Source organism: Myxine glutinosa, chromosome 1 (assembly GCF_964187855.1).
Source record: "Myxine glutinosa chromosome 1, kmMyxGlut1.1, whole genome shotgun sequence".
In the NCBI taxonomy this organism is placed as follows: Eukaryota; Metazoa; Chordata; class Myxini; order Myxiniformes; family Myxinidae; genus Myxine; species Myxine glutinosa.
Genome location: NC_136261.1, coordinates 167,821,429 through 168,398,144, shown reverse-complemented (window position 1 = coordinate 168,398,144; position 576,716 = coordinate 167,821,429). Strand labels below are relative to the sequence as shown.

At 44.0% G+C, this 576,716-nt stretch overlaps 6 protein-coding genes across 8 annotated transcripts in view; 1 reads left to right on the top strand and 5 right to left on the bottom strand.

Annotated features, from left to right (window-relative positions):
• Positions 1-122,778: 122,778 nt before the first annotated feature.
• On the bottom strand, positions 122,779-123,861 carry LOC144890633 (uncharacterized). The gene is made up of 2 exons (XM_078771423.1): positions 123,668-123,861; positions 122,779-123,501 (listed from the first exon to the last, which is right to left on the bottom strand). Exons 1-2 carry the CDS (start codon positions 123,859-123,861, stop codon positions 122,967-122,969), a joined length of 729 nt encoding a protein of 242 aa, XP_078627549.1. The 3' UTR covers positions 122,779-122,966.
• Positions 123,862-179,567: 55,706 nt separating this feature from the next.
• LOC137416307 (phospholipid-transporting ATPase ABCA1-like) lies at positions 179,568-383,198 on the top strand. The gene is made up of 44 exons (XM_078771422.1): positions 179,568-179,662; positions 179,791-179,797; positions 180,236-180,424; positions 181,642-181,722; positions 196,945-197,167; positions 198,864-199,003; positions 199,137-199,253; positions 200,167-200,325; positions 209,627-209,835; positions 212,417-212,581; positions 222,967-223,189; positions 233,655-233,876; positions 234,053-234,257; positions 236,781-236,894; positions 238,427-238,598; positions 241,318-241,449; positions 244,723-244,862; positions 245,404-245,541; positions 247,527-247,693; positions 250,920-250,986; positions 251,156-251,409; positions 256,266-256,314; positions 263,650-263,798; positions 268,073-268,197; positions 292,536-292,625; positions 292,877-293,063; positions 293,294-293,388; positions 295,497-295,605; positions 304,293-304,355; positions 309,664-309,827; positions 315,022-315,199; positions 328,749-328,864; positions 349,844-349,991; positions 354,899-355,022; positions 358,296-358,425; positions 360,512-360,632; positions 360,946-361,008; positions 363,276-363,382; positions 368,302-368,443; positions 373,667-373,801; positions 373,990-374,093; positions 374,577-374,669; positions 374,785-375,040; positions 381,669-383,198. Exons 1-44 carry the CDS (start codon positions 179,568-179,570, stop codon positions 381,777-381,779), a joined length of 6,078 nt encoding a protein of 2,025 aa, XP_078627548.1. The 3' UTR covers positions 381,780-383,198.
• Positions 347,162-348,694, bottom strand: LOC144889819 (uncharacterized). The gene is made up of 2 exons (XM_078771024.1): positions 348,436-348,694; positions 347,162-348,259 (listed from the first exon to the last, which is right to left on the bottom strand). Exons 1-2 carry the CDS (start codon positions 348,550-348,552, stop codon positions 347,162-347,164), a joined length of 1,215 nt encoding a protein of 404 aa, XP_078627150.1. The 5' UTR covers positions 348,553-348,694.
• On the bottom strand, positions 358,406-359,539 carry LOC144892570 (uncharacterized). The gene is made up of 2 exons (XM_078779640.1): positions 359,055-359,539; positions 358,406-358,948 (listed from the first exon to the last, which is right to left on the bottom strand). The coding sequence occupies exons 1-2, from the start codon at positions 359,193-359,195 to the stop codon at positions 358,754-358,756; spliced, it is 336 nt and encodes a 111-aa protein (XP_078635766.1). The 5' UTR covers positions 359,196-359,539; the 3' UTR covers positions 358,406-358,753.
• A 4,981-nt stretch (positions 383,199-388,179) lies between the features above and the next one.
• TMEM8B (transmembrane protein 8B) lies at positions 388,180-484,648 on the bottom strand. The gene is made up of 13 exons (XM_068121735.2): positions 484,414-484,648; positions 480,092-480,281; positions 479,207-479,414; positions 464,655-464,788; positions 445,311-445,582; positions 444,371-444,618; positions 440,264-440,357; positions 423,336-423,456; positions 404,460-404,605; positions 399,756-399,934; positions 394,541-394,687; positions 392,691-392,807; positions 388,180-389,730 (listed from the first exon to the last, which is right to left on the bottom strand). The coding sequence occupies exons 1-13, from the start codon at positions 484,463-484,465 to the stop codon at positions 389,389-389,391; spliced, it is 2,250 nt and encodes a 749-aa protein (XP_067977836.2). The 5' UTR covers positions 484,466-484,648; the 3' UTR covers positions 388,180-389,388.
• Positions 484,649-528,417: 43,769 nt separating this feature from the next.
• The window catches only part of GLDC (glycine decarboxylase), a 196,982-nt gene continuing 148,683 nt past the window's right edge, over positions 528,418-576,716 (bottom strand). For 2 of the 3 annotated variants that reach the window (XM_078779626.1, XM_068121721.2), the window contains 8 exons: positions 565,455-565,604; positions 562,817-562,929; positions 560,555-560,696; positions 559,576-559,687; positions 557,536-557,631; positions 542,614-542,786; positions 534,664-534,744; positions 528,418-530,307 (listed from right to left, as the gene is read on the bottom strand). In XM_078779626.1, coding sequence (XP_078635752.1) covers positions 530,164-530,307; positions 534,664-534,744; positions 542,614-542,786; positions 557,536-557,631; positions 559,576-559,687; positions 560,555-560,696; positions 562,817-562,929; positions 565,455-565,604 — 1,011 coding nt within the window. In that variant the 3' untranslated portion in view covers positions 528,418-530,163. The remainder of the gene's footprint in view (positions 530,308-534,663; positions 534,745-542,613; positions 542,787-557,535; positions 557,632-559,575; positions 559,688-560,554; positions 560,697-562,816; positions 562,930-565,454; positions 565,605-576,716) is intronic. The other variant, XM_078779630.1, reaches the window with a different exon arrangement.

Below are 576,716 nucleotides of genomic sequence, written 5' to 3'. Positions count from 1 at the left end.
ACAAGTGCAAAAGTGGTTTCCTGCACCAACACAAGTGCGAAAAGTGGTTTTTCAACACTAACACAAGTGCGAAAAGTGGTTTTTCAACACTAACACAAGTGCGAAAAGTGGTTTTACAACACTAATACAAGTGCAAAAGTGGTTTCCTGCACCCACACAAGTGCGAAAAGTGGTTTTTCAACACTAACACAAGTGCGAAAAGTGGTTTTTCAACACTAACACAAGTGCGAAAAGTGGTTTTTCAACACTAACACAAGTGCGAAAAGTGGTTTTTCAACACTAACATAAGTGCGAAAAGTGGTTTTTCCACACTAATACAAGTGCGAAAAGTGGTTTCCTGCACCAACGCAAGTGCGAAAAGTGGTTTTTCAACACTATCACAAGTGCAAAAAGTGTTTTTTCCACACTAATACAAGTGCAATAGTGGTTTCTTGCACCAACACAAGTGCGAAAAGTGGTTTTTAAACACTAACACAAGTGCGAAAAGTGGTTTTTCAACACTAACACAAGTGCGAAAAGTGGTTTTTCAACACTAACACAAGTGCGAAAAGTGGTTTTTCAACACTAACATAAGTGCGAAAAGTGGTTTTTCCACACTAATACAAGTGCAAAAGTGGTTTCCTGCACCAACACAAATGCGAAAAGTGGTTTTTCCACACTAATACAAGTGCGAAAAGTGGTTTTTCAACACTAACACAAGGGCGAAAAGTGGTTTTTCAACACTATCACAAATGCAAAAAGTGTTTTTTCACAACTAATACAAGTGCAAAAGTGGTTTCCTGCACCAACACAAGTTCGGAAAGTGGTTTTTCAACACTAACACAAGTGCGAAAAGTGGTTTTTCAACACTAACACAAGTGCGAAAAGTGTTTTTTCAACACTAACACAAGTGCGAAAAGTGGTTTTTCCACACTAATACAAGTGCGAAAAGTGGTTTCCTGCACCAACACAAGTGCGAAAAGTGGTTTTTCAACACTAACACAAGTGCGAAAAGTGGGTTTTTCCACACTAATACAAGTGTAAAAGTGGGTTTCCTGCACCAACACAAGTGCGAAAAGTGGTTTTTCAACACTAACACAAGTGCGAAAAGTGGTTTTTCAACACTATCACAAGTGCAAAAAGCGTTTTCTTTCCACACTAATACAAGTGCAAAAGTGGTTTCCTGCACCAACACAAGTGCGAAAAGTGGTTTTTCAACACTAACACAAGTGCGAAAAGTGGTTTTTCAACACTATCACAAGTGCAAAAAGTGTTTTTTCCACACTAATACAAGTGCAAAAGTGGTTTCCTGCACAAACACAAGTGCGAAAAAGTGGTTTTTCAACACTAACACAAGTGCGAAAAGTGGTTTTTCAACACTAACACAAGTGCGAAAAGTGGTTTTTCAACACTAATACAAGTGCGAAAAGTGGTTTCCTGCACCAACATATGCGCGAAAAGTGGTTTTTTCAACACTAACACAAGTGCGAAAAGTGGTTTTTCAACACTATCACAAGTGCAAAAAGTGTTTTTTCCACACTAATACAAGTGCAAAAGTGGTTTCCTGCACCAACATAAGTGCGAAAAGTGTTTTTCCACACTAATACAAGTGCGAAAAGTGGTTTCCTGCACCAACAACAAGTGCGAAAAGTGGTTTTTCAACACTATCACAAGTGCAAAAAGTGTTTTTTTCCACACTAATACAAGTGCGAAAAGTGGTTTCCTGCACCAACACAAGTGCGAAAAGTGGTTTTTCAACACTATCACAAGTGCAAAAAGTGGTTTTTCCACACTAATACAAGTGCAAAAGTGGTTTCCTGCACCAACACAAGTTCGGAAAGTGGTTTTTCAACACTAACACAAGTGCGAAAAGTGGTTTTTCAACACTAACACCAGTGCGAAAAGTGGTTTTTCAACACTAGCACAAGTGCGAAAAGTGGTTTTTCCACACTAATACAAGTGCAAAAGTGGTTTCCTGCACCAACACAAGTGCGAAAAGTGGTTTTTCAACACTAACACAAGTGCGAAAAGTGGTTTTTCAACACTAACACAAGTGCGAAAAGAGGTTTTTCAACACTAACACAAGTGCAAAAGTGGTTTTTCAACACTATCACAAGTGCAAAAAGTGTTTTTTCCACACTAATACAAGTGCAAAAGTGGTTTCCTGCACCAACACAAGTTCGGAAAGTGGTTTTTCAACACTAACACAAGTGCGAAAAGTGGTTTTTCCACACTAATACAAGTGCAAAAGTGGTTTCCTGCACCAACACAAGTGCGAAATGTGGTTTTTCAACACTAACACAAGTGCGAAAAGTGGTTTTTCAACACTATCACAAGTGCAACTAGAACGGGCACTCGGTAGAGCGCATACCTTCGCCGCAGCTACTGTTCTGTACTTGGCATGGGAGTGTAGGGAACAGAACAGTGAACAGTTTGGTGCTGATTTCATGCAAATCGGATAAGAATTGACCGAGTTATGACAAAAAATACGATTTTGACCTTTTCGTGACCTTGACCTTGACCTTTGACCCGATTGCTCCCAAAATCTAATCAAATGTGTCCCGTATAATAACCAATCATCCCACCAAATTTCATGCAATTCGGTTGAATACTTTTTGAGTTATGCGAATAACATACACACACACACACACACACAGACATACAAACAAGGGTTATGACGTCAGAGTGTCATGTCGCATATCACAAGATTGGGCATTGAATTCTGAACATTTTGGCATTAGTTTCATACAAATTGGACACAAATTGACCGCGCTATGGTAAAAAGACGATTTTGACCTTTTCATGACCTTGACCTTGACCTTTGACCCGATCGATTCCAAAATCTAATCAAATGGTTCCCGGATAATAACCTATCATCCCACCAAATTTCATGCGAATCGGTTGAATACTTTTTGAGTTATGCGAATAACATACACACACACACACAGACATACAAATAAATACACAGCGATCAAAACATAACCTTCCGCTTTTGCGAAGGTAATAAATACACAGCGATCAAAACATAACCTTCCGCTTTTGCGAAGGTAATTAACCTGAAATTGCAGACAGAATTATTTATTTTATCTGAGAAGCTAAACGAATCTTCTTCTTCTTTAGTACCGCAAACTTTATGTGAAATGCGATCGATTTTTAAAAATCAGAATTTGAGCAAATCTGTTTCATTCGTCTGTTAATATGCCTCCCCGATTGACAAATCTGCAATTTGAATTTCATTTGAGGTTGAAATGATTGCGGGAGATCGCGTTATAGTGATGACGTCTTGGATGGACATCCTCTTCTTCAGTCGCTCATAACTTTGAGTGAAATACGATCGAGTTAAAAATAGTCAGAATTTGAGCAAATCTGTTTCATTCGTTTGTTAATATGCCTCATCTCTTGACAAATCTGCAATTATAATTTTTTTTGAGGTTGAAATGATCGCGGGAGATTGCGTTATAGTGATGACGTCCTGGATGGACATCTTCTTCTTCAGTCGATCATAACTTTGAGTGAAATACGATCGAGTTAAAAATAGTCAGAATTTGAGCAAATCTGTTTCCCAAAATCTAATCAAATGTGTCCCGTATAATAACCAATCATCCCACCAAATTTCATGCAATTCGGTTGAATACTTTTTGAGTTATGCGATTAACATACACACACACAGACATACAAATAAATACACAGCGATCAAAACATAACCTTCCGCTTTTGCGAAGGTAAAAAGTGTTTTTCCACACTAATACAAGTGCGAAAAGTGGTTTCCTGCACCAACACAAGTGCGAAAAGTGGTTTTTCAACACTAACACAAGTGCAAAAAGTGGTTTTTCCACCCTAATACAAGTGCAAAAGTGGTTTCCTGCACCAGCACAAGTGCGAAAAGTGGTTTTTCAACACTAACACAAGTGTAAGTGGTTTTTCCACACTAATACAAGTGCAAAAGTGGTTTTCTGCACCAACACAAGTGCGAAAAGTGGTTTTTCAACACTAACACAAGTGCGAAAAGTGGTTTTTAAACACTAACACAAGTGCGAAAAGTGGTTTTTCAACACTAACACAAGTGCGAAAAGTGGTTTTTCAACACTAACACAAGGGCGAAAAGTGGTTTTTCAACACTAACACAAGGGCGAAAAGTGTTTTTTCCACACTAATACAGGTGCAAAAGTGGTTTCCTGCACCAACACAAGTGCGAAAAGTGGTTTTTCAACACTAACACAAGTGCGAAAAGTGGTTTTTCAACACTAACACAAGTGCGAAAAGTGGTTTTTCAACACTATCACAAGTGCAAAAAGTGTTTTTTCCACACTAATACAAGTGCAAAAGTGGTTTCCTGCACCAACACAAGTGCGAAAAGTGGTTTTTCAACACTAACACAAGTGCGAAAAGTGGTTTTTCAGCACCAACACAAGAGCTAAAAGTGGTTTTTCCACACTAATACAAGTGCAAAAGTGGTTTCCTGCACCAACACAAGTGCGAAAGGTGGTTTTTCAACACTAACACAAGTGCGAAAAGTGGTTTTTCAACACTATCACAAGTGCAAAAAGTGTTTTTTCCACACTAATACAAGTGCAAAAGTGGTTTCCTGCACCAACACAAGTGCGAAAAGTGGTTTTTCAACACTAACACAAGTGCGAAAAGTGGTTTTTCCACACTAATACAAGTGCAAAAGTGGTTTCCTGCACCAACACAAGTGCGAAAAGTGGTTTTTCAACACTAACAAGTGCGAAAAGTGGTTTTACAACACTAATACAAGTGCGAAAAGTGGTTTTTCCACACTAATACAAGTGCAAAAGTGGTTTCCTGCACCAACACAAGTGCGAAAAGTGGTTTTCAACACTAACACAAGTGCGAAAAGTGGTTTTTCAACACTAACACAAGTGCGAAAAGTGGTTTTTCCACACTAACACAAGTGCAAAAGTGGTTTCCTGCACCAACACAAGTGCGAAAAGTGGTTTTTCAACACTAACACAAGTGCGAAAAGTGGTTTTTCAACACTAACACAAGTGCGAAAAGTGGTTTTACAACACTAATACAAGTGCAAAAGTGGTTTCCTGCACCAACACAAGTGCGAAAAGTGGTTTTTCAACACTAACACAAGTGCAAAAAGTGGTTTTTCAACACTAACACAAGTGCGAAAAGTGGTTTTTCAACACTAACACAAGTGCAAAAAGTGTTTTTTCAACACTATCACAAGTGCAAAAAGTGTTTTTTCCACACTAATACAAGTGCAAAAGTGGTTTTTCAACACTAACACAAGTGCGAAAAGTGGTTTTTCAACACTAACACAAGTGCGAAAAGTGGTTTTTCAACACCAACACAAGTGCGAAAAGTGGTTTTTCCACACTAATACAAGTGCGAAAAGTGGTTTCCTGCACCAACACAAGTGCGAAAAGTGGTTTTTCAACACTAACACAAGTGCGAAAAGTGGTTTTTCAACACTAACACAAGTGCAAAAAGTGGTTTTTCCACACTAAGACAAGTGCAAAAGTGGTTTCCTGCACCAACACAAGTGCGAAAAGTGGTTTTTCAACACTAACACAAGTGCGAAAAGTGGTTTTTCAACACTAACACAAGTGCGAAAAGTGGTTTTTCCACACTAATACAAGTGCAAAAGTGGTTTTCTGCACCAACACAAGTGCGAAAAGTGGTTTTTCAACACTAACACAAGTGCGAAAAGTGGTTTTTCAACACTAACACAAGTGCGAAAAGTGGTTTTTCAACACTAACACAAGGGCGAAAAGTGTTTTTTCCACACTAATACAGGTGCAAAAGTGGTTTCCTGCACCAACACAAGTGCGAAAAGTGGTTTTTCAACACTAACACAAGTGCGAAAAGTGGTTTTTCAACACTAACACAAGTGCGAAAAGTGGTTTTTCAACACGATCACAAGTGCGAAAAGTGGTTTTTCCACACTAATACAACTGCGAAAAGTGGTTTTCCACACTAATACAAGTGCAATAGTGGTTTCCTGCACCAACACAAGTGCGAAAAGTGGTTTTTCAACACTAACACAAGTGCGAAAAGTGGTTTTTCAACACTATCACAAGTGCAAAAAGTGGTTTTTCGACACTAATACAAGTGCAAAAGTGGTTTCCTGCACCAACACAAGTGCGAAAAGTGGTTTTTCAACACTAACACAAGTGCGAAAAGTGGTTTTTCAACACTAACACAAGTGCGAAAAGTGGTTTTTCAACACTATCACAAGTGCAAAAAGTGTTTTTTCCACACTAATACAAGTGCAAAAGTGGTTTCCTGCACCAACACAAGTGCGAAAAGTGGTTTTTCAACACTAACACAAGTGCGAAAAGTGGTTTTTCAACACTAACACAAGTGCGGAAAGTGGTTTTTCCACACTAATACAAGTGCAAAAGTGGTTTCCTGCACCAACACAAGTGCGAAAAGTGGTTTTTCAACACTAACACAAGTGCGAAAAGTGGTTTTTCAACACTAACACAAGTGCGAAAAGTGGTTTTACAACACTAATACAAGTGCAAAAGTGGTTTCCTGCACCCACACAAGTGCGAAAAGTGGTTTTTCAACACTAACACAAGTGCGAAAAGTGGTTTTTCAACACTAACACAAGTGCGAAAAGTGGTTTTTCAACACTAACACAAGTGCGAAAAGTGGTTTTTCAACACTAACATAAGTGCGAAAAGTGGTTTTTCCACACTAATACAAGTGCGAAAAGTGGTTTCCTGCACCAACACAAGTGCGAAAAGTGGTTTTTCAACACGAATACAAGTGCGAAAAGTGGTTTTTCAACACTATCACAAGTGCAAAAAGTGTTTTTTCCACACTAATACAAGTGCAAAAGTGGTTTCCTGCACCAACACAAGTGCGAAAAGTGGTTTTTCAACACTATCACAAGTGCAAAAAGTGTTTTTTCCACACTAATACAAGTGCGAAAAGTGGTTTCCTGCACCAACACAAGTGCGAAAAGTGGTTTTTCAACACTAACACAAGTGCGAAAAGTGGTTTTTCAACAATATCACAAGTGCAAAAAGTGTTTTTTCCACACTAATACAAGTGCAAAAGTGGTTTCTTGCACCAACACAAGTGCGAAAAGTGGTTTTTCAACACTAACACAAGTGCGAAAAGTGTTTTTTCAACACTAGCACAAGTGCGAAAAGTGGTTTTTCCACACTAATACAAGTGCAAAAGTGGTTTCCTGCACCAACACAAGTGCGAAAAGTGTTTTTTCAACACAAACACAAGTGCGAAAAGTGGTTTTTCAACACTAACACAAGTGCGAAAAGTGGTTTTTCAACACTAACACAAGTGCGAAAAGTGTTTTTTCCACACTAATACAAGTGCAAAAGTGGTTTCCTGCACCAACACAAGTGCGAAAAGTGGTTTTTCAACACTAACACAAGTGCGAAAAGTGGTTTTTCAACACTAACACAAGTGCGAAAAGTGTTTTTTCCACACTAATACAAGTGCAAAAGTGGTTTCCTGCACCAACACAAGTGCGAAAAGTGGTTTTTCAACACTAACACAAGTGCGAAAAGTGGTTTTTCAACACTAACACAAGTGCGAAAAGTGTTTTTTCCACACTAATACAAGTGCAAAAGTGGTTTCCTGCACCAACACAAGTGCGAAAAGTGGTTTTTCAACACGAATACAAGTGCGAAAAGTGGTTTTTCAACACTAACACAAGTGCGAAAAGTAGTTTTTCCACACTAATACAAGTGCAAAAGTGGTTTCCTGCACCAACACAAGTGCGAAAAGTGGTTTTTCAACACTAACACAAGTGCGAAAAGTGGTTTTTCAACACTAACACAAGTGCGAAAAGTGTTTTTTCCACACTAATACAAGTGCAAAAGTGGTTTCCTGCACCAACACAAGTGCGAAAAGTGGTTTTTCAACACTAACACAAGTGCGAAAAGTGGTTTTTCAACACTAACACAAGTGCGAAAAGTGTTTTTTCCACACTAATACAAGTGCAAAAGTGGTTTCCTGCACCAACACAAGTGTGAAAAGTGGTTTTTCAACACTAACACAAGTGCGAAAAGTGGTTTTTCAACACTAACACAAGTGCGAAAAGTGTTTTTTCCACACTAATACAAGTGCAAAAGTGGTTTCCTGCACCAACACAAGTGCGAAAAGTGGTTTTTCAACACGAATACAAGTGCGAAAAGTGGTTTTTCAACACTAACACAAGTGCGAAAAGTAGTTTTTCCACACTAATACAAGTGCAAAAGTGGTTTCCTGCACCAACACAAGTGCGAAAAGTGGTTTTTCAACACTAACACAAGTGCGAAAAGTGGTTTTTCAACACTAACACAAGTGCGAAAAGTGGTTTTTCCACACTAATACAAGTGCAAAAGTGGTTTCCTGCACCAACACAAGTGCGAAAAGTGGTTTTTCAACACTAACACAAGTGCGAAAAGTGGTTTTTCAACACTATCACAAGTGCAAAAAGTGTTTTTTCCACACGAAAAAAGTGCAAAAGTGGTTTCCTGCACCAACACAAGTGCGAAAAGTGGTTTTTCAACACTAACACAAGTGCGAAAAGTGTTTTTTCCACACTAATACAAGTGCAAAAGTGGTTTCCTGCACCAACACAAGTGCGAAAAGTGGTTTTTCAACACTAACACAAGTGCGAAAAGTGTTTTTTCAAAACTAGCACAAGTGCGAAAAGTGGTTTTTCCACACTAATACAAGTGCAAAAGTGGTTTCCTGCACCAACACAAGAAGGAAAGGTGGTTTTTCAACACTAACACAAGTGCGAAAAGTGGTTTTTCAACACTAACACAAGTGCGAAAAGTGTTTTTTCCACACTAATACAAGTGCAAAAGTGGTTTCCTGCACCAACACAAGTGCGAAAAGTGGTTTTTCAACACTAACACAAGTGCGAAAAGTGGTTTTTCAACACCAACACAAGTGCGAAAAGTGTTTTTTCCACACTAATACAAGTGCAAAAGTGGTTTCCTGCACCAACACAAGTGCGAAAAGTGGTTTTTCAACACTAACACAAGTGCAAAAAGTGGTTTTTCAACACTAACAGAAGTGTGAAGTGTTTTTTCCACACTAATACAAGTGCAAAAGTGCTTTCCTGCACCAACACAAGTGCGAAAAGTGGTTTTTCAACACTAACACAAGTGCGAAAAGTGGTTTTTCAACACTATCACAAGTGCAAAAAGTGTTTTTTCCACACTAATACAAGTGCGAAAAGCGGTTTCCCAACACTAACACAAGTGCGAAAAGTGGTTTTTCCACACTAATACAAGTGCAAAAGTGGTTTCCTGCACCAACACAAGTGCGAAAAGTGGTTTTTCAACACTATCACAAGTGCGAAAAGTGGTTTTTCAACACTATCACAAGTGCAAAAAGAGTTTTTTCCACACTAATACAAGTGCAAAAGTGGTTTCCTGCACCAACACAAGTGCGAAAAGTGGTTTTTCAACACTAACACAAGTGCGAAAAGTGGTTTTTCAACACTAACACAAGTGCGAAAAGTGGTTTTTCAACACTAACACAAGTGCGAAAAGTGGTTTTTCAACACTATCACAAGTGCAAAAAGTGTTTTTTCCACACTAATACAAGTGCAAAAGTGGTTTCCTGCACCAACACAAGTGCGAAAAGTGTTTTTTCAACACTAACACAAGTGCGAAAAGTGGTTTTTCAACACTAACACAAGTGCGGAAAGTGGTTTTTCCACACTAATACAAGTGCAAAAGTGGTTTCCTGCACCAACACAAGTGCGAAAAGTGGTTTTTCAACACTAACACAAGTGCGAAAAGTGGTTTTTCAACACTAACACAAGTGCGAAAAGTGGTTTTACAACACTAATACAAGTGCAAAAGTGGTTTCCTGCACCCACACAAGTGCGAAAAGTGGTTTTTCAACACTAACACAAGTGCGAAAAGTGGTTTTTCAACACTAACACAAGTGCGAAAAGTGGTTTTTCAACACTAACACAAGTGCGAAAAGTGGTTTTTCAACACTAACATAAGTGCGAAAAGTGGTTTTTCCACACTAATACAAGTGCGAAAAGTGGTTTCCTGCACCAACGCAAGTGCGAAAAGTGGTTTTTCAACACTATCACAAGTGCAAAAAGTGTTTTTTCCACACTAATACAAGTGCAATAGTGGTTTCTTGCACCAACACAAGTGCGAAAAGTGGTTTTTAAACACTAACACAAGTGCGAAAAGTGGTTTTTCAACACTAACACAAGTGCGAAAAGTGGTTTTTCAACACTAACACAAGTGCGAAAAGTGGTTTTTCAACACTAACACAAGTGCGAAAAGTGGTTTTTCAACACTAACATAAGTGCGAAAAGTGGTTTTTCCACACTAATACAAGTGCAAAAGTGGTTTCCTGCACCAACACAAATGCGAAAAGTGGTTTTTCCACACTAATACAAGTGCGAAAAGTGGTTTTTCAACACTAACACAAGGGCGAAAAGTGGTTTTTCAACACTATCACAAATGCAAAAAGTGTTTTTTCACAACTAATACAAGTGCAAAAGTGGTTTCCTGCACCAACACAAGTTCGGAAAGTGGTTTTTCAACACTAACACAAGTGCGAAAAGTGGTTTTTCAACACTAACACAAGTGCGAAAAGTGTTTTTTCAACGCTAACACAAGTGCGAAAAGTGGTTTTTCCACACTAATACAAGTGCGAAAAGTGGTTTCCTGCACCAACACAAGTGCGAAAAGTGGTTTTTCAACACTAACACAAGTGCGAAAAGTGGTTTTTCCACACTAATACAAGTGTAAAAGTGGTTTCCTGCACCAACACAAGTGCGAAAAGTGGTTTTTCAACACTAACACAAGTGCGAAAAGTGGTTTTTCAACACTATCACAAGTGCAAAAAGCGTTTTTTCCACACTAATACAAGTGCAAAAGTGGTTTCCTGCACCAACACAAGTGCGAAAAGTGGTTTTTCAACACTAACACAAGTGCGAAAAGTGGTTTTTCAACACTATCACAAGTGCAAAAAGTGTTTTTTCCACACTAATACAAGTGCAAAAGTGGTTTCCTGCACAAACACAAGTGCGAAAAGTGGTTTTTCAACACTAACACAAGTGCGAAAAGTGGTTTTTCAACACTAACACAAGTGCGAAAAGTGGTTTTTCAACACTAATACAAGTGCGAAAAGTGGTTTCCTGCACCAACATATGCGCGAAAAGTGGTTTTTCAACACTAACACAAGTGCGAAAAGTGGTTTTTCAACACTATCACAAGTGCAAAAAGTGTTTTTTCCACACTAATACAAGTGCAAAAGTGGTTTCCTGCACCAACATAAGTGCGAAAAGTGGTTTTTCCACACTAATACAAGTGCGAAAAGTGGTTTCCTGCACCAACACAAGTGCGAAAAGTGGTTTTTCAACACTATCACAAGTGCAAAAAGTGTTTTTTTCCACACTAATACAAGTGCGAAAAGTGGTTTCCTGCACCAACACAAGTGCGAAAAGTGGTTTTTCAACACTATCACAAGTGCAAAAAGTGGTTTTTCCACACTAATACAAGTGCAAAAGTGGTTTCCTGCACCAACACAAGTTCGGAAAGTGGTTTTTCAACACTAACACAAGTGCGAAAAGTGGTTTTTCAACACTAACACCAGTGCGAAAAGTGGTTTTTCAACACTAGCACAAGTGCGAAAAGTGGTTTTTCCACACTAATACAAGTGCAAAAGTGGTTTCCTGCACCAACACAAGTGCGAAAAGTGGTTTTTCAACACTAACACAAGTGCGAAAAGTGGTTTTTCAACACTAACACAAGTGCGAAAAGAGGTTTTTCAACACTAACACAAGTGCAAAAGTGGTTTTTCAACACTATCACAAGTGCAAAAAGTGTTTTTTCCACACTAATACAAGTGCAAAAGTGGTTTCCTGCACCAACACAAGTTCGGAAAGTGGTTTTTCAACACTAACACAAGTGCGAAAAGTGGTTTTTCCACACTAATACAAGTGCAAAAGTGGTTTCCTGCACCAACACAAGTGCGAAATGTGGTTTTTCAACACTAACACAAGTGCGGAAAAGTGGTTTTTCAACACTATCACAAGTGCAAAAAGTGTTTTTCCACACTAATACAAGTGCGAAAAGTGGTTTCCTGCACCAACACAAGTGCGAAAAGTGGTTTTTCAACACTAACACAAGTGCAAAAAGTGGTTTTTCCACCCTAATACAAGTGCAAAAGTGGTTTCCTGCACCAGCACAAGTGCGAAAAGTGGTTTTTCAACACTAACACAAGTGTAAGTGGTTTTTCCACACTAATACAAGTGCAAAAGTGGTTTTCTGCACCAACACAAGTGCGAAAAGTGGTTTTTCAACACTAACACAAGTGCGAAAAGTGGTTTTTAAACACTAACACAAGTGCGAAAAGTGGTTTTTCAACACTAACACAAGTGCGAAAAGTGGTTTTTCAACACTAACACAAGGGCGAAAAGTGGTTTTTCAACACTAACACAAGGGCGAAAAGTGTTTTTTCCACACTAATACAGGTGCAAAAGTGGTTTCCTGCACCAACACAAGTGCGAAAAGTGGTTTTTCAACACTAACACAAGTGCGAAAAGTGGTTTTTCAACACTAACACAAGTGCGAAAAGTGGTTTTTCAACACTATCACAAGTGCAAAAAGTGTTTTTTCCACACTAATACAAGTGCAAAAGTGGTTTCCTGCACCAACACAAGTGCGAAAAGTGGTTTTTCAACACTAACACAAGTGCGAAAAGTGGTTTTTCAGCACCAACACAAGAGCTAAAAGTGGTTTTTCCACACTAATACAAGTGCAAAAGTGGTTTCCTGCACCAACACAAGTGCGAAAGGTGGTTTTTCAACACTAACACAAGTGCGAAAAGTGGTTTTTCAACACTATCACAAGTGCAAAAAGTGTTTTTTCCACACTAATACAAGTGCAAAAGTGGTTTCCTGCACCAACACAAGTGCGAAAAGTGGTTTTTCAACACTAACACAAGTGCGAAAAGTGGTTTTTCCACACTAATACAAGTGCAAAAGTGGTTTCCTGCACCAACACAAGTGCGAAAAGTGGTTTTTCAACACTAACAAGTGCGAAAAGTGGTTTTACAACACTAATACAAGTGCGAAAAGTGGTTTTTCCACACTAATACAAGTGCAAAAGTGGTTTCCTGCACCAACACAAGTGCGAAAAGTGGTTTTCAACACTAACACAAGTGCGAAAAGTGGTTTTTCAACACTAACACAAGTGCGAAAAGTGGTTTTTCCACACTAACACAAGTGCAAAAGTGGTTTCCTGCACCAACACAAGTGCGAAAAGTGGTTTTTCAACACTAACACAAGTGCGAAAAGTGGTTTTTCAACACTAACACAAGTGCGAAAAGTGGTTTTACAACACTAATACAAGTGCAAAAGTGGTTTCCTGCACCAACACAAGTGCGAAAAGTGGTTTTTCAACACTAACACAAGTGCAAAAAGTGGTTTTTCAACACTAACACAAGTGCGAAAAGTGGTTTTTCAACACTAACACAAGTGCGAAAAGTGGTTTTTCCACACTAATACAAGTGCAAAAGTGGTTTCCTGCACCAACACAAGTGCAAAAAGTGGTTTTTCAACACTAACACAAGTGCAAAAGTGGTTTCCTGCACTAACACAAGTGCGAAAAGTAGTTTTTCAACACTAACACAAGTGCGAAAAGTGGTTTTTCCACACTAATACAAGTGCAAAATTGGTTTCCTGCACCAACACAAGTGCGAAAAGTGGTTTTTCAACACTAACACAAGTGCGAAAAGTGGTTTTTCAACACTAACACAAGTGCGAAAAGTGGTTTTTCAACAATAACACAAGTGCGAAAAGTGGTTTTTCCACACTAATACAAGTGCAAAAGTGGTTTTCTGCACCAACACAAGTGCAAAAAGTGGTTTTTCAACACTAACACAAGTGCAAAAGTGGTTTCCTGCACTAACACAAGTGCGAAAAGTAGTTTTTCAACACTAACACAAGTGCGAAAAGTGGTTTTTCCACACTAATACAAGTGCAAAAGTGGTTTCCTGCACCAACACAAGTGCGAAAAGTGGTTTTTCAACACTAACACAAGTGCGAAAAGTGGTTTTTCAACACCAACACAAGTGCGAAAAGTGGTTTTTCAACACCAACACAAGTGCAAAAAGTGGTTTTTCAACACTATCACAAGTGCAAAAAGTGTTTTTTCCACACTAATACAAGTGCAAAAGTGGTTTCCTGCACCAACACAAGTGCGAAAAGTGGTTTTTCAACACAAACACAAGTGCGAAAAGTGGTTTTTCAACACTAACACAAGTGCGAAAAGTGGTTTTCCACACTAATACAAGTGCAAAAGTGGTTTTCTGCACCAACACAAGTGCAAAAAGTGGTTTTTCAACACTAACACAAGTGCAAAAGTGGTTTCCTGCACTAACACAAGTGCGAAAAGTAGTTTTTCAACACTAACACAAGTGCGAAAAGTGGTTTTTCCACACTAATACAAGTGCAAAATTGGTTTCCTGCACCAACACAAGTGCGAAAAGTGGTTTTTCAACACTAACACAAGTGCGAAAAGTGGTTTTTCAACACTAACACAAGTGCGAAAAGTGGTTTTTCCACACTGATACAAGTGCAAAAGTGGTTTCCTGCATCAACACAAGTGCAAAAAGTGTTTTTTCCACACTGATACAAGTGCAAAAGTGGTTTCCTGCATCAACACAAGTGCGAAAAGTGGTTTTTCAACACTAACACAAGTGCGAAAAGTGGTTTTTCAACACTAATACAAGTGCAAAAGTGGTTTCCTGCACCAACACAAGTGCGAAAAGTGGTTTTTCAACACTAACACAAGTGCGAAAAGTGGTTTTTCAACACTAACACAAGTGCGAAAAGTGGTTTTTTCCACACTAATACAAGTGCAAAATTGGTTTCCTGCACCAACACAAGTGCGAAAAGTGGTTTTTCAACACTAACACAAGTGCGAAAAGTGTTTTTTCCACACTAATACAAGTGCAAAAGTGGTTTCCTGCACCAACACAAGTGCGAAAAGTGGTTTTTCAACACTAACACAAGTGCGAAAAGTGGTTTTTCAACACTAACACAAGTGCGAAAAGTGGTTTTACAACACTAATACAAGTGCAAAAGTGGTTTCCTGCACCAACACAAGTGCGAAAAGTAGTTTTTCAATACTAACACAAGTGCGAAAAGTGTTTTTTCCACACTAATACAAGTGCAAAAGTGGTTTCCTGCACCAACACAAGTGCTAAAAGTGGTTTTCAACACTAACACAAGTGTCATGCTGGAGGCTGGAGTCATGATGATATCTTGATAAGGGGAGGGGTGGGGGAGGAGAGGAAGGCTGGAGTCATCATGATATCCTGATAAGGGGAGGGGTGGGGGAGGAGAGGAAGGCTGGAGTCATGATGATATCCTGATAAGGGGAGGGGTAGGGGAGGAGAGGAAGGCTGGAGTCATGATGATATCCTGATAAGGGGAGGGGTGGGGGAAGAGAGGAAGGCTGGAGTCATCATGATATCCTGATAAGGGGAGGGGTGGGGGAGGAGAGGAAGGCTGGAGTCATCATGATATCCTGATATGGTGAGGGGTGGGGGAGGAGAGGAAGGCTGGAGTCATGATGATATCCTGATAAGGGGAGGGGTGGGAGAGGAGAGCAAGGCTGGAGTCATCATGATATCCTGATATGGTGAGGGGTGGGGGAGGAGAGGAAGGCTGGAGTCATGATGATATCCTGATAAGGGGAGGAGTGGGGGAGGAGAGGAAGGCTGGAGTCATCATGATATCCTGATAAGGGGAGGGGTGGGGGAGGAGAGGAAGGCTGGAGTCATGATGATATCTTGATAAGGGGAGGGGTGGGGGAGGAGAGGAAGGCTGGAGTCATCATGATATCCTGATATGGTGAGGGGTGGGGGAGGAGAGGAAGGCTGGAGTCATGATGATATCCTGATAAGGGGAGGGGTGGGGGAGGAGAGGAAGGCTGGAGTCATTATGATATCCTGATAAGGGGAGGGGTGGGGGAGGAGAGGAAGGCTGGAGTCATGATGATATCCTGATAAGGGGAGGGGTGGGTGAGGAGAGGAAGGCTGGAGTCATCATGATATCCTGATATGGTGAGGGGTGGGGTAGGAGAGGAAGGCTGGAGTCATGATATCCTGATAAGGGGAGGGGTGGGGGAGGAGAGGAAGGCTGGAGTCATGATGATATCCTGATAAGGGGAGGGGTGGGGGAGGAGAGGAAGGCTGGAGTCATGATGATATCTTGATAAGGGGAGGGGTGGGGGAGGAGAGGAAGGCTGGAGTCATCATGATATCCTGATAAGGGGAGGGGTGGGGGAGGAGAGGAAGGCTGGAGTCATCATGATATCCTGATAAGGGGAGGGGTGGGGGAGGAGAGGATTAAAATGGATAGTTACCAAGATGGACATTCAAGTGAATTCTGATTTTGTTGGACAAACATTTAAATTTAGTATTAGGAAACACGTGCATCTCCAAATGAAACATTTATGTTGTATTTTTGTGTGTATTATTCCACAGGTGGCCAAAATATTATCTAAGGCATCTTTAATCAAGGTCTCTTTGGTCTCGATAATGTGCAATGCAGTCGCGAAAATCATGATATTGATCTCGATGTTATACCTGAAGTAATTGCCAATATCGCATCGACTGTATCCAAACTTCAATACAGTCGAAGTTTGGCTTTGGTACATGGGGGGGGGGGGGGGGGGTGGGGGTCACGAAACTTTTACGCTGACCTACTTCCGATTCACCGCCCCACCCACTACATAATTCATGAACTCTCCTCTTTTCACTTCACTTCACTTCAGTTCAGTTACTAATAGTAATTCTCATCATCAACGTCAGACACATTTGCGAAAACCTCGAGATTCTTCTGTTGTCGTATGCACCGGCTCCCTGAATCAGTGTGCCAATGAGAATCACCGCCCGACAGGGCCCGCAAGCACACCTGCCGGCCGCCGGGGCACCCCCGAGCTTTGGAAGCCCGGGCGGCAAGCTCGGTCAGGGACTGTCGCCCGCACCTTTGGAGGCAGGATATCGTGCATTATTAATTTATGATATATCATGACGCTCGATTTTGGTGCACTTTTCGTGCCTTCAACCCGCATCACGCGCACAGCCGCACATGACACTTACAGTTTCAGTGTGCCCGAGGACGACGACTGACGAGCGACGAGCCGGAGGGTGGTTCTTCTTCTTCTTCTTCTTCCTCTTGGGGTCAACTTCCTGGATCTGGAACGGGAAGTGATATTTTTTTTCTTTTATTCTTTCCTTTACCCTGTGGATGGTCCATCGATTTTATATATAATTATAAACCGAAGGGTTTTATATATATATAAGTCCTTAAGGGTCAACGAGATTATTTAAATATCCTTCAAAAAAACAACAACATTTCATTTTACGGTCGGTTGAATGTGACGTCACGACAAGGAACGGTGGACGATTTCAAATGCATTAATTCGCTTTTCAGCGATTAAGATGATTAATTGGTTAATTGGTTCAGATTCAAAAAGGTGGAATGCCCGGCGCCCGAGGCGTCCGTTCAGACGTGTATTGGGCTCATTTTCCGCGGCGTCATTTACTTCGCGCGCATGGACCGAGGATCGAACCTTTGCCGGTTACGAGCCTTTGAGGAATACTCCAGCGTTGATGACATGGTCCGCCTATTAGCACGGTGCGCCATGCCTTTCCACCCAATTAGAGTTGACTTGGAACATGCATTTAACCCCTCACATCATGTCATTGATCTTAGCGATTAGGCCGCCGAGCAATTTCTGGGGGAACGACTTCACAAAAGTACCATTTTTCTTTTCGTGCTTATGGACCAAACTTTTACAAATAACACTGCATGTGATAGTCAGGTGGCTTAGCAACAATTTTTAGGCGTAATGTTACAAGCCGGACAAAAGTCCCAAATTTGGTATGGAGCTTCGTTTGGACCTATCAATTGATTTTAGCCTAGAAGCCATCCTGACCGTTTCAGATTTTCCAAGATGGTGGCCAAAATTCAAAATGCCACCAGCAAAACTGAAATATCATATATCTCTGGCTGTAGAAGTCACAGATAGACAAATGAGGTGTCAAATCAGGGGTTTTTGAGGTCAGTGAAACTGATTCAGGGAAAGGTACATTTCATATGTCACTTATTTTCGAGATGACGTCCAAAATCCAATATGGCCACCAAGGAAAATCATACTATAATGCAAGGACTTGAAAAGTTTGTTCGCCTAAGGCTCAGGCATCGAAGGATGGATTAACTTGACACTTTGCACACCTATAGATATCGTTTTTGACCGTGTCAATGTGGGCCGTTTTTTTCGATTTCTATCCTAATTCGGGGGGTACGGGGAAAGTGACGTTACTTTGCGGGGGTTCGGTGACCCGGATACGCGTCACACCCTCAGGTCATATGGTTTATTTACAAACACCATGCTTTGATGACGCATGACGGGTACTGTCCGTCATAGACAGGTACTATTGCTAGTTAAAATGATGATATGAGAGTATTAACAGAAATTATCTATTTGTGTCTTTTCAGATAAATCAACATGGAGCTACCTGTAGACTTTAGTCGCTGCATTATCTGCCAACAAGAAACAGATGAACAGTTCAATTGTCCACTTGTCAGTCCAGGACCAAACGCTGATAATAAGACATCTGCCTACCAGTCATTCTTGAGTAATGTCGAACATTTCCGCGAGATTGATCAGCTCCCAACTGAACTGAAGTTTGGGAGTGATCAAAGTGTTGACGAACTTGTGAACAATTCTGCATCGTGGCATAAATCGTGTCATTTAAAATTCAACATGAGAGACTGGCAAGAGCAAGAAAGCGAAAGAAATCCAATCCCGATGGCAGACAACAAATTAAGCGCCGGACAGTAACCATGATTAGACGATGTTTGTTTTGCGAGAAAGGCGCAGATGAAGGTGACCTCCCTCTGGTTTCAACATACGATATGGATGCCAGTCTAAGAGCTATGATCAACGAACTGCAAGATACCCAACTACTTGCGAGGATTGTTGGTGGAGATCTCATAGCTATGGATGCGAAGTATCATCTAAAATGTTTCACTAACCTTAGAAATCGGTATCACAGTCACATGAGACAGTTACACCATGCAACGGTAAACATTGATGACGTAACGAATGAGTCTAGAGCATTTGTTGAACTCACCGGTTACATTGAAATGTCTGTTAATGCCGGGACTTTCATCTTCAAATTATCCGAGTTGCACTCACTGTACGTGAATCGGCTTGAGGCGTTGGGCATCAAAAAGACTATGGACAAAACCAGATTGAAGGAACAGTTACTTGAACGATTTTCTGATGCACAAGTGCAACATGATGGGCGGGGCATCGTTCTAATATTCAAAGAGGGAATGAAAGACATGATAAAAGACGCTATGAAAAGTAGAGAGTAATGAGTCACAAGTGTGCCTAACTATTGGGCAAAACATCATGTACAACGTCAAGAAAAGGAAACCTAATTCGCCTGTGAAAGTCCGGCACACTCTTGACCGAGAACCTCCGCGAACAATTTATATTGGCCTCAATATACATGCGCTGACTAGGAGCAAGAAAATCATCCAACAGTTACATACAATGGGTATCAGTGTTTCCTACGACAGGGTGATGCAGCTTGAAGACTGGCTCGCCACAGCTGTATGCGAGAGGTTTGAAGATGATGGTGCAGTAGCTCCGACTATTCTTCGGAAAGGTCTCTTCACCGTAGGAGCTCTTGACAATCTCGACCATAATCCGAGCTCAACCACGTCGAAGACATCTTTCCACGGCACGGGAATAAGTCTTTTCCAATTCCCAAGTGAGAGGGAACCTGGTGTGACTAGACAGCCTGTTGCTATACCACCATCTGGGTCACAGACTCATTCGCTTCCAGACAGTTATGCCTCTGTTCCTGCTGTTTCGCTGAAGACCACCGATGTTGCTGTTCCACAGAATAATGTTCAACCCATCAAATCTGTTTTACCAGATGCAAGATGTGACGAATATGGCTGGATAGAACATGGTCTTCAACTTGTCAATGATACGGAACTGAGCAAGGATAATTCGCTTACACGGTCTGCCTATCATGCCTCTAAGCAAGAGGTGACAGTAGAGCCGTCACCTGTATGTGCACTACTTCCTCTGTTTTATGAAAAGTCAGCCACACCTGCAATGATCAAACATGGCCTGGATGTCCAAAGGCAAGCAACAGAGTACCTTAACCCAGGACAAATCCCAGTCACAACATTTGATCAGCCGTTGTTTACGCTCGCCAAGTACGTACAATGGAAATGGCCAGATACGTATGGAGAGAAAGTGCATGTGGTTATGATGGGAGGATTGCACATCGAGATGGCTTTATGGAACACTGTTGGAGATTTGTTACAGGGCTCCGGGTGGACAGCAGCCCTTACTGAAGCTGAGGTAGCCTCATCTGGAATTGCCGATTCATTCCTGAAAACAGCTCACCTGACCAGAACTAGACACGCTCACCAAGTTACACTTTTGACCCTTAAGAAGCTTATCGTCGAGGCATTCGACCAGGATCCCAGCGGTGCGAATGATAACGACAGTTTTAATAACTGGCATGAGAGAATGTGTAAAAACTGTCCCACGTTCAAGTTCTGGGATTTGATTACGCAACATGAGATCCTCATTCTCGTATTTGTAAGAGCCCACCGGGAGAGGAACTTCACACTGTACATTAGCGTTCTGGAGGAGCTCGTACCTTTGTTTTTCGCATTAGATCATGTGAACTATGCTAGGTGGCTGTCCGTCCATATCAGAGACATGAAATCTCTGCCGAAACCAATCGGAGATGAATTTGAGACTCGCCATCACTGGGTAATCTCGAAGTCAACCCACAGATATTCTGCTATACCCGTTGATCAAGCGCACGAGCAGGAAAACAAAGTTGGTTAAGGGTTCCGGTGGTGCAGTAGGACTGTAGGACTAACTGAAAATCCAGTCGCCTTCAAACGTTGGATGACCTCTGGACCACAACTCGCCAGACTCATGAAGCAGTTCGAGAACGAGTATATTCTTGATGATGACCCGGAAAACCCTACGAATTTAGAGCACCATGAACAGGGTCTTGCCGCACAGAAAGCGTTCCAGCAACAGGTTGATAGCCTATCTAAAGTCATACAAAAGATGGGCAATCCTTTCCTGGATGATTTTCCCGAGTTAGTAACTCTTGACAGTCGTAACTGCACGAGTGAGACCGCAGTGAATACAATCCGTACACTGGAAGACATTGGTACGAAAAAGTATCAGGACTATGTGACGACAGTCCTTGTGGATCGCACTCGCTCCATACACAATCCGATGTCAAATAATTCGCTACCCTTATTGTCGACAAAAGTCAAAGCTAAATCCAAGGACGGCAAGAAAGTAAAAGTGCTCGAGAACAATATGGCACTCTTCGGACAGTTATACATCTCCTTGCAAAATAGGGATGGTGATATCAATGACTTCTTCGCACATGAGGTTCAGTCATATCCTCCTTCCCTGTCTGACTTTGGCAAGCTGAACCCCATCCCCAAGGTAGAAAATCTCAATTGTTGCAATGCAATGCAACAATGCAACAATGTTGCAATGCAATATTCACCGACAAGACATCAGGACCAGCCTCATCTCCATCGCATCTGCTCCATCATTTGAACACCTGGCTTTTAAACTCTCTGGTCACACACAGTCAGTCAAGGCTGTTGTCTACCGCCCTCCCAAACCACACCCATCATTCCTGTCTGACTTCTCCTACTTTCTGACCCAGCTATGTTCCCTCTCCCCCTCAATCCTCCTCCTTGGTGATTTCAATATCCACATGGACTCCACCGACTCCACGATAACCACCGACTTCACTGATTTGCTCACCTGCTTTAACCTCACTCAACATGTCAACTTTCCTACCCATAACTGTGGTCACATTTTGGACCTTGTCTGCTCTACCGGACTAATCTTGCACCATCTCTCTGGCTCCGACCTCACTCTCTCTGACCACCTAGCCATCACTCTGACCATCAACATCCCCACCCCAGCACCAAGGCATTATCGCACTATAAACTTCCGTAAGCTAAACGCTCGTTCACCTACCTCATTCTCATCCACCCTCTCTGAAAAAATGTCCACTTCTCCCTTCGTTGACCTCCACACCCCTTCTGACCTCACCGACTACTACAACCACACTCTCTCCTCCTGCCTTGACCAACTTGCGCCTATAAAAACCAAAACAGTTTCTTTCACCCATTCTGCTCCCTGGTTTACCCCTGAACTCCGCCTGATGAAAACTCGTGCTCGCCAACTTGAAAGACTCCGCAATAAAACAGGTCTCACAGTTCGTTCACTCCCAGGCCTACAAGGACCACCTACAACACTATAAAGATGCCCTCTCCCGCGCCCGCTCCGCCTACTACTCTCAAATTATCCACTCTGGCTCCGGAAACCCAAAAGCACTCTTCTCTACAATAAACAAACTCCTCAGCCCCCTGAACACCACCACCCAGTCATTCACAGTAGACAACTGCATCTCCTTCCTTTCATTCTTCCAACGCAAAATTGAAAACATCTACAACAGCTTGACCACCGCCGCACCCGCTCCCCCTCAAACCACCTGCCCCCCCCCCCCTTATCCTGCCATCCCCTGTCTCAATTCTCCCCAGTCTCCCCTACTGACCTCTCTGAACTCCTCATAGGAATGAAAACTGCCACCTGTACTCTTGACCCCCCATCCTCTCCAGCTTTGTCAAGGCCTCCCTTCCTGGTCTCTCTCTCCACTTATCATTGCAACAATAAACTCCTCCCTGTCTACAGGCATCGTCCCACCGTCCCTCAAAATTGCTGCTGTTACCCCCATTCTGAAAAAACCTGGACTAAACCCTGACACCCTAAATAACTTCAGACCCATCTCCAACCTACCCTTACTGTCAAAAGTTTTGGAACGCGCTGTAGCCACTCAACTCAAACATCACCTCTCTGCCAATAACCTGTATGAAACATTCCAATCCGGATTCCGCTCCAACCACAGTACTGAAACTGCTCTCCTCAAAATCACCAACGACCTTCTCCTCTCCTCTGACGCTGGCAACCTCAACATTCTCATCCTCCTCGACCTCAGCACCGCCTTTGACACCATCGATCACACCGTCCTCCTCACCCGACTTGAAACCACCTTTAACATTACCGGCACTGCCCTCTCTTGGATTAAATCATAGCTCTCTGACAGACGCCAGTTCATCTCCATCAATAAATGCAAATCCCCCACTGCTCCCCTCCCCCAAGGTGTCCCCCCCAAGGTTCAGTTCTTGGCCTCCTCCTCTTCATCCTTTACCTGTCCCCCCCCCCCCCCCCCCCGGTCACTTAATCTGCCGTCATGGTCTCCAATTCCACTGCTTCGCCGATGACATCCAGCTTTCCTTCTCCACCGCCACCCACTCTATCCTGACAAACTGCATCACTGAAATAAAATCCTGGCTTCAAATCAACTTCCTCAAACTTAACTGTGAAAAATCTGAAATAATCATCATTGGCCCAAAAACGCTCATAAAATCCACCCATAACTTTGCCCTCAACATCGACGGTATCCCAGTATCCACCTCCCCTCACATCCGGAATCTTGGCATCATCTTTGACCAAACCCTCTCCTTCGACAAATACACTAAACAGATCACAAAGACAGCCTCTTTCACCTGAAAACATCGCCCGTCTCCGTCCATCCCTCTCCTCCGTGGCTGCAGAAACCCTCATCCACGCCTTCATCACTTCCCGTCTGGACTACTGCAATAGCCAATTTTATGGTTCACCCTCAACAATCACCAATAAACTCCAATACATTCAGAACTCCGCTGCCCGTCTACTCACCCATTCCCGGACCCGTGACCACATCACCCCCGTCCTTTACAAGCTTCACTGGCTCCCCATCTCCCAGAGAATCCAGTACAAAATCCTCCTCTTGACCTACAAAGCCCTCCATAACCTGGCCCCATCCTACCTGGCTGACCTCCTCTCCAGACACACTCCCACCCGCAACCTCCGCTCTGCTGGTACCAACCTCCTGACCCCCCCCCCCCCCCCAATCCGGACCAAATTTAGATCCTGGGGGGACAGGGCCTTCTCCATCGCTGCTCCCACCCTCTGGAACTCACTACCTCACACCATCAGAGACTCCTCCTCACTCACCACATTGAAAACATCACTCAAGACCCACCTGTTCAACACTGCATTCAACATTTAACCCACAGCATCTAACCCCTGACTATCTCCTCTCCTTCTCCCTCCTTTGTGCTTTGAATATTTCCCTATTGATTCTTCTGTTTTGAAATTGTTTTTATGTTTTGCTATGCATTATGTTTTGCACTCTGTCAAAGCGTCTTTGGGCTTCCTGAAAAGCGCTATATAAAATAAATGCATTATTATTATTATTATTATTATTATTATTAATGCATCGAGGAGCCGAACCAGACAGAGCCACCTGCATCATTTGACTGCAAAGTCCTGGACGGTGCTGTGATTGTGCACTGCTTGCCTGTAACACATGTCAGAACATTCCACGAATATGCAGACAATGTGTTCATTCCCTACCTGGAACGACAGCTAAAGACCATCAAACGACTGGACCTTGTGTGGGATACATACTCGTACATACCGAACAGTTTGAAGGAGTCAACCAGGGAAAAACGAGGGAAAGGAACGCGCAGAAAGGTATCTGGTGACACCAAGCTGCCAACAAACTGGATTGACTTCCTCCGTGATCCTATCAAGAAGAAAGAACCGTTTGAATTTCTTTCCTCAAAAGTGGCAGAGTTCAACTGTCCCGCAGGCAGTTCGGTATACATCACAGCTGGAGAGAATGTTCTATTATATGCATTGGAACTGAGATCGAAATGTCCATGTGCAATCAGGAGGAGGCCGGCGACACGAGGATCGTGGTTCACGTGAAGCATGCATTGGAGAATGGTTCAGAAATTGTCCAAGTGCGCACCGTGGACACAGACATTGTTGTTGTTGTTGTTGTTGTTCTTACTGGCATGTTTCATGATCTTTCACATATTAACTCAGATGTAGACCTATGGGTAGCCTACGGTGTGGGAAAGAAGTACACACATTACAGTATCAATGCCATCTGTGCACGCCTCGGTGAACCTAAATCAAGGTCCCTTCCCATGTTCCACGCCTTCTCAGGATGTGATACCACGTCAGCATTTCGAGGGAAGGGAAAGAAATCATTCTGGCAAGCATGGCATGTATATGATGCAATCACAAATGTTTTCGTACACCTGGCCACACATCCATTTGAGCATGTTGATTTGGAATCTGAAACATTTAAGAAGATCGAGCGACTCGTTATCATAGTGTATGACAAAACAAGCAATTTGACCAATGTAAACAGTGCACGTATGGAGCTCTTCTCCCAGAAGAGTCAAGCTGTAGACAAAATTCCACCTACTCAGAATGCACTCCTGCAGCACACAAAGAGGGCAGTGTACCAGGCTGGCATCTGGGTTACCAGCATGGTTACCAGCACAAGAAGAAAACTTCCAAGTCCAGCTGGATATGCTTGGAAAAAAGTCGCCGAATCTTGGGAACCTGTCTGGACAACAATTCCCCAAGCTTCTCGTGCTTGCAGAGAATTTATCAAATGCGGCTGCAAAAGAGATTGTACAGTGTGCAAATGTAGCAAGGCTAATCTCCCTTGTACATCTCTTTGCCGGTGTAAATGTTCTACCAGATCATAAGGTCAGTCACAGCAAAAATACTGGTCTGATGCCACATTTGAACGAATATCATATCATTATTTTAATTTTTTTTGGCGGCCATGTTGGGTTTTGGACGCCATCTTGAAAATAAGTGACATATGAAATGTACCTTTCCCTGAATCCGTTTCACTGACCTCAAAAACCCCTGATTTGATACCTCATTTGTCTATCTGTGACTTCTACAGCCAGAGATATATGATATTTCAGTTTTGCTGGCGGCATTTTGAATTTTGGCCGCCATCTTGGAAAATCTGAAACGGTGAAATCTGAAACAAATCCGTCTTCTACCGACTCGTCTCCGGCCTGGCCCCCCCCCCCCAGCCCTGTCTGTGCTCTGTCCCCCAAATATTCCTACAGGTCGCACAAGATCTGCCTGCAACCCTCTTATGGTTAAACTGGCAAAATCAAGACTCTCCGCTCACCTTCACTCCTTCGTTCTTCTTTTCTCCCGCCTCTGGAACAAAGTCCCGCACTCTCTTCAACCGCACTCCTCCCTCCAGGTCTTTAAAACAGCTGTTCACCACCATCTCTTATCTTCCGCAATCCAAAACCTTGATCTTTTTTCTACCCCCGGTAATTTCACCCCAAATCCACTTTTTGGAAATACCAACTTCTTTCCTGGAAGTCCTTGGTGTCCTTGCATTTTATAGCGATCCTGCCTGCCCCCAAGCCCCCTCCCTCCCACACATCTCCCGATGTCCCTGCTCTCAAATGTTGTGTTTGTGTGCTTCCTCCCCTTCTCTCCCCATCTTGTCTACCGGTCCCCTTTTTATATACTTTGTTTGATAAATGTTAGCTCTTTCACGAGCCTTGATTCTGTATACAAAAAAACAACAAACAAACAAAAAAAACAAAAACGTCTTCTTCTTCAAATAAAATGACCACACTCTAAATTAACCCTCTTAATTGCGTTAAGACTGCCGAGACCCCTCAGACGTTTGCCGACCCGTTAATTCCGCCAAGACGCTTCACACCACCAATACCCCAAAAACCCAAAAGACCCCGAAATGGTCAAAGATGCCGACCCCTCTGATACGACGTGCGGTGAGGCGCGTCGAGTCACGCTGGTACATGTATATATATATATATATATATATATATATATATATATATATATATATATATATATATATATATATATACTAGCTTGGCTCGGCTCGCCGAGTGTCGTTACTGAGGAACAGGCTCATATTTTAGCTGAGGATAATGACTGCACCTGAGTTGCTGTGTTGTCATGATTTACACCAATCATAATACAAACAATTATTTTGCACAAATGTATTTGTTGTGTTTGTGATATTACATTTTTATAGGCAATTTCGGTTGAATGTTTTTTTTCAAGAAATAACCCCTCAGCACATACATCGGGGAGGGGTAGGTGCAGATTGGAAGTTTGGGACGATTACACCTCACCACCACGTCATTTAAAACACCTCACCACCACATAATTTAAAACATCTCACCACCACATAATTTGAAACACCTCACTCCCACCTAATTTAAACACCTCATCACCAAGTCATTTAAAACACGTCACCACCACGTAATTCAAAAAACCTCACCACCACATCATTCAAAACACCTCACCCCACGTCATTCAAAACACCTCACCCCACGTCATTCAAAACACCTCACCACCACGTAATTCAAAACACCTCACCAGTCACCACCACTTAATTCAAAATACCTCACCACCACTTAATTCAAAACACCTCACCACCACGTAATTCAAAACACCTCACCACCACATAATTCAAAACACCTCACCACCACGTAATTCAAAACACCTCACCACCACGTGATTTAAAAACACCTCACCACCACGTGATTCAAAACCACCACCACGTTATTAAAAACACTTCACAACCACGGAAACAAAAGTTTCAGGGTGTAGTTCAGTGACAACACAGATACCTCCCAGATATGTAGATATATAAATCGATGACCGAGTGTGCCTGAGTTGCTGTTTTGTCATGGTGGACACCAATCATAACAAACAATTATTTTGCATAAATGTTTTTGTCATATACGTGATATTACATTTCATAAACAATTGAAGTTGAATACTTAAGTTGAAAAAATACATCTTTTTCAATTTTTTTTTTCAAAAAAAGTTGTTTTTTCAAAAAATTTCAAAACAAAGACCCTTGAAGACACACACGGGAGAGATAGGTTCATACCAGAAGTTTCGTACGATTTTACAAAAGTTTGAGGTAGTAATTCAGTGACAAGACAAGACAGACACTGCACAGATATATTTATAGATATGCTGTGTGTATATATATATATATATATATATATATATATATATATATATATATATATATATATATATATATATATATATATATATATATATATATATATATAAAAGATAGATAAAATATGTTGACATAAATCGATTAGCGTGGATCGGGATGCTGTGCTTGCCTCACTATACATCGCTGCAGAGGCACAAGTTTGTTTGAACTTAGGATAATGACTATATGAGTTGTTGTGTCGTCATGATTTAAGCCAATGATAATGCAAACATTTCTTCTGCTCAAATTTATTTGTAATATCAGTGATGTTACATCTTTATAAGCAATTTAAGTTCAAGATAGTGATAACACTTCACTGTAAACAATACAACAACATGTCGCAGTTCTTGGAAGGTGAGGCAACTGCTTGATAGCGAAACGAATATTGTCAGGGTGGCCAACGCGTCATGATCCTACATACAGTTGACCATGTGTGAAGACCGGTTGTTCTAGCCACAAGCACACCCTAGACAAACTCTGCCCCTGACTCTTGTTGATGGTCATGGCAAAGGCAATTCTCACTGGGAACTGACGTCGTTGCCAATGGAATGGGAAAATCCCATCTGTAGGTTGAAGAGTGATGCGAGGGATAAACACACTGCGACCTGCATTGTCACCATTAGCAATAATAGCCTTTAGGAGGCGGCCACAGATAACTTCTTTCACGATTAACCGTGTCCCATTTAATTGCAGAGTCCTGGCTTCGGGTTGAGGTTGCGGAGCAAGATTAAAGGCATGCCATCCTTGAGTGAGAGTTGATGAGGTGGCATTCCGGCAATGTTAAGGGAATTGAGATATTCAGTTGGCAAACGTGTGGCATCGTCATCATCATCATTTACCGTCTTGTCTGCACTTTGACAAAGTGTTGGTGTTCCAGGAAATGTATCTGACATGACCTCGTTGATGGTATCCACCAATGTGTTATTTGGTGCTAATATTGCACGATCTGCCATCCACTTATGATCTGTGTGGTGTCGGTGAAAGTCAGGAAAGACCCAGTCAATGACTTCACTCATGGATCTACTTGATTGTTTCACGTGAGGTGCTGTCAATTTGCATGCACATTTCCTCTGGTATTTCAATGCATGCCTCATTGTTGTAGGGTAGCTGTCCGTTGCCAAGTTGTAGTAGCCAACGATCAAACTCCCTCGATTTTTTATAATGTCCAATGTCCATTCATAAGCACACGCATATTCTCGGTAAGGTGGAATATCTTGAAATGTTGCCACAACACAGAGAATATTTCAGAGAGGCATTGACAATCTGGGCACGTGATCCATGTTTAATAACAGGAAGCACCTGTCTAAAGTGTCCAGCAGAGAACTATTACTTTTCCCCCAAAAGGTATGTCTTGGTTGGTGATGTCTCGTAATGTACGGTGGTCAAGTGCCTCAAGTAGGTGCCTGTGACTCATTGGAGCCTCGTCCCATACAATAAGGTTTGCTCTACGAATTAGGTCAGCAAGAACACTTTGGTGAGATATCGATATTGATAATGTTGTTGAGTCAGTGACCATGATGGGGGCTTTGAACCTGGAATGAAATGTACGTCCACCCAGCAGAAGTGTAGCCGCAATACCACTTGAGGCAACAGCTAGAGAAACATTCATTTTGTCACTGTGCAGGGTGCGTGCAGCAGCTAGCAGAGTGTTCAGTGTATAGGTTTTACCTGTCCCACCTCTTGCATCCAGGAAGATAGCCAATGGTTCCTTTTTCTGTAAAGTAACTATAACAGTGTCATATACATATACCTCACGTTGAGAGGGTAGAAGTGCATTTGGGCCATGCAAGCGTTGGTTTACAATGTTTCTCAAAGTTTTAAAATCATAAGCAAGTTCAAGTTCCTCCTGAATAATCATTGGCAGTTGTGGTTGTGCAATATTTCCATTGATTGCTTGCACTGTTGCACGCAAATCATTTGTGACATTTGGCAGATGAAACTCAGAAAGTTGTCTGTCGTGGTGTTGAAAGCAACGCTCAACGTCCAGCGATACCATTGCACGCAGGAGTTGATGATCAGCTTGCTTATTGAGGAACCCGAGGAAGAAAGTCATCCCACCAGTGCATATGGTGATGGTCGAAGACCATAACTGGGTCAGCAGGGTTTCAAAAGAGTAGAGTAGGAGGGTCACAAAGAGCTCCCTGATTTGTGGGCACATTTGTGTTGCTTCTGCAATCTGCATCTGTCAATGCAAAATGCCATTCTCTATCATTTTGAAGGAGACCAAGCGTCTCACACATGCACTTTGGAAAGTTTCATGGCACTGACCATTAATAGTCCTAAGATAGTCATATGATGTTGCACCTTAGCTGTGATCATGATTCAGTAGCATTCGAAGGTATAGTTAGGTGAAAATATGAAATGAATGGGCAAAGCCCAAAAAAATTCCTAGAAAACGTGGTGTTTTCTTGTAGTGTTTGGTCCAGAGAACAACATACCAAAAGTAGGCTGAAATAGGACTATCGCAAAGGGTCTAAATGTGACGTCAAAAAAAGATGACCGCCTCTATTAAAAAGTGCCTTATATCTGCTCATATCCTATCAATATCCTATAAATGTAGCTGTTTTTACCCATTTACGTGTGAAAATAAACTCTTCAAACCAGAATATCAGTGAATTCATCATTATGTAGTATTGCCCAATGTACCCAAGTGATGTAATGACGTCATCAATGATGTCATGATGTAGCTTTTCATTATTTCAAGTTTTTGTGGCAAATTAAAGATGGAAGATGGTACTGTGCAATTAAAGAGGGAAGATGGTCTTTCAATTTCCTCTTCAACTCATTCCATTTCAAAAAAATATTCAATCTCTTATGATTCCAAATCACTCCATGCTCTAAATTCTCATTTATTCCATCCCTCCTCCATCGTTCTTAAACGAATCGCTAACTTGAAAATCACAACAAACCCAATTTGTTATATATGTTCATCTTTCATTAATCATCCACTTTCTAAACTCCCCCCTTGCCCCTCCCCTTCAAATCTCCCCCCCAACCATCCCTCCCAAGTTCTCCCTCCTCCCACCTCCTTCTCAAAGCTGCCTCCTCCACACTTCGTCTCCCTTCTATGTCATACCTCCACCTCCCCCAACCTTCTACTTTCCTCTGCCCCCCCTCAAGCAAACTCTCCCTGTGCCTCATTCCATCACCATCAAACCTTTCGTCCCCCTCATCCTTCCCTTTCTTGTAACTCTTCTGTAATCTCTGACACACTATCAACTGCTCTTCCTACAACCCCCTCTCACCCTTCATCTGACCCTACCCCTCCCCTCCCCTGTCCTGCACCCGATGCTCCCCCTCTCTCCTCACTAACGGTATGGACCTCAAACATCCGGGGCCTTCGCTCAAACCTGATTGATCTCTCCATTCAGGTTGCTTCTGAAAATCCAGACTTGATCTGCTTAACAGAAACTTTCCTCCTTCAAGATGTCTCTGATTCCTTAATATCTCTTCCTGGTTACTCCCTCCTCCGGTACGATAGACCTGAGCCTCGTCCTGGTGGTGGGGTGGCTATCTTTATCAAAAACTCTTCCTCACTCTCCCTGCACTGCCCTCTCTCCACCCCACCCACAGGAGTACCTCTGGCTACGGCTTCCTCTCCGCTCCCACCTTTTGTTCATATGTGTTCTGTACCGTCCTCCAAACAGTGATGACTCCATTTACATTTCTCTGTCGGACAACATGGACCAACTTCTATCAACTCATCCAAACTCTCTCTTCCTCATATGTGGCGACTTCAACTGTCATCATGCCAGCTGGCTGGGTGTGGGTTCATCTCTCACCAGCCATGGCACCTCAGCAAAGGACTTCTGCGACTCATTGGGACTGACACAATCTGTCAATTTCCCGACCCGGATCTCAGTCAATGGAGTATCTTCTCTTCTGGACTTGTTTATGACTAACTTCCTTGCAAATGTATGCTGCTCTTCTTCTGCTCCAATCGGTTCTTCTGATCATGTGCTTGTTAAAGTGGACATCTCACTGGCCATTCTCAGAGAGCCTCCTCAGCGCCAACGAGTCTGGCATTTCACTCAGGCCGACTGGCACGGTCTGCAAGCAGCCATCAATCAACTGGACTGGTCTCCCATCTCTAATGCCTCTGACATCAATTCTTCCTGGGAATTCTTCCAAAGCAAACTGCTCTCTCTCATGCACAGATTTATCCCATCTCGTCTTCAGTTGTCTTACCCTTCCTCCCGTCCATGGTACACTGAATCTTGTGGTGAGGCAGTTGCCCGGAAACAACTTGCCTTTGCCTCTTGGAAGGCTAATCCAACTGAAGGAAATCTCAGTTCCTTCCACCAAGCTCGGAACAAGTGTGTGTCTACCCTCAGGAGTGCCAGGAAGCACTATCTCTCCACACTCAAGATTGAACTCTCAAACCTGTCTCCTTCCTCCAAATCCTGGTGGCGTCTGGTCAAATCCGTTTCTGGTGTTTGTTCCCCCTCCATCCCCTCCCTTACCTCAAATGGCTACACAGTTGACACCGCACGTGACAAAGCCGAATGCCTCAACTCTGTGTTTGCCTCAAAATCTTGTGTCCCAAACCCATCTCCCTCTGTTCCCACCTTTCCCAGTCGAACCCAACTGCTCCTGGACTCTGTGTCCTTCTCTCCTGACAAGGTGGAGAAGTTTTTATCAAACCTCGACTCTGATTCTGCAACTGGACCAGATGGCATCAGCCCTCGGGTCCTAAAATCCTGCTCTGCCGCTCTATCTCACCCTCTCTCTGTTCTTTTCACCCTCTCTTTTGCTCAAGGTCATCTGCCAGCATCTTGGAAATCAGCAAACATTACCGCTTTTCACAAAAAAAGGTGCAAAAACAGATCCTTGCAACTACAGACCAATCAGCCTGCTCCCAATTATCAACAAAGTCATGGAATCCATCATTGCTTCGGATATCAAATCCTTCCTCTTCTCCAATGGCTTGATCTCTGATCATCAATTTGGATTCAGACCAGGTCATTCTACTCTGGACATGTTGCTTCTGCTGTCTCAACAATGGATGGAGGTCCTCAATGCCAAACAGGAAATCAGAGCTGTCTCACTTGACATATCACGTGCCTTCGATACGGTCTGGCACCCAGCTCTGCTCACCAAACTCACCTCCTATGGTATTCAGGGAAATCTCCACTCATGGCTTGCGGATTTCCTCTCTGGTCGTAGGCAACGTGTGGCCCTGAATGGATTTCTCTCATCTTCCCTACCTGTTCTGGCTGGAGTTCCCCAAGGTAGTGTTCTGGGCCCTGTGCTATTTCTGGTCTTCATCAATGATCTCTCCGACTCTCTGGAAAATCCTCTCTATCTCTTTGCTGATGACTCCACTATCTGCCGCTCCATTCCTCATCCCTCAGATCGGCAGTCTGCAGCCTCCTCACTCTCTGCAGACCTGGACAAAATCACAGACTGGTCAAACAAGTGGAACATGTCTTTCAATCCTGACAAATCTCACACTCTTACAATGTCTCTCCGAAAGGACCGACTGGACAACCCTCCCATCTACTTTCTCAACAATGCTCTCCAAGAAGTTCTGTCGCTCAAGCTTTTGGGTCTCACTATCTGCCATGATCTTTCTTGGGAAAACCACATTTCCAAGCTGGCCTCCAAAGCCAGTCGCCGACTGGGCATCCTCCGTCGTGCGAAGTCCTTCCTTGGCACACCTGAGTTCCTCACCACATACAAGGCTTTCATCCGCAGCTCAATGGAATACTGTTCCCCCCTCTGGGCTGGTGCTCCTGCCTCACACCTTGCTCGGCTTCACGCTGTTGAGGCCAAAGCTTTCAGAATCATTGGAATCTCCTGCGATGTAGTCAACTCCGAGGGCCTTTCACTCACTCACCGCAGGCAGGTTGGTGGTCTTTCTGTCTTCTACCGACTCCTCTCCGGCCTTGCTCCCCCAGCTCTCTCTGTGCTCTGTCCCCCCAATATTCCTTCAGGTCGCACAAGATCTGCCTGCAACCCTCTTATGGTTAAACTGCCAAAGTCTAGGCTCTCTGCTCATCTTCACTCTTTCATTCCCCTTTTCTCCCGCCTCTGGAACAAACTCCCCCACTCCCTTCAATCCCACTCCTCCCTCCAGGTCTTTAAAACAGCTGTTCACCACCATCTCTTATCTTCGCCCATCGAAAATCTTGATCTTTTCTACCCCCGGTAATGCACCCCAGAGTCCTTGCAGTGTTCATGTGTTTTTATTCATCTCCCACCTCCCCCCAAGTCCTCCCGATGTCCCTGCTCTCAAATGTTGTTTGTGTCCTTCCCCCTATCTCCCCATCTTGTCTGCCGCTCCCCTTGTTTTTTGTGTTTTGTGTGTCGGTTTGTCTTTTTGTGTGATTAATGTTAGCTCTTTCACGAGCCTCGATCTTGTATACAAAAAAAAAACAAAAAAAAAAACAAAAAACAAAAACAAAAAAAAAACTGACATTTTAGCTATTAAATTTTGTGCAGGAAACTCCAATCATGCCAGAAAAACAGTAAGCAGATGAGTGCATTAGCATATTTTGCCCTGGTGAGGCAGTCCATAAGTGTAGTGCTGCCATCTATAAACATTTCTTCTCCAGAATAAGACAAAAGATTCCAATCAGATTCACATTTCTCCAAATTTTACCTAATCAAAGTGTTTCATTATGATATAGAAAAGGACACAATGTATTTAAGCTCAATAAAGATCATACAGGTAAGAGAAAACAACTTTTCAATGGCCATTGTTTTTTACTTTCTGACTTGATAAACACTTGGTGAACATTGCATGCTAAGGCCATGGACCAATGGACTTGACTTGACTTGACTTGACTGTATGAACCAACCCTCCTCTTCAAGGAGCCTCCAGGTTATACTGGCATAACATAAAAAGTTAACTTGTTGATAAAACATTATCGTGTGCTACATGGATGTTGTAGCCGTATGTGCTACAGGTTACTTGCAACTTCTCAAGTTACTTGCTGTGCACTCTGTCATGTTTACCCCTGGTGGACCCTCCCCCCCTGGACCCGAATCAAAGTGTGCTTTTCTTGAGACATGTGTATATAACATAGAGTATAGACTACTGTATGTATTAAGAGGCCATTGCCAGGTGAAGGATGACTAATATCAGGATTGGTCTTGTTTAGGTCAATAGACAATAGTGTAAGTGACTTTCTATGTGCACTTGTTGTTCTGTGTCAGATCAGGTACCTGTTTAACTTTTTCATGGGTGATTGATTGTACTCTACAATCTACATATATTGAGAACTCTAGTCAAAACAAAGCTTATTCTGTGTTTCAGACCATGCAAATGAACGCAAGTGAAGAAACCTGTGTCTTGTGCAAAAAGGAAATTGCTTCAGAAAGTGAGGACAGCATTGTTATTACTCAAAAAGGAGCTGACGGCATCAACAGTGCAAGTGTCGAGAGAGGTGACAGCATCATCGTAGCTGCTGCAACGAAGGTTCACAAGACCTGCCGCTTGAATTACACAAACAAAAAAAAACATTGAGAGAGCCATAAGAAAGGTAAACTAGATTCTGCTCAAGCTGCCAAAAGAAGGACACGTACAGTCGTACACGTGTCTCTACTGGCCCTTATGATAGCAAAACAGACTGTTTATTCTGTGGGAATAAAGTAGTGACGAGCAAGAGGAGTCCCGATTATGATGATTATAGCTTTGTTAGAACAGACAACTTTGCGGACAAGATACTTTTAATGTCTAAATCACGAAATGATGATTGGGCATTTACAGTCCGGGGACGTGTCGAGTACTTTGGTGGAGACCTTCATGCAGCAGAATGTATGTACCATCATTCTTATGACTCACATTTTCGCACATTATGTGATATTCCAACACAGCATAGGTCAGGACCAGGGAGCAATAAGAGAAGGAAAGTTGGGCGGCCAACCGACGATGACCAGGACCAAGCTTTTCAGAAGGTGCTTGCCTATTTTGAGGACAATGATGAAGAACAGTTGACTATTACAGACCTTTCCAATAAGATGAAAGAGTACTTGCATGATAGTGATTCTAGTGCATATGGCAATCAGTATTTGAAGTCTAAATTATTAACACACTACGGCGATTCGATATTTGCGGCTGAGGGTGCGGGACTACATGATATTGTGACTTTTCGAGAAAAAACAAGTACAATTCTGCGGGACTACTTTAAGATGCAAAACAAGGATGACGAGGAAGCCCAGAAGAGAGCAATAATACAAACTGCGACGAAGTTAATCAAAAGCGATATCAAGACTGCTATAATGCCCATCAGGAGTGCACTTGATCCCAAAGCCACAGACCTGAAACTGGAGTCCACTCTTGAGTATGTTCCCCGGAGCTTGCGTTACATGCTTCAGAATCTTCTTGTCGGAAAGGACACTCGGAGGAAAGAAGCAAGTATAGGCCACTCAATCATTCAGGCAGTTCGTCCAAGGACAGTTATAGCCCCACTACAGCTAGGACTTGCAGCACAAATGCACCACCACTTTCGATCTATATTTCTTATAGACAGTCTTTCTGCAATGGGTTATTGTGCATCATATGCCGAAGTTCAGCGATTTGAAGAAAATGCTGCGTCTTCAGTTGCTCCAGATATTTTAGGTGGTCAAACAGCCATAAGCGACACGATGCTGTTATTTGCCGCAGATAATGTGCACCACAACATTGTGACTCTTGATGGGAAGGGTACGTTCCATGGAATGGGACCGATTGCCGCTGCAACTCCGGGCAGTAAAGTGAGCTACACAATTCTTGGGCAAAAATTGTGTGAACTAAACGTCATGAATGAAACTAAAATTCCAATCGGCGAATACCGCTTCTCAAAGCATGCCCGCCACAGCATCCAATTCCAACCACGACCATTGCTGAATAACGATGACCATAAAATTGATTTGCTTTGGTAGATGTCCTTCAGATTTCATGCACAAATCCCAAATTGACAAGGAATGATGCACATGCCCGGGCATCCTGGACGAGTCCGGCATGGTGATCGCTCCGCGTCCTTGATAGGTGCAAGGTGATTGTGAAAACCCAGCGGTAGCCGCTACACACGTCCCCCCAGAATCGACTTGCACCGGCAGGGTCAATTTGAGGGGGGTCCTGATGACCCGGCCGAAGCGACCCCTGGCGGGTCGTGGGAGGGGGTCCGGTGTGGTGGTGGGCGGTCGAGTGGGGGGCACCGTGGACGGGGGGCGGCCTCGCGGCGGCGGAAGGGCCACCCGTGGTGGGTGGTCGACGTCCACGTGCGCCGGCTTGAGGCGGTCCACCGCAATCCGGTCCGACCTGCCGCCGATGTCGATGACGAACGACTTGTCGTCCCATCGCAGCACCCGGAAGGGCCCGTCGTACGGCGGCCGGAGTGGCCCCCGATGTGCGTCGTGACGCACAAAAACATACTCTGCTGTGCGAAGTGCTGGGGGGACGTAGGACTGGGGGTCACCGTGGTGGGATGTTGGCACGGGGGCAAACCGTCGGGCGGCCTCCTGGAGGTCCGAGCGCTTGTGAGCTGCGGACCAGGGACTGGTAGCGTCGGGCACGAATTCGCCCAGGACGCGTAGCGCCTGGCCATAGACCAGCTCGGCGGTGGATGCCTGGAGGTCCTCCTTGGGGGCCGTGCAGAGGCCCAAAAGGACCCACGGCAGCCGGTCGGCCCAACCGCCGTCTTGAAGGCCGGCCATGAGCGCGGCCTTCATGGAGCGGTGGAATCGCTCGCACAACCCGTTTGCTTGGGGGTGGTAGGCCGTAGTACGGTGGAGCTTGACCCCCAGGTTGCGGGCGACCGCGCCCCACAGCTCGGAGGTGAACTGTGGTCCGCGGTCTGACGAGATGTCCGCCGGTGCGCCGAAGCGGGCGACCCAGGTGGCGATGAAAGCCTGCGCCACGTCGGCGGTGGTGGTGGAGACGAGGGGAACGGCCTCCGGCCACCTGGTGGTCCTGTCCACCATGGTGAGCAGGTGTGTGAACCCCCGTGACGGGGGGAGGGGGCCCACCAGATCCACGTTGACGTGGTCGAAACGTCGTTCGGGCACGGTGAAAGGTGCCAGCGGGGCCTGGGTGTGTCGGTGGACCTTGGCCTGTTGGCAGGCCGTGCAGGTGCTGGTCCAATCGCGGATGTCCCGACGAAGGCCGTGCCAGACGAATCGCGCCGACACCAGCTTCTGGGAAGCTTTCCGGCCCGGGTGGGAAAGGCCGTGGAGGGAGGCGAAGATGCGGCGTTGCCAGGTGACGGGCACGATGGGGCAAGGCTGGCCTTGGGAGACGTCGCAGAGCAGGACAGTGTCCGCGAAGGGGATGTCGGCCAGGCGGAGGCCCGTGTCCGCCGCCCGGAGGGCTTGCACCGTGGTGTCGGTGGTTTGGTCCGCCGCCATAAGCGCAAAGTCCACGCCCAGATGGACCGCGTTCGCGCTGGCCCGGGAAAGACAGTCGGCCATGGCGTTGTTTTTGCCGGCGACGTGCCGGATGTCCGTGGTAAACTCCGACACGGCGGAGAGGTGGCGCTGTTGGCGGGCCGACCACGGCTCCGTGACCTTGGCCATGGCGTAAACCAATGGCTTGTGGTCGACGAACGCCGTGAAAGGTCGGCCCTCCAGGAGGTGGCGGAAATGGCGGACGGCCAGGTGTAGACCGAGGAGCTCCCGGTCAAACGTGCTGTATTTGAGCTCGTTCGGCCGGAGCTGCTGGCTGAAAAAAGCGAGTGGCTGCCAAACCCCATTCACCCATTGCTCATGTACGGCGCCCACCGCGTAGTCGGAGGCATCCGTGGTGAGGGCGATGGGAGCGTTGAGCACCGGGTGAGCGAGCAGTGTTGCGTCGGCGAGGGCCCGCTTTGAGCTTTGGAAGGCCGCAACCATTGCTGCGGACCAGGCGATGTCGTGCTTGGCCGGCTTGCCCCGGAGGGCTTCGTAGAGGGGCCGCATGAGTTGAGCAGCGCGGGGCACGAAGCGGTGATAAAAATTCACCATTCCCAGGAATTCCTGCAGGGCCTTTATGGTGCGGGGACGCGGGAACATGGTGATGGCCTCGACCTTGGTTGGCAGCGGCACGGCCCCATTCTTGGTGATGTGGTGGCCCAAAAAATCAACGGCCGTCGTGCCGAAGTGGCATTTGGCCGGGTTGACGACGAGGCCGTGCTCGCTGAGGCGCCCGAACAGTGTTCTGAGGTGGAGGAGGTGCTCGGCCCGGGACGTGCTGGCGACGAGGATGTCGTCCAGGTAAACGAAAAGGAACGGCAGGTCACGCAGCACGCCGTCCATCAAGCGCTGGAACGCCTGAGCCGCGTTCTTCAGACCAAACGGCATCCGCAAGAATTCGAATAAGCCGAACGGCGTGATGACTGCCGTTTTAGGGACGTCGGCCGCCCTGACAGGTACCTGGTGATATCCCCGTATGAGATCAATTTTCGAAAAAATGACCTGTCCCGCCAGACGGGCGGAGAAGTCTTGGATATGCGGGATCGGGTACCTGTCGGGGGTGGTAGCGTCATTGAGATGGCGGTAGTCGCCACACGGGCGCCATCCACCCCCCGGCTTTGGCACGATGTGCAGTGGCGAGGCCCACGCGCTATCGGAGCGCCGCACGATGCCGAGGTGCTCCAACGCGTCGAATTCGGCCTTCGCCATGGCGAGCTTGGCTGGGTCGAGGCGGCGGGCCCTGGCGTAGACCGGTGGGCCCGTGGTTGGTATGTGGTGCTCGATCCCATGCCGTACTGCGACGGCCGAAAACGTCGGCCGCGTGATGGCCGGGAACTCCGTGAGCAGGCGAGCAAACTCGTTCGCCGCCGGGACGGCGCATGCCAGCTCGGTCGGCGCGGAGCTGCTCAATGTGCATACCAGGGAGCTGAAGGTTTCGGCGTTGATTAAACGACGCCGTTGGACATCCACCAGCAGTCCGTGTGCGCAGAGGAAGTCGGCGCCTAGCAGAGCCATGGGCACGTTTGCGGTTACAAACGTCCAAGCAAAGCGTTCGCCGCCGAAGCAGAGGGTGACGTTGCGCGGGCCGAAGGTGCGGATGGTCGATCCATTGGCCGCAACCAAGGAGGGGCCGCAAACCGCGGACTGCCTGTCCTGGTCAGAGGCGGGTATGACGCTCAGTTGGGCGCCGGTGTCGCACAGGAAGCGCCGCCCGGACGCTTTATCCGTGATGAACAGTAAGTTGCCCGTGTGGCCGGCGCTCATGGCTGGTAATGAACGCCGGCCCGGCCGTTTCCCGGCCTGCCGAAGGTGCATGGGGGTCGGCATGTCCGGGCCTTCTGTCCGAACCTGGCATGATAGTAACACCACGCTTGGTCAGGTGGAGGCCCCGGTCGTCGTGCTGGAGGTGGTCGGCTCAGTGTAGCGGCCGCCAATTGCGTCGGCAGTTCGGTCGTCGACCGTGCCGGGTGCTCGGGCGCCATGGGTGTTGCGTCGGACGGCGGTGGGTCCCATGTCGCCGCTGCGATGCGCTGACCTGCGGCGGAAATTTTGTCGGCTTCTCTGGCAAGGGCCCGGGGATCTGTGATCGTCGTGCTTGCCAGGGCGAGGCGTACCGGGTTAGGCAGCTGATGGAGGAACAGCTCCCGGAACAGGAATGCCGGAGAGTGCTCGCCGAGCAGTGAAAGCATGTAGTCCATTCGCTCGGAAGGGTGCATGTCGCCGAGCTCGGGCAGGTCGAGCAGGCGCCGTGCGCGCTCCGCCGATGGGAGGGCGAAAGCGTCGAGGAGAAGCTTCTTAATCGCGCCGTATTTGTCAGCGGCTGGCGGGCTCTCGAGGAGGCTCAGGGCACGGGCCGCAGTGGCCGAACCGAGCGCTGCTACCACATGGTGGAAGCGGGTGTCGTCGGCCGTGATGCCTCGCAGGGCGAACAGGGAATCCGCCTGTGCGAACCAAACCGCCGCGTGAGCCTCCCAGAAGGTAGGCAGTTTAAGGGCGACTGCCGTGTCCATGTCGGTAGGTCACCAATGAAGGAGCTGGGGCTCCCACGTCGATCGGAAGAATGGACGCGACAAAAAGCTGGAATTCATCCGAGTTGCTTTAATCAAACCAAACACTCAGGCACTCTGAAAAGCCCGTTTATCGGGCAGCAATATATATACATATTATCCCGGAGCGTTTGCCCAGGAAAGGCGAGAGGGGGCGTGGCCCAGCGTCCTGGCTGCGGCCTGGCAAGTTGAGGGCGAGCCTGCCCGGGCATGCCCGGGCGTCCCGACCGAGGCCTGGCAAGTTGAGCGCGGGCCTGCCCGGGTGTCCTGGACGAGCCCGGCATGGTGATCGCTCCGCGTCCTTGATAGGTGCAAGGCGATTGTGAAAACCCAGCGGTAGCCGCTACAATACTCTTTTATTTCATTCCGTGAAATGAACTTGCAGTAGTTTCTCGATCTGCCTCAGCACATTGCACCTGCACCATAGCTCTGTCATTGCCCTTGTGAACATACTCGAATAGATATTTTGCTGCAAGGGCCGAGCAGCATACTTCACAATTTATGTGAGCCTTATATCTGATGCTGGAGTATGGATTATATGGGATAATCCAGCTGTTGTCCACAGTGCGGCGATTGTGTATGATTTGGCGACCACCTTGCAGTGAAGAGCGGCGATGATATGTGGGGTAGGTATGATTGTCATCCCATTTTGTAACATTAGAGAATACTTTGGGATAACCCTCGTCACACACCCCATTTTTCATGCAAGGGGCATTTGGCTTCTCTGGTCCACAAGGTCCATGTACCATGCACTGCAGGATAATGTCCTGGAGGCGTTGTGCTTGAACACGTTGTAAGGAACCCTCTTCAAATGTTGTCGGATCAGAAGGTAGTTCTGCACAAACTAAACTGTCCACATCATCAGCCCAGCACAGTCTGTTAGCTTGCTCGAGAATAATAAGAATGTGAGCATGTGGTAATCCTCTCTTCTGAAATTCCACGACATATAGGTGTGCAACTGCTTTCCTAAAGATGCTGTACTTTTTTCTTTTTCTTTTTTTAATCTCATCCAGGTACTCCCTAAGCTTCTCCTTGAAGACTCTTGCCACAATGTCTGGCCTGTCTGAAGCATTTGTGTCCAAGGAGAAGAACATCCTTGATTTCTTGCCAGTGAGGATTACATGTACATGTGACAAAACAGATCAGGTTTGTGATACTTTCTTACGATGGCCATCGCATCTTGAAGCCGATGGTGCACGTGTCGTGGCCCTCCAGCAAAAGATGGTGGCAAGATGACACGTTTGCCAATGACAGGATTTCCAGGAGTACCAGCAATGTCATGAGCATGGACCATATCACAAAGGTTGTTGTACAGCTCAACACATAGTGCTTTCTGGTTGTTCTGTAGGTAGTAGAGACGTTGCTTTTCTGCTGTTGCAAATGACATGCAACAGTATTCTTGGAAAAGACGTCTTGATCTGAACAGTGCATCTGATTGGTTCAATCTCTGCTGGATATGGTAGGCATAGAACTCTCTTGCAACTATGCGCTTGTTCATAGTTTGTCCTGTTTGTGGGTTGACGTGCTTTAAACCAAGGTGCCAGCCATCTGTACCTCCAGGGAAAAGAAGAACAAAGTGAAGAGGATCTGCCGAACGATGTGTGTCAGATATTGTGTGCAATCCACCCCACCACCCTTCAGCTGCAGCCTGCAGTATCAAGTCATGCCGACCAGGTTCATCACCCATTAAAACTGACACTTCCTTGAAACTTCGATTGTAACGTCGCACGTGTTCACCTTGGGGCCGACTGTTTTCATCGATTACAAATCGAGCCTGACCAATTTCTGTGGAAGGGATTTCACATACCTGCTTGAAATCATGTATATTGTTGCGAATATGGAATTTGGCCTCCATATCCGCTTGTAAATATTCCCCTATTTTCTCCAATACTCCCCAACTTTCCCCAATCCCCCATTCCCTAGTCCCATTGCATGTAAATAACAATCAGTAGAGCCGACCTTCCCCTTATTCCCCCATTAAATGTCGTGCCCAGGTCCACCGCACCACACGTAGACAACTTTCGGACATCTTCCTAGTTATTCTTAATCTATGTCAGTTAAGGCCTCGTTTCCATTAATTATGACTCTTCGTTGCACCAGAATGTGATTATATGGCATCAGTAGTGAGTTTAGGACCTTTCCCATACCTCCTTCCATCTTCTTCCCCAACAATTACAACAACAACAGAGATGGCGGCGGAGCGGGGGAGGATGCGTCCTCACACCGGCTCGATTAGCTCCAGACCATGCGCTCCACGGGGTTACCACGAAGGGGCTCCTTGTCAGCTCCTCGTCAAGGGCGGAGCCTGGTAAACCCCCCCCGCACGCACCCAATGAGAAGCAACGTGCCGATTCCACGAGGCGGAGCTAACGAGCCGAGGGCGTGTCACTCCCCGCCGGATATACGCGGCCCCGCGCCGGATGTGACGTCAGATGCGCCTCAGCCTGGAGAGAGAAGTCGCCACCCCTCGAGCGCTGCAATACCTCCACCGCATCTCTTAAACTGGACCGTACGTGATCCTGCCCTGAGCCCAGGTGCACCTGGAGCGATCGCTACCCGCTTTCCTTGCCATCAAACCCCGTGTGAGTGAGCCTTGTCCCGTTTATCTGTCGTCTGTTGGGGTTAATATAAGTGTGTTTAAGTGCCCACCTTCCTATGTTTCCCTCTTGTCCCTGTAATCTAACCTTCCGCCTTAATATAACCTCCTCCGGAGGTCTTGAGAACTGAACCCCTGGTGTCGTATTGTGTTATTGTGATCCAGCCGGGTGTCTTCTTTTTCCTTCATTGGTCTAGCATAGCGCGATTAGTCAACGTTCGGGCACAATCGGGTAACTTGTGCAGACGTGGTCATACCATAAAACCGCTCGGTAAATAACATCCAAGCCACGTCTGTAACAATTGGTGTCGAGGAGTGGAATTCGAACCCGGGACTAAATTAGTTAGGCCCAAATTTTGGGAGGGAAAATGGAGCCGGAGCGCGTACGGCGCTCGACCGAATCGATTCGGAGCGCGTTTCCCGCGCGAAATTATAACGGCGAAATTTGAATTTGTTTTACGAAAATAAAAAATAAAAACCGAATTTTGAAAGTCGCGCTATGGCGGATCAAGACAGCTGGGGTCCGGTAAAGGAGAGTGAGGTAGGGTCGATCCAGGACCAAAATGAGGGACAGGAGGAGAGCGAAGCAGTGAGGGCGGCAGGTTCGCAAAATAGCGCCGTCACGCACGAAGAAGCGGGCGCGCAAAATGGCGCCTCGCTGATCACCGCGCCAGCGACCGTGGCAGCGCCCCCGATGGATTGGGGCCTTTTTTTCATACAAATGAAGGCCCTTATGGCCCAGAATAGCGAGAAAATGAGGGAGGAAACGAGGGCTGATAATGAGCGATTGGGTGAGCGGTTGGGGAACCGGATGGATGCTCAGAGTGAGCAAATGGGGGTAATGGGAAACCAAATGGGGGTAATGAGGGACGAAGCGAGGGGTACCAGTGAGAAGTTAGACAATAATTTTGAGGGGTTAGACAACGGGATAAAAGAAGTGAAAAATGGGTTAACGGGGGTAGAAAACAGAATGGCCGCTCAAGAGAATCAGATAGAGGGAGTGAAAAATGGGTTAGAGGGGTTAGAAAACAGTATGGAAGGCAAATTGAGGGACATGAGGGACCAAGCGGAAAGGGAAGTTAAACAAATGGAGCAGCAGATAGAGGGGGTCAGAATGGGGGTAGAAACCAAACTGGATGCTCACAGGGAGGAAATGGAGCAGATGAGGGTGGCATCTGGGCAGGAGATGCAAGTGATGGGAGAGGAGATCAGAAGAGGAGTGAGTGAGGAGGTCGGAGGAGTGCGCGAGGAGGTGAGGCACTGTAAGGAGCACATGGAGAAGGAGGTGAGAAAGGGGACTGTAAAGTTACAGGGGGGCATAGAGGTCCTGACGCAGGAGGTGGAACAGCTGACGGAGGGACAAAAAGGACTAACGGAGCAGGTTCAAAGGAACACTGCGGTATTAGGAGGTTTAAAAGTGACACAGAAAGAACTAAAAGACGACTTGATAGCGACGAAGAGGGAATGTCAGATGGTACGTGAGGGACTGACAACGAGGTTGGACGAGGTGGTAGAGGTAATGGAGACGAAGGACCGGCAGGTGAGGACGCACATGGAAACGGTCAAGGTAGCCTTGGAAGACGAGCTTGAGGAGACGTACCGGGGAATAAAAGAGGTGAAGCACAAATTAGAAGAAGTGGAAGAAGGGATGAGCGAAATTAAGAAGCGACGGAGAGGGGATAACAAAGAGATAAAAGAGGAGATAAAAGAATTGGTCCAAAGTCTGTGTTTGGATCGTGATGTGCTCGTTAACCGGATGAGGGATTCGCAGGTGATGGAGGAGAAGCGAAGAGGAAGAGGACCCGGTGTAAGTGGTGACCAATATGGTCGTGCGTATGATGCGCCAGGTGATTTAAGAGGCTTGGGGGTCGAGACAGACCCGGGTGTTCGTGAGAGGCCGTTGGTGAAGTGTGCGACAGGTCTGGTGTGCGAAAAAGGAGGTGTGCGAGAAAGTCCGACTCTGGGGTGTGTGAGGAAAAAGTGCACGCCAAGGAGTGAGGGTGCTGGCGAGAGTGAGTCGGTCGTAGCGAGTGTGCGAGGGAGCACATGGAAGCGCGGTGTGGTAAGTGTTACAGAGGGTGTAACGGGAGAGTGTGCGCAAGGGTGTGCGCGAGAGAGGTGTGTAACGGACAGGTGCATGAGGAAAGAGTGCGCTGTCAGAAGTAAGGAAGAGTGTCCACCTGTGGTGAGTGTTACAGAGGGTGTAACGGGAGAGTGTGCGCGAGGAAGGTGTGTGACGGACAGGTGCATGAGGAAAGAGTGCGCTGTCAAAGGCAAGGAAGAATGCACACCTGTGGTAAGTGTTACAGAGGGTGTAACGGGAGAGTGTGCGCAAGGGTGTGCGCGAGAGAGGTGTGTAACGGACAGGTGCATGAGGAAAGAGTGCGCTGTCAGAAGTAAGGAAGAGTGTCCACCTGTGGTGAGTGTTACAGAGGGTGTAACGGGAGAGTGTGCGCGAGGAAGGTGTGTGACGGACAGGTGCATGAGGAAAGAGTGCGCTGTCAAAGGCAAGGAAGAATGCACACCTGTGGTAAGTGTTACAGAGGGTGTAACGGGAGAGTGTGCGCGAGGAAGGTGTGTGACGGACAGGTACATGAGGAAAGAGTGCGCTGTCAAAGGCAAGGAAGAATGCACACCTGTGGTAAGTGTTGCAGAGGGTGTGACGGGAGAGTGTGCGCGAGAAAGGTGTGTGACGGACAGGTGCATGGGGAAAGAGTGCGCTGTCAAGAGTAAGGGTGAGTGCGCTGTCAGGAATGGAGGTGAAAGTAGTGGGAGTGACATGGAGCGTGAGTTAGTTGTGACAGGTGAGCGAGGATGTACACCTGGGATGGAAGGATGCACACCTGGAATGGTAGAGCGTGAGTGGGAATGCACGCTGGAGTTGGTGGTGAGGCACGTGGTTGGGTGTGTGAATGAGGGCACACCTGTGATTGTCACAGAGGAGGTGACCGAGGAGGGGGCGCGAAGCGGTGTATTGGTGAGGTGTGCGAGCAACGAATGTGTGCCAAAGTGTTCGGTGGTCAGGTGTGTGACCAAGGCTGTGAGTGGAATGGGTGTGCCTGGGTGTGTAAGGAACGGTACGAGGAGCATGGGCACGGCTGGATGTGTGAGCAAGGAACGGGCTGCGGAGTGTAAGCGTCCAGGTGAAGCATCGACGTTACACAGGTTAAAGGTTAGAGCGACTTTTAGCCGAAGCAGGCCCTCGGTGCGTGCCGGGCCTCGCTTTGAACGGCCGCGTCCAGGCTCCACTAGGCGGAGCTGGCAGCCCGATAGAAAGGGTCGTCATGGCGACCACTTTTTGGTGAGACGTGCCGGCAGGTCGAGATCGGGGCATTGGATGGCTCCGTGCCGAGATGGTGCGTGGGATCTCGGCCCGGGTAAACCTCCTTCCCTGCACCGAATGCGGGACGCACCCAGCCGCTGGCACAGAACAACCAGCATTCATGGCTTGGCTTTACGAAGCCGGGCTTTGGACAGGAATTGGCGCACCGAGAGGTATTAGTGAGTCGACTGGGTGATGAGGTTAGTGTTTTGGACCCAAAATTAGAGAAAAACAAAATTTGATGATTGGCAAGGGATTGGCAGTAGTGATTGGCAAATTTTTAATTTGTTGAAATTTGATGTGCAAAATTGGTAGTGAGAGACCCCCGATGTGGTGGGATGGCAAATCCACCATCCTTCCCATGTGGGGGGGGCAAAGGAGCAATAGTTTATGGGGTGTATGGCAGTGAAAACTAGCCCGGGTGGGTTAGGATATTGTGTGTAGGGATCTAGCGAAGATGACAGTAGGTAACGTTAAGGTTTAGTTCGTGACTGATACCTGTAGTGGGGACGCAGGTAGATTAGGGTGGATGATAATGACGTGGGAGCGCAATAGTTTAAAGGGACGACTGGGAAGCGCAAGTTTCAGAAGGGAGTAGTTAGCTGAGATGATGCCGTGTGTGTGAAGGTTGAACAGGTGTGATTGCACAGGTGTGCAACTGGACAGGTGTGTGGAGCAGTGTGTGAGTAATGAGTGTTGTGGATCAGCGCGAATGCGCTTGGGGAGAGAAGGGTGCAGGTGGCACCAGGTGTGAGAGCACAGGTGTGCAGGTACAGGTGTGTGGAGAGAGTTGGAGTAAGTGGTACGGAGTGGTGTGCATGGTGCGAAGGTGTGGATGGGGGAAGAGTGGACCCCTTTCACGAATACCCGGGGCGGGTAGTGTAAGTGTTAGGTAGAGGGTACAGGTAAATTGTGGTTGGATATTGGCATCTGTGGTGCGGTTGCAGAATGGTGTTGTGGATGGGTGCATTAGTGTTGTGGAAATGGCTGGGCGTGTAGCCTGTTAGTGTGTGTAGTTGGTTGGGCACTCCACCACTGTGAGGATGTCGGCCAGGTGAGGCCGCAGGTGGGCTCTGGGAGCCGGTAGTTGTGAGTGGGTGCCTGAGGATCCCGGGTGTGGATCGGGCAGCCCAGTGCCAGAGAGGGCACGGAGTGGGGAGAGAGCCAGAGGGCCTTCCCCTGGTAGTTAGGTTAGGGTAAGGAGCAGGTAAGCTCGGAGGCAACTGCAGTGGTGGAGGTGTGCAGGTGGGTAGACCCACTGGGAGAGGTACACGTCGCAGCCCAGAAATTGTACGAGGGCACCGAGAGATGAATCGGGGGAGTGAGACCCCAAATTGAAAAGCACCACAGTTTGGCCAATGGGAATTGGTTTTTAGAACCCATAGTGTAAGAGGGCCAATGGTTTGGCCGGAGAAAGACCCCGGGTAGTGTAAAGTTGTGAAAGTCATTTAGGAGATAGTTAGGATTGATGAACCTGTCGCACCATACGCAGCCACTTACCTGTGGTGATGATGATGACTCCACACCTGTGTTTTCTTGGTTTTGTTGCAGGAAATGAGATTGCTGTGTGGATTTGAGACGCATCACGACGTGGATGAGACATTGGGGTGATTCCATCTCTCCCTCCTTAGGAGGGACTGATGATGAATTGGTGATGGCAAATTTTGATGTGCAGTTGGAGATGGCAAATTTTGATGAGAGTTGAAAATGGCAAATTTGATTGGTTAGGAGGGAGAGAAGACGAATTTGGTATATGGGAGGAACGGGGAAGACAGTAGGGATGTTTGTTGATTTGTAAAGTAGATGTTTATGGGTAGTGTTGTGTTGTGTGGATACAGTAAGGGGTAAGGGAGGGGCCATGTAGGTTACCTGGTGGGGGGGGGGGCGTACGATAGGAACGTACCTGTCTCACCTGGTTCCCATGTGCCCCCAGTGTGCATCACCTTACATTGCGTGCACTTTTGCGCCCTTACCACCTTACTCACTTGTTTCTTCTTTTGTCTCCCACCTCCGAGGATCTGGCTTTGGGGTAGAGAGAGAGAGGAGAGAGAGGTGCTGGCTGCGCAGTTGTGGGCCTGCACTTTCGCTGTTTGCTGCCGGGATCGATACACCATATGGACCGCAATGTTTGTGGCCACCCACAATGGACCGCAGTTCGTTTGCGGCCAAGCACCACCCGGGGATGGACCTATGGGTCAACGTGGCACCTATGCCATAAAGGTGAACCACTGTTAATTAACACCACTGAAGACCACAAGAAGAACAAGAGACACCTGCAGGGTTAGGGGTTGTCGAATTTATTTTTATTCCAATGAACAAAGGTGACTGCACCGATTGGTGGTGGGGTGGTGCTTTTGATGCTCGGGAAGGGTGCTCTGCACGTTATTAAAGGCCGTCGGCCACAGAGCACTCGTGGGTTGGTGTATCGATGTTGGCAAGCGCGCTCTCTCTATGCATAACATCTGCATGTGTTCCTCCAAAAACAGGTCCTGGATCGTAGTGTAGATATCAGCGTAGTCTTGTAAATAATGCTCCCTACCGGCTGTATGTTTAGTTTGAGGATTCTTTCCGGATTCGGTTATCCTGTGGGTGTGTTTCTGTGAGGAGAAGGGTGCAACGTCGCAGGGGGACATATTTACTCATTTGTGAATATCTGTAAAACTGTCGCACTCAGGGTAGAGTTAATAGTAGAGGGAACTACATTGCGTGCCACACTAAAGTAGGTAAAAATTTATCGGGTCGGGACGCCCCGAGGGTAGAGAAGGGTGCAATGTTGCGAATATGGAATTTGGCCTCCATATCCGCTTGTAAATATTCCCCTATTTTCTCCAATACTCCCCAACTTTCCCCAATCCCCCATTCCCTAGTCCCATTGCATGTAAATAACAATCAGTAGAGCCGACCTTCCCCTTATTCCCCCATTAAATGTCGTGCCCAGGTCCACCGCACCACACGTAGACAACTTTCGGACATCTTCCTAGTTATTCTTAATCTATGTCAGTTAAGGCCTCGTTTCCATTAATTATGACTCTTCGTTGCACCAGAATGTGATTATATGGCATCAGTAGTGAGTTTAGGACCTTTCCCATACCTCCTTCCATCTTCTTCCCCAACAATTACAACAACAACAGAGATGGCGGCGGAGCGGGGGAGGATGCGTCCTCACACCGGCTCGATTAGCTCCAGACCATGCGCTCCACGGGGTTACCACGAAGGGGCTCCTTGTCAGCTCCTCGTCAAGGGCGGAGCCTGGTAAACCCCCCCCGCACGCACCCAATGAGAAGCAACGTGCCGATTCCACGAGGCGGAGCTAACGAGCCGAGGGCGTGTCACTCCCCGCCGGATATACGCGGCCCCGCGCCGGATGTGACGTCAGATGCGCCTCAGCCTGGAGAGAGAAGTCGCCACCCCTCGAGCGCTGCAATACCTCCACCGCATCTCTTAAACTGGACCGTACGTGATCCTGCCCTGAGCCCAGGTGCACCTGGAGCGATCGCTACCCGCTTTCCTTGCCATCAAACCCCGTGTGAGTGAGCCTTGTCCCGTTTATCTGTCGTCTGTTGGGGTTAATATAAGTGTGTTTAAGTGCCCACCTTCCTATGTTTCCCTCTTGTCCCTGTAATCTAACCTTCCGCCTTAATATAACCTCCTCCGGAGGTCTTGAGAACTGAACCCCTGGTGTCGTATTGTGTTATTGTGATCCAGCCGGGTGTCTTCTTTTTCCTTCATTGGTCTAGCATAGCGCGATTAGTCAACGTTCGGGCACAATCGGGTAACTTGTGCAGACGTGGTCATACCATAAAACCGCTCGGTAAATAACATCCAAGCCACGTCTGTAACATTTATGAAGCAGTGTATATAAGCAGTGTACTAGTACAAGCAGTGTAATATAAGGGTTGCATTTATGAAGTTCTGTTTGTAGGTCTTGCAGCAGATAGTGTGGTATGAAGTGTAATCCCGTGCGATTTGGGTGCTAAAATAGATTTTTTTGCATTGTTGGATTAATTAGAGGTCAAAATATTGAAAAATAATGGGGTTCAAATTTTCCGACCCCCGGACCCCCTTTTATGGGGTGTTTTGTTTCCAGTGACCCCCGGGACTGACCATGCGACTTTCTCCCCTAACAACTGAGAGATTTTATCGATCTCGGGGTCGTTAGAGAGGTTTTCGATGACGCTAAATCCATTTATGATACTTTCGAAGCGACCGGAAGTGGCGATCCCAGATTTCCGTTCACCAAAGATGCTAAGGTCAAGGTCATTTCAATTGTAGCAATAAACTTAGGCATGTAATACCTCTTTTTTATGGTTTTCAGGCACAGGAAGACGTTTGGTGCAGTTATTTTTGCGATCTAGATGCCCTGTCGCGAGATAAGGACAAAAAAATATTGGTAAAATGTTCAAGGCTTTTTTTTGTTTGTTTTTCAGAAAGAAGGCTGACAGAGACTAGTACAAAACCATCTAGAGGTCATGTCTGAGAAGAACAGCGTGTGCATCATCTGCAATGAGGGAGCTACATCAAAGAAGAGACTGATAAACAATCCTGATATGATTGGCGAACTTATTTATTGTGCTAACGAGCGACTGTCTTTGGGTCAGGGTGATATTAAGTGACTTACAGATCGGTTAGCTAGCTTAGGTGAATCTGAACGGAAATCAGTATGGTATCAAAGCGAATGTCGAAAACCCATCGTCAACACAAGCATGATTGAACGGCTAAGGGTTAAACGAGTCCGGTTTGATTCTCCTGCATGCCCTGCGCGTGGGCCTGGACGACCTTCCAGTGTGGCTGACTCTACCCGACCTAAAAGAACAAAAACCATCCCGAAGGAAAAGGTGTGTCTGTTCTCGTCATGTAGCTTTTGTTCTAATAACATATCAGAACCTCTCCATCGCGTTTACTCTGACAAGATGGGTGAAAACTTCCTCGAGATAAAGCTCAAGACTCAGGATGACTGCATCAGAACTTGCGTGTCCGAGTTAGAAGACGCTGGGGATGCCTCTGCTCTTGAAAAATACTATCATAGGAAATGTTTACGATACGCGCAGCGCACTTTAACGCGAAAAGATCGTAGTAATACCAAGCTTATTGGCTCTCTATGTGATGAACAGTTGCTTCTCTCCGTCCAAAATACTCTTACTGCGGACGATCTTACTCTGAACATGGCTGAAGTGAATGGTGCATATTTGTCCATTTTGAAGAGGTATAATGTAGAGATCAATCAGACAACCTACTACCGCAAGCATTTGAAAAAGCTCATTACTGAACGGCTTCCGAATATCCAGTTCGTCCAATCACTACGCAAAAATGAGCCCGACAACCTCATTCTTTCACTGGCGGTTAGGAAGGCCATGCAACTGAGGTCTGCACAGCTGGATAACGACGACACAGTTGGCAACTTGAAGAACCAGGCAAACATTCTAAGGGAAGAGATAATGCAGCATCGAAGCTGGTCGTTCAGGGGAATGTTTGAAGACTTTGAGAATCCTCCACTTCTCCAGTTCTTCCTCACTCATCTCCTATTTGGCCGTCATGTTCTCAAAGTTTCTGAAATGCGCAATGCACAAGTGGACAAAACTGTTGATGTTGCTTGCCAGTTTCTCGTCCAGAATACTCGAACCGATCGCCAGGTAAAGCATCAGCCAAAACAAAACGAAATCTTTCAGCAAACTGCCCAGACACCCCTCTCAATAGGCTTGCCGCTCACCATTCATTCCAGAGTTCGTGACAAAAACCTCGTCAATAACCTATCAGAAGTTTACATTGGGAGCGACTACCAGAGGCTCCTTGATCTCGAAAAGCGCATAGAGCAAGGCGTTCTTCAGCGAATGAAGGAGGCTGGTGGATTTTGTCTGCCTGATTTCATCAAGAAGGGATTGAACATCTGGTTCGCTGTTGATAACATCGACCTCTTAGAAGACACACCGACTGGACAGAACACATTCCATGGCACAGTGATCGTGATCAACCAGTGAGCAGAAGATGGCGAGCCCATCAACCAACCACTTGTCATCCCAGAGAAACTTCTCGCACCGGCACCACTCGCGTTCGAAGTCAAGTACCTGCAAGAGCCAATCATTAAACCTAAACCAATTCGATTTGAGGTCTACCATTTAGAAAAGCGGAGGAGTAAGATTTCCAAAGACTTCACTCACACCTGGGCGCTTGCCAACTACTACGGTACTGATGACAGAGGTGGTGAAAAGCTAAATGACCAACGTGTGGAGAATATAGAGCAGCAAGAGACTGAAGAACTGCAAGGTCAGACCGCAGGTCAAAACCCCAGATATTCCGACGATCCTATTCTTTCAGTGACAAAACGAATCCTTAAAGGTAAGGAGTTAGCAAAGGAAGAAGTTATGCCAACATGGGGTGATACTAAATCTCTTCTGTTATCACGCTCCTGTCAGAGTCTGAGCCCGACTAACACAGAAGTGATCGCTCCGCTATTCAAGACTTCTCCAACGGATTACTCGACCCTCTATACTGTTCTGATGTTGACTCAGGGCATATCTGCTTTTGTGGTTGGTCCTGAGAGAAGAACCCTCATAATGCTCGATCTTGATCTTTACAGCCGTGCCCTCAAGATTCAGCAGTCAGTGAATAACACCAACTGGATTCTCCGAGCGGGCGTTCTGCATATTGCGTTTGCTGCCCTGCACGCTCTTGGCAAAACAATCGACGGAAGTGGCATTGACACATGTGCGATTGAAAGCGGCACATACACTTCTGCAGGTCTTCGTGGGGTCTATGGTGGCAAGGCATACAAGCGAGGAGTTGAGTACCACATCACGACTAGCCTGGCGATCATGATGATGAAGTTTGACGCCATTTTCTCTGATCATCCACCTGAACCACTTCGTGACCAATGCGTTGCTCTCAAGAAAGCTCTCCACGACCATAGCCAAGACATGGTTGATATCTACAACGACATCCGGTCCTTGTACTCAGAAAATCCCCATGAGAAAGAAGATGACAACATCGGCGAGCTCGCTCAATTTCTCAACCAGTACCTCGAGCAAGTGGAAAGTCTTTTGCATCTCATAGGTGCCTGCCGTTCAGCTGACTGGGAAGGTTACTTGGCTGCCTTAGAGAACCTCATCAAGTATTTCTTCGCGCGCGATCTCCTGAATTATGCTCGCCTAATGCCAGTCCATCTTGCACAAATGAATGCTCTGGAAGAGGATGATGCAGTTACGTGGGAGGCCCTGAAATCAGGAGACTTCGTTGTGGCAAAATCAGAAGTTCCCTTCACTCATCTTTTCACCGACCAGGCCCTGGAGCAAGAGATCAAAGGGTTGAAGCGTCACGGTGGGATGGTTGGATTGAGCCAAGACGAAGCTGCCCTAGACCGACTTCTTACTACCACACCTCACCTCACTCGTATAGTGAAGCAGTATCTCAACAGTTTCCCTCAAGCCTCTAAATCTACTGAGCGAAGTGAACATTACCAGCTTTCGGGACAAGTTGCAGCGAGATCGAGAGAAAACGCTCTGAAGATCCGTCACTCCATCGAGTTGCATTGCGCGGGCAATCCGTTTACAGTAAAGCCTGCTTTGAAGAGCCTGGTGTCTTCAGCCCTTGTTCCAGAAGATGCGAAAGACGATATCTTGCGATTTGCAGGGAAGGGACAGAAATGTTTTAACGATTTCGTTCAAGATCAATCTCTGATTGCTCTTTCTTGTTGACTTTGCTTTTGAAGGTCAATTTCAACGCGAAAAATGTCAAATGCTGTCGAATTGATCATTTTACCAATAATGCATTCACAGACACACAAGTAATGATACTTTTTAAAAGTGCGTGAATTATGACGTTTTCAGGGCCGTTGCAATTACACACAATTAAATAATGGAAAAATACCATAACAAATGGCTGAAAATTGCAAATTACATCATAAGGCAATTGTATCGACTTTTTCTAAACACCTTCAGGAAACTAAAAGGTATTCATAGAATACTTATCCTGCGCAGTGAACTTGGTGCTAGCCAACTCTTCGGTTTTTGAAGGTTTTATTTCTTTGATCCAATATGGCTGCCAGACCAAGTGATCGATGACATCATAAATTTATATTCTCTAATATAATTATTGCGTAGATCGCTCTCAATAAATTTCAAACTGATCAGACTAAGCGTTATCCCTGTCGAATTATGATGTCATAAGTAAGGCACCAATGATGTCATCTTTAACAGCACCTATTCCACATATGGAGTTCTTTACAATGAGCCACGTTAAAAAAATTTCCATGGAGCGGTTTTGGAGATATAAAGGTGCAACGTTTTTCGTTTTTTCCAATATGGCGCCAATACCACGTGACCATGACGTCATAATTATCATTTAAATATTCTACAGGAAGAGGCACTCCTACGGTGAAAATTTCGTGCCCATCAGACCAACAGTTGCAGAGAAAATGTTTTTATACTGATTGGATGAAGCGTTGTACTTGTCGAATTATGACATTATAACAAAGGCAACGATGACATCATCATTAACATATCTTATTCCCCATGGGGAGTACTTGACAATGAGCGATGTTTCAATATTTGCCAGAGCGGTTTTGGAGATAGAGGTGTAGCATTTTCCCAAGATGGTGTCTGTACCACGTGACCCATGACGTCATAATTATCATTAAAAAATTATACAGGCGGAGGCGCTCCTATTCTTAAAATTTCTTGTCAATCAGACCAACGGTTTCTGAGAAAATGAATTTTAAAAATGCAGACACATACACCACATGTACATCACACATAGGCCACACGTACACAGCCGAATGCCTAACCCTGCTTTTCGCTTCACGAGCGCAGGGTAAAAATGTTAAAATATCACATTACCAAAATGATTGCATGGAAAACATTTCCATACAGTCTGTGTAATAGTATTCAAGTAGGCCGAACAATAACAAAGATATTGTTTTGAGTTTGATTATATACAGTCACGTGAAAAAGTACGTACACCCCATGTAAAGTTTTGACTTTTTCAACATATTTCAACATACAGCTATTTGATCTTCATTTCAACAATATTGATCGATAAAGGTGATATAATATAATGTTGTGGATATGAGAATGGTTTTTTTTTGTTTGTTGTTGTAGTGTAAATTGTTGTAAAATATCGCCCTCCTTACTCCAGTGTTGTATAAAGGTCAAAGGGCGTTCCCGTAGTTAGTTCCATAAAGCATACATGAAGGACACCAAAATATCCCTGTTCAGTAGTTTATTTCCTTATTATGTGTATTAGGGTAAGGCCTTGTCTTCCATTAAGATGACACTCCATTGCACCAAGTGAAATAAGATAGATTCCCTTTCATGCCCCATTCCCACTCCCAAAACTTCTATTGCCAACGACAATAGCCGCCATTAAGCATGTGCTCAGCTCGGGGAAGAAGGGCGCGCCCGCCCATCGTCATCAAGGGTGGAGTCAGAGGGCCTGTGCCCACCAATCAGGGCCGAAGCGAGCTTACCGAGGGGCGTGTCCTAAAGGCCGGCGGCTTAATCGCCTGAGGCGCTATAAAAGCGCGCGCGCAAGAGCCGAGTGCGTGGTTGGACCAAAAGGGAGACGTGCAAAGAGACGTGGTTGGACCAAAAGGGAGACGTGCAAAGAGTTGTGGTTGGACCAAGCGAGAGACGTGAAAAGAAAGGCGCGTCAGAACGTTGGTTGGTGGTTGGACTGAGCAGGAGTTGAGTACGAGAAGAGTTGAGTTGAGTTGAGAAGAGTTGAGTAAGGGATCCCGGAAAGAGCAGCTCCAGCCACCGCAAGTTCAGCCACAGCAGCTTCAGCCACAGCAGCAGCAGCCACAGCAGCTTCAGCCACAGCAGCTTCGGGGCCTTGACGGCAGTTTCGAACGGGGCCGCGAAGGAACGACAGCTGCTAAACACGCCGATCGAGAAAGGGGCGGCGGCTGCTAATCCCCGACCCGACCGTGCTGCGGGTCCAGCTGAACCTTCCTCCCCCTCCAGCCATCCACCTCCTGCCATTCCTATCATCATTCCCCGCGTGAGTCTGTCTTTGTTTGTTCTGTCCCTGGGTAATAATTAAGACTGTAGGTAAGCTAATAATTGCACTGTGTCTCTGATTCTTCTGTATATTATTTTATTATCCTTCCTTCTCCTTGGTTACTTTGAGCGTGTAAATAGTAGGAATAAATTTAGTAGTATTTCCAACCTTTTTGTCTTCTTCTTCTTCTTCACATCCGTGTCGCCTTTGTCTTTTCCCTATTGAATACCTGTGGCGCGATCCGGCCAACGTTCGGGAATCGGGTTAGTCGGGGTAACTGTTAGGGCCGCGGGGCCATCCGCTCGGCAAACCAACATCTTATCCGCGGTCCGTAACAATTGGTGTCAGGAGTGGGATTCGAACCTGGGACTAAATTTATTTAGCCCAAATTTTGGACACAATTGTACAATTGGCCGTAACAATTGGTGTCGGGAGCGAGATTGTACCCAAAGCGCGCTTAACGCGCTCAAAATTACAAGCTGCTGAAATTTGTTTTAAAGAAAAACCTGAATTTTGAAATCGCGCCATGGATAGTCAAGGCGATCGGATGCCGGTGGGAGAAATAGACGGGGTAGAATCGACCCAGGACCTCGGGGAAATGTATGTGGAGGAAGGGGAGGAGGAGAAAAATGGCAATGTGGTAGAGGAGGTTTCAGGCGCGCAAAATGGCGCTCTCGCGCACGTGGTTACAACGGCACCAAATTTAGCGGCGCCCGTGACCGTAGCAGCACCGGTGGATTTGAACCTTTTTATGATACAAATGGGGGCCCTTATGGACAAAATGGGTGAGCGATTGGGAAACCAAATTAAAGAAATAACTGAGGAAATGGCGAGGGACAGAGTCGCATATGAAGTAAGGGAAGCGGAGAGGGACAGAGACTGCGGGTTGGGCGAGCAGGTCCCAGGGGTGCACGAGGAGGTAACGCGGGTCGAGAAGCGCTGGTTGAGCGAGGCGGAGGAAAGCGCGGGTACAATGACGGGTGTAGAGATCACGACCCGGGGTATGGGGCAGCCGGCGACCGCTGAGGTAGAAGAGGGAATTTTAATAAAGCCAGCGGTCGTCGAGGTGAATAAAGAAAAAGTGCTGGGAATTAAAATTGAAGAGACGACGGAGGTAGCCCAGCAGTTGGAGGAAGGAATGGAAATAGCTCAAAGTCCGTGCTCACATCACGATGCCGTACTTGCTAATCCTTATAAAGATTTGCAGGTGCGCGTGGAGAAGGGAATCCCCCAGGTGAGTCGTGCTGTGTATTGTGCGGGGAGATTTTGCAGGAGGATGTTTGACGACAAGAGAATTGTCGCGCGATTGGGATCGAGGAAGCACCCGGGCGTTGGTGAAGGGTCGCATGTGAAAAAAAAGTGTGCGTCAAGGGGTGAGCGTGTTACGAAGCGCGAGAGTGATACCGAGTGCGAGCGAGAATGCACGTCGGGGTGTACAGAGTGTGACACAGGGAGTGAGAGCAATACGGAGTGTACGTGCGAGGGTGAGTGTGACACGGAGTGTAAGGTGGTGGTGGAACGTGTGCGAGGAAGCACACCTGAGTTGGTCGTGGCGCGGGTGTGGGAGAGCCCATCTGAGCGCGTTGGTGGGTGGATGCAAGAGTGCACGCCCATGGTGAGTGGTACGGAGTACGTACCGAGGGAGAGTGCACAAGACGTTGCGCGAGGTGTGTTAAGGGAGTGTGCGAACGGCGAGTGTGCGCGAGAGGTGTGGTGTGTAACAGGGAGTGCGTTGGTGGAATGTACGGACGGCGTTGGAACGCTGGGTTTTGTGAGTGTCAAAAGGGTCGCGTGTGCGTGTGGGCATGCGAGTAAAGCATCGACGTTGAACGGGGCAGCGTTTAGGGCGACGGATAGCCGATGCGAGCACTCGGGGCGCGGTGCGCTTTGTTGGATGCCAGGCCCGGCGCGGATCGATGCTGCATCGCTTCTCTTCGAAGCGTCGTTGCCGATTCGGGCCTGGCCCCGCCCTGCACGGTCGAGTCCGGGCCTTGTCGGGCGAGGCGACCGGTCCGGTTCAAGGGCGAGTGCCCCCTGGTGGAGGAAGCGGAACGGTGCCCCCTGGCGGGGACGGGGTTCCGACCGGGCGAGCCTCAGCCATCGGGCCCGGGACCGTAAGGTACTGAGCCGCGATGATGCGTGGAACCTCGGCCCGAGCATGCCTCCTCCCCAGAGTCGTGAATGCCGGACGGATCCAACTGCAGGCGACCAAACCACCCGAATTCATTGCTCGGCTTTACGAAGCCGAGTTTAATGATGTCATGACGCACCGAGCCTAGTATATAGCGGACGATGATGATGATACTGATAGTGTTTTTGATCCGAAATTTAGAAAAGTGAATAGAATTGGCAGTAATTGGAAAATTTTTGATTGGTTGCAATTGGATGAGCCAAATTGGTAGTGGGAGATACCCGATGTGGTGGGATGGCAACTCTGCCATCTCTCACACCGGGGGCAAAGGAGCACTAGGTTTATGGGGTTTGGCAGTGAAAACTAGCCCGGGAGGGTTAGGATATAATGATAGGGACCTAGAAGATGACCTTAGGTAATGTTAAGATTAGGTAGTGACAATGATACCTGTAGTGGGGATGCAGGTAGATTAGAGTGGATGATAATGACGTGGTATGTGCTTAGTTTAAAGGGAAGACGGGGAGCACTAAGTTAGCAGGGCAACAGGTAGATTAGATGATGCCGTGTGAGTGTTGGAGGTGTATTCAGAAGTGTATTATGAAAAGTGTGTGGTTAAAAGGTGTGATTGCACAGGTGTGCAACTGAACAGGTGTATGGAGCAGTGTATGAGTGAGTGATAATGATGTGAGTTGTGCTGACCAAATGGTCCAGGAAGAAAGGAGGGTGCAGCTGGCACCAGGTGTGATTGCACAGGTGTGCAACAACAGGTGTATGGAGAATGGTCGTGTGAAATACATGGAGTGTGGAATACATGGAGTGTGGAATATATTGAGTATTGGAATGGATGGTCGTGGAGTGAGTATGGTGGAAACTATGGAGTGGAGTGGATGGTGCGAAGGTGTGAATGGGGGAAGGATGGACCCCCATCACGAATACCCGGGGAGGGTAGTGTAAGTGTTAGGTAGAGGGTATAGGTAAATTGTGGTTGGAAATTGGCATCTGTGGTGCGGGTGAAAGAATGGTATTTGGATGGGTGCATTAGTGTTGTGGAAATGGCTGGGTGTGTAGCCTGTTAGTGTGTGTAGTTGGTTTGGGCACTCCACCACTGTGAGGATGTCGGCCAGGTGAGGCCGCAGGTGGGCTCTGGGAGCTGGTAGAGTTGTTGTGGATGGGGCCCGAGGATCCGGAGGACGGACCCGGGTAGCCCAGTGCCAGAGGGCACCAAGGGGTGACAGAGCCAGGAGGGGCCTTCCCCAATTAGATAGGTTAGGGTGAGGAGCTAGGTAAGCTCGGGTGGCAACTGCAGTGGTGGAGGTGTGCAGGTGGGTAGACCTGCTGAGAGAGCTACACGCCCCAGTCCTGAAATTGTGCAAGGGCACAGGGAGTTGAATCTGGGGAGTGAGACACCAAATTGAGAAGCACCACAGTTTGGTCAATGGGAATTGGTTTTTAGAACCCATAGTGTAAGATGGCCAATGGATTGGCAGGGAAAGACCCCGGGTAGTGTAAAGTGTATTAAAGTCATTTAGAAAGTAGTTAGAATGAAGATCTCCTCGCACCATCTGCATCCACTCACCTGAGGTGACGTAACTCCGCACCATGCCATGTTTTTATTATTTTGTTGCAAATGTTTGGAATGTGAGATGCATCATGACGTGGGTGTGACATTGTGCTTGATGTTCCATCTCTTCCTCCTTATGAGGATTGATGATGAATTGGGTGATGGCAAATTTTGGTTAGAGGGATTGTGGGAACGAATTTGGTATAGGGGAAATATGGGGAAGACGTGACGGTAGTGACGGATTTGTAAATGTGTAGATTTTGTAAATATGGGGTAAGGGCAAGGGTAGAGTAGGTGACAGGGGGGGTGACGTACGGTAGGGACGAGCTTTCTCACTTCGCTCTCCGTACGCACTTCGCCTTGCATTGCCTTATTGATGTGTACCCTTGTGACCTTGCCCCTCGCTCATCTGTCTTTTCCCCCTTTTGTCTCCCACATGAGGACCTGTACGCCACTGGGCGCCGAGGGGAGCATGCGTGAGTCGGCCATTGTGCGCCCGAACCTCTCGCAACCACAGCTGTCTGCATCGATGCACCACATTATGGACCACATGTCTGTGGCTGAGCACCACTTATGGACCCCATGGGTTGGGGCCTGGCCCCTCTGCTGGAACCGGCCATGAAGGCCCGAGATCTTGCTGGCGGACCTTGGCCACAGGGCACCGATGCCCCACAGGTGAACCACACTAGTCGGCCCTGTGGGCCATAAATTTAAAAAAATGGACACGTTGGGTGCAAGTTTTATTGCAAATAGGCCGCCAGCAAAGAAGATGACAACACCTGGAAGATAGTAATAGCCAGCAGAGGGAGCCGAAGAGCAAGAGACCACCAGCAGGGTTTGGGGTTTGTTTGTCGTTTTTATTTTCATGAACAGTGATGACTGTGCACCGATTGGTGCTTGAGGGTGTATTGGTGCGTTTTGGGTGCTTTCATGGTGCATCGATGCAGAGCAGACTGTCTCCCCCCCCCCTCCCCCCCCAGAAAGAACAATCACAGGGCCTGGGTTACGTTTTGTAAATAAAGTAACGTCATTGTAAATAATGATCCCCACCGTCAATGTATAGTTTGAAGACCATTCCGCAATTCGGTTAGCTGCGGGACATATTTATTTATGTTTTAAAACTGTCGCACTCAGGGTCAGGTTAAATGTAGAGGGAACTACACCTACGTGCCACACTAAAAGTTAAAGTTATAGGCCCGGGACGTGCCTAAGAGGAGGAGGGTGCAGTGTTGTGGATATGAGAATGTTTTTTTTTTGTTGTTGTTGTAGTGTAAATTGTTGTAAAATATCGCCCTCCTTACTCCAGTGTTGTATAAAGGTCAAAGGGCGTTCCCGTAGTTAGTTCCATAAAGCATACATGAAGGACACCATAATATCCCTGTTCAGTAGTTTATTTCCTTATTATGTGTATTAGGGTAAGGCCTTGTCTTCCATTAAGATGACACTCCATTGCACCAAGTGAAATAAGATAGATTCCCTTTCATGCCCCATTCCCACTCCCAAAACTTCTATTGCCAACTACAATAGCCGCCATTAAGCATGTGCTCAGCTCGGGGAAGAAGGGCGTGCCCGCCCATCGTCATCAAGGGTGGAGTCAGAGGGCCTGTGCCCACCAATCAGCGCCGAAGCGAGCTCACCGAGGGGCATGTCCTAAAGGCCGGCGGCTTGATCGCCTGAGGCGCTATAAAAGCGCGCGCGCAAGAGCCAAGTACGTGGTTGGACCAAAAGGGAGACGTGCAAAGAGACGTGGTTGGACCAAAAGGGAGACGTGCAAAGAGTTGTGGTTGGACCAAGCGAGAGACGTGAAAAGAAAGGCGCGTCAGAACGTTGGTTGGTGGTTGGACTGAGCATGAGTTGAGTACGAGAAGAGTTGAGTTGAGTTGAGAAGAGTTGAGTAAGGGATCCCGGAAAGAGCAGCTCCAGCCACCGCAAGTTCAGCCACAGCAGCTTCAGCCACAGCAGCTTCGGGGCCTTGACGGCAGTTTCGAACGGGGCCGCGAAGGAACGGCGGCTGCTAAACGCGCCGATCGAGAAAGAGGCGGCGGCTGCTAATCCCCGACCCGACCGTGCTGCGGGTCCAGCTGAACCTTCCTCCCCCTCCAGCCATCCACCTCCTGCCATTCCTATCATCATTCCCCGCGTGAGTCTGTCTTTGTTTGTTCTGTCCCTGGGTAATAATTAAGACTGTAGGTAAGCTAATAATTGCACTGTGTCTCTGATTCTTCTGTATATTATTTTATTATCCTTCCTTCTCCTTGGTTACTTTGAGCATGTAAATAGTAGGAATAAATTTAGTAGTATTTCCAACCTTTTTGTCTTCTTCTTCTTCTTCTTCTTCTTCACATCCGTGTCGCCTTTGTCTTTTCCCTATTGAATACCTGTGGCGCGATCCGGCCAACGTTCGGGAATCGGGTTAGTCGGGGTAACTGTTAGGGCCGCGGGGCCATCCGCTCGGCAAACCAACATCTTATCCACGGTCCGTAACAATAACAAATATCATGACACATTTACATTTTGTAGTCCATTGTATAATTTAAATAAACATAAATGCAAATTTCACATGTGGAAAAAGTAAGTACACCTTTGGCTCTAATAGGTGGTATTGCCCCCTTTGGCAGAAACAACCTCAAGTAGGCGTTTCTTATAACTGTCTACCAGTCTCTGACATCGACTGGGAGAAATTTTTGCCCACTCCTCCTTGCAGAATTCTTTCAGCTGTGCGATGTTTGAGGGGTTTCTTGCATGCACAGCTCGTTTCAAATCCCCCCACAACATCTCAATGGGATTTCGATCTGGGCTTTGACTTGGCCATTCCAGAACCCTCCATTTCTTTCTTTTCAGCCATTCCTTGGTGGATTTACTGGTATGTTTAGGGTCATTGTCATGTTGCAAGGTCCACCTTCGTTTGAGCTTCAACTTTCTGACAGATGGCCTCACATTATCCTCAAGCACCCTCTGGTACAATGAAGAATTAATAGTGGATTCTATGATGGTGAGCTGCCCAGGCCCTGATGCAGCAAAGCTGCCCCAAACCATAATAATTCCACCACCATGCTTTACAGTTGGTATCAGGTTCTTGTGGTCAAATGCTGTCTTTGGTTTTGTGGAAGTGTAACTCATTGTAACTCATTGGTTGGAACTGGTAACGAACCAAGGTACGAGCAGGTGGTCGTAAGAATGTCAGGAATGCATCTCGCCCTGTCGAAGCTGGGAGTCCTGTTGTGTATGCAAAGAGGGTGAAGGAACTCCCCAGCAGGGGGGCGAGCATGCATGACCTCGGGGCATTTGCGGAGAAGGGATTAGCGCGACAAGGCCCATATAAACCAGAGCAAACTATGAGTCAAGAGACTTGTCATCAGAACCTCTGCCCGACGGGAGGAAGGAGGACGGGAATGGCGGAGGAACATCGGCCGAACAAGAAGGACCATGCAGATAGAGTGACCTGGTCCATTGAGTTAAACGGTAGTTATTTGGTATTGGAATGAAAGTGAACAACCAGTTAATAAAGTCATGACCTTTTGTAAAACCTGTTTCCGACCATTGGCGTCTTGAGTCCCTACACACCTCCACGACAATATGGAGGCACCGCTGGAATCAATTGGACACATACAAGATCTTTAAAAGGTAAGTGTGTCTTGTTTTTTTGTCCATTATGATATACGAACCTGTGTTTAGTTTGTGTACAGACATGGTGGAGGAGGTGGTGGTGGGTTTCTCTACGCACCAATACCGCGCTATAGGTAACGTCACGTCACGTCACGACCGTCCGAGGTAAAAGTCACGGATGGAACGTTTTAAATGATTCTATTATTCGTGTGTTTGCAAGGATGCGTACGTTATACGCTGGGTGTTAAGAGCCTTACTCTGGTCTGCAGGCAAATCGGCTCATGAAGTGCACCATGAGGCGATTTGTTTGCCGGTTCGGTAAGGTTCGGTAAGGTCCGTACACGTGTACAATCGTGTACACCCGTTTTAAATAAATAAATAAATAATTTTTTTCAGTTTTCCCACCATTTCTAAAACTCGTTTGATTAACATATAAATTAATGACAGACAACGCCATCTCATGCCGGTCCAGAATTATTGTGAAAGATGGCGATTGGATGAAAATTGCATACCGACACTCCCTCACTGTCCCTCATTGTCCCTCATTTCCATTTCGGCTACCTGTCTCTTGCCCCCGCTCTTTCTTGCGAAATGAACGTTCTTTGAACAAGTGGCATGATTTAGGAATGTTTAGAGGTCATTGCAATATTAATTATATGTGATCATTTGTGAAATTTCATGAACAGATATGTGCAATGGATCTAATTTGAGTGAGTATGAGAAAATTTGGTGCAGGATTCGTGGAATGTACAAGGCTGGTACATGTGTTTAGCACTTGAAGACGTACCCCTGAGCTGCCCGCTCAAGGTGTGCGATTAAGGCGGCGGACAAAGAAATTAGTATATACAGATATATTTTCTCAGTCAAATTGGATGGAAAAAATGCACTTTTATATTTTCCCCCATTGCAATGTGCTTATATTTTGGAACGGCTAGGGGGATTTAAATAAAATAAAAATGAATAAGCTGTACAGACAGAGAGAGAAAGACATATATAGAGACAGACAGAGATAAAGATGATATTCAGACAAACAGAGAGAGAAAGACATAGAGAGAGACAGACAGAGATAAAGATGATATTCAGACAGACAGAGAGAGAGAGACATAGAGAGACAGAGAGAGAGAGAGATAAACAGAGAGACAGACAGACAGATAGATAGACAGAGAGAGAGAGACATAGAGAGAGACAGACAGAGATAAAGATGATATTCAGACAGACAGAGAGAGAGAGACATAGAGAGAGACAGAGAGAGAGAGAGAGAAACAGAGAGACAGACAGACAGATAGACAGAGAGAGACAAACAGACAGAGAGACAGAAAGAGAGACAGAAAGAAAGAGAGAGAGAGACATAGAGACAGACAGAGATAAAGATGATATTCAGACAGACAGAGAGAGAAAGACATAGAGAGAGACAGACAGAGATAAAGATGATATTCAGACAGACAGAGAGAGAGAGACATAGAGACAGACAGAGATAAAGATGATATTCAGACAGACAGAGAGAGACAGACAGAGAGTCAGATAGACAGAGAGAGACAAACAGACAGAGAGACAGAAAGAGAGACAGAAAGAAAGAGAGAGAGAGACATAGAGACAGACAGAGATAAAGATGATATTCAGACAGACAGAGAGAGAAAGACAGAGAGAGACAGACAGAGATAAAGATGATATTCAGACAGACAGAGAGAGAGAGACATAGAGAGAGACAGACAGAGAGAGAGAAACAGAGAGACAGACAGACAGATAGACAGAGAGAGACAAACAGACAGAGAGACAGAAAGAGAGACAGAAAGAAAGAGAGAGAGACATAGAGACAGACAGAGATAAAGATGATATTCAGACAGACAGAGAGAGAAAGACATAGAGAGAGACAGACAGAGATAAAGATGATATTCAGACAGACAGAGAGAGAGAGACATAGAGAGAGACAGAGAGAGAGAGAGATAAACAGAGAGACAGACAGACAGATAGACAGAGAGAGAGAGACATAGAGAGAGACAGACAGAGAAAGAGAGACAGAAAGAAAGAGAGAGAGATACATAGAGAGAGACAGACAGAGAGAGAGAGATAAACAGAGAGACAGACAGACAGATAGACAGAGAGAGACAAACAGACAGAGAGACAGAAAGAGAGACAGAAAGAAAGAGAGAGAGAGACATAGAGACAGACAGAGATAAAGATGATATTCAGACAGACAGAGAGAGACAGACAGAGAGTCAGACAGACAGAGAGAGAGATAGACAGAGAGAGAGACATAGAGACAGACAGATAGACAGAGAGAGAGACAAACAGACAGAGAGACAGAAAGAGAGACAGAAAGAAAGAGAGAGAGAGACATAGAGACAGACAGAGATAAAGATGATATTCAGACAGACAGAGAGAGAAAGACATAGAGAGAGACAGACAGAGATAAAGATGATATTCAGACAGACAGAGAGAGAGAGACATAGAGAGAGACAGACAGAGAGAGAGAAACAGAGAGACAGACAGACAGATAGACAGAGAGAGACAAACAGACAGAGAGACAGAAAGAGAGACAGAAATAAAGAGAGAGAGAGACATAGAGACAGACAGAGATAAAGATGATATTCAGACAGACAGAGAGAGAAAGACATAGAGAGAGACAGACAGAGATAAAGATGATATTCAGACAGACAGAGAGAGACAGACAGAGAGTCAGACAGACAGAGAGAGAGATAGACAGAGAGAGAGATAGACAGAGAGAGAGACATAGAGCCAGACAGATAGACAGAGAGAGACAAACAGACAGAGAGACAGAAAGAGAGACAGAAAGAAAGAGAGAGAGAGACATAGAGACAGACAGCAGATAAAGATGATATTCAGACAGACAGAGAGAGAAAGACAAAGAGAGACAGACAGAGATAAAGATGATATTCAGACAGACAGAGAGAGAGAGACATAGAGAGAGACAGACAGAGAGAGAGAGAAACAGAGAGACAGACAGACAGATAGACAGAGAGAGACAAACAGACAGAGAGACAGAAAGAGTGACAGAAAGAAAGAGAGAGAGAGACATAGAGACAGACAGAGATAAAGATGATATTCAGACAGACAGAGAGAGAAAGACATAGAGAGAGACAGCCAGAGATAAAGATGATATTCAGACAAATAGAGAGAGACAGACAGAGAGTCAGACAGACAGAGAGAGAGATAGACAGAGAGAGAGACATAGAGACAGACAGATAGACAAAGAGAGACAAACAGACAGAGAGACAGAAAGAGAGACAGAAAGACAGAGAGAGAGAGAGACATAGCGAGAGACAGACAGAGAGAGAGATAAACAGAGAGACAGACAGACAGATAGACAGAGAGAGACAAACAGACAGAGAGACAGAAAGAGAGACAGAAAGAAAGAGAGAGAGAGAGAGACATAGAGACAGACAGAGATAAAGATGATATTCAGACAGACAGAGAGAGACAGACAGAGAGTCAGATAGACAGAGAGAGACAAACAGACAGAGAGACAGAAAGAGAGACAGAAAGAAAGAGAGAGAGAGACATAGAGACAGACAGAGATAAAGATGATATTCAGACAGACAGAGAGAGAAAGACATAGAGACAGACAGAGATAAAGATGATATTCAGACAGACAGAGAGAGAGAGAGACATAGAGAGAGACAGACAGAGAGAGAGAGAAACAGAGAGACAGACAGACAGATAGACAGAGAGAGACAAACAGACAGAGACAGAAAGAGAGACAGAAAGAAAGAGAGAGAGACATAGAGACAGACAGAGATAAAGATGATATTCAGACAGACAGAGAGAGAAAGACATAGAGAGAGACAGACAGAGATAAAGATGATATTCAGACAGACAGAGAGAGAGAGACATAGAGAGAGACAGAGAGAGAGAGAGATAAACAGAGAGACAGACAGATAGACCGAGAGAGAGAGACATAGAGAGAGACAGACAGAGATAAAGATGATATTCAGACAGACAGAGAGAGACAGACAGAGAGTCAGACAGACAGAGAGAGAGATAGACAGAGAGAGAGACATAGAGACAGACAGACAGAGATAAAGATGATATTCAGACAGACAGAGAGAGACAGACAGAGAGTCAGACAGACAGAGAGAGAGATAGACAGAGAGAGAGACATAGAGACAGACAGATAGACAGAGAGAGACAAACAGACAGAGAGACAGAAAGAGAGACAGAAAGAAAGAATAAACGTTTTGGAAACATTCAAATGTTGGGTTTTACTGACGTTTCCACAACGTCGCCACAACGTTTCACTTTCGTTGTTGCAACATTTTGCTCCAACGTTTTGGGAACATTCAAATGTTGGGTTTTGCTGACGTTTCCACAACGTCGCTACAACGTTTCACTTTCGTTGTTGCAACGTTTTGCTCCAACGTTTTGGGAACACTCAAATGTTAAGTAAATCGGATAAGAATTCACGAGTTATTTAATTATTAGCGATTCATGAAGTACTTATTTAATTAATTACATTTGTTATTACATTACAGTAATTACATTACAGTAATTACCTGAGGTAATTACAGTAATTACAGTTCCGGTAATTACAGTAATCATTACAGTAATTACAGTAATCTTATGACAGTAATTACATTACATTAACTCAGGCACCTTTTGAGTAAGGAAGCTGATATTTGGACATGACACTGACCAAGTGATGTGGCTATCAAGGATAATTTTGATTTATTGATTAATCATTTAATAAATTAATTCGTTGATTTATAAATGACTTATTTAATTAAAATTCCTCAGAGATACATCTTCGGATGAAATACTTGCAGATTGGTTATGCTATGAGCCAATTGATTAAGGAAAATATTTTGTGATGGCCATATTGGAGTTCGTGGCAACGCAGTTAGTGCCACTGCACCTTTAAAATGCATCCCTGCGTTCATTTTTCGATCGATTGAGTTGAAATTTTGAACAATCGGATCTGGACTGTCGTTGTTAACGACTCTAGCACGCACCCGTCCAATCAGGATGGAGCGGTATGGTCCCCGGATCATCACTGCCCGCAGTTTTAATTAGTTTTACTTTTTCTCTTGGTCATATAATTTTGAAGACATGCATGTCATGATATAGGAAATGTTTGTTCTGTTGAACGGAATAAATGTTGTTTATTTGTGTGGGTGTGTATTTTTGTGTATTTTGGATATATTTTCATGGCTAATTCCAGTTAACATCCTGCAAAATTTGCTCGTTTTCTGGCTGAGTCGAAATTGCGTTGAGTTCCTATGGCATGCGCCATTAAAAGCGCTGTGTAATGGTTGAGCTCCCTTTATTTCGTTTTGGTCATGCGGATGAGCAGACAAAGTGACGAATGCTGCGGCTAGAGCAGTAGAAGCGATGTTTCTTTTTTTAATTGAAATGATGTAATTTAATTCAACGTGGTAGGTGGGCAACACCACAAAGCATACCTCTTTTAAGGTGTGTATAAACCCATGAACATTTCAGCAATCAATACGATGCTGAAATGGTGTAATTTAATTAAACGTGGTAGGTGGGCAACACCACAAAGCATACCTCTTTTAAGGTGTGTATAAACCCATGAACATTTCAGCAATCAATTAATTTAATTAAACGTGGTAGGTGGGCAACACCACAAAGCATACCTCTTTTAAGGTGTGTATAAACCCATGAACATTTCAGCAATCAATACGATGCTGAAATGGTGTAATTTAATTAAATGTGGTAGGCGGGCAACACCACAAAGCATACCTCTTTTAAGGTATGTATAAACCCATGAACATTTCAGCAATCAATTAATTTAATTAAACGTGGTAGGTGGGCAACACCACAAAGCATACCTCTTTTAAGGTGTGTATAAACCCATGAACAGTTCAGCAATCAATACGATGCTGAAATGGTGTAATTTAATGAGTAATTTAATGAGTAATTTAATGAGTAATTTAATGAGTAATTTAATGAGTAATTTAATTGTGTAATCTGGTCGACCTTGGTTTTGTTTGGGTTTTGTTGTTTATTCTTGTGGGTGTGTATTTTTATGTATTTTGTATATATTTTCACGGCTAATTCCAGTTAACATCCTGCAAAATTTGCTCGTTTTTCTGGCCGAGTCGAAATTGCGTTGAGTTCCTATGGCATGCGCCATTAAAAGTGCTGTGTAATGGTTGAGCTCCCTTTATTTCGTTTTGGTCACGCGGATGAGCAGACAAAATGACGAATGCTGCGGCTGGAGCAGTAGAAGCGATTTTTTAATTGTTCAATGATTATTCGATATCGTTATGACTTATTGTCAATAGGTATACTAAGTGGCCAGGAGGTAGCCTGTTGCTATGTACAGTTTTATTCTATTGTTGATTATACCACATAGCTGTGGTGATAAAGGAAATGTTCGTTTTTAAATAGATGATTATGATAGGACCATGACTATAAAATCATGATGATTATTATGAATGATATCATAGGGTTCAAATGCAGAATGATTGCACGAACTTGGAAAAGAACTTTCAAGCCCTATGGGATAAATTGGGTATTACAAGCGATGGAGTTTCAAAATTTAGCATGATTGAAGGAATTTTACAGTCTTATTTCAGGAGTTTTACGAAATTTATATTGCCAAGAGATTTTGGGTACTATTAAAAGAAAAATGATGAGATATTTTTCCCAATGAACTTTAATATCTGCCATCCATTTTGGCTGTCTCACGAATGAAGGATGAGTTGGCTTTAGTGGTTGAAAAGAAAATTTGTGGAGACCAGGCAAAATGGGGAAATATGTCAGATATGACCCTAGGACAGAACGGTGATTCATCAATTGACATGAGGTATGAACCAGAGGTGACGACCGATGAGCTTCGATCTCAGTCAATGGATGGACCTGTCCTGACATCATTGGGGAAAGGGCTTATGCAAGGAGTCATCCAAAATGATTAATTTGATTTATTGATGAATATTGATGAATTAATTGAAATTGAATAATTGATTGAATTGTTGATTGATTGAATCTAATTGATTGAATTTAATTGAATAAATTTAACTGGATAAATTGAATTGAATAAATTGAATTGAATATATTGATCGTTTGATTGATGAAAATGCGGTCTCAAGAAAGAAGCTTTGATATCTTTGTGAGATATTATCAATGTGAAGACAACCTTGGAAAATTGAGCAAGGTGGTGAGTTTATATATAGATATATATGTGCGGTTACCATTGTGTGATTTCCCCTTCAACAGAGCGGACACCTGAGAATTCACCCATTTCATACTGACCCTTTGGCTCATCTGCAAATACTGATCTGTGAGATTGGATTGTGCAAAAGCCACAGGTGAAAGAAATTCTCTGGAAATCACCATTTGAACAGGTGGAGAGATCCTTCCTAGAGGTACGAGTGAAGCTTTAGAGGAACAAGCTACAACACATCCAACGCTACTTTGATAAAAGGCAGAATGGGAAATGGAGCCTGCAAGAATACACAAGGACAACCAGAGATTCCACAAAAAGGTACTTGTACACATCATATGTACGACCGTTATGGTGCCGAAGCTATAAGGCAGGTCGAGAATTGGTATTTGTGGACAAAGGACATGCTGAGGAGTTTCCAAGAGATGGTACATTTGAGCGAAGTCGATTGAAAAGATTGGGACAAAGATTGAAAGCCAGGAAGAGACAGAATCTAACGGTAGACTGGCTTGCATTCCATCTTTGGGATGGTGAATCTAGACAACGGGAACAGCAAGAACGGATAACGGATCTAGAACTTAAAATAAAAAGGATACAGGATACAGTGGAGGAGACAAATGCACAACTGCCCTCGAAATTAGGAATAAAAGTGACAGTTGTCCCATCTGATTTCCAGTTGTCTCCCCAAAAAGGACGGTACAGAGAATTTTTTTCGTGTTTCAGGAGATAACGAGAGATTGCAGTGGCAACTCAGGGATGTAGAGATGCAACCCAGCAATACAAGTGCACAGGTGCACAGACCAGGCAACGACAGAAACCGGTGTTTCAAGTGTGGACAGATGGGACATTGGAAAAGAAGATGTCCGTATACCAACAGGAAGACAAGCTCATAGGGTAAACCAAGATCAAGGGTACCACTGCTTACTGGTACCTCAGAGAACGATTAGGCCTTCATTGCGGCAAATCCCAAATGACGATTGGCCTCAACAGATTAGATTACTGGACAAACATGAATAACTGTCGATGATTCTTGTGTCTGAAAAGGTTTTCGGAGCAAGAATTATTCATTTTTTCTTTTGCTTGTAAGCAAATTAGTAATTAATTGATCAAATGCCGAAATTGGATCTTTTATGTTGGGCACAAAATTTTAAATTTACAAAGTTGGAACAATTGCTTTGCAAATTTTTGAAACCAAGTGACAAGAGTCACATGATGATCAGGTGGGAATTTCGGACTAGTGTTCTGCATGATTGATAGGTCAGTGGTCGACTGACATGCAAATGAGTGTGTAGTCAAATTTGGATAAATTATTGTGGGAACTGAAAGGGTAATGTCAATGTGACGTCATAGGGATTTTCTAAGAATAAACTTTTTGGTCCATTTGTGTATTAGCGCTTATAAAATTGAAGGACAAATTTTGAGAAATTGAAATAAAGTTGACACCCATCCGGATCTGTAAATAAGGGTTCCAACGCAAACAAATACGCATAATGCATGTGTGTGTGGGTATTTTGTGTGTCAGTGTTTTTGTTTTTGTGTATCAATCTTACAAGATTGTTGACACCGACAGTGTGCCTTGTCTGAAAATAGATAGTTCCATGGGGATGGGATCGCATATCGAGAGAATTCGTAAAATAAAAATAGAAATATAATTTGATTATGAAAATTATCACTTTTGTCAAGGGAGATGGAGAATAAAGATTTGATTTGCTGAGTTATGAGCAGCTATTCATTAATAGTAAAAATTGGAAGTAATCTTGGGATTCCATTGTGATAGAATTTATATGAGAATCAAAGCTATTTATGGATATGAGCTTCATAAAAAAATGTGGGAGTACAAAATTAGCCAAATTTTGGAGAGGTCTTACACTGACTTCCCAGAGTACTCTGCTCACGGATTTTATATATATATAAACTTGAATTTTATCAGAATATAAATTGGGCTGTATGTATGGATGTGTATAAGGCATAGATGTAATGGGAAAATAGTAAAGGAAATTTTGCTGGTTTGAACTATTGTGAGTTTTGAGTTCTGGAGTTCAAACAAAGTCACTGGTTAACAGATGAGAATGGATAGTAAATAAATTCTTCGATGCTGGGTAAATTAAGTACGATATTACTAAGACTTATGAGAGCTATTGTTCTTCCTTACAGCAGTGCGAAATTATTGGGAAAAAAATATATATATATATATTAGATCCAACATAATGAATCTATAAATGAATGTCAGAGGGATAATATCCTCAATTGGTACTAATTATTTGATTGTGGGTAAAGGAATTAATTTATCATAGTGGATTGTTAACAGCAGCCTGAAAATGTCCTGAGAGTGCATCCATGTAATCGGAAATCCCAGATTTGTTTTTACAAACAACATTTTGGTAGAGGTCTTGTGTGGACGAGCACTTCCTTGGTAGATAAAAAACGGTACTGCATGCTGGCAGCCACTTTTGCGGCCAGTTAGGCCAAACAAATTGAGAGGAAATTGTAGTTAAATACGTAAGTTACACATGGCTTTGTAAAAAGGAAATTTGTTGAGATGGGAAACATTTTTCGAAGGTTTATTAAAGTATTATAATATGACATGTGGCAAGGCAAACTATTGGATGGGAAAATTAGATCTGGTTATAGAATAAATTTATTGACCCCTTGAAGTTAATTCTTCGAATCATTGTTTCACTGGCATTTTTTGTTCACATTGGAAATAGTTTGGTAGAGCTTTGGTTAAAACCTTTGGTTGCGGTATCTTGGAACGAAATGATAAACCATAGGAGATTGATAAGAATAGAAAAAAAAATATGGACCCAAAATAGAAAGTTGGATTCATGCCTCTCATTGCAAGCAAGCACATGGGGCTAAGGTGGATGATCCCACAGAAAATGAGGCTGCACCTAGCAGCCCAGCAGAACATTCAGTGGCAGATAAATGATAGTCGTGATTTACAGTCATTTGAATTACATTTTAACACCCCTTGCATTGATAAACATTACATTTTCAACATGTGATATTCCTACTTGTGATAGTGACATTTATTTGCCTACATGACATACAATTACCTGCTGATATTAATACAACATGAGTGAAAAAAATGTATCACAACTACACTCATGATCAGGGGATTGAGTTCAACCCCGGGACATAGGGGGATCAGGGTAAGACAAATAATCTGATTTATGTTACATATTAAGGGATTTTCTTTATTTACCTTTTAGGAAGCTTGTTAGTTTGGTATATAATGTTGAATGTCATCGACATATAATTATGTCATAGGTATGAATATATACAAGGAGTAGCAGACTTGTTTGTTGGTTTAGTAGTTATATTGGCAATTGTTTTTGTGGTGGCTTGCTTGAAAGCCTTAATGACGGTGTGTTTGAATAAGGTAACCAACAACACGATGATAACGCATGAAGTGACAAATGAGGAAAGAAATGTGGAACCACAAGAGGAAGACTTTTATGGCGACATAAATACTGAGATTAAAAGATTAAATCAAGTGATGTTGCAAATGAATACAGTAGAATTAAGATAATGGCATAACGACAATGTTATGAGTTGTGTAAATTACAAGATCAGTGAACTCATATCACCACGAGTGACACACTGTTAAAAAAAAAAAAAAAAAAAAAAAAAAAGGGAAAAGGAAAAGTGGGGAGGAATTATGGTAATAATACATTATGCTTAATTTGTTGGTTTGGGAAAATTTTTGGTAGGAATTAGATATTCCTGTTTGTGATTGTAATCATATACAATTTATTTTCTTAGAGTAGTGCTAAAATACCTGCACGAGTTAATTTTGAACTATATTAACCTGAAAGCAATTGTGGATGCTATTCTTAGTTTAGTAGTAAAAATAGATACCTGATTGAATATTACTTGTGTGACGCATATAAATGAATATAACTTTTTGAATGTTGTAAGGGAAAACAACAAATTGTTGAATGTGAAACTGTCGGAAGATATACATAATTATGCTGATTTCATGGTAAGATGTACCCTATCTGATTCAGTGTGTGTGGAAAGCAGATTCAGATGTGACTGAGCATAAGGATAAGACGAGATCACATTTGAAGGGGGTGCTAACGGAATTGGGAAGAAGTTCGAGAAAGAAAATTTGTGGCTAAAAAATGAAGTTAATCGTGGCATACACCCTCTCTCTCAAAGAATGATGAAGACATTCTCCCGTGTAACTTGGAGATGGATGCTTACCTTGACCAAGGAAATTTATGTGACCATTTGCCTGGATCACACTGCAACATATGAAAGAAAGGCGATCACTTACTCTTGTTCGAAGGCTTCGAACATTCATCACATCAGAAGTTGCAGGACAACGACATTTTACCTGCAACCTCTGTGAAATGCGGGGACATATGTTATTACTTCACCAACGTCCGGGGAACCAGCATGTAGCTGCAAAAAACGGCTGTGCCCTTGTCACAACAGCTGTGCACGATTCTGCTGGTTGCTCCTGGTATGGACCATGAATGACCTGAACACCATGGTCCCAACATCATTGTGGATGCATCCGGCATCCCTGTTCCACATCTTGCTGGCCAATCAACATTACACCAACACTTGCTGCCCACTCATAATGAGGGAGGAGGCAAGTCGACTACAACTGGGCGAAGGCCTTGTTGAAGGAATCATTATGGTTCACAGCAAGAGTGGCAAGAATGCAACATGGAGAGCAGGGTCAGTCTATGACTCCGCACCGTTACCACAACAGCAAAATCCTACACGAAGTAGTGCAGGTGTTTATAAAGACAGAAGAAAATGTTTCATACCTGAATTCAAACACAAGTGATCAGCCCTTCCTTTCAAACAAAGAATCAACATTTGTTTGGAGGGAAACGTTTTTGCCAGATGTTGCAGATGCTTTAAAAACTTGAAAATGGTGAAGCAAAATTGTTGTATCTTGGTGATGGTGAAGTGTTGTTTTGCAAAGATATTTGTGATGCAAATGAAATAGATTGAATTAACAATATGGAAGGAGTCAATGACCAACGAAATGTTTTGTGATCAGATTCTTGCAGGATGACGGTGTATGCCTAAGGAAATTGTATTGATGTTTACTTGTAGTGATTGATTGAGTACTAGTATTGATGTTTACTTGTAGTGATTGATTGAGTACTAGTATTGATGTTTACTTGTAGTGATTGATTGAGTACTTGTATTGATGTTTACTTGTAGTGATTGATTGTTTACTTATATTGATGTTTAGATTAATGGTTAATATAAACAAAAACAAAAAGATGAGGGAATTGTGGAAGTGTAACTCAGTGTAACTCATTGGTTGGAACTGGTAACGAACCAAGGTATGAGCAGGTGGTCATAAGAATGTCAGGAATGCATCTCGCCCTGTCGAAGCTGGGAGTCCTGTTGTGTATGCAAAGAGGGTGAAGGAACTCCCCAGCAGGGGGGCGAGCATGCATGACCTCGGGGCATTTGCGGAGAAGGGATTAGCGCGACAAGGCCCATATAAACCAGAGCAAACTATGAGTCAAGAGACTTGTCATCAGAACCTCTGCCCGACGGGAGGAAGGAGGACGGGAATGGCGGAGGAACATCGGCCGAACAAGAAGGACCATGCGGATAGAGTGACCTGGTCCATTGAGTTAAACGGTAGTTATTTGGTATTGGAATGAAAGTGAACAACCAGTTAATAAAGTCATGACCTTTTGTAAAACCTGTTTCCGACCGTTGGCGTCTTGAGTCCCTACACACCTCCACGACAGTTTTCGCCAAACATGTCTTCTGGTACTGTGGCCAAATAGCTCTACCTTTGACTCATCTGTCCAGAGCACATTGTTCCAGAAGTGCTGGTAGTCAGGGAATATTATCAGAAATCTGGGAAATCTGGGAACAAATTCCTTACCAAGAAATTTCTTCACCAATGTGTTTGTAAGGGTGTCCACTAATACATTTCAAAAAGTTTAAATTCAAGTCCCCTAGGGGAACCCGTGACAGGGGTCAACAGGGGTCAATTACCTTTTTTAAGATCAAATTTTTCTTATATTTACATTCTGGGTCACAGTATCCGACAGGAAGCATCAAAATTATTCAAAGTAGGCTCATTTTAAAGCTAAGAACATATCTGACATGGTGATACCTAAAACAAATCAATATGTTAAAAAGTTTACACAATTCTGAGCAAAAAATAATAATTCTTTGTCATTTTTGGGGTAAAAATTAACTTTTCTGGTCTACAATTCGCCTTCTAGGTAGATACCCCTTCGTTTCATTTTTCTGAAAGTTTCCAGCAAACTGCCCAAGATATGCAGCCTTAATGTATTATAAGTAAAACATTCTGGTATTTATAAAATTGAAACTATGAAAGGTCACTGACCTTTATTGTTTTCCCTTATTGTAACATAAATTGTAATAACCGTTACTGGGAATCCGGAATCGGTTTACCATCGGTTCGTCCGCTTTCGTGTAAGGGTTTAAATCGATACTGCTCCACAATGTCAAATACCTCAGGAGTCGAGGTCTGAGTCTTCTCCAGACTCTACATCATCAGGGATACAGTTCATACATGTAATGCCTGTACAACTTCCGCATGCTGAGATACACTTGACACCATTCTTCTTGCAGTTGCACCGCCGGTTGCTGCAATCTCCAGCACAATTGCAGGTCGTGAACCGGAGCAGCTCCTCAGGAGCCATGGGGTCTACTGTTGGAACTGGCTCATAACCACGAACCCCTACCGTCCATCCATAGTCACTGGGGTCCAAAGACATGCTCTGCAGCAGCATCCAGTCCCGGGTTTGGAGATAGGCACGGAGAGAATGCTGTGCAGCTGCACCCTCTGTTGGAGGTAGAGTCTCTGGTTTGATCAGCCCGGCCGCCACCTTCCGTGAGAACATGTTGTATCGAATTGCACCCAAAGTAGTACCTGGTTCATGGTAAATGTGCTGGAAAATCGCAATACCAGCCCCGATCACCACGTCCTTAGTAGCCCGTACGTCAAGGAAGATGTCCATAGATTCGCCTGCTTTATGATATCCACAGCCTTGAGCCAGATGGGGAGATCGAAGGTCACTATGGCCACTTTGTCCCCGGAGAGCCGCATGCACTCTTTGAGAGTGGTGAAGATGGTCCTGTGGTCATTAGGGTCACCTTCGATGACCGGGAGGAAGTCGACCTGCGTGCTCTGCTTGGCATTATCTGCATGGATTCTCTTCATCCAGCCATTCCAGTTGGAGTGCTGGAACTCGGGATCTTGGGCTTTGATCACCAACCCTGCTGCCCAGAGCATGTCTCCCGGAGAGAGGAGTGGCTTGTCTTGTGTCACGGAGGAGGAGAGCTCAGCGATAGGAAGAAACGTGATGGCGTTTATCCCTGTCTGTTTCCTGTTTGTGAATGGAAGAATCTTCACTTCAGCTGCCTTCAGGATCTTAGCCCTGTCGAGTGCCTTCACCTTCACCCTGTTGACACCTGCTGTCGTTCGATCATCTGCAGAAGGTGGCGCCGGAGAGGTGACTTTAATCAAACCCATTGAATGAAAGGGAGGGTTCCCGTAAATAGAAGCAATGTTCAAATCTATATTGTCTCCAACAAATTGAGTGATTGCACAGATTGAGCTTGTATCCCCAACCTCCATGGAGACCACCTGATCGTCACTCTGTATTTCACTTTCACCGGCTGTCACAGCAACTGATACATCCTCAAGTGCAATGTCGACCTCTACCTCATCATCTATCTGATCATCAGTTTCTTCAATAATGGTACCAAGAGCGCCAGAAGCATCAGAGATGCCAACTCCATTCGTGTCATTGAGGAAGCAGTATTTGTATCTTTGTGTCTCTGCGTAAGACTCGGTGTACCCCAACCGGTGTAACTTGTTGAGCATCCACTTTGACCCAAATCTATGGTCCAGTTGTATGGCAAGCCCTATCTGGTATGGCAATACCCCTGACCGAGGCCGATAGGCCTTTATGAAGTTCTGTCCCCAAATGACTACTCTTTCGTCTGTCTTCACTATCGGTCTCAAGAACATCTGAAGGCTCTCAGGAACAAGTGCCAGCTGAGTAGGGATATCGGTCATACTGTGTGCAGTGGGATATAACTTTGGGTGTAGATCAATAGTGGCGATGTCGTTGCAAATGAACTTTAGTGCAGTCTTTATGATCTGAGTCTTCTCATCTCCTAACTGAACATTAACATGATGCTCTTGCAGAATGTTGCTGGTCTTATCTTTCAAACAGAGCACATCTGCCCTCCTCTCCTGTGACGCGAAATACAGTGTGTCATGGTATTTCTCTTGGAGCTTCTTCTTTAGCCACTTCTTCGAATATGCGAGGCTCTGATCTGGTGACTGATCAAACTGCTGCAGCTTTCTGTGGACTTGGTCAAGTGTCATCACCCCGTGCTCGAGTTCAGAGTCTAACCATTCGCAGAGCTCATAGAATACAGCCGCTCACTCCTCATCCGCTTTCCTTCCTACCTGAGGATAAAAGATTGTTATAATTAATAACTTTCAAGTACCAGAGTTTGATAATATGCCTCAACTTTGAATGATTGAATTTGAATTCGCCTCACTGAGTAAGAATCATACTTTTAGATCACTTACATATTTAGTCTTGGAGTACCCCTGACCACCTGTCTTGACGTGGAGTGACTTGGAGACCACCTGTCTCGAATATAACTTTGCAGCGCAAATGATACAGGGTTTCCTCTGCTACGAAGTCGTTGATCCCTTCCAGTCGGCCAGTGACTTCAGTGCCCCAATCGTCCTTGCGACCCTGTGCTGTCTTCAGCAAGCTTGTCTTCAGTCCATCCGCGGTCAAATTGTCAGGAACTCGGTATCTCTTTCGAGCAGTCTCTGTAAGGGAGTGGAGAGTGGCTCAATACCAGTTCATGCGATCCCATCCCATGCAAAATGTGAATACTTCTAATAATAACTGTATTGATTCGTCACTACCCATCACATACCCATCACTACCCATCACATACCCATCACATAACTACCCATCACTACCCATCACATACAATTTCATCAGTTAGACCGATTTATGCTTATTACTCTGCATAAAATTGTTACACCCTTCAATCTAACCTGGATGATTTGGGAAGAGATGAGCGGGCTGGTTGCAAAGAATGCATACATTTTTGTACAGAAGCTGAACGGAACGTGGACTCGTAGAACTGCATGCAGTAGATGCACTGAACCCAGAGAAAATGCGTCGTCTCTTCATCTGTGCTGACTCTTTCTCCTTCCCTGCTGCCCCTGCAATAAATCAAATGTGAATTATTTTAGAAGTTTGTTCACATGAAATATCACCAGTATTTAAACAATAATGTTCAGGTCAGTAAATAATTATTCCCTGCCTAGTAAAACAGGTCGCACTTACGAGTTGACTTCATGGTGACCTTGACAGACATGTTGTACAAATCACGTTTACACTCGAAGTGGTATCTCAGTCTTCCGACATTCCATGCCTCCTTCATGCGCTCCAAAATTGTAGCATTTCCAACCGCTTCTGCATACGCCAACAGAGTAGGGTAGCCTTTAGGAGTTGCCTGTGCGAGCTTCTGAGCTGGCGTCTCCAGGCCTTCACAGATGAAGCAATTGAGCGGAGGTGCAGGAATAATGTCTACGTCCATACTGCTAGCCTGTACTGCCCTACAAAGGAAAAAGCTAGGGTTAAAAAATTAGGGTAACAAAAGAAAAATACCTGTAACGGTTATTACAATTTATGTTACAATAAGGGAAAACAATAAAGGTCAGTGACCTTTCATAGTTTCAATTTTATAAATACCAGAATGTTTTACTTATAATACATTAAGGCTGCATATCTTGGGCAGTTTGCTGGAAACTTTCAGAAAAATGAAACGAAGGGGTATCTTCCTAGAAGACGAATTGTAGACCAGAAAAGTTAATTTTTACCCCAAAAATGACAAAAAATTATTATTTTTTGCTCAAAATTGTGTAAACTTTTTAACATATCGATTTGTTTTAGGTATCACCATGTCAGATATGTTCTTAGCTTTAAAATGAGCCTACTTTGAATAATTTTGATGCTTCCTGTCGGATACTGTGACCCAGAATGTAAATATAAGAAAAATTTGATCTTAAAAAAGGTAATTGACCCCTGTTGACCCCTGTCACGGGTTCCCCTAGGGGACTTGAATTTAAACTTTTTGAAATGTGTTAGTGGACACCCTTACAAACACATTGGTGAAGAAATTTCTTGGTAAGGAATTTGTTCCCAGATTTTTGCAATATTCCCTGACTATGGTCTTTGCCTAGGTGTTCATTGGCAAACTTTAGTCTTGCCCTGATGTTCTTTCTGGACAGCAAAGTTTTCCTCCTGGCACACCTCCCATGTAGATCAAATTTGTGCAGCCTCTTTCTAATGGTAGACTTGTGCACTTTGACATCAACATTGGCAAGAGCTACCTGTATGTCCCGTGATGACATTCTGGGGTTCTTCGAGACTTCTTTCAGCATCTTGCGGTCTGCTCTCAGGCTGAACTTGCTGGGGCGGCCTGGCCTGAACAAGTTGGCAGTTGTTTGGAATCTTCTCCACTTGTAGATGATCTTCCGGACAGTCGAATGATTGATTTCAAATTGTTTGGAGATCTTTTTAAATCCCTTCCCAGAATCGTAGGCATCTATAACCTTCTTTCTGAAGGCCTCAGAGAGCTCTTTTCATCTAGGCATGGTTACGCCACACACTTCAACAACAAAGAGCAAACCAAACTAAATGTCTGAGGTTTAAATAAGACAGGTTCCTCCAAGATCCTCTCTGACCATGGTCTTATCATTTGCACCTGAGCGGGTGCACCTGATTCTCATTTTAGGTATTTGAAGTAGTGATAAATGTAGGGGTGTACTTACTTTTTCCACATGCGAAATTTGCAATTATGTTTATTTAAATTATACAATGGACGACAAAATGTAAATGTTTCATGATATTTGTTATATTATATCACCTTTATCTATCAATATTGTTGAAATGAAGATCAAATAGCTGTATGTTGAAATATGTTGAAAAAGTCAAAACTTTACATGGGGTGTGCTTACTTTTTCATGTGACTGTACCTGTGAAATTGACGAATCAACCTTCAAAGGATATGGTTACGGACCTGGCATAAGGGCTAAATGAGGAATAGTTCAGAATAGTTATTTAATAGTGCATGTTGGCATAAGTGTGACTTAATGACTAATTAAAGAGATAGTGTCGTTAAAAATGTTTAGATCTTGTCTTCCCTACCCCAGTGTTTGTGTTTATGTCCCACACCCACATTACATTCTGTAACATTCCACGATGTGGTTTCTGTATGTTTACATTGTAATTCGGCATCATCAGGGGGTTCACATGGCCCAATTGGGAAAATGACATACAGTATGGGGTCACGTAACTCAACAATGGAGGGGTTTGCAGAATACATGTGGTTCAAACGAGAGATCATTTTAGATGCCGTGTGGTCAATGAGTACACGACAGGCAGTCTGGGTCACTTCCCCGAGCAGAGTTTATAAAAGCCAAGCACGCTGCGCTTAGGGGTCTCTATTTGATTGGTTGGCATGGGACAGAGTTGTTGATGCGGTAACGCTGGATTGCTTGGTCTGTCTGTCTGTCTGTCTGTCTGTCTGTCTCTGTCTATGTCTCTGTCTCTGTCTCTGTCTCTGTCTCTGTCTCGCTCTCGCTCTCGCTCTCTCGCTGCCCGATCTTGGTCTCGGAGAGGCCTGCTTGATTAGCGCCAAGCCTAGGTGTAAGCAAAGCATGCTCACCCCACAGGTTTTGTTATTGTCTCATCCTCTTCTCTATCAGACCCTGTATGAAAGGTTAAGGCAATATTTGCTTAAGTCTCGTCGTGGGTGCATGGGCATATGTATTTATTCAATTGACCCAGTTTTGTTTACCACATATGCGGTGGTGTTCCTTCGCTTCCCCGCCCCATTTTACAGTGCAATAAACCCCATTGTTAATGAGAACCTATTTGTCGACATCAGAAAATAGGAACTCCATAGTGCGTAACAGCAAATTGGCAAATAAACCGGAAGACGGGTAAATTGGGTTAGCACATTTAAGGTGCCTGAGAAAGCAAAGTGCCTGCCGTCTCACTCTGCCAATTTGGACAGCCATTTTCACTGCTGTCGCATGGTGTTTAACCATCGACTCATGACCCAAATGAACAGGTGGAAGCAGAGACCTTCTGGGCCCCTACCCATGTGACGTGTGCTTCGGTCTTGAAGTCCTGTGAGTGTAACAATATACAGTGCCCTCTATAAGTATTGGAACAGTGAAATCCAATTTGTTATTATTGCTCTATGCTCAATAAATTTTAATGATATGAATGACGTTAAGACTAGTGTTGACTTAATTAAGAATAAAATAAAGAATGAGTTGTTGACTGTAATAAAGAAATAATAAAATAATAAAGAAATGCCACCTGTGATATAACTCTGTTGTTGACTTCTTGCAGCGACAGACAATCAGTGACATGGTTCTTTTAACAAATAAATCACCAAAGTGTAAAAGAAACTCACCAGATTGATATACTGAGTTAAGAAAGTAAACCCAAGTCAATAAAAAATATATATTCCATATTAAATGCCAAGTCTGTATAAAAAATAAAAATAAAACACCTTTAGAGGCCATTTTTCCCCACAAAGCGGGGGTTGGCCTTTTTCGGGAACCATGGTTGTTGTTGTTTTTCGGTCCCCTATTTGAAGCAATGTTTTACAGCCGGATGCCCTTCCTGACGCCAACCCTTTTTGCCGCCTTTAACGACAAACAGGGAATTAGTGGGGGGGCCAATGTAGCAGATTGAAATGCCCGGTGAAATTGCTTGTTAATTTTTGGACACTGGTTGGGCTGTCTTTAGGGATGATATAAGTTCTAGAAAAAATATGTCTCCAATTGTTTCAAGTTCTTTATGGCGGCCATTTTGGATTTTCAAAATGGCGGATGTCGAAAACGTAAAATTCCATTATCTTGGCTTCTAAATGACCTAGAGTTTCGATTCTGGTGTCCAGTTGTACATTTTTGGGGATAGAGAATTGAATGAAACCTTCTTTAATAACCTACAAGGGATAAAAATAGGTTTTTATGGCACAGCCGAACCAGTGTCCAAAATCTAACTTAATGCACATCTATCTTAATTGTTATTTGTTATTTGTATGTTCCAGATTCGTGACCCTGAGCTATGATGGAGCCAAAAAGCAAGAAAACCAAGAAAGAAACTGATTTCACACTTTGCATTCAGTGCCAGGATCCCCAAGGTGCACTAGTGACTGAGCCAGCACTGGGCTCATATGCAAAGTTTCTCCAGTTCATCCAGGAGAGGGCACGATATGGTGATGCCGACTTCAAACAGATCAGCGAACGATTAAGCTGTTTCACTGCCACTGACTTGAGGAACAATAAAGCAAAGTGGCACCGGGCATGTTATGGATCTACATGCAACACTGCTCACCTGGAGCGTGCTAGAGTTCGCCACCAGAAAGCCTGCGAACATGGCGACACCCAGCATCTTCATAAGAGGTGTGGACGTCCTTCTTCTGCACCTGCCGCTGCAAGTACCTCAGGTTCTACGCAAGACGAGACTCTTCGCTTCACACGTTCATCATCAACTCCATTCAACAGAGACCTTTGTTTCTTCTGTCAAGAGGTCACTAAGGAAAGTGTACATGTTGTATGCACGTTCAACGCAGGTAAACAGCTGAAGAAAGCTGTTGAAGAAGGCAGCAACCACAAGTGGAAAGTTCAGCTGAGTGCTGCCATCAGTGCACATGATGCTCATGCGATCGACGTCAAGTATCATCTCCCATGCTGGGTGCAGAATGTCCAACGTGCTCCCAAGAGTGGGACATCAAGTGATGACAAAGAACACATACTGCAAGAAACTAATGTTATCAAAATAGCCGCAGACATTGAGTTTGTCAGCCTTGTTCGCTCTCTACTCCAAGCTGGTGAAATTCTCAACATGTCTGACCTGAAGTCGGTTTACTCCAGGATTCTTGACAATAATGGTGTGCACAATGTCCCATCACCTACTACCCAAGGCATGAAGGAGAAAATCAACTCTCACATTGATGACGTTCGCTTCATGAAACCAAAACGTCGAAACGAGTCAGACTGTGTATTCTCCACTGCCGTGCGTGATGCAGCTGTCGAAGATGCAATGGCGAAGACAAATGAAAAAAACATCGAACAACTGTTTGAGAGTGCCTCTGTTCTCCGCAGTGCCATTGCTTGTCAGAACAAGCACCCATGGCAATTTGAAGGAGAAATGAACACTGATGATGCTGAAAAGCATGTACCCAAAGTACTCTATGCTTTCCTCCGCTGGCTACTGGAAGGACCAGCCACGAGCATTGAGCCAGAGACTATGCGCTCAGCCACTATTCATCGAGATGTTATAACCATCAGTCAGAACATCATGTACGGCTACAAGTCAAAACGCCAAGTCACGTACAAGCCCAAAGAGCCAGATGCACCATTCCGCCATCGCTTAGAATGGCCACAGCAGCTTGCCGTTGCCATTGTAGTCCATCAGTCCACCAGAAACAAGAAGCTTCTGGATTTCCTGCATGGGTTCGGTCTGTCTGTTGATTATAGTCGGATCTTGCGGTTGGAGACACAGCTGGCCAACTCAGTCATAGAGTCTACGACAGAACAGGGTGTATACTTTCCAAGAACCATGCGCATAGGGACGTTTGTCTTCTTTGCAGTGGACAACAGTGACTTCAATGAAGACACACCTGATGGGAAGCGGACACTCCATGCTACAGCCTGGGCACTCTACCAACGACGGGAACATGCACCCTCCACAGATGAACATAGAACACTGACACTACATGACCGAAAGGCCAGACACCGCTCACTCAAGGTTCTGACTGCTCCAGACTTTGTTCCTTGCCAAGCACCAAACAAACAATCTGCCACAGGTACCACGTATAGCTTCAAGACACGGTCAAACCCAGATGTCACCAAGCCGTACTCTGCGACGGACACAGTGTGGCTACTTTCACGCACAATCATGCGAACAGCTGAAGCCGAGGACGTACAAGACGACATCATCCCACCAGATGACCAGCTGCAAGCTGCAGAACCCCAGCATGCTGACCCTGTTGGGTCACTCGTCCACGATCCAAAACAACCACCTGGCAGTAGGATCAAGCATCACGATATCCCAACTTGGACAGCCTACAACTCACTGCTCTCCTCTTCGAAGCCTCTGACAGAGGTCAACGCCCTGCCATTGGTAGCAGCACCAGCCCATGAATGGCAAACACTGATAACAGTCTTGAAACAGACACAGCAAATCAACTGCATGGTCATGGGTCCCGATAGGAAGACAGTGATCACCTTAGACATGGCCCTGTATGAGCGAGCCAAACAGCTGGAGATGACCAGAGATGACTGCAAAGGCAAGTGGGTACTGCGACTAGGGGAGATGCACACTGTGATGGCTGCACTGAGGGCTGCTGGGAATGCCATAGAGGACAGTGGTCTTGACGAGGCTTGGTCTGAGGCTGATATCTATGGCCCAACAACGACCAGACAAATACTGGAAGCCAAGCACATGAAGAGGGCTTTGGAGGCCCACATCACCACTGTCCAAGCCCTCTTCGACCTCTATGTGGACGAATTCTTCCAAGAGCATCCCCATCTGAGGGGCCCATGTACCCAGTCAGCACAACAGGTTGCCCAGAGCTGTCATCTACACAACCGAGAGGAGATGACAAGCGCGCAGAACAACATGCTAGCTGTCCTCGAGTCAAACGAAGTCCTGGAGGCCATGGCAAAGTTTGATGAGAGGAAAGAAGCCAAGAGTCCACTGTTCAAGTTTGTGCGACGCTACATGCGGATGATAATGCTGATATACACATTCATCCGTGCCACCCGTGATGGACAATTTGAGCTTCACCTGTCTTCACTGGATGAGATGTGCATATACTTCTTTGCACATGACAAACAGAAATATGCCAGGCTGACTCCCCGGTACCTTGCAGAGATGAAGGCCCTGAAGATGACAGATCCAGGGATCTACCAAGAGTTCATGGATGGGAACTTCAGTGTCCATAAGAATGAAATCCCCTTCTGTGCTGTAGGTGTGGACCATGCACTGGAGCACATCAACAGGATCATGAAGGTGACAGGGGGTATTGTGGGCATTACCCAGAATGCCAGTGCCCGCGAAAGGTTCTTTCTGACAGCACCAGAGCTGAGTAGGCTTGCTGAAGAAGCCCGTCAGATGGCTGGCTCACAATCAGCTACACGCAAGGAGCACCACGACCTATCAACCACAGTCTGGGCTCGGCAGGAAGACAGCATTCGTCGACTGAAGAATGTGATCAGAGAGTCCATGAATCCCATGACGCATGAGGGTGAAGACCTGACGACTATCATCACCAAGGTGGTGATGCCAGCTGAAGTACAGAAGGATGTCTGCAACCAAGATGAGATTGGTCAAAGCGTATAACACGTTTGTTGCAGAGCGCATCAACACAAATGAAATCAACCTTTGGGCCAGAATGGGAAAGGTCAAACTGAAGATGTGGAATAGTGCCAGGAAAGCTGTGAAGCACAAACTGGCAGACAAGGTTGTAGAGCTGAAAGACGACAGGTCACTGTTTGCGCGCATGCTGATCGTGGCCCGCTCACGACCAGAGATCAACTTGAAGGATGCCATAGGTCAATATGAATTCACCGCGCTTCCACGAACCCTCTTTGCAATGGCTGGGACACTACTACCATGCACAGACAAAAGCAAGCTCATGGGCATCCTAGAAGATCTACCCAAGAAGTCAACTGGCACTGGTCAGCAGCCAGACGACGACAATCCTGAACATACTCCACCCCCTCCCAAGAAGGTGACTGTCATAGACGGCATGGCATTAGTGCAAGCAATGGGTAAGCCACAATGGGTCAAAACATGTGCCCAGTGGGCTGGCCATTTCAATGCAACACTGGACTGCAAGACCAACGGGTATGATGAAGTCCACCTCGTGTTTGACCGATATGATCTGCCAAATTCACTGAAAGAGGCCACACGGGAGAGGCGCCAAGGTGGCAAGCCGCCCACTGCTTACCACGTTCAAGACAGCACCCCGATTGGGAAACTGACAGCAAAACAGTTCCTGTCGCACACCAACACCAAAGATGAGCTAACTGTCTATCTGGCAAAGAAAGCTCTGTGTCACTTTGAGGGGACTACCAAGGTCTTCATCGTCACTTCAAGGCAGGATGTCTTCTCCAACTGCATGGATGTACAGCATCTCCGTAGCTCCCAGGAGGAGGCTGATACGAGGATCTTTCTTCACAGTCTAGATGCCGTCCAAAGAGGTGCAACACAGCTGTACATTCAGTCACCTGATACTGATGTATTCATCCTAGCACTCCACCGGTACCATGAACTATGCAAAGACACATACTTCATCACGGGTGTGGGGAACAAGAAGAGGCAAATCTCACTGGAACCAATAGTACATGAACTTGGTATCAGGAAGGCTGCAGCCCTACCAGGATTCCATGCATTCACGGGAGCAGACCAGACTGGTCGGTTTGCCGGCAAGGGAAAGCTCACATGTTGGCAAGCCCTCAATAGGTGCTCTGTTGAGGTGGTATCTGCGTTTCATGACCTTGGGGCCTCTGAGGAGCTGAGAGCTGACACAGAAAGTGACATTGAGGCATTTGTATGCCAGCTGTATGAGCCTCGTACTACAGTTGTGGATGTGGGCAAGCTGAGGTGGAGACTGTTTACCAAGAAACAGCTAGAGGCACAGAAGCTGCCACCAACACGGGGAGCTTTACATGAAGCCATTGCTCGTGCACATTTCCAGGCCATGGTGTGGCATCAGGCTGATGTACCGGACCCCCAGCTTCCACAACCAACAGAACATGGATGGAGAGCAGAAGGAGATCAGCTGGTGCCCATCACAACCAAGGACCCTCCAGCCCCAGCTGCCATCACACATCTAATCAAATGTAACTGCAAGAAGACCCAATGCATGTCTCACTGCTCATGCAGGTCTCAGCATCTCAACTGTTCTGAGATGTGTATGTGTGGGGCAGATGAAGAGGTGTGTGGTAACACGGGTCAGGAGCGCCCCATGGGAATCGATAACACTGATGATGAGGAGGATGGAGATCCTTCAATGTAACAATGAACACTGCCAACTAAAAATATTGCACAAAGACATTATAAGTGTACATTTGAACACTAAAGTCCAGCCTTTATGTGATTTAGAAGTGAAAATGATGGAAAAAAATATATATGTGTTGGCATAAGTGCGTGAAAATCCAAGATGGCTGCCATAAGAACCCTTTTGATCATATGTAGGTGTATAAATGTGTGTTTATTGGATTAAGTATCCGCAAATATGTACATTTGGACACCAAAATTAACACTCTAGGTCATTTAGAAGCCAAGATAATGACAATTTCGGTTTTCAACAAACGCCATTTTGATAATCCAAAATGGCCGCTATAAAGAACTTGAAAAAAATGGAGACATATTTTTTCTACAACTTCTATCATCCCTAAAGACAACCCAACCAGTGTCCACAAATTAACATTTGAATTCAACGGGAAAACATTGGCCCCCCCACTAAATTACCAGTGAACTGGTACTCAATTAGCCGACCTCGGAAGGATGACAGGCTGAGTCAACCCCCCTGGCATTAATTCAGCGATCGACCGGGATTCGAACCCAGGATCCTTGGAATCCTAAGCCGGCACCCTAGCCACTGGCCCAACACCAGGGATTTAAGTCTTAACTAGTCTTAACTTAAGTTGACTTAAATAAAGAATGAAAGACTTAAAAATGACGACCATGTGATAATTATCACATGCATGAAGACATGACTTCCGGTTCCTCGGGCGAGTGAGGCGTGCTTCGAGCTCTCCACGGCATCGAAGTTTGAGTGTTTTCCCATTCTTGTCTTTGTCAAATTTCCACTGGTTATTTTGCTGTGTACGTGTTATTGTGTGTTTCTAGTTGGTGTTGGTTTGTGGTTTGTGCAAACTTGTGTGTAGTTAATCGTTTTCTGAGTCGTACCTCGTGCGCGGCCTGGTGACTTGGGGCTTCCCTCCCCCCGTCGGTGTTTTGTCGGTTTGGGTTATTTCCTTCGCTGTATTGCTTTTCTTTTATTTTGTTTTCTCCCCCTCACCTCACCTCCCTAGACAAATAATTCTATATTGATTCTTTCTCTCCTCCCGGATACGTGCTTGTTCGCTCTCTTCCTCATCTCGACTTGTGCCCCGCCCCCTGTATCTCGTTTTCTTCCGCCTCTGCTCCTTCTTTCTCAAATCCACGTTCTCGCTTGGAGACTTTTCCCGGATTGTTTTTTCATCGTTCTGTTTGGATATTGTTGGAATATGTTTAAACCGCAGCCGTGATGCTGACGCCCCCCCAGAATTTACATGTTTTAAACGTTTCCCAGTGTGTACTATGGTCAGAATAGGTACACAGTATCCCTGCGTGTCGTAAGAGACGACTAAGAGGGTTGGCGTCAGGAAGGGCATCCGGCCATAAAAACATTGCCTCAAAAAGAGAACCATGACAATCACAAGTACATATGGGCAGGGTGCAGCCCGAAGTGGAGATCGGTTTCTGAGGTTTGGGACATGGAATGTGGGGACAATGACAGGGAGATCAGGAGAAGTGGTGGAAGTATTGGTCAGAAGAAGAGTGGACATATGTTGTGTGCAAGAGACGAGATGGAAGGGAAGTGGTGTGAGAATGGTGAAGGGTAGGCAGGGACAGAAATACAAGTTTGTGTGGCAAGGGTGCCCGGAGGGCGTGAATGGTGTTGGTGTCCTGTTTTCTGAGGAGTTTGTAGACAGTGTGGTGAGTGTGACTAGAGTGAGTGATAGGTTGATGATGGTGAAAATGATGATTGGAAAGCTCTTGGTGAACGTCATCTCGGGATATGCTCCGCAGGTTGGTCGAAGCGATGAAGAGAAGGACAAGTTCTGGTGTGCGATAGAGAAGCTGATGGAAAACGTGAAAGATGAGGAAGTTGTTGTGGTGGGAGGAGACCTGAATGGACATGTGGGAAGGAGTATGGATGGTTTTTGAGGGAGTTCATGGGGGTTACGGATATGGTGTGAGAAATGGAGAAGGTGAAAGGATTTTGGAGTTTGCTGATGGAGCTGATTTGTTGATTTGTAATACTCAGTTCCAGAAAGAGGACAATAAGCTTGTTACATACACGTCAGGTGGGTCGACGACAACCGTTGACTACCTGATGGTGCGTCGGCGAGATAGGGGGCACCTCCGGGACACAAAGGTGATCCCGGGGGAGGAGGCTGTTTCACAGCACCACTTGGTTGTCTGCGACATAAGGGTGAAAGGTGCGAGGAGAGCTCGGCGGGTGAAGTACCAACCGAGAATGAAGGTGTGGAGGTTGAAAGAGGTGACAGTAAGGGAGGCATTAAAAGAGAGGCTGAGTAGGGTAGAGGATGATGTGGTTGAGCTTGAAAGTGGTTGGATTTCAATGAAAGCTAGTCTGTTGGGAGCCGTTGGTGAGGTATGTGGATGGACAAAAGGACCACCGAGGCACTCGGAAACATGGTGGTGGGATGTTGAGGTTGGAAAGAGGATTGACGAGAAGAGGAAGAAGTTCAAAGAGTGGCAGAAGGCGAAGGGTACGGGAGCAGAAACAGCAGAGCATGAAAGTTATAAGGCAGCCAGGAAGGCTGCAAAGAAAGAGGTAGCAAAGGCGCAGGAGGCATGTAGGAAAATGTTTGGAGAACGCTTGGATTCGGAAGAGGGTCAGAAAGCAGTATTCAGGATTGCAAAGCAGATAGCGAAAGAGAGGTGTGATGTGATGGGGGTGAGTTGCTTGAAGGATGAAGTGGGACAAATCGTTGTCGACCCAGATGGAATTAAAGGAAGATGGAAAAGATATATGGAAATGCTGTTGAATACAGAGAATGAATGGGATGGCAACATAGAGAGTAACCCAGTTTTAGGACCGGCAGAGAAGATAACTGAGAAGGAAGTTGAGGAAGCGATAAAAGCAATGAAGAGTGGAAAAGCGGGAGGGCCGACGGGAGTTGTGGGAGATATGTTGAAGGCAGCAGGAAGTTGGGGTGTGAAGAGAATGACAGAGATCTGTAATCTGGTGGTGAAAGAAGGCCGCATTCCAGTGGATTGGGAACTGCGTACCCTCGTCCCTCTATACAAGGGGAAAGGTGACCCTCTGGAGTGTGGCTCGTACCAAGCGATAAAGTTATTGGAGCATGGAATGAAGATATTGGAAAGGGTGTTGGAGAGGAGGATAAGGAAGAAAGTGAAGATCGACGAAATGCAGTTTGGATTTATGCCAGGAGGAGGAACGACAGATGCGCTTTTCATTGTGAGGCAGTTGCAGGAGAAGTACATGGATAAGAGGAAGAAGTTGTTTTTTGGGTTTGTTGATCTGGAGAAAGCATTCGATAGGGTTCCACGCAAAGTATTGACATGGGCATTGAGGAAGTTAGGAGTGGAGGAATGGTTGATCAGAGTAGTGATGGCAATATACAAAAGAGCACGCACAGCTGTAAGGACGAAGGACGGGAACAGTGGTGAGTTTGAGGTGAAGGTGGGAGTGCATCAGGGGTCGGTACTAAGTCCACTACTATTTGTAGCTGTGATGGAGGTGCTGGCTCAGACCGTAAAGGAGGGTTTACCGTGGGAATTGTTGTATGCAGATGATCTGGTGTTGATTGCGGAAAGTATGGATGGACTGAAGGAAAAGATGAACAAGTGGAAGGAATGTATGGAGACAAAAGGTCTGAAGATGAATATTGGAAAGACAAAGGTGATGGCAAGTGGTAAAGCATGTGGTGAGGTGGAAAGAGGTGGGAAGAGGCCGTGTGCTGTGTGCAGGAAGGGTGTCGGAGTGAACTCCATTCAATGTACAATGTGTGCTGAGTGGGTTCATCAAAAATGTAGTGGTCTGAGAGGGTCATTAACCAGTGTGGCAGCTACATTCAAATGTAAGGTGTGCACAGAGGGAGCTGCAGATGGAGTGTTGGATCTTGGAGACGGCGTGAAGCTGGAAGGTGTGAAAACATTTTGCTACCTCGGAGACATGCTGAATGGAGAAGGTGGATCAGACTCGGCAACGGTTGCTCGAGTGAGATGTGCATGGAAGAAGTTTCGGGAACTGAGTGGCGTGCTGATGAGGAGGAGAGTGTCGCTGAAGCTGAAGGGAAAGGTGTATGCTGCATGTGTGAGAAGTGTTATGATTTATGGGAGCGAGACATGGGTAATGAACGTAGAGCAGCAACGAAGGCTGGAAAGGGTGGAAATGCGAATGGTTCGATGGATGTGCGGAGTATCGTTGAGAGAGAGGAAGACAAATGATGAATTGCGAAAGATGATGGGAATATTGCCTGTGATTGATGCTGTGAAGAGGAACAGATTGAGATGGTTTGTTCATGTATTGAGGAAGGATGAAAGTGACTGGTTGAGAAGAGTGATGGAAGTTAATGTAGAAGGAAGTAGAGGACGGGGAAGACCGAGAAAGACTTGGCTAAAGATGGTGGAAGAAGAAATGCGGGCAAGGGGGTTAACAAGGAGAGATGCAGAAAATAGGGCAAAATGGAGAAGATTGTCATGGGGACCGCAAGGCTAACCCCCGCTCTAGCAGGGAAATGGCCTTAAAATGCATGTTGTTGTTGTTGTTGCTCAATAAATTTTAATCTGAGATCAATAGATGAATATTAGGCAAGAGTACAGAAGGTGAGATTTTATTTATTGGTATTTTGATGTATATATGTTTTACCATTGTGGAAAAATAGTGCTTTTGATGTCCAAACCCTCCTTTTTAGGTAAGAATAAGTATTGGAACAAATGACTACCAGGTGTTTCTTGTTGCGTTAATTGTTCACACATAAAAGAGCTATGGATGTCTCGTCTTGGTTTTAGCCTTTGCTTTTACCTTACATCTGCCATGGTGCGTCTGCTTTGGAGCCAGGAGGCATAAACCAGCATGAAGACCACAGAACTGTCTATGAAAGAAAAGCAATCAATTTGGAAGCTGAAAGAACAGAATAATTCAATTAAGACCATAGCACAAAATTTGGGAATAGCAAATACAACAATTTGGAATATCTTGAAAAATAAAAAGAAACCATTAGTGTACTTATCAACATACAAAGGCCAGGTCGGTCAAGGAAAACAACTGCAGTTGATGACAGAAACATCATCAGAGTTGTGAAGATAACCCCAAAACAACTGTCGGTGACATCACCAACAACCTCCAGAGTGCAGGGGTGAAAGTATCACAATTTACCATTCGCAGAAGACGTCAACAGCAGAATTACAAAGGCTACACCGCAAGATGGAAACTTCTCATTAGCACCAAAGATAGAAAGGCCAGATTAGAATTTGCCAAGATGTACAGAGGTGAGCCAGTGAGTTCTAGAACAAAGTTTTATGAACAGATGAGACCAAGATAAACCTTTATCAAAGTGATGGAAAGGCGAAAGTGTGGAGAAAGTCAGGAACTCCATGGGATCCAAAGCATACTACCTCATCTGTGAAGCATGGTGGGGGTAGTGTCATGGCTTGAGTTTGCATAGCTGCCTCTGGACCTGGCTCACTCATCGTTATTGATGATGTAACAAATGATGGCAGCAGCAGAATGAATTTGGAAGTTTACAGAAACAATTTGTCTGCCTATGCACAATAAAATGCCTCCAAACCCATTGGGCGGCACTTCACCACGCAGTAAGACAATGACCCAAACACACACCACCAACGCAACCAATGAGTTCACCAGGGGAAGAAAGTGGAAGGCTTTAGACTGGCCGAGTCAATCTCCTGATTTAAATCGAATGGAGCATGAATTTCACTTGCTGAGGAGGAGACTAAAGTCAGAAACCCCCCAAAAACAAACAACAACTGAAAATGGCTGCAGTAAAGGCTTGACAAAGCATCTCAAAGTAGGATCCCAAGAGTTTGGTGATGTCAATGGGTCACAGCCCCGATGCAGTTATTGCATGCAAGGGATATGTAACCAAATACGAACTAATATACTACAGGGTGTTCCAAAAATACCCAGACAACTTTGGTTGTTAATATATTTAGAACCACAAATGATATACCAATACCCTTCAGTTTATATGACACAGAAACTCATAATGTTTTGTGCACACCATCACTACACTTCAATGTGAGCCCCGTTGATCATTCACAGGATATCAAGTCGGTACACGAGTTCTTGCCATTTTTGGCTCAGCATGTTTGTGTCCATCAGTGCACATGCAGCTGTGATCTGAGAACCAAGATCCTGCAGGTTTGCCACCTTGGTGTTGTAGACCAAATCTTTGACAAACCCCAACAGAAAAAGATCAATGGGGGTTATGTCTGGAGATCGTAGGGGCCAGGCGGTTGGTCCGACTCGGCCAATCCAGCGACCTGGAATTTTTTTTTATTCAGGACGGCTCGAACGACTAAGGCCCAATGAGGGGGAGTGCTGTCCTGTTGAAAAATGATATTGGGTTGCAGGTCTTCAATCTGTGAGAAGGCGAATGCTAAAATGTTCCTGCAAATTGTTTAGGTCACTGTATCCTCCCCAAAGAAAACCAGATCCACCAATCGGTCATGGAGGTCATACCACACATTGACCTTTGGACTGTCACATATGTCGTCAATGACCACATGGGGGGTTTCAGAGCCTCAGATCCTCCCATTGTGCCAGTTGACCTTCCCCGGTCCATGAAAGCAAGCTTCGTCTGTGAACATGACCTTTTTCAGGTTTTTTCAGGTTCCTTTTTTCACTTCATCATCCTCTATGCGACTGAGCATTTCCAAGGCAAACACCTTGCATTTGGGTCCGTCATTTGGTTTGAGTTCCTGCAGAATCTGCACCTTATAGGTATAAAGCTTCAGTCTTTTATGGGAAATCATGTGTACAATGGTGGTTGGTAGTCCCAGTTCTATGGATGTGTGTCGGATTGATTTTCTGGAACATTGTTGAAATGATTCACGAACGTTTGAATGTCTGATGCTCTTGTGCTTGTTCGAGTGGTACTTTTCTGTTTCTGACAACTTCCCGTCTCCTTAAACCCCTTGTACCACTCTCTGATACGAGTCCGCGATGGCGAATTCTTCCATATGTTGTAGGGAAAATACGCTGAACTTGCGTGTCAGATCTTGTCTTCATGATATACATATACTTTCATTGGAAACTTTCCAAGACATTCCCAGTCTATTAAATGATATTGTTAGACCTTCTCACTCAGGCTGAGAAGTTTGTGTCTCCTCTAAGGCGTTCTTCATGCAGCAACCTTCTATCAAGGTCGGGTTTTGCTCTTTGGAAAGCCCAACAAGGGCTTGGATATTGTTACAGACACGACTTTGATGTTAAGGTGGGCCGAGCGGAATGGCCGTCGTGTCCGCACAAATTACCCGATTATACTCGACGTTGACGAAGTCGCGTTACGCTGGCTCAATAAGAAAAAGAAGACACCCGGCTGGGTTATAATGACAGACACCAATGTTTCGATTCTCAATTATATTCGTACGGAAAAGGTTAGATTACAGGGGCTAGCGGTATATCACAGGAAGACAGGCACTTAGACACACTCTTATATTAACCCCGGACAGACGACAGGTAAACGGGACAACGGCTGACTCACACGGGGATTGATGGCTAGGAAAGGCAGATAGCAATGGCTCAAGGTGCACTCTTGGCTCAAAGCAGGGTACAGTCCGGTCCAAAGATGCGGGGAGGTCACAGCGCTCGGAGGGGACGTTCTTTCTCAGGCGGGTCTTTCTCTCTCAGCGATCGCAGGCAACGTTCTTTCTCAGGCGGGGCGCATCTGACTCAGCGCTCGCAGGTACCTCTTTCTCCAGCTGGGGGCGCATCTCCCCTCACTTCCGGTAAGTCGCCACGTATATCCGGCGGGGAGTGACACGCCCTCGGCTCGCTAGCGCCGCCCCAGATGGAATCAGTCCGCCCTTCTGATTGGGTGCGGGGGGTTACCAGGCTCCGCCCTTGAGGAGGAGCTGACAGCCAGCCCCTCCGTGGTAACCCCGTGGAGCGCGTGGTCAATGGCGCTAATCGAGCCGGTGTGAGGACGCATCCTCCCCCGCGCCGCCGCCATCTCCTCTGTTGTTGTTGTAATTGTTGGGGAAGAAGATGGAAGGAGGTATGGGAAAGGTCCTAAACTCACTACTGATGCCATATAATCACATTCTGGTGCAACGAAGAGTCAGAATTAATGGAAACGAGTCCTTAACTGACATCGATTAAGAATAACTAGCAAGATGTCCGAAAGTTGTCTACGTGTGGTGCGGTGGACCTGGGCACGACATTTAATGGGGGAATAAGGGGAAGGTCGGCTCTACTGAGTGTTATTTACATGCAATGGGACTAGGGAATGGGGGATTGGGGAAAGTTGGGGAGTATTGGAGAAATAGGGGAATATTTACAAGCGGATATGGAGGCCAAATTCCATATTCGCAACATTGCACCCTTCTCTACCCTCGGGGCGTCCCGACCCGATAAATTTTTACCTACTTTAGTGTGGCACGCAATGTAGTTCCCTCTACTATTAACTCTACCCTGAGTGCGACAGTTTTACAGATATTCACAAATGAGTAAATATGTCCCCCTGCGATGTTGCACCCTTCTCCTCACAGAAACACACCCACAGGATAACCGAATCCGGAAAGAATTCGCAAACTAAACATACAGCCGGTAGGGAGCATTATTTACACGACTACGCTGCTATTTACACTACGATCCAGGACCTGTTTTTGGAGGAACACATGCAGATGTTATGCATAGAGAGAGCGCGCTTGCCAACATCGATACACCAACCCACGAGTGCTCTGTGGCCGACGGCCTTTAATAACGTGCAGAGCACCCTTCCCGAGCATCAAAAGCACCACCCCACCACCAATCGGTGCAGTCACCATTGTTCATTGGAATAAAAATAAATTCGACAACCCCTAACCCTGCAGGTGTCTCTTGCTCTTCTTGTGGTGCACTTGGTGTTAACTAAAAGTGGTTCACCTGTATGGCATAGGTGCCACGTTGACCCATAGGTCCATCCCCGGGTGGTGCTTGGCCGCAAACGAACTGCGGTCCATTGTGGGTGGCCACAAACATTGCGGTCCATATGGTGTATCGATCCCGGCAGCAAACAGCGAAAGTGCAGGCCCACAACTGCGCAGCCAGCACCTCTCTCTCCTCTCTCTCTACCCCAAAGCCAGATCCTCGGAGGTGGGAGACAAAAGAAGCAGACAAGTGAGTAAGGTGGTAAGGGCGCAAAAGTGCACGCAATGTAAGGTGATGCACACTGGGGGCACATGGGAACCAGGTGAGACAGGTACGTTCCTATCGTACGCCCCCCCCCCCCCACCAGGTAACCTACATGGCCCCTCCCTTACCCCTTACTGTATCCACAAAACACAACACTACCCATAAACATCTACTTTACAAATCAACAAACATCCCTACTGTCTTCCCCGTTCCTCCCATATACCAAATTCGTCTTCTCTCCCTCCTAACCAATCAAATTTGCCATTTTCAACTGAACATCAAAATTTGCCATCACCAATTCATCATCAGTCCCTCCTAGGGAGGGAGAGATGGAATCACCCCAATGTCTCATCCACGTCGTGATGCGTCTCACAAATCCACAGCAATCTCATTTCCTGCTACAAACCAAAGAAAACACAGGTGTGGAGTCATCATCATCACCACAGGTAAGTGGCTGCGTATGGTGCGACAGGTTCATTAATCCTAACTATTTCCTAAATGACTAACAACTTTACACTACCCGGGGTCTTTCTCCGGCCAAACCATTGGCCCTCTTACACTATGGGTTCTAAAAACCAATTCCCATTGGCCAAACTGTGGTGCTTTTCAATTTGGGGTCTCACTCCCCCGATTCATCTCCCGGTGCCCTCGCACAATTTCTGGGCTGTGGCGTGTACCTCTCCCAGTGGGTCCACCCACCTGCACACCTCCACCACTGCAGTTGCCTCCGAGCTTACCTGCTCCTTACCCTAACCTAACTACCTGGGGAAGGCCCTCTGGCACTCTCCCCACTCGGTGCCCTCTCTGGCACTGGGCTGCCCGATCCACACCCGGGATCCTCAGGCACCCACTCACAACTACCGGCTCCCAGAGCCCACCTGCGGCCTCACCTGGCCGACATCCTCACAGTGGTGGAGTGCCCAACCAACTACACACACTAACAGGCTACACGCCCAGCCATTTCCACAACACTAATGCACCCATTCACAACACCATTCTGCAACCGCACCACAAATGCCAATATCCAACCACAATTTACCTGCACCCTCTACCTAACACTTACACTACCCGCCCCGGGTACTCGTGGAAGGGGTCCACTCTTCCCCCATCCACACCTTCGCACCATGCACACCACTCCGTACCACTCACTCCAACTCTCTCCACACACCTGTACCTGCACACCTGTGCTCTCACACCTGGTGCCACCTGCACCCTTCTCTCCCCAAGCGCATTCGCGCTGATCCACACACTCACTACTCATACACTGCTCCACACACCTGTCCAGTTGCACACCTGTGCAATCACACCTGTTCAATCACACCTGTTCACTTCTCACAAACACGGCATCATCTCAGCTAACTACTCCCTTCTGAAACTTGCGCTTCCCAGTCGTCCCTTTAAACTATTGCGCTCCCTCGTCATTATCATCCATACTAATCTACCTGCGTCCCCACTACAGGTATCAGTCACTAACTAAACTTAACGTTACCTACTGTCATCTTCTAGGGCCCTATTGATATAACCTAACCCACCCGGGCTAGTTTTCACTGCCATACACCCCATAAACTATTGCTCCTTTGCCCCCCACATGGGAAGGATGGTGGATTTGCCATCCCACCACATCGGGGGTCTCTCACTACCAATTTTGCACATCAAATTTCAATAAATCAAAAATTTGCCAATCACCACCCATCATCTGCCAATCACTACTGCCAATCCCTTGCCAATCGTCAAATTTTGTTTTTCTCTAATTTTGGGTCCAAAACACTAACCTCATCACCCAGTCGACTCACTAATACCTCTCGGTGCGCCAATCCCTGTCCAAAGCCCGGCTTCGTAAAGCCAAGCAATGGATGCTGGTTGTTTTGTGCCAGCGGCTGGATGCGTCCGGCACTCGGTGCAGGGACGGGGGCTTACCCGGGCCGAGATCCCACGCATCACCTCGGCGTGGAGCCATCCAATGTCCCGATCTCGACCTGCCGGAATGCCTCAACAAAAAGTGGTCGCCATGACGACCCTTTCTATCGGGCCGCCCGCTCCGCCTAGTGGAGCACGGACGCGGCCGTTCAAAGCGAGGCCCAGCACGCACCGAGGGCCCGATTCGGCTATAAGTCGTTCTCAATTCTACCCCATCTAACGTCGATGCTTCACCTGGACGCTTACACCCCGCAGCCCGTTCCTTGCTCACACATCCCGCCGTGCCCATGCTCCTCGTACCTTTCCTTACACACCCAGGTACACCCATTCCACTCACAGCCTTGGTCACACACCTGACCACCGAACACTTTGGCACACATTCGTTGGTCGCACACCTCACCAATACACCGCTTCGCGCCCCCTCCTCGGTCACCTCCTCTGTGACAATCACAGGTGTGCCCTCATTCGCACACCCAACCACGTGCCTCACCACCAACTCCAGCGTGCATTCCCACTCACGCTCTACCATTCCAGGTGTGCATCCTTCCATCCCAGGTGTACATCCTCGCTCACCTGTCACAACTAACTCACGCTCCATGTCACTCTCACTACTTTCACCTCCATTCCTGACAGCGCACTCACCCTTCCTCTTGACAGCGCACTCTTTCCTCATGTACCTGTCCATCACACACCTTTCTCGCGCACACTCTCCCGTTACACCCTCTGTAACACTCACCACAGGTGTGCATTCTTCCTTGCCTTTGACAGCGCACTCTTTCCTCATGTACCTGCCCATCACACACCTTTCTCGCGCACACTCTCCCGTTACACCCTCTGTAACACTCACCACACCGCGCTTCCATGTGCTCCCTCGCACACACGCTACGACCGACTCATTCTCGCCAACACCCTCACTCCTTGGCACACACTTTTTCCTCACACACCCCAGAGTCGGACTTTCTCGCACACCTCCTTTTTCGCACACCAGACCTGTCGCACACTTCACCAATGGCCTCTCACGAACACCCGGGTCTATCTCGACCCCCAAGCTTATTAAATCCCCTGGCGCATCATACGCACGACCATATTGGTCACCACTTACACCGGGTCCTCTTCCTCTTCGCTTCTCCTCCATCACCTGCGAATCCCTCATCCGGTTACTGAGCACATCATCACGATCCAAACACAGACTTTGGACCAATTCTTTTATCTCCTCTTTTATCTCTTTCTTATCCCCTCTCCGTCGCTTCTTAATTTCGCTCATCCCTTCTTCCACTTCTTCTAATTTGTGCTTCACCTCTTTTATTCCCCGGTACGTCTCCTCAAGCTCATCCTCTAAGGCTACCTTGACCGTTTCCAGGTGCGTCCTCACCTGCCGGTCCTTCGTCTCCATTACCTCTATCACCTCGTCCAACCTCGTTGTCAGTCCCTCACGTACCATCTGACATTCCCTCTTTGTCGCTATCAAGTCGTTTTTTATATCGTTTTGTGTCGCTTTTAAACCTCCTAATACCGCAGTGTTCCTTTGAACCTGCTCCACTAACTCCGTCTGTCCCACCGTCAGCTGCTCCACCTCCTGCGTCAGGTCCTCTATGCCCCCTTGTAACTTTACAGTCCCCTTTCTCACCTCCTTCTCCATGTGCTCCTTACAGTGCCTCACCTCCTCGCGCACTCCTCCGACCTCCTCACTCACTCCTCTTCTGATCTCCTCTCCCATCACTTGCATCTCCTGCCCAGATGCCACCCTCATCTGCTCCATTTCCTCCCTGTGAGCATCCAGTTTGGTTTCTACCCCCATTCTGACCCCCTCTATCTGCTGCCCCATTTGGTTAACTTCCCTTTCCGCTTGGTCCCTCATGTCCCTCAATTTGCCTTCCATGGTGTTTTCTAACCCCTCTAACCCATTTTTCACTCCCTCTATCTGATTCTCCTGGGCAGCCATTCTATTTTCTACCCCCTCTAACCCCTTTTGCATCCCTTCCATTTGATTCTCTTGAGCGGCCATTCTGTTTTCTACCCCCGTTAACCCCTCCTGTATTTCCCCTAATCTATTGTCGAATCCCTCTATTCTACTCCCTAACCCTCCGATCTGCGCCCCCATGTCCTCCCTCAATTTCTCGCTATTGGACCCCATTCTTTGTTCTAACCGTTGGCTATTGGCCCCCATTTGGCCCTCCAATCGCTCACCCTGAGCATCCATCCGGTTCCCCATTCTGTTTGCCATTTCTTCATTATTCTGGGCCATAAGGGCCTTCATTTGTATAAAAAACAAGTTCCAATCCACCGGGGGCGCTGCCACGGTCGCCGGCGCGGTGACCAGCGAGGCGCCATTTTGCGTGCTTGCTACCCTCGCTGTTTCGCTCTCCTCACGTGTCTCAATTTGGTCCTGGACCGACCCTGCTTCACTCTCCCCTACCGGACCCCAGCCGTCTTGATCCGCCATAGCGCGACTTGCAAAATTCGAGTTTCGTAAAACAAATCCAAATTTTTTTTTTTTTCGTTATAATTTCGGCGAGCGCAGTAACCGCGGGACCGCGCTCCGGATCGATTTTGTCGAGCGCAGTACGCGCTCCGAATCGATTTTCCCTCCCAAAATTTGGGCCTAACTAATTTAGTCCCGGGTCCGAATCTCACTCCTCGACACCAATTGTTACTGACACGACTTTGATGTTAAGGTGGGCCGAGCGGAATGGCCGTCGTGTCCGCACAAATTACCCGATTATACTCGACGTTGACGAAGTCGCGTTACGCTGGCTCAATAAGAAAAAGAAGACACCCGGCTGGGTTATAATGACAGACACCAATGTTTCGATTCTCAATTATATTCGTACGGAAAAGGTTAGATTACAGGGGCTAGCGGTATATCACAGGAAGACAGGCACTTAGACACACTCTTATATTAACCCCGGACAGACGACAGGTAAACGGGACAACGGCTGACTCACACGGGGATTGATGGCTAGGAAAGGCAGATAGCGATGGCTCAAGGTGCACTCTTGGCTCAAAGCAGGGTACAGTCCGGTCCAAAGATGCGGGGAGGTCACAGCGCTCGGAGGGGACGTTCTTTCTCAGGCGGGTCTTTCTCTCTCAGCGATCGCAGGCAACGTTCTTTCTCAGGCGGGGCGCATCTGACTCAGCGCTCGCAGGTACCTCTTTCTCCAGCTGGGGGCGCATCTCCCCTCACTTCCGGTAAGTCGCCACGTATATCCGGCGGGGAGTGACACGCCCTCGGCTCGCTAGCGCCGCCCCAGATGGAATCGGTCCGCCCTTCTGATTGGGTGCGGGGGGTTACCAGGCTCCGCCCTTGAGGAGGAGCTGACAGCCAGCCCCTCCGTGGTAACCCCGTGGAGCGCGTGGTCAATGGCGCTAATCGAGCCGGTGTGAGGACGCATCCTCCCCCGCGCCGCCGCCATCTCCTCTGTTGTTGTTGTAATTGTTGGGGAAGAAGATGGAAGGAGGTATGGGAAAGGTCCTAAACTCACTACTGATGCCATATAATCACATTCTGGTGCAACGAAGAGTCAGAATTAATGGAAACGAGTCCTTAACTGACATAGATTAAGAATAACTAGCAAGATGTCCAAAAGTTGTCTACGTGTGGTGCGGTGGACCTGGGCACGACATTTAATGGGGGAATAAGGGGAAGGTCGGCTCTACTGAGTGTTATTTACATGCAATGGGACTAGGGAATGGGGGATTGGGGAAAGTTGGGGAGTATTGGAGAAATAGGGGAATATTTACAAGCGGATATGGAGGCCAAATTCCATATTCGCAACAATATGTTACCACCGACAAGAGATTCGTTGGAACTATATGTTACAGGAGCAAACTACCAGGCAAAGCTTTGACTTCAGGTAGACTAAGAGGTGATAAAGATCATGCACCATACCCACACATTTGCCTGGAGTAGAGTCGACGTCCCCACTAGTCGCATGGAGAAGGTTACCCTTAATTTCAGATGCTTTTCAACAAGTCATGATATGCGGATGTAAATCTGTGTATCACTACATGTGGTTGTGATGTGACTAAGTGTAGCCACCCAGCTGGGAAGTAAACACTCAATGTGCATGTGGTCGACCTTCTTTGTGTGTTAATGTCCGATTATGTCCTTTGTGTGTTACTTGTAATGTAACTTGTAATGTCCTTTGTGTGTTCGACCAGGTCAATTTTGACAAAAAGATAACCATGGAGGCGACATGCATGTTCGCTAAAGGTATTTTGATGTTCTGAATCCAAATCAAGTGTATGCTGGACACGATTATGTGATTTTAACCCTCCAAATTGAAATTAAAAATGGCGGCTAGTTGCAATACAAAATACATAATTTACACACCTCAAGAGTTGTTTTGCAAATAAAAAAATCACGGAACACCTGTGTTGGTCAAATATGAATGTTAGTTTCAATATTTGGTATTTCTTTCTGAAAGATTAAATATACCATCATATACAGTCACGTGAAAAAGTAAGTACACCCCATGTAAAGTTTTGACTTTTTCAACATATTTCAACATACAGCTATTTGATCTTCATTTCAACAATATTGACAGATAAAGGTGATATTGTGGCGGGCACAAGGGACAATAATTCCGCGCACCAGTTGGTGGCGTGAGCGTCCAGGCGGGGAAGGAAAATGCATGCCCCGCCTTTCGACCGATCGGCCACGCCCGGGGGCAAGGCGTGGCCTCGGGACATATATGCGGGCTCGAAGCTCGAGCCCGCCCAGTGCTGAAGTGCAAGCTCTAAATAAAGACTCTTTGTTTGTACCAACGTGTTGTGGCCCACCTCTCTGGCAATCGAGTCGTGTGTGCACAGCACCACACTGGTGACCCCGATTGGTTCAGCCGTTGCTGACCCCCGAACGTGCCATGGCTACCAACGCCATCGCCGTCAAACTCCCGGAGTTTTGGGAAGCACAAGCCGACGTTTGGTTTGTGCAGGCCGAAGCTCAATTTCAGCTCCGAGGCATCACGGCGGATGAGACCCGGTACTACCACGTGGTCGCCGCCCTCGGGCCCGGCACTGCCGCCCGAGTCGTGTCCATCCTTCGGCGCCCGCCGGGCGACAACAAGTATGAGGCGCTCAAACATCTCCTCCTCGCCACGTTTGGACTCACGGAGATCGAACGGGCCGACCGCCTCCTGGACCTTCCCACCCTCGGCGACACACGACCATCCGTCCGGATGGATTTCATGCTGTCGCTGCTTGGAGACCAGCGCCCGGATTTCTTGTTCCGCGCACTTTTCCTCCGCCAGCTACCGATACAGGTGCGCCTCGCGCTGGCCGGTTCCAACATCACGGAACCCCGCGCCCTGGCCGGAGAGGTCGACAATTTTTTCGCGGCCTGCGACACGCGGTCGGTTTACGGTGCTGCCGTAGTGGATCCCGGGGCAGAGGCTACAGCGCCCCCGGCTTCCCTCGTGGCCGCTGCTGCGCCCCGCCCACTACCGCCGCCGCCACCACCACGGCCGTCACCGCCGCAAACCTGGTGCTACTACCACGCCAGGTTCGGCCGCAAGGCTAAAACGTGTCGCCCGCCGTGCTCTTTTGACGGGTCGGGAAACGACCGGGCTGGCGCTCATTTGCGGCCCTGAGCGTCGGCCATTCCGGCAGCCTCCTGTTCATCACGGACACCTTGTCCGGGCGCCGTTTCCTTTGCGACACAGGAGCGCAGGTAAGCGTCCTCCCTGCCTCCGCGTCGGACAAGCAAGCCCGCGGGCCGGGGCCCCGCTTTGCTTGCCGCCAACGATACACCCATCCGCACATTCGGGAAGCATTGCCTCTCACTGCGGTTCGGAGGGCAGCGCTTTCAATGGTCGTTCGTCACCGCCAGCGGGCCAATGGCCCTGCTCAGTGCGGACTTCCTATGTGCGCATGGCTTGTTGGTCGACGTTAAGCGCAGACGTCTTGTCCAGGCCGAAACCTTCAGCTCGCTCGCTTGTTCGCTGAGCGGCTCGTTGAGCGGCTCACTGAGCGGCTTGCCAAGCGGCTTGCTGAAAGGTTCCGTCCCGGCGAGTTTAGTTTGCACGCTTCCGGCAGCGGACGACTTTACCCACCTCCTAGCCAGTTTCCCGGCCCTCACGCAGCCCACCTTCTCAGCGGTGACCGTTAAACACGGGGTGGAGCACCATATACCCACGGTCGGGCCGCCGGTCTACGCCCGGGCACGCCGACTCGAACCCACGAAGCTCGCCGTGGCGAAGGCGGAGTTCGCCACGCTGGAACGGCTGGGTATCGTGCGGCGCTCAAACAGCACTTGGGCCTCTCCGCTGCACATCGCGCCGAAGCCCGGCGGAGGATGGCGGCCGTGCGGTGACTACCGCCGGCTCAATGATGCCACCACCCCCGACCGCTACCCGGTCCCGCATATCCAGGACTTTTCCGTCCGGTTGGCAAACACGACCGTGTTTTCCAAGGTGGACTTCATCCGGCGCTACCACCAGGTCCCCGTGCAACCGGGCGATGTCCCGAAGACGGTCGTCATCACCCCTTTCGGCCTCTTCGAGTTCCTGTGAATGCCTTTCGGGTTGAAGAATGCGGCCCAGGCGTTCCAACGGCTTATGGACAGCGTCTTGCGCGACTTACCTTTCCTCTATGTCTACCTGGACGACATCCTAGTCACGAGCGCGTCCCGGGAGGAGCACCTGCTCCACCTCCGCACGCTTTTCGAACGCCTGGGCCAGCATGGCCTAATCATCAACCCCGCAAAGTGCCGTTTCGGCGTCGCCACCATCGACTTCTTGGGGCACCGCATCACCAGGCACGGGGCCGTCCCTTTACCGGCCAAGGTAGAGGCGGTCAGGGATTTCCCGCGATCCCGCATGATCAAGGGGCACCAGGAGTTCTTGGGCATGGTACATTTTTACCACCGCTTCGTGCCCCCCGTCGCCCAGCTCCTCCGCCCCCTGCATGAGGCCCTCCGGGGCAAGCCGGGCAAAGGTGACATCGCCTGGTCGGAGCCGATGGCCGCAGCGTTTGCGGGCGCAAAGCTGGCCCTGGCCAATGCCACCATGCTGGAGCACCCGGCGCCCGATGCACCGATCGCCGTCACCACCGACGCGTCGGACTACGCGGTGGGCGCGGTACACGAGCAGTGGGTGCGTGGTGCTTGGCAGTCGCTGGCGTTTTTTCGCCGGCAGCTTCGCCCGCACGAACGCCGCTACAGCACCTTCGACCGTGAGCTGCTCGGGCTCCACCGGGCGGTCCGACACTTCCGCCATCTGCTGGAGGGCCGCCCGTTCATGGCTTTTGTCGACCACAAGCCCCTTGTGTTCGCGATGGCCAAGGTCGTCGAGCCATGGTCGGCACGGCAGCAGCGTCACCTCTCTGCCGTGTCCGAGTATACGACGGACATCCGTCACGTGGCGGGTAAAGACAACCCGGTGGCGGATTGCCTTTCCCGGTCCGTCGCGCACGCGGTCCACCTCGGGATCGACTATGCCCGGATGGCGGAGGACCAGACCGCCGACCCCGGCGTCCAGGCCTTGCGGACCGCCGTCATGGGCCTCCGCGTCACCTAGGTGCCGTTCGACGCCGCGGGCGCGGCCCTCCTGTGCGTCGTCTCCCTCGGCCGGCCTCGCCCCATCGTTCCCGCTGGCTGGCAGCGCCCAGTGTTCGACGCCATCCACGGCCTGTCCCACCCGGGCACGAAGGCCTCCCAGAAGCTCGTCGCGGCGAAGTTCGTCTGACATGGCCTCAGGAAGGACGTCCGCGACTGGGCCAGGATGTGCCTCGCGTGCCAGCGCGCAAAGGTCCACCGCCACACCCAGGCCCCATTTGCGGTGTCCGAGCGTCGGTTTGACCATGTGCACATCGACTTGGTGGGACCTCTGCCCCCCTCGCGGGGGTTCACCCACCTCCTCACCATGGTGGACCGCACCACACGGTGGCCAGAGGCCATCCCATTGGTGGCGACGTCTGCGGCTGATGTGGCGCAAGCCTTCATCGCCACTTGGGTTGCCCGGTTCGGTGCCCCCTCGGACATCTCGTCCGACCGCAGCCCCCAGTTCACCTCGGAGCTCTGGGGCGCGGTGGCGCAAGGGCTCGGCATAAAACTACACCGCACCACGGCCTACCACCCCCAGGCCAATGGCCTGTGCGAGCGCTTTCATCGCTCGATGAAGGCCGCGCTCCGGGCCAGCCTCCGCGACGGCAGCTGGGCCGACAGGCTCCCCTGGGTCCTGCTGGGCCTCAGGACGGCGCCCAAGGACGACCTGCATGCGTCCTCGGTGGAGCTGGTCTTCGGGCAACCACTGCGGGTACCGGGCGAATTTATCCCCGACTCCACGGCTCCTTGGTCCGCGGCGCAACAGTGCTCCACCCTGCAGGAGACCGCCCGGAGGTTCGTCCCGGTGCCGACGGCACACGACGGTTGCCCACCTTCCCACGTCGCCCCGGAGCTTCGCACGGCGGAGTACGTCTTCGTCCGGCACGACACCCACCGGGCACCACTACGGCCCCCGTACGACGGGCCCTTCCGCGCGCTGGAGACCGGGGACAAATATTTCACCGTCGACATCAGCGGTGCCCCGGATTGTATCTCCGTGGACCGCCTCAAGCCGGCCCACCTCGATCTGGACCACCCCCCGCAAGCAGCTCTGCCTCCACGTCGAGGCCGCCCCCTGGCGGTCGGACCCCCGGCACCCCCCCGCCCCGCCGTCCCGCTACCCCCCAGCCCTGCACGCATCGCCAGGGAGCATTTCGGCCGGGTGATCCGGCTTCCCCGCAAACTCACCCTTCAGGTGCGCGGGAATTCTGGGGGGGCACGTGTGGCGGGCACAAGGGACAATAATTCCGCGCACCAGTGGGTGGCGCGAGCGTCCAGGCGGGGAACGAAAATGCATACCCCACCTTTCGACCGATCGGCCATGCCCGGGGGCAAGGCGTGGCCTCGGGACATACATGCGGGCTCTAAGCTCGAGCCCGCCCAGTGCTGAAGTGCGAGCTCTTAATAAAGACTCTTTGTTTGTACCAACGCGTTGTGGCCTACCTCTCTGGCAATCGAGTCGTGTGCGCACAGCACCACAATATAATATAACAAATATCATGAAACATTTACATTTTGTCGTCCATTGTATAATTTAAATAAACATAAATGCAAATTTCGCATGTGGAAAAAGTAAGTACACCCCTAAATTTATCACAACTACAAATACCTAAAATTAGAATTAGGTGCACCAGCTCAGGTGCAAATGATTAGAACATCGTTGGAGAGGAACTTGGAGGAACCTGTCTTATTTAAACCTCAAGACATTTAGTTTGGTTTGCTCTTTGTTGTTGAAGTGTGCGGCGTCACTATGCCTCGATCAAAAGAGCTCTCTGAGGCCTTCAGAAAGAAGGTTATAGATGCCTTCGAGTCTGGGCAGGAATTTAAAAAGATGTCCAAACAATTTGAAATCAATCATTCGACTGTCCGAAAGATCATCTACAAGTGGAGAAGATTCCAAACAACTGCCAACTTGTTCAGGCCAGGCCGCCCCAGCAAGTTCAGCCCGAGAGCAGACCGCAAGATGCTGAAAGAAGTCTCTAAGAACCCCAGAATGTCATCAAGGGACCTACAGGTAGCTCTTGCCACTGTTGATGTCAAAGTGCACGAGTCTACCATTAGAAGGAAGCTGCACAACTTTGATCTACATGGGAGGTGTGCCAGGAGGAAACCTTTGCTGTGCAGAAAGAACATCAGGGCAAGACTAAAGTTTGCCAATGAACACCCAGTCAAAGTCCAGCACTTCTGGAACAATGTGCTCTGGACAGATGAGTCAAAGGTAGAGCTATTTGACCACAGTACCAGAAGACATGTTTGGCGAAAACCAAAGACAGCATTTGAACACAAGAACCTGATACCAACTGTAAAGCATGGTGGTGGAAATATTATGGTTTGGGGCAGCTTTGCCGCATCAGGGCTTGGGCATCTCACCATGATATAATCCTCTATGAATTCTTCATTGTACCAGAGGGTGCTTGAGGATAATGTGAGGCCATCTGTCGGAAAGTTGAAGCTCAACCGAAGGTGGACCTTGCAACATGACAATGACCCTAAACATACCAATAATTCCACCAAGGAATGGCTGAAAAGAAAGAAATGGAGGGTTCTGGAATGGCCAAGTCAAAGCCCGTATCTAAATCCCATCGAGATGTTGTGGGGGGATTTGAAACGAGCTGTGCATGCAAGAAACCCCTCAAACATCACACAGCTGAAAGAATTCTGCATGGAGGAGTGGGAAAAAATTTCTCCCAGTCGTTGTCAGAGACTGGTAGACAGTTATAAGAAACGCCTACTTGAGGTTGTTTCTGCCAAATGGGGCAATACCACCTATTAGAGCCAAGGGTGCACTTACTTTTTCCACATGCGAAATTTGCATTTATGTTTATTTAAATTATACAATGGACTACAAAGTGTAAATGTTTCATGATATTTGTTATATTATATCACCTTTATCTATCAATATTGTTGAAATGAAGATCATATAGCTGTATGTTGAAATATGTTGAAAAAGTCAAAACTTTACATGGGGTGTACTTAATTTTCATGTGACTGTATGCATTTGCACAATTTTTGGGTTACATTAACCCTTCAGGTAGCACCCAAACTAGTGGAACAAATTCGTGGAACTTGTAACTGAGTACAAGAACATCCTGATACCACGTCTTGGGGGAGGGCGCACTGCCATGATTATTTTTTCCGGGTTCTGGGTCACCACATTCAGGATTCTGGGTTATGCGAATAATGAACGGAATGTGGTGTCCTCAGGGAAAACGTTGCTCAGCAATCTATGACAGGTAAAGGTTATGCTCGTGCTATAAGAGCTCACAAACTCACACTACAATCTCCATGGCAGGTAAAGGTTATGCTCGTGCTATAAGAACTCACAAACTCACACTGCAAGCTCCATGGCAGATACTGCTTCCCATTTCTGTGCGTATTTGGAAAGTGTTGATCCTGGTTTGAAAATGTAGATAAGCTCGTTTCACACACCCTCAATCAGATGCAATTGCTGAACGGATTGAAAAATCAACAACGAAGAAAACATGTGGAATTATCGATGTTTGGAGAAAATCTGAAGACAGAGAACCCAAGAAGAACCCAATTCTTTTTATTTTTGATTTTAATTTTTATGTTGAAGGCTCCAGGCACGGACTATATCGCCCTCATCGAGGCCAGGCCTTCAATAAAAGAGAAAAAAAGTGTATGATTCTCAGGAAGAAATGGTACTCAACAATTAAATAAAAGTGGCGAAGAACCCATCCTTGAAGGATGGATTATCATCTTCCCTCCCTCCCTCTAGTTGTGTGATTACGACTTGTAAATTGTATTCCAGGCTTCCACTAGGTGGCGACATATGATACACATTTACAAAGAGAGATAACTGGGGTGCTACCCCAACTCTAAACCCCAGGTCGACGATTTTTTTTTTACCTTCTAAATCCTGCCCGTACACCCCGTGAATAGATGAACCACCAGTTTTTTAACTCATTCCATCCAGTGGTTCAGCTCTCGTAATGTTCTCTTTTTTTTTTTAAATTTTTGGATACAAGATCGAGGCTCGTGTAAGAACTAACATTGATCACAAAAAGACAAGCTGACACATAACACACATGATAAAGGGAGTGGGAGACAAGATGGGGAGAGAGAGGGAAGCACACAAGTACAACAGTAGAGAACAGGGACATCGGGGAGATCTGTGGGAGGGAGAGGGCTTGGGGGGAGGAGGTGTGGGAAGGGAGGGGGGAAGGGAGTGTGGAAGACGTATAAAACACTTGGACACTGCTAGGACTTCCAGGAAAGAAGTCGGAATTTCAAAAAAGTGGATCTGGGGTAAATTAATGGGGGTAGAAAAGATCAAGTTTTTGGATGGGGGAAGATAAGAGATGGTGGTGAACAGGTGTTTCAAAGGTATTGGACATAAAAATTTCCGGTGGTTTATTAAAAATTTTTATGTCTAATACCTTTTTGTGCACACCTTGAGCACAACCATCAGTTTTCAACTCATTCAGGAGTGTGCAGAAATAGCACTTTCCAAACTCATATCATTTTATTGACTCAATTTATCTGTGGGTTGGGTGGAGAGGAGGCAAGAGTGGGAAGGAGAACATTGGAGTAGGCACAAAAAATAATTGTACACATGTAATTTTAATGCTAAAATATAATTAACTCGGTCTCAATTATTACAAAACTAGTAAAAAGCCCGTCAACAATGACAGGTTGGAACCGTTTATTTGACGGTGCAGCCTCGTGAGCATGCCAAAGTCTGAAGCCTCGGCCTAGTGTCGGGTGTGCTTGTATCTTATTTATTAGACATCATACGGATGTAAATAAATGCTCATTTTACTCTGTGCGTGTTGCATATCATGTGCAGCGAATTTTCCCTCCTGCGCCTTGTATTTATGTTATTTATTTTTTTTGAATACTCTTCCCAACACCGCCCTTGTTGCTCCATTCCAATAGAAGAGACATACAGACTTGGCATTTAATATGGAATATTTTTTTTTTCTTGACGGGTTTACTTTCTGAACTCAGTATATCAATCTGGTGAGTTTCTTTTACCCTTCGGTGATGTCTTTGTTGAAAGAACCATGTCACTGATTGTCTTTCGCAGCAAGAAGTCAATAACAGGATTATATCACAGGTGGCGTGACAAAATATAAGGACAAGTACATTTGACGATTGGCTTCACAATCGGGTATATAAGGGTTGTTGCGTTCTGTATTAGTGGAAAACAACTGCTGCACGTCTACAAAAGTTATTGCCGCTTCCTCTGGAGATGGTCCGTCAACTTGACAATGCTGTTTGTCATGGAGTGGTGGCTTTACAAAATTCTGGCATGAAACAGTGTGCTATTGCTCGGCAGTATGGCATCACTCAAGGTCAGGTGTCAAAGATCCTGAAACGAAATGCTCAGAGGGGTGTCCCTACTCCAATACCGAGGCCAGGACGTCCACGCAGAACCACAAGGAGAGATGATCGCCAGCTGCACCGGTTAGTCTGCAATGGCCGTACCAAGTCAGCTAATCGGCTTAGGGCTGAGTGGCAGCAACTGACAAATGTGCCTGTATCCAGAAGGCTAGTCAACCAATGACTGGTTCAAGCAGGCTATCGTGCCAGGCGTCCCCTGAGAAAGCCACGCCTGACCAGACAACACAGCCAGCGCCGATTGCAGTGGGCCAGAGAGCACCGTCAATGGCAGCCAGGACAATGGAATCACGTGACCTTCAGTGACGAGTCTAGATTTCTGGTCTATCATCAAGATGGCCACGTCCGAGTGCGCAGACAAGTGCATGAAGCTCACAACGAAGATTGTATAGTGCCAAGAGTCCAAGCTGGAGGTGGTGGGGTGACCGTTTGGGCTGCTTTTCATGCAGGGGGCAAAACTGACCTGGTTGTTCTGAATGGAAACCTGAACCAGTTCAAGTACAGGGTCATTCTGGAAGAAACATTGCTTCCATTTGCTCATGCAGCCTTTCGAGGAAACTTTGTCTTCCAAGATGACAATGCACGGCCTCATCATACTCGCATTTACAAAGCCCGCCCAGTGCCCGAGTGTCTGTGTGTCCACTCCTATCTCAGTACCCAAATACAGATGCCATTTTATGTAGAGCAACACTTTCTTGCTGACCGTGGTGTAGAGCATATGCAGTGGCCTGCCATGTCCCCGGATATGAATCCGATAGAGAACTTGTGGGCAGAATTAACGCGTCAAATCGACAACTTGGACCAGCAGCCTACCACTGTGCATGAATTGCAGCAGACTATTGTCACTGCATGGCAAGCGATTCCTGTCCAAACCTTGGCAAATCTCGTGAACAGCATGCCTCGACGTGTACGTGCTCTCCTGAATGCTCGTGGGGTTTACACGAAGTACTGAACTGTAATTTTACTGTCCGTAATCCCAGTCATAATTTAGCTTTTGTTGAAATTTTTTTTGGCTAATGTGCAAAATACAGAGATACTTCTGGTAGTCAGTACAGGGCCCTTAGGGATATTTTGGGGCCGTTTGGTTCAAATTCTTCCAAAAGCACCAAATTTGGCTCAGATGTTGCCCATGCCATACTCTTTCGATTTTTGATGGGCGCCAAAAATGGCGCCCCCCCCCCCCCCGGGGGCCCCATATTGGCGAAATACTAAATGGCCGCCACCCGGATTAGAGGAAAATCAGTTAAATAACCAAAAGTGTTGGAATCATGTATGATACCACTTTTTAGGGGTTTTCGAGGTTGAGGAATCCAATTATGATGTTATTTTGATGATTCGAGGTCAAGGTCAACCCTCAAGGTCATCTTAAAGGTCATTTTTGAGTCAAACATGTCGGTTTTTGAGTTTTTGTCAAGATTTACACGTTGAGTACCAGTTTTTTTTTTTTTGTTTTTTTTGTATACTGAATCGAGGCTCGTGAAAGAGCTAACATTTACTTCACAAAGAAATCAACCAGACAAACAAAATATATAAAAAGAGGGAGCGGAAAACAAGATGGGGAGAGAAGGGGAAGCACACAAACACAACATTTGAGAGCAGGGAGATGTGTGGAAGGGAGAGGGCTTGGGGGGAGGAGGCGTGGGAAGGGGGGGGGGGGTGGAGGGAGATGACAGTTCACTGGTAATTCCCTGTTTGTCGTTAAAGGTGGCAAAAAGGGTTGGCGTCAGGAAGGGCATCCGGCCGTAAAACATTGCTTCAAAAAGGGGACCAAAAAACAACAACAACCACGGTTCCCGAAAAAGGCCAACCCCCCCTTTGCGGGGAAAAATGGCCTCTAAAGGTGGTTATTTATGTTTATATTTACGCGAGGTTCACCATTTTATGTTTCTGGGTTGGGTAATCGAACTCTGACCTTATTTTTGACAATTAGAGGAAATATTTACATGTCTATTTCCTAATTTTCAGGCATATGCAGTTCATCTGTCTAATTACAAAGGTACAGATTCGATGTTTTATGAACTATATGCCATATCCTTGTGTTTAATTTTTGTGCGATCATGATCCGGGTTCATGTATACATGATTGTATACATGTCATAAATATGACCTCATAGGTCATGTGACCTGGCGGCCATATTGGATTTTATGAAAACCTTAAAAATGGATCCCTGCCTTCATTTTTCGATCGATTCATTTTGAACTTTGACCACTTATAGTACGCCATGTGATTGGATGCATATCCTAATTATGACGTCATAGGTCAGGTGGACATGGCGGGATGGACCGGTATGGTCCCCGGATCATACTGCCCTTGGCGCCCGTCAAAGATCGAAAGAGTACGGCATGGGCAACATCTTCGCCAAATTTGATGCTTTTGGAAGAATTTGAACCAAAATATCCCTAAGGGCCCTGACTATGGAAAACGTACAGAAGTTTAACACAGTACTGTCCGTGAATTGAGCTCGATATCAGTTTACATCACTTTCAAGGATCAATTTATTTGCTTCGAAATGTCAAATGTGGTTTTTTTTGTTTGTTTTTTTTTTTTTGTATAAAAGATCGAGGCTCGTGAAAGAGCGAACATTTATCACACAGAAAGACAAACCGACAAACCGACACATAACCGACAAACCGACACATAGAACAAATAACATCGGGAGCGGTAGACAAGATGGGGAGAGAGGGGGAAGGACACAAACACAACACAACACAACACAACACAACACAACATTTTAGAGCAGGAACCAAGAGACATGGAGACATCGAGAGATCTGTGGGAGGGAGAGGGCTTTGGGGGGGAGACATGGGAAAGGGGGTGGGAGAGGCATAAAACACATGGACACTGCCAGGACTACCAGGAAAGAAGTTGGAATTACAAACAAGGTGGATCTGGGGTGAATTAGTGGGGGTAGAAAAGATCAAGGTTTTGGATGGGGGAAGATAAGAGATGGTGGTGAACAGCTGTTTTAAAGACCTGGAGGGAGGAGTGGGATTGAAGGGAGTGTGGGAGTTTGTTCCAGAGGCGGGAGAAAAGAGGAATGAAGGAGTGAAGGTGAGCAGAGAGCCGAGATTTCGGCAGTTTAACCATCAGAGGCTTGCTGGCAGATCTTGTGCGACCTGTAGGAATATTTGGGGGACAGAGCACAGAGAGAGCTGGGGGAGCAAGGCCGGAGAGGAGTCGGTAGAAGACGGAAAGACCACCAACCTGCCTGCGGTGAGTGAGTGAGAGGCCCTTGGAGTTAGCTTCATCACGGGAGATTCCAATGATTCTGAATGCTTTGCTTTCAACAGCGTGAAGACGAGCTAGGTGTGAGGCAGGAGCACCAGCCCAGAGGGGAGAGCAGTATTCCATTGAGCTGCGGATGAAAGCCTTGTACGTGGTGAGGAGCTCAGGTGTGCCAAGGAAGGACTTCGCACGACGGAGGATGCCCAGTCGGCGACTGGCTTTGCAGGCCAGCTTGGAAATGTGGTTTTCCCAAGAAAGATCATGGCAGATAGTGAGACCCAAAAGCTGCAGCGACAGAACTTCTTGGAGAGGATTGTTGAGAAAGTAGATGGGAGGGTTGTCCAGTCGATCTTTTCGGAGAGACATAGTAAGAGTGTGAGATTTGTCAGGATTGAAAGACATGTTCCACTTGTTTGACCAGTCTGTGATTTTGTCCAGGTCTTCAGAGAGTGAGGAGGCTGCAGACTGCCGATCTGAGGGAAGAGGAATGGAGCGGCAGAGAGTGGAGTCATCAGCAAAGAGATAGAGAGGATTTTCCAGAGAGTCGGAGAGATCATTGATAAAGACCAGAAAAAGCACAGGGCCCAGCACACTGCCTTGGGGAACTCCAGCCTGAACAGGAAGGGGAGATGAGAGAAATCCATTCAGGGCCACACGTTGACTACGACCAGAGAGGAAGTCCGCAAGCCATGCATGGAGATTTCCATGGATACCATAGGAGTAGAGTTTGGTGAGCAGAGCTGGGTGCCAGACCGTATCGAAGGCACGTGATATGTCGAGGGAGACAGCTCTGATTTCCTGTTTGGCATTGAGGACCTCCATCCATTGTTGAGACAGGAGAAGCAGCATGTCCAGAGTAGAGTGACCTGGTCTGAATCCAAATTGATGATCAGAGATCAAGCCATTGGAGAAGAGGAAATATTTCATATCCGAAGCAATGATGGATTCCATGACTTTGCTGATAATTGGGAGCAGGCTGATTGGTCTGTAGTTAAAAGGATCTGTTTTTGCACCTTTTTTGTGTAAAGCGGTAATGTTTGCTGATTTCCAGGATGCTGGCAGATGACCTTGAGCAAAAGATAGGGTGAAAAGAACAGAGAGAGGGTGAGATAGAGCGGCAGAGCAGGATTTTAGGACCCGTGGGCTGATGCCATCTGGTCCGGTTGCAGAATCAGAGTCGAGGTTAGACAAAAACTCCTCCACCTTGTCAGGAGAGAAGGACACAGAGTCCAGGAGCAGTTGGGTTCGACTGGGAAAGGTGGGAACAGAGAGAGATGGGTTTGGGACTAAAGATTTTGAGGCAAACACAGAGTTGAGGCATTCGGCTTTGTCACGTGCGATGTCAACTGTGTGGCCATTTGAGGTAAGGGAGGGGATGGAGGGGTAACAAACACCAGAAACGGATTTGACCAGACGCCACCAGGATTTGGAGGAAGGAGACAGGTTTGAGAGTTCGTTCTTGAGTGAGGAGAGATAGTGCTTCCTGGCACTCCTGAGGGTAGACACACACTTGTTCCGAGCTTGGTGGAAGGAACTGAGATTGCCTTCAGTTGGATTAGCCTTCCAAGAGGCAAAGGCAAGTTGTTTCAGGGCAACTGCCTCACCACAAGATTCGGTGTACCATGGACGGGAGGAAGGGTAAGACAACTGAAGACGAGATGGGATAAATCTGTGCATGAGAGAGATCAGTTTGCTTTGGAAGAATTCCCAGGAAGAATTGATGTCAGAGGCAGTGGAGATGGGAGACCAATCCAGACGATTGATGGCTGCTTGAAGCCCGTCCCAGTCGGCCTGAGTGAAATGCCAGACTCTTCGACGCTGAGGAGGCTCTCTGAGAATGGCCAGAGAGATGTCCACTTTGACAAGCACATGATCAGAAGAACCGATTGGAGCAGAAGAAGAGCAGCAGACATTAGCAGGGAAGTTTGTCATAACCAAATCTAGAAGAGAAGAAACTCCATTGGCTGAGATCCGGGTCGGGAAATTGACAGATTGTGTCAATCCCAGTGAGTCACAGAAGTCCTTTGCTGAGGTTCCATGACTGGTGAGAGAGGAACCCACACCCAACCAGGTGGCATGATGACAGTTGAAGTCACCACATATGAGGAAGAGAGAGTTGGGATGAGTGGATAGAAGTTGGTCCATGTTGTCAGAGAGTGAAATGTAAATTGAGTCATCACTGTTTGGGGGACGGTACAGAACACATATGAACAAAAGGTGGGAGCGGAGAGGAACCCGTAGCCAGAGGTACTCCTGGGGGTGAGGAGGAGAGAGGGCAGTGCAAGGAGAATGAGGAAGAGAGTTTTTGATAAAGATAGCCACCCCACCACCAGGACGAGGCTCAGGTCTATCATACCGGAAGAGGGAGTAACCAGGAAGAGATATTGAGGAATCAGAGACATCTTGAAGGAGGAAAGTCTCTGTTAAGCAGATCAAGTCTGGATTGTCAGAAGCAACCTGTATGGAGAGATCAGTCAGGTTTGAGCGAAGGCCCCGGATGTTTGAGGTCCATACCGTTAAAGAAGAGAGAGGGGGAGCATCGGGTACAGGACAGGGGAGGGGAGGAGTAGGGTAAGATGAAGGATGAGAGGGGGAGGTAGGGAGAGCAGTTGATAGTGTGTCAGAGATTACAGAAGAGTTCCAAAAAAGGGAAGGATGAGGAGGATGAAAGGTTTGGTGGTGAAGGGATGAGGCAGAGTGAGGGGTTGTTTGAGGGGGGGCATGGGACAGTAGAAGGTTGGGGGGGTGGAGGCATGAGATAGAAGGGAGACGAGGTGGGGAGGAGGCAACTTTGAGAAGGGGGGAGGAGGGAGAATTTGAGAGGAATGGTATGGGGGGAGTTTTGAAGGGGAGGAGTGAGGCGGGAGTTTAGGAGGGGAGGGGCAAGGGGGAAGTTTAAGAGGGGAGGGGCAAGGGGGGAGTCTAGTAGTGGAGGGGCAAGGGGGGAGTTTAGGAGTGTAGGGGCAAGGGGGGGGGATTTGGAGGGGAGGGGCAAGGGAGGAGTTTATGAGGGGAAGGGCAAGGGGGGAGTTCAGGAGTGGAGGGGCAAGGGGGGGGGATTTGGAGGGGAGGGGCAAGGGGGGAGTTCAGGAGTGGAGGGGCAAGGGGGGAGTTTAAGAGTGGAGGGGAAAGGGGGTAGTTTAGGAGTGTGGGTGCAAGGGGGGGGATTTGGAGGGGAGGGGCAAGAGGGGAGTTTAGAAAGTGGATGATTAATGAAAGACGAACATTGATAACAAATTGGGTTTGTTGTGATTTTCAAGTTAGCAATCCGATTCAGAACGATGGAGGAGGGATGGAATGAATGTGAATTTAGACCATGTAGTGAGGGAGACGTATAAGATATTGAATTTCTTTTTTTTGACGTGGAATGAGTTGGAGAGGAAATTGAGAAAAGCCTTTTAAATAGGAAGAAAAACAGCGTGTTGTAATATACCACTGAATAAACCACTGAAGGGGAAAGGGTAAACATATTTAAAATAATATTTAAACAGAACCGTGAACAATCTTATATGCACAAAATACCAACGGGGGGAGGGCCGAGAGGGACCACCACGAGTCACGTGAACAGGGCAAAAGGTGGATGGCAAGGAGATAATGGGGGCGGGGCGAAAAGCACCGCGATACACCTGGACAGAAAGTACAGGATGAGACAACGGCACACGTGGAGAAAGGAAAAATAAGTGTTTTTTTTTGTTTGTTTTTTTTTGGGGGGGGGGTGGTGGGGTGGGGTGGGGTGTGGATTTAAAACGTTAGACAGAGAGTATTACGTTCGGTGTAGAAGGGAAAAACTGAGAGCCAAGCAAAACACGATGTAGGGGACTTAAGTTAACAAACACCGACAGGGGTACAAGGCCGCACACGAGGCGCAGAACAGGATTAATTAATTACGAGTTACAGGAAATTCAAACCAAAACTAACTATAAACAAACAATAAAGCATGGACGATAAAGTAACGAGTTGAAATTTGACAAACACACGAATGAAAAAATAACCACTTTGGATGCCCGGAGAGAAACCAAGCCTCCAGGTCGGAAGCTTCAACAACTAGGCCGCGTGGTCCGCGCGCGGCACGAGATACTCGACTATTTTTTACAGGTATGAAAGATTAACCCCGATAAAATTTCCGAGGGACACTTAAAAGGTACACACACGTAAGATAAACAGTTTAGACAAGAATACAAATGTGACAATGACTTAGCTTCGAGCATGCGCGAAGATCGTGGAACAGCTTCGAAAATCCGTGACCGCCCCGATCAAGATCTCGCGAGATCTCCAATCGAAAGCGACCGAAAGCGACCTTCATTTAGTAAGGGTTTCTTTTAAAGGTCACATTAACTGATTAACAAAATCTAGAATAATTTCAACATAATTCCAATGAACTTTTGGTTCTAAGTCATCTTGAAAAGTAAGTTCACCCCCACAAAAAAAATATTCCATATTAAATGCCAAGTCTGTAAATACTCTTTTATACAAAATGTTTTTTGTTTGTTTTATCCACAAAAATAGACCCAGTGATCGCACATTTGTGTTGAAAGATTGGTCTTTAAAACTTACCCTTATGGAAGGGGACAGACATCTGTACAAACACACAAACTGACATTATGTTTTATATGGTATATGCTATCTCTGATAGTATTATATTTTCATTTTCTTCTTATATAGTTGGTGGGTGAGGTTATATTGTTGGTGGGTGAGGTTATATAGTTGGTGAGTGAGGTTATATTGTTGGTGGGTGAGGTTATATAGTTGGTGGGTGAGGTTATATAGTTGGTTGGTGAGGTTATATAGTTGGTGGGTGAGGTTATATAGTTGGTGGGTGAGGTTATATAGTTGGTGGGTGAGGTTATATAGTTGGTGGGTGAGGTTATATTGTTGGTGGGTGAGGTTATATAGTTGGTGAGTGAGGTTATATTGTTGGTGGGTGAGGTTATATAGTTGGTGGGTGAGGTTATATAGTTGGTTGGTGAGGTTATATAGTTGGTGCGTGAGGTTATATAGTTGGTGCGTGAGGTTATATAGTTGGTGGGTGAGGTTATATTGTTGGTTGATGAGGTTATATAGTTGGTGGGTGAGGTTATATAGTTGGTGGGTGAGGTTATATAGTTGGTGGGTGAGGTTATATAGTTGGTGGGTGAGGTTATATTGTTGGTGGGTGAGGTTATATAGTTGGTGGGTGAGGTTATATAGTTGGTGGGTGAGGTTATATAGTTGGTGGGTGAGGTTATATAGTTGGTGGGTGAGGTTATATTGTTGGTGGGTGAGGTTATATTGTTGGTGGGTGAGGTTATATAGTTGGTGGGTGAGGTTATATAGTTGGTGGGTGAGATTATATAGTTGGTGGGTGAGGTTATATCGTTGGTGGGTGAGGTTATATAGTTGGTGGGTGAGGTTATATAGTTGGTGGGTGAGGTTATATAGTTGGTGGGTGAGGTTATATAGTTGGTGGGTGAGGTTATATAGTTGGTGGGTGAGGTTATATAGTTGGTGGGTGAGGTTATATTGTTGGTGGGTGAGGTTATATTGTTGGTGGGTGAAGTTATATAGTTGGTGGGTGAGGTTATTTAGTTGAACACAATATATTCTGCTCCCACCTCGTTTGCCTGTTCATTGTACCATCCTCCACGGTTTTGATCAATTTTGATTTGATCCTGATATATTATATTAGGAATATAAGGAATTTTCATTCACTATATTACTGATTATTAGTTCGGGTAATAATTGTTAGGTCCTCTCCAGCATTTCTAGGTGGGATAATCAGAATATTTTAGATACTTTTGACAGATACTTGAATCCGCATGAATTTGCATCTTAGTACTTAACATCTGATATGCAAACCCATATAATTTCCCTTCTATAATAGTTTATCCCCCTCCTCTTCTGCCCCTTTCTCATACACTTTCGCTTTTTCCCAGACTGCATCAGGAATATCATGGTTCTCAAAAAGCAGGTATTGTCTGCAAACTCCTCTTGCAGTTTACATCCATTTCTGCAAGTGTAAACTGAAGCAAGTCAGAGAGAGGACTTTGCACAGAAAAATTCCACTGAGTCAAATGTACCCTCTTCATTTAGTAAGGGCATTTTATGAGATATTTCACAAATCTGTTAACTAAATTGTTACCAAAAAATTTCTTCACCAATATGTTTGTAAAGGTGTGTAATAACATGTGTTAAAATGTTGAAGTTCAACTCCCGTGGGAAACCCAGAAAAAAAGCTGTTGAATTCGGGTACCGAAAAATTATTTTCGAGAATTTTTATTTTTTAAATCGGCCCTTAAGTAACTTATGAGGGGTCAAATAAGGGTTTTTCATGATTCTGAGTTGATTGTTAACATTTATATTTTCACTTTTACATTTACACACAAAGTAGCTTTTATTTCACATACATATATAATACTCAAGAGTTATTTCTCATTCACAATGTCAGAAGTTTCAACAGTCATTGTCTATGTCTTCTTCAGACTCAACAACATCATGACTGCAGTTTCTGCATGTAATGCCATTACAGACTCCACAGGCCGAGATGCACGTGACCCCATTCTTCTTGCAGCTGCATCGCCGGTTGCTGCAATCTCCATGACAATTACAGCTCGTGAACTGCAATAGCTCCTCAGGAGCCGTGGGGTCCAGTGTTGGAACTGGCTCATACCCATGCACACCTATTGTCCATCCATAGTCACTGGGGTTCAGAGACATGCTCTGTAGAAGGATCCAGTCCCGGGTCTGCAGGTAGGCACGGAGTGAATGTTGTGCAGCTGCACCCTCTGTTGGAGGTAGAGTCTCTGGTTTGATCACTCCTGCCGCTGCCTTCCTTGAGAACATGTTGTACCGAATTTCACCCAATGTAGTATCTCGTCCATGGTAAATGTACTTGAAAATCGCAGTACCAGCCTGAATCACTGTTTCCTTGGTGGCTTCTGTGTCAAGGAAGATGTCGATGTACTCAGCCGCGTCCCCTTCGCAAAACCTAAAAAAAAGCACCAGGTCTATGTCAAGTAAAGTATAATGTAAAACAGAAATAAAATTATTATTATTTTTAACATTTATACTATGATGACAATGATTATAATTATTATTATTATTATTAGTATTAGTATTATTTGCCGACGTAATAGTAGTATTATCATTATTACCTGGCAAATAGAGTTGTTTTCCCATGACCAGCGATTGCAGAAACCGTATCACACCCCGTGAAGGTGTGACAGAAGAGCAGGTAGCTCTTCTGTGTTTCGGAGAGAGATTCTTTGATCTTTCGGATGTCATAAGAGCCGTTTGATGTGGTTAAGAAGAGTGGATGGTGGCTGTCTGAGCTATGGTGCACCAGCATTACCAGCACGTCTGCTCTCTCAGCATTGACTGCGTCATCTCCAGTGCTTGTGAATCCTGTTGAGAAAGACACGAGCAACTCCTTGTCTCTATCGTTGTGGAATGGCTTGATCTCCTCAAACCATTTTAGGACAAGTTCAACTGCCTCTGCATCTCGCTTCATCTGTGTCTTGGCAAGGTCTCTGTGGACTGGAACATGTTTACTGACGTCCTCCTCCATCCGCCGGTTGACATCAGACAGGTGACTGAGGGTGAGCACCCAGCATTTGTGGCCAGAAAAACTGTTTCTCATTCTTCCTCTGCTCAGTCCACCTTGTGACTTGGCTGCCTTCATTAATGTCTGCTCAATGCAAATGTCACACCATGTGCCGGACCACTCATGACTTGAGTAACGGACAACGTGGTTCCCGTGGGCAGTGAGACGTTCTAAGGTGTCTTTGTAAGCAGGCAAAGTTTCTAGTTCCTTCATGAGTTGACAGTACAGCCGTGCGCCCTTGGCATACTGATGATGGCCTGCAGCGGCAAAGATGTGAAGCATCTTGGTAACAATGCAGGACAGATGCCCATTGTGGTCTGCAAGTCGCTCGGTTCTGATAAAGACCTTGATCACATCTACCATGTGGTGGTACTCCACCCAGAGTGCAGGTGTTCTTCCTCCTTTTGGGAGTCGTTTGAAGGTTTCTTCAAACCTTTGCTCAAACACTGGCACTACTGGGTCTGAGTGTCTGGCTCCCATCTTCCCATCAGCCACCTTCTCCATGAAGGTCTTCATGTCACCACGCTCCTCCTCAGTGAAGGCAAGTTTCATGATGTGTTGATAGATGGCTGCATCGATGAGGAGGTGAACACGGATTGCCTTGTCAAAACATCCTCCATCCATGATGTGGTTGGCTGTCGTACTTCCAGGATAGATCAACTGGATCACATCTAGTAGTCCAGAATCTTCCATGATGTTACCCATTGATCCAAGATAAGACTTCAGCAGGTGAAAACCACCCAACCTTGGAATGACGGGTAGATTTGCCTGCTTTATTATATTCACAGCCTTCAGCCAAATCGGAAGATCAACGGTCACTATAGCGACCCCAGTGCGCCGTATGCACTCTTTCAGAGTGGTGAAGATGGTGTTGAGGTCATTAGGGTCTCCTTCAATAACTGGGAGGAACTCGATCTGTGTGCTCTGCTTTGCATCATTAGCATGGATTCTCTTCATCCAGCCATTCCAGTTGGAGTGTGGGAACTCAGGATCGTTGGCTTTGATCACCCACCCCGCTGCCCAGAGTGTGTCACCTGGAGTGAGGAGTGGCTGATCATGAGCCAGGGAGGAGGAAAGCTCAGCGAGGGGGAGAAACATGATCGCGTTCGTTCCTATCTGTTTCCTGTTCGTAAATGGAATAATCTTTACTTCAGTTCCTCTCAGGATCTTAGCTTTGTCGAGTGCCTTAAACTTCACCCGGGGGAAAGCTGCTGTTGTCTGTGGATCTGGCAACGGTGGTGCCGGAGAGGTGACTTCGATCCAACCCATTGAGTGAAAGGGAGTGTTTCCGTGAATAGAGACAATGTTTAAATCTATATTGTCTCCAACAAACTGAGTGACTGCATTGTTTGTTTCCCCAACCTCCATAAAGACCACCTGATCATTACTTGACAATTCACTTTCACTGGCTGGCACTTTGGCTGTCATCACTGATTGATCCTCAAGCGCAGCATCAACCGCAACCTCATCATTGATCTGTTCATCGGTTTCCTCCACAATGGTGTCAAGAGTGCCAGAAGTATCTGGAACATCATCTCCACTCCTACTATTAAGGAAGCAGTATTTGTAGTTTTGTGTCTCCGTGTAAGACTCAGTGTATCCCAGCCGGTGGAACTTGTTGAGCATCCATTTTGACCCAAATCTATGATCAAGTTGTATGGCAAGCCCCATTTGTTGTGGCAATACTCCAGACCGAGGTCAACAGGCCTTAATAAAATTCTGCCCCCATACGGCAACTCTTTCGTCTGTCTTGACAATCGGTCTCAAGAACATCTGAAGGCTTGCAGGAACAAGTGTCAGCTGACTATCGATGTCAGTCATACTGTGTGTGGTGGGGTATGACTTTGGACCTAAATCAATCAAGGCAATATCATTGGATATGAACTTGAGTGCCGTCTTTATGATCTGAGTCTTCTCATCTCCATGGTCAAGATTAGCATGATGCTCTCGCAGAATATTGTCGGTGCCATCTTTGAGACAGAGTACATCTGCCCTTCTTTCCTGTGTTGTGAAATACAAGGTGTCTTCGTATTTCTCTAGAAGTTTTATCTTTAGCCAATGCTTTGAATAAGAAAGGCTCTTCTCTGGTGACTGATCAAACTCCTGCAGCTTTTCATGGACTTGGTCCATGTTCATTACCCCATGCTCTAATTCTGAGTCTAACCATTCGCAGAATTCAATAAAAACTGCCTCTCGCTCCTCATCAATACTCCTCTGTCCTCTCTTCCTTTTTCCTTCCTCAGCAGTCTTGGACAAACTGTCACCTCTCGCAAACATAAGTTTGCATCGCAAATGGTACAGTGTTTCTTCTGCTACCAAGTCGTTGATCCCTTCCAGGCGTCCAGTGACTTCAGTGCCCCAGTCATCCCCGCGACTCCGTGCTGTCTTCAGCAAGCTTGCCTTCAGTGTATCTGCAGTCAAATTATCTGGCACTCTGTATTTCTTTCTAGCTTGTGCTGGATTATTTTTGTAGAGCTGGGCTGGTTGGTTGCAAAGAATGCATACATCCTTATACAGGAGGTCAACTGACTGTGATCTTCTAGAACTGCAGCCAGTTGATGAACTGAACTCACAAGTAGTGCGTCTGCTCTTCAACTTTGATGACTCTTTCTCTGCCTTTGATGCTTGAGCTGACTTCTTGGTGGTTGCAACAAAGTTGTTGTACAGATCATTTTTACACTTCTGGTGGTACCTCAGTTTTCCTTCCTTTTGAGCCTCCTTCATACGTTCCACAATATGTAACATTTTCGACAGTTTCTGCTTGTTTCAATAAAGTTGAGTATCCCTTTGGAGTTGCCTGTATGAGCCTTTCAGCTGGTGTATCCGAGCGTGCACAGATGAAGCAATTGAGCACAGGTGGAGTAACGTCTTCATCCATATTGCTAGACTCCATGTCCTGCAAAGTAGAAAATGAGATATATTTAGAAATTATTTTTCCACAAAGGAGTGTCTGTGGTGAAATATAAATGTTAACAATCAACTCAGAATCATGAAAAACCCTTATTTGACCCCTCATAAGTTACTTAAGGGCCGATTTAAAAAAATAAAAATTCTCGAAAATAATTTTTCGGTACCCGAATTCAACAGCTTTTTTTCTGGGTTTCCCACGGGAGTTGACCTTCAACATTTTAACACATGTTATTACACACCTTTACAAACATATTGGTGAAGAAATTTTTTGGTAACAATTTAGTTAACAGATTTTCATATGTTTCCCTTACTAATTCCTTTCAAAGTTCTTGCATCGTTGAGGACACTATCATGAAAGGGCAATTGTTGTTCGGGGTTTGGAGTCCTCTAAGTGGTTTGTATTATTCCCAAAGTCCTTCCTTTGTGACATCCTCTACCTGTTTGATGGCATCCAAAGTAACGAACTTACGAAGCAGCTTTTTATTCCTCCGCCGACAAAGTCGCAGGAGGCATTATGTTTTCATGTTGTCCATCCTGCTGTCCGTCGTGACGTCGTGACGTCGATGAGTGTTGTTCTCTAACCATATACGGCATGTCCGTCCGTCCGTCCATGATGTGTTTTCGTTACTGCAATAACTTGAGAACGGCTGAAGGGATCTTAGTCAAACATGGTGCAGGTATGTATAATGAGGTAAAGATTAACTGATTAGATTTTGGGGTCACAAGGTCAAAGGTCAGAGGTCATGTTAGGTAAAAATCCCGTCACCGAGATAACTCTTGTAAACCAGTGATTGGATTCTGACAAAGTTTGGTACAATTATGTAGAATGATGTAAAGATTAACTGATTAGATTTTGGGATCCTGAGGTCAAAGGTAAAAGTCTGTAATAGGTCTATAACTTGAGAACGGCTGAAGTTATCTAATTCAAACTTGGTACAGATATGTATAATGATGTAAACATGAACTGATTAAATTTTGGGGTGAAGGGGTCAAAGTTGTTATATTTGGGGTGAAGAGGTCACAGCTAAACGGATTTAAATCAAACTTGGTACAAGCATTATAATTTTTTTTATTTTTTTTATTTTTTTGTATACTGAATCGAGGCTCGTGAAAGAGCTAACATTTATTTCACAAACAAATCAACCAGACAAACAAAATATACAAAAAGAGGGAGCGGAAGACAAGATGGGGAGAGAAGGGGAAGCACACAAACATAACATTTGAGGGCAGGGAGATGTGTGGGAGGGAGAGGGCTTGGGGGCAGGAGGCGTGGGAAGGGGAGGGGGGGGGGGGAGAGGTATAAAACACAAGGGGACCGAAATTAGCGGGGGTAGAAAAGATCAAGGTTTTGGATGGGGGAGGATAAGAGATGGTGGTGAACAGCTGTTTTAAAGACCTGGAGGGTGGAGTGGGATTGAAGAGAGTGAGGGAGTTTGTTCCAGAGGCGGGAGAAAAGAGGAATGAAGGAGTGAAGGTGAGCAGAAAGTCTTGATTTTGGCAGTTTAACCATAAGAGGGTTGCAGGCAGATCTTGTGCGACCTGTAGGAATATTTGGGGGACAGAGCCCAGAGAGGGCTGGGGGGGCAAGGCCAGAGAGGAGTCGGTAGAAGACGGAAAGACCACCAACCTGCCTGCGGTGAGTGAGTGAAAGGCCCTTGGAGTTAGCTTCATCGCGGGAGATTCCAATGATTCTGAACGCTTTGGTTTCAACAGCGTGAAGACGGGCTAGGTGTGAGGCAGGAGCACCAGACCAGAGGGGAGAGCAGTATTCCATAGAGCTGCGGATGAAAGCCTTGTATGTGGTGAGGAGCTCAGGTGTGCCAAGGAAGGACTTCGCACGACGGAGGATGCCCATTCGGCGACTGGCTTTGGAGGCCAGATTTGAAATGTGGATTTCCCAGGAAAGATCATGGCAAATAGTGAGACCCAAAAGCTTGAGTGGCAGAACTTCTTGGAGAGGATTATTCAGAAAGTGGATGGGAGGGTTTTCCAGTCGGTCTTTTTGGAGAGACATCGTAAGAGTGTGAGATTTATCATGATTGAAAGACATGTTCCATTTGTTTGCCCAGTCTGTGATTTTGTCCAGATCTGCAGAGAGTGAGGAGGCTGCAGACTGCCGATCTGAGGGATGAGGAATGGAGCGACAGAGAGTAGAGTCGTCAGCAAAGAGATAGAGAGGATTTTCAAGAGAGTCAGAGAGATCATTGAAGAAGACCAGAAAAAGCACAGGGCCCAGAACACTACCTTGGAGAACTCCAGCCTGAACAGGAAGAGGAGATGAGAGAAACCCATTCAGGGCCACAGGTTGACTACGACCAGAGAGGAAGTCCGCCAGCCATGCATGGAGATTTCCATGGATACCAAAGGAGGAGAGTTTGGTGAGCAGAGCAGGGTGCCAGACCGTATCGAAGGCACGTGAAATGTCAAGGGAGACGGTTCTAATTTCCTGTTTGGCGTTGAGGACCTCCATCCATTGTTGAGAAAGCAGAAGCAGCATGTCCAGAGTAGAGTGACCAGGTCTGAAACCAAATTGATGATCAGAGATCAAGCCATTGGAGAAGAGGAAATATTTCATATCTGAAGCAATGATGGATTCCATGACTTTGCTGATAATTGGGAGAAGGTTGATTGGTCTGTAGTTGCTGGGATCTGTTTTTACACCTTTTTTGTGCAAAGCGGTGATGTTGGCTGATTTCCAAGCAGATGGCAGATGACCTTGAGCAAAAGAGAGGGTGAAGAGAACAGAAAGAGGGAGTGAAAGAGCAGAAGCACATGATTTTAGGACCCGTGGGCTGATGCCGTCAGGACCAGTTGCAGAATCAGAGTCGAGGGTTGACAGAAACTTTTCCACCTTGTCAGGAGGAAAGGACACAGAGTCCAGGAGCAGCTGGGTACGACTGGGTACGGTGGGTACAGAGAGGGATGGGTTTGGGACACAAGATTTAGAGGCAAACACAGAGTTGAGGCATTCAGCTTTTTCACGTGCGGAGTCAGCCGTTAAGCCATTTGAGGTGAGGGAGGGGATGGAGGGGGAACAAACACCAGAAACAGATTTGACCAGACGCCACCAGGATTTGGAAGAGGGAGACAGATAAGAGAGTTCGGTCTTGAGAATGGTGAGATATTGTTTCCTGGCTCTCCTGAGGGTGGACACACACTTGTTTCGGGCTTTGTGAAAGGAAATGAGATTTCCTTCCGTTGGATTTGCTTTCCAGGAGACGAAAGCAAGTTGTTTCAGGGCAACAGCCTCACCACAAGATTCCGTGTACCATGGACGGGAGGAAGGGTATGACAACTGAAGACGAGATGGGATAAATCTGTGCATGAGAGAGAGCAATTTACTTTGAAAGAATTCCCAGGATGAGTTGATGTCAGAGGCGGTAGGGATGGGAGCCCAGTCCAGATGATTGATGGCTGCTTGAAGACCGTGCCAGTTGGCCTGAGTGAAATGCCAGACTCGCCGACGCTGAGGAGGCTCTCTGAGAATGGTCAGAGAGATGTCCACTTTGACAAGAACATGATCAGATGAGCCGATTGGAGCAGAAGAAGAGCAGCAGACATTTTCAGGGAAGTTTGTCATAACCAAATCCAGAAGAGAAAGATGCTCCGTTGACTGAGATCCGGGTCAGGAAATTGACAGATTGTGTCAGTCCCAGTGAGTCGCAGAAGTCCTCTGCTGAAGAGCCATGGCTGGTGAAGAGTCATGGCCAGCCAACTGGCATGGTGACAATTGAAATCACCACATATGAGGAAGAGAGAGTTGGGATGGGTAGATAGAAGTTGGTCAATATTATCAGACAGCGAGATGTAGATGGAGTCATCGCTGTTTGGTGGACGGTACAACACACATATGAACAAAAGGTGGGAGCGAAGGGGAAGCCATAGCCAAAGGTATTCCTGTGGGTGAGGTGGAGAGAGGGCAGTGGAGGGCGAGTGAGGAAGAGAGTTTTTTATAAAGATAGCAACCCCACCTCCAGGATGAGGCTCAGGTCTATCATACCGGAGGAGGGAGTAACCTGGGAGAGATACCAAGGCATCAGAGACATCATGAAGGAGGAAAGTTTCTGTTAAGCAGATCACATCTGGTTTGTCAGAAGCAACCTGTATGGAGAGTTCAGTCAAGTTTGAGCGAAGGCCCCGGATGTTTGAGGTCCATACCGTTAATGAAGAGGAAGGGTTAGAACAGAACCAGAACAGGGGGGGGAGGGGTAGGGTAAGATGTGGAAGAGGAGGAAGAGGTAGGGAGAGCTGTTGAAGGTGTGTCAGAGATTTCAGAGATTTCAGAATAGCTTGGAGAAAGGGAAGAATGGGGCGGACAAAAGGTTTGATGGAGATTGGGTGAGGCACAGTGAGGTGTTATTTGAGGAGGGGGAAGAGCGAGGCAGAAGGTTGGGGGAGATGAAGGTGAAAGTTGGAAGGGGGAAAAAGCAGGGAGGATGCTTTGAGGAGGATGGGTGAGAGGGGAGTCTAGGAGGGGAGGAGCGAGGGAGAGTCTCGGAGGGGAGGGGTGTGGGGGGAGTTTAGGAGGGCGCGGAGGGAAGGGGCAAGGGGGGAGATTTGAAAGGGATGGGTGATGGGGAGGATTTGGAGGGGAGGGGTGAGATTGGATTTTGAAAAGTGTACGATTCATGGGAAACGAACATTTTTTGCAAAATGAGTTTGAGACCTTCGAGTCAAAAATACGTTTGAGGACACTGAAGGAGGGGTGGAGTTCTGGATAGTTTAGGGAATGTAGAAAGGAGGAACTGTAAGAGATGGTATTATATATTTTTTTTGGAATGAATAGATTTGGTGAGCAAGACGAAAGCATCCTTTTGTAGGAAAAGAAGAAAAGGGTGTTATAATATATGAGAGAAAATAGTTGTTCAGGGGAGAGATTATACATTTCTAACCACATGATCACGTGATCGCAAACGAAGAACGAACGAACAAGTAAGAACAACAAATAAACGAATAAGACCTGGGAAGGAAATATTTTTTTGGGGGTTTTTTTTTTTTTTTAGTAGAGATATTAAACAAGTAGGAATGGGGTGAACGACTGGGACGAAACAGAGAACGAAAATAATTGCAGCGCATTCGACGAATCGCTGAGAGAAAAACAAAACCGGTACGGTAGCCAGCAGAAAAAAAAACAAAACAAAAACAAAACCACAAGGTCGGAGACGGTACGGTAGCCAAGCCTACGAGTACTAGGCCTCAGAATACTCGATACGCATTAACCGACGATTGTGTATACATGTACGAAAAATTAGCACCGAAAATTTTCCAAAAGATACGCTATAGGTACATACACCGAAAGATAGATACAGTCTCGACAAAAACACAATTGAGAAAGATCACTTAGCTTCGAAAGCGTGAGCGCATGGAACAGCTTCGAAAAGACGTGACCTCACCGTGATCTCGCGAGATCCAATGTAATGGGTGGAGGCATGTACTTTGTAATTGGGCATAATGATGTAATAATGTGGGTGGAGGCATATCGGCCGACATTGTGACGTTGAAGAGTGTTGTTGGAGTTGAAAATGGCTCAAATCGCATCAGCTGCTAGCTTTTTTGATTTCCCCTTCTCCACCAAGCTTCACCAAACATCTACTATTTGTCTAACGTTGTAACCCCCACACCCCCCCCCAAAACAAACAAAAAAAAAACTTTTATTTCCCTTTCTCCTCGTGTGCTTTTTCCTCTGCCCACGTGCGCTGTCTCGCCCCACCCCCATTTTCCCCTTGCCTTCCACCTTTTGCCCTGTTCAAGTGACTCGTGGTCGTCGCTCTAGGCTTCCTCTCCCCATTGGTATTTTTGTGAATATAAGATTGTTCTTCACAGTTCTGTTTAAATATGTTTCAACTATCCCCTTCAGTGTTTTATTCAGTGGTTTATTACAACACGCTGTTTTTCTTCTTATTTGAAAGGCTCCTTTCAATTTCCTCTTCAACTCATTCCATTTCAAAAAAATATTCAATCTCTTATGATTCCAAATCACTCCATGCTCTAAATTCTCATTCATTCCATCCCTCCTCCATCGTTCTTAAACGAATCGCTAACTTGAAAATCACAACAAACCCAATTTGTTATACTAGGGCATGCCCGTACTATATATATATCTAAAATTATATCCCCCCCCCTCTATTTACATGAAATGGTTTGGTCCAAAGCGAACGGCTTGCGAGTACGGTGACAATCCCCCCCCTCTATTTACATGAAATGGTTTGGTCCAAAGCGAACGGCTTGCGAGTACGGTGACAATCCCCCCCCTCTATTTACATGAAATGGTTTGGTCCAAAGCGAACGGCTTGCGAGTACGGTGACAATCCCCCCCACCCCCTCTATTTACATGAAATGGTTTGGTCCAAAGCGAACGGCTTGCGGAGTTTGGTAAAGAAATCGCCATAGCTCGGTAACTACTTGTCCGATTAATATGAAACCTTGAAAAGGCACATCCTCAGGTCCCCAGCAATATACCTGGCAAGTTTCAAGTATATCGGACCCGTGGTTGTCGAGAAACAGCGGTCACAGACAAACATACAAACATACAAACATACAAACATACAAACATACAAACATACACACAGAGATTACTGGAATTATAGATAGATATGTTCATCTTTCATTAATCATCCACTTTCTAAACTCCCCCCCTTGCCCCTCCACTTCAAATCTCCCCCCCAACCATCCCTCCCAAATTCTCCCTCCTCCCACCTCCTTCTCAAAGCTGCCTCCTCCCCACTTCCTCTCCCTCCTATGTCATACCTCCACCTCCCCCAACCTTCGACTTTCCTCTGCCCCCCCTCAAACAAACTCTCACTGTGCCTCATTCCATCACCATCAAACCTTTCGTCCTCCTCATCCTTCCCTTTCTTGTAACTCTTCTGTAATCTCTGAAACACTATCAACTGCTCTTCCTACATCCCCCTCTCACCCTTCATCTGACCCTACCCCTCCCCTCCCCTGTCCTGCACCCGATGCTCCCCCTCTCTCCTCACTAACGGTATGGACCTCAAACATCCGGGGCCTTCGCTCAAACCTGATTGATCTTTCCATTCAGGTTGCTTCTGAAAATCCAGACTTGATCTGCTTAACAGAAACTTTCCTCCTTCAAGATGTCTCTGATTCCTTAATATCTCTTCCTGGTTACTCCCTCCTCCGGTACGATAGACCTGATCCTCGTCCTGGTGGTGGGGTGGCTATCTTTATCAAAAACTCTCTTCCTCACTCTCCCTGCACTGCCCTCTCTCCACCCCACCCACAGGAGTACCTCTGGCTACGGCTTCCTCTCCGCTCCCACCTTTTGTTCATATGTGTTCTGTAGCGTCCTCCAAACAGTGATGACTCCATTTACATTTCTCTGTCGGACAACATGGACCAACTTCTTTCAACTCATCCAAACTCTCTCTTCCTCATATGTGGCGACTTCAACTGTCATCATGCCAGCTGGCTGGGTGTGGGTTCATCTCTCACCAGCCATGGCACCTCAGCAAAGGACTTCTGCGACTCATTGGGACTGACACAATCTGTCAATTTCCTGACCCGGATCTCAGTCAATGGAGTATCTGCTCTTCTGGACTTGGTTATGACTAACTTTCCTGCAAATGTCTGCTGCTCTTCTTCTGCTCCAATCGGTTCTTCTGATCATGTGCTTGTTAAAGTGGACATCTCACTGGCCATTCTCAGAGAGCCTCCTCAGCGCCGACGAGTCTGGCATTTCACTCAGGCCGACTGGCACGGTCTGCAAGCAGCCATCAATCAACTGGACTGGTCTCCCATCGCTAATGCCTCTGACATCAATTCTTCCTGGGAATTCTTCCAAAGCAAACTGCTCTCTCTCTCATGCACAGATTTATCCCATCTCTTCTTCAGTTGTCTTACCCTTCCTCCCGTCTATGGTACACTGAATCTTGTGGTGAGGCAGTTGCCCTGAAACAACTTGCCTTTGCATCTTGGAAGGCAAATCCAACTGAAGGCAATCTCAGTTCCTTCCACCAAGCTCGAAACAAGTGTGTTTCTACCCTCAGGAGTGCCAGGAAGCACTATCTCTCCACACTCAAGATTGAACTCTCAAACCTGTCTCCTTCCTCCAAATCCTGGTGGCGTCTGGTCAAATCCGTTTCTGGTGTTTGTTACCCCTCCATCCCCTCCCTTACCTCAAATGGCTACACAGTTGACACCGCACGTGACAAAGCCGAATGCCTCAACTCTGTGTTTGCCTCAAAATCTTGTGTCCTAAACCCATCTCTCTCTGTTCCCACCTTTCCCAGTCGAACCCAACTGCTCCTGGACTCTGTGTCCTTCTCTCCTGACAAGGTGGAGAAGTTTTTATCAAACCTCGACTCTGATTCTGCAACTGGACCAGATGGCATCAGCCCTCGGGTCCTAAAATCCTGCTCTGCCGCTCTATCTCACCCTCTCTCTGTTCTTTTCACCCTCTCTTTTGCTCAAGGTCATCTGCCAGCATCTTGGAAATCAGCAAACATTACCGCTTTACACAAAAAAGGTGCAAAAACAGATCCTTGCAACTACAGACCAATCAGCCTGCTCCCAATTATCAGCAAAGTCATGGAATCCATCATTGCTTCAGATATCAAATCCTTCCTCTTCTCCAATGGCTTGATCTCTGATCATCAATTTGGATTCAGACCAGGTCATTCTACTCTGGACATGTTGCTTCTGCTGTCTCAACAATGGATGGAGGTCCTCAATGCCAAACAGGAAATCAGAGCTGTCTCACTTGACATATCACGTGCCTTCGATACGGTCTGACACCCAGCTCTGCTCACCAAACTCACCTCCTATGGTATTCAGGTGAAATCTCCACTCATGGCTTGCGGATTTCCTCTCTGGTCGTAGGCAACGTGTGGCCCTGAATGGATTTCTCTTATCTTCCCTTCCTGTTCTGGCTGGAGTTCCCCAAGGTTGTGTTCTGGGCCCTGTGCTATTTCTGGTCTTCATCAATGACTTCTCCGACTCTCTGGAAAATCCTCTCTATCTCTTTGCTGATGACTCCACTATCTGCCGCTCCATTCCTCATCCCTCAGATCGGCAGTCTGCAGCCTCCTCACTCTCTGCAGACCTGGACAAAATCACAGACTGGTCAAACAAGTGGAACATGTCTTTCAATCCTGACAAATCTCACACTCTTACAATGTCTCTCCGAAAGGACCGACTGGACAACCCTCCCATCTACTTTCTCAACAGTCCTCTCCAAGAAGTTCTGTCGCTCAAGCTTTTGGGTCTCACTATCTGCCATGATCTTTCTTGGGAAAACCACATTTCCAAGCTGGCCTCCAAAGCCAGTCGCCGACTGGGCATCCTCCGTCGTGCGAAGTCCTTCCTTGGCACACCTGAGCTCCTCACCACATACAAGGCTTTCATCCGCAGCTCAATGGAATACTGTTCCCCCCTCTGGGCTGGTGCTCCTGCCTCACACCTTGCTCGGCTTCACGCTGTTGAGGCCAAAGCTTTTAGAATCATTGGAATCTCCTGCGATTTAGTCAACTCCGAGGGCCTTTCACTCACTCACCGCAGGCAGGTTGGTGGTCTTTCTGTCTTCTACCGACTCCTCTCCGGCCTTGCTCCCCCAGCTCTCTCTGTGCTCTGTCCCCCCAATATTCCTTCAGGTCGCACAAGATCTGCTTGCAACCCTCTTATGGTTAAACTGCCAAAGTCTAGGCTCTCTGCTCACCTTCACTCTTTCATTCCCCTTTTCTCCCGCCTCTGGAACAAACTCCCCCACTCCCTTCAATCCCACTCCTCCCTCCAGGTCTTTAAAACAGCTGTTCACCACCATCTCTTATCTTCCCCCATCGAAAACCTTGATCTTTTCTACCCCCGGTAATTCACCCCAGAGTCCTTGCAGTGTTCATATGTTTTATTCCTCTCCCACCCCCCCCCCCCACCCCCAAGTCCTCCCGATGTCCCTGCTCTCAAATGTTGTGTTTGTGTCCTTCCCCCTCTCTCCCCATCTTGTCTGCCGCTCCCCTTGTTTTTTGTGTTTTGTGTGTCGGTTTGTCTTTTTGTGTGATTAATGTTAGCACTTTCACGAGCCTCGATCTTGTATACAAAACAAAAACAAAAAACAAAAAAAAAATTAAAATGTACAAATAAACAGGTTTAATGAAAAGAAATGCCAGCAAACAAGAAAATGCACGACAAGACCAATATCCTAAATGGGACGTTCCCACACAGACCCAAATACAGACAAAGGGAAATATAAAAGAACGAAAATAAATGCGTTATTTTTGTGGGCACTGACCTCCGAGCTGCTCTTGAACCTCGTCAGGAATTGTCCCAGTTTGTCACAGGCCTCTACATCCATGCGCGGGAAACCACAGGCTGCACTGCCGGTGGGTGGGTACTAGGCCTCGCTGCGCGGTCCGCTCACTCCTGGCTCCGTGTGCGAAGCGAACGTTATGTGCCCGCTCGGTTGCTCCAGCCGCGCTCATCCTCACGTCTCGTTCACCAACACCGACATGCCAAGGAAAAGAAAATGTGACCGTGCCTTCAATCCGAACCCTGCGCAAACAGAGCACTACAAAATATGCACGTGTTCGTCAATGAATTCCCCTCACGCAGGAGCGCTATGAACTCCAACCGTTCGCCATGAAATCCCAAAGCAGAGCGAGATATGAAATCGTGACCGTTGAAGATGCGAGGAAGTCAAGAGCCTAGACCGTTCTCTATCAAAGTCCAGACCCAAGACACAAAATGTCCTCCCTCCAACTCCTTTGTACTCAAGGCTCTGACGTCATCCTACGACGTCTGCGTGTCCACTCCTATCAGCTAGTGCTGTCTCCTCGCTCATTGTGTCGTGACCAATCACTGCTCTTCGGGGCATGGCCCCACGGCCTGCCTGCTTGTGTTGCGATGTGATGGCTGCAGCACCAGCGGTAGTTGAATGTCCCGGTTCCGGTCGCTTTTATTTAGTGTTATAAATGCGCGATTGCCTGGCTTTGTGTGTGTGCTGCTGGTGTCATAAGGAACAGAGGAAAAATAAGAGGCCATTCCATACAGAAGATGAATTACCCATAATCCCGAACTAATTAACAAACTACACCCCTCGTGATGGGAACGAAGATACGCGCTTATGCGACATACGGTCTGACTTATGTACATCAAGATGGCTACATGACATTCGGAGCATACTACCTATGCAATTCTACCTGGATTAAGGTATTGTCTACCACCTACAAATGTAACATTACTTAATATTGCATGGTGAGAGTGTATATAATAGGACTCTTAAGGGTTGAAGATAAATACACTCTAAGGACACAGGAAGAAAGGGAATGTATACGGCCCGTAGGAAAGGAGTGGAGGGATGGGAGAAGTGGAGGAGGAGAGTGGGAAATATAGAGGGGGGCAGTGTTGAGGGAACAGCAGTGAGAGGGGTGGGGGGGGGGGGGGGGGGAGTTGGTGGTCAAAGGTTCTGATTATATTTGCATCATAATAAATATATAGCCTAGTAATGGGTCACACAATTTCTTTTTGCAGGGTTAGAACCTCTACAACTGAAAGCAACGTCATGCCATGGTGTGAAACCCGACCCAAAATGCAATCAAGCTGCATGTCGCATCGCCATGGCAAAGCGGAGAAGAGCTGAATGCTACGTCATTCCCTTTGGTACTCCCACTTACTGGCAAGCATATCCTGCTCTGAGAGCCGCATTTGTGATTCACATTCCATTTGGCTGTCACCAAAGGTGCGACAGGTTGATGATCGCGAGGGGTCCCTGTTCGAATTGCCCTCAAGAGTGTGTCCAGGTTCACTGGTGAGCTTTATATATGTTTTTTAAGTTTCTTAAATATAGGTGTTTGTGTGTACATACATATCCTTGCACACACCCTTGAAGAAGTACACTGTACCACATTCAGTTTTACCCAAAAATGTGAGAGCACATATTATGTGCAGAAATGTTCTCCAGCTAAATAATTGACATTGCACTGAAAATTGTGATACATTATATTGACTGCTTAGCCTCTACACATTGATGAGAGCAACATGATAATTTATCAGTATAAATGGCTGCAATATCTTCATCTTTCAGGAGATTGTATAAAATAGTTGACAGTGCATGCAATATGAAGCTGGAGAACATATATTATAATCTTATCATGTTGCGAGCTGCATGCACCTGGTAATGTTTCTGGGTAACCATGTACGGTATGTAATACAGTAGTATTATGTTTAGAGAACCAAACACATTTGCTCGTTATGAACATACGTTATGAACGTATCATGAGTTCCAAGCTGATTATCCCGAAAAGGTGAAACAGCTGTCCTTGGGATGCCCTGTGTTCGGGCCGAGTAAATAGGATGGACTTATTTGGATCAACCTTGAGCATAAATGGGCAATGGACCACTCTGGCGTCCAGGAGTATGACGTCTGCACCAGTCTGTGGTCCATGGAGTTTGTCTCGTAAAACCCCTGGTTTGGAATGGTGATTGCCGTGGACCATTGTTAGTGGTTGTGCAGCGTGTGTGGTTGTCATTTGCAGAAGCAATGGTTGACCAAATTTGCCGCTTTGATTGTGAAAGGCCTGGGATGCTTTGGTTTCTTTTGGATTGTGCTAGTGCTGTTCTGTTAGGCTGTGACACTCTATGGGCTTTGCCTGCATTTACAAGGGGTCAAGCCCACCCTGGTGGCCGCGTTACTTCTAGATCAATCTCCTATGGACATTGTTGTAAATGGTCTTGGAAGGTGGTTGGCCCTTTAGTTCATTTTGATTTCACAGGAGTGAACCAGACCTTGAAATATCTGGCCAATGATTGTGCCAGGCTGTTTGAAACTAGGTTGTGAATTCACAAATTCATCGGAATAAAAAGATGCCCAAAAAAGCCATTTAAAAATGCTTTCCTTGGAGGGCTTTTCTGTTAATGTGAATGTACAGATGATAAGTTGACACCAAGGGGTGTATAAAGTGTATATATATATATATACAATGCCTTCAGAAAGTATTCACACCCCTTGACTTTTTTCACATTTTGTTGTCACAGCCTGAATTTAAAATTGATTATTTTGAGATTTTCTTGTCACTGATCTACACATAATACCCCATAATGTCAAAGTGGAATTTTGTTTTTAGAATTTTTTGCAACATAATTAAAAATGAAATAAAGAAATATATCATTACCTCCGCCACCAAAGGTGGATGGAGGATATGTTTTTTCCCCTGTTTGTTACTTGCAAAATCGAAGATTTTTCAAGTATATGCATTATTCTGTCTTGTGTCTTGTGCATTATGTCTCGTCTTGTGCATATGTCTTGTGCATTATTCTGTCTGCCTGTGAGGTCAGAGGTGCAAGGTCATCTCGAGGTCAAATTTCTAAAATCGACAATTTTAATCCGATTGACTTGGAAATAGAACAACATTTGCTCAATGAGTCATTGAATTGGGAAACCGGATTTTGCAAGTATCGTGCTCTCCATGACATCTTCTTGTTTGTTTGTTTGTTTGTTTGTCTGTGAACAAGATGTCTCAAAAAGTTGTGGACGGATTCGGACGAAATTTGGCAGAGATGTATCGTATGTGACACGGACGAAATGATTAGATTTTGGTGACGATCCGGATTCGGATCCGGCTACTAGAATTTTTAAGTGATTCTTCACCATTGGGAATATGAATGAATGATCGTTTTAAGGCCATTTTCCCCGCTAGAGCGGGGGTTAGCCTTGCGGGCCCCATGACAATCATGGTTCCCTGTTTGAGGCAATTTTTTTATGGCCGGATGCCCTTCCTGACGCCATGATTCTTCACCATTGGGAGATAGGGCCAAAAACGATTCATAGCAGGATATCTCAAAAAGTTGTGGACGGATTTGGACGAAACATGGTGGACCGGTACGGTGTCTGACAAGGACAAATAGATTCGATGTTGGTGAAGATCTGAATATGGATTCGGTTATGAGAATGATTTAAATTATTTAAGTGGTTCTTCCAGAGTTCAATTTTAGTCTCATCAGATCACAGAATATTTTGCCTCATGCTCTCAGCCTTTGAGATGCCTTTTTGCAAATTCCAGGTGTGCTGTGATGTGCATTTTTCTCAGGAGTGGCTTACATCTGGCAACTCTCCCATAAAGCCTAGATTTGTAAAGTGTTGCAGAGACTGTTGTCCTTCCAGCAGGTTCTCCCATCTCAGCCAAGGAACTCTGTAGTTCTGTCAGAGTGGTCATTGGGTTCTTTATCACCTCCCTGACCAAGATCCTCATTGCCCGGTTGCTCAGTTTGGTCGGATGGGCAGCTATAGGAAGAGTCTGTGTAGTTCCATATTCTTTCCATTTCCTAATGATGGAGCTTACTGTGCTCTAGGGAACTTTCAACACTCTAGAAATTGTTTTATAGCCTTCTCCAGATTTATGTCTCCTCACAATTCTATCCTGGAGTTCTACGGGCAGTTCATTGGACTTCATGGTAGAGTTTCTGCTCTGACATGAACTGTCAACTGTGCGACCTTATATAGAAAGGTGTGTTTCTTTCTAAATAATGTCCAATCAATTGAATTGGCCACAGGTAAAGTACAATCAAGTTGTAGAGAAATCTCAAGGATGATCAAAGGAAATTGGATACACTTGAGCCCAATTTGGAGTGTCATAGCCAAGGGGTTGAATACTTGTTGACTCGACATTGTTTTGTAAAACATTCTAAAAAACAAATTCCACACTGACATTATGGGGTATTATGTGTAGATCAGTGACAAAAAATATAAATTAAATACATTTTAAATTTTTTCAGATTGTGACCGAATTAACAAAAATACCTTTTTGAATAATTTTTTTTGATTTTTTTTGAATTTTTTGAATAATTTTTTGAATAACTTGAATAATTTTTTGAATAATTTTTTGAATAACTTGAATAATTTTCCTCCGATTTTTATAATGTTGGGTGTTCTGGGTAGATTGTAGATGGGGACACATTTTATTAATTATCACTCTATCCCTAAATGTTGCAGATCAAGTTTGGAATGGTGGTCGAAAAAAACAAACATGAATATCATTGGATTGTGGGTCAAGGATAAGTCTCTCCCTTAAGTTCATCACCTAATTATAGACATTTTAATATTTTTCACTGTAATTCCACTAAATTTTGTCTGATTGGAACGAAATTTCCCTTCCTAGATAGCCTAGACCAAGGCGCATTTACGCTTCATTTACATCATACAACACTGAGTTATTTCTCCTGTGTGCATTCACTCCCCTTCACTGGCAGACACAAAGGACAGTGGCACATATTGAGAAGATGGCGAACTGATGAATTTGATTTGCTCTCCATCCCTTTTACCAGCCAGGGATGGTGGCATGTTCTGAGAAAACGGCACTTGATTTGCTCTCTTATATATATATATATATATATATATATATATATATATATATATATATATTGTTGCAGTTTTGAGAATAAAGGATAACCCCCCTCGTAGGTAGTTGCACCACAACATGTAGCCTCGCTTAGTTCAGTTATTTCTTATTAAATGTTAAGCATAGTCTCCTTTCCTAGCCTGGTGTTGGCTTAGTGGTTAGGGTGCTGGCTTGGGATTCCTAGGATCCTGGGTTCGAATCCCGGTCGATCGCTGAATTAACGCCAGGGGGCTTGACTCAGCCTGTCATCCTTCCGAGGTCGGCAAATTGAGTACCAGTTCACTGGTATTTCCCTGTGTGTCGCAAGAGTCGACTAACTAGGTTGGTGGCAGGAAGGGCATCTGGCCGTAAAAACATTGCTTCAAAAAGGGGACCATGGTGCCCAAAAAAGGCCAACTCCTGCTCTGCAGGGAAAAATGGCCTCTAAAGGTGGTTCATAGTCTCCTTTCCTGTGTTAGTATGCATTGAGCAGGCCAGTGAATTTAGGCGTCAATTGGGCTAGAATGCCATGTGCTATGCCCAGAACAAGTCTAGAAGGCCCAAGGGAGGAGCTGCAGGGGAGTGGCCGGTAAGCGGCGAGCAGCCAATTGGAGCTCAAGGGGAGTGGCTAACAACAGCAGCCGGGGGAGGGGCTTGGAATATTCTGGTGGAACTCTGGGCGGGGCTATAAAACCCTGCCCCGGACCCCGAAGTCGAGTAGAGTCAAGTCGAGTCAGAGAGTAGAGAGAGAGAGTGTGTCGAAAGGGAGTCAGTCAGAGACGTGGTAGTAGGGTCGGTGAGAGTGTCGAAGGAGTAGCGTGTGAATGAACCCTCTCTGTGAACGGTCGCTCTCTCGTGCTCGCTGCCCCTGAACGATCTCTTCCGTGCTAAGCTCCCTCTGTCGTAGAGAGGTGTGATCGAGGAATAGCACGAACTCTCCCTGTGCCCTGCGCTCTGCGGCTTGTTAATCCCTCCCGGGCCCACAGACGCACGATCTCCCTGCCTGAGCTCCGCGAACACCTTGAGGGACATGCCCGGCGAGCTGACCGGAGCGAACGGCGCCGAGGACGCGTTTGGAGCGTGTACTTTTCCTTCCTTCTTTTCCCCGCGTGAGTGAGTGGGCCCTTGTCCGGGAATAAGTTAAGACCGATTAAGTATCTGCTCTGTGTCTCTTTGCCTTGATCATTTGTACATAATAATAAACCTGTGTTCTTCCTTCCATTTGGCCGTCCTAGTCATTTCGCCCATTGGCTTCGCATTGCCCGAATAAAACCGCTCAATCAGGTTCAATAATAATTAACGGCACGGGTCACGTGACACGTGAACCGCTCGGCGTATCAGATTAGCGTGACCTGTGTGAGGTCCAGTCCCCGTTTTCGTGGCGGCGTGTGTATCGAAGGTACGTAGGGAATCGACCAGATACCCTTCTGCACACTCGCTACGGGAGTGGCGACTCGGCCTCGTGGACTCGAAGCTCAAAGGGGGAAAAGGGTTTAATCCCCCTCTGTACGTCGACGGGCTCGAGAGATCCGCAACAATATATATATATATATATATATATATATATATATATATATATATATCTACATCTATAGCTATATCTATATCCTTATCATCTGCCTCTGTATTTTATGAGAGGCAAGGAGTTGCAGGAATTATGAGTTTGTTGGTCGGGTTAATTTTCTTCATAGATGTTTTCAGTGAACTGTTTGTATTCCAGAGAAACTCTAAATGCCAATTTTCTATCTTGGTTTTCATGTGGGTACATTGGATGAAGGTACATTTTACTTTACATGTATCGACTGGTGGGATTGCAAAGAGGTAAGTGCACTCTTTTCTGAGCTGTCTATCCTGGGTTTGAATCTTGGCCCAGCTATAAACGGTAACCTTGGCATTGTACAGGTAGGGCGATACATCAATGCGTGTGCCATACCTTGGATGAACTTTAAACTGGGTGTCCCTTGTATTTGCATTATTTTGTGGAAATCAAAGATCTAATGGCATCCTTCACAAAGAGTATTTAAATTATCGAGGGACTAACTGAAAAAAGTACAAATTTCTTCCTAAAACTGCAGGTAGCAAGTGGTGTCCTTGGTACCAGGTTACCCTTCTTGCTATCTCAGAGTGCGGTTTTTTTTGTCCAGCAGCTCCTAGACTATAAACAAATTCACGTTCCGAGGCTGTTCACAGATCACATGAGGGCGCCACCATTTTTAGTTGCATCCTTGAGTAATTTTGCCTCTGAAGTCATCCACAGACTGGATGTTCTCCGACATGTTAAGTTCTTCCTTCATAAATCTGAACTTCACACTGTTCACAAGATTTTCTCCATCCTTTGTGTATTGCTACTCCAAGGAAGTAAAAGCACAGGGCCTGTCGCACTCAGAGCAGACATTTTGGTTGCCTCTCTCTTTCTTTCTTTTTTTAAATCCATTATTCCACTGTTGCCCACTTTCTATATATTGCTTGCTGAGCACCATCTTCACTCAGTTACCTGTTTTTAGTGGTATCACTCTGATGTACAAAACTAGCGCCATGCCAACCTCCCTCTAAATGCTAGCGAGCTCCAGTACCGTTAATGATCTTCAACCTTCACACACCGAGGGACTAACCAACTGCTACCACAGCTACAATTACACCACACTTAATAACCGTAATGTACAGCTACAAGGCCTTGTTAAGGTGGCCCGAAGGCTGGGACTTAACCACACAATCCATAAACCACTCAAATGCCCACTTTTCTATTCCCTAAATAATCCAAACCCTCCTGAAATTGTAACCAACAACAATTGCATACATCACAATACCAAGAGAGAAAACAAGTATTTGTTGTGTAATGTTATTGGAGGTAAAATCCCATGAGCCACACAAGCAGAATGCATCTATGCATAATGTTGGCAAAGCCGCACCAAAGACATCCATGGAAAACCAGGACGGGAAGGGCACACATGGATTCGGTCACACAAACCTGGGCAGGAAGGAAGAGAGAGAGAGAGAGAGCGAGAGAGAGAGTGACCTTTCCACACGCATGGGCAAAAAGAACGAGGGTGACTGAATACACTTAACTGGGCAGGGAATCACCCTTAGAGAATCACCAGCAGGGAATCACCCTTAGCTGGATAGGAAAAATCAGGATGACTCATCACAAAAATCTGGGCATGTTGAAACATGGCCTCTTATGAAACCTTTGGTGTGATTTCCCTGTATCTCCAAAATATTAATTAATGTTTCTTGTTAATGGGGTGAGCAGGTCTCAACTTGGGGTGTGATGGCATATGGTACACAACTGTATTTGCAGTTATGGAAAAACTTGACCATGCGCAAACGACAGAAGGTAAGAATCTTGGCTTTATCCCATGATGTATTTCATCTGATTATTTGAACAAATGTAAAATTGTTACCTGACATTTTCTTTTGTTTGTATTTTCCCAAATGAATAGGTACGGTTATTAGTGGAGATTTTATGGCCATTGTTCCTCTTCCTCATCCTTGCATGGGTGCGCCACACCTCTCCACCAGATCGTCAAAGCGATTGTGAGTACACACTCTCCCTGTTGTTACGGGGTCCTCCCCTATCCCCTGGTCTCGGTAAACCTCCGAACCCCGAGAGGGTCCCCGGCAGAAAGATATTTTATCCTTGGTTGAAATCAATCAACAATGAAACCCTCAATGAAACCATCAAATGAAACAATCAAATCAATAATGAAACCACACCAAGGGTTATGAACAAACAATAATATATTATAAATCACACTGGAATCACGACACAAATAATAATAGCAATTCACCCTACAATCACTATCTTAAGATGGTACCACCTCATCTAGTCCTTTAACCCAAACTCACGGCACTCCCCCAATGTCTCTGTACCCCTCCAAGGTGAAGTCGATTCGCTCCAGCGATCGTTGGATCAATGTCCGAGCAAAATCAATTGAGGCGTGGACGATCGAAGCAACCCAGAGGTCACATGGTCCAACACCCAGCAAAATAGCGGTGGAATGGAAAACCTCCCAAAGACGCGCTCCGACGTACACGTTTGCGGTTCAATCAGCGAGTCTCCTTATAATCCTCCAAAAGCCACTTTCTGGCACAGCCGTCCCCGGCAACCCACCGGGGGAATAATGCCCGGCCGACACGACAAAAACCTCCCTCACTGAAGGCATGGCGAAATGGCGGACGGCTTTCACTCGAGCCGGGGCTTCGAGGCAAGGATACTCCGGAACCTCAATGCAGATACCCGAATACGCAGGCTCCACAGCACTCCGGCGATATCACCTATCGCACCAACTTCCTTTCAAGGACTCAAAGTTCACTCGCACTGTACGCTCGACACGGAGCTTCAACCAAGATCGTCTTTTTACTTCTCTCCACGCCTCTTCCTCCTCGCTCCCTCCGTCTTCCGGCTCACGATCCGATTTCCGGCCACATTTTTACGAGGAGCGCTTTTTAACCTTTTCACCACAATAACCATTTCCTTTAAACAATAATAACTGCCGTTTCCTTTCCAACCCAGATAAGAATAATACTACATCACCAGCAAGGTTATAAGTGGATGACAACCACACCAACGGAAGGGCCGAATCCGTAACACTGTGCACAATACAGAATGTTATGGTAATGACCGCCCAGAAGCATTGACCGTGTGTGTAACTCTCACATCACGTGACAGGATCATATGCACATTGTTGGGCTCGTCAATTCCCAAAATGATGGGGGAAACCGTTGTCATAAGTCCGTCTATATTTCAGTGAGTGAATGATGGGTGTGTTTGTGTGCGTGTGTGTGTGTGTGTGCGTGTGTGCATGTGTGTGTATGTGTGCTTGTGTGTGTGTGTGTGTGTGCGTGCTTGTGTGTGTGCTTGTGTGTGTGTGTGCATGTGCATTTGTGTGTGTGTGTGTGTGTGTGTGTGCATGTGTCTGTGTGTGTGTGTGTGTGTGTGTGTGTGTGTGTGTGTGTGTGGATGTGTGTGTGTGTGTGTGTGTGTACCTGCGTGTGTGTGTGTGTGTGTGTGCGTGTGTGTGTGTACCTGCTTGTGTGTGTGTGTGCATGTGTGTGTGTGTGCGTGCGTACGTACGTGCATGCGTACTAGCAGATACCACCCATTGCTTCACAGAATGGAATACCAGAAGAGGGGGGGGGGGGGGGGGGGGGAGCGGAAAGAGGGAAAGAGAGATAGAGGGTAGAGGGGAGTGCAGAGAGAGGAGGGTGAGGAGACACAGGAGGGAAGGGCAGCGATGAGGAGGAGTGGGGGAAAAGGGGGTGGGGGTGAGAGAGAGAGAGAAAGAGGGGGAAGAGAGAGGGAGGTGAGGGAGGGAGAAAGAGAGGAGGAGGGGTGAAAGAAGGGGAAGGGGGAGAGGAAGATGGGAATGGGGTAGAGGAGGGGGAAGTGGCGAGAGTAATGGGGAAAGGGAAATGTGAGAAGTGGGGGGGGAGGGGAGGATTGTGAGGAATGGAGTGAGCTAGGAAGGGGAATGGGGGAGCGAGCAAGGGGAGGAGAGCAACACCTTACCGCACGTTGCTATACACTCTGGGAGGAAGGGATGGGGTGGGGGGGGGGGTGGGAGTGAGAGAAAGAGAGATGGAGAGAGAATGAGGTGTGGGAGTGCGCCGCACTTTATTCGGAGGGGGGAGCGATGAGAGGGCAGAGAGAGAGAGAGAGAGAGAGAGAGAGACGGGTGGGCGTGGCGTGGGGGAGAAAACGAGAGGATGGGAAGGGAAGAGGGGGGGGGGGGGGAGGGGGAGAACATATTTTCAGTGACAATAGTTGACCAGTTCAAAACATAATGGCACATCAATTCTAGTCCTCCACTTCGCATTCTATTCATATTTAAAAGATAAACCCAAACATACTGCTGTTAAATGCACTCACATGTTTCTCCTAAGGTTGATGTTAATATGTCATCATCTTGTATGAAATCTGTTTTGGGATCGTTCGGGTGGCTGAAATTTAGGGTAGAATTCAAGTATTGCATTATTCGAGTGAAGATATAGCATGGACGATATGGGCAAATCAAATAAAAACAAGACCGATAGTCTAACAACGGCATAGCCAGGCTTGTTTTTATTTGGTTTGTCCATATCATCCATGCTATATCTTCACTAGTAGTACTAGCTCTTCCACAAGCCTCGACTATGTATCAAAAAAACAAACAAAAAAAACAGGATGAAATAAATACGTCTTTCTTGAGACCTATCGCAAGCAGTTCAATCAGTTCCTGCAGTTTTCTTTACCTTCATATTTTATACAGGTATATTCATGCAGAGGCAATTCACAAATCCAAAGAGAATATAATATGCTATACAGTACTTGCATCCTCACTATAATTTTCCAAAGAAAAGGGAACACCCGCTATTAATTTGACACTTTATTTGAAGAGGATAGTATGACCTGGGTGGGGTACCAGTTACCACATCGCAAATACTTTTAGGTATTAAATGTTTTTGACTTCAGGCATGGACAGCCAGTTCGTTAATGACTTGGATAAAAAAATGGCAAATGGCAAACGATGAACCAATAAATTCCACATTACTGTGCCACCTTCAGTCGAACGTCAGGCATTGACAGCAGATTCGTGAAGGACTTGGACAAAAAACATACCCAGCCTAAAGTTGATAAATCTAGTCAATGGTGAAACTGCAAATGGGGAATCCGCGAATGTCACGGAGGGAAACCCTTACGTCATTGCCTTATTGGTTCACGAGTTATCAAACAGAGTGACCACTATATTCGTCATGGGGGTGTGTCTGTCTGTGTGTCTGTGTGTCTGTCTGTCTGTCCGCAGCATAACTACCCGATGATATCATCCGATCTTGATGAAACTTGGGTGGGAGGTTGATATCATGATCTAGTTGTGTCCTGCCTAGAGTGGGCGTATTGCGCCCATTGTGGGCGGAGCCACGCCCGAAAAAGATGTCTTTTTAGGGGGTAATCGAGTTCAAGCTACATCTTCTCCAAGGTAGTTGGTGAAATCTGACAGGGGTTTCAGTATTTGGTTCGGCCAATGGCATGTGTCTAGCCCCACAGAGCTAGAATTTTCATTTTCGCCCCAAGGTCAAGGTCACAAGGTCACGAAATTTTAAAAAGTCAATTTTTGATGGTTTTATTACATTGTTCGCTTCCTGACAGGGTGAAATGTCGTACATGATCTTATATTATCACATACATCATGAAATACAAGTTTTCCAACAAATTTCAGAATCTTCGACCTTTGACCTTTGAAGGTCACAAAGGTCAAATTTTCAAAGTTGTCGGAAACGAACCGAATTTTCGGTATTGTGTAGCTAACTAACCTCATAACTGATTATACATTATTTTCTATCTCATTTCAAGGTCAGTAACCTTCGTTTTGACATTTCCAGGCTAGCACCACACACAATTACGTACAGCTGGCTCTTAAAGGCCTGCGCACGCATCACATTGGGGCACTTTGTAAATAGGCATGTACACCGCATGTCGAGGGCCGACACCTGCCACATGGGCCCCCGACCCCCCAGTCCGGGCCTGTTTCGGTTATAGTCCGTCTTTTGTCATTGAATACCGCTCGCTCGTGAACCATCGTCGTCTCCTGGCTTGTTCTGCTTTAAACTCAATATCTCTATTTTTATATCAAACAGCATCATTTATTATTCCAATCACAAATTAGTACGATGGTATTAATACAGTATATCAAAATATAATGTTAAATCGCGATTATATTGAGATATTATCAAACCAGCAAACCGTCGTCATCTGTTCACTTCCGGATTCGGGAGCAAGATCCGTGTCGATCGCATTTCAAAATCATAATTGTATTGAGGAATTTCTGAAACCTCCGACCTACGTTACGACACCCACTGGAACTCTAAAGCATCCCACAGAAGTTCATTATATTTCCTTTTACTAAAATATGAAACTGTAATGATTACGAAACGATGTCCCCCTGTCATGTGACCAGATCTTCAATTCTGATTGGTGGACGTTTGTGGGGACATATGGAGAGCCAAACGCTGTTCTAGACGGCATTGCCCTATGGGCTGCGCCATAAAAAATGTTCAACTTCATTACCTCCACCACAGAAGGTGGATGGGACTTTTGTTTTCACCCCTGTCTGTCTGTTTGTGAACAAGAAATCTCAGTAGAGACAAGTAAACGAAAAAACATGTTTTAGGGCGACACACTTTTAATTTATTTTTTAAGTTTGAAATCTATAACAAAAACAATTTTTTTCCTTTTTCAATTTTTTTTAATTTTGATAGATGAAAATGTACCAGAAAGGAGTACCCTGGGCCAAATTTGAGCTCTCTAGGACGTATGGAACCTAGAAAACGAACGGCTCAAATATTTGAAACGGGACAAACAAACAAAGAAAGTTCACATGAAGTTAAATGAAAGTGTGTAAAACGTTGTGGATGGAGTCAGATTAAACTTGGTGGACAGGCTGGGTAAGTGAGAAGAACAAGCGAATTAAATTTTGGTTCAGGTCCGAATCCAGATCCGCCCTGTCAGTGTGATGCAAAAGGTAGACAGTTCAGCTTGGCGCAGGTATTCTCTCTATCGAGTGTTCTAGTTCTACCTGTCTTGTCTTCCAAGATATTCACGTGTATATCTTCCACATCACAAAACCGCTCATCTTGTATTTTGAATTGATCTATTAATTGTGTTATTTCAATCATTCCTTGAAATAATATTTACACTCCGAGTTAAAAACGTATTTGAGAGGCTCGAGAATGTTTTTAGATCGATTTGGAAGTTATATAGTTAACTGGCCTGGATGTTTAGTTATTTTAGTGGGAAAGACCTTTGTTCTGGATGCTCAACCTGCTGATCGAAGCACATTTACAATATTTTCTCACCTTCTGAAGAGTAACTTTTATACATTTTTATGCACTTTTACATTTGCAGGTCATTTCCCAGTGCAGGCGATGCCTTCAGCCGGCCTGCTACCATGGTTACAGAGTCTGGTGTGCTCAACAACCATAGGTTGTCGTTCCAGGAATGGCACACCTGCTGGCGATGGCGTCAACGATTTCCAGCATTCATCGTAAGGAGAAAGACACCTCTGCAACATGGTGCCACCACCTGGCGCGGTACACGAGCACGCACTAGCGCCACAAAGCTATGTGGTTTGGGACATACCATACTGATTTGCATTGGAAGTATAATCCAAGTATCATATTACCATATTAGTGTAGCAGCATAGCAAACCTGTTGTGCATTTTGTGATACAAGCACCAAATTTGGCACAAATGTACATTAATATGTTGCGAACATTTTCAGATATTGGGCCACTTGAAATTCCGTAATTTATTTTTTCAATTTTTTTCAAATTTCGTAATTTCTAATTTTTCGGGTGACACCGTCACAATTTCGGTCTTCGAGGCCGGCCGATATAGTGGGGCGGCTTAGCCCAAATATTCAAAAGAATTGTGCATTTTGTGATACAAGCACCAAATTTGGCACAAATGTACATTAATATGTTGCGAACATTGTGTGGTCAGCAATGAAGACGAGAGTCTGAATTACATGTATGCAAAAGACCTTGTGAACCAGTGAAGCAAATACACGGGTAAGCATGAATTAAATCTAGGGCATGATATAATTTCCATGATGTTTACCTCTACACTCAATGGTGGAATGAGGTAATGTTTTGATCCCAGCTTGTCTGTATGTCTGTTTGTCTGTTAGTCCACAAAATTCCAGACAAAGCTTGTAGTAGTGGTAGTTGTAGTGGTAGTGGTGATAACAGAAATTGTTATATAGAACTGAACTTATATTATTATTATATGCAGAAAATAACTTCATTTCTATATGCCCTGCAGTGGACAGGTTAATTGGTTTATGCACTGAAGGGGTCACCCTGGTGTGCACTGCTGTGTTCTGCCTCACTGAGTTGTTCAGGTATGATGTACTCAGCACAAGCTTCCGGTCGGCCCGGAGGTGGGGGTGCGGGGCCTGTCACGGAACGTCAAAACAAACGGCCTGCCGGGGCCGCCCAAAAGTCGGGCGTGAGGGGCGCGTCCACTAATGGAACGCCTCTCGCTTCCCAGATCGAGGGCCACGTGGTCAGGAGAACCTCGTCCCTTCCGGTCACACTTTGCCTATCGGCCGGCCTCGAAGACCGAAATTGTGACGGTGTCACCCGAAAAATTTGAAATTACGAAATTTGAAAAAAATTGAAAAAAATAATTACGGAATTTCAAGTGGCCAAATATCTGAAAATGTTCGCAACATATTAATGTACATTTGTGCCAAATTTGGTGCTTGTTTCACAAAATGCACAATTCTTTTGAATATTTGGGCTAAGCCGCCCCACTATATTGCATTGTTGTGGTTAAGATCAAACCAGTGCACACACTTCATCATTCATTGCAACATTCTCAGGTATTAAAAGCCAAAAAGGTGATTAACTTGCTTGAAGCCGTTGATTGGTGGAAATGAAAGATCCCACGATGGCTTTTGCGAAGAGGAGGAAATTGTCCAATTTCCTCCCCTAATGTAGCCTGGTGTTGGCTTAGCGGTTAAGGTGCGGCTTGGGATCCTAGGATCCTGGGTTCGTAATCCCGGTCGATTGCTGAATTAACACCAGGAGGGTTGACTCAGCCTGCCATCCTTCCGAGGTCAGCAAACTGAGTACCAGTTCACTGGTAATTCCCTGTGTATCGCAAGAGGCGACTAACAGAGCTAGTGGCAGGAAGGGCATCCAGGCTGTAAAACATTTCTTCAAAAATGGGACCACGGTGCCCAAAACAAAGGCCAACCCCCGCTCTGTGGGGAAAAATGGCCTTAAAAGGTAGTTCTTTCCCTAATAGGCGCAGGGGTCACCACCACAGCCGCCACCAGTGGGCTGAATTTATAATTCACCACCAAAGAATTTGCTAATGATGAAGAGGAAAAGCTACTGTATGATGAAGAATTCCTGGAATTTTACATTTGATTATATTTGTGCAACCAATTATTTTCTAGATGCTTATTCAAGTCATTCAGACGCCTTTCTTGATGACACCTTTAATATGGACGACAGTCATGCCTGCCATATTGTTTTGCCAAACTTTCTGATACACATGCAATATTTGTAGTTAATCAAGAGTTCTGCTACATATGTGTGTGGTGCAGACTTTCAAAAGCCATGGTTGACCTCCAAAGACTTCTCAATGGATCTTTTCTGCAAAACATCGAAAATTTGCAGCTGCTTCTTCAACAGGACCCAAGTGAATTGACTTTTAAAACTTGGTCAATAATTTTGAGCCAATTATTCATCCACATTTCATCCTCATCCTAAACATACTAAGAAGCCATCGAGCTTTCAGAATGCAGGTTGTTGAATGTGTGCTCAGGAGAATGATGAATGGTATATGTCATCTTGTTGAATCTATCATCATACTAAACGACACCATTTGCGTCTGTCCGTCTGTCTAATTAATTTTTGACACCAATACATTCCGCCGTTACTTATCCAATCTCAACCAAACTTGACAGGGTGACCAAGGGTTACATAATGAAGGTTGTAGCGCATTAAATGCCCCCCCCCCCAAGGGGGTTTTCTCCCCAGAGCGGGTTTTCCCCACCATTGCCGTTAATGGCGTTGCGTGTTGAGGTGTATATCAATGTTAAATTAGCTTTATCGTGGCGTTTGTCCAAGGAAGAAGATTTATCGTGGCGTTTTTCCAAAGACGCTTTTAATAACAAAATTAATGATAATTGCATATTGTTAATGCTATTACAAACAATATTAATAGCCGGCAAAGCCGGTGTTATGAATGAACGCGTATGTATTATGTTGAAAAGCCAGATTTTGCTGGATCCCTTAAGAATTTCGAAGCTTTGACGCACCAAATCGCTCAATGGAGGCCGCCATCTTGCGGATGTGGAAGTATGCATAACAAATTGAAAAAAGTTCAATAGGAGTTTGTTTCACCCGTCTTTTTTTGATTCCCAATCTTATGCACCTCTAATTTGTAATTAAAATACTTTAAGACCAACCTCGGCCCACACGGGCCTGGTTATCTTCAACGAAAATCGTCACCAAACACCAGAACCAAAGACATTCGAGCATTTGAAAAAATATTTCAAAAACAAAATCACTTAATGGAGGCCGCCATCTTCTGGATGCGGAAGTATGCATAAAAAAATTGCGAAAAAGTTCAATAGGAGTTTGTGTCACCCGTTCTTGTTTGATAGCCGGCGAAGCCGGTGTTGTGAATGAACGCGTAAGTATTATGTTGAAAAGCCAGATTTTGCTGGATCCCTTGAGAATTTCGAAGCTTTGACGCACCAAATCGCTCAATGGAGGCCACCATCTTGCTGATGCGGAAGTATGCATAACAAATTGAAAAAAGTTCAATAGGAGTTTGTTTCACCCGTCTTTTTTTGATTCACAATCTTATGCACCTCTAATTTGTTATTAAAATACTTTAAGACCAACCTCGGCCCGCACGGGCCTGGTTATCTTCAACGAAAATCGTCACCAAACACCGGAACCAATGAGATTCGAGCATTTGAAAAAATATTTCAAAAACCAAATCACTCAATGGAGGCCGCCATCTTCCGGATGCGGAAGAATGCATAAAAAAATTGCGAAAAAGTTCAATAGGAGTTTGTTTCACCCATCTTTGTTTGATTCACAATCTTATGCACCTCTAATTTGTAATTAAAATACTTTAAGACCAACCTCGTTCCCCGGGCCCACACGGGCCCTGGTTATCTTCAACGAAAGTCACCACCAATTACCGGAACCAATGAGATTCGAGCATTTGAAAAAGTATTTCAAAAAAGCTTTTTACCACATTTCGGAGGCTGAAAACGGCGTCAAACATTCTAAAATTGACGAAGAATTATTTTTTAGAAATCTCGCGGCCGTAGGGGATAGTTTTTCACGGCCGGAAATATCCGAAGTTGAGATGGAATTCACCGAATTAATCAAGAAGGAAATTTTATAAATTTTAATCTCATCCAGAATGCAAATGGTGTCATTTTGAACTAGGTACGGTACCTACTACACCTACCTACTACCGACTACCTAACCTACTGATGCCATCGTGATGGGTAAAATAGTGGCAAGAAGCTTTGGCTTCGCCAGCTCATTGCGGCTTTGCAGTCGGGTCCTAGCAGCCGGCGAAGCCGGTGTTGTGAATGAACGCGTACGTATTATGTTGAAAAGCCAGATTTTGCTGGATCCCTTGAGAATTTCGAAGCTTTGATGCACTAAATTGCTCAATGGAGGCCGCCATCTTCCGGATGCGGAAGTATGCATAAAAAAAATTGCGAAAAAGTTCAATAGGAGTTTGTTTCACCTGTCTTTGTTTGATTCACCATCTTATGCACCTCTAATTTGTAATTAAAATACTTTAAGACCAACCTCGTTCCCCGGGCCCACACGGGCCCTGATTATCTTCAACGAAAATCGTCACCAATTACCGGAACCAATGAGATTCGAGCATTTGAAAAGATATTTCAAAAAGGCTTATTACCGCGTTTCGGACGCTGAAAACGTCATCAAATATTCTGAAATTGACGAAGATTTTTTTTTTATAGAAATCTCGCGGCCGTAGGGGATAGTTTTTCATGGCCAGAAATATCCGAAGTTGAGACGGGATTCACCGAATTAATCAAGAAGGAAATTTTATAAATTTTAATCTCAGCCAGAATGCAAATGGTGTCATTTTGAACTAGGTACGGTACGTACTACACCTACCTACTACCAACTACCTAACCTACTGATGCCATCGTGATGGATAAAATAGTGGCAAGAGGCTTTGGCTTCACCGGCTCATTGCGGCTTTGCAGTCGGGTACTAGTACTAATAATGTCCCACTTCCCCAAGGCGTTTTTCCTGCAGTGATAACGCGTATAACTAGATTATAGTTTTAATGGCGTTTCTGTGGGAGCAACGGCTTCTACAGGAAGTAAAAATATTATAAACTACAAACACGTATGCTTAGCTTTTTAAACAGTCGCTAATGCTGTTTATAACACTAAATTAAGAAATTTGGAGGAATCCCGACATCCATGAAGTAAGGTTTACTTACAGAACTGAGCGAAGATCTATGGTACTCTATATACCCCACAAAGGTTGAGTTCATAACATGGCTCTTTCTGCCGCTACCGTGGCATTTTTCATGGCGAACTTTTGAAACTCGCTCCCGCTGTTTCATATGAAACTGAAAGGGAGAAGCTCGGGTTGTGCTCCTTTACCAAGCAGCTAGCTTGCGCTTGCCAAGCCATCCGTTCCTTAACGGTTTTGAATGGAGTGCTTGCTCAAATGCTTAAACCACTTGGCGATCTCTCCACAAGAAACTTCGTAAATGAACACACACGCAATGTTCTTGAGACCCGACCATAGATCGACTGTAATCTATATACCCCAAAGAGGAATGACCCTTCCTGCCCCTCCCGGAGTCTGCGGGTGTACTAGTCATACTAAAACCGAAAGGCATGATAGGTATGTGAAACCAAAACAATGACAAAACAAATAACAGTGATGTTTGGTCGTTCTTATTTTGTATGTAGCATAATGCTGCGGGGTAGCATCATTGGCTGAGAGTGTGGCTAAGCCGTTGATGTAATGACCTCTACTGGTTAGGGCAGGAATTTGTAATCAGGGTGCCGGTGATAGCTCTCTTACTCTTTGCGAAAGACACCATGGGATCTTTAACATCCACCAACTAATGCCAACAGATGGGACGCCCAGTTTAATGTCCATCCGAGGGACGGCACACACATTGAGGATTTACCCTACCTGTGAAACACCAGGACGACAATTTATAGCTGGGTCAGGATTCGAACCCAGGCGAGACAGCTTGGAGGTGAGTGTGCGTACCTCCAAGCAATGCTGTAAACCCTGTGTTTGTTTGTCCTCAACCATGATCTGTACTATATAGCGCCACCCGGTGGTGGTGCAGAGGGTATTACAGGTTGGTTTTTTTTGCTGGTGGAACCAACTTCCCCAGTCTGCTCAGTCCCATTCTTCCCTTCAGTGCTTCAAGACAGCTCTTCAACACTACCTCAGGTCACCCCCATCCATACTCATGATCTCATACCCCAAATGACCCCATTGCCAATCACTTATTTTTTCTAGGTTATTGTGACATTATCCCCCACCCACTTCTCCCTCAACATTTTTCGTTTGTTCCTTGTCGGCCAGTTTGTTCCCTTTCTCTTTAATCCCCACACTCCACTTCCTCTTCTTTCTGTGTACCCCCATGGGTCTTTCCCCTGATTTTCCTCTTGTACTTCTACTCTGCTGTTGGTGTTTCCCCCTTTCCATTTTGTTCCCTCCATTCTGCTCTCTTACATTCTTACCCTAGCCTCGATCATGTATACTAAAATCAAAGTTGTGGAGTTGACTTACAATATTGCACTGTACACCTGGCATCGTGTAAGTGCTTTACTGACACCTGTTGGGTGTTTCATACGAGTACCATCCTGGGATTCCCTTCTCATTCATTTCCTGGGATTTCCTTTCTCAATCATTTTCTGGGATCCTCTATGATATCCTGGGATTCTTGCTTGTTAATGTTTTGAAGTAATGAAAAAGAGGGTTAACGTTTACATGGCATAAACTGCAAACATTCACACCACGCAAACATCCACAAGGTTAATTTGTTTTACAGCATATACTTTACTAGCAGTTTAACCACCATTCGTTATCGGGTGAATGGAGTTTGTTAATGATTTGCTGAATAAATTATGTGCTGTAAATGAAACCTGATGGATGTTTCTATGGTGTACTTTTTAGCATTATTTGCCATCAAAATGTTAACTCTCTTTTTCATTGATTCAAAACATTAACATCCATGAATCCCAAGATATACCAGGAAATGGATGAGGCAGGGAATCCCAGGAAAATCATGTCCCACAAAAACAAAAACGAACTAGATTGTATTCATGGAATACTTACCCTGCGCAGTCATGAGAATGACTTGGTGCGAGCCAACTCTTCTGTTTTTAAAAATCTCTGGGCATTAGGATTTGTTTAATTGGCCAAGTAAATTTGGAGGGGGCGGGCATCATCCAAGTAATATGTGATATATCAAATGGTCAGGTAACATGTGGTGAAGTTTCAATTTCTTCCGTTGAATCGCTTTCGATGTACACTCTAAACAAAATGCAGACACGTACGTACATGACCAATTCCTTAACCTCACTTTTCACTTCGCGTGCGCGGGGTAAAAATCACTCTAAGTGATAGAACAAAACATAACATAAGGAGGGGGGAGGGGGAAGGGGAGAGGGGGAAGGGAGAAGGGAGAAGGGAGGAGATGGGGGGAATGGGGGAAGGGGAAGGATGAAAGGGGAAAGGGGCGAGGGTGGTAGGGAAAAATGGGGAAGGGGAGAAGGGGGGAATGTTGACCTTTTGACCTCAAATAATTGGTCGTTGAATTCAGTGACCTGATATGCAAATCCTCTTCAAATTTCAAGTCAAATCGAATCGTATTTTAGAAATTCGGCCTATGTTGACCTTTTGGCCTATGCTGGCCTCAAAAATAGTTGGTGGTTAAATTCAGTGACCTTATGTGCAAATCCACTTCAAATGTAAAATCCATCTGATGAAAATTGACAATTTCAGAAATACGGCCTATGTTGACCTTTTGGCCGATGCTGACCTCAAAAATAATTGGTTTTCAATGTGCGCACAATATGCGCTATATCAAATGGTCATGTAACATCTAGTAAAGTTTCAATTCCCTCCGTTGAATGGTTTTTGATGTACGCTCTTAAGAAAATGCAGACACATGTGTGCCTATTGCTTAACCCCGCTTTTCGCTTCGTGCGCGGGGTGTGAGGAGTTAGTGAATCCCAGGAATCGGGATACTACTCGTATGAAACGCCTGCTCCCTACGGCAGAGTAATACCCCCTCCTTCTAGCGGGGTCAGTAAAGCAGTTGCACTACACCACTTGCACTACACCATCTCCACAACTGACTTGTACTTGATTTCCTCTTCCACCACCACCAGGTGGCGCTATACGGTTGACAAACAAACGCCATATTTATTGACTTCATGTATCTTGCCGACCATGTTTTTCAGTTTTATATAATAATAAAGATTCAGCAAATAATTCACATACTCCATCCACCCGAAGGATGGGTAACCTGCTAGTGGAGTATGAATATCAACTTGTGTGGAAAGTTGTTTGGAACTCAAAATAAGTCTGCTACAAATGATACTCAGGGGATTTTAGTGAGATAACCTGATGTTGACTTTAATGATTTGAAGCTAACGATGTGATGAATGTTTTGCAGGTCAAGTCATCACCTTGGCAAATTTGACATCATCTCCAAATGAACTCCAAAGCTTTGCAACCTCCAACCTTTCCATGTCCCTCAATGAAACAATGACTCTGCTCAACTTACAAGTTCAATCTCTTCAGGTAAGTCAAGTGAGGATAGTTTATTGGATTCTTTCGTAATATTGATATGAGGTTCACTTTCACATTGGCATCTTGGCACACAAAGCTGATACATTATTTGGTTATATTCTGAGTTCAGTTCAGAAAAAAATCGGTTAAATTGCATTTTTATCGTACCAGGCCAGAAGTGTACTCATCCTATTTTATTATATATATATATATATATATATATATATATATATATATATATATATATATATATATATATATATATGTAATCGTTAGATTAAATAAGACGCGGACGTAGCTTCAGGACGTCGATCTTTAATTGTCGACAAGCTTTCGACCAACAAAGGTCTTTCTTCTGAGTCTACAAAAACAGCAGGCATGTATATCAGTCAAGTATGTATGGTGAAATGTGTGTGAGATGTGTGATGTGTGTAGAAAATGCATACAGAAGGAAGAGCCACGCCAAAGTTCACTCACCAGCCCCAAGTTCAACGGAAGTGACCGTTTGCGTTACAGTTAGGGTGCACGTGCATATACAAATATAGAGATAAACATACATAAACACACAAGCATATATTCATATCCTATTTATATTCATATAATATATTTATATATTTATATAAATGACATATAAAGGTAGAATGAATGAATGAATGAATGATGAATGAATGAATGAATGAATGGGTTACGGTTAACAATTTGATTGGGTTGATGTGGGAACATGCTTTAGTCATCAAAATTTATGCCATGAGGGACTTTTGTCCGAAGTTTGTGTATCCAAAAGGACTCACGTTTCAGAATCGTAGTGTGTGATCGATTTGTGATTGATTCAATGGCAGAGATCTGAATGTCATTTATAGAGTGATCCGGTTGATTAAAGTGTATCGTGTAAGGTAGAGATTTGCCCTGACTGGTGTGGAAGTTATTGATTTCTGACCGGGTGTTATTAAATCGTGTGTGGAGTGTATTTTCAGTTTTTCCAACATATTGTTTGGTGCACTTTTGGCAAGTGATTAGGTATATGACCCATGTAGATTTGCAGTTCATATAGGAGGTGATGGGGAATTTTTGTCCAGTGCTAGAACTACAAAATTTGTTTCCTTCTAGTAAATGCTTGTGAATAATGCATTTGTTTGCTGTGCATTTATAGAAGCCAGGGATCCTAGTTTCTTTGTTGTGGGGCTGTGGGTGCTTTGCTTTTACCAAGAGGTCCCTGAGTGTCCGACCACGTCGAAATGATGTTAGTGGAGGTTGAGGAAATGTGGTGCTGAGTGTTTCTGATTGATGGGAGGAGAGGAAGGGCCTTATTCAGAATACTTGGCAATTGGGATGAGGTAGCAGAGTAGGTGGTCACCAGTGGGACACGGTTAGTTTCAGGTTTGGGTTTGTAAGTCAGAAGGTCTGCTCTCGGTATGTGTTTTGCTCGGGTTATTGCTTCTTGCACAGAGTGAGGGTCATAGTTTCTTGCAATGAAGTGTGTTTCTAATTGGCAGAGAGAAGTTTCTTCTGCCATTTTTGTTGAGCAAATGCGTCTTACTCTGAGTGCTTGACTGTATGGTATGCTTGCAATTGTATGTTTAGGATGAGATGAAGAAGGGAGAAGGTAAGAGTGAGTGTCTGTTGGTTTGGTGTATAGTTCTGTTTCGAGTCTGTTATTTTGAAGCGTGAGTGATGTGTCGAGAAAGTGAACTTCGGACTGTGAGCTGTCGAATGTGAACTTGATGGTCGGATGAATCAAATTTAATTCATTTTGGAATTGTGTGAGACTACGGTGGGATTTGACCAGATGAGGTGGATGTCATCAATATAACGTACCCAGGATTTTTCCAAGATGCCGTGATGAGGTTGTGCATTGATCTTGGCCTCTATCATTCCCATGAAGATGTTAGCGTACGATGGTGCAACAGGGGTACCCATAGCGGTACCGTGAGTTTGAATGTAATGTCGTCCGTGGAATTGGAAATTATTCAGTTTGAGTGTCAGTTCTAATAGGCGTATAAGGTCTTGAGTCGGTGGTATTGGGACTTGTCGTGTATCGAGGGCTTTGCGGCATGCAGACAGGCCTTCTGAATGTGGAATATTAGTGTAGAGGGATGTAACATCTGCTGTGACTAAAATGGTTTGGGAGTTGAAAGGTGAGTATATTCTGTTCAATCCTTGGATGTGGGTCAGAAAACTGGTTGTGTCCTTGAGGTATGAGGAGAGCTTCAACACGAGAGGACGTAAATGACAGTCAACAAATTTTTATATGAGAACAGTTGGACATGTGCAGCCAGATACGATTGGTCTACCTGGATTGTTTACCTTGTGTATTTTAGGAAGAAAATATAGGTTAGGGCAATGAGGATCTTTCGGAACCAAGCGAGATTTGATGGTTTTATCCACCCGAATAGAATCTACTACCTTTTTAACCTCTTCAAGATGTAAAAGGGTAGGGTCGGATGGGAGCTCTTTGTAAGTATCACCATCGTACGCTAACATCTTCATGGGAATGATAGAGGCCAAGATCAATGCACAACCTCATCACGGCATCTTGCAAAAATCCTGGGTACGTTATATTGATGACATCCAGTTCATCTGGTCAAAATCCCCCCGTAGTCTCACCCAATTCCAAAATGAATTAAATTTGATTCATCCGACCATCAAGTTTACATTCGACAGCTCACAGTCCGAAGTTCACTTTCGCGACACATCACTCACGCTTCAAAATAACAGACTCGAAACAGAACTATACACCAAACCAACAGACACTCACTCTTACCTTCTCCCTTCTTCATCTCATCCTAAACATACAATTGCAAGCATACCATACAGTCAAGCACTCAGAGTAAGACGCATTTGCTCAACAAAAATGGCAGAAGAAACTTCTCTCTGCCAATTAGAAACACACTTCATTGCAAGAAACTATGACCCTCACTCTGTGCAAGAAGCAATAACCCGAGCAAAACACATACCGAGAGCAGACCTTCTGACTTACAAACCCAAACCTGAAACTAACCGTGTCCCACTGGTGACCACCTACTCTGCTACCTCATCCCAATTGCCAAGTATTCTGAATAAGGCCCTTCCTCTCCTCCATCAATCAGAAACACTCGGCACCACATTTCCTCAACCTCCACTAACATCATTTCGACGTGGTCGGACACTCAGGGACCTCTTGGTAAAAGCAAAGCACCCACAGCCCCACAACAAACAAACTAGGATCCCTGGCTTCTATAAATGCACAGCAAACAAATGCATTATTCACAAGCATTTACTAGAAGGAAACAAATTCTGTAGTTCTAGCACTGGACAAAATTTCCCATCACCTCCTATATGAACTGCAAATCTACATGGGTCATATACCTAATCACTTGCCAAAAGTGCACCAAACAATATGTTGGAAAAACTGAAAATACACTCCACACACGATTTAATAACACCCGGTCAGAAATCAATAACTTCCACACCAGTCAGGGCAAATCTCTACCTTACACGATACACTTTAATCAACCGGATCACTCTATAAATGACATTCAGATCTCTGCCATTGAATCAATCGCAAATCGATCACACACCACGATTCTGAAACGTGAGTCCTTTTGGATACACAAACTTCGGACAAAAGTCCCTCATGGCATAAATTTTGATGACTAAAGCATGTTCCCACATCAACCCAATCAAATTGTTAACCGTAACCCATTCATTCATTCATTCATTCATTCATCATTCATTCATTCATTCTACCTTTATATGTCATTTATATAAATATATAAATATATTATATGAATATAAATGGGATATGAATATATGCTTGTGTGTTTATGTATGTATATCTCTATATTTGTATATGCACGTGCACCCTAACTGTAACGCAAACGGTCACTTCCGTTGAACTTGGGGCTGGTGAGTGAACTTTGGCGTGGCTCTTCCTTCTGTATGCATTTTCTACACACATCACACATCTCACACACATATCACCATACATACTTGACTGATATACATGACTCCTGTTTTTGTAGACTTAGAGCCAGACCTTTGTTGGTCGAAAGCTTGTCGACAATTAAAGATCGACGTCCTGAAGCTACGTCCGCGTCTTATTTAATCTAACGATTATTTATTCAATACAAATGAGACGCCCTGCTCGTACTTTGGAGTTTCTACTATTTCTTACATTTATATATATATGTGTATATATATATATATATATATCTGTGCAGCGTCTGTGTTGTGTTGTGTTGTGTTGTCATGTCTTGTCTTGTCTTGTCACTGCACTACTTTCTCAAACTTTTGTGAAATCGTACCAAACTTCTGTTATGCACATACCTCTCCCGTCGGTATGTCATAAGGGTATTTCTTTTGAAAAATGTAACAATTTTCTTATTTTTATTTTTTGGAATTTTTTGGGGAATTTTTTTTTTTCAACTTCAATTGTTTATAAAATGTGATATCACGTATATTACAAATACAATTGTGCAAAATAATTGTTTGAATTATGATTGGTTTAAACCATGACAAAACGGCAACTCGGGTACAGTCATTTATCTATATATCTACACATCTGGGCAGTGTCTGTGTACATAAGTGCATAAGTCTAAGGATAGTGCATACGTATAGTATAGTGCATAAGTGCATAAGTATAGTGCATAAGTCATAAGTGCATAAGTACATAAGTCTGTGTACATAAGTTACTTAACGACTCCCTCAAACTTTTGTTTCCGTGGTTGTACAGTGTTTTTAATAACGTTGCGGTGGTTGTGAATCACGTGGTGGTGAGGTATTTTGAATTATGTGGTGGTGAGGTATTTTGAATTATGTGGTGGTGAGGTGTTTTTAAATGACGTGGTGGTGAGGTGTTTTTAAATCACATGGTGGTGAGGTGTTTTAAAATCACATGGTGGTGACGTGTTTTGAATTACGTGGTGGTGAGGTATTTATAATTACGTGGTGGTGGGGTGTTTTTAATTATGTGGTGGTGAGGTGTTTTTAAATCACATGGTGATGAGCTGTTTTAAAATCACATGGTGGTGAGGTGTTTTGAATTACGTGGTGGTGAGGTATTTATAATTACGTGGTGGAGGGGTGTTTTTAATTATGTGGTGGTGAGGTGTTTTGAATTACTTGGTGATGAGGTGTTTTGAATTACGTGGTGGTGAGGTGTTTTGAATTACTTGGTGGTGAGGTGTTTTTAATTTCATGGCTGTGAGGTGTTTTTATTTTGTGTTTTATGGCTGTGAGGTGTTTTTAATTTTGTGGTGGTGAGGTGTTTTTATTACGAGTTTTATGGCTGTGAGGTGTTTTAAATTACTTGGTGGTGAGGTGTTTTGAATTACTTGGTGGTGAGGTGTTTTGAATTACTTGGTGGTGAGGTGTTTTGAATTACTTGGTGGTGAGGTGTTGTGAATTACTTGGTGGTGAGGTGTTTTTATTACGTGTTTTATGGCTGTGAGGTGTTTTAAATTACTTGGTGGTGAGGTGTTTTGAATTACTTGGTGGTGAGGTGTTTTGAATTACTTGGTGGTGAGGTGTTTTGAATTACGTGGTGGTGAGGTGTTTTGAATTACGTGGTGATGAGGTGTTTTGAATTACTTGGTGGTGAGGTGTTTTGAATTATGTGGTGGTGAGGTGTTTTGAATTACTTGGTGGTGAGGTGTTTTGAATTACTTGGTGTAGATGTGTTTTAAATTACTTGGTGGTGAGGTGTTTTGAATTACTTGGTGGTAAGGTGTTTTGAATTACTTGGTGGAGAGGTGTTTTGAATTACTTGGTGGAGAGGTGTTTTGAATTACTTGGTGGTGAGGTGTTTTGAATTACTTGGTGGAGAGGTGTTTTGAATTACTTGGTGGTGAGGTGTTTTGAATTACTTGGTGGTGAGGTGTTTTGAATTACTTGGTGGTGAGGTGTTTTGAATTACTTGGTGGTGAGGTGTTTTGAATTACTTCGTGGTGAGGTGTTTTGAATTACTTGGTGGTGAGGTGTTTTGTATTACGTGGTGGTGAGGTGTTTTGAATTACTTGGTGGTGAGGTGTTTTGAATTACTTGGTGGGGAGGTGTTTTGAATTACGTGGTGGTGAGGTGTTTTGAATTACGTGGTGGTGAGGTGTTTTGAATTACGTGGTGGTGAGGTGTTTTGAATTACGTGGTGGTGAGGTGTTTTGAATTACGTGGTGGTGAGGTGTAAAAAAACATTCAACCTAAATCTTCAAGCTAAATTGCCTATAAAAATGTAATATCACAAACACAACAAATACATTTGTGCAAAGTAATTGTTTGTATTATAATTGGTGTAAATCATGACAACACAGCAACTCAGGTACAGTCATTCGCCTCAGCTAAAATAAGCCCGTTCCTCAGTAACGACACTTGGTGAGGCGAGCGCAGCGAGTCGAGCCAAGCTAGTATATATATATATATATATATATATATATATATATATATATATATATATATATATATATATATATATATATATATATATATATATATATTGTTACAGACGCGGTTTTAGATGTTATATTGACCGAGCGGTGGTGTATTACCGCGTCCGAACAGTTACTCCCCGATTAGAACCCGATTCCACTCGAACGTTGGCCGAATCGCGCTACGCTAAATCAATGATGGAAAGGACACAACGGCTGGGATAAATGACACGACACAAGGGGGTACAGTTCTCAAGACCTCCGGAGGAGGATATAATTGGTGATGCAGAAAAGGGGTAGATTACAAGGTAAGAGGTAAAGCACAGAAAAGATGGGCACTTAGACACAGTCTTATCTTATCCCCGACAGACCACAGACAAACGGGACAAGACTGACTTACACAGGGATTGATGGCAAGGAAGGACAGGCAGTCGATAGCACAAGGTGCACCTTGGCTCAGGGGCAGAATCAACACGGTCAGGTCCAGAGATGCGGGGAGGTATTTCAGCGCTCGGAGGTGGCGTCTTCTCTCTCCAAGCTGAGGGCGCATCTGACGTCACCTCCCTCTTCCTGCGCATGCTCAGCGGGGAGTGACACGCCCTCGGCTCGTTGGCTCCGCCCCAGATGGAATCGGTCCGCCGCTTCTATTGGGTGCAGGGGGTTACCGGGCTCCGCCCTTGACGAGGAGCTGACAGCGAGCCCCTGCGTGGTAACCCCGTCGGGGCACATGTTCAATGGTGGCTAGCCAAGCCGGAGTGAGGACGCACACTCCCCGCGCCGCCGCCGCCGCTGTTGTTGTTGTTGTTGTTGTTGTACCATGAGGAAGAGCTGCGGGGAGGTATTGGGAGGTCCTAAACTTTCTAACGGTGCCATACAATCACATTCTGGTGCAACGAAGAGTCAGAATTAATGGAAACGAGTCCTTAACTGACATAGACTAAGAATAACTAGCAAGATGTCCTATAGTTGTCTACGTGAGATGCGGTGGACCTGGATGCAACATTTAATGGGGGAAATAGGGGAAGGTCGGGTCTACAGAGTGTTGTTTACAGAAAATGGGACTAGGGAATGGGGGATTGGGGATAGTTGGGAAGTATGGAGGAAATAGGGGAATATTTACAAGCGGATATGGATGGAGGCCAATCTCATATCCGCAACATTGCACCCTTCTCTACCTCGGGGCGTCCCGACCCGATAAATTTTTACCTACTTTAGTGTGGCACTCAGATGTAGTTCCCTCTACTATTAACTCAACCCTGAGTGCGACAGTTTTACAGATATTCACAAATGAGTAAATATGTCCCCCTGCGACGTTGCACCCTTCTCCTAACAGAAACACACCCACAGGATAACCGAATCGCGGAAAGAATCCTCAAACTAAACATACAGCCGGTAGGGAGCATCATTTATACAAGACTACACTGATATTTACACTACGATCCAGGACCTGTTCTTTGAGGAACACATGCAGATGTTATGCATAGAGAGAGAGCACGCATGCCAGCATCGATACACCAACCCACGAGTGCTCTGTGGCCCTACGGCCTTTAATAATGTGCAGAGCACCCCATGCAAGCACCAAAAGCACCACCCCATACACACAGTCAGCACCATCCGGTGCACCAATAAAGTGTTCATAGTCACCGGTGGTGTCGCAGCCGGCCGATGTTCTGCCGCTGGTCTTGCCTTCTCTTGGCCTTCTGGCTTCTTTAGGAATAAAGAAAGGCGCCAACCGCGTCCATTTCTAAATTGTGGCCGTCAGGGGGGCCAACTATAAGTGGTTCACCTGTATGGCATAGGTGCCACGTTGACCCAGAGGTCCATCAACGGGTGGTGCTTGCCCGCAAAAGAACTGCGGTCCATTGTGGGCGGCCACAAAAATTGCGGTCCATATGGTGTATCGATCCAGGCAGCAAGCAGCGAAAGTACAGGCCCACAACTGCGGAGCCAGCACCTCTCTCTCCTCTCTCTCTGCCCCAAAGCCAGATCCTCGGAGGTGGGAGACAAAAGAAAACAAGTGAGTAAGGTGGTAAGGGCGCAAAAGTGCACGCAATACAAGGTAATGCACACTGGGGGCACATGGGAACCAGGTGAGACAGGTACATTCCTACCGTACGCCCCCCCCCCCCCACCAGGTAACCTACATTGCCCCTCCCTTACCCCTTACTGTATCCACAAAACACAACACTACCCATAAACATCTACTTTACACATCAACAAACGTCCCTACTGTCTTCCCCGTTCCTCCCATAAACCAAATTCGTCTTCTCTCCCTCCTAACCAATCAAATTTGCCATTTCCAACTCTCATCAAAATTTGCCATCTCCAATTCAACATCAAAATTTGCCATCACCAATTCATCATCAGTCCCTCCTAAGGAGGGAGAGATGGAATCACCCCAATGTCTCATCCACGTCGTGATGCGTCTCACAAATCCACACAGCAATTCTCCTTTCCTGCAACACAAAACAAAGAAAACACAGGTGTGGAGTCATCATCATCACCACAGGTAAGTGGCTGCGTATGGTGCGACAGGTTCGTCAATCCTAACTATTTCCTAAATGACTTTAACAACTTTACATTACCCGGGGTCTTTCCCTGCCAATCCATTGGCCAACTTACACTATGGGTTCTAAAAACCAATTCCCATTGACCAAACTGTGGTGCTTCTCAATTTGGGGTCTCACTCCCCCGATTCAACACTCGGTGCTCTCGCACAATTCCTGGGCTGTGACGTGTAGCTCTCCCAGCAGGTCTACCCACCTGCACACCTCCACCACTGTAGTTGCCACCCGAGCTTACCTGCTCCTCACCCTAACCTAACTAACTGGGGAAGGCCCTCTCGCACTCTCACCCCCTCAGTGCCCTCTCTGGCACGGGCTGCCCGATCCACACCCGGGATCCTCAGGCACCCACTGACACTAACGGCTCCCAGAGCCCACCTGCGGCCTCACCTGGCCGACATCCTCACAGTGGTGGAGTGCCCAAACCAACTACAAACACTAACAGGCTACACGCCCAGCCATTTCCACAACACTAATGCACCCATCCACAATACCATTCTGCAACCGCACCACAAATGCCAATATCCAACCACAATTTACCTATACGCTCTACCTAACACTTACACTACCCGCCCCGGGTACTCGTGAAAAGGGGTCCATTCTTCCCCCATCCACACCTTCGCACCATGCACACCACTCCATACCACTTACTCCAACTCTCTCCACACCACTCATTCTCTGCTCCATATATTCCACACACCTGTACTTGCACACCTGTGCACTCATACTTGGTGCCGCCTGCACCCTTCTCTCCCCTAAGCGCATTCGTGCTGATCCACAACACTCACTACTCATGCACTGCTCCACACACCTGTCCAGTTGCACACCTGTGCAATCACACCTGTTCAATTCTCAAACACACGGCATCATCTCATCTAACTACTCCCCTCTGAAACTTGCGCTTCCCAGTCGTCCCTTTAAACTATTGCGCTCCCACGTCATTATCATCCACACGAATCTACCTGCGTCCCCACTACAGGTATCAGTCACTATCTAAACCTTAACGTTACCTAATGTCAATCTCTTCTAGATCCCTACACACAAGATCCTAACCCACCCGGGCTAGTTTTCACTGCCATCAACCCCATAACTAGTGCGCATTTGCCCCCCGTTTGTGAGGGATGACAGAGTTGCCATCCCACCACATCGGGCATCTCCCACTACCAATTTTGCACATCAAATTTCAACAAATCAAAAATTTGCCAATCACTTACTCATCATCTGCCAATCATTACTGCCAATCCTTTGCCAATCATCAAATTTTGTTTTTTTCTAATTTTGGGTCCAAAACACTAACCTCATCACACAGTCTACTCACTAATGCCTCTCGGTGCGCCAATTAACTTCTAAAGCTCGGCTTCGTACAGCCAAGCCATGAATGCGGGTTGTTTGGTGCCAGCGGCTGGATACGTCCCGCATTCGGTGCAGGGAAGGAGGTTTACCCGGGCCGAGGTCCCACGCACCATCTCGGCACGGAGCCATCCCATGGCCCGATCTCGACCTGCCGGAATGCCTCAACAACAAGTGGTCGCCATGACGACCCTTCCTATCGGGCTGCCCGCTCCGCCTAGTGGAGCACGGACGCGGCCGTTCAAAGCGAGGCCCAGCGTGGATCGCGTACGGCGGTCCTTTCGAACCCGCCGTGGCTCGGATCCCCGCTGGTTCTCGCGGCACGCGAAGCCCGGCACGCACCGAGGGCCCGATTCGGCTATAAGTCGTTCTAACCTCTAACCCGGTTACCGTCGATGCTTCACCTGCATGCTTACATGCATACGCTACCCCTTGCTTGCTCATACCTCCAGCCGTTCCCATGCTCCTCGTACCTTTCCTTACACACCCAGGTACACTCATTCCACTCACAGCCTTGGTCACACACCTGACCACCGAACACTTTGGCACACATTCGTTGGTCGCACACCTCACCAACACACCTCTTCGCGCCCCCTCCTCGGTCACCTCCTCTGTGACAATCACAGGTGTGCCCTCACTCGCACACCCAACCACGTGCCTCACTACCAATTCCAGCGTGCATTCCCACACACGCTCTACCATTCCAGGTGTGCTTCCTTTCTCACCTGTCACAACCAACTCACGCTCCGTGTCACTCTTACTACTCTCACCTCCACTCTTGACAGCGCACTCACCCTTACTCTCGACAGCGCACTCTTTCCTCATGCACCCGTCCGTTACACACCTTTCTCGCGCACACTCTCCCGTTACACCCTCTGTAACACTCACCACAGGCGTGCATTCTTCCTTGCCTTTGACAGCGCACTCTTTCCCCATGCACCTGTCCGTTACACACCTTTCTCGCGCACACTCTCCCGTTACTTCCTCCGTAACACTTACCACACCGCGCTTCCATGTGCTCCCTCGCACACGCGCTACGACCGACTCACTCTCGACAGCACCCTAACTCCTTGGCACGCACTTTTTCCTCACACACCCCAGGGTCGGACTTTCTCGCACACCTCCTTTTTCGCACACCAGACCTGTCGCACACTTCACCAATGGCCCCTCACGAACACCCGGGTCCATCTCGACCCCCAAGCTCATTAAATCACCTGGCGCATCATACGCACGACCATATTGGTCACCACTTACACCGGGTCCTCTTCCTCTTCGCTTCTCCTCCATCACCTGCGAATCCCTCATCCGGTTAATGAGCACATCATCACGATCCGAACACAGACTTTGGACCAATTCTTTTACTTCCTCCTTTATCTCTTTCTTATCCTCTCTCCGTCGCTTCTTAATTTCGCTCACCCCTTCTTCCACTTCTTCTAATTTCTGCTTCACCTCCTTCATCTCCTCGTGCGCCCCCTTAAGTTCTTCCTCTAACTCCACCTTATTTTTTTCTATGTGCTCCCGCACCTCCCGCTCTTTAACCTCCATCACCTCTACCACCTTGTTCATTTTCCTCGTCAGGTCCTCATGTACCGTCTGACACTCTTTTTTAATTACCCCTATGTCCTTTTTCATCTCCTTCTGTGTCGATTTTAAACCCTCTATTACCGCTGTGTTCTTCTTTACCTGGTCCCCCAACTCCTTTTGTCCCACTGTCAGTTGTTCTACTCCCAGCGTCAACTCCTCTATGCCACCTTGCAATTTTACAGTCCCCTTTCTCACCTCCTTCTCCATGTGCTCCTTACAGTGCCTCACCTCCTCGCGCACTCCTCCGACCTCCTCACTCACACCTCTTCTGATCTCTTCTCCCATCACTTGCATCTCCTGCCCAGATGCCACCCTCATCTGCTCCATTTCCTCCCTGTGAGCATCCAATTTAGTTTCTACCCCCATTCTGACCCCCTCTATCTGCTGCCCCATTTGTTTAACTTCCCTTTCCACTTGGTCCCTCATGTCCCTCAATTTGCCTTCCATACTGTTTTCTAACCCCTCTAACCCCCTTTTCATCCCTTCCATTTGATTCTCCTGAACGGCCATTCTGTTTTCTACCCCCATTAACCCCTCCTGTATTTCCCCTAATCTATTGTCTAATCCCTCTATTCTACTCCCTAACCCTCCGATCTGGGCCCCCATCCTTTGTTCTAACCGTTGGCTATTGGCCCCCATGTCCTCCCTCAATTTCTCGCTATTGGACCCCATGTCCTCCCTCAATTTCTCGCTATTGGACCCCATTTGGCCCTCCAATCGCTCACCCTGAGCATCCATCCGGTTCCCCATTACCCCCATTTGGTTTCCCATTACCCCCAATTGCTCACTCTGCAGTTTGAGGGACGCCTGCATTTGCGCCATAAATTGCTCCATGAGGGCCTGCATTTGGGCCATCCCTCCCACTTGTGCAGCGGGTGCGGCCGCCGTAGCTATGTGCGAGGCGCCATTTTGCGCGCCCGCAACCTCGTGCGCGAGGACGCCATTTTGCGAACCTGCCGCCCTCGCTGCTTCGCTCTCCTCATGTCCCTCATGTCCCTCAATTTGGTCCTGGATCGACCCTGCCTCACTCTCCTCTACCGGAACCCAGCCGTCTTGATCCGCCATAGCGCGACTTTCAAAATTCGGGTTTTTTTTTTTTGTAAAACAAAATCAAATTTCGCCGTTAATAATTTCGAGCGCGTGAAGCGCGCTTCGGGTCCGATCTCACTCCTCGACACCAATTGTTACAGACGCGGTTTTAGATGTTATATTGACCGAGCGGTGGTGTATTACCGCGTCCGAACAGTTACTCCCCGATTAGAACCCGATTCCACTCGAACGTTGGCCGAATCGCGCTACGCTAAATCAATGATGGAAAGGACACAACGGCTGGGATAAATGACACGACACAAGGGGGTACAGTTCTCAAGACCTCCGGAGGAGGATATAATTGGTGATGCAGAAAAGGGGTAGATTACAAGGTAAGAGGTAAAGCACAGAAAAGATGGGCACTTAGACACAGTCTTATCTTATCCCCGACAGACCACAGACAAACGGGACAAGACTGACTTACACAGGGATTGATGGCAAGGAAGGACAGGCAGTCGATAGCACAAGGTGCACCTTGGCTCAGGGGCAGAATCAACACGGTCCGGTCCAGAGATGCGGGGAGGTATTTCAGCGCTCGGAGGTGGCGTCTTCTCTCTCCAAGCTGAGGGCGCATCTGACGTCACCTCCCTCTTCCTGCGCATGCTCAGCGGGGAGTGACACGCCCTCGGCTCGTTGGCTCCGCCCCAGATGGAATCGGTCCGCCGCTTCTATTGGGTGCGGGGGGTTACCGGTCTCCGCCCTTGACGAGGAGCTGACAGCGAGCCCCTGCGTGGTAACCCCGTCGGAGCACATGTTCAATGGCGGCTAGCCAAGCCGGAGTGAGGACGCACACTCCCCGCGCCGCCGCCGCTGTTGTTGTTGTTGTTGTTGTACCATGAGGAAGAGCTGCGGGGAGGTATTGGGAGGTCCTAAACTTTCTAACGGTGCCATACAATCACATTCTGGTGCAACGAAGAGTCAGAATTAATGGAAACGAGTCCTTAACTGACATAGACTAAGAATAACTAGCAAGATGTCCTATAGTTGTCTACGTGAGATGCGGTGGACCTGGATGCGACATTTAATGGGGGAAATAGGGGAAGGTCGGGTCTACAGAGTGTTGTTTACAGAAAATGGGACTAGGGAATGGGGGATTGGGGATAGTTGGGAAGTATGGAGGAAATAGGGGAATATTTACAAGCGGATATGGATGGAGGCCAATCTCATATCCGCAACAATATATATATATATATATATATATATATATATATATATATATTTAGGCTCGTTGAGGAGCTGCCACATACATATCTCACACACATGGACATACAGATGAACACATGAAACAAGCACAGCCACTGAGCTTTGGGGAAGTGCCGTCACTTCCTGGGGGAACTCTGGGTACTAGCGACATCACAACAATGGCGCCGCCTTTCTCACTGCACTCAGCAGGGCATTTCCTCAAGGAGGAATTTCCTCCTACCCATGGATGCCAACCTATGGGGGATTGTCCGTTGTCTTATCCTTTTAAATTATGAACGTCAAGCAATAGCATGTTAAATATGTACTTTGCATGCTCTTCTTTGTATGTTCTTTGTGTGGTCTTTGGATGTTTACGGATCTTCATCTTCAGATGTTTGAGATCTGCAAACAAATACAATGAAATAGATAATACCAGAGCTAACATACTCTACAAAAGAATCATACTACCGTATATACATAATACATGGCTTTTGAAATGACGTATGAATGCAAATGAGGCCTTCACGCATGTGCTGGGTTTGTGTTTTCAGTGACTTACTTCCTCTAATCATGGCACTTTTAGCCTGCCATCGCTGGGGTGAAATCTATAAGTCAAATCGTCTTTTAAAACATGGTTTTCAAAATTTAAACAGAAAAAGTCATGAAAGCTCAGCAATAGAAAAACAATTGATTTGAAAATATGGTTTTAAAAAGTGGAGGGGGGGGGAGTTTGCCCCAGCCCCTCTCTCCCCCGGCCTGGTTAGGGTTAAGCGGAAGAGTGCCAATTGTGGATTGGTTAGCCATAATTGTTGTGTACCTGAATGCAAATTGGACACACAAAAATATAGGACATAAGAGAAATATCAGTGGATGAGAGGTGTCGAATTCCTACCATTTCCTATAAGAGGAGTCTGCATGGTACTTCTGGATCTCACATAAATATAGCTGGCACAATCTTTTTGTATTTTCATGTCGTAAAGATGTCCTTTGGCAAAGAGTTGGTAAATGTTACTTTGTTGGTAATGTCGTACAGTCACGTGAAAAAGTAAGGACACCCCATGTAAAGTTTTGACTTTTTCAACATATTTCAACATACATCTATTTGATCTTCATTTCAACAATATTGACAGATAAAGGTGATATAACATAACAAATATCATGAAACATTTACATTTTGTAGTCCATTGTATAATTTAAATAAACATAAATGCAAATTTCACATGTGGAAAAAGTAAGTACACCCCTACATTTATCACTACTTAAAATACCTAAAATTAGAATCAGGTGCACCAGCTCAGGTGCAAATGATTAGGACATCGTTAGAGAGGATCTTGGAGGAACCTGTCTTATTTAAACCTCAGACATTTCGTTTGGTTTGCTCTTTGTTGTTGAAGTGTGTGGCGTCACCATGCCTAGATCAAAAGAGCTCTCTGAGGCCTTCAGAAAGATTCTGTACAGAAAGATCCTTCAGAAAGATCCTGTACACTAAACAAGGATCTCCAGTAAGAACAGAGTATGGAGAGACAGAAAGGTCTGGAATTTAAAAGGGGTCAGATAGGGTTTCATTCTCCCCTGTTACTTGTTCAATCTGTATAGTGCGTACATCATGAGGAAACCAAACTTGGATGACATAGATGCTGGAGTCAGGAGTGGAGGGAGATGTATTAAAAACCTACGGTATGCTGATTATGCCATTCTGTTGGTAGAAAGTGAAGGAAAGGAAAGTGAAAAACCTGCTCTTTATTTAAACCTAAAAAAGGACAAAAATCTTGTCAACTGAGGATATCGACATGTCCATATTGGGAGACAATCAGGTGTACATAGTGGAAAGTTTCATCTTCCTTGGTTCTACAGTTGAAGGGAGAGGAGAATGTGGAGGATAAATTAATAGACGGGTCGCGTTGGGGAGAACAACAATGTCAGGTTGAGAAAGATCTGGAAAAACAAAGATGTGACTAAACAAACCAAGAGAGAGCTGGTGGATGCTCTGGTATTTCCAGTTGCAGTGTATGGATGAGTTGTGGACAGTGAAAAATAAAGGAAAGAAGAAGATTGATAGTTTTGGAATGTGGTGCTTGAAAAATGAGACCCCCATGTACATTAGAAGCTCTGATGCTAAAACAGAAACTGTCATACTTTGGACACATCATGTGTGCAGAAGACGAAAGTCTGAAGAAGTAAACCATGGTTGGGTATGGTTTAGGGGAGAAGAGGAAGCGGAAGACTGTGTATGTGATGGATGATAGAGTGAATGCTGCAACCATGCTGTCTCTGCCAGAGCTTTGGGAACACAGTGCAGGATACGGATGTTTAGAGAAATCTGATTAATTATATTATGAATGTCACTAGAATTTGGTCACTACTTGACGGAACTAGATACAACTAGTAACCTAATCAGCTTTTAACATAAACTTAGTAACCTAACCTAGTAACCACAAACTTTTAACACTGAAGTAATAATCTAATGAGCTCTAAACACGATTGTAGTAAACTAACCTAGTGAATGAATGAATGAATGATCGTTTTAAGGCCATTTTTCCCCACTAGAGCGGGGGTTAGCCTTGCGGGCCCATGACAATCATGGTTCTCTTTTTGAGGCAATGTTTTTATGCCCTTCCTGACGCCAACCCTTAGTCGCCTCTTACAATGCACAGGGATACGGTGTACCAATTCTAAATGGGGGTACACACCGGGATCATTCAACCCAGTGAACTGGTACTCAATTTGCCGACCTTGGAAGGATGAAAGGCTGAGTCAACCCCCCTGGCGTTAATTCAGCAATCGACTGGGATTCGAACCCAGGATCCTAGGATCCCAAGCCGGCACCCTAACCGCTAACCTAAAATGTTGTGATCACTAACCAAGTGATCTCAACATTTTAACGCTGAACTGGTAACCTAATGAGCGTTTAACCTGACAAACCCAGCTTAAACTTCCCACCTAGCTCAAAACTTCCTGCATGTCTAGCCTGGTCCAGCATCTTGGTGAGAAATCAAAAATCCACACATGATGAAGATTTTTTTACTGCAAATAAAAATACATTTGAATGAAACTTGAATAAAGCTATACTTTTTTCCTTTACTTTTTGCATCTTCTATCACTGGTAAACTAAATTTTCAGATAAAGTGGGTAGGTATTCTAATATCATCAATGTTGAGGGGCGAGCAGGATAGCACAATGGCAGCGTGCTCATCTTTTGAGTTTGATTTGTTTATCTATTCTGGGTTTGATTCCAACCTGACTATACTCATACACAAAGGAATGTTGAGCAGGGAGTCCCATCTGCTCATATTGGCTGTTTTCAAAACGAGTAGGCCTTTGCGTGCTAATACCCTGGCCGAATTCCAAATTCCTTCTCTAATGTGCAGGGGCACAGGAGCAACAGCATTGGCTTCAATTATAATGCAACCAGCAGAACAAATTTATAATTTATTGAATCTTCATACAATATGTATTGTTACGGATTCGTCACTTCCACCTTTGTTGTTATTATATACAGACTTGGCATTTAATATGGAATTTTTTTTTTTTCTTGACTTGGGTTTACTTTCTGAACTCAGTATATCAATCTGGTGAGTTTCTTTTACCCTCCGGTGATGTCTTTGTTGAAAGAACCATGTCACTGATTGTCTTTCGCAGCAAGAAGTCAATAACAGGATTATATCACAGGTGGCGTGACAAAATGTAAGGACAGGCACATTTGACGATTGGCTTCACAATCGGGTATATAATGGTTGTTGCGTTCTGTATTAGTGGAAAACAACTGCTGCACGTCTACAAAAGTTATTGCCGCTTCCTCTGGAGATGGTCCGTCAACTTGACAATGCTGTTTGTCATGGAGTGGTGGCTTTACGAAATTCTGGCATGAAACAGCATGCTATTGCTCGGCAGTATGGCATCACTCAAGGTCAGGTGTCAAAGATCCTGAAACGAAATGCTCAGAGGGGTGTCCCTACTCCAATACCGAAGCCAGGACGTCCCCGCAGAACCACAAGAAGGGATGATCGCCAGCTGCACTGGTTAGTCTGCAATGGCCGTACCAAGTCAGCTAATCGGCTTAGGGCTGAGTGGCAGCAACTGACAAATGTGCCTGTATCCAGAAGGCTAGTCAACCAACGACTGGTTCAAGCAGGCTATCGTGCCAGGCGTCCCCTGAGAAAGCCACGCCTGACCAGACAACACAGCCAGCGCCGATTAAAGTGGGCCAGAGAGCACCGTCAATGGCAGCCAGGACACTGGAATCACGTGACCTTCAGTGACGAGTCTAGATTTCTGGTCTATCGTCAAGATGGCCACGTCCGAGTGTGCAGACAAATGCATGAAGCCCATAACGAAGATTGTATAGTGCCAAGAGTCCAAGCTGGAGGTGGTGGGGTGACCGTTTGGGCTGCTTTTCATGCAGGGGGCAAAACTGACCTGGTTGTTCTGAATGGAAACCTGAACCAGTTCAAGTACAGGGTCATTCTGGAAGAAACATTGCTTCCATTTGCTCGTGCAGCCTTTCGAGGAAACTTTGTCTTCCAAGATGACAATGCACGGCCTCATTGTGCTTGCATGATCCAACACTTTCTTGCTGACCGTGGTGTAGAGCATATGGAGTGGCCTGCCATGTCCCCGGATATGAATCCGATAGAGAACTTGTGGGCAGAATTAATGCGTCAAATCGACAACTTGGACCAGCAGCCTACCTCTGTGCGTGAATTGCAGCAGGCTATTGTCACTGCATGGCAAGCAATTTCTGTCCAAACCTTGGCAAATCTCATGAACAGCATCCCTCGACGTGTACGTGCTCTCCTGAATGCTCGTGGGGGTTACACGAAGTACTGAACTGTAATTTTACTGTCCGTAATCCCAGTCATCATTTAGCTTTTGTTTTTGTTGAAATTTTTTTTGGTTAATGTGCAAAATAAAGAGATACTTCTGGAAAACGTACAGAAGTTTAACACAGTAATGTCCGTGAATGGAGTTCGATATCAGTTTACATCACTTTCAAGGATCAATTTATTTGCTTCGAAATGTCAAATGTGGTTTTTGTTTCTTTTAAAGGTCACATTAACAAAATCTAGAATAATTTCAACATAATTCCAATGAACTTTTGGTTCTAAGTCATCTTGAAAAGTAAGTTCACCCCCGCAAAAAAAATAATCCATATTAAATGCCAAGTCTGTACTTGTAGGCGTCTTAGTTTCAGGTAATATTGTTGTTAAGATTTCTGTGTGAAATGGAGAATCACTTCAGTAAAAGGTAAAAATAAATGTTTGTGGAGGAAAAATAAAAACGTGGCAAAGAAACTGGAAGAGGTGGGAGGAGGAAGATCGGTAGGGGAGGGGAAAGAGACAGCTGTGAGGTGCATCGAGGTGGCGAGCGGACTTCCTCGGTATTGGTCGCGAATGAATTGAGGCTTTCCGTGAAAGGGATTGCCCGCGACATTGTCCCATATTGCGATTGCAATTAAACCTGCATCTCAGGTTTTTATAACAAGCGTGAACTATTGTTGGCGGGAAAGCAAGCGCCTCCATTACAGGCCGATCCGCCATTTTTCCTCGAGGAGGCCGTCCGCCTGGTGTATCGTGTTTTGTTGTTGGGATTCCCATATCGACATCATCGTGTGGATTGCCGTTGGTTCCCATATCGGCGTAATTCCCATATCGACCTCTTCCTGTTGATCGCCATTGGTTTCCATTTCGGCTTAATCGTTGGTGGATGTGGGGCATGGATTGCACTCACGTTTTGGGGGATCGTTACCCAGTGCCACCATCGACCCGACCTCTCACCTCCTCATCCACATTCGTGCCTCTCACCTCCGTGTAACTCCTCATCCACAGCCGCGCCGATACCTGCCTGTTGTTCTTGCCGTTCTGCACGACTTTGACCTTCACCCAGCGTGGGGATTAGTGCACGAACTTTGGGGAATGTTCCATTCCACTCACGTTAGGCGTATCGTGAGTTTATTGCTTTGAGAGTATTGGGGAATGATGGTACCATTATATGTATTGTTAATGAGATGCAAGTGATATTTTCATAGTACTTTCTTTAAGAGTGTTATTATTGTGTATGTGAGAGTTCTTAATACAATTACTTATTTTGTTCTACACAATTGCAGTGGAGTGATTTTACCATGGTTTATTAGAACACTCAAAATAACAAATCTTTCTGCTGCATTCCCTCTCGAGACTCTAAGGGGCACCCGTAACCGGGTTTGGGGAGGTAATGCGTAACAGTATCACTCGATAAAATCAATGTATTTCATGAGTTAATTATATATTTATTCATAAAGCTTTACTATACATTGTTGATAACAAATAATATCAATTTTTACACAATTATCTTTCTAATTTTTAACACCCACTCCCTTACCTTCCCCTTTACCTTTTTTGCAGATGCTGACTACTTTGCCCTTCCCATCTTCTATTTCACTAGACTGCAATAGCACATTATATGCCCTCATTTTTGTGTCTGATGATGTCAGCCAAGCAAAAGCTTTACTCTGCAATCTAACCCAGGAGCAGAAAACTTCTTTCCTCATGTTCCTGGCATCAAGCATACAGACATCTGACCCTCCATCTTCGGTAAAATAATGAATGGATTAAACATGTACAGATAATGTTCATTGCAATTCTATTCATTACTGACAGAGATGTTTATCATTATTGCCTCCTCCTCCGAATGTAGGACGGAGGTTGTTTTCACCCCTGTTTGTCTGTCTGTGAGCAGGATATCTCAAAATTAGGACGAAATTTTGTGAACAGGTTGGGTGTGTGACAAGGACGAATTGATTCGATTTTGGTGAAGATCTGAATCCGGATACTGATATTGATACGAGAATTTTTAAATTTTACAAGTGATTCTTCACGATTAAGAGATAGGGCCAAAACAATACATAGCATGATATTTCAAAAAGTTGTGGATGAGTTATGACAAAACTTGGTGGATGAGTTGGTTCGGTGACAAGAACAAGCCGATTAGATTTTGGTTCAGGTCTGGATCCAGATCTGGCCTATCAGTGGGATACAAAACATAAACTGTTCAGCCTGGCGGAGGTATGCGCTTTCCCGAGTACAGTTTTAGTTGAAACTGTGGGTCGCAGTGTAGCAGTGAAAACACTGCTTGTTTGTAGTTGGTGGTTATGTATCTTTCAGAGGCTGCAACAAAAATCTGGAAGTAGCTATTTCAACTCAAATTTTTTTAGGCCGCTTCATAAATTCTCGTAAAGTTTGTAATGGATGCGTAAATAGGATGGTTGTGTGGCTAGCACGCCCTTTTGTTCAGGATCCTTGCAGCAAATGCTGATGTTGCGCAAGTGTTCATGGTCACCATTGTAGTGAAAAGGTAATATTTGGTATATACAGTACATATACATATACATATTTACAATTTAATAAACAGGAATAAATTCCCGTGTAGGGCTAGTGTGAAAAAAATCCTGACTCAACCCTGTACAAGGAAAAAACAACCTTTTTCACACTTCAAACAAAAACTCCATAATTATCAACGATGGTCTGCTCTGCCTCGTTTTTCTGAGACGCTAGCTCACACAAAGTGTTTCCTTCAACCTGGTTCCCTCAGGTGATGTTAGTTGTGTTATTTGACCGATTATGGGTGAGGGTTAGCTCTGTGTAATTCACCTGGATGTACAATACTTGTTGACTTGACATATTTTTTCAATTTCACATTATCTTGTGTGAAAGTACAGACATTTAAGCTTGGATATTGATGGTACACTTCAGCTTTCATTCCATGAACCAGCAGCATTTTAACAGTGGTACATGTTCTCCAATCCTTACAGACACTGCTGAAATTCCTGACTCCTTTGCCTGAAGAGTTGGTGAAGCAGTTCTTACAGACCCTCACGCATCTAAACCAGGAGGTGAAAAAGGACCCTGATTGCTAAACTTGGATTGCTATCACAGATTTAAGGTGGACCAAGTGGTCTAACTTGACTAAAAATAGGTTTTTGAGGTATCTGTCCTGATTCCATCTCTTGATTGGTAAAAGTAAATAACTGTTTTTCAGCTCTTCTCCAACTTTACAGTTTAATGTTATGCCATTCTATAAATAAGGCAGTTAAATATTTGTTGATAGGCCCAAATTGCAAGTGATAATTACCTCTGAGCAATGTTTGCATCATATGACAATTTTTGCATGTTCTGTTTTCAGGAAATGTGATCAATAACATAATAAAATTGTTGGCCACTTGACTGGATATTTCACACAATTTGTAAGAAATCAGCTATTCAATGAAATCAACATATAAGACCTGAGATGTTGTTCACCACCATCTAAGGTCATGACCCATCCATGCCCATGATCTTGTCTACCCTCATCAATACTATAAGAGAGCCATTTGTGTGTGCGTCTCTGTTGCCATTTTTCTCAGAGATGGCTGAACGGATCTTCATCAAACTTTCAGGGGTTTGTCAGTGAGTGTCACTATGACATCATCATTTTCAAACTATATGCAACAGTGCTGTTAGATGATATGTGCAAAATTTCGCATCGATAGGGTGCGTGGTTTCAGAGATATAATTATTTAATATTTCCCTTCAATCTAAAATGGCTGCCAAACCTTGTGACCTATGATGTCATAAATTTAATATTTCCACACAAATGGGTCATAGATCATGTGCATGCAATTTAGATTTTTAGGATAAGGAATTCGATTAAAATATTTTTGGCTGGTATACCACTTCACATATGATGTCATCATTATCATGCTTTTGTTCCCCATTGGGAGTACTTGAGAATGTGCAAAGTTTAAAATTTTTCCATTCGCGGTTTCCGAGAAATATTTTTTTCATTATTTGCTTTTAATCCAAGATGGCTGCCATACCACGTGACCTATGACATCACAATTATCATAAAAACATTGTGCATGGGTGTCACTCCTACCCTGAAAGTTTCGTCTAAATCGGACATATGGTTGCTGAGAAAAACGAGGTTTAGCCCGTACGAATGGACGGACGAATGGACGGATGGACGGACAACCTGAAAACATAATGCCTCCGGCGACAAAGTCGCCGGAGGCATAAAAAGGTCGATTTTTGGGGGGATTAATAAAAATCGCTCTATGGTATAGTGCCTAAACCTTTTTGATTAATGACATCAAAAAAATCAAACAAATCAGGTTCAACTGGAACAATTCTGGAAGCTGTCGAAGTTGGTAAGTCTTATTCTTCTTCCTGAACATCATCAAATTTGTTAATGTTTCTTTTTCCCCTGAGCAACGCCGGGTGCTCCAGCTATAAATGCTTATATACCTTATAGTCCAAGCCATTTAGCATTTGACGGGGAAAAAACTGCAACACTACCGATCTCATTAGTATTGATTACCCTCAAGGTACCTTTATAACATACTAAAAGTATAAAGGTCTAAAAATATGGGGTGACTCTCAAATAATGCAATCAAGTTTTCTCCATTTAGCCCCATGTTAAAAGACGTACATATGCCGCATGCTATGATTATTGTCGCTCTCTGAACTTCTATTGCTTATTTTATACACTGGACCTAATCACTAGCACGATATAATAAATAAAGGATATCATACTGTACAATATTGTATATATAAGTGAAGTTTTTACTGTTTTAGTGTCTTATTTAACCACACCCCGTTTTACAAAGACTGCTCACTCCACAGCAAGCGACGGTACATCATTATTTGTTTGTGAACCATATATATCTTAGTTTTTAATCCCATCAATGACATGTATTTAGTATGTTTAGGTCTATTGGCAATAACATACAGTAATAGTATATTCAACTTTTCTATATTTGCAGGTAATCCAACCCTGAAGAATGGCGGCCAATTCGTGTGTGTTCTGCAATGAATCTGTCCGGTTTCTCCCAATGATTGATTTGAGCTCGAGCGACACTACATGCATCTACTCCACTCTCAACTACATTGCGCAACATGCTAAACAACATGATGTACCTACCATCATCACCTTTGATCAGCCACTATGGTGGAAGGCATTGTCGATCATTCTCTCGGAGCCAGATGGAAGCCCCATGCGACGTATTGTGGTAAGGCTAGGTGCCTTTCATATGGAAATGAGCTTCCTTGGCAGCATAGGGCACCTCATGGGTGGTTCTGGGTTGAAGGAGCTGCTAGAACTCATATACGCACCAAATGCAGTGGATCACATCCTAACAGGAAAAGCAATTTCCAGGGCTGTACGGGCACACATCCTCCTGGATGCTGTCCTGAATGCACTCCTCCTGTCTGATCCTCTTGGAGGAACACAATACAGAACTGCAGAAGACTTGCCAGTTCGGGATGAAGATGCAATGAGTGGCTTGGCCGATGATGATGTGATTCATCCAGATGTGAGTAAAGCAAGGACCCTGTATGATGCGTTGATGAAAGGCACACGATCTTCCAACGATGTAGCAAGTGATCCAATCCTTGACAAGATCAGCAAAGTCTTTCAAACACAGACAGAATCATTGACCAAAGACCGAACAGCGAAACTGTGGTTACAGTATATGGATATGGTGAAGATCTTAAGAAAATTCATCAAAGCCGAGCGTATGGGAAACTGGTCCCTGCACCTCGAAGCTGTATCTGATATGTTACCATATGTAGCAGCCTCAGGTCATTCACTCTATGCTAAGTCTGCCAGGATTTACCTGCAAATAATGCACAGCTTAGAACAGGACTATCCAGATGTGCACCGTAAGTTTACTCAGGGCTTCCATGTCGCCCGAAGAAGTAGTAGAGCTTGGGCTGGAATTTCCTCAGACCTGATGATTGAGCAAGTACTCATGAGAAGTATGAAGACCAGCGGGGGGTTAACAAGAGGAAGAGGAATGACAGAGCAACAACGGTTAACGTGGCTTTTGTCCATGCCGGCTTGTTCGGAGACGAACAGATCGATGCAAGAGCTCACTGGAGTGAAGTACAGCACAGGTGAACAGAACAAAGAGATGGGCAAAACCAGGCAGCATCGCGACATGCAAGATACAAGTACACTACAGGTCGCTCTAGTTGACAGAAATCCTTTCAAGTGTCATCCATCCCTCAGGAACTTAATGACTGGTGTCAACGCTGGCAGTAAGGTTGATGTCGACAATGCCAAGCTCATTGGAGACAAGATCATGCACTCCATGACAAATCAGTCAGTTGTCCACTACACGTTCAAGCGCAAAGACCAAGCCACCACATTTCTGAAGGCCAGATCATCTGTGCGAGTTGGTAAAGACCAGGTACAGATAGACCCAGAACTGCTATTCCAGCGTCTCATCATCATCTCAAAATCTGCTGAAGATAAGGAAGAGATGTTTCGCTTTGAGTTATGCCCTCATCCACCTGCGCTGTTTGATGAAAAGCTGATGCTACGTGAAGCCCAGAAGTCCGTACTCGGAGATGCTATCTGGTCTAAACTTGAACCAGGTACCATAGAGTCAATCAGCGAAATCCAGTATGTCTTGGATGGTGGAAGTCTGCTGCACCGTATACCATGGCCACGTGGTTCACCAACATATCGAGAGATCTGCATGCTCCACTGTGACTATGTTACAAGAAAGTACGGAAAGGCCATCGTAATATTTGATGGATATCTTGGTCAATCAACCAAGCACATGACCCACCAGAGGCGAGCAGCAGGTAGAGGTGGACCAGAAGTGACTTTCACTGATGACATGAAGTTGACCATGAAGAAAGACATCTTCCTGGGAAACCTCAACAACAAACAGAACTTCATCAACATGTTGAGCAGATACCTCCGGCTTTCTGGATGCCAGACCCATCATTCCCAGGAAGATGCTGACCTGCTAATCGTCCAGACCGCAGTCAGTTCGGCGAACATGAGGAACACAGCCCTTATAGGAGGAGACACAGATCTGATCGTCCTACTCTGCTTCTACGCAAACCTAGAAGCACACGACTTGTTTATGTATAGTCAGGCAAAATCCACTACAAAACCAAACCACATCTGGAATGTGAAGTCCATGAAACGTCAGCTAGGTGCAGCTGTGTGTGAAAGCATCCTATTCATACACGCAGCATTGGGATGTGACACGACGTCTCGACTGTACGGCCTTGGCAAAGGAGCGTCACTGAAGAAATTCATGATGAGCACACTCTTCCAAACTCAATCCCAACAGTTCTTGGCTGAGGATGCATCACCAGATGTGGTCGAGGCTGCAGGAGAGATAGCACTCGTGTGTCTCTACAAGGGTAAACCTGATGAAAGTTTGGATTCCCTCAGGTACAAGCGGTTTTGTGAACAGGTCGCAGTCAAGACTTCGAAGATACTCCCACAGACCTTACCGCCCACATCTGCTGCAGCGAGATATCACAGCAGACGGGTGTATCTGCAAATACAGCAGTGGAAAGGAAACAACAGCCTACAACCAGTGGATTGGGGCTGGAGAATGAGCGACGGCAATCTTGTTCCTGTTATGACCGACCTCCCTCCAGCACCTCAGGATTTGTTGAATGTTATCCGGTGCAACTGTTCGACCGATTGTGGTTCCGCATGGTGTACATGCCGCAAGAACAACTTGGAGTGTTCTCCTGCTTGTGGTCAGTGCCGTGGATCTGGCTGCACCAACTCCGTCCTGGACAGTTTCAGCGACGACGATGACGAGGAAAATGATGATTAGGTAGTGGACTGTTGTTATAGACTGCTACATGCAGCTGAATTAGTTAATTGTGGACATTTTTTTACTTTTAAGTGAATCCTTGACTTCCGACAGTATTTTATGAGTCAGTATTATTAGTTTCTCTATATGTGATTTTATTATGAGTTTGTGATTTTAATCAACAAAATGTGCCATAATTCTGAAACAGTCATGACAAGTGATTCATGTATTTGCATATCAGTGATCAGTATTTAGCTATTGGGAATTTTGTTTACGTGCTTATTTTTTTGTTCCGTACGGGCCGTACTGGGGCTGTAACATGCTGTAATTCCTGATATTAAAAGTATAATTATATACCATGTGCTCGGAATGTATCGCAAAATGTGAACAAATCGTACCGCAAAAGGATGAAAAGGGGGGTCCATGTACCAGTGATTTTGACAGACACCCCATATTTTTAGAGCTTTAGACTTTTGATATGTTATCTGGTATATATTACTGCATACAATTTCGCACTGATATGTAGTGTTGCAGTTTTTTCCTATCTGGCCCCATATTTGGGCTAAATGGCTTGGACTATTACTGAGGGTACAAATACAAATACAACTTTGTGTGGGGTGTAACATAGGCGATGTGGCCGTGGTGACATGCAAGTGTGTGGGGGGCCGGGGGAAGGGCATAAATTATCTTTGTAAATGTGTACCGTGTAGCGCCACCTGGTGTTGGTGGCAGAGGGTATTACAATTTCTTTTTTTACCTGGGTAACACTGAGGTTAAAGCACACTTTGCATGGGTAAATTTTTCCTCCTTCCCTTTCCCTTCCCCTCCCCCACAAACGGAAGGGCTGTCAAAGCCCCCCAAGAGATTATATGTAGTATATCTTTTCCCTCCCTCTCCCCTCACCTCCCCATCCACTCCCCTTTAACTTCCCCAACTCCCTTCCTCTCCCCTCCCCTTTCCCTCGTGCACCCCCCCCGCCCCCCCACCATCCCCCAGCAACGCCGGGTACTTCAGCTAGTTTGTATAGATGACCGAGGCTCGTGGAAGAGCTAGAGCAGAATGTAAGAGAACAAAATGTGAAGGGGGAAACACCAACAGTAGTGTGGAAGTGAGAGTGAGATCAAGAGGAAGGAGAAGAAGGACACATTGGAGGTGAACAAGCTGCACACAAGCTGAATGAAACACAGTGAGAGGAGGAAGTTGGAAGTGGGGATGAAACAGAAAAGGAACAAAACAACAGACAACTAACATAAATAGTTGAGTGGGAGGGGTAACAAAATCACAATAACCTGGAAAAAGGGAGTTCTTTGGAATGGGATAATTTCAGGATATAAGTGATTATGAGTATGGTTGGGGGATGATCTAAGGTAGTGGAGAATAGCTATCTTGGGGCCCTGGAGGGAAGAATGCAACTCAACAGATTGGGGAAGTTGTTTAACTCGAATGAAGCAAAGCTCTTTTTGTGTTTTCAGGTTATTGGATCTCTCCTCGCTCCCTCATCCTGCTTAACAAAAAAAGAAAATTCTGGTTGTTGTTCCATTTCTGCTTCTTCTCGAGGTTTACCTTCAACTTTTGCGATTACGAGTTTGCAACTGTATCCAGCCAGCTTGTTCACCCCCCTGTGTCCTCTCTCTCACTCCTCTTGCTCTCATTCCTCCCCATGTCCTTTCTTCCTCCAGGTTTACTTCTATCTTGTCCCTCTACTCGTTGGTGGCATGTTCTTACACCCCGCTTATTACCCTTGTTATTTTCGTTCTGTTTTGTCCTTGTCCATTCTTTCTTCTAGCTAACTCCTCCATGAGTCACAATTCTGTATACAAAAAAAAATGCCCATCTTCTTAGCAATTTGGAGAAAATTTAAATCACTTTTATGGGATTTGCCTTCACCGCACACTATCATATCTGCTCTACTTTGTTGGGGATCTCCAACGTCGGCCTTCCCCTTATCAAGGGGAGATTAATCCCCTTGTCCTTTATCTGACCGACGCGATCCCGGGCGCTATAACATCCTTCCCGGAAATAGGGTTGTTGGTCGAATTAGTCCTATTACCTAAGTACTAACGCTGACCAGAAATGAGGAAATAACTCCCGCCCGAACCACGGATATCAGGTGGAAACGCCGAGCGGATAGCGATCCGCGATCCGAGCTGTTAACAATGACTAGACCCGATTCTAAGCGGTTCCTAATCGTGCCACGCTTACCCAATTGAGGAAATGACTAAAACGATCGGATGAGAGGAAACCAGGAAGAACAAGGTAATTTATTTACAATTTGTACAATTAGAAGAGGAAAAGAAAGAAGAGAATGTACAGGGAAGAGGAAGAAGCAGATACACAGGGCAGCCTTAATAACAGTCTTAACTTATTCCCTGGACACGGGCCCGTTCACGCTCAGACTCACGCTCAGGGTCACTCACACGGGGTTTGAAGATGGTCGGGTTGAGGGTTCAAGGGTCCACAGCTCGTCCGGTCCCTGACTTGTACTGTGCAGATGGTGGAATACGGCAGGTAGCTCTCCCCGTGGCGTAGGCGTGAGCGGACAATTATATCTCGGGGGATCGGTAAGCTGGCGATTATATATCGTATGTAATACTTGTACCGGCGCCTTTATACGCGCGCCCGGTATTGTTACGATCGATGCGCCACTTCCCCAATGTCCTTCTGCACGCTGCAGTCCTCTGCAATGCGTGCTGCGCACCCGCCCTCTGTAAAGCTTGTTGCCACAGCGTGTCTCTCCCTCTCGTAACTACTCAAGCGTCTCTCCCGTAACTCAACTCCGATCAGGTCAAGCGCCTCCTTCTCCCCGCTCATAACTGAGGTGGGGGCTTCGCGCAAGGGGTTATGTTGCCACGCACCGCGAACCCTCTCGAACCTCAAGGCACACCCTGTCAGGCGATCTCGCCTCAGCCCTGATTGGCTGTTTAGGGCTTACCGGCTCCGCCTTGATGGCTGCTTGACGTGGCCGCACCTCCACCCTTGCGCTCTACCCCCTTTCCGGGCCTTACCTCGTGGCCTTTGGGCTTGTTTGAGCGGAAGCCTAACGAGTTCACGAAGGCTGCTGGCAGCCTAAATGGCGAAGGCGATGTACAGACTGGGGGGCTTAATGGCGTCGATTGAAGGGAGGCTGTAAAATGGACGAATGGGGCCTACTCTTATTTGTTTTACACAACGCAGATGCAACTATTGGATATGGCCTTATCCTAAACACATACTATGAAATAACTAACGTCCTAAGGTGACCTACGTGTTGCTTGTGGCCTATCTATGGGGTGCAACCTTTAACCTTTAATGATGTTACCTGTGTGGGTTCTCAAAACCGCAACACTGCACCCCTCCTCTCGCCAGGCTCGACCCGAGCCGAACCACATATCAGTGAGGACGGCCGGCTTCCGATACCTGGGTCAGGAGTACTCTTTAACAATTAGTGTGACACTTAGGTGTAGTTTCCCTCTACATTTAACCTCACCCTGAGTGCGACAGTTTTAACACTAGATATGTCCCACCTGCTGTGTTGTGTACTACCTAACTGACTCACCCCCACAATTAACCGAATTACGGAATTATTCGCAAACTACACATAAAGCCGGTGGGGAGCATATTATTTACAAGACACTAATTATTTACAAAACTACAACCCAGGACCTGTCTTTTGTGTGAAAAGAAAAGAACTTTTGGAAAGAGGAAACACCGATTGCAATGCACTGCACCAATACACCATATACACCCATATGTACCTAAATAAAAAAAATGCACAAACAGCACCATCACCAAAAATGCACCAAAACCATTTTTAAATAATAAATGATGCCTTGTGCTTGACTGCTGGGCCGATGGATCTTCTTGCTTCTGGCTTCATGGATCTTCGGTGTGCCATCGTTAAAGTTTACCATCTTTTGGTCCGGGCACATCAAAGATTAATTAATAAAGAAGGGCACAAACCGTGTCCGCTTTTTATTTGGCCAGCAGGGCCAGCGTAGGTGGTCCGACTGCTTGGCATGTGCGCCACTTAAAAACAGTGGTCCGCAAGCAAGATGCTGCTGGCAGCAATGGTCTGCTCCAGCAAAGGTGCCAGGCCACAGAACGTGTGGTCCATATGGTGTACCGGTGCAGACAGCAGGCAGCAGGGTGCAGTGCAAGAGTGCAGCCGCACAACTCAGGGCACCTGCACACTCCCCTCGACAAAAGACCATGGGTCCATGAGTGGGGAGGAAGACAAAGCAGAGGTTAGCGGGGGCAAGGGCGCAAGGGTACACGTAATCACAAGGCAATGCGATATGAGGGGCACGGGAGAGCGAGCGGAGAAAGCCCGTTCCTACTCGAATGTCACCCCCCATGTCAGCCTACTCTACCCTTGCCCTTCCCCGTATGTACACAATTTACAAATTCGTCTCTACCGTCTCGTCTCCCATATCTCCCCTAAACCAAATTCGTCTCCAATCCCTCCCAAGAAGGAAGGGATGGAATCACACACAATGTCCCACCCACGTCAAGATGCGTCTTACATTCCAAATAGTTCACAAAACCTGGTGTGGAGTCCTGTCACCTCGGTGAGTGGATGTGGATGGTGCGAAGAGATTTCATAATTCCTAACTATCCTTCTAATTGACATTAACTCTTTAAACTACCCAGGGTCTTGCCCTGCCACTTGGCATCTTTAAACTATGTGGTTCTAAAAACCAATTCCCATTGACCATACTGTGGTGCCTTACCAATTTGGGGTCTCACTCCCCCAATTTTTCCTACTGTGCCCTCGCACAATTTCGGGACTACCTGCGCACCTCCGCCACTCAAGTTGCCACCCGAGCTTGCCTAGCTCCTGGGAAAGGCTCTCCTGGCGCTCTCACCCCACTAATGCCCTCCCTGGCATTGGGCTACCCGGGTCCTTCTCCTCAGATCCTCGGGCCCCGCTGAACTCTACTGAACTCTACCTGGCTCCCAGAGCCTACCTGCGGCCTCACCTGGCCGACAGACTACCAGTGGCGGAGTGCCTCAAAAACTATACGCACCAATTAAGCCACACGCCCAGCCATTCCACAGTCTTATGCACCCCTCAAAGCAACAACTTGCTACTACTCGCACCACAGATGTCAATATCCAATAATTTACCTACTCCCTCTACCTAACTTTAAACTACCCTCCCCGGGTATTCGTGAAGGGGTCCATCCTCCCCCCATCCACTCCTTCGCACCATGCACTCCACACCACTCATTCCACCCTACTCACTCCACACCATTTATTCCACACCTCTCAGTATTCTCACTTGCACCCCATGCAAGCCAATCACTCAATACACTTACACTGTCCACAATGCTCTACTCATACACTTTCACACACACACATCATTCACCAGCATTGCCTCATTTGCTCACCATCACCACCGAGAATCTCATTCACAATTCCTCATTATGCGCCTAAAGCGCATCCTCATACTCACACACACAGCATCATTTAGCTAACTACCTCCCTCTAATACTAGTGCTTTCCGTCATCCCTTTACACGAAGCACATCCCTCGTCATTATCATCCACCTAATCTAACTACGTCCCCACTACTTGTAAAATGTCTCTACTTACATCTCAAGTCTCCTAAAGTCATCTCTAAGTCCCTAAAAATTATCATATCCCGCCCTGGCTAGTTCACACTGCCAAACTCCATAAACTACTGCTCATGTGCCCCAAAATGGTGAGGGATGGTAGAGCTACCATCCCTCTACATCACTATCGCCATTTCTACGAGTCCACTACCCTCGAGCCTCTCGGTGCGGAAATACATTTTTACAGCTCGGCTTCGAAAAACCGAGCAATGTATGCAGATGGTCAGTCTCCTGTTGGTTGGGTCCGTCCGGCATTTTCGATTCTGGGGAGGAGGCATACTCGGACCGAGGTTCCAGGCGCCATCCCGGCGCGGAGCCTTTCGGTCTCCGGCACGGTGACCCAACCTCCCCCGGCCGGAGCCCCGCGCCCGCTAGGGGGCGAAGGTACGACCTGGCCGACCTCCCCCCAAACCGTGCCGATCGCCTTTATGACGTGGCACCGACCATACAGGGCGGGGCCCGGCCCGAATCGTGCACGGCGCTCCTTGTAAGAGCGCCGCAGCAACGATCCCCACCGGCTCCCACAGCACACAAAGCACCCCGCGCACCGAGGACTCGCGTCGGCTGTACGTCGGCCTAAACGCTGCCCCGGTCTGCGTCGATGCTTGGATCGCATTCTCACATCCACACGCGACCCTTTCTACACTCACACATCCCATACATTCCGTGCATTCTATTACTGCACTCTCTCTCCGTGCACTCTCTTTTCTTACACACTCAGGTGCACACCAATCAGGCGCACTCATTCCTTCCACACACTCCATTACGCACTCCTCTCGCGCACATCCTGGCGCACACTCTCTTGTTACATACCTCGTAACACTCACGGATGTGCACTCCTGCATGCACCCACTCACCTGCTCCTGTGTGCATCTCCACACACCCTCTCCATCCATCTCCGGTGTGCATCCTCACACACTCTCTCCAACACGCTCTGGTGTGCATCCTCGCACACTCTCCACAACCAACTCACACTCTGTGTCGCACTCACTCTCACTTCCACACTCTGTTTCATACTCGTGCTCTGGCGCCGTTCGCACACGCACGCCATTCGCTCTCACACAGCGCACCATGGACCTCCCACAAGCGCCCGGGTGATGTCGGGATCCCAAGCGCGAGAAAAATCCTTTTGCGCCAAACACTTTCGCGCCAAACCTTTTCGCGCCATATACAGCCCTTCTTACCTTCGGGATCCTTTTCTCCTCACGCAGCTGCAAACGTTAATTTGGGTTAGGAAGTATGGCATCATGATGCGAACACAGACTTTGCACAATTTCCATCTTTTCCTCCCGCGATTGCTTTTCTAAGTCCGCCGTCTCTTCAACCCCAATTTCAATTGTAAATTCTTCTTTATTAAGCTCGACGGGACCGCTGGTGCGCATAAAATAAGATTTTCCAATTCAGTGGCCTTCGGCTTCTCTATTCCCCGTGTCGCGATTTCTACCCCTGTCCACCCTGCTGTGCTTGGCTCTAACTCGCTTTCCCCGCGCTTCTCAAGTCGCGCTACCCCATCGCATACCCGCGTGCCTTTCCCGCTCGACCTGCGGTCTATGTTCTCCCCATAATTTTTTATGTGGCCACCCATTCTGTTTTCCATAACCCATCCTTCATTCCTTTCATTAGATTCTCTCGGGTGGCCATCCTGTTTTCCAACCCCGTTAACCCCTCGTTCATTTCTCCCATGTGGTCACCCACGTCCTCCAATTGGCCCCCCAATTTGCTTTCTAATCCCCCCAATTTGCTTTCTAATCCCCCCAATTTGCTGTCTAATCCCCCAAATTTGCTTTCTAATCCCCCCAATTTGCTGTCTAATCCCCCAATTTGATTTCCCAGGCCTTTCGTCTCGTCCTTTTGGGTGTCTAATTTGCCATTTATTTTATTCATCTCATTCATGAGCTGCGCCATGAAGGCTTGCATGTCGCCCACCCCCATTTGCGCAGTGGGCGCGGCCCTCGTCGCCATGTGCGAGGCGCCGCCATTTTGCTCGCCTGCAACCCCTACTGCTGCACCCTCTCCAATTTCCTCTTCCATTCCTCCCAATTGTCCCACTTCTTCCCGGGGGTCCTGGGTTAACTCTAACTCCTCCTCATCTACCCCCACCGGCATCCGACCGCCTTGGCTATCCATGGCACGATTTAATTTGGATGTTACCACAATTTCGGCCGCTCATAATTTGGAGTGCGTCAGGCGCACTTTGGGTCCAAATCCCACTCCTGACACCAATTGTTGCGGATCTCCGACGTCGGCCTTCCCCTTATCAAGGGGGGATTAATCCCCTTGTCCTTTATCTGACTGACGTGATCCCGTGGGCTATAACGTCCTTCCCGGGCAGTGTTAAATAGGGTTGTTGGTCGAATTAGTCCTATTAATCTAAGTACTAACGCTGACCGGAAATGAGGAAATAACTCCCGCCCGAACCACGGATATCAAGTGGAAACGCCGTGCGGATAGCGATCCGCGATCCGAGCTGTTAACAATGACTAGACCCGATTCTAAGCGGTTCCTAATTGTGCCACGCTTACCCAATTGAGGAAATGACTAAAACGATAGGATGAGAGGAAACCAGGAAGAACAAGGCAATTTATTTACAATTTGTACAATTAGAAGAGGAAAAGAAGAGAATGTACAGGGAAGAGGAAGAAGCAGATACACAGGGCAGCCTTAATAACAGTCTTAACTTATTCCCTGGACACGGGCCCGTTCACTCTCAGACTCACTCTCAGGGTCACCCACACGGGGTTTGAAGATGGTCCGGTTGAGGGTCCAAGGGTCCACAGCTCGCCCGGTCCCCGACTCATACCGTGCAGATGGTGGAATACAGCAGGCAGCTCTACCCGTGGCATAGGCGCGAGCGGACAATTGTATCTCGGGGGATCGGTAAGCTGGCGATTTTTATATATCGTATGTAATACTTGTACCGGCGCCTTTATATGCACGCCGGGTATTGTTACGATCGATGCGCCACTTCCCCAATGTCCTTCTGCACGCTGCAGTCCTCTGCAATGCGTGCCGCGCGCCCGCCCTCTGTAAAGCTTGTTGCCACAGCGCGTCTCTCCCTCTCGTAACTACTCAAGCCTCTCTCCCATAACTCAACTCTGATCAGGTCAAGCGCCTCCCTCTCCCCACTCATAACTGAGGTGGGGGCGTCGCGCAAGGGGTTATATTGCCACGCCCCACGAACCCTCTCGAATCTCTAGCCACACCCTGTCAGGCGATCTCGCCTCAGCCCTGATTGGCTGTTTAGGGCTTACCGGCTCCGCCTTGATGGCTGCTTGACGTGGCCGCACCTCCACCCTTGCGCTCCGGCCCCTTTCCGGGCCTTACCTCGTGGCCTTTGGGCTGGTTTGAGTGGAAGCCCAACGAGTTCGCGAAGGCTGCTGGCAGCCTAAATGGCGATGGCGATGTACAGACTGGTTAGCGCTTAATGGCGTCGATTGAAGGGAGGCTGTAAAATGGACGAATGGGGCCTACTCTTATTTGTTTTACACAACGCAGATGCAACTATTGGATATGGCCTTATCCTAAACACATACTATGAAATAACTAACGTCCTAAGGTGACCTACGTGTTGCTTGTGGCCTATCTATGGGGTGCAACCTTTAACCTTTAATGATGTTACCTGCGTGGGTTCTCAAAACCGCAACACTTAAATCACTTTTATGGGATTTGCCTTCACCGCACACTATCATATATGCTCTACTTAGTTGATATTTTTGTCTCATTCATCATGATAATAATATTAATAGAAGAATAAAAAATAAGCCCATCCTAATGATAAATGTCCCAAGCTCACAAATCACATTGCAGCCTTATTTGTCAACTGAGATGTCTTTGTTTTAGCCAAAGTTGATAGGCAATGTTTATTTCATCAGGATTTGTTGAAGTTTTAAAAGATTATGTTACAAAAGGGAACATGTCCTTCAATCCTTGAAAATCTCAATGCCTCACTCTGTCACTCTGGAAGGATCATCAAATGAACCCACCTGCCTATTTCCATGGTCAGCCATCGGAAGAGATCCAGTTTCTCGAACTCCTACCTTGATCTCTCCTGGGTCAACCACAAAGCAAGGCTGGCCTCCAAAGCCAACCGCATGCTGGATTTTACATCGATCCAATTATTCCTTGGAAAATCAGAACTACTCACAGTCTACAAGACCTTTGCCTGTGGTTCAGTGGATGACTGGGCTTGCACCACAGCATCCCATCTGTCTCTCCTGGTTTCTGTGGAATATATAGCTCTCAACCTAATTGGAAGCACCCACGACAAGGCTGAAGCACAAAGTTCGTTGCGTTCACATCGTAGGTAGGTCAGTGGTGTCTGTTTATCTTTTACCACCACTTCTCAAATATTGCTTACTCTGCTGTATCAGTCCTCCCACCCTCCCCAACAACTTCAGAATGCACATATTCTTCCAGTAACCCTCTCCTAGCTTAGCATCCACAATCCATGCTGACTACACACCTCAACTCCTTTGTTCCTCGCTTCTCCTGTCTATGGAACCACCTTTTAGATGCTGTTCTGTCTCGCTCTTCCCTCCAGGGCTTCAAGCATTGTGTACGTACTTCCACCGTGTAATCCCAAATCCTGAACCATGGACTTTATTACCCCCATTAACTCTTCCTAACCCAACCCTCTTGCTAATGTTAGTGCTTCCTCCCATTCTCTCTTCCTTTTCTTTACTTACCCCCTTTCTGGTTGTGTCTAATTGTTGCTCCACTACCGCACTATCAATTTAACCTTGCTCTTTTGTTCCCCCCTTCCAACTTTATACATCCGCACTTGTCGAGAAAAAAAAGCAAAAGCCTAAAGTGGACACTTTTGGAAGACAGTTGTTTATACATGCAATACGGATTTATAGAGTTACCAAGAACATTTTACAGCAAGGATTTTTTTTCCTGTTCTTCATTTCTAGGTGGACCAAGCAAGAGACCTGAAATTTTTTATCAACAAAGTCCAAGCGCTAAGTACGAATGGCACACCTGTTGGAATCCTGGGCCTAGTTTGTGGAGATGAATCTAATGTGCTGTTTGGTGAAGGCATGGACAACATCAATGCCAGCAGCAGTAACAATTCTGGAGGGACAAATGGAGTCTCCATGAACATGGACATAAACATTGGCTCGAGTTTGAGAAATGGTAAGTCTTATGAGGGGGTGTATAAAAACAATAAAAACTTTTACATGCCTATTAAGGAATGGTCCTGTTCTTACAAAAATTGCCACAGATGTTTGTCCTCTGCGTAACTTCAGACCACGGTCGCAGATTTCACCAAGAATTGTAAATCATGCTTTTGACTCTCAAACTTTTTGAAGAATTATTGTACACCACTCCTTTCCTATGCCATATCCAGGTGCTGCATAACGTCATTTCCGGGCACCGAAGGGGGCTCGGCAATGACGCATGCTGAAAGGGAGTACTCAGTTTTCACTCTGGTTGTTTGCTTGTTTGCTTTGTTGTTTGTTTGTTTGTCTGGGCGATATCTCAGCCATCATTTGAGCTCGGAAGCTGAAATTTGGGCACAATAGTGAGTAAGTACTTTGTCAAAAACAGTATTTTTGTTTTTTGATTAATCAATTAATTGATGAGTTACTTAATTATTATCGATTAATTAAGTTCTTATTTATTCCCTTTCTCTTCTGGGCATTATCTCAGGCACCTTTTGAGTAAGGAAGCTGATATTTGGACATGCCAATGACCAAATGATTTGGCTCTAAAGGATATTTTTGATTTATTGATTAATTAATTAATCAATTAATTATTTAATTATTCGATTAATGACTAATTTTTTTTTTCTTGTTAAGTTACAGATTCGGATGCAATGGTGGTGGTTTTTGTATTCTATTAGCCAATTGATTAATTATTTTTTATTTATGATTATTATTTCTTTATTTTCATTATTAATCATTTATTTATTTTCTTTCTCATCTGGGCAATATCTCAGGCACCTTTTGAGTGAGGAAGCTAATATTTGGACATCACAATGACCAAGTGATTTGGCTGTAAAGGGTATTTTTGATTTATTGATTAATCAATTAATCGATGAATTATTTATTGATTAATAAATTTTTTTTTTTTTTTTTTATTAATGACTTATTTAATTAAATTTCTAAAACTTACCTCTTCGGATGAAGCACTAGTGGTTTAATTATGCAATTAATCAATCAATTATTGTGCACCTCTCCCTCCAACTACAGTCTCTATGAGCTGTACGGCGGTATTGCCGGGCGCCAGAAGCGCCCCGGCAATGCTGCACTGGAGGATATTTAATTATTTGGCATGGGGGCATGGCATGGGGGTGTACTTTGAATGTATCTGTACTTGTTTTTTATTTTTCTTATCTCTCCTTGTTAGTTTGTCCGGTGTTTCACAGGCAGGTTGATTCATCAATGTGTGTGCCGTCCCTCAGATGGACGTTAAACGGGTGTCCCATCTGCCAGCATTAGTTGGTGGACGTTAAAGATCCCATGGCGTCCTTCGCGAAGAGTAGGTGAGCTATCCGCCGGCACCATGACCAAATTCCAAATTCCTGCCCTAACTAATCGAACGTGAGCCTGGTTCGTGAAGACTCGGGTTATGCTTTCCCTGGCCGACCCGTAAGAAAGGTGGCATAATGGTGGCCATTAAAGAAGAAGAGACTCTCTCCTTGTAACATTTAATAATTAATTTATTACATTTATATTCCAAATACTATGTACTATAATTTGTTGACTAAAGACCCAAAATTGTGACAATCAATTATTTACATTCCTGCCAATTTGCTCTATGCAAAGACTTACATCTTCCTTATTGGCTACAATCTCATACCTACTTGTGCCCCCTCCTGCATGTGTAGACTCATTGTGCTCAACATTGGAGCTTGCAATGCAAAGCAGTGCCGCAACACGTGTTGCATGGTTTATGTTAAAACCATTTCTGCTTGGTCGCATTCCATACCTCCCAGACACACCGCTTACACGCAGCCTGCTGCAGCAAGTATATCCACGTTTCTCATTACCGCAAGGAATATGCACTACTAGACAATGATTTCCCATTGCAAAGTGTACTACTGCAAACTAATGCCTTAAAAAGGTATGAAAATGTCATTGATGCTTTCTCCAACTTGCAGGCCAACAGCACATTTGAAGCCTTGGCCCTGCTTGGACGACTAGATGAGGCTTGGGCTTTTATAAAGCCTGCCATACGTACCACGATGCAGAAAAGCCCTTTGATAAACCTGCTCAAGGTGAGCTTGAAACCCCAATCGTGGTTAGTTTATCATAACTAATGTTGTATTTGTCATTTTTAATCAAATTTTTTACTTTCATATTTTATTATTACTTGCAAAATCGAAGATTTTTCAAGTATATTGGTTGGTCTTGTGCGTTATTCTGTCTGTCTGTTTGTCTGTCAATCACCTACAGGTCACAATTTTAAACCGATCTTCACGAAACCTCACCAGATGGTAGGGTTGGTCATAAGGAAGAAGCCTATTGATTTTGAAGTCAAAGGTCAAAGGTCATCTTGAGGTCAAGCTTCTGAAATTGTAAATTTTATCATCCGATTGACTCGAAAATTGAACAGCATTTGCATATTGAGTCAATAAATTGGGAAACCAACTTTTTTTGAGGTCAAATGGTCAAAGTTCAACTCAAGGTCAAACTTCTAAAATTATCAATATTCATCTGAAAAATAGTCACTTTTCATCCGATGAACTTGGAAATTAAACAGCAATTTCATTGTACATCACAGAATTGGAAAAGCAATTCTTTTTGGGGTCAAAAGGTCAAAGGTCAACTCAAGGTTAAACCTCTAATATCATCGATTTTCATTTGAAAAAACATCAATTTTATTGACCCATGCAAAACCGATTGACCCGTGCTTTGATTGAGATCGTCAATTTTAATCTTATTGAAATGGACAATTTAATGTATCCATGGCAACATTTTTATTTTCGGGAGGGGTCGATTTTGCAAGTATCGTGCTCTGCATGACGTCTTCTTGTTATTATTATTTTTGTTTGTTTCAGGCTCCATAATAACCTCAACCTGAAAATTTTCTTGTCAGAAACAATCTCATAATTTGTTATTGATATTCTATTTTGAGCATTTTTGTAGAAGTAACTGAAGTAAATGAACAAAACTATTCTGTACCTGCAGAATGTCTTGATAAACCCTCAACTGGCTCCTGTGGTGACTCCTGCATTTATTGGATCTGGATTATCACCTGACGTCCTCCTATATTTATTGACAGACGGATGGCAGGTTCCTCTGCAGATGATTGATCGTGCAGTGCTTTATGTGACATCAATCATCAAGGTGTGTATCATTGCCCTCTCTCAGTACTATGTTTTTCACTGACATAATCACTATGATGATATGGAAGAGAGTCCTTCCTGCTTTAACACATTTCCGTAGTTTGTCATACTTTTAATCTTATGTACAATATGATTTTTTTGTAATTTGTCCACCATGTTCTGCTCGTGAGATGCATTATTTAACCATACAAGTACATTGCAAGACAACAATGTAATATTGGCAAGGCAGTCTGAGCAATTATAACTATTCATCATTGTATTTATTACTTTGGGAGAGCCTGGTGTTGGCTTAGCGGTTTGGGTGCCGGCTTGGGATCCTAGGATCCTGGGTTCGAATCCCGGTCGATCGCTGAATTAACACCATAGGGGTTGACTCAGCCTGTCATCCTTCCGAGGTCGGCAAATTGAGTACCAGTTCCCTGGTAATTCCCTGTGTGTCACAAGAGGCGACTAACAGGGTTGGTGGCAGGAAGGGCATCCGGTGATAAAACATTGCTTCAAAAAGAGGACCATGGTGCCTGAAAAAGGCCAACCCCTGCGCTGTGGGGGAAAATGGCCTCTAAATGTGGTTCATTTATTACTTTGGGTGCCATATTCGTTGCTAAGAAAGGATTCACAAAATTTGGCCACAAGTGGTCAAATCAAAATCAATATAGCTTATAACCAAAATATTCCAATTTTCTCCATCAAAGTCCATCAACTAATCACTATTGAAAAACGGTCAATTTAGGTTGGCCCATTCTGGTCATTTTAATTTAATTGATGGTGTAGCTTATCTGAAGTATTATGTCGATGGGTATTCCAAAGAAAAAGGTCTTTACATTTCTTGCATCTTTACATTTCTGGAGAATGCAGTCTGTGAAATTTTTTCAAAAATATTAAATGATCTAAGATGGCACAAGGATCAGTGCGATATGATACACATTTACAAAGCAAATTCGCATCCTCTACCCCACCCTGATGAGAAAGTTGTACAGGCCTTATACCTTCCAACTGATCTACCTTCCCTGTCAATAAAAAGGGAGGGAGGGCTTTCACAAACTGAGAAGTTGCATTTGGGTCAATATCTAGCTCGACCTTCATATTTTTCAGTTTCCCCATCTCAAATGAGAAAATGTCCCCATATTACACTTGGAGCTTTCATAATTGATTGCTGGCATTGAAGTTGTTCACATCCTGCCAATCCAAGCAGATTGCCAGGAGCCAATCCAATCCCAGCAGACTGGGACCTGAACATATCACCACCACTAAGGTCAACTCTGCCTTCTGTTTACCATAAGTTACAGTGACTTCACATTCTCCCACAATATTTACAGATTCACCAGTGTGCATGTGTAATATGGTCTGACTTGGGCAGATTGTGGGCCTTTTTGTATTGTCTGCCCCCTACCTCTCCTGGAATCGAGCCTTATTAATCAGTGATACGATTTATAAAAAAGACTGTATGTGTCCTCTTCAATTTGCTCCTCAAATTGATATGTCTGGTATTTAGACTTTTTGCCTGTTCCCTGTGGACGACTGTCCTTGTTCCGAGGAATTATTTGGGTCTTGGGTTTCAAACGACAGACTCTTGCAAAATGACCCTTTTTGTCACAGATATAACTGTTGTAGAAATGAGACTACAACAATGTCTCAATCGGTGAGTTTAATCGAAATCAATCTCCAGTAGGATCTAGGAGGAAATAAGCAAGCATGATATCAGTACAGTACAATCGTACAAGAAGGAAGTGCCATCCGTAGATAATGCCATCCAAGCAAACAAGCAGACAATACATGATGCGATTCTCCTTACCATTCTAAGCATGAGCATGAATAACACATACAATAAATATCTCAGGACTGTCCTATGAAGCTCCGTGTCCCGAATCTTATAGACGCCTTGCAGTGGACAATGGATGCAATTACCCCTGGGTCGTTTACTTGCGTACAATTTCACTACATTTCTCCCCTGCTTTAAACCCCTAACTAAGCTGGCTAACAAGCAAGACAACGGTAAGCACACATCTATATTAAGCAGATGATTACATGGGATGCAAAGTCATCTCAAGACCAGCCATAACGAGCAGGGCGGCGGATCGCTCGCCCTGTGCGAGTTCTATACACATTGGGTCCATCATCAGCGGATTCTAAAACATCCTCTGCAGAGAGGCCATCGTCCATCCCGGGAGATGGGGGTGGCTCAGCGATACCGACCGAATCCGGCGAGCGAGAGGGCGAGACCGCTGGTGGAATCCCCGTAGTCGGATCCCCCAAGTTAAACTCGACCCCAGTGGAATCCCCACACGGAGCGAGATGTCGCACCGACACCGTGGAATCGCGCCCGTCCGGCAGTTGAACCCGAGTGTGTTCGGGATTAGTTTGCAGAAGTCGGACCTTGTCAACGAGCGGATCGTACTTACTCAGGCGGACCGCTCGTTTGAGGAAGACCGGACCGGGCTCAGCGAGCCATCCAGGCAGAGGTCGAGCTGCACTGGAACGACGCGAGTTGCGAAATAAACGATCGTGAGGAATTTCATTTGTGGCTGTGCACAGCAGGGAACGGATCGAGCTCAGGGCACCCTGCACCATCCAGGCCCATTTGTCCGGTCCTAGTCCCTGGGACTTGAGGCCCAGAGTAATGGCCTTCCATATGATGTCATTAAATCTTTCCACCTGCCAGTTCGCCTGGGGGCTGTACGGAGTAGTGTAGCTAGCGGAAATATTGCGCTGTAGCAGAAATGCCCGCACATTCTGGGACAAGAATACAGCGCCTCTGTTTGTGTGCACTTAACCCGGGTTCCCAAACATGGCGAACAAGAGCTGCAAACAACGTATAACCGAGGCAGCGGACATGTCCCTACACGGGAAGGTGAACGGGAATCTCGAGAACTCATCCACAATCGTGAAGAGGTAACGATCGGGGCCGCCCGGTAGAGGTCCCTTAAAATCCATAGACAATCTGTCCCACGGGCCGGTAGCCTGAATCAGAGTACCCATGTTCGGTTTATAGAAGCGCAGCAACCGCAAATTGCGGCAACGCACGTAAAGAGCCAGGCGAGTCATGCCGGGGTGACATAATGTCTCGCGAATAATACGGAGATCCTCCTCGTGGGAGGTGAGACTCATACCCCCGGGCGGGACAGAGCATCCGCAGCTAGATTGTCCCGTCCCGGGCGGTACGTGATTTTGTAACTATAATCAGCTAACTCTATGCGCCATCGAGTGATTTTCTCGTTTTTAATGCGCTGCGCATGGCACGTATCATACATAAAAGCAACACTCTGCTGATCAGTGATGACCTCAAACTCTTTGCCAAGCAAGTAGGGTCTCCATAGTCTAATCGACTCAACTATTGCATATGCTTCTTTTTCGACAGAAGAATGACGCTTCTCCAAGGAGGAGAGAGTCCTTGAAAAGAAGGCCACATGTTTCCCCCCTTGAGAGAGAGTGGCAGCGATGGCGTGGTGTGATGCATCGCTTTCCAAAACAAAAGGGATGTTTTCATCAATGGACATCACAGCGGCGCCAGCGATGTCCGACTTCAGCAGGTGAAAGGCGACCTTGATGGTGCTAGACATAGGGAATGTGTTGCACTCAACGAGGGGGTGAAGCTTCGCAGAGTAATTTTGGACCCACTTCAAATAATGTGCGAACAGACCGAGTGCCCTCTTCAAAGAAGCGTGATCGTGCGGCGGCACCATATCGAGCAAAGGGCGCAGACGTTCCTTGTCCAGGGTTATCATACTCTGGGTCACTGTGTACCCCAGAAGGTCTATGGTCCTGGCTGAGTAGCGACATTTCACCTTGTTGAGAGTCAGGCTGTATTTTCGCACAACTTGGAGGAAGCGTCGCAAGTTAGCATCGTGATGGGCTTGATCATACCCACAAATCGTTAAATTATCGAGGTAAACAAAATCATCGGTTAAGCCTTCCCTGGTGATGATGTCATCAATGGCTCTTTGAAAACACGGGACGCCATTTGTGACGCCGAATGCCAGCTGCGTGAATTGATACAGACGTTGACTGGATTGAAACCCTGTGTAGATTCGTTCTGCTGCACATATTGGGATCTGATGATAAGCACTACGCAAATCGAGAGTGCTATACACCGCATATTGGGCGACCTGTCGGACCAAAGCATCCAATCCCGGGAGCGGGTAGGCGTCCAATTGCGTAAATCTATTCACGGTCTGTGAGTAATCGATTACCATACGCCTGCGATGATTTTCTGTCTGGACGACCAGAACCTGCGCACGCCAAGGTGATCACTGGGCTCGATTATGCCCTCTTTGAGTAGTCGGTTCGTTTCCTCTGCAATGAATTGCACATCAGCCCGGGAATAGTGTCATGATTTAATTGCTACCGGGGCGCAATTCGGAGTGAGGTTCGGAAATAGGAACAACGGTTCAATTTCCATTCCCGCCAAGGCACAAATCGATAGTGTCGCGTCTCCCCCGAACATCAGCTCTACCCTGCCATGACGACGGAGAAAATCGTGCCCTAACAGTACTTCAGTGCATAGTGTTGGCAAGACCATTAAGTGAACATCCAGATACAATGTGCCATTAATCTCCAGCTTTTCGTGGCATTCGCCCTTAGTGCGCATCCATAATGCTTGCGATGCCATGAAAATCCGGCACGAAGGTCCTAGAATCGGCCAGCCATGTCGTCGGACGAGGTCCATGTCTAAGTAGCTTTCCGTCGATCCCATGTCAAAGAGGGCGTTCGATGGTTGTCCCTCAATCAGAACTGGGACGACAGCTTCGGACAAGCCGGGCGGACCCGGCCGGGTCGGGACCCCCCGTGGTGTCGGGCGAGGTTTCGAGCGAGCCACGCATGCAGAGGAGATGCTTGCCAAGGTGGTGCGAGAACGTCGCCCTCATGAGGCACGACATACTTTTGCAAAATGGCCTTTCCGTGCACAGGAATGACATGTCGCTTCACGGGCTGGGCACACCGATCGGAGATGGTTCCAGTTCCCACAGAAGAAGTACTTAGTGTTACTCCCACCGAGACCATTGCAGCTAGGCTCGTACCTTCGGCTCCGAGAGGCTCCGTTGACTCCGGCGGATTTTCAGCATCAGGACGCTCCTCAGTGGGTCGTTTTCGAGGCGTCTCTCCCCAGCGAGACCTGCCGTGACATAAGGAGTGGCATAAGGGCGTCCGTACGCTTCTGATTGCGTCTGAGCTCGTTGAAGTACGAGAGCTTTATCGTATGCCTGCGTGAAAGTCAGAGTCGTTTCTTCCAGCAATCGTTGCCGAATTGCCGGGGAATGAACGCCAGAAACTAACGCATCTCATAAGAGGTCATCGCACACCTGTTCGTGCGAGCGGACCTCGGATGCACATTCCTTTCCTAGACGGCGTAGCTCGTGGGCGAAGTGCTCAAGAGATTCCGAAGCATACTGTCGTCTTGAGGCGAGCTGGTACCGAGTGTAGATAATGCTCTGAGGTTGGATGTATATGGCGCGCAGCTCCGTGATGGCGACATCATACGTTTCACAATGAGAAATGTAATCATGAACAGTGTGAGTCACGTGGGAGTCAAGAACGGCTCGTTTCATCTCATCCTCGATGTCGGCATGAGTACTCAGGTGGCTCGCGAGCAGGCTCAACCAGTGTTTGAGCTGGCTTGGCGCGTCCGCGGATTGCGGATCGCCTCCGAAGGTGGGAAGCTGCAGGAGATTGTGAGACATCTTGATCTCGAACGATGATGGAAGAAGATTTCGATTAAGTGTTGTAGAAATGAGACTACAACAATGTCTCAATCGGTGAGTTTAATCGAAATCAATCTCCAGTAGGATCTAGGAGGAAATAAGCAAGCATGATGTCAGTACAGTACAATCGTACAAGAAGGAAGTGCCATCCGTAGATAATGCCATCCAAGCAAACAAGCAGACAATACATGATGCGATTCTCCTTGCCATTCTAAGCATGAGCAGGAATAACACACACAATGAATATCTCAGGACTGTCCTACGAAGCTCCGTGTCCCGAATCTTATAGACGCCTTGCAGTGGACAATGGATGCAATTACTCCTGGGTCGTTTACTTGCATACAATTTCACGACAATAACAGTCCACATTTTCAGCTGAACAATCACAAGCTTGATTATGGGCTGTTAGGGTTAGGGTTAGGGTTAGGGTTAGCGTTCGGGTTAGGGTTAGGGTTTATTACTATGGTTTATTACCCACAGGGATGACATTTTATTACTACGGTTTCCACATCAAAAGAAAAACCACAGGGTGTCTGGTAGTCATGTAAACTCGTTACCTTGTTTACTGCTACCTCCTGCCATACTATGGAATGTTTGAAGAGATCCAATGTGTTTTTTTCTGCCAATTCCATTGCAGAAGATATGCATAGGGCCTTGTCTAAATCCAACCGTGCCTCTGTCAGCAATCTCCTTTGGATGCGGTCGTTCACAATTCCAGACTAACCGTTCATGTAGCATTTCATCGAGACAACCTCCATATTCACACTGTTCAGCTAATTTATATGAGACTGCTACACTACCGGTCAAAAGTTTTAGAACACCTCAATTTTTCCAGTTTTTATTGAAATTTAAGCAGTTTAATGTCCAGTGAATAACATGAAATGGTACAACCTCAAGTAGGTAAGCAGTAAACTGCTCGAGGTTTAAAAAAAGTTTAGGTTAGGAAAAACGGGAAAATAATGTAAATTGCACAGTTATATTGTAAAAAAAGGCCTTCTTCAGGGAACAAGTAATGGGTTAACAACTTACAGCTGTTCTGCAGCGATGTAAGTAAATTAAGCCTTGAAAGTTGATGCAAACAATTCCTACATGTGCCCCATCGTCTGCTGATTACTTGATTACAAACCCCCTGTCTGTATTAAAGCAGTATTGGAACAGACTGTTATTACACCCTCCAAAGCATTATTTGGACAATATTGCACTACAGGAAGTAGTGTATTGCTATCATAATGGCGAGAAAAAGACAATTAACAAAGGAAGACAGACAAACCATTACAACCCTTAAAAGTGTAGGTCTTTCCTTTAGAGAAATTGCAAAGAAAGCCAAGGTGTCAGTGAGTACAGTTTCCTCCACCATCAAAAGGCACTTGGAAACTAGAGGAAACTCTGACAGGAAGAGGCCTGGCAGACCCAAAGCCACAACAGAATCAGAAGGCAAGTTTCTGAGAGTCAACAGCTTGCGTGATAGGCGGCTCACAGGACAACAGCTTCAAGCACAGCTTAACACTGGTCGAAGTAAGCAAGTCTCAGTTTCAACTGTGAAGAGAAGACTTCGAGCTGCAGGTTTGACAGGTCGAGTGGCAGTAAGAAAGCCACTGCTAAGATGGCAAAATAAGAAAAACAGGCTTGCCTGGGCTATTAAGCACCTGGGCCATTGTGGGTATATATATATACAGTCATGTGAAAAAGTAAGTACACTCCATGTAAAGTTTTGCCTTTTTCAACATATTTCAACATACAGCTATTTAATCTTCATTTTAACACTATTGATAGATAAAGGTGATATAACATAACAAATATCATGAAACATTTACATTTTGTAGTCCATTGCATAATTTAAATAAACATATATGCAAATTTCACTTGTGGAAAAAGTAAGTACACCCTTGGCTCTAATAGGTGGTATTGCCCCCTTTGGCAGAAACAACCTCAAGTAGGCATTTCTTATAACTGTCTACCAGTCTCTGACATCGACTGGGAGAAATTTTTGCCCACTCCTCCATGCAGAATTCTTTCAGCTGTGCGATGTTTGAGGGGTTTCTTGCATGCACAGCTCGTTTCAAATCCCCCCACAACATCTCGATGGGATTTATATCCGGGCTTTGACTTGGCCATTCCAGAACCTTCCATTTCTTTCTTCTCAGCCATTCCTTGGTGGATTTACTGGTATGTTTAGGGTAATTGTCATGTTGCAAGGTCCACCTTCGGTTGAGCTTCAACTCTCTGACAGATGGCCTCACATTATTCTCAAGCACCCTCTGGTACAATGAAGAATTCATAGTGGATTCTATGATGGTGAGCTGCCCAGGCCCTGATGCAGCAAAGCTGCCCCAAACCATAATATTTCCACCACCATGCTTTACAGTTGGTATCAGGTTGTTTGTTGTTGTGGTCAAATGCTGTCTTTGGTTTTCGCCAAACATGTCTTCTGGTACTGTGGCCAAATAGCTCTACCTTTGACTCATCTGTCCAGAGCACATTGTTCCAGAAGTGCTGGTCTTTGCCTTGGTGTTCATTGGCAAACTTTAGTCTTGCCCTGATGTTCTTTCTGGACAGCAACGGTTTCCTCCTGGCACACCTCCCATGTCGATCAAATTTGCGCAGCCTCTTTCTAATGGTAGACTCGTGCACTTTGACATCAACAGTGGCAAGAGCTCCCCATAGGTCCCGTGATGACATTCTGGGGTTCTTAGAGACTTCTTTCAGCATCTTGCGGTCTGCTCTCGGGCTGAACTTGCTGGGGCGGCCTGGCCTGAACAAGTTGGCAGTTGTTTGGAATCTTCTCCACTTGTAGATGATCTTCCGGACATTCGAATGATTGATTTCAAATTGTTTGGAGATCTTTTTAAATCCCTTCCCAGCCTCGTAGGCATCTATAACCTTCTTTCTGAAGGCCTCAGAGAGCTCTTTTGATCTAGGCATGGTGACGCCGCACACTTCAACAACAAAGAACAAACCAAACTAAATGTCTGAGGTTTAAATAAGACAGGTTCCTCCAAGATCCTCTCTAACGATGTTCTAATCATTTGCACCTGAGCTGGTGCACCTGATTCTAATTTTAGGTATTAGAAATAGTGATATATGTAGGGGTGTACTTACTTTTTCCACATGCGAAATTTGCATTTATGTTTATTTAAATTATAAAATGGACTACAAAATGTAAATGTTTCATGATATTTGTTATATTATATCACCTTTATCTATCAATATTGTTGCAATGAAGATCAAATAGCAGTATGTTGAAATATGTTGAAAAAGTCAAAACTTTGCATGGGGTGTACTTACTTTTTCACGTGACTGTATATATACGTATATATAAATATGTATATGAAGGTGATTTGAAATACCGGCTCCGATCACGTGGCACTATACGATATGCTACACAGGCGGAAACACTAATTGAGGTACCTTTAGGTAACATGCAAAAATTGGTTTGTTTGGGTTTAGTAATTTTCTAGTTTTTGAAGCTTATATAAATAAAGACATATACAGTAGATATACAAGTTCAATTTATAGTATACATTATGTTAGGTTGAACTCGAGAGCATGATAATATGTGTGAAAGTGAAGAGGCTGTGCCTACAACAAATGTACTTTGCTATTCAGTGTCTGGAACTCAACAAGTTTGAACCACAGTCTTCAGAGGACCAGTTGATCAAACGTTCACATGAGCTTCTCAGCACCAACTCTCTGTGGGGAGCACTTGTGTTTGAAAGCCAACCAGGTGGCAATGAAGCAGGTGCTGGGCCTCATGTACGGTACAAAATCCGAATGGATGCTGAAACTGTTGAGACAACTCGCCGTTTGAGGAGAAGGTAATTGTATGAAAAAATATGTTGGAATGGAATCCCCAAAAACAACCAAACAAGGTAGGACACCACAATACAACACCATATCCTTTTATGGATTGCCATAACGATATCCTTTGATTTTTTTTCATCTCAATCTCACAACAAATATCTTTTTCTTTAAATGCAGCACAAAGCTGCAGGGCAGCATCATTGGCTGAGGGTGCAGCTGTGCTGCTGATGCAATGCTCTCTGCAGGTTAGGGCAGGAACTATCTAATTTGGCCAGTGTGTTGGCGATAGCTTACCTGCTCATCGAGAAGGACACTGTGGGATGTTTAACGTCTACCAAATAGTGGCAACAGTTGGGACACCCAGTTTAACATCCTTGTAGATTTGACATCCATTCAAACCTTTTAGGTTTGATCCTCCAAAATAGGTACTTGCTTTCTTCTCTGAAGTGACACACACAATTTCGATGAAACTTGACCTCAGCCTTAATCACCAAGATGTACTCAAGTTTGTTCAGGGCATTAAAATAAATCAGTGGTTTGACTCCAAAATAGGTATTTACTTTCTTCTCCGCTACATATTTTGTGGGTCATGCACACCTACCAGTGGTTCTCTGATTCTACCAGGTGAGTCCAGGGGCATTGCCCCTATTTTTCACAATTGCAACTGCACAGCTCAGTGCATGCTCAGTGAGCCTTCTTGCATGCACATCTGTCACCGCAGCCACTTACGCTCTTGCAGCCACATTTGACGAACTCATTACAAGCTTTGGAGGCTCTAGGTAGTGTTGTCCATATAGGGACCCAAGTCCATTGTCCAGCCCCACCCTATGGAGACGGTGTGTGTTGTTGGGTCAATTCACAGGTGGTCCACATTGCTGCTTGATCGGAATAACACTTTGAGTGGTTTAACAGAGCATCTTGGGATGGAGGAATGTTTTCTATTGTTTTCTTTTTCTGGCAGAACCAGGTGGCTAGTTTTGTCATACATGACTACTGTATATATCGTTGCAACAGTTGAAAGTGTTTTTCATTAACATCCAACTGAATGTAGGATTCTCTATCATGAAGGTGAGTGCCTCTGTGACTTCAGGATATGACTTCCAAGCCTCCAATGCTGACTTTTCCCCATTTCCATAAAAAGCTGACACATTATCACAGCCTGTGAAACTGTGCAAATGGGTGAAGCCATGGATTTGTCTGCTCCCAGAGTCTGAGGATGGTGAAGGTAAGTGAAGTTCTTCCCTGTGCCAAAGGCCATCCATATGTCTGCTGCTTGGCATATGGTGCACAGGTGATGGAACTTCCCAATCAAGATTACAAGTACATCAGTATCGACTGTGCAAACCAAACATGTGGCAGAGCCATTTTTAAGGCATCCTGCAAATGAAGTACCGTTCTCGTGTCTGCTTCTTCATGTTCACATGCTGGCATGCTATGTGGTTGGTTCTTCTGATGACAACTCCTTGAGCAGATGTAATGACAACCACCTTTACGGGGAGGATTTCACTGCTTGCAATCTTGTCAGTGAGGAATGCAAAGAGGTCTTGTTAGCTGTGTCATGTGGGAAGTCTTGCCAGTTCCCAGGAACCCTGTTCTGACTGGCAACCTTCCTCCTAATGCCTTTGCCTCTTTTCTCCTTCGTAGACTCTTTGATGCTACTCTTGAGGTAGGTGTCCCAGACCACATCAATTATCTTGGTACTGTCCTGCTTCCTGATGTAGGGAAGAAAAACATCTTCGGTATAGTCTCCAAATGTGGAAATGTTGCTTATGGAGAGGAGATGCAACACAGCAGCACCATATCGAAATTTTATGTCAAAAGAACCTGGAGGCTTATTTTCAGCTCACTTGGAACGTAGGAGCTTACGTAGTGGTTACGTTCCAGGGAGCTTACGGGATGGTGCGTCGTCCGTCCGGCAGTCTGTAAACACTTGCAACTTCTTCTCCGAAACTGCTGATGGGATTGTGACCAAACTTGGCTAAAATGATACTTCGTATGTTGTAACTCAAGTTTGCGGAATTAAAAATTCTGGGTCTGAGGAGGTCCACCAGGGGGTCAACGTGGGTCCAGGTTTTACCACCCAAAATAGGTATTTGCATTCTTCCCTGAAACTACACACACGATTTTGCTGAAACTTAACCACAACGGTCATCACCCGTGATGTACCAAAGTTTGTTCATGTTTATTTTCCCATGCTATCGTTACTTTGGAGCCTGTTCCTCTTGATAACTTAGAAGTTTTGAGGTTCTAGTTACAGAACTCCCAGTCCTGCGAGCACCAGCAAATTGTTCCCTTTCAAAATCAGGACTCTCTTTTATTTTATTTTTTTAATCAAATTCTCTCTCAAAAAGGGCATTTATTATATAAAATGTAAAACATTTGTTACATGAATAAACATTATTATAATCCATCCAGAAATACCTCTAAATTTTAAAAGGTCAGTAAAAATAAGTGGCGTTATTTTTGTCTGGTGTTTCTATCTTTTGTCCAACCCCTGCATTTTTTGTCCAAGACAGATCGCATACACAAGATGAGTGACTTGCGCAGTGCTTGAAAGCTGCTAACTCAAATGTTACTTGTTGGTTTTTCCACCAGGATCTGGACTGCTGAACCTCGCAATTACTCGCTGTATCTGGGTAAAGGCTTTGCATACCTGCAGGACATGTTGGATAGTGGAATTTCAAGGTTCCTCAGTCACAACGTCATTGGAAGTGGACTCTATGTGCAGGGATTTCCACACCCATGCCATGTCAATGATATGTACGCCTCGAGAATTATTATTGAATTTCACTACTGTTATAATCAGCGAAAGTTTGTAAAATGAGAATTGCAAATTGTTTGACTGATCAGGATTGTGGAATCCGAATGTAAGGACAGCAATTTGCCCAGCATGATAGCTCTTTTAGGACTAGATGGTGCAGGTGGTGGAGCTGAGAGATGTCGCAGCAGGGATGGTTAGTTGCTGTCGTACATTATATACAGTGCCTTCAGAAAGTATTCACACCCCTTTACTTTTTCACATTTTGTTGTGTTACAGCCTGCATTTAAAATGGTTGAACTTGAGATTTTTTTGTCACTGATCTAGACATAAGAACCCATAATGTCAAAGTGGAATTAATTTTTTTAATTTTTTTTTACAAAATAATTAAAAATGAAACACAAATATCTAATTTCATTAAGTATTCAGCCCCTTTAGTCAATTATTTGTCGAAGGGCCTTTTGCAGTGATTACAGCTCGAGTCTTCTTAGGTATGTCTGTATCAGCTTTGCACATCTGGTTTTGGGGAGTTTGTTCCCATTCCTCCATGCAGATTTGCTCCAGTTGGATGGGGAGCGTCGGTGAACAGCAATCTTTCCACAGATTCTCAATGGGATTAAAGTCTGGGCTTTAGCTGGGCCACTCAAGGCCATTCACATTCATGTTCTGAAGCCATTCCAGCATTGCTTTGGCTGTATGCTTGGCGTCATTGTCATGTTGGAACGTAAATCTTCACCGCATTCTCAGGTCTTTTGCACTCTGAAGCAGGTTCTCATCAAGGATTTGCCTGTATTTGGCTCCATTCATTGTTCCCTCTATCCTGACAAGCCTCCAAGTCCCTGCCACTGAAAAGCATCCCCATAGCATGATGCTGCCACCACCATGCTTTACGGTAGGGATGGTGTTCGATGGGTAATGAGCTGTGCTCGGTTTTCACCAGATGTAGTGCTTTGAATTCAGGCCAAAGAGTTCAAATTTTGTCTCATAAGACCACATAATCTTTTGCCTCGTGCTCTCAGAGTCTTTCAGATGCCTTTTTGCAAACTCCAGGTGTGCTGTCAGGTGCCTTTTTCTCAGGAGTGGCTTCCATCAGGCCACTATTCCATAAAGCTTAGATTTGTGAAGTGCTGCCGAGAGTGTTGCCCTTCTGGCAGGTTCTCCCATCTCAGCCAAGGACCTCTGTAGTTCTGTCAGAGTGGTCATTGGGGTCTTGGTCACCTCCCTGACCAAGGTCATTAATGCCCGGTTGCTCAGTTTAGTCGGACGGCCAGCTCTAGGAAAAGCCTGGGTAGTTCCATATTCTTTCCATTTCTTAATGATGGAGCTCATTGTGCTCTAGGGAACTTTCAACACTAGAAATTGTTTTGTACCCTTCCCCAGATTTATGCCTCCTCACAATTCTATCCCGAATTTCCACAGACAGTTCATTGCACTTTATGGTAGAGTTTCTGCTCTTACATGCATTGTCAACTGTGGGACCTTATATAGAAAGGTGTGTTTCTTTCTAAATAATGTCCAATCAATTGAATTGGCCACAGGTGGTCTCCAATAAGGTTGTAGAGACATCTCAAGGATGAGGAAAGGATGCACTTGAGCCCAATTTGGAGTGTCATAGCCAAGGAATTGAATATTTTTTTGACTCAAAACATTTGAGCTTTTCATTTTTAATTAATTTAAACAAAATTCCACTTTGACATTATGGTGTATTATGTGAGGATCAGTGAAAAAAAAAATCTCAATGTAAGCCATTTGAAATTCAGGCTGTAACACAACAAAATGTAAAAAAAAGTCAAGGGGTGTGTATACTTTCTGAAGGAGCTGTAGATAACCCATACTACAACCACAGAATGCCTTTGAGACAGATGGTGGATTGAGTGTTTGAGAGCAGGACATATATATATATATATAGTTACAGACCGCGGATAAGATGTTGGTTTGCCGAGCGGATGGCACCGCGGCCCTAACAGTTACCCCGACTAACCCGATTCCTGAACGTTGGCCGAATCGCGCCACAGATATTCAATGGGGAAAAGACTAAAGCGAAGGATGTGAAGAAGAAGAAAGCCAAAGGGTAAGAAATACAAATATAATTTATTTACTATTTACAAGACCAAAAAAACCAAGGAGAAGGAAAGATAATAAAATAATATACAGAAGAAATCAGAGACACAGTGCAATGCTAGCTTACCTACAGTCTTAATTAACCCAGGACAGAACAAACAAAAGACAGACTCACGCGGGGAATGATGACAGGAATGGCAGGAGGTGGATGGCTGGAGGGGGGGGGGGGGGGAGGTTCAGCTGGAACCGCAGCACGGTCGGGTCGGGGATGAGCAGCCGCCGCCCTTTCTCGATCGGCGTGTTTAGCAGCCGCCGTTCCTTCGCGGCCCCGCTCGAAACTGCCGTCAAGGCCCCGAAGCTGCTGGGGCTGAAGCTGCTGTGGCTGAAGCTGCTGTGGCTGAAGCTGCTGTGGCTGAAACTGCTCTTTCAGGGATCCCTTACTCAACTCTCTTAATTCACCTCTCCCTTTCTTGCTTAGTCCAACCACTTCTTTCTCTCTTGCTTGGTCCAACCACTTCTTTCTCTCTTGCTTGGTCCAACCACTTCTTTCTCTCTTGCTTGGTCCAACCACTTCTTTCTCTCTTGCTTGGTCCAACCACTTCTTTCTCTCTTGCTTGGTCCAACCACTTCTTTCTCTCTTGCTTGGTCCAACCACTTCTTTCTCTCTTGCTTGGTCCAACCACTTCTTGGCTTTTGCGCGCGCGCTTTTATAGCGCCTCAGGCGATCAAGCCGCTAGTGTCCAGGACACGCCCATCGGTCAGCTCGCCTCGGCCCTGATTGGTCGGCACGGCCCTCTGGCTCCGCCCATGATGACGATGGGCGGGCACGCCCTTCTTCCCCGAGCTGAGCACATGCTTAATGGCGGCAATTGCAGACAACAGCCAAATGCAGTTGGCAATTGACGAAAAGGGGAGTTGGAAGGGAATCTACCTTATTTCACTTGGTGCAATGGAGTATTTCAATTAATGGAAGACACAGCCTTACACAAATACACATAATAAGGATATAACTGTCAACAAGGGGGGAAATCTATGATTGGCTAACGTGTGGTGTTTATGAACTAATTACGGGACGCACTTTGACCTTTATACATAACTGGAGCAAGGAGGGCGATATTTTACAACAATTTACACAACAACAACAACAACAACAAAAAAAACCATTCTCATATCCACAACACTGCACCCTCCTCCTCTTAGGCACATCCCGGGCCTCTTACCTTAACTTTTAGTGTGGCACGTAGGTGTAGTTCCCTCTACATTTAACCTGACCCTGAGTGCGACAGTTTTAAAACATAAATAAATATGTCCCGCTGCTCCATTGCACCCTGCCTAACAGATTCACGCCCACAGCTAACCGAATTGCGGAATGGTCTTCAAACTATACATTGACGGTGGGGAGCATTATTTACAATGACGTTACTTTATTTACAAAACTAACCCAGGACCTGTGATTGTTCTTTCTGGGGGGGGGGGGGGGGAGACAGTCTGCTCTGCATCGACGCACCATGAAAGCACCCAAAATGCACCAATACGCGCACAGTCATCACTGTTCATCAAAATAAAAACAACAAACAAACCCCAAACCCTGCTGGTGGTCTCATGCTCTTCGGCTCCCTCTGCTGGCTATTATTATTTTCCAGATGTTGTCATTTTCTTTGCTGGCAGCCTATTTGCAATAAAACTTGCACCCAACGTGTCCATTTTTATTTATTTATGGCCCACAGGGCCAACTAGTGTGGTTCACCTGTGGGGCATCGGTGCCCTGTGACAAAGGTCCGCCAGCAAGATCTCGGGCCTTCACGGCCGGTTCCGGCATAGGGGCCATGCCCCAACCCATGGGGTCCATCAGTGGTGCTCAGCCACAGACATGTGGTCCATAACGTGGTGCATCGATGCAGACAGCTGTGGTTGCGAGAGGTTCGGGCGCACAATGGCCGACTCACGCACGCTCCCCTCGGCGCCCAGTGGTGCACAGGTCCTCATGTGGGAGACAAAACTGGGAAAAGACAGATGAGCGAGGGGTAAGGTCACAAGGGTACACATCAATAAGGCAATGCAAGGCGAAGTGCGTACGGAGAGCGAAGTGAGAAAAGCTCGTCCCTACCGTACGTCACCCCCCCTTGTCACTTACTCTACCCTTGCCCTTACCCCATATTTACAAAATCTACACATTACAAATTCGTCGCTAATGTCATGTCTTCCCCATATTTCCCCTATACCAAATTCGTCTCCATAATCCCTCTAACCAAAATTTGCCATCACCCAATTCATCATCAATCCTCATAAGCAGGGAGAGATGGAACAACAAAGCACAATGTCACACCCACGTCATGATGCGTCTCACAATCCAAACATTTGCATCAAAATAATAAAAACAACCTGGCATGGTGTGGAGGTACGTCATCCCAGGTGAGTGGATGTAGATGGTGCGAGGAGATCTTCATCCTAACTACTTTCTAAATGACTTTAATCCACTTTACACTACCCGGGGTCTTTCCCTGCCAATCCATTGGCCAACTTACACTATGGGTTCTAAAAACCAATTCCCATTGACCAAACTGTGGTGCTTCTCAATTTGGGGTCTCACTCCCCCGATGCAACTCCCTATGCCCTTGCACAATTTCCAGGCTGGGTGGTGCAGCTCTCCCAGCAGGTCTACCCACCTGCACACCTCCACCACTGTAGTTGCCACTCCTCACCCTAACCTATCTAATTGGGGAAGGCCCCTCCTGGCTCTGTCACCCCTTGGTGCTCTCTGGCACTGGGCTACCCGGGTCCGTCCTCCGGATCCTCCGGCCCCATCCACAACTCTACCGGCTCCCAGAGCCCACCTGCGGCCTCACCTGGCCGACATCCTCACAGTGGTGGAGTGCCCAACCAACTACACACACTAACAGGCTACACGCCCAGCCATTTCCACAACACTAATGCACCCATCACTACACTCCTGTGCAACTACCCGCACCACAGATGCCAATATCCAACCACAATTTACCTGTACCCTCTACCTAACTCTTACACTACCCTCCCCGGGTATTCGTGATGGGGGTCCATTCTTCCCCCATTCACACCTTCGCACCATCCACTCCACTCCACAGTTTCCCCCATACTCACTCCACGACCATCCATTCCAATACTCCATATACTCCAGACCATTTATTCCACACAACCATTCTCCATACACCTGCAGTTGCACACCTGTGCAATCTCCCCTGGTGCCACCTGCACCCTCCTTCCTTCCTGGACCATTTAGGTCAACACACTCACATCACTATCACTCCCTCATACACTGCTCCATCCACCTGTTCAGTTGCACACCTGTGCAATCACAATACTACTCACAATCACAATCAGTTACTCATACCCTGCTCAATACACTTTCGATCCTCACACACACAGCATCATCGAATCTAACTACTCCCCTCTGGAACTTGCGCTTCCCAGTCTTCCCTTTAAACTATTACGCTCCCTCGTCATTATAATCCACACTAATCTACCTGCGTCCCCACTACAGGTATCATTGTCACTACCTAATCTTACCGTGACCGAAGGTCATCTTCTAGGTCCCTACACACTATATCCTAACCCTCCCGGGCTAGTTTTCACTGCCATAAACCCCATAAAACTAGTGCTCCTTTGCCCCCGCTGTGAGAGATGGCAGAGTTGCCATCCCACCACATCGGGTATCTTCTACTATCAATTTTGCACACCAAATTCCAGCCAATCAAAAATTTGCCAATCACTACCAATCTGCTGCCAATCATCACCCTGCCAATCCTTTGCCAATCATTAAATTTTGTTTTTCTAATTTCGGGGCCAAAACACTATCCTCATCATCACAGTCTACTCACTAGTGCCTCTCGGTGCGCCAATTCATCTCCAAAGCCCGGCTTCGTAAAGCCGAGCAATGAATGCGGGTTGCTTGGTGCCGGCGGTTGGATACGTCAGGCATTCGGTGCAGGGAAGGATGCTTACCCGGGCCGAGATCCCACGCACCATCTTGGCACAGAGCCGTCCAATGGCCCGATCTCGACCTGCCGGAACGCCTCAACAAACAGGGGTCGCCATGACGACCCTTCCTATCGGGCTGCCCGCTCCGCCTAGTGAAGCACGGACGCGGCCGTTCAAAGCGCGGCCCGGCGTGAATCCCGCACGGCGGTTCTTTCGAAACTCCCGCGGATCCCCGCGGCACGCAAAGCTGCCCGGTTCGCACCGAAGGCCCGGTTCGGCTATACGTCGCTCTAACCGCTAACCCGGTTACCGTCGATGCTCCTTCGCATGCTTATACCCCGCAGCCCGTTCCTTGCTCATACATCCAGCCGTCTCCATGCTCTTTGTCATTGCACCTCCCCTGGCACACCTAGGTACACTCACAGACTTTGTCACACACCTGACCACCGCACACCTTTGCACACACTCGTCGTTCGCACACCTCACCAACACACCTCTTCGCGCTCCCTCCTCGGTCACCTCCTCTGTGACAACCACAGGTGTGCTCTCACTTGCACACCCAACCACGTGCCTCACTACCAACTCCAGCGTGCATTCCCATACGCGCTCTACCATTCCAGGTGTGCATCCTTCCATTCCAGGTGTACATCCTCTCTCACCTGCCACAACCAACTCACGCTCCGTGTCACTCTCACTACTCTTACCTCCACTCTCGGTCGCGCATTCACCCTTACTCTCGACAGCGCACTCTTTCCTCATGCACCCGTCCATTACACACCTTTCTCGCGCACACTCTCCCGTTACATCCTCCGTAACACTCACCACAGGTGTGCATTCTCCCTTACTTTTGACAGCGCACTCTTTCCTCATGCACCTGTCCATTACACACCTTTCTCACGCATCCTCTTGCGCACACTCTCCAGTTACACCCTCCGTAACACTCACCGCAGGTGTGCACTCTCTCGTTACATCCTCTGTAACACTCACTACAGGTGTGCACTCTCTCGTTACATCCTCTGTAACACTCCTCACTCCGCGCTTCCATGTGCCTCCTCGCACACACGCTACGACCAACTCACTCTCGACAGCACACTCACTCCTCGGCACGCACTTTTTCCTCACACACCCCAGAGTCGGACATTCTCGCACACCTCCTCTTTCGCACACCGTACCTGTCACACACTTCACCAACAGCCTCTCACGAACACCCGGATCCAAATCAACCCCCAAGCCGACTGAAGCTCCCCTCACATCATATACATTTCCGAATATATCGCCACTCACCTTGGCACCTCGTCTCCGCACCTCCTTCGCCACCCGCAAACTCTTTATTTGGTTATTGAGCACACAATCACGATTTGAGCACCGACCTTGCACATATTCCATTACCTCCTCCTTTATCTCCCTCTTAGTTTCCCTCCGTCTCTTCTTAATTTCACTCACCCCTTCTTCCACCTCCTTTAACTTTTGCTTCACCTCTTTTATTTCCCGGTGCGTCTCCTCTATTTCGTCCTCTAACGCCACCTTGACCGTTTCTATGTGCGTCGTCACCTCCCGGTCCTTTGTCTCCATTACTTCTGTCACCTCGTCCAACCTCATTGTCAGTCCCTCACGTACCATCTGACATTGCCTCTTCGTCGCTATCAAGTCGTCCTTGATGTCTCTTTGTGTCGCTTTTAACCCTCCTAGTACCGCAGTATTCTTTTCTACTTGATCCACTAGTTCTTTTTGTCCCACCGTCAGCTGCTCTATTTCCTGCGTCAGGTCCTCTATGCCCCCTTGTAACCTAGCCGTATTATTCCTCACCTCTTTCTCCATACGCTTCTCACCTCACTTTACCTCCTCGCGTACCCCCGAGACCTCCTCGCTTACACCTCGTCGTATCTCCTCCTTCATCTCCTCCATCTCTTTTGTAGATGCCACCCTCATCTGTCCCAATTCATCCCTCTGAGCATCCAATTTACCTTCTACCCAGATTTTCACCTCCTCTATCTGCTCTCCCATTTGTTTAATTTCCCGGGCCGATTGCTCCCCTATTTCCCGCAATTTGTTTTCCATCTTGTTTTCTAACCCCTCTAACCCATTTTTCACCCCCTCTATCTGATTCTCCTGGGCAGCTATTCTATTTTCCACCCCCGTTAACCCATTTTTCACCTCTTTTATCCCGTTGTCTAACCCTTCAAATTTATTGTCTAAACGTTCACTGGTACCCCTTGCTTCGTGCCTCATTGCCCCCATCATTCTGTTTTCCATTTTTTCACTATCAGCCCTCGCTTTGTCCCTCAATCGCTCACTATCAGCTCTCGCTTCGTCCCTCAATCGCTCACTATCAGCTCTCGCTTCGTCCCTTATTCGCTCACCCATTTTGTCCATAAGGGCCCCCATTTGTATCAAAAAAAGGTTCGAATCCACCGGTGCTGCTACGGTCACGGGCGCCGCTAAATTTGGTGCCGCTACACCCACGTGCGCGAGGACGCCATTTTGCGCGCCTGACACCTCCTCAACCACCTCCTCATTGCTCTCCTCCGTTTCCTCCCTGTGGTCCTGGATTACCCCTAACCCCTCTTCTAGTTCCCCCACCGGCATCCGATCGCCTTGACTAGCCATGGTGCGATTTCAAAGTTTGGGTTTTTTTTTTTCGAAAACAAAACAAATTTCGGCAGCTCGTAATTTTGAGCGCGTTAAGCGCGCTTCGGGTCCAATCCCACTCCCGACACCAATTGTTACGGACTGCGGATAAGATGTTGGTTTGCCGAGCGGATGGCACCGCGGCCCTAACAGTTACCCCGACTAACCCGATTCCTGAACGTTGGCCGAATCGCGCCACAGATATTCAATGGGGAAAAGACTAAAGCGAAGGATGTGAAGAAGAAGAAAGCCAAAGGGTAAGGAATACAAATATAATTTATTTACTATTTACAAGACCAAAAAAACCAAGGAGAAGGAAAGATAATAAAATAATATACAGACGAAATCAGAGACACAGTGCAATGCTAGCTTACCTACAGTCTTAATTAACCCAGGACAGAACAAACAAAAGACAGACTCATGCGGGGAATGATGACAGGAATGGCAGGAGGTGGATGGCTGGAGGGGGGGGGGGGGGGGGGGGAAGGTTCAGCTGGAACCGCAGCACGGTCGGGTCGGGGATGAGCAGCCGCCGCCCTTTCTCGATCGGCGCGTTTAGCAGCCGCCGTTCCTTCGCGGCCCCGCTCGAAACTGCCGTCAAGGCCCCGAAGCTGCTGGGGCTGAAGCTGCTGTGGCTGAAGCTGCTGTGGCTGAAACTGCTCTTTCAGGGATCCCTTACTCAACTCTCTTAATTCACCTCTCCCTTTCTTGCTTAGTCCAACCACTTCTTTCTCTCTTGCTTGGTCCAACCACTTCTTTCTCTCTTGCTTGGTCCAACCACTTCTTTCTCTCTTGCTTGGTCCAACCACTTCTTTCTCTCTTGCTTGGTCCAACCACTTCTTTCTCTCTTGCTTGGTCCAACCACTTCTTTCTCTCTTGCCTGGTCCAACCACTTCTTTCTCTCTTGCTTGGTCCAACCACTTCTTGGCTTTTGCGCGCGCGCTTTTATAGCGCCTCAGGCGATCAAGCCGCTAGTGTCCAGGACACGCCCATCGGTCAGCTCGCCTCGGCCCTGATTGGTCGGCACGGCCCTCTGGCTCCGCCCTTGATGACGATGGGCGGGCACGCCCTTCTTCCCCGAGCTGAGCACATGCTTAATGGCGGCAATTGCAGACAACAGCCAAATGCAGTTGGCAATTGACGAAAAGGGGGGTTGGAAGGGAATCTACCTTATTTCACTTGGTGCAATGGAGTATTTCAATTAATGGAAGACACAGCCTTACACTAATACACATAATAAGGATATAACTGTCAACAAGGGGGGAAATCTATGATTGGCTAACGTGTGGTGTTTATGAACTAATTACGGGACGCACTTTGACCTTTATACATAACTGGAGCAAGGAGGGCGATATTTTACAACAATTTACACAACAACAACAACAAAAAAAAACATTCTCATATCCACAACAATATATATATATATATATATATATATATATATATATATATATATATATATATATATATATATATATATGTATATTCTTATTGGTAAAAGCTGCAGTGGAAGATAGTATGTATGTGCAAGAAAATTAATTTGAGGTGAAACGGCATAAGACGTGGAAGAGTTAAAATAAATAGAAGAACTAAACTACTTGGAAAGGGAAACAAAACATGTTTGGTGCTTGATAAATGAAGATTGTTCCTGAAAGCAAATTTTAATTGGCACAGGGAAGTCGCAATGAGAATATTGTTTTGAAATCAGTAACTGAGACTAACTCTCTAACTCCATGTTTGACAGATTCCTAAAAACTCTCAGTCGCTCTCTGCCCATGTTCCTCACACTGGCGTGGATCTATGCTGTCGCTATGACAACACGGGCCATTGTACAAGAGAAGGAAGCACGTCTGGCTCAAATGATGATGATGATGGGACTGCAGGCGACTGTACATCGCACTGCCTGGTTTCTGAGCAGTTTGATGCCCTTCCTTGTTAGCTCATTTTTCCTGCTGCTTGTTCTCAAGGTGTTAATCTGCACTTTGTCATCTCTTCTACTTTTTAACATCTTGCATTTTCTTCCATTTCTTCCATTTTTTGAGAAACCATCTTGAAACCATCTTGCTCTCGGCTTCCCTACCCCCATAGGTGTTCTGTGAATTTAAGTTCTTTCCTTCGCTGTATTGCTTATTTCTTAGATTTTCTCTTCTCCCCCTAACTTCCCCGAACATCGACCACTTGTCTAACGTTTTAAATCTCTTCAAAGTCTCTTCACGTCTCTTCTCGTCACGTTACGTCACGTCTCTTCAAAGCTGTCCATGCGCGCACGCTTTCGAAGTTAAGTAACTTTTCACAATTGTGTTTTTGTCGAAACTGTATCTTTCTTTTGGTGTGTGTAACTATTGGTGTGTCTTTAATAGTATTCTTGGTGTTGGTTTTTCATACCTGTGTACAGAAAGTTAGTTCATGTCGCGTATTCTGACGCCTAGTGTAGTACTAGTAGGCTACCGTGTCTGTAGTACGAGTACAGTGTGTCAGTGTAGTACTGACGTGAAGTACAGTGTGTCAGTGTAGTACTGACGCTATCGTGTCAGTGTAGTACTGACGCCTAGTGTAGTACTAGTAGGCTACCGGGTCTGCCCTTGGCTTGAGGCTTTGTTTCTGTCTCAGCGATTCATCGATTGCGCTCGCAATTACTTTCGGTTTGAAGTGCGGTGCTATGCGCACGACTTGTTTGCCAAGAAGATAAGCAACAATGCGGGTAAACAAAAAGAGTCTTTATTCCAAAGCTCAACTATAGCACTGAAGTGCTCAGGGCTGCGCGCCCCGTGTATATCCCGAGGCCACGCCTACCCCTCGGGCGTGGCCGACATCCTCTTGGTGCGCGGAATGATGTCACCGTGCCAGCGAGCCCTCGTGTCTGCCAGAATTCCCGCGCACCTGAAGGGTCAGTTTGTGGGGCAAACGGATGACCTGGCCGAAGCGCCCTCTGGCGGCTGGCGGCATCTGGGATGCCGGGAAGTCATCTGGGATGCCTCCGGCGGCACCTGGGATGGGTGCAGGATCGGGGGTGGGGGAGGGGGGCATGCCGGCGGGGCTGGGCGGTACCGAAGGTCCGCCCGCCGGGGGGCGGCCCCGACGCGGGGGCCGAGCCACTGGCGGGGGGTGGCCCACGTCGAGGTGGGCCGGCTTGAGGCGGTCCACGGAAACGCGGTCAGGAGTACCGCCGATGTCGAGGGTGAAGTGTTTCGCCCCGGTCTCCAGCATGCGGAAGGGCCCGTCGTACGGGGGCCGCAGCGGTGTCCGGTGGGCGTCGTGGCGGACGAACACGTACTCCGCCGTGCGAAGCTCCGGGGCGACGTGCATTGGCGGGCACCCGTGGTGCGCCATCGGCACCGGGGCGAACCTCCGGGCAGTCTTCTGCAGTGCGGAGCGCTGCTGCACCGTGGACCATGGTGCCCTGGAGTCGGGGAGGAACTCGCCCGGCACCCGCAGCGGTTGTCCGAAGACCAACTCTGCCGCGGATGCACGCAAGTCGTCCTTGGGTGCCGTCCAGAGGCCCAGCAGGACCCAGGGGAGCCTGTCGACCCCCGCCGCCGTCGCGGAGGGTGGCCCGGAGCGCGGCCTTCAAGGAGCGGTGGAAGCACTTGCACAGGCCGTTGGCCTGGGGGTGGTAGGCCGTGGTGCGGTGCAGCTGGACGCTGAGCACCCGCGCAACCGCCCCCCAGAGCTCCGAGGTGAACTGGGGGCCGCGGTCGGACGAGATGTCCGAGGGGGCACCGAACCGGGCAACCCAGGTGGCGATGAACGCCTGCGCGACATCCGCCGCCGTCGTCGCCGCCAAAGGCACGACCTCCGGCCACCGGGTGGTGCGGTCCACCATGGTGAGGACGTGGGTGAAACCCCGCGAGGGGGGAAGAGGTCCCACCAAGTCCACGTGAACGTGGTCGAACCGACGTTCGGGCACCGTGAACGGGGCCAACGGGGCCTGGGTGTGGCGGTGCACCTTCGGGCGCGGGCACGCGAGGCACGTCCTGGTCCAATCGTGGACGGCCTTCCGGAGGCCATGCCAGACGAACTTGTCGGCGACCAGCCTCTGGGAGGCCTTCGTGCCCGGGTGGGACACGCCGTGGATGGCGTCAAAAACCCGGCGCTGCCAGCCCGCGGGCACGATGGGGCGAGGCCGCCCGAGGGAGACGTCGAACAAGAGGGCCGTGCCCGCACCGTTGAATGGCACCTCGGTGACGCGGAGGCCGGTGACGGCGGTCCGTAAGGCCTGGACGTCGGGGTCGGCGGTCTGGTCCGCCGCCATCCGGGCATAGTCGATCCCGAGGTGGACTGCGTGGGCGACGGACCGGGGAAGGCAATCCGCCACCGGGTTGTCCTTTCCCGCGACGTGCCGGATGTCCGTCGTGTACTCGGACACGGCCGAGAGGCGACGCTGCTGCCGGGCCGACCATGGCTCGGCGACCTTGGCCATCGCGAAGATCAGGGGCTTGTGGTCGACGAAGGCCATGAACGAACGGCCCTCGAGGAGATGGCAGAAGTGCCAGACCGCCAGGTGGAGCCCGAGCAACTCGCGGTCGAAGGTGCTGTACCGGCGTTCGTGCGGGCGAAGCTGCCGGCTGAAACGCCAGCGGTTGCCAAGCACCACGCACCCATTGCTCGTGCACCGCACCCACCGCGTAGTCCGACGTGTCGGTGGTGAGGGCGATCGGTGCATCGATTGCCGGGTGCGCGAGCATGGTGGCGTTAGCCAAGGTGAGCTTCGCGCCCACGAACGCCGCGTCCATCTGCTCGGTCCAAACAACGTCACCTTTGCCCGGCTTCCCCCGGAGGGCCTCGTGCAGGGGGCGCAGGAGCTGGGCGACGCGGGGCAGGAAACGGTGGTAAAAGTTCACCATGCCCAGCAACTCCTGGAGCCCCCTGATCGTGCGGGGGCGCGGAAACCCCTTGACCCACCTCCACCTTTGCCGGTAAGGGGGTGGCCCCGTGCCTGGTGACGCGGTGCCCCAAAAAGTCGATTTCGGCGACGCCGAACCGGCACTTGGCGGGGTTTACGATCAGGCCATGGTGGCCCAGGCGTTCGAAGAGCATGCGGAGGTGGCAGAGGTGCTCTTCGCGGGACGCGCTTGCGACGAGGATGTCGTTCAAGTAGACGTAAACGCAATCCAAGTCGCGCAAGACGCTGTCCATCAACCTTTGGAACGCCTGAGCCGCATTCTTCAACCCGAAGGGCATCCGAAGAAACTCGACGAGGCCGAATGGCGTAATGACGGCCGTCTTCGGTATGTCCTCCGGCCTGACAGGGACCTGGTGGTATCCGCGGATGAGGTCCACCTTAGAAAAGAAGGACATTTTCGCCAACCGGGCGGAAAAGTCCTGAATGTGAGGGACCGGGTAGCGGTCGGGGGTGGTGGCATCGTTGAGGTGGCGGTAGTCTCCGCACGGCCGCCATCCCCCGCCGGGCTTCGGCATGATGTGCAGTGGCGACGCCCAAGCGCTCTTGGAGCGCCGTACGATGCCCAGCCGCTCCAGCGTAGCTAACTCCGCCTTCGCCACCGCAAGCTTTGTCGGCTCGAGGCGGCATGCCCGGGCATAGACCGGTGGCCCGACGGTGGGGATGTGATGTTCCACCCCGTGCTTGACGGCCACCGCCGAGAAGGTGGGCCGCGTGAGGGCCGGGAAGCTGGGGAGGAGGCGGGTGAACTCGTACGCTGCTGGAAGCGTACAGACCAACCTCGCCGGGACCGTACCGCTCAGCAAGCCGCTTGGCGAGCCGCTCGGTGAGCCGATCAGGGAGCTGCCCAACGAACTGCTCAGCGCGCAAGCAAGCGAGCTGAACGTTTCGGCCTGGACGAGGCGTCTGTGCTTCACATCCACCAACAACCCATTTGCACATAGGAAGTCCGCACCGAGCAATGCCATGGGCACGCTGGCGGTTACGAACGTCCATTGAAAGCGTTGCCCTCTGAACCGCAGGGAGAGGCAGCGCTTCCAGAATGTGCATATGGGTGTACCGTTGGCTGCAAGCAATGCTGGGCCCCGGCCCGCGGTTCGCTTGTTGGACGTGGAGGCGGGGATAACGCTCACCTGTGCGCCTGTGTCGCAGAGGAAGCGACGCCCGGACAAAGTGTCCGTGACAAAAATGAGGCTGCCGGAAAGGCCGACGCTCAAAGCCGCTACCGAGCGCCGGCCCGGGCGTTTCCCGACTTGCTCAACGAGCACGGTGGGCAACAATTCCTAGCCTTGTGGCCAAACCTGGCGTGGAAGCGGCACCAGGTTCGCGGCGGAGGCGGAGGCTGCGGCTTTCGCGGTGGCGGTGGGCGGGGCGTGGCGGCGGCCACGAGGTGTGCATCGGCATCAGCCTCGGGATCCATGAGGTGTGCAGCAGCATCAGCCTCGGGATCCGCGACGGCCGCACTGACTCTCGCCCGGGTGTCACAAGCCACGAAAAACTTGTCGGCCTGGGTGGCCAGAGTGCGGGGTTCCTTTATTTTGGAACCGGCCAACGTGAGGCGTACCTGTGCCGGTAGCTGGCGTAGAAAGAGCGCCCGGAATAAAAAATCCGGGGCTTTGTCACCCAGCAGCGACAGCATGTAGTCCATCCGGACCGATGGTCATGTGTCGCCGAGTTCGGGAAGGTCCAGGAGGCGGTCGGCCCGTTCGCACTCCGTGAGGCCGAACGTGGCGATGAGGAGACGCTTGAGTGCCTCGTACCTGTGGTCGGCCGGTGGGTTCCGCAGGACGGACACGACTCGGGCGGCTGTGCCGGGCCCGAGGGCGGCGATGACGTGGTAATTTAAGCGTCTCATCCGCCGTTACGCCTCGAAGTTGGAACTGTGCCTCGGCCTGCACGAACCATACCTCGGCCTGAGCTTCCCAAAACTCAGGGAGCTTCACCGCGACCGCGTTGTTTGACATGGCGCGTTCTGTTGGTCAGCGGCGGCTGAACCAGCGTCGAGGTCACCAGTGAAGTGCGGTGCTATGCGCACGACTTGTTTGCCAAGAAGATAAGCAACAATGCGGGTAACCAAAAAGAGTCTTTATTCCAAAGCTCAACTATAGCACTGACGTGCTCGGGGCTGCGCGCCCTGTGTATATCCCGAGGCCACGCCTACCCCTCGGGCGTGGCCGACACCCTCTTGGTGCGCGGAATGATGTCACCATGCCAGCGAGCCATCCTGTCCGCCACAGGTCTCTATTTTTCACGTTTCACGTTCGTTCTCTGTCTCTGTTTTCATCTCAACTCAAAAAAAATAAATAATTAAACAGCTGTTCACCACCATCTCTTATCTTCCCCCATCCAAAACCTTGATCTTTTCTATCCCCGCTAATTTCACCCCAATTCCACTTTTTTGAAATACCAACTTCTGTCCTGGAAGTCCTTGGTGTCCTTGTGTTTTATACTTCTACCACCCCCCCGCCCCCCGTTCCCACGCCTCCTCCCCCCAAGCCCTCTCCCTCCCACACATCTCCCTGCTCTTAAATGTTGTGTGCTCTCAAGTGTTTGTGTGCTTCCCCTTCTCTTGTCTTCCGCTCCCTCTTTTTATATATTTTGTTTGTCTGGTTGATTTGTTTGTGAAGTAAATGTCAGCTCTTTCACGAGCCTCGATTCAGTATCCCAAAAAAAAAAAAAAAAAAAAAAAAAATGTACAGGATGGCCTAGAGGTACGCACATTCACGTCTAAGCAGTCTAGCCTGGGTTTGAATCCCGACACAGCTATAAACTTTCAGTTCGGTATTTCACAGGTATGGTGATTCATCAATGTGTGTGCCGTCCCTCGGATGGATGTTAAACTGGATGTCTCGTCTGCCAACATGGGTGGGTGAACGTTAAAGATCCCATGGTGTCCTTCTCAAAGAGTATATGAGTATCGCCCGTACCATGGCCAAATTCCAAATTCCTGCCCTAACTGGGCGAATGTCAGGCCAGGCTTTCAAATTTTTCCATGGAGCGGTTTCGGAGACATAGAGGTGAATTTTTTGGGGGGTTTTCCAAGATGACGCCTGTACCACGTGACCTATGATGTCATAATTATCATTAAAAAATTATACAGGAGGAGGAGGCACTCCTGTGGTGAAAATATCGTCTCAATCGGACCAGCGGTTGCAGAGAAAATAAATTTTAAAGGAAATGAACCCACAAAATTCCGGCGGAAGGGACATGCAAAGAAAAAAAAAGGGTGGAAAAAAAAATACATACACACTGTACATACACCGGAGGGACAGACAAACGCTGTTCCAGACGGCTTTTCCCTATGGGCTACAACATAACAACTGAGTGCTATATCATAAAGAAACAATCGCGGCCTGGTCTAAGTCAAGGCATTGTTGAGCAGGCCGAACCAAAATGGTGGCTTAAGACCCCAGTGAGGTGCATGCCACCATCTTGGTAAGGATTTTTTTTTTGTGATGAGCACCCCTAAATTATCTTCAAAAGGTGTGTTTAAATTTACCCAAATGCTCAGTTTTCATTGAGTTCCCTTCGTATGCATACAAAGTTTTGGGCCACGAGGTTTCATGGTTTTGGAGTTATGGACACACACACACACACACACACTGATACACACACACACACACACACACACACACACACTGATACACACACACTGATACACACACACTGATACACACACACACACACACACACACACACACACACACACACTGATACACACACACACACACACACACACACACACACACTGATACACACACACACACACACACACACACACACACACACACACACACACTAATACATACATACATACACACACACACACACACACACACACACACACTGATACGCACACTGATACACACACACACACACACTGATACACACACACACACACACTGATACACACACACACACACACACACACTAATACATACATACACACACACACACACACACACACACACACACACACACACACACACTGATACACACACTGATACACACACTGATACACACACTGATACACACACTGATACACACACACACACACACACACACTGACACACACACACACTGACACACACACATACACACACACACTAATACATACATACATGCACACACACACACACACACACACACACTAATACATACATACACACACACACTGACACACACACACACACACTAATACATACATACACACACACACACACACACACTAATACATACACACACACACACACACACACACACACACACACACATTGACATTTATTATTACCCTCGCCGGAGTTAAGGGTATTGCATTTGAGTCAGTTCGTTACTTGGCAAAAAAAAAATTTTTTCCAAGTATGTTGCTCACTCCGGTTTGTTTGTTTGTGTGTGTGTGTGTGTGTGTGTGTGTGTGTGTGTGTGTGTGTGTGTGTGTGTGTTTGTCTGTCCACTCACTTATACTTGCCTGCAGGTCACAATTTTAAACCAATCTTCACGAAACTTTACCAAATGGTAGAGTTCATGGTCCGACAAAATTCTATATATTTTTGGGGTCAAAAGGTCCAAAGGTCAACATAGGCCAAAGGTCAACCACTTTTTTCAAATTGCTAAAATCCTCAATTTTCATCCGATTGACTTGACATTTGAATAGGATATACATATCGGCAAACTGAATTCAACCACCAACTATTTTTGAGATCAGCACAGGCCAAAAGGTCAACATAGGCTAAAGGTCAACAACCTTTTCGTCTTTCCCTCGCGGCCCCCCTGTCTTTCCCTCATGGCCCCCCTGTACTGCCTTCCCTCGCGACCCCCCTGTACTGTCTTTCCCTCGCGGTTCCCCTGTACTGTGTTCCTGGATGTCTTTTTGTTGAATGTGTTTTAATGAATGTTTCCCCCTGTGCTGTCTTTCCCTCGCGGTCCCCCTGTACTGTCTTTCCCTCGTGATCCCCCTGTACTGTCTTTCCCTCGCGGTCCCCCTGTACTGTCTTTCCCTCGTGGTCCCCCTGTGCTGTGTTCCTGGATGTCTTTTTGTTGAATGTGTTTTAATGAATGTTTCCCCCTGTGCTGTCTTTCCCTCGTGGTCCCCCTGTACTGTCTTTCCCTCGCGGGCCCCCTGTACTGTCTTTCCCTCATGGTCCCCCTGTACTGTCTTTCCCTCACGGTCCCCCTGTACTGTCTTTCCCTCGTGGTCCCCCTGTACTGTGTTCCTGGATGTCTTTTTGTTCAATGTGTTTTAATGAATGTTTCCCCCTGTGCTGTCTTTCCCTCGCGGTCCCCCTGTGCTGTCTTTCCCTCGTGGTCCCCCTGTACTGTCTTTCCCTCACGGTCCCCCTGTACTGTCTTTCCCTCGTGGTCCCCCTGTACTGTGTTCCTGGATGTCTTTTTGTTGAATGTGTTTTAATGAATGTTTCCCCCTGTGCTGTCTTTCCCTCACGGTCCCCCTGTGCTGTCTTTCCCTCGTGGTCCCCCTGTACTGTCTTTCCCTCACGGTCCCCCTGTACTGTCTTTCCCTCGTGGTCCCCCTGTACTGTGTTCCTGGATGTCTTTTTGTTGAATGTGTTTTAATGAATGTTTCCCCCTGTGCTGTCTTTCCCTCGTGGTCCCCCTGTACTGTGTTCCTGGATGTCTTTTTGTTGAATGTGTTTTAATGAATGTTTCCCCCTGTACTGTCTTTCCCTTGTGGTTCCCCTGTACTGTCTTTCCCTCGTGGTCCCCCTGTTCTGTCTTTCCCTCGCGGTCCCCCTGTGCTGCGTTCCTGGATGTCTTTTTGTTGAATGTGTTTTAATGAATGTTTCCCCCTGTACTGTCTTTCCCACGCGGTCCCCCTGTACTGTGTTCCTGGATGTCTTTTTGTTGAATGTGTTTTAGTGAATGTTTCCCCCTGTACTGTCTTTCCCTCGTGGTCCCCCTGTGCTGTCTTTCCCTCGTGGTTGTCAGCTCTTTCACGAGCCTCGATTCAGTATTTAAAAAAAAAAAAAAAAAACATTTCAAATTTCTAAAATCCTCAATTTTCATCCGATTGACTTGAAATTTGAATACGATTTACATATCGGCTAACTGAATTCAACCACCAACTATTTTAGAGATTAGCTTTAGCCAAAAGGTCAGCATAGGCCAAAGGTCAACCACTTTTTTCAAATTTCTAAAATCCTTAATTTTCATCCGATTGACTTGAAATTTGAATAGGATTTACATATCGGCTTACTGAATTCAACCACCAACTATTTTTGAGATCAGCATAGGCCAAAAAGTCAATATAGGCCAAAGGTCAACCACTTTTTACAAATCTCTAAAATCCTCAATTTTCATCTGATTGACTTGAAATCTGAATAGGATTTGCACATCAGCTTACTGAAACCAACCACCAACTCTTTTTGAGGTCAACTTAGGCCAAAAGGTCAACATAGGCCAAATTTCTAAAATTGTCAATTTACTCAGATTAACTTAAACTTTGAAGACGATTTGCATATCAGGTCACTGAATTCAACCACAAATTATTTTTCAGGTCAAAAGTATTCTCTACTGAGTGGCATTCTGCTTTGTACTGTTTTGCCAAGTGTCACTCTATGAGTGATTTTTCATTTGTTTGTTTGTCTGTCTGTCTGTTTGTCCGCACAGAATAAATATGATTTTTCTCTACAACCGTTGGTCGGATTGACAGGAAATTTTCACCATAGGTGCAACTCCACCTGTAGAATTTTTAATCGTTATTATGACGTGGTGCGGGTGCCATCACGTGGTATGGCCGCAATCTTGGAAAAACCTATAAAATTTGCTCCTCTATATCTCTGAAAGCGCTGCATAGAAAAAATTGAGACATGGCTCATTGTAAAGAACTCTCCATAGGGAATAAAATATGTTAATGATGATGTAATAGGTTCTTCCATTATGACGTCATAATTCGACAAGTACAAAACTTCATCCAATCAAGATGAAATTTCTTTAGCGTCATCTTGGGCTAAATTGGTGGAGAAAAAAATGACGTCATCGGTCACGTGGTTCGGCCGCCATATTTGTTTTAACACAAAAGCCTTAAAAACACTAAAAACACGTCCTCGCGAGGATCTGCAATCTCTGATTGCTCTTTGTTGTTATAAATGTAGAAATGAAGGCCTCCTTTTCTTGCACTTCTCTATTATATTTGCCTTAGTTGCAATATCAATATTGAAACAGCACTGCACTGATAAGTGCATTGATCTAATAATTATATTTTTGCTGTTATCCTGATTAACTGTTTGACACTGTTTAACATTATTGTTATTGCTTGACAATGTCTCTGCCATATACATTCTGTATTATTTGTTTCATTTTTCCTACTCCAGAAAACAGTTTAAATGTGTTGGACTGAATTGTACAAGTCGTAAGTTCACTTTCTAATTGCTTTAAGTAGAATAATCTGTCCACTAGATTTTTCATTAGCAATTCCATTTTGCTTCTGGGTTTTCATTAATTTCTGTGGTTTGTACTTTCTCTTTCACAATACCGTTATTAATGTTATCCTATTTGTCACATGCTCTCGACTGCAGTTGGGCAATGTGTTGACGAATAGCAACGTGGTTCTACTTTTCATCTTCTTGGCAACCTTTTCAATGGCAACAGTCGCGCAGAGCTTCCTTCTCAGCACATTCTTCTCCAAAGCAAGCCTTGCATCTGCCTGTGCTGGCATCATTTACTTTTTGCTTTACCTGCCTTACGCAATGAGCATCGTTTGGCAGGATCAACTTACTTTCAGCATCAGGGCCTCACTCGTAAGTACTTTCATTGTTGAGGATGTTCATAATCAGCACATAACAACGTAAAAGGCTGTATATATTTGCTGCATATATTTGCTTCACTTTACATCAGCTGCAATAGAAATACTTGTCAGATCTTTCAACTTGGTAACGTTGCACTTTGCCACTACTGCACTTTTCCTCTCCCACAGAGTTTGATTTCTACAGTGGCATTTGGATATGGTGTGGAGTGCATCGCTGAACTTGAGGAACAAGGAAGTGGTGCACAGTGGAGCAATGTCGCATTGAGTCCCAGTGAAGAATCCTCATACTCCTTATTGACTTCCATCCTTTTTATGCTACTTGACACCATGGTTTACGCACTTGCCACTTGCTACATTGAGAATGTCTTTCCAGGCATGGGTTCCACCTTACACAAAGACGTTTTCCTTCTTTGTGAACTTCTGCTGAATGTCTATCATTTCTGCTATTCAAAATTTTACTTGCTTGGTGAGGAAACTTGGAATATAGTATTAAAGTACGAAGGTTTTGACAAGGTAACACGAAGAAGGCTCTTGGTTAAGGTGAGGCCTTTTGGGTTGACTGGTACAGTAGCCAACTAGTTTGGAAACGAGCTTAGTGATTGGACATTAAGAGTGGCTGTGAACATTAGTGTGTTGCGCTGGGAAGATGTAAGTAATCGGGTACCCCAAGGATCAATTATAGGACTGATATTATTCATAATTTACATCAATGATCTGGACAGGGGGCTCTAAGAGTCAGCTTTCCAAATTTGCAGATGACACTAATCTTAGAGATAGACAGCAGAGAGAGGGTGGAGAGGGGGGTTGTGGAGGGGTCACATTCAGGAAAGTCTGGATACTTTAATGGAATGGACAAAATTGTCAGATGCAGTTCAACATAGGGAAATGCAAGGTGCTAGGGTTGGGTAGGAATAATGGAAATCGGGATTACATAATGCAAAGGGCAGTCTTGGAACATGTGACACAGGAGAAAAGGATTTTGGGTGTTAATCGATACATAGGTGGGGTTTGGGGTGGTAAGCAAACTACACAGTACCAGGCAGCCATGGGAAAACTAACAGGGTTTTAGATTATATTTTGTAGGCTTAAATTATAATTCAAGAGGTAGTGTTAACTCTGTACAGGAATTTAGTGAGGCCTCATCTAGAATATTGTGCCCAGTTTTGGTCACCACGTCTGAAGACGGACATAGCTGCCATAGAGAGTTCAGCAATGAGCAACTAGATTGATTCCAGGGACTAAGCTATGAGGAGCCGCTGAAGGAGACAGGACTTTATTTATATGTTAAAGTAACCAGATTACTCTGTCCATCTATCCCTCTGTTTTTTGCCATTACGGCATTACGTCTGGGACGTCATTACAGCATTACGTCTAGTGCTTGGCTAGGCCTTTACGGTGGTGTATTATTCGTGACTCAATGGGAATTGTATTTTACTAATTGAAAAAAAAAATACGTGAAGTCTGATCCCTGGGAACATAAAGGAAATACTTAATATTGTTTTTTGCCGAATAAGTGTAAAATTAACGCTGGGTTGTTAGAAGTAAGGAAGTAAGAAAAGATGTACAGCCTGGTGTTGGCTTAGCGCTTAGGGTGCCGGCTTGGGATCCGAGGATCCTGGGTTCGAATCCTGGTCGATCGTTGAATTAATGCCAGGGGGGTTGACTCAGCCTGTCATCCTTCCTAGGTCGGCAAATTGAGTACCAGCTCACTGGTAATTCCCTGTGTGTCGCAAGAGGCGACTAACAGGGTTAGCGGCAGGAAGGGCATTAGGCTGTAAAACATTGCTTCAAAAAGGGGACCACGGTGCCCGAAAAAGGCCAACCCCTGCTCTGTGGGGAAAATGGCCTCTCAAGGTGGTTCTTTTTCGAACTGTAAGATGTACAAGTTATGTTATTCAACTACCATCAGCGAAGGGACGATTCATTGCTGGTACATTATAAAGGAGGCGAATACGAGGGGATTTCATTGAGATGTTTAAGATAATAGACAAAATAAGTGCAGACGAGTTTTTCACCGAAGAGACAGTTATAGGACCAGAGGCCATATCCTGAAAGTAAAGAAGATTAGAGTTAGGACATTACTAAGTTAAGGGTTGTTCAGTCAGTGAGTAGTTAATGCATGGAATGCAATCCCTGGAAAGGTAGTGTCATCAGAAACAACAACAACATGCATTTTAAGGCCATTTTCCCTGCTGGAGCGGGGGTTAGCCTTGATATGATGACATGACGATGATGACTTGACCCCATGACAATCTTCTCCATTTTGCCCTATTTTCTGCATCTCTCCTTGTTAACCCCCTTGCCCGCATTTCTTCTTCCACCATCTTTAGCCAAGTCTTTCTCGGTCTTCCCCGTCCTCTACTTCCTTCTACATTCATTTCCATCACTCTTCTCAACCAGTCACTTTCATCCTTCCTCAACCCATGACCAAACCATCTCAACCTGTTCCTCTTCACAGCATCAATCACAGGCTCTATTCCCATCATCTTTCGCAATTCATCATTTGTCTTTCTCTCTCTCAACGATACTCCGCACATCCACAGTGTCATCAGAAAGAGTAGATATAATTGGAATTAGAAAGGTACATCTATGCATTGGAGATAGAGGAGTACAGGGATATTTGTAGGACTTGTGGGTAGCTTGTAGGTGGATGAGTGATGGTTTCTGGGGTTAGAGTATCACAGACATGATGCTCCTCTTCCTGCATCAGAATTCCTTGTAAGTGGTTACTTTGTATACCACCAGCCATTTTGTGACCTGACAAACCCATTACCTTTTACCGATATTGAGTAACTAGGCAGGTTAAATCAGCTGTACATCAAAATATGTGAAGCTTTCAACATCGTGTCTTGACTCACATGTTGTTGACCTTTGTTTGGTTGCTTTTTTTCCTCAGGAAAATATGGAGTTCCACGTCCATGGTACTTCCTTTTCATCAAGAGCTACTGGTGTGGTTCATCACAGTCTGATGTACATCCCATTCCTAGCAGAAACAAACAATGCAGCAAAGGTGAACAGTGCAGCAGTTTTTAAAATGCGGAACTACACCTACCGGGGTATTCTTTTTGTGGTGCAGGAACAAACTTGGAAATGAGCAACCAGACCTGGGTGTTGTGTACATTTTGGCACTAACTCATCAATCGTTTGAACATGACTTGTCTTTGAGGCTGTTGGCCCATCAATTAATTACCTCCACCACCAAAGGTGGATGGAGGTTATGTTTTCACCCCTGTCTGTCTGTTTGTTTGTCTGTTTGTTACTTGCAAAATCGAAGATTTTTCAAGTATATTAATTGGTTGCGTTTGTTATTCTGTCTGTCTGTCTGATTGTCACTCACCTACAGGTCACAATTCTAAACCGATCGTCATGAAACTTCACCAAGTTGTAGAGGTCGTCACAATTGAGAAGCCTATTGATTTTGAGGTCAAATGCCAAAGGTCAACTGGAGGTCGAATTTCTAAAATCGCCATTTTTCACCCGATTGACTTGAAAATTGAACAGCATTTGTATATTGAGTCAATAAATTGGGAAATTAACTATTTTTCAGGTCAAAAGGTCAACAACTTCCTGTACAACTGTACAACGGTTTCCTGTACAACTCAAGGTCAAACTTCCAAAATCATCAATTTTCATCTGAAAAACCATTAATTTTCATCCGATTGACTTGAAAATTGAACAGCATTTGCACATTGAGTCACTAAATAGGGAAACCAACTATTTTTGAGGTCAAAACGTCAAAGGTCAACTCAAGGCCGAACATCCAAAATCATCATTTTCATCTGAAAAACCATCAATTTTCATCCGATCGATTTGAAAATGTAACAGCATTTGCATATTGTCTCACTGGATTGGGAAACCAACTCTTTTTGAGGTTAAAAGGTCAAAGGTCAACTCAAGGCCAAACTTCCAAAATCATCAATTTGCATCTTGAAAAATCGTCACTTTTCATCCTATTGACCCGAACTTTGATCAAAATTGTTAATTTTAATCTTGATGAAATGGACAATTTGATGTATCCATGGAAAGTCTTTTTTTGTGTGGGGGGGGGGGGGGGGGTGGATTTTTCGAGTATTGTGCTCTGCATGATGTCTTTCTTGTTTTTATTGTTACTTTATTCACAACCATGCAATCTTTGTACTTTTGACAACTTGTGATTTATTGTGTTTAGTTTCTCATTCAATGGTCACCTTTTGTGCATCATCTAAAATAATTCTAACAAACCGTCATTGTAATGATAGTGTTTAAATGTTGAAAACAATGCTGTGGACAAATATTTACGTCATGTGAATGTCCTGAACAATAGGGTCCAGAGACAACACGAGAGAGTAGTTTATGATTGGCAAAATGGAATTATTAGAGATGCGACTGATTTGCACTTTGGATGAAGATGTATTTGGACAAGACAAAAAAAAGCTATGTAATTGTGTATCCTGAATTATTTATCTGAAAATAGAATATTATGATCATCTTATTTATGTTCAGGAGCAAAATTATATAATTGATGATATCCTGCAGGAGACCTAACAGCACTCTATCCCACAGCCTTGCTGGAGGATGAACCAACTCATATGCCTATTGGAGTGGCCATTTGTGACCTTGTCAAGGCTTACAATGAAGGGCGCAAGTTGGCAGTCAATGGACTGACTATCAACTTCTACCAAGGCCAAATCACCTCTTTTTTGGGGCACAACGGTGCTGGGAAAACCACAACTATGTAGGAGTGGCATGAAAAACAAAATCTTACTTTGTTCTAATATATGGTCATTAAACAGGGAGCCAAAATGTATCTGGTTGGTAAATGGTTGTACACAGTTACTTGAAAATGTTTGTATTCAATATCTGAATTGTTTAAACCGCCATACCCCTGGGGTGTTCAAAAGGTTCAACAAAGAGATTCTCATCAAAGTCCAAAATGCACTAAAAAAAAGTATAAGGGGGTATACAGAAAAAGTATACAGAAAATAAAAATACTTTTACAATTTTGCTTCTGACTTCACGATCCGACTGCCCAGGCCTGTAGTTGAACTCGAGTGGATTTGGGCAGAAATTTGGAGCTCAGCCAGGGCACTGGCAATATCTCACCTACTTTTTGCAAATTATCCCTTGGGTACTTAACATCCTGTACCACAGATTCTTAACTGCTGGTCTGCGGATGGAAAGCTACTGAGAATTTTTTTTTACTGCCACTCACCCGCTAGCGATGCCCAACGAATCTATATATAATGGAGCAAGTGTATATATGTATCATGTACTCCAGGGATGGGTCCAGGATTTTATGAAAGGGAAGGGTTGGGTCCAGAAATGAAGGGAATAGGGTGCATACTCACCTCGATGCTGCGAGCGCAAAGCCATCAATGCGTGGGTTTCGGGTCCTACTCAAGGGGCTCGGAAGCTTTGAGATTTTAGGTGCCCTCAGGTGCAGTCTGAGCATCTGCTGACCACATTGGCTACATATTTGGAGGGGTGGCGTGAATTTTTGGTTCGATTGTAAAATAAATTTTATTTGTCTTTTAATTATTAATTTTGACGTGATTGAGATGGAACCTGTAGCTTTGCAACCTAAAGTGACATCACTTACTCAACAATCCTTTTGCAATGTACTCCAGAACAAAACATGCTTATTGTAGTAATTAAGTCGTAGTATCTGAATTCGTTCAGGAACTCCCAGAATGGATTGGTCACGAATATTCATGTGTACTATAACTTATTTAGCAACCAGAAACAGTTCCCCTGCCGACTGTGTATGTTCCTGAATATACGGCGAGTCGTTCTATTTGTTCTTTATATATATTTATTTATATATATATATATATATATATATATATATATATATATATATATATATATATATATATATATATATATACAGTATATATATATATATATATATATATAGATATATATATATATATATATATATATATATATATATATATATTATATATATATATATATATATATATATATATATATATATATATATGTATATATATATATATACATACATACATATATATATACATATATATATATATATATATATATATATATATATATATATATATATATATATATATATATATATATATATATATATATATATATAATATATTGTATATAAATATATTTTACACACGAGTGAAGAACCCGTTCCGAGCCTCTGACCAGGCCTAAGGTTTGATCTCTTCTTAGGTGCCATGATGGCACATGGCAGGGAAGTGCAATGGGCAGGATTTTTTTTGTTTTTATGAGTACAATAAGGAGTTTTCAAGTCATTCCATTAGGGCACATCATGTGTATTGGAAGATAGGCGATATCAGAGGCAGCTAAACTAGGCAATTTTCTCAACTGGGTGATGATTAAAAAAAACTAAATATTACTGTAAAAAGTTAATAGAGATGTATGACATGGTGAAGTATAGACCGTGAAGACCATTAATTACGTGGTTTCCATTTGGTGGTCCGCGGTCATTTATTGCAGACCTTTGCCATTCCCTGTTGAGAAACAGGTTAATAACTACTGTGAGTCCAGCTAATGTACGGTGCGCTAGCACTTAGGATACCCTGCTTAACATGCTTAACGTCCAACTGAGTGAGGGCACATTTTGTGATTCAACAAAGAGTCTCTAAAGCACCAATCAGGCAGTTTATCATTAGGCCAATATAATCTAACCCAGCCTAGACATCTCAAAGGGAAGATCGTGTGCTACATGTGCTCCTGTCAGACAATATATATATTTCTTAACAATTTATATCCGATTATGAATTGAAAAAGCAAAAATAGAAACGTTGACCTGTCTTGCATTTTCGTGAATATCTCGTTTATAGAACCTTTGAATGCCCTTTATATAGCAGCTGACCTTTGGTGATTGGTCAGTAAGTTTGTATTGTTATAATTATTACAAAGCAATGAATAGCTCTGATAAATAGTTGTTATTCCGCAGAGTGATGCGTGCTTGGAGTATGCAAAGCTTTTGGGTTGATTGCCACTTCAAAACTTTAATTCAAGTTCACTATAACTTTGTGGTGCTTTTTGAAATAATTATTTTACCACAATAATCTCATTTTCAGTAGAAACTTGCTTTCCCTGTTATTCCTGTTTTTGATTAGATTTTTGTTGACAATAAATTTCAAACTTAGTAATTGCTCCACCTTGTTTGTTATCTCGGTTGCCTCAATGTTTGCTTTTATAAGGTACATTAAAGGACGAATCACTTTGTTATCGGTTTTAAGTCTCAATACCTGAAAGGCAAATTTCCTCAAGCATCGTTATTTTTCAAATTCCTCGAGAAAGGATACATCAATTGACCTTGACTTTTTAAAATGGTAAAATTAGAACCCCATCATACTGTCAGGCTTAACACAACATTGAAGAAATATTCAACCAAATTATTGAAAGAAAACACCTGTCTGTCCTTCCCATCTTTCCACTAGGTCAATTCTAACAGGCCTGTTTCCTCCTACGTCTGGCACTGCATATGTGTTAGGCAGAGACATCCGTACAGAAATGAACAACATTCGGAAAGGCCTGGGAATGTGTCCACAACACAACATACTCTTCAATGGGTAAGTCTTTGGAAGCACCTGTTTGGTGGTGTTATTGCATTCCATTGTCGGTCCTTTGTCAGCCTGATACAAAGCATATTGTTCGTAGCATTCATTAGATCACGATTAATAATCCATGTGAAGCTTGTGTGATATACCACGATGAATGACATCACATACAAACATAGACGTGTCCTATTAGGGACACATCAGGCTGGCAGGATGGATTAGGAGTACGCACACTCACCTAGTAGCTACAGCTGTGAAGCCTGGGTTCGATCTCAACCCAGGTATAAACTTTAATCCCGGTGTTTCACAGACAGTGTGATTCATCAATGTGTGTGCTGTCCCACAGATGGAGATTAAGCGGGCATCTCACCTGCCAGCATTAGTTGGTGGATGTTAAAGATCCCACGGTGTCCTTCGCAAAGACGAGGCGAGCTATCAGCACCATGGCCAAATTAGAAATTCCTGCGCTGACATACAGGGGGCACTGAATCAATGGCACAGGCGTGGTCTCAGCTAATAATGCTGCATAGGAAATAATAATAAGAATGAGACCTCAAGTGTCAGGTTTAGGCAGGGTTTCTTGGTGGAAGGTGGGATGTAGGCAAAGAGGGCGGTCCGTAAGTTGTTCCAGAACAAGTACAGTTGACAATGAAAACAAGGCATTAATTTACCAAAAGCATTTTCACAGTATTTTTTTTTTTTTGTATACAAGATCGAGGCTCGTGTGAGAGCTAACATCAATCACAAAAAAAAAACAACAAACAGACACACAAAACATACAATAAAGGGAGCGGGAGACAAGATGGGGAGAGAGAGGGAAGCACACAAGTACAACAGCAGAGAACAAGGACAACGGAAGATCTGTGGGAGGGAGAGGGCTTGGGGATAGGAGGAATGGAAAGGGGGGTGGGGGGGAGAACGCATGGATACTGCTAGAAATTCCAGGAATGAAAAAGTCGGTATTTCGAAATAAAGTGGATCTTGAGTGAATTAACAGGGGTAGAAGAGATCAAGGTTTTCGATGGGGGAAGATAAGAGATGGTGGTGAACAGCTGTTTTAAAGACCTGGAGGGAGGAGTGGGATTGAAGGGAGTGAGTCAGTTTGTTCCAGAGGCGGGAGAAAAGAGGAATGAAGGAGTGAAGGTGAGCAGAAAGTCTAGATTTGGGCAATTTCACCAGGAGAGGGTTGCAGGCAGATCTTGTGCGACCTGTAGGAATATTTGGGGGACAGAGCACAGATAGAGCTGGGGGAGCAAGGCCGGAGAGGGGTCGGTAGAAGACAGAAAGACCATCTACCTGCCTGCGGTGAGTAAGTGAAAGGCCCTCATAGTTAGCTTCATCGCAGAAGATTCCAATGATTCTGAACGCTTTGGTTTCAACAGCGTGAAGCCGAGCTAGGTGTGAGGCAGGAGCACCGGCCCAGAGGGGGGGAACAGTATTCCATTGAGCTGTGGAGTGTGGATGAAAGCTTTGTATGTGGTGAGGAGCTCAGGTGTGCCAAGGAAGGACTTCGCATGATGGAGGATGCCCAGTCGGCGACTGGCTTTGGGGGCCAGCTTGGAAATGTGGTTTTCCCAGGAAAGATCATGGCAGATAGTGAGACCCAAAAGCTTGAGTGACAGAACTTCTTCAGGAGGATTGTTCAGACAATAGATTCCAATGTGGAATCTGCAACCACTTATTTGATTATTTACAAGATGACATTGTCAATAAAATGTCGCACCAGATTTTGTTAAATATCGAGCAAAACATTGTCCCGTTCATCCTTCAGAGTAGGTGGAAGCTCACTGGATTAAATCAAGAGGATGTTGATTAACGTAAGTTAACCAGCGTGGAAAGCAAAGAGAAGCTGATTTTTGGGTGTTAACTCTTCATGGGGCAAAATAGAGTATGTGTTTTTCCTATGCTGTGCCCTCTCTGTTGCTCTGAGGTCAGTTTAACACCCAAACCTCAGCTTCTCCTTGCTTATTACATTCTTCAATCCACGTCCTGTTGATTTAATCCATTGCTCTACCTGTCTGCCGATGCAGCTCAGCACTGGCCTTCAGGGGCAACATTAGTCGACTAGTCCAGGGGAATTTTAAAAGTTTTTTTTTTTTTAAAGTCTGGTATGACTCGGGTGGGCTTCGGACCACTGACCTCCCCCAGTCAGAGTGGACACTAAAAATTACACCTTCAAGTCTGGTTGATCATTGGTTTGTGGGTTCCAGTATCTGTGCCTGTGATGTTGGAGTACCTCATACAATGATTGTTTCATGTCCATGCAATGGATAGATATTCATTTCTGTACCAAGTTACAAGGTTTCATAATAATCAAGTATTCTCTGTTCTATTTCATCAACAAAGTAAGGTGTTTTTGTTTCTAAAGTTATTTCTGAAAAGACCGTCTTTTTGGTTATTTCCTTTTACATTTAGACAACAGGATAGCTTAGTAGTTAGCAAGCTCATCTGAAGCTGGAATGATATTGTCGACTGAGATCTATGATGGGTTTCATCCATTATGATGGAATAACGACTGACCAAAACTGCTGTCTGCTGAAATTATATTCATTGTCAGACTTTTTCAGAATGACAGCATTGTCTAAAGCACTCATCAAGCAGAGAACACATTGAGTAGTTTGTTATTGCTCTTCCCAGCAGTCATTAGGGAGGAAATTTGGAATTTGGCCAGGGTACCAGCATGTATTGGCCTAACCCTAATCCTAACCCCAACCCTAACCCTAACAACTTTGGAGGGAAAGATATGCAAATCAGGTAGTGGGAATCTTTAATGTCCACCAACAAATGTTAGAAGACAGGACACCCATAATTCTTTCTCTCCAAAGGATGGCACATTCATTAATTTATGCCCCTGGCTGCAAAGCATCATGGTTTGCAGACATATTGAGAATTACCCGGAGTAGACATCCCATAGGCAATGCGACCCACAACCTCACAAATCTCACTATTTTCAGTTTTTACACAATGCCATCAGTCCTTAATGCTTGTGCTTCCTTGTGGAAGTTTAAAACCTCATAGTACCTTTCACATTGATCAGCCTTTGAGCTGGAACTTTGGCTTTATTCATGTCATGCAAAGTCTCAAGTAATAGATTGACCACCTTGCATATCAATATAGGATTCTTCCAGATTTCTCACTTTCGCAGAGTTGGTAAATTAGACTCCTTTGCCTTTAATAGTAAATCTCTTCATTCCATTTAACATCGTATGGTCCCACTGCTATGTATAGAATGGACAAAACACAGCTGTAGCCTCATGGAAATTGTGATGTCGCTCTTGCCTCCAGTATAACAGTGGAGGAACACATCTGGTTTTATGGGCGGCTGAAGGGTTGTACCGAAGATGAAGTGAAAAAAAGCATGCAGCGGATATTGGAAGATGTTGGACTGCCACATAAACGCAAAGAACTTTCCCAAAACCTTTCTGGTAATGCACCTTAACTAATGTTCACCATTATGTTTGGGATTTGCAGGATAGCCTAGAGGTATGCCCACTTTCCTCTGAGCTGTCTCGCCATGGTTTGACCCAGCTGTCCTGAAATCCTGACCCAGCTGTCAACTGTGAGTTTGGTGTTTGGCATGCAGGGCTATCCATGAATGTGTGTGTCGTTCCTCAATTGGACGTTACACTGCCCATGAAGAGTGGGCAAGCAATCGCCGGCACCCTGGATAAATTCTAAATTCGTCAGATATCCTGTGCTGGAGAGGCAACCCATCCAGGATTGTAACCCTATCCAAGAGACCTCTTTGGTAGAACTGACACTGTATAGACTATAGAACATGGAGCACAAGAAGAAGAAGAAGAAGAAGAAGAAGTAATGGTTGCAGATCATATGTCCCTCCATTTGATTAACGTTTTTACCTGTGTCTATAATTCTTTTTTTAAGGGAGGGTGCAGGATTCATATTTTCTTTGTGATCACTAAAACTCTTAGAGATACAAACAATATGTTGTAATATCGGCTTTAGGTGGAATGCAACGAAAGCTCTCCGTGGCAATAGCCTTTGTTGGAGGCTCCAGTGTCGTCATTCTTGATGAGCCCACAGCTGGTGTTGATCCTTATGCCCGCCGTGGCATCTGGGATCTTCTACTCAAGTATAGAAAAGGTACATCTGAGTTTATTTAATTACTCATCAGCAGCCAAATCACCAATCATTGTTTTTGTATATGTTCTCTGAATCAAGACTGCTATTTACTCTATGTGTAGCACATCATCAGGACTAGTTACTCATTTTAAATGTCAGGGGACATATTGGAAAACAGGGATTTCTTTTTTCCTACAGTGAAACTTGTACAAATGTCTTACAAAGTAGAGACATCAGGAAAAAAAAATGACGATTCCTTTATGCAAATTACAAGGCCATTAGTCGACAAAATAGTGAATGGACTAATTAACAAAGTAAATGGCATAGTCATCATTATAATTGCTCTATTCTTTGATAATGTGCTTTTTCTGGTCTTCATCAATGATCTCTCTGACTCTTTTCAAAATCCTCTCTATCTCTTTGCTGATGACTCCACTCTCTGCCGCTCCATTCCTCATCCCTCAGATCGGCAGTCTGCAGCCTCCTCACTCTCTGCAGACCTGGACAAAATCACAGACTGGTCAAACAAGTGGAACAAGTCTTTCAATCCTGACAAATCACACACTCTTACTATGTCTCTCAGAAAAGACCGACTGGACAACCCTCCCATCTACTTTCTGAATAATCCTCTCCAAGACGTTCTGTCACTCAAGCTTTTGGGTCTCACTATCTGCCATGAACTTTCCTGGGAAAACCACATTTCAAATCTGGCCTCCAAAGCCAGTCGCCGACTGGGCATCCTCCGTCGTGCGAAGTCCTTCCTTGGCACACCTGAGCTCCTCACCACAGACAAGGCTTTCATCCGCAGCTCAATGGAATACTGCTCTCCCCTCTGGGCCAGGGCTCCTGCCTCACACCTAGCTTAGCTTCACGCTGTTGAAACCAAAGCGTTCAGAATCATTGGAATCTCCTGCGATGAAGCTAACTCCGAGGGCCATTCACTTACTCACCGCAGGCAGGTTGGTGGTCTTTCTGTATTCTACCGACTCCTCTCCTGCCTTACTCCCCCAGCTCTCTCTGGGCTCTGTCCCCCAAATATTCCTACAGGTCGCACAAGATCTGCCAGCAACCCTCTTATGGTTAAACTGCCAAGATCAAGACTCTCTGCTCACCTTCACTCCTTCATTCCTCTTTTCTCCCGCCTCTGGAACAAATTCCCCCACTCCCTTCAATCCCACTCCTCCCTCCAGGTCTTTATAACAGCTGTTCACCACCATCTCTTATCTTCCCCCATCCAAAACCTTGATCTTTTCTACCCCCACTAATTTCACCCCAGATCCACTTTTTAGAAATACCGACTTCTTTCCTGGAGGTCCTTGCAGTGTCCTTGTGTTTTATACTTCTCCCACCCCCCCCCCCCCCTTCCCACGCCTCCTCCCCCCAAGCCCTCTCCCTCCCACAGATCTCCCGATGTCCCTGCTCTCAAATGTTGTGTTTGTGTGCTTCCCCTTATCTCCCCATCTTGTCTACCACTCCCCTTATTATATGTTTTATGTGTCTGTTTGATTTTTTGTGTGATAAATGTTAGCTCTTTCACGAGCCTCAATCCTGTATACAAAAAAAAAATTAAAAAAAATACTGCAATGCATATATTGCATGAGCAGGATATCGCTACCACATGGTGAATTAGTAATTACCTAGATGGACTGTTGTTTGCTGATATGGATACACGATAACAATAGACACGAATAACGATGCGGGAAAAAATGGTCACACCCAATTGATCAGTGCCGTGACCAATCAACAAGTGAGGGGAAAAACAGTCCCACCCAATTTGTCAGGGCCATGACCAATCGACGAGTGAAGGGAAAAACAGGCACGCCCAATTGGTCAGTGCCGCGACCAATCAACGAGTAAATATTGCTGACATAGCTACATCCACACACAACTTCTATTTATTATAGTAGATAGACATGGGATCATTAAGAAAAACAATTATTTCAAACATTTACCAAACAAAATCTGTGCAATTTGTTGTTCGTGTGATGTTTACCTTCCATCTTCAGATCGTACCATAATCCTCTCCACACACCATATGGATGAAGCTGAAGTGCTGGGAGACCGTGTTGCAATTGTTGCCAATGGTTCTCTTATCTGTTGTGGTTCCCCTCGATTTTTGAAAACCCACTTTGGACACGGCTACCATCTGACTCTCAGCTTACCACAGCAATTGGTTGGTTTCTTTAAATACTGGCCTTTCTGCTGAGATCAAGTCACATCCAGTCTGTAATATTTTTACCTGCAATGTGTCACAAGTCTAAAAGAGCTCCACATGATTGTTGTTGTTTGTTGTGGTTCTTTTGTTGGGGGTCGATTTTTCAAATGCACACTCATTGGTAAGACAGCTGCTGGACTCCACCCACATTTGTCACTTGACTCCTCCCACCATGGCACCCAGTGAAAATAATATGGCCGCCATCTTGGTTTTGTGATGGGCCTAAGACATTGGGTTTGTGGGCCTCTGCTATCATCATGTTTTCAGAAGAAAGATACTAGAATGGCACTCATTAGAGAGCATATCTCCGCCAGGCAGAACAGTTTACGCTTTGTATCCCACTTAGGTCGGATCTGGATCCTGACTTGAACCAAAATCTAATCGGCTTGTTCTGTCACTTACCCAACTCATCCACCAAGTTTTGTCACAAGCCATCCACAACTTTTTGAAATATCATGCTGCATATTGTTTTTAGCCCTATCATTCAATGGTGAAGAATCATAAAAATTTTTTATCTGATCTGGATCCGGCTTCGGATTTGAATCTTCACTGAAATCTTACCATTTTGTCCTTGGTCACATACCCAACCTCTCCACCAAATTTCGTCTGACTCTGTCCACAACTGTTTGAGATATCCTGTTCACAGACAAACAACATGGCTTGAGGCAACCTGACAGGTATGATGAAAATGGAGAGAATCAATAATTGATATATTAATTGGGCAATTAAAATAAATAAATAATAGTCAGAAATAATTAATTTATTAATAAATTGGCTAATAGCACATCTAAACCACCACTGCTTCATCCGAATCTAACTTTTTGGAAATTGATTAAGTAATTAAACGAAAAATTAGGGTGCCGGCTAGGGATCCTAGGATCCTGGGTTCGAATCCCGGTCGATCGCTGAATTAACGCCAGGGGGGTTGACTCAGCCTGTCATCCTTCCGAGGTCGGCAAATTGAGTACCAGCTTGCTGGGATGAATGATCCCGGTGTGTACCCCGCTTAGAATAGGTACACCGTATCCCTGCGCATCGTAAGAGGTGACCAAGGGTTGGCGTCAGGAAGGGCATCCGGCCATAAAAACATTGCCTCAAACAGGGAACCATGATTGTCATGGGGCCTGCAAGGCTAACCCCCGCTCTAGCGGGGAAAATGGCCTTAAAACGATCATTCATTCATATTCATTCAATTAATCGAAAAATTAAATAATGAATTTTTGATCTTTTCATTTTGATCCGTACATCAAAAATTGCATTTATAGGCAAATCACTTGGTCTCTGTCATGTCCAAATATCAGCTTCCTAGCTCAAAATGTGCCTGAGATATTGGCCAGGCAAAAAAGAAAATAAATAAGTCCTTAATAAATCAATAATAACAAAGAAATAAATTAATTGATTAATCAAAAAATGAAAAATATAGTTTTTGCCAAAGCATGTACTAACTATTTTGCCCAAATTTCAGGTTCCTAGCTCAAAGAATGGCTGAGATTTTGCCCAGACAAATGAGAGAACCTTGACCTTTGACCTATATAGTCAAAAAACATTGACAGCCTCACTTATTTCCTTCGGAATCCTCTGGTAAAGTTTGATGAAGATAGCTGAAAGCGTTCACGAGTTATCGCACTCACACACAAACATAAAACAAACCAAAAAAAAATGAAAAATCACTCATAGAGCGATACTTGGAGAACAAAGTAGAATGGCACTCAGTAGAGCATCCTTTTTGACCTCACAATTATATAATTGGTGGTTGAATTCTGTGACCTGATATGCAAATCGCCTTCAAATTTTACGTTAATCGGATGAAACTTGAGGATTTTAGAAATCCGAGAATAGTGGTTGACCTTAGGCCTATGTTGACATTTTGGCCTATGGTGATCTGAAAAATAGTTCGTGGTTGAATTCAGTTCACAGATATGAAAATCCTATTCAAATTTCAAGTCAATAGGATGAAAATTGAGGATTTAGAAATTTGAAAAAAGTGGTTGACCTTTTGCCTATGTTGACCTTATGACCTTTTGACCCCAAAAATATTTAGGATTTTGTCGGACCACGAACTCTACCATTTGGCGAAGTTTTGTGAAGATCGGTTTAAAATTGTGTCCTGTAGGCAAGTATAAGTGAGTGGACAGACAAACACACATGAAAAATCACTCAGAGAGCGACACTTGGCAAAACAGAACAAAGTGGAATGGCACTCGGTAGAGCATCCTTTTGACCTCAAAAATAGTTCGTGGTTGAACTCAGTTAGTTGATATGTAAATCCTATTCAAATTTCAAGTCAATCGGTTGAAAATTAAGGATTTTAAAAATTTGAAAAAAAGTGGTTGACCTTCCGCCTATGTTGACCTTTTGACCTCAAAAATCTCTAGGATTTTGTGGCACCATGAACTCTACGGTTTGGTGAAGTTTTGTGAAGTTTGCTTTAAAATTGTGACCTGTAGGCAAGTATAAGTGAGCGGACAGACAAACACACAAACGCACAAACATACTTGTCAATTTTTTTTCTTTTTTGCGAAGTAACAAGACAGACCGACATATGGGGGTGAAAACATAAACATAAACATAAACAAACAGACAGGGGTGAAAACATAACCTCCATCACCCTCGGTGGTGGAGGTAATAATTCTGCGACAATCAACATCGTTTCAAAAAGAGTAGGCAATGATAAACGTTCTTCGCATTATTTTCAAAGTGCATGTAGATTGGATGCAAGAATGATACTCCTACACCGTAGTTGAAACAAACAGGGTTTGAGAGCAGACATAAGAAGTTCAATTTACCTTTTTATAATCTTGAGTGATTAAATAGTGATGAATTTTTTCTGTAATTATTGTCATGATTATGAAACAGGGCCTTGGTCATGTGGATGATTAGTCTTCATTGTCTGGAAAAGAACAATATAATTGTTGTTTTACTAATCTGTGAATTATATGAATTAAAAAACTTTTGAATGCACGAAACTGTTAATAAAGAGGTATTTTTCTGCAACCGATAAGTTGATGTGGAAAGTTTAAAAATCTGTTCTTTGGTCACTGCTGAATAAGTTCAACCTGCTCAAACTAAAACCACCAACTTAAGTTAGCTGTTGTCGAGTAATCATAACACCAACATTTGTGTGTGTGTCTGTATCAGTGTGTCATGTTCCATTCACCCCAATCCTTGTTGATCATTTGTGTAGGGGAACTCCGATGACTCGGTTGATGAAGGAATTGGTGATGAGATTGTGAATGGAGCAAGTCCTACAGGTAGGTCTGGAGCAATGACTTTTTTCAGGGGCGTTTAATTAAGTTTCCGAGTTTCAGATTTCTGGCTAAGTGCTTACAATTGCAGGATTAGTGACAAACGTCCTCTCTGGGTATTTAATGGCTTACCTGTTATTTAAGAGTAATGTTTATTACTTATATGTTGCTGCAGAACTGCTAAATGTTGCTGATATCTGTCGGCTGGTCACTCATCACGTTGCCAATTCCAAAATGTTGGAAAGACGGGGGCACGAAGCAAATGCTGCAACCATGTCCAATGATGAGCCCACAGAGCTGAATTTCGTCCTCCCATACTCTGGTGCTGTGGATGGTTCCTTCGTACGCTTGTTTGAGGCTCTTGACAATGCCTCGATTATGGGGTCCAGCACAATTAACTATGGCCTCTCAGACACACCATTGGAGGAGGTAGGTCGTGCTTGTCTTGTCTACCAATTAATATTTTCTCTTCTATGTCAGTTTCCCTCCATCCTTTTGTCGCAGGTATGTTAACCTTCCATGACACGTCATCCATCGCTTCCACCAAACGAAACCTCTAAATGCAGAAATTATATTTTTATCAAGGACATTATGCACTCCATCTTGTTTATCCCATGTATTCCTTCCCAGTCCTCTCCCTTCCACAGATCTCCCGATGTCCCTGCTCTCTACTGTTGTTGTGCTTCCCTCTCACTCTCCTCATTGTCTCCCGCTCCCTTTATTATATGTTCTATGCAGAGGCGTCGAAAGCCGGCATGGGCCCCGAGGCAAACAACCTCGGGGCCCCCAGCCCCACCCTTTCTCTCTTTTATAACTTTTTAAGGAACTTTCTTCAATGAAGATCCTAAATTACTAAATTAGAGTAGCAACGAGCTCATAAGTAAAGCAAAATCAGCTTCTGGGTTTAAATGTAACGATGAGGAAATGAGGATGAGCCGATGAGGGTTTCACTGTACTGTTAAAAAAAACAAAAATAAAAAAAAAACAGGAGAAGCTCAGGCCCCTCAATGGACCCCGGGCCCCAAGGCGGCGACCACTCCCCCCCACCCCCTCCCCTGACCTCCCCTCTCGACGCCCCTGACTGCTCATAATCTATAAAACAAAGCTCCACCTTTCCTTTGATATTCCCTTGCTTCGTCCAGAATCCACCTCAGATTTGCAATTTGATCAAAGTACATCTTCTTCTTCTGAAACCTGCTTGATCAATTCAACAGGGATTTCTTGCTGAAGTTTTATATTCCGTGTTGAACGTACTTTCGTAATATCTTGCTCCGATGTGAAATCAAGGCAATGGTTCAGTTATTTGAACATTCTCTTGCATCACCTTTCTTTGGCAATGCTATATAGATTGACTTCTACCTTCTTGGCCAGGTTCCACCTTTTAGCCATACCACCTTCGACACTTTAGTTTAGGCCATACTATCCTGCTCTAGATCTGTGCACAGATAGCTGTTCAATTTTTGATTGCATCCTACCAACTACCTCAAAGAGTTATATTGGAATTCCATTGGCACCTGGTGTTTTTTTTGTATTATTTGCCAGTCTCTTATGGGTCTACGTACCTCACACATTCTATCACTATTGGTTCTTGCGCATTCTCTTTTTTCAAAGATTGCCATGATAATGCCATCTCGTTTGTGTAGAGTTTTGGTATCGTCCTTCCATCTTTCTTTCACCTGTGTTTCTTCTGTCAGATATTTTCCTTTTCAACTCTTTTTTTTGGTATACAAGATCGAGGCTCGTGAAAGAGCTTAAAAAAAGAGCTACTCTTAAGGCCCCAATCCTCGGGGACTTTTGGTGTTCGGGAAATTTTGGGTCATCAGCGTCATCTGGATCTTTTTGGTCTTTGGGGACTTTTGGGTCATCTGGGTCTTTTGGGTCCTTGTGGACTTTTGGGTCTTTTGGGTCCTCAGGGACTTGTGGGTCATTTGGGTATTTTTGGTCTTTGGGGACTTTTGGGTCATCTGGGAATTTTTGGCCCTCAAGGACTTTCGGGTCATCTGGGTCTTTTGGGTGCTTGTGGATTTTTGGGTCTGTTGGGTCCTCGGGGACTTTTGGGTCATCTGCGTTGTTTGGGTCTTTTTGGTCTTTGGGGACTTTTGGGTCATCTGGGTTTTTTGGGGACTTTTGGGTCATCTGGGTCTTTTTGGTCCTCAGGAACTTTTGGGTCATCTAGGTCTTTTGGGTCCTCGGGGACTTTGGGTAATTGGGGCCTCGGGGACTTTTGGATCATGAAGGACTTTTGTGTCATCTGGGAGTTTTGTGTCCTCGGAATCTTTTGGGTCCTTGGGGTCTTTTGGGTCTCAAGTGTTAAAGGGTTTTCCAAGGTCTAAGCCTGAGGGGTCTCAGCAGTCTAAAGGGTTAAAAGGTACATTTGAATACAACAACAACAACGAGGCATTTTAAGGCCATTTTCCCTGAAAGAGCGGGGGTTAGCCTTGCGGTCCCCATGACAATGTTCTCCATTTTGCCCTATTTTCTGCATCTCCCCTTGTTAACCCCCTTGCCCGCATTTCTTCTTCGACCATCTTTAGCCAAGTCTTTCTCGGTCTTCCCCGTCCTCTACTTCCTTCTACATTCATTTCCATCACTCTTCTCAACCAGTCACTTTCATCCTTCCTCAACACATGACCAAACCATCTCAACCTGTTTCTCTTCACAGCATCCATCACAGGCTCTATTCCCGTCATCTTTCGCAATTCATCATTTGTCTTCCTCTCTCTCAACGATACTCCACACATCCACCGAACCATTCGCATTTCCACCCTTTCCAGCCTTCGTTGCTGCTCTACGTTCATTACCCATGTCTCGCTCCCATAAATCATAACACTTCTCACACATGCAGCATACACCTTTCCCTTCAGCTTCAACGACACTCCCCTCCTCGTCAGTACGCCACTCAGTTCCCGAAACCCCTTCCATGCACATCTCACTCGAGCAACCGTTGCCGAGTCTGATCCACCTTCTCCATTCAGCATGTCTTCTAGGTAACAAAATGTTTTCACACCTTCCAGCTTCATGCCATCTCCAAGATCCAACTCAACATTTCTTCCATCTGCAGCTCCCTCTGTGCACACCTTACACTTGAATGTAGCTGCCACACTCGGCAGCTTACACTTGAATGTAGCTGCGTTAATGACCCTCTCAAACCACTACATTTAATGACCCTCTCAAACCACTACATTTTTGATGAACCCACTCAGCGCACATTGGACATTGAATGGAATTCACGCCGACACCCTTCCTGCACACAGCACACGGCCACTTCACAGTTCTTTCCACCTCACCACTTTCTTTACCACTTGCCATCACCTTCGTTTTTCCGATATTCACCTTCAGACCTTTTGTCTCCATACATTCCTTCCACTTGTTCATCTTCTCCTTCAGTCCATCCATACTTTCTGCAATCAACACCAGATCATCTGCATACAACAACTCCCACGGTAAACCCTCCTTCACGTTCTGAGCCAGCACCTCCATCACAGCTACGAATAGTAGTGGACTTAGTACCGACCCCTGATGCACTCCCACCTTCACCTCAAACTCACCACTGTTCCCGTCCTTCGTCCTTACAGCAGTGCGCGCTCTTTTGTACATTGCCATCACGACTCTGATCAACCATTCCTCCACTCCTAACTTCCTCAATGCCCATGTCACTACTTCACGTGGAACCCTATTGAATGCTTTCTCCAGATCAACAAATCCAAGAAACAACTTCTTCCTCTTCTGCATATACTTCTCCTGCAACTGCCTCATAATAAAAAGTGCCTCTTTCTGGAACTGAGTATTACAAATCAACAAATCAGCTCCATCAGCAAACTCCAAAATCCTTTCACCCTCTCCATTTCTCACACCATATCCGTAACCCCCATGAACTCCCTCAAAACCGGCCATACTCCTTCCCACATGTCCATTTAGGTCTCCTCCTACCACAACAACTTCTTCATCTTTCACGTTTTCCATCAGCTTCTCTATCGCACACCAGATCTTGTCTTTCTCGTCATCGCTCCGACCAACCTGCGGAGCATATCCCGAGATGACGTTCACCAAGAGCTTTCCAATCATCATTTTCACCATCATGAGCCTATCACTCACTCTAGTCACACTCACCACTCTGTCTACAAACTCCTCAGAAAACAGGACACCAACACTATTCACGCCTTCTGGGCACCCTTGCCACACAACTTGTATTTCTGTCCCTGCCTACCCTTCACCATTCTCACACCACTTCCCTTCCATCTCGTCTCTTGCACACAACATATGTCCACTCTTCTTCTGACCAATACCTCCACCACTTCTCCTGATCTCCCTGTCATTGTCCCTGCATTCCATGTCCCAAACCTCAGAAACCGATCTCCACATCGGGCATCAGACGTTTCGTCGTCATAAATGGAGTGATTTCCACCCTTGCTTCGATCGGGTTCCCCAACTTGAGTTTTGACGAGAGGGAGTGGGGTGCCCCACGGGGTACTTCGGGCTGTACCCTGCCCATATGTAGTTATAATTGTCATGGTTCTCTTTTTGAGGCAATGTTTTTCATGGCCGGATGCCCTTCCTGACGCCAACCCTTTTAGTCGCCTCTTACGACACGCAGGGATACCTGCGGAGATACTTGGTATTCTTGGTATTCTAAACCGGGGTACACACCGGGTATTTGAATAGTACGTAATTAATTAATAAACCTCAAAATGTTTGACAAACACACACACACACACACACACACACACACACACACACACACACACACACACACACACCTCACTCAACTCATCCATTTGTAGTAGAATAGTAGATAGTACATTTCGACAGTCCTGTTTTGTTTTAGTCTGTCTACTTGTCTTGGAAGTCAAATTTTTAAAAAATCATTCCAAATAGGAAACTAACTGTTTTAGGGACGTCATATAGGACACAAACAACAGGCGCGAAGAACGAATTTAACATGTTAAACCACTCTTGGGTTACTTGTTTCGATATAACATTCCCATCTGAGCACAGGGTTCTTGGAGGCTGTGATCCTTGTTAAATGCATGACTTATGCTGAAGTGTCTATCTTGAGATGTTTGTCTCTTATTTAGGGTCTTTGCTTGCATGTAATGTACGTCCGAGCTCCAGAGAGAGCTTTCGTTAAATAAAAAAAATTTGAACGGAAAAGGTAGAAAATGTAAAAATGAGAAAAGATAGAGCAACAGGTGTTCCAGACCAAGCAGGACAATCCCTGTAATTGCTGGAATATTGATACCTCTTTACCTACTTATGCCCTTTGCCCTGTTATTCTGTTTTTACAGATTTTCCTGAAAGTTGCTGAGGACCATGATTTGAACCAGGGTATCAAAGGTAAAATATTGTACATGTTTCATTACATTCCCTCGCTGAGAATTAATGCATAAAAGTTTATGCAAGTCTTCTAGTTCTTCTATTTCGGTTTTGTTTTATGTGAGCAAATTTGTGAGTATTCGTCGGACTTTTTGTACCGGGTTATTTGAGGCCTACATGTTTTCCTCATTATGTCCATGATAGTTTTCATTTGTCCTTTCTCTGTAATACCTTCAGTCCCTTTATTTTCACCACTATCCTCACTCCTCCCTCAATCCCTCCCAACTATATATCCTATATATCCTATGTTTAACGTCTAAAATGTAAAAAGTATAAAATAAACAAATAAATAAATAGATTCCTCCGCACCACACACCTCCCCGCGACCACGTGTTGCCTCTCCCCTTCCCTCTCCCTCCATCTTGATAATTTCACCTTTCTAGTGGGGTTCCCACCATGAACAAATTTTCATTTTCACTTCAAGTTTTTGAAAAAGTTTAGTTTTTGGTACCAGGTCGAAGCTTAGGGTCTAAGTAACAATTTTGGTCCGAGTGGACAAAGATCACATGGAGTCTTCATACATTCCCGCCATTTTCCAAGATGGCCGCCATCAAAATCTAATACTGACAATATCTCGGAAACTAATCAACCTAGAAACATGAATTTGGTGTCTATACCTAGGTTTTCATGGTCAAGGAATCAAATAAAACCATTTCTGACTACATCAGAGTATTTATTTGTCCCGAAATGGTAAAATTCAAGATGGCCGCCACCAAAATCCTATATCGGCTATACTTCCAAAACCACTAAACCTTCAGTCATGCTGTTGGTGTCCATGCCTAGAATTTTATGGCCAGGGAAGCAAACAGTTATGTCTCTAAATCAGTAGGTGTATCTCTGTTCCCCAAAAGTAGAAAAATAACCATGGCAATTAGGATCTCACATTTATCCTTTGTGATCATGGAATCAGCTTAGGTTGTTTGCTGGAATATCTGTGCAGTACACGAACTCATTAGCACATTTTCTAGTCGCATTATATATCTGTTGATATATCAGTATGTATCCAAATATCTAAATACAATAGCCATTGTGTTATATAAGTCAGCACACATGAATACATTTTGTATATTTGGAAATCGGTTTGGATAATTCATATGTATGTGCAACTGCTTCTGCTGAATCCCTACTTGTCAGATTTTTGTGTTATGTTATGTCCATGTATACTTGATTATGCTTGGTTATTATATACTTACATGTATTTTCTTTTCGTTCCAGGCTAGTGTGATGGCTGAGACAACGAACTGTGAGTTGTGTGTCCTCTGCCAAGAAAAAACAAACGAAGAACTTGTCTGTCCTCTTGACAACCCAGTTGGTGTACGTAGGGCGGAGGCATACAAAGATATTATCAGCCTTGTAAATCAATTCCGAGATGTTGATGCTGCACCTCACCCAAACTTGGAACTTCCAGATGAAGGATCTATGCAAGCAAATCGAGCATCCTGGCACAAAACATGTCGTCAGTTGTACAAGGCATCAGCACTTGACCGGGCAAAAACACGTTCTTCCAAAGGCTTGCCACCTCTACGAAAACGACCAAGAAGATCTAGCACAGAAACTAATCGAAATTTATGTCTCTTCTGTAATGAAGAAACGAGTAAAGATGACCATTCATTCCAAAAAGTTTCCCTCACCGAGAACATCCATGACAAAGCAGTTTCATTGGGAGAGGATCGCATTGTAGCACGGCTTGCAGAAGGAGATCTGGTAGCTATTGAAGCTAACTATCATCGATATTGCTACACTAAATTCAACCGTCGGCATTATGAAATGCTAATCAGTACAAAACAAGGTCAAGTCACCCAAGACACTGAAATCACAGTAGAAAATGAGCTACTACAATTCGTCAGTGAAGAAATTGCTGGAGGACGTAGAATCTTTGCTCTCCAAGATTTGACAGATATGATGACGGAAAGGTTGGGACAGCATGAGATTCGTAAGACAGTGAACTGCACACGCCTGAAAGAGAGAGTACTTGAACACTTCCCACATCTGACAGAAGAAAAAGGGATCCGAAATCGAGTATTCCTTGTTTGCTCAGAGACAGCTCGAAAAATCATCTCCAGCGCGAGCCAGACACCAGAGGAAGAATCACGTACCTTACTGTTGGCAGCATCAATTCTACGTAAAGCAGTTTTGGATCATGATACTGCTTTCAATTTCAAGGGGTCATTTCCTGAAGGTTGTGAGGAATCTGCTGTTCCAACAAAGCTGAAATATTTCTTTCGTCAACTGCTTACTGGTCCTAAATCATCTCCTATGCAAGACAATTCCAGGACAGTTCTCTCCATGAGTCAACTAACCATGTTGAACATCACTTCTCTTCCTGCAAACTGGAGATGTGATCTGATGTGATCTGATGACCACAAGAGAAAAGCGAGGAACAGGCACACGACAGCGAGTATCTGGTTCTGCCAAAGTGCCTGGAAACTGGCAAAACTTTTTGGCTAATGCCGAAAATAAAAAAGAGCTCTTCTCATTCCTGTCAACAAGCATTGTGCAAACACCATTCCAAGATGGCAAACAGGTTTATATCACTTCTGGTGACCAAGTCCTCAATGCAGGGAATGGACCGCCCATGGGACGATGTAATCATGAGGAGGCAGACACTCGTGTCCTGGTACATCTTCTTCATGCCCTCCAATATTCATCACTGGGAATGGTCTATACTGGCGACACAGACGTTGTCGTAATACTTCTGTGTAACTTCCACCACATCAAGGCGGTGAATCCGGAGTCAGATATCTGGATTTCTTTCAAAGCAGGAAAGACAGTCAAAATGATCTCCCTCAACAACATTGCCTCAAGTTTGGGTGTGACAACGTGCAAAGCCTTGGCTCTCTTTCATGCATTCACTGGATCAGACAGCACGTCAGCTTTCAAATTCAAGGGCAAGCGATACTGCTTCAAGCGGAAAGATGAGGTTCCACCCCTCTTGAGTGAGTTTGCGACAATTGCTAGCACCCCGTTTCTTACATCGCCAGAGTTGAGGGAAGTGGTGAGTCACTTTGTTTGCAAAATGTACTCCAACGAACCTATCACTGATGACACCAACGTTGACCTTGTTCGAATGAGGGTTTTCTGTCACAGGACTAGGGATGTGGAAAGAATACCCCCTACAAGTGATGCGCTGGACCAACATCTCAAAAGGAGTGTCTTCCAGGCGAGCATCTGGACTACAGCGCACGAGCCACTGGCACTAGTCCCAAGCCCAAGCAATCATGGATGGATGGAAAAAGATGGCCAACTGGTTCCCATCTGGACCACGTTGCCCCTTGCCAGGGATGTGTTTGATCTAGACGTAAAATGCGCGTGCACAAAACCTTGCTCGTCATGCAAGTGCAAAAAAGCTGACTTGAAGTGCTCACGTTTATGCAAGTGCACATGTCCCAACTAAATGACCATGATGGTTGTGAGAATGAGTAATGATTTTTTAGTTGCACTTACCTAATCAATCAAATATCACTAAGAACAATGAAAATAGAATGTTCGGTTTATATTCATGGTATTTTATAGAATTTACGTTCGTATGTGCTTAATTGTTAACATGCATAATTCTGCTAAATTCTGCTATAACGTTTGTTGTGTAATTTACCATTTCGGGACAAATAAATGCTCTGATGTAGTCAGAAATGGTTTTATTGGATTCCTTGACCATGAAAACCTAGGTATAGACACCAAATTCATGTTTCTAGGTTGATTAGTTTCCGAGATATTGTCAGTATTAGATTTTGATGGCGGCCATCTTGGAAAATGGCGGGAATGTATGAAGACTCCACGTGATCTTTGTCCACTCGGACCAAAATTCTTACTTAGACCCTAAGCTTCAAAATGGTACCAAAAATCAAACTTTTTCAAAAACTTGAAGTGACTGATGCCCCAGGCCCCCCCCTATTCTATCCTCAATGTGTTCATGAAGTATTCACCATACTCCTTTATGATCTCTTTCAACCTTTCTCTTTGTACTCTAACCTGCTTTCACCTGACCCTCAAATAAAAAGAAAAAGGAATCCTTCCTACCGTACTAACCAAGTGCTTATATACACCTCCACGTTCCTTCAAGCAACACTCCACTTGGCTGTCAATCGAGTTTCATTGCTTCTTCTTTTGTACACCACTCCTTTTCTATTCCATCTCCAGGCGCTGCATGACGTCATTGCCGGGCACCGAAGGGGGCCCGGCAATGACGCACGTTGAAAGGGAGTACTCAGTTTTCACTCCGGTTGTTTGTTTGTTTGTTTGTCTGGGAGATATCTCAGCCATCATTTGAACTAGGAAGCTGAAATTTGGGCACAATAGTGAGTAAATACTTTGTCAAAAATGTTATTTTTTGTTTTTTGATTAATCAATTTATTGATTAGTTACTTAATTATTATCGATTAATTAAGTACTTATACATTTCCTTTATCATCTGGGCATTATCTCAGGCACCTTTTGAGCTCGGAAGCTGCTATTTGGATATGACAATGACCAAGCGATTTGACTGCAAAGAGTATTTTTTATGTATTGATTAATCAATTAATCGATTAATTATTTAAGTTATCCGATTAATCACTGCTTTAATTAGTTTTTTAAAAAGTTACAGATTTGGATGAAACGGTGGTGGTTTAGGTATTGTATATGACAATTGATTCACAATTTCATTATTTTACCATTATTATTTATTTATTTTCATTATTAATTACTTATTTATTTTCTTTCTCATCTGGGCAATATCTCAGACACCTTTTGAGCTAGGAAGTTGATATTCGGACATGACAGTGATCAAGTGATGTTGCTGTAAAGGCTATTTTTGATTTATGGATTCATCAATTAATCGGTTAATTATTTAATTATTTTACGATTATTATTTATTTATTTTCATTATTAATCATTTATTTATTTTCTTTCTGATCTGGGCAATATCTTTGGCACTTTTTGAGCTAGGAAGCTGATATTTGGACAAGACAGTGACCAAGTGATGTGGCTATTAATGATATTTTTGATTTATTGATTAATCAATTAATCGATTAATAATTATTTATTGATTTAATCAATTAATTATTTCATTTTTCCGATTAACCCTTTGAGTACAGATGACGTCCAGTGCTGCAACCTGCGAAAAAGTTTTGTGTACGGATGACGTTACTACACGTCATCGACTATACCTATAAATAGATCGTCAGTACGTGGTTGCATTCCCGTACCAAAATGCCAAATTAAACCCGTACCCGGGGTATTTTTATCAAAAAAAAATCCCGTACTCAAAGGGTTAATGACTTATTTAATTATTTTTTAAAAAAGTTACAGCTTCGGATGAAGCACTGGTGGTTTAGGTATGCTATTAGCCAATTGATTAAGAAAATATTTTACGATCATTATTTATTGATTTTAATTATGCAATCAATCAATCAATTATTGTACACCTCTCCCTCCCAATACAGTCTCTATGAGCTGCATGGCGGTATTGCCGTGCTGGAGGATATTTATTTATTTGGCATGGGGTGGTGTACTTTGAATGTATCTGTACTTGTTTCATCCTTTTCTAAACCTCTGCCAACAACTTTGTCCTCCCAGCCTCCCTTTCCTCAATTTGGTGAATACCCAGACAGTCTTCACAGTGTTTGTTTTAAAATGTTTCAACTTCCTTTTCCTGTGTTGCATTCTCTTTTCTATTGCAATTCACTTTTCTTCCTTTTCAAAAGGCTGATTTCAAATCACTCTTTCAATCACCCCAATTCTAAAAATTCTAAATTTACAGCTCTTCCTTTCTCTAATCTCTTAACTCGCCTTTATATATCACCCCTCCTTTAATGTTCTCAAACGTATGTTTGACTTGACAGTCTCAAAAACCCCAGCTTGCAATTGATGTTTGTATTTCTTTAATCGTTCCTTTTGTACATTTTCAATGTCAAACCCTTCCCTGTCTGTCCCTCCTCTCCTTGTACTTGCCCGTATCCTACAAACCCTATCCCTTACCAGTGTCCCACTCCATGTCCACTCCCTCTACACTCTCCTTTCCCCATTCCATCACTACCTTCCTTTTACCCTTCCCCTTCAAATCTCCCCTCTTACTCCTTCTCGGAGTTGCCCTCACACATCCACAAAGCTGCCTCCGGCCCTCTCCCTTCCAACTCATTCCTCCTCCACCTCCTCCAATCTTATACTTCCCTCTGTCCCCCCTCACATTACTCCTCGCTGTGCCTCATCCCATCACCACCTAGCCTTTTGTCCTCCTTCTCCTCGCCCTTCCCTCTCTCCAAGCTCTTTGCTCTGCCCGACACTGTGAACAGCTCTTCCTACCTCCCCCTCTCATCCCTTATCTTACCCTCGCCCTCCCCTCTCTTGTATCAGACGTCCTCTTCCCTTGTCCTTAATGGTATGTGTTGTATCGAAAAACATGAAGGAAGCAGGAGAACATCATAACTCCAGGGAACTCCAAGAGCAACCGCTTTTTATTCCGAAACTCAAGCAGACCTCCAATCCTCCCCTCCCATTTGTGTGATGACGTCATGCCATCATCCTCACAGCACGTGATCCCATGTATCCAATGCAATGCACCGTAAGCACAATGAGGCTAGACACCACAGTATGGACCTCAAACATCCGGGGCCTTCGCTCAAACCTGATTGACCTCTCCATACAGGTTGCTTTTGAAAAACCAGACTTTACCCGCTTAACAGAAACTTTCCTCCTTCACGACATCTCTGCCTCCTTAGTATCTGTCCCTGGTTACTCCCTCCTGCAGTATAACAGACCTGAGCATTGTCTTGCACTCTCCCTGCACTGCGCTCACTCCACCACACCCCCAGGAGTACCTCTGGCTCCAGCTTCTCCTCTGCTCCCACCTTTTGTATGTGTGCTGTATCATCCGGCAAACAGTGATGACTCAATTTACACCTCACTCTCTGACACCATGGACCAACATATTTTGTCATGTTAAATGTGGAAAACAATGGAACAAAAAACAATTATGTCATCCTTGACACCAACACTTGGACACACGCATTGCATCAATCATACCACATTGGCTACATGAGTAGAGGGTGACAGAACTGGTGGCACTCATCGCTTTTTCACTCAAGATTTGTGCACAATTGACACATGCACACAATACCCTAGATAACTATTTTGTTACCTCCAGGTAATGCACTGTACATATATTTATGTAATTATTTTAAAAATTCAACTGTCCACATTCCTTCCCTCTTCCTACCAAACGTCATGTGGAATCTTCTGGCACATTCAAACAAAGTGGGACACTTTATACAGAGAACATTGTTACAGGTAACCTATCTGCTTACTCTTTCCAACCATTAGTGGAACCACCTGGGGAACATACATCAAGTACACGAAGATCAGAAGATGACCTGCTGAGCGGTTTCCCTCTGATACTCCAGCAGTTTTGGGCACTCCTTGTCAAGCGGTTTCACCATGCACGTCGCAGCCGAAAAGGATTCGTTGCTCAGGTGGGCCATTACAATGTTTTTGGATAACAAATGAGAATAAACGGCCTTATGAGGTTCGTAAAAGCATTATAAATATCTGTGTGTTGACGAATTTGTTGTTTTTCATTAAACTGACAAGTTGATGAAAGAGGCAACTTAACAATGAAGCTGTTTTTTCTTTGAAGCTTCCTTTATTGCTTTTATGAGTATGGTTCCCTCATTTTTGTTTTTACCTGCGACATGTCGCAAATCAACAAAAGCTCTGCATGGTTGTTGTTGTTGTTGTTGTGGTTCTTGTTTTCAAATGTGCACCCATTGGTTGGACAGCTGCCGGACCCCACCCACATTTTTTGCGTCACTCCACCCACCATGGCACCCAGACAAAATAATATGGCCGCCATCTTGGTGGACATAAGCCCTCAGACATCAGGCCTGTAGTCCTCTGCTGATTATACACTGCCAGGGTTTGTTGCATCAGATTTCTATTGGCTTTGTTGTGGTTGAGTGTTGCTCATGATGAAGGACCCCCCCCCCCCCCCCCAAATCGAATCAATGTCGAATAAAAATACGTTACATAACGTAATTTTTGAACAGCCCCATATTGGGGTTAAACAATCTGTGACCGTGTGATGAATCAGCTCGTTCTGATATAACCATGGTAGAGGCTGGCATCATGGATGAGAGTTGTCGAGTTAATCTTTTAACAGCGCATTAAATGTGTTTTCCAATCGTTCTGCACATCTTTTAAGAGTGCTTTATATGCGTGTTTCTCAATCGCATGCCACCAGATTTTGTCGCATGTTGTGACTACGGTGTGGTCATTCGTGTTAGTAAATGTTTTTGCATACAAAATCTAAGCTCATGTAAGAGAGAGGTGATAGAGGATAAAAAGGCAATACAATAGAGGTGGGGCAATTGGGCCACAGTTGGACAAAACAAGTAATGGTATGAACAAACAGAGAAAGGGGATAGGGGGGCAGGGAAACAGTAGCCTGAATGTAGTCTCGAGGGTTGGGTTAGATAGAGTTAATGGGGGCATAAAGGATTGTGGGTAGGAATTGAAGATGACATGATATGGTGTTGCACCACTTGCCCTGGAGTGAAGAGTGTGATTGAACAGTTCACATTTAGTTTTGTTTTGGACGAAGGTTTTAGTTTTGGTTTCTACACGTTTGGTTTTGGGGGAAGGCAGTTCCGTGAATGGGTGAAAAGAGAAACAAAAGAGTGGAGGTAGGCATCAAGCATAGATTTTTGGAGTTTAACCAGGAGGGGGTTATTAACCCACATGCATGAAGGGAAAAGCGGCTTCACTTTATCTTGTCTGTCGGTCTATCTGTATACAGATGTCAGTCTGTGATCGAGAAACTATTTACTTGTAATTTCAATTGAAGTTTAAATTTTGAACACTGTAGACCACAAATCGGAACATGAATCAAAACACGGACCTGCAGTTTAGCAGTACTTTGGCTCTCGTCGCGAACGCACATGCGTAGAGAGGAGTAAGGTAATACGGCACTTTCAAAATGACGTAATCTGCCCTAAAATGCTCGGGTGCGCGTGCGAAGATATCCCTTGAAGCTGAAGAGATCGGGGTGAAATAAAATGTATTATGTGTTTGGGATAACAATTATTACATGGAATAACTCACCAAGCTTCTGAAAGAATCCAGAAATACTTGGAAACAAACTTGAGAGAAAGGTCTGTGCTACTACATAACTAAAGACTTAGAGAATATGCTGAGCTCACCGAATGGGCACCTGCTCGTACTGCAAACTTTCTCAGCTCACTTATAAATATATATTTTTGTTTGGTTTCAGGGCCGCAAGAAAAATTATACTCAATTTTTGCATCTATTGGCAAAAGGTGAAGAAAGAGTGTGTGTGTGTGTGTGTGTGTGTGTGTGTGTGTGTGTGTGTGTGTGTGTGTGTGTGTGTGTGTGTGTGTGTGTGTGTGTGTGTGTGTATGTGTGTGCATGTATGTGCGTGTATTTGTTATATCGACTGCCGATGCTAGAATGTACGAACAGTAAATGGTACAAACCCGTCACCTCTCACTCAAGGATATTTCTCGTATTCATATATTTATACGAGTCGGATTTGCATTCAGGGACACAACAAAGTGGTTAACAAACCCGTTAAAACACCCCAAATCCGCCTCTTTTAACCCTGAGCTTCTTTCCTGAAATTCCTAGAAGTGAAATTCCTAGTAGTGTTCATTTGCTTTATACCGTGCACCTCTCCCTCTTCCCCAGCCCTCCTCCTTCCACAGATCTACCGACATCCTTGTTCTCGACTGTTATTGTGTTAGTGTGCTTCCCTCTCCCTCCCCTTCTTGTCTTCCACTCCCTTCATTGCATGTTTTATGTGTCTGTGCATGTTTTCATGTTCAATGTGTTAGCTCTTACACAAGCCTCGATTCTGTATACAACCCCCTCCTCCCCCCCCCCCCCCCCCAAAACCCATCAAGCACATTTTGAGAGCCATCGTATCATTTAAATGCTGAAAATTATGTTTTTCGTGCTAGCAATGCCAGAATCACACATTTAACACTCGCATCAGCCTAGACAAAGTTAATCATTGTAAACACATACCCAGCACATATACAAAAGGCCTCATTTAGCATTCATACATTATTTCGAAGGTCCTGTATTGTTTTAGTCTGTCTACCTGTCTTGGCAGTCAAACAAAATTTTAAATCATTCCAAATAGGGAACTTAGTTTTTAACGACATCATATAGGACACAAACAATAGGCACGAATGACGAATTTAACATGCTAAATATGGTGGTGTAAAAGACGCATCAAGGGTGGTAAACCTTTGAAAAAAAATTTTTTTTGTTTTTTTTTCTCCAGCCTTTAAAACCTTTATTTTATTTCCATTGAACACTATCGCTGTAGAACACAAATCACCTTGCTGTCACCCCCAAACACCCCCTGTTTAGTAGAACCTTGACAAAATTTTAGCCATTTTGCGTCATCTTGACAAATCGAATGTGCCACTCATGCTCTGTGTTAGGGAATGTCGAGATTCATACAAAATGGCGGCTCATAGGAAATATATATTGGCTCAGAAATGCAAAGCAAGAGTTTCAAAGACCCTTCTTATGCCCTTTTTCTCAAGACTGCGAGGGGTAAGGTGTTCTATGAACTCTCTTGTTAGAAGAACATGTGCTTCTTGGAGGAGCGGAGAAAAGTTACAAAACTTAGAGAGCAGAGGAAGCTGGACTTGAGGGACAGTAAAAAACAAAGGTCACCGACCCACCTGTCTGTGATGTGAGAACAACATGCCTTGTGCTTCAGTCCCACCGTGATGGGTGTGAATAAGATTGAACACTTTTGGGCAGTGCATTCAAAAATAAAGATTTAGCCTGGTGTTGGCTTAGCGGTTAGGGTGCTGCCTTGGGATCCTAATATCCTGGGTTCGAATCCTGGTCGATCACTGAATTAACGCCAGCGGCGGTTGACTCAGCCTGCTCATCCTTCCGAGGTCGGCAAATTGAGTACCAGTTCACTGGTAATTCCCTGTGTGTCGCAAGATGTGACTAACAGGGTTGGAGGCAGAAGGGCATCCAGCTATAAAATATTCCTTCAAAAAGGGGATCAGGGTGCCCAAAAAGGGCCAACCCCTGCTCCGTGGGGAATAATGGCCTCTAAAGATGGTTCTATTCAATAATAAAGATTTTTTTATCGATATCACCGATGCTTCCTCATCAGTATTGTAGCGTGAAGACTGCCGACTGCATGGAACATAATGCTCACATTCCCGGCAGTTACCGCTTCTACACTGGGAAATATCCAAAGATGGCCGAACGAAAGGCCATGCTGATTGGTTGCCACAGGCCTGTTAATCGGCATCGCTAAATTCAGCACCATTTATCAAACAGAGTTACAAGAATTTCAACCCTCTAGGTACTCCAAATAAACACTATCTCTCATCACAAAATAGTGGTAGACTTGAGGTGCATGCTTTTCCTCAGGAAATAAATACTGTAATTATTTTTTGAGAGTGAGAGTGAGAACAAAGATGGAGCACATTACCCGAGCTATTTATGTACAACATTCCATCCTTCATGGGAAACATTTTTTTACATTGACTTCTTAACTTAAACAAACACTTAATACCGGTACTTAGTAAGATGTTCTCGTACTAAAAACAAATATACATGGAGTCTAAGGCCTAAATTTGACTATTGCCCATTCCCTAACAAATGTAATAGTATTACAGGCATCATGATAACCACTTTAGACACTTAATTCCAGTGAAGATGTTTAATTTTGTTCCTGCTGTGGTTGCAGATCATACTTCCTGTGGTGTTTGTGTGTCTTGCTCTGGCTGTCAGTAAGATATCACCATCTCTCTCTAATGCACCGAGTCTGGAGTTGCAGCCCTGGATGTATGGTCAACAGCACACGTTTTACAGGTTTGTGATCAAACAATAAAAAAAAATCCATATAACAGTTAAGGATTACAAATGTTAATAGTGTACCTGCAATTGAATATGACAAATTTAGATTCAACAAATTCCTTGTTATCATTGTCATTCAGGAAGATAATGATGTTGATGATGTTGATGGTGGTAAAGTAACTTAGCAGATTAGGATCATAAGTAGAACAAGGTGGTAATGTAGATAGTGGAGATGGCAAGGCTCGATGCTAAAGTTTGCCTGGTTATTGTATCCCCACTCCATAACCCCCCCGCATCCACCCCCCCCCCTAATGGTTACCTGGATGTTTTATAAATATAAATATATAAATATATATGTATAATTGTATGTATGTATGTATGTATATATATATCTATATACAGTGGAACCTTGACTTACGAGTTTAATTCGTTCTGTGACCGAGCTCGTAACTCAATTTGCTCGTTTCTCAAATTAAATTTCCCCATTAAAATGCATTGAAATGCTATTAATCCGTTCCAGCCCGCCAAAAACCACACCAATTTTTTTTTAAATATGCAGTATATATAAAAATATCTCGCGCTTTATATTTCACCTGTATGCAGCATACAAGTTGGCAGGATGGCCTGGACTGGAGGTACGCACACTTGACTCTAAACTGTCCAGCCTGGGTTTGAATCCCGACCCAGCTATAACCTGTCATGTCGGTGTTTCACAGGCAGGGTGATTCATCAATGTGTGTACCGCTAAACTGGGCGCCCCGTTTGCGTCCCATTAGTTGTTGGATGTTAAGGATCTCACCGTGTCTTCCACAAAGAGAAGGCGAGCTATCGCCGGCACTCTGAACAAGTTGTGGCCTGGCATGCTCTTCTCCTCTGCCGTTATATACGTCCTCCTCGGCATCTTTTTCCAGAAGAGCCCTGTCTCATCACAGTTGAAGATTTGCTGGAGGATGTATCGTTCGGCTTCCATCAGTTCGGCAAAAGTTATAATACAATCTTCAGCTGCCTTCACATCCGAGCTTGCTGCCTCACCAAGTCGACAACACGCACACCTCGCTCATGTTTTTCGATGATTGCGTGTTTTATATCCAAGCACATCATCCTCTTCTTCTTCTCAGTACTGCCCTTGGCACTCAATTACTCAGGACCCATGGTTAAAACTAAGAAATTTTCCAAAATAACCAAAATGCGAAAACAAAACAGCAGCGATATACGGCAGATATGCTTGCACGGCAAGATAACCAGGTGACCGGAACCCACCTAGTGGCGGGTGGCGTAAGCTCCAAAATAACCAACATGCGAAAACAAAACAGCAGCGATATACGGCAGATATGCTTGCACGGCAAGATAACCACGTGACCGGAACCCACCTGATGGCGGGTGGCGTAAGCTCCAAAATAACCAAAATGCGAAAACAAAACAGCAGCGATATACGGCAGATATGCTTGCACGGCAAGATAACCACATGACCGGAACCCACCTGGTGGCGGGTGGCGTAAGCTCCAAAATAACCAACATGCGAAAACAAAACAGCAGCGATATACGGCAGATATGCTTGCACGGCAAGATAACCACGTGACCGGAACCCACCTGATGGCGGGTGGCGTAAGCTCCAAAATAACCAAAATGCGAAAACAAAACAGCAGCGATATACGGCAGATATGCTTGCACGGCAAGATAACCACGTGACCGGAACCCACCTAGTGGCGGGTGGCGTAAGCTCCAAAATAACCAACATGCGAAAACAAAACAGCAGCGATATACGGCAGATATGCTTGCACGGCAAGATAACCACGTGACCGGAACTCACCTGATGGCGGGTGGCGTAAGCTCCAAAATAACCAAAATGCGAAAACAAAACAGCAGCGATATACGGCAGATATGCTTGCATGGCAAGATAACCACGTGACCGGAACCCAGCTGGTGGCGGGTGGCGTAAGCTAGTAACTCGGATCTCGGCTCGCATCTCAAAGCAATAAACCGCCCGAGCGACGGCTCGTATCTCGGAAAACTCGTAAGTTGGTGCACTCGTAAGTCAAGGTTCCACTGTATATATATATATATATATATATATATATATATATGTATGTATGTATGTATGTATGTATATATATATATATATATATATATATATATATATATATATATATATATATATATATATATATATATTAGGGTGGTGCTCAAAATAAGTTTTTAAAAATATTTACTGGGACATGGCTTTATGTTGTTCCTTTTGTTCCAAAATGAAAAGACACCAAATATGAAAGCAATCTGATTTTATTTAGGGGTGCCACATCAGCCTTCAAACTAAAGGTGTCTACAAAACTTTTCTATATATGGATCGAAAGCAAAACCAGAAGTTTGTTTTATGAAAATCCACCCTCCACTCACTTTCTATGTATTCTAGCAAACACAAGTTACAATAGCTGCACAAATAGCACTATATTGCTACGAAAACTCAAATTCAATGATAACAATCCAAATGTTCAGTTCATAAAATGAAGAGACACCATATCACATAATATAAAAAAACCCAAATACTAGAACGGGCACTCGGTAGAGCGCATACCTTCGCCGCAGCTACTGTTCTGTACTTGGCATGGGAGTGTAGGGAACAGAACAACAAAAATACGATTTTGACCTTTTCGTGACCTTGACCTTGACCTTTGACCCGATTGCTCCCAAAATCTAATCAAATGTGTCCCGTATAATAACCAATCATCCCACCAAATTTCATGCGAATCGGTTGAATACTTTTTGAGTTATGCGAATAACATACACACACACACACAGACATACAAATAAATACACAGCGATCAAAACATAACCTTCCGCTTTTGCGAAGGTAATAATGAGAAATGTAACTCCTATTTCTGGGCCTGTTTCACCACTGTTGCCTTCTTGGCATCGGGGTACATCTTCCTGTGAGCAGCAACAACTTGGAGCAGAGCTTGCTTTTGCTCTTCATCCTTTGTAAGGAGCTTATTGTAGTCTTGTATCAATGCGACACCCCTTTCTGCCCTGTCGTTCACCACGACTAAGCCACTGGCGGCTTTCTTTGCTTCCTGAAAGCTGGTTTCTTGCTCCCATGAACCAGGATCCTTATCCATCCAATCAGTTGGGGTCCCTAGGATGCTGAAGAAATGCTTGGTGTGTTTTGTTATGAGGCCAGCGATTGACAGGGCGGTTCCTCGTTTGATAGCTGGTCTCTTTGGAGAGGGGTTTTCACCGTCATTTTTCAATGCTTCAATCATATTGATCTTCCTTTCTTTGTCAATTCTGGTGTCAAAGAATGCAAATGCCACTAGTACTGGGCTCATGTACCACGTGTGGCGGCCAAGTGCCTTCAAGGCTGCCTGAGCCATCTTCTGATTGATTTGTTCAAACTTTTCCAACTTCTTGAAGAGGTTAATGTCATTCAGGGGAGCCTCAATAGCTTGTGGAGCCCGAAACCAAGCCTGTACATACACAAGGCAGACAAAAATGTTGAAGGCTCGGAGTTCTCTCGCCTCTCGGAGTGTCAAGTGGAACTCTGACCGAAACATGAACACCTGTAGTGAATATAGTGCTTTTGCCATCCATCTGGCTCTGTGCATTGCTCCTGGAGCCATGATCCGGATTCCACGAGGTGGGATTCCTCCCATGTAGATGACAGTCAGTTCTAGGAGTTCACGATAATCATCTCGTGGCTGCTGATCTTTCAAACACACAAGAGCAAATTCCAGAGCTTCATCCATCATGTCATTGTTCTGTGCAAACTCAGCTGCCGTATCAGGATCTGTGAATCCATTTTTTGGTTGGTGATGGGCAATGGACGGCCACTTCGCCTGAAACCGCTTAAAAAGCTGGATGTCAGGGCCTGATGAAGGACCGAAAAGAGTGGTGAAAACATCTCCCAGAATGATTTCGTGCGCATGATGGCGGCAAGCCAAATGAATTAGTTCAGTCTGTAGCTTCTTTTCAATGAGGACAGCAGCCCCTCCACGAACACCTGAATTGCTGGCCGTTGTGTCAAAAGACAAAGCCTTCACCTTGCCCACAAGGTTCCAGCTCTTCAGTGTGTCCATTACAGCGGTTGGCATAGCTTCTCCTCCCCCGTCAGGTAACTTGGGAACATTCAACAGCTGCTCCATTCCATGGTACTGGTTGGACACAAGGATTAGAAGACGATCCATCTTCACATGCACAAAATCTCCAATGACATCGGGAAGAAGCTTTCCATCCCAATGGACCACTAAAGGACCCTGCACATTATGATGAAATGCTTCTTTTATTTCGTCCATGGTTTTGCATCGATGCATCATGCGATTCCGCCGCACTGTCCATCGGTTCAGTGCCAGCTCTGCAGGATCCCATCCTACTGCTCTACAAATGGATGCCAAGTTGTGGACAGCCATTCGGTCACTTGTTTTCGTACGATCCAAAGAAGCTGCAACTTCAGGAGTGACAATGTTGATAGGCCTTCTTTTCTTGGGACGAGATATCCCACCATCAGATGATGAAGAACCAGCCTGTGCCGTGGTCTCAGAGTCAGAGTCTGAGTCTGTGACTTCCATAGCAGTAGCACCCTTCATGACCATTTCCTGTCTCTTATTTTCCTTCTCTGCCTTAGTCTTCTCCTTTTCTTCCCTTTCTTTCTTTCGCTTCGTTTTTGCTTCCAACACAGTGTCTACAGATCCCATTGAAGCCTTCCTCTCTGAGAATTGATCGTGAAGAAACTTCCTGTCCTCGGGGTTGGTGATTATGGCCTCCGAATCTGCATGCCTAAGATCAAACGTCTTCTCCAAGGAGGCCTTGAAGGATGCTTCCTTTTTCTCTTGGGTCGCACCACCCCGCTTTGCACCTTTTTGGAGGCTCCTCCATTCTTCATATAGCCTCTCCAAATGATGGATGCAGTGCTGCTTCGTCGTTGTAGGTAGGTGAACTTTTCCCCAGAACTTCACAACCTCTTCAATGGTGAGGGTTGCACTCTCCCGGGCAGTGCGATTCTCCTTCTTCAAGTGATGGAAAAACAGGACAAGAGATTGATGCACAGTCGGGAGCTTGGCACCTTTGATGGCATCTCCAGAAGTGGACCCAATGAGATACACATTATCCTGAGCCCGAGTTTTCAATGAAACACTGGTACTAGCACATGCCATATCTGCAAAATAAGCAAGAATGTGGGTAAAATCCTGTTAATTCTTACTCCACAGGGTCACTCTCTACAAAAGAGCCACAGTCAATAAGTTAGGCCTACATATTACACACTAGGAAAGCGTACCCCTGACCCCGGGAACCTGTACAAAACATGCATGAAAATTGCCCAGATAGTGATCATAGGAAGTCTCAAAACTGTATGTATAATATATTGTATATAACTATATATATAATGTATAATGTGTATTTATGTATATTTATTATTTAATGTATATTTACTATATATTTATTTTTAATATTATATTTAATGTATATATATAATTATGTATTTATTTTGTGTATATACAGCCCAAAAAATGGGAATTCCTATTTTTGCATGGGGGAAAATTCATCACTGATGTGGCACCCCTAAATATTATTGGATTCCATTCAAATTTGGTGTGGTTTCCTTTGACACAAAAAGGAACAAAAATAGACCATGTCCCGGAGAAACTCTGCATTTTGATTTTTTGAAGCCCACCCTAATATATATATATGTATGTATATATATATATATATATATATATATATATATATATATATATATATATGCCGGGAATGGGACTTAAGACTTGGGACTCAGAGGACTCAGAGAAGGAGCAACGGATATATTTATTAGAACTCGTTTACACAAGCTTGCGGAAAACAGGATGTCGCAGGAAGCTCACACAAATGACCAACACGACAACAAGATGCTCTGAAAAGGTTTGATCAGGGCTTCAATATACATATGAAAGATAGAGGTGTGGTTTAACATCAGGACAGGAGATAAGGAGTATTGGGAACCTGGAGGAGTATAGCATAGCAGCTTGCAGCTGTGACCACAGAAGGGGAACAAACTCTGGATTTCAATAGGTAAAGAGATCAAGCCATTTACAAGGCATGAAATCACATAAAGTATATAATGCTTCAAAGGCATTTCAAACAACAAAGTAATGTAACAAAAGTCCTTTGGTGGGAAAGTATGTAGGGAGTGAACAGTCATACATGAGCCAACATACAGGAAATTGGCAGAGGCCAGAAAGATAGCAAAGTGCAACCAAGGCCAAAGTATGGGGAACAGGGGATTGTGCCAACACAGGGCAAAGGTTTGTAAAGCATTTTAACTTGCTTTAAGGGTATAGCCAGCTTTCAGAGAACATGGAAAGAATATAAGTATTAAAAGGATACAGTAAACAATCAAACCCAACATATAATTGGTTATACTTGGTCAAATGGTAAGACAACATCAAGGGGGAGGGGCTCATGCCCTACATACCGCCCTTTTGGATCTAAGATACAACGTTATCTACGAGCCAATCAAAGGCCTTTATTTCAAACAAAGCAGGAACAAAAGCAAACTAGAACTGCCACTTTAAAACTGCTGGCAGTGATGACCGGTTTACTCGCACCCACTTTTGATGCAACCCCACTGTTGATACAACCCCACTTTTCATACAACCCCACTTGTGATACAACCCCACTTTCATTGGACATGCTTTGACACAACCCCCTTGGATACAACCCCGACACACACACACACACACACACACACACACACACAAACACACACACACACACACACACACACACATCCCCCCTACCCCCTCCCACACACACACCCACACCCCTCCCCCCACATGCACTCCCTTCCAAACACACACACACACCCACACACACACACACACACACACACACATCCCTCCCCCCCCCACACACACACACACATCCCTCCCCCCACACATACACACACACATCCCCCCTACACACACACACACACACACACACACATGCACACACACATACACACATCCCCCCTAACCCCACCCACACCCCTACCCCCAAACACACACACACACACACACACACAACCAACCCCCCCCCCCACCTACACACAAACACACACACACATCCCTCCACCCCCCCCCCCCACACACACACACACATCCCCCCTACACACACACACGCTTATTTTTCAAGATAAGCAGGTTGCAAGGTCAGACATATATATGGTGGCGGCCATCTTGGATTTTGACGTGGCGACCCAATTTTCGATAGCGTTCTTCCTTGTGCCTAGATACACCCACACACCAAATTAGAAGTTGCTACTTCGCTTATTTTTCAAGATATGCAGGTTGCAAGGTTCAGACATACATGGTGGCGGCCATCTTGGATTTTGCCGTGGCGACCCAATTTTCAATAGCTGGCGCATGCGCAGATGGGTTGCACTGCGATGCCACTGAAAAGCGACTGAGAAAACCGCGCATGCGCAGATCGCGGACATGATTCATTTCGATTTATATCTTTATTTAATTTCCGAAAAGACGTCTGAATTCGAAAATCGCGTGATGACGTCACGACGTAAATGCATTTCTTCATATAACTTCAGATCGGCTGGATGGATTGTGACGAAATAAATGGCATCGTGTAGGGCATTTATTTGCGCAAATTTCAAGACCAATTACGACCATGACAGACATTTCCTTCTCGCACAGCACCTTACGTAATATGTGGATGGATGTTTGCATATGCGCAAATGGGCCATTGTATTTTCGTGTATTACGTACGCGCCTTGATGGGCTTACTTTCAGTGAAATACGATCGAGTTAAAAATAGTCAGAATTTGAGCAAATCTGTTTCATTCGTTTGTTAATATGTCTCAGCGATTGACAAAGCTGCAATTATAAAAAATTTTGCGGTTCAAATGACCGCGGGAGATCGCGTTATCGTGAGCACGTACTGGAAAGACAAAATGGTGTGTTTCTTCTTCTTTCAACAATAAAGACTTATAGCTTCGCGACCGTACATCCAATCATCTTGAAATTTTGCACACTTGTTACTCTTCATGACTTCTACTACAGTATGAAGTTTCACGTCGATCAATAAAGCGATTCAAGAGATATCCATTTTTTTTTTAAAAAATCGTTTAATTAACGATATCTGCCAAACCACGTGACCTATCGCAAATTCTAAAATGACATTTTAGTAGACTGACATGCTGAACAGACCTGTGAAGTTTCTCCTCGATTGGATCAAAAATGAGGGAGGAGCTAGGTTTTAAAGGTTCATGCTTAAAATGTCATAACTCTGAAACCATGTGTCGGATGATGTCGTGCTCGCTGACTTTTTTGTTCGTCATGAGTATGCGATGCCGCTTGCAAAGTTTGGCCTCGATCTGTTGAGCCGTTGCAGAGAAAAAGCGGTCTTCGTGTTTTCACGAAAAACAATATGGCTGCCGAACCACGTGACCTACGACGTCATATTTACCATTAAAATATTCTACAGACCGAGTCCCTCCTATGGTGAAAATTTTATCTCAATCGGCCCTATTATTGCAGAGAAAATGTTTTTTAAAGGAAATTAAAACTTAAAATGGCAATAGCACTCACTGTGAGACGTGGCCTGGCAGGACAAAATGGTGTGTTTCTTCTTCTTTCAACAATAAAGACTTATAGCTTCGCGACCGTACATCCAATCATCTTGAAATTTTGCACACTTGTTACTCTTCATGACTTCTACTAGAGTATGAAGTTTCACGTCGATCAATAAAGCGATTCAAGAGATATCCATTAAAAAAAAAAATCGTTTAATTAACGATATCTGCCAAACCACGTGACCTATCGCAAATTCTAAAATGACATTTTAGTATACTGACATGCTGAACAGAGCTGTGAATTTTCTCCTCGATTGGATCAAAAATGAGGGAGGAGCTAGGTTTTAAAGGTTCATGCTTAAAAACGTCATAACTCTGAAACCATGTGTCGGATGATGTCGTGCTCGCCGACTTTTTTGTTCGTCATGGGTATGCGATTCTGCTTGCAAAGATTGGCCTCGATCTGTTCAGCCGTTGCAGAGAAAAATGGATTTTCGTGTTTTCACGAAAAACAAGATGGCGGCCGAACCACGTGACCTGCGACGTCATAATTACCATTAAAATATTCTACAGACCGAGTGCCTCCTATGCTGAAAATTTTATCTCAATCGGCCCTATTATTGCAGAGAAAATGTTTTTTAAAGGAAATTAAAACTGAAAATGGCAAAAGCACTGGGAGATGTGGCCTGGCAGGACAAAATGGTGTGTTTGTTCCTCTTTCAACAATAAAGACTTTAGCTTCGCGACCGTACATCCAATCATCTTGGAATTTTGCACACTTGTTCCACCCGATGAGAGCTACATTGTATTAAAAATTCAAGTCGATCCATGCAGTGGTTCAAGAGTTACAAGCTTTTTAAAATTTAACTTCCATTATTTATTGCGGCCAAACCATGTGACTTAAAAAAACGTCTCAAGTAACGATTAAACATCCCCCCATGAGGAACATTTGTGTAAAGTTTCCACTCGATACCTCCACAAATTATGGAGGTGATTCCATTTCTAGTTTGAGATTTGAAAACGTCATAACTCTGAAACCACGTGTCGGATGACGTCGTGCTCGCTGACTTTTTTGTTTGTCATGGGTATCCGAATACGCATGCCAAGTTTGGGCTCGATCCGTTCAGCCGTTGCGGAGAAAAAGGGTTTTTTGTGTTTTTTTCACGGAAAACAAGATGGCGGCCGAACCATGTGACGTATGACTTCGAAAATTTTCGCATTCTGAGTTTTTTTTAACTAAGCATCTGGGGGAAAAATCTCTTTTTCGGGGGAGAAAAACTGTGTTTGACGAATTCTAACCTCTTAACGTTAGCATTTTGATATACTCAATACACATGTTTTTTGTTCCCATTGCAGAGTTCTTTAGAATGAGCCATTCCTCAAATTTTTCCATTGAGCCGTTTCGGAGATACAGAGGGGCAAAGTTGAAGGTGTTTTACAAGATGGCGCCCATACCACGTGACCTATGACGTCATCATTAGCATTGAAAAATTCTACGAGCCTAGCCGATCATTTGATGAAAATTTCCTGTCAATCCGTCCAGCGGTTGCTGAGAAACTTAATTATGAAGTTTTCGGAGGTGCAAAATAGCGTGGAAGAATAATAAGTCAAACTCTAGCAGTAATAATAGGTTACTCTCCATTTCATGGAGAGTAAACCTAATTAGAAAAAGTCATTCGACATATCACGCGAAGGCAGCCCGGTGAGCATGTAGTGCCCAAAGCACTCCACATCGCACCCAGCAGGATGATTCGCGTCTGTATGTGAGTATGCAATGTAAGTCCGTAAAGACAGGGTGATCAAATAGCATGTAAAATCCTCCAAGAGTAGTGAAATAGGCAGTGTAAAGGTTCACTAAGCATACCACGCGAATGCAGCCCAGTGAGCATGTCCCGCACCCAAAGTACCACACATCGCACTCAGCAGGATGATCCGCGGGTATGTGGGTGTATGTGGGTGTACGATGTGAGTCAGGTGTATGTGGGTGTATGATGTGAGACCGTAGAGGCATGAAGATCGAATAGCGTGTCAAATCCACAACGAAGACCTCTGGTTCGGCCGGGGTCCACACCCAGGAGGATCTCCCGACCCACCCTTGGTCCACAGAGGTGCGGCAGGGACTCCCCCCCCCCCCCCCCCCCCCGACTGGAGCTCGCCCAAGCTTTCCAGGTACAATCCTTGTAGATCTTCAGCGCTCAATCGATATTCATGTTCATGAGGCCTCTTATATGCTGGTGATCTGGGGAAGACACAACGACATCAGTATCAGGTGGCTTAAACCTATGGCCAAAAAATAAAGCATAATGGTCCAAAGGAGGGAGAGAAACTTCCTTTGGGTCAAAGTCGAAGTCGTCCGAGGCGATGCTGCTTCCACCGTCATTATCCATGGACGAATCTTCAAGACAATCAGATTCGGAACTCAGAGCATCTCCCATGTTGAGTTCCTCACCATCCAGGCCCGGGTTTGCAGTTGGGTCCGGGGTTGGGTCGAAATCCAGAGTTGGGTCAGTGACGTTTGAACCACTGTGAGCTTGTGAGACATAAAGGTGAGCTCGTGAAACATAAAGAGGCAAAGCCTGCATTGAGACATAAACATCAGTCGGGGACCCTTGCAAGTGGCCCACATCATCATCGGAATCATCATCAGTAACATTATTCTCAGGTGGCTTAGGCCTGCGGCGTAGGCGGCCAGCCACAGTCATAGCCTTACACATCGAGAAAAAACGAGAGGTCTCCCTTAGGTACTCGTTGGCGTCTGCATGCGACATGTTGGGGTCCAGAGTAATCGGCGTCCTGGCAGCCTGAAATGCTCTGAGGTCCGCAACTGTGTAATCAAAATCATTATCGGTAACATCAACAACGGAAGAACAATCTTCAGAAGCGGAGATCTCATTGTCGCGGCCCAGTGACTCGTTCGGGTCGTCGTTCCAGGATCCGCGATCTACAGTCACGTCGACAGCCGGAGTGTCATCTGGATCCATGGTCAGCTTGTCGGTCATCACCATGGTCTTTTCTGGTGTCATCTTCAGTGTCCATCCTGTGGTAAACTTTCTCACACACGCAAGGACTAAAGCCTTGATTAGTACACAACAAACCACGATTCCAAGGACTATTGCCAAGGCGGTCAATATCCACTTTACTATCGTACCTGTCCATCCTTTAAACCAGTCAGTAAGCCACTGGTGGGAGGCTTCCCGATCCATTCGATCCTTTGTCAATATATGTGCACTTTCTCTTAACCTTATAATAGCAGCACTGACCCCCTGTGAAGGATCAGGAATAAAAGTACAACATTTACCCTTAATTATCCCACATACCCCTCCTCATTCTGCCAGTAACATATCTAAAGCAACCCTATTTTGCATAACCATTGTACGCAGGTGGACAACCGTGCCCAACATTTCGTCATGTGCTGTAGCGGTGTCGTTGGCCACCCTTTCTAAGATTAACGCAATTTTGTCAATGCGGTAACTGTTCATGACCGTCCCAGCCCATGGGAAGAAGAAACTAACGGCTTTCTCCCAATCAGCGCCGTGTAAGGTGGTGGTGTCGTCGTCGTGCCAATAGGTGCTTCTTTGTGTCCTTATGAGTGCAGTGGTATTATGCAAGTGTTGTCGCAGTTCCATCTCTGGAAAAACTGATCCTAAATAGCAAATTCCTCCCCAATTATCAGGTAAATACGGGTAAGCTTTATTCCCGCATACAAACATGGTCCCGTGTGGAGCCACTAAATGGGTGGTCATGCAAGTGAGAAGGCCTGGGATAGTGTTTGTCCCGTTTTCCCCTCTCCATGCCAACTGGAGGTGTGTGAGGTTATGTAATGACGAGCTTGTAACATTCACTAGCAGCCTGTGTTTCCCTGTCCTAGGGTCCGCAGGGAGGGTATTTTTACACACGGATTGGCCTATCAGTACTTGGCCCTTTCCTTCTAAGCAGAGTACCCCCCTGGTCCGTGTTACCATCGGCATGTTGTGTCCTATCCTTTGGTTGGCGGCTTTTCCTGCCGCCTCGTCCGCCCTTGCATTGCCCCGAACAACGTCAGTGTCCGCCCTTTGATGGCCGCGACATTTGATCACCGCAATAGCGCGGGGAAGCAAAATGCTTTGGAGTAGCCCTTCCACTCCTACCACGCGCACCACAGCCCATATCCACCACAATTTACCTGTACCCCTCTACCTATTTTAAACTACTATCCATGGGTATTCGTGAAGGGGGTCCATCTTTCCCAACCACTCCCTTCGCACCAGCCACTCCACGTTGTCCATAAACCTCTGAGACACACACACAACCTGTCCATTTCACAGTGAGGTGGGGTGCAGATCAATTCTGAAATAACAAAGAGGGGTTTGTCTGAAATTCGTCTCATGAAAACCCATCCAAGAGTCCAGTGTGACAGACAGACAGACACATAGACACACAGAAAACCCCAGGTACACATTCAAACCAGCTTGTCCCCAGATCCACAAATGTTCACTTTCTCCCATTACAATCCCCTTATTTCATTCCCTGTGCAAATTAAACCGACAGTTCAACCCAAGGTCGCAGCACGAGTCGGGCCTGGTGTGGGAGTGAACCAGATAAGACTTTGGCTGAAATGTACTATTTTTCTGCTGGCCCGACCAAGCCTGTTTATTAGATTAAAGGAAACGCATTTTAAATGCAGTGAATTTTCTTCTAAAAATGGCAAAATGAAATTGGACATAGCTTTTTGAAGCACTTTTGACAATTTCCACTTTGGACTTTTGGTCCAACCACCACTTTTGGTTTTGGTCAAACTTTTGACTTTGTCCAATTTCCAGCTAACGTTAACCTTTAATTTAAACCAAATTGCAACTGAAGTTGCTTTCCTGAACCCAGGCAGTTACATACATCCCTACTCACGCCACACAAGATGACAGGTGATCCACTTTCAACAGATACCACACTACACAGAAACCCTTGGCAATGCAACAACCAAACTCCCAAAACAACAACAACAAAACATCCAATCCACCTCAATGGCTCACCTAGCAGCTCATTGTGTTATGCAGTGGGAAGTGGGGAGTGGCTGTGGGGCTGAGTGGTGGCATGATGCCTGTGGTGGGGCACGTTGGTGGATTGTAGTGATGGGGGACATGTGCATATGTAAGCTGCCATTTGTTACCTCCACCACCAAAGGTGGAGGTTATGTTTTCACCCCTGTATGTCTGTCTGTTTGTCTGTCTGTCTGTCTGTCCGTCCGTTTGTGAACAAGATATCTCAAAAAGTTGTGGACAGATTCTGACGAAATTTGGCAGAGATGTGACAAGGACGAAATTATTAGATTTTGGTGAAGATTCGGATTCGGATCCGGCTACTAGAATTTTAAGTGATTCTTCACCATTGGTGGCTTGGCAATGTTCACTTTCTGAACCCTTAACCATAACTTAATTCTTAATTATTTAATTATTAATTAATTATTTTTAATTATTAATTAATAACTTAATTCTGAACCCTTAACTTAATTCACATACATGAATGTGATTCACACATAATTCACATAATTCACATAATTCATACATATACACATAATATAATACATTATATATAATAATAATATAATATAATATAATATAATATAATAATATAATATATAATATAATAATATAATAATAATATATATATAATATTATAATATAATAATATAATATAATATAATAATAATATAATAATATAATATAATATAATATAATATAATAATATAATAATATAATACATAATATAATATAATATAATATAATATAATAATATAATAATAATATATATATAATATTATAATATAATAATATAATATAATATAATAATAATATAATAATATAATATAATATAATATAATAATATAATACATAATATAATACATAATATAATACAATGTGTAATACATAATACACATTCATATAATACATACATATACACATAATTCACATACATGAATGTGATTCACACATAATTCACATAATTCACATAATTCATACATATACACATAATATAATACATTATATATAATAATAATATAATATAATATAATATAATATAATAATATAATATATAATATAATAATATAATAATAATATATATATAATATTATAATATAATAATATAATATAATATAATAATAATATAATAATATAATATAATATAATATAATAATATAATAATATAATACATAATATAATATAATATAATATAATATAATATAATATAATAATATAATAATAATATATATATAATATTATAATATAATAATATAATATAATATAATAATAATATAATAATATAATATAATATAATATAATAATATAATAATATAATACATAATATAATACATAATATAATACAATGTGTAATACATAATACACATTCATATAATACATACATATACACATAATTCACATAATTCATACATCATTAATTATTAATTAATTATTCTTAATTATTAATTAATAACTTAATTCTGAACCCTTAACTTAATTCACATACATGAATAGGTACATGACATAGTCATGTATCTATGTGCATCTATCTCTTCTTGCATCTACACTGTTCACAGCAAGTCCAATTCATCCATCAAGCCACAACATATACCCAGAGTATATGTAACAACCACTCAAACTTAATCCAGCTGCACATACCGTTTTCCCAAAAACTCACAGGGCAGTCCAAATCCAGACCAGTCATGCATTTACATGTAAATAGTAGGTATAGTATCTAAAATTAAACAAATGGTCGACTTGCGGCTCACAGATGAAAAGCTTGTATCTTTAAGATTGATCTAAGCTTCCAACATTTCAAATCATCACTTGAAACATCAGCTTATATCAAAAATACTTGCTCATTCCTGGAATCGCACGTTCAACCCTTTGTGTCATGACACAATATCTATTTAAATAACTATTTTCCATTTATACATTCATAGAAATGTTAGCGTCGGTCACAATCCACATGGATTGTAGCTGTCAGCGAGCGAGCCATCCATTCCATACAAGTTATTTCACACAACCATTCTCCATACACCTGGGTTTGCACACCTGTGCCCACACACTGACTCCAGGCTTCTTCATTCAATACAATGCACTCACCCACACTCACAATACTCTGCTCAATAGACAATACTCTTCTACACACACACACAGCATCATTTGATCTAACTACTCCCTTCTGAAACTTGCGCTTTGCAGTCGCCCCTTATATTATTGCGCTCCCCCATCACTACAATCCACCAACGTGCCCCACCACAGGCATCATGCCACCACTCAGCCCCACAGCCACCCATGGCCACTGGAAGCGAAACTGACACTCCGACATTGATACTCGCTCCATCTACAACACATATTTACACAACAACATCAACCTCAACTTCAACTCGGAGCACACTGACGTCATCTCCCATTTTCCCCGTCCCATATGCACTAGACTATAGGAATTAAAATTAAAATTGAACATAAATCCACAACAACTTAAATCAACGTAAAACCCAGCGGTTTTATCAACAGCCCAGCCACCATCCTTGTTCGCTCTCCTTCTGTGGAACTGTAACCTTCAACCACACGAGCCCTTTATCACTTTGCACTTCCAACAACCTTCTTCACACTTCCTCCCGAACCCCTTTTGGCATTGGCCAGCATCCCAATGCTCTTAAACAACAGATTCAACAACATCCAATAAGTGAATTCATTTCCCCAGAACTCATTCCCCTGCTCAGGAGCCACTTTGTTGTCTTTTCTCTGCCAGTAATACAAACCGAAGCACACCTTTGTCTGCACATGTACTTTAACCATGATTATATGAGACCCAACACCAGGACTGCTCCCTGGAGCTGTCATAACTCGCCTTCACACCCCATCCAACCACATATCTCACTCAACCTTGCCAAAATCCAATCTATTTACCTTTGTTGCACACAACATCTGTCCCCCATATATCCTCAACTTAATGGCCTCACAACCCACAGCACTCTACGCAACTAAAACCATTTGATGAACCACACAAGGTGCCAGTCACACCTCAACCATGCCGACAGCGACACAGCCTGTCATCCTCCCCAAGTCAAATCCCAAAGCAAATTAAAACAGATGACATCTTAGAAAATACAACTTGCCTCTGCAAGAGTTCCACCTCCGAACAGATAAACGACAATCAGACTCCATTTTACAAATGCACACACCCGATGTACCGAAACAACAACCAGCTGGTCCGTCCAGGAACTCCCCGCAAACACAAGCCACCTCCAATGATCTTCAATTGAAGTGCGGAGTGAATGCTCACCTCAAACCCCACAGCCTTTCTGGGGAGGCGTGCTCTACCATGCAGCACCCTCTTCAAACTATGTCCTTTTACGAGCATGCCTACTCCACCAAGCACCTCGGTACACACGTTTCTGCAGCCTTATTCACATAGTACATACGCACCCTTTCAAATGTCCCCGACAACCTCGGTCTTGGGGGAGACGGTCGCAGTGCGTGGCATTCCCCTCACATCACCTACGCTGCCCTCGTTCCCCAGTCCACACAACAGCAGCCCCCAGTGCCCATCAAAAGTGCCCACTCCACAACCCACAATTTTCTCAGGGTACACACCCGTCTTTACTGTCGAAATCCATGTTTCAGAAATATAACTCCATGGCCTGCTAGACAGCCAGACAGACACAACAATGAAACTATAACCTCCATTCTCCTTCCATGGTGAGTTTGTAACCCCAATTTGTCTTGTCAATTTGTTCCATATTATTCCCATATTTTCCTATTCCCCTTCCAATGGAACGTAAATCATGGAAGTAAGTTACCAAAAGAACTCCCCTCCAGGCCAAAGGTGTGTATTTCACACCTCTACAGCATTTCACACCATGACATAATTTTAATCCTTCTCATTACACAGCTCATTGGCTCCCATGTCCTGTCAAGCAATGTGCAGCTTCACAATGTGCTACATCCTTCGGATGGACGTTAAAATCGACATTCCCGGCATGGATTTCAATATTTATCCAATAGCCAATGTTAAATTCAATCCCACCTGCCCAATAGCTATTATGAATCCCAATATCCCAATATAAATTGTTTCAATTCGACTTTCAACCAATTTTACCGCCAACAAACCACCATTAACCTACCTCCCCCTGTTATTTATTTATTTTTCGTAAATAAACAAATAAACAAGAAAATAACCGTCTGTTTATTGAAAATAAAAAGTTCCCATATGTCTTTCCCCGTAACACTCACCACGGGTGTGCACTCCCGCAAATACCCCCACTCGCGTGCTCCGATGTGCCCCCTCGCACACTTGCCACAACATAAAACTCCCATTTACTGGATTAAACCTTGGCCCTCCGTGGAATCGCACCACAGACTTACGATCAGACAAACAGGCAGACACGTCTTTCCTACATGACATCATACATTGGGACCTTGTCAGTCGGATCACAGGCCACAGGAGAAATATTCTATTTTTAGCTTACAAAAACCTCCAACCTACTCTCCAACACCGTCAGGTTGGAGAAAATATCCGAGTAAGTGTTTCTACGCCCCCTTAACTATTTCTAAGCTTTCTATGCAACCTTTTAAAACTCACAATAGTTCAATTTCAGCAAGATTTTCTTTACTATTTTCCCACGTCATTCATGCCTAATACACCTCACACATCCATACATACAGCACAAGTAGCCAATACCAATCGACATTGCATAATTCTGCAGGCAATACAAGAAACCCTTTCATACGTCAATGACACACACACACAATGGACACAAATACATACTTCAATGACAGACATCCATATATACATTTATTCATTCATTCATATACCAATGAGTCTCTCAGACGTCACGCGAACACCGGATCGACTCCAACCATGCACCTCCAACAGCCACTCCCCTGCCAACCTAGGCAACGCATTTTGAATCATGCGTTTCCCTATACATTCTCCATACCACGTGACTGACAAACCGGCTCGCATTTCAAACCACTGCGCACATTCAGCGGTGTTAACAGTCGCAAAAATTCACAGCACAACGACCTGAGTGGGTCGTGTACAACGCCTTATGTCTCAATCATTCAAAAGAAAGGGGATTCTTAGACCGGGGTGGAAAGGGTGAGTTGGGGTGAAAAGGGTGGGGCAGGGAGGGTGGTGTTGCCTGGAACCCCGGGACAGAGCTCAGGGCTGGGAGGGTAGGAGTTTGGTATCTGCCTGACCCTCCCACGGGGACTTGACTTTCAACGAGCGGCATCAGTCACTCGCCGGTCTACCTACCTATGTCCTCAATCGTTTACCTGCTACCTCAGGCCTTTAAGAGGCCTGCCCGCCTCCTCTTTCTGAGAGGCTCGTCTGCCTTCACAGCTGTCTAACCTAACTCCTGAGAGGCTCGCCCGCCTTCACAGCTGTCTAACCTAACCCCTGAGAGGCTCGCCCGCCTTCGCAGCTGTCTAACCTAACCCCTGAGAGGCTCGCCCGCCTACACAGCTGTCTAACCTAACCGTACCTTACTTTTCCTGGCGTCCTACGCCCTTATAATACTTCTATTATTCCAATGTCTCCTGGGTAGGCCTCGGATTGGGACGCCGCCCTTATCCTCACCCTCACAACCCAGAGATCTATTACCCTTTACCCCCGCGCGCCCTCGAGGGGAACTTCCCCTTACGTAACGTTACCCTGACGAGTCCATAAACAGTCAGTTGCTCTGGGACCCAAGCGGTCCGTATTTAAATTTAGGTTCGTGGATCAGGTTCAAGCAGGGAACGGAACAAACGGCACCCGAGCAAGAGAGTGGGTTACAATTTGGACTGACCCCCAGGCTATAAAGGAAAAAACAAAAGAAAACCACAGCTCACCTGACCCGGATCAATTTCCAGCTGGTCTCACCACTCACTTGCCTGGGACCGCGTCCCGGACTGCACAGACTGATCCCACCGCTGCCACCATATGCCGGGAATGGGACTTAAGACTTGGGACTAAGAGGACTCAGAGAAGGAGCAACGGATATATTTATTAGAACTCGTTTACACAAGCTTGCGGAAAACAGGATGTCGCAGGAAGCTCACACAAATGACCAACACTACAACAAGATGCTCTGAAAAGGTTTGATCAGGGCTTCAATATATATATGAAAGATAGAGGTGTGGTTTAACATCAGGACAGGAGACAAAGGGTGGACTCACATGGCCCCCACCTAAGTCCCTGTTGTTCAATTAGTTAAGGAAGTCCGAGGCCAGGCAAGGGTTTTGCCTTCAATATCATTATCATTGAAGCTTGAAGGGAAATCATTGAGGTTTGAAGGGAAAGGAGATAAGGAGCATTGGGAACCTGGAGGAGTATAGCATAGCAGCTTGCAGCTGTGACCACAGAAGGGAAACAAACTCTGGATTTCAATAGGTAAAGAGATCAAGCCATTTACAAGGCATGAAATCACATAAAGTATATAATGCTTCAAAGGCATTTCAAACAACAAAGTAATGTAACAAAAGTCCTTTGGTGGGAAAGTATGTAGGGAGTGAACAGTCATACATGAGCCAACATACAGGAAATTGGCAGAGGCCAGAAATATAGCAAAGTGCAACCAAGGCCAAAGTATGGGGAACAGGGGATTGTGCCAACACAGGGCAAAGGTTTGTAAAGTATTTTAACTTGCTTTAAGGGTACAGCCAGCTTTCAGAGAACATGGAAAGAATATAAGTATTAAAAGGATACAGTAAACAATCAAACCCAACATATAATTGGTTATACTTGGTCAAATGGTAAGACAACATCAAGGGGGAGGGGCTCATGCCCTACATATATATATATATATATATATATATATATATATATATATATATATATATATATATATATATATATATATATATCAAGTATGAACGGCGGTTGGGAATTATATCCACGATATCCATTTTTCCGTTGTCCAACCTATAGCTTTGTCTTTAAAAACCTAACGTTTCAGCCAGCAACCCAGCGTGCGCCGAGCCTCCACTAGCCTTCATCAAGAGAAGTTCCCTTGTTCACCTCCTCCCAGATATATCTGGGGGGAGGGGTGGGCCTATTCTATCAACCAATCACAAAGCTGCGTTGCAAGACCTCGTGACCATGGACCCATGCTCGGCTTATGTTGCAAGTGTTTTGTGCGTGTTTGAGCAGTGTATTGTGTTTTGTTGTCCGTGTTGCCTGTGTCAGCTATGTCCCACTTTGTCTTTGTCCTCCTCCACGCATCGATGTCTCTCTGGTGTATTTATGCATGAGAGGTCCGTATGCCTGTGGTAACGCCACAGTCTCCTCTGTCAATGGTGCCCGCGTTTGGCCAGTGTGCCAGGCCTCCAGTATTCGCCTCCTGGCCCGGTTCGGGGATGCCGCCAGCACGCTAATTAAGTTAGCTCCGTACCCTCTGGGATGCTGAGTTTTTCCCAGTGTGATGTGGAAATAGGGGAATAGCAAATGAAATGCAGGTAAACTGGAGGTGGGGAAAAGGGGAAACTGGATCCGTTGAACACGTAACTGGCTACCCGATCTCAGTTATATTTGGCCCACACATGCATCATTCACAAAGTATGTATGCATGTGTGGCAATATGTACATGAACACGTTAAACCACACCCACCCCCCCCCCCAATCCCAAACATTTTACTTATGTATCCATCTTGTCCACCCCTTTCGTTCTCCCTTACCCCTCATCGTTACCTGCATCCCTTGCTTGTCCGTCCCCGTCTACTTTCTCCGTCCGTACTGTGTTGGTGTTTCCCCTTTCTCCTGCTGTTCCCTTTGCCATGTTGTGGACTGATCTGTTCTGTGTCCTCGTTCTTCTACGAGCATAGAACATGTAAAAAAAAAAAAAAAACCCATGAATACTCAAAGGGGGTTACCACACCTTTCCAAGACATCTTCAATATCAACTTAATAATGACTTTTTTATAATCAAAGTTTTTTTTTCTATTTATTGAAATTGATAAGAATGTGTGCGGCATTCATAAAGTTCTATGAATGAGATGGTCTCGATATTACAAGGCAACGATACTAAAACCATTACCAGGTGGAAAATCCTTGAATTTGTTTTGCAATTATCAACTTTTATACGAGTATGATGTTTTTGAGCATTACTTCAAAGGAAAATAAATAATGATTAGCATTGTGATATAATATAAATGAACACTCAGAAGTATCGTGTTCGTGGCAGGCACATGCCCTTACATAAAATGAATACCGACACATGGTGAATTTGTACACTACTCAAACACTTGTACGATAGCACCACCATGTGACCTCGTGTATAAATCATGCTAAAATACGCCATTTGTGTCTGTCTGATGAATTTTTGACCCCAATACATTCCATAGTTACTTATCCAATCTCAACCAAACTTGACAGGATGACCAAGGGTTACATAATGAAGGTTGAAGCGCATTAATTTGACCCCCTCCCCAAGGGGGGTTTCTCCCCGAGCGGGTTTTCCCCGCCATTGCCGTCAATGGGCTGCTTGTTGAGGTGTATAGCCATATTAAGTTAGCTTTATCGTGGCATTTTTCAAAGGCCGCTTCGAATAACAAAACTAACGATTAAATAGCGTAATATTAATGTTATTAGAAAACAATATTTATACTATATATATCCCACCGCCCCAAGGGGTTTTTCTGGTGAGTCAACGTATATAAATAGCCTATCATGGCGTTTTTGTGGGAGCAATGGCCTCTCCCAGAAGTAATGAACATTAATGAACAGTAATGAATACTAGTACCAACTGCAAAGCCGCAATGAGCCGGCGAAGCCAAAACCTCATGCCACTATTTTACCCATCACCATGGCATCAGTAGGTTAGGTAGTTGGTGGTAGGTAGGTAGGTAGGTAGTTGGTAGTAGGTAGGTAGGTGGTAGGTGTAGTAGGTACCGTACCTGGTAAAACTTGGTAAAAGAGAAGAGCAGACAGTCCTCCCCAATGGCAATACCTGCATACAATAAATGTCACAAGAAGCTTAAGGAAGTAACTATACGATGTGCTAGCTTGAGGCCTATTTTTAACTGGGCTTAACATACGTTTTCACAGTAAGTGTGTAGTCTTCTAACTTCAGTCGCTGTCAGGCGCCAGGGCTGGTTCTCTGACTCTCCGGGCACGGCAGCTTCCTCCACCAGAAGACGTTAGCTTGCAGTGATTAATTCGGTGAATTCCGTCTCAACTTCAGATATTTCCGGCCGTGAAAAACTATCTGTATTTCTAAACTCAATATGTAAACCGCTTATACCATATTTCTGGCCGTGAAAAACTATCCGTATTTCTAAACTCAATATGTAAACCGCTTATACCATATTTCTGGCCGTGAAAAACTATCCCATACGGCTGCGAGATTTCTAAAAAATAATTATTCGTCAATGTTAGAATATTTGACGCCGTTTTCACCATCCAAAACGCGTAATAAGCTTTAAGAAAAAATATTTTTTCAAATGCTCGAATCTCATTGGTTCTGGTGTTTGATGACGATTTTCGTTGAAGATAACGAGGTTGGTCTTAACGTATTTTAATTACTAATGAGAGGTTTCATTAGATTGTGAATCAAAGAACGACGGATGAAACAAACTCCTATTGAACTTTTTCGCAATTGTTTTATGCAAACTTCCGCATCCGGTCGATGGCGCCCACCATTGAGCGCTTTCATTTTAGAAATATTTTTGCAAATGCTCGACTCTCATTGGGTCCGGTGTTTGGTGACGCATTTTGTTGAAGATAACCAGGCCCGTGCGGGCCGATGTTGGTCTTAAATTATTTTATTAATACATCGGAGGTGCATAAGATTGTGAATCAAACGACGACGGGTGAAAGAAACTCCTAATGAACGTTTTAAATTTGTTATGCATACTTCCGCCTCCGCAAGATGGCTGCGCCCACTGCGCTACGGATTCTCGAGCCAAGGCATAATCAGGTTTTCAACATAATACGTACTCGTTTATTGACAACACCGGCTTCGCCGGCTATAAATTATTTTATTAATACATCGGAGGTGCATAAGATTGTGAATCAAACGACGACGGGTGAAAGAAACTCCTAATGAACGTTTTAAATTTGTTATGCATACTTCCGCCTCCGCAAGATGGCTGCGCCCACTGCGCTTCGGATTCTCGAGCCAAGGCATAATCAGGTTTTCAACATAATACGTACTCGTTTATTGACAACACCGGCTTCGCCGGCTATTATGAACCACAAAACACATATCATTAGCTTTTTAAACAGTCGCTAATGCTCTTTATAACACTAAATGAAGAAATTTGGAGGAATCCCGACATCCGTGAGGTGAGGTTTACAAACAGAACTGAGCGAAGATCTACGGTACTCTATATACCCCATAAGTGTTGGGTTAATAACATGACCCTTCCTGGCGCTAACGTGGCATTTTTCGTCATGAACTTTTGAAACTCGCTCCTTCTGTTTAAAACGAAACTGAAAGGGAGGAAGCCCGCGGTGTGCTCACTTACCAAGCAGATAACTAGCGCTTGCCAAGCCAGCCGTTCCTTAACGGTTTTGAATGGAGTGCTTGCTCGAATACTTAACCACTTGGCGATCTCTCCACAAGAAACTCGGTAAATGAACACACCCAATGTTCTTGAGACCAGACCATAGATCGACTGTAATCTATGTATCCCAAAGAGGAATGACCCTTCCTGCCCTCCCGTAGTTAGCGGTGTATTAGTGCTACAAAGTAACGAGATTCTTTGAACTTGTCTCAATTCCTATATGTTTAGAGTTGTTATTTCTGATCATTATTAATGGTTAGTAGATACGTTCAAAGATGAGACAAGAGAAGACGATAATTGATTGTGCTGGACATGTAATGTTTTGGCAGTGATGAAGACGATGGAAGAGGAAGTTTAGCTGGGGCATTGCTTGAATCACCAGGATTGGGTACAAGATGTATGCCTGGGGATCCTATACCGTGAGTAGAGTCTGAGCCATATAAAGCATCCTGATGTACACAAACTTCACTGCCTATAAAAGCACAAAATAATGGAGTTTCTTCCAAGCAGGTAAATTAATAGAATCTTGATAGTTAGTTGATGTTTTAGTTTGTTGATGTTTTAGTTAGTTGACTAATTTGATATTTTCAATATCCGATAACATTGCAGGACATTTTGATCAATGGTTCTCTTTTTTTCGTTGTCTTAATGCACTCATCAAATTGACAAGAAACCTTCCCTGCAAACCTGGGAATTGGCCTTGGGAGACACCTGCCATGTCAGAAGCAGCTGCCAATGAACTAGAAGGGAACAACTGGGACGGAGGAGGTCCAAGTCCTCCATGTGTCTGTCCATCTCAGCTTCGCCAGGTCCATCCAATTTGTGCTCCTGGAGCTGGTGGTCCTCCACCACGCCAGGTAATCCATAAAGCCAGACAAATATTGTAGCAATCTGTATAATTTGAGAGTATCTGAGTGGAAAGCCAACATTTTTTCTTCAATAAACTATTTTTGTTCTGCATCGGGTTCGGGAAATAAGGAAAACATTCATTATCTGAATTTTTTAACCGCCACCACATCATTCTTGCCCAATGCTCAACAAGTAATTTAATACAACTTGCTTCATGCCATGTCTTCATCTACCACAGAAACGTCAGAACACAACAGACATCCTACAGGACCTCACCGAGCACTCCATAATGGACCATTTGATCAAAACATTCCCCAAGTTCTACAAGACTCGGTACTGATAGCCTATATAATTTGACATTTATTTTTTACTTTATTGTCATGGTGTGGTGTTTTTATGGTATCATCTCATGCTGCTGTCTCCTCGATAGACTGTATAGCAATCCCTCCATCTACTTTCTTAACAATACTCTTGAGGAAGTTGTCACTCAAACACCTGGGTCTTACTATCAGCCATGATCTTTCTTGGGAAAAAACACATTTCAAAGTTGGCTTTCAAAGCCAGTCGCAGACTGGGTATCCTCTGTCATACACAGGGCCGATGAGGGATGGGGGGAGGGGTGGCGAGGATTGGGGTTGGAAGGGGTGGGGGGGGGGGGTTGCTGCCCCGGGATCCGTTGAGGGGCCAGAGCTTCTCCCGTATTTTTTTTTCAATCAGTATATGTATATGGAGCGAAACCCCTTGATGGCTTGTCCTCAATTCCTCATCGTTACATGATTGAAGAGTCATGGCCGGTGAAAGATCATTTTAAGCTTTGCTTCAGGTCCCATGTTATTGTGGGGTTCTTGAGGGGGGGAGGGGGGGGGGAACAAGGGCAGTTGCTTCAAGTCCCATGTTCTTGTGGGGCTCTTGATGGGGGGGGGGGGGAGGGGCAGCTAAGGGGTCTGCTAAGTTGTCTGCTAGGTTGCCCATGCTGGCTCTCGCCCCACAGCTTTATGGAGTACTGATTTTTTTTCTGGACTGGCGTCTCTTATCTCGCATCTTGCTCAACTTGATGACCTGGAAACCAAAGGTTTTGAAAGGGGTCACATCCCTTCTGCCTGAAAGGCAACACATATCACTTCCATCCTCAAGATGTGCACAAACTATTTCCTCTTACCGACATACAAGTAAACGTACTTGCAATAATTATTGTAAGCAACACCCATGCAATCCATCATCACTGCTGACATTGTCCTTCTGCTTTTCAAAAAGTATTATTTCTGGCCATCAGTTTGGATTCCGCTCCTGTTACTCAACCCTGGACATGCTGCTGCTCTGCTCTTAATAAGGATTGGAGGTCCAGGTGAGAACCTTATCCATGGACATATCTTGCGCATTTGACACAATCTGGTATCCTGCTATGCTTACCAAGTGGGCTGCTTGTGGCATGCGAGTGCGCATTCACACATGGCTTTCTCCACTGGCACATCCAACACATTGCTCTCAATAAAAGGCCTTACCCTTTCTCCTCTCCCAGTAGAAGCTCAAGTGCTCCAAGAAAGTGTCATGTGTCCAGTTTTGTTCCTCATCGCCATAAATGATGATCTGGAAAGCCATCTCTTCCTGTCTGTAGATAACTCAATATTGTCGAGCAATATCCTCATCCCACTAGCAGGAAAATAGCAGTTGTCTTACTCTCTGCTGAACTGGAATTTATTAGATGCTTGTCGAACAAATGGAATATGTCTTTCAATCTCCATGACACAGTCTCATGCTGTCCTTCTAGGAGAATCATCAAATGATCTAATCTCTAGATTTCCATGGTCAGTTGTTGGAAGAGGTTGAGTCTCTTGAACTTCTTGGCCTGACCATCATCCATCGCCTCTCTTGGATTTGTGATACAAGTTTTGTGTACAAAATACACATTGCACAAAAATTATCGACGAAAAGATACACATATAGCACCGTTTCCAATAAAACCAACACATTATGAATATGGGCTGATCATTTTTCAATCAAAATTTCATTACATCTTGCTTTGTCACTTACTAGCTTGCCTGGTGTGGGTTTAATGGTTAAGGTGGCTGGCTTTAGATCTTAGAGTCATGAGTTGGAGCCCGTGTCGTGCTGTTGAATTAACACCAGATGGGTTGACTCAGGCTGTCACCCTTCCGAGATTGGCAAAATGAGCACCAGCTTACTGGTAACAGGGGGAATTGCATCAGCGGCACAGCCTCGTTTCCAGAAAATGATGCAGCCAAGCAGCTGCAGGCTGCATACAAACCACCACCACCACTTACTGGCCTAGATTAGGCAAACAATCATTGATCCTAGTTCTCCTGATGTGACTGAATGAACAGATGACTGGCACCATTTGTTTTTCAATATCATAATTTCAGTCGGAATTGCTCAATAATGTAGGCAGCAAAGTATGGATTGAACGCTGTTTTCTTGAACAGGTATGGAGGTCTGTCACTAGGAGCCAGCAATCCTGCTGTACTCCTCCAGCATAAGGACAGTGACAGGATCATGGTATTGTTGGCAAGGATTGGTGGTTTTTCGGATCAGGTATGGTTCCTGAGGTGATACATTAATCAACATTAGTTAACTGCCACAAATATATTGTTACTCTTCCAAACCACCCTCTTTCCATGACACACAGGCACACTCTTCCACTTCAGTCTAACTTGAATTCTACTTCAGTCTGACTTGATTCTGACACTTGCATTTTCTTCAACAATACACAGTGTGTATATGTATTAGGGTGGTCCAAAAATTTGAAGATTGGATTTTTATTTCTCCACAAGCCTACCCCTATTCCTATTGAAAAAAGTAGTTTGTGGTGAAAATTTGAGCTTGATTGGACAATATTTAAGGTTGCTCAAAATGCGGACAAATTTTAATGAATAATAAGATACAGAATTTTTAGCATCATACATCAATTCATAGATAATTATCTATTTTCAATTACTCAAATTATTTATTATTGTTGGCTTGCACTTGTCTTCAATGGTATGACCAAGAGATTATGCAAAAGCACCGGCCACAAACATAGCACGCCGATCTGAGAGATTTACTCTGTCCAGAGTTTCCACTATTGCTGGAGTGATCATATTGATGGGAGCCTTTTTCACCTGTTTGGCAGAACATGGACTTTGGAGTTTGAATTCATTGTCCCCTGCATCGGATTACCGAATTGTTACCGGTGTGTACCCTGGTTTAGAATAGGTACACCGTATCCCTGCGTGTCGTAAGAGGCGAGTAAAGGGGTTGGTGTCAGGAAGGGCATCTGGCCATAAAAACTTTGCCTCAAAAAGAGAACCATGACAATTACGACTACATATGGGCAGGGTACAGCCCGAAGTGGAGATCGGTTTCTGAGGTTTGGGACATGGAATGTAGGGACAATGATAGGGAGATCAGGAGAAGTGGTGGAAGTATTGGTCAGAAGAAGAGTGGACATATGTTGTGTGCAGGAGACGAGATGGAAGGGAAGTGGTGTGAGAATGGTGAAGGGTAGGCAGGGACAGAAATACAAGTTTGTGTGGCAAGGGTGCCTGGAGGGTGTGAATGGTGTTGGTGTCCTGTTTTCTGAGGAGTTTGTAGACAGTGTGGTGAGTGTGACTAGAGTGAGTGAAAGGGTGTTGATGGTGAAAATGATGATTGGAAAGCTCTTGGTGAACGTCATCTCGGGATATGCTCCGCAGGTTGGTCGGAGCGATGAAGAGAAGGACAAGTTCTGGTGTGCTATAGAGAAGCTGATGGAAAACGTGAAATATGAGGAAGTTGTTGTGGTAGGAAGAGACCTAAATGGACATGTGGGAAGGAGTATGGACGGTTTTGAGGGAATTCATGGGGGTTACGGATATGGTGTGAGAAATGGAGAAGGTGAAAGGATTTTGGAGTTTGCTGATGGAGCTGATTTGTTGATTTGTAATACTCAGTTCCAGAAAGAGGATAATAAGCTTGTTACATACATGTCAGATGGGTCGACGACAACCGTTGACTACCGGCTGGTGCGTAGGCGAGATAGGGGGCACCTCCGGGACACAAAGGTGATCCCGGGGGAGGAGGCTGTTTCACAGCACCACTTGGTTGTCTGCGACATAAGGGTGAAAGGTGCGAGGAGAGCTCGGCGGGTGAAGTACCAATCGAGAATGAAGGTGTGGAAGTTGAAAGAGGTGACAGTGAGGGAAGCATTCAAAGAGAGGCTGGGTATGGTAGAGGATGATGTGGTTGAGCTTGAAAGTGGTTGGATGTCAATGAAAGATAGTCTGTTGGGAGCCGTTGGTGAGGTATGTGGATTGACAAAAGGATCACCGAGGCATTCGGAAATATGGTGGTGGGATGATGAAGTTGGAAAGAAGATTGACGAGCAGAGGAAGAAGTTCAAGGAGTGGCAGAAGGCGAAGGGTATGGGGGGCAGAAAAGGCAGAGCATGAAAGTTATAAGGCAGCCAAGAAGGCTGCAAAGAAAGAGGCAGCAAAGGCACAGGAGGCATGTAGGAAAATTTTCGGAGAACGCTTGGATTTTGAAGAGGGTCAGAGAGCGATATTCAGGATTGCAAAGCAGATAGCGAAAGAGAGGTGTGATGTGATGGGGGTGAGTTGCTTGAAGGATGAAGTGGGCCAAATCGTTGTGGACCCAGATGGAATTAAAGGAAGATGGAAGAGATATATGGAAATACTGTTGAATGCAGAGAATGAATGGGATGGCAACATAGAGAGTAACCCAGTTTTAGGACCGGCAGAGAAGATAACCGAGAAGGAAGTTGAGGAAGCGATAAAAGCAATGAAGAGTAGAAAAGCGGGGTTGGCCGACGGGAGTCGTGGGAGATGTGTTGAAGGTAGCGGGAAATTGGGGTGTGAAGAGAATGACAGAGATCTGCAATCTGGTGGTGAAAGAAGGCCGCATTCCAGTCGATTGGGAACTGAGTACCCTCGTCACTCTATACAAGGGGAAAGGTGACCCTCTGGACTGTGGCTCGTATTGAGTGATAAAGTTATTGGAGCATGGAATGAAGGTATTGGAAAGGGTGTTGGAGAGGAGGATAAGGAAGAAAGTGAAGATTGACGAAATGCAGTTTGGATTTATGAAGGAAGAGGAATGACAGGTGCGCTTTTTATTGTGAGGCAGTTGCAGGAGAAGTATATGGAGAAGAGGAAGAATTTGTTTCTTGGGTTTGTTGATCTGGAGAAAGCATTCGATAGGGTTCCACATGAAGTAGTGACATGGGCATTGTGGAAGTTAGGAGTGGAGGAATGGTTGATCAGAGTAGTGATGGCAATGTACAAAAGAGCGAGTACAGCTGTAAGGACGATTGATGGGAACAGTGGTGAGTTTGAGGTGAAGGTGGGAGTGCATCAGGGGTCGGTACTAATTCCACTACTATTTGTAGCTGTGATGGAGGTGCTGGCTCAGAACGTAAAGGAGGGTTTACCGTGGGAGTTGTTGTATGCAGATGATCTGGTGTTGATTGCAGAAAGTATGGATGGACTGAAGGAGAAGATGAACTAGTGGAAGGAATGTATGGAGACAAAAGGTTTGAAGGTGAATATCAGAAAAACGAAGGTGATGGCAAGTGGTAAAGCATGTGGTGAGGTGGAAAGAACTGAGAAGTGGCCGTGTGCTGTGTGCAGGAAGTGTGTCAGAGTGAATTCCATTCAATGTACAATGTGCGCTGAGTGGGTTCATCAAAAATGTAGTGGTTTGAGAGGGTCATTAACCAGTGTGGCAGCTACATTCAAGTGTAAGGTGTGCACAGAGGGAGTTGCAGATGGAGGAAATGTTGAGTTGGATCTTGGAGATGGCGTGAAGCTGGAAGGTGTGAAAACATTTTGTTACCTAGGAGACATGCTGAATGGAGAAGGTGGATCAGACTCGGCAACGGTTGCTAGAGTGAGATGTGCATGGAAGAAGTTTCGGGAACTGAGTGGCGTGCTGACGAGGAGGGGAGTGTCGTTGAAGCTGAAGGGAAAGGTGTATGCTGCATGTGTGAGAAGTGTTATGATTTATGGGAGTGAGACATGGGTAATTAACATAGAGCAGCAACGAAGGCTGAAAGGGTGGACAACACCAGGGTTCTCTTGCTTTCGGGATTTCTTGGAGGACACACCTGAGCTCTTGCCCCTTTCGTCACGCCCACGACGAGACCTCGCTTGCTTTTATATATCTCCCACGAAACGTGGTTGGCCTTTGACTTCTTCGTCAACACCAAGCGTCTGCGCCGATCTTTTGCGCCATCTGGCTGACCCGCAAGCGTTGGCAATTTCTATATGACTCACCTGTGCTGAAGTTCGTCCGTGCCAACTTCGAGGCGGCGGTTCATCCTTCGGACCTGACCTCGTCCAGTCTGCATGTGAGGACCGAACTGCGCACGCCAGACCACGTGGCCAATTGCGAGGCAATCCCAGCACGTACATCGGTACGCCCTTAACCAGAGTGTTATTCCCAGTGTGTGTGTGTCAGAGTGTGAAGGCGCCAAGTCGGGGTTATTATTAAGTAATATTTGGTAAGCTGAATCTTAGTCTCTGTTTCTCTGTGCTTTCTGAATAAAAGGCTGTACATTTGATTCCTTTCCAACCTGTTCGGTACGTCCTTTCACCAATTGGCCGAGCATCATCCGAGACCGAATTTGGCTAGACTCAGGTCCATAAATCTCGTGGGGGTAACGCCGCTTTCCACACCGTGCAAAACCGCTCGGCACACAATTGAATAAGGTGTGGTCTAGTGGTTAGGATTCGACGCTCTCACCGCCACAGCCCCTCGTACTTCGGTTGCACCGCAACAAATTGTTGTCAGGAGTGGGGATTCGTACCACTTCGGTCGCCCCCGCAACAATATATATATAGAGAGAGAGAGAGAGAAAGAGAAAGAGAAAAAGAGAAAGAGATTTTTGTTGCTCTTTATTGCTAGGAATAGTTGTCTACAAGGGAAATCAAACAAGTACAGGCAGGTGACTATGCAAAGTCAAAAAAGACAAATTATAAATTCAATGTAAGAACACCATCAACAAGTTCACATAAAGATGCCTTCACACACCACCGCTGCGAAAACAGTGTACAATCACTGGATTGAAATTCAACATCTACACGTGATGTGACCAATGTTTTAAAAAGGTGAACAACATCAGAAACAGAATCACAACCATTTTGCATTTTGTGTTTCCTTGACAGGTATATAGCAAGCTTTGCCTCAGAGGACAAATAGTTGGCTGAAAGGCATTCATCTTTACACTGGTCGGAGATACGAAAACCGAAAATAAAAACACAATGAGTAAAAGCTAGGCCGAGCCCCCGGATAACACGTGATAAAACTGTAAAAAGGGGTGCCAACCTAGAGCAATCGATTAAAATGTGTAAAATGGTTTCCGTGGCACCGCAGAAGGGACACGATTCTGTGTTATCGGAACATATACGGTGAGATAAAACATTGGAGGGTAAAATGTAATGTGCCAATCGCCACTGCAAGTCTCCAGAGCATTTGGCGACGGGTACTTTGTATATAGCAAGCCAGTTGATCGAAGTGGAACGAGTAGTCTGGAGCATTCTACTCCAATGCGCTTGTGGTTCTGCAGGTCTATCGGGAACAAGGGTTTTAACACACATGCAATAAACAGAAGATTTTCCCTTCAAATGAAAAGAGGTAAAACCTTGGAAATGAAGCAAAAGCTCTGGAAAAGGATGGTGGGATAAGAGAGGGCCAGCTTCCACCTGTGGAGCCCATTTTAGCCTGGTTTGCTTGAAAAAGCGCAGATACAGAAAAAAATCCTCCCAATGACTCGAATGGACATAACTCCAATGGCCACAGCGACGTCAGAAGCTGGCTTCCACTTGTAAGGAGAAGGGGTTCTAAAATCTTTAAACTTGGTGCATCCAACATCAATAAACTTTTGCATAAAGGTACGATCACTGCAGACCCCTTCAAAAATGGTGTTTAAAAAGATTGGCTCATTTAAAAACATTTCAAGGGAGTAGTTTCGGTTATCACGGCACACGGTAACCACCTGCCATGCCTCCAGCACACTCCTGTAGAACAGGGCGACTGATGCAATATCTACATTCCTGGTGTCAATGAGGAACAGTTCCTGATCGTAGCCGAGTTCCCCTGCCTGCCGAAGCAGGCAGTGAGCCAAAGCCTTCCACGAGACGTCCGTATACAGCAGTCGACGAAGCGACAGGAGGCGAAAAGCCATCACTTTGCTGGTAATGGCGATCAGGCCCTGTCCTCCTTCAGCAAAAGGTAGGTTTAACACACCAGGTCTGAGCCAGTGCTCCCCCCCCCCCCCCCCCCCCAAAATAAGTCAATAAAAATAGATTGTAGTTTTTTAAGAATAAAACCCAGGGGTTGCAGAGCCATAAAAACGTGTCAAAGCATTGATGCTGCGAGGTTATTTATAACGAGGGTTCGGCCCCGATAGGAGAGTTGACAGAGTAAGCCCTTCAATTTTAGCAGCTGCTGCTCAGTCTTGGTAATCAGCGATTCCCAGTTTTTAGAAGTAAAATCCTGAGTGCCGAGAAAGACCCCAAGGTAACGTGTCCCATCATGTGCCCACTCAAGCTGCATTGGCAGGGTCGGAGGGGGGATACCATTCTATGGACCTAAGTATAGAGCTTTGGTCTTCTGCCAGTTGACCTTTACGGAGCTAGCCAAGGTAAACTCATTGATGGACTCGACCAGGGCACAGATATCTTCATCAGAATGAACAAACATGCAGAGGTCATCCGCATAAGCGATGGTCTTTACCGGATTGGCCGATGGCAGAGGACAAAAACCATGAAGCCGTGTGCGCAACCGATTCAAAAGAGCCTCAACAGAGAGGGAATAAAGAAGGCCGGACAAAGGGCACCCTTGGCGAATACCCCGAGTCACAGAGAAAGGCTGACTTAAAATATTATTCACCTTAAGCAGGCTAAGAATGTTATTCTACAATAATTTGATGTGACCGATGAAAGTTTCCCCAAAGCCAAACCCCCCTAAAACAGCAAAGAGGTAAAAATGATCAATGGTATCAAAAGCCTTTTCTTGGTCTAAAAACATTAGACCAACATTTCTTTGTTCCGCGGTACAAATGTCGATCACGTCACACACAATAAAAATACAATCATGTATTGTTCTTTTCGGGATACAATAGGATTGTTCGGGGTGTACAATATCCCCGATGACAGGCTTGAGGCGGTTTGTAAGAGTTTTTGAAATAATTTTATAGTCCGTGCAAAGGAGGGAAATTGGACGCCAATTCCGAAGTTGTTGAAGGTCTCCCTCTTGGGTATAAGGGCAAGTACAGCCCTACCGCAACTGAGTGGTAATAAGCCTGAATGCAGGCCCTCAATTAAGAGGCTGAGCAGTGCGGGTCCCAGTTGGTCCCTGGAGGCCTTATAGACCTCCGCAGGGATTCCATCCAGCCCCGAAGCCTTGCCGGTGGGCAAAGTTTGCAAAGCGGCAAAGAGTTCCTCTAAGGTAACTTCCTCGTCCAGTTGCTGCCGTGCAGACTCAGACAGGGTTGGCAGAGAAGCAGTCATGGAAAGAATCGCATCATTCTTTGTGTTCCGAGCACAATACAAATCTGAAAAATATTATTTGGCCAAAGTTCTGATCTCGTTTTGGTCCTGAGTCGTTCGACCTCCTTGCGTGCACAGTGAAGTTATTTGGTGGTTTCTCTTTGCTTGCAGTTCCAAACCAAAGAAGAATTTTGAAGAGGTATCAATGAAACACAGGTTCTCCATTCGTAATCGCATTAGAGCCCCTCAAGCCTGCAGGACAGTCTGACATTAGAGCCCCTCAAGCCTCAAGCATGCAGAGCTCAGCAAGGAGGGCTTTCTTCTTCATAATTAAAGAACAAGTCCTTTCAGCGCTGGAGGCCGGAAGGTTTGATTGCAAAGACAAGATCTCTTTGGCGAGGAGAGATTGTAGCGCTGTTTCATTCTTCGTACAAAAGGAGTTGTATTGCTGGCAAAAGGACCTAATCTGGGCCTTAGCGTTTATCCCAGCATTGTCCGAGACAAGAGAAGGAAGGCTTCCGCAACTTTAGAACTTCCCAAGAGGCCCGGAAAGCATCAAGTAATGCGTCATCTTGCAAGAGACTCACTTGAAAGTCCAGTAAGCGCCACCGCGATTTTGGGCCGGAGAAAGGACATGAAGAATGGCCATATGGTGGTCCGAAAAACCGCTCAGGGCTACATCAGCGTGGCCCACAACGTTTAAGGAGTCACTGTTGACATATATTCTGTCCAGCCTCGCAAGAGACAGCCGGCCATTTGCACAGCGGCGCCATGTATATTGACGTGCGGATGGATTCTGGAGCCTCCACACATCCACAAAGGAAAACTTGGACAATGCTCCCCTTAGAGGCACCAAGCTTGCTGGATGGGGCTCTGCTCCATTGCGATCAAGAGTGGGGTCCATTGCGCAGTTGAAATCCCCACTCGGACAAACAATACCATCAAAGTCAAGGTGCGTGAGAGTAAAATGCAACTGTGTAAAAAAAAATTAAATCTTTCTGTGCTATTACTCGGTGAATATACATTTAGGATCGTGTGCTTATAACCATTAAAAAAGAAATTCATTGAGACTAAATGCCCTTTAATAATTTATTTAAAAGCAACACCCTGTGCACAGAAAGAATGATGCAAATGGACAGCAACTCCAGCACGAGAGCAGGCCAAGCTACTAAAGAACCACTCTCCTTTCATTATTCTAGTCCATTGGTTAATGCAAGAAGGGCTACATCTCGTCTCTTGCAAAAGAACAATATCAAAGCGTTTATGATGGACAAGCAACTTTAGCTGGGCCTTGCACAGGGGGGAACACCCCCCATTAATATTTAAAGTTACAATAGAAAAGGTCATCTTGTAAATTTAAAAAAAAATAATCAAGTGGGGAAGAAATCAGACTGTGCCTGCAGCTTCTTCCTGGCTTTGAGCACACATTTCCTTAGGCGAAATACTTGTGGTCATACCATCCTCTTCAACTCAAGTATCAAACAAGCCCGGCTACGCTGCTGTTAGACTTTCGGTCTTGTTTTTCTCGCGATTCCCTAACCTTCTACCTTTCATGAAGCTTTGATATTTGTTGCTTTTATTTTTGTCTTGATGATGAGCCAGATAATGTTTTACTTTTGAGATTGTGTGTTAGATTTCACCTTAATGGTTAAATAATATTGTCTGGCAGAATATATTTCTGTCTCAGCATTGTTGATTTGATGAAGTTAACTATGTTCCTTGAACCTGGTAATTATTTTTGGTTTCTTTTTCCAGAATGTGACAAAAACTGTTGGGGTTTCTCTTGAAGATTTTATTGGCACCCAAAGCAATATTAAGGTACTATTTATTTATGTCAGAAGAAAACAAATGAAACTCGTAATGTTATCTTGTAACCACAGTGATAAGAGTATATGTTGTAAATTCAATACAGACCAGTATGATCCCCACAATTGATTTCTAGATCTTGTCTCCTGCATGGGTGGGGTCGGGGAAAGGAGCTTGGAGGTTGGGGGGTGGGGGAGGATACAAATGTAATTTGTTCACATAATTTATATACACTGGAGCAAGTGCTTGTAGATCTGCTCTACACCAATTGGTTGAACATCTGGCCTGACACCACCCACAATTGTAACCTGAAAAAAAAATCATTTGCCCGTCATTTTGGTGCTATGGCAGACCGAAGACATATTTGGAAGTGTTGTGGCGGACACGATAGCTCGCTGGCGCGGTGACATCATTCCACGCACCAAGAGGGTGTCGGCCACGCCCTAGTGGTAGGCGTGGCCTGGGGATATACACGGGGCGCGCAGCCCCGAGCACTTCAGTGCTACAGTTTGAGCTATTGAATAAAGACTCTTTTGACCCTACGCATTGTGGCTAACCTGCGTTGGCAAACAAGTTGCGTGCATAGCACCACGCAACATTGGTGACCCCTTTTGGTTCAGCCGTCGCTGACCACAGAACGCGCCATAGCCATCAACGTGGTAGCGGTGAAGCTCCCTGAGTTTTGGGAAGCTCAGGCCGAAGTATGGTTCATGCAGGCCGAGGCACAGTTCCAACTTCGAGGCGTAACGGCGGATGAGACGCGTTATTACCACGTCATCGCCGCCCTCGGGCCCGGCATAGCCGCCCGAGTCGTGTCCGTCCTGCGGAACCCACCGGCCGACCACAGGTACGAGGCGTTCAAGCGTCTCCTCATCACCACGTTCAGCCTCACGGAGTGCGAGCGGGCCGACCGCCTCCTGGACCTTCCCGACCTCGGCGACACACGACCATCGGTCCGGATGGACGACATGCTTTCGCTACTGGGTGACAAAGCCCCGGATTTTTTATTCCAGGCGCTCTTTCTACGCCAGTTGCCGGCACAGGTACGCCTCGCGTTGGCCGGTTCCAAAATAAAGGAACCCCGCCCTCTGGCCGTCGAAGCCGACAAGTTTTTTGCGGCTTGTGACACGCGAGCGAGCTTCGGTGCGGCCGTCGTGGATCCCGAGGCTGATGCGCATGCACACCTCGTGGATCCCAAGGCTGATGCCGATGCACACCTCATGGCCGCCGCCACGCCCCGCCCACCACCACCGCGAAAACCGCGGCCGCCGCCTCCGCCGCAAACCTGGTGCCGTTTCCACGCCAGGTTTGGCCACAAGGCTAGGAATTGTTGCCCGCCGTGCTCGTTTGGCAAGTCGGGAAACTCCCGGGCCGGCGCTCGGTAGCGGCTTTGAGCGTCGGCCTTTCCGGCAGCCTCCTTTTTGTCACGGACACCTTGTCCGGGCGTCACTTCCTCTGCGACACAGGCACACAGGTGAGCGTTATCCCCGCCTCCACGTCCGACAAGCGAACCGCGGGCCGGGGCCCCGCGTTGCTTGCAGCCAACGGTACACCCATACGCACATTCGGGAAGCACTGCCTCTCCCTGCGGTTCGGAGGGCAATGCTTTCAATGGACGTTCGTAACCGCCAGCGTGCCCATGGCATTGCTAGGTGCGGATTTCCTATGTGCAAATGGGTTGAGGGTTGACGTGAAGAACAAACGCCTCGTCCAGGCCGAAACGTTCAGCTCGCTTGCTTGCACGCTGAGCAGTTCATTGGGCAGCTCCGTGAGTGGTTCACCGAGCGGCTCGCCAAGCGGCTTGCTGAGCGGTTCGGTCCCGGTGAGGTTGGTCTGTACGCTTCCGGCAGCGGACGAGTTCACCCGCCTCTTCGCCAGCTTCCCGGCCCTCACGCGGCCCACCTTCTCGACGGTGGCCGTCAAGCACGGGGTGGAACATCACATCCCCACCGTCGGGCCACCAGTCTACGCCCGGGAACGCCGCCTCGAGCTGACGAAGCTCGCGGTGGCGAAGGCGGAGTTCGCTACACTGGAGCGGCTGGGCATCGTACGGCGCTCCAAGAGCGCTTGGGCATCGCCACTGCACATCGTGCCGAAGCCCGGCAGGGGATGGCGGCCGTGCGGAGACTACCGCCGCCTCAACGATGCTACCACCTCCGACCGCTACCCGGTCCCTCACATTCAGGAATTTTCCGCCCGGTTGGCGAAAATGTCCTTCTTTTCTAAGGTGGACCTCATCCGCGGATACCACCAGGTCCCCGTCAGGCCGGAGGACATGCCGAAGACGGCCGTCATTACACCATTCGGCCTCTTCGAGTTTCTTCGGATGCCCTTCGGGTTGAAGAATGCGGCCCAGGCGTTCCAACGGTTGATGGACAGCGTCTTGCGCGACTTGGATTGCGTTTACGTCTACCTGGACGACATCCTCGTCGCAAGCGCGTCCCGCGAAGAGCACCTCCGCCACCCCTGCACGCTCTTCGAATGCCTGGGCCAGCATGGCCTGATCGTAAACCCCGCCAAGTGCCGGTTCGGCGTCGCCGAAATCGACTTTTTGGGGCACCGCGTCACCAGGCACGGGGCCACCCCCTTACCGGCAAAGGTGGAGGCGGTCAAGGGGTTTCCGCGCCCCCACATGATCAGGGGGCTCCAGGAGTTCCTGGGCATGGTGAACTTTTACCACCGTTTCCTGCCCCGCGTCGCCCAGCTCCTGCGCCCCCTGCACGAGGCCCTCCGGGGGAAGCCGGGCAAAGGTGACATTGTTTGGACCGAGCAGATGGACGCGGCGTTCGCGGGCGCGAAGCTTGCCTTGGCTAATGCCACCATGCTCGCGCACCCGGCGCTCGATGCACCGATCGCCCTCACCACCGACGCGTCAGACTACGCGGTGGGCGCGGTGCACGAGCAATGGGTGCGTGGCACTTGGGAACCGCTGGCGTTTTTCAGCCGGCAGCTTCGCCCGCACGAACGCCGGTACAGCACCTTCGACCGCGAGTTGCTCGGGCTCCACGTGGCGGTCCGGAACTTCCGCCATCTGCTCGAGGGCCGTTTGTTCACGTTCCTTCGTCGACCACAAGCCCCTGGTTTTTGCGATGGCCAAGATCGCCGAGCCATGGTCGGCCCGGCAGCAGCGTCACCTCTCGGCCGTGTCCGAGTACACGACGGACATCCGGCACGTCGCGGGAAAGGACAACCTGGTGGCGGATTGCCTTTCCCGGTCCGTCGCCCACGCGGTCCACCTCGGGATCGTCTATGCCTGGATAGCGGCGGACCAGACCGCCGACCCCGACGTCCAGGCCTTGCGACCGCCGTCATGGGCCTCCGCGTCACTGAGGTACCATTCGACGGCTCGGGCACGGCCCTCTTGTGCGACGTCTCCCTCGGGCGGCCTCGCCCCATCGTGCCCGCGGGCTGGCAGCGCCGGGTTTTTGACGCCATCCACGGCCTGTCCCACCCGGGCACGAAGGCCTCCCAGAGGCTGGTCACCGACAAGCTCGTCTGGCATGGCCTCCGGAAGGCCGTCCGCGATTGGACCAGGACGTGCCTCGCGTGCCAGCGCGCGAAGGTGCACCGCCACACCCAGGCCCCGTTGGCCCCATTCACGGTGCCCGAACGTCGGTTCGACCACGTTCATGTGGACTTGGTGGGACCTCTGCCCCCCTCGCGGAGTTTCACCCACGTCCTCACCATGGTGGACCGCACCACCTGGTGGCCGGAGGTCGTGCCTTTGGCGGCGACGACGGCGGTGGACGTCGCGCAGGCATTCATTGCCACCTGGGTTGCCCGGTTCGGCGCCCCCTCGGACATCTCGTCCGACCGCGGCCCCCAGTTCACCTCGGAGCTCTGGGGGGCGGTCGTGCGGGGGCTCGGCGTCCAGCTGCACCGCACCACGGCCTACCACCCCCAGGCCAACGGCCTGTGCGAGCGCTTCCACCGCTCCTTGAAGGCCGCGCTCCGGGCCACCCTCCGCGACGGCGGCTGGGTCGACAGGCTCCCCTGGGTCCTGCTAGGCCTCCGGACGGCTCCCAAGGACGACCTGCGCGCATCCGTGGCAGAGTTGGTCTTCGGACAACCGCTGCGGGTGCCCTGGCGAGTTCCTCCCCGACTCCATGGCACCATGGTCCGCGGCGCAGCAGTGCTTCGCACTGCAGGAGACCGCCCGGAGGTTCGCCCCAGTGCCGACGGCGCACCACGGATGCCCGCCAACGCACGTCGCCCCGGAGCTTCGCACGGCGGAGTACGTGTTCGTCTGCCACGACGCCCACAGGACACCGCTGCGGCCCCCGTACAACGGGCCCTTCCGCGTGCTGGAGACCGGGGCGAAACACTTCACCCTCGACATCGGCGGTACTCTTGACCGCGTTTCCGTGGACCGCCTCAAGCCGGCCCACCTCAACGTGGACCACCCCCCGCCAGTGGCTCGGCCCCCGCGTCGGGGCCGCCCCCCGGCGAGCGGATGTCCGGCACCGCCCAGCCCCGCCGGCACGCCCCCCCCCCCCGGTCCTGCACCCATCCCAGGTGCCGCCGGGGGCAGCCCAAATGACATCCCGGCATCCCAGACGCCACCAGCCGCCAGAGGGCGCTTCGGCCGGGTCATCCGTTTGCCCCGCAAACTGACCCTTCAGATGCGCGGGAATTCTGGGGGGGCGCGTGTGGCGGACACGATGGCTCGCTGGCGCGGTGACATCATTCCGCGCACCAAGAGGGTGTCGGCCACGCCCGAGGGGTAGGCGTGGCCTGGGGATATACACGGGGCGCGCAGCCCCGAGCACTTCAGTGCTCCAGTTTGAGCTATTGAATAAAGACTCTTTTGACCCTACGCGTTGTGGCTTACCTTCGTTGGCAAACAAGTTGCGTGCGTAGCACCACGCAACAGTGTCATATTTACAATCACAATGCCATCCCTATAAGTTTTCCGTTCAGTGTAACATGTCTGAAGCAACTGCTAAAAGGATCATCAAATATCGAAAGGTTAGAGCCGATAGGGGTCATGGCTCTTGTGAATCTGACAGTACGTATAGGCCTTAGGCATCAGGCCTCGTGTCAGCCTATGGCCCAGTGCAATTGAAATTATCTGAGCTATATAACCATGATGTAGTATATGTGCACATAAGCAGTCAGCATGTTTTTGCTTTATGTACATAACCTGGGTTATTTTATTTTCCGGTGTGATTGAGGCAATGGTCTGTTGCCTATATACTGCCCAAATAAAGTGATGTGTCAGAAGAACATGTTCCACGCTTGGAACAAGATCGCCCATAGGGCAGATATTCTGCTCGTTTCTCTTTTTTGTTTAATTTCACATATTTCTTCTGTTGGGCAGGTCTGGTTCAACTCCAAAATATGGCATGGTGTTGCAGCATTCATGAATGTGGCAGGGAATATCAAGTTACGGTCAAAACTTGCAACTGATGTTGACCCGAAAACTTATGGCATCACGGCCTACAATCACCCACTCAATCTGACACTTGAGCAACAGGAGAGGATGTGAGTAACTTTAGGCTGGTGCAAAAGCCTCAAAAATTGTTATTCTGCAATGCAAAACATCAGCATGCTCCATTGAACATGAGATAAGTTCAGTGTTAACGTTATAATTTTGCTGTGCGCTGCAACATTGGGAGATTATTGACCATAATTTTTTTTTTGCACAAACTGTTTGCTGCATATTTTCTTTGTGGTAGGTGGATATTACTAGGACATGATAATATAATACATATAGAAAAAAGAAAACCTTTTCTTTTTCCTAATCTATTTTATACAGTGTACTGTACTTAAAAGTCCCGGTGTGTACCCTGGTTTAGAATAGGTACACCGTATCCCTCCCTGCGTGTCGTAAGAGGCGACTAAGAGGGTTGGTGTCAGGAAGGGCATCCGGCCATAAAAACATTGCCTCAAAAAGAGAACCATGACAATTACAACTACATATGGGCAGGGTACAGCCCGAAGTGGAGATCGGTTTCTGAGGTTTGGGACATGGAATGTAGGGACAATGACAGGGAGATCAGGAGAAGTGGTGGAAGTATTGATCAGAAGAAGAGTGGACATATGTTGTGTGCAAGAGACGAGATGGAAGGGAAGTGGTGTGAGAATGGTGAAGGGTAGGCAGGTACAGAAATACAAGTTTGTGTGGCAAGGGTGCCCGGAGGGCGTGAATGGTGTTGGTGTCCTGTTTTTCTGAGGAGTTTGTGGACAGTGTGGTGAGTGTGACTAGAGTGAGTGATAGGTTGATGATGGTGAAAATGATGATTGGAAAGCTCTTGGTGAACGTCATCTCGGGATATGCTCCGCAGGTTGGTCGGAGCGATGGAGAGAAGGACAAGTTCTGGTGTGCGATAGAGAAGCTGATGAAAAACGTGAAAGATGAGGAAGTTGTTGTGGTAGGAGGAGACCTAAATGGACATGTGGGAAGGAGTATGGACAGTTTTGAGGGAGTTCATGGGGGTTACGGATATGGTGTGAGAAATGGAGATGGTGAAAGCATTTTGGAGTTTGCTGATGGAGCTGATTTGTTGATTTGTAATACTCAGTTCCAGAAAGAGGATAATAAGCTTGTTACATACACGTCAGGTGGGTCGACGACAACCGTTGACTACCTGATGGTGCGTAGGCGAGATAGGGGGCACCTCCGGGACACAAAGGTGTTCCCGGGGGAGGAGGTTGTTTCACAGCACCACTTGGTTGTCTGCGACATAAGGGTGAAAGGTGCGAGGAGAGTTCGGCTGGTGAAGTACCAACCGAGAATGAAGGTGTGGAGGTTGAAAGAGGTGACAGTGAGGGAGGCATTAAAAGAGCGGCTGTGTAGGGTAGAGGATGATGTGGTTGAGCTTCGAAGTGGTTGGATGTCAATGAAAGATAGTCTGTTGGGAGCCATTGGTGAGGTATCTGGATGGACAAAAGGACCACCGAGGCACTCGGAAACATGGTGGTGGGATGATGAAGTTGGAAAGAGGATTGAAGAGAAGAGGAAGAAGTTCAAGGAGTGGCAGAAGGCAAAGGGTACGGGAGCAGAAAAAGCAGAGCATGAAAGTTATAAGGAAGCCAAGAAGGCTGCAAAGAAAGAGGTAGCAAAGGCGCAGGAGGCATGAAGGAGAATTTTCGGAGAACGCTTGGATTCGAAGAGGGTCAGAGAGCGGTATTCAGGATTGCAAAGCATATAGCGAAAGAGAGGTGTGATGTGATGTGGGTGAGTTGCTTGAAGGATGAAGTGGGACAAATCGTTGTGGACCCAGATGGAATTAAAGGAAGAAGGAAAATATATATGGAAATGCTGATGAATACAGAGAATGTATGGGATGGCAACATGGAGAGTAACCCAGTTTTAGGATGGGCAGAGAAGATAACTGAGAAGGAAGTTGAGGAAGCGATAAAAGCAATGAAGAGTAGAAAAGCGGGAGGGCCGACGGGAGTTGTGGGAGATATGTTGAAGGCAGGAGGAAGTTGGCGTGTGAAGAGAATGACAGAGATCTGTAATCTGGTGGTGAAAGAAGGCCGCATTCCAGTGGATTGGGAACTGAGTACCCTCGTCCCTCTATACAAGGGGAAAGGTGACCCTCTGGAGTGTGGCTCGTACGGAGCGATAAAGCTATTGGAGTATGGAATGAAGGTATTGGAAAGGGTGTTGGAGAGGAGGATAAGGAAGAAGGTGAAGATCGACGAAATGCAGTTTGGAATTATGCCAAGAAGAGGAATGACAGATGTGCTCTTTATTGTGAGGCAGTTGCAGGAGAAGTACATGGAGAAGAGGAAGAAGTTGTTTCTTGGGTTTGTTGATCTGGAGAAAGCATTCGATAGGGTTCCACGTGAAGTGTTGACTGGGCATTGAGGAAGTTAGGAGTGGAGGAATGGTTGATCAGAGTAGTGTGGCAATGTACAAAAGAGCGTGCAGAGCTGGAAGGACGAAGGACTGGAACAGTGGTGAGTTTGAGGTGAAGGTGGGAGTGCATCAGGGGTCGGTACTAAGTCCACTACTATTTGTAGCTGTGATGGAGGTGCTCGCTCAGAACGTAAAGGAGGGTTTACCGTGGGAGTTGTTGTATGCAGATGATCTGGTGTTGATTGCGGAAAGTATGGATGGACTGAAGGAAAAGATGAACAAGTGGAAGGAATGTATCGAGACAAAAGGTCTGAAGGTGAATATCGGAAAGACAATGGTGATGGCAAGTGGTAAAGCATGTGGTGAAGTGGAAAGAACTGGGAAGTGGCCATGTGCTGTGTGCAGGAAGGGTGTCAGAGTGAACTCCATTCAATGTACAATGTGCGCTGAGTGGGTTCATCAAAAATGTAGTGGTCTGAGAGGGTCATTAACCAGTGTGGCAGCTACATTCGGAAATGTTGAGTTGGATCTTGGAGACGGCGTGAAGCTGGAAGGTGTGAAAACATTTTGCTACCTCGGAGACATGGTGAATGGAGAAGGTGGATCAGACTCAGCAATGGTTGCAAGAGTGAGATGTACATGGAAGAAGTTTCGGGAACCGAGTGGCGTGCTGATGAGGAAGGGAGTGTCGTTGATGCTGAAGGGAAAGGTGTATGCTGCATGTGTGAGAAGTGTTATGATTTATGGGAGCGAGACATGGGTAATGAACGTAGAGCAGCAACGAAGGCTGGAAAAGGTGGAAATGCGAATGGTTCGGTGGATGTGCGGAGTATCGTTGAGAGAGAGGAAGACAAATGATGAATTGCAAAAGATGATGGAAATAGAGCCTGTGATGGATGCTGTGAAGAGGAACAGGTTGAGATGGTTTGGTCATTTGTTGAGGAAGGATGAAAGTGACTGGTTGAGAAGAGTGATGGAAATGAATGTAGAAGGAAGTAGAGGACGGGGAAGACCGAGAAAGACTTGGCTAAAGATGGTGGAAGAAGAAATGCAGGCAAGGGGTTAACAAGGAGAGATGCAGAAAGTAGGGAAAAATGGAGACGATTGTCATGGGGACCGCAAGGCTAGCCCCCGCTCTTGCAGGGAAAATGGCCTTAAAATGCATGTTGTTGTGTTGTTGTACTGTACTTAAAAGGTACCTGTGCTATTAAATTGACTTTCACAGAAATTTCAATTATTAATCTGGTGAAAAAGATTAATAATTGAACTTTTGTAGCTGCCACACTGGTTAATGACCCTCTCAGACCACTACATTTTTGATGAACCCACTCAGCGCACATTGTACATTGAATGGAGTTCACTCCGACACCCTTACTGCACATGTCCATGTGTGTTTGAGTTCCCAGTTCTTTCCACTTCACCACATTGAAGAGATTAAATATTATTAACCTATATTAAAATATTAACCTATATTAACCTATATTGTACACTTCTAACTTCCCACAAATGTTTCATGGGAAATAGCACCACAAAAGGGAAAATAACCTCAAGTTTTGTGCAGTACTGTACTGTATATACATATACAAGGTCTGACAATAAATTTCCAGGACTGAATGATTTTATGCTGGACTGAACAGGTGGCAGCACTGGCTCTGGTTTCATAATTGGACATGCAACATAATCTTCCTGTCAGTACTGTGTTAGCTATTGTATCGATCAATTGTGCTTTGTAGCCATACTGGAGTTTTGTTAAACTTGCAAGTGTTGCAATTGTGTTCTGAAAATGAACGACAAATTTATGGAACAGCGAATCATCAAGTTTTGGTAAAACAAACTGAAAGTGGCACGGGAATTTTCAACAAGTTTAAGCTGGTATACAGGTATACAGGGAAGACGCAATGTCAAAATCATGTGTGTTTGAGTGGGCCAAGAGGTTTGTTAAAGGTAGAATAGATGTGAATGATGATGCATGGTTGGGACGCCCATCGATTGCCAAAATGGACGAAAATGTTGAAAGGGTGAGAATGGTTGTCCAAACTGACCGACGTCTGAAACTCCAATGAAAGGAACTCATTTTGCATCAACAGATCCAGAGAGCTGTGAGCAATGAGCAAAATGGCCTTTTAGCCAATGACTTCCAAAGGTGCTTTGAAGCATGGCAGCAACGTTGACAAGCATGTATAGACTCCCAGAGATTATACTTTAAAGGCGACCACTTAACATAATTGGTACATTTGCCATAAAAAAATTATATTGCTATAATCCTGGAACTTTATTGTCAGACCTTGTATATATCACTCGGTGGTGTAATGGTTAGAGCATCCACACTGAGTCTGGGAGGTTTGCGGTTCGAATACTGGTCGAGTCATGCCAAAGTCTTTAAAAATGGTTTATGTTGCTTCTTTGCTTGATGCTCAGAACTTATATGGATAGAGCATGGACAAGCAATGCTGGCAAGTGTCCATTGCATCATGCATTTCTACTCACAGCATATTATAGGGAAATTCTGTTGTTCTGGACCAGAGGGTTTTGATTTTGTTGCTTATTAATGTTCTTCTTATTAAAACCATGAGCATCTTAATGTTGCCTTGTACAGCGGACAATTGCAAAATATATAAATTGACTAAACATACATTTTCCTTTGTTTGATGTACATGCAGATGTGTGAAAAATACCTTAAGGTTTCACATCTGTATCCATTCTATCTAACTTTCGTCATTAATAGCTATTAATATGTCTACTCGTTTTTCCATGAGTTATTAACCATTTGTTCGGTGAAAAGTTTAATCTCATGATATTTGCATTAAAAATCAGATATTGTTCTGCATAGACTGACTGGTTGGTGATGGGTTTGTTTTGGTTTTGCAGGCAGGTTTCTGCTGTTGACCTACTTGTGTCCATCTGTGTGATTTTTGCTCTTTCCTTCGTCCCGGCAAGCTTTGTGGTTTTTCTCATTGCTGAACGAGTCAGCAAAGCCAAGCACCTACAGATTGTCAGTGGTGTCAACCCTCTAATATACTGGCTTGCCAACTACTCATGGGATATGGTTAGTGCAAAAGTACTAATATATATATCAAAAGTACTAATATATATGTTGGAACCCATCTGTGGATCGGTCCCATCGGCCGATGGGTCTGCGCCATCTGCGGATGTGTTGTTCACCTTGAAGGAATGTGTTGACAGAATGGTGCTCTTCAATCAGGTACACAGTCATTGGAATTACATGTGGTAGGAATTTAACAGAGATGATTTTTAAATGTTTTATTATCTATTTCTACCCATCTATTTATGAACAACACATATTTCAGCGTTTTTTTCAGCGTTATTTCAACATTGCTATATAAACAATGGAGAGCTGAGTCTGCCAGTGCCACCAGCGAAGTAGACCAGCGTTTTTAAATGGAGCGACATTATCTTATTTTTATCTTATCGACAAACGGTTATCGACAAACCACATGTCACGGACTGCTTTATAAACATTTATGACATCAATTGCTTATTTTTAGGTTCAAATAAACATACTCATCCACCATTGATGCATACACATTCCTTCAAGGTGAACAACACATCCGCAGATGGCGCAGACCCATCGGCCGATGGGTCTGCATTGTCATTTCTCGTGCATCCACAGATGGGTCAGACCCATCGGCCAATGGGACCGATCCACAGATGGGTTCCAACATATATACACAAAGAATTAAGTTAAGCACCCCTACACAACGAATTAAGGTAAGCACCCCCTAATATATATTCTTTGTGTATATGTATACATTGGCATATATTCTAAGGTATGTGAGATCAAATAATGATTGGTATGACATTAGCAAGTATCCATTGATGAAATTGAGTGATCAAAGTGAAAAAAAGTGATTGGTTGAGTCAGTGATCCGATCACGTGGGTCCTACACACGTTATTGACGCAAAGATCGCTAGAGGTCTTCTCAGAACAATGACTGTACGTTAGAAAACATAAACGTCATCCACACTGTCCGTGATGGACCTATAGCTCCATACTTAAATTGAGGTGAAAATATGCCTAAAATTCCCAAAAAATTTCACCTTAAATTATTCAGAATAAAATATTGAAAACGGCATGATTGTTATGTTTTTATGTGACCATAATATCACTTCTCCAGAAAATATAGCAATATCATGGGTATATTACACTGTTTTGACGACAACAAACTTGTAATGTGCGAGGTTGTAAAAAAACGGGGGGGGGTGCTTAACTTAATTCTTTGTGTATATATTGTTACGGATTCGTCACTTCCGTTGTGGTGGTTTTCATCCACCGTAAATGTTTCTGATTCCATGTACTATTATTGTTTTCAAAAGGTTTATTGTTCATGAACTGCTTTCAAAAGGTAAAAAAGTTAATGTTAAAAGAAACAGGAAACCGGATCGGGAACCGGACGACGACGAGGAAGAAGAAGAAAAAATGGCGGAGCGAGTGAGTCAGAGAAGAAAGCCGAGCTGCTCCGAGTTCTGAAGCGAACGTTGTCGAACGGGAGTCACTAGCGAACTTTCGGGTGTCCCGGGAAAGGGATCCCTGCGACAGAGTTGTCATCGCTGTGACCGATCAACCTGCATGTCAGGTTTTTGGCGGTGGATTCCGAGGGGAATTATCGTCGGGCCATTACGTCTCAAGAACGGGTCGTCGGCCATTTTGACTCGCACGTCGAGCAAGGTTTCTTTGCTTCGTCAGCCGTTTTCACCGCTTTCAGACGTATCTGGTGTGTGTGTGTGCACCGTGGCTTTTGAAGATTAATTTGCGGTTCGCCGACTGTGAGCCGTGAAAGTCCATACCCGAGGGTGTGATTTCCCAGTCGCCTCGAGGGCGCCTTTGTGCAGCTTTGGGCTGTGTGACTGTACTTGCCATCCGCACGGGATTCTGGTCTCGATTGGACATCGTTCTGGCGATCGCTGGAGCGAATCGACTTCGGCTTGAAACCGGAATCAACTTGGGTTTGAGGCCGGGAAAGAGACATTGGGAATGTTCTGGTTTCACTCACTTGGAGCACAGTGAGTTATATATTACGAAACTGATGGTACCATCATAGGATATATTGATTGTACTTTTGATTACGATTATTGTTGTACTGTTATTCTTGTGTGATCTTAATACAATATTTGTTTGTGAGTAACAATTGGTGTGGCTTCACCATTGATCTTTGACATACGGAATAACACATTTTTCTGCCGTGACTCCTCTCGGGGCTCGGAGGTACACCGTGACCAGGGGGTCAGGGAGGAGCACGTAACAGAAATTGGGGGCTTGTCCAATTGGCTCGGGGGCTCGAAATTGGGATCCTCTTCCGGGATAAAATTCCCTGATAACATTCGTCTGGGATAGAATTCCCTAACATTCCCAGAATTCCCAAATTTGGAATTTTTCTTACATTCCCAAATTTTTCAAAATATTTGGAAATTTTTGTGTGAAGGTTAACAGGTGCTAACTAATAGTCACTATGGTGTTTGACGCAGAAAAGTTTGTGGCGTCCCCTAATGAGGCACAGTTCCGAGCGTTAAAAAGATCGGAACTCTTGATATTGGCCAAACATTTTAACTTGGAGGTCCGAGCTCATATGAAGAAAGCAGAGATGCAGACATTGGTGGTAGAATCTCTGGTGGGACAGGGAACATGGACAGAGGTAGCCTTGGATTGGTTACCCAAGGAAAAAGAAAATGTGGAGCTCCGGAAAATGGAGATGCAACTGTAGAGCCAGGAAAGGTTAAAAGAGTTGGAATGGAAAGCCGAGGAGAGAAGAGCAGAGGAAAGGAGAGCTGAAAGAGAACTCTTGGAAAGAAGAGTAGAACAGGAACGAGAACTCGAGGAAAAAAGAATAGAACAGGAACGAGAACTCGCGGAAAGAAGAACAGAGGAAAGGAGAGCTGAAAGAGAACTCGCGGAAAAAAGGGTAGAGCTGGAACGAGAACTCGAGGAGAAAAGAGCAGAGGAAAGGAGAGCCGAAAGGGAGTTAAAGGAACGTGACATGGAATATCAGAAGGAAGTTAAACTCAAGGAGCTGGAATTAATGGGAGAACGGCGAGAAGTCGTATCCATGCAGGCTAGTTCGACAACTAGTCAGAACATCTGGGATGTTAGTAGGCATGTGAGGCTGTTTCCACCCTTCAATGAAAAGGAGGTAGCCAAGTTTTTTTTACATTTTGAGAAAGTGGCTCAAATGCTAAAATGGCCTGTGGGGTCCTGGACTATGTTAGTGCAAAGTGTTCTGGTGGGTAAAGTTCAAGATATATTTTCGGCTTTACCGATTGACAAATGTACAGATTATGAGGAAGTGAAGAAAGCCATTCTCAAAGCCTATGAATTGGTCCCTGAAGCTTACCGGCAAAAATTCCGGAATGCCAGGAAGAGGGAGAGTGAGACCCATGTGGAGTTTGCCAGAATGAAGGAAACCATGTTTGATCGGTGGTGTGATTCGAAAGGGATTGGGAAAGACTTTGAACTGTTGCGACAATTGATCTTGGTGGAGGAATTCAAACAGTGTGTCCACGAGGACATTAAAGTACATCTGGAGGAAAAGAAGGTACCAGAGTTGTATGAAGCAGCAACCGTGGCAGATGACTATGCCTTGACACACAGGATGGGGTTCCACAAACCTAACTTCCCGCCTAGAGTTCGCCAGGGGAGTTATGGTACATCCGGTGCGGAGAACGAATATTCATGGGGGCGGCCTAGAGATGACTATGAGGACAAATCTGATACCGCGACTTTTAGTGATCAGAAGACTACAGTTCCAAGACAGACTTATCTTCCAGGGGGCTCGAGGCAGACCAAGAGTTTTTCCTCCGGGCCTACTTGCGCTTTTTGCAAGAAACCTGGACATTTGATGTCCCAATGTTATGCCCTGGAAAGGAAAAATCAAGAGCAGAGTCAGACTAGTACAACTCCGAATGCATTGGCAAATGCGAGAAATCGTCCTTGGAGGACAGTGCCTTGTGAAGGTTCCCATGCCAAAGTTACGGCATCACAGAACGACCTTGTTCAAGAAGGTTACAAACCTTTTATTACAGAGAGGTTTGTGTCACTGGATAGAGACTTGACTAACCAGAGACCTGTTAGGGTATTGAGGGACACAGGAGCACATCAATCTTTGATGCTTGAGGGCATTTTGCCATTGTCAGAGAAGACGGCAACTGGTGTTAGTGTTCTTTTACAGGGGGTTGTTGGCTATGTTAAAGCTCCACTTCATGTCATCCATTTAAAGTCTGATTTGGTGTCAGGACCGGTCACCGTAGGGTTACAAGCCACTCTACCTGTAGAGGGAATCTCTTTTGTTATCGGGAATGATTTGGCCGGTGGTCGAGTTTCTGGTAACCCAATGTTTGTTGGAAAGCCTAGTATGGAAAATAACACTGCACAGTTAGAGCAGGAGAATCCGGGTATCTTTCCATCCTGTACCGTGACTCGTGCTATGGGTAGGAAGTGCTCTGAAGAGAAGAGGAAGGGACTGACGTCACACTTTGCACAGACACTTCTTGTCAAGTACCCTGAAACTAAGTGTCAGCACACACAAGTCAGGGATGGAGGCAATGTTGGCAAGCTCTTTGTGGGTGGACTGAACTTCAACACAAGGGAAGATGTTCTGGACTCTGTCTTCTGCAAATATGGACCACTCTTGGAAGTGCGGCTGATAAAAGACAGGGAGATGCAAAAGTCGAGAGGGTTTGGCTTTGTCACGTTTGAAAACACAAAGGACGCCAACGATGCAGAAAAGGATTTGAATGGCAAGGATTTGGATGGTCGGACCATAACAGGAGAGAAGGCAGGCCATGGGCGTCGAGTGGGCTACACAGGAGGAAAACGTGGAGGTAGTTTCAGGGGTGGCTATGGCTCCCGGGGTGGGAGTAGTAGTTTTGGTGGTGGCCGCAGTCGACATTACTATGGAGGCTCCCAGAGTTACGGCAGCTCCCGAAGGGATGATTATCAGGGTAGTGGCCGAGAAGGAGACCGCTATTCACGTGACTACAGCGACAAGCGCTCCAACCGTGATTATTATGAAAGTTAGGAAGAGTTTGAAGCGCTGAATGCTGTGGAGCAGCCGAGCCAAGATTCCGACACGGATTAACCGTGAACTCCACGCTCCTAAAGGCGTCCATGTAGTTAATACTTCCAGGCCTCACCACCCAACCACCATGAAACCTGGCTCTCAGCTCGGCCTCCTTAAAAAGTGCTATAGATTTGCTTGACTTTGGATTTTTGATCACAACCCTTAACCTTCATTCAAAAAAATGAAAAATAAAAATCAGAGGTTCATGAGATGGAGTTTGGCTTTGCAGGAGTCCAACTTGGAAATTGAGCATGTAAAGGGCAGGGACAATGTCGTTGCTGATGCTTTGTCCAGAGGGAACTAACTTTGGAAATTGTTGTAGGTTGTTTGGAAGTTTTGTTGCTTTATTTTTGGGAAATGTTGATTATTGTTGCTCACGTGAATTGATGAATTGATGATGTTTGCGTATCACCTGTCTATCAATGAAGGATAAATTAATTAGTTCCACAACAGCATGAACAATTATTGGCATGTGGTTAAGCTGATTTTTAAAATAATATTTCCGGTGCCATTTGGAAGGAAATTCATCGCTTGGTAATCCTTGTGATTAAATCAAAACAGACATCATTTGGACCATTCAGACCGTGACATATTTATGCGACCTCCAGAATAGACAATTGGCCTCTGGGACTTTGTTGCTGCCCGGTTTGTGACAATATTCACCCAATCTGATAAATAAATGCTCGTATCCTTAGAATACATTAGAAGACTTTATTAGTATTTTTAGAATTAAATAAAATGAATTCAGCAATCTCTGTGAGTGCAACAAGAATGATTTAAAATGGTGTTTCTTGAAAAAATATGTCTTGGTGCTACTTCTGTGCCATCATTGTGGTCATTAGTTATTGCATAGAGAGCACAACTGGTGCTTTGAACTAGTGATGGGATTAACAATAAAGCCTTCAGGAAGTATATTAGTCACATAGTTCATTTGGTCTATTTGGCTCTCTTTGAAGTATACTGCCAGAATAATATTATTATGATGTATTGCAATAATACTTGTGAAGTGACAGAAGTAAATATATCGTTTTATTTCCTTATTCTAGCTTTCTTAAGATCCAAATCCTGGCACTAAAACCAGCATCTTTGTTGCAGCCACATCTGTTCCATCCACCATATTGTCAATCCTGCTTTGCATGCTCCAAGGCAACACCATGTTGTTTTCGCTTCAAGAAGGAAAACAATCGTTTATTAATATTTCTAGCCCACGACAGAGTGCAGTTGGGCATGGCACCCCTATCTAGGTGGAGCAATATCCGGTAGGACAGCACAGTTTCTCTTACAAAGAGTAAGTAATGGTGCACAGATGCCCTATGGATAAATCCCCTACCTCGAGATGAAAAAGGGATAGATATATTAATCATAAAGGGATGTCATGTAAAGTTTTAAGGCTGTCATTACACTGAAAAGATAAGTACACGTAATCTGATAGATTAAGTGAATGTCGTGTCTGCATGGCAAAGGCCTGAATGGCCAAAAAGGCATAATCCTCTCTAAGTTTCCTTGAATGTACCCCATATGACTTTCTGATAATGTCTGTCTTGTGATGTGGGAATTATGTACAGTGCCTTCAGAAAGTATTCACACCCCTTGATGTTTTTCACATTTTGTTGTGTTACAGCCTGAATTTAAAATGGTTAAAATGGACATTTTTTGTCACTGATCCACACGAACCCCATTATGTCAAATTGGAAAATTATTTTCAGAATATTTTTTACAAAATAATCAAAAATTAAATACAGACATCTAATTTACATAAGTATACAGCCCCCTAAGTCAATACTTCGTAGAAGCGCTTTTGGCAGTGATTACAACTTTGAGTCTTCATAGGTATGTCTATGTCAGCTTTGAACATCTGGATTTGGGAGAGTTTCTCCCATTGTTCTTTGCAGATTTGCCCAAGCTCTGTCAAGTTGGATGGGGAGCATGATGCAAGGCCGTGGTATGCTAGTTGTTTGGGTTAAGGTTAGAACAGATTGCAGATTCAGAACAGCAATCTTCAAGTCTTTCCACAGATTCTCAATGGCATCTAAGTCTGGGCTTTGGCTGGGCCACTCAAGGACTTTCACATTCTTGTTCTGAAGCCATTCCAGCGTTGCTTTGGCTGTATGCTTGGGGTTATTGTCCTGGTGGGATGTAAATCTTCACCGCAGACTAAGGTCTTTTGCACTCTGAAGCAGATTCTCCTAGGGGTTTGCCTGTATTTTGCTCCATTCCTTGTTCCCTCTATCCTTACAAGTCTCCCAGTCCCTGCCACTGAAAAGCATCCTGATAGCATGATGCTGCTGCCACCATGCTTCATGGTAGGGTTGGTGTTAGATGGGTGATGATCTGTGCTTGTTTTCCGCCATATGTAGCACTTTGCATTCAGGCCAAATATTTCGACTTTCGTCTGATCAGACTACAGAATCTTGTACCTCATGCTCTTAGAGTCTTTCCCATGCATTTTTGCAAATTCCAGGTGTGCTGTGCTGTTAGGTGCCTTTTTCTCAGAAGTGGCTTCCATCTGGCCACTCAACCAACATGCATAGATTTGTGAAGTGCTGCAGAGACTGTTGTCCTTCTACCAGGTTCTCACATCTCAGCCAAGAAACTCTGCAGTTCTGTCAGAGTGGTTATTAGGTTCTTTATCACCTCCCTCACCAAGGTCCTTCTTGTCCAGTTGCTCAGTTTGGTCGGACGGCCAGCTATAGGAAGAGTCTGTGTAGTTCCATATTATTTCAATTTCCTAATGATGAAGCTCACTGTCCTGTTGAGAACTTTCAACACTTTAGAAATTGTTTTATAACCTTCCCCAGATTTATGCCTCCTCACAATTCTATCCTGGAGTTCTATGGACAGTTCCTTGAACTTGATGGTAGAGGTTATGCTTTGACATGCACTGTCAACTGTGGGACCTTGTATAAAAGCTGTGTTTCTTTCGAAATCATGTCCAATCAATTGAATTGGCCACTGGTGAACTCCAATCAATTGTAGAGACATCTCAAGAATGATCAAAGGACATTGGATGCACCTGAGCTCAATTTGGAGTGTCATAGCAAAGGGGTTGAATACCTATTTACTCAGGTCGTTTCAGCTTTTCATTTTTTATTATTTTGCAAAGATTTCTAAAAACATTCCACTTTGACATTATGGGGTATTATGTGTAGATCAGTGACAAAAATCGCAATTGAATCCATTTTAAATTCAGGCTGTAACACAACAAAATGTGAAAACGTCAATGGGTGTGAATACTTTCTGAAGGCATTATGTGTAAAGCCTTATTTTGGACTGAGTCAAACTTCGTGCCTTTTTTTTTTTTACTTACTTTGTACAAATGTGGAGCAATATCATTGGAATTCCTTATAACGGGAATCAACGATGATGAAGTATAATCTCTGGGCCCTGTTGCTACCATGTAAAAGACCGGTCATTGGCAGCAGGGTGGGGAGGCGCTGGAAAAAGGCTTTAGCTCCGAAAGGATCGACCCCCTCGGCCCTCAGCATATATATATATATATATATATATATATATATATATATATATATATATATATATATATATATATATATATATATATACATATATATATATATATATATTGTTGCAGATCTCCCGAAGGCCGTCGACGTACAGAGGGGGAGGGGGGGAGGGGGGGGGGGTTAAACCCGTTTTCCCTCTTGGGTCTTCGTGTCCACGAGGCCGAATCGCCACACCCGCAGCGAGCGTGGAAAAGGGTAGCGGGTCGACTCCACACGTACCTTTGGTACCCACGCTGCCACGAAAACGGGGACCGGGTCTCGCACAAGCCACACCAATCGAATACGCCGAGCAGTTTGCGTATCACGTGACTCGTGCCGTTACTTTATTGAACCCGATTCAAGCGGTTTTATTCGTACGATGCTAGGCCAATAGTGAAAGGACGGGAACAATCAAATAAGAGGAAGAACACAGGTTTATTTATAATGTACAGGGCGAAGAGACACAGAGCAGGCACTTAAGCAGTCTTAACTTATATCCAGACAAAGGGCCCACTCACTCACGCGGGGAAAAGTAGGAAGAGCAAGTTCGCGTGCCAAACGCGCCTTGCTGCCGGTCGCTCCCGGACAGCTCGCCGGGCGTGGCCCTCTGGTGTTCGCGGCACGTATGCAGGGAGCCCAGGTAGGAGGGTCATCGGCGTAAGTGGCTCCGGAATGGATCGTCTCCACACCACGCGATTAATGCAGCCGCAGAGCGCAGGGCACAGGGCATGGGGAATTCGTGTACCGCGAGGCTATAACAAGCAATTCAATTCAAACACTCCGACTCGTTCAGGGGCTGGGTGACTCTGACGCGTTCAGTGGATTCTGACTGAGGCGGGGGGCCCGGGCAGGGTTTTATGGCCCCGCCCCGGCCTTATCCGAATGTTCCATGCCCCTCCTCCCGTTGCCGTGGTGAGCCACTCCCTTCGAGCTCTGATTGGCGGCTCGCTACTTACCGGCCACTCCCCCTGCAGCTCCTCCCTTCAGCCTTGCCAGACTTGTTCCAGGCCAAGCACATGGCATCCTAGCCCAATGGAGGCCTACTCACTGGCCTGCTCAACGCAAAACTAACACAGGAAAGGACTACGCTTACATTTACTAAGAAATAACTGAACTACAGCGAGGCTACATGTTGTGGTGTAACTAACTATGGGGGGGCGGGGGGGGGGGTTGCCTTTATTTACAAAACCGCAACAATATATATATATGTATTTTTTATAAAGAGCACATTTATTTGTTATAATTGGAAGAAGCTCATTCCTTTTAATTCAGACGTGTTGATTTGATTTTAAGAGGGAGTGGAGACATGCAGCTTGGTTGCCCCTAGATACAATTTCCACACTGGCCTGCCCTGCGAGAATTGTCATTTGCACTGATTTCACATTTGTCCAAAGCTCTCAGACAAATCGCTGACCAATATATGTATTTATGAAGCTTAAGTACGCAATTAATTAATTTTCCCCCACAATGCCAATAATTGTTCTATAATAATTATTAATAATATTAATATAATAATAGTAATTCTTACTTAATTAATTAATTAATTAATTAATTAATTAATTATTAATAATAATGTTATTATGAATAATAATTAATTAACAATAATTATTATTGTTAATAATTTGTTAATAATAATAATTATTGTTCAATAATAATAATAATTGTACATGCCATGTAGCCAATATTGTTGTTGATGCAATTTATTTAAGTGACATAATGGGACACAGATTACAGAGCTAAATGGTGAATAATTACATGTCAATTTCATTGTGACCTAATCACGTAATGCTGCATTGTGGTGAATGTTTTCACATGGGGATCCAACATGGAAGTAACAATCTCAATATCGGTTATGTCCACCTCCAGCAGCAATTATGGCGTTGCACTATGGTCGCATTGACCATATGAGCCCTCAAATCTGTGCCTGGGGAATGGCATTCCATGCTGGAATGGGCTCATGTTCCAGCTCATCGAGGGTCTGTGGCTGTCTTGGCAAGGTTTGAACACGACGATCAATGATATCCCAGAGATGATCAATCAGAATTAAATATGGAGAGATGGCAGGCCAGATTGTCGGAACATTCATGTTGGCAATGACAAGAACGTTTCTTGTTCAAATTAATTTACCATGTTGTTGAAGGGCAGTCAACACATGTTGCTGTAAGATCTTATGAATGTATCTATCTGCCGTCAGAATACCATTGATACAGATCATGTTGGTGTGAAAAGTTGCTGCCAAAACACCCAACATCACGACACTTCCAATGTCCAAAATTTTGTGGCATCCTGGACACAGACTGTGGCATATCGCTCACAGCATCCTCTGTAGACCTTTGCATGGTCATGGTGCCTTTCAAGGAGAAACCTGGGTTATTCACTGGAGCCTGGTGTTGGCTTAGTGGTTAGGGCGCAGGTTTGGGATCCTAGGATCCTGAGGTTGAATCCCGGTCGATCGCTGAATTAACGCCAGGGGGGTTGACTCAGCCTGTCATCCTTCCGAGGTCGGCAAATTGAGTACCAGCTCACTGGGATGAATGATCACGGTGTGTACCCCGATTTAGAATAGGTACACCGTATCCCTGCGCATCGTAAGAGGCGACTAAGGGTTGGCGTCAGGAAGGGCATCCGGCCATAAAACATTGCCTCAAACAGGGAACCATGATTGTCATGGGGCCCGCAAGGCTAACCCCCACTCTAGTGGGGAAAAATGGCCTCAAAACGATCATTCATTCATTTAATTATTGTATTACAATTATTGGACGCCGAACAGAACAATAAGCACAGATCGCTGCATCACGGAGAGTCCTCAAGACGGTGTATAACAATTATCGTGCACAATCTAGGGAGTGTGTTTGCAATACCCTGTGCAGTTTGAAGCCGATGTCATAGATACATCAAGCAAATGTATCCGTCCTGAGTGAGAGTCGTTATCTTGGGACGTCCATTTCTTGGCATATCTCTTGTTGATCCTGAAGCTTGATAATGTCTATTGTGGTCAAATAGTTCTTCTCCTCACATTAAACAGCCTTGCAACATGACTAATGGAAAATCCTGCCTGAAGGTGTTCAATTATTTAAATCCTGGCATTTTCAGATGGATGTGGAATTGTAATGGATTGTTAAAGAATGTAATCACTATTTTTGGACGATCCACATACTGGTGTATCAGAAAGATCCACATACTGGTGTATCCACATTCCACATACTATGTATTTATATATATATACACAGTGCATTCAGAAAGTATTCAGACCCCTTCACTTTTTTCACATTTTGTTATGTTGCAGCCTTATGCTGAAATCGTTTCAATTCATTTTTTCCCTCTTCAATCTACACTCAATACCCCATAATGACGAAGAGAAAACAGGATTTTAGAAAGTTTTGCAAATTTATTAAAAAGAAAAACTGAAATATCACATTGACATAAGTATTCAGACCCTTTGCTATGACACTTGAAATTTAGCTCAGGTGCCTCCCATTTCTCTTGATCATCTTTGAGATGTTTCTACACCTTGATTGGAGTCCACCTGTGGTAAATTCAATTGATTGGACATGATTTGGAAAGGCACACACCTGTCTATATAAGGTCTCACAGCTGACAATGCATATCAGAGCAAAAACCAAGCCATGAGGTCGAAGGAACTGCCTGCAGAGCTCAGAGACAGGATTGTGTCGAGGCACAGATCTGGGGAAGCCTACAAAAAAATCTCTGCTGCATTGAAGGTTCCTAAGAGCACAGTGGCCTCCATAATTCTTAAATGGAAGAAGTTTGGAGCAACCAGGACTCTTCCTAGAGCTGGCTGCCCGGCCAAACTGAGCAATCGGGGGAGAAGGGCCTTGGTAAGAGAGGTGACCAAGAACCCGATGGTCACTGGCTGAGCTCCAGAGATCCTGTGTGGAGATAGGAGAAACTTCCAGAAGGACAACCATCACTGCACAACTCCACCGATCTGGGCTTTATGGCAGAGTGGCCAGATGGAAGCCTCTCCTCAGTGAAAGACAAATGAAAGCACACAGAATGTTGTTTCTCAGTCTGAGAGTCCTTTTGGTGCTTTTTTGCAAACTCCAAGCGGGTGAGCGGTTTTTTTTTTTTTTCAGAGATACAATTATTTAATATTTCCCTTCAATCCAATATGGCTGCCAAACCATGTGCCCTTTGATCTCATAAATTTAATATTTCAATACAAATGGGTCATAGATCATGTGCATGCAATTTAAGATTTTTAGGATAAGGAATTCCATTAAAACATTTTTGGCTGGTATACCACTTCACCTATGGGATATGCCCTCATTATCAAGCTTTTGTTCCCCATTGGGAGTACTTGACAATGTGCCAAGTTTAAAATTTTTCCATTCAGCGGTTTCAGAGAAATAATATTTGCTTTTAATCCAACATGGCTGCCATGCCACGTGACCTATGACGTCACAATTATCATAAAAACATTCTGCATGGGTGTCACTCCTACCCTGAAAGTTTTGTCTCAATCAGACGTAAGATTGCTGAGAAAAATGAGATTTGGCCCGTACGGACGGATAGACAACCCAAAAACATAATGCCTCTGGCGACTTTGTCGGCAAAGGCATAAAAATCTCGTTAAATTGTTCTGTATAAAAAGAAGCGGAAAATAACGTTGTGTTGTATGTTTGGTTAAATGTACTTTGAATATATTAAACTTTAAATTCTGCTCACATACTTCCAAAAACTTTGTACTCGTTATAAAGAGAACGATTTGATGATCACAACTCTTCTTCATTGTCACAACACAAGCAAATTGTGCGAACACACACACACGATCACACACACGCACGCACACACACACACACACACACACACACACACACACACACACACACACACACACACACACACACACACACACACACGATTGCTTTGGTAGAACGTTTTTAATCACCCCATGATTGAGAGGTAGATAACTTGCATCTGAAGAGACAGCTGCTTGATGTTATCTTAGTGCTTTTTAGTTCTTAGTGCTTTCTCATAAAACGATACTTTTTCATTTCAGTGCAACTACCTGCTACCAGCCCTGCTCGTAATCGTGATTTTCCTGTGCTTTCAAGTGGAAGAGTATGTCTCATCAGCCAACCTGCCAGTTCTTATTCTTCTTCTCCTACTCTACGGGTAAGTAAAGTCACTGCCCTGTTTGGCTTCAAGTATTACTTCTTCATCACAATATGACTTTTTTTTTTAAACATATTTTGATTACCCTCGTGTGGATTTGAGATCAGATTTTTGTTTTCCAATGTTCTTTGTCACTTATATTTGACTATGAGAATGAAACTGATGCATGATATCACTAGACATTGGCTTATCTTTCTGCTTTCCACTTCAGTTGGTCAGGACACAATTGTAGCCGAGTCTGACGATCTGTCAGCGGAAGTGGAATGTAACAGGTCTTTGGTGACTTTTCACTGTTTGGGTTGATTCATCATATACAAAACTTTGACGACATTGCACTTAGGACTAGATAGACAAGTCTTACCTCCTGTCTGGCAATGGTCGCTTTGGCTACAAACTTCAAGGTCTATTACATGCTTGACCAATCTCTTTCTCTTTTGTCCGTCTACTTTAGCATTTATTGCAAAATACCTAAAGTTTCTGCAGAAACAGCATTTCCAGTGTTGTTTTTGCTGTTTTGCTGCAGTTTGCTGTTTCTGCAGAAACAGAAACAGCAAACTCAATTTCAATCATCTGAGAATCTTTGCTCAACCGTTTTTAGCTCACCTGGAACGAAGCTCAGGTGAGCTTATGCGATGGTGCGTTGTCCGTCCGTCAGTCCGTCCGTAAACACTTGAAACTTCTTCTCCGAAGCTCACTTGTAAGTTTCTCCAAGGCTGTTTTGTTTGCTAACTTCTTATGGGGAGCTGCCTGACACATTGCCCAACATTTCGATGCAGCTCTTTGTATGGGAGCGGCGCATCATCCAAGCCCTTCCTGAACTTGAGGTACCTCTCCATGACTGGGTCAGCATCTTGCACCCTGTCGACAATCGCCTGCATGTCCTGCAGCACCTCGCCCAGGAACTGGACTGTGAGGTTGGACCTCAGCACCTCTTCCTCATTACTGCCCGCCTTTGGGTCCTCCTCCTCCTTTTCGGAAACCTTTGGAATAGCCTCCAACTCCTCCTCGGTGAGCGGGTTTAGGAAACGGTTCAGCATCATGGTTTTCAGCATGAAGTCCCTCTTCTGCGTGTTGTCCTCGATCCATATTCTGAGTCTTCTCCATCCTTTCCCTGTGGGCATTCCGGACATGGGTGACCGCATTCGTACTCGATACAGTGCTTGCTGAAAGTTTCTCACGAACGGCCTTCTCGTTCTTCCGTATGTAGTGAACAATGGCTTAGTTGATGCCGTAATGCCTGCCAAAAGAGGCCGCACTCTCTCCTCTCGAAAGTTGGTCGGGCAGCTCCACTTTCTGGCTCAGGCCCATCACTTTCTTCTGCCTCTTGTTAGAGGCACTGGTCTTGCGTTTGGGAGCCATTATTGAACGATGAGCAGAGCGAGTCAAAACCACAGGTCGAAGCAAGGGGACGAGAACAATGATCAGGACACCGTCTGTATATATGTAGGATTGCGGGCATTGTGGGTATCTGCGGAGTCCATTGTTTGTGGGGGATGTTATCGGATGATGCCATATCGAGCATATCTGCTAAATTCAATAATAGATTTCATGAAGCGTTTGCATTCTATAATTTGTGGGGTAGACTTGTTTTAGTCGCTGATGGAACATCCCCCGAAGCGTTTTCATTGCGTAACATCTCTGATTCTCTGATGATGCTTTACCGTAAATAGCAAACTGTAATAGATTTAATGAAGTGTTTGCATTCTATAATACACGGAGGATGACTTGCTTACACATCTGGTGGGATATCCCGTGAAGCTCGTTTATAGTGCGGCTAAAATTTGTGCCCGCGAAAGCCATGAAAACTCAAAGCACACAGCAGTGAATGTACGGTACTGTACTGTACTGTATAAGCAGGCCATGCTCACGGCTCATAGATGCTTTTTTGCGTATGTCCAGCTGCTTTATGCATGGCTGGTAAAAGATGGGTTTTATAAATGTCTCAAGCTTTTTTTTCACGCCCCTGAAAAACCGCGAAATATGTCAAATAGCATGTGAACATGGCCACAAATAAGGTGGGGAAAAACCATGAATTCGCAGAACATGGCCACAAATAAGGTGGGGAAAAACCACGAATTCGAAGAACATGGCCACAAATAAGGGGGAAAAAACCACGATTTCACGAAACATGGCCACAAATAAGGGGGGGGGGGTGGGGAACTGCAATTTCACGGAACACAGCCGCGAAAAGAAAAAAACCCGCGAATTCGCGTGACATTTTGCCGCGAATAGAGAAACATGTCGCATTTTATTAACCGCGATTGGCGGGGTCCAACTGTAATTGTAACAACTTCTTATGGATTAAATAGCTCAGGTTTTACTGACCTATGTTACATGCTCCTCCCCAACCCCCGGTCATGGTGTACCTCCGAGCCCCGAGAGGAGTCACGGCAGAAAAATGTGTTATTCTGTATGTCAAAGATCAATGGTGAAGCCACATCAATTGTTACCAACAAACAAATATTGTATTAAGATCACACAAGAATAACAGAACAACAACAATAGTAATCACTTGTACAACCAATATATATTTCCTATGATGGTGTACCATCAGGTTCGTACAATATAACTCACTGTGCTCCAAGTGAGCAAAAAGAAGAACATTCCCCAATGTCTCTATTCCGGCATCACGCGGCCAAAGCTGCGCAAAGGTGCCCTCAAGGCGACAGGGAAATCCAAAGGCACCCTCCAGGCGACTGGGAAATCACACCCTCGGGTATGGACGTTTCCCGGCTCCAAACCGGCGAACCGCAGATTTACCTTCAAAATCCACGTTACACACACACACACACCAGATAAACGTCTGGATGCGGTGAAAATGGTTGAAGCGAAGCGAAAAACCTTGCGCGATGCGCAAAGCGCGCGAGTCAGAATGGCCAACGGCCCGTTCTCGAGGCGTAACGGCACGACGATGATTCTCCTCGGAATCAACCGCCAAAACCTGACACGCAGGTTGATCTGTCACAGCGATAACCACTCTGTCGCAAGAATCCCTTTCCCGGGAAACCCGAAGTTCGCTAGTGACCTCTGTTCATCAACGTTTGCTCCAGACCTTGAAGCAGCTAGGCTTGTTCCCCGACTCACTCGCTCCGCCTTCTCCTCCTCCTCTTCGTCGTCGTTCGGTTCCGGTTTCATTGAAAACATGAACTTTTTTACCTTTTGAAAATAGTAATATCTATTTCCCTTAAACGACAACAATAATAAGACATGGAATCAAAAATATTTACAGTGGATGAAAACCACAACAACGGAAGTGACAAATCGGTAACACCTACTCAAGCAGAATTTGTGCAGATGAAATCTCAATATTATTATTTCGAGTAATGGATTTTTTAAAGCGAAGCTAATTTAGAAATCTTGAAAAGTGATAATTACTACGAGGTCTAATTATCAACATTTTTGCTTTCCATCCTTGTATAAAAAACGAACCATTAAGCAGTAAATCCAACTTGTAGCCATTTGGGGGTCCAAGATTGGTTATGAAACATGACATTTCACAACTATTCATGGACTTACAGAAGCAAGAGTCGTCTGCTTCCACATAAGTAGTGTAATAATGTTGCTTCTGGGACACCTCCGTTTAACATGGGAAATCCCTATCTAATGTCATTTACCCCCTTGTCTTTTTCAAAAATCATAAACACCTCTATTTCTCCCACCCTCATCTTTATGAACCTTTTGTCTGTAGTACCTATCCTTAATGTTGTTCATTAGACCACTCAAACACTACAAATATTTGTTTTCTCTTATAGACCTATCATCCTTCTTCTACATATCATCTGGCAGATTAATCTTTGACCCACTCAAACATTGACCCATTCACTTCCATATTAATTCTTTCCCTCCCTCATTGCCCCTAAACACCTATATTTCTCTCACCCTGTTCTTTACGAACCTTCTAACCTTTTGACATGTTATCCTTATTCATTAGACCACTTAAACACCTGTGATCCTTCTGACCTCATGGACCTTTTAACCTTTTACTCTTAATATCATCTGGTGAATATAACCCACTCAAACAACGACCCTACAAATATTTGTTTATGCGTGGGAAATAATTTAATTCTCCTACAACTCTCTTCACCATCTAATATATTAACAAAAAATATGTTTGAGTTTGGTTCTTTATTAAGATATTTTAACTGAGCTAAGATAAAATGGTAAACCTCCCTCAATGTTCTTGTTTGAGCGCCTCCAGTGCCACATACCATTTTTAAATTAAAGTATATATTTTCCTGACAACCATCAAAGTTTTCCGTCCACTCAAAAATATTTCCATCTTTTTTACCCAATTCACCGGTATTTAAATTAATTCTCTTATTTGTTTTGTGAACTTTTTTACCAGTTGCCTTTTCAATTATACCTATTTGATATTTTTCACATTCATTATGTTTTCCATTTATATACCAAGGTTGATTACACCTCCACTCTTTAGTCTGGTTGATACTTGGTTCTATCATTTATATAATAGTAAAAAAGGCGGCGGTAGCCCGTTAAAATCCCCAACCCCCCCCCTTTTTAACTTATCACTTATATATATCTTATCACTTATATATATCTTATCACTTATGTATATCTTATCACTTATATATATCTTATCACTTATATATATATCTTATCACTTATATACTTATATAACCATAAGGGAGACTATCAATTCCATTTTCTAAAATAAACCTCTTATCATCAAAAGCCCCCAATGCTTTCTTATTTATCTCTTCTGAATATAATTGATGTTTATAACTTCTTATTCCATTAATCTTTCTAAACTCTTCTTTCTTTGTTGTTAAACAGTTATAATAATCCTTAAAGTTTATTGTTTCTTTAATAACATTTTTCTTTACACCTTTTAACTTCTTATCAGTCTTTTCAACGTTATTCACAATGTATTTATAAGCATAAGCCTTTGACCTCAATCCCACAAATTCACTCATAACATTTCCTCCTAATTCATCCTTGAACTTTCCAATCACCTTTTTATTTTTAGAAGAGAACAACTCACTCTCTGGACTGTAATTACTCGTGTCATAGATATTAATGTCTCTTTTCATGTCTGAATAAACATCGTTGGTATTAATTTTCAAAATAAAACTATCTGTATCCATATAAAGTAGATTAACATCATTTTGATATTTCTTCCTCAAGTTATTATAAAAGTAATCATACATTAATGACTTTGATAAATCAAGAATTGTTGTTCCAATATAAATAGGTTTGTTCATTTCAATACTCTCTTTAATCAAATGGATCGCACAAAAGTTCTCAGTAAAGACCTCAGCTCGAGTAAAACTCGGTCTATTAATTAATTTTGATGCTTGTTCCCAAGATGTTGATAGTCTGATATTTTGTCTTTTCCTCACATTCTCCATAGTCTTACCAAAGACCGCATTATTCATCAATTTATAAAAGTCTTTCTCAAAATCTGTTTTTGACTCTGTTCTTCTTTGTGTATTAAAATCAATGTACCCCTTTAACCAATGACTTTGATTGAACTTTAGAACCCTATGGATCTTCTCTACTCTTAGACCTTTTGATAAATATTGTCGCAAATTTCTTTGGTGTAGAACATAATTTTTCTTGTTATATAATGTAGTAAGTAATTTTTCTGTTGATTCACCTATATCAAACGATCGTTGATAATCACTCAACCATTCTTTCTTTGGACTTTCTTTCTCACAAGCAAATGGGAGATCTTTGTGTAGGTTATGGAGTTCCTCTGGATATTTTAAATCAATTTCAAAATAATAACCAACTTTTTCTTCATCCAATTCTTTTTGTGTAGAGATACATACATCTTGTAAAACGTTTTTGTAGTCTTTTTCCTTTACCCATCTAAGTTTTCCATAAGGAAGAGCCTGAGACATTGCCCAGCCATACAGGTTGTTCGCGTCATAGTACATCAAGTAAGAACTCTCTTTCGTTGGATCATAATTTGGAAGATATTTGTTATTTGCTTTTGCGTATCTACTCGAGCAGACTTGTGAAATTCCACCTCTTTTTGCCTTTTCAATCATCAAAAGCATATCAACATCGGTTATCAAATCCAAATCTTGTTTTGTCATTTTCAACATCGCACTCCAGGCCAATCCAGGTGCTGTGTAGTAGTGAGCAGGATCCAATCCATATCCAGTGCGACAAACAGATCTAAAGGCTTCAAATACATCGGCCAATAAAAGCACATCAGTTTTGAGATACAAATCGTGATACTCGCCAAGATTCTTGATGTTATATTTTTCCCAAACATTTTGTGCGTGTACATAATCTTTATCAGATATATGACTATTATTTAATTTGTTATAGAAATTTTCTTTTGAAGGAAGTTGTGTTTCATTGAATCTCTCAAATGAGTCCATATAGTCATAGGGGTAAATTCCCTTTTGTGTTAGAAAATCTTTATCTAAAAAATACTCTGAAAGACATGGAAACTCTTTTAGATTTTGAACCAAGTTAACCAATGGACTTGCCATGAATTTAAATGTATCAAGAAATCTGATATGAGTAATAGGAGATGTGTGAATTGTTTTTGTGAATGAAATGTATTTCTGATCCGTGTTTGGAATTGCTGAGATACTTCCAGAAGTCTTTGAGAGTTCCTTGATAAATAGATGTGTATCATAATGAGCGTTGTTATGAAGAAAGACAGGAATGAAAGAGGGGAGTTGATAATTAATATTACAACTTTGATGAGCCGGACCTCTATATTTACCAGTGAGATGACAATGGTCTCTAACCTTTAGACCTTTACCAATTTTCTCCTCACAAATATGACAGACATTGTTTTTTATAAATTCCCTTTTTTCTTTACTTGTTAAGGACATTGGTTTATTGGTTTCTCTCATTATCTTGGTTAATCGAACACAGTCTTTTTCTAGTCGTTTCACAAACTCCTCTGGGGTATTTGAGCCTCTATACATCTCTAACTTGTTATATTTATCACCAACAGATGATTTGATATAATAACAAAAACCACAAGGAGTATGTTTTTGATATTTATTTGTGTATGATTCTTTTGGATCTTGAGAAGCAGTATCAATTTTTTCTAAAATACTTTCAAAATCAGCATATATAACAAATGGATGTTTGATCTTTTTATTTTCATCTTTGAATGTGATCTTTGAGCCTTCTTTAGGCATATTGATTACCGTTGATTTATGTTCGCCACAATAATTTGAATGTTTATCTAATCTTTCTTGTGAATTGAAGAAGTTAAGACAACGCAAACAAATATATATTTTATTTGTTCTCTTACAGACTTGTGGTTTTATTAATTTAGCAATATCTTTGATGTATGTATAATGTGAATTTTCGTCTGAATTAAAATATAGAAGATTAATATGAGTTTGTTTACAATTGTCAGAAAGCTTTAAAACCTGAATGTTGTTTGTTTCTGTTAGACCATAAACATTAACTGATAAATTATTCATCTTTTCAAATTTAGGAATATCATTTAAAGTCATCGGAAACTTTAGATCTTTCGTATTTAATGTATTCTCATATTTTTTATAATGAGATACTCTTTCATCATGAAAATGTGGAGGATGTAAGTGTGCTAAAATAGACCAGAGAAAACATTTATTGTCTTTATTTTTGATATTGATAACTGCTTTTCTATTTTTGATAACACTGGGTAAATCAATGTAAGAAGAAGCTTTTAGAGGATCTGATTTAAGAATATGAATGTCTATGTAAATAATTTTTCCTATATTGAATCCACTTCCTACGATTGAATTATCCACATCTTGCTCTTGTTTAATAAGTTCATCATAGACTCCTGATGTTTTAAAATCTTGATATGAAGATATAAAGTGTGGCTCAGTTCTCATGTATGGTGCATCTATAACTCCTTCATCCTTTGTCATTTCTAATTTTACTCCCATATAAAATTTAAGTGGTTTCATTTCCTTTAGTGTTTTTTCAATCAACGTTTGAACAGCAGGTTTAACTATTTCTACAGCATCAACTATAGACTCTGGTTCAGGAGGTTTGAAGTTAAAGACTCTTATTTTAATATGTCCTTTGAATGCTCCATCAGAGTTTTTAGTTGTGATAAAATTTGATAAATGTAGATTTGTTTTAAGATGTATTTTGAAGCCTTTCTTGAGGATATTTTTATTACATGTAGAACAGTGTTTTGTTTCAGGTGGAAGAGGGGAAAGTTTGTTTAAAATGTTGTATGTATGTTTTGCGGTGAGAATATGTTGTTTATAATATTTTACTTCCTTCTCGCAAGTATCACAATAAACCATATTTATAGCGTGAGAAAACGTGGTGTTTTATATATATCACTGTGCTTAAAATAAAACACTTTTGAGCTTTACAGCTCCGTTTTATATATATCACTGTGCTTAAACTAAAACACCTTTTCACTCAGAATCATCTAAGTCATAACTATCACATGAATACTCAGAATCATACTCAGAGTCATCAATAAAGCTACTCTCATAACTATCATTTGAGCACAAACTATTAGTATCATAACTATCATCTGTGTTCAATGAAATACTATCATCACCATCATCCAAGTTCAATGAAATACTATCATCACTATCGTCCGAGTTCAATGAAATAGTAAAATCTTCACTGCTGTATTGACTCATATTTAATTAGCAAGAAAAATATTCCCATCAATATCTATATACTTTCTTTCATTAACAGATTCAATCTCTACAATTTTTATATCAAAAGTTATCTTTAAATAATCTCTAACTATCATAGAACGAAATGACATTTCACCAGAAATATTAACATCATTCATTTTACTTAGATCTACACCCTTTGGATTATTAAAGAAAATACAAATGTCTCCTCTAGAATTATTAATGGTCTTATCATTCTTTTTCAAAGTATCGTGGTCAATCACTTTTTCAAGCTTTGAATAAATTGCCAGGAGTAGAGGAGAAACTTTTGTTAGATTTACTTTAATGGATGTCTTTCCAGGTATAGTTAGAGCTCTTCCTTTAAATGAAATAGAGGGGCTCATGTTATTTTCCATAACTGGTTTTACCCAAAAATTTCCATATTTATCTTTGTTCAATTTAACATCTTTGACATATTTTTCTATATCTTCCACCGAAGTAGAGATTGATTGAAATTTGTCTTTTGTGCTTTGAAACATTGTATTTATTAATGAATAAACTTGCGTTTAGTTTAAGTAAAAATTTACCACATAAATATGATAAGTTCTGAAGGATATTTAGAATTTCCAGACTCTCCATATGATAAATTAGAGAATTGTCCGGCTTGTGATAGAGTGGGGCTTAATGATGAGGATTCATATAAACAATGTTTATTCTGTGATTATATTCTAATTAATGATAATAAGAAATATAAAAAAACATATAACTCTTTTAAATTAGAACCAAAAATGAATTACTTTACAAGATTAATAAGAGAGATGAATGTTAAGCATTATGGTGATAATACACCATTTCTTACAAGGAAAGAGACTCTTTGTATTGAGGAAATGTATAAGGGTTTAATGATATTTATTATTCAAAATAATTTTAATGGAAATGTTAATACAAGATACTACATAAATAAAATAATGAATTATTTTGAAATTAAACCAGAACTCAGGATAAAATATAGAGTTTCTAAAATAGCTCAAAAAAAGTTGGATGACTTGTTTTCCAAATATATAAATGAATGATTTTTTACCCGTTTGGGAAAATAAGATAAAATTTAATAACCATAAAAACATTCCAAATTCATTGAGATGTCTAATAGTTGGTTCAAGCGGATGTGGGAAAACCTGTTTACTTTTAAAGATGCTCCTTGGTCCTAATTTTTTAGATTATGATAATTTAATAATTTTTACAAAGTCAAGTTTTCAACCCGAGTATCAACTACTCTCACAGGGTTTTAATGCAGGTCTTAAAAAGGAAGACATTATCGGTTTATTTAAACTTCAAAACAAACTGAATGATTATAATATTGAAGATATAATACAATTATTTTGTGATACACAGAAATCAAAATCGAAACCCATAACTTGTATTCTCAGTGATAATACGGATGATATACCTTCACCTCAAGATTTAGATAAATCAAAAAAGAACCTCGTCATCTTTGATGATTGTGTTAATGAGAGAAACCAAACAGTAATGGATAGCTACTATACAAGAGGGAGACATTCTTCTTGTAATTGTATATATCTTAGTCAATCATATTTTCAACTCCCTCGACGCTCAATAAGAAACAATGCCAATACTTTTATTTTATTTAAGTTAAATTCAATAGATGTAAATAATTTTTGGAGAGATAATTGCTCTACGTTATGTAGTAAAAAAGAATTTGAAAATTATATGAAACACACGATTGGAAAATATAAATATATTGTTGTGAAACAAGATGAGATACTAAATGATATTTTTCAATAAATAAATACAGAAAATGAATACTGAAGAAAGAGAAAGAAAGTTTAAGGAACATCAACAATTAGTTTCAAAAGTTGTTAAACAACAGGAAGAGATAAAGAAGAAACGGAGACAGAAACTAACTGGTGAAGAAGCCTTTGAAAGAAAACAAGAGAAATTCTTTAAACCACTTTTGAAAACTCAACACTCACCTACAGTTCCCACGGTAGAATTTACTCCGAAAAAACTTCAAATGCTCAAAGATTTTAGTCAGATAACAAAACAAGAACTTGGTGAATTAGAATATGATGACGAGGGATTATTTCGGAAACTTGAGGAGGTAAATCAACCCCCTAATTATGTTGTGGAAGCTCTTCAAAACAATGAATATTCGGCGGGTTCAAAAACCAGAGCAGGTCTCATTCCAACAGAAGAACCAGCAGTGTTTCATCTTGTGGAAGAAAAGGTATTGATATTTAATGATGAATTGATGTTCTTGAGTTCTACTCAACCAAATGTTAAATTAACTCCAAGATTAATGTTTCTTCTAACAAACCCCGGATTCAGCGGTTCAAAATATTTTGAGGAACCACTTGATATGGAAAGAGAGGAAGATAGGGTATATATTGAGTTGCTAAATGCACTTGATTATGGAGTTTCTGTTGCTGGTAAAAGTAAGAAGAATGAGAAGGAGAAACATATTATTGATGCTTTAAGTAAGCTTGGTTCGGGTGTTAGTTTTCTTCCAAATGACCCATCACAATTAGTTAATAGGCTATTATTGTTGTTAGGTAGTAAGAAGGCTGGAAACAACAATTGTTTTAATGAATCCTCAGCCATTTTAGATCAGTTGATGAACATGAAAATAATTAATAAATGTCAATGCAAAGATATTTTATTAGATATTAAATAAGATGAGAAGCACAATTCTTAGTTTTAATTTCACAACGAGCGATTACACAGCTTCATTCCCTTACCCACTACAACTTGACCCCCTTACCTCATATGAGGCATCTTTGTTGTCAATGGAAACTTACAATACCCTTTTTAATATCACAGAGAAAAACAACAAGTTTAGTTATAATCCAGGAAGTGGATATAAAACTATAACCGTTTCACCTGGAGCTTACGAGATTTCTCAAATATCTTCAGAAGTCTCTCGCCTTATGAAAGAAAAAGGTGATGAACCAAAAAATATTGTAATAGATATTCAAAAACACACTTCAAAATCAACTATTAAACTGAAAAATAATTATAAAGTTGATTTCACGATTGAAAATTCGTTCAGAGAGCTATTGGGTTTCTCTTCAAAAAAGATTGAAAATAACGGGACGTTTTACAGTGATAATGTTATCCAAATATCCTCCGGTATAAATTCAGTATTAATTCATTGTGATTTGATTGATGGTGCTTATAACGATGGAATAAGAACAAATACAATATTTTCATTCAGTGCATACTCAACCCCGATTGGTTATAAATTTAATATGGAACCAAAAAATCTTGTCTATTTACCTGTGTCAGGAAAAACCATATACAGAGTAAATTTTAGGATAACCGACCAAGATAATCGTATGATATCCTTTAATGATGAAATTATATCCATCAGAATTCACCTACGTGAAGTTTTTCAATAAATAAATAATGGTTATTGTAAGAAAACACGAGTTGGGAAAATATAAAATAATTACAGGGGAGGGCATGTTCCTTTCACCAGACTATACAAGGTATGTGGGTAAAGGATACTATAAACCTAAGAGACAACGGGGTGTGGGTCATCAATTTCGAAATAAAGGAGATGGGATAATTGATACTCTAATGGGTATTGGTTCAACCATTCTTAAACATAAAGACCTAATTGGTTCAACTGCTTCTCTCATGGGAAATGTAGCAGGTGTTGTAAAGAGTATAAAAGTTGCTCAAAAGGAGTCCCATAAATTACAAGCAATCAAAGAAATTAAAAAAGGTAAAACTCAACTATCTTCACAAGAACGACAAAAAATCATTAAAATACTTGGGTCAGGGTTTCAACAATTTTAATACTATATAAATACAAGTATGGAAGCGATTGATAGTATCTATGATTTGGATGATACGATTATCATTTCAAACTCTACTAAAAAGGAAGACTATTTTAAGGTAAATGCTATTACAGGAACCGACTGGAATTCAAACGGAACAAAAAGTTTTGAAATAAATAATCAACAAACTTACTTGAATATAGCTGATAGTTTCTTGCTGTGTAAATTTAAATTCACTAAGGCTGCGAATAATACTAATGCTACACTCGTAAATGATTTCTTCTGGAAAATGTTTGACAGTGTTCGCCTGTATATTGGAACACAAGAGGTTGAAGCGGTTGATTATGTCTCTGCTACATCTGAAATGATGAAATTTACACTATATTCGTTTGGTGATAGAATGGGTAAGGGAGCTGTTGAAGGCTTTATTCCTGATATGTCAACGGGAACAAACACAGACCCTGGTTATAGTCAAAGGAAGTCAATGTATAATGATGACGCAAAAGCTGAGAATAGTTTTACCGTAGCAGTACCTCTTAAAGGTATATTTGGATTTTGTGATTATGATAAAGTTTTGTATGGTCTTAAAATTAGATTTCAACTACAAAGGAATGATAATGTAAATAGATTGCTTTTTGGGGCTGAAAATGCTTTTGGCGACAATAATAAATTTGTTATTAATGATTTGTGTTGGTATATCAATGAATATACTCCTAATCTTAAAACGGAGGAGATGTTAAATAGAAGACTTAACTCAAAGAAACCGCTAAATGTATCATACCTTAAAAGAAGATGTCAACACGTTAAACTGGAACACACTACCTACACTTGGAATTTGGGTGTTCTTGAAGGAAAGCCACGATACCTATGGCTCATTTTTAAAAAACCAGATGGAGAGGAGGGTACTAATAAGAATAATGCGCTGAGTGATAATGCTAAGGTGAAACAACTTCGGGTTTCTCTTGATGGCACATTTTATCCGCGAGATAGATTGGAAATTGATTGGGAAAAAAATGATTATGCGGAAGCCTACAAGTCCTACCAAAAAGTGTGTGAAAGTAATGGTAATAATGATCCTATTTTGGATATGGTTGCATTTAAAGGTTTATATACAATCTACGCAATTGACCTGAGTTCTCAAAAGGAAACTATAAAGTCTAATCGAGTGGATACTTCTCTATACATTGAAAGAGGGGAGAATGAAGAAGTTGATGCTTATTGTTTGCTTTTGGAGGAAACAGAATTACAGATTAATACAGATAATGGTGTTATGATTAATATCACATAGGTTTTTTCTCATAAATAAATGGTAGGGGTATATGTTAATCAAATCAATCTTAATAAATTAACATCTTGTATTCAAAATCAAAAGCCTTGTATTATTAATGTTAATACAATTCAAAGAAAAGGAGCTGTAAGAATTGATGTTTTACTCACACACACACAAGTAAAAACACTAAATGATGTTGGATCACTTAAAATTAAAATGACGAAACCTATGTTAAAGAAATATTCAATAGACGAGTCAAGAGGAGGATTTCTCCCGTTTCTAATTCCTTTATTTGCTGGTTTAAGTGCGGCGGGAGCATTGACTGGTGGTATTTCAGCAGCGGTAAAAACTGCTAACGAAAGGAAGGCACAACTAAAAGCTCAAAAAGAATTGGAAAGACATAACAAGGAGTTGGAGAAACAAATTAGTGGAAGTGGTGTAATTGTAGATTTTGCTCACCCACTGCCTGATAAAGCTAGATTGTTGGTTGGTGATATGCTTTCCTCTATCGCTCAAGCGGGTGTTAAACTAACTAAACGGGGTAATGGATTGTATCTTTCTCATAAATAAATGGATAAATGGTTTAAACAATTTGGAAAGAATACAACGTCAAATATAGAACTAGCCAAGTATTGTAAAACACTAAAAATTGATAATGTGGTAATCTGTATGAGAGATGAATTAATACATATAAATAAGAATACAAAGAATATTATTATGAATTTAGACACACAGAATGGTTCTCATTGGGTTTGTATTCATAATAGTCAGGATAAATATTATTTTGATAGTTATGGTATGCCACCACCTGTTGAAGTAATACAATTCTTACAGAATGGTGTTTATCAAACATTTCAAGTTCAAGAAATTAATTCTAAATGTTGTGGTCAATTATGTTTATATGTATTATTTCAACTCAACAATAATGAAAAATTTTATAATATCATTTTTAATCTAATATAAATGACTTATGTTGGAAAAGATGGTTCTATCTTTGGAAAATCCTCCCAGGATATTGATTTATCAAATTATTATACAAAGGCACAGGCTGAACGACAAAAATATAGTATAAGTAAAAATATTAATATGAAGAATACTTATAAATTAATCAATTATCCAAACCCTACAGATGCGAATGACTTAATTAGATTCAGTGATTTATCACACTTGTTAAATAAAACAGCACGTTTTGTGAAACAAGTAAAATTTACAACCACAACACCTGGTTATACTGACCATACACCTTTCCTCATTGAATTTAACTACCTGCTTACAATTGAATTTTATAAAGAAGGACATTTAGTTAATATGCGAATTAATAAATGGGGGTATGAAATGCCTGATTTAGGGTATAATTGGTCTTTTTCAATAAACTTAGAAGACCTACATGATTTAAATCAGTCTCGTAAAGAAGAATATTATCCACTTGGTGAAGATAAGGATTTATGTGGAAGTACAATTAGTAAACAACAAATACGTGATTTTAAGAAAATAAAAATATATGATAGTATAGCGATGGTTCGCATGACAAAGAAGGAAGGTAATGAGATAAGGATAGAAAGCCGAGGAATACAAACCGATTTGGTAGTGGGAAGATGGGGTGGTATTACCTGTCATAATATTAATTTCACATATATTTCTGATACATAAATGGCAGGAAGAAGACTACAAGAGAATTATAATTTTTGTATTCAAGGATACCTACAAGAAAAGGGTGCTCGGTTTTACATACCGTACGAATTGGAACATACACATGGAAATTTTGTCATTAAAAACTGGCCTTATACTGATATTGTTAAACCCACAAATAGAGACTTGTTTAAAGTATTAAATAAAAATGAACTTCTCAAAGTTATGAAATATAAAACTCTTTTAGAAATCGTCAACAAATCTTATTGGTATCCTATTATGAGAAAAATAATTATAGATACAAGAATATCTCAAAATCCAGATGAGTATATGTATAATATTATTTGGGACTCAAGCTCAAGGGTTGTAAGGGCTAAGGAAGGAATTGAAGAAGAGAAGGAGGAAAGAGAGAAAAAGGAGAAGGAGGAAAGGGAGAGGGAGGAGAAGGAGGAGAGGGAGAAAAAGGAGGAGGAGAGGGAGAAAAAGGAGAAGGAGGAAGGAGAGAAAAGGGAGAAGGAGGAAAGAGAGAAAAAGAAGAAGGAGGAGAGGGAGAAAAAGGAGAAGGAGGAGAGGGAGGAAAGGGAGCAAAGAGAGAGGGAGGAAAAATATAAAAAGATGGAAATCAGTGAGATTCGTAAAAGATTGAGTGTATTACAGCAAATAAATCAATCTCAACGCACCGAAGAGGAAATTAAAGAATTAACAACTCTTATGAAGATAATGGTTTCAAAAATAACAACGTCAATGTCTTCAATTTCAGGGAGGAGATTTAAACGAGAAAGTGGTGAAGAAGAAGAAGAAGAAGAAGGAAAAGATTATGTGATTGATGATGTTGGTGTCATTGACTTTAGTTAGTTTTTATTTGTAAATAAATGGAGGAGAGAGTGAAGGCATTCCTTAGGATTCTTTATGTTTTAAAAATAAAGATTGAAATGTATATGTTGAAAACCAAAAAGGTTTTGATACTCTGTCGGAATTTTTCTGATAAATAAATATGAGTTATTGTCTCAAATGTAAAAAGAAAACTAAATCTAAAAATATCTCTTATGTTAAAGCTAAAAATAATAGAGTTTATCAAAAAGGAATATGTCAAGTATGTGGCTCTAAAAAGTGCCAATTCATCTCTCCTAAAAGAGGAGGAGACATACAAAAGTTTCTGTCAGGAAGTAAATTTACAACAACTGGAATTCCAGGGGAATTACACCTTCCAGGGTATTCTTTCTGTGGTCCAGGAACAAACTTGGATAAAAGATTAGATGAGGCTGACAATCCTAAACCTTGGTCTAAACCTACAAATAGGGTTGACGAAGTGTGTATGAAGCATGATATTGCTTATGGGAAAACCACTACGTTGACTGAAAAACATAAAGCCGACAGCGAAATGTTGTATAATTTGTCTTTGATACAAAATCCAACGTTGAGAGAGAAAGTTGATAGGTTTATTGTGAGAAATTTGATAAATGCTAAATTGAAACTTGGTCTTGGTTATTCCTCAAAAAACTATTAGGCTCTAATGATGCCATCAAGACTGAGGAGCTTTTGGCTGAAGAATTACACAAACCTATAATCACAAAGTTTAAAAGAAGGAAGGTTTATTCTAAATACACTGACCACATATGGTCCGCTGATTTAATTGAATTGAATAATGACAGGGGATACAGGTATGCTTTAACCGTTATTGATTTGAGGAGTAGATTTGCCTGGGTTGTCCCTTTAAAAAATAAAAGGGGTGATACTTTAATGTTAGCCTTTAAGCTAATATTTGATCGGGATAAAAGGAAACCAAAGAAGTTATGGACTGATGAGGGAACAGAGTTCTATAACAAAATATTCATGAAATTTCTTAAGGGGAAGGGTATTAAATTATACAGCACCTTTAATGAAGGAAAGGCAGTTGTTATTGAGCGTTTTAATCGTACTTTAAAAGAGAAATTATATAAAAAATTCACACAACTCGGTTCTCAAAAATGGGTGTATTTAATTCAGGATATTGTAGATAATTACAATAATACAGTTCATTCATCAACACAATCAAAACCATCAGAAACATTTACAAAATTAGAATATGAAAAGGAGATTAATTTGAGAAAGCCCAAGTTTAAAGTTGGTGATATTGTAAGAATATACAAATGGAAAAGTCATTTTGAGAAAGGTTATACACAAAAATGGACTCGTGAATTATTTAAAATCATTGATGTAATGGATACAGTCCCTTGGACCTACAAATTATATGATTTAAATGGAGAAGAAATCTTGGGTTCATTTTACTCACAAGAATTACAAAAAACACAAGTAAGCAGATAATACCCTTGAAAATAATAAATAAATAAATAAAATGTAATGGGGATACGTTTTTAAATCTGTGAACCCCAAACACAGAATCCCACAACTTTTTAGTTGGGGCTTAACTTTTGTGTGTGTATAATGGGGATACGTTTTTAAATCTGTGAACCCCAAACACAGAATCCCACAACTTTTTAGTTGGGGCTTAACTTTTGTGTGTGTGTGTGTGTATGTGCGAGTGAGTCATAATAATATACAAACCCTAACCCAACCCAAGCCCTAACCCAACCCCATCCCTAACCCAAACCCATCCCTAACCCAACCCATCCCTAACCCAACCCCATCCCTAACCCAACCCCATCCCTAACCCAACCCCATCCCTAACCCAACCCCATCCCTAACCCAACCCCATCCCTAACCCAACCCCAACCCTAACCCAACCCCATCCCTAACCCAACCCCATCCCTAACCCAACCCATCCCTAACCCTCACATTCAAAATCCCAACCCTAACCCAATCCCATCCCTAACCCAACCCCAACCCTAACCCTCACATTCAAAATCCCAACCCTAACCCAACCCATCCCTAACCCAACCCCATCCCTAACCCAACCCCATCCCTAACCCAACCCCAACCCTAACCCTCACATTCAAAATCCCAACCCTAACCCAACCCCATCCCTAACCCTCACATTCAAAATCCCACCCAAACCCTAACATAATCTTTCTTTTCTTCTTTTTTAAATACGTATTTCTTTTTTTTTTTTCCTCTTCCTCCAATTCTGTCTTTCAAGGCTTTTAAGTTTGAAGAAGTAGAAATGGGAAGAAAGAATTTTCCAGCATTTTCTTCCTCGAACTTTCTTGATATTGCTTAAATCAAGCGTCATTAAATAAAGAACATTGTTCATTGCTTTAGAATCCAAAGAGTCTCCAAGAGGAACCCCACAGGTAGAGTCTCCAAAATAAAACCAACTTTCCAAGTTCCCAAGGTATAACCACATTCCTGTTGAGCCTCCAAGATAGGTATCACATTCCGAGTCATCAAAACAAAACCCCCATTCCGAGTCTCCAAAAATATAACCATCTTTCCAAGTCCCCAAGGTAAAACCACAATTTTCAGAAATATTGGGGGTTTCCGTGATAAGTCTCACATAGTATAACTGCGGACCATCAGGGAAAACTTCCCTTTCCCAATTTTTTAGGGTTTCTATGATGTGTCTCACATAGTATAACTGCGGACCATCAGGGAGAATTCCCATTTCACAATTTTTTAGGGTTTCTATGATGTGTCTCACATAGTATAACTGCGGACCATCAGGGAGAACTCTCCTTGCCCAATTTTTTAGGGTTTCTATGATGTGTCTCACATAGTATAACTGCGGACCATCAGGGAGAACTCTCCTTGCCCAATTTTTTAGGGTTTCTATGATGTGTCTCACATAGTATAACTGCGGACCATCAGGGAGAACTCTCCTTGCCCAATTTTTTAGGGTTTCTATGATGTGTCTCACATAGTATAACTGCGGACCATCAGGGAGAACTCTCCTTTCCCAATTTTCAGAAATTTGTGGGTCTCCAATGTATGACTTGTATTCTGGCTCATCAAGGTAGAACTTGTTCAGTGGGTTTTGTTTTGATAACTCACAACAAGTATCATCATGGTAAAACTCTTTTTCAGGATTTTGTGGATCTCCAAGGTATAACTCTTTGGCTGGGTCATCAAGGTAGAACTCGTTCTGGGGGTCTTGGTTGTTCAAAATGTCTTCAAACAAAAAAATAACTTCATCCCAAGTTGTGTTAAAAGCAGAATTTTCATTTCGTATCTCAGATACAATTTCCTGTGAAAGAAAATAACAATGTATTAATTTAATACAATATTTTTTATTTGTATAAATCAAGCTCTATGAATATTAAAATAAACTTTGTTAACTCTTACACGAGTCTCATCTTAAAAAAAAAAAAAAAAAAAAAAAAAAAAAATTAAATAAATAAATAAATAAATAAACAAACTTACCTCCATTGATAAGAGGTTCGAGTCCAGTTCATCAATCTGAAGGTTGAGTTCTACACAGGTAGTAGGACTCCATGGAATAGCAAAGTTATCCCATTCCATTTCGGCATAGTAGTCCATTCTCAAGTGAAGCAGAAAGCGTGTTTGAAAAAGCCTGTGTGGTCGGTGCCTTTTATAAGGACTGGGTGTGTCTTCCTGTGGAAATTCCCTGGGCGTGTCTTAACTGGAAATGATGTGATGGAAATTCCCTGAAAATGATGTAATGTATTACCTGGAAATGATACAATGCTGAAGAGTTTATAAAGTGGGTGGGACTTAGCAAAAGTGGGAGGAGCTTAGCAAAAGCGGGTGGGGCTTAGTAAAAAGTGGGCGTGGCTTAACAAAAAGTGGGCGGGGCTTAGTAAAAAATGGGCGTGGTTTACCAAAAAGTGGGCGGAGCTTACCAAAAAATGGTATGTGGCACTGGAGGCGCTCAAACAAGAACATTGAGGGAGGTTTACCATTTTATCTTAGCTCAGTTAAAATATCTTAATAAAGAACCAAACTCAAACATATTTTTTGTTAATATATTAGATGGTGAAGAGAGTTGTAGGAGAATTAAATTATTTCCCACGCATAAACAAATATTTGTAGGGTCGTTGTTTGAGTGGGTTATATTCACCAGATGATATTAAGAGTAAAAGGTTAAAAGGTCCATGAGGTCAGAAGGATCACAGGTGTTTAAGTGGTCTAATGAATAAGGATAACATGTCAAAAGGTTAGAAGGTTCGTAAAGAACAGGGTGAGAGAAATATAGGTGTTTAGGGGCAATGAGGGAGGGAAATAATTAATATGGAAGTGAATGGGTCAATGTTTGAGTGGGTCAAAGATTAATCTGCCAGATGATATGTAGAAGAAGGATGATAGGTCTATAAGAGAAAACAAATATTTGTAGTGTTTGAGTGGTCTAATGAACAACATTAAGGATAGGTACTACAGACAAAAGGTTCATAAAGATGAGGGTGGGAGAAATAGAGGTGTTTATGATTTTTGAAAAAGACAAGGGGGTAAATGACATTAGATAGGGATTTCCCATGTTAAACGGAGGTGTCCCAGAAGCAACATTATTACACTACTCACATATAAATTACTGAAATACCCATGTCCCATAAATACAATTCATTATTTTAGTGTAATCATCAAATCCTGTAACTCAATTTTAGAAATCGAGTTTAGTTTTCCTGAATTTCCTAAATAAATTAATGGAATTGGTAAATATGTTGAGAAGAATGCACCAATGTGCTTCTTGATTAGCCTTTGTAGGGCTCAATACCTAACATGATCACAAAAGAGACGTTTATAAAAATGCAGCTTTATCACTCAGCTGATCCATCCTCACATTTATTTTCTTTGTGTTCCCAACTACCCCTAGATGGTCTATCACACCCCTCATGTATCCTGCTTCGTTCTTCTTCTCAGTGCCCAGCACGGCCTACGTGTCACTGACCTCAGCCAACCTCTTTGTTGGTATCAATGGCAGCCTTGCAACGTTTATTTTGGAACTCATCCCAAACAATTCCGTAGGTTATCATTATGCCTTCACATTGTGTGTGAAATTAGTAATTGTACCATAATGACAAGAATGTCTTGGTGTACCAATTTCATTATAATTTCATCAAGAGCTTGAAATGTCATTGAAAATAAACTAAGTTTTTTTCATTTTTTTAACACCCTGATGATGTCCCTGAATCTGCCACACTTTTCTCAGCCCCAATCTTCCCCCATACCCCTCCCAAATAAATGAAGTCGTTAGCTTTGACGGATTTATTTAATCTGGTGTTGGTATAGTGCAGGCCTGGTAGGCCGAACAGCCTCCTCTTGCATCAAATTTCCTTGTTCTTATTCCTTGTTGTCTTGTATGACTAAAACACCCAATCTAGTTATCATATTTAGGAGAAACCTGGCCCACGAACATTTAAGGTTTTTAAATGGATCATGATTTAGGAGAAACATGTTCGAAAAAGATATGAGTATTTGGATTATGCGATGGTAAGGTCTGCTAATTGCTTGTAAAATCAGAAATATAATTTAATGTGACAACTTTCTCAGACAGTATTCATACAATGTCAAAATTTGGAATTAGCTCTGTATTCCACCATTTAGTCATGCTGATATTACCAACAAGTAGTTTTATAATTTTAACAAAGTTAAATAAACCAAGTAAAAACATCAATTCCCCTTCGAAGGTAATGTGGTCCATCAAGCCTGTACACTGGTTGCTAACCTATGGTTGTTTGTACATGCTGTATCCTTTTTCAATGCTAAGTGTCGACCAAGGAAGCAGCATGTATAATTTTAAAAGTTTTTGGAATGATTCAGTCGGGGTCGGCGTCGAGCCGATGACCTCCCAGACTCAAAGCGGGTGCTCTATCTCTAAGTAGTGATTAATAAACTTTGGAAGAATTCCACATTTTAGAGCCACATACTCCACAATTATAACCTAAACCTGGTGTATTAAAGCATCTCAGAACAGTATATTTTATTTAAAGAACACTGGATAATAGAGGATGGAAGTTCAAACCACTGACAATGGGGCAGAGGAAAATGGTAGACATAGAATGATTAGGCAATGGTTAAATTGGCAGTAGGGAACCAAACAGACAGGAGAAGCAAACAGGCTCAATAAAAGTGTTCAGAAAGCTTCAGCTGGTTGGGGAAAGGCAGTGAGATGAGGTAAAGTCAGAAAAATATCAGTCATGAGTGGAAATTGAGGATGGGGAATAGCTGAGATGGTGGTGGGTCTCACTCTTGAAGGAATGGAGGAAAGAACATGACTGCAGCAGCTCAGGGATTCTGTTACACAAACAAGAGAAAAGGTAAGCAGTAATCCTAGAATATTAACGTATGTATTGCACGTGAAGAGTGATTGTTGGGATGAGCTGTGGATAGACAAAGCACTACAGGTGAATGAGGTGGGAGACGAGATTCGAGGCAGTATTGGACCAGGCGTCCAGCACCCTGCCTGTTTTGAGAGAGAAACGAGCTTCTGCTTTCTGCCAAGAGATACGATTCACAATCAAGGCCTTGAACTCGACTGCCTTTAAGGGTGCAGGCTCATTTTGTCTGTCTTGTTGAACTGTCTCATACTTGGCATGACCTTTACATCTCTCAGATAATGGTTGAAGAAAGAAACAGCATGAAAATATATGATCTGATAATCCCAGGGGAGCAAGATAACCGTACCCTTGGCCCACGATCCAATAATGGCATATTTTGTTTGGACCGCCATATGACCTTGGCCTTCAACATTTAGGGATAGAGTATAAATCAAGAAAATGTGTCACCATCTACAATATATCTATAAAACTCAACATCATGAAAATTGGAGGTACATTATTCAAGTTATGATCAAAAAGGTGTTTTTTTAGGTCAGAATCCTAAAAAAAGTATATCAAGGACACGAATCAAATATCAGGTGCACAACTTCGATGCAGTTCCACTATTATGATGCAAGCACATCTTGGATGCGGACTTTGAGATTGAGAATTGTCAAAATTGAGTGATGAAATTTTTTTTTTTTTCAGACCACCATTTGACTTTGACCTCTAACCCAGAGGGGTGTGATGCAAATTAAGCATAAATGCGACTTGCTCCAGGATATCTAGAGAGGGGAATTTTGTTTGGATTGGACAGACCTTCGTGTAATTTTGGTGGAAAATGTTAAAATTTTTATAATTGGGTTATGACCTTAAACATTTGGTCAATCTCAAAAACAAGTCAACCATGCATTCATTTTATTCCCATTATTGATGCAAATTTTAATTCCAAATGTCCCAGCCGGATCTGAGATACAGCTTGGACATTGGCAGAAAAAGGGAGAAAAACCTAAATGGTGGTTTAGTATTCCTAGGAGTGTAAGACCTTGACCTTTACCTGGAGGGACATGACGTAAATTAATCGTGAATGCACACTGCTATATGCTATCTAAGTAGGGTAATTTCATTCTCATTGGATAGATCGTAGTCGAGTTGTTGTGAAACATGTTAATATATCTCTAATTAGGTCATGACCTTAAATTAGGTCAAGGTCAAAAAATCCTGTAGACATCGCATACTTTCTTTCACATACATTGCGTACTTTATTGATGCAAAATTTCATTCCAAAAGTTCCAGCCGGCTCCAAGATACAGCTCAGAAATTGTGAGTGCAGGAAGAAAAAAGAAAAAGGATTTTTTTTTTCTTCTAAATTGTGGGTTCGAAACTCTGTGGTACCATTAAAACTTTGGAGCACTAATTGTACAAACAAACCCTGCAACAGCAATAAGCCTTCCCCTATCCTATGGGGAGGCTTAATTACCAGCAGTTTGTCTTTGTTCCACCCAGCAGTGAGAGAGAATCATTTGGCCAGATTGAGATGGAAAAGCTAACAGTCTTGCAGCTTTGCCAAAGGATTTGGCTATTTTTATTTTTAGTGTTTAAGGCTAATGGAGAATCTTGCACATGGATTGCATGGAGGACAAGGACATTGCAGGACATACCTTTACATACACAGGAATAACAAGGAAGTTAGTGGACAATGGATGGGATTTCAACTCTGTATCCCAGGATTCTGAATGATGGTTCTCAGATGGGAACACCAAAACAGGTCAATCCACAATGTTTGAAGGTCACAGCCATTCCATATCTGTAGCTATTCCTATAATTCATCCATTCATCATGGTGACAGTTAAAAATGACAGAGTATGAACAATGAGTTTAGGTGTGGAGATAAGAAATGATTCACGTCAGTTAAGAGGACATCAAAAATGGCAATTTACCCCTAGATGGTCGATCACAGTGTAAGTGCAACAATCATTCACAGTGTAAGTCAGTCACGGAGTGCAACAAATGCACACAATTTATTGTTACTAAGAGCAAGATGCAGATTGTTATTAAGAGGACTGTGCAGCCAGATATACTCCATGCTGTTTGAGGAAGGATTAGGGGCGACTTTGGAGTGGGGAAAATTAGGGAGGTACAATGACTGTGACGGAGGTTGCATCACACAAGAAGGACAGCAACACTTCCAGTACATGAAGCATTGTGGTCAAAGCCACGAAGAGTACATCCAGGAAGAGGGATGACAGCATCACTGATGAGCAAGGTTTCATTAACACTTTATCTGGAAATTATAGAATGAGCTGACCGAAGCGAGAGATAATCATGATGGGAGTAGATGCAATAGATATTTGATGACTATATGGACGAAAGTGTGTGAGAGAGACAGACAGACAGAGGTGGGAAGTAGACTTTAATTGAGTTGGGGAAGATTGAGTAAGGGATGGAAGGGGGGAGGATCCAGAAGAAGAGGCATCATGGCAAGGGGAACACAAGGAGAAAGATAATAATCGTTGTGGAGAAGAGAAGGAGAAAGAAGGAGAAGCAGCAGGATATGTGGGCAAAGAGGTGTGGGGTGCATACAGGCAAGGGAGCAGGAGGTGAAGAAAGCAGGGAGGCATGACTACACGGACGCAGGCAAGAGGATGGGAGATGGGGGCTCAGGGAGTGGGAGGGAGGGTGGTGAGAAGTATACAAGTCCATTAGGAGGCCCAACATGGAAATGTACTATGGTGTATTGTCAAAGCTAGGCTGCAAGTACTAATGGTTGCTTGCACGGATAATTTGTATATTGTAAACTTTCAAAGGTATCCTTCGGGGGGTGGGGGGGGGGGGGTTGGTGAGGTTGGGGAGTGATGAAGATTGGCTGGTTAAGGGGTGGGGGGAACCACAAGAAGTAGGGTAGATGAAACACAGGAAGTGGATACAATCAGTGAGGGAGGAGAAATATAGTGGAAATTGGAAACATGCTTTAAGAGCAATAGGGGTTGTGGGGTGACAGTTTTATATAATTTGGGGGCAATGGTATCAGTGGATGTGCCACAAATATCAATGGGAGAGCATTAATTTGCTTTTCATCACTACATCTAGGGATTATGTATGCTAGCTCCATGAATCACTTCCTACATTAATTTGTCAGAACTAAATATATAGTGTGGACCTAAGTGACACCAAGAGCCGATGATGACTTCTTTAAAGATATTAGAGATGGCTTGATACATTTTTCCATTTTGAGTGTGGACTTCAATCACTAATTTTGATTGAAATTCCACACTCGGTATTTGAAGAGCAGCCAAAAGTACCATTTATTCACATCATGATGATGGAATTGAAATGTGAGCTGGGGAAACAGCTCAAACCTCCCACTTGTGTCATGGTATAAGATCCCTGGAATATCATTTCAGATTCATTTGGACCAGTGAAAATAACAGAGGCTTTTGTAATGCTACTTGCACCAATGTATTTTGTGTCACATTTAGCAATTATGTAGACTAAGTAGTTATCAGCTACCCAATGTCCTCTCTCACATCATATACCGGTACTAATTATATTACGGCGTTTGAAGGAAACTTATTTCCGACTTTAAATTGGCCCACTAATCTGTTTGACAGAATCTGAAGGCTGTGAACGACTTCCTGAAAAAATATCTACTGGTTTTCCCACATTTCTGCCTCGGCCGTGGCCTAATTGACCTTGCGGCGAATCAGAAAACAGCTGACCGAGCGGCCATGTTTGGTCAGTGTCTTTTTGCCTCCTCTCTGTTTGTAAACATGATGCCACCAAAGGCAGTTATTCTAATCTGAATTTAAAGGCATTGCCACTGATGCACATGCAACATCTATGTTCAAGTTTGTTGGGATAATCTGTATAGTCTGTATAGTCTGATAAATCTGTATATAACAACATTGTGCTGTAGTTAAGCACCAGCTTAGGTCTACAGGTAGAAAATCTACCTCCTCAATGAAGGAAACGAAAAGTCCCTTAAGTAATGTTTTTGTACCTTTCTTCATTACTTGGTGTCAACTTTGACTACATTAACACTTGGATGCAGTGATTGGGCCTCGGAGGCCCACAAGGTTTTTTTTGTTGCAAAAACTATGCTGTACAATTTTTTTTTGGAATGAGCCTCATTTTCACCGACATTCATGTTGTTACACAAAATTCAGTGACATAAATAAAAAAAATTTTCATTCAGGCTCATGGGAAAATCTTCATTCTTCACTTATAACCCGAAAATCCGACACAAATGCAGGCCTGGGGCCTTCGAGGCCCTGCATAAATGTTGTTGTGACCTGCACATTGCCCAAGAATAATTATGTTATATCATTCTTTTCTTGATATGAGCCTCATTATATGCTCCTATAACTTAGTTACAAATAATTCAGTGACAAAAATATGAAAATTAAAAAACGTTACACGAATACATTTGTGGGGCCTCCGAGGCCCAATGGCTACATATGTGTAGGATTTTTGACAGTTGTGGACATATACATTCTAAATAAAAGGATTAGTGAATCATATTTTTTGAGCAAATACTCCTCCATGAGCCTCAACATTTTAGAGAAAAAAAATTTTTGGGCAAAAAAAAGAAAAGAAGATTCATTAGTTGTATGGGATTCTTCCAACTAATAGGATCAATGATTCACATTTTCTGAGCAAATACACATGCATGAGCATCGACTTGGATTGAAAAAGGATATTAATGAAAAAAATCTATTAAAATAAATAAATAAAAAACATTACACGAATACATCCGTTGGGCCTCCGAGGCCCAATGGCTGCATTTATGTAGGATTTTTGACGCCTGAATCTAAGGGTTAGGAGTGTAAACGCAATGCTTCTTTGCAAAATGATGAAAGTAAAGTACAATAACTTTTAATACTTTACAACACTGCTGGTAGCTTTTTAAAGCTTTGCTATCTTTTTCTTCTTTCATATGTGGCACGAGACTGCGGGGTAGCATCATTGGCTGAGGGTGAGGCTGTGCCACTGATATAATGTCCCCTGCAGGATAGCGCAGGAATTTGTAATTTGTCCATGGTTGGTGGCGGCGATGGAGCATCTACTCTTCGCGCAGGGCACCATGGGATCTTTAACGTCCACCAACTAGTGTCGGTAGATGGAACGCCAGTATATTGTCCATACGAGGGATGGCACACACATTGATGAATCTCCCAGCCTGTGAAACAGTTTATAGCCGGCTGATATTCCGACCCAGGGGAGACAGCTATCCGCTAATGTAAGATTGTGTGTTCGTACAGTACCTCTAACCCATCCTGTCAAAGCTTTGATATAATGGCCACAATGATAGGATGCTGTATAAAAATACCCTTTTTCCACTACACGTATACATTTTGGGCAGGATCAGATCAGGCAAAGTCATGCCAATAGTTTTCCATTATTAGATTAATAGGACACATCATGCCAATTCAGGCCATGTTTGGGCAGAGATGACCAGTGGAATTGGTATGGAATCCGGCTAGATTATATGGGGACAAAACTGAAACATTGTTCTTGTTTTGTCCCAGGTAAGCAGAATATTACTTTATATTGAATTACTAGCGAGATACCTATCCTCATGGACGGGTTAATTCCTCCATAGGCTAATTGGCGTATATAGTACGACTTGTACCCAATACATATACTTGTAACTTGTACTTAATTGTACTTGTCCATGAAACTTATACTTGCACCCAAACACCCCGAAGACCCAAAAGCCCCAAAGACCCATAGACTCAAAAGACCCAGAGGACCCAGTGGACCCAAAATACCCCAAAGACTCAAAAGAGCCAGAGGACCCAGTGGACCCAAAATACCCTGAAGACCCAAAAGACCCACCACTAGATGTGGCGCTATGTCATACATATTTACATGGAGAGAATTTTGTTCCTCCCCAACCCTGAACCCCCTCCCTCGCCCCCATGGCCATGAATTTGTTTTTATCACTTAAAATACAAAAACCTTCGATCACGACAACTACTAGTTTTCAACTCATTCCGTCCAGAAGATCAGGAGTGCATATCAATCAAACAAACAAACAAACAAACAAACAAGGAATACGTCATGCAGAGCATGATACTGTTAAATTTTCAAGTCAATCGGATGAAAAGTGATGATTTTTCAGATGAAAATTGATGATTTTGGAAGTTTGACCTTGAGTTTACCTTTGACCTTTTGACTTCAAAAAAATAGTTGGTTTCCCAATTTAGTGACTCAATATGCAAAGGCTGTTCAATTTTCGAGTCAATCGGATGACAAATGACAATTTTAGAAATTTGACCTCAAGATGACCTTTTTTTTTTTTTTTTTTTTTTTGGTATACTGAATCGAGGCTCGTGAAAGAGCTAACATTTACTTCACAAACAAATTGACCTCAAAACCAATAGGCTTCTTCCTCATGACCAACTCTACCATCTGGTGAAGTTTCGTGAAGATCGGTTTAAAATTGTGACCTGTAGGTGATTGACAGACAGACTGACAGACAGACAGAATAATGCACAAGTCCAACCAATGTACTTGAAAAATCTTCGATTTTTGCAAGTAACACACAGACACACACACACAGACACACACACACACACACACAGACACACACACACAGACAGACACACACACACACACACACACACACACACACACACACACACAACAAGACACTTCTCGTATTATAGTATGAAGAAGATTTTTGTACTTTAAAAGATCAAATTTTATTAACAAGGTATTTAATTGTCTACATTGACAAACCACATGGAGAAAAAAAATGTTCATAAAGGGGAAAAATGGCAGGATCATGTTCCTGATCATTAAAGGAAATCCGAGCCACACGTGCCACCCCACCCAGCGACCATTCTACAGTCGGAAACAGGCAAAAGAGCTCATTGACTGGTCACAAACTTTAAGAAAACTGTCGCAAATTGTCATTAATTAACTATTTATAACCAAAAGTAATTGCAATCACAAAAGTCAGTGCATATAGTCAAGAATTGATGTAACGTGTTTCCTGGTCAGGTCTGGACAGTTTCCAAGACCCGTTTACGTGGGACATTGTTGGGCGTAACCTCTTTGCAATGGCAGTGGAAGGCCCAGTCTTCTTCCTCATAAACATCTTCATCCAATACCATTTCTTCTGCAGGACCAGGTCTAACATATATGTATAAATATATATTTACATCTTATTTTTGAATAAAAATTCAAGGCTCATCAAAGTGCTAGAACACAGGACATAACAAAACAGATAGACATCGACAGCATGGTACAAGGACACAACAGTGGGACACTCAGAGGAAGGGGAAGAATGAGAAAGTAAGGGGAGAGGAAAGAGAGGGGAGGAAGATATTTGTGAACAAATTCGATACAAGCTCAAACACAACAAGTTAGGGTCTGAAATAACAGGAAGTTAAAGCAGGGGATGAAAGAGCAATTTAACAAATAAATTGAAGGATGGGTGTAGGGAGAACAGAGAAAACTCAGTCATGTGTCAAACAAAGGGAAGGGAGCGAGGGGAGTGCACAGGGGTAGAACAGATCAGGAGCAGTGATGGGAAATGACCTGAGGAGGAGAGAAACAGCTGTCTTGAAGTTCTTGAGGCAACAATGAGACTGAGCAGATTGAAGAAGTTCGTTGCCTCGGTGAGAGAAAAGATGCATGCATTCTGGAGAACCCTGGGGATGGAAGAGAGTGTAGGGGGGTGAAGTAAGGGGGGAAGAGCATGGAAAAATGGAAGATGTTGCAAGAACAGAAAGGAGGTGGTAGACTGCAGAGTCCAACCTGTCTGTGATGTAGAAGCAATAGGTCCAGAGATTCAGTTTTGTCGCAGGAGATCCCAATGTTTTGAGGGTCTTGCACTACATGGCAGCAATATGTGAACTGTGTGTGGCAGGGACTCCATTCCAAAGAGGAGAGCAGCATTCAATCCAACTGTCATTAAAGGCTTTGTCGATTGTTGGAATTTTGGATTTTCCAAAGAAAAACTTGGCATGATGGTGGATGCTTAGTCGGTGACTGGCTTTGGAGGCCAACTTTGATATGTGGTTTGCCCAAGAAAGATCATGGCTAATGATGAGGCCAAAATTGAGGTACTGAATTTCATTAAAGGTGTTGGTCAAGGAACTAGAGGAGAGGCTTCACCTAACTATTATGTTGGAAAGACAGAGTGAAAGTATGACATTTGCCAGGATTTTTTTTTAAAACGTTGTTGAGGCTCGTGGAAGATATAGTACTAATACACTGAACGGATCAGGTTTCTACAGGCCAAAAGGAACGAGAGAGAACGAGAGGGAACGAGAGAGAGAGAGAGAGAGAGAGAGAGAGAGAGAGAGAGAGAGAGAGAGAGAAAGAGAAAGAGAAAGAGAAAGAGAAAGAGAAAGAGAAAAAGAGAGAAAAAGAGTAGGAAAACACCAACAGCAGAGTTGAAGGCCAAGATATAGTGAGACTTGGACAAACAATGGGGGGAATGGGGGGTATGAGAGGATGATACATAGGGGGACAAGATGGATACAGACGGAAACTCTCAGGAGGGAAAACTGGAAATTTGGAAGGAGGAGGGATTGGGATGGGGTAGGGGCGGGTTGTAACATATTTTGTAAGACATGTTCCAAGTGCTCGACCAACTTCTGATTCTGTCAAGGTCTGTAGAGCGGAAAGAAGCTGCTGCTTACCTATCTGAAGGATATGGGATGCAGAGGATGGAGTCTTCAGCAAAAAGGATGGAGTCTTCAAAAAGGATGGAGTCTTCAGCAAAAAGATAGAAGTTTTTGTTTGGAATAAGAAAGAGCATGGATGAAAATGAGGCTGGGCCTTGAGACATTCCTCTGTTTACAGAGTGAGGAGATGAGAGGTTTGCATCAAGAGACATGTGCTGACTATGAGAGTGGAAATGGTCAGTAAGGCATGAGAGGACATTGCCTCGGATGCCATAATCTGGGAGTTCAGAGAGCAAGACTGGGTACCATACTGTGAGATATGCTGAAGATGTGTCTAGGAAGATGACCCTGATACCTCGACTGATATTTGGGGTCTCCCTCCATTGTTAGGAGAGCAGCATCAGTATGTCCAGGATGGAATCCAAACTGATGGTCTGAGACCTAATACCAACTTGTGAAAAGATGTGCTACCGACCGTGGATCAACAATGCGTTACATTATGCACAATGAACTGAAATACAAATGGTGTTCGTGAAATGATTATTGCGCAATTCAGTTCTTTGTTGTTGCTGCACCTTGCAGGCGTATAAAGATGGCCTTACCTCACCTTGGCAATGAAGATGACGACGTAGCCAGGGAGAGAGACAGGGTTCTGAGTGGAAGGGCCAGCAATGACTTTCTACGCATCATGGATATTGTTAAGGTGACCTGAAAATGTATGATCATCTCTGCTGTTAGTGCATTTAGAAAGAAAAACAAATCAAAACGTTAAATTCATGATAATTCAATGGGATGTTCGTTTGAAATGTGTTAAATGAAAATGCATCTATTACCGGTACATCAAAGTAACTTTTTGATTTGTACATTGAAGGTTTGCAGGAAACCTTCAGCAGGTACCATCCTTCCCATTGAGGCTGCCTTGCATCTGTAAGATCTGGTTATATGGTTTACGTTATGAATGTCCACATATCTTTACTTATCGCTCATTGGATGTACATATTGGATATTGAGTGCAGGTGTACAACAAGAAACGAGGCCCTGCTGTTGACAGGATCACATTGGGAGTACGACCAGGCGAGGTAGTTACACTTATGAAGCTATTATGAACTATTCTTGATGATAAACATATTTTGTTTGCTTATTGGCTCCGCAATGGAATTTGGATGGAGGTTATGTTTTCACCCCTGTCTGTCTGTCTGTCTGTCTGTTTGTCTGTCTGTGAACAGAATATCTCGAAATGGATATGGATGGATTCGGACGAAATTTGGTGGACAGGTTGGGTATTAGAAATGATTAGATTTTGGTAAATGGGACCAAAAACGATATACAACAGGATATCTCAAAACGTTATGGACGAGTTGTGGTTAAACTTTGTGGACGAGTTGGTTAGGTGACGAGACCAAGCCGATTCGATTTTGGTTCAAGTCCGAATCCAGATCTGGCCTATCAGTGGGATACAAAACATAAACTGTTCAGCCTGGTGGAGGTATGCGCTCTATCGAGTGTAGTTCTAGTTACAATAATGAAATGTCATGGTGCTATGTCTGTGACATCTTTACAACAATTATGTGACCAGGCTAATGATTCTCATTGATCCAATTGTGACCAATATACAGTGCATTCAGAAAGTATTCAGACCCCTTCACTTTTTCACATTTTGTTATGTTGCAGCCTGATGCTGAAATCGTTTAAATTCTTTTTTTCCCTCATCAATCTACACTCAATACCCCATAATGACAAAGAGAAAACAGGATTTTAGAAAGTTTTGCAAATTTATTAAAAAGCAAAAACTGAAATATCACATTGACATAAGTATTCATACCCTTTGCTATGACACTTGAAATTTAGCTCAGGTGCCTCCCATGTCTCTTGATCATCTTTGAGATGTTTCTACACCTTGATTGGAGTCCACCTGTGGTAAATTCAATTGATTGGGCATGATTTGGAAAGGCACACACCTGTCTATATAAGGTCTCACAGCTGACATTGCATATCAGAGCAAAAACCAAGCCATGAGGTCGAAGGAAATGCCTGCAGAGCTCAGAGACAGGATTGTGTCGAGGCACAGATCTGGTGAAGCCTACAAAAAAATCTCTGCTGCATTGAAGGTTCCCAAGAGCACAGTGGCCTCCATAATTCTTAAATGGAAGAAGTTTGGAACAAGCAGGACTCTTCCTAGAGCTGGCTGTCCGGCCAAACTGAGCAATCGGGGGAGAAGGGCCTTGGTAAGAGAGGTGACCAAGAACCCGATGGTCACTCTGGCTGAGCTCCAGAGATCCTGTGTGGAGATGGGAGAAACTTCTAGAAGGAAGAAGGACAACCATCACTGCAACACTCCACCGATATGGGCTTTATGGCAGAGTGGCCAGACAGAAACCTCTCCTCAGTGAAAGACACATGAAAGCCCGCTTGGAGTTTGCAAAAAAGCACCTAAGGGATTCTCAGACTGTGAGAAACAAGATTCTGTGGTCTGATGAAACCAAGATTGAACTGTTTGGCTTCAATTCTAAGCATCATGTCTGGAGGAAACCAGGCACCACTCATCACCTGCCCAATACCATCCCAAAGGTGAAGCATGGTGGTGGCAGCATCATGCTGTGGGAGTGTTTTTCAGCAGCAGGGACTGGGGGACTGGTCAGGGTTGAGGGAACAATGAACGGAGCAAAGTACAGAGATATCCTTAATGAAAACCTGAAACAGAGCGCTCAGGACCTCAGACTGGGCCGAAGGTTCACCTTCCAACAGGACAATGACCATAAGCACACAGTCAAGACAACGCATGAGTAGCTTAGGGACAACTATGTGAAGGTCATTGAGTGGCCCAGCCAGGGCCCTGACTTTAACCCAATCGAACATCTCCGGAGAGACCTGAAAATGGCTGTCCACCGACGGTCCCCATCCAACCTGACAGAGCTTGAGAGGATCTGCAGAGAAGAATGGCAGAAAATCCCCAAATCCAGGTGTGCAAAGCTTGTCGGGTCATACCCAAGAAGGCTCGAGGCTGTAATCGCTGCCAAAGGTGCTTCAAGTAAGTACTGAGTTAAGGGTATGAATACTTTTGTCAATGTGATATTTCAGTTTTTTATTTTTAATAAATTTGCAAAACTTTCTAAAATCCTGTTTTCTCTTTGTCATTATGGGCTTTTGAGTGTAGATTGATGAGGGAAAAAATGAATTTAAACTATTTCAGCATAAGGCTGCAACATAACAAAATGTGAAAAAAGTGAAGGGATCTGAATACTTTCTGAATGCACTGTACATGCCATGAGAGGTTGCCTTTGGGGTAGGGTTTAATAATTTAATGCATACTTCTGAAATATCTGATGGTTCACTCCTCACAACTCAGTGCTTTGGTCTTCTGGGAGTGAATGGTGCTGGAAAAACTACAACCTTTAAGATGTTGACAGGGGATGAGGATATCACATGTGGAGAAGCTTTCCTCAAGGAATACAGGTACCTTATCTGTTTTACCTTTGATGAGGTATTGCTCATTTATTATCTCTAACGCCCCAGTCACACCGGGCCTGCGACCATGTTACGACCTAGCTGCGACCGAAAAATGTTGGAATCGCCGGGAAATCATAGAAAGAGCGCGCGACTGGTCGCAGAGGTCGTGGGTGATCGCCAGAGCAAAATCAGTCGCAGCAAGGTCGATGGTCATGTTCAAAACTTCTGACCTGCGATTCCAAATCGTAAGAGGTCGCAGACAGGTCTTACATGGTCATACCACCAGTCGCGCATGGACGCACCACCAGTCGTGCATGATCGCGGGTCAATTAGTCGCACGATTGGTCGTGTTACTGGTCCTGCCACCTGACGATTGGTGGTGCCACCTGTCGTACGACCTCACGATCAGTAGTGCGACCAGTCACGACCTGTCCCGACTGGTTGCACGACCTTACGATTGGTGGTACCACCAGTCTTTAGCTCGCAGCTCGCAGTCTTTAGCTTGCCAAGGCTGTGCGCGTTTACCTCAAGCACTACTACAACAACGTCCGCAGTGTCCGATGGCAGGATAACATGATCTAGGAACTGTTGTGTGAATGTTGTAATTTTGATATTTTTTTTGAGATATGTGTATCATATATTATATGCTATGTGTATGATCTATTTTTGCATATCTATTTTGCAATGAACTTGTACAATAAACATGCTATTTCATGGTATGTCAGGAGAAAAAGTAATAATTAGTTGTCTTTATTGTGCGTGTATGGTCTGAGTAATAAATGACTGGTTTATATTACAATGGAAAAAATTATTATTTTAAATACAAATTAAATCAATACATGTATACACAAACAAAGTTCTTTGTCAAAGTAAAATGTTTAACACAATAAAGTAATGTGCAGAACTAAGCTTCCAGGCCACAGCTCCCTTCTTGGGAGGCATAGCGAATTATAGTTTCATTTGAAAAGTTCGACGAAGTGTACTCCTTGAGAGGTAGGTGACTACTGATGCACAATCGCGAGCCTTTAGATCTGATCGAGCGACCCATCTCACGACTGGCTGTGACTGGCTGCGATTGTCTGCGATCGATGGTGCGAGTGGTCGCAGGTCGCCACGATTGATCGTACGATCGGTCGCTGATCGCCACCACTAGTCACACGATTACCTACGATTGATCTTGCGATCGATCTTCTCCAATCGTTAGTGATCGCACGACCACGCGTACCACCAATCGTACGATGACCTACCACCAGTCTTAAGAGCAATCGCACTATGCGATCGCAAATGGAGATCGTAGCAAACATTGCCGATTGGTCGTACCTCGGCCAAATTGCCACCAATCGCACGATCCAGAAAACGTACGATCCAGTGTGACTGAGGCCTAAGGGTATTCCAAAGGTGGTCATCACAGCAACATAAGACAGCACCTTTGGCAAACTACTCATACACGTATATTCTTATCAAACAATGGATTTTCCCAAAACAGTTTTTGAGAAAGTACAGTCGTGGCTAAAAATGTTGGCACCCTTGCACTTTTTTCAAATAATTCACCATTTCTTCCAGGAAATTGTTGAAATTAAAAAATCTTTTGGTATTGACATACGTATTTCTTTAGTTTGAAATGGAGCAAAACAAGAAAAGCTGAAAAAATACTAAATCTTAGCTTATTCCACACAGAAATCTTAAAATGGCCCGGACAATATTATTGGTACTTTTTAGAAGTTGTTAGAGATAATTGAATTTCAAGCTGGTGATTCTCCTTCTCATTGGAATTTAACTTTGGAATTCTTTGGAATTGAACTCACCTGTTGTGAGTTGCAGGTGCCTGCAATATAAAAATCACTCGTTCAACCAGTTTGAATAGAGAAAAGGAGTCATTCTGCTGTTTTGTGTCACTGCGTGTCCCGCAATGAACATGGAGAAAAGAAAGAAAACCAGAGAATTATCTGAGGAGGTCAGACACAAGATTGTAGCCAAGCATGGACAATCTCAAGGCTACAAGTCCATCTCCAGAGACCTTGATGTTCCTGTGTCCACCGTACGCAATGTTATCAGGAAGTTTAAGGCCCATGGCTCTGTAGCCAACCTCCCTGGATGTGGCCGCAAGAGAAAACTTGATCGAAGATTGCAGCAAAGGATTGTTCGAATGGTGGAGAAAGCACCTCGATCAACTGCCAAACAGATTCAAGCTGACCTTCAGATACAATGTACGAGTTTCAACTTGCACCATCCGTCACCACCTCAATGCAAAGAGACCCAGGAGGACCCCACTGCTGCTGAGAGAGAGACAAAAGAAAGCCTGACTGGAGTTTTCCAAAACACACCTGAACATGCCAATATCCTTCTGGGAGAATGTCCTGTGGACAGATGGGACCAAATTAGAGCTTTTTGGTAAAGCACATCATCTCTATGTTTACAGAAAACAAAATGAAGCCTTCAAAAAAAAAGAACACCTTCCCTACAGTCAAACATGGAGGAGGTTCGGTGATGTTTTGGGGTTATTGTGCAGCCTCTGGCACTGGGTGCCTTGAATGTGTGCATGGCATCATGAAATCAGGAGATTACCAAGGCATTTGGGAGCACAATGTTCAACCCAGTGTCAGAAAGCTGGGTCTCCGTCAAAGGTCATGGGTCTTGCAGCAGGACAATGACCCCAAAAACACTTCAAAAAATCACCCAGGAATGGTTCAAGACAAAACGTTGGACTGTTCTGAAGAGGCCAGCAATGAGTCCAGATCTAGATCCCATTGAACACCTGTGGGGAGATCTGAAAACAGCAGTTGGGAGAAGGCACCCTTCAAATCTGGGGGAACTGGAGCAGTTTGCACAAGAAGAGTGGAGCAAACTGCCAGTAGAGAGGTGTAGGAAGCTCATTCATGGCTAAAGGAAGCTCTTGACTGGAGTTATTTTGTCCAAAGTCTGTGCTACCAAATGTTAAGTCGAGGGTGTCAATAATTTTGTCAATGCCATTTTTTTTTTTTTTCTGATTTAAAAGGCTAAAGCTCACTATATTAAGCTCGGAATCAAAAACAAAGGTTCTGTAATATTAACAGTGAAATAAAGAATTGCGGAGGCCAAATATTTTTGTGAATTTCAAATTATTTTTAGGGAAAATTGTGAATTATTTGAAAAAAAGTGCAAGGGTGCCAATATTTTTGGCCATGACTGTACAAGTGTCCCGCCATGAGAAAGTGGAAGTCGTCTCTACTTCCACCCTGTAAATATGCTGGTGGTGGTCCGTACATTTATTAGTGTAATGCATAAAGTTAGACCAGCTTCTGTTTGTTTGAAATGGATACCTACTTGCAGTGAGATTGAATTTGCATCCATTGAGATAATCAAGTGTGATCCTCTAAAAAAGAGTCGAATTGGGTACTCGACACAAGTTAATGTTTCGGTGGCTTATAAACAATGTTGGATTTGTTACAATTCTATCATAGGTAAGGAAATTATTGCTGAGAAGCCATGATGCTTGAACCAATTTCGCCAAGTTTGTACCCACTCCATTGAACCAATCGGTGAATGTGCTGGGTGAGACAAATTCTGCATCACCATGAATTCCGCAAGATTTTGTATGCGTTTTTTGGAAAAGCTTTTTTGTATACAAAGTCTCGGATAATGGAATGGGAAGGTGACAGAGGGTAGCAGGCTTTGCACTGCCAGTGGGGGCAGTCGGAAACCAGGCAGATACAAGGGAAAGAACCAAACGGTATGAGCTCTGATCTCCTTTCCACCCACAAGGCCTTCATCCGCAGCTCGATGGAGTACTGCTCTCCCTTCTGGGCTGGCTCCCCTGCCTTACAGCTTGCTCAGCTTGACACTATGGAAACCAACCAAGGCCTTCAAGATAATTTGAATCTCCCATGATGAAGCTGAGTCTCTGGGCCTATCATTTCACATCGCAGAGTGGTCGGTGGTCTCTCTGTCTTATACCGCCTCCTTTCTGGAATTGAACCTCCTGCTCCTTTCGTGCTCTGTTCCCACCCCCAGGTTCCTGTAGGACACACACGGTCTACCAGCAACCCCCGTTCTGGTAAAATTCCAAAAATATAGAATCACTGCTGACCTCCACTCAATAGGTATTTCCTCTTTTTTCCACCTTTGGGACCAACTTCCTCGGTCTGTTCAATCTCATTCTTCCATAGAGGTTTTCAAGACAGCTGTTCACCACCATCTCGGATCATCCTCCATCCAAAACCATGATATTTTCTACCCCAGTTAATCCCGCTCCCAAAACCCACCTCTTTCCAAGCTTCGATTTTTTCCTGCACGAAATTTTACTTTTGTATCCATCTTGTCTACCTGATTGTCCTCCCTTAATGTCTCTTTCTTCCCCATATCCCTTACTTTTGTCCTCAACTCTGCCTTTGGTGTCCTCAACTACTATTTTGTCCCTCAACTCTGCTGTTGGTGTACTTCCTTTTGTTTTGTTACATCCTGATCCATTCTGTGTTCTAGCTTCTCCGTGAGCCTTGACTTTATATACAAAAAAGCTAAAGAGAGATAAGAGTGAAGGAAACGTAGCGACCTTAAAATAGATGTTGAGGAGTAAAAGTGGGTTTTGGGGGAGGCAGGTGTGGAGGGGAGAGCAGTGCTTATGAGGATACATAGTATACCAGGTAGAGATGGATGCCTATCTGAGGTGGTGATGTATTGTCAACATATGAATCCCTGGAAGGAAGAGCGTGATTTCACAAGGAAAGGAAGGATATATGCTTCTTATTCTTTGTGGTTTAATGCAATGATGTTGAGTGGCTTAGACTTCACAGCATCAAAGAGAGGCAGGTGTGAAGTGACGGCACCATCTCGTAGGGGACATCTGTACTCCATTCAGACGGAAACAATACCTGCACATTAAAGGTTTGAAACAGGTGCATTATGAGCTAGTATGACCACTCTAAATTGACCTCATGTGCTCGTTGCAGCGTGATTTCTGAACATCGAGCTGTCCACCAGCGCATGGGCTATTGCCCACAGTTTGATGCCATTGATGAGCTGTTGACTGCACGTGAACATCTCCAGCTCTACGCTCGGCTTCGCGGCATCCCGAAAGGAAGCGTTTCCAAGGTGAGATGTGCAAGTTTAATGCCACATTGATAGCTCAGAAGTAGTCATCATTGGTGGAAGCATAGCTGTGCCGCTGTTGCAATGGCCCTTGTAGGTTAGGGCAGGAATTTGTAATTTGTGAAAGGAATTATGACGTCATAGGTCACGTGGTATGGACGCCATCTTGGGAAAAAGTTACACCTCTATGTCTCCCAAACCGGTCAATGCAAAAAGTTGAAACAAGGCTCATTGTCAAGTACTCACCATGGCGAATAAGATACGTTGATGATGATGTCATCGGCACCTTCATTATGACATCATACTTAGACAAGTACAATGCTTGATCTGATCAGTATGATTTTTTTCCCTCTGCAACTGTTAGTCCGTTGGACACGAAATTTGGACCATAGGAGCGCCTCCTCCTGTCGAATTTTTAAAATAATTATGACGTCATAGGTCACGTGATACAGGCGCCATCTTGGAAAAAGCGAAAAACGTTGCACCTCCGTATCTCCGAAAGCGCTCCATGAAAAAAAAAAATATATGGCTCATTGTAAAGAACTCCATCCACATGGGAAATAGGTGGTAACGACATCATTGGTGCCTTAATTATGACGTCATAATTCGACAGGGACAACACTTAGTCTGATAAGTTTTAAATTCATTGAGCGTGATCTACGCAACAATTATATTAGATAATATAAATTTATGATGTCATCGCTCACGTGGACTGGCAGCCATATTGGATCAAAGAGAGAGAAAAAAACCTTCAAAAACAGAAGAGTTCGCATGCAACAAGTACACTGCACAGGGTAAGTATTCTATGAACACCATCTAGTTTGTGCACAGGCTTTTACACCAGGATGACAGTTTATAGCTGGGCTAACATTCAAACCCAGGCTAGACAGTTCAGAAGTGAATGTACATACCTCTAAGCGAACCTGCGAGCCCCTCCGAGGTAGTGCACTTTGCCTTTAAATGGTGTTGTCTGAGGTTTATTGCCAACTCTCTACGAACAGTCACCCTGATGTTTTGGAGGCAGGGAATTGTATTAAGCCATGCAGACAGACACAAGCTGTTCTTTACAGGGGATGTTTCGCGAATCAAGGATCACATGGAACCCAACGTCCAGTTGACCTTCTCGATTATCCAATTATTTTACAAATATATTAATTTATACAAAACTACACACAGAAATTCAAAAGTGTTCACGTCAAGGCTCGTACACTATTCACATATTACATATGCAAACTCTAGTTCTCCATAATGGCATGTGAACAACAGAATATTGGTAAATTACTTATGAAATTTATGGGATTCACATATTATGTACGCACATTTATCGTTCTCATTCGGCCATTACAAAAAAGTGCTCAGATTTTCAACTTTACCCCAATACAGCATGTTATTCCCTTCAGGCTTCAGAATAGACTTTAACATTCTTTCTTTATGCAAAGAGAAATGCTCAAACATTCATCGCTGAGATTCTATTCAAAACACACACACACACACACACACACACACACACACACACACACACAACTTAATCTCCCAACCTTCTTTCCCTTGCCGTGGAATTTGGGAAGTCAGTTTGTCTTTCTCTTTGTGCGGAGGTGCCTGGTCTCGGGTGAGCAACACCAGCAGCACGTTAACGAACAGGCCGTACAATTCCATACTGATAGGGGCATTATTTCGTCCTTCGGAAGGCCAAGTTAGCGCGTTAGGTTGTCTCACACCTTCTTCTCTAGCTTCTAGTGGCTTGTCTGGCTTCTAGCACAACCACAGGAAAAAGTCACAGGTGGAATGTAAATATGGAATAATTTGCATATACATGTCAATATAAAGACTTTTAGAGAAACAAATACAATATACAGTGCATTTAGAAAGTATTCAGACCCCTTCACTTTTTTCACATTTTGTTATGTTGCAGCCTTATGCTGAAATCGTTTAAATTCATTTTTTCCCTCATCAATCTACACTCAATACCCCATAATGACGAAGAGAAAACAGGATTTTAGAAAGTTTGGCAAATTTATTAAAAAGAAAAAACTGAAATATCACATTGACATAAGTATTCAGACCCTTTGCTATGACACTTGAAATTTAGCTCAGGTGCCTCCCATTTCTCTTGATCATCTTTGAGATGCTTCCACACCTTGATTGGAGTCCACCTGTGGTAAATTCAATTGATTGGACATGATTTGGAAAGGCACACACCTGCCTATATAAGGTCTCACAGCTGACAATGCATATCAGAGGAAAAACCAAGCCATGAGGTCGAAGGAACTGTCTGCAGAGCTCAGAGACAGGATTGTGTCGAGGCACAGATCTGGGGAAGCCGACAAAAAAATTTTCTGCTGCATTGAAGGTTCCCAAGAGCACAGTGGCCTCCATAATTCTTAAATGGAAGAAGTTTGGAACAACCAGGACTCTCCCTAGAGCTGGCCGCCCGGCCAAACTGAGCAATCAGGGGAGAAGGGCCTTGGTAAGAGAGGTGACCAAGAACCCGATGGTCACTCTGGCTGAGCTCCAGAGATCCTGTGTGGAGATGGGAGAAACTTCCAGAAGGACAACCATCACTGCAAAACTCCACCGATCTGGGCTTTATGGCAGAGTGGCCAGACGGAAGCCTCTCCTCAGTGAAAGACACATGAAAGCCCGCTTGGAATTTGCAACAAAGCACCTAAACTACTGGACAACCCTCCCATCTACTTTCTGAATAATCCTCTCCAAGAAGTTCTGTCACTCAAGCTTTTGGGTCTCACTATCTGCCATGATCTTTCCTGGGAAAACCACATTTCCAAGCTGGCCTCCAAAGCCAGTCGCCGACTGGGTATCCTCCGTCGTGCGAAGTCCTTCCTTGGCACACCTGAGCTCCTCACCACATACAAGGCTTTCATCCGCAGCTCAATGGAGTACTGCTCTCCCCTCTGGGCTGGTGCTCCTGCCTCACACCTAGCTCGTCTTCATGCTGTTGAAACCAAAGCGTTCAGAATCATTGGAATCTCCCGCGATGACGCTATCTCAGAGGGCCTTTCACTTAATCACCGCAGGCAGGTTGGTGGTCTTTCCGTCTTCTACCGACTCCTCTCCGGCCTTGCTGCCCCAGCTCTCTCTGTGCTCTGTCCCCCAAATATTCCTACAGGTCGCACAAGATCTGCCTGCAACCCTCTCATGGTTAAACTGCCAAAATCAAGACTCTCTGCTCACCTTCACTCCTTCATTCCTCTTTTCTCCCGCCTCTGGAACAAACTCCCTCACTCTCTTCAATCCCACTCCTCCCTCCAGGTCTTTAAAACGGCTATTCACCACCATCTCTTATCTTCCCCAATCCAAAACCTTGATCTTTTCTACCCCCGCTAATTTCACCCCAAATCCACTTTTTTGAGGTGACTTTTGACTTCTTTCCTGGAAGTCCTTGGTGTCCTTGCGTTTTGTACCTATCCTGCCTCCCCCCAGGCCCTCTCCCTCCAAAAACATCTCCCGATGTCCCTGCTCTCAAATGTTGTGTTTGTGTGCTTCCTCCCCTTCTCTCCCCATCTTGTCGACCGCTCCCCTTTTTATATACTTTGTTTGCTTGTTTGTTTGATTTGTTTGTTTGATAAATGTTAGCTCTTTCACGAGCCTCGACTCTGTATACAAAAAAAAAGAAGAAAAAAAAGGACTCTGAGACTGTGAGAAACAAGATTCTGTGGGCTTTCATGTGTCTTTCACTGAGGAGAGGCTTCTGTCTGGCCACTCTGCCATAAAGCCCAGATCGGTGGAGTGTTGCAGTGATGGTTGTCCTTCTGGAAGTTTCTCCCATCTCCACAAAGGATCTCTAGAGCTCAGACAGAGTGACCATCGGGTTCTTGGTCACCTCTCTTACCAAGGCCCTTCTCCCCCGATTGCTCAGTTTGGCCGGGCGGCCAGCTCTAGGAAGAGGTTGTTCCAAACTCTAGGAACAACTCTAGGACAAACTCCAGCTCTAGGTTGTTCCAAACTTCTTCCATTTAAGAATTATGGAGGCCACTGTGCTCTTGGGAAACTTCAATGCAGCAGAAATTTTTTTGTTGGCTTCCCCAAATTTGTGCCTCGACACAATCCTGTCTCTGAGCTCTGCAGGCAGTTCCTTCGACCTCATGGCTTGGTTTTTGCTCTGATATGCATTGTCAGCTGTGAGACCTTATATAGACAGGTGTGTGCCTTTCCAAATCATGTCCAATCAAGGTGTAGAAACATCTCAAAGATGATCAAGAGAAATGGGAGGAACCTGAGCTAAATTTCAAGTGTCATAGCAAAGGGTATGAATACTTATGTCAATGTGATATTTCAGTTTTTTCTTTTTAATAAATTTCCAAAACTTTCTGAAATCCTGTTTGCTCTTTGTCATTTTGGGGTATTGAGTGTAGATTGATGAGGGGAAAAATGAATTTAAACGATTTCAGCACAAGGCTGCAACACAACAAAATGTGAAAAAAGTGAAGGGGTCTGAATACTTTTTGAATGCACTGTATGTTTCCTTGGAAGATCCTTTAACACAGGAGGACGCCATTAATAACAACCATTCCTTTCACGCCATCAGACACATAGGGCTGCCACGCCATTTTCCCATTGGTTAGGGGGAGCAATTAGGGCTACCCACTCAGACGTGGGAAACGCGAATCGTTCATTTTCCCCAGCAAGCTGGTTCTCATTTTGCTGACCAAGGAAGGATGTTGGGCTGAATCAACTCAGGACCTTGAGATCTCAAGCCAGTGATCTTTACCGTTAAGCCACCACCAGGTCTGGAGGAAGTCATTATAGGCCCATAAAAGCCTGCACTAGTATTGCCACCTTATGATTGTTTGTCCGTGCTCTATTGTTTTTTTTTAATGCTCAGCATCAAGAAAGGAAGCAGCACGCAAGGACAAACAACCTTTAAGTTAGCCGTCTTTCAAGTCTTTAAATAAAAATAAAAATATTTAATCAATTTATTTTAATTTAATTTTTTTTAAATTATTTAAATAATAAAAAAAAAATTCTTAATTCATTCATTAAAATAAATTCATTAAATATTAATGAATTAATTTTTTTAATTAATTCCAATTTTAAAATTATAAATATTAAATGTACAAATTTTTTTTTTTTTAAATAAAATTTTTTTTTTTTTACGTTTTTACATTTTTTTTAAAATTTCATAGATTTAAAGTTAAATTAGTATTGAATAGGTCTTTAAGTCTATGATTGACTCAGCCAGACTTTTTTGTGGGTACTTGTTGGCAGGTAGCAGAAGAAGGTCTTACGCAGCTGGGGCTTCTGCGCTATGCCGACTGTACTGCTGGCACATACAGTGGGGGCAACAAAAGAAAGCTCAGCACTGCAGTGGCTCTCACCGGATCTCCTCCTGTGATCTTCTTGGTGAGTCTTTGCAACACATCATGTCTTCCTTCATGTGCACCGCAGGTTCAGTGCCTCAGACAACATTGCTCCGTATCAAATGGCGATGCAGTAACCAGCATTCTGCCTTGAACACCAGCCTCATCATGCTGAATTCTGAACAGATCCATGATATATTGTATGGCATTGCATCATTTCTTTTTGTTCAGGATGAGCCAACTGCAGGAATGGATCCACAGGCAAGGCGCTTTCTGTGGGAGTGCATTGGCAATGTGGTGCGTGAGGGACGATCAGTCATTTTGACCTCACACAGGTGTGAACCATTGTCTGTGACCTTGCGTGTGATCAGCTTTGACTTTCCTTTCACTATGATATAGGAATTCCAGGAGGATTATAAAGTTCTGGCATGGACGTACTCTATTTGAATATTATGGAGAATTACAACTGACATTTCATGTCAGTCGAATCCTGGTCGATCGCTGAATTAACGCCAGGGGGGTTGACTCAGCCTGTCATCCTTCCGAGGTCGGCTAATTGAGTACCAGTTCACTGGTAATTCCCTGCTTGTCGTAAAAGGCGACAAAAAGGGTTGGCGGCAGGAAGGGCATCCAGCCGTAAAACATTGCTTTAAAAAGGGGACCAAAAAAACAACAACAACCACGGTCCCCGAAAAAGGCCAACCCCCGCTTTGCGGGGAAAAATGGCCTCTAAATGTGGTTATTATTTCATGTAGCGTAAGGTTGTCAGATCAAAATGGTTTCCTTAGTGATGATGTTTTGTGAATTGTGTTTACCAGCATGGAGGAATGTGAGGCACTGTGCACCCGCATCGCTATCATGGTGAATGGAAGGTTCCAATGCTTGGGAAGTGTTCAACACCTGAAGAACAAGTGAGTTGGAGAAGGCAGCCATTTTAACTTGATTACTTCTACTACGACATCAGAACGAGCTATCGAGTCTTGCATTGCTACTTTCATATATTGTTGTCGATTGACGTGTTTCCAGATTTGGAGATGGCTACACACTTGAACTACGCTTGAGTGGAACTAAACCTGATGTTGGCCCAGTCGAGACCTTCTTGCATTCAGCCTTTCCGGGGGCCACTGTGCAAGAATGTCACCACACCACGCTGCGCTACCAGCTACCATTATTCGCTGGCGAGCAGGCCTGTTCTCTAAGTCGAGCCTTTGATTTGCTGGCTCAAGCCAAGGAGAGGCTCGGCCTGGAAGACTACTCCATCTCTCAAACAACACTGGATCAGGTGTGTCGCCAACAAAGGAGACGTGTCATTACCCTGCGCTCGCGAAGTGAAAAGCGGGGTTAAGCATTCGCTTACGTACGTGTGCCGTGCATGTCTGCATTTTTAGCCGCGTCGCAAGATGCTGGTCATAGAGTGCCCTCTGCTGTTGTTGTTGTTGTTCTTCTTCTTCTTGTTCTTCTTCTTCTTGTTCTTGCAGAGAAGACAAAACCTCAAAGCTCCACCCATTCTGGGAACCATAGCTCCACCCATTGTGGGAGAGGCTTCATATAAACAAATATCCACCATTTTATTAACTCGCATAGCTTTGAGGCCTGTTTTGTAGGCCCGTGGTGTCTTCCTCTCTCACACAGTTTTATTTCAAATCAAATTCGATATATCATTTCATTTTTCACAGTCGCTAACATAGTTTTAGACTCGGTTGAAAAAAAACGGGAAGAAAATCCGATGAAAGTTGCCCTTTATAGAACGAAATGAATTCTCAAAGGCCTGTAACTTCAAGTACATTGAGATATTATTTTTTTTAAATCGCGGCATGGTCAGTCATACACCGCCCGAAATAACAGACGGGAAAATGCCGAGATATATATATATATTTTGTTTAAATCGCAGCATGGTCAGTCATACACCGCCCGAAATAACAGATGGGAAAATGCCGAGATATATTAAAAATTCGTCCATTTGATGACAATCGTCACGATGAAATATTAAATTTATACGTCGTCACAATAATGTGGAGAGAGGAGCATAGCTTCGTTCACGTGTCGCCACATACGGGAAATTGCCGAGATATATATATTTTTAATCGCGGCATGGTCAGTCATACACTGCCTGAAATAACAGACGGGAAAATGCCGAGATATATTAAAAATTCGTCCATTTGATGACAATCGTCACGATGAAATATTTAATTTATACGTCGTCACAATAATGTGGAGAGAGGAGCATAGCTTCGTTCACGTGTCGCCACATACGGGAAATTGCCGAGATATATATTTTTTAAATCGCGGCATGGTCAGTCATACACCGCCTGAAATAACAGACGGGAAAATGCCGAGATATATTAAAAATTCGTCGCCACACACGGGAAATTGCCGAGATATATTTTCACTTTGCACAAAAATAACATCAAGTAATCGAATCAATAGGAATGTCCTGTGCCTATAACATCGACGTTATAGGCACAGCTGCATCTAGGCATTGTGTAACATCGACGCGGCTTTTGTTTTAATTAAAACTTTTTGTACTTGTTAAAATTCATTTTCTCAGCAACCATTGGTCTGATGGACACGAAATTTTCACCATAGGAGTGCCTCCTCCTTTAGAATATTTTAATGATAATCCTGACGTCATATGTCATGTAGTACAGGCGCCATCTTGGAAAAACCGAAAAACGTTGCACCTCTATATCTCCAAAACTGCTCTATGGAAAAAATTGAAACGTGGCTCATTGTAAATAACTCCATATGTGGAATAGGTGTTGTTAACGATGACGTCATTGGTGCCATAATTATGATGTCATAATTCGACAGGGACAATGCTTCGTCTGATCAGTTTGAAATTTATTGAGCATGATCTGTGCAACAATTATATTAGAGAATATAAATTTATGTCATTGCTCACGTGGTCTGGCAGCCATATTGGATCAAAAAAAAAGAAACGTTCAAAAACAAAAGAGTTGGCTCGCACCAAGTTGACTGCGCAGGGTAAGTATCTGTGATTACCATGTAGTTTCAGAAGCATCGGATGAAGGAGAAAAAACGTTTTTATCTTTATACTGCGTTTTTGTTAAGTTAAGATTTCCAATTATTATGGGCCATCTGCTTTCAGTTCATGGTTACATTGATTCGATTCTGAATGACCGCAGTTTTTTAAAGCAGAGATTAACATCCATTGAAGAATTCAATTTTTTGATTCCTTTTCATTGTAAAACTTAAAACAATACTTCTCTGTATCCTAAACAAATTCCAACTTCTTGTTTTCATCTGCAAGAATGAATGTCTTATTTTGCTAGGACAACTTAGACCTGGCAAAATCTCAACTGGCTCACAGACTGTTTGGGCCTTGGCTTCACTCGCCTTTCATTGTGGGAACAAGACTGAGACAAAACAAGCTCTGCCAATTTCTTATCCAATATTCTTTTTTTGTGAAGTAAATTAAGGCACAAAAGTTCTGGAATTTCTTAGTTATGTGTCCAGAGACCATGGCTATAGAGGAAAGAAACCTAATCAGGAAATTGGATGTGTAACAATGCAATGTAACAATCATGTCTCCCACAGATCTGCGCCGATACCCGTATAGACAGGGCACTCCAAAAGTCCTTGTGAAACTTTGAACGTTTGTAACTTTTGATGTACACACGAGAGGAAACAAACTACATATGAAAGTATAACTCATCAAGTTTTGTTGATGTTAATGTTATTATTAATGGTGTGTTTTAAATCCATAATTTCGCTCTCTTTCTTGATGAGTTTACATTTTCTGATGAGGCAACTTCTGCATCATTGGTCGAGTCAACCACCACAATTACCACATTTGGGGGACAGAAAACCTCAGGAAGTCTGGAAACATTAAAGAGACTCACCAAAAACCAATAAATCCCTGTCTGGGTTCTCTTAGGGAATCACGCATCATTGGTCCTTTCTTTTTTTTTGGAAGAAGAAACAGTCATGGATGGTGAACGTTGCTTTGCAATGTTGTGGAATTTATTTGTTCCTGAACTACGATGATAAGGTATTTCACATATCACCTTGTACCTGCAAGATGAGGCTCCTTGCCACTATGCTTCGAATGTGTGACGGTTCTTCATCGTTGTCTTCCCAGACGAGTGTATCGGTAGATGTGGACCAATTGCTTGGCCACCTCGTTCGCCTGACCTGATCCATTGGGCTACATTTTATGGGGAGATGTACAACTGTTGTTTACTCATCAAAACCACATTATTTGGATGTATCCAGAGCTATGATCACAAATGCATTTCATGACGTTACTCGGCAGCAACTGGAAAAATGTTTTATTGGAAGTTGGAAAATCGGATTGAGCGGTGTATTACGCGGGATGGCGGTTATGCTGAAGCCTAAAATTTGAACTGTATTGAGTAATCATGTGTACATTTAAAGTTATAAGAGTACAAAGTTGTACAACGACTGACTACATGAACACCCTGTACCTTGGCCACCCAAGTGGGTCCAGAAAGGGATCGGTGTCATTTAACACCAAATTAATTGGATCACACAATTGGGATATGGTTCATGGTTCAAGGCAATAATGACTCATATTGTTATTGCTTTTTATTATAACTAGAAACATCCAATCCTCCCAGTGGAACTCAGGAGGGAAGGGGTGGGGGGGGGGGGCTTATTGCTTATTGTCCCAAGAATCATTGAAAGTAACTAAGCTAGAAGAACCATGCACGATGGAGGAATTTGGTTGGAAATGGGGGGTAAAATTAAAAGTGAAGGGGAAGTAATAAAATAGGTAATAAAATAAAAGTACGAAAGGTGAATGCCACCAGTCTCTGATTGCAGTGATCATTGCAGCCAGGTGTAACGAGCTCCTCTGTTCTCAGCCCCATGGTTATGGGCACCTCGAGTGCCAACGGCTATCTGCAAATAGGCCTCTGAGGCACCACTCTGTTCCCCACACCTGCTGCCAATTCATACAAAACTCCACACACGCAGACTTTTCTTCTGGCAGCCCTGAACACGCCTCTGACTCCAATGCGACCTGACTAACTTGAGAATGTGTTGCTCCCACTCTAAACTCAAGACTAAAAACTAGAACGGCACTCGGTAGAGCGCATACCTCCGCCAGGCTGAACACTTTGTTTTGTATCTCACTGGTAGATCTGGATTAGGACCTTAACCAAAAACTAATCGGCTTGTTCTTGTCACCTAAGTTACTCATTCACAAGTTTATTCATAACTCGTCCATAACTTTTTTTAACATCATGTTATATATCGCTTTTAGCCCGATTTCTCAATGGTGAATCACGTAAAAAATTAAATAACTCTCATATCCGAATACATACTCAGATCTTCACCAAAATCTAATGTATTTGTCCTTATCACACACACAACCTGTCCACCAAGTTTCGTCCAAATCCATCGATAACTTTTTGAGATATCCTGCTATGTATCGTTTTTGGCCCTATTTACCAATGGTGAAGAATCACGTAAAAAATAAACAACTGTCATATCCGAATCCAAATTCAGATCTTCACCAAAATCGAATCTATTTGTCCTTGTCACGCACACAACCTGTCCAACAAGTTTCGGCCAAATCCGTCCATAACTTTTGGAGATATCCTGCTATGTATCGTTTTTGGCCCTATTTCCCAATGGTGAAGAATCACGTAAAAAATAAATAATTCTCATATCCTAATCCATATTCAGATCTTCACCAAAATCGAATCTATTTGTCCTTGTCAGACACCCAACCTGTCCAACAAGTTTCGTCCAAATCCATCCATAGCTTTTTGAGATATCCTGCTATGTATCGTTTTGGCCCTATCACCAAATGGTGAATATCACTTTAAAAATTTTAGTAGCAGGATTCGAATCCGGATCTTCATCAAAATCGAATCTATTTGTCCTTGTCAGACACACAACCTGTCCAACAAGTTTCGTCCAAATCCATCCATAACTTTTTGAGATATCCTGCTATGTATCGTTTTGGCCCTATCACCAAATGGTGAATAATCACTTTAAAAATTCTAGTAGTCGGATCCGAATCCGGATCTTCACCAAACTCTAATCATTTCGTGTTGTCACATTCGCTACATCTCTGCCAAAGTTCGTCTGAATCCGTCCACAACCTTTTGAGATATTTTGTTCACAAACAGCCAGCCAGGGGTGAAAATATGACCTGCATTCACCTTTGGTGACGGAGGTAAAAACTCTCTCCCCTAATTGATGCAGTAAGAGGAACATCTAAACTGAGCATGCTTCCTTACCACTCTGCTTCTTAAAGTCTATGGGCCCAATCACACTTTCCCAGCCTCATCGCTTTCCGCTGTAGATGTCGTACTCTGTACCTGCTTAAGGTGAGGTTAATAAGCCTCTGTGTGGCATAGAACTGCAGTGAACAATAAATCTGTCATATAAAACACAATGTCAGTTTGTGTGTTTGTACAGATGTCTGTCTCCCTTCATAAGGGTAGGTTTTAAAGACCAACCTTTTAACACAAATGTGCGTTCACTACGGTGTATTTTTGGGGATAAAACAAACTCGAAAAACATTTTCCATGAAGAGTAATTATGTCTCTTTTATTGGACGGACGGACTTTATTGGACGGTGAAAATATGACGGTGTAGACGGTGGCTTGCAAACCGAGCCTCAAGGGCGGTGTACAGAAACGTTTAAAAACAAACAAAACAATAAATACAAGGCGCAGGGAGGTTGGTGTCTCTTAAAAAACACCCAATGGGTGTAGTAAAAAAAATAAATTCTGCCTTGTGTAGATACCACTCCTGTACAGTGGTCCTGTGAAGAGGTTTATTTCAGGACCAGGTGAAGGTTTTGCCAGTTTTTTTCTCTTATTTATCTTTGTAGCTCTTGACATTTAGTGCCTCTCAGCTTTGAATAGGGCGACTTTCAATAAAATAAAATAAATATTAAAATATGGTCGTTGAAGCTTCAGCATGCGGACGATTACGGATTGACGTCATATGATTTAACACGTCACAGCAACCCTAATGCTCCTGCTTGGCTTGTAAAGGTAATTCTCACATTAGTCAGGTTCACTATGTTAACAAATGTAATTTCGTTCAAAATTTTGGGAGATTAGCAAACCTGTACATTTTTGGAATCACGAGAGCATGGAGAATCCTAAAATCAATGTTGGCATTTGCACAGACACAGATTTTGGATTTTCAAAATGGCCGCCATAAAATACATGTTTTGCGCTATTTCGGCTTCTAATCAACCTAGAAACTTGATTAAATATGCCAATCCTATGTTTTCTTTGTCAAGGAATCCAATAAAGGCCTCAAAATAGTGCTCAGGATTATAGAAAAGCAACAAACAAAGGTAATTGAAAACCATTGTCTTTATATTTGTGATATAACTGTATTACATAATACATGATATTGCAAGTCCTTTGAAGTTATAGGTTTGGGTTTATAAAGCAAGAAAGCAGCCTTGTTAATATGAGATTGAACTACAAGTCCTATACACAGGATCTACTCGGTCTATACCGTTCAGGAATATGCTTTTACAGATCTTCATCACTGTCCTGAGTGTCATTTTCGCAAAGGTGTCTACGCAAATGCCAACATTAATTTTTGGATTCCTCATGCTCTGAATATTCCAAAAATGTATAGTTTTGCTAATCTCCAAAAAATTTGAACGAAAAAACATCGTGAACCTGACTACAATTAGGACTTGGTTTCTGTATGGAGTCAGGTGAGTAGAGATGCCGACACTATTGTCCTTTATATAGCACGTCACAAACTTTTGAGTGGAGTCCAACCACCGGAGCACATGGCCCAGTACAATATTCCCATTGGCTGGCTGCCTTGGGAGAGTTCCAAACATACAGAGAATAATACATACAGAGTAAACCAATTTTACCTTGAATCGTCGATTTACCTTGAATTCATGGTGAACTGTTCTGTCGTGCTGTGTGCAGGTGTTTGTGAGATTTGCAAAACACCAACATGAGCAGTCGCTGGAGGAAAATGGCGCTTCGGTAGAAGGAACGCGACCAGCGGTCGCCTCGTCCATATCCAACAATGTGTAAGGAAGGAAGCAAAATACCGAAGACACATCTCCTGTTTACCTTGATTATTTATAGAGGATATATTTATTGAGAAAGCTTATGCACATTCATTTTTAAAGCCTTGTAAGTGTGTACTTCAATTACAATGCCAATTATGATAAAGCCTTAAACATTCAGCCTTCATGTAATTATCCAGATAATGGAAACTATAATTCCAAGAAATGAAGGAAGGTAAAACAGTTACAAACCAATACGGGATTTTTCCTGTATACAAAGTAAAGTCTCCTGGAAGAGCTAGAACACTGGACAAAACAGGAAGTAACAGAACAAAATAAACTGTGGAGAGGAGGAAACACCAACAAGTGTTGAAGAATAAGATAGAGGGAGACTTGGACAAATAAGGGAAGTGGGGAGGAAAGAGGGATAGGGGAACCAGAAGGAGGCACCAGATGGATAAAGAAGCAAACTCTCAGGAAGTAAAGCTGGAAATTTGGAAGAGGTGTGCTTGGGGGTTGCTAATGGATGTAGAAAACGTGAATTTGCCAACACAATTTATTATTCCCTTCCTTCTCTATTAAAGTCTGGTGTTGGCCTAATGGTTAAGATGGCTGCCTTGAAATCTCAGGCTCCTGAGTTTCAAGCCCATGCTGTCAGCCGTTGAATTAACACCAGGTGGGTTGACTTAGCCTGTCATCCTTCTGACGTCTGCAAAATGAGTACCAAATTACTGGGATGAATGGGCCATTCGGGCATCCTGCATCAGAGTGGTGACCCATCCAGGATTGGGCCCAATAGCCAAGAAACTGCTTCGGCAAGCCTATGCATCCAAAGATGCAAAAATGAGTGGTCTTCTTCTTCTCTCGAATACCCTCTAAAACAGCAAGTTTCACCAACGACAATTACTTTATTTCTAACACAAACTCTTAGGCATAGCAAACAATAGACATGTACTGCAGTACCAGTACGGACCTCTCACCTTCATGATGGGACAGCCTGGACCGAGCTCCGCATTTGTCCTTTCTTCCTGTGGATCTTCCAACTTATTTAACTCCCAATTTCGCAAAATGCTCCAACAAATTTGTTTTGCTATTTGCCTGGAAGAAAAGGGTGCGATTTGCTTTGAGCAGAGATTTGTTCACATAACCTGTTTTGATGGTGTTGGGCTAGCGTACCCTGGTGTTGGGCTAGCGGCTAGGGTGTCAGCTTAGGATCCTAGGATCCTGGGTTTGAATCCCGGTCGATCGCTGAATTAACACCACGGGGGTTGACTCAGCCTGTCATCCTTCTGAGGTCGGCTAATTGAGGACCAGTTCACTGGTAATTCCCTGTTTGTCGTTAAAGGCGGCAAAAAGGGTTGGCGTCAGGAAGGGCATCCGGCCGTAAAACATTGCTTCAAAAAGGGGACCGAAAAACAACAACAACCACGGTTCCCGAAAAAGGCCAACCCCCGCTTGCGGGGAAAAATGGCCTCTAAAGGTGGTTTTTTTATTTTTAAACCTGTTTTGATGCAATTGTCACTCCAAGCCAAAGCAGCCAGCACAGCATTGAGCACTTTAAAAGCAAGAGAGAATGGCCTCCTGTGTTCATTGAATGTAACCCTTTCCTTGTGTCTTAACAAGGAGATCTGTCTTGTGAGAATTTGCACTTCATATAATATGGATATAAAAGCATAATGATATAAATTTATAATAAAGTATATTGCAGTGAAATGGTGTTTCTTGTCGTTTTCACCTAATCCACTTCCACCAATCCACGTTTCACCACTTCCCAATTACCACTGTCCATGAGTGAACAACAGTTGCCTTATTCTTTAACTACCTGTGCTTTCTGTAGCCATAAACTCCAACTTAAAATGCTTGCTTCGATCTGGAAGTTCTAAAAATGTAGAATTTTGAAGTTTGTGGTTCGAGCCCTTCCTCACGAGGATTACAAAACCCATGGACACAAGTGTTGGAGGTGGGGGATTGTGCAGGGGAAGGAAGGGCTGCGGGAGGGTTATGGATGTTAGAGAGGGGAACATACACAGGATTTCTTGACTTTGTAATGCCAGGAAATTCTGTATATCTTTGGCAAGCTTTCATTTCCCAATTTATTCTCCAATGTATTCGCTCCTGGCATTACACGCAACGACTGAAGGAGTGCCAAGGTCATCGTCATTTTGAAACCAGGAAAACATGTTGGTGACCCCAGAAATTATGGACCTATATCCCTGCATAGTCTGTTCTATAAGCTCTTGGAAATATTCCTCCCGGAATGATTAAAGCGCAGCCTCGAGCAAATTATCCCACATGAGCAGGCAAGTTTTAGGTGAGGCCGTAACTGCTGTACTCGGTTCTTGGCACGAACTAGCCACATGTAAGGTGGATTTCAGCAAAAGCTGAAAACAGTGGTGGCCTTTATCGGCCTATCCTCCACCTACGATTCAGTTTGGAGGAAAGGCCTGCTGCTCAAACTGGCCAAGATCCTCAAGTGTGGGATTACTATTCAGCTTGTTCACAACATGCTGAGCAATAGGAAATTTTGTATACAACTTGGTGACAATACAAGCTGCATGAAAACATTGAAGAATGGCCTCCTACAAGGATCTGTCCTGGTGACTACTGACGATGCTTTTCATTCTTTACAACAGCAATATCCCACCAACATCTTGGATCTATATTTATGCAGATTCCATCTCTCTGGTAATTCAGGCACAGAGGTTGGAAGATGCAGGCATGATCCGTGAACAAGATCTCAAGATCAAGGAGAAATACTTCCATGTAATCATGGCGACTAAAACCAATTGCCATCAAAACAGTCGTCTCTGCCTTCCATGTAAATAACTTTGAGGCATCTAAAACACCGTGTGAAGTTTCGTGGCAAGACCTTGATCCATGAGCACAAGACAAAGTATCTAGGAGTAACAATTGAGCATGGCTAATTCACGGTTAAGATGGCTTGCTTCAAATCTTAGGGTCATGATTTCAAGCCACTGTCGTGCCGTATATAATGCCAGGTGGGGTTGACTCTTCGACTTGCCTCCTCGATCTCCATGTGTTGTGTAAAGAGTAGGTGAGGTTCACCTTTCATGTAGTGACTACTCATTGTTGATCATCCCTCAGTGTTTTGTTACAAATCACTATAGCAACCAGACCACAAGGGGGACAGGTTTCTTCAAGTTACCTCCTGTTATCTCAAAAAATAGTGGATGGATTAGGACGAAATTTGGCAGAGATGTAGCGTATGTGACAAGGACGAAATGATTAGATTTTGGTGAAGATCCAGATTCGGATCTCCACCAAAAGTTCATATAAAGGAGCGATGTAAGGGATGCCCTACATCTGGCAAATAAAATACATTTACTTCTTCATGCAGCTGTATGAATCAAATTGGCGCCCCTTTATATGAAGTTTTCGAGGGCATTACTTGGTTCCTCCTAAGATCACAAGGGTAGTCCAGCATGCACACGAGATATTTTGAAAGTCACTTCTTTTCTATAGTTTGGTATTTTCTACAAGCCATGGAATGTCCCTTCTTTTCTATAGTTTGCCACATACCATATAAAGGGGCCTTTTATATGCTCCTGGCATTTTCCCTAAGAATTACCAATGGAGTCAAAATTTTTCTATGTCCAACTTTTTGGAGGTCGCCCCGATCAGCCAAGTGACAATAGGTCGAAAATGAAGCAGTCAATACACCTTCGTTAGGCATCAGATATGAAGCCATCAGATATGGCCAAGTTTCATCAAAAATTGTGTGTGTAGTTTTGGAGAAGTGAGCAAATACCTATTTTGGGGGTGTCGAACTGCTCCCCCTCACCCCTTCCGTTGTAGACCCACTTATTGAGCGCACATTTTCATGCAGTCTATACACCTTCGTTAGGCATCAGATTTGAAGCTTGTGGGCAAGTTTCATCAACATCATCTTACTATAATTCACCAAATGTCCGTCTGTCTGTTCGAATGTACCGTAAAAACTGCTGAACCGATCGCAAAGATATTTTGGGTGGGTAATCCTGGGACCCCTGCGAGTAAAATAGGCTATTTAGTTTTCCCAATTTCAGCTTTGGTCTCCAGCATTCTCAGGTTTCGACTCCCGCATAACATTCGTTCGTGTTCGCATAACGTTCATTGTGACGATGTTCTCATTATGACGATGTTGTGACAATGTATGTGTTCACGGTAGTGTTTGACGTGACGGTGTGAACGTAATTTCGTAATGTTTTTCGTTTCGTAATCCTTTAATGAACCTTTTAATGTTTAATGCCCTTCGATGTCCGGGGCCGCACGCGCGCTACACTGGATGGGCCAGCGTGTACCTTGCCCTTAGCCGTCATGCTCGGGTAAACCGCTGAGCTCCATCCGTGATGGGGTCTGGGGCTTGAGACAGTGCCCCACGAACGAGGAATTCCCAGTAGCGCGTCATCAGCTCGCGTTGATCACGTCCCTGACCTTTGTACACACCGCCTGTCGCCGCACAAACATCACAATGAAACACAATCACAATTCACATATTCGTGCAATTCGAATAAATAAATTCGAATTCAAATATTCGAATAATAATTCGAATATTTTCGTCACAATGAAAACATCGTCACAAACGGGTACTGGAGACAATGTGACAAACGTCACAAATGGGTACAATATTGGAGAGGCCATTGCCAAAACGATTTGTCTGCCTCAAGAAGGGAGCTCCGATCATGCTGCTGAGAAACTTTGACCCTAAAAATGGCCATGCAATGGGAGTCGATACATCGTGGACAACCTGATGCCGAATCTCATCGATGCGACACTAGCTACTGGGCCTCATGCTGGAAACAAGATCTTCATACCGAGGATTCCAATCATTCCATCCGAAAACCTGTCCGACTCTGCTTTGCAATGACCAGTAACAAGGCTCAAGGTCAGACATTAGAAAAGGTAGGCATCTACCTAAAAACAGATTTCTTCAGCCATGGACAGCTTTATGTCGCCATGAGTCGCGTTGGCAGCAGCGACAATATAAAAATGTTTGCCAAGAACGTCAAAGAGAGAAAGGGAACTTTTATCAGCAATGTCGTCTATCCTGAAGTTCTAAGCTGAAGAAGAGGTACAAAATCATTCAATTATTTTCCCTAAAGAAAAGCGTACAGTTGATATCACGATTTGAAATACGATGGAATAATATTTACCGATATGAACAGTGATGTGGCTTTTATTGAAATTCTAAAGATACTGTTTTGATTTTGATGATTTACGTGTGATATGATTTGACGGATGTTTATATGAATCGTTTAAAATAAAAAATTTCTGCCTTCAATTTTTGACATTTTGCCTTTTCATTTCGGCTTCCCAATTGAAGCGCCGCCCGTAGGGCGGGTACCGTTGCTAGTGTGTGTAATTTCAGAGAAGAGAGCAAATAACTATTTTGGGAGGTGGGGGGTCGAGGGGGGGGGGCGAGGGGTGGGAGTTAACTTAATAAACTCAAGAATGCGGAAACGGACGTTGTTGAAATTTTTAACATGTTACCTCGATGAACAAAGCATTTACTTCTGGAATTTGCAGCCACTTTCATCCAGTAGAAGCTGGGGAAACGAATTTTCAGTCCCTATGTTAAAGTTGCATACAGAGAAACGATCCCATATGAAGCGCGGGGCGTTTTGCGCCTCCCTTGCTATTTGAATTGGAGTACAGTATCATTTGATTTTTTCCCCTATTACCATGGGGAACGTTTAAATGCCTGCCCTTGTTGAGGTGCTTCTTTGAGTTCAACTTGCGAGAGTAGCGATCTCCTGCATAAACTCTCAGGGCTCCAGAAATATTCACGACCAGCTGTAGCACCTAGCCAGACCCACATGGCAGCGTACATGCGTCCTCTTGTTATGGGTCTTCCACTGCACTTTTTGTCCTTCACACCTTCTGTTAAAAATCTCGTTTTACTCACGTGAACAATGTCTGCTCTGGTGGAGAAGGTTATCCAGAGCGTTCTGCTAAAGCAGTCCGCACTTGAGTAATTGCTTTGCCTGTGCGTGACCTTTCATGCACCCTGACACAAGCAAGTAACTGCTCTTCGACATGCAACAACTCCGCCATGCTGTCCAACTTCCTACTGACACCGGCGTCAGCGAGTCAGTGTTGCCGCAAATCACGACGGGGGAGTGTAGAGGGGAAAGGAACGAGTGAGGGGAGAGGGAGTGAGGAGATGCGAGAAATTTAGCATGTGTAAGCAATTTTTAGACCTCCCTGTAGATTCTCTCCACAATCACTATGCTCGAGCATTCAACAAGCGTATCCACAGAAGGTAACACATTCCTCTTCCCAAAATCAGAAGACCTCACAAGTATAGTCCAATAACATGGTCGGGAAATAACATTAACATAAAAAAAATAACATATTTAGGCCCATATATGAGGATAGAAATAATAGCATTAACCAGGCATTCAATTAAAATCACATCCTGCATATGAACATAACGCATTTCATTTATTGCAAATTTCAGTGTACAGACATGCATGCAACATTTTGCATTTATAAACGTAACGATGCAACATCAATTTTACAAAAGTCCAATGCCGAGTGGTACGTTTTCCCCTCTCCACTTCCCCAAATTTAAATGCTATTTAAGATACTCGTAGAATTAAACTTCAATACATTAAGCACTTTTTAAGAAACCAGACCCATTACTGCTGGCTATGGATGGATATAATCAGTCTCACAAAGGCAAACCCCCCCCCCCCCCACCCCACAATTATCGCAACAAAACCAAAACGTTATGAAGTAGTTCAATTCCAGTTTCTAAAGTAGATTCCATTTTCCGAGCCCAAGAACATCCCAGCATTTTCAAAGCCACGTGCGCACCCTTAAAATGTCAACGATAAGGCATACATTGGAAAGAGATGTACTCGAGATGAACCTAAAAAGGTTTACCCACCTTTGGTTTGCATTGCACATGTGAGGATGATCAAAATCATTTATTAAAAGCAGTAAAATCCCACGGCTGAGCACATTCAAAAATCCACACAACTAATTGCGAATTGGACAGGTAGCCTGCACAGCAAGCATATCCAGCCAGAAGGAATTGTACAAGGGAGGATGTTCCACTGGCCACAAGCATTTTCATAAATACGGTGTTATACATAAAAGAGGATGTGGGGGTGGAGGGGTCGAGAGGTTGTCCTGAGTTATGCAAAAAAAGAAAGAAAAAGACTCGACTAACTCCGCTATGTCCTCTTCTCACTAAGACCAAGTATTTTCAATACACTACGAGGTTGAACTTGCCGTGCAGTCAATGTGGGCTTGGCCCAGCCATACAGCAAGACTCTTAAAGTGCAAATTACAAGGTGGCAGAAATGGTGCTCTGTTATCCGCACCTGCAGCTCGACACATGTTTGAGAGCTCCTGGACATTTCGGTCGAAACCCTCTGACCTTGTCAAAGTTTGTAAACCTGTCAAACCATCAACACAGGTGGTAATCCGTTGCCAGTGTCATTGCAGAAATGTACAACAGGCCAGAAGCACTTGCTATTACATGGTGTGTGAAGTGGTATTCAAAGTACTGCCGATGCCTGTATTACTTGAGCAGCACAAGTTACGAAAATCATCATTTTATGGGCTACAGAATCTCAAGGACCAGTAACGGTGACGTCCCTCACCACAGCAGCCTCGGGAGAATGTCATACCGGGCAAACACTATTCACGGAGACGAGCACGGCCTCCATCGTCTGAGGTTCGTCTCCCTCAGGTTCCTCGATGCACAGCTGGTATCCACAGCGCTTTCTGCGCGCAGCGCCATGGATGCTTATTGGTCGTTCATCACGGGGTGGAAGCAAGAAAGAGACCGAGCCAGCGATGAGCATGTGCCAAAGGGCATGTGTGTAATAGTAATTGTCCGTCGTCTCCACGAGGGCATAGAGAAGTACGGCCGTAATGGCAATGGAACTCCCAGGCAATAGGAAGAAGACCCAGCGGCGCCACGATGGTGGGTAGCAGCTATGACGGCGGCTCATCCTCATTCCCTGTATAAAGAGTAGCAACAAGATAAACTAGAAAACAAGTCAAAGTGTAAAGCCCTACCCACATCTGCTTTGCATTCAAACTAAACTTGACAGAAACAACAGCTAAAAAAAGCACGTTAATTTGATTAGTTTTCTCCATATTACGTATCAGCAGTAGCAGAGTACCCACCCTATGTTCTAAGCAAGTAACACGTTATTCTGGAGCATACCTTTATTTGGGTGGTGTATAGGAAACTGACAGCTCCCACAATCGCTCCCAAAGTAAAAAAAAACAAAAAACGGTTATGTGCATGAAGCAAAAACATTCCTACTACTTATATTTCAAAAGACGTCATTGCACTGGAAAACGTGGGGAGAGTACGTACTGTAAGGGGTAGGGACTTGTAATACCCTCTCCCACCTGGAAGGGGCGCTATACGATACACGTTTACAAAGAGAATTGGCATCCTCCCTTACTCCCACCAACGAACACGACAAAGATAAAAACACCCCATTCAACAAATATCGGGGATGCCTTGCCACGGTGGTTGTACCCCCTCTCTCCCAATGTAAGTCAAGGGCCAAATCTTCCCCATTATTCCCTGCTGCCCGGATTCGTCAGGGCAGGGTGGTCACGGTCAGAGTGCCGATCGGTCCACATGTACTGGCCCTTTCCCTCTTGTCTCTTTTCTCTCTCTCTTTCTCTCTTTGTCTATCTTTCTTCCTCTCTCTCTCTAATTCTGTTGTGGCCCTCACTTCGTGAAGTCGGGGGTACACCAGACTGGATGTGGGTGATCTCTGGGTCGCTCACGGGAGATCGATCGGCTGTTTCCGTGCCGCGGGCTTGTTCGAGAGAACTGTCCTGGGCTACATAACAACAATACAAACAACAATACCACCCAAATACACAAATTTGGTTCATGCTGATCCTATGTAGCAAGTCTGGACGTAATCGGGCCAGAACTGCAAGAGGAGTAGCGCGACAAACACACAAACAAACGCACAACCAACTAGAATGGCACTCAGTAGAGAGCATACCTCCGCCAGGTAAACAGTTTACGTTTTGTATCCCAGAGTAGACCAGAAAATCACAACACAGAATCACATTTAATCAAATTCATCCGTCCACAACTTTTTGAGATATCCTGCTATACCGTATATCGATTGTTGCCCTATCTCCCAATGCTCACTTAAACTAGATGGTATTCATAGAATACTTACCCTGCACAGTCAACTTAGTGTGAGCCAACTCTTCTGTTTTTGAAGGTTTTTTTTTTCTTTGACCAATATGGCTGCCAGACCACGTGAGCAATGACATCATAAATTTATATTCTCGGTGCAACTCGGTGCATTTATATTCTCGGTCTCGGTATTATAGGTGCAACATTTTTCGGTTTTGCCAAATGGTGCCTGTGACGTCATAATTATCATTAAAATATTCTACAGGAGGAGGTGCTCCTATGGTGAAAATTTCGTGTCCATCGGACTAACAGTTGCAGGGGAATTTTTTTTTTTTTCATACTGATCGAATTTGTACTTGTCGAATTATAACATCATGATGAAGGCACTGATGCCATCATCATCAACATATCTTATTCCCCATGGGGGAGTACTTGACAATGAGCCATGCTTCAATTTTTTCCATTGAGCGGTTTGGGAGATATAGAGATGTAACGTTTTACTAAGATGGCGTCCGTACCACGTGATCTATGACGTCATAATTATGACGAAAAAGATTCTCCAGGCGGAGGCGCTTCTATGATAAACTGTCGTGTCAATCGGACCAACGGTTGCCGAGAAAATGAATTCTAAAAATGCAGACACGCACGTACGCTACACGTACGCACGTATATAACTGAATGCTTAACCCTGTTTTTCGCTTCGCAAGCGCAGGGTAAAAATTCTACTAGCCGGATCCAGATCTTCACCAAAATTGAATCGCCTCTTCCTTGTCACACACCCAACCAGTCCACCAAGTTTCGTCCAAATCCGTCCACAACCTTTTGAGATATCCTGCTTTGTATCGTTTTGGCCCTATCTCCCAATGGTGAAGAATCGCTTAAAAATTCTAGTAGCCGGATCCGAATCCGGATCTTCACCAAAATCTAATCATTTCGTCCTTGTCACATACGCTACATCTCTGCCAAATTTCGTCCTAATCCATCCACAATTTATTGAGATATTTTGTTCAAAAACAAATTAGGGGTGAAAACAGCCTCCATCCACCTTCGGTGGCGGAGGTAAATATTGGTCTGTAAATTATAGTAAGAATAAAGGCTCATTGAAAGTTTGATGCCAAAAGCTTAAATGAATGTTATGGCCTTGCCATGTATGTGTTCGTAAACACACACACACACACACACACACACACACACACACACACACACACACACACACACACACACACACACACACACACACACACACACACACACACACACACACACACACACACACACACACACACACACACACACACACACACACACAACTGTTATTTGTACATTTCTCTTAAATACCGATTTTCAAGAAAAATTACATAAGCATTACGTGCTTTAAAATCACCATGCAAGGCATGCTTACAACAAGTGTGCAATTCCAAGTTAACAGATTACCTTCTCTGAACTGTTAAGAATGGAAAACAAATAAAGGTGAAATTCACGTGGCTCACTTGATGTCACACCCACGTACAAAAGCACTACAATTGCATATATTCACTTTTGGCAGCTCTCTGGGGTGGTGAAGATTTCCACAGCAATACAATGCCCATGAATCTCAATTTACTAAGTTACTCAAAACATGTTGGTGAAGCAATTTGGCTCTCCAATATCAAAAAGCCTTCTTTTCTGCATTTACATCACGTGGTGACCTTGGCAGTATTGCCAAACAGAAATTATTTCATGCTATTACTCCTTCAATTACCATTTTCTGGGTTTCCAAAATCAATTACTCTATTTAGACCAAGTTTACATTTTACTTACCCATGAGATAACAAGCAGGATAAGGGCGAAAAGGCAGGGCCCAAGAAGGTTCCAGAGCCCCCAGCGGTCCAGTTGAACCACCATTGCCAACACCAGTGCACCAAGGAGGTACATAATCTGGAAAGGTCGCAGCCACAATGATTGTATCTACTATATATATTTTTCATGTTGAAGGCTCCAGGCACAGACTGTATAGCCCTCATCGAGGCCAGGCCTTAAATAAAAGAGAGAAAAGTGTATGATGAAAAGTGAATGGTGTATGTTTGCGAGAAAGAGAGATTGAAGTTTGAGTAGCTATAGTTTGAGTGAGACCAGAAATCCTGACATGGAGAGTGTAAGATGGTTCCGCGCACCACAATGATGCTCCTAAATCAGGACGGTAGTACTACCCTGACCGGTTGCTTTCTACAACCTACCACATGTGTGGATGTATATACTTGTTTGCATTCATCACTGTTTTGTGTTAAATTGATGATGTCCTGAAAAACCTAATCTCTGACTAAAACCCAGTAATATTTAGACAATTTAAAGACACAGGAGGCAATTTGGCTCAATACCTTACCAAATGAAATTAAGCAATCAAATTGCAAATTGACGAAAAAAAAAAAAAAGAGGGAACAGGTTGGAATAGAGGTTAAAGAAGGGTCAGGCAGTCTTAGAGGAAGTGGGAGAGAAGAAAAAGGAGATAGGAATGAGGGAAAGGGATAGAAATAAAATGTATGGGTAATGAGAGAGGCATAAATATCTGCCATATAGGCAGATGCAATAAATAGATGCACCTTGCAAATTAATTGTGCATGAGCTGATGCATCTAAGGCACAAAATTGCAGCATGACAAATCTCTGACGAAATTTGGATAACTTTTCCAAAAAAAAAAAGCATTTAAGAACACATGTGCATGCATGCAACAATCACACACACACACACACACACACACACACACACACACACACACACACACACACGAAGGAGGGCCTGAGATTTGGGGGGGGGGGGGTGCTGAGATTTGGCGGACCCAAGTGGAAGGTGGGTCTGAGATTTTGTGGGCGCGAGTGGGAGGGGGACCTGAGATTTGGCGGACCACAGTGTGAGGGGCCTAATATTTGGCAGACCCAAGTGGCAGGGTGGTCTGAGAGTTTGCGGACCTAAGTGAGAGGGGGGCCTGAGATTTGCCAGATCTAAGAGGGAGGGGGACCTGAGATTTGGCGGACCCCAGTGGAAGGGGGGCCTGAGAAAGATGAGGACCTGTGGCGGTGACACACACACACACACACACACACACACACACACACACACACACACACACACACACACACACACACACACACACACACACACACACACACACACACACACACACACATACACACACACACACACACACACACACACACACACACACACGAAGGTGGATACTTCAAGACCTGGGAGGGCACCGTTCCACCTTATGAATCCAGCATTTGGAGATACACATGCCACACACACATTCTTTTTTAAACCACAGAGAAGCGTTCATGTGTAAAGAAATAAAATATGCCTGTCGAACTCCAATATACTTCTCTTTGAAAGGACTGGAAGGGGTGATGAACATATAGAGGGGTGAGTGGGGACTCAAGAAGCACAGGAATTGAAAATGAAAAGGGTGTTGGAGGACATTTGGGTGAGTCTGCAAGACTGCAAGACTGCAAGACAAGTTGTGCATCAAGACCACATACCACCGCCTCTCTACATCTCATGCCTTCCACTCTTTCCTCAAGAAAATCTGATAGCACCACTATTACAACAATAGTAACTTTTTCTCCTTTGCTAGGGAGGCTTTTAATGCATGAGATGGTTGCATGGGGACTCACCTCCTTGGTAGTGGTCTTCAGGCGAGCCATCGCAATAATTGTGACCCAGACACTCATGAGAGAACCAAAGAAATCACAGTACTGCAGCACATCATAGTCCATGATGCAAAGCACTGCCACACCAGGTTGGTCACAAGCATGGTAGAACTGGGGTCAAACAACACATGGAAGCTGGTTGACAAACAAAACAGGTTGGTAATACTCATTCACATCATCTGTTCCTCACAATCCTACTCATTTATTATACCGTACAGTAATGGCTATTCATAAGACATAATAATACAATTTAAGAAAGAGCAATCAGAGATTGCAGACCCTCGCCAGGACGTGTTTGTGTGCTGCTTATTAGCTGCTGTTTGGGTGGTATATTGCTGACGTAGATTTATGTTCAATCTAATATGGCTGCCGAACCACTTGAACGATGACGTCATCATTGAACTTCCCCCATACAATATTTGTGCAGATCAAGCTCAATAAATCTCAAACTGATCAGATCAAGCATTCTACTTGTCTAATTATGATGTCATAATGAAGTCACCAATGACATCATCATGAATATATGTTGTTCCGCATGGAAAGTACTTCATAATGAGACATGTTTCAATTTTTTCCGTGGAGCGGTTTTGGAAATATGGATGTGCAAAGTTTTTCCAAGATGGCGTGCTGAACCACGTGATATCTGCAATATATGCGTATATGTATATGTCAATTATCGGAAGGTCTTACCAAAAGATTGAAACCAACACATTTGCTCATACAGAATCATATATTTTGGGGAAATATCCATATACGATAACAAAATGGCAGGATTGATTAAGCATGACAAAGTCTCATATTCCATTACATTTTCATGAATAACATGAATTACAAGAACTAGTCAATATGTAAGATGTACAGTCACGTGAAAAAGTAAGTACACCCCATGTAAAGTTTTGACTTTTTCAACATATTTCAACATAGCCATTTGATCTTCATTTCAACAATATTGATAGATAAAGGTGATATAATATAACAAATATCATGAAACATTTACATTTTGTAGTCCATTGTATAATTTAAATAAACATAAATGCAAATTTCGCATGTGGAAAAAGTAAGTACACCCCTACATTTATCACTACTTCTAATAGCTAAAATTAGAATCAGGTGCACCAGCTCAGGTGCAAATGATTAGAACATCGTTAGAGAGGATCTTGGAGGAACCTGTCTTATTTAAACCTCAGACATTTAGTTTGGTTTGCTCTTTGTTGTTGAAGTGGGCGGCGTCACTATGCCTAGATTAAAAGAGCTCTCTGAGGCCTTCAGAAAGAAGGTTATAGATGCCTACGAGTCTGGGAAGGGTTTAAAAAAGATCTCCAAACAATTTGAAATCAATCATTCGACTGTCCGGAAGATCATCTACAAGTGGAGAAGATTCCAAACAACTGCCAACTTGTTCAGGCCAGGCCGCCCCAGCAAGTTCAGCCGGAGGGCAGACCGTAAGATGCTGAAAGAAGTCTCTAAGAACCCCACAATGTCATCACGGGACCTACAGGTAGCTCTTGCCACTGTTGATGTCAAAGTGCACGAGTCTACCATTAGAAAGAGGCTGCACAAATTTGATCTACATGGGAGGTGTGCCAGGAGGAAACCTTTGCTGTCCAGAAAGAACATCAGGGCAAGACTCAAGTTTGCCAATGAACACCGAGGCAAACACCAGCACTTCTGGAACAATGTGCTCTGGACAGATGAGTCAAAGGTAGAGCTATTTGGCCACAGTACCAGGAGGCATGTTTGGCGAAAACCAAAGACAGCATTTGACCACAAGAACCTGATGCCAACTGTAAAGCATGGTGGTGGAAATATTATGGTTTGGGGCAGCTTTGCTGCGTCAGGGCCTGGGCAGCTCACCATCATAGAATCCACTATGAATTCTTCATTGTACCAGAGGGTGCTTGAGGATAATGTGAGGCCATCAGTCGGAGAGTTGAAGCTCAACCGAAGGTGGACCTTGCAACATGACAATGACCCTAAACATACCAGTAAATCCACCAAGGAATGGCTGAAAAGAAAGAATTGGAGGTTTCTGGAATGGCCAAGTCAAAGCCCAGATCTAAATCCCATTGAGATGTTGTGGGGGGATTTGAAACGAGCTGTGCATGCAAGAAACCCCTCAAACATCGCACAACTGAAAGAATTTTGCATGGAGTAGTGGGCAAAAATTTATCCCAGTCGATGTCAGAGACTGGTAGACAGTTATAAGAAACGCATACTTGAGGTTGTTTCTGCCAAAGGGGGCAATACCATCTATTAGAGCCAGGGGAGTACTTACTTTTTCCACATGCGAAATTTGCATTTATGTTTATTTAAATTATACAATGGACTACAAAATGTAAATGTTTCATGATATTTGTTATATTATATCACCTTTATCTATCAATATTGTTGAAATGAAGATCAAATAGCTGTATGTTGAAATATGTTGAAAAAGTCAAAACTTTACATGGGGTGTACTTACTTTTTCACGTGACTGTATAAAGGTCTGAACGAACACATGGTGTAATTGCAGGATGATACTAATGATCCTGGGTCATTTCCTTATTGCCACAAGGGGCCAGCTGCTCGTGACTCTGTACCTACTATAACACAACAGTAAAAACATTTAAAAGTCAAACCGGGCTCATTCTGACATTGTTTCTCAATAGCCTTTCTTTTCCTAATCACTCTACCACCTTTTCTTCTTCCCCAACCCTCAAACCCCGTGTGCAATGGGTTGACAACTTCTGGTGCAAAGTCGACCCCAACAGGGTCCACATCAAACACCAAGTGTCGCAACACAAGCCTCTCCAATACCAGCTTGCACACCTCGACATGCACAGCCTCGCTCACCTGCGTACGTCCGGCCTCGTTCACCGGCGTACGTCCGGCCTCGTTCACCGGCGTACGTCCGGCCTCGTTCACCGGCGTACGTCCGGCCTCGTTCACCGGCGTACGTCCGGCCTCGTTCACCGGCGTACGTCCGGCCTCGTTCACCGGCGTACGTCCGGCCTCGTTCACCGGCGTACGTCCGGCCTCGTTCACCGGCGTACGTCCGGCCTCGTTCACCGACGTACTTCTGGCCTCGTTCACCGGCGTACATCCGGCCTCGCTCACTGGCATATGTCCCACTTCATTCTCACATTGCGAAGTCTCGCCCACTGACCCACACATCGCAGGCATGAACACCTGATTCGCCGGATCAGGTTCGGCCGCTTGCGCATGCATGGGAGCTGATATTGGGCCATACTCCTTTGGTCCCGGATGCGTTGGCTCAACCTCTGCATGGTGGAACAGTGTGCTCACGAGCACCATACCACACACCAAGGAGGCTGTTTCACAAATTGCCGGGGCTTATAGCTTCAATCAAATTTCACACTCTCTGAAAAGACCGTCTAGCAACCCACCCCCTGATCCCCCCCCCCCCCCCCCCCCATCTACTTTCTCAACAATCCTCTTGAGGAAGTTCAGTCGCACAAACTCCTTGGTTTCACTATCATCCATAATCTTTCTTGGGCAAACCACATTTCAAAGTTGGCCTGCAAAGCCAGTCGCCAACTGGGCACCCTCCGTCATACAAAGTCCTTCCCCTTGGCACTCCTGAATTCCTATCCACCGATATCATCTTCATCCGCAACCTGATGGAGTTCTACTCTCCCCTCTGGACTGGCTATCACACTTTGCTCAACTTGATGCCGTGGAAACCAAGGCCTTCAAAATTAATGGAATTTCCCACGCTGAAATTGAGTATATCCATCACTTTCCCATCGCAGAAAGGTTGGTGGTTTCTTTGTCTTCTACTGCCTCCTTTATGCTCTTGCACCCTCTTTTTTCCATTCATTCCATTCCATCCACAACTTTTTGAGATATCGTGCTACATATCATATTTTGCCCCATCTCTCAATGGTGAAGAATTACTTTAAAATTCTCGGATCCAGATCCGGATGTTCACCAAAATCTAATCATTTCATCCTTGTCACAAACCCAACCTCTTCACCAAATTTTGTTCGAATCCGTCCACAACTATGTGGTGAGAGAGATATGCTGCTCACACACAAACAGACAAGAAGGCGTCAGGTACGCCTGACAGATAGAACGCAAATCGAGAAAACATTGACCTTTGAACAGAGTCATTTTGACGATATCATTCCCATTATCCATTTGTAGGTCAAGCTTTGCAACTCGTCTGTGTCAAGTTTGACATCACGTGGCGCAAACACTTTTGGTCATATCTGTTTTATGCAAATGCCGTCACTGCCACCTGGGCCTTTGACATATATAGTGAAATAACATTGACAGCCTCAGTTTTTTCCTTTGGAATTGTCTGGTAAAGTTTGACGAAGATAGCCAAAAACATTCGCGAGTTATTGCACTGGCAGACAAATATGCAAACAAATGAAACAGACCTCACCGTCACTCACCGTGAAACAGACCGACATACAACAGCGGTGAAAACAACCTGTGTCTACCTTCGGTGGTGGGGGTAACAATGCAATGCTGCATTCAAAAGTATATTTTATCCCTGAATGAACAATGCATTTTGTCATGTACAAATTTGACTCATGGAAGAGTGGAGTGAGGTAATTGAGCGAGTGGAGGTAATTACAATCGGTTTGGGCATGGGATGGACGGAAGGAGGTGCGGTAAGTGGGAGGAGGCAACTTTACTTTGCTTTCCCAGGATCTAAGGTTGGTAGATTAGCTGTGTGTCTCTCACACACACACACACACACACACACACACACACACACACACACACACACACACACACACACACACACACACACACACACACACACACACACACACACACACACACACACACACACACACTCTGGGGAAAAGTGCCATCACTTCCAGGGGCACTCCAGGTACCAGTGATGCAACAACAATGGTGCCGCCTTTCTCACAGCACTCAGTGGGGCATTTCCTCAGGAGAGATTTCCTCCTGCCAATGGATGCCAACTGATGGGAATTGCCCATGCTGTTATCCTTTTACATGCTGAACGTCAAGCAAGGAAGCATCACTTAGCGTTTTTAAGTCTTTGGTATGACTCGGATGGGTTTTGAACCGCCGACCTGACTCGGAGCGGACGCTCTAACCATTACACCCCAGGTCCAGTTATTGCATGGATTTTCAAACACAACCCTTGGCCCTTGCCTAACCACAAATAAGACAAAGTGCCAAACTCTGCACATACCGTGGAGAAAAACATATTGAAGGCGTACACTGCAGCTTCCATGTAAAGCCAGCTACGCAGAGCAATCACAATGGGAGGCACGAACATCAAGTTACTCAAAGTGAGCAGCATTGTACGCAGGAGCTGCTGTGCATATGAGAGTGCCTTTGTTCCATCTGTACAACCCCAACCGCTCCAACCTGTCAAAACACAAACCACAATCACTCAGGAACATTTTCAAAAAAAGAGACTCATGGTTACAGTTGTTCAGCATGTGCCATTTTGCATAAAACACGGTCTACTAATGGGAAGTTCATAGTTTGAAATGGCCAAAAAATAGAAAAACAATAATATTGGAAACAACCTTCATGTGTCTTACTACTGTGAGCATCTCGTTTATTAGGCCATCCCCCGTGCAACGTGAGATGGGTTTTGCAATTGTGTTGTGTGTGTGTGTGTGTGTGTGTGTGTGTGTGTGTGTGTGTGTGTGTGTGTGTGTGTGTGTGTGTGTGTGTGTGTGTGTGTGTGTGTGTGTGTATCTGTCTGTCTGCTTGGGCCATCATTTTTTTACCATTTGAGCTTTTGTCAACCAATTTTCAACAAAGCCTTATTATGCGAATATGGAGAAGATAAATTAATAATTTGATCAAACGGTCAACGCCACATAAAATCGGCACTTTTCATCAAATTCATTTTTATACTTGGACTAAGGCTCATAATAGAGAGCACACACACACACACACACACACGTAGCACAACCACTGAGCTTAGTGGAAGTGCCATAAATACCGTCACTTCCTGGGATACTCTGGGTACCAGCGACGTCATAACAATGGCGCCGCTTTTCTCACCATGCTCAATTTTTCCAGGAATTTCTCCTCCCCATAGATGCCAACCGATGGAGATTGTCCGTGCTCTATCCTTTTCAAGCAAGGAAGCAGCACGTACCATTTTAAAAGTCTTTTGTATGACTTGAACTGGTACAAACCAGATGGGTGTCTTTTCTGAGACACCATCTCCTTTCTGGATGACCGATGTCTCCCTACGGGAGCTCATCCGCCCTTTGCCAGGTGTAGTTTTTGGTCCCGACAGGGTGGCACAGTCACCCTCCCCACTAGGAAAGCCAGTGAGCGGTGTCGGTTTAGTCACCGACAACCCGACAGGTAGCACTAGGTTACATGTTACCAATGGCAATCCCAAAAGACTGACCTGACCAAAATTGACCTGAAATTTTAAGAATTTGCATATCGGATTACTGAATTTCGATTCACCAATCAAAAGCTTGAAGCCAATTATTATTTTTTAAATCAAAAGGTCAAATGTCAAGGTGGCATATAATCGTCAATTTTTATCCGATTGACTTGAAATTTCAGCATGGATTGCATATTGGGCGACTGAAGCATATTGCATTTGAGGTCAAAAAGTCAAGGCCGCCTAAAACCGTCAAATTTTTGTATTCTTTTTTCTTTTTTTACATTTCCGTCATGTTCAGAATAAGGAAGAAGACATCTACATACAAAGTGGACGCAGAAGGGCATTGCATTTTCAGATGCTTTTTAGTTTACCTTTTTTAACATCCTGTACATGTTGTCTTTACCATTAAATTAATCTATGAACAGCTGGAATTCTATATTTTTTTGATTCACTAAAGATTCATTGCTGGAGAAACACCGCAAGTTTTATCTCAGTTTTTATGAGATGGGAAGAATGTTCTTCAGGGTATGAAGAGCAACCACCTGGTTAATTCTTATCTACCTAGTGAATGCATTTGATAATACTTCTGAGCGATGGCTGTGTTGTAGATGAATTTTTAAAGTTATTTTCGTCATGTTCAGAATACGGAAGACGCCTGTGACAAAGACAAAGACAGAATACGGAAGACAAAGTGGATGCGTAAGGGCTTTGCATTTTCAGATGCTTTCTAGTTTACCTTTTTTAACATCCCTCATAAGCGACAGGGCATATCGCAAGCCGGTATCTTCTGAGCCATAGCCTAACAAAGCCTTCTGAGCCTCCGTCGTTGTGGAAATGGATAAAATCTACCAATCCTCCAAAAACTCCTGGCCTGCCGAACGCTCAGCATTGTGGGATGCAGGAAGTAGCCAAAACCATACAAACTGACAACGACGCCATTTTACTTTAATGCCCGAAAATCAGAGAAAAAAAAGGAAGAGGGGAGATCATAACAACTCCAATGACCAACATAGAGCCAAGAATGCCCATACCACTGTGGAGATTAGTGTAGCACGTGGTGTCAGGTCATTCCAAATGTAACTGGGACGGTCCATAAATGAGAGCATGGTGAGAGATATGAAGGCTGACTACCTGGAGAAGAACAAGGAACCGATACTCTAGGTCCCCCACTTTTTGGGTGGTGTGTGGAATAGAACTGTGTAATATGAAAGCTAAATCTTGAACGTTTTTTGAAATATCGTGTGCACAAGCCAAGTTACGGGGTATGTATGCCATGGCAACATAATTCAGCCAATCACAGCCGTGATCTCATCAGGTTGAGATAATATCAAGTGGAATATATATCTACTATATGAAAAGCAAATGTTCAATGGATTTTGAAATATCCCGCACATAAAAGTACATGGACAGATGATCAGTCGGTCGGTCGGATGGAGCTCATTTTAATGTCCCCCGTCGCACACCTTGTCATAGGGGCGGGGGACAATAAGGAGAATTCCAAGAAGACAATCCAGTCCTTACCGAAAAGGCTGAGAGGGCCTCCCTTGCTTTTTGGTGGAAAGTACAACTACGTGGTGAAAGATTGGATTAAGAATGACCTTTTCAATGATTGAGTGATCTTACTGGATCACTTAAGAACGTCTGATCCACGCTGGTAATATATAAGAATATGCAGAGGTGGATGGGATAAATTTGCACAGAGTTGGTGATAAATGGGGTGGTCAAAGGTGAACAAGTTGACTCGGCTTATCGTTATGGCAGTTGCTGAAGGAATTATCTTGAAGCATGACAACAACAAACTGCCACAGTACAGGGAAATGCTGCAGGTAGATCATCGAGGTTTGGACCAAATCCTTGCCGACTTGCTTGGCTCTGTCATAGGGACAAAGGATGTACAGAAGCTGTCACATCCAAGCCAAGTTTGTGAAGCACGTCACCGACGTTGTGAAAGGGCACAAAGTACCGGACAAACTTAGTATCAACCACGACCAGACAGGCACCTGTATGGATCCTGGCAGAGATTGGACTTTGAAGAAGAAGGGGTCCCGCCAATTCCCGTATTCGGAATCCATGACAAACGCCAACTTACTGTCTTGCTGTCAGTTTATAAAGCCGGAACACCATGCTACCACTATAGTTGATCTACAAAGGGAAAACCAACCAATGTCACCCAAAGATCAACTGCTCTGCTGGCTGGGATGTGAACCATACCGCGTCACATTGGGGCACCAGCGAATCCATGCTACGTCATATTGATGACATCGTAATCCTATACGCTAAGAATACCAGTTAAGCCGTGAAACTACACCTGATGCGCAAGTGCCTCGCTATCTTCAGAGTCTTTACAGCGCACCAGGGAGAATATCTGCTTGCCAAGCTGAAGAGAGAACATTTTTGACATGTTTTTTTCCTGTCTGCTGCACCGACAGGCTCTAGCCTTAGATACGTCCGTGTACAAGGAACACAAGGACAAACTGAAGAAGTGCTTACGTTCTTGGTATGCTAGTCGAGTGATGTCTTTGTTGGGAGACATGACTGGGGAGAGAAATCAGCAGGTTGTTGTCGACTTAAGTTTGGGAAAGAGATGGAAATCTGACGGAGCCAAGTCAGGGGGTGATGATCCTTTGTGGCGGTAGTCCATTGACAGTCTCTTACTCTCAGGATTGTAATGATGCACCCAACTCTAATCTCCAATCATCTCCAGTCAGTCATCTCATCTCCAGTCGGTCTTCCCAATTTTCATCTCCAGTCATCTCATCTCCAGTTATCCAACCCAACTCATCTCCGGTCATCTCATTTCCAGTCATTCATCACAACTCTCATCGCCAATGCTTCATGCTACATGCTTCACAGTACTGCCAACATCATGCTGCCCTCTGCCATCTTGACGACTAACGTAGCACTGAGCCACCTCATGTTGGAATCCGAAACATCACACACAGTGGTGGGAAGAACTAATGTGCGGACTGCACTTTGTTTCATTCAGAATATCTTCACCTGCTTTGGAGAAAAAGAATAGGAGGCATTACTTTTCAGCATGTCCTCGTTATGACAATCAGTTAATTAAATAGAGGCACACATTTTGCAAAGCATTGTAACATATCACAAGACAATAAATATTTCTAGGCTAGCAATAATCCTGGGAGGGTCGACACTGCCTTGCCTGTCTTTTTTGCATAGAGGATTTAACTCTGACCTTTTAGTATCAACTTCTGCATACATCTATGCAAAACAGTCAAATTGTCGCTCAATACCAATAATTTTTAGTGTTTAGAATTCCATGCGGACATGTTTTAGATCATCTTCCCTAAATATTAAAATACAATCAAAGAAAGGATCAATAGCTGAACTGCCGAAGCTGACCATAACTAAGCTCACTGCATGTAGTATATCAGCACATACAATGTTAAACAAAACATTATGTCGTTATTCAAAATGTAGATACAGGATGCACACATTGGCACATTTAATGAAAGGCAAGCAGCGCATTTTGTAAAGAACGAATGTCAGGGGACAGGTGCGGACACCCACCAGCACGGCAACGACAAGCAGCTAGTACATAGGAGTAAGATCGCATGAGACGGCACTCTCCATAGATGCTGCAGTCAGCAATGCAGGGTGACAGGTAAGTGTGTAAGAGAACCTGTGCACTGTTATTGGAGCAATACGTCAACTGCCTGCACAACAGAGACATAAAAATGAGACATGAAATGTGTAAAAGGGATAAAACAAAAAGGAAGGTTGGTGTATCTAAACCAAACGGTTATTTATAGAAGGTATCGTTCCAGGATGTGTTCAATTTATTGAGGTTCATGACTAAATAAGGATGGGTGGGGTGTTTCAAAATGGAGGAACAATAGCTACATGGAAAAACATAGCATAAATGTATCGGTAATAAAATAAATACACAATTGCTGGTCAGATAACCACAGGAATAAGAAAAGATAAATGTTTGCACCACAATATGTAACGTAGCACAAAATAAGCATCAAAAGTATTTATTCATAGAATGCAACAAATGTGTATAACAAAACTGAAGCATAGCTATCATTTAGGACAGAATACAAACTTCACTTCATGGTAATTCTATATTAAACTTGAACGGCACCCGGTAGAGTGAATACCTACACCAGGCGGAACAGTTTGCATTTTGTATCCCACTGATAGGCCGGATATGTATCAGCACCTGAACTAAAATCTAATCGGCTGGTTCCTGCCTGCTACCAAACTCATTCACCTAGTTTTGTCATAATAAGTCTACAACCTTTTGAAATATCATGCTATGTATTGGTTTTGGCCCCATCTCTCAATAGTGAAGAATCATTAAAGAAATTCAAAGAAATAATTGTATCCAGACCAGGATCATCACCAAATTCGATTTATTTAGTCCTTGTCACACACCCAACCTGTCCACCAGGTTTTGGCAGAATCAGTTCATAACTTTTTGAGATATCATGTGTAGTGAAATCGTATTCATACTAATGCTGAACCCAGGTGATGATCGTTGCTCGCTGACACCGCTAGGGGCGCGGCTATAAGACCCGCTGCGGTCGGTGCTCAGGGGGACTTCTCCTGTGACATGTTACATCTAGTGGACTCGCTAACGGTACGCCTGCATAGAATATTAAGCTTGCTTGCATTGAATGTTATGAATGGACCCATGTGATGCCAAACCTTATTCCTATTGCATTTCCTGTGTTTACAGAATGATGTCATGGTCTTAATGGAATTAAACCACCAGATGGACTAAAGTTGTGGACCCGATTGGTTTTTCACAACACTTAATTCCATTAACGATCTACCGACATGGCGGGCAACAAGACGCTGGTGGTCACACCATTCTGCGCCGACCCGCAAGCCTCGGATGGTGGATTGCAACTGAAGCACTGGCTGAAAACGTTGGAGAACCATTTCGCTGAGCCTGAGACCGAGCCGACGGCTGTCGCAAAGCTAGCAACGCTGCACTCCAAAAATCGACTACAAGGTGTACAACAGCATCGCGCAATGTGCGACGTACGACCTCGCTATTGCGGAGCTCAAACGATTGTACATAAAGGAAAAGAGCCCAGTGAATGCTCGGCATTTGCTATTAACGCGACGCCAGCAACCCAATGAGCCGATGGATCACTATGCCCAGGAGCTCCGGCAACTCCTGCTGGACAGCACCCGGGAGCCACGGACTCACGAGCAGGCTCAGGATGACCTTCTCCTAGACGCCTATGTCGCCGGGGTCTCCTCTCAGGACCTAAGGCTCAAACTCCTGGAGAAGACCGACCTGACCTTCGCGGCGGCACTCGAGCAAGGAAAGGTACACACTGAAGCGCAGTTGCAGTCGAACGTCTATGATCGCACGCGCCTCTTGGCGGGAACCTCGCTCCACGCACGGCCAGAGAGTGCTATCGCCGAGGGAGCGGAACTGCTCGCGGAACTTCAGGATGCTCCGGGGGAGGATCCGGTCCTGATGGCTGCCGCAACGGCCAGACCCAAGGCCTTACACGGAGCCACCTGCTATTTCTGTGGGGGACAACGTCATCTCCGGGCCGTGTGTCCGGCTCGGGACGCCATATGCCATTTGTGCTCGCAAAAGGGGCACTACGCAAAAGTGTGCCGGAAAACCGCACGCGGCTCGCGGCCGCGCGCGACCTTGAATGGGCTCATTGCGGAGCCTACGAGCCGAGCTCGGAACACGGCGCCTTACCCGGCTCTGAAGGACAGGGCCCCTCCTCGCGGGCCCCTGGTCGCTCAATCGACCTTGGCGAGTCACCGAACAGCCACAACAGTCTCATCCTCAATCGGGCACGGCACATGCGTCCTTGACCAGACTCCGGGCCACGCGAGGGGCTTTGGAGCCTCGCCAAGCCCCAGCGGTACGTTCTCGTTGTGTCTCTCAAGAGCGTACAGCGTCCACTGGCGGCGACACGAGTTCGGTACCAACTACGGTGGCCCTCACCCGTCAAACGGCGATTTCGAATACTACGGAGGCCTATACCCGTCAAACGGCGATTTCGAATATTACGGAAGCCCATACACATCAAACGGCGATTTTGGATCGTCAAACGGTGATTTCGAATACTACGGAGGCCCATACACATCAAACGGCGATTTTGAATCGCAAAGCACCGGAATGCATGGGAAAGCTCTCTGATGGCTTTAACGGATTCCCCATGGACAACGAATACTCCGGCAACGACCGCAAAACTGCAGATTGCATGGGAACACACCCTGACAACTTATACGAGACTCCACGGGCACCCTCTGACGCCCGGAAAACTGCCGCTGGCATAGGATCCGCCCGCGAGGCTCGGCCGACCCACTCGGGAGGTTCGGTCCCACTCCCAGCAGGCCCGTCCGGCCTGGCTCAAGCCCTTATTCCCCTCATGGTCGAGGGCCATTGTGTGCGGGCCTTGGTGGATACAGGGTCTACGGATAGTTTTATCGACCAGCGACTAGTGCACAGGCATGGTTGGTAGGTCTTGAGGTCTACGAGACGGATCTTCATGGCTTCCCAGGGACTTCGACTCAGCACGAAGGGGGAATGCCGATTGAAACTCGTGATAAAGGGACGGGTTTTCCAGATGTACACCTTATGGTCTTACCTGCTTTATGTGCTGATATTCTGTTAGGACACGATTTTCTTAAGCGACATGGACGTCTGGAAATGGAGTTTGGTGGGCCTGACACGCTTGTTGTGGGGGCTGACGCGCTTGCTGTGCGTGCCCTGGCGAAAATGGAAATCCAGCCGCTTTCGCTGTTCCCCAATCTAACCTCCGACTGTACCCCTGTCGCGGTAAAATCACGGCGCTACTCTCGAGCAGACATGCAATTCATTGCGGACGAAACGGCTCAGCTCTTGAAAGACGGTATCATAGAACCTAGCCGGTCGCCGTGGAGAGCCCAGGTCTTGGTGGTACGAAGCGATGCACACCGCAGACGCATGGTAATCGACTATTCCCAAACGATTAACCGCTTTACACAGCTGGATGCCTACCCCTTTCCGGGGATGGACACGCTGGTGCGACAGGTGGCCCAGTACTCGGTCTACAGCACTCTCGATCTCCGTAGTGCGTACCATCAGATCCCCATCTCTAGGGCAGATCGTATCTATACCACATTTGAGTCGGGGCAACGGTTGTACCAGTTTACTCGATTGCCTTTTGGGGTAACGAACGGGGTCTCCCGTTTCCAGAGGGCCATGGATGACCTCATTGCAAGGGAGAACTTAACCGATGTTTTCGTCTACCTAGACAATCTTACGGTTTGTGGGTATGACCAAGGGCACCATGATGCTAATCTGAAGCGCTTCCTCGAGGTCGCGCAGAGGTATCACTTAACCATGAACGAGGATAAGTGTCAATACTCTCTACGCAAGATAGATCTTCTGGGGTACACCATGACCCATGGCTCTGTCGCTCCGGATAAGGAGCGTCTGCGACCTTTGCTCGACATGGCCCCTCCCTGCGATCGGGCGTCCCTGAAGCGCGTCCTCGGCCTATTCGCCCATTACTCAAAATGGGTCCAAAATTTCTCCGTGAAACTTCGCCCCCTTGTGGCCTGCGACACATTCCCTCTGCGTCCGGCCGCCTTGGCGGCCTTTGGAGGCCTTAAGGCCGACATCGCCAGTGCCGCTGTGGCGACGATCGACGAGAGCGGATCTTTCGTCCTCGAAAGTGATGCCTCAGATCAGGCCATCGCGGCGACCCTCTCCCAAGGAGGGCGTCCGGTGGCTTTCTTTTCACGGACTCTTACCTCCGCTGAGCGGAGACATTCGTCTGTCGAAAAGGAAGCGTATGCGATCGTCGAGTCTATTCGGCGATGGCGCCCGTACTTACTCGGGCGATATTTCCAAATCATCACGGACCAGCAAAGTGTTGCGTTCATGTACGACACATTACATGCCCAGCGCATTAAGAATGAGAAAATCACTTGCTGGCGTATAGAGCTTGCCGACTTCTGCTACACTATCAAATACCGCACGGGGAAGGATAACCAGGCCGCCGACGCCTTATCGAGACCGGCTACGTGCGCGGGTATCGCCACTTTGGAGGGCCTGCGCGTGCTGCATGCCACTGCGGGGCATCCGGGCGTAACGCGTTTCGCTCATTTTGTGCGGCGTGGCAATCTACCATACTCGATTGACGATATCCGCCGTATCTGTTGCGACTGCGCTATATGCGTGGACATCAAACCGCGTTTCTACAACCCACCCATGGGGACTCTGGTTAGGGCTACGAGGCCGTGGGAACGCTTGGCGATGGATTTCAAGGGCCCATTGCCAGTGTCGAGTAACTCTCGCTATCTGCTCACTATCGTCGATGAGTACTCGCGATTTCCCTTAGCTTATACGTGCGTGGACATGACTGCTGCCACGGTAATGCGATGCTTACAGAATTTGTTCTCTATGTTCGGGTACCCGGCCTATGTGCATACCGACCGGGGTGCGGTCTTCTTGTCTCAGGAGGTGCGAGGCTATCTGCTCCAAAATAACATCGCTTCTAGTTACACCACGCCGTACAGACCCCAGGCAAATGGGCAGATCGAACGCTTCAACGGGATTATATGGAGGGCCGTCATGCTCAACCTCCGGACCCTCGGCCGGAGCCTCGATAAATGGGCTTGGTCGCTACCTGCGGCGTTGAACTCGATCAGGGCTCTACTGTGTACGGCCACCAACCAGACTCCCCACGAGAGACTTTTCCACCACCCCCAGGAGCACGGGGTGTATACGGTCTTTACCCAGTTGGCTCGCTGAGCCCGGGCCGGCCTACCTCAAACGGGCGGTTCGCACGAGCAAGTACGACCCCTTAGTGGACAAAGTGCAGATATTCCAGGCTAATCCTGAGCATGCTCGTGTGATGACGGCTGATGGACGTGAGACCACTGTCTCCGTACGTCATCTTGCCCCATGTGGGATCGCCGACCCTTGTAGGGAATCGGACGAACCGATCGAACCAATCTATGAGACTATGGACTCTTCCGACGCTGAAAGTCTGCCGACCCTCCCCTCGCCGCATCTACCCGTGCCCGAAGGCTTGGCGGTACCCCCTTCGTCACCTGACTCCGGTAGCTCCTCCGACGCCGGGGTCTCTGGGATACGTGATGCCGTACCCGGGGAATTTCGGACGCGTGCTGGCAGAGAAATTCGCCGCCCGGACCGGTACGGTTGGGTCGACTGATACCATGTTCCACACCCTGTTAATGCTGACGCTCGCTCGATTCTAGCTGCTCTGCAGTATAATTCTAACGGCGGGGAGAATGTAGTGAAATCGTATTCGTACTAATGCTGAACCCAGGTGATGATCGTTGCTCGCTGACACCGCTAGGGGCGCGGCTATAAGACCCGCTGCGGTCGGTGCTCAGGGGGACTTCTCCTGTGACATGTTACATCTAGTGGACTCGCTAACGGTACGCCTGCATAGAATATTAAACTTGCTTGCATTGAATGTTATGAATGGACCCATGTGATGCCAAACCTTATTCCTATTGCATTTCCTGTGTTTACAGAATGATGTCATGGTCTTAATGGAATTAAACCACCAGATGGACTAAAGTTGTGGACCCGATTGGTTTTTCACAACATCATGCTATACATCATTTTTGGTCCTATCTCTCAATAATGAAGAATCTCACTTTTAAAATGATAGTTTCCGAATCTGTATCTTCAACAAAATCTAATCATTTTGTCCTTGTCACAACCCCTCCGGTCCACCAAAATTTTTTCCGAATCTTTACATAACATTTTGAGATATCATGCTCACAGACAGACAAACAGTCAGACAGGTGAAAACATAAGCTCAGTACACCTTTTGTGATAGAGGTAATAACAGAAATAAATGCTCAGTAAACATTTTTTTACGGACACAAAATGCATATCAATCCAATTTTAACCCAATATCGATATCCAATCACATAGTCACTTCCTGCATCCTCTCTTGCCTGTATATGGCTGGTAAGTGAGAATTGAGTCGTTCAAAGTTGTTTGTTAATCTAACACTGATTGCTGCTCACTTGGCCACAAATTGGTGAACAAAAAACAAGTTTATTGCGATACAACGTCTAGGCTCATTGGAGAGTGATGAGACAAAGAATAATATGACAACGTAGTGAAAGTGGGGTCACAGTTAGACACAACAATCATGGCGACGAACAAATTGGAAACCATGAAAGTGGGGAAAGGAGGAAACGATGACAAGGAAACGATGGCAGGCTGAGTCAACCCATCTAGTGTTATTTCAACGGTAGGCCAGGGGCTCAATCTCAAGACCCGAAGATCTTAAGCCAGCCACCTTAACCGTTAAGCCAACACCAAGCTATAATATCCCAGTAATGGATAGAGACAGCCATAAACTTTCCTTTGGAGGGAAAGACAGCCATAAACTTTCCTTTTCCCCAACTAACATTCACCACCATATCATGAACACTATTTTCCCATACACACCTATCGTTTGCTTTGTTTGTTGGATTTATTTTGACACAACAAGTTCAATAGGTACGTGTTTTTTTTCTAAAATATTGTTATGAATTTGGTAGAGCAACATCTAGAGCTAGGTAGATCTGAATAGGTAGGTATTCGACTGTCGTGACAGGGACTCTACATGTAATAAGTTCTTGATGTTGAGGCGTTTGTCGGGGTAAGATGTATGATTGTGGATCTACCTGGAGATTCGAGTGTTAAATAGTGAGGGATTAAAGGTAACGCCCCTGTGAGTTTCACCTAGTAGTCAAACCTTTGTCCATTATGGCACTCCAAACCACATAAACATTAGTTAGGTCCTTAGCGCAACATTAAATAATTCCTTTCCCTGACAATGACTTCGGAACAAACGGACAGGAAACCAGGCTAGGACACCGCCGATGATGGCCGCAGCCAGCTACACCTCCGCTGGGCCTCGAGTGCCACGCGCTATCACAACACTACAGGCCTGTGATTCGGTGGAGGGCACTGATTGGGTGGCGCACCAAGGAACGTGACGTCACCAGCGAGGTTATTTAAGGGAGCGCCGAACGTTCTTCGTTCTTCTTGTTCTCTTGCCTCTCTGGTGTCTGGCAGTGCAGCTTTTGGTCTCTTGTGGTTCATGCTTTGAGTTGCGCAGCAGTTGAGAAGAGTTCTGCAGAAGAGTTGGCTGCCAGCACTCCCGCAGAGAGTTCACTTCAGTTGAGCCGGAGGAGTTGAGTTGAGACCAGTCCCGGAGCGAGTTGGAGGGACGAGACGTGCAGTCAAACCTGCGTTCTCCCCGTTCCTGTCTTTTCGTGCTTCGTGTGGGGATCGATCTTGGGTGAAGCCGCTGGCCTGCGTTGGGTGCCTTGGAGATTGGTGCACCGACCTCGTGGGCGGCGAGAGGATCGGAGCTTGGAGAAGGCCTGGTGGCGGCTGAGCGCGGCCGTGTCACAAGAAGACGACGGAGACAGATAAGCCCGGGCTCCGCGTACACTGTACACGACGTGACGTGTTTCTTTTGTAATTCATAATCTCCCTCGTATCGTGTTTGATATCTGTTGTGTGTGGGATCCCAATTTAGGCTTCTGATTAGAGATATTACCGGCGCGGGCTTTTTCACTGTCTTTACTTTTCATTAATAAATCCTTGTATTATTTTCTGTATATATCTGAACGCAGTTTCCTGGGTGTTTCATTTTAATAGATAAGGCTGCGGAGCTTGCTGTGTCCGCCATTCCGCGCGTTTAACTTTGTGTTGAGTTGGAATCCGCCATTGAGTTTTCGCCTCGGGAGTGTAAAGTCTCGCAATCGGCCATCCGTAACTGTGGTGTTAATCGCGGTTGCGTAACAAGTGGTGTCAGGAGTGTAGGATTCGAACCCGTCGGACAAATTTTTTTGTCCGCGGCGAGACATCGACACGGTCGGGCGTACATTGCGCCCGACGTTCGAACGCAAAATTTTTATAGGCGAGGCGGAGAAATTTAGTAATCAATTGGGCATACGGAGCGCGATATCGCGTCTTCGTCAAATTTAAATTGTGTTTTTGGAATTGAAATAAATACGCGCGCGGGGAACGACCTTCCGAAAAGCGGATGTCGGAGGTCGACGAAATGGAGGTGCGTAGCGAGGCCTCCGTCAGCGTTGGGAGTGAGCCGGAAATAGGGGAATTTGATGCAGAGGTGAGCCTTGGAACCTCCCTCGTCCCGAGAACCAACTTATGCCCCTCCCCTACCGGGGAGTCGGGAACAAGTGGGACGGCCCCGATAGATCTCCAGACCATAGTAAATTTAATAAATGCTCAGAGGGCCGAGGGTGAGCGAAACCTTGCAGAAATTCGGGGAATAAATGATAAAATTGACAGGCTGGAAAATAAAATGAGTAATGATATGGGAGAAATGAAAAGTGGGTTGGAAAATAAAATTGAAGGGATGGAAAATAAAATGGAGTCGCAGGGGAAGGAATGGAGGGAAGGACTGAAGGACATGAGTGACCAAATTAATGGATTGAAAGGGGAAATGAATGCTCAGAACGAGCAATTGGAGAACAAAATTAATGCCCAAACAAAAAACATGGAGGGGCAAATGGGTAGATTAGAGGAGGGTTTGAAAGAACAGATCGAAGGGATGGAAGGAAATTTGGAATGTGAGAGTTGTAATGGGGAATGTTTCCCACATTCTGGCCTGGTTGTTTATCGGGACCGTGTGGATGTCACAACACCCCAACCGGGGGATGAATTTGGAATTGTGCAGCACCAGGGCGGTGGTGCGGAGCAAGAGGGGGTAGAGTTTTTGGGGGTCCGTGCAATGGAGCCGGACCAGGTATTTATTGGGGATATTGATCAAAGCCTGGCGGGGCCAGGAATGATTTGTGGAAATGATGAGGATGAGGATGATTCGATCCAGCGGCTGGAGACCTGTGACAGTCCCATGGAGGTAGAGCTTGTCCAGGCCCAAAGGAGTCTGGGGGAAGAGGTGAGTTGGTCCAAGGAGGTGGTTGGAATGACCGAGGGGACGCTCACCGTACACTGCTATTTGGAAACAGAGGCTCCAAAATTGGACAACCATTTGGGGGAGTGTGTTGGCTCCGGGCTGGATTTGGATCTTGGAGGATCGGGAGATAGAGCTTCTGGAGATTTGGTCCCTGTAGGGAATTTGGATCAACTGCAGGGAGGGGCAGAACAACCAGTGGTAGAGGTTGTTCCCTGCAGCTGCGGTTTGGCAGTGGGAATGAAAATTTGTAAAATAAAATTTAAAATAAAATTACAATGGGAACTTGATTTGGAGCAGCCATGGTTGGGATTGGTCCCCGGGCTGCGGGATCTGGACATGGAGAGGTCATGGGTGATGGCCTCGGGCAAAAGTTGCCCCTTTCAAAATTTGGGTATGCCAGCCAGCTGGGGGGCTGTGATGGCGAGATTTGGACGTGGGGTCCAGCCTTGGGTGTCGAGGTACGACCTGGGTCCCACGGGGGGTCTGGTGGAGTGTGGCGTCCCTTGTCCGTCGGGGCGCCGTCCGAGCTGGTGGCTCGGGCTGGCAGGGTCACCGGACCCTGGTGGGGGTTAAGACCTCCAGAGGGGTCCGAGGTGGTTTCTCAAGCCTGGGTTGGCATTTATTGAGGACCACTAGGGGGAGGTGTTGTGGGTCGCGCTTTGGTGGTGGCACCGCAGATGGCCAGCTTGGGCCTGATGTAGTGACCACCCGGGCAAGCGACCTAACACCCTCTCCCTGAGACTTTGGGACAACTGGCATGTGATGACCTGCCATGCCGTGTTGGTCGATGGACGCGGGTCAAACCGAATGGACAGGGATGGAGATAGCCTGCCGGACAACCATTGGGGCATCTGTGGAACGTGATGGTGTGAGTGACCTTCCACAGATGCTCCGTTATGATTTATGGACTCTCGGGTTGGGAAGAGAGCCATGGGGATGTGAATCGGGAGATGTGTAACGAGCCGAGCATGTGGGCCATGCTCGGCTGGCATGTGTATGGCAAAGCATCTTTCTTTGGTGAGGTTAGTAAAATGTGACAAATGTTTGGCATGGGTAATCTGTGGGTTAGATGCAAATTTAAGGGTGGATTTTGAAATGTCATGGTGGACACTGTACAGTGACGCCATTATTGATCCGGGTGTGCAGACCAAAGTGTTGGAGGCTGTGATGAAATTAATAGGGTAGCAAGACAGCTTTCAACTGGTTGCGGGGGCAACTGTGCTGATATTTGGGACGCGGGGTTATGGGGATGTAGTTGTGTTGTCTTTGGGTCAACGTGGTGCTGTGCGTGTCCGAGGTGTGTGGACCATGTCTTCTGGGTGGGTCTCCTGGTGGAGCATGGCTGTTGACTGGACCTTGGTGTGGTCAAGTGTGGGTGAGCACTGGGGGGCTGCAGTTCTGTAGTCGGACTGGGGGATGATGGGGAGGTGCAGGGGACGTGGCTGTAGGGATGCCACGCACTGCGACCGTGCCCCCCAGGACCGAGGTTGTGTGTGCGGTAGACGGTAGTGTGTGTTGTGGCAGCAAGTGCTCACCACATTGGCCAGCTGGGGCTGGTGCAGCTGTGTTCCTCGCAAGGGGGCCGAAGGATGGATGGTGGGTCGCACCCTTATGGACATTCATGGGCCATGTTGGCGCTTTGACTGCTCACCTTGTCCCGATGACCCTTGCACGGTAGAGGTGCAGAGCTGTCGTGGCCACAGGTAGTTGTGTAGCGATGATCACCGTTGGATGCGGATCCACATACCTGCCAGTGTAGTGGGGACAAAAGAGAAATTTGGAAGTATTTGGTAGGCCCAATGTGAAATTTTGGGAAATTAGGAGGGTGGATGACACTCTTGAACCCGACCAACCTGCAGCTACCTGCACTTGAGGTGAGTGTTTTAAGGAGTACTGTCCCAGGCTTCAGGACTTGCTTTGGGAAATTGGGGACATGTAATTTGGAGTTGGGAGGCGGGTGAGAGTGATGACATGGCCGGTGAGGGGATGGAATGGGAGCCACACAGTGTCTTGTGGGTGGCGTATGTTTTTGTGTTGTGGTTATGTGTTTTGATGTGGTCGTGAGAGTGGAACCTGGAGAGTGAGTGATGATTATTGGAGATAATGAGGGGTGATACTTGTGCTTTTGGAAATGTGCTTTTGGAAATGTGTGATGGTTTAAATGTGAACTGGGGGATTTCACATGTGGCAGGCCATGGCAAGCCTTGTAACACCTTTTACACCATCTATGGAATTGTACTGAATTGTGCTGAGTTGTGTGGAGAATTGAATGGCAGCGGGGGAGGAAGTGTGTTTTGGGGTCTTGTGGGTGGGGAAGGTGTGTGTGTCTGCAGGTACAGAGCAAGCTCTGAGGAGCGATGCCTGCGGGCCCCCCCTCTGCGGCAATTACCCCTGGCAGCCGGTGGTAACTGGAAATTGGAGCTCGTCGGTGGAGGGTCTGGTTGGGCGCCGCGGGGTGAGGAAGTCCCCTGGTGACCCGTGTTGCTGCGCGAAAGCAGGAGGCAAAGGAGCCTGGTGTGTGTGGAGACCCTCACCGGCGAGGTAACGGCGGAAAGGGGCTGTTGGGCTGTCACGGGGCCAAGAGGTAAAGGGGGGGGGGGCAATGAACTTGTAAGTCGGTTGACTTGTTTTTGGGACTGCGGGCACCACAGCCTGATGCGCCCCCACCATCTTTTTGTGCGGTACCTCCCCGCTGCCTAGTTGAGGAATGCACACACACACGAATGACATCAATGCCATGGTCCTGCAGGGGGGTGTATTGAGAAGAACCTTATTGATTTTTGAAATGCCTTGATGACCTATGGAATGAGAATGAGTGGTTAAAGGGTCCGTGTTGCATGCATGTGGGCGAAATCCACCGAGCCATGTCACTTACCTGCAACATCTGGACAGGGCCCGAGGAAATTTAGGGGGTGCATTGGGATGGCCCCGCAGGTAAGGTTGTGTCTTGTGGCATCCACCGGGGGACGCGGTCTGTAGACCGGGGTATGTACAAAGGTTAGAGTTTTGAGTTTTTGGAAAGATGGTTAAGTTTTGTGGTTAAGTTAGTGTTGTGTGTTGTTTGTTTCCTCCCTCCACAGGAACAACGAAGAAAATGTACATACTTGCATGATGGTTAAGGGGTTTAGCATGTTAAGGAAGTGTAGGTAGGTAGTCCGACTCACTTCCCACAGCCCTTCCTGATTTATTTAATAGGTTAATTAAGTGTGTGACAGTAAGTGTTAAGGCTGGAATGGTAGCGCCTGCGGTGAACCTTGCAGGAGCTACGGTTCCAGGGGGGGGGGGGGCTGTGTTATGAATTTGGTAGAGCAACACCTAGAGCTAGGTAGATCTGAATAGGTAGGTATTCGACTGTCGTGACAGGGACTCTACATGTAATAAGTTCTTGATGTTGAGGCGTTTGTCGGGGTAAGATGTATGATTGTGGATCTACCTGGAGATTCGAGTGTTAAATAGTGAGGGATTAAAGGTAACGCCCCTGTGAGTTTCACCTAGTAGTCAAACCTTTGTCCATTATGGCACTCCAAACCACATAAACATTAGTTAGGTCCTTAGCGCAACATTAAATAATTCCTTTCCCTGACAATGACTTCGGAACAAACGGACAGGAAACCAGGCTAGGACACCGCCGATGATGGCCGCAGCCAGCTACACCTCCGCTGGGCCTCGAGTGCCATGCGCTATCACAACACTACAGGCCTGTGATTCGGTGGAGGGCACTGATTGGGTGGCGCACCAAGGAACGTGACGTCACCAGCGAGGTTATTTAAGGGAGCGCCGAACGTTCTTCGTTCTTCTTGTTCTCTTGCCTCTCTGGCGTCTGGCAGTGCAGCTTTTGGTCTCTTGTGGTTCATGCTTTGAGTTGCGCAGCAGTTGAGAAGAGTTCTGCAGAAGAGTTGGCTGCCAGCACTCCCGCAGAGAGTTCACTTCAGTTGAGCCGGAGGAGTTGAGTTGAGACCAGTCCCGGAGCGAGTTGGAGGGACGAGACGTGCAGTCAAACCTGCGTTCTCCCCGTTCCTGTCTTTTCGTGCTTCGTGTGGGGATCGATCTTGGGTGAAGCCGCTGGCCTGCGTTGGGTGCCTTGGAGATTGGTGCACCGACCTCGTGGGCGGCGAGAGGATCGGAGCTTGGAGAAGGCCTGGTGGCGGCTGAGCGCGGCCGTGTCACAAGAAGACGACGGAGACAGATAAGCCCGGGCTCCGCGTACACTGTACACGACGTGACGTGTTTCTTTTGTAATTCATAATCTCCCTCGTATCGTGTTTGATATCTGTTGTGTGTGGGATCCCAATTTAGGCTTCTGATTAGAGTTATTACCGGCGCGGGCTTTTTCACTGTCTTTACTTTTCATTAATAAATCCTTGTATTATTTTCTGTATATATCTGAACGCAGTTTCCTGGGTGTTTCATTTTAATAGATAAGGCTGCGGAGCTTGCTGTGTCCGCCATTCCGCGCGTTTAACTTTGTGTTGAGTTGGAATCCGCCATTGAGTTTTCGCCTCGGGAGTGTAAAGTCTCGCAATCGGCCATCCGTAACTGTGGTGTTAATCGCGGTTGCGTAACAATATGTTTTAAAAACAAAGGCTTCGTGTATAAATACCAAGACCCACAGTAAATAAAGGTAAACATTTGTGTGTTTAATTCAAGGTCCAATGTCATGAAACTAAGTTTAGCTCTCAAGGGAATGAAGCTGAATGCTCAGCTGAATAATTTGAGTTTGGATCATTTGAATTTGGCAAATGACAGAAACTCAAAGTGGGAGTCCAGATGTTATCAGCAATACACATGCATTAATTTTGCTTACCGAAGCAGCACAATACACCTGGCAGTGTACTATTAGATCATGGGCGATAAAGTGCTTAAGGTAATCTCACGTATGAGCATATGTAATATTGAGGAGGGTTGAAGCAAACGAAAGAGCCGCATTTTGAGCAATTCCTCAACACTGGAAGACATCAGTGATGACTCAAAGAATGCTTGCAAAGTGATAAACCTCACCTACAGTCGTGGCCAAAAATATTGGCACCCTTGCACTTTTTTCAAATAATGCACATGGTGGACAAATTGGTAGCATGGTGGACAAATTTCAAAGAATTTTTCAAATAAATAAGAAATTATTTCAAATAATTTCTTCTTAAAAATTGTTGAAATAAAGAAATATTTTGGTATCCACATATGTATTTCTTTGGTTTGCAGTGGGACAACACAAAGAAAGCTGAAAAAACTACTAAATCTTAGCTTATTCCATACAGAAATCCTAAAATGGCCCGGACAATATTATTGGCACCTTTTAGAAGTTGTTAGAAATAATTAGATTTCAAGCAGGTGATTTTCCTTTACTTTGGAATTGAACTCACTTGTAGTGAGTTGCAGGTGCCTGAAATATAAAAATCACTCAACCAACCAAGTTGATTAGAGAAAGGAGTCATTCTGCTGTTTTGTGTCACTGTGTGTACTGCAATGAGCATGGAGAAAAGAAAGAAAACCAGAGAATTGTCTGAGGTCACACACAAGATTGTAGCCAAGCATGGACAATCTCAAGGCTACAGGTCCAGAGACCTCAATGTTCCTGTGTCCACCATACGCAATGTTATCAGGATGTTTAAGGCCCATGCCACTGTAGCCAATCTCCCTGGATGTGGCTGCAAGAGAAAACTTGATCAAATATTGCAGCGAATGATTGTTTGAATGGTGGAGGAAGCACCTCAATCAACTGCCAAAACAGATTCAAGCTGACCTTCAGAAACAAGGTACGACGGTTTCAACTCGCACCATCTGTTGCCAACTCAATGAAAGGGGGTTCTATGGTAGGAGACCCAGGAGGACCCCCCACTGCTGAGAAAGCCTGACTGGAGTTTGCCAAAACACACGTGAACAAGCCAAAATCCTTCTGGGAGAATGTTCTGTGGACAGATGAGACCAAATTAGAGCTTTTTGGTGAAGCACATCATCTCTATGTTTACAGAAAACAAAATGAAGCCTTCCAAGAAAAGAACACCTTCCCTACAGTCAAACATGGAGGAGGTTCAGTGATGTTTTGGGGTTGCTGTGCTGCCTCTGGCACTGGGTGCCTTGAATGTGTGCATGGCATCATGAAATCAGGAGATTACAAGGCATTTTGGAGCGTAATGTTCAACCCAGTGTCAGAAATCTGGGTCTCTGTCGAAGGTCATGGGTCTTGCAACAGGACAATGACCCCAAACAAACTTCAACAAGCGTTATGCCTAGGTCTCCCGTCGGTGAAGTCATGTGAGTTGACAAAGTGGAAGATGCAAGGCGGCCATCTTGGATTTTGACATGGCGACCCAATTTTCAATAGCGTTCTCCCTTATGCATAGATACACCCACACACCAGATTAGAAGTTAGTAGTTCGTTTATTTTTCAAGATATTTCGCTCACAAGGTTCAGACATATATATGGTGGTGGCCATCTTGGATTTTAACGTGGCGACCCAATTTTCAATAGCGTTCTTCCTTATGCCGAGATACACCCACGCACCAGATTAGAAGTTGGTACTTCGCTTATTTTTCAAGATATTTCGCTCACAAGGTTCAGACATATATATGGTAGCGGCCATCTTAGATTTTGACGTGGCGACCCAATTTTCAATAGCTTTCTTCATTATGCCTAGATACACCCACACACCAGATTAGAAGTTGGTACTTCGCTTATTTTTCAAGATATTCTGCTCACAAGGTTTAGACATACATGGCGGTGGCCATCTTGTATTTTGACGTGGTGACCAAATTTTCAATAGCTTTCTTCCTTATGCCCAGATACACCCACACACCAGATTAGAAGTTGGTACTTCGCTTATTTTTCAAGATATTCCGCTCACAAGGTTCAGACATATATGGTGTCAGACATACATGGCGGCGGCCATCTTGGATTTTGACGTGGGTTGCACCCACACACCAAATTAGAATTCGGTCCTTCGCTTACACATGCACGCACGCCCGCACGGGAAAACCATAGTCCCCCTTTCGCTCCGCGGTGCGACAGGGGACAAAAAGCACACAGGAATGGTTCAAGACAAAACACTGGACTGTTCTGGAGTGGCCAGCAATGAGTCCAGATGTAAATCCCATTGAACACCTGTGGGGAGATCTGAAAACAGCAGTTGGGAGAAGGCATCCTTCAAATCTGGGAGAACTGGAGCAGTTTGCACAAGAAGAGTGGGCCAAACTGCCAATAGAGAGGTGTAGGAAGCTCATTCATGGCTAGAGGAAGCACTTGACTGCAGTTATTTTGTCCAAACGCTGTGCTACCAAATATTAAGTTGAGGGTGTCAATCATTTCGTCAATGCCATTTCTTTTTATTTTCTGATTTAAAAGGATATATTAAGTTCTGAATAAAAAAAACAACAAAGGTTCTGTAATATTAACAGTGAAATAAAGAATTGTGGAGACCAAATACTTTTGTCAATTTCAACTTATTTTTAGAGAAAATTGTGAGTTATTTGAAAAATGTGCAAGGGTGCCAATATTTTTGGCCACGACTGTATGAGCTCTTCCATGAGCTTTGATCTTGTACAGAAAAAAGAGCAAAACAAGTACACATACATTCAAAGTACACCGCCCCCATGCCAAATAATTAAATATCCTACAGCGCGGCATTGCCGGGGTGCCTCCGGCGCCCGGCAATACCGCAGTGCAGCTCATAGAGGCTGCATTGGGAGGGAGAGGTGTACACTAATTGATTGATTAATTGTATAATTAAAATCAATAAAAGATTATCACAAAATATTTTCTTAATCAATTGGCTAATACCATAACAAAACCACTCGTGCTTCATCCGAAGATGTATCTTTTAGAAATTTAATCAAATAAATCATTAATAAAAAATTAAATAATTAATTGATTAATCAATAAATAATTCATCGATTAATCAATAAATAATGAATCGATTAAATGATTAATCAATTAATCAAAAATATCCTTGATGGCCACATCACTTGGTCACTGCCATGTCCAAATATTAGCTTCCCAGCTCAAAAGGTGCCTGAGATATTGGCCAAATGAGAAAGAAAATAAATAAATGATTAATAATGAAAATAAATAAATAATAATCATTAAAAAATTAAATTATCAATCAATTCGGTCACAGAACACATAAACCACCACCATTTCATCAGAATCTGTAACTGGGGGAAAAATTTTTTTTAAAGTAATTCATCGAATAATTAAATAATTAATCGATACATTGATTAATTGATTAATCAATAAATCAAAAATATCCTTGATAGCCACATCACCTGGTCACTCATGTCCAAATATTAGCTTCTGAGCTCAAAAGGTGCCTGAGATATTGGAGAAGATAAATAAATGATTAATAATGAAAATAAATAAATAATAATCATTAAAAAATTAAATTATTAATCCTTTCGGTCAGAGAACACATAAACCACCACCATTTCATCAGAATCTGTAACTTAAAAATACAATTTTTTTTTGTCATAATCAAATAATTAAATAATTAATCGATTAATTGATTAATTGATTAATTAATAAATCAAAAATATCCTTTGCAGCCAAATCACCTTGTCATTGGCATGTCCAAATATCAGCTTCCTAACTCAAAAGGTGCCTGAGTTAATGGTCAGAAGAGAAATGAAATTTAATTAATTAAATAAGTACTTAATTAATCGCTAATAATTAAATAACTCATCAATTAATTGATTAATCAAAAAACAAAAAATACCGTTTTTGACAAAGGACTTGCTCACTATTGTGCCGAAATTTCAGCTTCCTAGCTCAAAGGATGGCTGAGATATCGCCCGGACAAACAAACAACCAAGAAAACAAACAACCAGAGTGAAAACTGAGTACTCTCTTTCAGCGTGCGTCACTGCCGAGCCCCCTTCGGTGCCCAGCATTGACGATTTGCAATGCCTGGAGATGGTATAGGAAAGGAGCGGTGTACAATAAAAATTAAAAACACAGCCAAAAGTTAAACTAAGAGCGAAGACTAATAATCTAGGCATTTGTTTAGTCCCTCAATAAAACGGCAATGGTGCAAGTGAAATAAATAGCACCGCAAAGCGGGCGTAACCCCTCAGCCCATGCATGGTGGAAACCAATTTCAAGATGGCTGCCGTGACGGCCTTATTGAAAATCACAGTGCGCCCATTTTCGAAAGGAATCTTCCTCTACTCAACCTCAACACACTCTGCAAAAATGGATTTAATCGGACAAGCTGTTCTACTTGAAATTGACGGAAACCAATTTCAAGATGGCTTTCAAGATGGCAATTTCAAGATGGCTGCCGTGGCGGCCATATTGAAAATCGCAGCGAGCCCATGAACCTTCCTCTACTCAACCCCAACACACACTGCAAAAATGGATTTAATCGGACAAGCCGTTCTCCTCGAAATTGACGGAAACCAAAAGTTGACGGACGCCCGGACGACAATACCCCTTAGCCCAATTTGGGCTGAGGGGTGAAAAGGCATTCTATTTATTTCTAAAAGAGTGCTGAAATACCAGTCTTCATTGGAGCAAAGAACTCGAAGTGCCAGATACCAGTGGCCAGGGTGGGGATAGGGCATCAAGAGCTGGCTGCTTTCAGAACCAGCTCGCACCACCATCTGACTCCCCTGAACACCTGCAAAAGCAAAGAGAGAAATACAGAATCACACCCCACAGCAATGTAACACAGCACTAGCTAAATTCGGTGAAGTTACTTCAACTATGTTCAATAACAAGACAAATTTATCAACAACAAGGAAATAACAAAGTTCTTCCTTGGCAAACCTGAACTGCTATCCACCTACAAGGCCTTCAACCGCTGCTTGATGGAGTATTCCTCTCCCCTCTGGGCTGGCACCCATGCCTCACACCTTGCTCAGCTTGTTGCCATGGAAACCAAGGCATTCAAGATCATTGGACTCTCCCATGATGAAGCTGAATCTATGGGCCAATCACTTTCCCATAGCAGACAGGCAATGCTCCCTTTATCCTTTTAGTCTTGCACCCTCTGCTCTCTCCATGCCTTGTCACCACCCAGGTTTCTGCAAGGTGCATGCGGTCCACTAGCAACTCCCTTCTGGTGAAACTCCAAAGTGTGGAATCACTGCTGAAATGATATGGCTGTTATTTGGTTTTCTGGTGGGCCTAACAAATTAGTCATGTGGGCCTCTGCTGATTTAGACACTGCCCGGGTTTGTTGCATCAGATTTCCATTGGCTTTGTTTGGGTCGAGTGTTATTCACAATGAGGGACCCCCAAAAATTTAATCATATGTCGAATGATAGTAAGTTTTAATGAAGCTCGTCAGAATGCATGGAAGTCAGGCATTACGTTCAGCAAATTACGAAAAAAATAAAAATTAAATACGTAATTTTTTGAATGGCCTCAAATTGGGGTTAAGCAATCCAATCTGTCACTGTGTGACGAATCAGCTGCTTTTCTGATATAACCGTGGGGAGGGTGACATGGATAAGAGGGGTTGAGTTAATTTTTAAGCGGTGAAGCCGCTTCAATATTCGGCTATGTCTGTCTGTCAAAAATGAAGAAGAATCTTCATAACCCAGCGTCTTTAATCCTAAAGGGTAATTATAATGGGTTCTAAAGGGTAATTCTAAATTATAATGGGCTCTAAAGGGTAATTCTAAAGGACAATTATACAGGGTTCTAAAGGGTAATTCTAATGGTTCTAAAGGGTAATTCTAAAGGGTAATTCTAAAAGGCAATTCTAAAGGGTAATTCAAAAGGGTAATTCTAAAGGTTATTCTGAAGGGTAATTATGAAGGGTAATTCTAATGGGTTCTAAAGGGTAATTCTAAAGGACAATTCTACAGGTTTCTCAAGGGTAATTCTAAAGGGTAATTCTGAAGGGTAATTCCAAAGGGTAATTCTAAAGGGCAATTCTAAAGGGTAATTCTAAAGGGTAATTTCTAAAGGTTGGTCTGAAGGGTAATTCTAAAGGGTAATTCTAAAGGGTAATTCTAAAGGGTAATTCTAAAGGGTAATTCCAAAGGGTAATTCAAAAGGGCAATTCTAAAGGGTAATTTCTAAAGGTTGGTCTGAAGGGTAATTCTGAAGGGTTATTCTGAAAGGTAATTCTGAAGGGTAATTCTAATGGGTTTTGTTCGTTTCTAGGCTTTGCTTATTTCATATTAAAAATGCCAAAACTGAACCGCTTCCTTCGGGCACGAGTGTGATTTTAAATACCGCATTAAATGTATGTTTCCCTATCGTGCTGTTCATATTTTAAGAGTGCTTTAAATGCACGATTCTCAATCAGCCCATTACCGGTTTTTGTCGCAGGTTGTGATCAAAGTGCGGTCATTCATGTTACCCTGCGCTCACGAAGCGAAAAGCAGGGTTAGGCATTCGGTTAAGTACGTGCGTAGATGGGGCGCACGTGTCTGCATTTAAAAAAAATCATTTTCCCAGCAAGCGTTGGTCCAATTGACATGAAATTACACCATAGGAGCACCTCCGCCTGTATAATTTTTTTTATTCATAATTCTCACGTCAAAGGTCACTTGGTATAAATGCCATCTTGGAAAAACGTTACACCTCTATATCTCCCAAACCGCTCCATGGAAAAAATTGAAACATGGCTCATTGTCAAGTACTCCCCCATGGGGAGTAAGATATGCTAATGATGATGTTATCAGTACCTTAATTATGATGTCATAATCCAACAAGTATAACGCTTCAACCGATCAGTATGAATTTTTTTTCTCTGCAATTGTTGGTGGCACGAAATTTTCACCATAAGAGCTCCTCCTCCTGGAGAATATTTCAATGATGATTATCACATCATAGGTCACGTGGTACAGATGCCATATTGAAAATAATTTGCACCACTATATCTCTGAAATCACTCAATGGAAAACATTTAAACATTGCTCATTGTCAAATACTCCCCATGGGGAATAAGATATGTTAATGATGGTGTCATTGGTGCCTTCTTTATGACATCATAATTCGACAAGTATAACGCGTCATCCGATCAGTATGATTTGTTTCCCTCTAACTGTTCGTCTGATGGACACGAAATTTGTACCATAGGAGTACCTCCTCCTGTAGAATTTTGTAATGATAATTATGACGTCATAGGTCATGTTGTACAAGCTAACTACACATGGGGAAGAGGTGTTGTTAACGATAGCGTCATTGGTGACATAATTATGACATCATAATTCGATAGGGACAATGCTTAGTCTGATCAGTTTGAAATGTATTGAGTGTGATCTCCGCCACAATTATATTACGGAATATAATTTTATGATGTAATCACTCACATGGTCTGGCAGACATATTGGATCAAAGAAAAAAAAACGTTCAAAAACAGAACAGTTGGCTTTCACCAAGTTGACTGCGCAGGGTAAATATTCTATGAATATCATCTAGTTTATTGATGGAATAGTTACTGCTCTGCTAAGGGATGAATTGATGCCAACACATGGTCGCTTAAGAGTACGAGAAACTGCATTTTACCAACAAGACGGTGCTCGGGCACACACATCTATCACAACAAGAAATTTTCTGAACAAACATTGTCCACAACGTTGGGTAGGGAAATTTGGACTGGTACCCTGGCCGCCTCGGAGCCCTCCCTGACTTAACAAACCATGTCAACACTTTCTGGGGAGTAATTGAACTAAAGGTGTTTTCAGCCAATCCGATGACAACAGTGGAAGTGAAAAATACTGTGATAAGAGCATGTGGTGAAATTTATCCAAAACAAACAAACAACATGCATTTTAAGGCCATTTTCCCTGCTAGAGCAGGGGTTAGCCTTGCGGTCCCCATGACAATCTTCTCCATTTTGCCCTATTTTCTGCATCTCTCCTTGTTAACCCCCTTGCCTGCATTTCTTCTTCCACCATCTTTAGCCAAGTCCTTCTCGGTCTTCCCCGTCCTCTACTTCCTTCTACATTCATTTCCATCACTCTTCTCAACCAGTCACTTTCATCCTTCCTCAACAAATGACCAAACCCTCTCAACCTATTCCTCTTCACAGCATCAATCACAGGCTCTATTCCCATCATCTTTCGCAATTCATCATTTGTCTTCCTCTCTCTCAACAACACTCCGCACATCCACCTTACCATTCGCATTTCCACCCTTTCCAGCCTTCGTTGCTGCTCTACGTTCATTACCCATGTCTCGCTCCCATAAATCGTAACACTTCTCACACATGCAGCATACACCTTTCCCTTCAGCTTCAACGACACTCCCCTCCTCATCAGCACGCCACTCAGTTCCCGAAACTTCTTCCATGCACATCTCACTCAAGCAACCGTTGCCGAGTCTGATACACCTTCTCCATTCAGCATGTCTCCAAGATAGCAAAATGTTTTCACACCTTCCAGCTTCATGCCGTCTCCAAGATCCAACTCAACATTTCCTCCATCTGCAGCTCCCTCTGTGCACACCTTACATTTGAATGTAGCTGCCACACTGGTTAGTGACCCTCTCAGACCACTACATTTTTGATGAACCCACTCAGTGCACATTGTACATTGAATGGAGTTCACTCAGATACCCTTCCTGCACACAGCACATGGCCACTTCCAAGTTCTTTCCACCTTAACACATGCTTTACCACTTGCCAGGGTGAAATTATCACATATTATCACATACAGTCACATGAAAAAGTAAGTACACCCCATGTAAAGTTTTGACTTTTGCAACATATTTCAACATGCAGCTATTTGATCTTCATTTCAACAATATTGATCGATAAAGGTGATATAATATAACAAATATCATGAAACATTTACATTTTGTAGTCCATTGTATAATTTAAATAAACATAAATGCAAATTTCGCATGTGGAAAAAGTAAGTACGCCCTTACATTTATCACTACTTCAAATACCTAAAATTAGAATCAGGTGCACCAGCTCAGGTGCAAATGATTAGAACATCGTTGGAGAGGATCTTGGAGGAAACTCTTATTTAAACCTCAGACATTTAGTTTGGTTTGCTCTTTGTTGTTTAAGTGTGCAGTGTCACCATACCTAGATCAAAAGAGCTCTCTGAGGCCTTCAGAAAGAAGGTTATGGGTGCCTACGAGTCTTGGAAGGGATTTAAAAAGATCTCCAAGCAATATGAAATCAATCATTCGACTGTCCGGAAGATCATCTCCAAGTGGAGAAGATCCCAAACAACTGCCAATTTGTTCAGACCAGGCCGCCCCAGCAAGTTCAGCCTGAGAGCAGACCGCAAGATGCTGAAAGAAGTCTCAAAGAACCCCAGAATGTCATCACGGGACCGACAGGTAGCTCTTGCCACTGTTGATGTCAAAGTGCACGAGTCTACCATTAGAAAGAGGCTGCACAAATTTGATCTACATGGGAGGTGTGCCAGGAGGAAACCTTTGCTGTCCAGAAAGAACATCCGGGCAAGACAAAAGTTTGCCAATGAACACCTAGGCAAAAAAAGAGCACTTCTGGAACAATGTGCTCTGGACAGATGAGTCAAAGGTAGAGCTATTTGGCCACAGTACCAGAAGACATGTTTGGCGAAAACCAAAGACAGCATTTGATGACAAGAACCTGATACCAACTATAAAGCATGGTGGTGGAAATATTATGGTTTGGGGCAGCTTTGCTGCATCAAGGCCTGGGCAGCTCACCATCATAGAATCCACTATGAATTCTTCATTGTACCAGAGGGTGTTGAGGATAATGTGAGGCCATCTGTCAGAAAGTTGAAGCTCAACCGAAGGTAGACCTTGCAACATGACAATGACTCTAAACATACCAGTAAATCCACCAAGGAATGGCTGAAAAGAAAGAAATGGAGGGTTCTGGAATGACCAAGTCAAAGCCCGGATCTAAATCCCATCGAGATGTTGTGGGGGATTTGAAACGAGCTGTGCATGCAAGAAACCCCTCAAACATCGCACAGCTGAAAGAATTCTGCATGGAGGAGTGGGCAAAAATTTCTCCCAGACGATGTCAGAGACCGGTAGACAGTTATAAGAAACGCCTACTTGAGGTTGTTTCTGCCAAAGGGGGCAATACCTCCTATTAGAGCTAAGGGTGTACTTACTTTTTCCACATGTGAAATTTGCATTTATGTTTATTTAAATTATACAATGGACTACAAAATGTAAATGTTTCATGATATTTGTTATATTATATCACCTTTATCTATCAACTAGCAGAAGTACCCGGCATTGCCGGGTGGGGGAGGGGAGGGGAGGGGGAAGGGGAGGTGAGGGGAACGGGGAGGAGGGGGAGGGGAGGGGAGGAGAGGGGGGAGGGATGGGAGGGGGAGAGGGGTGGGAGGGGGAAGGGGGAGGGTAGGGGGAGGGGGAGGGGGGAGGGGGAGGGGGGAGTGAGAGGGGGAGGGGAGGGGGAGGGGGGAGGGGGGTGGGAGGGGGGTGGGAGGGGGAGGGGGAGGGGGGAGTGGGAGGGGGGGAGGGGGAGGGGTGGGGTTGGAGGGGGGAGGGGGGAGGAGGGGTGGGAGGGGGGAGGGGGAGGAGGGTGGGAGGGGGAGGAGGAGGGGAGGGGGGAGGGGAGGAGGGGTGGAGGGGGAGGGGGGAGGGGAGGAGGAGGGGAGGAGGAGGGGGAGGGGAATGGGGGAAGGGAGGGGGAGGGGGAAGGGAGGATGGGGAGGGAGGGAGGATGGAGGGGGAGGGGAAGGGGGGGGAAGGGAAGGGCCAGTCAACAATGACGTTGCAGTTCTCATGGTCGGAGAGCAGCACAACAATCGCGACATCGTCCTGCATCTTCGCAACAGCACGAAGCGGGTTTTGGAGACTCACCGATCCTGTGACGCCCTCCAGTACCGGCGTTGCTGGGCGGGGGAAGGGAGACCCATACATTCCCAACCCGTACATTCGCCCTCTCGGCTCAAGCTCACTCGGACAAAAGCCTCGCACAAATTACACCGTGAAGGCCCAATGGCCATGCCTATGCCACAAATCAAGTACGTGAGCGAGTCGGGCGCACTGAATTGAAAATATATAGAACGCTCATACTCCGTGAAAAGTGAAGCCGCCGTGTCGCCATCTTGGTTAGCACGACTCGACCAACTCGCTTCGCGGATCTCGTTTGTTTTGAACGGGTGAATTACGTGCGAACGCGTAACTGTGAGTTTATGGCGGCAAGGAACATCACGTGATCGCTCTGAGCGAATCAGCGCGCTGCTCTGCCACCTGCTCAGATTCCGTGTATAATATTCCTCGCTGAAATGCGCTGAGGTAAATATGAATAAAAAATATGGATCTCGTAAAGATGAAAGAAAAAAAAACCTATGTGGTGTGAATGGCAATGTTCCTCGCTGAAATGTGAAAAAACGCAATCACTTTTCGCTCTGAAATATGTGCGAACGCGTAACTGAGTTTATGGCGGCAAGGAACATCACATGATCGCTCTGAGAGAATCAGCGCGCTGCTCTGCCACCGCCTCAGATTCCGTGCATAATATTCCTCGCTGAAATGCGCTGAGGTAAAAATATGGTAAAAAAATATTATGAAATATTTTTTTTTAGGTCGGCCATGTTCTTCCCAGGCTCAATGGCCATGTCTATGCCAAATATCAAGCATGTGAGCCTCTCCGTTTAGGAGTTTATCGGTAACATTACAGACACACACACACACACACACACACACACACACACACACACACACACACACACACACAAACTGTGTTTTATATATATAGATATTGTTGAAATGAAGATCAAATAGCTGTATGTTGAAATATGTTGAAAAAGTCAAAACTTTACATGGGCTGTACTTACTTTTTCACGTGACTGTATATAATTATATTATCACAGGGTGAAATTTATCCAGATTTACTGAAATTGATCCCGAATTAATGAATGTAGCTGGAGGATATCACTTTGCATTGGAATTGGTTGTGAACAAGTTGGCATTTATGAATGATTGACTTAATTGTGTATAACAAAACAATACCAATAAAATATTGTTTCAAAAAAAATTTTTTTTTTTATGTTCAGTAGTGAATTCTGGGACATCCTGTACATTTAAAGTGTACAGAAAAGGAATCGTCGACAATACCTCATGTTTAAAACAGCAAATAAACTAGAACCACACTCGGTATGGCCCATACCTCCACCAGGCTGAACAATTTAGGTTTTGTATCCCACTGATAGGGCGTATCTGAACCAAAATGTAATCAGCTTGTTATCATCACCTATCCAATTCATCCACCAAGTTTTTGAGGAATTGTGATATACGTTGTTTTTAGCTCAATCTCAATGATGAAGAATCATTGGAGAAAAAAAAAAAAAGAAAAAAAAAAAAAAGCATACGGATTCGGATCTTCACCAAAATCTAATCAATTCGGCCTTGTCACACATCAAACCTGTCCACCAAATTTAGTCTGAATCTGTCTATAACTTTTTGAGATATCCTGCTCACAGACAAACAAACAGTGGTGAAAACAAAGTCTGCCCACCTTTAGTGGCGAAGGTAATAAATGGTTAAATCTTACAAAACTCAATGCAATAGACAGGGGTCTTCTGAAACGGATGGTGCATCTATATATATATATACAGTCACGTGAAAAACTAAGTACACCCCATGTAAAGTTTTGACTTTTTCAACATATTTTTACATACAGCTATTTGATCTTCATTTCAACAATATTGACAGATGAAGGTGATATAATATAACAAATATCATGAAACATTTACATTTTGCAGTCCATTGTATAATTTAAATAAACATAAATGCAAATTTTGCATGTGGAAAAAGTAAGTACACCCTTGGCTCTAATAGGTGGTATTGCCCCCTTTGGCGGAAACAACCTCAAGTAGGCGTTTCTTATAACTGTCTCGTCTCCCAGTCTCTGACATCGACTGGGAGAAATTTTTGCCCACTCCTCCATGCAGAATTCTTTCAGCTGTGCGATGTTTGAGGGGTTTCTTGCATGCACAGCTCGTTTCAAATCCCCCCACAACATCTCGATGGGATTTAGATCCGGGCTTTGACTTGGCCATTCCAGAACCCTCCATTTCTTTCTTTTCAGTCATTCCTTGGTGGATTTACTGGTATGTTTAGGGTCATTGTCATGTTGCAAGGTCCACCTTCGGTTGAGCTTCAACTTTCCGACAGATGGCCTCACATTATCCTTAAGCACCCTCTGGTACAATGAAGAATTCATAGTGGATTCTATGATAGTGAGCTGCCCAGACCCTGATGCAGCAAAGCTGCCCCAAACCATAATATTTCCACCACCATGCTTTGCAGTTGGTATCAGGTTCTTGTGGTCAAATGCTGTCTTTGGTTTTCGCCAAACATGTCTTCTGGTACTGTGGCCAAATAGCTCTACCTTTGACTCATCTGTCCAGAGCACATTGTTCCAGAAGTGCTAGTCTTTGCCTAGGTGTTCATTGGCAAACTTTAGTCTTGCCCCGATGTTCTTTCTGGACAGCAAAGGTTTCCTCTTGGCACACCTCCCATGTAGATCAAATTTGTGCAGCCTCTTTCTAATGGTAGACGCGTGCACTTTGACATCAACAGTGGCAAGAGCTACCTGTAGGTCCCGTGATGACATTATGGGGTTCTTATAGACTTCTTTCAGCATCTTGCGGCCTGCTCTCGGGCTGAACTTGCTGGCATTCGTTTGGAATCTTCTCCACTTGTAGATGATCTTCCGGACAGTCGAATGATTGATTTCAAATTGCTTGGAGATCTTTTTGAATCCCTTCCCAGACTCGTAGGCATCTATAACCTTCTTTCTGAAGGCCTCAGAGAGCTCTTTTGATCTAGGCATGAAGACGCCACGCACTTCAACAACAAAGAGCAAACCAAACTAAATGTCTGAGGTTTAAATAAGACAGGTTCCTCCAAGATCCTCTCTAACGATGTTCTAATCATTTGCACCTGAGCTGGTGCACCTGATTCTAATTTTAGGTATTTGAAGTAGTGATAAATGTAGGGGTGTACTTACTTTTTCCACATGCGAAATTTGCATTTATTTTTATTTAAATTATACAATGGACTACAAAATGTAAATGTTTCATGATATTTGTTATATTATATCACCTTTATCTATCAATATTGTTGAAATGAAGATCAAATAGCTGTATGTTGGAATATGTTGAAAAAGTCAAAACTTTACATGGGGTGTACTTACTTTTTCACGTGACTGTATATATATGTATATGTATGTATGTGTATATATATACTCTCAAATTATCCACTCTGGCTCCGGAAACCCAAAAGCACTCTTCTCGACAATAAACAAACTCCTCCGCCCCCTGAACACCACCACCCAGTCATTCACAGTAGACAACTGCATCTCCTTCCTTTCTTTCTTCCAACGCAAAATTGACAACATCTACAACAGCTTGACCACCGCCGCACCCGCTCCCCCTCCAACCACCTGCCCCCCCTTGTCCTGCCATCCCCTGTCTCGGTTCTCCCCAATCTCTCCTACTGACCTCTCTGAACTCCTCATAGGAATGAAAACTGCCACCTGCACTCTTGACCCCATCCCCTCCAGCTTTGTCAAAGCCTCCCTCCCTGCTCTCTCTCCACTTATCATTGCAACAATAAACTCCTCCCTGTCTACAGGCATCGTCCCACCTTCCCTCAAAATTGCTGCTGTTACCCCCATTCTAAAAAAACCTGGTCTAAACCCTGACACCCTAAACAACTTCAGACCCATCTCCAACCTACCCTTTCTGTCAAAAGTTTTGGAACGCGCTGTAGCCACTCAACTCAAACATCATCTCTCTGCCAATAACTTGTATGAAACATTCCAATCCGGATTCCGCTCCAACCACAGTACTGAAACTGCTCTCCTCAAAATCACCAACGACCTTCTCCTCTCCTCTGACGCTGGCAACCTCAACATTCTCGTCCTCCTCGACCTCAGCGCTGCCTTTGACACCATCGATCACACTATCCTCCTCACCCGACTTGAATCCACCTTTAACGTCACCGGCACTGCCCTCTCTTGGATTAAATCATACCTCTCTGACAGATGCCAGTTCATCTCCATCAATAACTGCAAATCCCCCACTGCTCCCCTCCCCCAAGGTGTCCCCCAAGGTTCAGTTCTTGGCCCCCTCCTCTTCATCCTTTACCTGTCCCCGCTCGGTCACTTAATCCGCCGTCATGGTCTCCAATTCCACTGCTTCGCCGATGACATCCAGCTTTTCATCTCCACCAAGTCCGTCTCCACCGACACCCACTCTATCCTGACAAACTGCATCACTGAAATAAAATCCTGGCTTCAAATCAACTTCCTCAAGCTTAACTGTGATAAATCTGAAATAATCATCATTGGCCCAAAAACGCTCACAAAATCCACCCATAACTTTGCCCTCAACATCGACGGTATCCCAGTATCCACCTCCCCTCACATCCGGAATCTTGGCGTCATCTTTGACCAAACCCTTTCCTTCGACAAATACACTAAACAGATCACAAAGTCAGCCTTCTTTCACCTGAAAAACATTGCCCGTCTCCGCTCATCCCTCTCCTCCACGGCTGCAGAAACCCTCATCCACGCCTTCATCACCTCCCGTCTGGACTACTGCAATAGCCTCCTCTATGGTTCACCCTCAAAAATCACCAATAAACTCCAATACATTCAGAACTCCGCTGCCCGTCTACTCACTCATTCCCGGACCCGTGACCACATCACCCCCGTCCTTTACAAGCTTCACTGGCTCCCCATCCCCCAGAGAATCCAGTACAAAATCCTCCTCTTGACATACAAAGCCCTCCATAACCTGGCCCCATCCTACCTGGCTGACCTCCTCTCCAGACACACTCCCACCCGCAACCTCCGCTCTGCTGGTACCAACCTCCTGACCCCCTCCATCCGGACCAAATTCAGATCCTGGGGGGACAGGGCCTTCTCCATCGCTGCTCCCACCCTCTGGAACTCACTACCTCACACCATCAGAGACTCCTCCTCACTCACCACATTCAAAACATCACTAAAGACCCACCTGTTCAACGCTGCATTCAACATTCAACCCACAGCATTTAACCCCTGACTATCTCTTCTCCTTCTCCCTCCTTTTGCTTTAAATATTTCCCTATTGATTCTTGTCTTGTCTTTTTGATTCTTGTCTTATATATATGCCGTATATCGCTGCTGTTTGTTTTCTTGATTCTTGTCTTTTTGCAATTGTTGTTTTCATGTATTGTTATGCATTATGTTTTCCACTCTGTCAAAGCGCCTTTGGGCTTCTGGAAAAGCGCTATACAAAATAAATGAATTATTGTTATTATTATTATATATATATATATATATATATATATATAACCGAAAACACAGTCCGTGAAGTAGTCCATCCGTAAGCTGTGTGATTGTCTATTAATTACATCCTGTTTGAACGCCGGTTAAAATCCTGTCTATTAATTACGTATTGTTGGAATATACCTTTCGACCCATTGGACCGCTGAGACCTCTTAGACCTTTGAAGACCCTTTAAGTTTGCATTGAAATTGATTGTGAACCAGTTGACATGTATGATGCCCCTTAAGATGACCAACACCATTTATGATGACCAACACCATTTAGAAAAAGGAAAAAGGATTAAGACCAACAAGACGACGAAAGTCCATGAAGACCCAAACGACCCCGAAGACCCTTAAAGACCCACAGGACTCAAAATAATCCAAAGAGCCAAAAGTCCCAAAAGACCCAGAGGACCCAAAATACCCCAAAGATCATTAAAAACCCAAAAGACCACGACGACTCAAAATACCCTGATGACCCTCAAAGTCCCAAATGATCCTGATGACCCAAAATACATAAAATACCCTAAATAAAATATCTAAAATATAATGACAAACCCACAGTCAGGTTGGTGGACTTTCTGTCTTCTATCGACTCCTCTCTGGCCTAGCTCCCTCAGCTCTGTCTGTGATGTGCCCCCCAAATATTCCTGCAGGACGCCCAAGAACTGCCAGCAACCCTCTTCTGGTGAAACTGCAAAAATCAAGACTCTCCGCTCACCTTCACTCTTTTATTCCTCTTTTTTTCCCACCTCTGGAACAAACTCCCACACTATCTTCAATCCCACTCCTCCCTCCAAGTCTTTAGAACAGCTGTTCACCACCATCTGTTATCTTCCCACATCCAAAACCTTGATCTTTTCTACCCCCATTGATACATCCCAAATCCACATCTTTCAATCTCCGACTTCATTCCTAAAATTCCTAGTAGTGTCAATTTGTTTTCTACCGTGTACCCCTTCCCTCCCCAACCCCCCATCCCTCTCCCTTCCACAGATCTCCCGATGTCCCTGTTCTCTACTGTTGTGCTTGTGTGCTTCCTCTCTCTCCCCATCTCGTCTCCCCCTCCCTTTATTGTTTTGTGTCCGTTTATGTTTTTTTGTGTTTTATGTGCTAATATGTGTTTATTGTGCTAGCTCTTACACGAGCCTCGATCTTGTATACCACAAAAAAAAAAAAACCCCTAAAAACCCTTAAAGACTACGAAGACCCAAAATAGCATGAAGACACAAAATACCCAAATACCCAAAGATCCAAAACACTCATGCTGCTGAAGACCCAAAATATTGTCGTGCGACTCCGGTTAATACCAGAGACCGCGGATAGGCCTGACTGGATTTATTCGGAGGCAACAACCAATACGGAGTTTACTATGGTCGCGTGGGAGGAAGAAGGAAAATGGAAGGCTGCGGCAAAAGCTTACCTTCAGCGCACCGACATAGCTCCGGTCCTGTAAGGGAATTAACTCGACACGGGCACATGTTTAACAGGGGATGGGAAATAATACAAGGGTTTATTGCAAAGAAACGTAGGGACAGGAAAACGCAATATTATATAAAGTTCCTAGATTGGGATCCCACACACTGACGTCAAATACAGACGGGGGGAGTGAACAACCAAAATAACACGTCCGTTATGTAATTGGGAACATGGAGCTCGGTCTTATCTGTCTTGTCGTCTTCAATCTCCAGCATGGAGGAATCCTCCGCCCGCCTCGCACGCGTCACTAGGCCCGTTCACAGCACCGAACCTCGCTCCCGCACAAGCACCGCTCCAAGCACCGCGAGGTCGATCTTCACACATGATCGATAAGCCAACTCTCAAGCCAACTCAACCAGGGCCAAGACTGCGAGCCAATGCAACCAGGGACAGGACTCTCTCCACTCGAGATCGCACTGGGACTGCCAGGGCCAGGAATCTGCGCGCAGAGTTCCGCGCGCTCTTTTTATAACCTCTGGCGGTGACGTCAACCTCGGCGCGGCACCCAACCAAAGCCTCGTAACTTCCCGCCCCTTTGTCGACCCGCTTCGCGCCTTCCGCGTCCATTCGCGCCAACCGATCACAGCCCTCCTGGGCGTGGTATAGCGCGTAGCATGTAGCGTGATCATAGCTCGTAGGTGCAGCGTAGGTCCATGCGGCGGCGCCCCCCCCCCCCCCCCCCCTTGCCTGTCCGTCTTCCAAAGTCATGTCAGGGAAGGGAATCATTTAATGTTGCGCTAGGGACCTAACTACGTGTCTACAGGTGTGCATTGCCATACGGGACAAAGGTTTGGCTATTTGGCTACCAGGTGTGAATACACACAGGGGCGTTATCTTTTAATCCCTACTCTATTTATCACTCGAACATCCTGGTATGCTCACAAGTATACTCTTACCCGACAAAACGCCTACACATGAAAATTACAGGGCAGATTCCTTGCTGCAACAGACGAAGCACGTTACCTATTCAGATCTAGCTGGCTCTACATATCACTACCCCACCCGACATAACAATATTGTTGTGGTTTTGTGTTTTTATAATAAAGGTTAATTTCCCCTCCTAGTTTAGTTACACTACAACATGTAGCCTCGTTTAAGCTCAGTTATTTCTTAGTAAATGTAAGCGTAGACCTTTCCTGTGTTAGTTTTGCGTTGAGTAGAATAATGAGAATTAGGTCCCTTATGATGCCTCCATGCTTTTGGTTTTGGCGCGAAATACCACGAGGCAGGCCTGAACAAGTCGATCAAGGCCAAAGGAAGGCGGAGGAGGAGCCGACGGTAAGCGCGAGCCGCCAATCAGGGCTCGAGGGGAGTGAATTACCACTGCGGCAAAAGGCGGGGTTTGGAACATTCGATGCGGGCTCGGGCGGGGGCAATATAACCCTGTACCCGGAGCCCCCACCTGAGTTATGATGCAGACGAGTTATGAGCCGGGGTCCTCCGTTGAGTTACGAGAGGAGACGCGCTGAGTTCAGTTATGAGATGCGCGCAGGGCAAGCCAGTTGAGTTGTGAGACCGGAGCGCTCAGTTGTATTAATCGCGCTGTGAAAGACAGCCGTGCCGGGCCACAGACGCGAATATTACCTCCTGCCTGCCTTTGCCGAGATACGCGCCGCAAGGGTTTTCCCGCCTGCCTGCCTGCCTTCGCCAGGATACGTGCTGTGACCGCCAGAGGGCCACGCCGGGTGAGCTGTTCCTGGAGCGATCAAAGCTGGCACGTTCGGCGTGTCAACATTCTTCCTTCATCTCCCTGTGTGTGTGAGTGGGCCCATTGTCTGGTGAAATAAGTTAAGACGGCTTAAGACTGCCCTGTGTCTCTTCTTCTTCTACCATTGTACATTGTGTAAATAATAATTAAATCTGTTATTCCTTTGATTCGACCGTTTTTGTCTCCATCACTGGCTTAGCATGGTACGAATTAGATCGCTCTGATCGGGTTCAATAGCCAGGTAACAGCACGGGTCACGTGGTACGTCATCCGCTCGGGTGTACTCAATTATGCGTGGCTCGTGCGAACTCGATCCCCACTTCCGCTGCGGCGTGGGTACTTAAGGTACGTGCGAAAATTGTCCCGAGACCTTTTCCCACATCTGCCCGGAAGTGGCGACTCAGTCTCGCGGTTCGAAGACCCAAAAGGAGAAAAAGGGGCTTTATCTCCCCTTTGTAAGGGAACGGGCTTCGGAAATCCGTAACAATATGCTGAAGACTTTTAAAGACCCAGAAGATCCAAAAGACTCCAAAGACGCAAAAATATAAATACCCTGAAGACCCTTAAAGATGCAAAAAATCCAAAACATCCAAAATACCCTGAAGATCCATAAGACCATTTAGACCCATTAGGCCCCAAGATCCTGAAGACCCCCAAGACCACTTTTACCTTTAAGACCCTTTCAATACTTTAGACACCTTTAGATCCCTTCACCGTTCCAACCTTTTATACCCTTTAAACCTTTACACCCCTTCAGTACCTTAACACCATTTAGACCACTTACACTCTTCAGACCGATTAGACAGCTTGGACCCTTGACCATTTAGAGCTTTACACCGCTTGGACGTTTTTTATTACAAATAAATTACAAATAAATAATATCACTAATATTAGAAATAAATTTGTACAAAATAAATGCTTGTATGATGATTGGTGTAAATCAAGAAAACACAGCAACTCAAATTCAGTCAGGTCATCATCCTCAGTTAAAATAAGCACGGGACTCTGCGGCGACGTGCGGTGAGGCGAGCATAGCAAGCCGATCCACGCTGGCGATATATAAGAATACACAGAGGTGAATGAGATAAATTTGCACAGAATTGGTGATGGTGACAAATGGGGGTGGTCAACGGAGTTTGAAGAGGGTGATAGCCGGGAAAACAACTGTCATATTGCAAAGGTGTGCTAGTCCCATGCATGTACACAGCATCAGCACAACACCACATTATTATATTGAACAATATTTGAGAAAGCAACTTTTCAGGCTAAGTTGGGGCTAACAAAGACAAAAAGGAAATGAAAATAACTGGAGAAGGAAGAAAATATAGGTAAATGTGTCGGTCAAAACACTACCGTCACGTTCTGAAACTGCGAGAATAGATTAAACACCCGACCATCACATTATACAGCTGTAATTAACACTATATATACAAACTTGGTCTAATACCTACCATATCTGAATACAACAAAACAAACTTTGAATATACTACACAATTTATGTATCATACTAAGCCAATGTGATATCACCATCATGATTGCTCTTGATGCTCTCTCTCTCTCTCTCTCAGACGGATATGGAGCAATGAAACAATGATCAATCATGAACATTTTCAAAGCTGATATTTTATTCTGGACAGGTCTATGTTCCAGGCACAAGATGGCCTATGCTTCTCAAAAGGTACTCCAATATCTTTAATGTCAGGAAGTGAACATTATCAGATGGGACAATGTCTTAATGTCCACTTAGAAGGATGGCACACTCAAAGTGATCCAACATCATACCTGGGAAACACAAGGATGCCAGTATATAATCGGATCAATAAACAACTCTATAATAAAAAAGGCCAAAAGCGAATGTGCTGCTTCTGACCTATCTTGTCAGTATACCAGACAGAAATAAATGTGCAGGATAAAATGAAAGAATAATAATAATAAAAACCTGAGGATGCATATTTTCTTTTAGCAGTCCAACAGCATCAGACGTGCAGTAAACCCACCCCATGTCCATTTCTAAAGTCACACTGACCATAGCCACAAAATGGTGGGTTGTTTCTGGGCACAAAAGGAACATCAGGGTGAAGACACGCCACTACAGTCACGTTCTCGCCCAATGTGGAACTCTGCGGGGGAAAATAAAACTTTCACAAGCACAGATGCTATTGCAGGTAAAATACGTCTGCACATGAAATGGAGACAACATAAAATAAAAAGGGAAACTTAGAAATAAAAAGGTATAATTATAATCTAATCAGCATATAAGAGCATTCACAAAGGTTCTATGAACGATATATACGGTACTCACAATAGCCAAGACACCCCATTTGCTTGTTTTTCAATATACTGTACAATTATGTCATTCATAAGAAAACATAAATGTACATTATTATTTGTATACACACTTCGTTGTATTGATTTGGTGCATCTTGGATTATTGTATTGTGATGAATTTTTATATGTTGTTGTTGGTATTTCCGGGACTTGGTGTTGTTGTTGTTTTTTGGAGTTTTGCCGTTATCCGAGTGTGGAGCTGTTATAAGATCCCGCGTCGTCATAACGTGATTCGGTGAGACATTAGTGGATCATTGAGGTTTATTTACAGTTTACATTTACCATTTACAGATTTATTATGCTTATGTTTATACATGTGTTTCGTTTATGCTTCAGATATCACTTGGATTGAGTGGATTAAAGCCTTTATACTGAAGTCGGCTTGTTTCAATTCGACAACATGTATCTCATCTGCATAACTTTTTGAACCCTCCATGTTGCATGTTATTAAATTGCCTTTGAATAGAACAATGAACCATGCTGCAAGAGGTGATAACAAATCTTCTTCTTCTTCAACTCCTACCCCTTTATAAGGGGTGAGGTCCAATGGCAGGGGTGAGCACCAAGATGGCCCCAAGGTTATGACAATAAAAAAAAAACACCTTTAGAGGCCATTTTTCCCCGCAAAGCGGGGGTTGGCCTTTTTCGGGGACAGTGGTTGTTGTTGTTTTTTTGGTCCCCTTTTTTTGAAGCAATGTTTTACGGCCGGATGCCCTTCCTGCCGCCAACCCTTTTTGTCGCCTTTTACGACAAGCAGGGAATTACCAGTGAACTGGTACTCAATTTGCCGACCTCGGAAGGTCGACAGGCTGAGTCAACCCCCCTGGTGTTAATTCAGCGATCGACCGGGATTCGAACCCAGGATCCTAGGATCCGAAGCTGGCACCCTAGCCGCTAGCCCAACACCAGGTTATGACAATATCAAACCAAAATAAAATTAGGATGGGTTCTACTGACAACCTCTAACAATGAAAATTATTTTCAACAATAACCATTTTCCCAATTCACACGATAAAAAGTGAAAAGTCTGAGAAGACCGGTAAATGTTTTTGAGTAAACGACCATTGTCTACATCATGGGATCGATTTCATCCAACATTAAGTGTTCCCCCATGAAGCGTTTTCAACAGGCAATACATTTTTACTGTAAAAACCCTTGACGTGAAGTTAAGAATCCAACTTGCCAAACATCCATCCAAGCAATCCATAGGCTTTAGAGTCAAGCATCTATGTCTTTCTTCTTAATCAGTCCGCCCACACAGCGGGAGACTGGATTTTGTAATTGCTTCTGTGTGTGCCTGTTTATGTCTAGGCCATAACCTTTTTACCATTTGAGCTTTTGTCATAAAATTTTCAACAAACCTTTATTATGAGAATATGAAGAAAACTAATTAATAATTGGATCAATATGTCAAAGGGCAAAGTAACAGTAACTATAAATAGCCTTTATTTGCCTGTCCGCTGTTGCAGTGGGTTGTTGCTTTCTGCTATTGCGGACAGGGAGTGCATAAAATATGGAAAAAAAGTCAATAGAAAAATGGAGGGGTGCATTAAATATGGAACAATGTTTTGAATTTGACCCCCAGTTCATGCCCCAGGGGGTGGGGATTTGGGGTCACAGGGGTCAAAACGGATTATTTTTTTTGCAATGGCGAAGTCGATCTTGCAATCGACTTCGGTCGTTATATTTTTTCAGACCTGGCTTAAAAATAAAAACTGCCATTGTATCAATGTCAATGTTCCTGGTAATTCTATTGCATTAAAAAGACTATCTACACAGCAGTACATTTAATGAAAAATCATTATTAACCCCCGTTGGACTTAGTCCAAAACGGGGGCTTATGGATTTGGTCTCGTCCGTCCGTCCGCAACCATATCTCGGAGATGTAAGAACCAATTTTGTTCATATTTGGCACACAGATAATGAATGATGACTTACATATGTACGTCATTTGTTTTCGAGATCAGTTCCAAGATGAACGACAGGCGGCCATTTTGTTACTTAAAAGTATCCCCAACCATTTATTGAACATGCATGGTCCGATTTTGTTCAAACTTGGCACAAGCAGAGTACATGATGGCATACACGTGTGCCTCACTTTATTTTGCGATTGATCAAATATGGCCGACTGGTAGACTGGTGGCCATTTTAGTTGTAAAAAAAAAAATCTGAGTTTGAACACATCCTCAACCATTTCTCGGAAATGCATTTACTGATCTAGTTCAAATTTGGTACACGGATAATGAATGATGGGTTACATATTGTTACGTTTGTGGGGGTAAGGGATGAAATACCCTAGTACAGATAGGATTGTGTCGTGCAATATTAGCATGGACCGTGGACGCGAAGGAGACATTTCAATGTATATAAGCAGGAAAAACTGTGAGCTTAAGAGTTTACGTGTCACCACACGGAGGGAGGTTTTGTGTTAGTTAAATAGGGCTTAAGGATAATTCCCAGTATGTAACTGCCTCCTGTGATTTTCCCTATTGTTTTTTTACATTCACTCGGCCAGCCATGCAATTGAGCCCCCCTTAACCAACAACCCCGGCAAGCCGATGGAAACCCGGCGCATTTTCACCATCGGGCTAAACCCCGCCCCGCCACCGCTGACGTAATCGGAACATACCCGACAAAACTAAACTCCGCCTTGAAGAGATCGTAACTGACAGGCCACACTCCGAGCTTTGTCATTGATCGGGAAGAGATGAAATGATTCGGTAAAGCTCGGGCGATTGGTTGGGGGTTGGGGGGGGGGAGGGGTGACGTCAGACAGCATGAAGGTTCAAACATTGCAGAGGAATAAGAATGTCTCTCTCTCTCTCTCTTGGGTTTTGTGCTTGCCGAACAAGAAGCTCGCCATTGTTGGTGCGTTTGGTGCGCTAGGATTTGTAGGTGCTTTTGAAGAAAGTGAGGAACTTTTGGCTGTGTGGGCAGCATTGCAAGGGAGGAAGAAGAGCATGTGGCTCTCAGTATTTTGCTCTCTCTTTTGTCCTGGTTGCGCCGGCGGATGGCTGCTTCGTGCCCTTGACCGCTAGTGGAGTGTATTTCGGAGCATTTGTGCCACTTGGAATAAACGTGGAAGGAGGTGTGGTTGATCTGTGGTGCTCTTCGGGGAACCTGTGGCCGTGCTGTGCGTTCTGACGAGGAGTGAGAGAGGAGGACGTCTTGCTGCCGCTTTGCGGCTCGGGGTGCTCGCATGGTTGACCGGCACCATTGTGGATGCATCGAAACTCAGTCCTTTCGCTGGCCGACCGACCGGACCCGTTCAACGACCACCAAGTGTACAAAAGTCCTCGTTGAGGCCGGAGCTGAGTGTCGGCCGACTAAGAACATTTATTTTTCTTTTATCTTTCCCTTTGTCCGTATTTGTGTCAGTATGGAGGGTCCCTCAAGTAAGGATTATAGATTCACCACAACATTCATTTTATTTCCATGCCTTAATTTCATTAAATTTATTATTTTGCATTTCATTCGTCATATTGTTGATTTTCCTTGTCTCTTTTCTGTGTTTGTGTGTTCGAGGAATAAACCCCATGGCTTTTGTCCATGCAGGTAAGCATCCTGGTTTCCCTTGCCCGCACACGATGGACACGACGGAATTGTTGGATTACATTGATGGGGTGTGGACATTGCATCACTGTGTGAAAGTTGAATCAGGTTGTTTAACCTGTTATTTTTTAATGCGGACTTTCTAATGATTTCTTAGCCAATAATTCAGTTGGTGGTATATTTGTCTGGGATCCCACATTCATGACACCATCTAAAATTCTGTAAAGCTTTGTGTTTGTTCTTCCATCCATACCACATTGAGCTGCATCTCAAAGGTAAACACTGCACCGCTGTCCATGTGTGGGATGAGTGTGAGCGCAAGAATAGTTGGTACTTTGGCCCGGACTGTCACATTGGGCCCAAAGAAGATGTAGAATTGTGTGGAGAGTGTGTCCAGATCATTCCGGAGAGTTGGCCGGAAGGGAACACAGAGTTCAGGTTTGACAGAGGAATTGCTCATGAATAATGAGCTGCTCGCTGGAACTTGTGGACTGAAACAGTCTAGGTTGTGGGAAAACAAGCAAATGGAAGTAAAGAAGACAAATTAAAGGTGAAAGAATATAAACCACCAAAAAAGGAGGTAGGAAAAAAAATCTTTGCATAGACAAGTATCTATTCTTTCCACAGAGTAACTCTGTGATAAAGTTTAATGGGATGTGGAATTGACATTTGTGCACCTACGTTGTAAATGGCAGACAGTTAATTTAATTTGTGGTGGTGGAGCTAGTATAGTCAGAAAAGTAAGGTAGACGTAGCAAAGAAGATTTAGAAAAGCTAAACCTATTCGTTTTACCTCTTCGTGTTTCGTTTTGATTTTGAAACATCTTTTAGTCGCAAAAAAGTAAAATGAAATAAAAAGCACAAGTACGAAAAACCCGTGTTATTATAACCACAACTTAGAATCAAACAGCTTGTTTGCAAGTGAAATCCATCTTCAAACCACTCACACATTTCCCCAACTGTATATTGAAGAACAAGTCATAAACAACTGACAACATGATAAAATGTTATCATCCCCAAGAGATCCCAAGAGGGTTTAGCCTCCCACAGTCTATATGAAAGAGATCCCTGGAGGGTTTAGCCTCCCACACAGTCCATGCTTGAGTATGAGCATTGAAAAGGCCTTGCTCACACAAGAGCTTGAAATATAGCATCATAACAACTGATTATGATCAATATAAACATCCGCACACCTGTAATGATGACTGTGATGTCATATCTCACAGACACGTTGGGCAAGAGACTCTCCACAGAAACGTAGTACCAAACACCCCACATCGGTGGATCTACATCTAACCGGCAAGATGCATTAGAGTTGCATTCTGCTGTCGTCGAGTTGATAAGTGGAGGAGCTTTTGGCCTCAACTGCAGCTTCAACAGGCACCCAGTGGCCAAAGTGAAGTCAGAGACACTGCAGCTGGTTATGTCCAACGAGAGATGGGAGGAATATTCTGGGACAAAGACCCTGCAAATATGAGTGACAACACAAGGTTAGGCTAACGACTGAACATATTTGAAAGCTTTGTACATAGTTCTTGAGCCAAGTCTAAAGTTATGCACACTCTCCCAAACATATACACTCAAATTTACCCCATTCTTTCACACCCCAATTTTCTCACTTTGGCAAGTGTCTTCCTGAGATTCCAGAGAGTTAATCTTCAACTTATGGAAATGACTAAGTCTGGATATAAATTTATGGCTGAAAGCAGACAGACAGGTGTTCATAAGGCTGTTAGCCATTAGCTAGTCGAGTAAAGTCGACCTCAAAACCCTTCTGAAACATTATTTGGTTATTTGGGCCCTGTGTCATATCCACTATCAGCAGTGGATGGTGCACTTGCAAAGAAAAACAAAAAAATGCTCCTGCACATTCTCGAAACTAAAGTGTGATTCTCTTGTCGTTTAATATTCCAAGTTGAAGTACACCGCCGTCATCATTGAGGACATTGCTATAATTCATGCCATGTCGCAACGGCTACCAGCAACATTTGTTGGGCTGACTGACCATTTTCTCCCTCGACCATTTTCTCCCTCTGCCCTGCTGTTGGCATCGCTACTTTCTCTACTTTCTCAGATGCTCACTATAGCCGGATGACATGAGAGCAGCCGAGTTGACGTCATATTGGACCGGTACGCGAATATTAGTATCAAAGGTTTCAAATGACAGAAACGTAGTGGATCCACCTCACAAAGAATGAAGACACTCAGCAAAGAACAAAAGATTCTGCAGCAGTGGCACCGCTTCCTGAGTGATGGCACAAACAAAGAGTCATTGATTGGATTTCTGTTCAGTATTTGAAGTGATGATGTTGCCAGACTTTCTTATTGCTCAGTCTATGTGGCCCACAGAGAAAATTGGCACAAACTGAGCAAAGAAGGAATTTAATGTAATTCCTGAGAATTATTTGGATCATGAAGAAGTGGACATGAGATCAGCCTGGCACGTAAGACATGCAGGCGATGTTGATCCCTCTTCCGTCATCCAGGTATACAATCCTGATATGGATGTCACCATCATATTACCGTCTAGCCTGCACAAGATCTCTGGAAGATTTAATTTCCATACCGGTCATATAAAAACAGTTAGGACAGTAGTAGTGTATATATGTTGCTTCTGGGACTCTCATTTTCCCATTGACTTACATGTTAATTTTTCCCCTCCCTCATTGCCCCTAAACACCTCTATTTCTCTCACCCGGCCCTGTTCTTTACGAACCTTCTAACCTTTTGACATGCTATCCTTATTCATTAGACCACTTAAACAATGGTCCTTCTGTGTGAACCTGTGATCCTTCTGACCTTATGGACCTTTTAACCTTTTACTCTTAATATCATCTGGTGAATCATCTTTGACCCACTCAAACAACGACCCTACAAATATTTGTTTATGTGTGGGAAATAATTTAATTCTCCTACAACTCTCCTCACCGTCTAATACATTAACAAAAAATATGTTTGAGTTTGGTTCTTTCTCAAGATATTTTAACTGAGCTAAGATAAAATGGTAAACCTCCCTCAATGTTCTTGTTTGAGCGCCTCCAGTGCCACATACCATTTTTAAATTAAAGTATATATTTTCCTGGCAACCATCAAAGTTTTCCGTCCACTCAAAAATATTTCCATCTTTTTTACACAATTCACCGGTATTTAAATTAATTCTCTTATTTGTTTTGTAAATTTTTTTACCAGTTGTCTTTTCAATTATACCTATTTGATATTTTTCACATTCGTTATGTTTACCATTTATATACCAAGGTTGATTACACCTCCACTCTTTAGTCTGGTTGGTACTTGGTTCTATCATTTATATAACAGTAAAAAGGCGGCGGTAGCCCGTTAAAATCCCTAACCCCCCTTTTTAACTTATCACTTATATACTTATATAACCATAAGGGAGACTATCAATTCCATTTTCTAAAATAAACCTCTTATCATCAAAAGCCCCCAATGCTTTCTTATTCACCTCTTCTGAATATAATTTATGTTTATAACTTCTTATTCCATTAATCTTTCTAAACTCTTCTTTCTTTGTTGTTAAACAGTTATAATAATCCTTAAAGTTTATTGTTTCTTTAATGACATTTTTCTTTATGCCTTTTAACTTCTTATCAGTTTTTTCAACGTTATTCACAATGTATTTATAAGCATAAGCCTTAGACCTCAATCCCACAAATTCACTCATGACATTTCCTCCTAATTCATCCTTAAACTTTCCAATCACCTTTTTATTTTTAGAAGAGAACAACTCACTCTCTGGACTGTAATTACTAGTGTCATAGATATTAATGTCCTTTTTCATGTCTGAATAAACATCATCAGTATTAATTTGCAAAATAAAACTATCTGTATCCATATAAAGTAGATTAACATCATTTTGATATTTCTTCCTCAAGTTATTATAAAAGTAATCATACATTAATGACTTTGATAAATCAAGAATTGATGTTCCAATATAAATAGGTTTGTTCATTTCAATACTCTCTTTAATCAAATGGATCGCACAAAAGTTCTCAGTAAAGACCTCAGCTCTAGTAAAACTCGGTCTATTAATTAATTTTGATGCTTGTTCCCAAGATGTTGATAATCTGATATTTTGTCTTTTCCTCACATTCTCCATGGTCTTACCAAAGACCGCATTATTCATCAATTTATAAAAGTCTTTCTCAAAATCTGTTTTTGACTCTGTTCTTCTTTGTGTATTAAAATCAATGTACCCCTTCAACCAATGACTTTGATTGAACTTTAGAACCCTATGGATCTTCTCTACTCTTAGACCTTTTGATAAATATTGTCGCAAATTTCTTTGGTGTAGAACATAATTTTTCTTGTTATATAATGTAGTAAGTAATTTTTCTGTTGATTCACCTATATTAAATGATTGTTGATAATCACTTAACCACTCCTTCTTTGGACTTTCCTTTTCACAAGCAAATGGGAGATCTTTGTGTAGGTTATGAAGTTCCTCTGGATATTTCAAATCGACCTCAAAATAATAACCAACCTTTGAATCATCCAATTCTTTTTGTGTAGAGATACATACATCTTGTAAAACCTTTTTGTAATCTTTTTCCTTTACCCATCTAAGTTTTCCATAAGGAAGAGCCTGAGACATTGCCCAGCCATACAGGTTGTTCGCATCATAATACATCAAGTAGGAGCTCTCTACCGATGGATCATAATTTGGAATGTACTTGTTATTTGCTTTAGCATATCTCTTTGAACAGACTTGTGAAATTCCTCCTCTCTTTGCCTTTTCAATCATCAAAAGCATATCAACATCGGTTATCAAATCCAAATCTTGTTTTGTCATTTTTAACATCGCGCTCCAAGCCAATCCAGGAGCAGTGTAATAGTGAGCAGGATCCAATCCATATCCAGAATGACAGATTGTTCTGAAAGCCTCATCAGCCAACAAAAGCACATCAGTTTTGAGGTACAAATCGTGATACTCACCAAGATTCTTAATGTTATATTTTTTCCAAACATTTTGTGCGTGTACATAATCTTTATCAGATCTATGACTATTATTTAATTTGTTATAGAAATTTTCTTTTAAAGGAAGTTGTGTTTCATTGAATCTCTCAAATGAGTCCATATAGTCATAGGGGTAAATTCCCTTTTGTGTTAGAAAATCTTTATCTAAAAAATACTCTGAAAGAAATGGAAACTCTTTTAGATTTTGAACCAAGTTAGCCAATGGACTTGCCATGAATTTAAATGTATCAAGAAATCTGATATGAGTAATAGGAGATGTGTGAATTGTTTTTGTGAATGAAATGTATTTCTGATCCATGTTTGGAATTGCTGAGATACTTCCAGAAGTCTTTGAGAGTTCCTTGATAAATAGATGTGTATCATAATGAGCGTTGTTATGAAGAAAGACAGGAATGAAAGAGGGGAGTTGATAATTAATATTACAACTTTGATGAGCCGGACCTCTATATTTACCAGTGAGATGACAATGGTCTCTAACCTTTCGACCTTTACCAATTTTCTCCTCACAAATATGACAGACATTGTTTTTTATAAATTCCCTTTTTTCTTTACTTGTTAAGGACATTGGTTTATTGGTTTCTCTCATTATCTTGGTTAATCGAACACAGTCTTTTTCTAGTCGTTTCACAAACTCCTCTGGGGTATTTGAGCCTCTATACATCTCTAACTTGTTATATTTATCACCAACGGATGATTTGATATAATAACAAAAACCACAAGGAGTATGTTTTTGATATTTATTTGTGTATGATTCTTTTGGATCTGGAGAAGAAGTATCAATTTTTTCTAAAATACTTTCAAAATCAGCATATATAACAAATGGATGTTTTATTGTTTTCTTTTCATCTTTGAATGTGATCTTTGAGTCTTTTTTAGGCATGTTGATTACCGTTGATTTATGTTCACCACAATAATTTGAATGTTTATCTAATCTTTCTTGTGTATGGAAGAAGTTAAGACAACGCATACAAATATATATTTTATTTGTTCTTTTACATACTTGTGGTTTTATTAATTTTGTAATATCTTTGATGTATGTATAATGTGAATTTTCGTCTGAATTAAAATATAGAAGATTAATATGAGTTTGTTTACAATTGTCAGAAAGCTTTAAAACCTGAATGTTGTTTGTTTCTGTTAGACCATAAACATTAACTGATAAATTATTCAACTTTTCAAATTTAGGAATATCATTTAAAGTCATCGGAAACTTTAGATCTTTCGTATTTAATGTATTCTCATATTTTTTATAATGAGATACTCTTTCATCATGAAAATGTGGAGGATGTAAGTGTGCTAGAATAGACCAGAGAAAACATTTATTGTCTTTATTTTTGATATTGATAACTGCTTTTCTATTTTTGATAACACTGGGTAAATCAATGTAAGAAGAAGCTTTTAGAGGATCTGATTTAAGAATATGAATGTCTATGTAAATAATTTTTCCTATATTGAATCCACTTCCTACGATTGAATTATCCACATCTTGCTCTTGTTTAATAAGTTCATCATAGACTCCTGATGTTTTAAAATCTTGACATGAAGATATAAAGTGTGGCTCAGTTCTCATGTAGGGTGTATCTATAACTCCTTCGTCCTTTGTCATTTCTAATTTTACTCCCATATAAAATTTAAGTGGTTTCATTTCTTTTAGTGTTTTTTCAATCAACGTTTGAACAGCAGGTTTAACTATTTCTACAGCATCAACTATAGACTCTGGTTCAGGAGGTTTGAAGTTAAAGACTCTTATTTTAATATGTCCTTTGAATGCACCATCAGAGTTTTTAATAGTAAACAATTTTGACAAGTGTTTGTTAGTTTTAAGATGGGCTTTAAACCCCTTCTTGAGGATGGTTGTTTTACAGACCTTACAATGTTTTGTTTTAGGTGGAAGAGGGGAAAGTTTGTTAAGAATGTTGTATGTATGTTTTGCGGTGAGAATATGTTGTTTATAATATTTTACTTCCTTCTCGCAAGTATCACAATAAACCATATTTATAGCGTGAGAAAACGTGGTGTTTTATATATATCGCTGTGCTTAAAATAAAACACTTTTGAGCTTTACAGCTCCGTTTTATATATATCGCTGTGCTTAAACTAAAACACTTTTTCACTCAGAATCATCGAAGTCATAACTATCACATGAATACTCAGAATCATACTCAGAGTCATCAATAAAGCTACTCTCATAACTATCATTTGAGCACAAACTATTAGTATCATAACTATCATCTGTGTTCAATGAAATACTATCATCACCATCGTCCGAGTTCAATGAAATACTATCACTATCGTCCGAGTTCAATGAAATAGTAAAATCTTCACTGCTGTAATGACTCATATTTAATTAGCAGAAAAAACCTTTCCATCTATACCAATATACTTTCTTTCATTAACGGATTCAATCTCTACATTTTTAATATCAAAAGTTATCTTTAAATAATCTCTAACTATCATAGAATGAAATGACATTTCACCAGAAATATTAACATCATTCATTTTACTTAGATCTACACCCTTTGGATTATTAAAGTAAATACAAATTTCTCCACGAGTATTGTTGATGGTCTTATCATTCTTTTTCAAAGTATCGTGGTCAATCACTTTTTCAAGCTTTGAATAAATTGCCAGGAGTAGAGGAGAAACTTTTGTTATATTTACTTTAATGGATGTCTTTCCAGGTATAGTTAGAGCTCTTCCTTTAAATGAAATAGATGGGCTCATGTTATTTTCCATAACTGGTTTTACCCAAAAATTTCCATATTTATCTTTGTTCAATTTAACATCTTTGACATATTTTTCTATATCTTCCACCGAAGTAGAGATTGATTGAAATTTGTCTTTTGTGCTTTGAAACATTGTATTTATTAATGAATAAACTTGCATTTAGTTTAAGTAAAAATTTACTATATAAATATGATAAGTTCTGAAGGATATTTAGAATTTCCAGACTCTCCATATGATAAATTAGAGAATTGTCCGGCTTGTGATAGAATAGGGCTTAATAATGAGGGTTCATATAAACAATGTATTTTCTGTGATTTAATTTTAATTAATGATAATAAAAAATATAAAAATATATATAACTCTTTTAAATTAGAACCAAAAATGAATTACTTTACAAGATTATTAAGAGAGATGAATGTTAAGTATTGTGATGATAATACACCATTTATTTCAAGGGAAGAGACGATTTGTATTGAGGAAATGTATAAGGGTTTAATGATATTTATTATTCAAAATAATTTTAATGGAAATGTTAATACAAGATACTATATAAATAAAATAATGAATTATTTTGAAATTAAACCCGAACTCAGGATAAAATATAGAGTTTCTAAAATAGCTCAAAAAAAGTTAGATGACTTGTTTTCCAAATATATAAATGAATGATTTTTTACCCGTTTGGGAAAATAAGATAAAATTTAATAACCATAAAAACATTCCAAATTCATTGAGATGTCTAATAGTTGGTTCAAGCGAATGTGGGAAAACCTGTTTACTTTTAAAGATGCTCCTTGGTCCTAATTTTTTAGATTATGATAATTTAATAATTTTTACAAAGTCAAGTTTTCAACCCGAGTATCAACTACTCTCACAGGGTTTTAATGCGGGTCTTAAAAAGGAAGACATTATCGGTTTATTTAAACTTCAAAACAAACTAAATGATTATAATATTGAAGATATAATACAATTATTTTGTGATACACAGAAATCAAAATCGAAACCAAAACCCATAACTTGTATTCTCAGTGATAATACGGATGATATACCTTCACCTCAAGATTTAGATAAATCAAAAAAGAACCTCGTCATCTTTGATGATTGTGTTAATGAGAGAAACCAAACAGTAATGGATAGCTACTATACAAGAGGGAGACATTCTTCTTGTAATTGTATATATCTTAGTCAATCATATTTTCAACTCCCTCGACGCTCAATAAGAAACAATGCCAATACTTTTATTTTATTTAAGTTAAATTCAATAGATGTAAATAATTTTTGGAGAGATAATTGCTCTACGTTATGTAGTAAAAAAGAATTTGAAAATTATATGAAACACACGATTGAAAAATATAAATATATTGTTGTGAAACAAGATGAGATATTAAAGGATGTATTTTTATTTTAAACATAATTACATATATAAATGACAACAATTATTATTAACCTTGTGGGTAAATCTGCTTCTGGAAAGAACTTTCATAAATCTAAACTCTTGAATAGTAAAAATGAAAAGATTGTAAGTTTTTTTTAAAAACACCCTATGATTCGTTTTGTGAGTACTACAACCAGAGCAAAGCGACCAGGAGAAGTAGAAGGGAAAGATTATTACTACATTTCAATGGAGGAACATATGCGATTGAGGAACGAAGGTCAAATATTTGAGGAGGTCTCTCTTGGTTCTACAAAATATTCACATTGTAAGAGTGAGTTAAATAAAGTAAAATCTAATGGTCTTGGGATTTTAGAAACTAATCCTGAAGGAATGAGACAAATTATTAAACAATTGTGTGGTGATGGAGTTAAGATTTTATCATTCGGTTTTGATATCGATGAGGAGACTCAACGCAAATGTATGAAAAGCAGAGATACAAGTATTAGTGAAGAAGAAATAACAACTCGTATTAATACCAATAAAGAATTTGATGAAATATTTAAAGAAAAGGATTTATTTCAACACATTTACTATAATGACAAAGAAAAGGAAAATTTTCCCATTGACCTTTACAATTCATTAAATGATATTTTTCAATAAATAAATACAGAAAATGAATACCGAAGAAAGAGCAAGAAAGTTTAAAGAACATCAAGAGTTGGTTTCAAAAGTTGTAAAGCAACAGGAAGAGATAAAGAAGAAACGGAGACAGAAACTAACTGGTGAAGAAGCCTTTGAAAGAAAACAAGAGATATTTTTTAAACCGCTTTTAAAAACTCAACACCCTACAGTTCCCACGGTAGAATTTACTCCGAAAAAACTTCAAATGCTCAAAGATTTTAGTCAGATAACAAAACAAGAACTTGGAAAATTAGAATATAATGATGAAGAATTATTTCAGAAACTTGAGGAGGTAAATCAACCCCCTAATTATGTAGTGGAAGCTCTTCAAAACAATGAATATTTGGCAGATTCAGAAACCAGAGCAGGTCTCATTCCAACAGAAGAACCAGCAGTGTTCCATCTTGTGAAAGAAAAGGTATTGATATTTAATGATGAATTGATGTTCTTGAGTTCTACTCAACCAAATGTTAAATTAACTCCAAGATTAATGTTTCTTCTAACAAACCCCGGATTCAGCGGTTCAAAATATTTTGAGGAACCACTTGATATGGAAAGAGAGGAAGATAGGGTATATATTGAGTTGCTAAATGCACTTGATTATGGAGTTTCTGTTGCTGGTAAAAGTAAGAAGAATGAGAAGGAGAAACATATTATTGATGCTTTAAGTAAGCTTGGTTCGGGTGTTAGTTTTCTTCCAAATGACCCATCACAATTAGTTAATAGGCTATTATTGTTGTTAGGTAGTAAGAAGGCTGGAAACAACAATTGTTTTAATGAATCCTCAGCCATTTTAGATCAGTTGATGAACATGAAAATAATTAATAAATGTCAATACAAAGATATTTTATTAGATATTAAATAAGATGAGAAGCACAATTCTTAGTTTTAATTTCACAACGAGCGATTACACAGCTTCATTCCCTTACCCACTACAACTTGACCCCCTTACCTCATATGAGGCATCTTTGTTGTCAATGGAAACTTACAATACCCTTTTTAATATCACAGAGAAAAACAACAAGTTTAGTTATAATCCAGGAAGTGGATATAAAACTATAACCGTTTCACCTGGAGCTTACGAGATTTCTCAAATATCTTCAGAAGTCTCTCGCCTTATGAAAGAAAAAGGTGATGAACCAAAAAATATTGTAATAGATATTCAAAAACACACTTCAAAATCAACTATTAAACTTAAAAATAATTATAAAGTTGATTTCACGATTGAAAATTCGTTTAGAGAGCTATTGGGTTTCTCTTCAAAAAAGATTGAAAATAACGGGACGTTTTACAGTGATAATGTTATCCAAATATCCTCCGGTATAAATTCAGTATTAATTCATTGTGATTTGATTGATGGTGCTTATAACGATGGAATAAGAACAAATACAATATTTTCATTCAGTGCATACTCAACCCCGATTGGTTATAAATTTAATATGGAACCAAAAAATCTTGTCTATTTACCTGTGTCAGGAAAAACCATATACAGAGTAAATTTTAGGATAACCGACCAAGATAATCGTATGATATCCTTTAATGATGAAATTATATCCATCAGAATTCACCTACGTGAAGTTTTTCAATAAATAAATAATGGTTATTGTGAGAAAACATGAGTTGAGAAAATATAAAATAATTACAGAGGAGGGCATGTACCTTTCACCATACTATACAAGGTATGTGGGTAAAGGACCTAAGACCTAAGAGACAACGAGGTGTAGGTCATCAATTTCGAAATAAAGGAGATGGGATAATTGATACTCTAATGGGTATTGGTTCAACCATCCTTAAACATAAAGACCTAATTGGTTCAACTGCTTCTGCCGTGGGCTCCGTTGCAGGTGCTATAAAGAGTATAAAAGATGCTCAAAAGGAGTCTCATAAATTACAAGCAATCAAAGAAATAAAAAAAGGTAAAACTCAACTATCTTCACAAGAACGACAAAAAATCATTAAAATACTTGGGTCAGGGTTTCAACGATTTTAATACTATATAAATACAAGTATGGAAGCGATTGATAGTATCTATGATTTGGATGATACAATTATCATTTCAAACTCCACAAAAAAGGAAGACTATTTTAAGGTAAATGCTATAACAGGAACAGACTGGAATTCAAACGGAACAAAAAGTTTTGAAATAAATAATCAACAAACTTACTTGAATATAGCTGATAGTTTCTTGCTGTGTAAATTTAAATTCACTAAGGCTGCGAATAATACTAATGCTACACTCGTAAATGATTTCTTCTGGAAAATGTTTGATAGTGTTCGCCTGTATATTGGAACACAAGAGGTTGAAGCGGTTGATTATGTCTCTGCTACATCTGAAATGATTAAATTTACACTATATTCGTTTGGTGATAGAATGGGTAAGGGAGCTGTTGAAGGTTTTATTCCTGATATGTCAACGGGTACAAACACAGACCCTGGTTATAGTCAAAGGAAGGCAATGTATAATGATGACACAAAACCAGAGAATAGTTTTACCGTAGCAGTACCTCTGAAAGGTATATTTGGATTTTGTGATTATGACAAAGTTTTGTATGGTCTTAAAATTAGATTTCAACTACAAAGGAATGATAATGTAAATAGGTTGCTTTTTGGGGTTGAAAATGCTTTTGGAGACAACAATAAATTTGTTATTAATGATTTGTGTTGGTATATCAGTGAATATACTCCTAATCTTAAAACGGAAGAGATGTTAAATAGAAGACTTAACTCAAAGAAACCGCTAAATGTATCATACCTTAAAAGAAGATGTCAACACGTTAAACTGGAACACACTACCTACACTTGGAATTTGGGTGTTCTTCAAGGAAAGCCACGATACCTCTGGCTCATTTTTTAAAAACCAGATGGAGAGGACGGTACTAATAAGAATAATGCGCTGAGTGATAATGCTAAGGTGAAACAACTTCGGGTTTCTCTTGATGGCACATTTTATCCGCGAGATAGATTGGAAATTGATTGGGAAAAAAATGATTATGCGGAAGCCTACAAGTCCTACCAAAAGGTGTGTGAAAGTAATGGTAATAATGATCCTATTTTGGATATGGTTGCGTTTCAAAAACTTTATACAATCTACGCAATTGACCTGAGTTCTCAAAAGGAAACTATAAAGTCTAATCGAGTGGATACTTCTCTATACATTGAAAGAGGGGAGAGTGAAGAGGTTAATGCATATTGTTTGCTTTTGGAGGAAACAGAATTACAGATTAATACAGATAATGGTGTTATGATTAATATCACATAGGTTTTTTCTCATAAATAAATGGTTGGGGTATATGTTAATCAAATCAATCTTAATAAATTAACATCTTGTATTCAAAATCAAAAGCCTTGTATTATTAATGTTAATACAATTCAAAGAAAAGGAGCTGTAAGAATTGATGTTTTACTCACACACACACAAGTAAAAACACTAAATGATGTTGGATCTCTTAAAATTAAAATGACGAAACCTATGTTAAAGAAATATTCAATAGACGAGTCAAGAGGAGGATTTCTCCCGTTTCTAATTCCTTTATTTGCTGGTTTAAGTGCGGCGGGAGCATTGACTGGTGGTATTTCAGCAGTGGTAAAAACTGCTAACGAAAGGAAGGCACAACTAAAAGCTCAAAAAGAATTGGAAAGACATAACAAGGAGTTGGAGAAACAAATTAGTGGAAGTGGTGTAATTGTAGATTTTGCTCAAAAACTTGAAAGTCTACCTGATAAAGCTAGATTGTTGGTTAGAGATATGCTTTCCTCTATCGCTCAAGCGGGTGTTAAACTAACTAAACGGGGTAATGGATTGTATCTTTCTCATAAATAAATGGATAAATGGTTTAAACAATTTGGAAAGAATACAACGTCAAATATAGAACTTACTAAGTATTGTAAAACACTAAAAATTGATAATGTGGTTATTTGTATGAGAGATGAATTAATACATATAAATAAGAATACAAAGAATATTATTATGAATTTAGACACACAGAATGGTTCTCATTGGGTTTGTATTCATAATAGTCAGGATAAATATTATTTTGATAGTTATGGTATGCCACCACCTGTTGAAGTAATACAATTCTTACAGAATGGTGTTTATCAAACATTTCAAGTTCAAGAAATTAATTCTAAATGTTGTGGTCAATTATGTTTATATGTATTATTTCAACTCAACAATAATGAAAATTTTTATGATATCATTTTTAATCTAATATAAATGACTTATGTTGGAAAAGATGGTTCTATCTTTGGAAAATCCTCTCAGGATATTGATTTATCAAATTATTATACAAAGGCACAGGCTGAACGACAAAAATATAGTGTAAGTAAAAATATTAATATGAAGAATACTTATAAATTAATCAATTATCCAAACCCTACAGATGCGAATGACTTAATTAGATTAAGTGATTTATCACAATATATATTTTTAAAGAAAACAGCACGTTTTGTTAAACAAGTAAAATTTACAACCACAACACCTGGTTATACTGACCATACACCTTTCCTCATTGAATTTAACTACCTGCTTACAATTGAATTTTATAAAGAAGGACATATAGTTAATATGCGAATTAATAAATGGGGGTACGATATGCCTGATTTAGGGTATAATTGGTCTTTTTCAATAAACATAGAAGACCTACATGATTTGAATCAGTCTCGTAAAGAAGAATATTATCCACTTGGTGAGGATATGGATTTATGTGGAAGTACAATTAATAAACAACAAATACATGGTTTTAAGAAAAGAAAAATATATGATAGTATAGCGATGGTTAGCATGACAAAGAAGGAAGGTCATGAGATAAGGATAGAAAGCCGAGGAATACAAACCGATTTGGTAGTGGGAAGATGGGGTGGTATTACCTGTCATAATATTAATCTCACATATATTTCTGATACATAAATGGCAGGAAGAAGACTACAAGAGAATTATAATTTTTGTATTCAAGGATACCTACAAGAAAAGGGTGCTCGGTATTACATACCTTATGATTTGGAGCATATACATGGGAATTTTGTCATAAAAAACTGGCCTTATACTGATATTGTTAAACCCACAAATAGAGACTTGTTTAAAGTATTAAATAAAAATGAACTTCTCAAAGTTATGAAATATAAAACTCTTTTAGAAATCGTCAACAAATCTTATTGGTATCCTATTATGAGAAAAATAATTATAGATACAAGAATATCTCAAAATCCAGATGAGTATATGTATAATATTCTTTGGGGTTTAAACTCAAGGGTAGCAAGGGATGAGGAAGGAGTTGAAGAAGAGAAGGAGAAAAGAGAGAAAAGAGAGAAGGAGGAGAGGGAACAAAGAGAGAGGGAGGAGAGGGAGATGGAAATCAGAGCGATTCAAAAAAGAGTGGATGTATTACAGCAAGAAGATCAATCTCAACTCACCGAAGAGGAAAATAAAGAAAGAATGAATGCTGTGAAAATATTGATATCAAAAATTGCTAAGATAAATGAGGAAGGAGTTAAAGAAGAGAAGGAGGAAAGAGAGAAAAAGGAGAAGGAGGAAAGGGAGAAAAAGGAGGAGAGGGAGGAAAGGGAGCAAAGAGAGAGGGAGGAAAAATATAAAAAGATGGAAATCAGTGAGATTCGTAAAAGATTGAGTGTATTACAGCAAATAAATCAATCTCAACGCACTGAAGAGGAAATTAAAGAATTAACAACTCTTATGAAGATAATGGTTTCAAAAATAACAACGTCAATGTCTTCAATTTCAGGGAGGAGATTTAAATGAGAAAGTGGTGAAGAAGAAGAAGAAGAAGGAAAAGATTATGTGATTGATGATGTTGGTGTCATTGACTTTAGTTAGTTTTATTTGTAAATAAATGGAGGAGAGAGTGAAGGCATTCCTTAGGATTCTTTATGTTTTAAAAATAAAGATTGAAATGTATATGTTGAAAACCAAAAAGGTTTTGATACTCTGTCGGAATTTTTCTGATAAATAAATATGAGTTATTGTCTCAAATGTAAAAAGAAAACTAAATCTAAAAATATCTCTTATGTTAAAGCTAAAAATAATAGAGTTTATCAAAAAGGAATATGTCAAGTATGTGGCTCTAAAAAGTGCCAATTCATCTCTCCTAAAAGAGGAGGAGACATACAAAAGTTTCTGTCAGGAAGTAAATTTACAACAACTGGAATTCCAGGGGAATTACACCTTCCAGGGTATTCTTTCTGTGGTCCAGGAACAAACTTGGATAAAAGATTAGATGAGGCTGACAATCCTAAACCTTGGTCTAAACCTACAAATAGGGTTGACGAAGTGTGTATGAAGCATGATATTGCTTATGGGAAAACCACTATGTTGACTGAAAAACATAAAGCCGACAGCGAAATGTTGTACAATTTGTCTTTGATACAAAATCCAACGTTGAGAGAGAAAGTTGATAGGTTTATTGTGAGAAATTTGATAAATGCTAAATTGAAACTTGGTCTTGGTTATTCCTCAAAAAACTATTAGGCTCTAATGATGTCATCAAGACTGAGGAGCTTTTGGCTGAAGAATTACACAAACCTATAATCACAAAGTTTAAAAGAAGGAAGGTTTATTCTAAATACACCGACCACATATGGTCCGCTGATTTAATTGAATTGAATAATGACAGGGGATACAGGTATGCTTTAACCGTTATTGATTTGAGGAGTAGATTTGCCTGGGTTGTCCCTTTAAAAAATAAAAGGGGTGATACTTTAATGTTAGCCTTTAAGCTAATATTTGATCGGGATAAAAGGAAACCAAAGAAGTTATGGACTGATGAGGGAACAGAGTTCTATAACAAAATATTCATGAAATTTCTTAAGGGGAAGGGTATTAAATTATACAGCACCTTTAATGAAGGAAAGGCAGTTGTTATTGAGCGTTTTAATCGTACTTTAAAAGAGAAATTATATAAAAAATTCACACAACTCGGTTCTCAAAAATGGGTGTATTTAATTCAGGATATTGTAGATAATTACAATAATACAGTTCATTCATCAACAAAATCAAAACCATCAGAAACATTTACAAAATTAGAATATGAAAAGGAGATTAATTTGAGAAAGCCCAAGTTCAAAGTTGGTGATATTGTAAGAATATACAAATGGAAAAGCCATTTTGAGAAAGGTTATACAAAGAGATGGACTAATGAATTATTTAAAATCGTTGATGTAATGGCTACAAACCCTTGGACCTACAAATTATATGATTTAAATGGAGAAGAAATCTTGGGTTCATTTTACTCACACAAATTACAAAAAACACAAGTAAGCAGATAATACCCTTGAAAATAATAAATAAATAAATAAAATGTAATGGGGATACGTTTTTAAATCTGTGAACCCCAAACACAGAATCCCACAACTTTTTAGTTGGGGCTTAACTTTTGTGTGTGTATAATGGGGATACGTTTTTAAATCTGTGAACCCCAAACACAGAATCCCACAACTTTTTAGTTGGGGCTTAACTTTTGTGTGTGTATAATGGGGATACGTTTTTAAATCTGTGAACCCCAAACACAGAATCCCACAACTTTTTAGTTGGGGCTTAACTTTTGTGTGTGTATAATGGGGATACGTTTTTAAATCTGTGAACCCCAAACACAGAATCCCACGTTTCAGTTGGGGCTTAACTTTTGTGTGTGTATAATGGGGATACGTTTTTAAATCTGTAAACCCCAAACACACAATCCCTCAACTTTCCAGTTGGGGCTTAACTTTTGTGTATGTGTGAGTGAGTCATAATAATATACAAACCCTAACCCAACCCCATCCCTAACCCAACCCCATCCCTAACCCAACCCCATCCCAAACCCAACCCCATCCCTAACCCAACCCCATCCCTAACCCAACCCTTCCCTAACCCAACCCCATCCCTATCCCAACCCCATCCCTAACCCAACCCCATCCCTAACCCAACCCCATCCCTAACCCAATCCCATCCCTAACCCAACCCCATCCCTAACCCAACCCCATCCCTAACCCAACCCCATCCCTAACCCAACCCCAACCCATCCCTAACCCTCACATTCAAAATCCCAACCCTAACCCAATCCCATCCCTAACCCAACCCATCCCTAACCCTCACATTCAAAATCCCAACCCTAACCCAATCCCATCCCTAACCCAACCCCAACCCTAACCCTCACATTCAAAATCCCATCCCTAACCCAACCCCATCCCTAACCCTCACATTCAAAATCCCACCCTAACCCAATCCCATCCCTAACCCAACCCCATCCCTAACCCAACCCTAACCCAACCCCATCCCTAACCCAACCCATCCCTAACCCTCACATTCAAAATCCCAACCCTAACCCAATCCCATCCCTAACCCAACCCCAACCCTAACCCTCACATTCAAAATCCCAACCCTAACCCAACCCCATCCCTAACCCAACCCCATCCCTAACCCTCACATTCAAAATCCCACCCAAACCCTAACATAATCTTTCTTTTCTTCTTTTTTTAAATACGTATTTCTTTTTCTTTTTTTTTCCTCTTCCTCCAATTCTGTCTTTCAAGGCTTTCAAGTTTGAAGAAGTAGAAATGGGAAGAAAGAATTTTCCAGCATTTTCTTCCTCGAACTTTCTTGATATTGCTTAAATCAAGCGTCATTATATAAAGAACATTGTTCATTGCTTTAGAATCCAAAGAGTCTCCAAGAGGAACCCCACAGGTAGAGTCTCCAAAATAAAACCAACTTTCCAAGTTCCCAAGGTATAACCACATTCCTGTTGAGCCTCCAAGATAGGTATCACATTCCGAGTCATCAAAACAAAACCCCCATTCCGAGTCTCCAAAAATATAACCATCTTTCCAAGTCCCCAAGGTAGAACCACAATTTTCAGAAATATTGGGGGTTTCCGTGATAAGTCTCACATAGTATAACTGCGGACCATCAGGGAGAACTCTCCTTGCCCAATTTTCAGAAATTTGTGGGTCTCCAATGTATGACTTGTATTCTGGCTCATCAAGGTAGAACTTGTTCAGTGGGTTTTGTTTTGATAACTCACAACAAGTATCATCATGGTAAAACTCTTTTTCAGGATTTTGTGGATCTCCAAGGTATAACTCTTTGGCTGGGTCATCAAGGTAGAACTCGTTATGGGGGTCTTGGTTGTTCAAAATGTCTTCAAACAAAAAAATAACTTCATCCCAAGTTGTGTTAAAAGCAGAATTTTCATTTCGTATCTCAGATACAATTTCCTGTGAAAGAAAATAACAATGTATTAATTTAATACAATATTTTTATTTGTATAAATCAAGCTCTATGAATATTAAAATAAACTTTGTTAACTCTTACACGAGTCTCATCTAAAAAAAAAAAAAATTAAAATTAATAATTAAATTAATAATTAATTAAATAAATAAATAAATAAATAAATAAACAAACTTACCTCCATTGATTAAGAGGTTCGAGTCCAGTTCATCAATCTGAAGGTTGAGTTCTACACAGGTAGTAGGACTCCAAGGAATAGCAAAGTTATCCCATTCCATTTCGGCATAGTAGTCCATTCTCAAGTGAAGCAGAAAGCATGTTTGAAAAAGCCTGTGTGGTCGGTGCCTTTTATAAGGACTGGGTGTGTCATTTCCTGTGGAAATTCCCTGGGCGTGTCTTAACTGGAAATGATGTGATGGGAATTCCCTGAAAATGATGTAATGTATTACCTGGAAATGATACAATGCTAAAGAGTTTATAAAGTGGGTGGGGCTTAGCAAAAGTGGGTGGAGCTTAGCAAAAGTGGGCGGGGCTTAGCAAAAAGTGGGTGGGGCTTATCAAAAGTGGGGGGGGCTTCACAAAAAAGTGGGTGGGTCTTCCCAAAAAGTGGGCGGGGCTTAACAAAAGGGGGCGGGGCTTACCAAAAAGTGGACGGAGCTTAACAAAAGGTGGACAGAGCCTACCAAAAAGTGTGTGGCACTGGAGGCGCTCAAACAGGAACATTGAGGGAGGTTTACCATTTTATCTTAGCTCAGTTAAAATATCTTAATAAAGAACCAAACTCAAACATATTTTTTGTTAATATTTTAGATGGTGAAGAGAGTGGCAAGAGAATTAAATTATTTCCCACGCATAAACAAATATTTGTAGGGTCGTTGTTTGAGTGGGGCAAAGATGATTCACCAGATGATATTAAGAGTAAAAGGTTAAAAGGTCCATAAGGTCAGAAGGATCACAGGTTCACACAGAAGGACCATTGTTTAAGTGGTCTAATAAATAAGGATAACATGTTAGAAGGTTTGTAAAGAACAGGGTGAGAGAAATAGAGGTGTTTAGGGGCAATGAGGGAGGGGAAAAATTAACATGTAAGTCAATGGGAAAATGAGAGTGTCCCAGAAGCAACATATATACACTACTGACAGTAGATTTGATGTCGGTCTTCCATTGCCTCGGCGAAGATTTACGCACGTCCCTCATTGGTGTGCATGTGTACTCGACCAGCTGTCTCATATCCAAAGGAAAGAACAAACCCTTAGACATTGTCCATCCCTTGTTTGTCCGTTTCCATCTATTTTCTCCCTCTGCCCTGCTGTTGGCATTTCCTCTTCTCTTTCTGCTGTTCCTTTTGTTATGTTGCCTCCTTATATGTTATTTGTTCTAGCTCTTCCACAAGCCTCGACTATGTATAACCAAAAAAAAAGTCCTATTACCCGAACTACTACTTTGTAATGAATGGACGATCTAGAGAAGTTGCTCACTGCTGATGCGGAAGCAGTGATCAACCGGTTTAAGTTTATGCGAAAGCTGCTGTGGGACTCATACTTGCTCAGACAAGTGTCATTGTGGCTTCCAATATCTTGTTGAAGTGTTCTGCCTGGGTACAGTATCTGCAATGCTGTCCTTTTCTCCACAATGAGTTGTGGTTGGAAAAGGTAGCGGCACTCAGTTGTCAGGCCCTGTTTGAACACGCATACAAATTAATGCACAGGTGGCCTCAGTACACAAAAAACAAGACTGAAACTCCAACAGTGGCGTAGCCGGGCTTGTTTGATACTTTCGTTGAAGAGGATAGTATGACCTGGGTAGGGGTACCAGTTAGTGAATAAGGCAAGTATTAAATTATCTTGAAGTACTCTAAGCTGTCTGTCACCATGGAAGTGAACAGATTGAGACACTGGTTTATTATTCTATATGTTCGTCAGTTAGTCAACACTATCAATGTGACGCCTTTACATCACAACAATATTTGTTAGAAGCGTTTGCATTTGACAGCTGAGCTGAAGCAAAGATCCGGATTCGGATCCGGTTAGTATAATTATTAAGTGATTCTTCACCATTGGGAGATAGGGCCAAAAACGATACGTAGCAGGATATATCAAAAAGTTGTGGATGGATTTGGATGAAACTTGGTGGACAGGTTCGGTGTGTGACAAGGAAGAATCAATTCGATTTTGGTGAAGATCTGAATATGGATTTGGATATGAGAATTATTTAATTTTTTAAGTGATTCTTCACCATTGAGAGATCGGGTGAAAAGCGATATGCAGTATAACATATTTTAAAAAGTTATGGACGAGTTATGACTAAGCTTGGTGTTCGAGTTGGTGCAAGAAAAAGCCGATTAGATTTTGGTTCAGGTCAGAATCCAGATCAGGCCTATCAGAGGGATACAAACACAAACTTTTGAGCCTGGAGGAGGTATGTACTCTACCAAGTGCTGTTCTAGTTAACTTTTGAAACAAATTTTATGTACGGAACTGAGGGAAGATCTATGTAATCTACATACCCCACAAGTGATAATAACATGACCCTTCCTACAGCATCGTGGCGTTTTTCGTAGCGACCTTTTGAAAGAGTCGCTACTGCTGTTTAACACGAAAATGAAAGTGAGGAAACCCGTGGTGTGCTCATTTACCAATCAGCTATCTAGCGCTTGCCAAGCCAGCCGTTCCTTAAGGGTTTTGATTGGAGTGCTTGCTCGAATGCTTAAACCACTTGGTGATCTCTCCACAATACAAGAAACTTGGTAAATGAACACACACACAATGTTCTTGAGACCCGACCATATATCGACTGTAATCTATATACCCCAAAGAGGAATAACCTTTCCTGCAGCTCTCGAAGTGAGCGGGTGTTTACGCCGTAATGACATCATATACGTAATGACGTAGCATGACGGCCGGACACAAACTTCCGCTACTTTAATATATATAAGATATATATTTAACCTCCAGTAATGCAGTCGCTACAAAGGGATTCGTGTTACAATTAGATTTACTATAATAATAACATTACGTTATTAATACGAAAATTTTATTATTTTCAAAAAACCGAGGTGAATTCCTTACTTCCGCTTTTACACGGCTTCAATCCATCAACTTTCCATTCACGACATTGGGATTAAAGTGTTATGGTTATATTTACTATAATATTATTATTACTATGAAAACGATACTACTGAAACGATACCACTGTATTAAGAAACCTGGGAATAATTTGTCCATAGCGGAAGGTGAGTCATAACACCTCAGGCCTATACGTACCGCATTGTTGGAAGAGCCGTAACGCCGATGCTTTCGATATTTGATGGTCATTTTAACAATCGGTTTGTTTGTGTTTCGCACTGAATGAAAAACGTAAAGGTAGAGCATGGCGATTGTGATATATGACAGGCTCGACGATATGTTCAGCATGAACGGCATATAAATCAAAATGGCGGTGTGTGGAGAGTCAGCCGCGTATGCCGTAATGACATCAGACGTAATCAGATCACCCTGTCATGTGACCAGATTCTCAGCTCTGTTTGGTATATGTTTGAGGGGACATCCATACATACATACATATGGACGGACAAACACTGTTCTCGATGGCTCTGCCCGATGGGCTACGCCGTAAAAAACTTGTGCTCAGGGATACAATAGAAGGAAAAAGTAGATTACTCGTGATAACCAACCCACTGTCCTAAACATTTTCATACAGTATTATCCTCATGCCATGATGTAAAGAAACAAGCTGATGATTATTGTTCTATCCCTTTTACCCAGTTCTCAACCTCAGTCGGACACATGTGTTTTTTTTTTGTTTTGTTGTTTTGTTTTTTTTGCATACAGAATCGAGGCTCGTGAAAGAGCTAACATTTATCACAAAAAAAAAAATCAGACAAACAAAATATATAAAAAAGGGAGCGGTAGACAAGATGGGGAGAGAAGGGGAAGCACATAAACACACCATTTGAGAGCAGGGACATCGGGAGATGTGTGGGAGAGAGAGGGCTTGGGGGGGGGGGGAGGCGTGGGAAGGGGGAGGGGGGTGGGAGAAGTATAAAACACAAGGACACCAAGGACTTCCAGGAAAGAAGTTGGTATTTAAAAAAAGTGGATTTGGGGTGAAATTAGCAGCGGTAGAAAAGATCAAGGTTTTGGATGGGGGAAGTTAAGAGATGGTGGTGAACAGCTGTTTTAAAGACCTGGAGGGTGGAGTGGGATTGAAGAGAGTGAGGGAGTTTGTTCCAGAGGTGGGAGAAAAGAGGAATGAAGGAGTGAAGGTGAGCAGAGAGTCTTGATTTTGGCAGTTTAACCCAAGAGGGTTACTTCAAGTGTTACTTCAAATGTTTAGATGAAGCCAAGCAAGATTCGTCAGACACATGACTTTAAAAAAAAGTCATTATAAACCAATAGTTTACTGCAATATCGAAATGACAATTTGAAAAAAGAGCAATATCTTCAAGTTTTTTGATTGCTATACCCTCCAAAATCTTCGAAATACGCATATATGTTTATGCGCTTTGTAAAAGTCAGTTATTTGAAGCATGGTAAGAAAACCTCTGGTTTGATACACAACGTTGCAATCACAAATGCTCTCTCAAATTAAAAGACGTCTATTCACGATGAATGTTGTTGTAGAGGGAGCCTGAGGGATTAGAGGATTAAGTGCCTTAAAAAGGACATGATTTTTTGTTGAAAATGCATTTCCTAGAAATTGTTTGATGCTGAGCAATAGCAATATTGAAGTTGATATTGAATGACTGCAAGCCAATCCCAGGAGAGTACTGATGTTACGAACATCACAATCCTTCGACTGTAATTCTATGGAGCTATGGATCTGTTGACAAAAAAAAAAATCCCAGGATAACAAATCTCTGAAACTGACGAAATAAATATGGAAATTGATTGAAATGAAGACATTTCATAGTTGCCTTACTCATTTAATAATAAATTAAATGCTTTAGTGCATTTGGGATGTTTTACTTTGTTTATGCCCAAAGCACGTCGTAAGGGAACTATACGATGCCAAGCTACTTTAAAATTCTCTTACTTAGGTATTGATGGAGATGTTAGAAGATAAGTGAGAACCACTTACCTCATGGGAAACAATTATGATGAGAGTCCAAAAATACAATGTCGGGATTCACCTAACCTGAGTAACAAGAAGTATCCTCACTCCCCTCCCCTGAATCTATGTTTTGCAGCGCAAGATTGTTAATTACATGAAACCAATCACTGATAACTTTCGTCCAAAAGGCTCTACATGTGGCACACAGTCTTACATCCATTTCCCTGTCATTTGCTGTTCTGTTATTTAATGCCAGTCAAAGAAAGAGGTATTGCATATTTGAGGCATAATTTTCGAAAGCTTTACATCGTATAAATACTGTACTTTACAACATCCAATCAGCTCTTAATACAACAACCAACTATTTGGTCAGATTAATGTGCATTGTAAAATATAAAAAACAAATACAGTCCAGTAATACCTCGCTTAACGCTGCCCTGTACAATGACGATTCATTATGGAGGTATTTGTCCTGGAGAAGATTTCATGAAATGAATTTGAAGACAAACCATAACACGCAGAGTTCCCCGAGTAAACACACTCGTTTCGATTGTGTGTGCTGTACGCACACGCTCTGAGCCAATCGGTGGTGTTTACCCCACCATCGTTTTGCAGCAGGATGAGCCTCCTTCCACCACCGCAGGAGTATTAGCAGAGGAGGGAAGGCAATTGTTCTTTTTATTGATGTTTACACATATTTTATGTTTTTGTGAATATTTACTGATGTTAGTTTAATAAAAACATTATTTTTATTATAAAATAATATGTTTACAATCTGTATTATTATTATTATTATTAGCATGATGACCGATACCCCAATGAGGCCCTCATTTACTGCTCAAGTATAAGAAAGAATGCTGTCGGGAACACATATGCATATAAACAATGGTGCAAAGACCCCTTTTAGCGCATTTTTGATTCGCGTTCTCTTTTCTCACTTTTTCAATTAGCGATGGTGACCCCTCTTGGCGCAATGCTGAGCGCGAAGTGTAGTATTACTATACCAGTATTCCAATGGAGTAAAATAAAACATCACTCTTCTGTGCAATTTTCTTGTTCCCACCATAGCAAATTGCTCCAGAGGACGATCTAAAATTTGCTCAAAAGAGGTAGGTACAACATTTTGCCATAAACAATGTGGAATCAATGGAATGTTCAGTATCAGATATGAGAATGTGACAAGATCAGAAATAAATTGTGGAGGCCAGTTTCTTATGTTACACAAAACGTGGTGGTTGTGCGGATGGCCTAGAGGTACACACTTGTCTATAAGCTGTCTACCCAGGGTTCAAATCTCGATCCAGCTATAAACTGTCATCTAAGTGTTTCACAGGCAGGGTGATTCATCAATGTGTGTGCCGTCCCTGGGATGGCGGCGGTTAAACTGGGCGGCCCGTCTGCCCGAATTAGCTGGTGAACGTTAAAGATCCCACGGTGTCCTTCATGAAGTGTAGGTGCACTATCGGCAACACCATGGCCAAATTCCAAATTCCTGCCCGAGCTACTGCTGGGAGAGGAATGGCAAACAACCCAGCATGACCCTTGCCATAAAACTGCCTCGGCAGCACTGACACTCTCTACAGAGTACGGTACATCAGAATTAGAATACAACAACAACATGCATTTAAAGGCCATTTTCCCTCCTAGAGTGGGGGTTAGCCTTGTGGGCCCCATGACAATCTTCTCCATTTTGCCCTATTTTCTGCATCTCTCCTTGTTAACCCCTCCCGGTGTGTACCCCGGTTTAGAATAGGTACACCGTATCCCTGCGCATCGTAAGAGGCGACTAAGGGTTGGCGTCAGGAAGGGCATCCGGCAATAAAAACATTGCCTCAAACAGGGAACCATGATTGTCATGGGGCCCGCAAGGCTAACCCCCGCTTTAGCGGGGAAAATGGCCTTAAAACGATCATTCATTCATTCATTCTCCTTGTTAACCCCCTTGCCCGAATTTCTTATTCCACCACCTTCAGCCAAGTGTTTCTCGGTCTTCCCCGTCCTCTACTTCATTCTACATTAATTTCCATCATTCTTCTCAACCTGTCACTTTCATCCTTCCTCAACATCAGAATCAGGTACATCAGAATCAGAATGCAGAAAGATAATTATATGGCGATGTTATACTGAAATTTTAGCCATTTTGTTTTCAGCTGACAATTAATCCTGACAGATCTGTATTCTGCAAGACAAAAAGTGGGCGTTTAGCTTTATGGAACACCTAACAAGGAGACATCAATTCCATTTATATAGTTTAATTCGAGTTGTTGTGATCATAAGTTTTTGAAGATTCTGATCAATGTCTATTAAAGATTGCTAAATGACAAACTTAGTTTTCTCTCATCCAAAGTAGGTTGTCTTCATAATGGTCAATGTTGTTATAATCATAAGCCCTCTCCCATCCACAGATCTCCTGATGTCCCTGTTCTCTACTGTTGTTGTGCCTCTACCCCCCCACCCCCCCTCCCCTCTTGTCACCTGCTCCTTTTGTTATGTTTTATGTGTTTTCTGTTTATGTCTTTGTGTTTTATGAGTTGCTCTTATACGAGCCTCCACCAGTTATTAAAATAAGAGAAAAAAACAAGACCTGTCGGCGATGGCAGAAAGGGAGGCCCATAGACGCGGCATCACTGCGAGAGATTCCAATGATCTTGAAAGCCTTGGTCTCCATGGCATCAAGCTGAGCAAGAGGTGAGGCAGGGGAGCCAACCCAAAGGGAAGAGCAGTACTCCATAAAGCTGCAGATGAAAGCCTTCTAGGTGGATAGGAGGAAGGACCTTACACCACGGAGGATGCCCAGTCGGCATCTGGCTTTGCAGGCCAACTTTGAATTGTGGCTTGCCCACAAGAGATAATGGCTTTCACCACATCATGGTGAGACCCAAGAGTTTGAGTGACTGAACCTCTTTAAGACGGTTGTTGAGAAAGTAGATGGGAGGGTTTGCGGAACAGTCTTTTTGGAGAGAGAGAATGGGTTTATGGGATTTCTCAGGATTGAAAGACATGTTCCAAGTGTTTGACCGGTATGTGATTTTGTCAAGGTCTGAGGAGAGGGAAGAGACTATCAGAAGGATGAGGGATGTCATTTCAGAGTGTGCAGTCATCAGCGAAGAGATAAAGAGGATTTTCCAGAGTCAGTGAGATCATTGATGAAGATTAGGAATAGGATGAGGCCAAGAATACTGCCTCGTGATACTCCAGGCTTGACAGGGAGAAGATAATAAAGGGTTCCGTTTAGAGCCACATGCTGGTCACGAGAGTGGAACAAGTCAGTAATCCAAGAGTGGAGTTGGCCTTGGATTCCAAAGGCAGACAGTTTGGAGAGCAAGGCAGGATGCCAGACTGTATCACAAGCTTGAGATGATATATCTAGACAGCCAGCCTTGATCTCACGACTGAAATTGAGGGCTTCTATCCATTGTTGGGAGAGTAGAAGCAGCATATGCAATGTCTTGGTGACCTTGGTGACCAGGTCTGAATCCAAATTGATGATCTGAAATCAGGCTGTTGGAGATTTTTTTTTTTTTTAATGTTAAATGTGATGATGGATTCCATGACCTTGCTGATGATTGGAAGTAAGCTAATTGGTCTGTAGTAGTTGGTCTATAATTGGATATATATAATTGGTCTGTTAAGGAGATCCATTTTTGCACATGTTAGCTGATTTCCAAGCAAAAGGAGGATTACCTAAATGAGCGGCTGAAAAGGGCAGAGAAAGGAAGTGCAAGAGCAGATTTTTAAGGACAGATATGCTGATGCCATCTGGTCCAGTCGCAGTCAGTCAAGGGTTTCCAGAAACTCTTCAACCTTCTCAGGTGCAAAAGACACAGAATCCAGGAGCAGTTGGGTATGACTGAGAAGGGTGGGTACAGAGAGAGAGAGAGAGAGAGAGAGGGGGGGGAGGAGGGGGGGGGGCTAGGAACACAAGATTTTGAAGCAACACAAAATTGAGGCATTCGGCCTTTTTGAGAATGGAGTCGGCTGTGGTGCCATTTGAAGTGAGGGAAGAGAGGGAAGTGGACCAAAGACAGACTTGACAAAGTGCCACCGGATTTTAGAGGAGGGATACAAGTTTGAAAGTTCATTCTTGAGATTGGACAGATGTTGTTTTCTGGCTCGCCTGAGAGTAGACACAAACTTGTTGTGGGCTTTGTGGAATGATCTGAGGTTGCCTTTGGTTGGATTTGCCTTCCAGGAGGAGAATGCAAGTTGTTTTAAAGCAACTGCCTCACCATAAAATTCAGATTACAAAGAGTGGGAAGATGGGTAAGACAACTGAAGATGCCATGAGATGGATCTGTGCATAAGAGAGAGCAGGTTTCTGTGGAAGAATTCCCAGGCTGAACCAATATCAGTGGCGGTATATACAGAGGCGACATTAGGGGCATGCAGCCCATGCAATTGCATGCATGTGCAAGGGGCACCGAGAAACGATGGGCCTGCACGACCGATCATAGTTCACAATCTTTCAAGATGGGATGCTGAGGGTAGGGTCTCACTTTTCTGACAAAACATATCAACTTGTGAGTGGTGAGAAACACAGTGTAAAGGGAATGCTCAAACTCAAGGAAACTAGAACAGCACTCGGTAGAGCACATACCACCGCCAGGCTGAACAGTTTATATTTTGTATCCCACTGATAGTCCGGATCTGGATTTGGACCTAAACGAAGATATAATTGGCTTGTTCTTGTCACCTACCCAACTCATCCACCAAGTTTAGTAGTAACTCGTCCACAACTTTTTGAAATAACGTTATATAATCGTTTTTCTCCCGATCTCTCAATGGTGAAGAATCACTTTAAAATTTTAAATAATTATCGTATCCGAATCCATATTCAGATTTTCACCAAAATCGAATCAATTCGGTCTTGCCACATACTCAACCTGTCCACCAAATTTCGTCCAAATCCGTCCACTACTTTTTGAGATATCCTGCTATGTATCATTTTTGGCCCTATCTTCCAATGGTGAAGAATCAATTAAAAATTCTACTAGCTGGATCCGAATCCCGATCTTCACCCAAATCCAATCATTTCGTCCTTGTCACATACCCAACCTCCCCCCCAATTTTCGTCCGAATCCGTCCACAACTTTTTGAGATATCTTGTTCACAGGCAAAGAGACAAAGAGACAAAGATAGACAGACAGACAGGGGTGAAAACATAACCTCCATCCACCTTCGGTGGTGGAGGTAATAAAGTAGTCACATAATGAATCGATAAAAAAATATTTTCCCCTGATGTTTAACTACACAGGACTTTACAAAATTAGGGGGTGAAGTTCGTAAAGAAACCAGGTTAAGTGGAATAATAACTACGTTTAATGTATATAAATGCAACAATAATCACGAAAAAAAAATTGTATAATTCCCATTGTTAACACATATCGATCTTGTTTAGCAAATCCACACTACAATTTATTGTACGACCACAAAACAAGCCCGCATTAGTAAATGGACTAATCCATGCGATCGGTAGAATGTTGCAGTTTAAACAATCAGAAATGTGTTCAAAGTCAAAGCACTTGTCCCGAGGATGAAACGAAACTACCGCAGCAGTGCTGAAAAGCAGAAAATAGTTCAGCAAAAGGCTAAAAGGGTTGAAAATCACCCGGAATTAACTTTTTTCATTACAGAAGTGGGCAGAATCAGAAAAGAGCCCTAGGCCTAGCAAATGAACAGAGGTCAAATTAAATCAAATTTATTGGCATATGTATAAAATATGCAATGAAATTAGTTTTAATCTTGGTACCAAAATAAAGAAAGAAATAAACAAAAAAAGGTTGTTAACATTGATAACTACAAACAAAAAAAATAAATGCAAGTACAAATACAAGTACAAGTAAATCATTCATTCAATTTCCATTCATCACACATACTGCCATTGGTAGCCCTGGTGTTGGGCTAGCGGCTAGGGTGCCAGCTTAGGATACCTGGGATCCTGGGTTCAAATCCCGGTCGATCGCTGAATTAACGCCAGGGGGGTTGACTCAGCCTGTCATCCTTCCGAGGTCGAGCTTATTGAGTACCAGTTCACTGGTAATTCCCTGCTTGTCGTAAAAGGCGACAAAAAGGGTTGGCGGCAGGAAGGGCATCCGGCCGTAAAACATTGCTTCAAAAAGGGGACCCAAAAAACAACAACAACCACGGTCCCCGAAAAAGGCCAACCCCCGCTTTGCGGGGAAAAATGGCCTCTAAAGGTGGTTTTATTATTACTATTATTATTATTTTATTTTTTTTATACATACTGCCATTGGATAAAAACTATTGAGGAGAACCATTGAGGTGTGGTCCATTTCCAATCAGCTTGCAGAGTGCTCGGCTTATGCACTCACACAAACACTCCAAACAAACGGCTGGCTTGGCAAGAGATCACAAGCTAATTACCTCCACCACTGAATGCGAGTGCAGGTTAGTTTTCACCCCTGTTTGTCCGTCTGTTTGTCTGTGAACAGGATATCTCAAAAAGGTGTGGATGGATTCAGACAAAACTTGGTGGAGAGTTTGGAAGTGCCACAAAAACGAACAAATTCGATTTTGGTGAAGATCTGGATCCGGATCCCGATCAGATTATTTTTAAGTGATTCTTCACTATTGAGTGATGAGGTGAAAAATGATATATAGCATGATATTTCAAAAGGTTGTGGACTGATTATGACAAAACTTGGTGGATGAGTTGGTGAGGAGACACGAACAAGCCAATTCGATTTTGATCCAGGTCCGTTTCCATTGGGAGAAATCCGGGTGGGAAAATTCACGGGTTATTGAGTCATGGGGCAAATGCATGCGTTCTTCCAGTAACCCCCTTCTGGTTACACTTCCTAAATCCAGGATCACTGCTAACCTCAACTCTCTTATTACTCACTTATTACCTCTGACACCGAGGGTAGACGGAGGTTATGTTTTCATCTCTGCCTGTCGCTTTGTCTGTCTCTTTGTTTGCCTGTGAGCAGGATCCGAATCCAGATCCGGATCCGGATCCGGATACGAGAGCTTTTTTAAAATTTTAAGTGATTCGACCAAAAATGATATACTGTATAGCATGGTATTTCAAAAGGTTGTGGACGACTTATGACAAAACGTGGTGGATGAGTTGGTTAGGTGACAAGACCAAGGTGATTAGATTCTGGTTCAGGTCTGGATCCAGATCTGGCCTATCAGTGGGATACAAAACATAAACGGTTCAGCCTGGAGGAGGTATGCGCTCTACCGAGTGCTGTTCTATTTATTTTTGAATTGCTATTACAGACAAAAATCAATGATTTTTTTTGATATTAAAAATATTTATTTCAGACCAAATCAATGATTTAAAAAAAATTATTATTCAGCCAAAATTAGAGATTTTAAAATTATTTTGAATTATTATGTCAGACAAAAATCAATGGTTTTTTTCAATTAAAAAATTAATTATTTTCAATAAATCAATTAATAGAGACAAAGTCAATAATTTTTTTTTATTTTTTTTTTTAGCATTTTGACATTATTATTGCAGACAAAATCAATGATTTTTTTTTTTTTTTTAATTATTATGTCACACAAAATCAATGGGTATTTTATTGTTTGTTAAATTATTACTAGAGACAAAATCAATGATTTTGTCAGCTTTTTTCAAATGGGTTACCATGCATCTTTTGTTGAATAAAAAAACCACCTTTAGTTGAATAGTCGTAGCTATATTTATTTACATCTTGAAAGAAGATGACCCATTTATTAGCTGTTCCATACAGTTTGCATTTTTAATCCTCCCCTAGAATAGGGGGAGGCTTATGGCTGTTGTACGTTGGTTTCAACAATTAGTGACCACAATTCTAATGGTACCTCAGAGTTTCTTAGATCACTTAGGAGTACGAATCCACCATTTAGTTTTTTTTATTTCTGTCAATATCCGAGCTGTATCTCGGATACTTTTTCAGTTTACTTTATGTATCCGACTGATAGGATTAGTTTCCTTTTTGTACCCCCTTGAAAGGATAGTTTTCTTTTTGTATCCCCCTTATAGGCCGGATCTGGATCCAAACCTGAACCAAAATCTAATTGGCTTGTTCTTGCCACCTAACCAACTCATACACCTAGTTATGTTGTAACTCGTCCAGAATATTTTGCGATATCGTGCTACATATCGGTTTTAGCCCGATGGTAAAGAGTATTCACTTCACTCAATGGTGAAGAATCACTTTTTTTTTAAAAAGGGGGTGGTGGGGAGGGGAGAAGCACGAAGGACAAATTTACCAGTGCAAAGAGTGCTTTAACCCCGGTGTTGCCCAGGTAAAAAAGGAATCTGTAATAACCTCTGCCACCACCACCAGGTGGCGCCACATGGAGTACATTTACATAGAGAATTTACGCCCTCCCCCTTCGTCCCCCACTCAGCCCCACAATCCCACGTGAGGCTGCAGTCGAATAACCTATGTTACTCACCGCCCCCCCCCCCCCCACCCCCCACATAAAGTTGTATTTGTACCCCAAGTTTGGAGTTTGCAACTTAAAAGATGTGGTCGTGCACAAGGAACAAAGCCACATAGAGAGAGAGAGAGAGCGAGAGAGACAAACAGACAGACAGAGAGAGAGATAGAGAGAGAGAGAGAAAATGCCATACATGTATATGTATATAAATATATGTAACTAATGGTGCCAATTTTTTTTTTTTAAACAAGAAGGAAATCAAAACAAAATTATTGCATTGAAATATGCTCCAAGACAAATGTTCTATCTGGTAAGTTGTTTCAGGAAGAGTGACACTTACAATATATTATATTACCAGCAAAGGGTATACATCAAATCAGCTCCTGCTGAGACTGAAACGACAATGTGAATGGAACAAAGCAAGTCCACACTTTGTAAACAAAATGCTGTAACGATGCCATAATCCTGCGGTGCCACATTTTCTATGCACCCAAAAAAAACATTTGTCTCAGTAAAACGATGGGAAGTAAGGCAGCTTGGCGGAAATGATCATTGTTATATGATGGTAAACACTGATGACGAATACTATGTCACATATTTGATGGTCATATTTATCTCCATGCTTTTCTTTTTAAATGAGGGACGGGAGAAGGAAGGGTGAGTCTAATGGAAATACACAGCTAAGTAAAATATATGTAATCAGCTCCGTCTGTCTGTCTGTCTATCTGTTTGCTGTCTGTCTTCTAAACAGTTACAAGTGCAGAAATCCACCAATCGTTGTACCGTAGTTATGACCACCACACGGCAATAAGGTGAGAGAACAGTATTAGTTTTAGGTACACTCCCCTCGGGTAGGGTCAAAAGGTCAAATATCAAAGAATGCAATTACAGGCACATTACCAAACATTTTAAAATGGAACTTTGTACAGTATATGCAATCAACATTGGGGGACGCATGAAATATGTAACAGGTTTTTGGATTTGACCCCAGGTTCATGTCCATGGGATGGGGACTTAGGGGCAGAGAGGCAAACATGAAGATTTTTTTTTAAACTCAAAATTTGATATTGGGTCAATTCTGGTGTAACTTTTTGCCATCTTTCAACTTTGCTTTAAGTGGGAAGTGTGGGGACTTGTGATGGCGAGCCATCGACTTGTATCTAGTTGCAAGACTGAATTTCCTCGATGCCTCTTCCTCTAACAATCAAATTCACTTTATACAATCAATTAGTTTCAATTAGAGCAGTCCAATAAGGATAAAACAATGTTGTTCCATGCAAAGGTCTGGACTCAAGGAGGATATAAACAAATAAGCATGTTCACAAACTACCAAGGTGTATGGGGGTCAAAACTGATAGGTCAGATCTGGATCTGGACCTGAACCAAAATCTAATCGGCTTGTTCTTATCACTTACTCAACTGATCCACCAAGTTTTGTCATAAGTTGTCCACAACTTTTTGAAATACAGTGCTATATATCGTTTTTGGCCGTATCACTCGTTTTGTTTTTTTTGGTGAAGAATCACTTTTAAAAAATTAAAAATTCTCCTATCTGGATGCAGATTCGGATCTTCACCAAAATCAAATCGATTTGTCCTTATCACACACCCAACCTGTCTACCAGGTTTCGTGCAAATCTGTCCAGAACTTTGAGATAGTGTGCTATATAAATGGTTTTAGCCCAATCACTCAATGTTGAAGAATCACTGAAAAATCTGATCTGATCTGAATTCGAATCTTCACCAAAGTGAAATCATTTCATCCTTTTGACACATCCAACCTGTCCACCAAGTTTCGACCGAATCCGTCCACAACTTTTTGAGATAGCCACTTTCGGTGGTGGAGGTACGGAACGGGCAAGAATCAGCATGCGGCGAAGATCATGGATGTGCATGGGGGAGCAAATAAGGCAGCAATGTGTCGCACCTTTGAGAGACTGAAGTGAGGAAGACGAAACAACAGACAGAGTGATATTCTTGTTTATCGAAAAGAAAATGGAAGAGTAGGAATCTATTTAATTGTGCCAATCACTATCTTGGCTAAACATAAATTCCCCATCCCTTGAACCCCTCCCCTCCATGTCCCTTTTAACATTTTTTAGACTTTTTTTTTGAGTCATTCACTTTTCAAACACAGTCACAAACTAACTGCCTGCCAACCTCCATCTTCATGGCCTATAGCTAAAAGCAATAAATATTGAAAGCAAAGCAAGATACCTCTACATTACCAAACTAGATGGTGTAATCGTTAGAGTGTCCACTCCGAGTCTGGGAGGTCAGCGGTTCAAATCCCAGCCGAGGGCATACCAAAGACTTTAACAACAGTACGTGCTGCTTCCTTGCTCGACACTCAGCATTTAAAAAGAATATAACACGGGCAAAAAACAATAAGTAGTCAACCATTGTGCGCGCTTTTATGGGTTAAATGGCTTCCGCCTGGATTGAAGTTCCTTCAAAAGGGAACTCAGAGATCTTATATTATTGTCAAGCCCAAAAAATGGAAACTATGGCAAACTATATTCATAAGTGAAAAATATTGACAGTGTTTTGAATACAATATATAAATAAATAAACACAAAAAATTAGAAAAGCTAAAAAGGAGCCATTAAAAATGAATAAGCTTTATGTTGAAAGTAGAGATACCTTCACAGAAATCTTTCCATCTTCCTCAGGAAGGTGAGCAGCCAAGAACCAGTCACCAGGCAGAGGGTTGGAGACATTGAAGCTGCTGGTCGTTTTGTTTGGAGAGTTCCAGTCCAGGCTGAGGCTGATTACACCTGGAACAAGCGTGTGCGGAGGGAAAGCCGTTTGCAAAGGGTTGATCACTGGAGGGGCTCCAGGCCGAAGATATCTGCAGTGAACAGGAAGGCTCTTGAAATTCCCAACCCAAAACAAATCGACATACTATATACCACCAGCTTTGCTTCTTCCCCTCCCCTTTCCCACCTCCCCCCTCCTAAACAGGTGTCCAAGGCTCACGGATGAGCTTGTGCATTCAATGCAGCAAGGAAAACGATGTCATATAGTACAAGCACATTATTACAGCATATTGATTTTAACCTGGGCTCACAGCATCATAAACTACGAGGGGAGTTGAAAATACCGAACAGGTCAACCCAAAAAACCTATTTATAAAATAGATATGTAATGGATAGGAGTCCAACTCTCTTGATTGCCCTCCTCACTACCTATTTCTCAACTCTCTTCTGTCCTCCCCATTTCCCCCGTCTTCTCCAATCCCATTATTTTTGCTAAGAAATGAACGTGTGCCTGCACACACACCTACTGTTTGCTCATTCATGATGAAAGTTTCAGCAACGTTTTAATCGATAACTTGGCCAGTTATGTTATCTCTTAAATGTTATCTCAATGAGAATGGGGCACTTGATCTATAACCCAAACTTGTGTTCACCGAGCCAGATCTTTTCATCCACCTTTACACTCCAATAACACACAACTTATGATGATGATGTCAACGATGAATGGAAAGCTAATATAACCATTACATAAGTATTTAGTAGCACACACACTGATATAGGATGGTCAGGGCAGGCTTCACCAAGGCCCGATCCTCGCTCTTTAAATGCAACAAGAGACCAGAGAGCCAGTGTAGTATCCTGAGGCAGCTGGAAGTGGAATAATTGGACGCTCGTGTAAAAGTGGAAAAAGCTGAGCTTCTGTGGGCCCTGTGTGTAGAATTCTCTCACCAACCTCGCATCTGCGGGTAATCAACAGGAGAGGGAGAGGGTAGGAATGGTTGATTAAAAATAAGAAAGGAAAAAGGTAAGGCCTGACAAACGGAAAGTTCGTTTGACCAGGTCATGGAAGAGACAAGGTGTGGGAAAAGGAAAAGGAGATGTCTGGGGAAGAAAGGAGATGGGTGGAAAAGAAAGCATGCAAGAGGAGGAGGGACTGGGGCCCAAAGTGGTTGGGAAAGAGGATCTTAAAAGACAAGGGGGCATGAATAAACAACAAATAACAAGAGGGGGAATCTACAGATGAGGGGTGTCTAAATAGCATTACAAGTGAAGTATGTAGATGGAGAGTGATGGGTAATGGGAAAAGGAGGACGGAGGCAAAATGGGATTTTGTTAACATAGGGCACAGAAGGAAATGTCTGTGAAGCTCACAGATACAATTTAAGTGGCTGGGGTGATTATGAGTTAGAAATGAGAAGGCTGCAAGAACGTTATGTTCAGCCAATGTGACTGGAATTCAAAATAATCAGAGAGATAAAAAGACAACTTTGAGCAAACTGCAGATGCAGCAAGTGTGTGTGAGCCAAATGGGAAATGTAGGAGGTATTTATTAATTAAAGGCCCCGATGAGGAAAAAGAAGTGTAATTTTATGTAAATAAATGGTGAAATTAGGAGAAAAATCGACAAAGCAAAATGGGATCTGAACTTGGGATCAGAGCATCACACAAAGTGAATGCTCGCGCAAAAGAATTGCACATCTACTATATAAGAGAGTCGTTGGTCTGTCTGTCTGTCTGTCTGTGTGTGTGTGTGTCACCATTTTTCTCAGAGATGGCTGAATGGATCTTTGTCAATCTTTCAGAGGTTCATCAGAGAGTGCCTGGGAGTGTTTTAAGCAAAAAAATAATTGAAAAAACTAATTTATAAAGTTCGTTTTTTGGGGTTAAAAAAATAAATAATAAAAAATAATAAGAAAAACTCCAGCAGTAATAATAGGTTTACTCTCCATTTCATAGAGAGCAAACCTAATTTAAAAAAAAAAAATCGCTCAATAGTGCTAAAGCCTTTTTGATTAATGACAGTTATGCACAAGTACACATTCGCATAAATAAATCTTCACCGAAATCGATACCGAACATTTGAACACAAATAATCAAACATTTCCAGAAGCATTTGAAGTTGGTGGTAGGGCTTCTTCTTCTTCCTGAACGTCATCATACTTAACTCAGAAACGTGATGAACGGCACATTCACCAGCACTTATTCAACGAAAAGCTAAAACGCTGATTTGACATTTGTGATGGATTCTGATTTGGATGCAATTGCTTTTCCATTATATTTGCCCTCATTTCAAATATGTTAATGTTCTTTTTAACTTGAGCAACGCCGGGTACTCCAGCGATAAACGCTTTTATACTTTACTTGGGATACAAGTAAAAATACAACTTGTCTTGGGGCTAACATAGGCTACGTGGCCGTGGCCTCATTTGAGCGTGTGGGGGACCGGGAGAGGGGCGTAAATTCTCTTTGTAAATGTGTACTGTGTAGCGCCACCTGGTGATGGTGGAACGTGGAAACAGGGGCTCGATAAATGGCTCACCCTGTACATTCTCAGAGTTGTCATATTCACAATCGCCATCCCCTCCCTACTAGTACCTGACTGCAAAGCCGCAATGAGCCGGCGAAGCCAAAGCCTCTTGCCACTATTTTACCCATCACTATGGCATCAGTAGGTCAGGTAGTTGGTAGTAGGTAGGTGTAGTAGGTACCGTACCTAGTTCAAAATGACACCATTTGCATTCTGGATGAGATTAAAATTTATAAAATTTCCTTCTTCATTAATTCGGTGAATTCCGTCTCAACTTCGGATATTTCCGGCCGTGAAAAACTATCCCCTATGGCCGCGAGATCCTAAAAAATAATTCTTCGTCAATTTTAGAATATTTTTCAGCCTACGAAACGCGATAATAAAATAAGCTTTTTTGAAATATTTTTTCAAATGCTCGAATCTCATTGGTTCCGGTGTTTGGTGAAGATTTTCGTTGAAGATAACCAGGGACCGTGCGGGCCCGGGGAACGAGGTTGGTCTTAAAGTATTTTAATTACAAATTAGAGGTGCATAAGATTGTGAATCAAAAAAAGACGGGTGAAACAAACTCCTATTGAAGTTTTTCGCAATTTTTTATGCATACTTCCGCATCCGGAAGATGGCGGCCTCCATGGAGCGATTTGGTTTTTGAAATATTTTTTCAAATGCTCGAATCTCATTGGTTCCGGTGTTTGGTGACGATTTTCATTGAAGATAACCAGGGCCTGTGCGGGCCCGGGGAACGACGTTGGTCTTAAAGTGGCTCACCCTGTGTTAGCCCTGTGTTAAATGTTAGCTCTTTCACGAGCCTCGATTCAGTATACAAAAAAAAAAAAAAAGTATTTTAATTACAAATTATAGGTGCATAAGATGGTGAATCAAACAAAGACGGGTGAAACAAACTCCTATTGAACTTTTTCGCAATTGTTTATGCATACTTCCGCATCCGGAAGATGGCGGCCTTCATGGGGCGATTTGGTGGGTCAAAGCTTCGAAATTCTCAAGGGATCCAGCAAAATTTGGCTTTTCAACATAATACGTACGCGTTCATTCACAACACCGGCTTCGCCGGCTATAAGTTTTCCCTTCAGTGTAAAATGACCAAAGCTAGAGTTAAAATATTTTGAGCTGATAGGCATCATGGGCCTTATGAAGATAGTCCTCAGTGTTCAAGGAAGCAGTTTGTCGTCTATACACCGCCCAAACAACTATCTGGCATCCTCTCAAGCAGGGCTTTTACCGCTATCGTTTCGCGGGTCGTTGCTATTATTTCCGACTATTTTCTCACGACTCGACCAGGGACCACAAACTCCACCTGGTGTTCCCCAAGGACTTCCTGGAATCTCAACATTGTGAAAGAAAGCATCCATCATTATTTACTTTTGTCGATGTGTTTGTACTATTTATGCATCAGGAAGAAGATAATAAGTTTCGGGTTTTTATTGGCACGGCTCATGGTCACTTGAGAGATGCAATGCCACGGGGTTTCCACACATCTTGTGGGATTGTGAGTTGGACAGGAGGTGGTAATGGGTTTCTGTGAAGTTGGTGATCGCATGATAGTGGAGGGTTATCATTATTATTCATACCATAGCTGTTTCTGGCAGCCATTGGCGATAGAAAGCACATGCATGCAATCCTTTTGTAAACTAAAGTCTTCAGAGGTGCTATTCCTCACCAGATGTGGAATTCCCAGTACAGCGGGTACTCATTTCGCTGACCTCGGAATGACGACAAGCTGTCAACCCCACCTGGTGTTAATTCAACGGCCAACCGGGATTTGAACTCAGGACCCTTGGATCCCAAGCCAACACCAGGCTGGATGGGGAAGGGTAAAGTATTAAAATGCCACTGTTTCAATGTGGGAATGCCCATTTGCTTATCAGTGGGAAGAGAGTGGGGAGGGAAGGACAGGACAGAGTTGGGGTTGGGAGGAGAGCAAAGATAGGACAGAGTTGGGAAGGGGAGGTTGAGGGTTTGGGGGCGAAATTGGGGCGGGGGGGGGGTCTAATTTGGGGTTTGTGAGGGGGATTAAGGGGGAGGTGAGAGTTGAGGATTTGAAGTCACATTTTACATGGCGTGCATGTTCCTGCTATTATATCCTCTGATTTGTCACATATATCTTCAAGAAAGTAGTTAATTTGTCCATTGATGCGCAAGAGCAAGAAGAGACCGTTGGGACATTGAAACAAATATACTATATAGCAACAATAAGTACGAACAGATATAGACAGACAGGCGGACATACAAAGAGGATCTGTCAGACAAGTCATCGGTGATGCAGACAAAAGAAGGGTCGATGTAAGAGCACGTAAAGAAAAAAAGTCTAAGGGAGCGAGAGACAAACTTAAAGCGCGTCCGTCGAACTGCTCTCGACAACGACAACGACAACATGAAATAAACCGTAAAAATGATGGAGCGAAGGACAGAGAGTGTGTCATGGAGACAGGGTCGTGTACTCGGCGTTACCAAGACGATGGTTAAAGGGAACGTGGGAATCAAGTGAAGACGGTGAAGATGAGGGAGGAGGAAGAGCGAGCGAGGACGATCCGTACGGACAGTACCTGCGCAGCAGAGCACAGCGAAGAGCGACACACAGAGCCACACGGTCTCCATGGCTCCTCTTCCTCTTCGTCGTCCTTCTATCCCGCGTTCGTTCTCCACATCAACCGCAGCACCGGAATCGTTGTCATCGCGCAAACCTCCGCCCGCAGCGACACAGCAAAAGGACACACGTCCGGCCTCCGCTTCCTGTCACACGAAACGCCTCCAGAACCAGAACTCATTCTCCCTCAACTCATTCTCCCTCAACTCATTCAGACGTACCGGTACAAACTCATTCCTCTTTACTCGCCCCTTCAAAAAACTAATACTTTCGTTAATATTGAAATCCCTGCTTGTCGAGTATATCCAGGCTTCGAGGATCAAACGGCACAGGTTAAAATCCATTACAGGTGCGACACGATTGATCAAACAGGTCGACTCAGTCAAAAGCAGGTGCGGCACCGTATTGAAGTTTCACGTGTAATGGTATATTTGGTGTAAAATAAATCATTCTGTAGTCGCGCTCGGCGATTACAGGTCGATTAATGGCATCTTGAACTGATCGCTGGATCTGTTTTTGACCACCGAACGTAGGTGTTACCCTGCACTCGCGAAGCGAAAATAAGGGTTAGGCATTCGGGCGTGTACGTGCGTGTGTACGTGTGGCGTACGTGCGGCGTACGTGCTCGGCAACGTGCGCTTCATTTTCTCAGCAACCGTTGGTCCGATTGACACAAAGTTTTACCATCGGAGCGCCTCCGCCTGTAGAATTTTTTTATTCTTAATTATGACGTCATAGGTCATGTGGTACAGGCGCAATCTTGGAAAAACTGAAAAACGTTGCACCTCTATATCTTCAAAACCGCTCAATGGAAAAAAAAAATGTAAACCTGGCTCATTGTAAAGAACTCCACATGGGGAATACGTGTTGTTAATGATGACGTCATTGGTGTTGTAATTATGACGTCATCATTTGACATGGGCAATGCTTAGTCTGATCAGTTTGAAATTTATTGAGCGTGATCTATGCAACAATTATATTAGAGAATATAAATTTATGATGTAATCGTTCACGTTGTCTGGCAGCCATATTGGATCAAAGAAAATAAAACCTTCAAAAACAGAAGAGTTGGCTCGCACCAAGTTGAAGTCACATACGACATTTCATTTGGCACCATGACCTTTGACCTTGAGTGACCTTGAAAGGTCAAACTCAAGGTAAAATTTTTTTTTTTTTTTTTTACTAATAACTCAAACATTATACGATTCCCTTCTAACCAACACCAAAATGTTCTTATTCAATTCCCGAAAAATAACATGTGGCATAAAATGGTCAAAAATGCTTAGTTTTCATTATTTTTGGGGTCAAAGGTCAGGGGGCCATGTTTTCATTGAAAATATATTTCAAACCACTATAACTCTGAAAGCACAAGAGATATGCATACACTTACTCAGTTACCTTCCATTGCTTAGCGTATATACATGTATAGATTTCCTGCCATTTTGATCCAAAATGGCCGATAAAAAAGTACATTCCGGCAAGTCCTCGGTTTCTGACCAATTTTTCATCTGTTTGTCTGTTTGTTTGTTTGTCTGCACAGAATAAATATGATTTTCTCTCCAACCGTTGGTCTGATTGACAGGAAATTTTCACCATAGGTGCAACTCCACCTGAAGAATTTTTTTATGATATGACCTCATAGATCACGTGGTTCGGCCGCCATCTTGGAAAAACCGAAAAAAATTGTATCTCTATATCTCTGAAAGCGCTGAATAGAAAAAATTGAGACATGGCTCATTGTAAAGAACTCTCCATGGGGAATAAAATATGTTAATGTTGATGTCATAGGTGCCTCCATTATGATGTCATAATTCGACAAGTACAAAACTTCATCCGATCAAGATAAAATTTCTTGAGCGTCATGTAGGCATAAATTGGTGGAGAAAAAAAATGATAACGTCATCGGTCATGTAGTTCGGCCGCCATCTTGGAAAAACCGAAAAACTTTGCACCTCTATAACTCTGAAAGCACTGAATATAAAAAATTGAGACATGGCTCGTTGTAAAGAACTCTCCATGGGGAATAAAATATGTTAATGATGATGTCATAGGTGCCTCCATTATGACGTCATAATTCGACAAGTCCAAAACTTCATACGATCAAGATGAAATTTCTTGAGCATAATCTAGGAATAAATTAGTTCAGGAAAATATAATGATGACGTCCATCGGTCATGTGGTTCAGCCGCCATATTTGTTTTAACACAAAAGCCTTAAAAACCACTGAAAATACATCCTGGCGAGGGTTTGCAATCTCTGATTGCTCTTTCTTTTTTACATGCATCATTTTCTACATGAACAGATGGTGCAGGCAGAATGAATTCACCAAGTTCATTCATCACATACTGAGGTGCCCCGAGCAAACGTTTGGTTAGTGGTGTGTGGTTTAAAACCAGGAGCGACCAATCAACTCTCTTAGGACGAAGCACAAGGAGGAAGAAGAAGAAGAGCGTTTGTTTTACGCGGAGTCTTTCTTCTGGAGGAATTTGGAGCCAAAAAGCGCGATAATGTGGAGCGAGTGAATACTCTACTTCACTGTTCTTTGGTTTCCCTTGGGACTATCAGCAGAGCGCTACTTCACCACCCGCTTGCTTTTCATGTCAACTCAACTAACTTTTCTACTTCCCGGGGTTATTTTTCTTCTTCCGCCGTTTTAGATTGCTTTTTTTACGGTGGAATATTCATTTTGTTTTAACCACTGCTCTGGTCATCCCGAAGAATTGGTATTTTCATCTCTTGAAAATCAACATTTCAGGATGGGTTTACCCACCCGAGACCAACTAGCTTCTGGGCAGTCTCGGTTCTCTGGCTGCATCTCGGTGGAATATCCACCTTTGCTCCTGTTTCGCCATGTTCGTCGAGCGTGACCGATAATAATTGACCAGTAAGCATCTTACCACCGTATGACCACACGCGAATAGAAATTCACACACATCATTTATACAATTGAATAACACCCACATTTTTCTTAAACACGGCATGTATTTCTTACAACAAAATACGAAAACCTCCGTATAGTTTGTTTAAAAGGGGAATCTTTTTTGAAAGGGGGCCAGGATGAAGGGTGCCTGACACTTAGTATTGCCCCAGGACCCAATTCCCCTCGACCCCACACATTCAAGCCTTCCCCCTGCACACTCAAAACTTACCCTTCACCCATTCCCCACTTCTCCCCCAATCCTCACCTTGCAAAGTGGAGGTGCGTGTATGTCCATGTGCTTGGAAATCCATGAAATCCTTCCTTTTCTCAACAACCTAATCTCAGATCACCAATTTGGATTTAGACCAGTTAGTCTAGTAGGAAGACTAGGTCCCCCTGCACCCCCCGGAGATATACTTCTAATCAGTGTTTCTAGATTGGAAAAAATGTGTAGAAAATGACTAGCTATGGCCCCAAGCTGAAATAATGTCCCACATACCATTTTTATGCAAATTACTGCTGCCATTATCAAAAAAAGACTAGGTCCCCCTGCACCCCCCGGAGATATACTTCTAATCAGTGTTTCTAGATTGGAAAAAATGTGTAGAAAATGACTAGCTATGGCCCCAAGCTGACAAAATGTCCCACATACCATTTTTATGCAAATTACTGCTGCCATTATCAAAAAAAGACTAGGTCCCCCTGCACCCCCCGGAGATATACTTCTAATCAGTGTTTCTAGATTGGAAAAAATGTGTAGAAAATGACTAGCTATGGCCCCAAGCTGAAAAAATGTCCCACATACCATTTTTATGCAAATTACTGCTGCCATTATCAAAAAAAGACTAGGTCCCCCTGCACCCCCCGGAGATATACTGAAACTGGCAGTGACTGGTGATTGAAATGCGGTGCCTTTTTGTGTTTCAGGTCGAGGTACGTGAACTCCCCACGATCTACAGCAACCAGGAAGAGACTGATACCAGGGTGGTTCTGTACCTCCATCATGCTGCTACCATCGGATACAAGAACGCTGTAGTCAGAACACCGGACACAGACATCCTCCTGATCCTGCTCCACCATGCCCACAACATCAAGCTGACGGTGTACCTGGATACAGGGTCAGGGAAGCATCGCCAACTTGTCAACGTCTCTGAGCTGGCAGAATCCCTGGGAGAGGACTACTGTGCCACTCTCCTGGGGTACTATGTGTTCAGCGGAGAAGACTGCACCAGTGCCTTCAAAGGGAAGGGAAAAGTCGGGCCCTTGAAAAAGCTGGAGAAGAATCCCAGGTTTCACAGGGCATTCGGTGAATTTCACAGGGTATTTAGAAAAATAAAACTTTGTGTTAACGTCTGTGTAGACGGACCTTAATATGAGTCTATTATTTCGTAAAACTGTGATTATTTTGTAAATAAAGCACTAATTAGCATACTAGTATACCATAGACACATGTAATCATGTTATGAATAGTTCTATCATGATCTATGCCCTTCAAAACATGGGTCTAGACACCTTCATTTTTCAATTATCTGCAATATTGGCTGAGATATGTCAAAAATCGTTTTTTTGATAATGGCAGCAGTAATTTGCATAAAAATGGTATGTGGGACATTGTTTCAGCTTGGGGCCATAGCTAGTCATTTTCTACACATTTTTTCCAATCTAGAAACACTGATTAGAAGTATATCTCCGGGGGGGTGCAGGGGGACCTAGTCTTTTTTTGATAATGGCAGCAGTAATTTGCATAAAAATGGTATGTGGGACATTTTTTCAGCTTGGGGCCATAGCTAGTCATTTTCTACACATTGTTTCCAATCTAGAAACACTGATTAGAAGTATATCTCCGGGGGGTGCAGGGGGACCTAGTCTTCCTACTAGACTACAGGTTTGAACATGCTGCTTCTACTCACCCAACAACGGATGGATGCCCTCGATGTCAGACATGAGATCAGGACCATCCCTCTGGACATATTTCATGCTTTTGATATAGTCTGGCAATGTGTCTTACTCTCCAATCTCTCTGCATATGGCATCCAAGGCAAACTCTATACATGGTTTTCTGACTTCCTCCAATTCTCGTAGCCAACGTGTGGCACTCAACGGGATCCTTTAATATCCTCTCACTGTCAAAGCTGGAGTGCAGCAAAGGAGTGTTCTGGGACCAGTCCTATTCCTGATTTTCATAAATGATCTCTCAGATGCTCTGGCTAATCCTCTTTATCTCCTTGCTGATGACTCCACCCTCTGCGGTGACATCCCTCATCCTTCAGACAGGCCACAGCCTCTTCCTTCTCTTCAGACCTTCGACAAGATCACCATCTGGTCAAACACTTGGAATATGTCTTTCAATCCTGACAAATCTCACACTCTCATTCTCTGTCTCCGAAAGGACTGTCTGGCAAACCGTCCGATTTACTTTCTTAACATCTTCTTGAGGAAGTTCAGTCATTCAACCTCCAGGGTCTCAAAATCATGCACAATCTTTCCTGGGAATACCACATTTCAAAGCTGGCCTCCAAAGCCAGCTGCTGACTGGGCATCCTCCATCGCATAAAGTCCTTCCTTGGCACTACTGAGCTGCTCACCACTTACAAAGCTTTCATCTGCAGTTTGATGGAGTACTGCTCTCCATACTGGGCTGGCTCCCCTTCACCTTGCTCAACTTGACACCGTGGAAAACAAGGCCTGCAAGATTATTGAAATCTCCTGCGATGAAGCTAAGTCAATGGGTCTATCACTTCTCCATCGCAGATAGGTCACTCTTCTCTCTGTATTATACTGCCTCATTTATGTTCTTGCACTCTCTGCTCTTTCCGTGCCTTGTCTTCCCCAGGTTTCCATAGGACACACACGGTCCACCATCAAAACCCTTCTGGTGAAACTACCTAAATCTGGGATCATTGCTCACCTCCATTTGTTTTTGTTTTTTTCCGCCTATGTAATCAACATCCACATTCTCTTCAATCCCATTCTTCCCTCCTGGTCTTCAAGACAGGTATTCACCACCATCTCAGACCATCCCCAAACCAAAACCATGATCTGTTTTACCTTCGTTAACTCACCCCCCCCCCCCCCCTCCAACCCCAATCCCTCCTGCTTCCATATTTCCAGGGTTCCCTCCTGAGAGTTTCCTTCTGTATTCATATTGTCCACCCCATGCATCCTCTCCTGCCCTCATTTGTCCTCACATCTATTGTTTGTCCAAGTCTGCCTCTTTCTTGGCCTTAAACTCTGCTGTTCCCCCGCACCCTTCCCCTGCCTCTCTACTGTTTCTCTTATCCTGTTGTGTCCTGATTCGTTCGGTGTACTATACTAGTAGTACTAGCTCTTCCCCAAGCCTCGACTATGTATCCCCAAAAAATTAAACAAAAAAAAAAAAAAGGAAGAAATAAATACGTCTTTATTAAGGTAATCAGTTCCTGCAGTTTTCTTTACCTTCATATTTTATACAGGTATATTCATGCAGAGGCAATTGACAAATCCAAAGAGAATATAATGTGCTATCCTTGCATCCTCACTATAATTTCCCAGAGTAAAGCGAACACCTGCTATTTATTCCAATAAAGTCCTTGGTGATAGACACGACGTGTGTTCTTTTCTTATGATTTATGATTTGTGAAGCATGAGAAGGCTGTGGTATCTTTTCTCCTTGATTGTGTTGCGCAGGTGTGTTTTAACCTTCTCTGTGCAGAGAATGATCTTCGCTTGATGCTGCACCCATGGGCACCACAAGGTCTATCTGGAATAGTTTTCTGATGTTGGAGTATTCCGTGCTCACCCATTCGTTGTTCACGCTGATAGACACTACTGTGTCTATTAAAGTAACTGTCTTGACTTCGGGTCGTGCTTGGTGAAGGAGTCTCCACCGAGGACCTTTGGGTCACTTTCCATTTCGTCAATATCGATATTGTTTCCATCCAACTCCTTTATCTTGATACCAACGTCGTTATATTCCTCGTCAGTTCAATTTTCATCTTGCAACAAGATTTCTTTGATGTCACTCAACAACTTGTGGGCTAGTTGGTGGAATCGATGGTCAACGCCGTTGATGCTCAACGCTGATTGCTTCGTAATGCATAGTACTTGGTAGTATTGTTCAACATTTTGAAATATATATTCTTCACATCGCCATATTGAGGTTGCTTCGAGACCTTTTGTTTTCTTGGGAGAGTTGATTCAGCAGCTCTGCCATTGGCATGCTCATACACTCACATGAAGGAATGCCTTTGTTCCTGTAGGTTTGACAGCAAGACCTTTATGCATGCCACTGTCATCTACGCAATTATCGACGATTATTGTATCTTGGCTGTAAGTTGTTCACACATTTTGTACACATTTAGACTAAGTGGAGACCAAAAACCATGTCGCATGTACCAAGTTTAGCGGCCAATCCTGTGGACATCACCCATAGTGCTTTCATCGGCAATCTGTTGCAACGTCTCAGCAAGGTCCTCGTGGCTTCTCGGGATGGCAGAGATTGCTTTTGTGCATACTGTCCCATCTGATGCGGCATAATGTTTGCAGATGTTCTGCATCATCATAGTTTCCTTCAATGTGTTGGTAACTGAGCCATTCTTTTGAGAGAATTCCTCATGAAGAGAGCGAGCTCTTCCACAAAATCCTACGCATTTTCAGCTTGCTTTCTCTCGCCAGTGATTGGAGGCTAAATCAAGGCTATGATTGGCACAGTGCAAGTAGAGAGCAGAAGGACCATGTTCTTGCACGTGAGCAGCCACCCCAATAATGGAACCAGCCATAGTAGCCGCACCATCCATCATACCCTTGCCATCTGCAGTTTTCCAACTTCAAGTTGCAACGAAGCAAGATGTCCTTCAGAGTGTAAGTCACACTTTGAGCATCGGTTTTATCCAGCCCATAAATTACACACCAATGAAGTCCTCGTTCACCGCCAGGTCCGTCAGATCTATCCATCTCAATACACACCTTAGCTGTTCTTTATTGTTGATATATCTGGATTAATCTGCAATCAAACTGAAAAGTTGAGACTTCTGCACATCCTCTAGGATTGACCTTCGAACTGTATTCCCTATTATCTCCATAAATTCATTGGCTCAAGTATTGTCCATCTCAAACCCACTGCTGCCATTCAAGTACATCCTCTTTTCTCAGAACAAGCTGCTGGTGGTTACTCTCCAATTTAGAATGTCCTCTAATACCAAGACCCTTAGAAAATCCTCCATAAAGGATTTGTTTCCCATAAATTTCAGCATTAAAAAGGGCAATTTTGTGAAGAAGGGGACTCATATTTCTTCATAGCCACGAGGGGTACTTTCCTCTAAAAAGCACTCCGAAAAGCATCTCTTGATGAAAAGAATGCCCTTTAGGTCATATAAAGAAAACTTTTTCAGCATTGAAAAGGGCAATTTCACACTTTCATTTGGACACATTTGACTCATAAAAAGAAAAGGACAGTTTGCCTCCATCAAAAGGGCACTTATATGTGGGTCTAAAAAATTGGGGGGAGGGTGGGCAGAGAGGGGCAGGGAGGGAAGTTCCTCCCTAGTTCCACCTCTACTAATAGGAATTATATGAAAACCTTATCTCATTACTAATGGGAATTATATGAAAACCATTTCTCAACTAGAACAGCACTCGATAGTGAGCACACCTCCACCAGGCTGAACACTTTACATTTTGCATCCACCGATAGGCCGGATCGTGATTCGGACATCAACTAAAATCTAATCACCTTGTTCTTGTTACTTAACCAACACGTCCAACAAATTTTGTCATAAGTCGTCCACAACCTTTTGAAATATCATGCTGTAGCGGTTACCGCTGGATGCACACAATCGCCTTGCACCGGCCAGAACACGGCCAGACGCGCCTCTCCCGGGCATGCCCGGACTCACTGTTCCCGGGCACGCCCGAACCTCCCGGGCACGCCCGGTCTCGTCTTTCCCGGGCATGCCCGCTCTCGCCTTTCCAGGGCTCGCCCAGAGCGTCCGGGCATGCCCGCTATTGCCTTTTCAGGGCTCGCCCAGAGCGTCCGGGCATGCCCGCTATCGCCTTTCCAGGGCTTGCCCAGAGCATCCGGGCATGCCCGCTATCGCCTTTCCAGGGCTCGTCCAGAGCGCCCGGGCACGCCCAGCCTCGACTTGCCAGGCCACAGCCAAACACGCCCGGGCAGGTCCAGACTCGCCTTTCCAAGGCTCGCCCTTGACACCCGGGCATGCCCGGTATAGATTTTGCCGGGCAAACTTCCCGACATAAATGTGTATATATATTGCTGCCCGATAAACGGGCTTGTGAGAATACCTGAGCTGTTTTGTTTCAATAAAGCAACTCCGACGAATTCCGTCTTTGGTCGCGTCAATTCTTTCGACTCGCGTTGGAGCGCAGTTCCTTCATTGGTGACCTACCGACATGGATACGGCAGTGACGCTTAAACTGCCTACCTTCTGGGAGGCTCACGCGGCTGTTTGGTTCGCTCAGGCGGACTCTCAGTTCGCCCTGCGAGGCATCACCGCGGACGACACCCGCTTCCACCATGTTGTGGCGGCGCTCGGTTCCGCCACCGCGGCCCGCGCCTTGAGCCTCCTCGAGCACCCGCCGGCTGCTGACAAATACGACGCGCTGAAGACACTCCTCCTCGACGCTTTCGCCCTCTCACCGGCAGCACGCGCACGGCGCCTGCTCGCTCTGCCCGAGCTCGGCGACACGCGCCCGTCCGAGCGCATGGACTATATGCTCTCGTTGCTCGGTGAGCATTCTCCGGATTTTCTGTTCCGCGAGCTGTTCCTTCGCCAGCTGCCTCACCCGGTACGCCTCGCCCTGGCTGGCACGTTGATCACGGATTCCCGCGCCCTCGCCAGGGAAGCCGATAAGATCTCCTCGGCGGGCCAGCACATCGGCGCGGTTACCTGGAGCCCGCCGCCATCCGAGGCGACGCCCACGACGCCCGAGCGCCCTGCGCGGTTGGAGGCCGAACTGCCGGTGCAACTGGCGGCCGCCACGCCGCACCGCCCGCTTCCGACACGACGGCCGGGGCCTCCACCTGACCGGGCGTGGTGTTATTACCACGCCAGGTTCGGACACAAGGCTCGGATGTGCCGGCCCCCGTGCACTTTCGGATGTCGGGAAACGGCCGGGCCGGCGTTCATTCCCAGCCATGAGCGCCAGCCACTCAGGCAACTGGCTGTTTATTCGGGACAAAGCGTCTGGGCGGCGTTTCCTGTGTGACACCGGTGTCAAGTAGTAGATTTGTTATTGCCTAAAGTTCAGTTATAGACGTCGGTTGCTAATGTGTTATGATTTAAATCTGGTTTAAAAATGCTATTTTCATGAAGTTAATAAAGGGTTTTTGCTTCGTTTTAGTTTTGGATGAGGAGAGGCTCGCTGAGGTCATGCTGAACAAATTGTATACGTGTGCTTTTTCAAGGCTAGATAACATAAACCTGTTGTTTTTACCATATGTATTTTGTTTTAATCTCAGCAACGCATGACTCTGTATAAACATGCTTTGGATTACTCATGTACACAAACCCATAAAATATATGGGTTTGTTTGGCTAAGCATACACTCTTCTCTTTGTGAGTTACAGTTCTGTTTTCTCGGAGCCCAGAGAAACAATTGGTCCAAATGATAAGGAAAGGCTGACTCCCCCGAATGATAACGGTGGGAGGGACTCTCGCCAGTCGCTTCGTTCTCTCGGAGATTTTCTGATAATCGTATATAAGTGAATGAGAATCAATGCGTTTTCAGGAAGGCTTGACGTGGCATGAGACTGGCTCTTGCTATAGATGTCTTGGCCTCCTCCGGATCTGTATAAGTTGGCTTTAATAAACTGCGTCATTTTTCAGGCTATTTGTGGACTTCTTTTGCAAACGAAGAGCTGATTCTTCACAGATGGTACCAGGAGTGGGGTGTCAACAGACGCGGAGGACGGGAAACGGAGCCCGAGGGACAGGAGGAAGGCTGACCTGAGGCCGGCGCCGGCACGTTGATTTGATTAAAGGTGGGAGTTGTTTTATATCAGAGGGCTATTATTCCAAATTCGTACCTTCCTCCTTCGAGCGGGTTCAGTCTCCTTGTCTTCCGCGCTGTCTGCACTCGAACAGAAATTGTAAGTAAAGGCTCATTTAGGCCTCAGAATGACGTAGCTTCGTTAAAGCCAGGATAAACAAGTAAGGATAAACCAGTAAGGACTTAACAGTAAGCTTAAAGTTACAGTTAGCACCAGGAGGGGAAAATGAGGTCGGACAGCCATATAGGTTGAAACCGGGTGGCCAAGATTTTTCCAGGAAGGAACAGCCCAGAGACAAGATGGGGTATGCCATTGCATGCCAGGGAAGGAGGGCTGTGGTTAACTTAGACGGCCAAAGGGACATGGCCAGGAAGGGTGAAATGCGTAGGTACCAGGTAGGTTTGACAAGAAGGTAGTGACAACTACGAGGTCAAGCCAGGAAGCTCTAGACTAAGTTCTAGACAAGAGGTCCAGATAAAGCAGGCCAGGATCTGGTGGACAAGAGAAAATAAATAAGCTCACAGGAAATGGGCCAGGTGGCCACAGGGTGAGAAGGACAGGTTAGGTTTTGAAATATTGAAAATTGAAGCAGGAGCTGCATTGTAGGAATTTGAAGCTTCAGAGCCAAAGGAAGCAAGTTCAGGAAGCAAAGTTCAGGACAAAACAATTAAGGAGGTAGTTAAGCAAGCAAATCAGCGGCTAATGCCGCTCGTCCATAATCCGGACCAAGACCCCGCGAAAGGGGAGGTAGCCACCATGCCCCCAACCCCCCCCCCAAGACCTGAGCTCAGCCCCGGGGCTCTAGGCAACACCCCAACACCCCCCGCCCTGCCTCCCCTTTCCACCTCAACCCACCCCCCGTCCAACCCGTCCCAAAAATCCTTTTTCCTTGAATGAGAGACGTAATATGAATGAGGATATGAATGAGGAATGAATGTATATTGGGATATTAATTGACGTGTGTGTCTGGCCAATGTGTTTGTCTGTGTGTCAAGTGCAAAGCAGAGGGTTTCGGTGTGAAACTTTGTAAGCGATCTGCTCGACTTGGGGGAAATTCAGGCCGGGAATGTCCATTTTAACGTCTATCCGAGAGAACAGGCGAGGTCCTGAACTGAGTCCGGATTTTCATCTGTTTGGGAGTTGTTTGGGAAGCGAATTGATATAAATCGGGTCAGGAAAGCACCCGGAGTGCCCTTGTCGATCTACTGTTGATATGAAGCGGTTTCTTGGAGATGGTTGCAGAATTCGAATCAATATGTGTGTTTTACTTGAATTGAAGAGTTCATTCAATGGCAGATATTGTGTATTGTATGTGTGGGATGTATCGCTGAGGCAGCTCACCTTTGGAATTGGTGTCATATAGTGCATTTTGGATCAGAGAGGTCAAGCGTCGGAGATCCTGTTTTTTTTGCGATGTAAACCCCGCCGCGAACGCGAATAGAGCGGCGTGCAGGGAGTGTTGGGATTCGTGTGGAGGCACGAGGGTGCGCGCCAAGACGGGGGGGGGGGGGGCGGCGTGGCGTCGTCGCGTTGAGATGGTTGTGCCAGGTCGAACGGCGACCTCTGAATTTAAATCGGATTTTTGTCATGTGTGTTGTGAAATTAAACGTCTATCCGAGAATCCTGGCAATGTTCGTTTAACTAAAGTGTGGTACAAACCTGTGTTTCCGCCGTGCGGCTCCGTGGAAGTTTGGGTAGAGGGATATTGGGTGTTCAGACAGGAGCCGAGCGAGCCGCGAGTCACGGGTGTGCTGTATGAGATTTGCTCAGAGTGCTGGCGATAACTCGCCCACTCTCAAAGGAGGATGTGTGCCCAAATGCATTGTGGGTCATTTCGACTTTGCTGGATGTCGGACGTTCATGTCAGACGAGCCATGTCGGAATAGTGGCCGGCTGCGACATATATGCCAGGCAATGTCACAGGACGAATCCGTTACTTATAAGATGGATTTTTATTTAAGATGGATTTATAAGATGGATAGATGGATGGATTTATTTAAGATGGCTAAAATAAACGATTTCAAGACAGAGTAATTAATTTCCGGAGCCAAGTTCCAACAGGAAGTCTTGTTCATACAGTAAGGTACAGTGCGGAGTGGCGGCTGGAAGATGCATCGAGGCATTTGTGTTGATCGATGCGGACACAGATTTAGTATGCTGGTAAGGATTAAGTTATTAAAATTGGAAATTCAATAATTTGAGCAGAAATGTCACGTTTCAACAGAACGCTGATCCGAGGAAGGAGGACGGTTGAGGTTTCAACTGTCGGTATGTGGTGTGGCTTGTGCCAAGGTGTGGGCGCGAGGAGGTGTGTTGATGAAGCGTTGTGCGAACGAGGAAGGATGTGCGAAAGGTGTGCACCAGGTAGAGAGGTGCTGCATTGTAGAGCACGTACGGAAGTCCCTGGACGGATTGTGACGGTTGTTGGATTCGTAGGAGCTAGCATTTTGCGATGTAGAGCCTCAATAAGGGTCATTTGTCTGTCTGGATGTGGTTCTTGCAGGGAATGACGCCGGACTTGTATTATTTGCGGAAAAATAAAGCGCTGGTTGACCAATTCGAAGTTTGACCTTTTAAAGTTTAGTTGACCTTTGTTCGAGATATGCAAGGGAAAGGTCAGAGGTAATTCACTAACCTTGGAAGAACGACAGGCGGAGTCAGTCTACAGGGTGTTGCTTTAACGACAGGATATATAGGACTTAAATCTGGAGAATATCGGGACATTATATTGTGGGTAAAACCAAAATCATGTACATAATTAGTGGACAGAGAATATCGAGTTTTTGTTGTTGAAAGGCCATAAAACACCAACCCCATGAGGAACGAAATAAATGGAGAGATGTTGGGATCACATGATGGTTGGGATTGAAGAACAACCTACTGGGATTTCAAACCTGTGTTTGGGTCTGGGGCAACTGGGTGATGGGCAACAGTGTATGAGTGAGTAATTATGATCTGTTTAAGTGTAAGAGGCGGTGGAGAAGAAAGGGGTGATGAAAAGTTATTTGTTTTAGTGTGAAGTAGGTTGGTTGCTTATTTGTCACAGTAAGATGAGAGTTGTGTTTTTAAGCTTGGTCTTTGAATGAATTGTTGCTTGGAATGTGTTGATTGGAAAAGTGATTTCTGATCGCTGATCCGATCTGGTTTTGAATTGTTGATTTAATTTTGAATTGATTGGAGGTAATAAGGATTTGTGTTGATTTCCTGATTTGAGTTCATCTGGAAACAAAGACAGATGGGATTAATGTGTATATCAGGAACAATTTGGAAAAGAAATATGGATATATGACATTACTAAAATATAACCAAGCAATTGAGAGTTCTTGGGTTAATGGGATATAAATAAATGCATCTACAAGTTGATGGTTTATAAAAAATTTAGTTCTGGATGATACTTAAACGATGAACAATGTTGGCAATATACAAAGAATGTGACTTGTTTTTTGGGGGGCAAAGTTATGAGTGGTTGTGGGCAAACGAAGATTAATTTAGATTTATCATAGTTAAGTTCGAGGAAGTTGATTTGAAGCCAGAATTTCATTTGGATGCCAGAAAGGAGAAAGGAGATGCTGAAAGCCAGAAAGGAGATGCTGTTGTCTACTCTGAATGACAGGTGGCGGTATCCAGGGCGCTGAGGAGTTTGTTCACGTTGTAAAGTTTGTTTATTTAGTTTGTTTATTGTAGAGAAGAGTGCTTTTGGGATTCCGGAGCCAGAGTGGATAATTTGAGAGTAGTAGGTGGTCCATGTGGGCTTGGGAGTGAACTGATTTGGGTTTAATAGGCACAAGCTGGTCTAAACAGGGTGAGGAGGATGGTGTGATTGATGATGTCAAAGGAGGCGTCGAGGTGAGGAGGATGAAAATGTTGAGGTTGCCGGCATCAGAGGAGAGAAAAGGTCGCTGGTGATTTTGAGGAGAGCAGTTTCAGTACTGTGGCTGGAGCAGAATCCGGATTGGGATGTTTCATACAGGTTATTGGCAGAGTGGTGATGTTTGAGTTGAGTGGCCACAGCACGTTCCAAAACTTTTGACAGAAAGGGTAGGTTGGAGATGGGTCTGAAGTTATTTAGGGTGTCAGGGTTTAGTCCAGGGTTTTTCCAAAATGGGGGTGAAGTTTCACGAGTTTTTGGGGAAATCGGTATGTGAAGCTGGATTAAGTTGGAACTGCTTGATGAGCCATGGAGATGGATTGGGTTTCGTTGTTGGTTGTCTGGGTGTTCGGTTGTTGCATTGCCAAAGGTTTCTGTGTGGTGGACACACTCGTTGGCTGTTGTCTTGTGTGACGTGGATGGAGATGTATGTGGCTGTGTGTGGCTGCCTGGAGGGGAAGGCGGCTACAGTGGTTGATATTGGTTGTGGGTTGTCCGGGGTGCTTCGATTTGCATAAGGGGTGAAGATTGGGATATTACATTATTATGAGTAATTAGTGGTATGAGTATTAGTTATGAGTTCCAGGTGTTGAGCTAGTTATGCTAGTTATCCAGCTAGTTATGAGTAAGTGATTATTTTAGTAAAATTACATGTTTCGCTGTGTTGTTGATCTGGGGACAAGCTAGTTTGATGGGTACCCTGGGGTCTTCGGCGTGTCTATGTGTTTGGCTGTCTGTCACACCGGACTCTTGAATGGGTTTTCATGAGACGAATTTCAGACATAACAGTGAGAATCTATTGTGAGCGAATCACAGTGGGTGAGGAAAACATTGTGTGTGACCAGACACCAGAACTGACCAGAATTGAAATTGGAAGTAAACCAGGTTATTTCTATTATTTGTTTATTCGTGAAAATAAATAAATAATAGGGGGAGGTTAATGGGGGTTAATGGTGGTTTGTTTGTGTTAATGGAGGTTAATGGTGGTTTGTTTGTGTTAATTCTAGTTGAAACTCTCGCTGAAGTAATTTTCGTTTATTTTTATTTTTTGATTCGATTTGAGAGTTGAGATGATTGATTTTTTATTAATTTTATAATTTTATTTTTATTGATGTTGGAAACAGGTAATGGGATGCTGAGAGAAGGATTGAATTTAATTTGAATTGGACTGGATTAAATGGGATTGAATTTAAAAATTGAATATTGGATAAAATTGGATCCACTTGAAAAAAAAAAAAAAAGTGGATTAGGAAATTGGAGAAAAGGTGTTCTATGAAACTATGAATTGAATGAATTGAATCTATGAATTGGAGACCTGTAGACCAGGCGCTCCCAGGAGACTTGTGGACCAGGTGTTCCACCAGAGGAAAAAGACCAGGTGTTCGTGGAGCACTTCACCTGCAAGAACGCCTTGGAACCAAGGTGGAAGGGACCAGTCCAGGTGTTGCTGACTACACCAACGGCAGTCTTTTGCGAGGGCAAGACCTCGTGGATCCACGCCACGCACTGTAAGTTGGCCATACAAGCACCAGACACTACACCACAGCAACCCCAGGATAAGGCCCCAAAGAGGGGGGAAAACACATATTGGAAAGTGGCCAGGGAGGTGGCAACAATTCAAAATAGGACACACTGCTGGTCGTGCATGTGCTTTCCCCAAGCAGGCACCACAGGAATACACATGATAGTGCTACCTCTGTCCCTCAATGACCTCTGCTCACAACCTATCGATTCCCCATGTTTAGTCACCACGCTGGAAAGAGAAGGGGTTGACAACGGCAAGAGTTGCAATCGACAATTTAATTATCGCCCGCCAATGATTGCCCATGTGGCCGAGAGGCCTGCCCCCGTCTGGGTCAAACCACAGAAAGGGAGGGTCTGCCTCCAGGGTTCCGGCCACTTGCGTATGGGAGAATCAGAATGCGCCTACACTCTCCCCGGGAAGCTGGGACAAGGGAGCTCGGGGATTACATTACGAATAGTACTGCAAGATAAACACAACCACAACATAACGGCTATAACATTCTCTAGGGGGGTTAGTAGGATTAATGGGGTGGTAAAGGGACTCCAGTGCTTATCCACCCACCTGGTCCCACCCCATGGGACAATGTTTATATGCGGCGACAAGGCTTACCCCTATTTACCAAATAATTGGGGGGGCACATGTTATCTGGGTTCAGTCCTTCCTGACGTTGAGATACTGGATGAGCTAGACCCAAAGTCCTTGGACAGGCGTTATAAGAGGTCAGTCATGAACGAAGATGGAACCACTAAACTACACGGGAGTCTATGGGAAAAGGTGTTTGGTTTCTTCTTCCCAGGAGCGGGCACAGTCATGGATAGTTTCCGGATAGATAAATTGGCTTTGGCCCTAGAAAAGGTGGCAAACGACACCGCTACGGCTCATGACATACTATTGGATACGGTGATTCACATGCGTACAATGGTGATGCAGAATCGGGTGGCTTTGGACATGCTCTTGGCAGAGAAAGGAGGGGTATGCGGAATTATAGAGGGAAAATGTTGCACTTACATACCCGATCCATCTGAAGGAGTGTCAGCCGCAATAGTGAGACTAAGGGAAACTAGCCACGCCCTGACAATCGATCGGATCGCGCGCGAGAACTCTTATAAATTTAGCTGGCTCACTGACTGGTTCCAGGGATGGACGGGCACCATAGTGAAGTGGTTATTGACCGCACTGGCTGTGATAATCGGGGTAGTAATTTGGGGGGCACTAATGAAATCTCTAGTCCTCCTCTGTATGAGAAAGTATTTTACAGGATGGAAAGTGAAGAAGCCGCCGACAACAACTATGGCTCTGACCACAGAGGCCGTCGACCTGAACGGGTCCTTCAACAAGGCAGTTGCGACCGGCGCTCCAGAAAATTGCATTGAATTTTGTGGCAACTGTGATACTTGTGTGGATCCCATGTGGGAACTGGCTGCTGCCTGTAACGGTGTATGTGATGACTGTGATACTTGTGCTATAAACCCCTTGCGTGTACTGGCTAACGCTGCTTATGTATTACAAGCTGACAGCTGCACGCCCCCTTTAAACCCAACTATGGATCTGATTGCGACGCTGGGTCTGGCGGTCGAGGGACCCGACGTGGATATCCTAGACCCGCAAGCCGACCAGGCGCCCAAGGGAGACTTTGACATAAAGGAAGTCCCTCTCTTTTCTCCAAATGTTTTAAGTTCAAATGCTTCAAGTGAATCGGATTTTTACGCTCTGTACCCTGACCAGGAAATTGAGACACAAGATACTGACAATACTATGTATTCCCCAGAACAGCAGCACGTGAGGGACCTCATGGGCATGATCGTTGATTAACTTCGAAGATCTGCAAGGACTGGGTCTGCAAAGGGTGGGGGGAGCAAGTTCCGCAGGGGAGGTGATGGGCCCTCTGGCGGAGCAGAACCTCATCTGGACCAGACACCTTCGTTGTGGATCCGAAACGTTAATGGACTTTCATGTTCTGAGCCCTCAGGCTCCGAGCACGCACCACACGACACGTTCGCCAAATGCACGGGCGAGGCGCTTTGGGCGCACGATATGCCCTTGGGAGATACCCGCATTACACAATTATTTTTTCAATACCCGCATTACACAATTATTTTTCAATAAAGCCCGATGTGGCACGTTGTCTCTTAAGATACTTTGTCTCGACGAGACAAGAGGAAGGAATGTCAAGTAGTAGATTTGTTATTGCCTAAAGTTCAGTTATAGACGTCGGTTGCTAATGTGTTATGATTTAAATCTGGTTTAAAAATGCTATTTTCATGAAGTTAATAAAGGGTTTTTGCTTCGTTTTAGTTTTGGATGAGGAGAGGCTCGCTGAGGTCATGCTGAACAAATTGTATACGTGTGCTTTTTCAAGGCTAGATAACATAAACCTGTTGTTTTTACCATATGTATTTTGTTTTAATCTCAGCAACGCATGACTCTGTATAAACATGCTTTGGATTACTCATGTACACAAACCCATAAAATATATGGGTTTGTTTGGCTAAGCATACACTCTTCTCTTTGTGAGTTACAGTTCTGTTTTCTCGGAGCCCAGAGAAACAATTGGTCCAAATGATAAGGAAAGGCTGACTCCCCCGAATGATAACGGTGGGAGGGACTCTCGCCAGTCGCTTCGTTCTCTCGGAGATTTTCTGATAATCGTATATAAGTGAATGAGAATCAATGCGTTTTCAGGAAGGCTTGACGTGGCATGAGACTGGCTCTTGCTATAGATGTCTTGGCCTCCTCCGGATCTGTATAAGTTGGCTTTAATAAACTGCGTCATTTTTCAGGCTATTTGTGGACTTCTTTTGCAAACGAAGAGCTGATTCTTCACACCGGCGCCCAACTGAGCGTCATACCCGCCTCCGAGCAGGACAGGCGGGACGCCGTTTGCGGCCCCTCTTTGGTCGCTGCTAATGGCTCGGCCATACGCACTTTCGGCCCACGCGTCGTCACCCTCTGCTTCGGCAGCCAGCGTTTTCAATGGACTTTTATGACCGCCTGCGTCCCCATGGCTTTGCTGGGCGCCGACTTCCTCTGCGCGCACGGGCTGCTGGTTGACGTCAAACGTCGTCGCCTTGTCAACGCCGAGACCTTCAGCTCCCTGGCGTGCACGATGAGCAGCTCCGCGCCGACCGAACTGGCGTGCGAACCAGGTACCTCCCGGCAGCGAACGAGTTCGCTCGCCTGCTCGCGGAATTCCCGGCCCTCACGCGGCCGACGTTTTCGGCCGTCGCGGTGCGGCACGGGATCGAGCACCACATACCCACTACAGGCCCGCCGGTCTACGCCAGGGCCCGCCGCCTCGACCCGGCCAAGCTCGCCGTGGCGAAGGCCGAGTTCGACGCGTTGGAGCACCTCGGCATCGTGCGGCGCTCCGATAGCGCGTGGGCCTCGCCACTGCACATCGTGCCAAAGCCGGGGGGTGGATGGCGCCCGTGTGGAGACTACCGCCGTCTCAACGACGCTACCACCCCCGACAGGTACCCGATCCCGCATATTCAGGACTTTTCCGCCCGTTTGGCGGGACGGGTCATCTTTTCGAAAATTGACCTGATACGGGGCTACCACCAGGTACCTGTCCGGGCGGCCGACGTCCCGAAGACGGCCGTCATCACGCCGTTCAGCCTGTTCGAATTTTTGCGGATGCCGTTTGGCCTCAAGAACGCGGCCCAGGCGTTCCAGCGCTTGATGGACGGCGTGCTGCGCGACCTGCCGTTTCTTTTCGTCTATCTGGACGATATCCTCGTCGCCAGCACGTCCCGCGCCGAGCACCTCCTCCACCTCCGAACACTGTTCGGTCGCCTCAGCGAGCACGGCTTAATTGTCAACCCGTTCAAATGCCACTTCGGCGCGACGACCGTTGACTTTTTGGGCCACCGCATCACCAAGACTGGGGCCGTGCTGCTGCCGACCAAGGTCGAGGCCATCACCACGTTCCTGCGTCCCCGTTCCATCAAGGCCCTCCAAGAGTTCCTCGGCATGGTGAATTTTTATCACCGATTCGTGCCCCGCGCTGCTCAGCTCATGCGGCCCCTTTACGAGGCCCTCCGGGGCAAGCCGGCCAAGCATGACATTGTTTGGTCCGCGGCCATGGACGCGGCCTTCACCAGTGCCAAACGGGCCCTCGCCGACGCAACGCTGCTGGCTCACGCGGTGCTCAACGCGCCCATCGCCCTCACTACGGACGCCTCCAACTACGCGGTGGGCGCCGTCCATGAGCAATGGGTGGACGGGGTTTGGCAGCCACTCGCTTTTTTCAGCCGGCAACTCCGGCCGAACGAGTTAAACTACAGCACGTTCGACCGCGAGCTGCTCGGGCTATTCCTGGCCGTTCGCCATTTCCGACACCTCCTGGAGGGCCGCCCGTTCACGGCTTTCGTCGACCACAAGCCGTTGGTCTATGCAATGGCTAAGGTCACGGAGCCGTGGTCGGCCCGCCAGCAGCGCCACCTCTCCGCCGTGTCGGAGTTCACCACGGACATCCGGCACGTCGCCGGCAAAGACAACGCCGTGGCCAACTGTCTTTCTCGGGCCAGCGCGAACGCGGTCCACCTCGGCGTGGACTTCGCGCTCATGGCGGTCGACCAGACCACCGACGCCTCGGTGCAGGCACTCCGTGCGGCGGACACGGGCCTCCGCCTGGCCGACATTCCCTTCGCCGGCACCGTCCTGCTCTGCGACGTCTCCCAGGGCCAGCCTCGCCCCATCGTGCCCGTTTCCTGGCAGCGCCGCATCTTCGCCTCCATCCACGGCCTTTCTCACCCGGGCCGGAAAGCTTCTCAGAAGCTGGTGTCGGCGCGTTTCGTCTGGCACGGCCTTCGACGAAACATCCGCGACTGGGCTAATGCCTGCACGGCCTGCCAGCGGGTCAAGGTCCACCGCCACACCCAGGCCCCGCTGGCACCTTTCGCCGTGCCTGAACGGCGTTTCGACCACGTCCACGTGGACCTGGTGGGTCCCCTGCCCCCCTCGCGGGGGTTCACCCACCTGCTCACCATGGTGGACAGGACCACCAGGTGGCCAGAGGCCGTGCCCCTCGCCTCCACCACCACGTCGGACCCCTCCCCACGACCATCCAGGGGTCGCTTCGGCCAGGTCATCCGGACCCCCCTTAAATTGACCCTGCCGGTGCAGGTCGATTCTGGAGGGGCGTGTGTAGCGGTTACCGCTGGATGCACACAATCGCCTTGCACCGGCCAGAACACGGCCAGACGCGCCTCTCCCGGGCATGCCCGGACTCACTGTTCCCGGGCACGCCCGAACCTCCCGGGCACGCCCGGTCTCGTCTTTCCCGGGCATGCCCGCTCTCGCCTTTCCAGGGCTCGCCCAGAGCGTCCGGGCATGCCCGCTATCGCCTTTTCAGGGCTCGCCCAGAGCGTCCGGGCATGCCCGCTATCGCCTTTCCAGGGCTCGCCCAGAGCGTCCGGGCATGCCCGCTATCGCCTTTCCAGGGCTCGTCCAGAGCGCCCGGGCACGCCCAGCCTCGACTTGCCAGGCCGCAGCCAAACACGCCCGGGCAGGTCCAGACTCGCCTTTCCAAGGCTCGCCCTTGACACCCGGGCATGCCCGGTATAGCTTTTGCCGGGCAAACCTCCCGACATAAATGTGTATATATATTGCTGCCCGATAAACGGGCTTGTGAGAATACCTGAGCTGTTTTGTTTCAATAAAGCAACTCGGACGAATTCCGTCTTTGGTCGCGTCAATTCTTTCGACTCGCGTTGGAGCGCAGTTCCTTCAATGCTATATATCGTTTTTGACCCTATCACTCAATGGTGAAGAATCACTTTAAATACGGGACAGAATATCTCAAAAAGTTGTGGACCGATTCGGCCGAAATTTGGTAGACAGTTTGGGTGTGTGACAAGGACGAAATGATTCGATTTTGGTGAAGATCCAGATCCGCATACTCACATAATATAATTTTTAAAGTGATCTTCACCATTGAGTGATAGGGCCAAATCGATATACAGCACGATACCTCAAAAAGTTGTGGACGACTTATGACAAAAATGGGTCACAAGATCAAGCCGTTTACATTTCGGTTCAGGTCCGGATCCAGATCTGGCCTAGCATTGGATACAAACGTCAACTGTTCAGCCTGGCAGACGTAAGCGCTCTACCGAGTACCTATTCCATTCTATCTCTCATTCCAGAAGGCTGTATTCTGATCCTGCACCCAAATGTCGCTTTAAATTTGTTTGCGACTTGTGAGGGTGAGTATTTTCAGTTTGAGAGTGGGGAAACTTGAAGAAAGACAACTCAGAGAACGAACACCATTTTGTTCATGAGATATCATCACGAATGGTGGAATGGTACGTGTGGCAAATACATCTCTGCCATGCTGTGTATGCGTCGTACCCCCAAATCATTGCTGAAGAAGAGTGTTACTAAACTTGTAGCCAACTGAAGCTCCCATTAAATGTGTTCAACTGGAAGTTGGATTGCGGTTAACAAACCGCCTTCGAATGGGACACAAGGTGGTGCAACGTCCTTGAGTATGTCGTTTCACGACGGGAGAAAACGGGAGGAGGTGGAGGGGAAACAGCTTATTGAGCAGGTGAAGGGAGTGCAGTGGAAGTAATAAGTAATATACGGTACCTACAGACACCCAGATGGGATTTGATAATTAAGGCACCATATAAAAGGCTGCTAGTTATGGTTAGGGATTGTGGAGTCATTATTAGAACAGCAAACTGGATTGAGAATTGCCTTAGGGATGGAAAGAAAATATCCTGGTTGTCAACAGAGCATGCCAGACAGCAAAGTTGAAAGCAATGGTGTACCTCACAGAAAACGACTTAGACCGCTGCTGTAATTTCATTTTATTTCACAATATAATAAATATGGACTACCTTGTAATTTAAATTGACTAGAAACATCCGCTCACTATAGGTGCAGCCATTGGGGGAGGTGGAGGGGATAAGGGGCAGGAGGTGACCCAGGCTGAGTCATACTAAAGACTTGCCAAGAAAATGGCAAACCACCCGGGATAACCCTTGCCAAGAAACTACTTCGGCATCACCAACACTCTGTAAAGAGTATGGTACTGCACCTCGAAATCAACAATGGAATACCTCAGGGAAAATACTCAGAAGCTGTTGTAATTAGCCTGTCCGCAGCGCAGTGGGAGACGGGGTTTTGCAGTCGCTGTGTGTTGTGTGTGTTTTGTGTTGTGTGTGTGTCTCTCTGTATGCCTGTACAGGGCAAAACATTTTTTTTACCATTTGAATTTTTGTCATCAAATTTTCAACAAACCTTTTTATGAGAATATTAGCAGGAGTACTCTGGGGTGGGGGGAGGGAGGGAGGAAGCAGGAGAGGGAGGGGTGAGGAAGAGAGTGGTGGGAGTGGAAGGAGGAGGGGGAGTAGCAGGAGATGGGGGAGGAGGGGAAGGGAGTGGAGAGAGTGGAAGTGGGAGTGGAGAGTGATGCGAGGGGAAAGATATACTACATTGGCCTATACATCTTTTGGGGGAGGGGGGGGGGGAGCTTTGACAGGTGCCTCCGTTTTGGGGGAGGGGGGTGGGAAGGGTAGGAGGAAAAATTTTCCCATGCAAAGAGTGCTTCATAACCTCGGTGTTGCACAGGTAAAAAAAGGAAATTGTAATACCCTCTGCCACTATCACCAGGTGGCGCGACACGGTACACATTTACAGAGAGAATTTACCACTCCTCTCCCGGTCCCCCACACCCCCAAATGAGGCCGCAGCCACATAGCCTATGTTACCCCCCAGACAAAGTTGTATTTGTACCCCAAGTAAAGATAAAAATGAAAAGCGTTTATCGCTGGAATACCCGGCGTTGCTCAAGCGAAAAAGAAACATTAACATCTATCTATAATTCCAGCAATCTCTGTGTGTGTGTGTGTGTGTGTGTGTCTGTGTGTCTGTGTGTCTGTGTGTGTGTTTGTTTGTTTGTCTGTGACCGCTGTTTCTCGACAACCACGGGTCCGATATACTTGAAACTTGCCAGGTATATTGCTGGGGACCCGAGGATGTGCCTTTTCAAGGTTTCATATTAATCGGAGAAGTAGTTACCGAACTATGTCCAAAAAACGATTCAACCAATCAGAGAGCAGCGAGCTATCACGTGTGCCGAACGTGGCGAACAGACTCTGCCTCGGACGGCACATTTGAGAGCGTATTCATTTATTTCACGTTGGAAAACTATGTTGCCGTTAAACTATGTTTTAAAACTAATTAAAACTAATTTGCGATTCATCGTAACTGCGATTTGCGACCTTCCGGACAGTGAAGACTGCACTTCCGGCAGCCAATCACAGAACGCGTTATTGCGTAGGCGTGGCCGATGTGAGAGCGAGCCGAGCCGAGCGCGTGCGCCATTACGGTTCGTAATTCGATTTCTTCCGGAGAAAATAATAATTTCTCGATTTCTTATGCGCATTATTTCTCCCAATTCAGTCAGAGCGAAGGGCGGAAGCGAAGAGCGTTGTTTTTTTTGTTTACGGGCGTACGGGCGGGGTAGAGCGTACGGGTAGCGTTTTTTTTTTTTTTTGGCAAGGAACGGGCACCCACGTATGGGCATGCCCTAGTATTTGAAATGAGGACAAATATAATGGAAAAGCAATTACATCCAAATCAGAATCCATCACAAATGTCAAATCATCATTTTACCTTTTCGTTGAATATATATATATATATACTGGTGAATGTGTCGTTCATCATGTTTCTGAGTTAAGTGCGATGCCGACAGGAAGAAGAAGAAGCCGTACTACCAACTTCGTACACTTCTGGAAATGTTTGATTTATTTGTATTCAAATGTCTGGTGATTGTTTTGTATTTATTTTTGCGAATGTGTACTTTTATATGCCTGTCATTAATTTGAAAAGGCTTGGGCACTATCAAGCGATTTTTTAAATAAAACTCCAAAAAAACCATCTTTTTTTTTTTCATTATTTTTTCCCCCTGAAACACTCCCAGGCACTCACTGATGAACCTCTGAAAGTTTGACGAAGATCCGTTCAGCCATCTCTGAGGAAAATGGCGACACAGACACAGACCAACATCGCTCTTATATAGTACTAGTAGATATGGAGAAGACTAATTAATAATTGGGTCAAAGGGGAAAGTCACTGGGGGTAGGTATAGGCCTTATTAACTCGTTCACCCCACAGCGGACATGGCTCGGTTGTGTAATCGCTTCCACGTTTATTTATTTACCATACCATTTGAGTTTTTGTCATGAAATTTTAAACAAACCTTTATCTATCTATAATCTATCTATAATTCCAGTAATCTCTGTCTGTCTGTACGTTTGTCTGTGACCGCTGTTTCTCGACAACCACGGGTCCGATATACTTTTAACTTGCCAGGTATATTGCTGGGGACCCGAGGATGTGCCTTTTCAAGGTTTCATATTAATCGGACAATTACTTACCGAGCTATGTCCAAAAAACGATTCAACCAATCAGAGAGCAGCGAACGATCGCGTGTGCCGAACGTGGCGGGCACACTCTGCCTCGGATGGCACATTTGAGAGCGTATTCATTTATTTCACGTTTGCAAACTATGTTGGCGTTAAACTATGTTTTACAACTAATAAAAACGAATTTGCGATTCATTCGCTTTCCTGCGCGTTTGTGCACGCGATGGCGATTTCTTTACCAAACTCCGGAAGCCGTTCGCTTTGGACCAAACCATTGCATGTAAATAGAGGGGGGGGATTGTCACCGTACTCGCAAGCCGTTCGCTTTGGACCAAACCATTTCATGTAAATAGAGGGGGGGATATAATTTTAGATATAGATATAGTACGGGCATGCCCTAGTTCCAGTAATCTCTGTGTGTGTGTCTGTGTGTATGTCTGTGTGTCTGTGTGTCTGTGTGTTTGTCTGTGACCGCTGTTTCTCGACAACCATGGGTCCGATATACTTGAAACTTGCCAGGTATATTGCTGGGGACCTGAGGATGTGCCTTTTCAAGGTTTCATATTAATCGGAGAAGTAGTTACCGAGCTATGGCGATTTCTTTACCAAACTCCGCAAGCCGTTCGCTTTGGACCAAACCATTTCATGTAAATAGAGGGGGGGGGGGGGGGGGGGGATTGTCACCGTACTCGCAAGCCGTTCGCTTTGGACCAAACCATTTCATGTAAATAGAGGGGGGGGGGGGGGGGATTGTCACCGTACTCGCAAGCCATTCGCTTTGGACCAAACCATTTCATGTAAATAGAGGGGGGGGATTGTCACCGTACTCGCAAGCCGTTCGCTTTGGCTTTGCGAATGGACCAAACCATTTCATGTAAATAGAGGGGGGGGGGGGGGGATATAATTTTAGATATATATATAGTACGGGCATGCCCTAGTTATGACAAAACAGAGAACACAAATTTAATTTTTTTACATTTTGTTTAGCTTTCGTTAAAGTTAGTTCTGAGTACAAAGCAGAGGATGTGCTTTCCATTTTGGGATGCTTTCTTGTTGTAATTTAAATTGATTAAAAACTCCTGCTCCCAATAGGAGCATCAGGGGTTTATTATCCTTATTATTATTGTTTTTATCCTTATTATTATTGCCAATAATTATTATTATCATTATTATTGTTAATATTGTTATGCTTTTATCATTATTGTTGTTGTTATTACTTTTGTTATTAGAATGGGCCTTGGATAAACACCACGATAACGTGGAACGACGCTCAAGCTACTATCTATACACCTTAACATGGCGTTTTCCCCAAGGCAAAAAAGGCCATAAATCATGGGAATTCCTCTGGATTTTTTGCAGTCAAGTCTAAGGCAACATAGGCTAAGCGACTGCGAAAAATAAGTTTGAGGCTTTTTACTCGTGATGCCTTTAACATCTACCAAGTGTCACTTGTAATACCCTCTCCCACCACCACAGGGAGCTGCACTACACTCTCATTTGCACGGAGAATTTGCATCAACTACATCTTCAGACCCCATGAGGAGAGGGGAGGTGGTGGTAAACCAAGTAGCTGCAACCTTTTGTCTTATGAACTCTCGTACCCCTGAAAGTTTGGTTGAGATTGGATCAGAACAAGTGAATGCATCAGCCACAGACATAGACAGACAGACACTAAATTGCTTATTGTAGTACGACGATCTGGATAGCAGAGGTAGAAAAGAGACTTTCTTACTTCACATATTACATTGAGCTTGGAGGTATAAAGGTAGATAGTAAAAATGGAGTAGCAGATGATCAGGAAAGCCTGATCCACACTCTGCAGGGGCAGTGAAGTGACAGAAGTCTGCTTCAATGTCAGGAAATGTAAGGTATTGGATGGACATGGGCAGGAATAATAGAAATAGGGACTACATAATGCAAGAAGCAGTTTTGAATCATATTGCAATGAGTATATCGGGGGTGATTATAGATTCCGGACTTCAGCACAGTGCCAGGCAGCCATGGCAAAGGCTAATAGGGTATTAGGTTGTATTCACAGCATCGTAATCCAAAGTTCGTAGGAGGTGGTGTAATATTATGCAGGAATTTAATGAGGCCTCGTTTTGATTGGTGTTCAGTTTTGGTCGTTCTGTCTGAAGAAGGACGCAGCTGCTATTAAAGGGGCCCAGAAAAGAGCTACCATTGAAAAGGCATTGATGAAATAGATGCAGGAAAGCTTAAAAACCAGATTCGACTGGGATAGGAAGAGGGGGCAAAGCATGAGTAAAGGAGTGGATAGTTAAGACAATAGGAAGGCAGGGGTATTTCACACAAAGAGTAATTAGTGTAAGTAAGAGGCTTTCGGGGAAGGTGATAACAGCAGAGACAGCAGATGGATTAAAAACAGAATGTGTTAGCAACCTATGAGCAGTGCAGGGGCATAGACAATGGAAGGCAGACCTGAATTGAATTGGGTAATTTGTGAGCATTGTGTGCATATGATGCCGTCTAGGTATTTTGAGATGATGCATCTCTGAGATATGGGTGTTGTCATGTGGCATTATGTGTTGTACTGATGCAACACTCACATCACTGCCCCCACCACCCAATAAAGTAAATTAAAACATAGGGGCAAGACCCCAGGTACTCACCTGGTAGAATAAACAGTATACTGCACTGACTAAAGGTATTTTAAACCAATTTCAATGGTTGCTAGAAGACAGGACGGCATGTCGAATTATACTAACATAATCATGGGACTTTAAACATCCCTAAAGGGGCAGATTTTTTTTTAATGCTGCAAACAAACTTCGGTACATCACGGGTGGTGAAGGTTGTGGTCAAGTTTCATCGAAATTGTGTGTGTAGTTTCAGAGGAAAAAGCAAATTCCTATTTTGGGGGGTCAAACCTGGACCCATTTTGACACCCAGCAGCCCCCCAAAGAGGCTGATTTTTTTTTAATGCCGTGAACAAACTTTAGTCACAACACAATAAATATAATTTGTGCCACATTTGGTCGCAATCCCATCTGCGGTTTCGGAGAAGTTTCAAGTGTTTATGGACGGACGACGCGCCATCGCATAATCTCACCTGAACTTCGTTCCAGGTGAGCTAATAATACTGTTGCGGATATGAGGCCTGTATTTTTTTGATTGTGTTGTATTGTGGTAAATTGGTGATGATTATTGTTTATTCTGCGCCCCCCTGCCTCCGGAGCTGTGTAAAGGTGAAAGGCCATCCCATAATTAGTCCACAAGCATACACGTCAGCCAAATAATAGAATATCCCTGTTTGATAGTTATCTCTTATTCTGTGTTTTAGGGTAAGGCTGTGTCTCCCATTAATTGAAGTACTCCATTGCACCAGTGAAAGAGAATAGATCCCCTTTCATTTCATTTCAATGGCCAACTGCATTTTGGGCGGTTTTCTTCAACCACCATTGGCCACGAGGCTCGGGTCGGGGAAGAAAGGCGTGCCCGCCCATCGTCATCAAGGGCGGAGCTAGAGGGCCGTGCCGACCAATCAGGGCCGAGGTGAGCACACCGATGGGCGTGTCCTGAGGGCCGGCGGCTTGATCGCTGGAGGCGCTATAAAGGCGCGCGCGCAAGAAGCGTTGAGTGAGTCGGAGAGTCAGAGTCAGTCAGTGGAGTCGGTGGTCAGTTGGTTGCATTGGTTGCGGTGAGGAGTCGGTGGTGGTGGTCAGTGGTTGCATTGGTTGTGGTGAGGAGTCGGTGGTAAAGAGTGAGTGGACCAAGAAAGAGTTGAGGGTTTGGACCAGACGAGTCAAACAAGTCCTGGGAAAGCACGCGACGTCCACAGCAGCCACAACAGCAGCTTGGGGCCTGAACGGCGGTTTTGAGCAGGGCCGCAAAGGAACGGCGGCTGCTAAACGCGCCGATCGTGCTGCAGGACCCCCTTGGACCTTCCTCTCCCTCCAGCCATCCACCTCTTGCCTTTCCACCCTTCTTGTGTACGTGAGTTTGTTTTGTTTGTTCTGTCCCTGGGTTAATTAAGTCTGTATAAGCTAGTATTTGCACTGTGTCACCTGCGTCTTATGTGTTGTAAATAAACTTGATTGCTCCTTTTTGCTTGTGTGTGTACAATAAATCAAATTACTCTTCTGTCCGTCTTCTCGTCTTATTCCTTTTCCTCTTTGCATTTCGTCGTTTTAGTCTTTTCCCAGATTGGGCAGCTGCGGTGCGATATGGCCAAAGTTCTGGGTGAATCGGGTGAGTCGGGGATCCTGTAACGGTCGCGGTTGGACCATCCGCTTGGCCCATCATACCATCTAAACCGCGATCAGTAACAATTGGTGTCGGGAAGTGGGATTGGACCCGAAGCGCGCTTCACGCGCTCGAAATTATTAACGGTGAAATTTGTTTTGTTTTACAAAAACCCGAATTTTGAAATCGCGCCATGGCTGGTCAAGGCGACGGGATGCCGGTGGGAGAGATAGACGGGGTAGAATCGACCCAGGACCTCGGGGAAATGTATGTGGATGAAAGAGAGGAGGAGAACATTGGCAATGTGGTTGAGGGGGTATCAGGTGCACAAAATGGCGTGCTCGCGCACGTGGTTGAAGAGTCCCAAGATAGCGGCGCAGTGGAGGGCGAGCCCGTGGTGGCGGCTGGGGACGCTGGGCAAACCGGGTTTGACCTCAGATTATTCTTGACCCAACTGAATGCAAAAATGGATAGGATGGAGGGGGCAATGAGGGACGAAGCGAGGGGTACCAATGCCCAAATTGGGAAGTTAGACAAGAAATTTGAGGGGTTAGACAATGGGATAGAAGGGGTGAAACATGGGTTAACGGGGGTGGAAAATAGAATGGCTGCCCAGGAGAATCAGATAGAAGGGGTGAAACATGGGTTAACGGGGGTGGAAAATAGAATGGCTGCCCAGGAGAATCAGATAGAGGGGGTGAAAAATGGGTTAATGGGGTTAGAAAATAGGATGGAAGGCAAATTGCGGGAGATAGGGGAGCAATCCGCCCGAGAAATTAAACAAATGGGAGAGCAGATGGAGGAGGTAAAAATCGGGGTAGAAACCAAATTGGATGCTCAGAGGGATGAATTGGGACAGATGAGGGTGGCATCTACAAAGGAGATGGAGGAGATGAAAGAGGAGATACGACGAGGTGTGAGTGAGGAGGTCTCGGGGCTACGCGAGGAGGTAAAGCGAGGTGAGAAGCGTATGGAGAAAGAGGTGAGAAATAATACGGCCAGGTTACAGGGGGGAATAGAAGATCTGACGGAGGAGGTGGAACAGCTGACGGAGGGACAAAAAGAACTAGTGGAGCAGGTTCAAAAGAACACGGCGGTACTAGGAGGGTTAAAGGCGACACAAAAAGAAATTAAAAATGACTTGATAGCGACACAGAGGCAATGTCAGATGGTACGTGAGGAACTGACAATGAGGGTGGACGAGGTGACAGAGATAATGGAGACAAAGGACCGGCAGGTGAGGATGCACATAGAGACGGTCACGGTAGCCTTAGAGGACGAACTTGAGGAGACGCACCGGGAAATAAAAGAGGTGAAGCAAAAATTAGAGGAAGTGGCAGAAGAGGTGAGTGAAATTAAGAAGAGACGGACAGAAACTAAGAGAGAAATAAAGGAGGAGGTAATGGAATTGGTACAAGGTCGGTGCTCAACTCATGATGTGCTGCTCACTAACCAAATAAAAAGTTTGCAGGTGGCAGAGGAGGTGCCAAGGTGAGTGGCGAAATATTCGGCAATGTATATGATGTGAGGAAAGCTTCAGTCGGCTTGGGGATTGGTGTAGACCCGGGTGTTCGTGAAAGGCCGTTGGTGAAGTGTGCGACAGGTCTGGTGTGCGAAGAAAGAGGTGTGCGAGAATGTCCGACCATGGGGTGTGTGAGGAAAAAGTGCGCGCCGACCAGTGGGTGTGCTGTCGAGAGTGAGTCGGTCGTAGCGCGTGTGAGAGGGAGCACAGGGAAGCGCGGTGTGGTAAGTGTTACGGAGGAAGTAACGAAAGAGTGTGCGCAAGAGGATGCGCGAGAAAGGTGTGTAACGGACAGGTGGATGGGGAAAGAGTGCGCTGTCAAGAGTAAGGGGGAATGCACGCCTGTGGTGAGTGTTACAGAGGGTGTAACGGGAGAGTGTGCGCAAGAGTGTGCACGAGGAAGGTGTGTAACGGACAGGTGCATGAGGAAAGAGTGCGCTGTCGGGAGTAAGGGTGAGTGCGTTGTCAAGAGTGGTGGTGAGAGTAGTGAGAGTGACAAGGAGCGTGAGTTGGTTGTGACAGGTGAGCGAGGATGTACACCTGGAATGGAGGATGCACACCTGGAATGGTAGAGCGTGTGTGGGAATGCACACTTGAGTTGGTCGTGAGGCACGTGTTTGGGTGTGCGAGTGAGAACACACCTGTGATTGTCACAGAAGAGGTGACCGAGGAAGGGGCGCGAAGAGGTGTGTTGGTGAGGTGTGCGAGCGACGAATGTGTGCCAAGGTGTTCGGTGGTCAGGTGTATGACCAAGGCTGTGAGTGGAATGAGTGTACCTGGGTGTGTTAGAGAAGGTACGACCAAGAGCAGGGAGACGGCTGGATGTATGAGGAAGAAAGGGGTAGCGTATGCATGTAAGCATGCAGGTGAGGCATCGACGGTAACCGGGTTAGCGGTTAGAGCGACTTTTAGCCGACTCGGGCCCTCGGTGCGTGCCGGGCTTCGCGTGCCGCGAGAACCAGCGGGGATCCGAGCCACGGCGGGTTCGAAAGGACCGCCGTACGCGATCCACGCTGGGCCTCGCTTGGAACGGCCGCGTCCGTGCTCCACTAGGCGGAGCGGGCAGCCCGATAGGAAGGGTCGTCATGGCGACCACTTTCTATTGAGACGTGCCGGCAGGTCGAGATCGGGACATTGGATGGCTCCATGCCGAGGTGGTGCGTGGGATCTCGGCCCGGGTAAGCCCCCGTCCCTGCACCGAGTGCCGGACGCATCCAGCCGCCGGCACCAAAGAACCCGCGTTCATTGCTCGGCTGTACGAAGCCGAGCTTTAGAAGGGAATTGGCGCACCGAGAGGACCTAATAAGTAGACGGGTGATGAGGATAGTGTTTTGGCCCCGAAATTAGAAAAAAAGCAAAATTTGATGATGGTACGGTGATTAGCAGTAAATGACAAATTCTTGATTTGTTGGATTTGGACGAGCGAAATTGATAGTAGGACCTCCCCGATGTGGTGGGATGGCAAATCCACCATCCCTCACAGACGGGGGGGGGGGGGGGGGGGCAAAGGAGCACTAGCTTATGGGGTTGATGGCAGTGAAAACTAGCCCGGGTGGGTTAAGATATCGTGTGTAGGGCCCTAGAAGATGACATTAGGTGACGTTAAGATTAGTTAGTGACAATGACACCTGTAGTGGGGACGCAGGTAGTTTAGGGTGGATGATAATGACGTGGGAGCGCAATAGTTTAAAGGGACGACTGGGAAGCGCAAGTTTCAGAGGGGAGTAGTTAGATGAGATGATGCCGTGTGTTTGAGGATTGAACAGGGGTGATTGAACAGGTGTGATTGCACAGGTGTGCAACTGAACAGGTGTGTGGAGCAGTGTATGAGGAAGTAGTGGTGATTGCGTGTTGTGTTGACCAAATGGTCCAGGAAGAGGAGGAGGGTGCAGGTGGCACCAGGTGATTGCACAGGTGTGCAACAACAGGTGTATGTGGCTGTGTGGAATAAATGGTAGTGTGGAATAAATGGAGTATTGGAATGGATGGTCGTGGAGTGAGTATGGTGGAAATTGTGGAGTGGAGTGGATGGTGCGGAGGTGTGAATGGGGGAAGAGTGGACCCCCATCACGGATACCCGGGGCGGGTAGTGTAAGTGTTAGGTAGAGGGTACAGGTAAATTGTGGTTGGATATTGGCATCTGTGGTGCGGGTGAAAGAATGGTCTTTGGATGGGTGCATTAGTGTTGTGGAAATGGCTGGGCGTGTAGCCTGTTAGTGTGTGTAGTTGGTTGGGCACTCCACCACTGTGAGGATGTCGGCCAGGTGAGGCCGCAGGTGGGCTCTGGGAGCCGGTAGTTGTTGTGGATGGGGCCCGAGGATCCGGAGGACGGACCCGGGTAGCCCAGTGCCAGAGGGCACCAAGGGGTGACAGAACCAGGAGGGGTCTTCCCCAGTTAGTTAGGTTAGGGTGAGGAGCTAGGTAAGCTCGGGTGGCAACTACAGTGGTGGAGGTGTGCAGGTGGGTAAACCTGCTGGGAGAGCTACACGTCGCAGCCCAGAAATTGTGCGAGGGCACCGGGAGATGAATCGGGGGAGTGAGACCCCAAATTGAGAAGCACCACAGTTTGGTCAATGGGAATTGGTTTTTAGAACCCATAGTGTAAGTTGGCCAATGGATTGGCAGGGAGAGACCCCGGGTAGTGTAAAGTGTGTTAAAGTCAGTTAGAGGATAGTTAGGATTGAAGTCTCCTCACACCATCTGCATCCACTCACCTGAGGTGACAGGTACTCCACACCATGCCATGTTTTGATTATTTTTTACTGTGCAAATGTTTGGATTGTGAGACGCATCATGACGTGGGTGTGACATTGTGCGTAATTCCATCTCTCCCTCCTTATGAGGATTGATGACGAATTGGGTGATGGCAAATTTTGAAGTAGAGGGATTGTGGAGACGAATTTGGTATAAGGGAAATAAGGGGAAGACGTGACGGTAGCGACGGATTGGTAATGTGTAGATTTTGTAAATATGGGGTAAGGGCAAGGGTAGTGTAGGTGACAGGGGGGTGACGTACGGTAGGGGCGAGCTTTCTCACTTCGCCCTCCGTACGCATTTCGCCTTGCATTGCCTTATTGATGTGTACCCTTGTGACCTTACCCCTCGCTCAATTGTCTCTTTTGTCTCCCACATGACCTGTGCGCCATTGGGTGCCGAGGGGAGCGTGCGTGAGTCCTCCATTGTGCGCCCGGAATTCCCAGAACCAGCTGTCTGCATCGATGCACCACATTATGGACCACATGTCTGTGGCCAAGCACCACTTATGGACCCCATGGGTTGGGGCATGGCCCCTCTGCTGGAACCGGCCATGAGGGCCCGACATCTTGCTGGCGGACCTTGGCCACAGGGCACTGATGCCCCACAGGTGAACCACACGTAGTCGGCCCTGTGGGCCATAAATAAAATAAATAAAAATGGACACATTGGGTGCAAGTTTTAATACAAATAGGCCGCCAGTAAGCAAAGCAAAAGAATGACAACATCTGGAAGACCAAATAATAATAACCAGCAGAGGGAGTCGAAGAGCAAGAGATCACCTGCAGGGTTAGGGGTTGTTGATTTTATTTTTATTGAACATGCATTGAACACTGATGAACAATGGTGACTGCACCGATTGGTGCTTGGGTGTGTATTGGTGCGTTTTTGGGTGCTTTCATGGTGCGTCGATGCAGAGCAGACTGTCTCCCCCCCAGAAAGAACAATCACAGGTCCTGGGTTAGTCTTGTAAATAAAAATAGCGTCATTGTAAATAATGCTCCCCACCGTCAGTGTGTAGTTTGAAGACCATTCCGCAATTCGGTTAACTGTGGGCGTAAGTCTGTTAGGCAGGGTGCAATGGAGCAGCGGGACACATTTATTTATGTTTTAAAACTGTCGCACTCAGGGTCAGGTTAAAAGTAGAGGGAACTACACCTACGTGTCACACTAAATAAAAGTTGTTGGCCCGGGACGTGCCTAAGAGGAGGAGGGTGCAGTGTTGCGGATATGAGGCCTGTATTTTTTTGATTGTGTTGTATTGTGGTAAATTGGTGATGATTATTGTTTATTCTGCGCCCCCTTGCCTCCGGAGCTGTGTAAAGGTGAAAGGGCATCCCATAATTAGTCCACAAGCATACACGTCAGCCAAATAATAGAATACACCTGTTTGATAGTTATCTCTTATTCTGTGTTTTAGGGTAAGGCTGTGTCTCCCATTAATTGAAGTACTCCATTGCACCAGTGAAAGAGAATAGATCCCCTTTCATTTCATTTCAATGGCCAACTGCATTTTGGGCGGTTTTCTTCAACCACCATTGGCCACGAGGCTCGGGTCGGGGAAGAAAGGCGTGCCCGCCCATCGTCATCAAGGGCGGAGCTAGAGGGCCGTGCCGACCAATCAGGGCCGAGGTGAGCACACCGATGGGCGTGTCCTGAGGGCCGGCGGCTTGATCGCTGGAGGCGCTATAAAGGCGCGCGCGCAAGAAGTGTTGAGTGAGTCGGAGAGTCAGAGTCAGTCAGTGGAGTCGGTGGTCAGTTGGTTGTGTTGGTTGCGGTGAGGAGTCGGTGGTGGTGGTCAGTGGTTGCGTTGGTTGCGGTGAGGAGTCGGTGGTAAAGAGTGAGTGGACCAAGAAAGAGTTGAGGGTTTGGACCAGACGAGTCAAACAAGTCCTGGGAAAGCACGCGACGTCCACAGCAGCCACAACAGCAGCTTGGGGCCTGAACGGCGGTTTTGAGCAGGGCCGCAAAGGAACGGCGGCTGCTAAACACGCCGATCGTGCTGCAGGACCCCCTTGGACCTTCCTCTCCCTCCAGCCATCCACCTCTTGCCTTTCCACCCTTCTTGTGTACGTGTTTGTTTTGTTTGTTCTGTCCCTGGGTTAATTAAGTCTGTATAAGCTAGTATTTGCACTGTGTCACCTGCGTCTTATGTGTTGTAAATAAACTTGATTGCTCCTTTTTGCTTGTGTGTGTACAATAAATCCAATTACTCTTCTGTCCGTCTTCTCGTCTTATTCCTTTTCCTCTTTGCATTTCGTCGTTTTAGTCTTTTCCCAGATTGGGCAGCTGCGGTGCGATACGGCCAAAGTTCTGGGTGAATCGGGTGAGTCGGGGATCCTGTAACGGTCGCGGTTGGACCATCCGCTCGGCCCATCATACCATCTAAACTGCGATCAGTAACAATACATTAAAAACCCCACTAATGTTATTGTTGTATAGCCCTGAACAGTTCTCTCTAACAGGCCTACGGCGGGAAGCAGATAGCCGATTGATCTCCCAGGAGCGACCCAGAGATCCCCCACAACTAGGATAGTCCACCACCGCCTTCACGAAGTTGGGGCCACGACAGAGTTAGAGAGAAAGAGAGAGAGAGAGAAAGACAAGAGAGAAAGGGCTGGTCTATGGGGACAGATTGGCACTCTATCCGTGATCACACTCGCCTGACAAATCCAGGCAGCAAGGAAAAATGGGGATGATTTAGCCCTCGACTTGCCTTGGGTGGCACAACCACCACAAAGAGGCGTCCCCAAAAGTTCTCTCTCCAAATGTTACGATTGTTGCTGCACTTACTCTCTGTGATGTACCTCTTCATTCCTGCCTTCCTCCTCCCCACTGTTCATCTCCCCTCTCTCCATTTAGCAGCTGTTGCGTTGAATTTGGTTTGTGGTGTGGGTGTCGTGGATGGCGAGGGTGGCTTCAAATGATAGACCCAGGTCTCATCTTGTGACAATCTCCTTTAATAAATAATCTCCCTCCCTCGAATAGCATTTGAAGAGCTGTGCTGTAATGACCACACAATTTGCATTTTCATCAAATATCCTTTAGTTAAATGTTTTGATTTTGAGGTGGGAATGAGTGAATGTTTCCACACTTCCAATGCTGACATCCAATTGTCTGTGAGGGCTGATATGATCACAGTGAAGATCCTCCATGGGAAACTAGAAGTACCAACAAGTCTCTTTTTCTCAGCTACAAAAAAGCATCACTAAGTGAAGACACCCTCTAAAATAAATATAAGAGATACAGACTTGGTATTTCTAATAAGTGTTTTTTTTTGGAAGAGATTCAGGTGGTCCATGAATGAAAAAGATCCAGGTGGAAGCATCGACAGTCAAAGCTTTTAAGAGCAGTCCAGAATAGGCACAGGTGGAATCAAAAGCTCCAAGTCCCTTGCCTCCAGAGCACGTCAGTAATGTTCAAGTTCTCCTCGATCAATGTCGTGAAAGACCGGAAAATCTACAGGAATACCCATTATCCTTTACACCTCCAATGTGATGTGATATAATTGTGCAGAGAATTACATAAAATCGCATGGATTTAACTGCAAGGCACAGATGGTATGTCATCATCCGCCAATAACTGAAACTCTATTAACTACGTCTCCACATGTTTGAAGACAGATAAATATATAATCGTATACTAAGATAACAGCAATGGCTTTTGGGTGGTTTCAACATTTGTTCATGCTAATCCAAACGTTTTTTTTTTTTTTTTACAGTGATCTAAGACTCACGGATGATTTATATAAACATCACTTTCACGACAAAAACATTACAAGATGTACTTGAACATTAATTACATGGATATTAGTAGATTATGGACAATCACGATTGGTAAATGGAATTGAAACCTGGAAACGCTGCATCATGAGCCTGAAGTTCAGATGCGAGTTACACGAATGGGGAAACTCAAACCTAAAACGTCCACGTCGCAGGTCCAAAAGAGGTCCGTGTTGTTGTGGTTCTTTTTGGGGGTCGGTGTTTGAAATGTGCGCCCATTGGTCTGACAGCTACAAGGCACCACCCACATTTGTTGCTGGACTGCACCCATCATGGCATCAAAACGAAATATGGCCGCCATCTTGGTTTTCTGGTGGGCCGAAGACATCAGTCCTGTAGGCCTCGGCTGATTAATGCACTGCCCAGGTTTGTTGCGTCAGATTTGCATTTGCTTTGTTTGGGTTGAGTGTTACTCACAATGAGAGACCCCGAAAAATCGAATCATATGTCGAATAAAAATTATTAGTAAGGTTTAATCAATCCCGTCAGCATGCGCCTCCCTAAAAAAAATCAAATAAATTCTCGGACATTATGTAATTTTTGAATGGCCCCATGTTTGAGTTAAACAATCTGACTGTATGACTAATCAGGTCATTCTGATATAACTGTGGTGGAGGCTGTCATGGATGAAAAGTGTCAAGTTAATTTTTTAATAACGCATTGAATGTGTGTTTCCCAATCGCGCTGTTCATCTTTTAAGGGAGCTTTAAATGCGCTTTTCCCAATCAGCGCACCACTGGATTTTGTCGCGGGTTGTGACCATAGGGCGGTCATTCTTGTTGTTTAGCAAAAGCATCCAGTCTTTCTACAAGTATCCATTTCTGGTGATTTTTCAGGTGGCAGTGACACATTATGTACAGTACCCTAAACACTGCTATAAATGTACTTTGGACGAACAACATTATGAGGAATATTTATTCCAACTTAATAACTTGTTTTGATGTTTAATCGAGGCATCACTATAGATAAGTAAAACATTGCACCAAAACTCGATTCAGGAAGTTGGGGGGAGGGAGAGGTTGGTTTGCAAATGGTTTTAACCACCTTCCATTTTACTTTCAAGATTTTTTTTAAACAAACATTCATTTAGCGCAGTGTCCTTTAACTTCCTTTAATGATTTTGTTTTCACATAGATTATATCCTGATAACATGATGTTTCACGTGGCTTATGGAATTCAACTGTTTGCCAAGGTTCGATTTCATTTTGATTTATACACTTAACAAAAGTTTTGCCAAGCAGTTTCATTGTTTAAGTTTAGTTTCTCTGCCCATTTGTCATCTTGCCTTTTAAACCCCTGGAAATAATACAGTATGTGAATCAACCTATGAGGACTGCTGAATTACTTCTGTAAATCCATATTTTCATGTGCTCGAGGAATGGCGGACAAAGACCTGCAACCAATCTTCAGGGCACCCCTTCCAGACATGTTATATAGTAGGGTGGCTCGAGTTATGAAAGAGTGGTTTATCTTAAAAACTATTGGCCTGCTACTGAGGCATTGGAGTGTGGTTGTAATCGAGGTAGAGGAAGCTAGTGAGAATGTTGAGTAATGGACGTGTTGAGTAATGGAAGGACAATAATGTTGTAGAGGATTATTGTCAAGATCCCAGTTAGAATGGGTAGATGTGCGAGATGATGGTGGTTGTGTTGCTCTCAGTGATTGGATCGCTGCTGACGATTGAGTGCAAAATTCAGGTTTCACTCAAGCTGGAGAGTGACTGCAAAATTCAGGTTTCACTCAAACTGGAGATTGACAGCCAAATTCAGGTTTCACTCAAGCTGGAGATTTACTGCCAAATTTAGGTTTCACTCAAGCTGGAGATTTACTGCCAAATTCAGGTTTCACTCAAACTGGAGATTTACTGCCAAATTCAGGTTTCACTCAAGCTGGAGATTTACTGCCAAATTCAGGTTTCACTCAAACTGGAGATTTACTGCCAAATTCAGGTTTTACTCAAGCTGGAGATTTACTGCCAAATTCAGGTTTCACTCAAACTGGAGATTTACTGCCAAATTCAGGTTTCACTGAAGCTGGAGATTTACTGCCAAATTCAGGTTTCACTCAAGCTGGAGATTTACTGCCAAATTCAGGTTTCACTCAAGCTGGAGATTTACTGCCAAATTCAGGTTTCACTCAAGCTGGAGAGTGACTGCAAAATTCAGGTTTCACTCAAACTGGAGATTGACAGCCAAATTCAGGTTTCACTCAAGCTGGAGATTTACTGCCAAATTCAGGTTTCACTCAAACTGGAGATTTACTGCCAGATTCAGGTTTCACTCAAGCTGGAGATTTACTGCCAAATTCAGGTTTCACTCAAGCTGGAGATTTACTGCCAAATTCAGGTTTCACTCAAGCTGGAGATTTACTGCCAAATTCAGGTTTCACTCAAGCTGGAGAGTGACAGCCAGATTCAGGTTTCACTCAAGCTGGAGATTTACTGCCAAATTCAGGTTTCACTCAAGCTGGAGATTTACTGCCAAATTCAGGTTTCACTCAAACTGGAGATTTACTACCAAATTCAGGTTTCACTCTTGCTGGAAATTGACAGCCAAATTCAGGTTTCACTCAAGCTGGAGATTTACTGCCAAATTCAGGTTTCACTCAAGCTGTCATGTCATGGGGCCCGCAAGGCCAACCCCCGCTCTAGCGGGGAAAATGGCCTTAAAACGCTCATTCCTATTCATATATACTCAAGCTGGAGATTGACTGTGAAATTCACGTTTCACTCCTTGATTCAATGACCATCCTGCCCAGGAGATGCTTATTTGTGCTTGCTGTCATTGGGCATGCGTCCATTATTATTAGACCCCGTTGGATTTCTCCGAAACGGGGGCTTATGGATTGGGTCTCGTCCGTCTGTCCGTGCATGCGTCCGCAACCATATCTCTGAGATGTATGGACCGATTTAGTTCATACTTAGCACAAAGACAAAACATGATGGTATACATATGCACATTATTTTATTTCGTGATGCGATAAAATATGGCCGACTGGCGGCCATTTTATTTGTAAAAAACCTGATATTGCACACATTTATTTCTCGGATGTACATTTATCGATCTTTTTCAAAATTGGCACACAGATAAGGAATGATGGCTTAAATGTTGTCGTGTTCCCCGGGGGTTATTACCCCTGGGTGACAGATGACCAATCGAGCGGTAACTCCGTGGCGTTCACTCAAACGATGGCGGTGTTATTTGTACGCGCGAGGGTGTAGTGGAGGGCAGCGAGGCTTACCTGCACGGTCAGACGTGAAGCGGGTTTTCCAAACCACCAACAAATAAACAGGACATGACAAGGTATTTAAATTCAACAATTAACTGGTTTATTGAAAGAAATACCAGGGAACAAAGAAATGTTCGGTAAGCTAAAATTCTTAAACGGAGACGTCTCCACACGGACTCGTGAAACAGACATGGAGAGAAATAAACGAAAGTAAAAAAATGTGTGTGTGGTGCATTTGTTTAGTACTTAGCTCTGAGTGGCCCTCGAACCCTGTCGGCCCTCGAACGGGTCCCCGAGTCCTTGCACGGGAAACGCACGCCTTGGCACAAAATTGTGTTCACCAGCCAGCCGCCGAACGTGAAGCGACCTGGCCCTCACTCCTTCCTCGCCGTTCGCTCCACAAAGCACCGAGGTGAGACACGAGAAGGATGCGTCGCCAAGAGTGTGCATGAACTGCGGCTGCCCACGATGCCACCCAGAGTCAGGAGAGTGCATGTGTGACTGCACGCTATTCAAACCCAGAGCCAAGAGAGATGTGTGACTGCCTGTGACCAATGCCAAGACCAAGAGAGGGAAAATGCCGGGACATGTCCTTTTTACTCCTAGTGCTCGAAAGTTCTATGATGACGTCCGCACGCGCTCCAATCAGCGAGCGCCACCGCACCACTCCACGGCTATGACCAATAATCTCCTCTCGGGGCGGGGCCTCGCGGCCCTTGTGGTGACTCGGCTGGTGGTGTCAGTGGTAATGTTCGAATGTCCGCATCCGGTGGCTTTTATGGGGTTTATTTAGTTTCGGTGCAGAGTGCATAGCTGGTGTTTCATGTGTCATAAGGAACAAAGGGAAAACCACAGAGGCACTTTACATACAGGGAGTTACCCTTATACCCTACCTAATTAACATAGATCCACCCCTCTCATGGAGACAATTATACAACCTTACACGAAATCCAGTCCAAGGGATTCCCTACTTAGTTACATGGGTGTTTCTTCTTCTTCATGACAGTCGGAGCACACCACCCTATACAATCCTATCTGGCCCTAAAGTATTTCATTGGTACCTCCCACAAACGTAACAATATGCACGTCATATTTTTTCGAGATCAGGACCAGGTTGGCCGACTGGTGGCCATTTTGTTACTTAAACGTGTCCCCAACCATTTCTTTAACATGCATGGTCCGATTTTGTTCACACTTGGCAAAAGCACAGCATATGACGCATATTTGTTGTGGAATCTATTTGCATTCTTCAACAACGTGCACCTCCCTTTATTTTGCAATCTGATGAGAGATGGCCGACAGGTAGACTGGCGGCCATTTTAGTTGTAAAAAAATCCGTTATTGACAACGTCCTCAACCATTTCTCAGATATACATTTTCCGATCTTGTTCAAACTTGGCACACAGAAAATGAATAATGGATTACATATGCATGCCATTTTTGTTTCGAGGTTATGTTTGGATGGATGGACCGAAGGTGGATGGAGGTTATGTTTTCACCCCTGTCTGTTTGTCTGCGAGCAGGATATCTGGATGTAACAAAAAGTTATGGACGGATTCGGACGAAACTTGGTGAACACGTTTAGATGTGTGACATGGACAGTTTTGATTTTGGTGAGGACCTGGATCCTGATACTGGAATTTTAAAGTGATTCTTCACCATTGAGAGATGCGGCCAAAAAGAGATAGGGCACGATATCTCAAAGAGTTGTGGATGGATTATGACAAAACATGGTGAATGAGTTGAGGAGGTGACAAGAACACAATGATTCGATTTTAGTTAAGGTCCAGATCCAGATCTGGCCTATCAGTGGGATACAAAGCAAACTGTTCAGCCTGGCGGAGGTATGCACGCACTCTACCGAGAGCCGTTTTTGTTTAGTCCTTCACCTCCCTCCATGAGTGTTTTATGGTGACAGGCCACCACAACCTGCAATAAGACATTGTGTTCAAGTCTGATCTTTTCTACTCTGTCGAGCACTCCAGCTCATGTGTATGCCATTTTCACAACTGTCTGCTCTTGTCCACCTATTGCCATTATTCATGTATGGCAAATGTATTAACTCTTTCTATTAAATACATCAGTAATAATAACAAGAAAGAAACATTAAAAAAATGCAAATCATAGAGGGATGGAATCTCAAAAAAACAACCAAACAAGAAAGTTGTCGTGCAGAGCACGATACTTGCAAAATCCCTAAAACAAACATAACTTTAAAATACTTGGTGGTTGAATTCAAAGACCAACTATGCAAATCCTCTTCAAATTTCAAGTCAATTGGACGAAAATTGAGGATTTTAGAAAATTTCACCAAAGTTGTTGACCTTTGCCCTCTTTTGACCTTTTGACTTCAAAATCAATAGAATTCTTCTTTAAGACCAACTCTACCGTTTGGTGAAGTGTTGTGAAGATCGTTTTAAAATTGTGACCTGTAAGCGATTGACATACAGACAGACAGACAGAATAACATACAAGACAAACCATATACTTGAAAAATCCTTGATTTTCACAAGTAACAATGTAGGAGTAACACCACAATACAAAGCCACTACAATACCACAATCCTCTCATGGATTACCATCACAACATGTTTTGGCATTTTACTTTTGTTGTGGGATTGTGATGGAACAATGTCAAAATATGCCAATGTAAAAGTAAAATAATAATAGTAAGGCAATAGTCAGGGCCGTACTCCACGATAATAGCAAAATGTTCTCCCAATAGTTTGTTTTGTAATTCTAAGTTTTTATTCCAGTAAACCAAGAATATAATGTAAAATAAACAGACCCACAACAAAAGTTAAGTATTTTATATTTGGAATGCAATGCATCGAGCAATATAACATATATTCACAGCTGTTACGGAGTTAAATGTTTAAGGCATCATGTTAAGGCACTTCTTCCAACGCGGTGTTTCTGTCCATGCAATCAGAGCATTACTAACAATTTATTATGGATATCATTGTGCTGGATGCACTGCAGGACAAGAGACAATGTAGAGGAAAGCAGAGCAAGAAAATAAAAAAGAGGATAAAGCAGCCAAGGAAGTAAAAAGAGCAAATCGCAATAAGAGGCATAAAAAGATGAACAATGAAGGCAAAAGAGGAGAAAGGGAACAAGATTTACATGTATCAATAGAAGAGTAGAACAAGGAACGAAAGAGAGAGATAGCAATAGATATAGAGGTAGATATAGGGATAGAGAGAGAGAGAAAGAGAGCATAGCACAGTGTTGAAGGAAAGGAGACAGGCATGGAAGGATGCCATTTGGATAAAGTCGTTAAAATGACAAAAAAAATACATATAACAATCTTGAGGAAGAAAACACAAACAAGAACACCAATTCTCAATCAAATCGGACTCCCTGCCAAGGCAAATGGTATGACTATCCTTTTTCTTTTTTCACCAACACAGCCAAAAATCACATTCAAAAAAATCTCTGGAATCTTGTAAAATCTTATGTCACTTTGTAGAAACTGAGAATTCAATCTTTTAACACCGAGGTTCTTTCGTTACTTGTGATTCTTATGAAAAGCTTGGGCGTCAAGAAGACATGTTGACCATTACAAATTTACAATAGCTCACAACAGTTTTTAACTTCAACATATTGTTTATCTGGTACAATATTTCCTTCCAACTCCATATCAATAACATCTTAAAATTCTCTCCAGCATATTGCAACCCACCACCTTATTATATTGCAAATGGAATGAAACCATCTCTCAGAACCAACACCATCCCCTTCGGCGAAAATTTTTCTAAGTCGTCCATCTTCCCACTTCTTTTCCCATACTCCTACGTCCACTCAAGTTCATTGCTGTTTCACCAAGGAGTTCCCAGCAGTACTCATAATTTGCCCTACTCTACCCACAGAAGCCATAATTATATTAGGAAACTCTTAAACAGGAAATGGACTTCGGCACCAAACAATAAAATTAACATATACAAGTGCACTTTGCTATCACTCTATTGTTGGGAACTCAGTAAGGCTTGGTCTCTTCAATTAATCATCGTTTATTATTGAAAAAAGTGCTTTATGTTTCTTATGCTTTCGGTACCTCCAGCTTTACGTGAACAAATCAGGGCGGTCATCATCTCAAAACGAAAAAGGTCTTCCATTGAGATAATTTCCAAATGTTAGTGCTTGATTCCTTAGAGTTGGTATGTTAATATTCCCTTCTTCCATGTGATTCAAACAAATATAAAAACCGACCCAATCCTCACTTGCCTTGCACAGCAGTCGGTGTAGAGTAAAGCGATGAAGCGTGCCCCTGGCATGGAATACGAGGCAGGATTCTCTCTCCCCCACCAAGATCACATCATCAGTCCTAGTTATATGTTCTGTATCTGACTGTCTTGAGAGCTCTTGAAAAAAGAAGTTCAGTATGCTGAACAAAATGACAAACGAGAATGATCTTGCCCCACCTTTCCCAACAAGGAGACAACAAGGAGCACCAAAACCTACTCTACTTAATTATTATTTCTCTTCCTGTTACTTTCTAACTCTGTGTAGCTCCTTGGCATTCACACAAGGCTAAAGATTCAAGATGAGGCCAGTTGTGATTGTGCAAATGGTGACTCGTATGTTTCCATCGGTGGACAGGTGCAGACGAGATTTTGATCACCATAGATGTCATCAATCCGTGCGATGGTTGGCCAAAACTTGGTCTCAGGCCTGACAAAAGGCTGCACACGTAGAATGCACCACACAGGAGTACAAAGGTTAAAATTAGGGAGACATTTAAATGTAACAAATAAAACGATGTTGATTTACATTATTAGAAAGAAAGAAGCACCGGTACGGTAATGCCAGTATGAAAACAAGATAAAATAATGAGAAAATTGATTGAAAATTTAACAATGATCTCCACAGGGAGTTAAAGTGTGCCTGGTGTTGGCTTAACGGTTAAAGTGGCTGGCTTAAGATCTCATTATCCTAAGTTGAAGCCCCTGTTTTTCCATTGAAATAACACCAGGTGGGTTGACTCAGCCTGTTATCCTTCCGAGATCAGCAAAATGAGTACCAGCTTACTGGGGTAATAAGCCTTTCGAGTATCCTGCGTTGGACTAGAGACCAGTCCAGGATTGTACTCCTTAGCCAATGAAACGGCCTCAACAGCTCCTATGTGCCTAATGGCGTGAAAGTAATGGGTGTTTATTCCAGGGGGCGTGTTCAATCTAGAAGTTTCCATTCTCATAGTCCCTGCCTTTATCTGTACATCCCCCCCATTTGGAATTTCACTACGACTGTTCCTCTCTCTCTCTCTCTCTCTCTCTCTCTCTCTCTCTCTCTCTCCTTAACAATCAACAATCTTGTGTCCTCCCAAGTGTGATGACTATGTAAGAGGCTGTGTCAGTAAACTTTGATTTCCTCCTTTCCTTTGCCCCCAAATTATCTTCCTAACCTGCAGTGACTTCAACTGTTACCATTCCAGTTGGCCTCTCGAGCCTCACAGCACTGTCCATAGTATTTAACGAAGACCTTTAGTGATACCTCGGCCTTATATCCAATTTATTGGATTCCCAATCAATATTTATCCAATTAACTCACACATTGTCTTCTTAACTTGACCATGTCCAACTTCCCCTCCATTCTTCCACAGTTAGCTTTGGCTCTTCAGATGTACTGTTAAAAGTGTCAGCTTCTCTGGTGGTCTTTATTGAACCACCAAGGCACTATCATGCCCAGTCGTTTCATCAGGGTCAGGTTGATTTGCCTTCAAGTCTGCCATCTCATCAAAACTCAAGCTTTTGGGTCTCACTATCTGCCATGATCCTTCCTGGGAAAACCACATTCCCAAGCTGGCCTCCAAAGCGAGTCGCCGACTGGGCATCCTCTGTCGTGCGAAGTCCTTCCTTGGCACACCTGAGCTCCTCACCACATACAAGGCTTTCATCCGCAGCTCAATTGAATACTGTTCCCCCCTCTGGGCTGGTGCTCCTGCCTCACACCTAGCTCGGCTTAATGCTGTTGAAACCAAAGCTTTCAGAATCATTGGAATCTCCTGCGATGAAGCTAACTCCGAGGACCTTTCACTCACTCATCGCAGGCAGGTTGGTGATCTTTCTGTCTTCTACCGACTCCTCTCCGGTCTAGCTCCCCCAGCTCTGTCTGTGCTCTGTCACTCAAATATTCCGACAGGTCGCACAAGATCTCCCAGCAATCCTCTTTTTTTTTTTTCTTTTTTTTTTTTGTATACTGAATCGAGGCTCGTGAAAGAGCTAACATTTATTTCACAAACAAATCAACCAGACAAACAAAATATACAAAAAGAGGGAGCGGAAGACAAGATGGGGAGAGAAGGGGTAAGGGGAAGGGGTACCTCTTCTGGTGAAACTGCCAAAATCAAGACTCTCTGCTCACCTTCACTCTGTCATTCCTCTTTTTTTCCCACCTCTGGAACAAACTCCCTCACTCTCTTCAATCCCACTCCTCCCTCCAAGTCTTTAAAACAGCTGTACACCACCATCTCTTATCTTCCCCCATCCAAAACCTTGATCTCTTCTACCCCCGTTAATTCACCCCCAGATCCACTTTTTTGAAATACCAACTTCTTTCCTGGAAGTTCTAGCAGTGTCCATATGTTTTATACCTTTCCCACCCCCCCCCCTCCACACCCCCCGCCTTCCCATGCCTCCTCCCCCCACCCCCCCGCCTTCCCATGCCTCCTCCCCCCAAACGCTCTCCCTCCCACGGATCTTCCGTTGTCACTGTTCTCTGCTGTTGTACTTGTGTGCTTCCCTCTCTCTCCCCATCTTGTCTTCCGCTCCCTTTTTTGTATGTTTTGTGTGTCCATGTTTTTTTGTGATTGATGTTTGCTCTTACTCTTACACGAGCATCGATCTTGTATACAAAAAATAACTACAACAACAAAAAAAACGGACTGATCCACTCCCTCTTCATCTCTGATCATCAACAGTGCCTGGGACTCATTTGTCAACAAATTATTCTCGACTTCATCAGTCCATGACTTCACAACTACAGCTATTCTGTTCAACATCTGATCTCTGCTACAATGATTGATGCAGTGGGATAACTGCCCGAACGCAGTCTGCCTTTTCCTGCTAAAAAACCAACTTCACCAAGAGTAGCCAGAATTTTCTCCGTAAAGCTCGCAACCATTGTGTTTATGTCCTCGGACATGCAAAAACTAAACATCAGTCCCATCGGAGGTCTGAACTTATCTGAGGAACAGACTCTCTCACCATTAACAGTCACCGAGAAGTCGATGGCACACCATCGCAAATCCCCACCTAAAGCAAAGTTGAAAGATGGCAAAAAGTTCCACCAGGAATGACCCAATATCAAATTTGTAATTAAAAAAAAATCTTCTGTTTTGATCGTTACATATTTCCTGCGTCCCCCAATGTTGATTGCATATACAAAGTTTTATTAATATAATGTTAAAAAATTGGCCCATAATTGCATTTTTGGGTAATTGACCTTTTGACCCCGCCCCAGGGCACCAGTGAATGGGGCCAAAACGAATACTGCTCTTGTACGTTCTTGCCATGTGATGAACATAACCATTAAGTTTGGTAACTTTCTTCACAACCGTTTCTGCACAACATTACTCTATCTCTGCACAACAAGAGATTGAGTAATGGACGGATGGACAGACAGACAGACTAACAATAACTTGGTTGGTAGTTGGTCGTTGTTGGTCGTCTGTCTCTCCAACATGCTTATTGGCTCTTCATTCATGATTGAATGATGGGGGTGCTGCTTATGCTCAGGTTGATACCTTCAACTCTGTATTTCAGAAAATACCAGTTTCTTATTTCTTTACGCCTTGCACCTATTATGTCCTCCCTCATTCAAAATGTTCAACAACATTTGAACTTACCTCCTGTGAAGTTGGAGAAATTAATAGTCGCTCTGGACTTGTCATCTTGATAGTAGTGGACGAGTCAGTGGATATGATGCACCAGGTCTTTAGCATTATAAAAGGGTGCATTTCCTCTACTTACTGTACTTTCTCTGCTCCTTTCCCGATCACTCTACGAGGGCCAACTACATCCAACATGAACGTTTGCCAATTTTACCTAATTTCATAGAAATGGTGTGACCATGCAATCACCCTCCTAACTATAGATGCTTCCTGCTAGTCTTCTTTGATCCACCAAGGTGCCATCACGTCTGGAAGTTTAATCAGGTAGATTGCTTTGGCCTGCAGCCCATCATCTCACCACTGATTGGTCCATATCTTTATCTCAGTGCATAGACAGCGGAGAGTTTAAAAGGAAGAATTAAATATTTGGCAAAACGATAAAATATTGTTTCTTTAAAAATTGCCCCCAGAAATAAATACCAAAAAACCGCCATCTAAATATACTGTATATAGATGGTGTAGCAAGCTTGATATCTCTAAATAATAAAAAAAGAATTACAAAATTTACTATCTACCAACACAGTAGCGTGATTAAATTTTATATTCGGACCAAACACTGTCAGGAACACTACAAAATGTATAACCAGACGATACACTTCTTCTTCATTCATATGCAGCCCAGGGAGGGATGCGGGTAGCATCATTGGCTGAGGGCATAGCTGTGCCGCTGATGCAATGCCCCCTGCTGGTTAGGGCAGGAATTTGTAATTTGTTCAGGGTGCTGGTGATAACTTGCCGACTCTTCGTGAAGGACACCGTGGTATCTTTAACGTCCACCAACTAATGTCGGTAACCAAAAAAGGGGACCAAAAAACAACAACAACCACGGTTCCAGAAAAAGGCCAACCCCCACTTTGCGGGGAAAAATGGCCTCCAAAGGTGGTTATATATTTAACTAATGTCGGTAGACGGGATGTCCGTTTAACGTCCATCCGAGGGACGGCACACACATTGATGAATCACCTGCCTGTGAAACACCTCTATAACAGTTTATAGCTGGGTCGGGAATTCAAACCCAGGCTAGAAAGCTTAGAGGTGAGTATGCGCTACTGAGCAGGGAACCAACTGCATTATCTTACCACTTTCGGATTTCTCTCTCCCCATCCCCATTCTTTTTTACGATAGGAAACGTGGCAGAGAGGAAACCTACCAGAGGAAAGGCCGCAACTTCACGTGAATATGGTCTGTCCCAATGTATCGCTGAGATACAGGCCAGAGTATGTGGCGCCATCTGAAGAATGCATGAAACAAAATAATGATTCACCAAGGTTGTTGTGATACAACAAATAGATTGTTGTGTAACAATAACATTGCATATGCAGGAGGAACAACCAAAAAGTATGAGACAAACTTGAGCAATGCGACTATGTCGCCATTATGCCTCCACATAGTCCCACAACAGGTAGATGCCATCACTCTGCATATGTATGGGTAGGGGATCACGTTTGTGAAGTTTCGTGTTGATCGGATAAGGTTAGTTTTTCGATACAAGATGGCTGCCAAACCACGTGACCTATGACATCATCATTTCCAAACTATATGCAACAGTGCTGTTAGATGATATTTGTAAAATTTTGCATCGATAGGGTGAGCGGTTTCAGAGATATATTATTTAATATTTTCCTTCAATCCAACATGGCTCCGAAACCATGTGATCTATGATGTCATAAATTTAATATTTCAATACAAATGGGTCATAGATCATGTGCATGTAATTTCAGATTTTTAGGATAAGGAATTCGAATAAAACATTTTTAGCTGGTATACCACTTCACCTATGATGTCATAACCATCATGCTTTTGTTCCCCATTTGGAATACTTGACAATGTGCCAAGACTCAAATTTTTCCATTCAGCTGTTTCTGAGGAATAATTTTTAATTATTTACTTTTAATCCAAGGTGGCTGCCATACAATGTGACCTATGACGTCACAATTATTATAAAAACATTCTGCATGGGTGTCACTCCGACTCTGAAAGTTTCGTCTCAATTGGACATGTGGTTGCTGAGAAAAACGAGGTTTAGCCCGTATGGATGTACGTACGGACGGACGGACGGAAGGAAGGAAGGACGGACGGACAACCCGAAGACATAATGCCTCCGGCGACTTTGTTGGTGGAGGCATAAAAAACCAGTACCTTAACTTTCCATTCATATTTCTGCCAAGTCAGAGATTTGCCAAACAAATCGCGTTACACATTGGCAGAAACATTGGCAGAAACATTTCTTGAAATTCATCGTTCCATTCCCAAGATGAAGGGCCCCCAGCCTGTGCTCCTCAGGCACACCATGGGGCCACACAGCAGGTGCACACATCTCTCAAAATACCACCTGTCACTGCGCTGAATATGGACGAGAGATCCTCTTTGTTTTTTAAGTTTTATGGCGTTTTCAGAACCGCAAGGCTCTATATACGCCACACGCCTAGACAAAACAGAGGTGAATGTAGAAGCCTTTAGTTAATCTATAGCTGAGTTTCTTAATAATGGTTTCCGAGTTTGAAGAAGAAGAAGTATCAGGAGGTGAGTTTCTCCGTTATGTTTTCTGAGTTTGAAGAAGAAGAAGAAGAAAAATTATCAGGAGCTGTGTTTTTCCTTAATGCTTTCCGAGTTTGAAGAAGTATCAGGAGATGAGTTTCTCCGTCTTGTTTTTTGAGTTGAATAATTTTTTTGGTTAAGTTTGAAGAAGATCTGGCGATGTTTTTTGACAGAAGCGAAGGGAACAATAAAATGATCACTTATGTTGATGTTTTGCCAATCTCATTAGTACCTGAGTTTCTTCCTCCTACTTTAAAGAAGTAAATAAGCGCTAATGATTTATTCATGCTGTTTCGCCGTAATCTGTTTGTTTACAATCACAACAATGAAATTATGACAAATAAGAATAAAGATGAAGCATTTTATAACTTGAAAAAACATTTGATGTAGTGTCTCATCCATATATATTACTAAACTAGCATAAAAACCGGTCAAAATGACAGGTTGGAATAGTTGATTCAACGTGCGGACTGATCCACTCCCTGGGGTAGGTGAGCGTGCCAGACTCTGAAGTGTCGGCCTTGTGTGATGTGTGCTTATATCTTCTTTATTTATGAGACATCCTATGGACATAAATGAACACTAGTTTTACTCTGCACACGCTGCACATCAAGTGCAGCGAATTTCACCTTTGCCTTGTATTTATTGTTATATATCTATAAAAAAACGCTTCTGTACATCGCCCTTGATGCTCGGTTTGCAAGCTACTGTCTACAGTTCTAATAAAAGACATAATTACTCTTTTATGGAAAATGTTTTTGAGTTTGTTTTATCCTCAAAAATAGACCGGAGTGAACACACATTCGTGTGAAAAGATTGGCCTTTATAACCTACGCTTATGAAGGGAGATAGACATCTGTACAAACACACAAACTGACATTGTGTTTTACATGATAGATTGTATTGCTGTATATGCATTATGTTGTTCAAATACAATCTAAAAGAAGTAACAAATATTTCATGGGAATTTCCCCAGCCTCCCGACTAATTAATTAAATTTTTGGATTTTCTTGTGTAAATATGGAGGAGGTATGACAGCTTTTCTTGCATATAAATGAATCATTACACTTAGTTATAACAATAGCTGTTTTCTTTAAATTTTCAGATTTCACTCCAGATTCCAGCACTTATTTAGTCTTTGAGATCTGATCCTCAAACCCGAATACACATTTTTATTACAGTGTATACTTTAATTCGTCTTTGAGAGTAGATTGTGTTTCCAAGGAAAGGCACGTTTGAATAGGCCGAAACAAAATGCTGCCCAAGACCCCTGCAAGGTGATGTTGAGCTGACCAGGGATAAAGCCTTTCATTAAGGTAAGCTGTTATTTCTCTTCAAAAGGGGGTGTTTATATTTATCCAAACACTCAGTTTTCATTCATGCACTCCTTTGGAATTCCCTTGGTATGCATATGCATGCAGCGTTTGGGGCCACGAGGTTTCATGGTTTTGGAGTTATGGAAGACACACACACACACACACACACACACACACACACACACACACACACACACACACACACACACACACACACACACACACACACACACACACACACACACACACACACACACACAGCCTATTATTATTAGCTCTTCTCGCAGAAGAAAGCTGCATAAAACAACCAAGAAAAGCTACACAAGGAAAGGCCTTTGCTGTTTCAAACCATACCTGGGTTCCTCTACAGCTGCAGACATTCACAAATAGCACATGCATGGGAATCCCAATGCTACACACCCCCTCAGCCACCAGACCGGCTTCATCACTTGTTTGCCAGTCATCAGCTACAGTGTAGAGTAGACAGACACGCGCACCACCAAGGCTCCCAAGTATGTACCAGTGCAATGCCAATAGCAGTTAACATATAAATAACAGGACCCAATCATGTCTCTCACCATGCATGGGGATTAATTTATTGAAATTATCCCACCTGGGGTAATTGATTAGGTGAGAGTTGATTGGTTATTCCCTCCAATTACAGGTGAGAGACATGATTGGGTCTTGCTATTCATAAATATAGATATATTTTTGCTTGGCATGATCTACAAATTAGAGGTGCTCAAGTAATCACCTACTCCCCCATGAGAGCTTCATGGAGAAAATTGGCTATTCTCCGATTCTGTCTGTGATAAGGTTGCAACAACTTCAGTTAGTTTGCTTTAGAAAAATTGATTAAAATCAACAGAACATTGATCGAACTATGCTAAGCAGCATGGGAATCGAGGAGCTGACATTTCTGGCATTTAACTTTCATTGTGGCAAAATCGATCAATGTTAGCCTTCACAAGCAAGACCACGCAATTCTTCATTCTGCTTTTTAAATAGACTCCCAACATAGCAAGGTTGGTGAGAGCGGTCTTTATGCTCACAATGGTAACAAGTAAAACAACATATTTTTCTAAAAGGTAGTCCTTTTGTTGAGACTACTGTCTGCATAATTTGAGCATGCAAACAATAGCCTATATTTTCGCTACAACCGTTACAATGCAAATGAAAACAAGAAAGAGCAATCAGAGATTGCAGACCCTCGCCAGGACGTATTTTCAGTGGTTTTTAAGGCTTTTGTGTTAAAACAAATATGGCGGCCGAACCACGTGAAGAATGGCAGCCGAACCACATGATCAATGACGTCATAGTTTTTTTTCTCTCCACCAATTTATCCCAAGATGATGCTCAATTAATTTCATCTTGATCGGATGACGTTTTGTACTTGTCAAATTATGACGTCATAACAGAGGCACCTATGACATCATTATTAACATGTTATTCTACATGGAGAGCTCTTTACAATGAGTTATGTCTCAATGTTTTCTATTCAGCACTTTCGGAGATATAGAGGTGCATTTTTTCGGTTTTTCCAAGATGGGGACCGAACCACGTGACCATTATTTGTTTTCGAAACCAATTTATTCCTAGATTATGCTCAATAAATTTCATCTTGATCGGATGAAGTTTTGTACTTGTCAAATTATGACATCATAATGGAGGCACCTATGACATCATCATTAACATGTTATTCTACATGGAGAGTTCTTTACAATGAGCCATGTCTCAATTTTTTTCTATGCAGCACTTTCGGAGATACAGAGGTGCAAAGTTTTTCCAATATGGCGGCTATACCACGTGACGTATGACATCATATTTATAATTTAAAAATTATACAGATAGAGTTGCACCCATGGTGAAAATCGGACCAATGGTTGCAGAGAAAATAATATTTATTCTGTGCGGACAAACAAACAGACAAACAGACAAATGAAAAATCGGTCATAGACCAAGGACTCGGAATGCACTTTTTTTTATCAGCCATTTGGACAAATATGGCGGCCGAACCACGTGACCGATGACGTCATCTTTATTTGTTTTCTAAACTAATTTATTCCTTGATGATGCTCAAGAAATTTCATCTTGATCGGATGAAGTTTTGTACTTGTCGAATTATGACGTAATAATGGAGGCACATATGACATCATCATTAACATATTTTATTCCCCATGGAGAGTTCTTTACAATGAGCCATGTCTCAATTTTTTCTATTCAGCACTTTTGGGGATATAGAGGTGCAAAGTTTTTCCGATTTTCCAAAATGGCAGAAGAACCACGTGACCGATGACGTCATCATTATTTTTTTCCTCCACCAGTTTATCCCGACATGGCACTCAAGAAATTGCATCTTGATTGGATGAAGTTTTGTATTTGTCGAATTATCACGTCATAATGGTGGCACCAATGACATCATCAATAACATATTTTATTCCCTGTGGAGAGTTCTTTACAATGAGCCATGTCTCAATTTTTTCTATTCAGCACTTTCGGAGATATAGAGGTGCAATATTTTTCGGTTTTTCCAAGATGGTGGCCGATGACGTCATTATTATTTTTTCTCCACCAGTTTATGCCGACATGGCACTCAAGATATTGCATCTTGATTGGATGAAGTTTTGCACTTGTCGAATTATCGAATTATGACGTCATAATGGAGGCCTTGGGCCGAGAGAGTTAAAAATTGGGCACAGTCTATTCCAGGTCAAGACAAATATGTGTGTAAAGTTTGGCGATTCTACGTGCAACGGTGTATACGTAGTACTGCGAACAAACAGACAAACAGACAGACAAACCAACCGACCAACATACTTGCCGGAATCTTTTCCGGCAAGTAACAAACAAACAAACGGACTCAAGTCCCTCGCTTCTGGCGAGGGTAACTAGGATGGCACTAGGTAGCGCATACCCTCATCAGGCTGAACAGTTGACGTTTTGTACACCACTGATCGGAAGCATCGGCATACGGACCTGAACCAAAATATAAGTAATTGTCACCTATCCAATTCATCCACGACGTTTTGTCAATACTTGTCCACAACATTTTGAAATATTGTGCTGTATATAATTTTTGGCCCCAATCTCTCAATGGTGAAGAATCACTGAGAAAATAAAAAAAATTATAGTACTCGGATCCAGATCTTCACCAAAATATAAACAATTCATCCTCGTCACACACCCTACTTGTCTACTCCATTTTGTCCAAACCCCTCCATAACTTTTTTTAGATATCCTGCTCACAGTCATATAAACAAACAGACAGACATACAAACAACCAAGAAAGATGTCGTGCATAGCACGATACTTGCAGAATCCAAATAAACAATAGTTGTCATGGAAACAGCAATTTGGTAATTTGGAAAATTTGACCTATCAAGTGCTTTAGATGATGGAATGTTGTGCACAACAAATTTGGTCGATACATATTCTAATTGCGTTCTAATAGGCGTTTTATATGTTTTGGATGGCATCGACCCTGACCTTGGACTAATTTTTACCACATTTTCTACACATATACTACACATGCATACAAACAAGCTGTGTAAGTTTCAATCTGATATCTTGAAAAATTCCTGAGGTTTGGCAATAATAAAACCACAAAAATATCCTATTTTATTATAATGGGGTGAAATTGTTGTCATGGACACCGTTTTTTCTTTTCCACATGGGGCTTTCTCTTTGCCACGTGAGACATTTCCCTATGCAACAAACAAAGATGAGCAGAACCTGAAAAAAAGAAAGCCTAATTAAATTCAATGATTCTATTTTGCACCCTCTTAGCTTGGTACTAAAGTGGTTTACCAATTTATAGACCTTTTGGTATATTTTGTGACAACTTATTTTGTCAAATCTCCAACGGGACTCGACTTGTATCGAAAGCAGCCGGAAGGGCAATGAAGTCTGGACATGTATCTAGGTGATGACGGGTTTGTTCAAAGAACGAAACCTCAAAATATGAGGAAAGCGATGGTAAGCAAGTAAAAAAATGTCCCATCTCTATTATTGACCAATTCGGGCTTGAGCAGCCTCTTGGTAACCAATGGAGATGCGGTTAGAGCCTCATGGTAACCAATAGAAATGCAGACCAGCTTCTCCTCCATGGAAACTCACAAATGGCATTTGTCTTCGGGGTCTTCAGGGTCTTAGTGATCTACATAGGTCGTAGGGGTCTAAAGGCCAGTTATTGGGGGTCTATGCTGCCTTGTTGGGCCTTAAAGGGTCTTAAGGTTATAAACAGGCTTAGGGGGCCTTGGAGGGTCTGAAGGGTCTAAGCCTAAGGGGTCTAAAGAGTGTAAAAGTTTGAAGGGTATAAATGGTATTAAAAGTTCCCAAGTGTATAAAGGGTTAAAAATGGTCTCATGGGGTCTAAAATGTCTAATGTGTCTAAAAGGTGCAAGGGCTCTAAAGGTCTACATCTCTAAAAGGTATGTTCCAATTATCCGTAATTAATAGAGGTAATTAACAGAAGTAGTCAAGGTCCAACTCACATTCAAACAGTAAGTAATTAATGGACATACTCACAGGGGTCGACCAAGACTTCACCTAGGTGACGGTTCGCCATACACCCGTGTTTTTCAGTTTTACCTATTGTATCTACACATAGGTATCAAGTGACTCGGGTGAAAATTGACAATTTATGTGACCTTGACTTTGGACGTCAAAAACAATAGCCTTCCAGCTTGTCACTACCTCTGCTGCCAGGTAGTGAGGTTCGTGAAGGTCGGAGTACAATATGTGATCTGTAGGTGATTGACATACAAACAAACAAACAGACAGAATAACAGACCAACCTGACAAATATAATTGCGAATCTTCAATTTGCAAGTGACAAAGAAGACAGACAGGGGTGAAAGCATAACCTCCGTCCAACTGCGGTGGTGGACGTAATAACATCAGCATGTGCAGGGTATGTGGTAAGATACATTTGGAGTGTGTCAATTTGCATATGCATTTTGAAGAATGTGAATGCATTTACCTCCTTGATCAAGCACGAAACATGTATGGTAGTTTTGTTTTTCCAGGTTAGCACAGTAAATGCACAAGGATAAGTGCCACTGGGAAAGTGGAGGTGACAGGCAAAATAGACAACATCTGTGCGGCTGAGAAGTGAAAAAATGTTGGGTGAATTTGAGGGACGAAAAGGTGCAGTGGTATTCTTCAGGCGGAATTTATTTTTCCTATTTGGCCCTAACTACTTTGCAGTGCAAGTTGCAGCTGTGGATGAATCAAACGGAACAAACCTTGAGTGGGTTGACACGCGGATCCATACGTCCATTCTCCACATCAGCAATTTCTCCACGAATTGCAATTATGGCATCGCAAAAGCGGTCAAGTTCGTCCCGGTCTTCAGATTCGGTGGGTTCCACCATCAATGTACCGGGCACTGGCCATGACATGGTAGGTGAGTGGAAACCTACACCATGGAAACACAAAAATTCAGAGATGGTGGGTGATACATTGGCCGAGAAATAGTAACGGAAATGCTAATTTATGTTCACTCAAGCAGGCTCATAAGTAATCTGTTAAACATGGCAAACCTGCCACCAAATGAATGAAAAAATGAAAAAACAAAATCAAACAAGAGTATGGTAGAAACCATCATCTTTATTACCCCCACTTGTAAAAAGCCCATCAAAATGATGGGTTGGAACAGTTTATTCGACGGTGCAGCCTCGTGAGCGTGCAAAAGTCTTAAGCCTCGGCCTAGTGTCAAGTGTGCTTGTATCTTCTTTATTTATTAGACATCCAACGGATACCTGGTGTTGGCCTAATGGTTATGGTGGCGGGCTTGGGATCCTAAGATGCTGAGTTCGAATCAGCCGTTGAATTAACACCAGATGGAGTTGACTCAGCCTGTCATCCTTCGGAGGTTGGTGAAATGAGTACCAGGGTCCTGGCTCCTCTCTCTCGAAGGTTGGTGGCAGGATTTGCACTCCAGCTGCTGCAGAAACACCTCATTCCGTAGCATACACAGTTGTGTGTGTCGGGATGATGCTGAGGAGTCGTCCAAGGATGCAACGACGTGCTGATCCAGCGTATGCTCCCATATATGTATGTATACTGTATGTATACTGTATGTATACTGTATATATATATATATATATATATATATATATACGTATATATATCACATCACATGCAGCGAATTTCACCTCACTGTATCTTTGTATTTATTGTTATTAATAAAAAAAGCTTCTGTATCTACTGTAAAATAACAATAAAAAGTATTTATTGTTATTAATAAAAAAGATTCTGTACTGTATAATAACAATAAAAAGTATTTATTGTTATTAATAAAAAAGATTCTGTACTGTATAATAACAATAAAAAGTATTTATTGTTATTAATAAAAAAGCTTCTGTACTGTATAATAACAATAAAAAGTATTTATTGTTATTAATAAAAAAGCTTCTGTACTGTATAATAACAATAAAAAGTATTTATTGTTATTAATTTTAAAAAGCTTCTGTACTGTATAATAACAATAAAAAGTTTTAATGTTATTAATAAAAAAGATTCTGTACTGTATAATAACAATAAAAAGTATTTATTGTTATTAATAAAAAAGATTCTGTACTGTATAATAAAAAGAAAAAGTATTTATTGTTATTAATAAAAAAGATTCTGTACTGTATAAAAAAAATAAAAAGTATTTATTGTTATTAATAAAAAAGATTCTGTACTGTATAAAAAAAATAAAAAGTATTTATTGTTATTAATTAAAAAACTTTTGTACTGTATAACAATAAAAGTATTTATTGTTATTTATAAAAAAGATTCTGTACTGTATAATAACAATAAAATATATTTATTGTTATTAATAAAAAAGATTCTGTACTGTATAATAATAAAAAAAAGTATTTATTGTTATTAATAAAAAAAGCTTCTGTACTGTATAATAACAATAAAAGTATTCATTGTTATTAATAAAAAAGATTCTGTACTGTATAATAACAATAAAAGTATTTATTGTTATTAATAAAAAAGCTTCTGTACTGTATAATAACAATAAAAAGTATTTATTGTTATTAATAAAAAAGCTTCTGTACTGTATAATAACAATAAAAGTATTTATTGTTATTAATAAAAAAGCTTCTGTACTGTATAATAACAATAAAAGTATTTATTGTTATTAATAAAAAAGCTTTTGTACTGTATAACAATAAATGTATTTATTGTTATTAATAAAAAAGATTCTGTACTGTATAATAACAATAAAAAGTATTTATTGTTATTAATAAAAAAGCTTCTGTGCTGTATAATAACAATAAAAAGTATTTATTGTTATTAATAAAAAAGCTTCTGTACTGTATAATAACAATAAAAAGTATTTATTGTTATTAATAAAAAAGCTTTTGTACTGTACAACAATAAAAGTATTTATTGTTATTAATAAAAAAGCTTTTGTACTGTACAACAATAAAAGTATTTATTGTTATTAATAAAAAAGATTCTGTACTGTATAATAACAATAAAAGTATTCATTGTTATTAATAAAAAAGCTTCTGTACTGTATAATAACAATAAAAAGTATTTATTGTTATTAATAAAAAAGCTTCTGTACTGTATAATAACTATAAAAGTATTTATTGTTATTAATAAAAAAGCTTCTGTACTGTATAATAACTATAAAAGTATTTATTGTTATTAATAAAAAAGCTTCTGTACTGTATAATAACAATAAAAAGTATTTATTGTTATTAATAAAAAAGATTCTGTACTGTATAATAACAATAAAAGGTATTCATTGTTATTAATAAAAAAGCTTCTGTACTGTATAATAACAATAAAAAGTATTTATTGTTATTAATAAAAAAGCTTCTGTACTGTATAATAACTATAAAAAGTATTTATTGTTATTAATAAAAAAGCTTCTGTACTGTATAATAACAATAAAAAGTATTTATTGTTATTAATAAAAAAGCTTCTGTACTGTATAATAACAATAAAAAGTATTTATTGTTATTAATAAAAAAAGCTTCTGTACTGTATAATAACTATAAAAGTATTTATTGTTATTCATAAAAAAAGCTTCTGTACTGTATAATAACAATAAAAGTATTTATTGTTATTAATAAAAAAGCTTCTGTACTGTATAATAACAATAAAAAGTATTTATTGTTATTAATAAAAAAAGCTTCTGTACTGTATAATAACAATAAAAGTATTTATTGTTATTCATAAAAAAGCTTCTGTGCTGTATAATAACAATAAAAACTATTCATTGTTATTAATAAAAAAGCTTCTGTTCTGTATAATAACAATAAAAACTATTTATTCTTATTAATAAAAAAGATTCTGTACTGTATAATAACAATAAAAAGTATTTATTGTTATTAATAAAAAAGATTCTGTACTGTATAATAACAATAAAAAGTATTTATTGTTATTAATAAAAAAGCTTCTGTACTGTATAATAACAATAAAAAGTATTTATTGTTATTTATAAAAAAGATTCTGTACTGTATAATAACAATAAAAAGTATTTATTGTTATTAATAAAAAAGATTCTGTACTGTATAATAACAATAAAAGTATTTATTGTTATTAATAAAAAAAGCTCCTGTACTGTATAATAACAATAAAGAGTATTTATTGTTATTAATAAAAAAGATTCTGTACTGTATAATAACAATAAAAGTATTTATTGTTATTAATAAAAAAGCCTCTGTATTGTATAATAACAATAAAGAGTATTTATTGTTATTAATAAAAAAGATTCTGTACTGTATATTAACCATAAAAATTATTTATTGTTATTAATAAAAAAGATTATGTACACCGACCTTGAGGCTCAGTGTGCAAGTCACCGTCTGCAATTCCAATAGAAGAGACTTAATTACTCTTTTATGAAAAATGTTTCTCGAGTTTGTATTATCCTCAAAAATACACCGTAGTGAACACATTGGTGTTAAAAGATTGGAATTTAAAACCTACGCTTATGAAGGGAGATAGACATCTGTACAACCACACAAACTGACATTGTGTTTTATATGGTAGATTAACCTTGCCTAACTCAATCATTTTACTTGCTAGTTTCAGTTTCCTCCCATCCTTCATCTCCTCTTTTCTTGTTCTTTCATTCCCGAGATGTTTGTTCCACTGTCAGTTCTACCTTGCCCTTCCATGAGCTTCGCCCCCTGCAAAGAAAATAAATAAATATGTTTATATCTTGAGTTTTCTAAAACAGCTGCACCAATATATAATGATGTTGAACTTCTGAAGGTAGTAAGTTGAAATAATAACTATTCTGAAGGAACCCAAACTTTTTCAGCTTGCTTTTGAATTTATTTTAAGTACAGTACATGATATTACCAAAATGTAATGGGCCAACAGCTAACAGTTGTCAGAATATCCCATAAATGTGAGGTTGTTCCAGCTATCAAGATGTTCCAGGCTATCAAGATGGACAGCTGTTCACCACCATCTCTTATCTTCCCCCATCCAAAACCTTGATCTTTTCTACCACCATTAATCCACCCCAAATCCACCTCCTTCAAATTCCGTTTTCTTTTCTGAAAGTCCTGGTAGTGTCCATCTTGTTTATCCCGTGTATCCGGCCCCAGCCCTCTCCCTTCCACAGATCTCCCGATGTCCCTATTCTCTACTGCTGTTGTGCTTCCCTCTCTCTCCCCCTTTTGTAACCCCGTGCCCTTTATTATATGTTATATGAGTTAGGTCTTACACGAGCCTCGACCTAGTATACAAAAAAAATAATTCTCCTTTGGATTAATGTGAATATCATTAACTGATAATAATGACCACACTGTGGTCACAACCTGCGACACAAACTTTTTCGCCTCCTCTGTCTACTCAAATCCCTCTTCCTTGCTGTTGAAGGTATTATAGTATTATACAATTAATCGCAGAGGGTCTTCACAGTTTGTTTCAATATGAATTACAAGTCTGACTTTCAGGCTGGGTCTGGTTTCAGGCAACTGCAGGAAGGCAAAGTGCACCCACTCCGAACAGGCTCGGCAGGAATATTATACTCTGTGGGGTATATAGATTACAGTAGATCTAGGCTCGGGCCTCCAGAACGTCAGAGGTGTATTCAGTTACCAAATTTCTTATCGATTCGAAACCGTTGATAAGAAAGGGCTGGCTTGGCATGCGCTATAACTAGCTGCTTAGTAACTGAGCTTGCAGTGCGGTAATCTCCAACCTGCTGAAACAGTACTTACACGGAAGGAAGGAAGATGTCATGTATGAAGTGCAAATAATCACCGTTGTATCCCTACACCGTGACCGCATGGTATCCCTACACCGTGACGGCATTGCATCACTACGCGCGAGCTGGGATGGCGCTGAGGTGAATCGGGCCTGTATCGGCAGAGTGAATAAACGTGAACGACAATTGATCGTATTGTGTCGAGATACTTTACATGGCGACGAGGATAAACATCTAGACCATGACTTCTTTCGGCCATATCGATGAATTCGACCCTCATGAGGGGGATTTTGACACGTATTCTGAGCGGTTGTCTTTTTACTTCGAGGCGAACGGCATCGTGACCGAAGCCCGGATGAAGGCCGTCTTCCTGTCCGTTTGCGGAGGTGAGATGTTCACACTTGTTAAAAACCTGATTCGGCCTCGGACAATCCAAGAGCTCACGTATGCAGAGCTCAAGGCCGCTTTGAAGGAACATTGCAATCCATCTACTTCAGTCATCCTGTGTCGGTTTAATTTTTACATGTGCAGACAGCAGCAAGGTCAGTCGATCGCAGACTTCATTGCACACCTCAAAAAACTGTCACATCTGTGCGAGTTTGGGGACACGATTGATGACATGCTCCGTGATTTGCTGGTGGTTGGCATGTCCGATGACCGCACTCGTAGACGCCTGCTTGCGGAGAGAAGACTGACGTTCCAAAATGCCAGAGACACCGCCATTTCCATGGAAAGTGCTGAACGCAACGCTACAAGCATCGGTGCCACTCGCTCGTCTGGTACCAGCCCTGCTGTGAATCGGTTGGATCATGTTCAGCCAAAACGTTGGAACAAGTCTCTTCGTCAAAAGCCAGTGCAGTCTCAAACCCACAACAAATGTTTTCGGTGCAACGGAAAGCACCCTCCAGAGACGTGTCGGTTCAAAGATGCCACCTGCCATTTCTGTTCGAAAACTGGCCATATTGCTCCAGCTTGCATCACTCGCAAATCGGGAAAAGGAAAAGCTGCTGACAAGATTCATCAGTTTATCGGTTCGGAGGAACCTGAGCTTGACCAGGTGAGCTCTGTTTCCGACAACTCAGAATCGTATGACCTGCTTCATATCGATTCTCACCATAGGCGGGACCCTCTTCTTGCCAATGTTGTCGTCAACAATCGACCATTGCAAATGTAAGTCGACACTGGTGCGGCCATCTCGCTCATCAGCCATGCTGTTTTCACAAACCTGTGGAGTGATGCTGACCGACCCCATCTGAAACCTACTACCTATGGACTCTCCACCTATGCAGGTGAGAAGATTGTTCCCTGCGGTACATGTGACGTCACGGTGGGCTATGATAACCGTGAGTTTCACCTACCCCTGATCGTCATTCCTGGAAAGGGCCCTTCCTTACTCGGCAGGAACTGGTTGAGTATAATTCGACTGAAGTGGGAAAGCATTCATCAACTCCGGGCAGCCAACGTTTCTCCTACCGCAGCATACACACTCAAAAATGTGCTGGATACGTACCCGGATGTCTTCAAGGATGAGCTTGGAACATTGAAAGGACATACGGCTAAACTCAGGGTTGACCGGGATGCCAATCCTATATTTTGCAGGGCTCGCCCAGTCCCTTTCGCCCTGCGGGAGCGGATTGACAAGGAACTGGATCATCTTGCAAATCTGTGGATCATCGAGCAAATCCAGTATGCCGAATGGGCGGCGCCCATCGTTCCGGTCATAAAATCGGACCAGTCCATCCGCATATGTGGAGATTATAAAATGACCGTGAACAAGTGTTCTTCATTGGATAAATATCCAATCCCGAGGACCGAAGACCTCTATGCTCGTCTCACGGGAGGCAAGACTTTTACGAAACTCGATCTCAAATCCGCCTATCTACAGCTCCGCTTGGACGAGAATTCGAAACAGTATCTTACCATCAACACGCATTGTGGGTTGTACAGGTACCACCGACTCAGTTTTGGAGTGAAATCTGCACCTGGAATTTATCAGCGTGTCATGGACAGTTTGTTTGCCACCGAACACAACGTCGTTTGTTACCAGGATGATATTCTGGTTACTGGTCATACGGACGCGGAACATCTACAAACCTAGAGAGAGTTCTGAAGAAGATTTCGGACTCCGGCCTACGTTTGCGTCGACACAAGTGCAAGTTTATGGTGCCTTGAGTCACGTACCTGGGTCATACGATTGATGCCGAGGGTCTACACCCGACAGATGAGAAAGTCCGAGCTATCAAGGATGCTCCTGCTCCACGAGACGTGACCGAATTGAAGTCATACCTCGGTTTGCTTCAGTTCTATGGTCGTTACATCCCGAATGTGACCGACGTTTTGGGCCCCCTTTATCGGCTTTTGAGGAAAGGAGTCTCCTGGAGCTGGGGGTCTACTGAACAATCAGCATTCCAGACCTCTAAGGATCTGCTCAAATCGTCCAATGTTCTCGTTCATTTTGATCCAGAGAAGGATCTTGTGCTGACATGCGATGCCTGTCGGTATGGAGTGGGGAGTGTATTATCACACGTGATGCCTGATGGTACGGAAAGACCGGTTGCATTTGCATCCAGAACGTTGTCCCCGGCAGAGAATAACTATTCCCAACTTGACAAGGAAGGATTGGGAATCGTTTTCGGCGTCAGCAAATTTCGCCCGTACCTTCTTGGACATCATTTCACGATTCGCACTGATCACAAGCCGCTGATCAGTCTGTTTGGTCCAACTAAGGCGACATCTGACACACTACCACCCAGGATCATCCGCTGGTCCCTGTTTCTCGCTGCTTATGACTACACCATATGTTATAAACCCGGTTCGTCTATCACAAATGCAGATGCCATGAGTCGGTTACCCCTTCCAGAATCCGTTTGATGATTCGCCTACACCAGGATCCATTTATCGCACTGATGGATCATCTGGAAGATTGTGCTGTCGATTCCGGCCAGATCCGCACTCATACTTGACGAGACCCCGTTCTGTCCAGAACTGTCCAGGCTGTACAGCCCTGGATGGCATTTGCTACCTGAGGGTGACCCACATTTTGCGGCTTTTAAAGCACGTAAAAACGAACTCAGCGTGGAAAATGGTTGCCTACTCTGGGGATGTCGTGTCGTGATCCCGAAAAATCTGCGTTCCAGGGTCATGGATGAAATCCATGACTGTCACCCTGGGATTGTGAAGATGAAGTCACTCGCCAGAAACTATGTGTGGTGGCCGAATCTTGATGCTGATATCGAACATCATGTTCGACATTGTTACCCCTGCCAGAGCACCCAGAATACACCTGCGAAAGCGCCACTGCATCCCTGGGAATGGCCCAGCGAACCGTGGCATCGCCTGCATCTCGATTATGCCGGGCCTATTAACGGCAGCATGATTCTAATAATTACGGACGCGCACACAAAATGGATTGATGCCTATGTGACGCGTGGTACTACGTCAGCCATTGTCATCGAAAGACTCAGACGCTGTTTCGCCACTCATGGTCTGCCCAGGATGATCGTGAGTGATAACGGTTCGTGTTTTTCCAGTACCGAGTTTGCCGAGTTCACACGTCGGAACGGCATCAAACATAAGTTTGTCAGCCCACATCATCAGGCTTCAAATGGCTTGGCCGAACGATCCGTGGGAATCATCAAATCCGGATTGCGGAAACTTCAGGAGGGAACCCTGGAAACAAAGCTTTCTCATCTCCTGTTCAAATACCGCATCACGCCACAATCAACAACCGGTGCAGCTCCGTCTGAGTTATTGATGAAACGATACGTGAGATCGACACTTGACAATCTCAAACCAGACATATCATCAAACGTTTATCAGAGCCAGCTTAATCAAAAGTTGGTGCACGATAAGACGTCCAACAGTCGATGTATCAACATTGGAGATCCAGTGTTTGCCCGAAATTTTGGTGCAGGTGCGACGTGGCTACCGGGGGACATCATCGAGAAGCCAGGTCCACTGTCCTGTGTGATTCGCCTGCAGGACGGCCGCGAAATTCGTTGACATCAGGACCACATAACCTACCGTCACTGTGAGTCGATAGAGCCTGCAGCATCGTCACAGTCAGGACAACAGTTCGACCCACCACTGCCGGAGATCGTCGTGGCCGCTCCAGCCGGCTCGGATGCCCCGAAAACCTCTGCGAACGCTACACCCTTCGTGGAGACCAAAGGAATCACCTCGGACTCTGTATCCACTGGTACACCGCGACCCAAAGGAATCACCTCGGACTCTGTATCCACTGGTACACCGCGACGCTCAATGCGTGAGAGAAAAGCACCCGACCGGTTGAATCTTTGAAGATGTTTTTTTTCATGGTGACACATGTTCTATTTTCACGTATTTTCATTATTCTCATAATCGTTTGCACACATATTTTCACATGTTTTGGAAATGTTGCGTTTGAAATGTCAATTCTTGAAATCTAGCACGTATTGCTCTTGGTAATTTTGGACTTAAAGGGGAGGATGTCATGTATGAAGTGCAAATAATCACCGTTGTATCCCTACACCGTGACCGTATGGTATCCCTACACCGTGACGGCATTGCATCACTGCGCGCGAGCTCGGATGGCGCTGAGGTGTATCGGGCCTGTATCGGCAGAGTGAATAAACGTGTACGACAATTGATCGTAGTTTGTCGAGATACTTTACAGAAGATAAAATTAACTAGAACGCCACTCAGTAGAGCGCATACTCCCGCCGTAGGTCAAGTTGGAATAGTACGATATCACAAACGTTTGAGGGAGTCGTTCAGTGACAACGCAAGACAGACACTGCACAGATATATATTTAGAATATATAGAAGATAATGTTAAAAAAAACAAGGCAATTTCACTTACATTTTCGGATTCAGCGTTCAATTCTATATAAGTGAGTGTATTTTGAGGCATGTGTGACTTCAAATAAAATTGTCAGCCAGGAAAACGTTCGTTTCATTCCTTCGGCCTTAGGGATACAACATGTAAAACTGGCCCAAATGTCAAAACAAAACTCGCTCATTTTAAGTCGTACAAGCTAATGCGACCACTCATTCTTCTGGGAAGCATCCCGTGCCCGTGCACATGCTTGTCACACTTATAACTCACCTAAGTCTTTATAAGTTCATCAAATACTGACACCGCGATTGACATTCGCTGAGGTAAATGTTGATAATGATATCTCTTCTGAGGTAAAACCCCCCCCAAAAAAAACAGTTTTAAAGTATTATACGTATCAAACGATACATTTTATGAAACGGGGAAACCGAATACACACTTTGGTGGTTTTAAAATGACAGAATATGTCTTTATTAGAAAAAGGAAAAATAACCTGGAAGACAACGCTGCTAACAAAATACACCGCTCTAACGCATAACCACGAGTTTAAACTACATTTACAACAAATATGAAAACTATTTTCATATCACAATGTTAAATATAGAATATATAGAAGATAATGTTAAATAAAAAATGAGCCCTGTCTTCCAATGGTAAACAATCCTTCAAAAAATTCCTGGATCCGGAATAGTATCCTGAGCTTCACCAAAAACTAATCAATTCTTCCTTATCCCAAGGGCAATCATCCCACCAACTTTCATCCAAATCCGTTCAGAACTTTTCCAGATATCTTGTTCACAAACACACGAATGCACACATGCACACACACACACGGACACGATCGAATACATTACTCCCTGGCGGGAGTAATTATGATTCTGTACAGGGGATTTATTTTTATATCTGTTATCTCAGTTTTGTGGTGTGGGTCAGTCTCTGTCTCTGTCTCTTTCTCTCTTCCACCCTCCTACTCTATCTGTAGTAATAAACCTTTTGTTCAGAAAAAGCTGCACATGGCCATTCAAGGTACGGGACTTTGCCATGAAGCTTGAGTGTATTGGCGTTAAAATCCGGTAAAGGGCCGATTGGAAAAGCACATTTAAAGAACTTTTTTAAGTTGAACAGCATGATGGGGAAACACACATTTAATGCTCTATTAAAATATTAACTCGACACCTCTCAGTCATGTCACCCTCCAGACTTAAAATGAGCGAATCAGAATGCGCTGATTGATCTCACAGTTACAGATTGTTTAACCCCAATATGGAGCTGTTGAAAAATTACGTACCGGTAACGCTATTTTTCGAGGGAGGTGTGTATGGTCTTGGTTTAATCCTTACTAATAATTTAACACTCGACCCAAACAAAGCTGGACGGTGTATAATCAGCAGAGGCCAATATAGGCCTAATGTACTAGGCCCACTAGGAAACAAGATGGGCAACCATATCAATTTATCTCGGCACTATGGTGGGTGGAGTCAAGTGACAGACGTTGGTGTGGTCCAGCAGCTGTCTGACCAATAGGTGCACATTTCAAAAATCGACCCCCAACCATAACTCCAACAATAACAACAGCAACAACTAGAACGGCACTCAGTAGAGAGCATACATACCTCCACCTGGTTGGCCATATCACTCAATGGTGAAGAATCACTTAAAAAATTAAATAATTCTCATATCCGAATCCATATTCAGATCTTCACCAAAATCGAAACGATTCTTCCTTGTCACACACACTGTGGCGAGTGTGGCGTGCTGACGAGGAGGGGAGGAAAGGTGTTGAAGCTGAAGGGAAAGGTGTATGCTGCATGTGTGAGAAGTGTTATGATTTATGGGTGCGAGACATGGGTAATGAACGTAGAGCAGCCACGAAGGCTGGAAAGGGTGGAAATGCGAATGGTTCGATGGATGTGCGGAGTATCGTTGAGAGAGAGGAAGACAAATGATGTATTGCGAAAGATGATGGGAATAGAGCCTGTGATTGATGCTGTGAAGAGGAACAGGTTGAGATGGTTTGGTCATGTGTTGAGGAAGGATGAAAGTGACTGGTTGAGAAGAGTGATGGAAATGAATGTAGAAGGAAGTAGAGGACGGGGAAGACCGAGAAAGACCTGGCTAAAGGTGGTGGAAGAAGAAATGTGGGCAAGGGGGTTAACAAGGAGTGATGTAGAAAATAGGGCAAGATGGAGAAGATTGTCACGGGGCCCACAAGGCTAACCCCCGCTCTTGCAGGGAAAATGGCCTTAAAATGCATGTTGTTGTTACCTTGTCACACACACAACCTGTCCACGAAGTTTGGTCCAAATCGGTCCACAACTTTTTGAGATATCCTGCTATGCATAGCTTTTGGCCCTATCTCCCAATGGCGAATAATCACTTAACAAATTCTAGTAGCCGGATCCGAATCCAGATCTTCACCAAAATCTAATGATTTCGTCTTTGTCACAAACGCTACATCTCTGCCAAATTTGGTCCGAATCCGGCCACAACTTTTTTAGATATATTGTTCACAAACAAACAGCCAGACATACAGGGGTGAAAACATAACCTCCATCCACCTTTGGTGGCGGAGGTAACAACAACAGCAACAACAGTAAGAACAACAACAGCAACGCAAAGCTCTTATAGACCTGCTCTTGTAGGGCCTCCCTCCATTGTTGGGAGAGTTAAAATGGCATGTCCAAGGTAGAGTGACCAGGTGTGAAACCAAATTGATGAATAATTCAAACTTTCAGCTACTCTGTCTCCTGTCTTTGTCAGAATTTGGAAACTTCCTTCTAGTACATGTGGTGATATAGTTTAGACCTTCCTGCCCATTATTCCAAATATCGAAAACTTCCACAGCTAAATGTAGATCGTGAAGTAGCCAGCAAAGTACATAAATGCAGCAAATGGTCAACACAGTCAGTCTGACAATGGACGGAGACCCAAGTTTAAATTCTACCGAGCACTCTACTAGCTACATTTCCAATATGGATATCATACGATAAAAGCAGAAAATAAATAGTGGAATTGAGATGTATGTTTGTCTCATGCAAGTCTGTCCCCTACAATTCCTGGGCTTGCATCCTTTGTTGTTTCACTCTTGCACGCACATTGGTTTATATATAAAGAAAACCAATTCACAATTAAATAAATAAAAATAAACCTTATGTTTTATTCACACCTATATGGCAGTAAATAATTTATTTCTGCCTCGCCAAATGCAGTCATTAAAACTGAATGGTTCATGGAATTGAAACAATCATTTGTTCCTTGAATATACAGTGCGGTAAGTCGAGATATATTTGCTTTAAAATAATTATAGCATATACTCCATCCAGTCATCCCTCTGGCCTGCTGTTTCATCAGGAGTATTTGTGCATTATCATTTCCAAAATAATATTTTTTAATGCACTAAAACTCGTTCCAGCACTCGGTGTTCTTTCCGAATTTGCAAATGTAAACTATATGCAAGCTGATGATGGAAATATGAGTAACATTTAAAACGAATACTGTATAGGTAATATACACCTGGTAATGCAAATCTAAGAAAACTAAGAGAAGGCAATTGCCGTATCTCTTGTTTTCACCATTTTAAATGGTGTTTTCAATGGCTAATGCACATTGGATTCTGAATTCAGTCTGCAGTAGGCATCATTACTGAGGCTCAGCCACTGATGCAATGCCGCTGCAAATTCGGGCAGGAATTTGGAATTTGGCAAACCGGTGACAACTCACCCATGCTTTGCGAAACACCATGACACCTTAGACGTGCAAGTGCTGCCAGATGAGACACACAGTTTTAGCTTCCATCTGATGGACCGCACACACATTTACGCGTCACCCTGCCTGTGAAACACCAGGGTGACACAGCTTGTAGCTGGGTCGAGATTCCAACCCAGGATAGACAGCTCAGAGACAAGTGTGCATACCTCAAAGGTATCCTGGCAGTCCATTGCAAATGCTGTGAAATTGGACAATCGAAAATAGCAACAGAAACAAAACACTCTTGTATGATGCAATACAAACACCTTCACTGCATTATCAATTTCGCACCACTCAGCATTTCAAGCTATTTGGTGAAGAACATGCGATGCAAAACGTAATCCCAATACCGTTGGGTTGGGAGAAGCAGCAAAATTGCAAAATGGCTGCAAAAAAATCAAAACGGGATAAGTGGTTTTCGAAGCCAAAAAAGAAATAAAAAACCTCAAGAGATACGAAAATGGGGCAAGCAAGTTCCCCCCAAAAAAACAAGCAAAGGAATCTGAAATAGGGATCAGCATGACCTTCCCTTTATATGAATGCCACTAGGTCAGGTTGATCCTTTCTACATTAAAATGTCCTATGCCTTGATGTCTGAACCACTTTTAGAACCACCTTTAGAGGCCATGTTACCCCGCAGAGCAGGGGTTGGCCTTTTTCGGGCACCGTGGTCCCCTTTTTTGAAGCAATGTTTTATGGCCAGATGCCTTTCCTGCCGCCAACCCTGTTAGTCGCCTCTTGCGACAAACAGGGAATTACCAGTGAACTGGGGTACTCCACTGGTACTATGCCTTGATGTCTATCACATCTTAACCATATTTTTGGTTTGCTGTGGTCCAACGAAATTATAGGTCCAGGTCATATTTTATTGGTCACAGTGCTCATCTGGATATAATCACAGATATAATATAACCTGATCACTAATTCAGGATATAACCTTGGCTTTGTCATTAAAGACAATATTTGGAAATTAGGATTTGACAATGTAATTCCTAAACGTTTTGACAACTGACACAACAGGCAATGAACAAATGTCGGCTTTAAATAAACATGGAGAACAAAAATATTACATTACAATTAGCTTTGACTTGGCACAACAATCAATGAGCCCTTTTGAAGAAATCCTCCAGATTTCCACCATTAATCTTTAACTAAACTATAACTCTAGCTGTGAAGTATTTGCCTTAAGGACAGTGAGGTTATTGTCATCTGGATACAATAAAATATTCCTTGTCAATTATTTGTATAACATGCTCAAGAAGCACGACAGACAGATCATCGACGGTGAATGGTTTCCTGAATTTTAAGTAGTTGGCATTTGGCCTTTATGTTCACGTTTGAACAATCCAACATCACTCTTCAGCAATATTCCAAATCACAACAAGCCTCCCTTTCACTTTCATCCCTCACACCTGAAATAGTCCTCACCATAATCCTGCAGTCGTTTAGCGATATCCACCACTTCAACATTTGCAGTCTTCTTATAAGGACGGAAGTCAAGTATAAACTCATGGGCGACAAATCCTGTGGGATGGGCCACGGAGCAAGATAGACAATGTTGGCACTATATGGCACTGTGAAATGATAATATTGAATTACTAATAGCATACTGGTAAAAGATTAGCCTGGTATTGGCTTAGCGGTTAGGGTGCTGACTTGGGATCCTAGGATCCTGGGTTCGAATCCCGGTTGATCGCCGAATTAACGCCAGGGGGGTCGACTCAGCCTGTCATCCTTCCGAGGTCGGCAAATTGAGTACCAGTTCACTGATAATTCCCTGTGTGTGTCGCAAGAGGCGACTAACAGGGTTAGCGGCAGGAATGGCATCCGGCCGTAAGACATTGCTTCAAAAAGGGAGGACCATGGTGCCCGGAAAAGGCCAACCTCCGCTATGTGGGGAAAAATGGCCTCTCAAGGTGGTTTTTTAAATATACTGGTAAAAGATTGATCAAAGCTGAGATTATAAATGCAAGTCAGATCACTGAAGAGTATTCCCCCCAAAAAAATCACTGATTGCCAGGTGTCTGCCATAACTGACCACCTGCCATCCCATCAGACCAACGACAATGCCAGCCTATTTGGCTGGCCTGTGTACTCACTGTTGGTTTTCAAATTGAGATTCCTTCCTTTTAGTTGAAGCTCGATTTTTTTTAAATCATAAAGAAACCATTTTACATTCCCATTTGAAATTGTAGGTGCAGATTCCGTGGCTTGCGCGATTCTTGACCTAGTCCTGGTCAGCAATGCCTCATAAAAAGTGGAATTTGGATGGTTTCAAAATTGCTCGGGTAGAGAAAATAAAAAACCATGGCTGGTGATTCAAATTCAATTTGAAAAACAACCTTTAGATACTTTAGAAAGCTTTCAAAGAAATTTCCCAAGAGGGAAATTAATAAGGTACAGCAATGAATAAATTTCTCCTTTCTTCATTTCTCCTTTCTATATATATAAATAATAAAAAATATTTACACATTAAATGTTTTATTTCAGCAAATGAGCAATTTTGGCTTTTTCTTCCAACAAATTGTTTTTTTTTATTGCTATATATACTAACGAAATCAAAAGATGAATGTGAGACAAGAGTACAGAAGGTCATCTTTTATTTTTTTGCTATTTCTATTCATACTTGTTTCAGAACAACAGCACTTTCATACCCCACTGCTCCCCCCCACCCATTTTAGGTAAGCATAAGTATTGGAACAAATGGCTGACTTGTTTTGTTGCATTGTTTCTTGTTGCATTGATCAGACCAGAGAACTGTCTATGAAAGAAAATCAAGCAATTTGGAGGCTGAGATAACAGGATAATTCAATTCAAGTCCTCACACACGGGGCAGCTCACGGCCACTGTTCAGCCAGGCCTGTCCGACTGGATTTCCAGCAAAACTTGTGCATTAAAGGCCTACCAGATGGAACAAATCTAAAAAAGAACATTTAAGACTGATAACAGAGGGTAGAAACATTAAATATAGGCTCACACGGATGAGGATTTTTAGACATAAACATGAGGGTGGTTTTGACCTCTCTATCTAAATATAATAGTGACGCATATCCAACATCACATTTAAATACATTTACGCTTATGCTAAACACTCAATAAGGAAATAACTAAGCTAAATTAAGCATTCATTAACCCCTAGGATACATATATGTATACATTTGGCCGTCGTATGCTTGGCTACATGTGTTGGAATCTTTATCCTTGTATTGAATTGCCTACCTTTAGCTCTGGAATAACTTGGTTAGAGTCACAACTGTGACTCTTGATTTGAATGTTAGATCCTGAGCCACGGCTTCAGTTCAGAATATTAAATTGATCAACTCCTAAAGTCGTCTGTCATATTGTCCATTAAGTCCTGCCCCAGTGGACTATCCATCATGCAAAATAAGGTTAGCATGTGGTAACTTCGGTGATGGGGGGGCGGGGAGGAGGGAAGAGAGGGAAGACTTGGTACCATTTGCAACTCACCGTTTCTCCCTCTGTAGAGGACCTTGAAGTAGGGATCAAGGCGTTTGGCCATGTAATTGGCATTGAGAATGGCAACTTCTGTAGCATGCTTCAGGCCCTGTGCACCCATCATCTGCCACCCAGAAGAGGCAATGTGTAATTGGCATAAAATGATTTCAGTGCATTGACTTTACAAGTATAGGCAAGTCGTGAAACAGTATTTCTAATACCTCCAAATAAAATGCTCTAATAATCACAAAGTGAAAATAGATCGGATGTGTATAACGAGATAAAGAAAGTGTTGCTTCTTTCTTGACAAAATAAAATGCATTCTAAAATTTTGTTTTGGATTACAAAGCAATAATTGATAGCAGCATACACCAATCAAAACAAGGATTTGACTCTAGAATCTGAGGGATAGCAAGAAGGTGGATAACTGAGATAGTACTTGTACAATTTATATGACCAGAAAATATATGTTAAATATAAAATTTAAATTATACAGAAAGCCCTCCCCCCCGCATCCCCCACCACCCCGCCCCTCTTCAAGTCCACTGGTAAGGATAAAAATACCTCGTTGCAGAAAATGGCATCATGCTGATCCTATGTAGCACGTCTGCATGTAATCAGCCCAGAATTGTAGAAGTACAGTGACACACACACATACACACACACACACCCAGGCACACACACGCACATATACACACAGATACACACACACAGTCACACATACACACATACACACACACACACACACACACACACACACACACACACACACACACACACACACACACACACACACACACACACACACACACACACCAGAAGTGCAATCTCAGGGACATTACCTTCATCCTTGTGGAGGTATGTAAGGAAATAAGTTACCAGGCCTGGGATTTCAAATTGATCTTCAAAATCAATCAATCAATAATAATAAAAAATTAAAAAGCTGTGGTGAGGTTTGACTATTCTGAAGACAATCCTTTGAACAAATTACCTTAATGTAAACCCAGGAGATAGGTAATATAGCACTGGATCCCCACGGAGCAGCGCTCACTGTTCCTAGTGGCTGCGCACCATGTCCAGATTGCAGTGGTACAACCGGGTGGCAGGGGAGAAATGGGATGAGGTGCTTCTTACTGCGAGTAAAGGAAGTGAAACATGAACAAAGGTGAAGATTTTATCTGAAAAAAAATCTAAACAACAAATAATGAAAATTATAGTATTCTCAGGGGGTAGGAAAGCTTAAGAACTCAAGTATTTAATTTTCTTAAGCTTATGGGTTGGCAAAGCCAATAAACTTTTGCAGAAGGTTCCCAAAATGAAAATGAATATAACCTTGAATAACTTTTTCCTTTCCTTAATCCTGGAGTACATAGTATAATATTTACACATGAAAATGCTCCTTAGAACTGAGCAATTTTGGCTTTCTATGCTAACAACTGTGGCTGGCATGTAATGGCATGCTGGCCTTCAGAAAGTATTCACACCCCTTCACTTTTCTCACATTTTGTTGCGTTACAGTCTGAATTTGAAATGGATTAAAGTGAGATTTTTTTGTCACTGATCTACACATAATACCCCATAATGTCAAAGTAGAATTTTTTTTTTTAGAATCTTTTACAAATTAATTAACCATGAAAAGCTGAAATGTGAAGCATGGTTGTGGCAGCATCATGCTATGGGGATGCTTTTCAGCAGCAGAAACTAGGAGACTTGTAAGGACAGAGGGAACAATGAATCAAGCCAAATAGAGGCAAATCCTTGTGGAGAACCTGATTCAGAGTGCAAAAGACCTCAGACTGCGGTGAAGATTTATGTTCAAACGGGACATTGACCCCAGGTATACAGCCAAAGCAACACTGGAATGACTTCAGAACAAGAATTTGAAAGTCCTTGAGTAGCCAAGCCAAAGACAAAACTTGTTTACAATTGAGAATCTGTTAAAAGACTTGAAGATTGCTGTACACCTATGCTCTTCCCATCCAACTTCACAGAGTTTGAGCAAATCTGCAAGGAAGAATGGGAGAAACTCTTCAAATCCAGATGTGCAAAGCTGATACAGACATACCTAAGAAGACTCAAAGCTATAATCGCTGCCAAAGGTGCTTCTACAAAGTACTGACTTAGGTAGTTGAGTACTTATATAAATGAGATATTTCTGTATTTCATTTCAAATTTTTTTGCAAAACTTTCTAACATAGAAATTCCACTTTGATATAATGGGGGTAATATGTGAAGATCAGTGACAAAAAATCTCAATTTAAGCCATTCTAAAGTCAGGCTGTAACATGACAAAATGTGAAAAAAGTCAAGGGGTGTGAATACTTTTTGAAGGCACTGTAACCAACTTTAAAATGCCAAACAATTATATAATATATTTATAAGGGCAGCAAATGTGGCAACGACTGAGTATTCAACTGCGCCAAACTCAGCCATATACAATGCCTAAATATCTATGACTACTGAAATCAGCAGAATGTCACCGATATACAGGTAGTGGACAAAAAATTTGAAACACCTGGGTAAATGAAGGACACCAAGTGATGGCTTTCACATGGGTGTGGCCCATATGTTAATTAAGCATTCCCATATGTCAATTAACAACATCCCAGCATGCTTAGGGTCATGTATAAAAATGCTGCACATGCCAGGTTGCCTATAATTAAGGGTAGCATGGCTGCAAGAGGAGACTTCTCCAATGCCCCCATCCACAGAGCATCTGTCGTCATCCAATAGTTTGATGAGCATGACACTGATGTTGTCCATTTGTCATGGCCTTCTCAGTCACCATATCTGAACCCAATCAATAATTTATGGGCTATTCTGAAACGACGCCTGAGACAGCATTTTCCACCTCCATCAAACAGGTGTGAGTTGATTGACTTTCTGGACCCTGGTAGACTATGCCACGGCGCATACAGGCCCGACTGGCAGCATGTGGTGGCTCAACATCCTATTAAGTGACTTTACATTGGTGTTTCCATTTTATTGGTCCACTACCTGTATATGGTAAGCATGCCTTAATATTGTACTGTGTACAACTGAGGTCACTTTGCAACACATGTACAAAATGTACTTACATTATATAGCATTTCCAGTGTAATGTGCAGTTGTAATCAAATATACCTTGAACTTCGAATCTTACAATGAATGCTGAAGTAGCAATGAATTCATCAAATAAAACAACAAAGCAGAGTGACTTGATTACTCATCACGCCATTCCTTTATGGTGTTGTTCTCTCACTGTCAGACATACACTCCAATAGGGCCCATTCCTGGTCCACCACCGCCATGTGGGATGCAGAATGTTTTATGCAAATTCAAGTGCGACACATCTGAACCATAGTCCCCAGGTCTGCAGAGTCCAACCTGCAAGAGTGGATGATAATCAGATCATGTCTGAATCTGGTATAGCCAAGCACACGTTACCTTACAAGAAAGGAAGCCAATTACAATGTACAGATGTAGACTCAATGTGTAGTCATGACTTTGTCTCTCTTTCTCCTTCTCCTCCTAATGCCATTTCACATTAATACGCGACTTTTAAAGTGACATAATCTGCCCCAGAATGCTTGGTGCGCATGCACAGAAATCACAGGAAACGGTGGTGCTTGGGAAACCAAGGATATCGTGTGTGCGAGATATTAGGATTGTTACCTAAAATGACTTGCAAAGCTTCAAAATAAGCCGAAAATACATGGAAACATATCTGCAAGAAAGGGGTGTGCCTCCACCCAACTTAAGAGTTGTTGAACTTTCTTTATTTTCCCAAAAACCACGTGGCTTGCAGTTCCACAAACTAAAAACTCCAGAAGGCGTGGACTGGTGCAAGGCCCGAAGGTTTGTAGATAGGCGTGTTTTACCCAAACCTCTGACCATCCCTGCCAGTGAGTGGACTTTGAATCTTGCGGGATTACCTCATGTGAACATGGCAGATTTGGCGATTTATTTAATGGAAGTCTGCTATTGGAAAGACGATGCCATCATTACCAACATTCAGGCAGACTTCCCAGAGGGAGACATAGTATCTTCTTTGGTTACTTCTTCACACCAATGGGAAGGTCCTCTCTGGTGCTTGTCAATGTACAGGGTAAGTTTAAAATAATGATATTTACTATTAGTCACATTTGTGATGAGGGGGAGGGATGGGAATGGGAGCTCAATGAGTTGTGACAGCTGCTATAAATATATATTGTTTGTTTGGTTCCAGGGCCACAAGATAAATTATACCTTTTTTTTTTTTTAATAAGAGATTACAAGAGATTTTTGCATCTATTGCTAAAAGAAGAAGCATCCGTGTGTGTGTGTGTGTGTGTGTGTGTTATATCCACTGCCGCTGCTCAATAATTGTACGCTCAATAATTGTATTAACAGGAAAAGACAAGAATTCGACACCTCTCATCCACTGATATTTCTTGTATTTCCTATATTTCCGTGAGAGTAATTTTCATTCACAAACAGAACAATTATGGTTACCCATTTTGAAATTGCCACTCTTTCGTCTAAATGCTAAAAATTATGTTTAAAGACAATTTGATTTTCAGATTTCACACTAATAATGGCAGGTTAAAAGTGCCCGGCGAGCAGAACCGAATCAATGAAAATGCGCACAGCGCATACGCAAAAGGCCTCGTTTAGCATTCATAAGTCATTTCAAAAGTTGCATGTTCGTGGTTGGCGGCTCAAAAAACATGTATTCATATTAGACCAAGTTTTTCATGAACTGGCTGGCCTCGTTCGACTGCAGCTGATCCAAATTTGGTCTGGATGCTGGTGATAACTTGCCTACTCTTCACAAAGGAATATGTTTATAAAATTATTAATAGTTTATATAATATTCTGCTTTTTTTCTGGTGTTCAGCTCGAAGGCAGGTTAAGTGCTGTCAAAGCAGCCCTACTACAAGGATTACCCTGGGTGATTTACCTTAGCCTTCCCAGCAGGGATTTGGCCAGGGTGCTGGCGATAGATTGCCTACTCTTCGTAAAAGGCCACCGAGGATCTTTAACGCACACCACGTAATGCTGGCAGACGGGACACCCAATTTAACACCCATCCAAGGGACAGTATAAACACTGACGAATTGCCCTACATGTGAATCACCAGGAAGACAATTGATAGCTGGGCCAGGACTTGTACCAAGATATTTTCAATATGCCAAGTAATAAGAGTGGAAGCAATTAATTGATCAGATAACTGTGTTTTTAAAGGACATGGATAGTGAAACAAAACAACGAGCCTTTAACACTATATTCAGCTAGCTGTTCATGTTTCGTTCAGACCAAGTGAAGTGTTTCATTAAATATGAGATGTCTGGACTTGGTGTCATCATCGATTCACACAAAGTGTTAAACGTTCTGCACATTATCATTCATTTAGCGTGTGATGATCTGGAATTGACATTTTCAGGGATTTTTCTAAAAAAAATTTGAGCAAAAGATTTATTGGTTCTTGGTCAGCCACACGCAGATTGTTGGGTTTGTTTTGCTCATGAATGTTGGCTAGGTTTTGAGGCTGCCATTTGTGACCCATTCAGCTTGAAATAAATCCCTTCCCCTTAACGACCGATGTCACTGAATCACTGCACACTGACTACCCGACAACACAGGGAAAATGCAATTCTTTCTGTTTACAGGAAATGCAATTCAGAAGAGCTACCAAAGTCCAGATGGAAGTTTTTTTTCATTAACATTTTCTGTGGGGAGAATACTACATTGTACATTGAGCTTATGCTTCCAGAACATGCAAAGAAAATAAATCAAAATAGGTAAAAGAAAAACAACAAGGCAAACAAAGCAACATCATCTGGTACACTACCAGAAATTCAAGCAGTAATGTGAATATAAAATGACGTCATTAACACCAAACGAGGCAGCAATGGTGAAGTGCCTCCCACCTGCGCATTCATGTTGGCACCATCAAGGTAAACTTGTCCACCATTGTCATGAACCAGGTTGCACACCTCATGAATGTTCTCCTCAAACACACCATTTGTAGATGGGTATGTCACCATAATGGCTGCCAGGTTGTCCCTATGTTTGTCCACCTGACAGGAGGAAGCAACAAGAAACATCCATTAAAAGATTTTTTTCCTTGGGGATTATGTATCAACAACACTATAAATACATACTGACTCAATAGCTCAGTGGGCTGTTGCCACGTAAGCGATAAGGTCCTTGGGTTTGAGTCCCGGGTTGTCAGAATTTTTTCCACACTAGCCCCAAGCAGGAATCTATTCCTTCTTATCTTATTAATATATGTGTATATATATATATATAATATATATATAAATAAATAAATATATATATAATAAAAATAAAAAAATAAAAATATATATATACTGTATATAAATATATATATATATATATACTGTATATCAATATATATATATAAATATATATATATATATATATATATATATAAAATGTATATATATATATACTGTATATAAATATATATATATAATATATATACTGTATATAAATATATATATATATATATATATATACTGTATATATATATATATATATATATATATATATATATATATATATATATATATACGTATATATATATATATACTGTATATATATATATATATATATATATATATATATATATATATATATATATATATATATATATATTGTTGCGGATATGGGATTTGCATCCATCCATATCCGCTTGTAAATATTCCCCTATTTCCTCAATACTTCCCAACTCTCCCCAATCCCCCATTCCCTAGTCCCATTTTCTGTAAACAACACTCTGTAGACCCGACCTCCCCCTATTTCCCCCATTAAATGTCGCATCCAGGTTCACCACATCTCATGTAAGACAACTATAGGACATCTTGCTAGTTATTCTTAGTCTATGTCAGTTAAGGATTCGTTTCCATTAATTCTGACCCTTCGTTGCACCAGAATGTGATTGTATGGCACCGTTAGGAAGTTTAGGACCTCCCAATACCTCCCCGCAGCTCTTCCTCACAGTTCAGCAACAACAACAACAACAACAACAACAACAACGAGCGCAGGGAGTGCGCGTCCTCACTCCGGCTTGGTTGGTAGGGGTGGTGGGAGGGCACCAGGCCTTCCCAACGAGCCGCCATCGGACATGTGCTCGACGGGGTTACCAAACAGGGGCTCCCTGTCGGCTCCTCGTCAAGGGCGGAGCCCGGTAACCCCCGCACCCAATGGAAGCGGCGGACCGGCCCCAGTGGGGCGGAACCAACCAGCCGAGGGCGTGTCACTCCCCGCTGAGCATGCGCAGTGAGAGGGAGGTGACGTCAGATGCGCGCCGAGCTGAGAGAAAGCAAGACGTCCCCTCCGAGCGCTGTGACACCTCCCTGCATCTTTGGACTGTGTTTATCCTGTCCCCGAGCCAAGGTGCACCTTGTGCCATCGACCTACCTGTCCCTTCCTGCCATCAATCCCTGTGTAAGTCTACCTTGTCCGTTTGTCCGTGGTCTGTCGGGGAATAGATAAGACTGCATTTAAGTGCCCATCTCTTCTGTGTCTTTACCTCACTCTGCCTTGTAATCTACCCCCTTTTCTCCACCACTGTAATTATACCCTCCTCCGGAGGTCTTGAGAACTGTACCCCCCTTGCGTCGTTTCCTCTTTCCCAGTCGTCGTGTCCTTTCCATCATTGATTTAGCATAGCGCGATTTGGCCAACATCTGGGTGAATCGGGTGAGTGTAAGGGAAGAAACGGGGAGCAACTGTTCGGCCGCGGTTACCTCCGCTCGGTAAATAACATCCAATCCGCGGTCCGTAACAACTGGTGTCGGGGAGTGAGATACGAGGCCCGAACCAAATAAAAAAAACAAAAAACATCTAGACAAAATTTGGTCAAAATTATAAAGTACCGAAATTGCTTTTGTTTTACAAAAACCCGAATTTTGAAAGTCGCGCTATGGGAGATCAAGACGGCTGGGTGCCGGTAGAGGAGAGTGAGGCAGGGTCGATCCAGGACCAAATTGAGGGACATGAGGAGAGCGAAGCAGTGAGGGCGGCAGGTTCGCAAAATGGCAGCGCTAGGCATGGGGAAGAGGAGCGCGAGCAACAGGTCGGCGCCGCGCATGGGATTGCGGTAGCGGTACTCGTGCCGCCGATGGACATGCAAGTCCTCATGGCGCAAATAGGGGCCCTGTTGGCCCAGAATAGCGAGAAATTGAGGGAGGCCATGGGGGCCAATAGCCAAAGGTTAGAACAAAGGATGGGGTCCAATAGCGAGAAATTGAGGGAGGACATGGGGGCCCAGATCGGAGGGTTAGGGAGTAGAATAGAGGGATTAGGAAACAAATTTGAGGGACTAGACAACAAATTTGAGGGATTAGACAATAGATTAGGGGAAATACAGGAGGGGTTAACGGGGGTAGAAAACAGAATGGCCGCTCAAGAGAATCAAATGGCAGGGATGAAAAAGGGGTTAGAGGGGTTAGAAAACAGTATGGAAGGCAAATTGCGAGCGGAGGTAACCGTGGCCGAACAGTTGCTCCCCGTTTCTTCCCTTACACTCACCCGATTCACCCAGACGTTGGCCAAATCGCGCTATGCTAAATCAATGATGGAAAGGACACGACGACTGGCAAAGAGGAAACGACGCAAGGGGGGTACAGTTCTCAAGACCTCCGGAGGAGGGTATAATTACAGTGGTGGAGAAAAGGGGGTAGATTACAGAGTGGCCGCTCAAGAGAATCAAATGGAAGGGATGAAAGAGGGGTTAACTGGGGTAGAAAACAGAATGGCCGCTCAAGAGAATCAAATGGAAGGGATGAAAAAGGGGTTAGAGGGGTTAGAAAACAGTATGGAAGGCAAATTGAGGGACATGAGGGACCAAGCGGAAAGGGAAGTTAAACAAATGGGGCAGCAGATAGAGGGGGTCAGAATGGGGGTAGAAACTAAATTGGATGCTCACAGGGAGGAAATGGAGCAGATGAGGGTGGCATCTGGGCAGGAGATGCAAGTGATGGGAGGGGAGATCAGAAGAGGTGTGAGTGAGGAGGTCGGAGGAGTGCGCGAGGAGGTGAGGCACTGTGAGGAGCGCATGGATAAGGAGGTGAGAAAGGGGACTGTAAAATTGCAAGGTGGTATAGAGGAGTTGACGCTGGGAGTAGAACAGCTGACAGTGGGACAAAAGGAGTTGGGGGACCAGGTAAAGAAGAACACAGCGGTAATAGAGGGTTTAAAATCAACACAGAAGGAGATGAAAAAGGACGTAGGGGTAATTAAAAAAGAGTGTCAGAGGGCACATGAGGACCTGACGAGGAAAATGAACAAGGTGGTAGAGGTGATGGAGGTTAAAGAGCGGGAGGTGCGGGAGCACATACAAAAAAATAAGGTGGAGTTAGAGGAAGAACTTAAGGGGGCGCACGAGGAGATGAAGGAGGTGAAGCAGAAATTAGAAGAAGTGGAAGAAGGGGTGAGCGAAATTAAGAAGCGACGGATAGAGGATAAGAAAGAGATAAAAGAGGAAGTAAAAGAATTGGTCCAAAGTCTGTGTTCGGATCGTGATGATGTGCTCATTAACCGGATGAGGGATTCGCAGGTGATGGAGGAGAAGCGAAGAGAAAGAGGACCCGGTGTAAGTGGTGACCAATATGGTCGTGCGTATGATGCGCCAGGTGATTTAATAAGCTTGGGGGTCGAGATGGACCCGGGTGTTCGTGAGAGTCCGTTGGTGAAGTGTGCGACAGGTCTGGTGTGCGAAAAAGGAGGTGTGCGAGAAAGTCCGACTCTGGGGTGTGTGAGGAAAAAGTGCGCACCAAGGAGTGAGTGTGCTGTCGAGAGTGAGTCGGTCGTAGCGCGTGTGCGAGGGAGCACATGGAAGCGCGTAGTGAGGAGTGTTACAGAGGATGTAACGGAAGCATGCACGTCTGTGGTGAGTGTTACAGAGGATGTAACGGGAGGGTGTGCGCGAGAAAGGTGTGTAACGGACAGGTGCATGGGGAAAGAGTGCGCTGTCAAAAGTAAGGGAGAATGCACGCCGGTGGTGAGTGTTACAGAGGGTGTAACGGGAGAGTGTGCGCAAGAGTGTGCGTGAGAAAGGGGTGTAACGGACGGGTGCATGAGGAAAGAGTGCGCTGTCCAGAGTGGAGGTGAGAGTAGTAAGAGTGACACGGAGCGTGAGTTGGTTGTGACAGGTGAGAGAGGATGTACACCTGGAATGGAAGGAAGCACACCTGGAATGGTAGAGCGTGTGTGGGAATGCACGCTGCAATTGGTCGTGAGGCACGTGGTTGGGTGTGCGAGTGAGAGCACACCTGTGATTGTTACAGAGGAGGTGACAGAGGAGGGGGCGCGAAGAGGTGTGTTGGTGAGGTGTGCGAGCGACGAATGTGTGCCAAGGTGTTCGGTGGTCAGGTGTGTGACCAAGTCTGTGAGCGGAATGAGTGTACCTGGGTGTGTTAGAGAAGGTGCAATGACGAGGAGCATGGGAACAGCTGCATGTATGAGCAAGGAACGGGCTGCGGGGTGTAAGCATGCAGGTGAGGCATCGACGGTAACCGGGTTAGCGGTTAGAACGACATTTAGCCGAATTGGGCTCTCGGTGCGCGCTGAGCAGCTTCGCGTGCCGCGAGGACCAGCGGGGATCCGAACCACGGCGGTTTCGAAAGAACCGCCATACGCGATCCACGCTGGGCCGCGCTTTGAACGGCCGCGTCCGTGCTCCATTAAGCGGAGCGGGCAGCCCGATAGGGAGGGTCGTCATGGCGACCCCTTTTTGTTGAGGCGTTCCGGCAGGTCGAGATCGGGCCATGGGATGGCTCCGTGCCGAGGTGGTGCGTGGGATCTCGGCCCGGGTAAGCATCCTTCCCTGCACCGAGTGCCGGACGCATCCAGCCGCCGGCACCAAAGAACCCGCATTCATTGCTCGGCTGTACGAAGCCGAGCTTTAGAAGTGAATTGGCGCACCGAGAGGATCTAGTAAGTAGACGGGTGATGAGGTTAGTGTTTTGGACCCAAAATTAGAAAAAGGCAAAATTTGATGATTGGCAAAGGATTGGCAGTAATGATTGGCAGATGATGGGTAGTGATTGGCAAATTTTTGATTTGTTGAAATTTGATGTGCAAAATTGGTAGTGGGAGATGCCCAATGTGGTGGGATGGCAACTCTGTCATCCCTCACAATGGGGGCAAAGGAGCACTAGTTTTATGGGGTTGATGGCAGTGAAAACTAGCCCGGGTGGGTTAGGATATATAATGATAGGGACTAGAGGTGACTATAGGTGACAGGATTTAAGTAAGAGACTTGGTACCTGTAGTGGGGACGTAGTAGCTTAGTGTTTGATAATGACGTGGGAGCGCTGAGTGTAAGGGAAGACGGAGGAGCGCGAGTTTTAGAAGGGAGTAGACAGAGCAGATGATGCAGTGTGAATGGAAGTGCTGGGGAGCAGCTTCTAATGAGGCATTGGTGAGGCAATGCTCCGAGGTGTGTGTGAGTGTACAAGTGATGAATGAGAGAGCATTGCGGATGAGTGTCATGGTGAGTAGTGAGTGTTGTGGATCAGCGCGAATGCGCTTGGGGGAGAGAAGGGTGCAGGCGGCACCAAGTATGAGAGCACAGGTGTGCAAGTACAGGTGTGTGGAATATATGGAGCAGAGAATGAGTGGTGTGGAGTGAGTATGGTGGAAATTGTGGAGTGGAGTGGATGGTGCGAAGGTGTGAATGGGGGAAGAGTGGACCCCCATCACGAATACCCGGGGCGGGTAGTGTAAATGTTAGGTAGAGGGTATAGGTAAATTGTGGTTGGATATTGGCATCTGTGGTGCGGGTGGAAGAATGGTGATTGGATGGGTGCATTAGTGTTGTGGAAATGGCTGGGCGTGTAGCCTGTTAGTGTGTGTAGTTGGTTTGGGCACTCCACCACTGTGAGGATGTCGGCCAGGTGAGGCCGCAGGTGGGCTCTGGGAGCCGGTAGAGTAGTTGTGGATGGGGCCCGAGGATCCGGAGGACGGACCCGGGTAGCCCAGTGCCAGAGGGCACCAAGGGGTGACAGAGCCAAGAGGGGCCTTCCCCAATTAGATAGGTTAGGGTGAGGAGCTAGGTAAGCTTGGGTGGCAACTACAGTGGTGGAGGTGTGCAGGTGGGTAGACCTGCTGGGAGAGCTACACGTCACAGCCCAGAAATTGTGCAAGGGCACCGGGAGATGAATCGGGGGAGTGAGACCCCAAATTGAGAAGCACCACAGATGGTCAATGGGATTTTGGTTCTTCCAACCACATCGAGTAATGAGGGCCAATGGTTTGGCAGGAGAAAGACCCCGGTTAATGTAAAGTTGTTAAAGTCATTTAGGAAATAGTTAGGATTGATGAACCTGTCGCACCATACGCAGCCATTTACCTGAGGTGATGATGATGACTCCACACCTGTGTTTTCTTTGTTTTGTGTTGCAGGAAATGAGAATTGCTGTTTGGATTTGTGAGACGCATCACGACGTGGATGAGACATTGGGGTGATTCCATCTCTCCCTCCTTAGGAGGAACTGATGATGAATTGGTGATGGCAAATTTTGATGTTGAGTTGGAGATGGCAAATTTTGATGAGAGTTGGAAATGGCAAATTTGATTGGTTAGGAGGGAGAGAAGACGAATTTGGTTTATGGGAGGAACGGGGAAGACAGTAGGGACGTTTGTTGATGTGTAAAGTAGATGTTTATGGGTAGTGTTGTGTTTTGTGGATACAGTAAGGGGTAAGGGAGGGGCAATGTAGGTTACCTGGTGGGGGGGGGGGGGGCGTATGGTAGGAACGTACCTGTCTCACCTGGTTCCCATGTGCCCCCAGTGTGCATTACCTTATATTGCATGCACTTTTGCGCCCTTACCACCTTACTCACTGTCTTCTTTTGTCTCCCACCTCCGAGGATCTGGCTTTGGGGCAGAGAGAGAGGAGAGAGAGGTGCTGGCTCCGCAGTTGTGGGCCTGTACTTCCGCTGCTTGCTGCCTGGATCGATACACCATATGGACCGCAATTTTTGTGGCTGCCCACAATGGACCGCAGTTCTTTTGCGGTCAAGCACCACCCGTTGATGGACCTCTGGGTCAACGTGGCACCTATGCCATACAGGTGAACCACTTTTAGTTGGCCCCCCTGACGGCCACAATTAAGAAATGGACGCGGTTGGCGCCTTTCTTTATTTCTAAAGAAGCCAGAAGGCCAAGTGCACTCCATGAAGGCAAGACCAGCGGCAGAACATCGGCCGGCTGCGACACCACCGGTGACCATGGACACTTGATTGTGCATTTTTATGAACACTTTATTGGTGCACCGGATGGTGCTGACTGTGCATAATGGGGTGGTGCTTTTGGTGCTTGGAAGGGGTGCTCTGCACATTATTAAAGGCCGTAGGGCCACATGGCACTCGTGGGTTGGTGTATCGATGCTGGCATGCGTGCTCTCCCTATGCATAACATCTGCATGTGTTCCTCAAAGAACAGGTCCTGGATCGTAGTGTAAATATCAGTGTAGTCTTGTATAAATGATGCTCCCTACCGGCTGTATGTTTAGGTTGAGGATGCTTTCCGCGATTCGGTTATCCTGTGGGTGTGTTTCTGTTAGGAGAAGGGTGCAACGTCGCAGGGGGACATATTTACTCATTTGTGAACATCTGTAAAACTGTCGCACTCAGGGTTGAGTTAATAGTAGAGGGAACTACATCTGAGTGCCACACTAAAGTAGGTAAAAATTTATCGGGTCGGAACGCCCCGAGGTCGAGAAGGGTGCAGTGTTGCAGATATGGGATTTGCATCCATCCATATCTGCTTGTAAATATTCCCCTATTTCCTCAATACTTCCCAACTCTCCCCAATCCCCCATTCCCTAGTCCCATTTTCTGTAAACAACACTCTGTAGACCCAACCTCCCCCTATTTCCCCCATTAAATGTCACATCCAGGTTCACCGCATCTCATGTAAGACAACTATAGGACATCTTGCTAGTTATTCTTAGTCTATGTCAGTTAAGGATTCGTTTCCATTAATTCTGACCCTTCGTTGCACCAGAATGTGATTGTATGGCACCTTTAGGAAGTTTAGGACCTCCCAATACCTCCCCGCAGCTCTTCCTCACAGTTCAGCAACAACAACAACAACAACAACAACGAGCGCAGGGAGTGCGCGTCCTCACTCCGGCTTGGTTGGTAGGGGTGGTGGGAGGGCACCAGGCCTTCCCAACGAGCCGCCATCGGACATGTGCTCGACGGGGTTACCAAACAGGGGCTCCCTGTCGGCTCCTCGTCAAGGGCGGAGCCCGGTAACCCCCGCACTGAATGGAAGTGGCGGACCGGCCCCAGTGGGGCGGAACCAACCAGCCGAGGGCGTGTCACTCCCCGCTGAGCATGCGCAGTGAGAGGGAGGTGACGTCAGATGCGCCGAGCTGAGAGAAAGCAAGACGTCCCCTCCGAGCGCTGTGACACCTCCCTGCATCTTTGGACTGTGTTTATCCTGTCCCCGAGCCAAGGTGCACCTTGTGCCATCGACCTACCTGTCCCTTCCTGCCATCAATCCCTGTGTAAGTCTACCTTGTCCGTTTGTCCATGGTCTGTCGGGGAATAGATAAGACTGCATTTAAGTGCCCATCTCTTCTGTGTCTTTACCTCACTCTGCCTTGTAATCTACCCCCTTTTCTCCACCACTGTAATTATACCCTCCTCCGGAGGTCTTGAGAACTGTACCCCCCTTGCGTCGTTTCCTCTTTCCCAGTCGTCGTGTCCTTTCCATCATTTATTTAGCATAGCGCGATTTGGCCAACGTCTGGGTGAATCGGGTGAGTGTAAGGGAAGAAACGGGGAGCAACTGTTCGGCCGCGGTTACCTCCGCTCGGTAAATAACATCCAATCCGCGGTCCGTAACAATATATATATATATATATATATATATATATATATATATATATATATATATATATATATATATATATATATATATATATATATAAAGAAAAAAAGAAGTATATATATGTATATAGATATACTATATAAATATATATACTATACAAATATATATACCATATAAATATATATATATATATAAATACTATATAAATATATATATATATATATAAATACTATATAAATATATAGTGGCCAGACGGAAGCCTCTCCTCAGTAAAAGACACATGAAACCCGCTTGGAGTTTGCAAAAAAGCACCCAAACGACTCTCAGACTGTGAGAAACAAGATTCTGTGGTCTGATGAAACAAAGATTGAACTGTTTGAGTTCCGTCTGGCCAATCTGCCATAAAGCCCAGATTAGTGGAGTGTTGCAGTGATGGTTGTCCTTCTGGAAGTTTCTCCCATCTCCACACAGTATCTCTGGAGCTCAGCCAGAGTGACCATCGGGTTCTTGGTCACCTCTCTTACCAAGGCCTTTCTCCCCCGATTGCTCAGTTTGGCCGGGCGGCCAGCTCTAGGAAGAGTCCTGGTTGTTCCAAACTTCTTCCATTTAAGAATTATGGAGGCCACTGTGCTCTTGGGAACCTTCAATGCAGCAGAGTTTTTTGTAGGCTTCCCCAGATCTGCGCCTCAACACAATCCTGTCTCTGAGCTCTGCTGTCAGTTCCTTCGACCTCATGGCTTGGTTTTTGCTCTGATATGCAGTCAGCTGTGAGACCTTATATAAACAGGTGTGTGCCTTTCCAAATCATGTCCAATCAATTGAATTTACCACAAGTGGACTCCAATCAAGGTGTAGAAACATCTCAAAGATGATCAAGAGAAATGGGAGGCACCTGAGCTGAATTTCCAGTGTCATAACAAAGGGTATGAATACTTATGTCAATGTGATATTTCAGTTTTTTCTTTTTAATAAATTTGCAAAACTTTCTAAAATCCTGTTTTCTCTTTGTCATTATGGGGTATTGAGTTTAGATTGATGAGGGAAAAAATGAATTTAAACGGTTTCAGCATAAGGCTGCAACATAACAAAATGTGAAAAAAGTGAAGGGGTCTGAATACTTTCTGAATGCACTGTATATAATCAAGCACACAGCCATGCAATCTCCATATACAAACATTGGCAGTAGAATGGGCCATACTGAAGAGCTCAGTGACTTTCAATGTTGCAATGTTATAGGATGCCACCTTTCCAACAAGTCAGTTCGTCAAATTTCTGCCTTGCTAGAGCTGCTCTAGTCAACTGTAAGTGCTGTTATTGTGAAGTCGAAGCATCTAGGAGCAAGAACAGCTCAGCCGTGAAGTGGTGGGCCACACAAGTCCATAGAATGGGACCACCGAGTGCTGAAGCGTGTAGCGCGTAAAAAAATCGTCTGTCCTCGGTTTCAACACTCACTACCGAGTTCCAAACTGCTTCTGGAAGAAATATCAGCACAACAACTGTTTGTCAGGAGCTTCATGAAATGGGTTTCCAAGACCGAGCAGCCGCACGCAAGCCTAAGATCTCCATGCGCAATGCCAAGCGTCGGCTGGAGTGGTGTAAAGCTCGCCGCCATTGGACTCTGGAGCAGTGGAAATGCGTTCTCTGGAGTGATGAATCACGCTTCACCATCTGACAGTCCGACAGACGAATCTGGGTTTGGCGGATGCCAGGAGAATGCTACCTGCCCGAATGTATAGTGCCAACTGTAACGTTTGGTGGAGGAGGAATAATGGTCTGGGGCTGTTTTTCATGGTTTGGGCTTGGCCCCTTAGTTCCAGTGAAGGGGAAATCTTAATGCTATAACATACCATGACATTCTAGACGGTTGTGGGCTTCCAAATTTGTGGCAACAGTTTGGGGAAGGGCCTTTCCTGTTTCAGCATGACGATGCCCCTGTGCACAAAGTGAGGTCCATACCGAAATGGTTTGTTGAGATCAGTGTGGAAGAACTTGACTGGCCCGCACAGAGCCCTGACCTCAACCCCATCGAACACATTTGGGATGACTGCAAACGCCGACTGCGAGACAGGCGTAATCACCCAACATCAGTGCCCGACATCACGAATGCTCTTGTGGCTGAATGGAAGCAAATCCCCGCAGCAATGTTCCAACATCTAGTGGAAAACCTTCCCAGAAGAGTGGAGGCTGTTATAGCAGCAAATGGGGGAGGGGGGGGGGGCAACTCCATATTAATACACATGATTTTGGAATGAGATGTGTGATGTTCGGGTGTCCACATACTTTTGGTCATGTAGTGTATGTATGTATATATAAATATA

Coding starts and splice junctions, on each gene's coding strand:
- TMEM8B (XM_068121735.2), bottom strand. CDS start 484,465: ATGGAGACCGTGTGGCTCTGTGTGTCGCTCTTCGCTGTGCTCTGCTGC. Junction 444,619..445,310: donor CATCACAGTCATCATTACAG/GTGTGCGGATGT, acceptor CCCACAACCTAG/ACTGTTTCAGTCCACAAGTT. Junction 389,731..392,690: donor TCCTGCTTGTTATCTCATGG/GTAAGTAAAATG, acceptor CTCTTTATACAG/GGAATGAGGATGAGCCGCCG.
- LOC144892570 (XM_078779640.1), bottom strand. CDS start 359,195: ATGCTGCTCTCCTCTTTGGAATGGAGTCCCTGCCACACACAGTTCACA. Junction 358,949..359,054: donor TGCTTCTACATCACAGACAG/GTTGGACTCTGC, acceptor TTCCATCCCCAG/GGTTCTCCAGAATGCATGCA.
- LOC144889819 (XM_078771024.1), bottom strand. CDS start 348,552: ATGGACTACTATGCCGAAATGGAATGGGATAACTTTGCTATTCCATGG. Junction 348,260..348,435: donor CGAACCTCTTATCAATGGAG/GTAAGTTTGTTT, acceptor TTTCTTTCACAG/GAAATTGTATCTGAGATACG.
- LOC144890633 (XM_078771423.1), bottom strand. CDS start 123,861: ATGCTGGTGCACCATAGCTCAGACAGCCACCATCCACTCTTCTTAACC. Junction 123,502..123,667: donor AAAACAACTCTATTTGCCAG/GTAATAATGATA, acceptor GCTTTTTTTTAG/GTTTTGCGAAGGGGACGCGG.
- LOC137416307 (XM_078771422.1), top strand. CDS start 179,568: ATGGATTGCACTCACGTTTTGGGGGATCGTTACCCAGTGCCACCATCG. Junction 256,315..263,649: donor TTTGAACCAGGGTATCAAAG/GTAAAATATTGT, acceptor TCCAACCATTAG/TGGAACCACCTGGGGAACAT. Junction 361,009..363,275: donor TGGGAGTACGACCAGGCGAG/GTAGTTACACTT, acceptor CTCACAACTCAG/TGCTTTGGTCTTCTGGGAGT.